The 479,593-nt window shown below is 35.3% G+C and overlaps 21 protein-coding genes, 1 non-coding gene and 1 pseudogene across 49 annotated transcripts; 9 read left to right on the top strand and 14 right to left on the bottom strand.

Moving 5' to 3' along the window:
• Window positions 1-33,440: 33,440 nt before the first annotated feature.
• Window positions 33,441-41,152, bottom strand: LOC111508097 (15-hydroxyprostaglandin dehydrogenase [NAD(+)]). The gene is made up of 6 exons (XM_023163517.2): window positions 40,815-41,152; window positions 39,621-39,744; window positions 36,578-36,684; window positions 35,949-36,111; window positions 35,464-35,614; window positions 33,441-34,965 (listed from the first exon to the last, which is right to left on the bottom strand). Exons 1-6 carry the CDS (start codon window positions 40,908-40,910, stop codon window positions 34,836-34,838), a joined length of 771 nt encoding a protein of 256 aa, XP_023019285.2. The 5' UTR covers window positions 40,911-41,152; the 3' UTR covers window positions 33,441-34,835.
• A 7,161-nt stretch (window positions 41,153-48,313) lies between these two features.
• On the top strand, window positions 48,314-110,863 carry bif (protein phosphatase 1-binding protein bifocal). The gene is made up of 4 exons (XM_074183102.1): window positions 48,314-50,799; window positions 68,804-68,980; window positions 107,222-107,342; window positions 109,947-110,863. The coding sequence occupies exons 1-4, from the start codon at window positions 48,661-48,663 to the stop codon at window positions 110,123-110,125; spliced, it is 2,616 nt and encodes an 871-aa protein (XP_074039203.1). The 5' UTR covers window positions 48,314-48,660; the 3' UTR covers window positions 110,126-110,863.
• LOC111508096 (corepressor interacting with RBPJ 1 pseudogene) lies at window positions 73,373-74,441 on the bottom strand (annotated as a pseudogene).
• LOC141485694 (uncharacterized) lies at window positions 99,125-100,193 on the bottom strand. Its single transcript, XM_074182970.1, has 2 exons — window positions 99,684-100,193; window positions 99,125-99,631 (listed from the first exon to the last, which is right to left on the bottom strand). The coding sequence occupies exons 1-2, from the start codon at window positions 100,060-100,062 to the stop codon at window positions 99,276-99,278; spliced, it is 735 nt and encodes a 244-aa protein (XP_074039071.1). The 5' UTR covers window positions 100,063-100,193; the 3' UTR covers window positions 99,125-99,275.
• Window positions 110,864-115,567: 4,704 nt separating the features above from the next.
• LOC111508095 (uncharacterized) lies at window positions 115,568-116,619 on the top strand. The gene is made up of 3 exons (XM_023163515.2): window positions 115,568-115,844; window positions 115,990-116,251; window positions 116,464-116,619. The coding sequence occupies exons 1-3, from the start codon at window positions 115,653-115,655 to the stop codon at window positions 116,571-116,573; spliced, it is 564 nt and encodes a 187-aa protein (XP_023019283.2). The 5' UTR covers window positions 115,568-115,652; the 3' UTR covers window positions 116,574-116,619.
• Window positions 116,620-119,610: 2,991 nt separating this feature from the next.
• Window positions 119,611-122,409, bottom strand: LOC111510435 (uncharacterized). The gene is made up of 3 exons (XM_023166353.2): window positions 121,592-122,409; window positions 119,960-120,828; window positions 119,611-119,884 (listed from the first exon to the last, which is right to left on the bottom strand). Exons 1-3 carry the CDS (start codon window positions 122,259-122,261, stop codon window positions 119,783-119,785), a joined length of 1,641 nt encoding a protein of 546 aa, XP_023022121.2. The 5' UTR covers window positions 122,262-122,409; the 3' UTR covers window positions 119,611-119,782.
• A 713-nt stretch (window positions 122,410-123,122) lies between these two features.
• LOC111510439 (uncharacterized) lies at window positions 123,123-159,516 on the bottom strand. 4 transcript variants are annotated; one of them, XM_074183105.1, is made up of 14 exons: window positions 159,409-159,516; window positions 159,232-159,349; window positions 152,624-152,821; window positions 151,990-152,183; window positions 151,645-151,930; window positions 151,409-151,575; window positions 143,112-143,332; window positions 142,066-142,151; window positions 137,422-140,983; window positions 132,986-134,157; window positions 129,459-129,561; window positions 129,250-129,367; window positions 124,040-124,291; window positions 123,123-123,478 (listed from the first exon to the last, which is right to left on the bottom strand). In XM_074183105.1, the coding sequence occupies exons 2-14, from the start codon at window positions 159,277-159,279 to the stop codon at window positions 123,358-123,360; spliced, it is 6,528 nt and encodes a 2,175-aa protein (XP_074039206.1). In that variant the 5' UTR covers window positions 159,280-159,349; window positions 159,409-159,516; the 3' UTR covers window positions 123,123-123,357. The 4 variants fall into 4 exon arrangements, with proteins under 4 accessions (XP_074039206.1, XP_074039207.1, XP_074039208.1 ...); XM_074183106.1 differs by having other exon boundaries at window positions 159,232-159,369; window positions 159,409-159,451; XM_074183107.1 differs by lacking the exons at window positions 159,232-159,349; window positions 159,409-159,516 and adding an exon at window positions 158,881-159,061.
• On the top strand, window positions 144,781-145,487 carry LOC111510438 (uncharacterized). The gene is made up of 2 exons (XM_023166357.2): window positions 144,781-144,977; window positions 145,045-145,487. The coding sequence occupies exons 1-2, from the start codon at window positions 144,900-144,902 to the stop codon at window positions 145,402-145,404; spliced, it is 438 nt and encodes a 145-aa protein (XP_023022125.2). The 5' UTR covers window positions 144,781-144,899; the 3' UTR covers window positions 145,405-145,487.
• A 446-nt stretch (window positions 159,517-159,962) lies between the features above and the next one.
• Window positions 159,963-162,682, bottom strand: Prx4 (Peroxiredoxin 4). 2 transcript variants are annotated; one of them, XM_023166354.2, is made up of 5 exons: window positions 162,415-162,682; window positions 161,831-161,948; window positions 161,514-161,753; window positions 160,650-160,815; window positions 159,963-160,137 (listed from the first exon to the last, which is right to left on the bottom strand). In XM_023166354.2, the coding sequence occupies exons 1-5, from the start codon at window positions 162,569-162,571 to the stop codon at window positions 160,090-160,092; spliced, it is 729 nt and encodes a 242-aa protein (XP_023022122.1). In that variant the 5' UTR covers window positions 162,572-162,682; the 3' UTR covers window positions 159,963-160,089. The 2 variants fall into 2 exon arrangements, with proteins under 2 accessions (XP_023022122.1, XP_023022123.1); XM_023166355.2 differs by lacking the exon at window positions 162,415-162,682 and adding an exon at window positions 162,003-162,212.
• A 2,022-nt stretch (window positions 162,683-164,704) lies between these two features.
• Window positions 164,705-170,253, bottom strand: LOC111510443 (polynucleotide 5'-hydroxyl-kinase NOL9). Its single transcript, XM_023166368.2, has 3 exons — window positions 168,631-170,253; window positions 167,833-168,279; window positions 164,705-165,094 (listed from the first exon to the last, which is right to left on the bottom strand). Exons 1-3 carry the CDS (start codon window positions 170,052-170,054, stop codon window positions 164,731-164,733), a joined length of 2,235 nt encoding a protein of 744 aa, XP_023022136.2. The 5' UTR covers window positions 170,055-170,253; the 3' UTR covers window positions 164,705-164,730.
• A 1,503-nt stretch (window positions 170,254-171,756) lies between these two features.
• Window positions 171,757-181,180, top strand: LOC111510444 (tRNA N(3)-cytidine methyltransferase METTL6). 3 transcript variants are annotated; one of them, XR_012467400.1, is made up of 10 exons: window positions 171,757-171,902; window positions 172,009-172,833; window positions 174,183-174,224; window positions 175,173-175,222; window positions 177,609-177,660; window positions 177,852-177,899; window positions 178,111-178,153; window positions 179,533-179,604; window positions 179,937-180,397; window positions 181,082-181,180. XR_012467400.1 is itself a non-coding variant. In XM_074183138.1 (2 exons), exon 2 carries the CDS (start codon window positions 172,020-172,022, stop codon window positions 172,824-172,826), a length of 807 nt encoding a protein of 268 aa, XP_074039239.1. In that variant the 5' UTR covers window positions 171,757-171,902; window positions 172,009-172,019; the 3' UTR covers window positions 172,827-172,834. The 3 variants fall into 3 exon arrangements, 1 of the variants encoding a protein (XP_074039239.1); XR_012467401.1 differs by lacking the exon at window positions 174,183-174,224; XM_074183138.1 differs by lacking the exons at window positions 174,183-174,224; window positions 175,173-175,222; window positions 177,609-177,660; ... (3 more) ...; window positions 179,937-180,397; window positions 181,082-181,180 and having other exon boundaries at window positions 172,009-172,834.
• LOC111510447 (small nucleolar RNA snR60/Z15/Z230/Z193/J17) lies at window positions 179,386-179,472 on the top strand. The gene has a single exon (XR_002722784.1). It is a non-coding gene; the product is annotated as a small nucleolar RNA snR60/Z15/Z230/Z193/J17 (small nucleolar RNA).
• Window positions 181,181-182,720: 1,540 nt separating the features above from the next.
• Hen1 (Hen1 methyltransferase) lies at window positions 182,721-208,557 on the bottom strand. 5 transcript variants are annotated; one of them, XM_074183110.1, is made up of 10 exons: window positions 208,013-208,554; window positions 207,757-207,942; window positions 207,106-207,669; window positions 206,031-206,155; window positions 205,914-205,979; window positions 196,898-197,491; window positions 190,573-191,268; window positions 186,395-186,754; window positions 184,984-185,112; window positions 182,721-183,351 (listed from the first exon to the last, which is right to left on the bottom strand). In XM_074183110.1, the coding sequence occupies exons 1-10, from the start codon at window positions 208,492-208,494 to the stop codon at window positions 183,074-183,076; spliced, it is 3,480 nt and encodes a 1,159-aa protein (XP_074039211.1). In that variant the 5' UTR covers window positions 208,495-208,554; the 3' UTR covers window positions 182,721-183,073. The 5 variants fall into 5 exon arrangements, with proteins under 5 accessions (XP_074039211.1, XP_074039209.1, XP_074039210.1 ...); XM_074183108.1 differs by having other exon boundaries at window positions 205,914-206,155; window positions 208,013-208,553; XM_074183109.1 differs by having other exon boundaries at window positions 184,984-185,100; window positions 205,914-206,155; window positions 208,013-208,552.
• Window positions 208,558-209,697: 1,140 nt separating this feature from the next.
• LOC111505363 (EEIG family member 2) lies at window positions 209,698-284,782 on the top strand. 4 transcript variants are annotated; one of them, XM_074183123.1, is made up of 8 exons: window positions 209,698-209,856; window positions 214,212-214,527; window positions 256,712-257,023; window positions 262,499-262,659; window positions 266,654-266,924; window positions 277,583-277,738; window positions 281,055-281,263; window positions 283,910-284,782. In XM_074183123.1, exons 2-8 carry the CDS (start codon window positions 214,355-214,357, stop codon window positions 284,029-284,031), a joined length of 1,404 nt encoding a protein of 467 aa, XP_074039224.1. In that variant the 5' UTR covers window positions 209,698-209,856; window positions 214,212-214,354; the 3' UTR covers window positions 284,032-284,782. The 4 variants fall into 4 exon arrangements, with proteins under 4 accessions (XP_074039224.1, XP_074039222.1, XP_074039225.1 ...); XM_074183121.1 differs by lacking the exon at window positions 277,583-277,738 and adding an exon at window positions 272,882-273,661; XM_074183122.1 differs by lacking the exons at window positions 209,698-209,856; window positions 277,583-277,738 and adding exons at window positions 209,939-209,961; window positions 272,882-273,661.
• An 86-nt stretch (window positions 284,783-284,868) lies between these two features.
• On the bottom strand, window positions 284,869-405,819 carry LOC111505359 (aminopeptidase N). Of its 4 annotated transcripts, none has more exons than XM_074183116.1 (15): window positions 405,671-405,819; window positions 333,796-334,087; window positions 306,687-307,022; window positions 306,451-306,606; window positions 301,687-301,986; window positions 301,284-301,467; window positions 299,929-300,085; window positions 299,612-299,877; window positions 299,370-299,550; window positions 293,577-293,848; window positions 292,685-292,866; window positions 292,031-292,198; window positions 289,200-289,340; window positions 289,067-289,148; window positions 284,869-287,148 (listed from the first exon to the last, which is right to left on the bottom strand). In XM_074183116.1, exons 2-15 carry the CDS (start codon window positions 333,978-333,980, stop codon window positions 286,984-286,986), a joined length of 2,775 nt encoding a protein of 924 aa, XP_074039217.1. In that variant the 5' UTR covers window positions 333,981-334,087; window positions 405,671-405,819; the 3' UTR covers window positions 284,869-286,983. The 4 variants fall into 4 exon arrangements, with proteins under 4 accessions (XP_074039217.1, XP_074039216.1, XP_074039214.1 ...); XM_074183115.1 differs by lacking the exon at window positions 405,671-405,819 and adding an exon at window positions 370,996-371,430 and having other exon boundaries at window positions 289,200-289,310; XM_074183113.1 differs by lacking the exon at window positions 405,671-405,819 and adding an exon at window positions 370,996-371,428.
• LOC111505360 (uncharacterized) lies at window positions 353,246-402,075 on the top strand. Of its 7 annotated transcripts, none has more exons than XM_074183133.1 (5): window positions 353,246-353,356; window positions 353,418-353,582; window positions 359,884-360,027; window positions 398,181-398,434; window positions 401,236-402,075. In XM_074183133.1, exons 4-5 carry the CDS (start codon window positions 398,214-398,216, stop codon window positions 401,780-401,782), a joined length of 768 nt encoding a protein of 255 aa, XP_074039234.1. In that variant the 5' UTR covers window positions 353,246-353,356; window positions 353,418-353,582; window positions 359,884-360,027; window positions 398,181-398,213; the 3' UTR covers window positions 401,783-402,075. The 7 variants fall into 7 exon arrangements, 4 of the variants coding, with proteins under 4 accessions (XP_074039234.1, XP_074039236.1, XP_023015924.2 ...); XR_012467397.1 differs by lacking the exons at window positions 353,246-353,356; window positions 353,418-353,582; window positions 398,181-398,434 and adding exons at window positions 356,290-356,586; window positions 356,955-357,536; window positions 359,029-359,190 and having other exon boundaries at window positions 401,236-401,370; XR_012467396.1 differs by lacking the exons at window positions 353,246-353,356; window positions 353,418-353,582; window positions 398,181-398,434; window positions 401,236-402,075 and adding exons at window positions 356,290-356,586; window positions 356,955-357,536; window positions 359,029-359,190; window positions 394,626-394,921.
• On the top strand, window positions 404,932-417,627 carry LOC141485742 (uncharacterized). Of its 4 annotated transcripts, XM_074183143.1 has the most exons (5): window positions 404,932-405,375; window positions 408,281-408,554; window positions 408,619-409,019; window positions 415,899-416,059; window positions 417,443-417,627. In XM_074183143.1, exons 3-5 carry the CDS (start codon window positions 408,635-408,637, stop codon window positions 417,536-417,538), a joined length of 642 nt encoding a protein of 213 aa, XP_074039244.1. In that variant the 5' UTR covers window positions 404,932-405,375; window positions 408,281-408,554; window positions 408,619-408,634; the 3' UTR covers window positions 417,539-417,627. The 4 variants fall into 4 exon arrangements, with proteins under 4 accessions (XP_074039244.1, XP_074039240.1, XP_074039242.1 ...); XM_074183139.1 differs by having other exon boundaries at window positions 404,933-405,375; window positions 408,281-409,019; XM_074183141.1 differs by lacking the exon at window positions 404,932-405,375 and adding an exon at window positions 407,086-407,173 and having other exon boundaries at window positions 408,281-409,019.
• A 5,057-nt stretch (window positions 417,628-422,684) lies between these two features.
• On the bottom strand, window positions 422,685-423,831 carry LOC111505358 (MKI67 FHA domain-interacting nucleolar phosphoprotein-like). Its single transcript, XM_023160151.2, has 3 exons — window positions 423,667-423,831; window positions 423,317-423,599; window positions 422,685-423,253 (listed from the first exon to the last, which is right to left on the bottom strand). The coding sequence occupies exons 1-3, from the start codon at window positions 423,760-423,762 to the stop codon at window positions 423,003-423,005; spliced, it is 630 nt and encodes a 209-aa protein (XP_023015919.2). The 5' UTR covers window positions 423,763-423,831; the 3' UTR covers window positions 422,685-423,002.
• Window positions 423,832-424,935: 1,104 nt separating this feature from the next.
• Tsp97E (Tetraspanin 97E) lies at window positions 424,936-436,712 on the top strand. 2 transcript variants are annotated; one of them, XM_023160150.2, is made up of 6 exons: window positions 424,936-425,097; window positions 425,156-425,323; window positions 425,792-426,007; window positions 428,064-428,192; window positions 432,167-432,263; window positions 436,241-436,712. In XM_023160150.2, exons 1-5 carry the CDS (start codon window positions 425,038-425,040, stop codon window positions 432,239-432,241), a joined length of 648 nt encoding a protein of 215 aa, XP_023015918.2. In that variant the 5' UTR covers window positions 424,936-425,037; the 3' UTR covers window positions 432,242-432,263; window positions 436,241-436,712. The 2 variants fall into 2 exon arrangements, with proteins under 2 accessions (XP_023015918.2, XP_023015917.2); XM_023160149.2 differs by lacking the exon at window positions 432,167-432,263.
• An 8,002-nt stretch (window positions 436,713-444,714) lies between these two features.
• LOC111505352 (uncharacterized) lies at window positions 444,715-449,357 on the bottom strand. 2 transcript variants are annotated; one of them, XR_012467399.1, is made up of 3 exons: window positions 449,025-449,357; window positions 446,242-446,831; window positions 445,441-445,577 (listed from the first exon to the last, which is right to left on the bottom strand). XR_012467399.1 is itself a non-coding variant. In XM_074183136.1 (2 exons), the coding sequence occupies exons 1-2, from the start codon at window positions 446,429-446,431 to the stop codon at window positions 445,144-445,146; spliced, it is 624 nt and encodes a 207-aa protein (XP_074039237.1). In that variant the 5' UTR covers window positions 446,432-446,567; the 3' UTR covers window positions 444,715-445,143. The 2 variants fall into 2 exon arrangements, 1 of the variants encoding a protein (XP_074039237.1); XM_074183136.1 differs by lacking the exon at window positions 449,025-449,357 and having other exon boundaries at window positions 444,715-445,577; window positions 446,242-446,567.
• Window positions 449,358-453,536: 4,179 nt separating this feature from the next.
• On the bottom strand, window positions 453,537-456,328 carry LOC111505350 (uncharacterized). The gene is made up of 4 exons (XM_074182840.1): window positions 456,166-456,328; window positions 454,933-455,286; window positions 454,499-454,660; window positions 453,537-453,907 (listed from the first exon to the last, which is right to left on the bottom strand). The coding sequence occupies exons 1-4, from the start codon at window positions 456,326-456,328 to the stop codon at window positions 453,645-453,647; spliced, it is 942 nt and encodes a 313-aa protein (XP_074038941.1). The 3' UTR covers window positions 453,537-453,644.
• Window positions 456,329-460,010: 3,682 nt separating this feature from the next.
• Window positions 460,011-464,833, bottom strand: LOC111505356 (uncharacterized). Its single transcript, XM_023160147.2, has 2 exons — window positions 464,298-464,833; window positions 460,011-460,674 (listed from the first exon to the last, which is right to left on the bottom strand). Exons 1-2 carry the CDS (start codon window positions 464,794-464,796, stop codon window positions 460,250-460,252), a joined length of 924 nt encoding a protein of 307 aa, XP_023015915.2. The 5' UTR covers window positions 464,797-464,833; the 3' UTR covers window positions 460,011-460,249.
• Window positions 464,834-474,168: 9,335 nt separating this feature from the next.
• On the bottom strand, window positions 474,169-478,489 carry LOC111505364 (uncharacterized). The gene is made up of 3 exons (XM_023160162.2): window positions 477,926-478,489; window positions 476,552-476,895; window positions 474,169-474,722 (listed from the first exon to the last, which is right to left on the bottom strand). The coding sequence occupies exons 1-3, from the start codon at window positions 478,444-478,446 to the stop codon at window positions 474,298-474,300; spliced, it is 1,290 nt and encodes a 429-aa protein (XP_023015930.2). The 5' UTR covers window positions 478,447-478,489; the 3' UTR covers window positions 474,169-474,297.
• Window positions 478,490-479,593: the final 1,104 nt, after the last annotated feature.

The raw sequence follows: 479,593 nt of genomic DNA, 5'->3' as shown, positions 1-479,593 counted from the left end.
AAAACTTCTCATAAATTGCAACAGCTTCTTGGTAATCCAAAAGATAGACTAGAAAACACAGAAAGGTCGGGGATTTACGAAATCAGTTGTCAAGATTGCAACAGCAAATACATCGGCCAGAGCCGACGAGCGATTAAAACCCGCTTCAAGGACCATTGTGCACACATGGAATACGGAGGGATAGAAAAATTCAGTGTCGCCCAACATGCTCTAGACAAGGACTACAGAATTGGTGAAAACAATCTGAAACTGATTAAGCATGTGCATGACACCAGGCTACTCGATGCATGTGAGAGTCTAGAAATAGCAAACAGCATGAATGGCGACAAGGGACCCAGAAATTCCATATTGGACTTCAGGTATACAACCTCAGGTAACAAATTTTAGTATATGAGGACTAACCAGACTAGACTAGGTATCAATTTCCTTCCCCTGAGGATGCTTACTTTGTTGGCGAAACGCGCGCCGAGTGCAAAAATATCAGTTTGGTGTTAGGGCAATTGATCTAGGACATGGAAAATGAAGTTACGGCTGAAACTACTCAAGAGTATAACAGTTTTTTGACAATAATAGTTGCTTAACTTTTGTCTTGTAAACATGTACATTGTAAACATTGTACATTTCCTGAAACTTCAATGTAATTGGAAAGTTTGGACTCACGACAGTCTAGTCTGAACATAGCACGAATTATTCTTTTTTGTGCCAGAAAAACTCTGATACTGGAAGTTGCTAGCCCATAGACTAAGATGTTGTAACTAATAGTCGAGTAGACGAGGGCATAGTAGACTTCGATTAGCCCTTCTTCGTTCAGGCTGCTTCTCAGGTTATTTATGGCAAAGTATTGTTTACTTAGTTCAGAGCAAATGCTGTTAATGTATTCGTCCCAGCGGAGAGTTTCATCTAGAACTGTGTCTGAAAAATTGCATTTGGAATTGAATAGGAAACTATATTGTCTAAATGTGATATTTTGGGCGATAATAGGATCTACACAGGGTCTGTGGAATCTTAATAGTGTTGTCTTTGAGTGGTTCATCATTAGGCGAATTTTGTGACGCCATTCATCGAATTCGTGGAGGACCTTTTTTGTTTCAAATATCACTTCATCTTCGTTTATGCTAGATGAGATTATAGATGTGTCGTCTGCATACATAAATACTTCGCCGTAACTCATGTAGTCAGGTAGATCATTGATGAATGATAGAAAAATCAGGGGAGCGAGCACAGTTCCTTGAGGTATTACCGAATTAACCAGGTATTCGTCTGAAATTTCATTAGTCACCTTCACAATTAGTCTTCGCCCTTGTAGGAATGACTGAATCCAATCAAGTATATTACCTCGTAGTCCTATTGCTGATAATTTTGACAATATAAAATCAAAATTGAGGCTATCGAAGGCACGCAAGAGTTCAAAAAACAGTCCGAGAATAAACTCATTTTTATCCATCTTGTTATTAATCAGTTGTACAAAAGAAGTTGTTATCGTTCCGGTTGACTAGTTTTCCCTGAATCCGTGTTGGTTTTGATTCAGTATATTGTATTTTATAAGAAAACAAATACAATAAATATATCATTCTAAAGATTACATTTCATTTCAAATCCACTGTTAAGGAATTCATCGTCGCTGTAGAAGGTTTTGTTGAATAATCAGTTTATTTGCTTCAAGATCCCTGATCTGGCAAGGTTTGTTGTAGAATTCTGGAGCATATCAAAGTGAAGAATTCCTAGATTTATGTAGTCTAATAGTCATTCTCATATTGTCTCTTTTCCTTGTATGGTGATTATGTACATTGCTTTGAGTTTTGTATTGGCTGATATTTTCACGCATATAGAAAATGCATTCGTATATGTATCTTGATGGAATAGTCATGACTTTGAGATCAATAAATTTTTGTCTGACATCGTCACGATACCCCACGCTGGAAAGTACATGCATTGCTCTTATCTGAATGCCAGTACGTACAAACTTTCTGACCCAATACTGATCTGAATTTTTTTTAAAAGATAAATGCTTTCAATAACTGACTACATAACTAATTGCTTTCTTCCTTTCTTCGGAAGATTCCCACTTTTTTTGTATGAAGATGTAGAAAGCGAAACTCTTTCTTTCCGTCATATTTTTGTGCAAGTAGAATGGATCATTTCATTTGTTATTTATGTTACCCCCCATGAATTAATATAATTACTCTATCTGAGTATTTTTCCTCTGAACATTTGTACGCCTCGAACAGTTGGGGATGTTAATCCGATATTGTGAAAATTCATTCTCTAATAATATACGAGTATGGAATCATTAAAACTTTCCAGCCCTTGACCATGAGAAAGATCCAATAAAGATCCAACCATTCCTCTGCCAATTCAAACTATCCCAACAATTTAATCAAAACAACGAACAAGGCAAAGTTCCCTTCATGCGGATGGAAACCCGATTTTCAGGCGAGGCAGCTTGTTTTCCCAACTTTCCTCTTCAGAAATGATCACATTTCACTGAAGTCAATTTGAATTTTCTACACATTTCACATCTTCCGACGAAAATGCCGGTACATCGCATAAATTCAACAACGTTCCAGGGTGCAGATACTAGTTGTTTACCCTTTCACACTGTGAAACGATGTCGAATGATAAACAGTTTGGAAAAGTTACAGGGGCCTTGTTTCAACGCAGTTTGAGATATTCGTTGAGTGCCACAAACTACAATATGAAACAATGGATCCATTGAAGTACATAAATAACAATCCGGAATGTCTTCAATATGGTTGGATTTCTATAATAATAATAATAATAATAATAAGCATAACAGGGATGGCCACTAACACCCTTGGCGAGTTGCGACACCACTTACCCGAGCAACTGGTGCAAAACCGGACCGGCAGCCCAGGCGCACCCGGAAAGGAGAACACTATTCTTCCTCCGGTGCCAGCCGTGGGTCCACTGGGCTAACCACCCGGTGGACCCAACACTTGGTTTCCAATAATCAAGGAAGGGGCCCCCACAATCGACCCGCTCGGAGGGGTCAGAGGCAAGGTGGTGGGGCCCATAACGATGATTTGCCAACTGATGACAACCCTGGCAATGAAAACGGACGTTTTGAGTGGACGCATGAGCTAAGAGATAGCCTTATGCATTGCTTCGAGAGTAGTGAGCCTGCGCGAAGAGGGTACATGGCGAGATTGCATGCTCTGTGGAGTGAAACACATCCGGAGCATGCCGCCTTTTCCGCCCAAAACCTTAGGGATTATGTATCTCATCTTCGGCGGCAGGGCTATTTAGCTTCTTCCCAGCCTGCTAACGAAGTGGTAGAAGTGACAGCTCTACCACCCGTCGGCACAGCTGGAGAGGAGACTCGCATCATACCACCAATGGAGACGACAATCAGAACACGCAGGGCGCTCCACAGGATTAAGCCCCTGAAGCCACAAGAACTGGCTCGTTTGGATGCGGAGGTTCATAGTGTTCTACAGAAGAGGCTGACATCTGGCAAATCAACACCGCCGTGTATAACGTCGTCCAATCGCTTACCGAATCGGAAGGACGAAATCCCGGCCTTGCGGTTCGGAAGATTGAACGGCGTGTACACAAGATGGAGGCTAAGATCACGTCGGCGAGACAACACGCGTCTCGTATCCAATGTGTGATGGATTACAGGGCGGCCAACAGGCCTTTCACGCCCGCAGTGCGGCGAATAGCCGCCAATCTACGACGTATCCATCAGACTTTAAGCCAAGGCGTGCTGCTGACCACCAAACAGCACTGCCTTGATAGGATACGAATGCTGGTGGCTGCTAAGAAGTCACTAGTGAGGCGAGCGAGAAGTATCGCGGAAAACCTTAGGTTCCGCGAGAAACCTTCTCGCTTATTCCAAGAGCCTCCACGTGTTGTGGATAATCCGCCGACCGCTGATCAGGTGGAATCCTTCTGGAAGGATATCTATGAACACCCGCAGCCACTCAACTTAGACACTCCAGCCCTAGCGCAGTTCGAAGCTTTCAACAGAGAGCTTCGACAGCCTGAGCCCAATGAACTGCGCAACCCGATAACCCCGGATGACGTTCGAAGGGCCCTCGTTGGTTCCAAGAACTTTGCTGCTCCAGGCCCAGATGGGCTGAACACTTATTGGTGGAAAAAACTACCAAGTACCCACCGCCATCTGGCCAGAGTTTTCAACTCATGGCTGGATGGAGAGCAGCCGATTTCGGATTGGTTTGTCGAGGGGCGGACCGTTCTTATCCCCAAAAGCGGAAATTTGTCGATTCCTAAGAATTACAGACCGATAACATGCTTGAATTCGTGTAGTTGTTTACAAGCATCTAATACACACGAATACTCACCGCAGTTTACCGAGTGTTCGAACGGATATATGAGCAGAGAGGGTCGAAGAGAGGAGTCGCTGGATGTAAAGAGAACCTGCTCATCGATAGATGTGTAACGCAGGCAGCTGCTCGAGCAGCTGATGAACTCGGTATAGTTTTCGACTCTGTCACCGAGTTGGAACCCGTTCAGCAAAAAGCTCAGATAAAAGCCGCAGAGATCACCTTACTCCTGCGGAGACACAAGGATAAGCCAATGCATGGGGTCTTCTTCAATAACATTGAAGACCTTGGCTTATCAAAGCGCCTGACCTTCGCTTTTCTCAGGTCGAGTGGGCTGAAGTCGGAAACTGAGGGGTTCATCATAGCTTGCCAGGATGGTGTCTTCAACACCTTAGTCTACCTTAGTCTACCGCGTGATGGGTACAGACGTTCCTGACACAAGGTGCAGGGCCTGCCACGAGGCGCCCGACACCTTAATGCACTTGCTATCAGCATGTCCAGCACATGCGGTCTCGGACTATATCCATCGACATAACGCGGCCCTAAGAGTGCTATATTACCATCTACGGCACTCTTACGGTATTGACGAGACACCGGTGTTGCCCTACGCTCCGGGGGATATTGAATCCGTCGTGGGGAACGAGAAGTGCCGAATTTATTGGAACTATTCGTTCCCCACCCTCAGGCTCATACAAGCTAATGAGCCTGATGTAGTCCTTCTCGACCACCAGACCAAAACGATGTTTGTCGTGGAGTTTTCAGCTCCTGGCGAGACGAATATCGTCAGGAAAGAGGAAGAAAAACGGATAAAATATCGAGAGTTTCTCTTCGAACTCCGCAGACTCTATCCAGATCACTCTGTCAAGATTGTCGCTCTGTTTGTTGGAGTCCTTGGTGGAATGATGTCATCTCTACTCTCGAATCTTAAAATCATACCGGCTTGCCGCACTAAGGCAGAAATCTTAGCCGCACAGATGCAGAAGGCTGTCATTCTTGGCTCACTGCGCTTGCTCAGGGCACATGATTCTCGGACCCAATGATCACTTAACTCACGGTGTGGGAAGTGGTCATTAGTTGATAATGCTGGCGCGCCCTTCCGAATGTATCGGTGCTCCGGGGGATAGGGCCTGACCGGCGCATACTACAGTGAAAAAAATGATAATAATAATAATAATATTTATAATAATTGTTAATAAATTCATAATGAACAAAAAAAACTTGTATCATAACTGCAATAGTTTGAAAGTTATTATAATTATAAAAGCGAAGGAGCGAATGAAAAAGACAAGAATCAAGGTATCACAATATTGAAAGTTTTATAAAAAATAGAATGAATCAAAAAAAAACAAATAGTTACTTTCATTATAGAACAAAGTATTGAAAATAAAATAATATAAAATAATTTGTTCATAAAAAATTTTTTTAATAAATAATTAAAAAAAGAATAAAATAAAAAAGAACAATAAAATTTATGATTTGAAAAAAACGGTTCCTTGATTTTGATAAATAGTTGCAAAAAACGATTGTTAATTAACAAACGCATTTTTCAGCAACAAAGAAATTTTTTTAAGAAACCATTTTTTTTCCAGAAATCATGATTTTCCCCATTAACATAATGCAGAAAAAAAATTTTTGAATTGCATATAAACAATGTATTTGTTTATAATGAATTTATTAACAATAGCTGTAAAAAATTTAAAAAAATATTAATAATCAGTTTTTAGCCATGAGACATTGGAACAATAAAAAAGTGGAAAAATAAATTGTAATGTGTTTTTCATAAAATTATAATTTTCAATTGTCAATAGAAAAATTGAAAATAACAATTTTTTTATTTTGGCAACGGTATTTTTTGCCTATTAAGGATAACTTCACCAAAGGAAAAAATGCCAGGGTTTTAGTTTAATAATTATAGGGATTTTTATATTAACTTTCAATTCAGAAAAAGTTATTAATTAACAAATTTATAATTAACGTTAAAATCAGGATAAACATTTTTTTACTACGGATTATTGTTTATTAAAGTATCCCAACATTACATGATTTTTTTCATTCCTTAATATTTACATTTAATATGTTTAAATATTTTTTTTGTTTTTATGTCAGAGTGACGAAAGGCGCGCGGAAGCCAGACTACCCGCTTTTGGCTATATTTTCAGCGCTCTGTAAAAATTATAAATGATCGAGATACAGTTTCGTGAGTCAAGACTTTTTTTAAGCAAATTCATTGAACTTTTCAAATCTTTTTTCAAATTTCCAAAATTTTGAAAATTTTCCGAGATATTAAGAAAAAACTAAAGCCCAATTTTTTTTTCACTCAATTGTTTATAACTTTTGTAATTTTTATCGGCGCGTTTTCGGACCTTTTCTTAAACTTTCTAGGCAAAAATACGTAATTGCGTCGTAATTTTTGGACAGGGCTGAAAAATGTCACCAAAAAGAGCTAAATCGAGTACATGTGAAACAGAATGTAGAATCCAAACGAAATTATGAGACAAGTGTGCTGTCGTCAGCAGAGCAATTTGTTAGATTTTTGTTTTTTTCCAATGAGTCGTTGATCTGTCTGTTCAAAATCTGTTTTTCCGTTAATCAGCTGTCGCCCCCAAACGAACGACAACTCTCAGAAGTTGAGAAACTTGTGCGAGCTAAGGACTAATGAGGTCTTACCTTTTAACGTGTGATTCCTAACACGGATATACTAGATGGCGATGATATGGATCCCTGAGGAACACCAGCCTTGATGGTAGAAGTATTGAAAGATATCCATCGACGGACGTTAGCGGGGAAGGTTCTTAGAGGAAGCTAAAGAGCCATGCACAGAAATAATTCGACAAGCCATAGCATCCAAGTTTGGCCAGCAAACCCTCATGCCACACACGGTCAAAGGTCTTAGAAATATCAAGCGCAACAGCTCTTGATTCTCCATGGTGACCAAATATAGGCGACCAAAGGTCGCCTTTTGATCTTTATTGATGATTGCTCAAGATGTTGAACTCTTTCAAATATTTGAGGATATGGTGGTTTACGATATCACTGATAGTACAGCTTCGAAGATTGGGCAAAACACTAGCAGACTCCTCTTCCGTATCAAACTATAGAAACACAGAACTGCACACCTTTTTGCAGCACCTCAACAGCGTCCACAATGCCATTTCCGGCAACTGGAAAAACTATCTGTACCAAGAACCATCATATACTTGACAGTTTCTGAATTACGAATCTATCAACCACTAATCAACCACGAGAAGAATCGTGAACACCCATATGGATTCTGCTTTCAGTGTCTGTATCACAAAGGAAATCCTTGACAAAGGACTAAACCACATTAGGGAGGAATTTCAGCATAATGCTCTCACTTGAAAAAGCTGATGTAACTAACTTTGGCTCAAGCAAAGGAGAGTAGCCGTCACAACCACTGTTATTCTTTTCATACTTCAGAGGATTTGAAACAAATACTTTTATCTAAACGTTGAATTATACGAAAAACACTTTTCTCTATTCCGTTTGTATTCCAAACATTCGTAATAGGATCGAATCAGATATCGTTCACAGGATTCCTACACAATATAATTAATGAAAGAAAGAAGAAAGAAATTTCACTCATATGGAACAGTGTCATTCTCACTGCTAGACAAGATTCCCATATGTTTTGTATCAATATGAGGGAGTAGAAGGCCAAAAACTTTCTTTCCCAAAAACTGATCTCTCCTGAAAATATGCCCTTTCAATAATTTGGAGAAATCGATTGTTTGAAGTAATTTCTGTAGAAGGAAGTGCTTAAGAGGTGTGAAATGATGATATTTTTCATGCGTTCAAGTCATCCACTTTTTCTTGCACTTCACTGGCATGCATTCAATTCACCCATACATTTTTTGGGGACCCATCAACATTCTGCCCTAAATATTCATCACACCATACAGACAGCATTGGAATTTAAAAAAATAGGGAGGTTTTAACAGGATTCGTCATGAGAAGTTTTACAAACATGTTCGAATATCAAAGTGCACTAACACCCTTGAAATCGAGCTTATCATTCTGCAGATGTCATGCATTGAAGTATGATCGTACTCACTATTTCTTCTCTTTCCCGAATATTCTCAAATGAGTAACTGTACCATCAATTTCAGTTACAAATTAATTATGTGTGATTGGACTGAAAAAAAACGAAAAATCTCCCCAAAGTGAACTATTATATCCGTGAATTCAGACACAAAAGGGTCAATGGAACTGACAAACTCTATTTTAAGTCCTCGCCACGGCAATTGGGGTTAAGGATCGGGGGCAAGTCGTGGAAGTTCTTCAGACGCCTATTTATATCAATTTGAGACAATGGGACTCCAGAATGAATCATTTTGATATTTCCGAGGACTGCCTTCATTGGAATTTTCATTGTTAATTAGAGGTTGTCTATTTTTGTCAGTTCATCGTGACTTGCTTGTGAATATACATTGACGAATTAGAATAGTTACCACGCAAAAAAGGTTTTGAAGTCGTTACGGTTATCGCAGATTGAATCCAGCCTAATCATCAAGTTGGAAAAAGTGAAAAATGTAGGTGAACCTCCTAAAAATAAGGGCTCTAGAGACATGTATTCCGAGAATTCTACAGTGGATGAAAAATTACGTGAGTAAATATTGTTATTCAACCAATGTTAGGCAGCATAATCATTTTAATGTATCAAATTCACAGCAGACAAAGAAAAGAGAAGACTGTATGGTATACAGCATACGAATCGCATGCAAGCATTTTGTATACGTTGCAACTTCTGCTTGTTATATCGCGGCAAAAAATTGTAATACACCGAACAACAATAATCGATATGGGGTTAAATAACAGTTTTAAGTAACCTGAGTTTCATTTCTTCTGATAACTGATACTTAAATTTATATAGCGATTTGAGTTTGAAGAATGATACTTTGAAAATGTTTGTCACATGTTCATGGAAAGACAAAGAGTTACGCCGAGATTTTTAGCACCATCTACCCAGTCAATGTCTGCGTTATCGAAAGTGAGCCTAAAGTTACACTGAGTTTCTACTATTTGTCTTTGAGACCCTATGCATAAGGCCAAAGTTTTATTTGGATTGATTTTCAGTCCATGATTCTCCGAGCATAGGAATGTTTTGTGCAAATCTGTGTTTATATTGGCCACGCAACTTTCTTTATCGGTGTTATGAGAAGACAAATATTACTAACTGTATATCATCTGCGTATAGATGTAATTGACAATCTAATGAAAGTGGGGTAATCAAAAATAAACACTGAAAACATCAAGGGTTCTAAAATAAAGTCCAGATTGACTGAGTTGTGTTTCAATAAGATCACCTTGTAATCGACGATCGAATAGAGAAGTTAATTCATGTAATGCAAGGCGACGAATAAATAGTAGGTCACGGATTTGTGGCGACAACTTGGTGATACGCCTTTTGGGTTTGCTAAAGCACATATATCTCTTTGGCAAAGTGAGGATTCCAAGCTTGCACAGCATACTCGACAATTGGTCTAATATATATTTCGTAAATTTTGGATAACAATTCAGGGGACATATTTCAAAAGAAAACATTTATCACGTAAGATATGAAGTTGATCATTTTTAAAACTATAAAAATGATCAACTTCATCATCTTCCAATGTGAGTTCATTTCACTTGATGGCTTATCAAAATACTTTTTGGTGAGTGATTCGTTGAAGTAATAGAAAATCAAGGTTATCTGTAGTTCATTGCCACCCTTCATAGCAACAAATCGTAATGTATATTCGAAATGAGACCTATAATAGTCGCACATAGATCACTTCTCGTAAAAATGTTTCTAAAGATACATCGTTTGAAAATTTAATTTTTTCCACATTCGTGGAAACTTGAAATGGATCAGACAATTCAAAAGGACACGCATCCTTCTTCTCTCGCGAATCTTTGAAGAGCGCCTTTCTCAACAGTTCGAAACATTTTTCAATAGTCTCGGAGCCCTCAAAGATGGGAGAAGTGCGTTCAATATCCACTTAAGTCTGCCATTCTCCGTCGGCGAATTTAAGAAGGCAAGAATACACGCGACGTGTAGCTTCAGAAAGGCAATAAATTATTTTCGCTCGATTTCGCAAATCAGAATGACTGGGTAACCGCCTTCCCTTACAGAAAAGAGGGTATCAAAGATACTAGTAAATCTGTATAGACTGGGAAAACTTCAGCATTTTAATTAATCCGAATTAATAGTGTGCCGATTCGAAAACACCCCAAAAACATGTTAAAACTCATTTTCAAGGGAAACATTCTGTTAGCTAGTTTCCTATTTCCAAAAAGGGGTGTGAGTGATACAAAATATGTTAAGTTCCTCAGGTACCTTCTGAAAAATACCGAGCAAAATAGAATAGCATGGGACGGGATGGGATGGGATGGGATGGGATGGGATGAGATGGGATGGGATGGGATGGGATGGGATGGGACGGGACGGGACGGGACGGGACGGGACGGGACGGGACGGGACGGGACGGGACGGGACGGGACGGGACGGGACGGGACGGGACGGGACGGGACGGGACGGGACGGGATGGGACGGGACGGGACGGGATGGGATGGGGTGAGATAAGATGGGATGACACGTGAAGGGATTTTTGGAGTGAATGACGTCCCTAGAAATAAAACCAAGTGGGCTGTGATGAAAATAATCGAAGTGGCTATTTTCCCGGCAACAAAAAATGGTCAGTTCTGAAATTCAAATGAGATTCAAGTGAAAAATCATTTTTTCTTCGAAATAACAGAGAAACTGAAATTAAGTATTGATAAATGCACCTGATAGATTCAACTTGCGTTTTAATGATATTTCTTGAATACTTTCTAAGAAAAAGCAATTTTTCGCGAAATTACAAAATTGCCATTTCCACTTTACTCGTTTTTGCAACCAAGCGCCTGGAAGTGGTCGAACTTCTTGACCATATCATAAGTGCATCAAGTGAATTATAAAGTGGTTCTGATTATTTTCAATGGAAGTGGTAATTAGGAAGTGATTTTTGCATTTTCTTTGTCGCTGAAAAGATCAACATTATTATTGTTATAACACGCTTAGTTTTGTTGCTAGTGGCTTTTATAAAAAATTGAAAATGTTTTCAAGTATTTCAATAAGGATTCAATGCATGTGTAATTGAAATTATACAGTTCTTTTCGTTATATAAAAGTCCACTGAAAGCAAATAATCCACTTTCTCCAAAATCAATATTGTCCAATTGCAAACTCCCGAAAAATTTGGTGCTTGAAAACAAAATTACTGTGTGAAAGTAGCCATTTACGTTGGATTTGAATCGCTGGAGATTGATTTCATTTGAAAACATGTTTTCAGGAAGTCTATTACACATGAACGCACTTTTCCAAATAGAAGAATTCTCAAAGAGTGAAAATCGAGGTGTACTGAGTTGAACCTCAAAACGATGAGCAGCCACTGTCCGTCGCGTATTTCTGATATGTACCGCTCTTGGTGGAATCAAATGGCCAAGTCATTTGAACACTTCCCATGAAAGTATATATGATGGAAAGACAAATCTCCAACCTTTCTTCGATGTTCCAGGCTATCAAAGTTGCACGTGATGTTCGCGTCTCCAATCAGGCGAATGGCTCTTTTCTGGATGGAATCCAGCAGCTTCAGGATATGTTCAATGGTGGCGCTCCATACTCCAAAAGTTTTTCATATATTATGTTATGTATTTTTCCTGTGCATGATAACTGTTTCAATTTCATTACGTTTGGATAACAAACTCAATGACAAAAAGTGATTTCCGTGTGACTCAAAGTTCATCCAGTTTATACCTGAGGAAAATGTTTATTTATCTACTACCCATTCTATCGACTACTCTAACAAACTAAAAACTTCCTTTACGAAAATATGTGATATCAACGAAGGAAGTACATAGTTTCCCTACTAAAGTGTCCTTATATTTTATTTCATATTCCAAGAAGTGACGGTAATGAAATATCTCTCAAACTCCAAGTTTAAACTCCAGTTGACTGAAACAAATGAACAATCCCGATAAGATCGGTCGTCGGGTTGGAAGTTCGCTTTGTGATCGCGACAGATTAGTTACTGAGAGGACAGTAAATACCGTGGATCGTGATTGAATACGAGCCATCGAGCACGACGGTACTCAGGGCTGAATCACTGCTCGATGCATCTATCAGCCTTTCTGTTTCTTCGTGGGACAATAGTGAATTGGGAGGTGGTGTAGACAATAAAAAATTAGGGGAATTGTTGATTTTTCGAAAATAACTGATATAACGAGTAGACGAAAACTTGTCTGATAAAGGGTTGTTCTATGAATATTGGGCATCAGTTTGTCTCTAGAACGAGTTGGATAATTATGTTGCTGGGAAGGTGTATTATGCTTGTTTCTATAAACGTATATATACAATTCATAAATATAGAGACCAACAACAGTTAGTGTGCCTTGAGATTTTTGAAAGCATCTCTTCATGATTCTCTTCAACCAATACCGGCAATGATAATCACATAGTATAATCTCAGAAAAATCTCTTCACTACAAAAATTACCCATGAATCTCAGAGCATAGCAGTTTTTTCTCAACTTAACACAGAGGGTCTCAATATGACGAGTCCATGTGAGTTTGTAGTCCAAGGTGACGCCTAACAATTTTGTAGAAGTACAAGATTCAATTGGCAGATCCCCATTTTCATGGATAACAAAATGTTCGGGCCAGTTACTAATTGTGAACTTCATCATCACAGTTTTAGATGTATTGAGTGATTTTTTTCTGCCTACATGTTTACTTGTTCATGTACATCCTGGGTTCTTTCCTGTAGGGTCGTTACATCCATTTCCTTCACTATGAAATGTGTGTCATCTGCATATGCTACTGTGTGAATAGTTAACAATCCTTGAACATATTTCATCAGGTCATTTGCATATATCAAAAATAGTATAGGTCCAAGGATTGATCCCTGTGGGATACCCTGCCTAATGATTGCCAACTGACTGAGAGTGTTTCCAACACTGACACGTTGCCCTCTATTTTCCATTCCATTTAATTAAATCTAGGGCAACTCCTCTTACACCATATTTTTCCAATTTCCCTAATAGCAGGTCATGATTAACGCAATCGAAAGCTCTGGAGAAGTCTATGAACAATCCGCAAATATGGAATTTATCATCAAGTACATTAACCACATGATCATTGAACTCATAAAGTGCTGTTTCTGTACTTTTGTTCTTTGTGAAACCGTGTTGGTTTTCTGAAAAAAGGTTATTTGTTGTGAAGAAAGACATTAATTGATTTTTTAAATTCAGTTCAAAAATCTTGGAAATACTTGAGAGTAAGCTAATTTCCCTGTAGTTTTCATAGAGGCTTCTATGCCCTTTTTATAAATTGATGTTACTTTTGATAGTTTTAGACTATCCGGAAAAATACCATTATCAGTAGACAAGTTGGCTTGCAAAGTTCATAAGAACATTTTTTCAATAAATCGTTTGATATCTCATCGTGACCACTTGCGTTTGAATCCTTTAAGCTCTTTATCAATTCTATAATTTCGGGTTCCGTTAGAGGATGCAAAAACATTGATTTTTCGCATATTGAGATATTGCTATTCATGTAATCGAAGTCTATATTTCGCGGCTGTATGAAATTTGAGAACTCATTATTGAAGTTGTTGGCCATGTCTATGTTTGATACTTCAATACCATCTTGTTGAATTTACATTTCATTTACCACGTATTCTTTGTTTTTGAATAGTATGTACCATATGCCACATTGATTTGACTTTGTTGCTGCACTTTGTCTTGTTTATATGTATTTTATTCCTGAAATAAACATTACTATTATTATTTCAATGATTGACTTTCTGTTCAGAACTATTCTAGCTCACTTTGAATCAAATTTACAAATGTATCACAAAAATAAAGAATAAATCAACCGTGAGGTACGTGAAGGTTTTCACTACTTGTGTCACTTTGCAAAATTATCTCCTTGAGTCATGTCATTTGGACATGAACACAATTGCCGATTATCTCCGTTCAGCGAAATAAATCGACCACATATTGTCCCCATAAAAAAGTGAACGAACTCCGTATAGTTACATTGCAGTTCAAACAAAAGAATTGGAACGATAACCCACACTCCAACAGTCGTCTCTCACTTAAACCGGCGTTTCATTGATGTCGAAGCTCTTCAGGGAAAGCTGGGAATGTGTTTCAATAAAAGAAAACAACGCCATATTCCGCCGGGTTCAATAAAGAGCACTTCACCAGGTGGACGTTCAAAGTTCATTATGTCAAGCATTGTACGACAAACAGAATAGGTTGTACTTTTCTTGGAACACAAATATCACTTTTGTTCGTTGATAGATTGAACCACAAATGAAATGTATTTTTCTCAAAAGCATTTGGTGATTCACCAAGTGTTCAATAATAGTTGAATAAATCAAAGATTAGTCAGCTCAGTTGAAAGTAATTTGATATTGCATTTCTTTAGTTTGGAATTCAATTTTCTAATATGATATAAATTGTTTGAAATCCCTGAAATAATGTATAAAAATTAAAAAGATTAGCTTTGTCCAGTTCCAAGTGAACACTGAGTGTTCACTTGGAAAGTGTCCAGTTCCAAGTGAACATTCAGTATTCACTTGGAACTTGACAAAGCAAGAACAAAGTCAGTGACTTGTGGGTCAGGTAGATTACGATCCCGTCGTCGAGTCATGAACTTCAGTTCCAAGTGGTTCTTGAAAATGGCTTCACAGCAGAAGCCGAAACGTCGAACAGATGAAAACTGCAGACGCAGTTTTTCACTAGCTCTCAAAAAAAAAAGAAAGAAGCTGGTAGAAAAACTGGTACCTGATTATTTACTGCAGTTTGTAATTATTTTTGGTCCATCCTGGAAATTCTTTTCGTGTAAAGGGATTGCGAAAGCTCTCTGCCCCATTAACCTAATCACGAATAATGTATGTGAGAGTGGACTTAAAGAGTTGAAGGGAGTTGTACAGTCTGTGAATGTGTTTTTTCGGTAGATATTAAATTAAAAACCATTATTGACTCTTGAAATATTCAAATCTAAGAAGTTAAGCTCCTTGTTTTATTCAATTTCCACTGTGAACTTACTTTTGTCATACACACTGATGAATAAGTTTGAAAATTGATTAATTTGTCCGTTTGAACCATCAAAACTAACCAGTACGTCATCAACGTATCTGTACCAAAACACAATAGGTTTCTGAGAAAGGGGGTTATCGAGGATGCGGGTATTTTCTAGCGTGTCCATGAGAATATCTGTCAAAATGGGACTTAATGGTGAGCCCATACGGAGACCCGAGTTTTACAGATAAAAATTATTATTATATTTGAAAAAATTTTGTTTCAGGCATATATTCAGGAGCAGATTTTTCAATGACGTGGATCAAGTATCACCGTTTCTCTGGCTTAACAATTTTGACGGTGTATACAGTGTGTAACAACGAAAACTTAACAGAGCCGTTTTTGAATATGAAAAGTAAGATTTTTAAAAAAAGCTCGGACACGTCGATTTCTAATTAGAGGGGGACACCTTTCAGACTAATCAGATTTTTTGTAGTAGGCATCCCCTCGGAGGGGTGCGTCCGACGACCTATATTTAGATAGGGAAAGTAGGGCGAGTGGCACCTTGTTTTAAAGGTCTTTCGAATACCTTTACAATTCTGTTAAAAGAACATTTTTGTAACGATTAGTTTTCGAGATAATTTGAAGTTAAAATTGCCATGTTAATAATACATTAGACAGACCACTCGGTAACTTGTATGCCTAAATAGAAAAATTTTCAAGCAGTTTTTCTTATCAGTCTTTTGTTAAATAAAATCCCTTTTTTAAAATCAATACCCACTCCTCTTCTTCCAGTTTTCATTAGTACATCGTTCGATTGTTTTGTTTGAACGGGCCGTGTATTGTTATTTGTTTAAAAATGCCTTACACTACTGCTGAAAGGGTTTCAGTTATTGCTTTATTTTTTGGCAACGACCAGAATGCTAATAGAACATCAATTTTATTCAACGAGCAAAACTCTGGTAAACACCTAAGCAGAAATTACGGTCTGGATTTGGTCACAAAATTCAGGGAGACAGGTTCGGTTTTGAATAAGAAAAGAAATGTTCAGAGAAGGGTAGTGAATGACGATAATGCGATTGGAATGATTGGTCAAGTCATCGCCAATCCCAGGTTAAGTACCAAAGGTTTATCAGCAATGGCCGGAATAAGCCATATGAGCGCATGGAGAATCCTTAAAAACCACAAATTCCATCCTTACAAAATCAAACTTGTTCATGAACTCAATGAGCATGATTTTGACCGAAGACAGTAGTTTTGTGAGGGATGAGTGAGAGATTAATGCAAAATCCCGAGCTGCTTTATAACATCTGGTTTTCGGACGAAAGCTCATTTTATTTAAATGGTTGCGTGAACCGTCACAATTGCCGTTATTGGTCGGATGAAAACCCAAGACAATACGCAGAAATACATACCCAACATCCCCAAAAGTTGAATGTCTGGACCGGAATATTAGGCAATCATATTATAGGTCCATTTTTCATTGATGGAAATTTAACCGGTGATTCTTATTTACAACTTCTTGAAGAGGCAATACAACCTCGTATAGTTGAAATATAATTGAACAGGATCCAAGAAGTCAAGATGAATTTATCCATTTTCAACAAGACTGTGCACCACCCCATTATGCCCAGCAGGTTCGAAATTTTTTGAATAATCATTTTAAAGAACAATGGATTGGCAGAAGAGGTCCAATTGAATGGCCAGCACTATCACCAGATTTAACACCACTGGACTACTTTTTGTGTGGATATTTAAAGTCTAAAATTTATGCTACACAGCCAGCCAATTTGGATGAATTACGTCGTAGAAATATTGATGAAGGCCGTGCTATAACTCCTGAGATGTTGAATAATGTAAGAGCAAAATTCGAACAAAATCTTTATTGTTGCATAGAGCAAAATGGCGCACATTTTGAACATTTCCTATGTGAGTTACCCTTATTAGGTGTTACATTTTTTGTGTGTGCTTCAAAAAGAATTATTGGGATTTATTAACCCTAAAACAGTTTTTTAAACGTTTCTGTGTCATCAGCATTCAAGGAAATCAGCAGGTTGTATTCGTTGCGTAGGTAAGTTTTTAGTATGATTCACATTTTTATCAGAAGCATAAAATATCCACGTCAAAAGGCAACCTTCATAAGGAGGTACCACTCAATATACCTAAAATGGACACGTATTAGCAGGTTGTCATAAAAAGCAAAAATTAATTTTTTACGAAAGTTCTGAACGTAAATTGTACCTTAAAACAATTTGATTTATTTTAAAAAGAGTTGAACTCAATAAAAATACCTTTAAATCTTCAAATTATCTCGAAAACTGATCGTTACAAAAATTTTCTTTCAACAAAGATGTAAAGGTATTCGAAAGACCTTTGAAATAAGGTGCCACTCACCTACTTTCCCCATCTAAATAAGAGTCGTCGGACGCACCCCTCCGAGGGGGTGCGTTCTACAAAAAATCTGATTAGTCTGAAAGGTGTCTCCCTTTAATTAAAAATCGACGTGTCCGAGCTTTTTTTAAAAATCTTACTTTTTATATTCAAAAACGGCTCTGTTGAGTTTTCGTTGTTATACACTGTATATAGCGAAGGCGTTCAACTTAAATGGATTTTCTGGCAGGCAACAAAAAATGAAAAGAATTCGCATTCCAGTTTGATAATGAACACACACGCATTCCCTAAAGTTATTGAGTGCAATATTGCAAAGCCAAGATAAAAAAAATCTCATTTAACGGGTCTGTGAGTTCTGATATAGAACTTGATTAGTAGTCATGGTGCATACAGTTTCTTTATACTAGGCAACTGAAGCATAACCAGTTTTGACTGAGGGATATATGAGTTGGAGTAACTTGAGACACATCAATTGATGGTGAAAAATCTATTGAAAATTATAGAAATATTGTTGAAATGTTTCTCAAAACAAATATTTTCAGACAAAAAAATAAAATATCTGGACAAAAAGGGCAGATTAGTGAGTCCAATATGAGTTAGAGTAACTTGAGACACATCAATTGATGCTGGAAAAGTTGTTGAAAATTATAGAAATATTGTTGAGGTGGCTGTTCGGTCGGTAGCCAGGCGGTTCGACGTGGGTGCTTTGTTCACTCTGTTGAATTGACTGCCGTGTTGGTCGTTGATTCAAGCCCTAGTCTGAACAATCGATTTTCACTTGCTATCATCCAACTTGTGTTAGGAATCACACGTTGAAAGGTAAGACCTCGTCAATGCCTATCTCCCTCAAGTTTTGACTTCTGAGGGTTGTCATTCGTAGGGGTGCGACAGCTGGTGAACGGGAAAACAGATTTTTTTCAAAACATATTTTTCTCAAATGAAATATTTTCCGTAAAAACAATAAAATTAGGCAAAAATGGCAGACTTGTGAGTCTAATTTTGAAAGTCAACCAGAAAAATACACAATTCTAAGCAAAAAGTCATTTGAAGGTCAAAAACTGCAATATTCCGAAATATCTACCTATCCGATATAACAAGACAATCTCGATAATAAATTTTTTCAGTATCGAAACTTACTAATGGAATTCCATTTTGATTCACTGTGAAAAAACCGTGTCACCTATAGCTTCCTCAAACAGGATTTGATTCTGCTTGAAAATGCTGTTGTATGACGAAACACGTATCGTAGTTTTGTAAACCGTTCACAGTGAAAATGGAAATTGAATTTCATTAGTTAGTTTTGATATTGATTTCCATGAAGTATCTCCCAGTTCCAATGAATTTTTCTAGTTTATTTCAAATCATGCCTCATACTTTTCTGCCTTTCCCATATGAAAGTCTTCTGAAACCTCTCCTCTCAAATCTGGTAAATACGGTGGCTTAGGCTTGATAACGGTGTTGTTTATTACCAAAAAATTATGAATGTACGTTTTCCGCGAAATTCAAACATACAGTTAATTTTTTGAACAGTCTACTTATTACCACCGTACTATAATGGAAAAAAATCGCTCTAAATTTTTATAGATAGATATCTATTCCTTCCGCCATAAATCCAACAAAGAATCAATCAAATTCGACCCCAATTTTCAATCCCGCTGATGAGAACAATGAACCGCGAAATGTTTCATTGGGATATACTATGACAGCGAAAGCTTTGTGGAAAAATAGCAGCTGGGATTCAAGGCGATGAAAAGAAAAAATGTTCTGAAAGGAAGTAAAGTTCATTCTTCCCAACTTTATTATCGAAAGTTAGAAAATTCTGTTTCAAGAAGGTCTGTTAATCAACCAACAAAGTATCGACTCGTATTCATCAGCCATTGAATAAGTATAAAACCATTTGAGATATACGTTCATCAAGATAGAGTCACTTACAGGGTGTTCATAAATTCGATTTCTATCCTGATATGGTTCCTCATCACATTGAATACGAATAAAAGTTTGACATATTGGAGCCTCTGGAGACACCCTACATTTTCTTTTATCAGAGAGAGGACATTGGCAGATCAAAATTTTCAGATGATGTGGTGCTGCAGGTTTTTCCTGGTTTTCCCGCAGTTGAAAAAGCAAATGCGCCACTGGAATCAATGAAGTCGCCCCGGAGCGCCAATCAATTTTTATTGTTGTTTTTATTTTTATCGTTGTTTTTTCTTACGAGACACTTGAAGCTCAAGTTTTTCATAGTGAATTGTTTTTTCCATGTCGATATTCCCAGCACCAACACAATTGCAACCTTTCTTCATCATGTAACGCATCGGTTTATCAGGTAGCTTGCATTTATTTCTCAGTCGAGTCCTAAGACATTAATTTCAATTGTGCGGTGTGAAGGCCAATTATAATAGGCATAAAATTCTTAAGGCAACTGAGGTATTCTTTTGGTTGGTTATCGGGTTTCGCCGTGGTCTTTTTTGGTTACAATCTGCAAACGTTTCAAGTGCAACTGCAGCAGTCATCTTCAGTTGCGTGATCGAAGTACTCTTCTTAACGTATCAAGATTCTGTTGAGTAGAATACCTTGAAGGTTTTTTGAAGGGTATTATCTATACTGACAAAGATATGTTCTTTTGATAAACCTTAAAATTCTAGCGTATCCCCGATATCAATCCAAAACACTCCATAAACTTCCTGTGTACTACTACAGAGAATTCCGAAAACTGCAATGTACAAATTTCAATCAAATCTGGTCTTTGATGAACTCAGATTGAGTGTACCTTGGGAAATAGAACGCGTTTGTGAAGAAAATTGGATAATTTATAACCTGATTATGTAGAAATACGATTTCTGAAGGCTGCAAAAAGACTGTCAGTGGCAGCGATTATGTAAATACGTACTTCTTTAATCTTATTAATACGTTGGTGTCCTAGGATTAACAGGATTGGAAAAGAGTAAACTTTCAAGTTTTTTTAGTTGACCGTCATGTGTTTTTCATAAATTTCAATAAGTCACTGAAAACGGGCAGTGACCCGTTGGTAACCTTATAAAATAAACAATGGCTCTTCATTTTCAGAAAGATTTGAATCTATAATTTGAATACAAAACAGCATGTTTACAATGAGCTCAAAAATGTATCTGAGCACAGGGCCAAACTGGACACTGTTGAAGCGAAACTTCTATTTTCAAACTAAAGTCTAGCCAAATCCAAGATGGAGAAAAACAAAACAAAACCGAAGCGAGATGTTCACGTGATCGCCCAGTGTCAGATGGAAAGGGCAGCGTTCATTGGTGAATTCGCGTTCTTGGTACGAGTTCGGTACCAGCACAGGGTTGTAATCAGTCGTTTGCGTGTTTGTGTGGCGTGCGTTATAGTATATTATTTAAAATTGTTTTCCAAGAGTCCAGTCAGGAAACGATCCAAAAAAAGACATTTGAGTGTTGAGATGAAAGAAGAGATTTTAAATGTGTTCAAGGAAGAGATGAAAGAAATTGAGACATCGACTGTCGTCGAAGTCGTATCGAAGGTTTCTGATAAAATTGGAGTGTGTTGCACTTCGATTTACAATGTTTTACGGGAATATAAACAAAATCATACATTTTCCAAATCGAATACAAATCAGAATCGTCAAACCATTATAAAATCAATAGATGATGATGATAAACATGCAATCAGGAGGAAAGTGCATGAGTACTTTTTCAGAAATGAAATACCCACGATAGAAAAATTAGTCACAGAAATAAATGAAGATGTTTTATTGCCAAGTTTTAAGCGGTCAACATTCCATAAAGTATTGGAATATTTGGATTTTGTATGGAAAAAACGAGGGCGCAATAGTTTATTATTGAATAGAGAGGAAATTGTGTTATGGAAGAGAGAGTATTTGACCAAAATCAAATATTATAGGGAACAACAGAGAACAATTAATTATATGGATGAAACCTGGGTTAATGCTGGTCATACTACCCCTAAAGTATGGGTCGTCGATGAAACTGTGACCTCATCTAGGGGGGGCCTTTCTAGATGGACTATCCACCGGATTAACAAATCCATCAGGTAAACTTATATTTATGTCAAGACCTGCCTCAATCTCGATATATGAAAAGTAACCCTCGTATTTGTTTTATTTACTTACATACCTCTTCATAATTTCAGGTAAAGGAAAACGGCTTATTATTTGTCACATCGGCAATGAGAATGGGTTTGTTGCTGAAGGGCTGTGGTGTTTCGAGTCGAAGAAAAGTGGAGATTAGCACGAAGAAATGAACGGTGAATCTTTCGAACAGTGGTTTTCCATAATCCTCCGCTACAGTGGATAATGGAGAACCATTATCCATTATCCTCCAGATGGGGAAGCCAATCTGGAGGATAATGCTGTGATTGTAATGGACAATACACCTTATCATTCGCGACGGTTCGAGAAGATTCCGACAACGTCTTCAAAGATGGTTGAAATCCAAAATTGGCTGCGATCAAAGAATATTAGCTTTGAAGACTCAATGATAAGAGTACAGCTACTAAAAATTATCAAGGAGCTCAAGCTTGAATACCAAAAATATATATAGTCGATGAGATGGCAGCGGGCCAAAACAAAATTGTCCTTCGCCTGCCTCCATACCACTCCGAGCTTAATCTCATCGAGGTAATGTGGGTGGATGTGAAGAATTTTGTAGCTCAGCATAACACCACGTTCAAATTTGCAGACCTCGAAGTACTTTTTGATGAGGCTTTGAAAAGAGTCACAGCGGAGAAATGGGAGAAGTGTGTTCGGCATGTGATATCGGAGGTCGTGACAAAGATGTGGAAGCTTGATAACATAATAGAGGCACAAATCGAGCCACTGATAATTCAGATTGGTGAGGATGACAATGATGATGAAGAGACAAATTCATCCAGTTGAATAATTTTGATAAATATTATATACACATATTAGCTGCATTTTTCCCGTCAAACTGCAAAACTTGTGCATTTCACTCGTTATTATAAAAAAGTTTTCCTAAGTATGATATAGCATTTGCGATCAACAAGATGTTGGTTCTGAATACGACCTTGGCCAATTCTTGGGATCACGTGCGTAGGGCATGTCAATGTTTACATCCACTCTATCTTGGATTTGAATTTACTTTAGATAGACGTAAACATATGGCGTTTTGAGGGTCAAATTTTATAACTAACTCAATGGTGAAAACCGTATATCATATATTATCGCTTATGAGTTACAACATGTTTTTCGAAAATGTGCATTTTCGAAAAGTTGTTATAACTTTTTTCCTGTCAAAAATATCTTTTGTCTATGGGAACTTTTCCAAATCACTTTTTCACGTTGAATTCAATGGTGTTAAGAACTTATTGTTCCAAATGAGGTATCAATAGATATTGATGGAAACCTATTTTTTTAAAGAGACACCCTGTATAGTCCTGCATATTTCAATAGAGCTAAAAATCACATTTCCAAAAATTTAGCACACAATATAGGACTTCAACCTATGAAAAGCTCCCTTTTTGGCCGGAGCAAGACTTTTCAGTTCTTTACCTACTTTACTCTAAAAAAATTTCGCCGATATCAAAAAATCCAAAATGAATCTCAAACAGTTTTTAATTGATCGGACCGTTATATTTTATTCCGCATACTGTTGTTATAAATAAACCTGTATTTGACGTTTCCTGCACCATAATTGAATGTTCTAAAAAAAATCATATTATTATTATTATTAATAATATTTTGCTTTAAACCAGTAGGCTCTGAACGACGCGGCGATATAACAAAAAAATTGTTCAGTAGTTGCTATCAAATGTTGAGAAAGCTTTTCAAATCGTTAATTAAAACGCATAATTTCAATAAAACTGATAATCCATACTATATTCAGTACTAATGAATGAAATAATAATAATGAAGAACAAACAATAAAATGTATTCCTTCAGAGAAGGTGTTCGAAATGTCTACCAGCTTCTCCTACACATAGGCGACATCTCTTCTGCCCATTTTTTGACAAATAAATTAGTTCAATAGGAGTGAGAGAATCAAAACTTTGCATCACTGCCATAGGCGTTAGGTCCGGCAACCTGGCTGGCGGTTGAGTCCTTGGTTTGCTATCAAAATCCAAATCTTCCTTGATTTCTCTACCCTACAAAGAATAAGGCTTTTCTCTTGCCCATGTTTAAGGATTATGGTGGTTGAAAACGAAAGCTCTGCTCATATAAGCTTCGTTTGTTCAATTACAATTCAACGAAAAATAAAGCACTTGGTTACAACTTTCCAGCAACCACTGGCAAAAAGTCATACGGCGTTTAAAATCTCCTGGTCTTGTCCTCTTCTGGTCCTGTATGCTGGCTTGAATTTGCGTTTTTTCAAAATCCTGGGATCATTTTCAACAGCTCCAACTCCTTATCCCTCATTGATTCATATTATTTCAGCCTTCTCTTCTCAAATTGACCATTATCAATTAGGTTGTGTCGCCATCTTGCGAAATTGTTTCTGAAAGGTTGTCTTCTCTCTGGTTACCTCTTGAGATGCAAATTGCTTACACATTTTCGAAAAACATGATAGATATCGATGTGTGGTTTTCATCAGTGAGTTTGTCATGAAATTTGACCTATCCAGTTTGAAAACAGGAGTTTTTTTTAAATGTCCAATTTGGCCCACTCTATACACCGTTAAATAAAAAGTCGAAATATTTCGTATGTTCAAAAAAGGCAAAGGGAAAATTATTAACGAAATTTACGTATTGTTTCGCAGTCCATGAACAGTGAATAACGGATCCAGGTTTCAAGAGAAGCAATGCAGAAGTTGCCTGCTTACATAGCAAAGCATAAACATTAAAGTAAAAATGTTTTGCTAATACAATAATTCGAGGTGTTTTAGCTTTGCGGTGGGGTATTCATTACTTTCAGCTTTGAAATTATACCTAACTCTCTCATCTCGTATATGGAATATTGAAAATTGTAGTTACCAATTTTAATAAAGGCTCCACAATATCAGCTCAGCTCCTTCAATATGGAAAACTCATTACCTACCTACTCATGGTTAATTCGAAAGTGGGTATCACGTTTTATTAGGCTTCTAAAATCCTTCACTGTCAGCTTATATCGGTGTATTTCTCATTGAATGAAAACGAATACCCATGAAGTTTATATGAAAACCGTTGAAATTTTTGAGATACTTCAGACTGAAGTGAATTAATATCGTAATACGAACGCCAATCTAGTCAAAGTTGGGGATGAAATTACCAATTTTTTGTGTCTTCCATTCCTTCGAGCTAGTAGCTAAATATATATCGCTGAAATTCTCCGCATTGCAGCAGAAATCGATGATCAAAGGTATTTGCAAAGAATTTGTTGAACTTGAAGAAAATTAAATCGGGAAGATGAAATTGAATTTCAAACTGTTGAGACAGTTACTAAAATAGTTTCACGATTTGGAACATGGAGAAAAAAATATATTATGCCGAGAAAATATTAGTGAAAATGAAGAGTGGAGATGGGAAAGTAGTTCATTTCCCAATCGTGCTTCACAAGTGGAAATATTCAATAAAATTCACTGGACTTTTACCTCTGTTATTATATTTTCATCGTCATTTACAAATGATTTTTTGATGGAAATTAGGGTCAGTCGCCAACTGTTCCAGAGCGAACACACGTCGTAGTCGATGCTTTAGATTCTCCTGCACGCTCTCACAGACAGCGGCGACATTTTCGGCAGATTTTGCATTTCGTCGACGTACAAGTGTTGGTTTCATTTACTGAACCAATGGACACAAATTCATCTACCACATTGCGAACAGTCCTCACGATTAAGGCGCGCGGTACGTTGCCCGAAGAAAACACCCATTTTGGGGAAACAATTTCATCATTTGTACGTGTTATTTTATGATATATATGTCCATGGTGATTTGGCAAAACAGACTGAATAAATGACAACTAATTTGACAGATGTAACTTCAACGAGATAGCCATTATCAACTATCAAAGTTGGGAAGTCCCTGTTGCAAGAGCCGTTAGAACTACCCAGATATTTCTCTGTCTTTGAAAAATATCATATTACGATTTGTCTTGCATTTGATATGGCCACCACTCCTGAGAATGAATTTTGTCGTCATCAGTAATGCTAGAGAGTGATTGCCGTTTTTCTTAAGCAGAATACTATACTTTTTCTATGACTCATAACAGTAAAATTTTTAGATGAAATTTATTTTACGATTACTCTGACCCGTAACTTGATGAAAATCAATAAAACAAAAACAACAATAACACTGATCAGTTGGCAAAGCCGCCACGAGTGTTTCGCTCTACAATAACTTCCTCAGGGGTGTTTACACTGTCTGTAATACATAGTGGTTACAAAAATCGATGGAAATAACTAGAGGTCCGTATTTAAAAAAATTAAGTTGATAATGAAATCTAATGAACGAAACGTCGCATTGCAAATTGGTTCATATCATATTATAACAAATATAAAACAGTATTGAGAGCTTTTCTGCCTTTTTTCATATCATCCGAAATGGAGGCGGTAGAGTCAAAATATGAAACTCGACAATTCCAGTTTTTGTCGAATATTTCAAGATAGCAATAATGAGATCAGCTTAAAAAACGTCCTGTATAAATTACCACTTTCATTTTAATACATACTTAGATGTCGAGTATGTCTCGTAAAAGTGAAGAGTATGTGTCAACTGCACTTCGAAACACCGTAATACAACATAATTCCTTGTATTCTTCAAGATTAGCAGTCGAGAATAAAGATAACAACTTTGTAAGAGAAGTTGGATGAGCTCCTTTCCCTATTAACAAACTTCTACAGTTGAGTTATCTACATCCAACACAAAGCAGATTTGTTACAAGCTCCGATCAGGTATTCTTGTTTGTGCTGATCATTGTTATATAATGCGATCCCCGGAGAATTTATCCTTGGTAATAAATCTGAAAATGGAAAGATTAACGAATTCTAGACAACTTTTGACCGATGAAATGTTTCATGAAAGTCCACATTTCCACATAGTTTTTCGCAAATAATTCAAAAATTAAATACTTAGTTCAAATGTGGCTTTTGACGAAACTAAATTGATGGTGGGTTTACAGTTTCTTAGTCGAAATGTAGATTTTAAAAAAACAAAATGGATAGTAAGTTCATAATGTATTAGTTTGAATGTGACTTTTTAATACACAAAATGGATGGTGGGTTTCTAGTGCCTTAGTTAAGATGTGGCTTTGAAAGAAACAAAATGGATTGTAGGTTTATAGTGTCTCAGTTGAAATGTGGCTTTTAAAGAGACAAAATGAATGGCAGGTTCATAGTGTCTCAGTTTAAATGTGGCTTTTGAAAAAACAATATGAATGGTGGTTTCATCGTGTCTCAGTTCAAATGTGGCTTTTCAAAAAACAAAGTGAATATTGGGATTTGATATATTTTCTCAGTTGAAAAGTAGCTTTTCAAGAAACAAAATGCATGTTGGTATTAGGTATATTTTCTCGGTTGAAATGTGGCTTTTGCAGAAACAAAATAAATGGTGGGTTTATAGTGTCTCAGTTAGAATGTGGCTTTTGAAGAAACATAATGAATTATGAGTTTATAGTGTCACGGTTAAAATGTGGCTTTTGAAGAAACAAAATGAATAGCGAGTTCATAGTGTCTCAGTTAAGATATGTCTTTGGAAGAAACAACTGAATAGCGGATTTATAGTGTCACAGTTGAAATGTGGCTCTCAGTTGGAATGTGGCTATTGAATAAACAAAAGGAATGGTTGATGTATAGGGCGTCAGTTGAAATGTGGCTTGTAAAGAAACAAAAATGAATGGTGGGTTTATAGTGTATGTTGGCGGAGAGAGTAACAGCTTGTGGAAGATATATGATAAAATTGGTCGATACTTGATGAAAATCCATAACTAACCATACAATGGTTTCTTCGAGAGTGGCTTTAGATTAAAGGAGTTTCACCGGTTTTAGTTGCTCAAATTGTGAAATTTGAAGTGAAAAGAGCATTTTGTCCTTTTTCTCAAAAATAACCCAAAAACGATTGACAAATACGTTTCATATACTTTTTTCTGCCTTATAAAAATCATATATATTTACCAACGTAGTTTGAAATAGGGGATGAGACTTAATGGCTCTGATGTCACAGTCATTTCTGAAACTTCGATTCTCTTTTGAAATGAAAAAATTTCGGCGTTACTTCTTGAGAACCATTGAATAATATTATAATAGAACCGATGAATGATATTGATTTTATCTTCTGTTTTTTGAAAAGTGTAAAGGCTATTGATTCTAAGAAATATTAGTGTAGTCCCCCCACAAGAATACTGAATGGAATTGGAATTATCGGAATAATCAAATGACTAGACAGAGACGATTCCTGCAAAAGATTGCATCTTCCATCAGATGTTGAGTCACGCTAAAACGACATCCTGAAAGGATACTAGATTGGGTGTAATGAAAGCCGAAACAAAAGCTTCGTAAACAAGACAAGGTCCTTCAGAAGTTTAATTTGATTTAGTCTTTTGGCATACATTCTGGAAACAATAGGCCGTTTACGAGAACTGGGGAATGACCTGAATAATTTATCAGGACGTCTCCCAGTCGATGTTTGATGCAAATCGTGCATATCTATCATCGATTTCATTACCATGTGATCTAATGAATATTACTGGAGTTTTACGCCAACACCAAACCATTATTCTCAACACCTAGACACGTGTTTCAATCATCGAGTGATCATTTTTAAGCGGAAGATCAAACTTATATATTTTCCTGTGGAGGTGTTGAAAATAACGATTTGGTGTTGGGAAAAACTCCATTAATATTCATTACTACACCAAAGGTTCCCAACAGGTTCCAACTCTAATTAATATATGCCTGGAAACATCAACTGTACCATCAATATGGAAAATGTCGAAAGTCTGCCCAATTTTCAAAAGAGGAGATAAAAAGGAGATAAAAAATTACAGACCAATCTCTATCATATGCAACTTTTGTAAAGTGTTTGAGATGATTCTTGAAAAGACAATCTATTGTCATGTCAGCAACATTATTAGCCCCAATCAACACGGTTTCATGAAAAGACGTTCAACCACCACCAATCTTGTAACAATCACCCAATGTATTGCAGAGAGATTGTCAGTCTCAGACTGATGTCATCTACACTGATTTTTCTAAAGCGTTCGACATACTTGACGATAGTATCCTGCTCAACAAGCTTTCAGCTTTTGGGTTATCCAATGAATTAATTACCCTCTTCAAATCGTATTTTTACAACCGTGAGCAGTACGTCCAACTCAATAACATCAAGTCTATCGAATATATAGCCACATCTGGTGTACCACACGGATCAAATCTAAGACCCCCCACTGTTCAATATGTTCATTAATGATATTGGAGCTGAGATCGATGTCAATTTTCGTTTATACGAAGATGACTTGAAACTCTCACAATATAACATGTTCTAATGATTGCGAACGTCTCGCCCCGAATTTAAATAGGGTTGCTACATGGTGTCGGAAGAATAATCTCTCAACATATCCAAATGTAATGTAGTGTCTTACTCACTGAAAACAAACTTGAATTTATACAACTACGTCATAAACAATCAAGTTCTGAAGCGTCCTGACACACTCACTAATCTGGGTGTTACTTTTGATTCATCCCTCTCTTCCAATAAACATATTGACACTACTCTAACAGCAGCTTATCGCATGTATAGATTCTTAGTAAGAAATACAAAAGACTTCGAAAAAGCTTCAACATTGAAATTACTTTATTTCACTTTTGTTCGATCTAGGCTGGAATGTGCATCTGTCGTGGAGTCCTTACTATCAGGTTCATGTAAATATGTCTTTCAAACTTGAAGGCACATATTCTACTATAGGAATACCCTGTTATGAATTGCTTGAAACTCACAATTTTTGTAGTATCGAGATAAGGCGTAAATATTATTCATTTCTTTTTTCATTCAAGGTCATAAACAATATCATCACCTGCTCTTAACTGTTTTATATGTTGAATTTTTGGGTTCCTAGACGCTCATCTAGGAATAATGTCACATTTTATCTCAACACTCCGCGTACAAATATAATGAAAAAATCTCCAATTTATACAATGTGCGATACCTCTAATTCTGTTAGTCATGTCCTAAATATATTGAACTGCCAGATTATACAAACCAAAAGACATTTCTTAGCAAACTGACAGTTCTGTTTTTATTTTTTTCTATATAGATTCACAAATTATATTATGTGAGTACATATTTGTAAATGACACTGTTACTCCCTATTCTATAATTGGGTTTATCCTGTAGAATAGTGTATGAAATAAATAAATAAACAGTGCATCACAAAGTATGTGATTTAATGCTCGTTAGAGATGAATGAAAGATGGACGATGAAAGAATTCGATCTGGCAGAAATAATTTATTCATTTGCCCATACAGTAATTATAAATACAATTATGCCTAACTTTTGAATAACAGCGTGTTATTATAACTAGAACTGTAGATGGTTACCCTTTTGAATTGAAGGAAAGTAAATGTAAAGAGTAATAAATGCTCATATGAACCCAAAACGTTAACAGAGTGCCCAAAAAAAGTTTAGTAATGCTAAAAAAAGTTACAAACAAATAATTCCATGACCTTATAGGTTGTTGCATTACCTGCAGTGACGTGCATCCGGGAATATATTCAAAAATACTAGTTATGATTAATAAATTTGTTTATTTATTCATATACGGTTAACATTGTTTTAACATTCAAATTTGGAACCCCTGTAATAATAGATACGTTTGACTTTTCAAGAAGATATTAAATATGAGGGAAAATTATGGTGTGTTAGTACCAGATAAATCCATTTAATCGTCGTCGAATGTTATGATTGAAGTTTCTACAATTTCCTCAACTGAGTGGTCTAATTTCCACATGCTGTTATCATGCTGTAAGCACTATGAATTACCCCTCTTTTATTCCTTTAATTTTTTATCTTTTACTCTCTCTGACTACATAGGCACTGTAATTTTTGTACATTAAATGTTTCATGAATACTTTGAGTTTTATATAGGAGTTGAATGAAGGAGCAGAATTCGGCGTGTTGCACACGCTTGTCTCCTGAATTCCGCTCCGGGATTTTACAAAAAACCATTATATTTTCCTTTGTGTACTTTCTTTTTTCACCTTGGTGAATAAAAGTTTGCGCTGGTCAGGCCTCATCTCCCGAAGCCCCGATACATTTGGGAGGGCGCACCAGCATTATCAACCAAAGACCATTATTGGGTCCGAGAATCATGTGCCTTTTGATTCTAGGCGAATCATGTGCGCAGTGAGCCTAGAATGACAGCCTTCTGCATCTGTCCGGCTAAGATTTCTGCCTTAGTGCGGCAAGCCGATATTATTTTGAGATTCGAAAGTAGGAAGGGCATCATTCCACCAAGAACTCCAATAATCAGAACAACCATCTTGACGAGTGTTCTGGATATTCTGTGGAGTTCGAAGAGAAATTCTCGATATTTTATCCGTTTTTCCTCCTCTTTTCGGACGATATTCGTCTCGCCAGGAGCTGAAAACTCTACGACAAATATCGTAGGCTTATTAGCTTGTATGAGCCTGAGGGTAGGTAACGAAGTGTTCCAATAAATTCGGCACTTCTCGTTTCACACAACGGATTCAATATCCCCCGGAGCGTAGGGCAACACCGGTGTCTCATCAATGCCGTAAGAGTGCAGTAAATGGTAATATAGCACTCTAAGGGCCGCGTTATATCTATAGATATAGGTCGATACCACATGTGCTGGACATGCTGATAGCAAATGCATTAGGGTCTCGGGCGCCTCACGGCAGGAACCCCTATACCTGTCACGCGACTGCGGTAGACTAAGGTGTTGAAGACACCATCCTGGCAAGCCATGATGAACCCCTCAGTTTCCGACTTTAGCCCACTCGACCTGAGGAAAGCAAAAGTCGGGGGCTTTGATAAGCCAAGGTCTCCAATGTTATTGAAGAAGACCCCATGCCTAGACTTATCCTTGTGTTTCCGCAGAAGTGAGGTGATCTCTGCGGCTTTCATCTGAGCTTTTTGCTGAACAGGTTCCAACTCGGTGACAGAGTTATGGTCACCTCGCTCAGTGTCGAAAACTAAACCCAGTTCATCACCTGCTCGGGCAGCTGCCCTCAAGAGAAATGCTCCAATTCCCGCTCTCTCATGGTCACGAACCATGCAGAGAAGGGGATCCGAACTCCTGACGACTTTACAGGCTGTATCCAGAACAATTCTGTCATGTAGACACTCTAAACTCAAAAGTCCACGGCCTCCCTGTTGTCGGGGGAAGTACAACCGTGGAACGGACGATTTGAGATGCAAACTCCTATAGAGATGCATCATTTTTCGGCTCTTTACGTCGAGTTGATACAGCTCCTCCCAAGTCCACTTCACTGCTCCAAACGAGTAGAGTAAGATTGGAACGGCAAGCATATTTGTTGCAGCAACTTTGTTCTCCCCCGACAGTTCCGATGACCAGATCTTTCGAAGTTTGTGCTGATACTTGCCGGGGAGAGAGTTCTTCACTGCTGTTAACTCTTGTTATTATTATCATTATTATTATCTCCTATAACACGATAATCTCAATTGCAACTGTCGTGATATACCGTTCCTTCATGATTCATAACACCAAAATCCATTTTTGGACACAATTTTCTCCATTCTGATCCGAGGTTGGTCTATCTGCCTATTAAAGTTGGGCTTCATAAAGCAATTCGATTACTATCAATCCGGATTTGAAAAGGGTAACTTTGAATGACAAAGTTAGGCAGTTTCCCCAGTTTGGTATTTGGATTGACCGCAAATGAGATTCCTCCGCTTTCTCACGCTGCACGATGTAGGATATAAATTCTTGTTGGGGTGAATAATATGCTAGAAATTGAATGAGATGAAGTTCCAAACGGGACTGGGGATGCCAATTATTCGAGAAAATTAATTGTCATGTGTCATAAATCCTCTTTAAAGTCCACGGAGAAAATAACCCAGAGTACAAAGTTGGTGAAGTACAAAATTTGGTTGATTGAAATGATTGAAATTAGGTTTGAATGCATCTGAAATGTGTCGAGGGGGAGGAAGAATAAATAGGTATGTCTTATGTATTCAGGACCAATGTCTGTCAAACAAATCATAAAGTGGTGTCCAGATTTTGCGTTACATAGGCAAAAGTTCAATATCAGATTAGATTTGAAGACGGTTCTTAGAAAGCAATACAACTTTCAAAGTCAAGTGACCAACGTGTTCAAAACTCTTGTAGTCGTTTTATTTATGAAATAAGAAAGTGTGAACATGTATCCCACAAGCATACGGAACTGAACTGGTTTACCATCAAAGATAGCTTCCAATTTCATTCAATCTGTTATTTCATTGAATTATATCATACAGAAATCTGCTTAATTTATATCGTAAACTGAAATTCAGGACAGACGTTCACAATATAAATCTGAAAAACAAAAATTAACTTAAAAGAACTTAAAAGTTTTCTGCAAGTTCTTTGTCGCTCTTGTCAACATCACCCAAGATTTATTCAAAGCAAATGATAATAATGAAGTAACTGTCATGGTTCTCTTGGACTACAGTAAAGCATTCGATATATTAGACCACAATATTCTGTGTAGGAAAATGTAATTTTTCGGATTTAGTGAAGGGACTGTAGATCTATTGAAAAGCTACCTCAGTGCTTTACTTGTTGACTATGGAGTACCTCAGAGCTCTATCCGGACTCCATTCTGTTCTCTCTATATATATATCTGACTTCCATAAAATAATTGATCATTGCATAGTTTATCATTATGCAGATGACACTCAGTTGTATTAACGATTTCCTCCAAGTAACTGGCAGGTGACAATGGAAAAAATTAACAGCGATCTACAAAAGTTACTGGATCTATCTATAGCCCACAACCTGAAATTAACTTTTTTTAAATCTCAGCTGATACTTCTTGGCCCGAAACACAAAAGGTGGAAATTGAAGGAAGAATTGAAATCAAACTTGGACAAGACTTACTACAAAAAATTACAGAAAGCAAGAACTTGGGGTTGTGGCTACATGCTGATCTGAAATCAAACTTGGACAAGACTTACTATAAATAATTACAGAAAGCAAGAATTTGGGGTTGTGGTTAGATGCTGATCTGAGATTTCACAAACATATAAATTCATTTTGTCGTAGGTCGTATGTTATCTTACGTCAACTCTATCAAAGTAGAGATGTTATGACTTCCAAATTGAAGTTGTCGTATATCCCTTTTTTTCCAACCTGTGTTTGACAAGTATATTCATTTCTCGTTATCTTTCATATTACTCTTCTCTATTTTGTTGTTTGATGAATATTCAAGTGACCCAACAAATGCCAAAAACTTTGTGATGTAGATTTATGTTTTGGGATCAGTTAAGTTAGTTTTTAAGTTATATTATGATATTGAAAATAGTAAAGTTTGAGTGGTAGACCACCCTCGGGTGAACTCCCCTTTGGGATTTCTGAGTAGCATACAGAAAATATCATGTATCTTTTATTTTTCATTGGAATTAAAGACATTATTATTATAATTACTAAAGTGTCATCTGTTACCTAGCAGAAAAAGATATTCTACATCAGCTATAGTATTTTAATATCATTCTGTAAGAGTTACCCAAAAATTCCTTTCAAACGTCCATCCTTGGTGATTGCATTTTTAGATAATCAACGTTATCATTCAAAATCAGTGAACTTGTCCACGTCAAATGCAGAAAATGAAAATATTTATGAAAATTACATTCCTTATATAGTGTAGTTATGATTTGGTACAGTATATGATACAAAATGGTATGAAATGATATGACATGATATTTATATGATATGATAAGTATATGATTTAATATATGATATAATATAATATGATGCGATACATGGTATGATATGTAATATTTGAATATCCGTCCCTAGGTTAATATAAACAATGCCTAAATAATGTGACTCAAATGGCAACCCTCAAAAGTTGAAACTATGAACTTCAACATCAATTATATGAATGAAGAATTATCAATCTATATGCACTAAGAATATTATTACATTTTGAATGAATCAATTTCAACTGATTTAAACTACTTTCATATCTTTCCTATCAGGAAAATTAACTGCGTATGCCTCCATTTCTTCTATCACCCACACCGATCCAGTTTTTCCTTCATTCATAAGGCAAACAACTTGCTCTCCAACAAAATCCGGCCTGAAATAATGAGTAAGTCTGAATCGAACAAAAAACAACAATAAGTACAGATTTCATATAGCAGAAACGTGAAATAAAGAAATTTCAAAAATAGACTGTCTTCAAAACCCCAAAAATATTAAGTATGGTTGAAGAACAACATGGCAGATCATCCACTAACATTATACTGAGTTTTTTAAAACTCTTCCCACTTTTAGTCAAAGAGATTTCGATTTTATAGCAAAGTTATTGATAGATATCTTCATTTGGAATAAAAAACTCCAAAAAATTGCATTGCATTACAATACACTTATAAAATTTTATCAGACTAGTCAAACCTGAGAACTAGGCTATTTACATTATAAAAATGGAAGAAAAGCATCTTATTGACTTATATCAGGAGATTAAAAATTCTTGCACAGAATCAAATGCATTATTTGCTAGGTGACTGTATAGTCTCGATTCAAATGTTTGCAACCAGGGCAAAATATTCATACAGGAGAAATGTAACATTCTTACGATATGAACGAGTCTGGATCTGGCTGGTGATTAGTATATCCTTCTCTATTTATAGCTGCTGATACCAAAGGTGTGTCTATGTATCCTGGACAAATAGTGATTATCCTGATGTGTGTTTTGTCATAATCCTCTTGGTGTCCCAACGATCTACCTGCATAACCATATGAGATAAACTACTCAAATCCTGACACTATTCGAAATATTGACACTCTCAAACGAAAATCTAATAGGGTAGTTAAAACAAATGTCCCGCTTCTTTAAAGTAGAAACGAGTATAGGAGCCATCTATGATCTAATAGCAAAAACACTATGTGAAAGACTTGATCCACGCTGCATAAGTTTAGTTTAATTTCTTAAGACATGCGTTAGCGATTTTAATAAAATAATTTTGGCATAACTAAGTTGAGTTTAATTGAATTCTACTATTGTTTATGAGAATAAGAACAGTCTAGATATCTCGCTCAAGAAACTAAGCCAAAACTCACCTAGGGCTATTACTCCACTTTTTGTAGCAGAATAAGTGGGAATAGTCCTCATACAATCTATTCCAAGTATTGAAGCAGTGTTCACAATCAGCCCTTCTTCAGAAGATCGATATTTTGGTAAATATTCGTCTAGGGCCATAAAAGTGCCGGAGAGGACGGCTTCCTGTAAACATTTTTCAATCAGATTTATTCATTTACATTTTCATACATGCATTTTAGACAATAACTCCTTATGGTGTTACTCCTAAGCTATTGTACAGCTGCATAAATTATTTTGACAATCACACATCTCTCAAAGATGGATTCCGGTACTTTCCTGACAGAAATTCACTATTAGACAGTACACCAGTGATAAAAATAATTTGCAATAAATCGATAGTTAACAATTGGGAGGTATAGACATATTTTTCAAATTGAAAAAAGAATTTTCCATAGTTCAACATGATTACAATAACTGTAGAATGTGTTGACAATTCTGAATCGGGAAAGTTTGGATCTACGTCGGATTTTCGAAACGGCGTAGCAAAAATATCGTAGTTTCATGAATTTATTCAAATGGTACACTTGTATTGATATTTATATACAAGTATTATAGATATAAGAGTCATATATATATTCTATTATCATACCAAATTCACAGTCAGTGTCAGCTTCCAGTCAGGTTCATTCATAATACCAGCATTATTCACAACTATATCCAGATTTTTGAATTTTGCTATGGTTTTTTCGAAAGCGGCTGAAAAAAAATGTTTAATCAGATATTTTTTTAAATATTCGACTGAGAATTGAACTATTTCAAACACGGGCATTATTATGAGTATTTGATTAAATTAAAAGGGGTATATTTTTGAGAGAGATTAATTTTTGAAGTGAAAAGGTTTTTGATTTCCTACTTTCTACCATTTCTATGCAAGGCAAAATGTGGGAACCTCACAAAGAAAAAGGAAACAATTAATTTCAAAATAAACTTCATACAAAGACGTGTAGTTCATGCAAAAATGGTGGGCATCCATGTTTCAGAATGAGACACTTATCTTATTGTCTCTTCAGCACTAAATCTGTACAACATTACAAGAGAAAGCACTCAATTAATTCATGAAACTACGACTCTATGTCATGAAAGAGTTGAATAAACTTTGTTCCTTTCTTTGGTAGAAGTAGAAAACCATGAACTTCCATTCCCAAAACAGTATTTGATATATAGTTTTCGGATGTGAGATTTTTTTCGTGCACTCTAGTTAAACGTTTAATTTCAAAATAAACTTCATACAAAGACGTGTAGTTCATGCAAAAATGGTGGGCATCCATGTTTCAGAATGAGACACTTATCTTATTGTCTCTTCAGCACTAAATCTGTACAACATTACAAGAGAAAGCACTCAATTAATTCATGAAACTACGACTCTATGTCATGAAAGAGTTGAATAAACTTTGTTCCTTTCTTTGGTAGAAGTAGAAAACCATGAACTTCCATTCCCAAAACAGTATTTGATATATAGTTTTCGGATGTGAGATTTTTTTCGTGCACTCTAGTTAAACGTTTAACAAATAAGACGTTTTTTGGAAAATAGGGTAGGCTGCAATAGGAAACATTGTTGAATTTTTTGGACGCCGCACAGATACCGCTCTCAGAGCGCCATATAAATTTTTCTGTAGTGCTTATGTATTGTCTTTGAAAAAATTAGTAGAATAGCCGGCGGAGTGAGGCGAGACCTCATTAACATCGAAGAACTCGTGTTGAGAACATCGTGTACGGTAAGTGGATAAATTATTATTTGTGGTGCATTGTGAGTCATTCGTTGTCTTTGAAAAAGCCTTTGAACAGTAAACTGAAAAATAAATATAGTATAAAAAACTTCTTTCAAAGAACAACGAACTAAAAAGTCAAAAATAATTTTTTTTATAAGCTTTAAACAATTACGAAGACGGGAACCTGAAAGAGAGAACGAATCTATCTATAGAAGTAATTATGGAATTACTAGGATGATGTGTATGAAACTGTTATTTCCAACTGAAGTACGAATTCTTCACACAAGATGAGGGACTGCCGATGGGATCGCCAATTTCACCAGTCATAGCCAACATACATATATATGGAGTGGTTTGAAACTCTGACCATTGAAGAAGCCCACAAGAAACCTCGAGTCTGGTTGAGATATGTTGACGACACCTTCATAATATGGAACCATAGGAAATCTGAACTAGACGCCTTCCTGAAACTCATCAACAGGACCGACACTAAGTGGGAAACATCTATATACCGAAAACCCACTCTCACGGAACAGTATCTGAACCACGAATCCAACCACCATCAATCAAGTGAAAGAGGAATCATCAAAACACTATTAAACCGTGCTTTCGGGCTCTGTAACACGAAGGAAGGTCTCGAGAAGGAACTAGACATCATCAAAAATGATCTTCAACGGAATGGCTACTCCAAAGCGATAGTAGAAAAGATTTCGGCTAAAAGACAGCAGGAGCCTAGTAAGGAAGAGAAGCCGTCATAACCATTGCTTGCACTTCCCTACATCAGAGGATTATCGGAGAGGATAAGCAGAATTGGTTCCCAAGTACAACATCAGAACCTGCTTCAGATCCGGTAACACTATCTGTAGCAGTCTCACGAAAACCAGGCCACCAAACGCGGACTGCGATTCCAAGAATTGCATTTACCGGATACCCTGTGAGTGCGGAAAATCCTATATTGGTGAAACATTGAATGTTTGCATTGCCGAGCCCAAGAAACATGCACAGCGAGGGGAAACCAGCAAATCAGGAATAGCAGAGCATGTTTGGACCCATCAACTCAACATCGAGTGGTCCCAAGCTGAGATCTTATACAGAGAGGAACATTGGTTTAGGAGAAAATTCAAGGAAGCCGCATACATGTTGTCCAACAACGTATTCAGCCAAACCAGCGTAGAAATACGCAACATATGGAAACCCATCATCAAGCGAAAATTGGCCAACTCCCGCCAAACGGTCATCTCTCACTGAAACAGTGAAGCGGAAAACATGAAAAGCGGAGATAAGTGAAAGCACTCGAAAGACCCATAAATAGTCATCTCTCGAAGGAATCAGTCCAGTTATCACCCAAAGACGATTGTGGATACTAATAATCGAAACGTCGTGAAATCTCTTAACTTTTTATTTTTATTACGTGGTGATTACGTACAGCGCCATCTGCCCGCGAATAGATCAAGCAATAATGTCAAATACAGATCCCTCGCATTCAAACGGGAAAGAAGACTTACAAACAAACAAACATACATCCATACAGGTGAAGCGTGTTAACAAGGTTCTCGATGGACAGAGAATATATGAATTAAATCTACGAGTATGTATGTAGTGGTATGTTATTATCAATTATCGGTTGTAAGTTGTTTATCCATTTTCCACCTGCACGAAAGAAATAACTGGGATTCCCGTTCTCTACTGGCATAGCTAGAGCTAGAGGCAAGCCAAGCTGTACTGTAATATATTATTTTCTACCTCAAAGGTAAAGCTCATCAACATTGTTAAAATATTATATAGAGAAGAAGACTGTCATTTGTCTTATGTCAATATAGGATGTTCTTGCTTCTTGTCAAATATACACGTTTTACAAAAAATGGACTAGGGCTTTTTATTGAACAAACATATCATGATGGACATATTTATTCATAAACATACCTTTCAGTTCATCCTTTTTAGTCACGTCAGTTTGGATAAATATCACTTTATCGCCGTATTCATCTCGAAATTTTTTTTCGGCTTTCGTACCGTTTTGTGCAGAAGTATCTACGATTCCAACTCCCTGTAAAATATAAATTTGTGTAATCTAGAAAACAAGGAAATAAATTTGCGAAAAAGAAATGCAAAATCTGGAAACTAAGACAGGAGTAATCAACTGTTTCATTTCTAGTGAACATCATCGTTTTTTCACAAATAAGGATTTTGTGTAAATTGTCTGAGAGACTTTTTTCTATTTTCCATTCAATAAACGAATAAGAACTGATGTAAGGTAGTTATATGTATACTATCAATCTGATATTTCAACTCAAATTGTTGTCGAATTCAAATCTTTTCCACAAACATTTTTGTAGGAAATATATTTCAAGACATTGTTAGCTTTTTCTCGACTTAAAAAAATCAATGATAATTATTATTACTATTTTTTCACTTTAAATGTTTTAAGTACTACAAATCTCTTTCGGAAAATGAATAATGCTGTTTAGGTAGCATTTCGCTAGATCTGATGACACCATGTTGAAAACATGATTGGGATTCATTATTATCAACAACAAATTTCAGGATTGGGCCATTTCATGATCAAAATTACAGAAAAATATGTACCAAACAAATTATTTATTACTCGTTAAATATACAATATGTTGACAATATTGGTCCAATTTGAAGACGTCAATACACGGTATATTTCATAGAGAAATTCCAACTCAGAAAAATTTTCAGATTGAGTGCTCGAATTACTGATATGACTGTGATTTCAAAAAATAACGTTGTCTCCTTTATCTGTGTTTCAATCATTACTGTTTCATACATTCGCTATTTTTTCGAGAATGAAGCTTTTCGGCATTTTACTCGTTTATCTAAGAACAAAAAATGTGGGAAACTTTAACCAACCAAGTTCAAAACTTCAAAAGTTCAACCACTATTCAACAAGATATCTACTTTACTAAAAATATTTGAGGCCCAAGCTGATGAACGAAAATTTAAAAATTTGTATAATATATCCGAAAATACTGTTCATTAATACTTTTGCATTGAACTACTATTCGACGCATACCTACGCATTTCCTATACAGAAAAAAGTTGTTTAATATTCAGTGCAATTATTCTGTGCCCAATATTTTTGGTCTTGCTCACCTTTGCTCCATTTTTCAGCAGATGGTCCGTTATCGCAAATCCAATACCACTCGCACCCCCAGTTACAAGGGCTACCTTATTTGCTACAAACGCCATAACTATGAATTAAGAAACTGCAAACACTGAGACGACGCACAACTAAAGTCCGAATGTTCACTACCTAAGTAAAATAAGGTCCTCAAGAAACCTGTTTCGTGTCGTGATTGGGCAAGGGCTTAGAAATGATGCCCTTTTTCCCAAATTCTTTAAACTGTTGAGGCAGTGGTAGTAAAACTGTTGCCGGCATAATCAGTAATTAGAAATGGCGTTTGTTATCGTTTCTTAGCCTTTTTGAGATTTTCAACAGTCTAGACTCTAGAAAATGAATAAATCAAGGTCAACAGAGAATCTGCTAAACTGTAATAAAAGCAAACTGAAAAGTTACTGCCTAATACTTGTATAAACTTCTATAATTTCCCTCCCCTTTAATTTCCTTATTCAATAATCGTTTCTGATTATATCAAAATAACTATAATAACTATATATATGGAGATATGTACAGTAAAATAAATTAACGGGGTCTCTCAGTCACAAAACCGAAAATCAAAACTCTGCTTGACTTTGTCAAGCTTTCGCTTCTAATGGGACACTTCTTCAGGACCTATAATTTATTGAGTTGTGGGTTTTTTTGCCAATGAATAATATCACAAATCATGCTTACAGTAAAAATGAGTAAAAAAGAATTGATTGAACATATAAATTGACGGAATAAAGTTGAACATTAATGGATTTTTTTGGTTTGACAAATGTCATACCTTCACATAAATGTCATTTTTCAATGGGCATGATCATTTGATAATCTTTTACAATAAAGGGAGAGTTGATTGATACAATTTTCATTATTAATAATAGTTCACCTATCATTTTTTTTATAAATCTATACCTAATCTTGGAAATTTATCTTCAAATATCATACAACTTTTTCATAATGGACATAATATCAAAATATGCCAGCAAAATATTAAAACTATCAAGAATTTGAAAACCAAATTGAAAGATAAAAAGGATACTACAAAAAAGTCAAATGTGATGCATAACATTCCTTGTAACAATTGTAATTTGGATTATATTGAAACAACATCTAGAATTCTTAAAAATAAAATAACTTCACATAAAAGTGATATAAAGCTTAATAAGAAATCATGTGCATTAGTGCACCATTCTATTGAAACAGGACATTAACCAAATTACTCCAATATCAAAGTTCAACATACAGAAAAAAATATTTCCAAACGCCTTTTCCTTGAAATGGTTGAAATCAATAAGTCTTCTGATTGTATGAATAAGAGAACTGACATTGATAATCTCAACAGTATTTACAGTAACTTATTGGAACTACACCAAAAAACATAATGATAATAATGAAAATTGTATCAATCAACTCTCCCTTTGGAGTCAAAGATTATCAAATCAGCATTCCCATTGAAAAATGACATTTATGTGAAGGTATGACATTTGTCAAACCAAAAAAATCCATTAATGTTTGACTTTATTTCGTCAATTTATATCTTCAGTTCATTGTTTTTTACTCATTTTTACTAAAAGTATGATTTGTAATGGTATTCATTGGCAAAAAACCCACAACTCAATAAATTATAGGCCCTGAAGAACTTCCCCATTAGAAGCGAAAGCTTGGCAAAGTAAAGCAGAGTTTTGATTTATGACTGAGAGACCCCGTCAATGTATTTTACTGTATAATATAATATAATATGCAAAACTCTCAAGGGCAAACACCTTTTCAAATGTTTTTGTCTGTAAAATTTCAAGTAGTTGGTTTTTGGTATAGTTATCTTCAAAATTCAAATTGTTGTGCAATAACAAATTTTGTATTTCATCTTTCCTCGGAATTTTTTTTCGGTACTTTGATGAGCTGTCGCGAATGATTGGAAGCATTGTCAAGAACTATTACACTATTCGCATCCAAATTTGGGATACGAATGTGTTTTCGAACCATTCCTCGAAAATATTAGCTTCCATGTTCTTATGATAGTCAACATTGCAGTCATCAAGATTTTTTCCGCATAATTTCTAAGAGTTCGGAAACCATCCTTCACTTCCTCCGCAATGCACAATGATTAGTCGCAATCTTTTGTTTGCAGGCATGTCAGGTGTACATATTCTCGAACCATCAGTCCACCCTTTCATAACAGTGTCGTGAGTGTCATACCAAGTTTTGTCCAAATAGAAAATTTGCCGTTGTTCTTGTCTATATTTAGTTACTTGTTCTGAGTATTTGTTACGCAATTCCACTATTCTTGTACTTTCCATAACTGATTGACGTTTGTTTATTATTTTTAATCTAAATCCTAGTTTTTTTATCCAAGTCTGAAGAGTTTTGTCATAGCAGCTCACGTTATGGCCGGAAGTATTCAATTTCTTCCATATGATTTCAGTTGTAGATGACATCGGTGAACCGTCAAGATGGATTGTTAGAATAATTCTTGGAAATTTCCAGCTCTTTTTCACCAATCAATTTAAATCATTCTTATTAGTCAGTAGGCTATGCTTGAAGACTGGCAGTAAACAAATCTAAATCTTACAGACCGGTTTCGAGCTCATTAGCCACTCATCAGTGCAGGATACTGGCCATCATCGACCTGAAACCAATGATATACCATAATTGGAAATCGGAGTTTTTTCAGAGTATTTCATTCCTCTTCCTAAGTTGAAGCGAACAACAAAATGTCACTCCATCTAGTGGACGAGGTACCAACCGACTGCATATCCGATCTGCTAGTGTGCCCGTTATAAAAGTGAAGGTCGACTCTTTCAGTTGTATTGCCAATTGCATATGCGCCTGCACTGACGCCTTTCGGGTATAATCCAACGCCCTTTGAGGTATTAGCCAGGGGAGTAGTTGTTTTCTGATAGGCGACAGTCCATTCAACCTACTATGTAGGTATATTCGAGACTGGCTTGAAGATTTCTTTAGATTTAATTCAAAGAATAGTACTGTGAACAAAATGATTGATCATAAGTTATCGCGTGCTGTTACAACACCCACTGAATGCGGAAAAAATGTTAATGCTCTATCCCGTCATCCTGAATGAAATATTTTCCGATAAACAGAAGAGATGCATGTTTCGCTGGCGATAAACTGAACGTGGTCATAAACTGCAACACAAGATTTATACGAAACTCCATTTAATTTGGTTCACAGACTAAAAGGCAGAACGGTTTCTTTCAGAAAGTCTTGATGGAAACTCGATTTCGTCGCAGAATCTGTTTACTTAAACTGGTTCGTATTTTCCATGGAATAAGATTTTTCAGGCGTATCATTCACTATACGAGCACATGGAGAACGTTTTCATTTAGAATTCTGATATTTTTGGCGTCCTGGAGTCATTGTCCTCGTATTCTGTGAAAGACTGGTTATTAAACTGGCACTCCACCTAAAGAATAGTTTGTTTATCTGATTTTCCGATTGCTGTGTTTCCCTTCGGTTACAAAAATGAAATGATATAAAAAACATGTTTCGAAAATATCCTTACTGACTAGGCATTTGGCTATACAGCAGCTTCCTTGATTCAACTTGTACTTTTAATTATTCTACAAAGTATTTTATACAATAGTAGTTACATACATATCACTGGTTAAACACACAGTTTGCTGCCGGACATTTTTTTACTGTCACTAGATAATTTGGGTCTGCTGAATCCAAAAATGCCACCAGCTTTGCTACATCAGATCGTTTTCAGAAAATTCGACAACAGATCACATTTCTAACATATAGGGTAATTTAACGCCTACATATATGTAGTGGTGCTACCCATAAAATAAACGAAACACGAATAAAAAGTAAATTTTTTTTGTACAACAGTATACTCACAAAAATCATCACACATATCTGCCAAAACAACTTAACTTTTCATGTAACTAAACCAGCATTGCAGCACAAATCTGTTATTTGGCGTTACCTAAAAACTTTTTATATACAGTGTGACCCATTTTTAATGGAAACACCCACCTAAAATTTGAAGTTGTAAATCGATTTTAATATTTTTTTTTTTGAAATGTCAAGTACTAAAAGGTCTACCTTGGGACAAAATTTGAAATGTTTATTTAAAGTTTCAGGGCATACTACGATATTTTTTCTTAGTCGAAAATAGGGATTTTTCATTAGCGATTTTTTTATTGGAAAAATCACTACGCCACTGGATTCAGAGTGCCTGCAAATAGGTGTGACCAGTATTTCATGAAAAAATATTCATTATTAACAAAGTTATGACAACTCAAAAATTCGAAAACTGACACAGCTAACAGTCACAATATATATTATTTTTTTATGATTTCAACAATAAAGTGTCGCCAGAGAAAAAAAAACAAATATCGTAAATATTTTTAATGAAAATAACGGAATCACATTCACACAATTCAACTAACAATGAAGCAAAAAATTTTAATAAACGTAACTAATAACTAATTATTGAAATGTTTCGATTCAGTGCAACAATTAATTCTAACTCATATTCTAGTATCCTCTACTAATCCACCACGTATTTCGATACATGTGTCGTAGCGCTTACGAATATTTCTGATTACGTTCCTTAGTTCTCGAGGGCTAATATCTGCACATACCTATCGAACTCTTGCACAAAGTTCATTTCTATCTCTTGAGCGGTTTTTGTAAACCTTTTGTGTTAGAAGTCCCCAGAGAAAAAAGTCCAAAACTGTGAGGTCTGGAGATCTGGGTGGCCACTCTATAAACGGACTTCCACGGCCTATCCATCGGTTTGGAAAATGTTCGTTAAGCCATTGCCTCACAGCTCTGGCATAATGAACTGAACACCCATCTAACTGGACAATTAAATTTGATGGTTCATTGATTGGCAGCTCGTGAATAGCATCCCAAAACTCTGTGTTTAAAAATTCTAGAAACCTCTGCGCATTAATGTTTTCCTCAAAAAAGAAAGGAACAATAATTTGTTCGTTCAATATCCCACACCAGACGTTGATTTTTTGGGAATACTGGCTTTTACAGTTTATTACCCAGTTAGGATTATCCGCTGCCCAATAGCGACAATTCTGTGACGACACTACTCCTTTTGTAGTGCAGTGGCTTCGTCGGTATATAAAATATTTTTTAGGAAATTTCTATTGTTTAAATATTCCCCTTGGGCCCATAAACAATATTCCAGGCGTCTTGTTTCGTCGCCTTCTTGAAGTGTGTATAAAAATTTTGGCTTGAAAGGTTTAATATTCTTCGCCTTGAGACATCTCCGAATAGTTTCTCGTGGAATATTCAAATCTAAAGTGGCATTCCTCATACTGGCATTAGGATTATTTCCGAAATGATCTGAAATGATTTGATCATTCCTGTCATTCCTGTTTCGTCTTTGTACAGGATTACTTTTTAACATCATTTTTGATACTGCACCAGTTTCATTGAATATTTTATTTATTTTATTTACCGTACCGCAGCTAATACGAGGACGATCTGGATGTCTCTCATTAAATACTCTACAAACCTCTCTAGCACTTTTAACGTCATCTCCCGAAAGGCGTACAATTTCAATTTTCTCTCTTACGCTCAATCTTGCAGCCATGACACAAGATAATTCGAAGAACTGTAAGGTGAATATTGTTGACAATAGTACACTTTAATCTTTCACAAGTGTCAAACTGTAATATCATTTCCATGGCAACTAAGATTTAAATTGAAATATTAGGTCTTAGTTTAAGTTAATTTGCGTGAAAACTTGAATGTAATTCCGTTATTTTCATTAAAAATATTTACGCTATTTGTTTTTTTTTTATCTGGCGGCACTTTATTGTTGAAATCATAAAAAAATATTCTCATGGCTATATCTGTTGATATAGGGTGTTTTTTGTGACTGTTAGCTGTGTGAGTTTTCGAATTTTTGAGTTGCCATAACTTTGTTAATAATGAATATTTTTTCATGAAATTTTGGTCACACCTGTTCAGAAGGACTCTTAATCCAGTAGCGTAGTGATTTTTTCAATAAAAAAAAATCGCTAATGAAAAATCCCGATTTTCGACTAAGAAAATAAATTTGAAATAAACATTTCAAATTTTGTCCCAAGGTAGATCTTTTAGTACTTGACATTTAAAAAAAAAAATATTAAAATCGGTTTACAACTTCAAATTTTAGGGGGGTGTTTCCATTAAAAATGGGTCACACTGTATGTAATAAAAAACGTTGCAACGAAACTCAAGTTTTGATTAAATTTTACAATGGAATGCAGTCGACTTTATAGGAATTTATTAAGGTCATTTCCAAGAAAATACTATTTACTTATCGGACAATAGGTAAGAAGCAATTAGCACTAATTTCATGTCATTAGTATGCATTTGTCTTAGAATTTGTTAAGTTTGTTTATAAACATATTGCAATTATAGTTGTGGAATATACAGAAATTGAAGAATATTCAAGTATTTGATGAGTATGTTATATTTCGCAAACTACAGCTGATACAAACAAAAGGTATGTATTTTTGGAATCAGTCCAGATGAATTAATCAAAATCAATCGATTTTTTGTCGGCAGCAAGACGAATTTTTTTTTTTTTGGTGGGCTGCGTAATTGATTGATAATGGTAGGTAATTCTAGACAGGAGAGTAAATTTAACAAGTAAAAAAGTGTGAAAATTATCATTGATACTGTCAATAAGTTTTGAATCAATTCAAACGTCAATTCATTACATTACGAAATGTCATTAAATGTTGATGACAGCGCAATGGAATGGAATGGTGATTTTAAATTATTGAAACCATTACCTAACACTGGACTCCTTTATGTTTTTGAAAGCCTATAAATAATGACGAATATCTCCTGAAAATAACAACTCAAAAATGAAAAATATGAAAAAGCATGTCACTAGGCCATGGTTTCGAAGTAATCTCTATTTTGAAAAATACTGTGGTATGAACTTATCTTTATGAAGAATTCATTCTGATGATTATTGCTTTCTTCTTTTCCTTATAACGCCAGTGTTTTAAGGTTTTTTGAACGACACCATAATTCATCTTAAAGAAAACTGAGTATATGACTAATTAAACATATACCAAACATTACAGACTACTGAACTGAGTTTTCATACCGCCAACCCAAACCTACCTAGTACTTGATACTTTCCCAACAGAATAAGAATGTTTCATTTGAAAAAAGTAATTGTTATATGCCACGCCTGTACTAAGTTCCTTAAATACCAACGCACTGATATCTACCTAAATTTTCAAAACATATATTTTTGATAACTTCATTCCTTCAACTCAAACTTCCAATTGAAACAATACGACAAACGCTTAATATCTGCCACCGACTGCTGAATCTCATAGTATAGGCAACCCGTACATCTTGAGATTGTATGATGTGTTGTCAGTTGACGGAAAAACTTTTCGTTGTGTCTTTCGTAGAAATCTAGACTAGATTTGTGTTAACAGTTCTACTAGACGTTAGAGGGAGCATCTGTTCAACTAATTCACAAACGTCATTACATCATTCCATGTTTGTGTTTAGGTTACATTTTTTAACAAATTAGTGGGGTATTTAAGTATCATGATAGAAAGTTCGGATTATGTTTTCGACAGGTGGAACTCTAGTCATTTCTTATCTCGCGAACAGCATCATTCTGTGATAAATTAGTGTAGTGTATCGTCAATTACTGGAAACATAATCGACCCAATAGTGCCACTGTCAATAAAGGTATTCAATGAAAATATTTCTGAAAACACAATCACAGACACCGGTCGTAATTTTTTATCAATATTAGTGTAGTGTGTGGTTTATGTACGGTGTCCGTGAGAAATTATCAGCTTGAATAGATTAGACAGATAAATTGACGGAATGGATGCCGCGGTCGAGTCGGATATTCCTCAATGGAAAAAGGATTTAATAGCTCGCCTGAAGAATCAAAATAAAACGGTGGCCACGGTTGGCAGCGTAGATCAACAGCTGTACACATCCCCTCAAAGCTCTTCAAGCCGACCGGGCCATCAACCTATCCTAACGTGCAAGAGTGAGTCAGTAACGTCTGGTAGTTCGTGTTTGACTGTGGTAAACGATCAGAGTGATGTGAATTATACGTGTTCGTCGAACAGCAAATCCAAAATGGTTCAAGAACGGGCCTGGGTGGACAATAACCACGAACATTTCGCGGAAGTGGTGAGTGATAATTATGAAAACAACGGCTACCACAAAGATGAGGACTCGGATTCATCAGAGGACTTACATTACGGCCCGGGCATCGTCAAGAAGTTGAAGAATAAATACCTCAGTCTCGCCCTTCGAGACAGTGTGTCCAGGCCCAGCATACTGCACATGAGAAAGGCCACCTCGCTGGAAAACTTGCTGGACGACGACATACAAGACACGAAAAGCGAAAACCGACATTTTCAGTCGAGACTGAAGAGTGAAAATGACAGGAATTCCTCAAACCGGTATCGGAATGCGGGCCGCCAGGGCCGCGAAATGAAAAGAGCCCGGTCCGTGGAGGCTATTTCGAGTAGTAACAACATTTCTGTGGTTTCGAACGAGGTGCGCCCCAATCGTCAGTCATTGCACGAGGAAATGCTTATCGCCGAAGGAAACGACTATCCCCACAGGAAAGTCGATAAGCCGGACACGAACGGAGAAAATAAGTTCAGTACTACGACCGGTTACAGAATAAACAGACCCAAAAGAATACAACCTGTGATGAACGAAAAAGAAAAACCGCCCGCCGACGTCGTCAAACAGGCAAAAATGATTTTCGAAAGGCGGCCCGAGCTCCGCACCAGGGCTCCTCCGCAAACCGGAGGAGTGGCCGCCAAAGTCGATAGTTTCAACAACATCATCGTGAAAGCCAAGGTCGAAGCTAGGAAGCCCCTGGTCAAGGGGACCAAACCAGTACTTAATGATAAAAAAATTAGTAATACTCGCCCAGTGGCCAAACCAGTAGTTTTAGTCGAAGAGAAACACGTCAAGCAGCCTTTGAAGAATCTAGACTTCAACAAAGTGCCGAAAAATGACTTCAGAGAAGTGCCTTTGCCTAGCCCCATTCCGGACGTATCCAGGATCGATTTTCACAACAATGCAGAAACGGAGCATGGCAATATTGTTAGCAGTCTTTCGGAAACCCCGGATCTCATCCTTACTTCTAGTCCACTGCCAATCCACTCGCCAACGTTCAGGAAGAACCTAACAGAGAATTTCATCAAAGAGGAGATACGCATTTCCAATAACGTTTTTGAAAATAACAAACAGCCCAGTCCTGTCTTGAGCCCGAAGAAACTGACAAGTCCCCTGTTGAGCCCGAATATGGTGAAACCTGCTAGTCCGCTTGCAAGTCCCAGCATCAATAAACCATCTAGCCCGAGCCCAACGCTCTTCAAACCAACTTACGTGGTTTATGAAGATGACGATTTGGATTCGAGCTTCAAAAGAGTTTCACCCACCAGCATCAACAACATTTCCAAAGAGTCCGGGACGGCGTTGTACAACTTCACAAACAAGAAAGTTAACCAAGAGCACCTTCCTGCTACCAACAACGTTTCGAGCGTGAAGACTCCTCCAACGCAGCAACTGAAAATCGAGGTTAATGGCCATTCTGAGCCTAAAATCTCGGCATCTCCTCCTAAGGGTTTGTTGCAGACGCAACGGCCTAAGTCTCCTCCTGTAATTTCTGCTCCGCCTAGATTTTCTCCTCCACCTCCTCCGGTTATTCCTTCCCCGAAACCAGAAAAACCTTTAACGGTGACAGAGATCGAAAAAAATTCAATAAACATTGCGAAAAGCGAGGGTAAAATCCCGCCACAGCCGGGCAAGAGTAGTGCTTTCGCGAATAACAGTGTGGAAGTGGTGAACAGAAATGTAGTGCCAAAAAAGAACAGGAGCAAGGAACCGGTTTCGAACACGGCGGTTTTCAATTTTACTAATAGGAAAGATGTGCCGGACTATATTTCCAACGACAGGTCACGGACACCTGCCCGACCAGAGATGCCCAAGGTAATTACCTGTTGATTCAAACAATAATGAGAGTTTAGTAAGGTTTAGCTCTTTGTTACACACGTTCACAAGAGCCAGTTTCTTAAGTTTTTCCAATTCATGGTCTTGTTGAAGAAATAGAACATATGATAATTCCCAATGGAATAATCAAATATAACTCAATATATTTTGAGTATACAGGGCGCTTTTTTTAGCTATCTCATAAACGGTAAGACCTACAAGGTCCTATTTTGGAGGCCTAGAATAATCTCTTTTCAGATGGAGATAATCAGTGGTTATTTGCCAATAATTAGAATCGTCGAAAAATTAATGAATGTAGCCGTTACTACGTGGTTGAAAATCATCATGAAAAATGACAATTGAAACATAGAAGTTTCAATTCTCATTTTTCAAAGATTTGTCGAGTTTTTGGCAAATAATTCAAGAACAACCACTAATATTCTCGACCTGAAAAAAGATTTCCTAGCATAGAAAATTCTTACCAAATCGGTGTATGGATATTTATGATATTTTATAGATCCCAGTTTTTTCAACTTCAACGCCCTGTATGTTAGAAACGAAGCAACTCCGGACATACAGTGTGACCCATTTTTAATGGAAACACCCCCTTAAAATTTGAAGTTGTAAACCGATGTTAATAATTTTTTTTTGAAATATCAAGTACTAAAAGGTCTACCTTGGGACAAAATTTAAAATGTTTATTAAAGTTTCAGGGCATACTGCGATATTTTTTCTTAGTCGAAAATCGGAATTTTTTATTGAAAAAATAACTACGCCACTGGATTCAGAGTGCCTCTAAACAAGTGTGACCACAATTTCATGAAAAAATATTAACAAAGTTATGACAACTCAAAAATTTGAACTCACACAGCTACCAGTCACAAAAAACACCCTATATCAACAGATATAGTCATAAGAATATTTTTTTATGATTTCAACAATAAAGTGCCGCCAGATGAAAAAAAAACAAATAGCGTAAATATTTTTAATGAAAATAACGGAATTACATTCAAGTTTTCACGCAAATTAACTTAAACTAAGACCTAATATTTCAATTTAAATCTTAGTTGCCATGGAAATGATATAACAGTTTGACACTTGTGAAAGATTAAAATGTACTATTGTCAACAATATTCACCTTACAGTTCTTCGAATTATTTTGTGTCATGGCTGCAAGATTGAGCGTAAGAGAGAAAATTGAAATTGTACGCCTTTTGGGAGATGACGTTAGAAGTGCTAGAGAGGTTTGTAGGGTATTTAATGCGAGATATCCAGATCGTCCTCGTATTAGCTGCGGTACGGTAAATAAAATAAATAAAATATTCAATGAAACTGGTGCAGTATCAAAAATGATGTTAAAAAGTAATCCTGTACAAAGACGAAACAGGAATGACAGGAATGATCAAATCATTTTAGATTGTTTCGGAAATAATCATAATGCCAGTATAAGGAATGCCACTTTAGATTTGAATATTCCACGAGAAACTATTCGGAGATGTCTCAAGGCGAAGAATATTAAACCTTTCAAGCCAAAATTTTTACACACACTTCAAGAAGGCGACGAAGCAAGACGCCTGGAATATTGTTTATGGGCTCAAGGGGAATATTTAAACAATAGAAATTTCCTAAAAAATATTTTATATACCGACGAAGCCACTTTCACTACAAATGGAGTAGTGTCATCACAGAATTGTCGCCATTGGGCAGCGGATAATCCTAACTGGGTAATAAACTGTGAAAGCTAGTATTCCCAAAAAATCAACGTCTGGTGTGGGATATTGAACGAACAAATTATTGGTCCTTTTTTTTGAGGAAAACATTAATGCGCAGAGGTTTCTAGAATTTTTAAACATAGAGTTTTGGGATGCTATTCACGAGCTGCCAATCAATGAAAGATTAAATTTAATTGTCCAGTTAGATGGGTGTTCAGTTCATTATGCCAGAGCTGTGAGGCAATGGCTTAACGAACATTTTCCAAACCGATGGATAGGCCGTGGTAGTCCTTTTATAGAGTGGCCACCCAGATCTCCAGACCTCACAGTTTTGGACTTTTTTCTCTGGAGACTTCCCACACAAAATGTTTACAAAAACCGCTCAAGAGATATTAATGAACTTTGTGCAAGAATTCGACAGGTATGTGCAGATATTAGCCCTCAAGAACTGAGGAACGTAATCAGAAACATTCGTAAGCGCTACGACACATGTATCGAAATACGTGGTGGATTAGTAGAGGCTACTAGAATATGAGTTAGAATTAATTGTTGCACTGAATCGAAACATTTCAATAGTTAGTTATTAGTTACGTTTATTAAATTTTTTTGCTTCATTGTTAGTTGAATTGTGTGAATGTAACTCCGTTATTTTCATTAAAAATATTTACGCTATTTGTTTTTTTTTTATCTGGCGTCACTTAATTGTTGAAATCATAAAAAAATTATATATTGTGACTGTTAGCTTTGTGAGTTTTCGAATTTTTGAGTTGTCATAACTTTGTTAATAATGAATATTTTTTTATGAAATTTCGGTCACACCTATTCAGAGGCACTCTGAATCCAGTGGCGTAGTGATTTTTTCAATAAAAAAATCGCTAATAAAAAATCCCGATTTTCGACTAAGAAAAAATATCGTAGTATGCCCTGAAACTTCAATAAACATTTCAAATTTTGTCCCAAGGTAGACCTTTTAGTACTTGACATTAAAAAAAATTATTAAAATCGATTTACAACTTCAAATTTTAGGGGGGTGTTTCCATTAAAAATGGGTCACACTGTATGTTCATAAGAAAAAACAAAAATATTTCTACAAGACATTTCTCTGGAAATTTTGCATTTTTCGTGCAATATCTTACATTGCATGAATAGTTTGCATAATGTGGCAACACCGCAATATTTATATTCGTTTTCTTCATAAGTTGAACAAATAAAACCAAAAGTAATTCATATTTTTATTACCGTTAGAAAAATCGACAGAAACATCGAAAGAATTTTTTCCAGTTAGCAATATCATGCTATATTTTGGTCTTTTTTTTTGCAATAAGCAACCACGCCTGAAGGCGTGTAGAAACACGATTGAAGAAGCTATTATATAGCGACACGTGTTGCGTTTTTCTAAATCTGTTTGGTGAAAAATTCACAATAAACTCTTGTATACGTTTTTTATTTGTTATCGTTATTGCTTCATTTTCTATTTAGTTTATGAGAAACTATTTTTTCAGTATACTAAATCGATATAAATTGACAATATTATTTATTGACTGTTATATCTAATCACCAATCACAAAATTTAATTTGGAAATACTTGATAGTGATACAAGTGATCCAAGATAGTGATATCACATTTTATCAACGCACATTCGTTAGTGCTGTAAAACCAACTAAGTACTCAGAATGGATTTGACAAAAAAATTTTCACAAACACGGACCTTTAGGTTTCAATGAGTAAACAGTTATTTTTTGAGTCTCCTACTCCAACAACCAACTACAATTCCCAATATAACCAATCCTTCCCCTGGATAACTCCACGAGCCGACATTGAATACGGGTTGCTACAATTTGATAAAAACAATAAAAATTCCAGGATGATTCGTGCAACATGTCACCAACTTCTGCAGCAATACGAAAACTCCTTTCCTTTATACACCGATGCATACGAAACTGAAGAGGGAGTGAGAACAGTTTTCACCAGCAATGAATTCAGCTGTTCATTGAGATTACCAAAAGAAAGCACAATATTCACAGGAAAATTATGTACATGGTGGTACAAAATCGTCCAAAATGCTCAATTGTTACAGAATCGATGAGTGGTCTCAAAGCAATGACACAACGATATACCAATCATACCATATTGCTTGTCATAAAACTGTCTTTCCACATTCAACATCAAAAACATATTTTCAACCAGTTTATGTGGCATAGTTGGAAATGAAAGAGCTGACCAATTAGCGAAAGAGGTTATTACTAACCCGCTAACAGTGGAGTAGGTCGTCATCAATAATACAAGAGCTAATGCAGTCCCCTAACAAAAACAGTCCAGGTTATTATATCTCGTCTTCATCTGGGCCATACTCATGATGAGTACCTACTATCTGGTGAAGTGTGTGAAATGTGTGATAGATAATCTTCAAAATGTGAAAGATATTCTAACCATATCGAGTACCCGGAACAGTGAAGTGATCTCTCTGGCTTTTATATGGGCTTTTTGCTGGACAGGTTCCAACTCGCTTACAGTTCAGTATCGAAAACTAAACAGAGTTCATCAGCCGCTCGAGAAGCTGCTCTCATGGTCCCGAACCATAGATAAATAGATCCGAACTCCTGATGACTTTATAGGCTCCAACCAGTACCATTCAGTCATATAGACACTACAAACTCTCCACGGACTCCATTCGGATATATATACCCCGATATTTCTCTTAGGTCAGTAGTGTTAGAATACTTGAGAATGGTGTAAACACCGAAACCTTGGTCGTATTAATATCAATACATTAAGTGGAAATTAGACAAAGTATTTTATTTCTATATCTATATCATTCAATTGGAGATGAATTTCCACAAAATAAATAAGTCATCAATATCACAAACATATGAGGGAAGGAAGTTTGGCCCTATAAAAATTTCTAGAACTCTTGAGAACATTCAGAAGTATTTGAGAGCCTTTCAGAAGATATCTGAACATTCTGGAATGTGAAGTAATATTTATGAATAGTTTAGCACGAACGGGAACAGCCCAGATTACCTCGGAACAATCCAGAGCAGTCTTGAATGCTGTGTAATGTTCTGGATATTTGTGGATCAATCGAAGCCTTTTTGTATGTAACCCACTGTCTTTTTTGTTTCCATACCAAACATGAAAATAATCGAGATAGTTTCGAATGGAAATGACTGACGTAAGTGAGCACAGAAATGAATGCATTCAAAAAATGTCGTATCCAGCTCCAGATGAGCGGATGCTTCTGCCACCCAAGTTGTTTCGTCAACACATTCGAGTGAGAAAGATTCTCGAAGCAAAAAGCAGATCGTCGACCTCTAGCCTACAATTATTCAATGTGAACGGTAGAATATCAATTATTTTCCCGCATGCCAAAACATCCTGCAAAATCACTAATTCAAAGCATCCTGCCACCGAGTGGAGGAACACATATAGCAGGGGAGCCAACGATGCAAAATGGGGATTTATTTTATATAATATATACCTTTTCATCGGTGGGGGAAGCGGCTATAGATTTTTAAATATGTAAAAAAATACTGTTGCATGGACATACTCGAGCGCATCAGATAATGATAGCATCAGTATCCTATATATTTTTAATAATGTTGGTATGTCAATCTGATCGTTTGGGTTAAAAGTGAAAGGAAAAAAAATTAATCGAGCGCGTCAGATTTTCTAAGGGAGTGTGCAACAAAAAAAGCTCTCATTCAATAATCTGACGATTTCGATCTGACGCAAACTCGCGGCCATTATTATAATGTACAAAAAATTCGCCATTTTGAAATACTCAAGCGCGTCAGATTAAGATATATATGTTTCATCTTTATGTTTCAGACGTGCTGTCTCATAATCTGACGATTATCTAGAGGGATTCGCTTAATCTGACAAAAACAATCTTTTTTTTTTAATTTTTTTCAATTCATTGGACTTGATCAATTGAAAAGTTCAGGAATTAGCATGCAAATAAATAAGTGTATGTTTTTTTTAAGTAGAATACTTGTATTTACAAAAAAAATAATTTTAAAAACATGCTCAAAAAAATATCATTTTTATAATCAATTGATTAATTAATGAAGAAAAGAGAAATAAAACTTTCTATGTTTTTTACCACTTTTTTTGTAATTAACATTACTGCAGTTTCGTCCTATAAGGACATTATCGAACTTATATATTGTATAAGTTTGCAGTAACTGCAGTAACGTCAGTTACAAATGAAAGTGGTAACGTTAGTTACAAATGAAAGTGCTAAAAAACAGAAAATTTAATTTCTCTTTTCTTCATTATGATTTCCTACCTCGTAGTAACGGCTACTTCCATCAATTAATTGAATAATTAATCATCATCTTCATCACGAACGAGTCTCTGTGATCATCTGTGATGGCGTCATGGCAACAGAATTCAAAGTGGGGACGAAGTGAGAGAGTAATAGATAGAGAAAAAGTGAATAGAGAATAGAGGAATAGAAACTAGGAGAGGGAAATATAGGTATCACACAGCTGCACGCATTAAACTTCGTCGACGAATTTTTGTTATTTCGGCTTGCGGAAATCGTCAGATTATATATTTTTTGTTATCCTTGAATGATTTCCTTCAAAATGATAAAAAATTAGCTACGCTCGAGAATGTCAAAATGACGTTATTTGTTTGCAACTTTGCTGCCCTCCCCTTTCTTTACGCCACTCTCAAATTGTCAGATTACTGGAATATACACTTTTAAGCAGGTAATTAACTCACCCTACCTTAATCTGACGCGCTCGAGAATTTCTGATGATCAATTTTTGTTTACTAATCTGATCCTTTATCCCTCACAGGCGGCCTTATATATGGGCCTCATATTTGGTGGAGGTACTTAACCGGGTACAAGGTATCCCGCTGTATATTAATCTGCCGCGCTTTAATAAATCACGCAATCCCCGCTTGGGATCCCCTAATAATACGAGGTCTTTTCAATAAATAAGGTGAATGTTCAAATTTCACGGGCTACCGATTAGCAATTTTTTTTTATGTTGGTGCACTTGTCTCGAACACAGTTCCAGCTGTTTAGCATGTTTAGCTTGTTGGTGAGAGTCATGAAAGTTAGAAGTGTTTGGCGTGTTTGCAATCGAAAAAATTATTCAAAGAAGTTGCATCGAATTTTGTGTGAGAAAATAGAATATAGTGCTCGAAAACACCTCAAATGGTGACAGTGGCATACGGTGATTGCACTCCGAGTCAGAAAACTATTTATAAGTGGAAATTTTGAGCATGAAGCCTGTGCCAGCGAAATTCGTTTCAAAATTGCTGAATTTTGACCAAACAATCGTCGCAAAAGCATCGCTCAGTCCAATCGTCCCAATAGAAGAGCCTAAGAAGACCAAAAAAGCACGACAAGTTCGATTACCGTGGTGTAATGCTTCAGGAGTTCTTACCACATGGCCAATAAGGGGTATAATTTGTCGCTTGCGAGAAGCAATACAAAATATACATCCGGATTTCATGGCATTTGTATCATGATAATGCACCTGCTCCCTCGTCATTGCTTGTTCCTGAATTTTCAATTTTCAACGTCGTAATCATGCTTCAGCCACCGTATTCACCAGATTTGATTACCCGCGACTTTTTTCTGCTTTTCTGCAGAACTGCTTCGGGGACATGAAGAAACGCTGGCACAATTGTTTTATATCTGAGGGGGACCACTATGGAGGGGACAAAATAGAAATTGATGTATGAATAAATATTCTTTGTGAACAATTAAAAATCACCTTATTTTTTCAACAGACCTCTTTTAGGTAGGAATGTACTGAACAATGGGAATTACGAAGAACACTTTTTTCTCAGGTCTTGTGAAGTTGCTAGTATTTTTATCGAATGTCATTGCGGTTTCCCGATTCATCGTCACATCCTACGATAACTCAAGTTGACCGGCACATCCTAGTTTACATTTAAATTCTGAGTAAAATATTTCACTCACGGTTGCATGAAACTCATTTCAAAACTAACTATATTTTATTGGATGTAATGTACGGAAACTATCCGTAAAGAGTAAATAAATGTCGCGTATCACGTACCCTTATCTTTTGAATGCGGCCTTATATCGTAACATCGTTCAGTTACGGTTACTAAAAATGCTTCCTGGAGCAAACCATGTCATCATGCAACGAGCCAAACATGTTTGTTGTGACGCAACAACGAACTTCATATTGCAATGTTATCACATGAAGGGGCGTATCTGTTTGTAACAAATTACCCGTAACCTGACAACATGTAACCAGTAACGTTACAACGTGTAACGCAACATCTTAGCGTAACCCGTAACATAACAAAGTGTTAACACACCAACATGTATCACATAAAGGCGCGTATATATTTGTATGAAATTCTCCGTAACATAGCAACATGTTAACGCAACAACATTTAACGTATTTCATAAGTTCGGACTTCCATTGTCCAATATAATATAAATTGATTTGATAGCCCTGAAAAAAATCAAAAAGGTTAACCGAAAATAACAATTTCATTAAACAAAAAACTGAAATTAAGTACAAAGAAATAACATATAACAACAACCAAACAAATACAAATTGAAATATCAATAAAAGCTGAAAGAATTGAAAAAATTAAAAATATTATTAACAAAAAATTAAAAAATTTAAATTAAAAGATTTCAAACCAAGTTGTGTCACAACGTTTCGATTGTTAGTATCCACAATCGTATTCGGGTGATAACTAGACTTGTTCCTCCGAGATCTGACTATTTATAGGTCATTCGAGTGCTTTCACCTATCCCCTCTTTCCGCTTCATTGGTTTTGGCGGGAGATGACCGTTTGGCGGAGTTGGTCGTTTTTCGCTTAATTCAGGGTTATCAAATCAATTAATATTATATTGGACAATGGAAGTCCGAACTAATGAAATACACCACGAAATATTGTCAACCCCTTTAAAACAAACGTTTAACGTAACATGTTAACGTAAACCGTAACGTAACACCATGTTATCACATAGAAGCGTGTAGGTATCTATTTGTGACAGATTGTTCGTAACGTAACTGTTCGGCTCGTTTGGAAATGTCGGTTCGTATCCCGAATAATTTTGAGTTTTGGCCGTATTCCGTAACGTAACATAACGAAGTTCGAAACTACACGAAATCAACAGGCAGTGACAGGCGGTACTTATCTACTCGTTGCCACCATACGTAGCGTAACAATTATTTTTTTACACGATGACTAGAAACTGACAAATGTAAAAAATAGGTTCGGATTGTTAACGGTTACGCGTATCAAATATGTTACGTATAAAATGCAACAGTACTTCGTTTCCGCGTAACGAAACTTGTTCTCTGTTAGGTTACGTGTCATTTTCTACAAATGGATTCGTGCCTTCACATACAGATGTGTAGTCACTTAGTTATCTACTTTCTTTTGAAATTTCAAGAGGCGTTGACTTTTCGAGAACGCATTCATTTTGTTCTTTCAATTTATTCGGTTTGAATCTAATCTATCAACGATAATCATATCTAACCTAATCACATTATGAATGTGTGGGAAAGTTTTTTTTTCGAATCAGTATTTAGAGTTTTGATACGAATTTTGCTTTTTCCTTGAACATTCTGATTTGAGACCATGTTGAAACATAGGTACTCATGCGGTGAAAAATTGAAAAAAGCATGTGCAGGAATTCGATACTCCAGTATGAAATTTTAATTATATTCACTAACAGAACTAACTCGCAACAGTTCAACTTTATTTATTCTCAACATGGCTCCGGTTGAGAGTTGAAATGAAATATTTCATCTGAATTTGATACACATCGTAGCGTTGTTCACAGTATCTTCTGTGAATCTCTTCGTCAAAAAACTAGTTTACTGATGCCCTTGAAAGATATCCTTGAGCAGCTTTTGTGAGTTTCATCCTCCGACGGACGCCATTCAAATTATTCGAGTGAAAACAAGTGAAAGATAAGTGACGTAAGAGTGTACAATGGGAACGCATACAATTCTCGGCAATGACATAAAAAAGTAAATGGAGAGTTAATATGATGCAGGAAGATGAGTTACACTTGAAGTCTGTTCTATATGAATAACTGTAAATGAGAATAATAATAGCAAGCTATACTTTTTCAAATCTGATATCAAAAAAATAAGTGAATAAGCTTTTGTTTCAAACAAAGATTGTGATAGTTCATGGTGTACCTGTAGAGTAGGGAGGGTGAGTAAAGACTCACACCACTTAGGCCACATGTGACCCATTATAGATCCTCCCAAGGAGTTGTCCTGCTAGGTCATCGTCCATCCTGTTCTTTTCAGGAAGCTGGATAGGTCTCTGGCAGGCATCTCTTTTATATCGGCAGGTGTAGACCAAGACTCGCCGAACACACGCTTTCTTATTGACGATAACTCCGGGCACTCGCATAGGGCATGCCTGATAGTCTCATCTTCCTGTTCCCAAATCCTGCGTAGAGGTGTGTCCACTAGCCATACTGTATAGGTGTTTCCTTAGTTGACAGTGGCCAGTCAGAAAGGTTGGGAATTGGTCTCTCTTCTATAGATATTTTCATGGGAGGTGTTCAAGTGACTTGGCACATTTGATTCCACCAAGAGCGGTATATATCATGAATACGCGACGGACTGTGGCTGCTCATCGTTTTGAGGTTCAACTCAGTACAACTCGAACTTCACTGTTAAGGAACTCTTTCATTTAAAGCAGGGGTCTCCAAACTACGGCCCGCGGGCCAAATCCGGCCCGCCAGTGTCATCAATCCGGCCCGCGACAGCCAACGATTTACTGTCATCAATCTGGCCCGCGACAGCCAATGATTACCTAATTTTTGTTACTATTGCTGTGATAAGTTGAAGAAGAAAACACATAATGATAATTACTCAGTTTTATTTACTTGCAAGGTAAAACTTAACGACAGAAATGATGACAAAAAAACTTAACTTAAGTATCTAAGTTTAAGCATATTGATAACTAACAAATAATTGAAATGAATCACAGTAAAACAAAAACACTAATGAGATTTATGTAATTGTGATTTTCCACCGACAATACTTTGTAGTTGTGGATCAGTTTTACTTGTACCAATTATCAAAAGAGATTCAAGATGCTCATCGGTTAATTGAGATCTGTAAACATTCTTTGTATACTTCATCTTGGAAAACGTTTTCTCACACAAGTAAGTAGTACCAAAAACAGAAAACAACCCACGAGCAAATTTATTCAAATTATCAAATTGTCCCAGTGGAAGACTCTTATAAAATTCCAACAAAGATAAATTTTGATATTTGTTCTCAAGCATATCACTGCACCGTGAATCAATAATTTCCATTTGGACTTCCGGAGCCAGGGTTTCAATGTCAGAATCAAAAGGATTTTGAAAAAGCTTAATTTCATTTGCAATGACATCAAACTCTGAAAAACGAGTATCAAAATTTATCTTCAAAGCACTCAAAGTTTCGATTGCAAAATTGACGGGAAATTCAGTCTCTGTAGTGTGGCTGAATATTTCACATGTTTCAAAATGTGTGAAACATTTTTTAAGTAATTGCGATTGAAATAGTATTATTTTCTGCCTGAAGGATTTGATATTGGTGTATAAATCAGGGAGAAGCTGATTTTCTCCTTGCAATCTCAAATTCAGTTCGTTCATATGATTTGTCAAATCGACATAGAAGGCTAACTTCCACATCCATTCACTATTTTCTGAATCGGCAAAAGGGCGCTGCTTCTCATTTTAAAAAATTTCGATCTCTGCTCGAAGTTCAAAAAAGCGCTTAAGGACTTTCCCGCAACTAAGCCAGCGTACGGCTTTATGATATGGTAAATCATTTTCTCCAATCTGTTGAATAAACTCGCGGAATTGTCGGTGATTCAGCCCAGTGGATCTGATGAAGTTAACAACTGATATGACTGGTTTTAGAACTTCAGACATATCCAAACATTTTCCACACAAGGACTGTTGATGAATGATACAATGTAAGACTAATGGTTTTGAACCACCATCAGTTTCTACAGCCTTTGACACAAGTGCAACCACTCCTTTATTTTTACCATACATATTTTTGCCTCCATCAGTTGTTATAGATATCAAATTTCTCCTTCGAAGGTTCTTTTTATTAATGGCATTTTCAACTCCCTTAAAAATATCTGCCCCAGTTGTCGTGCCGTGAATACTATCAATATCAAGAAGTTCTTCATACACTTCATAGCTTTTATCTACTCCGCGAATAAAAATCAACACCTAAGCAGTATCTGACACATCCGTTGACTCATCCAATGCTAGAGAAAACCACTCATGATGTCCATTGTTGTCAGACAGTTGAGATGATATATTTTCTGCGATGTCTTGCACCCTCCGAGCCACGATGTTTGCTAACAAACTGACACTTTTAAATAAATTTACCTTTTCGGGGCATATTTCTTCGGCTACTGCAATCAAGCATTCTTTTCATTTCTCCATCGGTGAATGGTTTGCCACTTTTTCCAAGAGCCACACAAAAGCTGGCGCGAGTTGCAGACTCTTGTTCAGTATTCGCTTTGGTAAACAAAGATTGCTGCGATTTGAGTCCGCGTTTCAAAGCTTCAAATTTTTCCTTCCACAAACTTCCTGTATAGTTGGAGTAACTTTGAAGATGTTTCGATTCATAGTGTCGTGTAATGTTATAGTCTTTGAGAACAGCTATGGTTTCATTACAAATTAAACATAGCGCCTTATTACTGGACTCAATCACAAAATACTGAAAGTTCCATTTTTCTTGGAACGTTCTGCATTCACTGTCGATTTTTCGCTTCTTTTCCATACTAACAAATCACACATGAAAAGAAAAGTCAAATCAAAATACTTTTATTGACGGGTGTTACTTTATTTCACAATAGACAGTTTCCTTCGCCTTTCCTACGCAGACTAACTCGCAGTTGCGCCGCTAGCCTTTTTATATGCAATTATTACTACCATCTCGAGGTGATCGGAATACACTAGCTAGAACCAGAACTTTCTCGAACCAACGCGGTAATTCCAAATATTCAATTACGCCTAATGCCACCTAGCGAGTAGCTGAAAAAGATAGTACATAGTACCACTACTCGCCACTAGATGTCGTTGAGTGTCACAATACACAATAATAATTGAAATGCAAAAAAAGCGTAAGTTTGCTTAGGTCACGCACTTTGCGACTATCCTAGTCTAGAAATATAGTTAAGGGCAGAAATTGGCCCTTGGAACAAACTGAATAAAATCATTATGGCCCAAAGGCTTCAAAGTTTGGAGACCCCTGATTTAGAGAATGAAGACCTGCGTTTATATGGGATAAACTTCCTGAGAACGTTTGTCCAAATGTATTTTATCTCCAGGATTTTCTGTAGTGCTTGTGTTTTCTTAAAAAAGCTATTATTTCGGACGTATATAAACTGAACCGCAGATGCAGTAGTGGAGATTTTACCAATCGAATAATAACTTCCCAATCAACAAACTAGCAAAACGTGTTTGACGCTTACTTTATCATAAGCAATAGTTCTATCAAGAAGATTACAGACAGAAGTGAAGGTCATTTCGGTCTTTGTTTTTTAATGATTCGTTTGTGGGTAGATTGGAGCGATACTTATTGTTTGCTGTGGCCTCATTTTACTTTTTAATAAATGTGTATCGATAACAACGACATGAACATCACATATGGAACTCATCACACTTAAAGTTCAATCGATATATGACATTTCCTGTTGATGGCATGGTTTGAATAATGAGTTGGTTGAAAAGAGGAAGTGGGTAACTAGTGTTTCATTTTCATCACTAACCCACTTTAGTACAGACACATCTCATCAACTTTTTGGCTTTCATTCCTATTCAAATTTTGCAATTGAGTCGGCTGCTAAAACTCCATAATAGTAGGCACTAAAGTCTCAGAAATAATATTGCATCAAAACGAAAACATTGTGGCATTTTAGTATAGTTGATAGTAACCCGTATGTTTATGACTGACTTCAAAACTCTTATTTCCAAAGGACTTATGCCAAAGTAATCTTCATTTGATTGGTACAAAATATGACTTGCATAAAGCGGGTATCATATATACCAGAAACTGTAGAAAATCGCTAGTACTTGGTAAATAATCAATTATATTATGACCCAAAACCGCGACTTCTATACCTCCATTTGGGTTTCTTTTATTCATTTCATTTTATCTATTTTCGATAAGGTATCTCTGCTTATTCAAAGTTGGCTTCAAACCAGTGTGCTGTAATATTAGCGCACCTATCATTTTCACAATGAAATTCCATTATCGATACATTTTTCAGTAAAACAAAATACTGAGAGATTTTGAATGTAGATAAATGGAATTATTAAATTACTCAAGAAATCCTTGATAAAAATGCAATGAGTCTCCAGGATTGGAGACTCATTGCATCTTATTTAAAAACAAAGGATTGGATCTCATTCTTTCGGGGGATAAAAAAGAAAAAATTGACAGGCTGTGTATTTTTTTAAACGCCAATTATGATGAATTGGCTCTGTACTGAATATTCTCTTGTTAATTATCATACTCCAAACAATCTATTCAGCATATTCAATTAGCGGGGCATTGAATTAAATTGTTTTCCTTTGCGTTGGCATGCCAATATCTCATTGTTTATATTGACAATGACCTTTCCCAACAACAATTGTATGAATATTTCAATCACTAGTGATTTATAGTTTTTTGGACAGTTCAGAGTTCAAAGTCGACCGTGATTCTTTCTTCTAATGGTTATTTGTCGCATTAAGTCAGTCACCTCAGCGACGACGACATGTCCATGTCGGTTTCCGCCAGTTCATTGCTTTGTGCAAGCATGAAATGATTATTTACATTTAAAGATGCGTGTAAGCAGGCTCTGAGATCGATTCTGACTAACAGCGAAGTTTTGTTGACTCAATAGTGTCACTGTGAAGGACATTGTTTGGAAAATAAGCGTTTCGAAATCTACATGAAATAGAATCATACGTGCGATCGAAATTTTCAAAGAACACGTCAATTTTTGTTTCCAATTTTTATATTAAATTCATACCTGAAAGCAGGGTTGTATAAGGTCTTTCATTAAGTTCTTCCTATCTTTGAATTTAACTATGATTCATTCGTTTAAAAGACATGTTGATACCATTAGCTGTATGGCACATGGAGTCGTTGAAACCACATGTCGCTGGTGTCCAGGTTATCCAATTCAGGTCGAAAGCAGTTAGTAATCATCGACCTATCGTGCTCGCCGCTGACAACAATACCCTAGTCCATGTTGTTCTATATATTGTGTTAATCATGACCTCTTATTAATTAAGCTTGAGCGATATTGTATGAGGGGTGTAGAATTGAATTTAATGAAATCATACTCAACTCATCGATCCCAGAGTGTAATCATCAACACAACTCAGAGCCAATCTCTCATTGTTGAACAGGGAGTTCCCCAAGGCTCAATTCTTGGACCTTTGTTATTTTTAATCTATGTTAATGATCTCATCAATTTCCTTCTTGACATGTCTAAAGTCCAAGTAACATCATATGCTGATGATACAAATCTACTCATAACTGGCGAAGATACTACTGAACTTGTGATAACATCAGAAATAGTATACAATAAAGTAATGGAGTCGTCCGAAATAAATCTTCTAACGGTAAATGTATCTTTGATAAAATTTACTTTGAGGGGAACTATGGAACAGTTTCAAATTTTAAGGACAATGACATGAATGTATATGCTAGTTAAACGACTAAGTTGCTATAAATTGTGCTAGGAACCACACGTCAGGTTAATTTCAATGTTGAACCTTTTTTAGTGCTTGTAAAAAAATTGTTATACAAATTTTATGTACCCCCTTCAAGGGGCTGTATCTTAACAAGGGCTGCTCCAATGAAATTTCTTTATATGAAAGATCCTACCTTTTTTTCGATGAGGAATCACCTCCTTGAATGTTTTACACTTATTTAGTTACACCATGTATAAGACAAATCCTCTACCAATTAGTTGAAGAAATAATATTATAAGAGCTGCAAAATACATACTCATTAATGACTACCAAGATAAACAATGTACTTGTCTCTAATTGGCACCATCGACACTAGAGGGAGTATCGCTAATTTTGAATTACATATAGCTACCCTTTAAGTTGCCTGGTCAAGTTCTAGAACTGTAGAAAGTGTTCAGTTACTAAGGAACCAATTTATTGCTAGCGAAATTTCTATTTTTTTGACTACTTTGCTGCCTGTCATCTGCCAAAAGCACTATGGTTCAAAGTTCATCTCTGTGTTGGGACACACGCTGAAAACATTTAGCTTTTATAATCTACATTTCAAGTTGATTGACGTTATCAACATAAACATAGTCTATTGTAATGATAAATATTCAAATTATTTTCTCAGTTTAACAGGTATGACGTTTAAGGACAAAGATTAGATAGATCACTAGAACTGCGTTTATGTATTTTAATGCGTCAGTAGGTGCACTGATAGTGTACAATATTTATAACAATCATAAAAACTATATTTTGTTCAATGGGAAAGTTATTTGGTTGGAATTTGATATACTTTTCTTGTACCCTTGAAGTAATCTGTTGAAAATTTATATTTTTGTTAAAAGCAGGAAAATTATGAAAAGAGCAATGAAAATTTCTAAGTTTTTTACCACTTTTATTTGTAACTAACGTTACTGCAGTTTCGTCCTATATGGACATTCTCAAACTTAAACAACAAACTAACAATGATTCATTACTTTCCCTAATATATACCATTCAGGTACTTGATTGGGTACCTGAATTTACAGTTCACAATGCGGTTGTGCCAATTTAAAATCTATGATAATGTATTTTGAAAAACAAGTATCGGTCAACTCTATCTTATATTTTAAAGTTTATAAATATAACAGTCAATTTGATAAATATAATAAAATATACTTAATAAATACAAAACAAAGTCACCTTCACAAGAAACAGAACACACTACGCCTATGCAGATAAGGACGCTTGATAATGAAGAAACCGAATGACTAGTTATGGCATTTTAAGGACGCAAATATAATAGACCTGCGAAGTGTTGATCAGTTTACCGATGATTCAAAGTATTTAACGAACTGGTTCACCTACTCGCTCGTACATCCTATCGATATGCAGAAGCTATCTTGTTACGGGGGGCAAATTGTATGGAATCATCTTACTTTTCAATTATTTACAATGGCGATGCATAGACAATAAAAATGACCCCGGTAAGAATTTAGTTCTAACATTTAGCGTTGTTATCTTTAGCTCTCAGTTCAATTTGTATATCAGTTACCTCCAATTGAAAATTGTTATACTATACATTTTGTTTTATGAGAGAGATGATATTGACAGATCAAGATCTTCAGAAGATGTAGTGCTGCAGGTTTTCCTGCAGCTGAAAAAGCAAATGCGCCACTGGAATCAATGAAGTCGCCCCGGAGCGCCAATTAATTTTTATTGTTGCTTTATAATCTCATCATTTGTATTTTAGAATTATTAAAAGTTTTGTTTTTATCTCGAATTCTTGTTCAGTATAGGTGAATGATCATTACGAAACTTTCTTCAAATCCTAACTCGATACTTTCTTCTGAATTGAAAATTAACTCTTCCGTGACAGTGTAAAATTTGTTTTGTTGATATAGCAAAGCTAACGCGATGTTTCCATTCTCACTGGAATCAAAACAGAGTCGTGACGATCGGGTCATGAACAGTTTCGTCTTCTGCTCTCGTTAATTGGTTCCGTATCAAAATACCGCTAAGACACATTTCTAATGACAGAAGTAACGTAGACTTATACACAACTATCGCTCTATAACACTACAAGTAGAACAGCCAATGCATACTGGGTGTATTTTTAAGCGCTCTTTTTGGTATTTTTTGCTTGATATTAGAATTGAATGGCCCATTTATTATTACTGTTTTCGAATGGACTGAAACTATTCGTAACTGGTTGCATAAATTGATACAGTTGGGGCTATGAAAAGTAACACTTGTATATCAATGAAATATGGGATAATACACATATGATATTACCATCCTTGTCTTCTACAAATGAAAAACGAAGACAAAACAGTTACATTGATAACACATATAATAATTCCGCACACATATAAACACCTACTTATAGTATGTATAAATTGATGAATGTAACCGTTACCACGTGGTATTGGAGATCATCATGAAAAATGAGAAATGAAACATAGGACGGTTTATTTCTCATTTTTCATATAGTATGTATGTTTTTCTCGCACTAATTTTATTCCCGACCTGTTTTTTGTAAGACAATTCCATATGTGTAGCTAATCTTGTGTTTTCCTTATTTTCCAGCCTGGTGAAGGTGGTATAATACTATTACCCAACGCCATTGATTCCTTCACGGATGAAGATGAAGAAATCGCACGATCTCTGGAACGCCCCCCAAGCCCTTGTGATGTCACTTTCATTAACGACAATATTCTTATCGATGGTAAATCTAGTCTGAGAGAGAAAAACAAGCAATCAAAGGTGAGTCATTCTTTATAGTTCATCAATTCATATTGTAATCCGTCGTTCAATCGATTTTTAAACCAAGTCGAATGATATTTTAACTAAATTACTCAACACGAATTTCCACAAAAAAAACAGCAACTGAGTCGATTTCGACAAAACAGAAACTTGAGTTGAAAACTTTGTGTCGCGGGCGAGTGTTTTTGTCAACAATGAAGTGTCCCGTCGACAGGCGGAAAGATCAAAAGGTTTCGGTGTTTTGTTTATGTTTTTGTAAACAGAATCCGCTGTGTGCAAATATTATTATATTGCCTTAGGGCAAGTGTCTTAAGGCGAAACATCGATGTATAACAGTGAGGATGACAGTGTTCCATGTAAGTGCAATTTGTTACCATTCATTTAAAGTAGAACTCATGTGAATGATATCTGATTTTTATTCCACAACGATTATTTGAAATACAAACTGAGTAGAGAAAGGTATCTTCTGTATAATTCAGTGTTCATACAGAAGTATTTGTTTCGAAAGAAGTTTTTCTTTCGTATAATTCAATGTAGCTGTTTCAGGAGGGCTTTCTTCCAGTTTGTGTCTGAAAGTTGATTCTTTTCATGATCTACACATCCATGTATAGAGTTACTTATTTTAAAATTGATTACTTCCTTTTTGTATCCAGATGGAGTCGTAGAAAGCCAAAAACTTTCTTTCCCAAAAATTATTATCTACTTGGTAATTTGTGGTGGGGCCGTATCACTACGGCCCGCGATCCTAATGTGTTACAAAGAAAAGTGTGTGCCTAGACAAGCGAGAGAGTGTTAGTTAGGTACCTATTTATTTCTAGTAAACAACCCAATCATAGACAGTATCACCATCTCTCAGCAATAAGCGAAATTACCCTATCATCCACGCGGTTCGAGTTTAGACTAGAATCTTCCTTATCAATATAAAAGGAGGGCGTCGACGCGACGTGAGTCTGTTGAGTCGAGTTATCGAAGCAATACGGTCGGAGAAGGATTTTAGTTGTACTGCGAAGTAGTGATTGTAAAGGTATTGTGCATTTGTTTGGGTCGTGCGCGTGCGATATCCATGATTGTTGTGAAAATAAATAAGAACAAACATTGCACAAGACTTACGAATCTTGAAATAATTACAACGAATGTGATACCTGACATTTAGTTTTGAATAGTTTCATCTAGGTTGTAACTACTCCCCCATTTTAAAATTTTGCTCAGGATTTGACCATATAGTAAACTACATTTGATTTTTTTAATCTTCGAAGAGTGTCTATAAATGAAACCGTTATTGCATTTCTTCAAAATTATTAGGGACATTAAAAACCGAAAAAAGCGGTTTATGTAACAAGTTCAGGAGAGCAATTGAATTTAGAATAAATGTCCATGTCTATTTTGTTGTTTTTTTAGACATCCGGAATAACTCTAATTGATAAACTCAAAAACTATATTAGATGTACCTACATCTGGGCCAAGTTTCGTTAAAATCTGAAGTGGTGAAGGTAAATTGTGTGTTTTTGATATGGCACCGCCCTTAGAAAGACTTGGAGATTTTCCTGTAGTGCGTGTGCTTTATCCTTGGAAAAAATGACCCAACAAAGAATGAACTTATATTGATTTATAATTCGAACATTTTCCAATAATAAATGCTCCCTCATAAATATTGTCGAGACACTGTTGCCGAAAAACAAACAGTATCTTGTGTGATAAAATATTTGTCGATAAACTTATATTAATAGCTCTCAAATATTTACTAATCTGTCTGATCGTTTGACCTTCTACGAGATAATACATTTTCTCTATTCAAAATCGACTTTCTAATTCATTTTATGTTCATTGAAATCAATATCATATCAAGCATTTCCAATTACTGGGTCTTTCGAATATCTCTTCAGGAAATGTGAAGTCTGGTTTATAGAGTGATCGAGGTAATATAATTCAAGGTTTATGACCCAGAACTGAAAGTTCAACTTTTTATAAAATCTTATTGTATATCAACGACTTATTGGAAAAAACCAAAAATTCAATATATTAATTTGCTGACGAAAGCACACTTGTGACGTCAATCAATTTGGATTCTAGAGCATCGGCTGCGGATGCACAGCTTCGCTCTCAGCAGGAGGCTGCATATCTCAATTATTATTATTATAATGATATTTTCGTCTTCTGTAAACCATAACACTGTTGACTTTTCTTCAAAGAGTTCCCACATTACAGATAATATTCGAACGCTGTAATTAATCGATGTGCAATTAAATCAGTCTAGTCGACTGGAAACGAGATAAGATATCTGACGTGTATTCCAACCATCATTTCGTTTCGTACTGAAGAGAGTACTATCGTCAGCAATGAACTTGGCTTGTGGTTGTTGTATTTTTTCGTGTGTGTATGTGTAACTTGAACTTTGTTGCAGTTTTCTGACACGTTTCCCTATTTTCACATAATTCTATCCGACTTCCAGCCTTAAGTTTTGATGTATTTAAAGCTTGGTGTTCTCATCTGTCTCCAGATCTTTCTCTCAATCTCCTTGTTTGAAAGGCTCAAAATGATATTTCACAAGATCCCTCCCAAATATGAAATTTTATCAGAATTGAGGAAGGCAACAGGATACTGGATGAAATGAAAGATGTAGATGGAAAGACATTATATTCAACGCTGCAGGATTTTGTTGATGCTTTCAGCTATTACTTTGCTTCTGTATAAAATCGTAAATGGTTGATCGTAAAGCAGTATAATCTTGGACGAGGGTTGAATTCAATAAAAAACATTTTTTTTACCTTTTAGTCTGTAAAGAATTCCTTCGTGTTTGAACTGTATGTAACTTATTGCATCATCGCCAATAAGTTGCCCTAGAGAACCTGAAATAAATAAATCAATATGAAAGTGTGTAGTTAGTACGTACTTTCAGAATAGCATAACCTCTAATATTGAACTATACTATAACAATTTTCAATTGAAGGTGATTAGCTACGTCACACTTGAAGTGACCAACAGATAATCCTCTTACCAACTCTGCAGAAGCGTACCAAAATAATATTTTTATTTATTTTAAACACATAGGTTATTACGTTAAAATTGTTTTAGTAGGTGGCGCTACCTGGTGTCGATGGAAAAACTGAATACATTTTCTCGTTATGCCTAATACAGTACTTCGAAATAACAGAAAAATTCACAAAATAATTATTATGTTCCTTTTATATAAAAAGAGAACTTCAAAGCAAAGAAATATTTACCTACGTTATGCTTATGAAGTTTCAGAATCCATTGACTCGTCCGAAGAAGAATCCCCAGTCACACTTTAATCTATTATTATTCGGTCGAATAGTATAAAAATAATAGTATAAAAATAATAAAATTCAATAACATTATTCACCTATTTTTCAGTTGTTTACTTACCTCAAAAACTATTTTAAGTTAATGTATTTTGAAAAACACTTTATTATGAGATTTTTACTAGAACAGATTAACAAATCCGCAACACGTGTTTCGCTGCACAGTATATTTTTCAAGCGTATTCACTAACAAACTGAATTCTACATACATTGTGATTTATATACTCTTTGAAATATTACTAACTACCTAGAAACTAATAATATTCTAGGAACTAATTAGTGACAGTTATACCTGAGTTTAACGAACATTTATACCTGAGTTTAATGACTAGGTCAACTAATTATCTCACAATAAAGTGTGAATGTGATGAAAATCTATGATAATGTATTTTGAAAAACAAGTCTCGGCCAACTCTATCTTATATTTTGAAGTTAATAAATATAACAGTCAATTTAATAAATATAATAAAATATATTTAATAAATACAAAACAAGGTCACCTTCACAAGAAACAGAATAATGAAGAAACCGAATGCCTAGTTATGGCATTTTAAGGACGCAAATAGAATAGACCTGCGAAGTATTGATTAGTTTACCGATTTTTCAAAGTACTTAACAAACGGGTTCACCTATTCGCTCGTACATCCTATCGATATGCAGAAGCTATCTTGTTACGGCATTTATTATGCCAATTTATGGCGATGCATAGACAATAAAAATGACCCCGGTAAAAATTTAGTTCTAACATTCAAAATTGTTATATCATACAAGTAACTTTCAAAGGTTTTGGACGTAATTTCAACATTTGTTTTCGAAAAACTATTATCGTAGATCTTCATTAACATTAGTTTTTTTTGAGATTATCCTGTCACGGTCGCCCAAAAATGTGGAATGGCCATTTGAAATGGATTTCAGGGGTGAAAGGGGAATTGAAAGATATACCTTTGACTTTTCAATTTATCATTTTATTCTTACAATTATTGCAATTACATGGAAATCTCAACATTTCTAAATTCTGCCGAACCAAAGTCGTTAATTGATGCCATAAAGACTTATTTATTATTCGAATGTTGCTAACAAATCAGAACGGTCCGTGCGAAATCAGTTTCCATTTTGATGAATAGCCCCATCCATAATGATTAGTCATTACCTATTTGAATATCCTTCAACTGCATATGTGATACATGCAAATACAACTACATTTATTAATGCCTCCTCTTGGAATATCTATCCTCACTGTCACATCTTCTTTTCCTCTTCCTCTCTCTACTCTTACTTCCCTTTTTTTCATTCTTAAACCGGTCTTCTCTTGTCTTGTGAGTTCTAGACCTAGGTTTCTTTCGTGTGTCTTCATCCGAGGATAATTCCCTGTCAGTATACTCATCATTATTTTTTGAATTAGAACTTAAATCATTCTCTAGCTTTTCCAGTTTTCTCAATAATGCTCTCTTTTGTTTGTTTGTTAAAGATCTTATAAAGGCCACTTCTGAATCTTCTTCTACATCTCCATTCACTAGCAGGTGTTTATTAGCTTCGGTGGTATTGATATGCTGTTTTTTTAAAGCTAAACCATCATCAAGCATTTGCTGAACTAAGGAATTCTGGTCGAGGACTGTAGCAGTTTCCAAAGATCTTGCAGCTCTCAAAGACAAGCTGTACATAGGGCACTCCTTATCAGTATTAATATGTCCCCATTTGTGACACTTGATACAGCGAACATTCCTGACTTGAATTCCAAAGGGCTGATCACGAATTTCTTGATCACCTTTGCAGTAACTTTCACGAGGTGCATTGTATTTTCTCTGCCATTCAAACTTATACTCTGGCTCGTTATCCTCTCTCTTCCTTTCTTTCCCGGCTCCAGGAGGAGGTTCATACATAAAAGTAAGGCTCAACTTGTCTTTACTCTCTTTACTAAGCATTGCTTTATTATCATGGAGATCTTGTTCCTTTTCATACTGTTGGCGGAGCTCTTCTTGCTTCTTTTTGTATGCCTCTGCTTTCTGTTCTGCAATCCATACCCTCTTCAAATTGTCTCTAGATGCTGGGTGGAAGAATTTCTTACACATATAATTATTGAATCCTTTACCCATCTTGGTTCCTTTATTCCCAGTATAAATTAAAACAAGTATTAAGGAAAATGAATACTATAGGTGAAATTTTATGAACTTATTGTTTATAACAATTATCACCTGGATTATCTTTTCCTACTCTTAACTTTATTATTTGACGACAATGACAAATCTTACTACTCTCGAAGAAATGACAAATCTAAATTATGACAATTGACCCTGACACAGATATTTAATCTGTAAACCCTGACAAAACGACGACCGACGACTGACGTACTACTCGTACCTGAGCTCGTACTAGCTGATCTATGCTGACGGCCAGTGTTGCCAATAGAAATTGTACAAATGATTCGTAAACTTGCTTAAAATTCACAATTCATTAGGTCCCGCTTTGTTGAACTATAAAACATAATACCAGCAACATTTTTTCAATTGCAGAAATAAATTAGGTACTTTCAAAATACTTTAAAAACTAGTAGCAGGGGAGCCCACCATGCAAAATGGGGATTTACTCGAGCTTCATTGAGACATATTAGGTTGCAAAGCTTAGATGATAAGAAGAAAAAAATGTTATATAATATATACCTACTCCCCTGGCTAATACCACGAAGGGCGTTGGATACTACTCCCCTGGCTAATACCACGAAGGGCGTTGGCACTGGCACTGACGCCTGTCGGATATAATCCAACGTCCTTCGTGGTATTAGCCAGGGGAGTAGTTGTTTTCTGATAGGTGTCAGTCCATTAAACCTACTGTGTAGGTATATAGAGACTGGCTGGAACTTTTGAAGTTCCATTTACTTTAGAAAGTTTCATCTGTCAATTTCACTTCAAAATAAGGTATTCACGCATTAGTTTCATTATCTCAAATTTGAATTCTTTGAGTTGACTCGTTCAAAAAATAAAAGAGGGAGGGGCATTGAAGAAATGCACTGTATAATAATGCATCTATATTTATCGACAAAGACTCAATATATTAAACATTAAATACTCTTGAAGAATTATTGGATACGTCAGTAACATCTGATGGCTTTAAGTAGCACAATTACTATTCATTTCCTATGTTCAGAATATTGACGTGAGCGAAATTAATATCAGTTGCAACTAGCAATTGAACTAATTGTTTAAGTCCACTTTCTGTTCTACAACTCGCTATAAATATGAATGAAATTATATGAACCATCAGATGGTATCAGAAACAAGCGGGTTAACTGTAATTGATGAGCAATATAGATAACGATGGAAAAATTCATTAATAGTTGTTTCAATGAGATGTGCGGTTTCTGTTATGAAACTGGATTCCAGAAAAGTTACCAGAAATAAAATTTCACAGGTTATACAGGGTGTAACATGAGTACGTTGAAATATTCAAGAAAACAAGTCTATATGAACTTGTGTCCGGAAATGCTTCGTTTCGGAGATACAGGGTGTTGAAATGGGATTTTTTGTTCGTTTTTAAAAAATAACTTCTGTACAAAATAAGTTATTTCACTTCATCGAATCCCGAGTACACAGTTTTAATGCTGAAGGAATTATTCAGCTTGTGTTACGTTGGCAAAAGTGTTTGGTTCGATTAAATTCAATAAAAATTCACCGAGATATTACAGTTTGAAGTAGATCCATAAAAACTGACAAAACTTTACTATATATGATGGAATCGGCCGATATTTGATGAAAATCCATAACTAACATATTCTAAAAACACTTTATTGTGTGATTTTCACTAGATAGTTTTACAAAAACGCAACACGTGTTTCGCCATACAATGGCTTCCTCGGGCATGTCTTAATAACTAATTCTACACATTAAATGCTATATTCTACAATTTGAGGTACCTGAATTTCAAGTACTTGATTTTTTACCTAAGTTTGTAATGAATTTAATTACCTGAGCTTATGTTCCATTTTCCACATTTGAAAAATCAATTAGAATTAAATGACTCTCCGTTACTGAATATTTTTTCAAATGTGGAAAATGGAACATAAGCTCAGGTAATTAAATTCATTACAAACTTAGGTTAAAAATCAGGTACTTGAATTACAGGTACTTGAAATTCAGGTACCTCAAATTGTAGAATATAGCATTTAATGTGTAGAATTAGTTATTAAGACACGCCCGAGGAAGCCATTGTATGGCGAAACACGTGTTGCGTTTTTGTAAAACTATCTAGTGAAAATCACACAATGAAGTGTTTTTAGAATACGTTAAAACTTTACTACTATGTCTGCTGAACTTTCATGAAAAAGTTCGCGAATGTTCGATTTTCATTTCAACGTATAACGTATCAAAATCGTAGAACGGATATTCTTTCATTCTTTGGAAAAAAGCTCCTACCTTGCATCTACCTTCTAGCTTGACTACCTCGCTCTTTCATCTCAAACTAATGGGAGCTGGGTGTGATACTCTGGTATTTCAACTTGAACCTGTTTATTTTTTCTTATTAGAATACGTAACTTCCAGGAATTCTTGCTGTCAAATTTATCTTGCAGCATATACGATTTTTCGTGAACCAAGCACGAATTCCGATCGTTCTCATGTACCACTATTTCATAATTGAATTTCAATTGATTCATATCGAATTTTCATCGCATAGCGACTATCCGCATAGCATCCGCGATGAATATCAAATAATATGTGCGTACTAGACCGAAAACAATGTGTTCAATTCGGTGATGGAAAAAGTCAATTTGGGCCGCAGATTATTGAAATTCAGGACCGACGTCAGCATTATGGATTCCCATTTAATACTTGGTACCTTATGACGAAATATTAGATAGATAGACATTTATTGATCATTTATAGTAGATTGATAAGTCAAAATAGAACAATGGTAAAATAATAAATCAATAAAAACACTTTAAAAACATTTTCAAACCAAGCAACACTAAAAGTAGGTAGTCAACAGTACACTGTTCACTGACAGTCCAAAATGAATTCTGACTACTATAAAATAACCTAGATAACAGATAACATTTCAATTTCGTTTTGAATCTGAACAGCTTTGGCTGATTCTTCAAGTCATCATTTGACATGGTAAAAAAGTTTGCCGCAGCATATTTTTCAGGCTCTACTCGTCGATGGAATATATTGATAGAACATTTAGGTTCAAAAAAAGTTGCTGAAAGTCTTTCACAAACCAGATGGTCAGCCCGAGCAGTTGCAGTAAGCGCCTTGCATGAAGGTAATGAACGAGTTATAGAAGCTTTGATATCTATCGCAAAAGATACAGAACAGGCACGAGAAACTAGAGACAGAGCCCATAGTCTTTCCTGAAAAATGGAAAAACTCGAATATATTATACTAACGGAAATTTGGAACTGTATATTGGAAAGAATAGACAAAATAAATAATTATCTTCAGAAAAAAACAATAACACTAGACGTTACAACTAATATGTTCACTTCACTTGATGATTTTATTATTAATCTCAGGGATAAATTTGATTACTTGAATCGTCTGCCAAAGAAAGAAACCCGGAATCTGACTACAAGGACCTATTCCGAAGAACAAAATGCAGAAGTTCTCGCCAGAGTTTTATTGGTGGCTCTGCGCCGTCAGTCCAACTGAATGGAAGAAATAAATATAAAATAGAAACCTTTCTTCCCATAATTGATACCCTCAGCGTTCATTTAAAACAACGATTGAGTTCGTATAAGGATATCAGTAAACGTTTTGATTTATTTTTTCGCTTGAAAACTCTGAATTCTGAAGAGTTGAGACAAAGTTGTAAAGAATTTGCTGAATTTTATTATGAAGATGTTAATGAGAAAGGGTTAGAAATAGAATGTTTGCATTTAATAGAATGCTTGAAAATTGTTGACAGTGAAAATGAGAATTGTTTATTAAAAATATATCAACTTTTGAAAGAAAACAAAATTGAAGACACATTTTCAAATGTAGAAATCACATTGAGAATCTTTTTTAAGCATGATGGTAACTAACTGCAGTGGGGAACGCTCCTTCTCCAAATTAAAAAGAATTAAAAATGAATTGAGAAATACAATGCTTCAAGAGAGATTAACCAGTTTGCCGCTGAAGTCGTTAGAATCTGATGTGCTAAAAAGTATAGATTCTGAAGAAGTAATTAACGATTTTGCCCATCTGAAATCTAGAAGGTTTCCTCTTCAAATAACATAGATATTCAAGCAGTAACCTGTAGATGCTAAAAAAGTTACTTGTGTGGACTATATTGCATTTATCTATTCGTTTCATATGATTGTTAATCTACTTTCTTTGTTAATTTCTGTCGTTTCATGGCAAGTCCGTTCAAATTTATGATTGAATACTGAGAAAAATATTTAAATAGCCAATATAACACAATGATTTTTGTATATCACGCATACTCCGATCAGATTTCTTTCATTTCAAATGAAAGTCTGAATTATATTAAAACATATTTATTAATTCGTGCATATTCAATATCGATTATATAAAATCTAATGGATTACGTTGTAATTATGACTTTCTCCGTTATTTATCAGGATTAAATAATATAAATATAAGTTTTGGCAAATTGCACTCATTATTTTTTCTAATAATCATAGTTTCACATATAGATGTGGGGCTGTGGGTTGTCTTGTAGGTAATTTGCATACATAATCCTCTGTTTACATATTCATTTTTTTCAGGGTAATACAGGCCAAAGTGATATATGTATTTCAAGGCGTATAAATTCATTCATTTATCTGCTCTTACTTGAACATATGAGTGTATTGCAGTTGTGGTCGATTTATTTTGCACAAAACCATGTTGATCCACAGTTATGATATTGAAATGCTTGAGATAGGATAACAATCTCTCCAAGAATGATAATGCAAATATTTTAGAAAAGATGAAGGGTATCGTAATTGGTCGATAGTTACTTATTAGGAAGGAATCACCTTTTTATATACAGGTGTAATTTTACCAGTTTTCAAAGCTTGCGGGAATGTTCCATTTGCAAATGATAAATTTATGAGATAGACTAGTGGTGTTTAAGAACACGTTCAACGATCACATAAGGTATTTTATCAGATCCAGAGGAAAATTGATTTTTCAGTTTTCTGTTGAGCATGACAAATAGTTCATGTTCATTAAACGGAAGGAGGAGAAAAGAACTAGACTGTATTTCAATATTATTCAAATATTGGTTTTGCAAAGGCTTTTGAGGAGAATGGGATGGGAAAGAAGGGATTTGTTCTCCGAAGTTTTCCAGCTACTTTACCAGCTTGTTGCCACACTGTGGAAACGACGTCAGTGTGAATATTTTTCTGTCAAAAGCAGCATGTCGGAATAAAATTATTATGACATCATGTTAGTCCACAAACAAATCGAAGACGGCGAATTATACTTGAGACGTGGTGGCATATAATTTTAAATTTGGCAAAACCTCGATTCCAATTTAGAAACCATTGTTAGAGTTCAAAAAAAGCTCATCAACTGCTGCATTGACTGACCATGATTATTGATTGACAAAAAATGTAATTATTCGCAATCATTAATACCTATTACCTCATCGATGGCATCATCCATTATGTAACACAATCTGAAATGGAAAATATCAATAATGGGGTCCTTGTAAATTTAATGTTCGCATTATTTATTTCCAAAGATTGCGCATTAGACTGGTTGCAAATTCCTAGGCAAATGCAAACAGCACGTTGTAGGGAACTGAGTCAAACGTACTCCACAGAATTTATTAGATTTAAACTAGATGTGACATGAACAGCATTGTGGGCGCAATTGGATATAACTCGCAGACATAACAATCGTGGGTCTCATGTATGCGTGGGAGAGTATGATTGCTTACAGTTTCATTAGAAACCAACATTGTACGTAAAGTACTTGCGATTATTATGCGTTTTGCAATTATATCTATCACGCAATTACGGCATTTGAAGGCATTGTCCGCTGACTGAAGTGTATGCCTTCGTCCAGCATCTTGATAATCATTGGGTAATTTTAGGAATCAAATAAACATGTCCACAAACACTTTACTTTGCTTACCATTCTGAAATACAAAAATTTGATCACCATATACCAGCCTCTAGCAGAATCTGTAATAAGATACTGTATTGCTGCCTGGGGTGGTACATTTAACAATTCTCTCAATACCCTCCAAATATCTCAAAATACAATCTTGAAAATATTATTCAAAAAACCTAAAATATACTCTACTGAATGTCTGTATAAGGAAACGCAGTTACTGAAAACAAGAGAACTCTATATCCACCAGTGTTTAACTTGGGTGTACACAAACAAACTGACACTTCAATCAACAAACAAAGAAAAACAAACAAGATTTGTTACTGGTTCTTCCATAAACATACCAAAATTTAATAAAACTCACACACGGAGATAGATGTATTTTCTATCACGGTCCAAAAGTATTCAATCTTCTGTCAGTTAACATAAGAAACAATTCGAATCTCAATACATTCAAAAAAATCAATCAAAACATTCATTATGTTCATACCGAACTTCTCGATTTATTCGGCTAAACATAAACGATGTTCAGCAAGCTCTTCATCATTCCCAATGTCCATCAATTCTGTAAATTAATTAATCGAAATGTGTGTATATTAAAAAAAAACTAATGAAAAACGTTGACGAAGTCAGCATTTTAAATGGCAAGTTCTGAGGTGAAAATATATTATTACTACGAATCCCTATTATACATACAGATGTGTCAATTTATTTCAAACGTGTGCAATTTTCAATCATTTTATTCAATCGATAGATGAAAACGAGCCCTGAAATTGAGCGCTTACTTTATGTGATTATTTTGACACATTTGTTTGAGTAAAATCGTCTGAATTGTAACATTTACTACTTAATTAAGTCTGAGAATCAGATATGCATTTATTTATTACAGAATAAAATGCCCATGTGGTCTCGCACAACAAGCGTTATTGAATCAGATATCGGAATACAGCAGTTGTGTTTCTAGCAACATGCCACGAGCTTACTTCATTTTCATTGGAATGTTGAAGTGTTTATTATTTTCGAATGTATTGCTATATTTCCTATTGCGAGAAAGTATGATCTATGTGGTTCACGATTTGACCCTAGACTATGAACAAGTAATTGTGAATGTTGTTTTTTACATAGTGGATACAATTACCTTCCCGAAGAAATCAATAAAGTACAGTAATTCATGAATACGAGTAGCTTGAAACACATACATTTTGTAGCCCTTGGTGAAATTTATGAGTGAAACTATTATACTGATAATTTGAAGATATTGAAGATAATTTCTTCGAGTGACTCCAGAAATGTTCCAAAATGTCAAAAAACTTTCGAAACTAACCGATGTACGGCAGTTCAAACATCTACTATTAATCAATTTACTACTTATTGAAATTATCAAGGTAAATTTTTTATGACTTACATTATATTTCAAACGGACTATCATAATTTGAAAAACAAAACAGTTTTTTTCTCGCAAGAGAGCGCCAAAATGAAAAATTACGTTTTGTAAACAGTCACATGATGAATTCCTTATAAAGCTACCTTTTCATTACCTACGATCGTCAGGTAGACTATGTAACTAACAAGCTATCTAGACACTGTTATGTTCTATTGAATCTTAGAAAAACTGTTCATCAGAACATCCTGCTCAATTACTACTATTCATATGTTCACTTTACTCTCAATTATTGCATCATTTGCTATGGGATTTCAACCAGAATTGATGAATTATTAGTTCTCCAGAAGAAAATCCTAAGGCTCCCAGAGATGTAGGGATTCATTCCCAAATCTTAAAATTCTAACAGTCATCTCATTATATATACACAACTGTGTATCTTATGTGAAGTCACGCAATGAAAACTTCACAAGCAGATATACAGGATATAAACTACGTAAAAATCAGATCATGTCGATTCCACTTCATCACTTATCTATTGTTTCAAGAAGTCCCCACATTATGTCAATAAAATTTTATAATAATCTGCCTATCGACATTAGAAACCTGACAAGTCTGAATTCATTTCATTCCACTAACGAATACTTTAATCTACACTAATCGATCTATATCCATAATATACTTTTATTGTATCCAATGTAATTTTTTTACACGCTTTATATTAGCTTCATCTGTATGTTGTATGTATGTATGTATGCTTGTATGAATGTTTGTTTACTTGTAACTCACAAGCTCGGGAGTTAAAAGTGAACAGAATCATTGACTATTCATGATCTATTCGCGGGCAGATGGCGCTGTACGTGACTTACTTGATAAGTTGATAAAAAAAAATCAAAATAAAAAATGGATTAAAAGAATTATAAGTGTTAGCGAAATGTTGTACTACAGATGAAATATTTAGATACTTAAATATTCTCTCGTGATTTCATACAGAAAAAAGTTTCGACCGAAACGAAAGATACATTTCAAAATCTAATTCGATTATTTGAAAGCAAACCAGAATATGGATTCCAACAATGAAAACGTTCCTAAAATGTACACTTAAAAAATTCAGGACTTGAATATTTTAAAAAATTGAAAAATTAGAATTAAGTTGCTTGACATATCAAATCAAAAGATTGTCCTTATATCATAAGGACATTTGTAATGACCTGTTGGATGACCATATACACACTACGGAAAAGTCTAGGGATATTTTTAAAAATGGCAATTTTTTTTTTTTAGATCGCTTTAGGGAAAAAAAGTTGACGGGTGATTATTAAACGAATGTAACTTACAACAAAATTTATTAAATGGTCAAAAATACTGAGTGTGCATATAAGCAAAACTAAAAAAAATATATCTCTTCTTTGGCACCCCGAAAAAAAATCATAATACAAAAAAAATTGGAATCAGTACAAAGTATGGCCTCCACGCTGGTTTATTACGGCCCTACATCTATCGTGCATCGACAAAATGAGATTGTCAATGTCTTGTTGAGGTAAATTTACCCATTCAGCGATTAAAAGCTCTCTCAATTGAAACGTTGTGTAAATGTTTCCCATATGCGGAGTAATTCTTCGTTGAAGCATGTCCCACACATGCTCGATGGGATTCAGGTCCGGTGATTGTGCTGGCCATGGCAATACATCAACTCCTTCGTTGGTGAGCCAGTCAGTCACTAGACGCGCGACATGTGGACGAGCATTATCGTGCATTAGGTGAAAGTTTTCACCGACAGCACCAGAAAACGGACGGACGATAGGTAGAAGAATGGTGTCGAGGTACTGTCGAGCTGTGAGGGAGCGATTTGGAAAAACGAGCTGGGTTCTGCCGCCGATCATGATTCCGCCCCATAGCATTACTGTACCACCTCTGTATGTGTGGAATTCCTGGACGTGTCTCAAACGTTCATTATTTCCAGGTCGTCTCCACAGTCTTACTCGACGAGAATCTGGATGAAATCCAAATCTGGATTCGTCTGTAAACAAAACTGTGGCCCAATCATTTGCATCCCAGTTTTGATGTTCTTGACACCACTCTAATCTTCTACCGCGATTGCCTCTCAACAAAGGTGGACATCTAAGTGGCCTTCTGTTGTGGAGATCTGCTTCATGCAGTAGATTTCTGACAGTATCACGACCAATGGTTACCTGGTGCGTCTGCTGCAACACGTTAACCAACTCAGGTGCTGTGATGGTCGGTTGTCTTCTTGCGGTTAAGACCAAAAATCGGTCTTGAACTGCATTTGTAGCGCGTCCTCGCCCTGGATGTTGTTCGGCTGGACTGCCAGTTTCACGGAAACGCCGCCACAATCGACTGATAACACTTTGGGAGACCCCCAAACGAAGAGCTACATCATTTTGTCGCATGCCACCTTGAAGAAGCCCTACAGCTCTATTCATCTCAGTCAATGGTAAGTGATGGCGTTCCATGTTAGAGCACAATATTTCCAGTTTAATTGCTGAGCAAGAACTGCATAGAATGTACAAACTCGACACTTTCAGATTATTCATTTTAGCCGAAAACCTACAGTTTGTAAAAAACTTGCAGGTTTTTGCAGGCTTTGTTCAACCCATAGAAATTTACAGGGTGGTCGAGTGTACCAATTTAATCGAAATTAAACGATCTCATGCATTTATTTTTATGATATTTAGTATGTTATAAAAATATCCCTAGACTTTTCCGATGTGTGTAGTTTATATTCGCCAATTTTCAAACATGTGTACGGTGTAATCCCTACAATTCTGAAAAATATCTTGAATAAACATTCCAAGTGCGAGCAAATATCAAGTTTCTCTGTGTTAATAGCATATTAAATCTCCCTTTGCTGTAACGCGTATAATCCAGCTTCAAGCTTATTCAAACTCGACAATGCAGAACAAGTATTGGTTACCTTTTTTACATAAATATTCGATAAGATCATGTTTCACGTCTCCCTAACGACCAAATTGTTATGGAAGTGTGTTCCAAGAATTATTTCTTTATCTGTCAGGATTTATTCACTGGCAATTTATAAATAAATTAATAACGTTTTGCAAAGAAATAATAAATCATCGTTAGTTGCATAAGAGTTTATTTTAAACCATTACTTACACTCTATGACATGTTCAATTTGAAAATATGAACAATACGTTGCTAATTTTTTGTACTGAATTCTGCTTCAAATACAACCTAAGGAAATTATTTTTAAAAGGCATCTACTTCACTGTTCTTTACAGTTCGTTTGTTTTTGAATGACTGAAAAAGCTGCAAGTGACATGCTTTCTTTTTGGGGCCTTGTTGACGTAAATACCAGAAAGAAATTACAGTGACTAATCTAAAACACATTTGGATTGAGACAAACGGCGACCCTTTTCTCACGCGATATAAGAGGAAAAACTATATTACGTTTCTCGTATATATTTCTTCGAATACCACCATTTGATATGGCGTGACTGCGTTTCCCATGAGTTTGAATTACACGGTATATGGCAATACTTGTTTTGTTTTTTTTTTACTTTTGGAGTCGTTGGAATATGTGTCGGTACTGGTTATAGGTGAATTATTAATTAGACGGACACAGCGTTTGCAATTAGTTCCCGGCCGAAATCCCTGAACAGAATGAATGAATGCCTCAGCTAAAAATTGTGTTGCAAGTAACTTTCGAATAATCATTACTGATAATACGGCCGGGGTCATAAATGTAGTCGAGAAGGGTCAACCACTTGTGCTCGAATTCTTTGTCTATATCCATGAAAGTGTTAACAATGAGTACCCACTCGAAACATCCCAAGTGGTTTCGTTCTAAATATTATCTGTTTTTCGGCAATAAACTGCGCGATAAAAGATTTATGAAAAGTTAATTTTGTAATAAAAATTTATGATACAAAAAATCAAAATCAATAAAGGAATACAATATTTCTAAACTAAATAGTTGTAGTTAAAACCCTACATATGTAATCACCTATTAGTCGAAGAACAGTAATGCTCTAATAAGTATTTTCAGGTGTATCGCCAAGCCTTGCTATTTTTTTTTTCGAAATTTCCAGTTATTTTTAACCAACGTACAAGATTACTAATGAATATTAGTGGAGTTTTATCCCAACACCAAACCGTTATTTTTGACACCTCTACACGTGTTTCAATCACCAAGTGATCATTTTCAAGAGGTGTTAAAAATAACGGTTTGGTGTTGGGATAAATCTTCAATAATATTCATTACTACACCAAAGGTTTCAAACAGTGCATCACGATCGAGAAAACATAAAAAATGTCATCAAAAATCTTCACTGCGACTCCTGCTTACTTATATTTACTTATATTTCGTGATTGGATTAATAATCCCATTATATTAGATTAATAGAGGAGCTGGCATACTGCCTGTTCCACTGCGATCTTTGCAGATCTATTGTGGTGCTCCTTGGTCATCAGAACTCTTTACCTGGCTCGAGCTTTCTATTGAGACTACAAAGCATTGATAATGGCTCCTTCATACAGCATAGAGCCTCTGGTTCCTTATTACCACATCTACCATGATGTAGCCTTGCTAACGCTTTGCATACACATAGCACGTGTAATGGGGTATCTTTTCCCTACTGACAGAACCTGCATGGAGTTTCTTCCGCCAGGCACATAATGCTCATGTGTTTTATGAGCCGACAATGCCCTATCTGTACACCTATACTACTACCCTTACAACCGTACGATTGTAGTTCAGCAGATCTTTCCTGAATTTGGGCGAGGGTTCCTTAATAAACATTTTCTCCCGCCTCATTCCTGGAAGCTTGTTCCACCAACTTATCGATTGGTCTGGCATTAACGAATTGTTATTCAAGCCCTATCGTAGGCTTAAATGTATCTTTGCGGGGTAAAGCATCGGCATCTTCATTGCCTCTTTGTCCTTTGTGTCCGGGAATCCAGGCTAGGGAACCTGAGCAATTCTCGACTTCACTCTGCCTACATAAATGCCGGCTCCTATTCCTTCTCAGGTTTTTGGGCCGTCCGTTTGCCACGTTCCTCTGCTTTAACGGTGTGGTGGGCCGTTTCCCGTACTTCCAAGTGTTTATCACTCTCTATGTTTGAATTAAATATCCAGTTCAATAACATCGAAGTGACATTTTCAATAGGATATAAATCGAAAGACTGTGCTAGCCTTGTTTATTTACTGACTTCCTGACATTTTTATCAGGGAGTCATGAACTGAAATTCATGAGTCAGAAACCACTCAGAGGGACAGGCATAAGAACTCTGAACTACCCTAAACCAATGTTATGGTACAAATAATGAGGTCATATCGCATGGTTTTGAAAAAAATAAAGTGATGAAATACTTCCAATTCTTGGCTATGTGTTTGAGAGATCCTCTTGAAGATTATCACTTGGTGATTGAAACATGTGTCGAGGTATTGAAACTAACAGTTTGATGTTGTGATAAAACTCCAGTAATATATAATGATCCTCTAGTTATACAGTAAACAAAAAGAACATTGTTGATAGTTTTATGAGCAATCACGATTTTGTCAGCGCTTCACAAACATTGATAGATGTTATTGAAGAACGAAACTGTGGCCAAGTATTGCCCTGTAGAGAAAACAAATGTTATCAAGAATGAATTAAAGTTAGTTCCGGCATGTCATCCAACTTCTTCCATAAGATGAATGAAAATACGTCAGGAACTCATATGCTATTTTGGTTCCCCTGTAATAATAGTTGTAGGTCATAACACTGATCGCATATCCACCACTTTATAACATGCCTAACAGCCTGAGCAAAAACATCTCTTGGAAAGAGAGAAGGAAGTCCATTTGTGAAATTTTGCATTGCATACTGACAGGTTGGGGCACTAACTTTGCCAGTCCTCGATGAGCGACATCTTTGAAGGGCAACAAAAGTCGAGCTTACATCGTGCCGGTGATCACATTACTGAGAATATCCAGTCTTCCTCACGCTGCCTCTCAACATTGCGAAAGTTAAGACTGTCAGGACTCTTTCACAATGGAAGCTACACATCTCTCGTTCCTATACGGGAGCGTTTATCACTTCTAACTACCGCCCATTCACACCGTCACAAGTCATTTTAGTTCTTGGCTCCTTGAGCTCAGTTGTAGAATGGATCGTACGCGAGTTGTTGCCTTATACCTTCGTTACCATCGGCACAAACTTCAACGACAGAATCGCCAACGATCAAGAATGTTTTAGATACATCCAATCAACAAAAAACGCGATGAAGCAGGAGTTTTTGCCATGCTTTACCCAGAACTTAGAAAGAAAGTTCTTCGATAATTTAGAATGTCGTCTGCTGCATTTGATGAGTTCCTAGACATGGTGAAGAATAGTATTCAGCTCATTCCGGTTCTCATACATGTCGAGACTTTCATTCCAAAGAGCGGGTCGATTTCAGGCAGCACTGATTAATAGCTTCACATAGCAAAAACATAACAATCTGCACCGACAGCAGACAAGCCCTATTAGCCTTGAACAGACAACGTGTTACCTCAGGGCTAGTACTAGAGTGCCACCAAGATTTAGCCAAAGCCTCGGTAGATAATAACATTATCCTGAGGTGGGTTAAAGGACACAACATGAGTAAAGATAATCGCATTGCCGACTCTTCAGCCAAAGAAGCGGCTGGACTAAGAATTTTAGGACTCAGTGGCACCTACGGCCTGATGACTTCGACAATTGCGGAACTAGCCAAACCTATGCTCAATCCCTAAAGAGATGGGATATAATCAAAGGATGCATTCTTGCCAGGGTCACCCTGGGCGATGCTGGGAAGCTGGCGCCGAAGAAATATCTGGCGCTGACCAGGAAAAGTCTACGCTTAACAGTAGGATTTCTGACTGGCCACTGTCTACTAAAGAAACACCTCCATAATATGGGGCTAGTGGACACACCACTATGCAGGATGTGTGGACAGGAAGATGAGACTGTCAAGCATGCCCTGTGCGAGTGCCCGGAGTTATCGTCAATAAGAGAGTGTGTGTTCGGCGAGTCTTGGCCTACACCTGCCTGGAAGGGACAGGATGGACGATGACCTGGGGGACAACTCCACGGGAGGATGTACAACGGGTCACACGATGTGGCCTAATTGCTGTGGGCTTACACTCACCCTCCCTACTCTACAGAAACAAAATAGCTCCACATCGTAATCTGACATGATGACTAGTGTGGAGCAAGAGAGGGAGAGCAATTTTCACTCTTCTTTTGGGAGCCCTCACTCATTCTCTTGCATTTTGAGGAGAAAACGTGAGAGCTCTTGCCTCCCCAGACGTGGCGGCTCCCGCTCTCAGTCTGGAAGCTCGGTGGGTGGATTTTGGCTCTAAGAGCCTTCCTCTCTCTCGGGAACAAGAGAAACTCCCCGTGTCAAAGAGGCTTTAGAGAAGCGCTTTAGGTATTCCTCTTCAGAAACAGATTAGGGGGAATGATTACGTCGAAAACTAAAGGCTAGGTTAGGTTAGGAGCAAATAATGCTCTGAGAACCTCCCGTTATCCACATATTGCATTTGAAGATTGTCAAGGCTTTACAATTTAACTTGAATTGAACTGGTTTCTTCTATAACACAGTCTAAAGAAGAGAAGCAGTACAAGCTAGTCCCGTCGTGTACCGCGACGACAAAGAGGCCAACATGGGACACTTCGTAATCGATGCCTCTCACTTTGACAACTGTTGTTCGAGGTAAGACGATTCCTCTGTCAGAAAAAATACCTGCTGAAGCTCCAGGGAACGCGAGTTTCTTATTTGTTGTTGTACGAGCACAGCGATACGGTCCTACTGACGTTCTTGGTCGATTTTTTTTGTTGGTTTCAATGGCTTTTTCATTTCTATATTCTGTTTGATAAAATATTTGAAATTATAGCCATACTTGCATAGTTGTTCTGAAAGCTTGAAGTGTGTGAATGAGAAATCTGGTTGGATGCAGTTTTTAGGTTAAATGTTTTGATACTATGACGTGCAAGTAAATATTTCAATTCCAGAAACGTAATATATACAATCCTGTATCACCACTCTAGGAATTGTCCATTATCTTGTTTGACTTCTATCTTCGTCAGTCACTTTTTCGCTTATCACTATACGTATAAACACCGACGTGTCAATAGAGGAGTTATCTTGCATATTCACGATAAAATGAGAAATATATGTACATATTTACCATACTGGTATTGGCTAATGTCCGTTTGACGGTGAAACAAAGTTTTTAAAACGAAGGAAAAGTGCCAAAATGTATATATGTAATTAGTAACTATGGTACAACCAAAGTAGAGTTGAAAATTCTATACCCTTGTATTACATCTATTGGAATTACTGAAACGGTGTATAAAACTATTTGATACAACCAAAAAACAATTACACGAAGGTGGTTGGTTCAAAGCTGACTCAAGAAAGGAGTATTGCCAATTTCCAGTCTTTGAGTATGTGTGTCGAAAGGTATTAGGCTCAGTGGTATTCTATGTGCCTATGGCTATGTCATGTTGTATGTCATTGAGGAGCCCAGATGAAGCAATGGAAGGTTCTACCAAATGCATACGTCAGAGATATGTGAGACAAGCAGAACAGGACCCTGGCTCAAGTTCGGCAGCTGAAAAAGAAGTAGTCAGACAGAAAATAAACACAGGCTTCAAACAAGCAGGTGCTGTGTAGATATAGCAATCCCAGCTACAGTGAAAGCCCCTGCTTGGTAACCAAAAAGTTGAAAGCCACTTGGTGACCCGCATCCCGTGAACTACTGGTCATCGCCTACCTAGAAAAATTTACTGCTTACAATGACAGTCATCCTCCCAGATAGTTACATTAGAATAAAGCAGGTAGGTGTTTCGATACGGAATAACATGAAAAGGGGAGTTGTTATCGCCTGCACCCCAATGAACCGACGCTGAGGGTGATGCCATCACATAGTCACCATACCAACCCGTATCGAGGTTCTCCAATGAACGAAAGCGTCCAAATATGACATATGAGAGTATTACGAGCCGCTACGAAAGTCAAACAGACGTAACAATGTATTTGTATTGTTTTTTCAACAGTACTTTTTCAGCATATTGTATTTTTGATAACTTACTTTAACTAAAGTATATACCCATATTTTTGATACTGTGAACTATCTGCCTTGTGAACTAGACTGACTTCTACTGCAAAATTCCTATCGATACCTTGGCACTGCTTCACATAGAATCTTCAATTTTTTCAGATCGTATCGATAGTTCGCTTGCTGGAAGCGTCCACAGACAATAAGCGCTCAGTTTATTTTTTCTTGGTACTGGAAAAAAAAGGTCCAATGGAATTCTTCATGACTACGATGGTGCGTCACTTAAATGGCATCATGAAGAACGGTACCGATAAGATTAAAAGCAAGTACATAACTGTTCACTCGGGTCCGTAGAAGCGTTACGGAGTTCAAATTCTTCAGACTGCGAGTGCGGCTTTAATGGTATTTATTGGATTGTCATCTGAAGAACATAGTGAGAAATGCACGATGCATAAGGTAGCCCTTAGAACGGAAGCTCAGAAAGAAGGGCCACGTATTTTTATCATTTGTTTTTCGGAAATCACGACTTGAATCGCGTAATTTCGAAATTACAACTTTAAACTCAAAATTACGATTTTAAACTAGACATTTTGACTTAAACCTCGAAATTTCGACTTTAATCTCGAAATTTTGTCTTTGAACTAGAAAATAAAGTTGAGATTAAAGTCGAATATTCGAGTTTCAAGAGGAAATTGCGAAATTGAAGTTGAAATTTCAAAAATAAAATTGTAATTTCGAGATTAAAGTCAAAATACGACTTTCAACTCGAAATTTCGACTTTAATCTCGAACTTTTGTCTTTGAACTAGAAAATAAAGTTGAGATTAAAGTCGAATATTCGAGTTTCAAGAGGAAATTTCGAAATTGAAGTTGAAATTTCGAAAATAAAGTCGTAATTTCGAGATTAAAGTCAAAATACGACTTTCAACTCGAAATTTCAACTTTAATCTCGAAATTTTGTCTTTGAACTAGAAAATAAAGTTGAGATTAAAGTCGAATATTCGAGTTTCAAGAGGAAATTTCGAAATTGAAGTTGAAATTTCAAAAATGAAGTCGTAATTTCGACATTGAAGTCAAAATACGACTTTCAACTCGAAATTTCGACTTTAATCTCGAAATTTTGTCTTTGAACTAGAAAATAAAGTTGAGATTAAAGACGAATATTCGAGTTTCAAGAGGAAATTTCGAAATTGAAGTTGAAATTTCGAAAATAAAGTCGTAATTTCGAGATTAAAGTCAAAATACGACTTTCTACTCGAAATTTCGACTTTAATCTCGAAATTTTGTCTTTGAACTAGAAAATAAAGTTGAGATTAAAGTCGAATATTCGAGTTTCAAGAGGAAATTTCGAAATTGAAGTTGAAATTTCAAAAATGAAGTCGTAATTTCGACAAAGTCAAAATACGACTTTCAACTCGAAATTTCGACTTTAATCTCGAAATTTTGTCTTTGAACTAGAAAATAAAGTTGAGATTGAAGTCGAATATTCGAGTTTCAAGAGGAAATTTCGAAATTGAAGTTGAAATTTCGAAAATAAAGTCGTAATTTCGAGATTAAAGTCAAAATACGACTTTCTACTCGAAATTTTGACTTTAATCTCGAAATTTTGTCTTTGAACTAGAAAATAAAGTTGAGATTAAAGTCGAATATTCGAGTTTCAAGAGGAAATTTCGAAATTGAAGTTGAAATTTCGAAATTTCGAGTTTACGTCGAACTTTCGAGATTAAAGTCGAAAATCCAAGGGATTTTCAAGAAACAAATAATAAAATCATGTGGCCCTTCTGCGCTTCCGTAAAATTTATACTTTAAACTCGAACTCATGACTTTAATCACGAAATTACGACTTTTTTCTCGTAATATCGACTTCAAATTCGAAATTACGACTTTAAATTGGAACTCACGACTTTCAATTCAATTTCACGATTTTAAACTTGAAATTTTGATTTGCTTTAAACTGGAAATTTTGACTTCAACCTCGAACTTACGACTATAAACTCGAAATTACGACTTAAAACTCTAAATTTCGACTTCAATCTTGTAATTTCGAAATTACGACTTGAAACTCCAAATTACTACTTTAATCTCTATGATGGATCATTTCTCAAGAGTCTTAAGGGGCTGTGAGAAAACTACGACACAGTAGAAATATAAAACTCAATATTTCGAAATCAGAACTTTAAACTCGAAATTACGACTTGAAACTAGAAATGTTGACTTGCTTCAAACTCGAAATTTCAACTTTAGTCTGGAACTTACTATTTTAATCTCGAAGTTATGACCTAATTCTCTAAATTACGATTTCAAATTCGAAATTACGACTTTAAACTCGAAATTTTGACTTGCTTTAAACTCGAAGTTTCGTCTTTGATCTGGAACTTACGGCTTCAATCTCGAGGGTATGACTTTAATTTTGAAATTACGACTTCAAACTCGAAATTTTGACTTGCTTTAATTTCAAAGTTTCGACTTTAATCTGGAACTTACGACTTTAATCTTGAACTTACGACTTTAATTTCGAAAGCACGCCTTCAAACTCAAAATTACGACTGTAAACTGAATATGTTGACTTACTCCAAACTCGAAATTTTGACTTTAAATTCGAAATTTTGACTTTTATCTGAAGCTCACGACTTCGATCTCGAAATTACGACTTTATTCTCGAAATTACGACTTCAAATTCGAAATCACGACTTCGAACTAGAAATTTTGACTTGCTTCAATCTCGAAATTTTGAATTCAATCTGGAACTTACGACTTTGATCTCGAACTTACTACTTCAATTTCGAAATTACGACTTTAACTTCGAAATTACGAGTTTAAACTCGAAATGTCGGGTTTAAATACGAAATTTAGACTTCAATATCGAGATTTTGAAATTACAAAATTCTTTGAAAAGATATGTAGTTCAAACTGGCACAAAAACCCTTCTGAAACAACTACTTTCACATGAACATTTTGCCATTCATTTGTTTGGAATTGAACTAGATATCATTCAAAGGAACGCTATACAATGTGGCATATGAAAGAGTATTGTTATAAAATGTCGCTTACATGGAACACTATCATCCTCAATGGTGTACTTCGAGGTTTCGCAAAAAGCCGTCTCATCTAAGCACCGTTTTAGATAAAATTACAATACGAAGCACTCATTTTTTTTTCAACACATTATGACGGAAGCCCGCATAATGTGTGCTTTCGTTTCGATAACAAAATGAAAATGTAATCTTTCTAGTTTTTTGAAACTAACAATGAAAACAGAGGAAAAACGGAAGTTCCATTTTTCAGATTTTATCCACAAATTTTTTTCTGAATCAAAACTAACTTGAGATTTCAATCCATTTCTGATTGTTTCTTCTTTTTGTTTAAATATCTGTTGGATATATTTCGATACATATTTCACGCCACATAAATTGATACCCATAAACTTACATATTACACGTTATCATAATCACAAAAAAAAATGATATATTAATTATCAATCCAATTTGAACCCAAAGCATTAACCTTGATTACATCCCGATAAAATATGCCAGTTTTATCCAACATCAAAGGACGAGGTCATTAATATAATTACCCCACTTATGTCGAAACGTTTTTTTGTTAATGGCATAATAATGATTATTTTTCACACACGACTTGGCTTCTCAAAAAATTTTATTGAGAATTAATTTGGCTTGACGTTTTTCTAACGCAGAATCAACCTAGTTCTCAAGTCATTTCTAATCGATTTCCATAAAACAAACGAAATAGACGAAAACCTCAAGCAAAATTACCGATATAACCTTGTTATTAAAATGTGATACGAGTAGCCTAGTTTCGTCGTCGCGGTGAAACCGCAAAGCTGCAAAATCGGTAAATATCTGCCAAATAATTCTAATTCCGATAATGAGATTTTCAACGTCACTGTTAGCAAAGTATTAGCGGTTATGGTAATAGTTTTTGTTTAATTATTGTTGAGCAATACTTCTTCGCAAAAGAGTTGGTATTCACTATTAAGATTTCTTATTTTACATTACTAGAAAGTGTATAAAAAATAGATAAATGAAATATCTGAGACTTCATTCAAATAGATACACACGAGTAATGTATTTCATCGTTCTTTTGTTTATCGATCGTGAGCCATGAAGATCAAGTGGTGACAGGTTTTTATGTTTCATTGTTGGCAATCCTGATTCTCGTCTTAACTGTCAATGTCATTGGTCAAAGTGATTCATATGCTTGGCATATTTGAACCATTTTATTGCGTAGAACTGCTGATCAGAATATAAAACCCGGCCACCACCTAATCCTTATCGAATATGGTGATTATTCATTGAAATGGAGAAGATTTGTGTTACAGGTGTTGAAATAATTATGTCTGTTATTTGAAAAAGAAACAAAGTCCTCAATATTCGACTTTTTGTTATCGAATATCGCAAAAACATCATCCACATACCTCAGCCGTATGCTAGGGAAATACTTTGACGTTTCTTTGGTTTGCGAAAACCAAAACTCACGTATGAGTTAGAAAATGAGGGACAACTTCCATTTCTTTGCGTTTTGTTAATGAGGAGCCAAAGGGGAAAGCTAGAATACGATGTATTCCTAACAGTTCACATCACTGTGGACAGCACAAACCTACTGAGTTGAATTTTCTAGTGCATCGTCTTTTGACGTTTTTACAAAAGAAAAAGTGACAATACATGAAATAGCAGTCAGTAACGGTTTCTCGAGGAAGGAAGAAAAAGTTTTGGTTAAGCATGAACGAAATCTCGACTTTTAGAAACGAGGAAAACTAAGATAAATATATCTCAGTTCTATACCACCAATATATGAAGAACTTTGGAAAGATTTTCAAGGAAGTAGGTATGAAGGTAGTATTTAAAACAATGCCTATACTACAGAGCCTTTTAGAAAATCCAAAGGACAAAGTCGATAATTCGGAAAAGTCTGGAATTTACTAAATTGATTTAGGTACTGTGATGTAAAACATTATGAACAGACTAAAAGATCTATTCAAATAAGATACAAGGAACACTTTTCTAAAATAATACGGATGACCAGAAAAATATTAATCTCTCCTAAAAATATACGCTTCCAATTCAAATAATTCGAAACATTTTTCTCGAGTTTTATAGGATGTTTTTCACAAAATCAAGGAACTAAATGATCACACTTCAGTCAATCAAGAGTTTATGAAACTGCCAAACGAACTACTTAAAACGAAAATGCCACTTTACGAGATTGCTAACGGGTAATGAACAACATGAAACATTAAATAAAAATGAAGGTAATTAATGCTAATCGCCAATCATTTCGAAAAGAAATAAAACATTCATGCTCCATAAAACTCATAATTCGATTGGTAGTGAACAAGATAAACAAGTTTTTTTACGTTCAATTTTTTTTTAATTCGGTAACGAACACAACTTGATTTCAACATGAACACTACTCGCGTTCCTAGTCAATATGTCTATGAAATATTCATAAGTTTGGGTCAATGGGAGATGTTTTTCAGACCTTTGACAGTTATTTATTTTGAGAATATTTCACTCCGCTGTGCGTAGTGAAATGATAGAACTTGGAAAGTTTTTTTTTCGAGAGACCGCGGGCAATCAATGGAAGATATAAAACATCACTCTCTCTTGAAGAAAAAAAAACAAATAATGTACTAAAAAATCGTAAACTGTCTGGTAAGCGGAGTTTTAACACACTTTACATCCATTATAAGACTTGAACTTTTGGGGCAGTGAAAATGAATGCTATGGATACCGTAAAAACGGCTTTCAAATCAATTCAACTTTTTTTTTTGTACAGGTCGTTTTGTAAGCTGATCTCTCTATTGATTTTATCTACCGAACCTGTGAGAGTGTGCAAGAGAATCCGAGGCGAATTCTGCGTCACGACTCGAGCCTATACCCGTACAAAATGGACGATTCCAGTACCACTATTCAGTATTGCCACTATAAAGTTTTCGGGACTAAATCGACTGACATTTTCTAGGCCTTTTTTGAAATAATTCAAAGTAGGAACAGATAGAATTTGTAATTTTATAGATTCCTGGATGTTCCCGGATATGTGAATCGAAGTTTTATGGACAAAAATAAAAATTCCTAGGGAATTTTACTTTTTAGGTTGTTCAATTGTTCGAAACCTGTCATCTATATATGTTTACCTGTTGTCACAAACAGCATTTCAGTGTTCAGTTTGTTTTTGCCGAGTAGTTACGTTTCAATAGTGTATTCTGTAGGTGTTGTATAATATATTTTTCCATATCATTATTATTACCAAAGGATGTTCCAGGTGCCCTATTGAAAGACAATTTATTGATTGAAGACCATTCAGTTGCAGAACTCCAAAGATGGTTAGACTTTTTCTATCAGAACGATCCTGTTCTACTGGATGGTTTATTATACAATAAACAATAAGTGAATACAACAATGAAATGTTATATGGTATATGACATGTGACGGTAAAATGACAGGATTACAATAAACTGATGGTTGTAGCCGTTACTACGTGGTAGGAAATCAAAATGAAAAGAGAAATGACAATTTCTACGTTTTTTACCAATTTTATTTGTAACTAACGTTACAGTTTATTGTATAATTTTGAAAATGTCCGTTTAGGACAAAACTGCAGTAACGTTAGTTACAAATAAAAGTGGTAAAAAACATAGAAACTTTCATTTCTCTTTCCATGACAGGATTACCACTATTAAACAACGTACAAACTTAAAATTCCCTAGGATTTTTTTATTTTTGTCCATGTCAACTTTAATACTTCGATTCATATATCAGGGAACACCCAGAAATCTATAAAATCGAAAATTCTTTCTGTTCCGCCTTTGAATTATTCCAAAAAAGGCCTAGAAAAATATCAGTCGATTTAGACCCGAAAATTTTATAGTACAACACTGAATAGGGTCCTGCATTCGGACTCTGATGAATAGAATTATCGAATTAGAATTGCTTCAATTCGTTTCTAAAATGTGATGGTAGAAATCTATTTTGGCACTCCCATAAATCGCTTTGCGATGTAGAATTGCTTGTCGGGAAAGTCCGGCAAATTCTAGGGGAATTTTTTATTTTTATGAAAATATACTTTATATAGGATTTGTAGAAGAAGAAAGTTAGGTTAGGTTAGGTTAATGGTGAAAGATTTTTGAGTTTTATATTTTATCAATATACAAGATAAGATGCTACCCCACTTATGTGTTGATGAAGAGCGAAGGATGGTGTTGAGAAATTTTCATTTAGAGAGAAGAACGATGAGGTTTGGCTCTGATCCATTCCAATTAGTTGATGAACAATTTGTAAAACTTTTTCGATTGAAAAAGGATATGGTACATTTTTTAATTCAAGAAATATCGCCCTATATGAACCACTCGACACGTTATAACGCAGTACATCCAAATATTAGAATATTTGCAGCCCTTGTTTTTTTTGGAACTGGCAGTTACCAAAGAGTAATTGGACAATCCTTCAATTTATCTATTGCTCAACAAACTGTTACTAAATGTATCAAGGAAGTAACTTCATTAATCATTGAGCAACTTTCAGAAAGATTTATTAAATTTCCTCAAAACAATGAGTTGAAAAATCAAATAAAAGAAACATTTATGGAACACACAGGATTTCCAGGAGTTGTAGGAGCAATAGATTGCACTCATATAGCTATTATAAGACCACGAGAAGAGGAACACAATTACTTGAATCGGAAAGGGTACCATTCAAAAAATGTACAAATTGTAAGTATTTTTCGAAAAATTGTAAATTTTCTCTACAATTCTAGCTGTTTCAGATTTGTGATTATAATTTGCGAATACTCAATATTAATGCGAGATATCCAGGTTCTTGCCATGATTCATTCATTTGGAGAAACTCCATAATTCAAGATGAACTTAGGCAATGTTATGCTGCAGGTGATCATCATAGTTGGTTGTTAGGAGATTCTGGTTATCCTCAGCAACCTTGGCTCATGACCCCAATTTTGAATCCACCCTTCAATAGTCCTGAAGAGAGATATAATGCAAGACATGCTTCAGCAAGGAATTGCATTGAACGATGCAATGGAGTTTTGAAAGGACGTTTCAGGTGTTTGATGTCCGAAAGAAAATTACGTTACTCTCCAGATTTTGTTGGCAACATTGCAGTAGCTTGTGCAATTTTACATAATTTGTGTATTGCTGGAAATATAGAAATTCCAGACCTTATTAATGGCATTCCAAATCAACCACTTCATCTAGATGATAATTTGAATCCTGACAATAGAAGAAATTTGATAATTGAACAATATTTCACATGATATTTCTTTCAAATAAACATTTTAAGTTGGCATTGATTTTATTTCAGTTGAAATTGACATAGGTTTTAAAAACACACACATCAGAAAATAATTTATTTGGTTTCAAAAAGAGAGTATAAAACAAAATATATAAAAAGAAAAACAAAACTAGTACTATCACTTTAAATATCACAAATAAAAACTTATTCTCAGTACTTGAAAATAAAAATGACTACATCATTTTGATTCTACCATTTCTTCAGTGAGTCAGCAATGTTGCCCAAAGATACAGATACGGCAACAATTGACTTTTCAATGTTCCGAAGTACATCTAATATTTCTTCGTGCATTTTTTCAACTTTTGTTTTTTTTATGTTTGAATAGCTATTTGCTATATTTGGTTGACTTGTGCCAATAACTTCTTCAGAGTGAGGCAACTCAGTTTCTAAGTAATAACTTTTAGCAGCTTCTGAATAGTTATGTTCATCTAACATAAACTCCTCAACAATTACTTCACTAGTTTCATCTGCTTCAGGCAGTAAAAAAGGATCCTCGACTTCCAGAGTAGGTTTATCCAATGGTTCAGAAAATTTCCTTTTGATTCCTAAAAAAAATTATTACCTATATTTCAGAGTTATATATTGGTGGTATCATACCTTTCTCTGCCACAGATCCATCCCCCAATGTTCCAGTTCTTCCCATGAGAGACAGTAATCTCTCTTCAAAAGAGGTCAGCGGTACCACACATGAAGGCCCTCCACCAGTTTGAATTAAATTTTTGGCATTTTTACTGCTTTTTAGTTTTGTTTTGGATTTCCAGTCTGCCAGCGTTTTTTTCCATTCTTCCACAGACCGTTTGCCCTGTCCTAAACTATTTAATTTTAGTGCCAGTCTTTCCCAAAGTAATTTATTTTTTTGTTTTCCTTGTAAATGGGAACTGAACTTGTTGGTGACTACTTCGGAGTGAGTTTCGGCGAAATCTAAAAAAACTCGCCAGTGATCTTGAGTCACTCGCATTTTATTTTTCTTTTCCATTTCTTTAAAATAATGATGAAAACTTATTAGGTACTAACTTTTTGAATAATTGAGTTATGACACACCATAACCTATACCACAGTCTATCTGCCTATATCCTTCATTTATTACTTATCTCTTTCTGTCACACATACGAGCATAGAAATCGCAAGCTCTAGAATTTCGTTTGGAAGCGATTCTATCGGCGTTGACGGGGAAGGGGGATTACTTTAGAAATTGACATCATAGTACCGAGATTTCGACTTTGACGTCACATTTCGATTCTAAAATACATTTCTACTTATCAGAGTCCTGCCACTGGGATCGTCCATTCAACTGACACAGGACGAAGGTAAACGGCAATAGACAATGAAGTGTGTTCGCTAGGTGACTCTGGAGCAGTTGGCAACCGACCCTTCTTTTTCTTCTTCTTCTTCTTCTGGTTATGGTTGTTCCTTCCTTAAAGGCGCATTTGACCAGTGCTTCTCCTATTACATGACATAATAGGAGTTTCGTCGCGAGGTACAGTTTGACTTGCTCGAAGCAAGTAACATCACTAGTTACATGCTCTTAACTTGTTTGAAATTTTCGTATGGGAGGTTCTCAGACACTTTTTGAACTCACTAATACGGTCTATTATATTTCTTATTTTGTGCAAAGAGGTTGGTTGTTGGAAAATGATACACAGAACACAAACAAATGGTTCAATGCAGCCCGAAAAAGTTACTGTTTGGTGTGGATTTTGGGCTGGCGGCTTTATCGATCCATATTTCTTTCGATCTGAATTCGTTGATCTGGACACCAACGACATGTGGTTTCAACGGAACGATGTTATGTGCCATACAGCTCATGTCACATTGGATATTCTGCACGAACGATTAAAGGGCATGGTCATCTGACGTGGTGGTGATATGAAGTGACCACTTTCTCTTGTGAGGTGTTCTTAAGGTCAAATTCACCCTGATTTATGCGGCAGAGTCATAAAAAATTGGACGTTTCAGATGCGCTCCATCCAGAGAAAACGTGGCCGACATTTGAACGATGTTATATTCTACACATAATGGCACATACACTTTGTTTTATTCAAATTTAAAGATAGGAATCGTTTAATGAAAGATCCTTTATTATCTTCGAACGTCGCGAAGGTTAGTGTAGTAGAACTGAAGACAAAATGGTGAATTATGTACTTCCTCCTCACCAAGATATTCTCAATATATTCTTACGTTTATCATCAGCGGTTTGATTTCTCAGTATGTATTTACTAATACTCGCGAATTAATTGAAAGATAGTACAAGTCGAAACTTTGCTTAATTAATAAGTATCAAATAACAGTGTTTACGGAACAATAGCTAGCTTTTATAAAATTACCATCTTAAACTCATAATGATTAATTAACTAGCTACTGAAATCTCATGCAATTAAAATTTAAAATTGTGTTTTGTTGGGACTGGGAAAAGTTGACGGAAATGACTTAAGCGATATCCGGTGAAAATGAATGTTTATTATATGGAACTGCTAAAACAGGTGACATTAAAATGGACGAAACTTTTGAAACAACCAAATATTCAGAACGATTAGTTAGAAACAACGATTTTTCTCCTCAAATTATGCTATTTAAAAAATTAATGTCATACCTTTTTAAATATTCAGAAATTTTACACTCATATAATGTTTTTTCCTGAATCTGTGTATATATTAGCAAAATAATTTGTAGGTTTCACAAAATATTGTTTTTGAATTTTAAATTATCTTCCTAAGGTGTAGTTTATGAAATTATTATGGACCTTCATCAAGTACCTAACGGACGAATCAATCAATAAAATCTTTTATCTTCAAGAAAATATTTTAAAGTAAAGTTTATTTAATCAAATGAATTCGTGTAAATCTTGCTGTAACCAATCATAATTCAATTGAGATCGATAAAAATAACGTAGATACAATCTTCATGAAGATATGTTTTGTTCATACTTGTAGGTCACAACTAAAATAACAAATCATCGTCATCTGGAGACATATTAAATGCTACCAATTGATTAAACAATTGAGTATGTTGAAAAAATTTAATCTCAATAAAAGTAACAATTGTCAATAGATGAATAATATGCATTCGGGTGCATCAGTAATTCAATCAACGAACGTAGATGAACAATGGCTAATCGATGCAAGAGGCAACTTGTTAGTGAACACAAAGTGGTACGAGTAAATAGAGAAAAATAAAAACTGGTATACTCCTTGCAAAAACGTTGAAACTGCAGAAATTCTTTTGTTTTGCCATGCGATGCCAATGTCAACCGGTCTGTTTGCTTCCAGTAATTTCGTTAGTCAATGAGCCAGGGTGGTCAATTGCTGATGCTTTTCTTTTTGGATTTGTGACATTCTCTCTTTTGTGTATTCTCATGTGAATGAGTAACTTTTTACTTATGAAAACCATGAATAGTCATCTCAGCGGCACATTGATGGACCACTTTTTCGTATTTCTGAAACTGTTGAATGAAGAGTATTGAGTAATTGGTCTTTTCGATACAGTTATTTGGAAGATTTTTCTTGCCCTTTTTGGAAATAGGCTGAATGCAAGCAATCTTCCAACAGAAAGATAAAACCCCTTTCTTGTAAGACAGGTTGAAAAGTCTGCAAAATACTGGTGCGAGTTCATTGGCGCACTTTTTAAGTACGATGAAGGGCACTTCATCAGGGCCAGGCGCCTTGTTGATATTGAACTGTTTCAAAATTCGCCTGACTGGATGCTGTCGAAAAGTGATTTCCGGCATTGTGATTTCTAGTGTGGTAATAGTGGATGGTGCCTTTCTCAGAAAATCTACTGTAGAGTGGGACGTAAATTGTTCAGCTAGTAAATTTGCTTTTTCTATGGCTGTTGTTGCAATTGAACCATCCGCTTGTATTAGTGGCAGGATTATGGATTTTGTAGAATTTTGATGAACAGCTTTAGCTACCGACCAAAAAGATCTAGACCCGTTGGGATTGGCAATCACTTTATCCCTAATTCTCTGATTGTGAAGTTCTTTGCTGTCATTTATTTCAAGTTTGCAGCTGTTGCAGCATTAACATACCTAGTTCAGTTTTCGGTACTGGGATTTTTGCGACATTGCCACATTTGATGATCTTCAATAGTGAATTGTAATTATTACACCGTTCACAAATTTTTTACAAATTTGGGCAAGCCCTTTCACGTGTTTCAGTATACCTTAGCTTCTTCAGAGTTTAGTAATATAAGCTGTTCACGTTAAGAAGAGAATGACATCACAATATGACAAGTTACGGCGTTGCCAACATGTGCACCATTTCGAACTTTCCAATTTTTTTGTAGTTGATTTGTTTTATTGCTATTAACCTTACTTACTATTGACTTACACTTACTCAATACGACTCTCTTCGCCTCCAAAGAATTCAAAACTCTTGTTTGAGATTTTCCTTTGGTATACGTAAATTTGATCACATCAGTAGTAGGTTTGATGACTCCGGAAGGTTAAGGCTTGAAAAACTACGCACTCTACATATCTTCACAAATACAAATAAATTACTATTAACAAATAAACTTGATTATTTATTGATAAACTTGTTAGTTTTTCCCAGACTAACAACCATTATACTCGAAATGGCTCTGTCTTGGTCATTCCCAAACACAACTCGGCACTTTTTACTAGTAGTTTTTCCTATATTTCCGCTAAACTGTATAATAAGTTGCCAAGTGACTTCAGACTTCACACGATAATGCCATTACGCTTGAAACTTCTTAAATCCTGGTAATTGGTGCTCTGTATGTCAATTTTTGCATAACCCTTATTATTATTCATTGTAATCAAGCTTTTATGATTGTGTTCATTATTGTATTGGTTAATTCATCTCCTATTTCATACTTGTTATTATAGTTTTTTATTCTATACTTTTGTAAGGTTGATTTGAAAAACAGCTTATGCTGATAATCCGCCTGTTCATCTAATTTATTTTTGAATAACAAAGTCGATTTATTATTATTATTATTATCAAATACAATTCTAGTGGCACTTCACCTTTTTTTTATAATGAGTAGGTAATGAAAAAATAAATATATTATTCAAATTCGTTAAATTATATATATTTTTTAAATACAACTCATCATCATAGTCATCATCGGAATCGAAATTTATTATGAGAGGCTGAACATCTTCTCTGTCAAACACAACTTCTCTGTCACAATATAATTTAATGTTTTGTTCGGTATGTCCAATAGTTTCAGCCCATTCATCTGATGTAGCTTTATCTATATAGCCCAGGATTTGTCAGCTTGAGTGCCATCTCTTCCCACATTATCCCTATGAAATTTTTTGTTAATCCCCAAATATGTTCGATGGGATTAAACATGCAGTGATACAGTGGAAGACGAAGCACTTGATGCCCATATTTTTCTGCAAGCGTATCAGCTTCATATATAGGTGGTGGTTTATTCCTACAAGGTAAATTTACTAATAATGCGGCACACAGCTTAAATAACATTCTCATTCACTTTGCAACAAAATTCACCAATTGTGGTTTGAGAAAAGTATTTTCGATTCGGCAACGTCTGAAATTTTACTTCCAGTTGACGAACTTACAAAATGAAATTTTACTAGTTTTATTGCTATTGAACGCATTTTAGTGAGAATTTCAACGTTGTTATGTTGGATAAACAAAATAACCAAAAATGAGGTCATTTTCTTCTTAACGTGAACAGCCTATATATTTTCATCGTTTTTCACTAGGTCCCTCAGTCTATTGAAAACCCCTATTTCTCTTCTACTCTTATAGATCCTTAATTTTGAATTTCTCATTCATGTTTCTACAACAATACTGCGTTTTACATTGAAAGAATCAACATAATTACAGAATCAAAACGTACACAGGCTCATAGACTATAACAGAGGAGACCCCAGACAAAAAACCCGATGTATCTCCATATGAGTGCTAAGTATATACTTAAAGTTCACTCAGTGATTTGAATTTCAAATGATTCTCGGGCGAGGAGAAAATTCCTGTGGAAATTTCTTTTAAATTAATCAGTTCAGGTATGTATTGAGGTGTCTTTGGGTTTCCAACATATTCTTTGCTATCGAAATAAAGTTATGCTGTGAATATTAACATGATAGGTAGCTACTTTAACTTTGATCCCATTGATATTTAAGAAAATGAGATGTAAATATGAGTTTCAGTCGTAAAGCAGTTTTGTGGTGTTTTGAAACGAGGGTCTAGCTGTGAATATTAGATGGGCTGAAAAATTCAAAGGCTACTACTAATAACCTTCAAAAAACGTGTAAAAATTTCCCAGCTGTCGGATTATTAGTTTGTGGGATAGAACATTTCGAGTGGAGCAACTTTTGTTAGTTTGAAGAAAATGGACAGAATGGAATTTCGTGTGTTGATAAAACATTGCTTTTTGGCTAAAAAAATACTATTGAAGTCTAGGCTTTGCTTGATGAATATTATTCGGTGCACCAGGAAAATCAATCGCTTAGAAGTAAGTGGTTTGCCAAGTTTAAACGTGGCGAAAGAGCGAAGATTATGCATGCAATGGTCGCCCCAAAGATGCTGTTACCAAAGAAAACATTTTAAAAAGTCCACAAAATAAATTTCAATGACCGTAAAGTTAAGTTGAAGTTGAGTCTCTGAAAGGGAAAAAACCGTGAACAGCGAATATAACATAACGTTATTGGAACGTTCTAAAAGAAAATGCCGGTAAGACGGCCCATTTTAAGAAAAAGAAAATGCTGTTTGACAATACTGTATTGACGCATTTTTGGGGCGCCACAATACTGTATTGATGCATCTTCGGGCGTCTCAATACTGAAAGGACGCATCTTCGGGGATCGCAATACTGTATTGACGCATCTTCGGGCATCGCAATACGGTATTGACGCATCTTGGGGAGATACTGTATTGACGCGTCTTCGGACGTTACAATACTGTATTGACGCATCTTCGGGCGTCACAATACTGAAAGGATGCATTCGGGATCACAATACTGTATCGATGCATTTTCGGGCGTCACAATACTGTATTGACGCATCTTCGAATGTCACAGTACTGAAAGGGCGCATTTTCGGGCATCGCAATAATGTATTAACGCATCTTCGGGAGCTACAATACTTAATTGACGCATTTTAGGGCGTCACAATACTGTATTGACACAAAATCGAGCGTCACCATACTGTATTGTGACGCCTGAAGATGTTATTGTATAGCGAAACACGTGTAGCGGTCTTATAAAATGTCAAGTGGAAATCATACATTGAAGGGTTATTTTTTAATGAGATATAATCCCCTAAACAATTTTCCAACTATTCTTTTCTTGCTATTTTCAATATACACTATTACAGAACTATAATATTGAGATTCAGTACCTCCATATACTATATCTGATCGGAATATTAAGAAAGCAAATGAATATTCAACTTGCCGCGACTTTCACTAGAAATAATTCGCAAATAAGCTGTTTCTTGTGATGAAATAACAATAATAACGTCATTATCAAGACAATGACATTGTTCGTTTTTAATGGCCAAATAAAATCGCGGAACAATAGCAAATGCTTTATTTATATTTTTTACGCCTAAAAAAAGTCCCGCTCCTCCGGTCGTTTGATGAATTCTGTGACTCGTTTGTTTGAATAACGGTATATTTGTATGTTATAGCAGAATATATAATTATCCCAAACATCCTTTGTTCAAATCGCATCACGATCAACATGGATTTGAAATGATGTATTTATACAGTATGTCCCAATTTAATCACTGCGATATACTGAACGGAGAAGTTTTAATTTTTTTCCTTATATATTAGTTATACAAATTTTGGTAAAGTAGAACAACAAACACTGTGAATGAATTACCAAAATATCTCTACAAATAAGAAAGTTATGAGCAGTCGAAGTTGCGCCTACCAAAATAATTTCGTCCGGCGTGTGACGTCATCTGACCCGGACGTTTCGGCTGTTACTGCACATCATCACTGCTATGTGCGTTGGTAAATGATTCTTGGCAAAATAAAAAATTAATGCTCCACACGAAATCATTATCTGGCAAAAGTATCCTTGAAAAGAAAGGACCTAATCTTGAGTGGTATGAACGCTATGAGAACATTCCAAAACACTTTTGTTCTATTCAATATGTTTTCCAATATGGTTATACAAATTCGATTTTTTTTTTCTAGTTGAGGATATCATTTGTTGATGGACCCGAAATCTACGAGTATCCCTCAGAAACTTCGTTAATGGTGGACGATTCTATGAAATCACCAGTTCAACTTGGCCATACAATTCCTAATCTTGGTGGTGAGTTGCTATAGTTTCACTTTATTTGTTTACAAAACTCATTATCATACAAATATTATACTTTCTTTTTTGATTGAGAGAATAAAGGGCACACACGAAAACACTGTTCATACTACGTATACTTTTTCTAATAATGCGAACTCAAGATGCCTACGGTCAAAATTCTCCTGTATTATTCAGAAACATACTAGAGAAGCTGAAAAGTTTGTAGGCCAGTACACAGTCCACTATCAGAACCCTATGATTTTTACTTAAGCCTAACCTCTAAAAGACAAATACAAAATTTCACAACTGTCAGACAATCAGTTTGTGGGATAAATCATTTTGAGTGAAGCAGCTTTCATTAGTTTGGAGAAAATTGATAAAAAGAAATTTCATATATGAATAAAGCATTGCTTTTTGGCGAAAAAAATTCCACAATGTAATTTTGAATGACAGTATTATGAAGTTGATCGAGATAACTGAGGATCTAAAGATACGTGCATAAATATTTGGGTATACTAAAGCTTTGTTCAAGGTGGATGCCGCGCGAGCTCACAGTCGACCAAAAACAACAACGAATTAATGATTCTTAGCAGTGTATTAAGCTGTTCCACCATAAAAGTCCTGGATCAACGGATACGATGGCAAAATTGCATAAATTGGGCTTCGAATTGCTTCAGCATCCACCGTATTCTCCAGATCTGGTCCCAGCCACTTTTTTCTGTTCTTCTCAGACCTCAAGAGAATGATCGCTAGAAATAAATTCAGCGTCGATAAAGAGGAAAACGTCGGAACTGAGGCATATTTCGAGGCTTGAGACAAATTGAACTACAAATATGGTATCGAAAAATTGTATGGCCTCTGTAATCGTTGTATCGCCCTCTGGATGATGAAATTTCAGCTTACGAACTTTTCAATCCAACTTATAATCTTACAAATAGTACAATTCAAGACTTGAAATAATTCATAGTTTTCACTGAAAGGAGTATGAAATATTTATCACGGGTCAGCATTTTACTGATTAGAGTGGTATTGTACATTTGATTACAATCATTTTGTAAAAGAACTTTGGTGGTAAGCGGATGCCATGTTCTGTCGCGGGGTTTCCTTTTGGGTTATGAAGTGAGGGCTCCCTTAATTCACGCCGGTATTCAGGCCGTAATGGCTCGGATACCCACGTGAAGAAGACCATGTATGTGGATTTCAAAATCTGAACGTCTCCCGAGGAGAAGACGACTAGTAAAAAATCAAGTGTTTTTAAAAAGAAAAGATGAATTAAAAACTTAGGGCGGCAACATTGCTTTAAGTAATACCGTTGCATCCCATGACGGAGCTCCTGTCAATTATTGACAGCAGGGGCCTGGCCAAATATGCCCGAACGGGAAGCCATCGTATAGAGAGAGAGAAGGGAGAGAGGAATTTAAACTGTCAATTTATATAGTGACAGGAGACAAATTTCCATATGAATGTGCATAAGCAACGTGAACAGTTCTCAACAGTTCAGCCTCGAGAGCAAGAACGATTCGAGACGGTTCAAGACAGTTTAGGATCATTTCGTAGTCTGAACCAGAACAGAGGATTCATCAATACGATATTATCCTCAATAAACCAGAACGCTCTGTATCAACTGCGCATGATTCTGACGTCCTAGAACCTGTATTTCGTAAAACCAGAACAAACCTATTGGCATCACTTGCTCGAAATTATGGAGAGTAGAAGTAGGGAGAACCGTCTTTGTGTGTGAAAAAGTGTCCGCTAAAATGTACTAAATAAGGGTGGCGCTACAGTAGCAACAGGGTGAATTTCAAAAAAGGCGCTGAAAGTTATCAGAATAGGATAGAGAAATAAAAAAGGACGAAAGAACATCCGTCTCGTTATGGCGCACTTTTCAAAATAAAAACCGAAGTTTCATAGATAGATAGATAATCAACTGTTTGATTATCATTTCTTAACGCTTGATCAGTATAAATTTCAGGAAGTAATACATAAATAAAATGCACAAATTGCAGTTGAAAAAGTAGAGAACAAAATTTCTTGAACAGCAAAATGATAAAAGTAAATGTCAGTTTTAAAATAGATGTAAAAATTCATGTTAATAATTAATGAAGAATATATTGCTTACAATGTATCACAATTTATTAAAAAATCACAAAAAAAATGTTATTTAAAGCTGATAAGAAAATTCAATCGATTTCTCCACGTTTTACCACAGCAATAATTTTAGGTTATATTGACGAAATTGGTTGGACTACGTAAACATGTGAGGTCTTGTCACTAACTACTCTAATCATTGAATATATTAAATTTGCTAACTCAGCATACTTGAATCAGTAAATAACTGCTTAATTCATATCATACCCTGTGCCTATGCTAAAACCATTCTGGAGGGTTTTTGAACTGTTATTTACTGCTGAAAGTTGGACACTTTTTCAAGCTTCCTTCCTTATGAGAAAGAAATCAAAGATATAGTTATGACATTTATAATTGTTGAATATAAAACTGAAGACTCAATTTTTTATGAACGAAACGTTTCCTAAAGTGTTCCTTTCTGACAATTTTGACCGGTGTAAAGTTACTGAGCGAAATACCTTGAATTATACCAAATTATTTATTTATTTACAGGATCTTCCCTAGCAAACTATACCCCAAAAAGTGCTGGAGAATTCCAACCCGGTATAACGAGAACCGTTCAACTCGCTGTTCCTGTCAAGCCCGATGTGACTGAAGTAGAAAATATTCTCGAAGTAGTGGAAGAAGCCAAGCCGTTCAGCTCTGGTACTAACGCAGATATACTTTTTTAACACAATTTTTTACTGAAAGTATTTGTATATTGAATTCCATCAGCCACATTCCAGTATTGAAAACTATCACATCTTTTGGAAACGTTTACAAGTTTGTATATTTATATCTACATTGTGTTAGTGTGTGTTATGTAAGGGTTTATGTATGATTTCTGTTCGTTATCCAAAAAAAAGCAAAGTCAACTTGTTGGCCCAGAAAACTTTAGCAACGAATAATATTTTAAAGGTACAACCTCATGATTTTTTACGTAATTTCCATCCACTTTTCTCTACTAGTCATCTTCTTTTTCTATTTTAAACTCCTCACCTGCGTCATAAATATGTTGAGAAAAAAATTATGCCGAAATTTTTGAAAATGTTTTGAACTATATTTACAGGATCAGAAAAATGCAGAAATAATGGATTTTCTATTGTGATCAACGGACAATGAGAAATGATACAGAAACTCTTTTTATTATAAAACTAATTGTGAAACTGCTTTAATATTTTATTTAAGTAATTTTAATTGATAATTCTAAGCGCCTATCTCATAAGAATTAATTGTACTGATAAATCCATTTTCATTGTATATTTTCATTTTACATTTTATTCTAGCTTTAGGATTCAATTTTGTCATTGATAATCTGTGATTCGAAGAATAATGTAAAGGACCAACACAGCCGAGTCGTCCCATTTTGCTTCTTTTAAATGTAGCCTGCTTATGTTTCCTTCAAACTGAATATATGATATACATAAAAATGTTCAGTGTTTTTACCTGTCTGTGAAAATGATCAAGCCTCTAGAAGTCTTGACAACTGTCTATAGCTATAGCTGAAGTTTATGGACAATAAAACCTTGAAAAATTTCAGAAAGCAAATCATTTGACAAAAGATATTAATTTCCCTAATCAACAAATGTTTTTGATAATATAATTACGTGATGAACTCCTATCTTGAAGTTAGGTAACGAAATTATACATGGAATGTTCAAAAATTAAAGTGAATGTTTGAATTTCGCGGGATACGATTTTTTTATGTTGGTACACTCGTCTCGAACATATGTTCACTGTCTCACTATTCAGTTTGTACCCAAAAAGAGGTAAAATTTCACTTAGATAGAACACTGTCATCCTCAATGGTGGACATCGATGTTTCGGAATAAAACACTTGTCTTATTACTTCCTCAGCCTCAATCTGGATAGCATAACAAGATAAAGCAATTAATTCATTCATAAAACTATGATTGTCACAAAAGAGTTAAATCTAGTGGACGACAGTACGTAATGACATTAATTCGCTTATTTAATCAAATCCCAGCCAAAAGAATCTTGCTTAAATTGAAAGGGGTATATTTTTACGAGAGATTAATCTATGGGAAAAAAAGTTATTTTTTGTATGTTTCCTCAGAGGTGATAAAGAGACTTTTCATGTAGTTTCTTCAAGGGGTTGAGTTCAATTTTATCTATCATTGAAGAGTTTTGATTTTATGTATATTTGATAGTTTTGAAGATATTTCTTTTATTGTATATCTGAATGTCGTTTTTTTCAAGTGATTGCCACTAAAAAACTCTTTTGTAGAGGATTTTATAATGAACACACAAGTACTAACTCATTTTATCATACTACCTGGAAAATTATACAAAACTGTACTGATTGACCCAGGGTTCTCTCAAGGATCAGTTATTGGACCATTCCTGATCTTAATTCGCATAATGGAGCTCATCTCATCTTATATACTGATGACACCTCTCTTTAGTATTTCACAAATGTCAAATTCCACATGAAAGTTCTTGCAATCAACTATTATCAAACATGAATTACTTATTCTTGAATTTTCATGATAGACAAAAACTTGTCCAACTCATGAGACTGGTATTAGAGAGAAATGATGCACAAAAACAACGTGATTGAGTTTCTTGGAGTATACATTGGGCAGGAAACTAAATTTCAAAATTCACTCTGATCAGATGGACACAGAACAAAGCCAAATGCTTTTATCGAGTCTAGGCTCCATATGAAATATATTTCTGGGGTGTTCCACTTCATTTGAATTCTTTGAGATCAGAAGAGTTGTTCATCCTGCAGAAATTATTTTAAAAAATTCGAAATAACAGCTCTTTCTTCTCTTTTTATGAAGGAATTGTGCCTTTACGTTTTCAAAATCAATTCTCAATTTTAGTTGAACAAAAATTATTATTCTGGATCATTAAGGCAAATGTACGTACTTTATGCACTTTGAAAACCATTTGGACAACAGATCTTCAACAAATTGGATGCTGCTAACATTCATGAATATTAGAAAAAAAAATAAAGACTTTCTTGGTACTCAACTAATACTATTCACTATCTAACTTTAAATAATCCCAAACGTCATTGACTTGTATATAAATTGTATAATATGTAACTTATGTATATCCTATACAATTTTTATGTAGTGTCTCTGAAGTAAATATTTTGGAAAATATTTCTAATTTTTCTCTTTCACGTGATTAGCTTGAATTAAATTTTGAAATACTGTTTTATATTTTCTTATTAGTCAGTGGGCTATGGTTGAAGACTGGCAGTAAACAAATCGAAATTTCCTGCATATGCAATTGGCAATACAACTAAAAGAGTCAACCTTCAATTTTGGTAGGGGCACGCTTGCAGACCGGTTTCAGGCTCATTAGCCACTCGTCAGTGCAAGATAGTGACCATCATCGACCTAAAGTCAATGATAGCTGACGAGTCATCCTGATTTCATCCAGGTTTGGAGACCAGCTCCCCTACCCTTTTGGCTGATTATTGGCCTTGAGAGGGACCAATGGGTACACAGCTGATAGATGACGGCATGAAGTCCTTAGACATCAGTGCCGCCCTTCACGGGATACCCCTACCTGGCTGGGGTGGGATGGATGAGAAAGTTGTTCATCCGTTAACGGGGGACATGAGGGCCTCATTCGACAGAGTGTCGGGGCCTTCTATATCGGGAGGGGTCGTCTACAGCATAATCCGTCGCTTCCCTAACTAACGGGTTTTCATGAGTTTCCGTTCTTTCAAAAACTCTCTCATTCCTCGACTGGATGGACTGCCGAATGGAGGCAGCTGCAAATCTCTGCGGATGGCTTCGTTCCGCACGAACCAAGGAGCATTCACAATTATCCTGATTAACTTGTTTTGCAACCTTTCCAGAATGGAAATGTTGGACGGAGCCGCTTGTCCCCAGACGCCTGAAGCATACATGATGACAGGCTTGAACATCGTGTTGTAGATCATGATTTTGTTCTTCGTGCTCATTTTTGATTTTCTGTTGATCAGAGGGTACAGACTGGCTATCCGACCCTCGATATTAGACTTAACGCACATGATGTGCGGGTTCCAAGTGAGCCTACGGTCCATTAGAAGGCCGAAGTACTTTACCCACGCTTGCCAGTCAATCTGCCTTCCAGAGATTCTCACTTTTCTGGCCGGAGAAGATAGTAATCTTCCCATGGTTATCGCCTGAGTCTTTTCCGGGTTTACTCGGATCTTCCAATCGAGGTACCAGCGCTCAAGGTCGTCCAATGCACGTTGCATGTAGACGACGCCGAGCTCTCGACCCATGGAAGATGAGAGAAGAGCCGTGTCATCGGCGTACAGGGATATCTTCACTCGCTCGGGCCTAGGCAGGTCGCTGGCAGCGTTGTGCTGATCATTACAATTGTAATGATTTCATTACAATTCACTTCTATCATTACATCATTACGTACATTTCAAAATATAGCTAAAGTCATTACATTTCCTGAATCTAATCAAGGTCACGTCACAGATGACTTCTGCGGTCAGGTCACATCCATTTTGAGAAGAAGTATGCTGAGATTGCTAAGAGACATCTGTTATCTGTTGAGAAATGATAATTGACAGTTGAGTAACACCCAAACTAGAGAGAGAAAGAGAAATAACAGACAGTGGACAGTGAAACCTGTCACAAACTGGCATCAGTGATCAGTGACATCTGACTCTTAACCTGAACTCTGACCACTGTCACTGTCACCACTGACAGTGACATGCTAGTTTTATCTTTGATACATGTTTTACGTGAAGTATTTCAGTTTGATTTTGCACGAAAAAATAAATAATTTTTTTATTATAATATAATGTGTTTTATTTTTGAATGTTCACCCATTTTCAATCTTTTATTTTTTAAAACGGCTAAATATGAAAATTGAGTCATTTAAATATAGGGTTTCTCTCCATTACACCAAGTTTATGTTGGCAACATCAACTGTCATTACAATTCATTACATTTTCACAGGTTTGATCAGTACAAAAGTTTTTCCTGTCAGCACAACCCTGGTCGCTGGTGTAGAGTATATACAGCGTCGGAGAGAGCACGGCCCCCTGTGGCACCACAGCGAAGATCTCTCTGCTATCAGACAGAGAGCCCTCTACTCTGACCTGAAAAGTTATGTCTTTCAGGAAAGACCCGATCCACCGTATCAGGCCCCGAGGTAGGTCGAACGCGTTTAGTTTGTGCAGAAGGCCTTCCGTGCCATACTCGATCGAAGGCCTTCGAGATGTCTAAAAGCACAATGTGCACTTTTTTGTTAGCGTTGAGCTCGCTGATGGTGTTTTCGACCAATTGAAAATCGAAATTCTTTCAGAGTATTTCAATCCTCGTCTTAAGTTGGAGCGAACAACAAAAATGTCACTCCATCTAGTGGACGAGGTACTAACCAACTGCATATCCGAAATTTGCCCGATTCCTCTGAATAAGGAAGAAAAGCTTTCTTATTAGTCAATGGGCTATGCTTGAAGACCGGCAGTAAACAAAACTAAAGAAATGAACTTTAAATGTTCAAGCCAGTCTCGGATATACTTAGACAGTAGGTTGAATGGCCTGACGCCTATCACAAAACAACAACTCCGCTGGCTATTACCACGAACCGGGTTGGATTATATGCGACAGGCGTCAGTGTGATAATCTTCACAGAAAATTTCCTACATATGCAATTGGCAATACAACTAAAAGAGACGCCCCTCAATTTTGGAAGGGGCACACTTGCAGACCGTTTTCGGGTTCATTAGCTACTCATCAGTACAGGAATGTGGCCATTATCGACCTAAAGTCGAAATTCTTTCAGAGAAGGACGAGGAATTAAATACTCTGAAACAATTTTGATTTTCAATTATGGGATATCATTGACTTTAGGTCGATGATGACCACTATCTTGCACTAACGAGTGGCTAATGAGCCCAAAACCGGTCTGCAAGTGTGCCCATTCCAAAATTGAAGGTCGACTCTTTCAGTTGTATTGCCAATTGCATATGCAGGAACATTTAACGTTCATTTCTTTTTAGAACTGTTTTATATTGTTGGGAAATATATTATAAGTACAACGTCTATCATATTAGTGTTTACGCCAAAAATGAAAATTTATCATTCAATAAATGCAATAAAATTTTTAAGTTTAAATTTCGCGCTAAAACACTCCAAAATGCCATGGCTTCGCTTGTTACGTCACGTTCGAGTAGACTACATGTAAACACTAGAAGCTCTTCCATAAATTTGATGATAACTATTATTAAATATGAATTCAAAAACATACCGGTGCTGTGCAGTCCCTCAGTGTACTAATACTTCAATAAAAACTCCGAACAAGTTATTTGTGTTCCTCCCGTACAAAAAAACAACACGAACCAAGTGGCTTAAACTTGCAAGACGAGAATCAACGGGAATATTACCCAGTACTCAGCTTTATTTTTGTGAAGATCACTTCGACGTAAGTATTTGCCTAAATTTGTAGATTATAAACCGGTAATATCTTAGTCGAGGATTAAATTCATTAATGAATAAACTTTTTTGAGGTTAGGTTTCATCTTTCATCCTTGTCGTGTATCATAGTAAGTATTTTATTTCGATTTTAGTTGCCAAATGATATGGAAAACTATATGCAATATCATTTGATGGGGTCAGTGTCGCAGATCCGTATGAAACAGGGGTGTATTCCCACAAAATTCAGCTGTCAACCCGACAGGAGAAAACGTACCTCTGATACAACAAAACGACAATATATTCTCAAAAAACAAAGAAAGATGACAATTGAACAATGTGAGAAAGAAGTAGAAGAAAGAAGCACTATTGCTAAAAAACAATTGAAACTTGAAGAGGCTTCATTTGGAAGTTCAGGTATCAACTTATTTTTCATTTCAGTCATAGAGATTGAAAAAGTATATAAATTATACTTATGATATAGAATATGAAAGATTCAAACTGGCGGAAAATTCATAGTATTTGATAAGTGACCTTTTGCTGTTAAAAAGTTTCAGGGTATTATTTTTTTTTGAGTAGGAACTTGGTGATCTTCTTAGGAGTACCTAATTTATTTTTATTCTTTTTAGTTTTGCAACCAAGTGTTTCCCAAGAAGATGTACGTAAGACTGCAAACAAATGTATTCAAGTACACATGACATATAAGTTCAGAAGTAAAGCCATTCAAACGGCTGATTAATTTACAAAACTCAATAATTGAATAAAACTAGATATATATTTCATAATAGAGATTTTTATTTATGTACCCAAACCTTATATAATAATTTGATGTATTATGAACTTTCACGGCCGTTGATATCTGCGTGAAAGCTATTTTCCGGGTTTTTTGGCCGTGGTTTGCAGGTTTTTAGCCTGACATTTCGTTTACTACTGCTGTATACATGCTCAAAGACGAAATATTACCTCAATAGGTTTTTTCATTAAACGATAAATAATACTGTCGTCCGGATTGAACCGCGTCTGTAATTTTCATCTTTCGGCTTTGAAGCCATTTTCAAGAACCACTTGAAACTACATGGCTCGCGAACGGGATCGTTATCTCCCTCACTGGCTGCAAAAGAACACTGACCACTTTGTTGTTTGGGACACCTTTCATGCTGTTGGTCAGGTACAAAGTAGAGGTTCCGTAACAGGTAACCGGTCTGCCGGAAATTGATTCTTGACTTCCTGACATGAGTTACTTTCAGATGTGTTGCAAGACAACAATGACCTCCATGATTACGGCAGTCCCTGCGAATCATCTGACTTTCAAGACAGTCCGCACGCTTTGCAATTTCAATGGCTTCACGAATTATCCTGACCTGAAGATTTTTCTCCATAGCATTGGTTTTGGTGTTTTTGAAGCTTCTTGTTTGACCTGTTTCAAGGTTCAACAGCTAGTTCATCTTCATAGGCTCTGTTGGAAATTCTTCTATTGATCTGGCCGATGTGAATTCTGGAGCAAGTAGAACATGTTATTTCGTAAATGCCCTGTGCTTCATATCGTGTCCTTGGATGCTCGTAAAAAAGTGGAGATTTGATTGTTAGCTTTACTTTGTTGATAACTCCATGGATGTGAGGGGAGAAAAGCTTTTGTCTGGTCAGTCTGTTCATCGAGTAATTCGGGTGTGGGGTTAGAGTTTTCTGTCGTTGAATGGTTCTTTGAATTTGGGAGAGGGGATAGTCGTTTTAGTGAAAGGCAGCTTTGAGTTTATAGTGTCTTGGATCTGTTGTGGTTGTCAGTGATTTTTATAGAACGGTGTATGAGAGAATTCAAAACGGAACTTAGCTGGGCAGAATGATGATGGGACTTAGCAATGAGATAGTGATTGTTATGGGTAGGTTTTTGTTGACAGTGTGTGGGAAGGAGTTGTTGGACTGTGTAATGAGAACGTCCAGGAATGGAAGTGAGTTATTATTTTCGACTTCCAGGTCGACTTTAGGTCGGAGTGTAAGGAGTTGATAGATAGATATTTATTTGATCATGATATGTATAAAATACATTTATGACAAGTCAGAAAAACAAATAGGTGCAAGGTACAAAGTTTTCTATAAAATAAAATGAACAGTAAAATTTGTAACAAGTTTACAAGGTACATTATAACATATTCAAATTAAGTGTGGAGGTTCGGCGAGCATCTTCTTTGCGTCAGAAGTGTGTCTACGCACATGTTCTAAATAATATTCTGAAGTGGAATAAAAACAGTTTTTTAAAGTATTTTTTTTACCTTTTTAAAACAAAACATTCATATTTTCAATATTGGCAGGAAGTGCATTATACAATTTAAAATCATAGCAGTTTTTTTGTGAATTCCTCAGCCTGAAACGTTGAGGTCTAATAAAATTGCTGTTACGTGTATCATGATTGCATAAACTGGATTGCTTGGGAAACAAGGGGGCCCTTTTGTGAATATCCAATAGGCTTGAGTAAACATACAAAGAAGGCACCGACATAATTTCATTAGTGATGAATGATTCACTGCAAGAATCCCTAAAACCGATTCCAGCAAGAATTCTCAGAGCTTTTTTCTGTAATATTAAAATGCATTGGGCATCACTAGAATTTCCCCAAAGTAAAATACCATAAGAAATGTGAGACTGAATAAGCGAGCAAAATACTATTTTCAACGTAGTGAAATTTGTTATTGGTTTCAGCTGTCTAAGTAAAAATAAGGCACTCGATAGTTTACTTTTCAAACTTGAAATGTGGCTTGACCAATTTAGCCTATTGTCCAGAATAAATCCCAGTAATTTGACACACTCGAATTCAGGTAATGGCAGAGCCATAGAAACAATCATGTTTTGTGATTTTTCCTTACTCATAATGAGTTTGTTGACACTGAAACAGTGCTCCGCTTTTTCTTGTATTTCCATAGACTTATCAACAAGAGCTGAATAATTCCTAGAAGAGTATATCAAGGATGTGTCGTCAGCAAATAGTACACTGTGACATGGCTTCATATAGTTGTAAAAATCATTGATGTAAATAACGAACAAAAGCGGGCCCGAAACCGATCCCTGCGGTACACCTAGGTCAATCGGCCTCAGCTCAGAAAATGTATTGTTATAAAAAACTCTCTGGAAACGATTATTCAGGTAAGTTTCAATCAAACCCAAAGGAGTAACTCTTACACCATAATATGAGTTTTTCGAGCAAAATGATGTGGGAAACCCCACAACTATGCCTCTGACAACGCTCATAGTAGCATCGGTGGTAGAGCAGTTTTCGCGAAAACCAAATTGATAACTGCAAAAATAATTGCTGATTTCGAAATATTTGGCGAGTCTTTTCTTGATTAATTTTTCAATGATTTTTGAAAAGATACTTATAATAGAAATAGGTCTGTAGTTATCGACAATTTCTTTGTTACCTTTCTTGTGGAGAGGTATCACTTTTCAATATTTGAAGATGTTAGGAAAATTACCTGATTTAAAGATTAGAGTTATCAAATTGGTTGATGTTCTTTCCCAAAAACTAATCTCTTGTAATACGAAGAAACAATAATGGATTCTAGCAAGGGATTGAGACAATGAGGTTTTGTTGGTGAAGCTTTGTTTGGTGTGCAATAAGTTAGCTTTCCAAAATTAAACTACAGAGTTGGTTTGAGTTCACATATACCTTCCAGTTACTAATCAGCAACCTAACTATCCCTGAAGTCAGGAAAAGAATTATTTGAGTCAAATCAATCAGTAATACAAGAAACTAAACAAGATTCTGTTACTAGAGACTATCTGGATCTGGCTACAAATAAATTTATTTCGCTCAATTTAATAAAAGGTACTTATATACACGAATTTTCAGAACTTTTTGTCAATTATTCTTACATATTTTATATAAAATTCCGTCACCAGTTACTGGAAAAGCAACAGGGTGCAATTGAATTTGTAATCAATTTCCTTCAGTTACTATCACAGGAACTTTAAAACAACTGGAAATTTTTCTCTCACATTCACCTGGACTTCTGCAAGTTCATCTAGTTCAACGAGTTTCTCCTTCAAACTTTTGAGAGCCTAAAATATAAATAGATAAAAAGTACACTTATGTACTTCATCAATATTTTTTGTGGTCAATGACCAAAATCTTACCCCTAAAAATTTTCCCTGTGCCACTGCATTATTTTCCGCTATCTCAGTCTTCAATTTCATGAGGTCAACAGCAGATACTCCAGTATAATTCGCTACTATATTATTATGCAACCTTACGCTAATATCACCAGTTTCATCTTCCACCTTAATCACTAAATGAAATTCATCATCAATTATAGTCATCTTCTCCACTATTGATTTGAATTTGCCTCTTATCTTGAATTTGTCATTAGTGATGTTTGGCATATTTTTAACGAGATCATCTATTGTCCATAATTTTGGTTCTGACACACCATTTTCCCTATCGATTTTATCTAAATGTGCATCAATATCTAGATCTTCGAACACATCATTCTCTAGTTCCAAACTGTCCGATAAATCTACCACTTCTTGATTATTCTCTGAAGTGGTAGGTTTACAAACAGTCTCCAGGTTTGCGGAAGTTTTATTCACAGCTTCGACTCCCGTGGCAATAACTGGTTCTGGGATAACTATATTTTCAAACTCGCTATCGCTAATTTCCATATCGTCGAACGACATATCTGGAGTTTTATTAGTTTTCCTCCTTTTAGCTTGCGTCTCTTCAAAATCTCTCTCAACTTCCATCAGAATAGCTAATTCTTCATTCATTCTTTGTTCTTCTAATTCATGATAATCAATCTCGTCTCTAGTCAACTGAACAGTATTTCTAAGATTGTTCCTTACTTCTGTCGAATTACGGATTGAGTTCATAGGTTTTGGTGCATTATTCCATGAATTACTTGTGTTCACATTCATGGCATTGGAAGTTGGTTGGTGGTTCAATGAAGGATGCTGAAAGCTTGTGTTACTATTATTTTGAGTAGTGCTGGAAATATTTGAAGCCATCCCTAAAAATGTCAAAATTTGTTACCTGCATTGATTCTGCATACAAAAGTTCATTACAAATAATATCAAATCTGTAGTAGGTAGTCTTAAGAATAGCCAACACAAAATTTTACTCACACCGCTTAGGTGGGCTGAGAAATTTGTATTTTAACACACAGCTGAAGCTACTAGTATTAAATCCATATGATGTTCAGTTAACCCGAACCCTCAAAAGACATGTGTACAAATGTCACAGCTGTAGGACTATTAGTTTGTGGGATAGCACATTTTAAATGAAGCAACTTTTGATAAGTTATTGGAGCATTTGAAGAACGAAATTGCCGAAAAAAGGGCCCCATTTCAAGAAAAAGATAGTGCTGTTTCATCATCGTGTAAGAAATCAATGAAAACGATGGCAAAATAACATGAATTGGGCTTCAAATTGCTTCCGCATCCACCACATTCAGCAGATCTAGCCCCCAGCGACTTTTTTTCTTTTCTCAGAACTGAAGAGGATGCTTGCTGGAAGAAAGTTTGTCGTCAATGAAGAGCTAATTGCTATAGTAGGTGTCATACACTATTAGATATATAAGTAGTACCTACCACTTTAAAATCAAAAGTGTCAAGGAACATGTTAAAATTAACTAATCAACTTTGGACAGAAATTTTGATTTCACACTGTATGTTGGAAAATGATATCCATTGGCCAGACTACATTTAGTTGCAGAGATGCAATATATAAAAAACGTTTTCTTGCATATTGATTTCAGATACATGAAAATCTACCTGTTTCACTGACCATGCCCATATTAGCACTCAATAAACTTTCTTGAATAGTCAAAGGGGTGGGATTCAATGGAAGTTTCAAATGTTTGGCCAGTATATTTTCAGCTGCATTTTCAACAACTAAACTATCGACTTCTCCTCCGAAAACCTTCACGTTTTTTTCTTCAAGAATCAATCTTCCTCTCCTAACATCAATAGGACCCATCAGTTTTATTTTGATTCCAGGTGGAAGATTAAGGTTTAAACATTGAATGGGTGTCAATTCCATAGCTTCCACTTGCTGTACTCCATCAGTTAGAGTCAGCAATAGTACCCTTTTAGAAGATTCTGCTTCTTGTTCAACATTCTTTGGAATGCCGTTTCTGATTCTCTGGATTTGCCAATATTTTGGTTTGGAAATATCGACGACATACATCAGTTGTAGGGAGTAGTTGCCAGTTAAAGTAAATTTTATTTTACTAGATAAATCTGAAGGTAGTGAAGGAACTTCCACTTCTCGCAAGTCCAGCAACAACCACTGTTCGAATACACTGTATTGGAGGTCTTTGAGAGAATAAGTTGCTGGAAGATTTTCCTCTTTGCACCATTCTATACAACTTTCCAACCAAGGCCGGGAGAGAAGTATTTGATGGGACTTGAAAAAACTTTCAATCATATTTATTTCATTCATTATGACGATATGTCAGATTTAATTATTTCGATTCCTGACTTATCATTTTTTGAGCTGGAATCTCACATATTTCTAAATAACTAAAAGTAAACTTAAAATTCGCGGCGTGAAAAACATTTAACCTTCCAAATTTGACAAATAAATAAGTTTCTTCTTCTCTGACTTTTACTTTAGTGGCTTGGTTATTTAGGATATTCAGGCAGGTAACCATCAGTAGGGTCATTAAAACCCTTACTGAAAGAATTATTTTGTTGCTAAGCATTTGGAAGAAGTCAGTAATGTTTTCTTTCAAAAAATTGATGTGGGCCTCAGATATGTCAAACAGTTAAAGAAATTTCTCATATTTCCAATACTTTCTTACTCAAAATGTTGTATTTACTTATCAAGTATTTGTATTATTGAACACATATTCTCTTATTACTTGTCTAGACTTGCTGGATATCACACTCTGTATGATCTTATAGACAGCCAATAAATACTGTATCTAAACCCTCTCACTACCAGGAAAAAAAAAAGAAATATCCCGTGTGGGGGACATTTGATATTATATATTATTTCTGTTAACATTCAGTGTTATCCTCTATTTTTAGTTGAATATTTTTCCTTAAAAGTATTAAGTATATATAAATTTCACATCCTTCCTTTGTCATCTTCAACCGACAAAAACTACAGTCCACTTCCCCAAGGAATTGAAGATCGCCCAGAAATGAAAAACCTATGAAGAGGTGTAATTTACCTTGTCATATCAATTCCAAGTGTTCAACAAACACTACCTTGTCGTTCATATGGGAACGAAAGCTGGTTAAAGAAAAAACCTCATCATCTCGTTTAAAGGTGAAAGATTCAAAAAAACTTCAGAAATATGATTCAATAATTTATATAGATAATCTTCAAATCTAACACCTACCGTCATCTAACAGATCAACATATTTACATTACATCATCAATATTTACAATAAAAATTCAATCCAAATTTTAATAACTTACATAGACAAACTAATTGAAAAAACTTCCTGGACAATTAAAATGAGTTTTTTCAAACCTAACAACTACTATAATACCAATATATAAACATTTAATCAATCACAATAAAGATTCACTTTGTTGATTGGACGGCCTGCAACAAATTATAGATGATGTCAACGTCAATTCTGAAAAGTAAGTCCACTTTGATCTCCTGGATGATTACACCCTGTGGATCTATGATAAATATACCCCTGAAAAATCAAACAAAATTATTATTTTGAACATATTGTTGAATATCATGCCCTAAAGAAAATAACGCCGGCCGCCACTGGTAGCCATAAACCAATTGTGACGTGGCCAAGGGCGCGTCAGGCCGGCCTACGTTTCGCGGCTGCCCGATGTTCGCACCGTTTCGATGAAATCCCGGCGAATATTCTACCGGTTTCCATGGATTTCTAAGGAATCCTCGGAATAGTTCGTTTGCCGCATGTAAACACTACCAACGAGAGAGTCAAGTTTCGCGGACAGTGCGATACGCCAAGAAGAGTACTTCGAGCACGCCACTGAGGATGACTGCCGCAGTTGCAGTTGAAACGACTGGAGAATATAACCAAAGACCACGGCAAAACCCGGAAATCAATAAAAATTATTTCCATGACTGTTTTGATTATTTATATATCCCATTTTATCTGACCAGCTTGACAAATCGGAACACTTTGCCGGTCACCCAGTTTTCCACTAAGTATCCCATTTTAACCGACTTTCCCCTACGTATATGTACAATATCATAACTTGGAATTGAATTTTCTCACCTGACCGTGTGACCCAGCTTATCCGAATATATTCTGAAGGATTTGGAGATGCGATGATTCGCATCAGATAGAAGCGGTATCTTCAGTTTATTCAGTGAACCTTGCCCTTTCAGACGTTCCACCCAAGCACGGTGTGTGAAGTAAGAATCAATGGAACAAGCAACAATTTCTACGTTGATATTTCGAAAGTCTTCGATTCTCTCATTGAAACCGATTATCTCAGTGGGATCGCAAACATACGGTAGAGTGCCACTGAAAAAAATTAGCGAGATTATTTCGAGGTCTAGGTCACGATAAATAAAATGATATTGTTCAATATGGCCACAATAATGTCTCAACAGTTTTTTCTTATCTAAAATTTATCTTAAATTTTTTGAGGGAGATATACGTTGAATGTCATAAGAAATACATATTGCCGACAAACATTTTTGTGCTTAAATGTAGTGTATCAGTGTGTCTGCAAAGTATGGAATACATTCGATATTTCCAAAACCAACGGTCGTTTTACTAAAACCTGAAACACGTCGATTTTTAATTTTAATATTCTACATTAAACAAAAAAATTTCATTATACAGGGTGATGACGTCACCGGTAATTTTTTAAATGCAACACCCTGTATTTGGTGTCAGTTTTAGATAATCCGTAACGAGCTGATTTCGAAAATGTATGATACTTGGGGTCTAACAGAATTTGAAAGATGTGCGCTTAGAAAATAAATTTTATTGATATCCAATAAAAGTAGAAATTAATTGATTATTTTTTATTTTTTTTTAATGAATAATTCAACAATGGGAACGTAATCCAGTAATAAATACATGACTTTACTGTAGTTGACGGTAACCGTGCTAGCAAGTATTTCTTATCAATTTCGAAAAACTGGGCAGTTAGTTTTTTTCGTTAATGTGAAATGTCATTATTTAAATTGACGTTCAATAACTGTTAAATAGGACAGTAGTATTAATTAGTGAATTTTCTGTAGTATTGCTTCGAATTAATTTTGAAGTAGTAATGAATTTAAGTGTAAAGCAAAGAATTGAAATACTTATGATTATTGGCTATAAAGACAGATCGCGAACACAGATGGAAGTGTGTAACTTATTTAATGAAAAATATCTAGAAAGACGCATAACGCAGTCAGCAGTAAGTAAGATTGAAAATAAATTTCGAGAAACTGGTACAGTTGAAAATGCACACAAATCAGGACGTCCTTCTGTCAAAACTAGAGTTCTACTTGCTTTTGAAGAAGATGTGCACACTTCTGTTCGTAAGGTTAGTCGTGATTTCGATGTCAGTGAAACAAATTTAGCTCTTTTTGGTGACATTTTTCAGCCCTGTCCAAAAATTACGACCAAAGTGTCATTCGATTCGTATTTTTGCCTAGAAAGTTTAAGGCAAGGTCCGAAAACGCGCCGATAAAAATTACAAAAGTTATAAACAATTAAGTAAAAAAAAATAGGGCTTTAGTTTTTTCTTAATATCTCGGAAAATTTTCAAAATTTTGGAAATTTGAAATAAGATTTGAAAAGACCAATGAATTTGCGTAAAAAAAGTCCCGACTCCCGAAACTGTATCTCGATTATTTATAATTTTTACAGAGCCCTGAAAATAGAGCCAAAAGCGGGTAGTCTGACTTCCGCGCGCTTTTCGTCACTCTGACATAAAAACAAAAAAAATTATTTAAACATATTAAATGTAAATATTAAGGAATGAAAAAATTCATGTAATGTTGGGACACATCAATAAACAATAATCCGCAGTCAAAAAATTTTTATCCCAATTTTAACGTTGATTATAAATTTGTTAATTAATAACTTTTTCTGAATTGAAAGTTAATATAAAAATCCCTATAATTATTAAACTAAAACCCTGGCATTTTTTTCCTTTGGTGAAGTTATCCTTAATAGGCAAAAAAATAGATTACCGTTGCCAAAATAAAAAAATTGTTATTTTCTATTTTTTTATTAACAATTGAAAATTATAATTTTATAAAAAATACATTACAATTTTTTTTATTGTTTCAATTTCTCATGGCTAAACACTAATTAATAATATTTTTTTTTATTTTTTACAGCTATTGTTAATAAATGTATTATAAACAAATACATTGTTTATAAGCAATTCGAAAAAATTGGAAAAATGGCATCCCTTTAAAATCAAACTTCCACCGGAATTAAACGAGGATGATCCAGATAGAAGAATAGAATTTTGTGAAGCCATGATAGATAACTGTCACCGAGACCGTCTCCACGTGAAAAATATAATTTTTCTGATGAAGCCACTTTTACATTAAATGGTGGGGTCAACCGTCAGAATTGTAGGTACTGGGCCAAAGAAACCCCCCTCTATGTGTGACATATACACAATACCCGCAAAAGGTAAATGTATGGGCTGGCATTGTAAGAAAGAGGATCATCGGACCCTACTTTTTCGACGGTACTTTAGACGGGCCAACATACCTTCAGTTTTTAAGGGGACATCTTGTACCTACTTTAATTATTTTATTTCCCAGTAGAATTTATCCTGGAAGTTTTGATGTAAGTTTAAAGTTTCAACGAGATGGTGCGCCTCCACATTATGCTGCAGATATTCGAAGGTCTCGCGACCAAATCTTTACGAACCGATGGATTGGTATAGACATGGACATGGCCAGCGAGGTCGCCAGACTTAAATCCGTTGGATTACTTTATGTGGAGCCATCTGAAGAATGTTGTTTATAAAACGAAACCAGCAAATACAGCAAGGACTACAGTTCGAACATTTAAAATAAAGTCATGTATTTATTATTGGATTACGTTCCCATTGTTGAATTATCCATTAGAAAAAAAAGAAAATTAATTAATTTCTACTTTTATTGGATATCAATAAAATTTATTTTCTACGCGCACATCTTTCAAATTCTGACCGTTAGACCCCAAGTATCATTCTTTTTCAAAATCAGCTCGTTACCGATTATCTAAAACTGACATCAAATACAAGGTGTTGCATTTAAAAAAAATACCGATGACGTCATCACATTAATATGGATCACCCTGTATAATGAAATTTTATTGTAAAATGTAGAATATTATGCTAATGAAAACCTGTAGATTTACACTAGCTAAACCATTATTCTCATTATTTTCAGCTTCACTTAATTTGGGAAAATTCCCCCTCGTTTGGAAATCAAGTTATACAACGCCAATTTTCAAGTCTAGTAACAAAGCTGACATAAATAATTTTAGACCGATCAGCATATTAAGTAAAATACCCAAACTGCTTGAACACATCGTTTGTGATAATATAAAGAGTCCGTTAAAACAAGTGATTATCGACAAACAGCACGGATTTAGTGAAAGTAAATTACCAACACTAATTTACTGTCGTACACCCAGTATATTTTGAATGCTCTGGAAAATAAACAACAAACAAGTGGACGTAATTTACACCGATTTTTCAAAAGTATTTAACATCGTGAACCATAAAGTTCTTTGTGAAAAATTAAAGGCAATTGGCTTTTTTGGGAGTTTGATAGACTGGTTCTCATATTATCTTTGTGATAGATCACAGTTTGTGAAAAATGAAGGATTTATCTCTCACGAGATATCTGTTACCTCAGGAGTACCTCAAGGGAGTCACTTGGGACCTTTTTTCTTCAATATCTTTGTAAATGATATCAAAGAAAAAATTACTATTCACTGTGAAATACTGATGTTTGCAGATGATCTAAAACTTTTTAGAGCAATTGATTCGTTGCAGGATTCTGCGAAAATTCAAATGGACCTTAAATCCTTTTCTGATTGGTGTAAGATGAATTATATGGATGTCAATGTGGCAAAATGTAAAAGTATTTCCTTTTCAAAGTCATTAAACCTTTAAACAGCTGGTTATAGTATTGCAGGGAAGAAGTTGGAACGTGTACAATCTATACGAGATCTGGGCGTTATGATGGATAACAAGGACTTTCATTTATAGTATGAACACATATCTAACAAAGCGATGAAAATGTTAGCATTCATATGCATATCAACAAAAGATTTTACCAACATTTTTTCTATGTAAATACTATACTTTGCATTGGTTAGATCAGTGATTGAGTATTGCACTTGTATCTGGTCTCCAACATACTTCAATCACAGTTATGCTATTGAGAAAGTTCAGAATAAATTTCTTAGATATGTTGCCTACAAAATGAACATGCCAGCTAGAAGTCATTCGCTCTTGGAAATTCGCTCTACTATTGCATTGCTCAAACTCAGTATAAGACGGGCACATGCAGACATAATATTCCTACATAAATTGTTGAACAACGAAATTAATTGCCCAACTCTCCTCTGTCAAGTCAATCTGCATGTTCCCCCGAGAAGGACACGTAACAACCAAACTCTCAGTCTCGACTTTCATAGGTGTAATTATGGAAAACATTCTCCTTTGTCCAGAATTCTATCCAATGCTAATGAAATCAATATTGTTTTTTTTCATATCTCTCAGAGCACTCTTAGATATACTCTGCTTGGTTTAGATTTATAAGTCTTTTTTTTATCACAATTTTATTTCTATTTTCTCTATGTAGGTTGGTTTATTAGATATGTAGATACTAGAATAGTTACCTTTCTAAGGTTAATATATTGTATAAAAATTGGGGGTTACCCGTTGAATAAATAAATAAATAAAAAAAATCGACGTGTTTCAGATTTTTGTAAAACGACCTTTGTTTTTAGAAATATCGAATTTATTCCATACTTTGCGGCCACACATAATATTATTAAATTAATAAACACATATATACATATACACAAGTACACACATGGGCACATACACAAGCAGTATATTTGGTAAAATGTAACCTTGTTGGTCGATCCGACCAACCGATAGACCGGTTTCGGGGTGATTGCCCCATCATCAGTACCGGGCATGGTTTCTTCAGAACGGTGTGAACCGTTTGAGTATCACGACCAAACAACTATAATTCCAGCTAGTCGTGAAATCTTTCCGCAGTTGATTCAGTGGGATTTCCACTGCGCCACCTGTAGACAGAGCCAGGAAACAACTTCACAAGCATACTCTGGGGTGGGAGTCGGAATAATGATTAATATTCCGGAGAGGTGCATTATGACATGCTCAAGGTTGCCCCTTTTCTCTCATGTTTCCTGGCAAAACGTCCGGTATTGCGGAAAAACAATTCTTGGCTTTTGCAACACGATCAATGGATAAAGAGGAATATTTTACTTACAAGTCTAATGGATAGAAGAAAAACACCAAGTATTTTTTCAAATACTCCGTCGATGTGAGAGTAACTATTTGGTCATCTAGTAAAGCTACTCCCTGCCAGGAAGGTGCACGTTTAGAAACTGAAAATGAGAGAAAGATTAATCCACTTTCTTAAAAATCATTTTGCATGAAATCAAAAACTGCCATCTCGAAGAGATTCACTGAACTTACCTAATATAGAGGGAGTAGAAACATGAGAACTCCGAGTGTTATTTGCATAGTCCATTTCATGTATTTCAGAAAGGTTATTCCGATTTGTTTCATTAAGCAAATTCTGAAAATTAAATTCAAAGTTGTGCTATAGCTCACAATAAATTTCAGCGAGAATGTACGACAAGGCGAAACTGATGAAAAAGAATTATTCAAAAAATTTTGAAAGCATATTGAGTTTGTAAGTTTTGACCTGAAAACCATTGTAAAACATTGAACCCTTGAAGCGAGGATGTCATCATCCCACCAAGAATGGATGAAGTTGAAAAAGAATTTCGATTCTGACTTTCTGGAAAAATTTAAATCAAATCAAATATGCTTCATTGTCCAAAGTATAAACTCGTTGACAAAGCTAATCATGTATAAATGAGTTTCACTATAATAACTATACATTATACATATACATTGGTTTAATGTATGTGTCATACTGAAATATGGTTACGATTTTTAGTGCACAGCTAAAACAATTATAGATAAATAAATGAATATGCATATATAAACGCACATAAATACCACACACATACATATTTTTCTACACCATAATCCGTTTCATAATGATATCCATTATGATACAGATTTTTCATAACGATACAGATTATCAACCAATAGAAACCCATAATTTTTCAATCAAGAATCCTGTTCCTTTGTTTGTCCTAGATTCTAACCTAAGTAACTAATTGCTTTATTTGTCAAAATCAGTTTTCATATTACCTACCTATATTATCAAAATGTCTGAAAACAGCGATACAGAAGGAATACCATCGACTCCAATATTTTTAAAAGATCAGATTAATTACAGTTGTTATATTCAATATAAATATAATTAGAATCTTTATAGTTTTCATATATCCATGATAATACCATTAAGTTTGTGTTTTTTTTAAATATGAGTTAATTACTGTAAATGTGTTCAATACAAATATAATATTTATAGTTTTTCATTATTTATCGGGTTTAGAAAAAATAGCGTATGCAACTCTCATGTAATGGTTATTAATACACTCGCATATACCATACAAAACTCGCCTTCGGCTCGTTTCGTATCCCGGTTAATGCTCGTGTCTTAATAACCATCATTACATGATTGTTGCATAATATACTATTATATACATCCTAAATGAACGAATAGTCAGACATTAACAGATAAATAAGGAAGTCAATAGATAAAATATATAAATAAATAAGATAAACAGACACTGTTTTCAAAATTGCAGGAGCTATTAAAATCAACATAAGCAGTGCTTGAACAGGGAATAATTTTATTTCAGAATTCCATCCATATCTTTATCAAAGTTCTCTTGAACACTATAAAACACCTGGTCAATGAGAACTTGCTTTACAGACTTCCCGAACTGATAAGGTGATTGGATATCTTTAAGACTGGTCGGTATTATAGATCAATGAGTTTTTAATCAAATTTGATGATGGAATAGGCAGTCCTAATTTGTCGCTTTGGCGAGTGAAACCAATAACAACATCGTAAGATGATTTGTTCTTATGTACTAGGCACACAGTTTCGAGTATGAATAAAGAAGAAATTGTTTGCAAATTGATAGCAAACTTTCGAAAAACTGGATAAGCGGATGTGTGTTGAACAATAACACGACAAATACCTATTTAAAAAAGAACAGTTTTTTCAGATGAGTGTACTTCTGAACGGTATAGTCAATTGCCAGAGCTGCTATCCAAGCCTATATGAGGGTTGCCTTTTATATTTCGGGATTAGAGAATAAAAACAAATCATTGTTTTTCAAAATATTCCCCATGAAGATCTATAAACTTATGCATGTGTTTGAACCAATTTTCGAAGCACTTTTGCCACTCTGATTGAGGTATCTCCAAAACATGCATTCTGAATGCAGCAACTGCTTCTTCTGGTTTCGAAAAACGTTGACCTCTCAGTTTTTTTTTACGTGCGGGAATAAAAAGAAGTCAACCGGTGCCAAGTCAGGACTATACGGCGGATGACTCATCAAATCGATGTTTTGGGTGCTCAAAAATGCAGTTGTTTGAGCCAATGTGTGAGAGCTCGCATTGTCATAGTGAAGAGTGATCCGTCTTCGGCGGTTGGTTTTCCTGATTTCTTGGGAAACAACTGACAAAAAAATGGTTGTATACCACTCAGAATTGACTGTTCTGCGTTGTTCTAGTGGTTCGGTTGCGACATGTCCAGTTTTTCGGAAAAAAACAGACGACCATTTGCTTGGAAGTGCTTCTTGCGCAAACAACTTTTGTTGGATTTGGCTCATCTTGACCCATACAGTCGACTGCTGTTTATTTTCGGGCTCGTACACGTAAATCCACGATTCATCACCTGTCACGATGTCATAGATGTGTTTCGAAGCACCGCGATCATATTTTTTGAGCGATTGACAAATTGTGTGGGATCCAACGCGAAAAAATTTTTTTTGACAGTCAAATGTTCATGCAATATTGAATGTATGCTGGTCCCACTAATGCCTAAGGTTGTCTCAATCTCACGATAGGTCACATGACGATCTTGCAATATCAGTTCGTGCACAGCATCAATGGTTTTCGGAACAATAACTGATTTTGGACGACCTTCACTACGACCAACTACGACCAACTACGACCACAATTGAATTCACCGTATCATCGATAAACACTGGTCCTTGATGGAGCTTCATCGCCAAAAATTCAATTAAGTTCATCCATGCACTGTTGCTGAGTTAATCCACGTCAAAAGTTGTAAGAAATAATCGCACGAAAATGTTCACGATTTATTTCCATTTTTGGGCGAGATGAATCTTTTAAGTTACTGTAAACAACACAAATAGCGCGCGTATTTCAAAACGTTCAGAGTACGTACAAGCTCAAAAATGCCCAAGTTTACGATAGAGCTCTCAGTTGCCAGATTGTAGCACTAGGGTTGTCAAATCCCGAAACAGAAAAGGCAACCCTCGTATAGGGAGGCGGTAAAAATACAGAAGCACAGAAATAATTTCATCCAAAGGGAAGAGGGAATCAACAAAAATAAAATCTGGCTACCTGCACTTATTTGTGTTCGTACCAGGTAATTTGATTTAACTAATGGGAATTGAGCCACGCCCACCACTTGGGCGTGTCTATAGACACGCCCGACACTTGGGCATGTCATTAGACACGACCTAAGAAGCTACTGTATAGCGAAACACATGTTGGGTTTTTGCAAAACTGTTTAGTGAAAATCTCACGAGCTGTTTCTTGAATATGTTATGGATTTTTATCAAGTACCAGCCGATTCCATTACAAAACAAATTTTCCACTGTTATTTAAATGAGAAATCAAATTTTTGGATGGGAGAAATCCAATCTACTCAAATTTTTTCCCAACGGAAATTTTATATTCTGTTTTTCTATATAGTATCAAATTTTCAGGTAGGAAAGAAGAACTAAAAATTAAACACCATGCTTTTCCATCAAGCTTGAGCCTTTTATACTAAATGAAGAATTACCATATTAATAATCAATAATAACAGTACAACTCACCATTCCTTCAAAAATTCTCATTTTCTTCGGCGGCGATGGCACTTCATCTCGACCTGGTTTGATTTGTATGTCTGATATAATATTTATTTTTCTTTTAATATTCGCTGTATCGTCTCTTTTGTCTTTCTGTGCAAACGTAATATCGTTGACAAACTTTGGTCTCTTGCGCAAATTTTTATCCTCAACAACATCCGGTCCTAGATTATTATTTGCTTCCCTCATATGCTCATCTCCAGGAACATATTTATGTTTCTCTTTTTCAATCCTCTGGGACAGTCTAGTGGATATTCTCAAAGACGGAGATGAAGATGAAAACGAAACATTACCTGTAGTTTTACGTCGGTGATTGGTTTCAACAGTTTTTTGTTTTATACGCGTTGAATGGAATGTCTCTCTCCCCTTTTTATGCTCGCCCAAGTTTGTCTTTCGTTTCTGGTTACCCTTACTTTCTCTGGTTTTTCTGTTACTGACACTAAGTCCAATTCTCTTGTTTTCAGATTTATTCTCTTTGATTCTGTTTTTGTTCAACTTTTCTATTATGGACTCGCCCCCCATTTCCTCTCGAAAGGAATCCAGCATATTCTCAAAAAATGATTTCAAATGACTCTTTTCACCGTTATTTATAAGGCTTGTATTCAAATTAATCGGTTTTATATACTTCTTTTTTTCTTGATGTTGCTGTTTTTTGATATCTTTGTGATTTGTTTCATTTTTCGAGATATTTTTTTTTGATCTCATCATTTTGAAATCTTTCCTTGCAGGACTCTTCACAAGTGTCGACATTTCAGTCCTTTCCTTTAATGGGACAATGCCAGGTACGATGGCAATACTATCTACTTCAACAGCAATGTTATCGAAAATTGATGACTGGTTATGTAACATTTTTTTGGCATCTTTCTTCTTGATACTGAGAGGAGACAGTTTACCCTTTGCTTCCGGTTGCTTCATATTGATTGAAACATCCGGTAAGTTCTTCATGGAAAATAGTTCCTGCTCTTTCCCACTTTCACACAATTTTTCCATAGTCCCATTATTGCTCCCGGGAAAAACATCGTCTAACATCGAGTTCAAATGCGATAAATCATCTGGATCATACAACTTCCTCCGCTTACGTCCACTGAGCGTAGTGGATGCAGTCTGATTTAGATCTTTTGTGTAATCAGGAGATGCTCCTGAAATGAAATCTGGAATCACTAACTATAACATCACCTAAACACATGTAACTGATATGAATTCAAGTAACTAACTTCAGGTGGAGTAGGTAAAGTAAACAACGCCTCCTTTGGCGATACCAAGTATCCCGCCAGAGTACTTGGCTTTGCATTCTTGTAGAGGGCGCCATGAATGTGCACAACCTCTTACACCATACTAGTGGTGACTGAATGAACTACGAATATGAATAGAAGGGGAAGTATTCCAGGAATTACTCCTACGACTCATAATGAGAATAATACAAGCATATGGACGTAAAAAAAATAAATGGACTCGTAAACAAATATCAACGACCCAGATTGTGTTGAAGTCGCTAGATTCAGGAGTGCGCACGTTGCGGGGAAAGAGAAGACATGCGATAGACTGTGACTTCCCCTCCACCGACAGTGGCGCACACAATTCAATAATTTAGGTGATGATAAAAACAAAAATATGTGAAATTTCATGTGTTTATGGAAACTCCCGAGACAGATGTGATACTCACTGTATCAGAAGACAATACAGAGACTGAAAACAACACGTGTCTGAGAGGAAACTGTTGATCTGAATTCTAACCTCAGCAAGAAAGACTATTTTATTATAATACACATACTTCGAATATGAACACTTGGCGTTATGAATGAGTGGGTGCTCTGTTCGGGCAACGTACCGCGCACTTCGTCCATTTTATGGTCGCCATAATCGTTCTGCTCAAAGAGCTATTCGCAATGACCCAGGACCTGAAGGTAAACAACCACAGACAACGACATGTGTTCGCTGAATTGGCTCTGGAGCAGTTGAAAACTGACCCTATTTTTTATCGAAAAATCATCTTCAGCGATGAAGCCCATTTCTGGATGAATGGGTTTTTTTTTGGTACCTTGGGAGCTGTCTGACTTGTCCATTTAGTCCAAGTCTCCAGAAAACACTACAGCCTCTTGGGTTTATTGCGTTTATTCTCCCTTCTTCTCATGACACCCATTCCATCAGTCTCGTTCACTGTACTGGTTTGTACAAGTTCCGTGTTGGATGTTCGTCATATTCTTCTGGACGTAATTTCGTACGTCCATATATTGCCTGCCTCTTGTGATTCAGTGCCTCACATTCGCATAAGATGTGTAAAGCTGTTTCTATCCCTTCGTTGCATAATCTGCAGCTGAGGTCTCCGTTGTACGGCCCCATTTTCTTCGGTTCCTTTCTTGGACGGTTCTCTAATGAAGGATCTACTGTGTTTGTTGCCAGGTACTTTTGTCCGGTAGTCTGTGTGCTTCTTATTGGTCCATGTCCTAATCTGGTTTCTTACCAATGATTTTGGTACCCCCAGAGCTGGTTCAGGACCTATATATGAAGTTGAAGATCCGTGTCCAGCTCATTCATCAGCTTTATCATTACCTGTGATTCCTGAATGCCCTGGCACCCAGTACAAAGTTAATTTCAGTTCTTCATGGCATTCCCAGACCAGTTTTGATGTCACCTTCGGGTTTGTCAGAGCCCCTAGTGCGCTCTTGCTGTCTGTAAAAATATTGATCCACTCACTTCTTTGAGGTCTCAATTTAATAAGCCTTGCACACTGCAAGATAGCATACACTTCCGCCTGAAAGACGGATGTGTATAGTCCTAGGGGATAGCTGTAGTATAAATTTCTAACCACTCGGTATATTCCAACTCCCGTTCCATGTTTGGTCTTCGATCCATCTGTATACCAGGTGTTTTTCCAAACATGTTTTCGGAATGACTAATGATCTTCCACTCTTCACGACTTATGATTTTGGCCATGAAGTTTGTGTTGAAGGTGTACTTTGGTGTCATGTGGTCTGTGCACATATTCAATATATGCTCCTACACTTGTTCCGAAATTTCTGTTCGGTCCGATCTTTTATAGTTCGGTGAGTTTTCCAGTCTGAATTGGCCCATCCTGGCCTCCCCCATTATCACAAAGTGTAAAGGAGGTAGATTCAGGAGTGTCTCCAATGCAGCTGTTGGGATAGTTCTCATTGCCCCCGTCATTCCCAAACATGCAAGTCTTTGCACGTTGCCCAGTTTGTTGATGACGGTCGCCTGCTTCATCTTTGGCCACCAGACCAGAGATGCGTATGTTATCATGGGTTCAACCACCATCGTGTATAGCCAATCTACCATGTCTGGTTTTAGCCCCCATGTTTTTCCATAGGTGCGTCTGGCGAGCATCAGTGCTACCTCCGCTTTCCTCTTTATCCTGTCCAAGTGTTGGTTCCAGGTCAGTTTGGAATCTAGGATTACTCCCAGATATTCAACCTCCCCCGACACTTGTATTTCTTCACCTCGAAGTTTTGGAGGTCCGAGACCCTCCGTTTTAGCCCTCTTGGTGAATGCTACTATGGTCGATTTGGATGGGCTTATGTTAAGCCCTTCTTCTTCGGTCCTCCATCTAGTTATAATATTCAGGGCCTGCAGCATGCATCCCTTTGGATGAATGGGTACTTGAACAAACAAAATTGTCAAATTTGGGACGATACATTAGATCCAAGAGCGTTCAATGCACCCCGAAGAAAATCACTGTTTGGGTGGATTTTGGGCTGGCGGCGTCATCTGACCATATTTCTTTGAGAACGACGTTGACCAGGTCATCACTGTCAACAGCGAGCACTATAGGTCGATGATTACCAACTTCTTTTGATCTGAATTGGATGATTTAGACACAAAGGACATGTGGTTTCAACAGGACGGCGCTGCGTGCCACACAGCGCGTTGGATATTCTGCACGAGCGATATGAGGGCATGGTCATCTCATGTAGAGGTGATGTGAACTGGCCCCCGAGATCGTGCGATTCAACCCAATCAGACTTTTTCTTGTGGGGTTTTCCAAAGTCGCAGGTGTATGCGAACAAGCCATAAACTACAGTGGTTCTCAAAACCAACATAACCCAAGCCATCGGTCAAATTCAGCCTTTGTTCTATTTAAATTTAAAGATAGGAAGCGGTTAATGAATGACCCTATATACAGAGTTGATGATACGTTTCTGGCAAGCTCATCAACTTTTTCGTTGTCACAAAAGAGCTATTGATGACTCAGATGTTTTTCAGGTGCACTTTTTATATCAAGTACTAAAAAAAACATACCCAAATTCAATTTTACAATGGAAATGATACACGTCTTACTCGAATAAGACATTGTATTTACTCAAGAGACAACTTGAAGAACACGGATATAAAAACTTATGTAATAAGGAAAAAAAAACTGAAATCAAACAATGAAAAAAACTAACCTTGGCCTTCCGATTTCCTTGTTCGTACAGGACCATCAAATTTTACGTTTTTCTTATTTTTTTCTATAGTTTTCGGCGTTTCCATATCAAAAACTGGTTTGACCACTACCAGATCAGAAGTTTTAGGCGTTTCCATCTCTGTGGTCACTTTGGAAACTGGTTCAACCACTACCAAGTCAGAATTATCTTTTGTAGGTGTGGTTTCAATATATTTGGAAGATTTCAGTGCACTTTTCAACTCCCTAGTTTCAGTTCCTGGTTTGGCAATGACTGTTTCCTCACTTTTCACAATGACAATGTCGTCACTAGCTTCAACAGGCTTCAGAACCTCAGATGTTTCCCTCTGAATCTCTGGATGTTCAACAATTTTCTGAATGTCTTCAGTAGAATGGATGACCTCTCCAGTACTTGGTTTAATGTTAGATTCCCCCAAAATGTCATTAGTTTTGGTCCAACTCTCTGGTTGTTCCACTAGCTCTTCTGAAAATCCTTTTTTATCAGCACTCACTTTCACGTTGCAATCTTGTGAGAACGGTTTTGTGAAAACCACTTCTTCACGAGTTTCACTGGTTACCCTTTTGACAGAATCTTTCTGCTTTTCCACAGCAGATTTTTTAGTGGTTTCAAGCAAGTTATCGAAGGCACTCTCAGGATCGATACGTAGTTTTGGTGCTCCCAAATCGGCTAAAAATCTATTTTCGTCAAAGTACTCGTCAGATTCACTGGACTCGTTTTCATCAAGCGTACATTCCCTTTCGCTTTTGGGAATTTGGTTGTTATGATCCTTTGCAGAAAGGCCTGTGGGTGTTTCATTTTGGTTATCTAAGGCATCAGCAGCAGATTTGTGATGTCTTTCATCAACATGGAGTTCTCTGTCATCTTTTACAGTTTGGTCTAAAACTGTAATCTTCTCATTTTCAGAGACTTTTGAAGCAGGCACATCTTTTTTCTTCGGCACAGACATGCTTGAAGAGTTGCTTGCAAGTTGGGCTCTCCCTCCTTCTTTCTGGGGTGACTTTTCTTGAGTCACAATTTTTCCTTTCAATAAACTTTTGCGAACTTCACTCAAGGGTATTGTATCGTCCTCAGAAAAATTTGTTGCATCAATTGGTATTGGGCATTTCTGGGAAGTGCCCCGTTTCTTCGAAGTAGCTGTCAACTTTAATCCTTTTCTCTTCAATTTTTTATCTAGGCCACGAGATTTCTTGTCTCGTTTCTTTTCTTTCACGGCAATCACTGATAAACTTAATTTTTCTTCCATAACACATTTGTCGATCTCATTCTGAACTTCTTTAACGTCGCTGGCGATAACCGATTTAGGTGAACATACTCTGCTTGTCTCTTTATTTTTTTCAACATTATTTCGATTAAAATCCGTGCCCGAATGTTTCAATCCACCCAACTTATCGTTTCCTTTATGTTTTCTCAAGTTATTATCTACGTTAATTGAGACTTTCAAATCATTTTCTCCCGAGATGGCACTAACATTAATTGGGATCTTGTCATCCAATGAAGAAACGTTTCTGTTAACAGTTTCACCAACATTTGTATCTGTTGCCCCCAAAACAAGGTCTTCACCACCTTGTTTTGACACTCCCTCCTTTTCATTAACCAAGTCTTGGTCAAAAAATTTTAGACTTTCTGAATTCTGGATCTGTTTTTCATTTCCCTTTGAAGAAATGTATCTTTTCTCTTCCGGGCCCGTCTTGGAATGTCTCTTGGTTAGTTTTTCACCGACAGTTGTATCGGTTTGTTCAGCTGCTTCAGCACCTTGCTTGGACAATTCTTTTTCTTCATCAACCAAGTCTTCACCAAAAACTTTATGATCTTCAGAATTCTGGATTTGTCTTTCATTTTCTTTCGAAGAAATGTCTTTTTTGAAAAAAATATCTCCCAAGCCTCTTCTGGATTTTCTCCTAGTTAGTTTGGGAACTTCTAATTGTCCTCTTTCGCTGATAGTCATATTTTTTCTCGATTCAATTTCCTTTACAAGATGCGATTCCTGATCGTTATTTGACAAACTTTTATCCACCTTGTGAATCAAAGGTTCTGATTCCTCAGCAGAAGTTTGTTTTTTCTTGGAGACAACATCAAAAAGAACAGTTTCCTCCGCCTTCTCGCAAGTAGAGGTAGCTTCTTCCACGCCTGTCACGACAGTCACATGTTTGTTGACGGGGTTTTCCACCTCGTTTTTCTTTCTCTCGGATATTTTTTTTACATTCTGACGTATGCCGCTATCTTCCCTAGATGTGGAAATATGTTTATCTTGTCGCGATGTTTCATTTGATTTCCTCAAACTTCTGCTCACTTTCGAAACTGAAAGATGTTTTGCAGCTACTGTCCTCTCTTTGGATCTTTGTTCATCAGCCTGTTTGCCGATGACCCTGTTTTCTTCTTTTCCCGAGGCCGATCTTGTACAATCTAAATTAACAGACTGTTTTCCAGTTGTGACTCTATCTACATGGATGTTAACCTCCAGCGAATTGAAGACTGACTGATCCTCATTATCAATTTTTGTTGAAACTTTTTCTTTTGATTTTTCAAGGCCTTTATTTCCAACACTGCTCATTTTCTTATGAGGAACCTCTTTGATAGCTTCACACGTAAGAACCAATTTATCTTCAAAGTCCAAAGACACATTACTCTGTTTCTCCGACGTCCAATCGAGTAACCTCTCTCTCATTGCTGATGAAAAATTCAAATTTTCTTTATTACTCGTACTGACTTTGAAACTTGCGGAATCTTTTGATCTATTATGATGTTTTGGATTTGACTCCAACGTGTTGCCCGTATCAAAATTAACTCTTAGAGAATCCAAATCTTCTGTTATTTCAGGAAAATCAAAAAAGTTCTCCTTCAACAGCCAATCAGACGGCAGGTTGTTATTCAAATTAAATTTATTCGAGAGGGTAAGAACGTTGCTGGGTGACGTCCTACTCGAACCGGAAATGCTTTTGACGTCGTTTTCAAATTCGTTTTGACGCAACTTGTTACCTTCTATTCTGACGGTTTTTTGACTATCCATCGCCTCCGACGGACTCTGTTCTAATGGTAAGTCGGCAATAGTATTTCTCGAAACTTTGGGCATACGTTGAGACTCCAAAGTATCCCGAGCGGTTTCGTAAATTTCGCTGGTTGATACTTTACTACTTTGTTGAACTGTGTCAATCATTTTCTTTTCAAAGTACGTCGATACCTTTATAGGGGTACTGTGGACTCTATCTCTTGACGTTGATGCCTGGGAATATCTCACGTTGGATCCCGAACACCTTCCAGAAAATATGTGTATCTGAGATGTTTCATGAGTGTTGCTAGATTTTGTGGAAAGAGTATCGTCGCTATCTGCGATTTCAAACACTTTTTCATCTCGCTCCAGAATGACAGGTAAATGTCTCGAGCTATAATTGGTGTGTTCAGTAGAACTATCGATTGTGATCACTTCGGCCCTGGAGCTACGTGATGAAGTGGAGTGCCTGTTGCGACTCGTCTCATTTTTTGAAGAAGCACTATCTTCACTTCTCGTAGTAGTCGATTTACCAGACATCGGGTCCATGAAAGATGTCTGAAAGAAAATCATGAATAAAAACAACTTCAGATATTGATTGTGTTTGTCAAACACTTCATGGGGAATGTTCCTCCTGAAGAAAATCAAGTAGTTTTTGTAAAAGAGCTCTAAAAGAACGCAATTTAAACTTATCATTTCAACCTTTTTGTTTAAAAAATTATTTAAATACTTAAAAAAGAGGAATGAAACAATGCATTCAACATTTAAAGGGATTCGTTTCTATTTCACCATTTGGCAACATCGGTTATAACTAATAAAGGACAATGAATCTGTTACCTGTATGAGTGAAACAAGGATGATATATTTCAGAGGCGTGCTGTTCTGTTTACTTATGTTCCGAGTTCCGAGACATTCTGTGACATATGACATTTTGTGCACCTAACCTATCTTCCTCTATGTAAGTAAATAACAAAACAACTGTTGTTTATGTGACTTGTGGAGGTGGTATTGAACTATAATTTATATTTTGCCTTAATTGTTGATTTATAAAGTAAATTTTCCTTTTTTAAAGGTACGTATAAATTATTTCAACTTGATATAGGCGCTGTTGCCAATATGTGAATTAGAAACAAATTCCTTTAAAAATTAAAACCCAGCATTTGAAACATCAATTTGAATACTTTTCGAAGTGAATTTGAAAAACTCCTTAATTAAACTTCCCCATTGCCGACTTTTACTCGAAAATAAATTCATGGGCCTTTAGCTTTCAACTTTCATTCAATTTCGAAACAAGTAACTCAATTTTCTCTCCATTTAGATCAAAAGGACTAACTAAATATAATTTTTACGTCAATTTGAAGTTAAAACATGAGTTATTTCAGTTTTTTACGAATTTTTTTTTTTTTGGAATTGAAGTTCTGAAAGGTACCAAAAGTAAATAGAAAAGTAAAAATAGTTTGAAAGCTAGAAAGCTATGAATTCTCATTCTGTTGAAAAAAATGTGTCCATTTTTTATTGCACTTCTGTCAACAAAATACAAGTCGATTAATTACGTCACCTTGAAAAAATGACGATGATTACGTAATCAAGTATATACATGCTAATTAGGTATCGTAGAATATATTATTTTCAATGCTTACCGTACATGAAATATCCGATTTGCAGCCAGATGCAACAGACTTTGGTCTTCTCTTGAACTTAATGTTCAAGGACTTATAGTCAGACTCTAAAACAAAATACTATATTACTCCACACCTAGAAAATTCAAAAGACCATTCGAGAAAACTATCGTTTTCCATTTGTTTTACACAGAAGGACCACACTCCAGGAAAATTGTCATAATTACTAGTTTGAGGTCAGAATTGCGAGTTAAAAAAATAATTTCGAGTTTGAAGTTGGCATTCCGAGGACCTGTCACAATTTGAAAGGAAAATGGATACCTGATGAATTGGTTGAAATTTTTATACAGTGAGGAATAGATGGCCCATGCACAAGGTCCAATTTTGGCACACTCTCTCTAACATATCGACCGGTATTTCACGTAAATATTGGTTTCTACAGCGTCAGTCGTTGCTGGTTTATTCCTGTAGACATGAGTAACGGAGGCTCAATTGCTGCGAACGGCGGCGAATCGACATTTCACGGTCATCACGAACACTGGCGGATACAGCCGCAATATTTTCTTCGATCCTCACACTACGTATGCGTGTTGGTGGATTAATGTCCAATAATGTAAACCGGGTTCGAAATTTAGTCACAAGCTGTCGAATAGCTCCCTCAGTTATTCGCCCATAAATTAGAAGTGCACGATGCACTTTTTTCACCGAGCATGAATTTTGGTAATAAAATTCAATAATTTGCAAGGTTTGTTCATTCGTAAGTCCATTCATGGTTAAATTATAGAAAAAACTGAACAAGTTTGACAACGACACAAGACACTATTCACGAGATCACGCGTGAATCAAAAACAGTGTTGCCAAAAAGATACCAGCAAAAAAATCACTTATTATTAGAATGTCATGACCTACAATATATCAAAATTTCAGGCAATTACACTGGGATCCATTTTCCATTAGAATTATAAGAGCTCGGTCCTTTAAAGTTTGAACACAATAAACTAATGCAAAATTCAAAGTTACAACTTTTTGATGCATCACGGGCGATATATTTTTCTACTGTTACTTACTTGTAGATACTTTTTTTCGAATATCCTTCTTGAAAGTCTGCTGGATTTTTTTCCCGAATAAACGAGGTAAAATATCTGATATCAGTATGTCAGCTTCTTTGGTTCTTTGTACAAGTATAGACAGATTATTAGCCTTATCCAAAATGTTCTGATATTCTGATGAACTCAAACACGGGCCTGATAATTTACAGTACAGGATGAAACTGGAATTATCGGCAGAGCTAGTAGAAAAAACATGAACAAATTAGCTTGAAGAGTTATACAATTAGTGAAGATAAAATCATGAAGAGGCAGGTTGATAACAAAACAGTCTAAATAGTAAGTTTCGTGTTAACCATCCTGTATAGCAAACACCAATCCCGAGGCTGGACAGAAGTGCTCAACTCAATCTAAGGCAGTGGCTGGGGATGAACAGAAATGTCCACCCCAATCTACCGCTTGGAATGAGGCTGGACATGGCAGATCACCTCGTGATGTAATACAAAGACCAAGCCGTAAGGCGCATTTGCGGCGCCGAGGCCAAAAAGAGAGAGAGAGCGAAAGACGCCGGAGTGGCAGAAACTATAAGCGCTCCCTCCTTCTCCCCCACTCCACCTCCAACAGCATAATAAGAAAATGTAATCAGTTTTACTATTGACACCAGGTAGCGCCACCTACTGTAACAATTTTTACGTAATTACATGTGTTTAAATAAATAAAAATATTATTTTGGTACGCCTCTGCAGAGTTGGTAAGAGGATTATCCGTTTGGTCACTTCAAGTGCGACGTTGCTAATGAATCACCTTCAATTGAAAATTATAGTATAACATTTTTACGTATCAATTAACCTCGTTTCAGCCCCATAACATCCCTGAAATGAAGTAATAGTCGAGTGACACTTTATTTGAAAAATCTTTCACTTCTGAATCCGACCCTGTTACATTTTCGACATTAAGATAAACAATGTTACAAAAAATTAAATGGCATTTTTAGTTTTAAATAAATTCCAAACTAGAAAGTCAACCTAAAAACACAATTTCAATATTCGAAATGTTCAAACTCAGCACTATTGAATAAAAGTTCTGTTGAACACTGTTTTCCAGCGATGTGAGCCAAGGATCAACAAGGTCTTACCTTTTAACGTGCGATTCCTAGCACAGGAACCTCTCGCGTAGAATAAATCCAAAACAAGCACTTTCCCCAATCACCAGAACCGCAACACTCTTCTAGACGCGCGTTTCACCGACCAAGTTGACGTCTTCATCAGGAGATGAAGAAATTGATCCCATTTATATCTAAGAGGCTAAACTTTCGGATACAAATCCATGATTTTCGGGTAGAAATTTGCGGGAAATTTTCTTTCGACAGTTCCCGCAAAATTTACCAGAGTGATTCATAAAATGGCGTGCCAGTGGACTGCTTGAAATGAGACCTTTATTATTGGAACTTTCTCAACGAACGATCGATTTTCACATGCTATCGTCCAACCCGTGTTAGGAATCACAGGTTAAAAGGAAAGACCTCGTTAGTCCCTAGCTCGCACAAGTTTTGACTTCTGAGGTTTGTCGTTCGCAGGGATGGGATAGCTGGTTAACGGAAAAAACATATAACATATAATTCGAATGCACTGTATATCAGACAATTCGCAGTGAATAATACACAGAGCATGTCACTTCTAGCTAGAACCTGTAACCATCTGTCAGGTGACTTTGTCATTTAATTTGAAGCATTCCAATGCTGGATCAAAATTTTTGAATGTTGAAGTAATACTTCAAACATGGGAAACAAAGAGAAAACCATTTACGGATATGGGCGCAAGTAGTTCAAAACAGCCTCAAAGGACGACGAGAAAGAGAACAATCAAAGTAAAACTGAGCAGCAGAGAGGTAAAAAAATACAAAACCGTTTTTTTTACAATTCGATACCGATCAAGACGGTAAAATTTCTTCAAAGGACTTGGGCAAGATTATGAAGAAACTAGGGGAGAAGCCCACTCAGGCCGATTTGGAGGCGATGATTAGAGAAGTGGACACGGATCACAATGGCACAGTCGAATTCGATGAATTCTTAGTGATGATGGTACGACAGAAACGGAGAGACAATGAAGAAGACATCGTAAATATGTTTCATGTATTTGATATAGACGGTAATGGAACCATTTCTCCTCAGGAGTTGCGCCAAATAATGCATGAGCTCGGTTGTAACTTGTCGGATGAAGAAGTAAGGGAAATGATACAAGAAGCAGATACTGATGGTGACGGACTGATATCCCTCGAAGAGTTTAAAACGTTAATGAAAAACTTGCAAAGCTAAGTAACAAACAGAAAGCAACAGAAATATTTTTTATTTGTAAGCAAGTCACTGAAACGAAAAATAAATAAATAATAGTCCCATTATATACTATGTTTTGTTGTGGTTGATCAACACCACTTTTGAGATGGCTTATTTACTTGGTGAAAAACAATAACAGGTAATTTATTGAATAACTCAATTTTAGGCATTTTATGAAAACAAACGACATCTATGTGATCAACAGAGAACTAAATCCTCGCAAGGCTCCCCAAGGCGGTCAGTTGCCTCTGGTTTTCAACTATTTGTCCTGCAGTCTTGGGGGGAGATTTTCGAGAATTAACTTCTCTGTCTATCCCATAGATGGCGTATTCATAAGGGGAGATGTCATCGACATTACTCAGGCTTGTCCTTTAAGAACAGTTGAGTACAGGAATGCATTTGTGGTTCAACCTAGCACCACTGATGAAACCTATGCAGGTCGAAACATCGCTAGCTCGTGTTGAATCATGATTGCGTTGTGATTGGGCTCTGGTTTTCAAGATCGACAATGGTGAGTGAGGGACTTCTCAATAATTGTTCGAAAAGAAATTCGAATGTTTACATTTATTGATTTTCAGAATTTCCAGCAGTTTCACTTTCTGACCTTTATTTTCTCTATGTAATATATTGTAGGTGAAATTGGTTTTCTTCAATTCAAAAATAGTTTCGAAATTTCATTAAGTACTTCCTATAGACCCTGTAGACCCCTGATTTGTTATATTTGTCCATATTTGATTTGTTACCAATCCACGATCGCCTTCAGGTGATTACATAACATCGAGTGGTCCCAAACTGAGATCATACACTTGGAGGAACATTAGTTTAGGAGGAAATTCAAAGAAGCCGCATACATGTTGTCCAACAATGTATTCAGCTAAGCTAGCGTAGAGATACGCAACATATGGAAACCTCTATTTAAGAGGAACACGACCAACTCCCGCCAAACTGTCAGCTAAACCCGATGAAGCGGAGAGAGGGAAGAGGGGATAGGTGAAAGCACTCGAATGGCGTATAAATAGTCAGATCTCAGAGGAATTAGTCCAGTCATCACCCGAAGACTTTTGTGGATGTAACTTGGCTTGGCATCTCTTAACTTTTTGATTTTTATTTTTTGTTCAATTGATCTATTTGTACTTTATTTATTTTATTTCACTATTATTTCATTTCAGGTTGTGTTTGCTTCATATAACTTTTATTTTAAGCTATTCATTTTTAATTCTTCTTTTTTTTTATTAGTTCTCTCAGGGATTTCAAATAATTTTATATAATATCAGACAATAGAAGCCCGAACTAATGAAATTCTTGAGTTTCTCCTTTAAGGTACAAACATTAACCTGAATGGTTCGAGTTCTGTATTTCTACAGGACTATTTAAATTCGTTTCTATACATGGAGATCTCGTAAACGATAAGAGATAGAGTGTCGGTTAAATTGTGGCAAAGTTGCGTATTTTAGAGACCTATTCAATGATGTAAAAAAATCGAATATAGCTCTTTTGGTTCTGGAGATACAGGAAAAACAAAAAAATTCCAAATTAGTTTTTTGCGTATATATTCTAAATTCGCAGACATATCGAAAATCTGTCCACATTTTGCTATTGGCATTTGATGTGAGCTATCAGAATATGTTCATAAATCTTTTATATAGGGTGTCATCTGACTGGGGCCACCCCCATCTTTGAATTTTTAAATACGGACCTGTATTTTTTGTTGCAGTTTTTGGATCGTAGACGTTCACTTCATATTGAAAAATTAAATTTAATTTAATATTTTGGAATGTTTCGGTAATATTTGATTATAATTGGGTGAATTATTCCCTTTTGAATTACGGCCCTGGAAATTGGTTGACTGAGTTGAATAAAAACTCAATAGCAACTTTCACGTCTCCCTATGTACCGTAGAGTTTTTTTTTTATTTTTAGGTACCTATTCATATTTTTTCCATTGCTCTGAGCGTTTTTTACAATGAACTTTGAATAAATTATTCTTATATGATTATCTGGAACATATCTACATCAAAAATATATTATATGTGTTTTTATGAGCAGAAAAAGAAATGATAGCAATAATAACATCCAAAACGAACACTATAATTGTAATGAAAATTGAAATGAAGTAATTTATATACAAAAAAAAATTAATGGCGCAATAAATGTTCGAATTGGACTCCTTCCATTTCAAAACAAATAATGGGCCAATAAGATGGCCTGCAAGATCACCAGATCTTACTATTTTGGACTATTTTCTATGGGGGACATTGAAAACTAGGATTTACGCTGGCAGAGAGAAAGAAAATGTGGAAGACTCGAGATTGAGGATTTTGAATGATTTCGCAACAGTGCAGCAAATAAGTGTATTAAGGGCAATGAATAATATGAAAAACCGAGTTCAAAATTGTTTCGAAATGGATGGACTCCAATTCGAACATTTATTGGGCCATTAATGTTTTGTGTATATAAATTACTTCATTTCAATTTTCATCATAATTATAGTGTTCGTTTCGGATGTTATTATTGCTATCATTTTTTTTTCTGTTTATTAAAACAAATATAATATATTTTTGATGCAGATGTTTCAGATAATCATAAAAGGTTTTTTTATTCAAAGTTCATTGTAGAAAACGCTCAGAGCAATGGAGAAAATATGAATAGGTATCTGAAAGTGGAAAAAAAACCCTCTCGAAAAATTCTCCGGTACATAGTGAGACGTGAAACCAATTTCCAGGGCCTTAATTCAAAAGGGAATAATTCACCACAATTATAATCAAATATTACCGAAACACCCGAAATATAAAATAAAATTTAATTTTTCAGTATGAAGTGAACGTCTACGATCCAAAAACTACAACAAAAAATACAGGTCCGTATTTAAAAATTCAAAGGGTGGCTCAAGTCAGATGACTTGAGCCACTAAACTAATTTGGGATTTTTTGGTTTTTCTTGTATATCTCCAACACCAGAAGAACTATATTCGATTTTTTACATCATTGAATAGGTCTCTAAAATACGCAACTTTGCACGAACATAATACACGGCATGGAACTTCTTTAAGAATTCCACAGCATAGAACCTCATTATATGAGAACTCCCCACGGTACAATGTAATCAGTTCTTACAATAAGTTACCAAATCAGCTGAAACAAATTGACGATGATAAGGTATTTCAAAACAAAATTAAAAATTTTTTTACTTAGAAAATGCTATTATAGTTATTAAGAGTTTATAAATGATAATTTGATAGACACAGATTTTACAAGACTGTTAAGTTTTTAAATGGTAAAGGATATTGATTGTTTGTTTTTTATATATACTGACGCTCCAATTCATATGTACGAATTGAAAGATTTTATTTATTTATATATATATGTCCGTTTATTTTTTTATTTTTTAGTGTAACAAATTATATAATAATATTGACTTACCATATGTACCTAATGTACTAACAAACGGTTAATAAACTCACAACACAACAAAAAAATATTTTTTGAATGTTTCCTACACTAAATTAGTCAATTTCTACTAATTTTGGGGTGATAAAAACGAAAATAACAATGAAAAATTTGTATTAGCTTTGGTTTTTGAGATACACAGTACTTAATCTTAAAGAGTAGTTATACTATACGTGAAAAGTGAAAGTACATAAAACAATATTGTTATGTTTCTTTTAGAATATTTTAAGTACAAAATTAATAAAAAAAAACATTATTCTTAGTGTTTTGACAAATAAAAGAAGTTTGTACCACCAAATTTCAATTAAGTCCATCCGATTCATTGTAAGATCGCTGTCGTTTAGCTTGTCTTTTATAAAACACTTCTGGAGCATCCCTACACACAGACCAGCAGTAGTCTGCAAGCATTGCTTCATTCCAACGGCCCTGATATCTCTGTTCCATTAAGGCAATGTCTTGATGGAATCTTTCTCCATATTCGTCACTCACAGCTCCACAGTTTTGTGGGAAGAAATTAAGATGAGAGTGAAGAAAATGAATTTTTAAGGACATGTTGCATCCAAGTTGGTGGTAAGCTTGAAGAAGCTCTTTAACCAATGCTGTGAAGTTATCATCTCTTTTGTTACCTAAAAACCCATGTACAACCCCCTTAAAGGCTTCCCAGGCTCTTTTTTCATTTCCTGTTAAAATCATGTCAAAAGCAGGATCATTTACGATATCACGGATTTGAGGCCCAATAAAGATGCCTTCCTTGACTTTAGTATCACTCAACCTGGGAAACTTTGCTCTCAAGTGCTTAAAAGCTTGTCCTTCCTGGTCCATGGCCTTCACAAAGTTTTTCATTAGTCCCAACTTAATATGTAATGGGGGAAGGAGAACATCCTTAGGATCTACAACTACATTTTTCTCATTAGGGTTTAGGTCTCGTGTAGGCCAGTTCATTTTTTTATAGTGAGATTTTCTATCCCGACTGTCCCACAGACACAAAAAACAACAGTACTTGGTGAACCCTAATTGCATAGCAATGACTTTCAGATCACCACAGATGTGCCACTTGTGTTGTTCATATTTGATTGATTGGAGAAGTGTTTTCATATTTATATACGTTTCCTTCATGTGAACTGCATGACCTATAGGAATAGAGGGTAGCTGATTTCCATTATGCAGAAGTACAGCTTTTAAGCTTAGTTTTGAAGAGTCTATAAACAGTCTCCATTCAGATGGAGTGTGATCCAAATTCAAGCAGTCCATCAAACCATTAACATCAGAACAAACTACGAGGTTTTCTTTTTTCTCAAAAAAAGGAAGCAAATCTTTTTGACGCTGTCTGTACTGAGATATTTTCACATCATGTTTTAGAAGATTCCACTGTTGTAGTCTTGACCCTAACAGCTCAGCCTTTTCCTTAGACAAGCGAAGATCTCTTATAAGGTCACTCAACTCTGCTTGACTAATTTTGTGCGGATCACTAGACCTATCGCTTACCTCAAAATCAGGGTCATAGGATGTAGAAGGATGGGTTGCTCCTTCTAAACAGTCTTCATCACCTTCCTCTAAAATTTCATAGTTTTGGGGTGAAGAAGGGACTGGTAAATTGTCTGAGTGTGGTACAGGCCGAAGAGCAGATGGGAGATTAGGGTATTTAACTGTTCCTCTTTTCTTCATAGATAAACCTTGCTTAATGGGAGGAGTTAAGCAGAAATAACAGTCGTCTGTATGATTGGTAGGCTCACGCCAAACCATAGGTACTGCAAAAGCCATTGCCCGGTTTTTATTTTTCAGCCACTCTCGCAATATGACGGAACAAGAATTACAACATATATGAGGAGCCCATGATTTATCTTGGTCCCCAACTTTCACACCAAAATAATGTTCATAGGCTGTCTTAACGATAGGTGTCATTTTACGTTTCTGAGCCTTAAATGTTATTTCACCACATATATAGCAAAAGCTATCGACAGAATTCACACACTTTCGGGGCATTTCAGATCAGCACTTAAATTAATTTAAAAATCAACTTCACACGATAATTTCAATAGCAACCACGTGCGTACAATTGACAAACTCACATAGGTTATGTTTACTACTTAAGAACAGCTGATGAGAGGGGTGTTATGTAAACAAACATGTGTACCAACTGTTGGTGATGAAATATTTCATTTGTTGAAAACTCAATATACATATATATAATATAATGATACTATATCTTGAAAACAAGAGCTAATATATAATTTTTATGGCCACTTTCGGTTTTAACACGTGGAAATACATTAAAATCATCTAATTTCAACCCCGAAACAAAAACTTTGTTGTATTGTGATTATTATTATTTAACCGACACTCTATTTCTTCTCGTTTACGAGATCCCCATGTACAGAAACGAATTTGAATAGCTCTGTATAACCTTCGCTGAAGTTTGTGAAAAACGTCGAAAATTGTGAGTGTTTTTGTGAAATCAAAAAACTCAATTAATAATTCAATTTGAATTCTTCAGTTCTATGTTAAGTCACCAGCTATTTGTCAATCCTTTATATTTCTTACCTGTGAATATTAACGCATTCAATGTCTGAAACGAATAAGGTTATTAAACTCCATATAACTTCGTCATCTTCATCCTTATCATCTCGAGAAAAAGTACTCGTAGCACAATACCAAGTAATGGTAGATTCCCATACGTTAAAGTCGACCCAAGTACCATCAATGTTGTCCTGAAATCCATTGAAATATTCACCAATGTTCTTGCATCACTTTCCAAAAATTCAAATTTTCCTACTCACCATCACTGGTCGACACACTACCTCCCCTATTTTGATGCTGCTACAAATTATCGAAAATACTTTGCCCGATATTCTGTTAACGTTAATCAAAAATACACGAACGTCCTCATCGAAAGTTTTGTCGTTGATTTCAGCGAAGGATTGACTCAATTCCTGCGATTCCGGAATCAAATCTTTCAACCTATTGTTTATCACTTCTTGTCCGTACATTCTAAACACCGTTTCAATGAGTTGTACTTGTAGGTCATAGTCTCCATAGGTACTTATGCTGTCTACCATTTTATAACTTAAAAAAAAAAAAGGTTTCTATGTTGAACCGCAACGAGGAAAAGAAGTTACACTCACATATACATGTCGGAGAGCTGCTGTACAGTCCTTTTTCTAACGAATTTGTCTGAGCTTGAGATGCAACAGTTAAATACTTTCAACAGTTCTCTTTTCATGCACCAACTTGCAGCAGTTTCTTCAATGACTATATCGAATATTCTTCTGGTGACATGTCTCACAAAAATATTTTTTAGTTCGGGAGTAACAATGTCCTTGAAATCGAGAAAGTTATCAGTTAAATCAAGGATTTTTTTTAAACTACATCCTTTTTTTTATTTGCAACAACCCACAATAGTATTCAAAATTATAAATAGATTTTTTTTCTGTAATGCAGCTAAGATGTATTAATGTGTCTTTCAATGTTAGGAGAGGTCCTAGCCCCCTTATTAGCCTCCACGGTTCACATGTACATCCACCAAAACGTAAATGAAAACACAAAAATGTAAAGCAGTACAAAAATCAGTATCCACAGTATAATTTTTCGTGTATAAAATGTTTGATAATTTCATAATACTGTTCAGTATTTATTAGTTTTCCTTCAAACAAATAACCATATACAATTTTAAAATCCAGGCACAGTCAAGTTCGGTTTCAATTTACACTAACAGTACAAAGTATAGGTAAACTCTGAAATAGAAAAAATTACTCATACCTTGAGTAATCCAAAACTATTTTCACAAATTGAATGCTGGTTTTGAGGACTCTGTGTAGAAGCATAATTAACAACAAAATCTATGAAATGCACTACACATTTCATTAAATTTTCAGGACTTGCAACCTCAGAGACTCTTTTCAATTGATTTTCCCATTTTTTCAGGTTTCTCAAATTCATTTTCGATGGAGAGTCATCCTGAAAAAAAAACAAATGCATATAAAATGTACAAAAATAAACAAAACCGCTTTGAATACTTTTGTTGCTCTATATTTCGCTTCATATTTACCACTTTTTAATAAAAAATAGACTGGTTTTGATAATTTTCATGTAGACACTTCAAACCAGCTTTTCGTAATGATAAGCTCACTTGCTGGAATGTAATATCAGTTGCAATCTCATTTGGGTTTATTGAATTTCCTAACCAGTAGATAATTAGACGTAGTCCCTACAAATGGCCCAGTGGATCACCTGATATGGTGCCTCTAGATATTTTCAAGGAAGTACGTGACATCAGAAATGTACAATATTCAACCACAGTTCGTGGATAGAAAAAGAGGTGTTTGTAATGAAATTACTCCAGGAACATTTCACAATGTGAGAAATTAATTTGTAAACATGCGGAACATAGAGCTACAAATGTATTTTATGCACTTCCAAATAAAACCAAATTGATATAATTGATATTACTACGAAAATAAGGTTCAATAATTTCTGAGAACTGTTTTTTCTCTCTCGATGAATACGCACCCCCAATTTTTCCATCGTTACCTTTTGATAATGGACTTGAGATCTATATTTTTTGCATTTGGATTGAATATTTATTAGTGAATATTGTTAAGTATCATTGAGTGTGTTAATGTGTGCCTTCTCTAAGGTTTTTTTGAATAATAATGACAAAGTCAATATTTGTGGTAAGGATTTATGACAAAACAAATATCATTATAATTATTTTAGCATTCCTATGAATGATATTGGTTTCAATCCCACAACGAATGTTTGGAGTACAAAGAGAATAAGAAAATGTGATATGTTCATGTGAAAGTAGTTGTTACAGGAGGGCTTTTCTTCCAGTTTACATCTAAAAGTAACTTCTATGCATAATTTTCATATCTTGTCATTATGAATGGACTGACCTGTTAGTTGATTAAAATTAATAACACTATCCATAATAATAATTAAAGAATACTCACAAATATTTTTTATTTCAAGACATGTTTCGCTAACACCGTAGCTTCCTCAGAACACATCGTGCTACAATTCTTTTATACAATAGTAATAGGTACCTAACTCAATTAGTTAACAGAAAATGAGTTATAATTTGTAAACCAATAACAAACTTAGTTCTGTTACAGCACGTGAATTTTTGAATATAACTTTATTAGTTTAATAAAAAAAAGGTTTAACAATGATGAGTGGTCAACCTCCTGTTGCTTCAGCAAGGAACCCGAATGTTTCCCCTTATCCATTTCCAGAGACTTCATCAGGTTCAACTTCTGTCCCTTACCTTCTACACGGAGTATGTCATACATAGTGTTGAAATTGTAATCGTCGTAAAGTCGAATTAGTGTTCTTTAATTCAAAAGTTCTTTTATGTTCGGAGATTCTCGTTTCAAAATTTCTTGAAGTTCTACCTACGTACACTTTGGGAATGATCCACATGTTAGTTTGTAGTCACCCGATCTGTTATCCTTCTCTATTTGTGACATGTTGTCTTATATACTATGTTAATATTTTGTTCATTTAGTAGTCTCCTAATTTTATCTGATGTTTTTACAGTACATGTGAGTGTCTTGAAGGTGCCAGTATTATATTTTATGTGAGGGTGTACTTGGTTAATAGCTTGTTTGAAACGTGTTTTCATCAAGGACGTGATGAATTACATTCAGGTTGAAGTTTATCACTGCAATTCCTTATTCTCTGTGGACATTGCTATATTAATGAGTCTGTGGACCATACTGTGGTAAGCTGCTAATTTATGTTACTGTGGGTGATTAGAATATTGCAACAGCTTCAATCTGTTTGATAAATGGATTGAAACTAGTTGTCTTTCAGTTAGGATATTGAAGAAAGACAGATTTATTTTCAATGCTCTCTTTGGAAGCATCAACATAAATGTTATATCCTATATAATGAATGTATTGAATTAATGAAATTAATGTATTGAAATCGTTCTGATGTATGCATCAGAACGATTTCTTCTTGAAATGTTATTAGTTGGTTCAGTTTGTACCTAAAAAAACACAATACATTTTCCTATGGAGTTTTCATGGCTTAGGAAATGTACTTACCATTCTCAATAGATGAAATAAGCAGTAGAGTCACACAAAGGTCGGTATCTATTTCAAAATAACTTCCACACTTGCAAAGAAACACGAAATAGGCTCCAAAAAAGAAGAAAAACATTTGGGGAAAAGTTATTTGTTTGATTCTCTCTTGAAGAAAATTGGTTTTGTAAATGGTTCTTCTCAATACTTAAAAGTTTACAGGCAGTTCATTCACACAATTTAAACATTATAGGGCAATTATTAACAAGTATCCCCAAATTATATCACAATTTTCTTACCTTCTGGATTTCCTTCAGAAAGTTTTTAATAATATTCGCAGGGTCCATCTTCAAGGGCTGCGAATATTAATGACATAAATTTTCAATACACCTGAATATTCGATATTAAATTTTCTGAAAAGATTGTTAAGAAACACTACCCTAAAAAGCAGAAATAATACTGAAGAGTTTCAATTTTTCACTTTTGATTCATAGCCCACTACGCGAGAACGCGAACGTTTCCAGATTTCAAATTGTTCAAGTTCGGTGTTCAGAACTAGGGTAGCCACTAGAAATTCAGCAATTTGTACTATCATCTACAAACAGCAACTGTTTCGCATGAATACTTTACCACTCGGCGCAACGGGGAATAACTTGGCTACATCAATTTTCATGATTTTTTTTCATCTGTTGAACTTGTCTCTGCCCGTAGTGGTATAATAACTATTGAAAACACTAAAAAATCAAGAACAAAATTGAAGAAATTGACGACGTTCAGTTTGTTATGTTGTCATGGTGTGGCAATTAAGGTTAGGATGTTTGTGACTGTGCGCACATGAATAAAAATACAAAACAGGCACTGTTCCCAAATAACAAAACAGCAACACTTTTCTCGGCGCGCGTTTCTCCAACCGAGTTGGCGTCTTCAGGGGTGGAAGTACACCTCGATTGTCATATAATAAAAGCAATATTCGTCACAGTGTTAATTCATAATGTAGCGAGTAAGAATATAGAATATTTCGCTGCCATAACGCAGTATGACTCCAAAGTGTTGCGAATCAATCCATTGCAGATGTTAAAATCTACTAATGACTGAGTTAACTATAAAACTATCGAATGACTTGAATAGTGGAAAATACTATAAATGTATCATTACATTGATGATCATACACATTAACATAAAAAGTAAACAGAAGGGACTTCAATACTGACTTTTGGGGGACTTCTGTAGTCACTTTCCATGCTTTAAACTTAAAAGAAATGTTTCCACCCCTGCAGAAAACTAAAGCAACGACTCCTGAATACAACAAAGGTCTCAGAAAACTTGAAGAATAATATTTACAGCAAGTTCAAGGGAGGAAAGGGAAAATACTTAATCATTGCGCAGTAGATAAAAGGAGGTTATTGAAAATACAAATGGATACTGTAGTAGTTTGCAGTCTTGGACCCTGAAGAAAGATTTAATTCAAGAACCGATATGTCGTAACCATAAGATTGAATTCTATGAGACCAGTCCTACAAACACTGAATATGGATAAAAAATTCAGAAAAAAGACCATAGTGATTGGCATTAGAGCAACAATCAAATAAACATCAAAAGGATTCTGGGGAGAATCCAAAAGAGGTACTACTATATCAATGATCCCTACAATTATGAGTTCCTCGAGAAAACCAGAGACACTATTCACAGATTACCAGAGATGGGATAAAGATTCCGTTAGAATGGAAAGCCTAATCACCAAATTTGAATGAGGAATTGGTCCCAAATTGCAAGGCAATGAAAAAGATGCACAAAATAAATTACTGTCTATTACCACTTCGAATCAACTCCAAGATGTGAACATTTTTACTTATATATTTTTATTTATATGTTTTGTTCTTTCACAACTAGACCAAAGATATATGTATATCTATTGTTGTTTATATCTGCAGAGTTTTAACCATTTTATATAAAACACTGTCAAATTAATAGGCATATACTATTGTATTGTACATGTAAACCATGCTTTGTCAACAAGAGTTTTTCTTCTTAGGCAGTAAAGTATATTTTTGATTGATGGAAGCTATGAAATATATGAACTCTGAGATACCCTCAGAAAAAAATTTATCATTGTTTACAAATCTCTTGTTGAGTCAGTTATACAATATTGTACAGGAACTTCAGAAAACAATTTTAAAAATGATGTTCACGAAATACAGACAATTTGATACAAAAAAATTGTACTCTAAAAGTAATTTGCTAATACTAATTATAATATGTCAAAGTCAAAGTACCCCAGAAATTTATATAATTTATCCACTGATATACCCCTTTACTCAAAGTTCAAACTATTATTTTGCTCCAAAGCTGTATAATATGCATCCCCTTGAAAAAAGGTAAGAGCCACATTTCCAAAATGCAAAAAATTCAAGAAAGAATTCATCATCGTAAATAATATCCTAATAAACAGTTCATTTAGACACACCCAATATCACCTAATAGAAAGAAGAAGAAAGAAAGAAAGAAATTTATTCATTCATGGACCAACTACATGGTATCGAACATGTCAACTTATACTTATAAATATGTAAACAAACAAACATGTAAATATACCTTCAATACATATAAACATAGGACCATAAAATACAGATATATATACATATATGTATAAATAAAAATGTAAAAACGTATAGATGTACAAGTGTAAAAATGTAAGATTAAAACATAGAATAAGATTATTTACACACAGATATCCACAAAAACTCAATCAGCGAAATACTCTTGTAATGTGTAATAAGATTTAGCCAATAAGAAATCTTTCAGTGATTTTTTTAATTCGATAGTATTACAGGCCTTCATTAGATTAGGAAGTTTATTATATATTTTTACCCCAGCATAAGTTGGCGATTTTTCAAATGCGGATGTTCTGTGAGTCATTGTTATTAAATTTGAAGCATTTCTAGTGCAATATTGATGGTGGTAATTGTTTTTTATTAGCTCATTTTCATGCTTTTTAATGTGTAAGCAACTTTTATAAATATAAATGCAGCAAACTGTCATAATCCTTTTACTCTTAAAAATTTCCCTGCAAGAATCACGTGGCTTCATGTTGAACATCATTCTAACAATTCGTTTTTGAGTAACAAATATCCTATTTATTTCTGTAGCATTTCCCCATAACGTGATGTGAAAAGATAGTGCAGAATATACTAATGCATAATAAACTTGGATGAGTATATTCTCATGAAGTTCATACCTCAATTGCAGAACTGCGAAGTATGATTTGGATAGTTTTTTAGATAAACCTTCAATATGCTCAGACCATGAGAGTGATTTATCAATCATTACACCCAGAAACTTGGTAAAATAAAATAAACTTTCGAATTTAACAATGTGTCTTTCTGTATGTATTTCCAGTAAAATGTGAACCGAGATGTATGGATAGTTATAGTTATGTATCATTATATCAATTATACCAGCTTCATCTATATAATGGCTCACTATAAACAAATATTATATTACACATAACGAGCCATCTGCTCCCAGGTTGCTTCCTTCAAACTCCATCAGGTCTTGAATATTATATTGATTGATTTGTACACTAACATATTTTAAATGGTTTGAATGTTTATATCGACAGCTTCAACTGGTTTCGAAAGATGATGGCCCAGTAATTTCTTCGTTATGGTTATCAATCGCTGAAGAGTTTTTCAAAACACACTCTTCACTGTGAATAATATCTATTCTCTATTGGTAAATAACTTTCGAAACCGAACAGAAACAAAGAATGAAAACATTGAATTGACTTTAGAAATGAAAAATAGTATCTTTTGGTGATAACTTCTTGTTTTTGTATATGATTTCCCTCTTGAAAATATTGATTTTGCAAATACCTAAATTACTAAATTTTTACAGGTAATTCATTTGAAGAATTTGGATGTTATGGTAATTATATTCAAGTAGAATACTATTTACATTTCTACACAAAAATTATAAGCCCCCTCTTCTTACCTTTTGGATTCCTTTCAAAAACTTTTTGAGGAGATCTGAAGAGTCCATCTTCAGAGTGGTAAAACTAATAACACAATAAAATTTTGATATATCTGTCTATGTGATCAATAGGTACTGAATTTTCTGAAAGATAAGGGGTCCAATAACTAAACGTACAGACAATACTCAAACATTTTCAATTTACATTTCAAAACTCGTAGCTTGCTATGCAAAATCTAGATTTAAAATCTTAGTTGTTTAGACAGTGTTGCCACGACACGGTACACACTGAAAGTTTTAGTGAAATTTCATAAAAGGTTATGTTAATAATAAACAACCTCCATGACAAAAAATATATACCAAGTTTCTCACCTTTTTTACTCCTCTCACGAAGTTTTTGACGAGATCCGCAGAGTCCATTTTAGATGGTATGAATACTGATAACACAGTCTTAATATATCTTTAAATGATATGTCAAATGCTGAGTTTTCTGAAAAGATAAGAGGAAAACTAACTAAAAGTAGCAATGGTAGTCTAGTAGAAACTTACATTTTAATTTATATCTTGCAATCCATTACCTGTTACAAAAAATGTCTCAAAGATTTCAAACAGGTTTGCTACATGATTCACACTAAAATTTTCAATTTCGTGAAAATTCAGTAATTTGCACTATTGTCTGTAGACAGCAACTGTCTCGCATGTATACTTTTAACTTCAGTTTTCGGTATTTTATTAAATTAAATGTTCTATTATATCCTCAAACATTTTTCTTGATCCAAAACCAACCCAAAAATATGATGAAACTGACCGATACTTGATGAAAATCCATTATAATTTATTCAAAAAACACCTTTTAACGTGAGATTTCCACCTGACAGTTCACAAAACCGCGACACGTGTTTCGCTATACAATAGCATCTTCAGGCGTCACAATACTGACTCGCCTGATGCTATTGTATAGCGAAACACGTGTGGCGGTTTTGTGAACTGTCTTTTGGAAATCTCACATTAAAGTGTTTTTTTTAATACGTCAAAAGAAATCCTTTAGTTGTTTGTTGAATCAATCTTCAGTGATTATATGCAGGGAATAATAAATCGAAAAATGTATTAAAAACTTTTATTTAACAAAACATGTGATGTAGTTGAAAAATATAAATCTGTTTTCTTAGTGAGAGCCAATGAAAAAATTGTTCATGTCGAAAAATTATTCTGTGTTGAGAATTGCCAATCTCAATGTTTTTCGAAGTACTTCTTCTTTTCCACAGGATTAGGAATTATCTGTAAGAATATAGAACGATGTTGATGTATGTCACAAAATGAATAAATTTCGAAATATTTCTTATTGACAGTGTGTAGTTAAACATTTTCTCTTCAATATAGATTTGATGAAAAAATTTGCATGTACGAGGTTTGTTAAAAAAATGAGGTGAATTTTCAAATTTCGCAGAATATTAGCTCATACACATACGTCAGCGGAAGGCAGGCTCTTCGTCTCTTGTCGGACATATGCTCATTGTTCAGTATAGAGATATACTGTTGACAGTATAAAAAAATTTTAACCAGAAAGCACGTAATATTATTTCATTATGTGAATCGTTGTTTAAAAATGAATACAAATTTTGTATATGTAAATTATTAGTATCATTATTTATTCCTACAAAAGTAACAATTGGCTTATGATAGACATTTTGTAGACCTTATGTGAAAAATCTCAAAATAAAGTGATTCTCAATAACTTCATCATGGTTTTCCAACAAGTAATCCAAAAATCTATTTTTTTATTTACATACCGTATCTTGTCCAGGTTTCCAACCAGCTGGACACACTTCTCCGTGCTTGTCTGTGTATTGAAACGCTTGAACCAATCGAAGGGTTTCGTCGACGCTTCTACCAACAGGCAAGTCATTCATTGTGATTTGACGTACTATTCCTTTGGGATCGATTATGAATAGTCCTCTGCAGATATAAAAAAAATTAAAAATTGGTGCGACTTCGAACTTAATATCATTGCTGCTTTATTGACAGCATACTATTAACAACAAAGGACGCAGAGAAGATGATTGAAAACAGACCTAGTTCTGAATTTTTGGAGGTGACAATTGACAATAAACTTAAATTCGCTGGTGACATTGTAACACTCACTAAAGGAAGGAATCAAATGGAAGGAACAACAGAACTTTCAGAAAAAAAAGAAATTTTGTGTGGTGCTCCACGATGATCAGTTTCAGGACCCATCTTATTCTTATTATATGTCAATGTCTAATATCTCTCTTCAGTATCTGTATGTACAGCTGCCGGACTGAGTCATGGCTGGTGAGAAGCCCCTCCCTCAATACAATGAGTATGTATGTAAGATTTCTCCCACAGGTCATGACTCAGCTGTATTATTTGGGTTTTAATAAAATTGTTTACTGTATATCTATATTAGTGCAGATATATGTTTACTCTGTACTTAAGCAATTTTTTAATGTTATTTGTTTTATTTATGTATATGTGTGTATATATGTATATATAGTTGTATGGTGATTGAAGAAATTTTGCAGCTTTTTCAATAAGACCTGATGTTCTTTTTATTTATTAGACCTGCAAGTTATATCCTAAATACACATGTGGATTACAAGTTATTGTAGCTTTTGATTGAAATATTTATTTACCTGAGAGTGTGCCCCAGATCATCCAAGAAAACCCCATAGTCCTTCGATATGCTGTGATTCAAATCGGATAATAGGGGGAAATTGACACTTCCTAAGCCGCCTTCTTTCCTTGGAGTATTGATCCACGCTAAGTGAGTGAAATGTGAATCGACGGAACATGCAACAACTTCAGTGTTTATTTTTTTAAACTCTTCAATTCTATCACTGAAGGCCAATATTTCCGTTGGACAGACGAAGGTGCTGAAATGGAAAAAATGCTTCTTGATACTGATACAGTTTTGTACGAGAACAAATAATGGTGTAGAACATTGACTCACAAGTCTAGTGGGTAAAAAAAGAAAACCAGATATTTTCCTAAGTAGTCAGTTGATTTGAGCTGTATAAATTTTCCCTGGAAAACTGCTGTGCTTTCCCAGAATGGCGCCGATTTTGATACTGAAAGAAAGAATAAAAGAGTGTTAGTTACTTCAAACGAAGGCTATACAATACTAAATTGGTGACACACGTGAATTTGTGCCAGTGTACAGATGACTACAGTATGCTGTGTAATGTCTCCTGTAAAAGATTCCTCTGTGGTTCGACAGTGCATATGATAGTAATAAAATAGTTTTTATGTTCAACTATTTCAACAGCAGATCTATAACTTGATCCAGTCTCATTTATATAATATAATTAACAGAATTCAGATATTCGACTGCCACTCTAAATTAGGACCCAAAATAAGCAAGAAGATAAGGTAATTTAAGTGTTTCGCTGGCAGAGATAACAGTGAAGTCCAATTTTTTTGAGATAAGCAAGACTAACTGAACATATAGCTATAATTTTATGAATTGTTAAGGGACCTGGAGTTGATAAAAATAATCCTAAAATGTATTAATGAAAGAAAACAGATGGTACTTACTAACAGCTTTCGTAAATTGCAATTTGTGATCCGATTGTCCCGGATTAGCTGTGTGGGGGTACACACTACCACCGGCAAAAGTTTGGCAAGACTCTCCGTCAAAGCCACCTGTTACTAACAGGGAGTTTATAAAAAATATCAACAATTTCATCAACATGATACACTGGATATCAGAATCAACAACAGCACACCAGTTCGTTATTTGAATAAACTGAAAACGTAAATGTTTTGAAGGAGCTAATAACCCATAGACATAATACTATGGACTATCCCACAAACGACATATGTAAAACATCGTGACGTTGTGTCTGACGATAAATGCCAAGACATGAATCTCTTCATCTTTTTTAGTTGTTGGAGTCAATGTTCTCTCTTCAACGGCCAGTCCATATTATAACGTCAGTGCATAGACGCCGCAAGTCACAACACAAGTGGAATGGATCATGGAGTGTTTTGGGCGTTCATGTAAATATTACAAATGACAAGTTTGAAAAAATAAAGTAGAAGTTTCAAGGAGGTTAGGTAAGCCTCAACAATAAGTTTCAATAATTGCAAGCTAACTTTATTTATATTAAAAAAATAATATTTAAATTTTTATATATAATTTCAGTGAAGTTACTGAACAAATTAAGTTTGAATGTATTCAAAATGTCTTTTACGGCAATTGGATATTTCTTGATGCGTCCCAATAGTGCTCCAGAAACTAATTCATCCAGTTCAGATGAAGAGTTGAATGCAACTTTACCAAATCAACATCGTGAAAATCAAAAACTTAGGCCAAGTATCACATATTACACTGTACATTTTGTGGTTTACTTGTCGCCATCTTCGAGTTCATTTTTCAAGTATATCTATTCAAAACAATTTTGTAAGAAAATGTGACATCATATTTTGACTGCTCTGAAAATCGACAATACCGCCATTTCCAATTTATCCTGATCCTGAAAAGATTCTATATTTTTTTTATACCCAATTGGATGTAATATTTTTGCGGTTCCGAAAATTTGGCCCAATTGTCAAAATACCCTGTTCATGTTGAAGCGGGCAATATCTAGGGATTTTATTGTTGAATTTTAAATTGTATTACATGAAACTGAATAATGACATACAACCACATAGTAATGTCGAAGCATACGACTGCTACGAATTACGACTTTCAAGACCAGACCCCATCATATCAGAAAATATGACTAACAATTTTCTTAAGATTTGTTTATCAGGAGCGTGTCTTCATTTCAAACCACTTATCTTAACGTTAGTGCTAACTTAAGTGCAGGAGCCAGAGGTTTTTTGCAAAATGAGTTTTCTTTAATGAAGGGCCAACCAAATATTCAATAATTTATTGAATATTGTGCGAGTCTGCCTGAAATAGTTGAAATATTTTTTTGAATCACTAATTCTCATTTCAGCTACAACGTTGTGATATTCTCATTTTTCTTCTGTTTTTGAAAATATTTCTCACACCATAACGACGAGGTTTTCTCAATGAAGCTTTATACTATTACGGTAAAGTTGATATAATTTGAACAACTTGACACATTCGTCCATTTCGATGTATGGACTTGAAAAACGACAGTCAAATAAAATAGCAATAGGCATAACCTTATTGTATGTTGACGTATAAAATTTTGTGGAAATCGCAAAAAAGTTCACTTCTTTCAACTTTTTTACGATTACCACGACGCCATTTTAAATAGCACTTGTTATGCGATGTTTGTTTCAACATGAACTAGCCCTTACATATGTCAAAAAGATCCATAATAGATTGCGGATGATATATCGCGTTCCATTGTTACCCACAACAAAGCATCGTGATAGTGATTCAATGAGAACGAGATCTAGCGCCAACTACCAGACAATCATGACACTCAGTACTCAGTGCAGTGAAACGTACTACTGAAGCGGGCGATACTGTCTATTGTAAAATACCGTCGTATTTCAATTCATAAAATAAATAATAAAATTTAAACTTGATAATCCATTCACTATTCATTTCTTCATATATAATTCAATATTTTTTACTTTTCTAACCGATTCATCCATTTATTTCAGCTCTAATTAATTTAAATACCTTCATTTATTTTCTTTCACATTTCAAATATGTTTGAACATTTTAAGCCAATGAGAATATAAATTTCCATCATTAAGAAATTTTATTCCGCTGTCGAGAAAATTATTGCATTTCTTGCGATTGGGAAAAGTGCTTGTTTTTTAATGTATTTTAGTTTTAGGTTTTATTCAATAATTCAGTCTATTTACAGCCACAATAACGTGAAATAAATCCAACAAGTAACAAACATTATTCAAAGATTCTATTCACTTTTTATTTACAGGAATATATGATCTTTTCGTGATTTGTGCCAGATACTCCAGTTCAGCCTCTTGTACGAAAGGGATATTTCCTGTAATTTCATCCGGAGACATATAAACGGATGGAGGCAAGTAAACGCTATTTGTAACCAAATAATACACCTCCTCCAGAACTTCTTTTGCTTCTGGTGTCATCAAAACCAGATTATTACTGGTTAAGTCTATCCCGCGAACTATCCCATATCCCATACAACGAAATATCTTGGAAGTTGTATCCATCGAACACAGAGCAACCAAATTTGTATTTACTGCTGCAGGACACATCTCTGATCCCTCTTCATCTACTATTTTTATGGAATCTAAACCAATCCTAGAAGAGAAAACAGTATTGTATCTCATATTGGAAATTGCATTTGAGAATATTTTCTTATATTTTTAGTATAACTAAAATATATGTCGCTGAAAATACCAAAAAGGTTGTATATAAATATTTGCATTGTATTAAAAAATTCAACCAAATTTAGCATTATTTTGGGTGCTTTCTTCCTTTGGAAGTTTTCTACATTTTTAGTACATAACCCTTTCAATTTAGTTTCATTATGTATTACAATCATATGAAAGTCACTAACAAGGCCCCAAGACACTGCCTTGTGGTACCCCTTGATTGATATCTAAAGCCTCCGACTTGATACATTGACCAGTTTCTGGGTCTCTCATTTCGAGTGCCCGTGTTTGAGCAGTTAAATAAGATTCAAACCATTTTAGTTTGTTATCATGAATTCCATAATGTACAAGTTTTGTTGGTAGAATTAATGCTGTCTAAAGCTCTGGATGGATAAAAAAAAAACCACATGCTATATTTCCACCATCCAGATAGTTGTAGATGTTGTTAAATCAAACAACGATGTTCAAAACTTCAGCCTTTCAAAGAGGTTGTGATGTTTCTCAAAAGTATGACTTGCTCATAAACGGCTAATTCAAATAATTTTTGAGGATGAGCTGAGTATATACGTCTATAATTATCGAATGATTCATGATCACCTTTTCTAAAACAATAATGATAATATATTCAAAATATTTTTCCAAAGTAATAAATTTAAAGTAAGAAATAGGTGAATAAATATTTAAACCTTATGAATTTATTGCACTTGGATTCAAATATTATTAACAATACATGAATTGAATGGAACTGGCCATTACTTGATGAAAATCCATATTTAAAAAACTAATAAATAGAGTTTATGCTATGATTTTCATTATAAGGGTTTAAAAAAACCGCGACACATGCTTCGCTATACAATAGCTTCTTCAAGTTTCTTCTTGATTTTTTTATGCTTGAAGAAGCTATTGTATAGCGAAACACGTGTCGCGGTTTTTGTAAAACCCTTATAATGAAAATCATAGAATAAACTCTATTTTTTTTTTTTTTTTTTACAATTCATGAAGTTAGAAGTTAGTAGATACAGATATTTTACTTTTATGAGGTTCTGAACAATTAGTCTAGGAATTTCAAGAATCCATTTTCTCACCATCTTTTTATAAGAATATTTTGATTTGATTGCTTTTACCAAATTTAGTAATTGGTCATAAATGAATGATGATATATAAAAAAAGGTTTTTCGTGATTTTACTTCGAATATTTCATTTCCAGTGGTAATTTCATTTTTGTTTCATGTATTATAAATATGTTCATATTTGATGTAATCTTTTGTATTATTTCTATTTTTTTTTTAATAAGCTTGATGAACTTCTCCCCATGATAATATACTATAGTTCAATCTAAACAGAAATTAATCATCTCCATATGTTTTAGGCTTAAATATTTTGTAAAAATTTAAATTTTGATAATAAAGAACTATTTTTTTTTGATTTGATGAACCCATTTCAAATGTGTCTATAATAATGCCTAAATATTTGATATGGTCTATTTCTTCAATTTCTAAATTAGATTAAATGATAGATGATTTCGATGAAAGTAAATGGAAGATAATGTGATTTCTCAAAATTGAGAGTTGACAAACTGCTACTGAACCAAATTTTCAAAATCGACTTGAATGACATTTCTGGGATTCCCATGTTTTTGATTTATAAAGCGTCTGCAAAGCTAATTATAAAACCACACGTTTAATTACAAAAAAATCATTAAGAAATATGTTGAACAATACAGGCCCTGAAACTGTTCCTTGTGAAACCCCATAATTAAAATTTTTTCTAAGCAATATGGTAACATATTTTAACGTATTGATTTTGATTTTGTAGACAATTCCATAAATGTTCGGAATCACACGTTAAAAGGTAGGACCTCGTTAATCCATAGCTCGCACAAGTTTCGACATCTGAGGGTTGTCGTTTGCAGGGGTGCGACAGCTGGTTAACGGAAAAACAGATTTTAAAACAGATTATATCATTCATAACTCAAACAACAAAAAACAATTTATTCTCATTCTAAAAACAACCGCTTTTGACTGACCGAAATGACAGCTTTAGCTGAATCTAAAAATAAACAAATAAATGGGAACTTTTCTTTCAATGCTACATTAGAAATATATTTGATTGAATTCCACACTTTATAATAGATTAGAATTTGTTCTCTCCTGAAAATGTATCCTTTTCAATTCAAATAAATTTTATATCCTGCAAGTAAAACGATTTTAATTGGTTCTTTGTTTGTTTTCTTCACAGATCATTTTATCTTTTCAGAAAAAATTATTAGTCCACATGTTATTCAATCTTGTCTTTTGAATTCATAATGTTCAATTAATACAATATTTGAACTTCCATCAACATTATTTTCTATTCCTCTCATTATACCATTTGCTAAATTTTCAGAATCATAAATCTTACAAAAATTATCAAAATTTTCAGTCAAAGTTTTATTAAACAATTTTTCACAACCTAAAAATGTTTTATAGTTGACTTTATTATTATTTTCACTTTCTTTCAGGTCGATTTATAAAATTATTGGCAAATTCTTTGCAAGTTATTGGCAAGTTCATAATTTGAAATGATCAATATTTTCTTTATTTCTGAAAAAAATATGATCCAAACAAGATTTTTGTCTGGACAAAAAATCCAAAACAAACTAGAACAATTGTTCATCGTACTTACTCGTTCATTGAATTTTCACATCTTGTCAAAGAGTTGACACCCCTGGTCATCATTCGTCCCACATAACTCAAAACACACATTTCCCGTGCTTGCCTGGATCCCACAGTCCACCCAGTATTATTATCATTCATCGAAGGCAACTCATGCAACTTGAAGTTTATATTTGATGGATCTCCTTCGAAAAAACAACAGTACTTCCTCGCGGTATTCGGTGACAGCTTTTCTTTAAAGTTTTTCTTGGAGGACTGACTCGAAATTTGAACCACGTCTGTGGGAACAATGTAAGCTATAGCGGATGAGACAATTTTTAAGCCGACACCCTGAGTGAATCCCATGTAGTTTATCAGAGTAGGAATATTTTGCTTGGTGTCTAATTCCTCCAAGAGTAATTTTATGGTCTTGAAGTAATTTGGAAGATCATCTACAGTGATACTGGAAAGGTATGACCTGAAAAATAAAGAAATCAAAGTGTCAGAGTATATTCTCATATCTGAACCATAATATATTATTTTACTATGTTCATGCTGAGTTCCTCCAATTGATTTTATTTCAAACAGAATTCAATTTTTTGATAATTCAATTCATATTACTGCTTTGAAACTGTCAAGTCATTACCTAAATTATTTCTTACTATCCTTTATGTTATTTATCCCGTGTCGAATATTTTAGTAAACATAGTACTCATATTCAACACATTTTAAATGCACTTACTTACTGCCCGACATATAGTATAACCACAAATTTACAACCTAAATTCGCTCTTGGCGCCTAAAATGTTACGAAAACTGAAGAACATACCTATCAGGTCTCCTGAGATGGGTGTAATTCGGTCCACAAATTGGTTCTGTTACAGTGAGAACAGAAATGGAACCGGGGACGGTAAATTCAGACTGACCAGGATCCAGATCGATAACTCTTATCCTATCATATCGGTTCAATAATCGATTTATAGAATATTTGATAAATGTACTTTTTCCAACGCCTTTCCCTCCAGTTACTAATAATTTTGTTGAAGTATCAACATTACTCAAAACCACATCCCACGAAGGGCTTTCAGACACTACGTTCCAGTCATCTTCCGGCTCAAATTCAACTCGGGGCCTGTTATCGTCGAATCTGGGAAATATTTGTTGTGCAATATGATTCTCGGTGCATCTCAACCAGTCTTCATCTAATTCACTGTATTTGAAAATTGCAACACATTCACTGTCGACGAAGTCTTTTAATCCATTGAGTACGTTCAAATTTGAGAACATTGGCGGGATGCATTCCTCATCCTTTTCTGTGACATTTTTTATTACGAGCAAAGCTGAACCTCTTGGAGAATAAAGGTTGATTTCCTTAGAATGTTTATTTCGAACACAGCCAAGTACTTCAATACTTCCATGAATAACTTTCAATGTGAACAAACCAAAGAAGGGTAAAGAACAATTTTTTTTCAACAGTACTATTTGTTCATCTTTCATTTTATAATATTGGGCTACTTTCTTTCGACTACCCTTTTTTCTAGTACCCTCTGATGTATTGTTAACATTAGAATTAGAAAGAATGGCTTCCTCTACCAACGTATTTTTTATTTGTTCATATTCGTTTGGTGGATTATCTAAAATAGGTTCTTCAATACACCTGTTATTTAATTCGTTTAACCTGTTATTCAATTCGTTTACATCCACTTGAACAGAAACATTGATGTTTGAAACGATTTTTTTATCTTCCGCTGCATTTCGTACCTGTTTCACATTACTGATATTTTCTGAGGAAACAGATACTTGTTTTCTACAAATGTTAGCTTTTCTCATTCCCTCACTAATGAGTTCATAGTCTATTCCAGAGTGAGCTTCAGTGATTGAGTCGTTCAAGCTATGGTCCCGTGAAAAAAAGAAATCATCGAAATCAAATGAATTACTACTTTCTTCACCATCACTAATGATTTCAGGTAATTCTGATTTTGAAGGAGAAATGAAATGTGCTGAATCTTCCTGAAAAGATTCATTACTATAAGATACCACCAATTTTCTTTTTTTAGAACTTCTTGATTTATATGGTGTTAGTGTTCTTGATTCCTTGGTAATGTTGGAACTGGGTTCATAATCCTCATCAATACGTACAGATTTCTTTTTCTTTTTTGATTTGTCTTTTTTGGTGGACGATAATTTTGTAAAAACAGTTTCAGATTTGTAGTCATCCAGTGCGAATCTTATTTTCTTAGGTGTCTTCGGCATGACTCCTTGGAGTGATGTTTACCTTTATATTCGAGAAATATAAGCAGTCGTGCTTTATTGCGCTAGAGAGAATCTCATTGGAATTACATGAAGAATAAAGACATACAGATTCAACACAGGTGGCTAAGTAAATTCTCTCATTTGCCTAATACAATTTAAAAAACATAACCACACCACAGAGGAAACAAATGTTATCGCCTCTCTTCTTCTTAGTTTTTGGGTTCGAAACCTAGACCATTATCCATTTTCGACCTCGATAGATCGATAGCTCGAAATAATTTCGGCATCTTTTGTATTCATTAATATAATTAACTTCGTTTTTAACAATGAAATGTAATTTTTTTTCTGTTTGTACATTGGTATTCCTTCTGTTGAAGTGAATACTTCTTCGGCCTGATTACCGGCATTACCAATGTAAATCATAGATTGTAGGCTATTACAATAATTATTGTATTGTATTATCAATAATAATGTCCACGAAATGTACTCTTCACTTCCTAGTCGAAGTAAGTGGTCGTGATATATCTACTCCAATGCCACAGGATGATTTCGAACTCTCTGAACAGACTATTATTGAATCACTCGTCGTGCGCAAGAGTTATGATGAACAATTCCTGAGAAATTGGTATTCTTAAAATATTCGCATATATGCGATGAAATTGTCAGTCAAAAAACATCAAGTAGGCTGAAATACTTGTATCTATGCGATTGATACGTATAATGCCTACCGATGATCGTAGCATGAAATAAAAAATTGAGAATGGGGAATGTTAAAAATGAAAACCCAACATTGGAAACATCAATTTGGATACTTTCCGAAGTGAATTTGAAAAACTCGTGAATTAAACTCAACTTCATTTTGTTCAAAGTTGCATTTGCTGTAATAACCCAAATTGAGGAACATTTCCCATTGTTCGCGAGTGATTCAAGATTAGGGAATAGTCTTAGATCATGATACTTATGTGTTTCTTGATTTTACCAAATTCACATCACAGAAAAATGAACATTCTGTGGTCACACTTATTATTGTTTAACGCTGCCGTATCGGTTTTAGAGTTGGGTTTTATCTGAGTCCGAATGAAAGTGGGATATTTCAACTTTTTTGTGGTATTCGTGGTAGCCATGTAGAAACATGTGTATGCTTCAAGATGAGGCTACGATGGTAGCGAATCGCGTTTAAAATAAAAAAATAAATAAATATGTAATGTTAATAATTACCACAAAGTTACGGGTCAGTCCATTCATAATTAAGAAGCATATTATCATTATTATTGACAAGAATCACAGCTTGTATTTATTTTCTATTATAGATCTATAATCTATGATTGGCATCAATTCGTTTTTTTTTATCCTCCTGTGAACGATGGGTTATCAAATCAATCGAGTTCATATCTTCGACGACTTGAAAAATTAGAAATTCTATATGATGGTGTGTGATAGAAATTATAATACTGGAAACTAATCTAAAAATTAACGAAAACTACAGAAAATTTAAAAGATGTTACCTGGAATAAGTTTCAAGTGGGTTATATTTAGGCCGATACATGACGGAATAGCGGAATGTAATGGCTCTATATATCATGATAGTAAAAAATGTCTCATGTGATATGTGCATGTGAAGCAGCTGCTGTTTACAAAAAGCACCCTTCGACTTTGTGGACGATTTTATGAGCAGCGGCAACACTGTGAATATTCCCACCCGTTCCCCCATCTCGACATAAAAGCAATCCCACCCTCTCACTCTCGTTTTCTAATCGTGTGTCGTTGGCATTCTACATTTTCTTTTAGAAAAAGTCACCAGTGGAAGAGGTTGGTGCTATGGATGAAAATATCAAAATCAAACATTAGGTGAGTTAACTTTAATTATCTTAGCCATCATTTGTTATATTCATAATTTGTCTTTGAGATTTTTGTTTTACATTAAAGCTTGTTACATATTGCTTGGTATTTTTAGAATGCCTGAAAATGGACATCGAGAAAACCAGTGAATTCGAAAAACCTTTATCAGATGAAGAAATTAAATGTCTTCAGCTGCAAGATAACCGCACAGTGAGCAATTTCCAAGCTAGAATGTTGGAAGTCAATGCTCAGAAACACTGGGACTTGTTTTATAAAAGAAATGAAGCAAAATTCTTTAAAGACCGTCACTGGACAACCAGAGAATTTGAGGAACTTTTAAATGAAACTGACTCCACGCCACGAACTCTTTTGGAGGTAGGGTGTGGTGTTGGCAACTTTATTTTTCCTTTAATTGAGGAAAATTCAAATTTCATTGTGATTGCTTGCGATTTATCACCACGTGCAGTTGAAATGGTCAAAAGCAATTCTCTGTATAATGCTGAAAGGATGAGAGCTTTTCAGTGCGATATCACAACTGAAGGCATTTTCAGCGAAGTCCAGAAAGCTTCCATTGATATAGCTACGTTAATATTCGTGCTGTCTGCCATACACCCTGATAAGTTTTTGAAAACTTTGAAAAATGTTTATGAACTACTAAAACCTGGCGGCATTTTATTGCTTCGTGACTATGGGTTATATGATATGGCGCAGTTGAGGTTTAAGCCCGGCCATAAAATTGCTGAAAATTTTTACATGCGACAAGATGGAACCAGAAGTTATTATTTCTCTTTAGACCACATTTCGAAATTGTTGGAAGAGACTGGTTTTCATATTTCACGAAATACATATGTTCATAGGAGGACAGTGAACAAAAAGGAAAATATTGATGTTCCAAGAATATTCGTGCAGTGCAAAGCCACAAAACCGGCTTGATATAATGGTGAGTTTTTATTCATTTCACTTGTCGATATTCAAGTCTGGCACTTTCTGCACATCTTGAAGTGAATTTATGCACACTCAACTAGTAATTGAATTAGTTCATCCATTATAGAAACAAATAAGTTGGAAAAGGGAACTAACAACTCAGCAAGCTTTGAAATTTGTAAAATATTAGGTTAGGTAAACCTAACCTAATTTCATCTGCCTGTGCTTGGAAATTAAGTCTGTGCTAGTAAAAAATTTGGTACACAGTAATAAGTTTGAAACTTGCCAACTTCCACTCTCTTGTTACTGCATAATTATATTGTTAATTTTTCTGCATAAACATGTCCATTGGAAAGTGAGGCGTTCAACTTATAATTGAAGATTGTTGTCTTAATTGTTACTTCCTAATTGTTGCTGTTTGCCAATTGAGTGTGTGTAAATTCACCATAAGTAATCCTTTATCAAGTGAAGTGTCGATTCTAATTAGTCTGACAAAATTTTCGAGAGAACTAATGGATATATAGAATAGAGGAAATGCAATTTATTTCTCATAAAATAACAATTCATTAGTAGTATGGAATTAGGTAGTCTATAAATGACTAGGCGAATAGTAAATTGTGTGGTGTCTATACAGTCTGGATGTAAAAGTCCCCTTAAATTTTGAATGGGACAATATATCAAGGTCAGACAGTTTATATAACAAAAAAGATAAAATTTTGTTCATTCTTTGAAAAAATTATTGAAAACTGTACTTGGAAATGGTTGATTCGATTTCCAAAAGTAAGTTAATATTGGATGGGGAACTGAAAGATTAGTCTAAGACGTGCTTTCCATTTGAAAAAAGTTGATGTGACTTGCTTAGTGATGCTGAACTTTTGTTTTTTATTGAGAAGTACTAAAAAATGTTACCTATTTATGGAAACTTTGACATTTTTGTCTATATGCGCTGGTAGGAACAGTTTTGACAACCTTGTTTTGCGATTTAATCAGCTGTGGCCCATTACTAAAAATATCTATTGACCTGAGTAAATTTACCGGAAGCAAATAGATAAATCAAAGCAATTATTACCATTTTATTTCCACCTGTGTGATTGTAACTCCATATGATTAGTTTGTCTCAAATATTAAAGTTTTTAGAAAGTAAAAGATTCAAGAAAATACCTCAAGTAGTGAAACTGTGTATGATATTGTTGTTTTCATACCCTCTGATCAATTTTATAAGAATTTTTGGGTAGGCTCTTAATGATGACTTAATTGTAATGATTTTCATGATTTTGAACTATTAGCTCTAGCTGACTCATAAAACAAGTGCAATATTTTGTAAAATATCATGTTGCATCCTTGTAAGCACTAACTTTGTTTTAGGTATAGTTTTCCAAGTGAGGGACAATGGATACGTCATAAATTGTAAGTTAGTAACAAATCTTTGAACAGAAACTTATTTGGACATTTTTTGTAAAACTATAATGACGTGGAAGGGCCACAAGTTTTTCTTGAAATAAAATTCAATAAATATCAAGTCTGAAGTTGCAGTTTAACAAAATTCTGAACAATTCAATAAAAGTGGTATTTAACCAAAATTTCTATCTTTCAACTCTTCATTTAGTTAAATTCTATCTTTGAACTTGGAATTTTATTAAATTTCACTTTGAATTTTTTTAATTTTGACCTCAACTTGGTTTGTTGATTCATACACCAAACTTTTAATCTGTCTTTTGCTTTCACTATAATAATGAGGTTTAAAAATTGTTGGATTGGGTCATTCGTGCACTATTGTTGATGAAAAGGTGTCACATGTGCTAAAAATGTAAATTACTGGGTTTTGATATATAACAATTTTTTTTCTCTCGAGATATTGATTTGGGAATAGATATTAAAAATAATTGAATGGCCAACGTTTGGAGTCTACAGAGGAAAATTGAGAAATTATTATTACACTTCACATTACAGTTAGCAGAATGCCAATGTCGCCAAAAAACATGGTTATGTTGCAAAGAAAGTTAGCCAGATTGTTGATTCTTGCACATTTTCATACTTTGAGGAATCCATAAATAAAACATACTATGGAACATTGTTTAGAGTAAAATAAAAAGCAGGGTACATATATTATACAATTTTCTTGAGGTAAAAGTCAGCTGTGGATTTTTTTTTAGAAAACTTAGTTCTCTTTCAAGTCTTCTATAATTACTGAAGGAAATATCAGTATTTTTTTTTTGTTATGATGATCAAACTATCACCGAGATATGAGTTCTAATGATTCATAAACACATGCACTACCAACTGAGTTCATACAATTGAAAGCTTAGTTCTTGTACTTTGAGCTTTCCCATATATAATACATGCTTTTGTTTCCAGGAAAGGACCTATTGAAAGTATTATTAGAACTACCACTGTAGAAACCGTAGGTGAGTTGAAATAAGGTGTTTTAAAAGCAATATATTTCTAAAAATGCTGTAGATTTTATAAACGTACAGAAAAAGAAACGTCACGCAAATGGTGCCTAATTATTTACTACATTTTTATTAAAGATTTGATTTGCTCAGAGGTTTAAAAGTTTATCTTTGTTCAATGGTCTTATTGAAGGTTGATGGTTTCGTAGGTTCAGTTAATAAACTTACTCGGAGTATGATAAGCTCACTTTGGATTGTTCGTTAACATTCTTCAGTAATATATAGTTCGTACTGTATAAGATTCGAAAATATGATCGATGTAGACATTGAGTACTTTTTGATAAAGGAGGCTAGATTGTTGCATCACTCGTAGATAAGAGGGCGCTATCAAACGTAAAATAGAAAAGGTGAGAGCCTGATGGTGCTAAGTCAGGACTGTATGGTGGATGATCCAGTTGCTTGAGCCTGAGTGTTATAAAGGAGAACAACGCACACTTTACAATCAGCAGGAGTACATGACAGGGAAACAACCAGACCAAGTATAATCTCACAACTAACTCTCAGGCTTGAAATTTATGGCATAGTGAGAATGGCCTAACGTGAAGAAATGTCACGTGAAATATGCGCAGACACGATGCACAATCAGTTTTTTTTTAAATGGCCCGTGTATTTAATATAGTCGCTAAACTTGTTTTCAGCCGATGAACAAATGACACTTTATGTTTATTGTTTATGTGCCAACTATTTTTGGAACAGCTACACTATAAATAGTATTACTTGGTAATATGTTGTGAATCTAGTGCTCTTATCAGTGAGAATGAGTTTATGAATGTAGCTTATGAATGTAGCTTATGATAGAAGTTTTCGACATGAGCCGTCATATTATCATGATATTCCCAAGACCATTAGCATATTTTTTAAATATTGTAGATTACTTGATTTATAAATAATTGATGTCGGTCGTTGTGAATTGTGGCTTTAATGATGCTGTAACAAAATGAGCTTGAAATTTGCGAGATATTATTTCTAGCAAAATATATTGTTTGGAATTTTCTGAATATTCGATTGTAGTATTAGGGGTACTTCAAAGATCAAGCTTTAAATTTCAAGGAAGAACTAACGAATATGACGCAACTACATAATGGAGAATGTTCCTCCTGACGAAAATCAAGTAGTTTTCATAAAAGAGCTCTAAAACAACGCACTCTAAACTTATCATTTCAACCTTTTTTTTTTAACATTTAAAGGGATTCGTTTCTATTTCACCATTTGGCAACATTGGTTATAGCTAATAAAGGACAATGAATCTGTTACCTGTATGAGACAAACAAAGATGACGTATTTCAGAGGCGTGCTGTTCTGTTAACTTATGTTCCGAGACATTCTATGACATGCCATTTTGTGCACCTAACCTATCTTTCTCTATATAAATAAATAACAAAACAACTGTTTATGTGGCTTGTGGATGTGGTATTGAACTATAATTTATATTTTGCCTTAATTGTTGATTTATAAAGATAATTTTCCTTTTTTAAAGTAGAATATCTAGGTATGTCTAAATTATTCTAGGCGCTGTTGCCAATATGTGAATTAGAAACAAGCCTTTTTAAAAATTAAAACCCAACATTTGAAACATCAATTTTAATACTTTTCGAAGTGAATTTGAAAAACTCGTGAATTGAATGAACTCAACTTTTTGTTCAAATTTGGGCTGCACTTTAGTATTTGGGATAACGCCCACTAGGGGGAGTGGCATATCAATCGAAAGGGGACGATGAGAAGAACACAATGGTATGGGTTTTATCGCGAGGAAATAAGAGGAAAAAAATTTGAAAAATGTCAAAATTTTCTGACATGAACTAACCCAACCCAACCTAACCTAACCTAATCTAATCTAATCTAATCTAATCTAACCTAACCTAACATAACCTAACTGAAAATTCAAATACAAGTTTTAATTTTTGTCATGTATAAAAAGTCAGTTCAAACCAAAATATATGTAATAGAATAATATGAATAAAAAATATTTTTTGTCATTTCCTCGCGATGAAACCCATACCATTGTGTTCCTCTCATCGTCCCCTTTCGATTGATATGCCACTCCCTCTGGTGGGCGTTATCCCAAATACTAAAGTCCTGCCCAAATTTGCATTTGCTGTAATAACCCAAATTGAGGAACATTCCCCTTTCACAAAAAATCTGCTGAAATAAATAATATATATGGAGTTGACTGAAAAATTTTGTGAGTAAAGTTTTACAAAATGATGACAATCTTATCACCGAGATATGAGAAATGTGATTATATCATAACATGCACTACCAACTGAAGTTTTATGTATTCATAATTGATTTCTTATGTGTGAGTGATTCATTAGAGGTCAATTAATTTTATTTTTTTCAGACTGGAAGCATTGAACTACTCTTGCCAGGTTTTGAATTTTTACCAGTTCATTGTAAGTATTTCTCTCTTCATTTATGCAAACCTCATCTTTCATGTTAATTTTAATGATGATCAATTAATCACCAAGATATGAACAAAGTGATTATATATTTACATGCACTACCAACTGAAATTTTATTTGTTCATACAATTTTGATTTGTTTAATGTAAATAAAACTAACTGGTACCTTGTTTTTTTTTCAGATGTTTTTACAATCGCAGCGTATCTTCCCAGTTCATCATCAGGTCATTGTAAGTAATTCTATATCTTGCGTGTTATGAATAAATTTTGAATTACTTATTCAATTTTTTGATATTAAAAAAATTCAATTTATAATGATGAATTCATAGTTCAAATGAAAGTATGATTACAAAATTTTCGCCCCTATCTGAATACCTCTGAAAAAAATCGATGTAACATCGACAATCGTATCGTTTCTTCAATATTTTCAATTTGTTTCAGGGAGAAGCCAACGTTCCTGAAAGTGCTGCAAATGACTGAGAAGGTAAGCGTTTTGTTGTTCAATCGTCGTGGTTTGCAGCCCCCAAAAAAAAGTTGAATAAACTTTAAAACTGAAAATGTATTTTCATGTTTATATTGATATGTTTTGTAATTGATCACTAACTAGACTTTCAAACATGGTGTTATTTCTTAATGATACCGCTAGAATTTTTGTTTAGGAAGTTTCATAATGAAAGAATGTCTTTTGGTGCTTACTATTAGGTTGTTTCAGAAGTTTTGTCCGTTTTTAAGAGTGTACTTAAAATTATAATATCTCTGTGAATACGTTTTCAATTTGTGCATTTTTCTCAATGTAACACAATTTTGTTAACCTCGTCCGCATAAAAGTTGTGTGATCGGGATTCGATGAAGGCCGTTGTTGTCTGGTCCTGATTGGGCGAAGTTTCTACCGATGAGGAAGTTATTGAAGTAATCGATTGGCGAGAGGTCTGGGGAGTATGTCGGTTGAGGCTCGATTCGTTTAATTTTTGGACAGCGGGCGGGGATTGTCTTAGAGCAGGATCGGACCTCCTCTATGGACCAGTGCCAGTCCCTGCTGACGCAATTTTTGCTACATTTCATTAATTTCCTCACAATATGATGGTTTGGCCCGGTTGCAGAAAGTTATAGTGAATCACACGAGCTGCTGACCACCGTACAGTAACCATGGTCTTTTGTTGTTGGGTTTTCGCACTTTGGGTAGTGCTTGGGTGGTCCATTGCCAAATGCCTGGTTGATTTTTTGGGCTGTTTCGGCAGCGCTTTAGTTCAATTTAAATTCGTAAGAGAAAAATTGTCTGATAATCGCTCAACTTCATATAGAGGCCAAAATCAGAATTTGGAAGGAATGAGTAGCACATAATGAATGAACGGAGTACTCATTTCTCTATGGATCAGTATATACCATACAATAGAATAAATTTTTATCGAGATATGGAGCTACAAAAACACATGACATTAAAACGGACAACGTTTGAAACAAACCAATACTTTCTCATGATATTCCTATGAAAACAATATAGTTACTATCTTAATCAAACTTTGGTTTAATTTATTTCAAAGTGATCAACAATTTCTATGACCATCAATGATTTTATATGAAAAGGAAGAACTTTTTCACTGCATTAGAAACCCAATAATCTTTTTATTGAAACATTAAATTACTACAGTGACAAAAAAATTGAAATTGAATCAAACTAATAGCCTCTAGCAAAATAATTATTCAGGGTTTTATCTATTATTGTTAATGATGATTTCATAGTTCAAATGAAACTATTTGATTACAGCAAATATATCTTTCGCTCCTATCTGACCTTAATCATTTATGAATTTTCAAATCAAATCCTATCAGAATCATTTTAAATCATGGGCTTTGTTTTTTCAGATGTCTGATGGAAAAGAAAATTGATGTGGAGGATATGGATGATTTCATTCATTAGAAAATTATTGAAGCGAGGTAAGTCGATAAATAAAACATCTTTTTAAGTAATTATAAGTATTGATGTTCTTTAATCCAGTGAATTGATGAAGTAGATTGAACATTTTCTCACAAATTTTCTGTTGAATTCTTTACACAACTAACCAAATTCATTTATTCACCAATTCAATTGGTAAATAAATTTCATTTTCACACAAAATTTGACGCAAATTCTTATATTTTTTTGTGATGAGTTGCATGCACCACTCTTAATAATTGTGCAGAAGGACAATGCCATAATTCTGACATATTTGTTTGCAATGTATCATTTGAATTGTAAATGTTCCTTTGTTACACAGTTTTTTTTTCAGTTACCAAAGATACCACCTTTGTACACTGGTTTGAAGCAGAAACATATCTGGAGGTTAATTGACTGACACCTATCAGAAAACTACTCCCCTTGCTAATACCACGAAGGGCGTGGAATTTTATCCGACAGATGTTGGTGCAGGATTCTTCACTGAAGTTATTCTTGCATATGCTGTTGGTGATACAACTATCAGAATCGATTTTCGATTATTGGAACACACTTGCAAACGTGTTTCGGGCTGTTTGGCCACTCGTCACTGCAAGGTAGTGTCTATCATCAACATGAAGTCGACGATTTCCCATAATTGAAAATCGAATTCTTTTAGTGTATCATTCCTCGAACTGAACGGCAAATAACATGTTTGCCATCGCCCGATCTGCCCGTGAACGAGGTAATCAACTCCATATCCGAATTTGCCAAATTCGTTGTATAAGGAACAAAATTGGAGGAACTCCTGACTAGGTGAGTTATTGAAAACAAAATGAAAAAATCTTTAGATAACTAAACCAGAAAAAGAATTTTCAATCATTGAAAATACAAAATGTGTCTGTATTTGTTATAAAAGCCAAAAATATCTGAATATTATTTGAATTCAATTATAAACGAGATTTGAGGTAAGTCAGAGTAATTGTACGGTCTGTTATAATGCATGAATTATAAACGTGGCAATGTCTGCCTGTTTCTACTGGAAACTAATGGTACAAATGACACGGTGATTTCTTGGAGTCAGGCAGCTGTGTATAATTGACAATTGTGCGACATATACATTTTTTGTATCAAGTCAAGTTTGACTTTATATTGGAAAATTGAGTTCTCTATTGATTATATAGGGCTTGTTCCTAAAGAGATTTTTGTTCATTTATTATGATTGATTTTCATTTCGTTGAAATATCTTTGTTGTTCGCTGATATAGAAGCCCTTTTACAGTCATGCTTGTACAGTTATCCTGACTTTCCCTACAGCAATCAAGAATTACTATTTTTGTTTTGGAGTATTCGTTTTTATTTATTATCAGAATGATGAGTTGCATGCACCACTCTTATAGTTTATGCAGATGAACAATGCCTTGAGACTGAATGAATTTTATACATTCAATTATTTTAATTGTAAATATCTTCACATCATTTTCATAGTTATATCTTTCAGGTTATGAACTTTGAGGTGACGTCAGCCCTGTGGTACTGAAGTTGAAATACAAAGGAAGCAATTTTTTAAATTGAAATATAATAAATGATTACCTTATAATTTAGTTTTTATTCTATTCCTTCATAGTTTGAGTAAATTACCGACAGATTGTTTCGAAATAAAATTTCAAAACTGGTAAGTGCCTGGGACTCGATTAAATTCAACGCGGCTTTTGCAGCATATAAGAAACCTACGTCTAAGAAAAATATTGTTAACTAGTAACAGCTTCATCTCGTGAATAAAGCCCCAAGCGGGTAAAAACCATCCGAGTGGTGAAAGTTGTCACTTGTCACGCTTGTTATTTAAACACTGATTAATCGATTGGAGCTAGTTTGAACCCTACAGTCCGCTTTCTTGAAATTGTAAATTCACAATTCATATTACTATCGCATACGTTCAAAAGGATGGGCTTTTTTAATTTAGTTTAGAGATTATACCAAGTTGTGTATTAGGTTTCAAAAGTTTTCAGCGCTTTTATGAGGAACCAGGGGACTAGTTGTTTTTTTGATGGGCGTCAGTCCATTCAACCTGCTGTAGGTAGGTATATCCGAGACTGGATTGAACGTTTGCAGTTCATTTCTTTATGATTTGTTTACTGCCTGTATTTAAGCATAGCCCACTGACTAATAAGGAAATTTTTCTTCCTTATTCAGAGGAATCTGTAAAATTTCGGATAAGCAGTTGGTTAGTACGTCGTCCACTAGATGAAATGACATTTTATTGTTCCCTCCATCTTAGGAAGAGTAATGAAACACTCTGGAAGAATTCCGATTTCCAATTATGGAATATCATTGACTTTAGGTCGATGATGGCCATTGTCTTGCACTGATGAGTAGCTAATGAGACCGAAACCGGTCTGCAAGTGTGCCCGTTCCAAAATTGAAGGTAGACTCTTTCAGTTGTATGGCCAATTGCATATGCAGGACATTTTCTGTGAAGAATCCTGCACTGACGCCTGTCTGATATAATCCAACGCCCTTCACAGCCAGGGGAGTAGTTGTTTTCTGGTAGGCGTCAGTCCATTCAACCTACTGTGTAGGTATATGACACTGGCTTGAAGAAAGTTTTTCTTCCTTATTCAGAGGAATCGGGCAAATTGCAGATATGCAGTTGGTTAGTACCTCATCCACTAGATGGGGTGACATGGAACAACTTAGGAAGAGGAATGAAATACCCTGGAAGAATTCCGATTTTCAATAATGGAATATCATTGACTTTAGGGTCGATGATGGCCATTATCTTGCACTGACTAATGGCTAAAAAGCCCGAAACCGGTCTGCAAGTGTGCCCGTTTCATTTGTATTACCAATTACATATGCAGGACATTTTTCTGTGAAGATTCCTGCACTGACGCCTGTCTGATATAATCCAACGCCCTTCATGGTATTAGCCAGGGGAGTAGATGAGACTGGCCTGAACGAATTGTTCTTTTAGATGATTTGGTCTTGGGATTACATACAAACCTAGTTTTTCTTTCGAAAACTGAACTAGGAGATAAAAGAAAATGGGAACACTAAAATTATTGTACAATCAAGTTATAAAATGTATTTATAAATAATTCCAGCTGGATATCACTATAAATTTATAATATGAAACAATAGATATTCAATTTCTTTATAAAATGAAAAAACGTATATACATTTTGGGTACAGTGGCCATAAACATTTGAATAGTAACAAAATAGAGATGTTCAAATCTATATTCGAAAACGTATAATAGGAACAATATTTTTTTTACACGTGACGTAATATTCCTTACCTCAACTGAACTCACAGTTTTGTTTCTTTGGATATTCTGTTGATATTCTAGGCAAAGCATTAACGTGAAAATATTCCCCAAGAATTCTGTTTCGGATCAAAACAAAAACAACAAGAAATAAAATAAAATTTCCACCAATAACTATACTGTAATGTAAATGAATACCTTAATCAGATTCAACAACGTAAGTACCAATCAAGTACTCTTACTACTATCTATTCCGGTATCTGACGAACTAGAAACTGTATCGAAGTATTCCGTTTGTTCAGTAGTTTCCATTCGTAATCCATCGTCTGTTTCTTCTGGAAATTCTTGACTTTCTGTATTACCTTGGGAATCTTCTGGAAGGGAACTCATATCTTGCTGGGAAGAAACTCCTTGGTCTACTTCTGCAAAGTCTGTGTTGTTGGAAGATGTTGTTTCTTCATCTTCTTCGTCCTCCACTTCGACTGCAGTGATAGATGGATGAACACCTGAAAAAATATTTGGTTCAAATCTTGATGCGAGACAAATTCTTTGATCTGAAGAATTTTGACGTCATTTGACAAAAAAAATGTATACTTCAGACAAGAATTAAGGAGACTCAAGTAAAAAAATCTTAAAGACTCTTTCGCATTGAAGTAGTATGCAGATCGAGACCCCGACGTCAAGTCACAAAACCCTTATAGCGTGTCATTACCTAAGGAGTAGGCAGATTGAGACCTCAGTGTAGTACATCATTCGAAATGGTTTCGAAGTCAAAGCTGAAACATCGAATAACTAAAAACACCAATCGCGTTTCAACTCTGACTTTAAATAATCACAGTCAACGTTTGGGAGTAGGCAGACAAAGACCAGTTACGAGACCTGTGGGGTACGCAAATTGAGACCCCGGCGTCAATTCACAAAACCCTTAAAGCGTCTCACTACCTAAAGAGTAGGCAGATTGAGACCTCATTATAATCATAGCTTCAAAGACGAAACCGAAACGTTGAACAACTGCAAACACCAGACGCGGTTCCAGTCGGACTACTGACCACGGAAACCTTCCCGAAAAGACACACTCATATAAAATGTGGCAGACAACTTCAGTGGAGTTGTGTGATTATAGAGGCTCCCGACACCAGGCACAGGGCCTGCCGTTAGGCGCCTGTAATTCTTATGCAGTTGCTGTCGGCGTGTCCGGCCTCAGCCTGTATTCATAGACATAATGCAGCCCTATGAGTGCTTTGTGGTATTGACGAGACATCGATGTTTCCTTATGCCCCGAGAGATACTAGGTTTACGAATTCCGCAGACTGTACCTAACATCGGGTACAGTCTGCGAAAAGTAGCATCGAAACTTCGGGGAAAGGGCCCGACGAGGACAACTTTTTCTGTAAAAAAATGTAGTTTAATTTTAAAAAAACGCAATAACTTCATTGAATCACTTGTTACATTATCTCCGAATTATTATTGTTCAAATTTAGGATTATACTAGTTAGGTCTTTCCTGATTTAATACAAGGTGTTTTGTAAACCTTTTATAAATTCACCAATCATTTAGCTCTAAATATTACATTCAAGGAATAATTTTCTATATAGAGGAGAGTTCAGATAGACCATTACACTGATATTGGAAAAACCGGTTAGGTGAAAACTAAATGTACCTCGTTTCATGTTTTGCATTTTTTCTAGTTAAAATGATGGTCGCGACGTCATTAACATTTGATATGAACTTAGCAACACCGTAAAACTTTCTTCTTCCTGTATTTTTGTTGTTCTGACTATACATACGATTTTGTGGTTAGTTCCGAAATTAAGACTCATTTCATAATACGAAACACATATTTCATATTTGGAATTTTGTTAAAGAGATATTTGATTCAGCAGTACTGATTAACTAATTCTATTGTATGAGTACCTACTTTTTTTAACGTTTTTTGTAAGTGGGGTAAATTTCGATGGTAGTGTCATTTTTGAAACTTCGATTTTACTTCGAAAAGGATAAATTTGGATGTCACTTCCTGATGAACAAAACATGTTCTTATAGAACTAACGAATAATACTGATTTTATAGTGTTTTTCCCGGAAAATGTAAAGGTCTATTGTTTTACAAATGCTTTCAATTTTCCTGAAAATTATTACCCAATCCATCTCCTTGACAATAGTAATGCGGCTCATCCGATGATGTAGAAGTTATCGATCCATCTGGAACGGCCTGTGTCCCCATAATTTGCAATAGCCAGTGTGGAAAACCATTTTCTACGGAAAGAACTACAAAATATTCGAACTGATGAAGCCTTAGTTTTTCTTACTACTCTTTAGCTCTAACGTGTGTGCTTTGTATGGTCTGTTGATGAGCCGGTGTCTAGGATTTGTAGAAACCACGTAATTTTGTTTGTTATTTAACCAAATAGCTGGTTCACCAGGTCAGGTAGGGAGTCAGAAATTTGAAACTCACTATAAATTTTAAATCAGTAATCTTATCCCTAATCAGTCAGAACATGTCACAAAGGATTTTTCCGTTGATTGGAACTCAACCAGACTATATATAGAGGCAAGCTCTGCCATGTTCACGCTGCTATTACAACCGATATTATTCAGTTTGTTTTTGTATCTGGACTGACTTTTTACAAGTTTTTATTCAAATTGCTTGGTCTGTTGCAACTTACAGACGCTGCGTTCTTTAGTATTTGTTTGGCAGCCATCAAGAGCGAACGTTTTCGGTGAATTTGTGAAAATGGAGATAATTGGTCGTTATGTGGTACAATACTTTAACTTGAAAGTCCCCAGCCCAACCAATATAAAAGCGGAACTGGATCCTACACTGGGTGAGTCTGCTCCTTCGTTTACAACAGTAAAACATTGGGTAGCAGAGTTTAAACGAGGCCATACGAGCTGCCTCGCAGTGGTCGACCAAATGAGGTGATGACTCTAGAAACGGTGAAAAAAATCCACAAAGAGGTACTGAATGATCGTTAACTGAAAGTGCGCAAGCTAGCAGACTTAGTAGGTACTCCAAAAAGTGCGGTACACTGTATATTATCTGAAAGTTTGGACGCGAGAAAGCTGTGTGCAAGATGGGTGCCGCGTTTGCTCATATTCGAGCAAAAACATCATTTTCTGTTCCCAAACTTGAAAAAATGGCTCAGTGATCAAAGATTTTCCAACGATGAAGAATTGATGTCGGCAGTTAATGTCTATTTTGAGGAGCAAAACAGTTTTCATTATAAAAACTGTATAGAACTTATTAAACGCGCGCTAGGAAAAGTGTATAGAGCTGCAAGAAGATTTTGTTGAAACAAATACATTTCTTCCAAAATTTTTGCGTTTGTGTTTTCTTTGTTGGGGTGGTACCTCTGGGACAACTTTTGTATACATATATCCTTTTCCGGAGACCTGGTGAACCGTGCCCATTTGCACATTGTCACTATCTTTAAGACTTATGAAGATCGATACTGGCAAAGAAAAGACGATGCAAATTTCTCCTTAGAATTATTTGTTCTACAAGTTTATTCTGTGTGAGTAAACTCAGGCACGACTGTAAAAGCCGTACCTTGTGGATTAATGTTACTTGCTATCGAACGAATTCCCAACAAAACGACATTATTTCCCACATCCAAAATATCGACAGCTTCTTGTAACGGAGCAGGTATCTCAAAATCCTCTAGAAGGTCTTGTACGGAGTTCGGGTCAAAAAGTGCTTCCCTACTGGCACGAGCGACTTGATTCTCCAACTGTTGTGACGTTGAAGGTATTCCCTCATTCGCGAATTCTGTAAACAGTGAGGTAGGATGTCCCGAGTTGTGTCTATCTTCAACATTCGGAGCTTCATTTTCGACAGATCCTCCATTCAATTCAATATTTCCATTTTCTGTATCACTCCTATTGGATTCCGTTCCATTATTAGGGTTACCTTCAATACATAGAGAATGGGAATAATTACAAAATGTTATGCCAAGATATCATAGGCCCATAGAGGTTTGCGTGACATACAAATCAAAGTAGTTTGCTTAAATCGAAATCAATTTTACCCAAAAGTTTGGATTGTAGAACACTTAGTTTATGTTTGTTTGAAGGTGATTTGAAGAATTGAAAATAAATAGCTTCCGGTGGTCAACAGAGTATTACACGTCAAGGCGTCAAATTCTACAACTCAATTCCCGATTATCTAAAGACTATTGGAGTGTTCTCTTTTAAAAAGAAATTGAAGGACTCAATATTTAGTGGTTATTTCCAGACATAACATTAGTATTAATAGTATTAACTATCCTATGAGATTGATGCTGTTATATAGATTTATGTATGTGTATATATGTGTGGCCCATCAGACCTACTGCGCCAAAGTGAGCTGTGACTTTCCAGAGGAGGGATACATTTAATTTCATATCTACAAGAGTTATTGCTTTAATCTTACATTTCACTAAAATTAGACTTTTGGCAAGATAATCTCTCGGTATTTCGAATTTTTTTATTCAAGTGATATATTGGAAGCATTACTAGATAGAAACATTTGGTATGTCACATGAATAATTTCTCAGTCTTTACAAGTTATTCAAAATGCTTATGGTTTCAACACACTAACACGCTTCATAAAGAGGTTTAGATCATGTACAGGAGTTTGTTTCAGTTTACACTCCAAACATTCAATATAGAATTTGAACATATATCATTCATTCATAGAATGTTACACTACGTAATATAATTCATACAGGGTGGGGCCCCGAAAACGAAACAGATCGAATATCTTCAAAACACGTGTGCTGAAAAAAAAATGCATAAACACGTCGATTTTTAATCCAAGGGGGACATCTTCCTATCATAATCTCAACTGTCATACGTCTTCCCCCTCTTGAAAAAATTACATGACTTGAAAATTGGAAAATTGTGCATAAATTCAACTAAGATCACTCCAAACTATATTGATTCATAGTAGATGCTCGAAGTGTTCTCCATTCACTGCCATACATTGCGAATGAAGTATCATAATTTGGAACACGGACAGTTTTTTTCCCACAAGAGAGCGCCAAAATCGAAAGGTAAGTATCTAAAATTGCCATGGCTGAATTCCTTATGAAATTACCTTTTCAACGATGTGTCACACTTAACACTTTCCCTATTCAAATTGTTTGGGTGATAGTCACCGAGGGGTGGAGGAAAAGGTATGACAGTTGAGGTTATGATAGGAAGATGTCCCCCTTGGATTACAAATCGACGTGTTTTTGCATGTTTTTCAGAACACATATGTTTTGAAGATATTCGATATGTTTCGTTTTCGGTGCCCCACCCCGTATAATTTCACTTACACAGTACAGTATCACCGTCAAAGGTGAACTTCGAAGTTTCGGGACAAGACACTTGTTTCATTACCCCGTTTGCATCGTTTTGGATAAAATTACCAGACAAACGACTCGTTTCATAACATAATAATGAGGGGTGAATTAGCGCAGTGGTAGTGCGACCTCGGCCAGATGTTTTTATCGAGGAAATTTATCTAGTTGAATTTGGGAAGATGATGCATTGTCAAATGGCGAGAGGACTGAGAATAGCCATGATGCTCGCTAGGTGGTTCGGGAACCAAACAGTCGATGTCGTTGACAACCAAACACGTTTTCATTACTCCCATTAGATATTTCATTACAGTTCACGAAACTTTCTATGGACGAGAAATAAAAGGCGAAGCTCAGTTTATTTTATTTAGGAACAGAAAAAATAAACGGTTCTGCCACACGAAAAACCTCAACGAATGTCTCTTTAGAGTAAAAAAGAGATATACGCAGTTATTAAAAAAATAAGGTGAATTTTCTTTTTTCTCAAAAAAATATTTATTTATTCATCAATTTCTATTTTGTTCCCTTCGAAGTAGTCCTCCTCAGATATAATGCACTTGTGCTAGCGTCACAGTAGAATAATACAACCAGTAGGCTCTCTTACCACGTACTCCGCCCAAATTGCCGGGGACCTTCAACCGCTCTTAGGATGAGATTCTCATCCAACGCGTTCGGTGCTGTAGTATCGAAGGATTCGACGGTACCACGGGCATCGGATTAGTTATAATGAACGGTCGGAAATTGATATTGTGATTAGTTTATTCGCTGTTGTTATTTTTGTTTTTAGGTTTTGTAGTTGGTTATAAGTAACTTACCACAAAATATTCTATAATAACCTTAAATTTCGATTTCATATGAGCCTAAGGTAAAATAACGAAACTGGCTTCACACTTCGTTTTGAAGTCACCAAGAACTTTGTGAATGAAAGTAGTGGGAGTGTACTTACTGGTCGATTTCTACTGTTAGCGTTTCGAATCCTCAAAGCAGTTCTGATATACACTTTTCGGTATTTCCTTGATGTACTGAGGCATTCAGAGCGAGCATTGTCATTCACATCATCTAGACCTTCTGTGAAAAGCTTTTACCACTTGTTAAAATTTTTCTTGACTCAAAGTTCAATCACAGTATGCCACTGTCAACATTTTGAGTGTTTTTGAGTATTCGATTCCTTTTTTGACAAAAAATTTAATGCAAAACGCCGAACATGCATAACACTTTCAACTTTTATGCCTCTCACCAAAAATTGAACATGCTAAACAGCTGTAACCATGAACAAGTGCACCACCATAAAAAAAATCGCTAATCGAATGTAGGTTGCCCGCGAAATTTGAACATTCACCTTATTTTTCTAACAGACTACGTAAATTGTTAAGTTTCCTAAAAACAAAATGATCGAACATGAAATAACTAGTATCCGACCGAAACTGGTTTTTACGACCGAAACCGAAAACAAATTTCGGCAACGGTCTCAGTTTCGGCCGAAACCGAAACTTCCTTATAAGGATTATGTTTTGGAGGAAAAAATAAAGAAAACGTTATTATAATCAGTCAGTCTTTATTGTTTTATCTTTAAATCACAAAGTTATGGAGTCTTCGACATTATAATCAACATAACAAACCCTTAGTTAAGAAAAATATCAATTGCACCTTAAAAATACTTAAAATAGGTGAGGTGTTCATTTGAGTAGGTGTAGATCCTTCTTTTGAATATTACTGATGGTTTTTCAAAAATATTGAACATAAAATTACTTATTTAAGTTGTTACCTACTATCATAATAGGTATTTATTTATGTTATAAAAGTAAGTCGCGAGTCACGACATGATTAGGCACGTGGACGCGGCAAAATGTCTTCGTTGCTTCTATGAAATTCAACGCGCCGAACATGACCGATCACAGCGCGGGAACTCCCGAATGCAGTTTCGGTTCGGTCGTAATTTTATTGGCGTCTGTAATATAATGCGAAAGATTAAATTTGAGGTGTGCAGACATAAATGAAAGAAAAACTGAATTGAAACAATGTGACCCGACCAGGATTCGAACCAGGCTGACCTGTTCCCTAGATAGGCGCATTAACCAACTACGCTATCGAAGCCACCAAGCAGATTGATATCTTCAATTCAGGTTGTTGTAGTGTTAGTGCAATAAGAAATAGTTGATGCGGCTGTCTAGAGAACAACAGAGCCGTGTTCCATGGAATATCATATTATTTTCTTAGTTTTTATGGTTTTGTCCCCGTAGAAAAATTCTCACTTGGCCCTTGAATATAGATGTTCCTTTATTTTTGTTGATTCTACCTGTATCAATGATGTCTTTAATGTAGATGACTGATTTACAATTTAAGTTCTTGTCTTGTGAAAACTGTGAATTAAAAAGTACAAAAATATGAATGAATTCCTCTTTACCTTCGATATCTCTACCGCTGTTACCAGGAAAATTTTCCATCACTGGCTCTTGAATATTAGCAAACGGTACTAGAGCCCATTCTGGTGGTATATTAAACTCTATTACATCATCTTTGATTTTTTCTATTTCTACGATATTCAACTTGTTCAAACTATTTTCTACGATGCAATTAGTGATCGATTTGATATCATCCATGGGGCTATAATCTTCCACGTCTGTAAACGAACCCCCTTTTTTTGTTTTCTTTCTTTTTTTACCCAATAAGTTTGAGGGCCCCGGCGAGCTGTCTCTGTCTCTATCTCTCATTACTGACTTTCGACTTATGTGACCCTGAGGACTCAAGAAGTGGTTGAAAAACGTTCGACCAGGTAATATATTGCTGAACTTATCCAACTCGTTTATTCTGTTGGGATCAGTTTTGATTTTTTGATGAGAAGACGTTGCCAACGGCACAAAAATAGATTTCTCCAAATTCACCAACTTCTTCAAATAAATTTTGTTGTCTTCACTGGATAATTTAGGAGTAGTCGACGTTTCTTCAAAAAAATCAGTTTCCTCAGAATTTTCCGGTAATGTGTTGGGAGGTGATGAGTTTTGATGATTCGAATCCATCAATACATCGGAAGATTTTTCTTTAACGCCAGTTGGGGACTTTGTTCGGGTTTCTCGAGGAATCACATCAGACGTTGCTGGCTCTACAAACGGAATTATGAATTGAAGCGAAATTTAGTGCATATTCATGCCCTCTTAAGGATATATTTTGAATAAGATCTAATGAAGAGTTTTTGGAATTGAACTAACAACTTGAATTAAGAAAAGGTACCACTAAATACTATTCCTCTAATCCAGAAATTACTATACAGGGTGGGCCATCGAAACCTTGACTTGGAGGTTTTGTGTACTAATCTTGCAAATCCTAAAAAACGCTCAGACAGGTTGATTTTTATTGGGAGTGGGACAGTTTTTTCCTCATTTACAGCGTCGTCACTTCAACCCCGGAGCAGAGGGGTGAACAACCCTTGGAATTTTAATAGGGACCTGGGGGCTCACACATCGTTTGAAAAACCTTGGAATTCTCTAAACAACGGTGTACCTTTTTTTTTATTTGGACGAACCACATTAAATTTAGAGTTGAAGTTACTTACTTTATTCTCATGCTAGCATATGCTCAAAATGGGCACCTCCAGCTTCCATGCAATAATAGAGATTCTGCTGGAAACGTTCTCGAACATTGTGGAGCATTTCTGGAGTGATTTGGCGACATTCATTTGTGATTCGTTGCCGTAAATCTTCGAGTGATGCAGGAGGAGTACAGTAAATTCTGCTTTTCAAATGACCCCACAGAAAGAAATCTAACGGCGAAAGGTCTGGTAATCGTGGTGGCCATTCGATAGGGCTTCGCCTCCCAATCCAGTGATCCGGAAAAGTCTAATCTAAATCAGTGCTGCCGCAACATCAATTCAAAAAGTACCGAAATTTACAAGAAAATAGTACCCAAAATGTATTGCGCAAGACTAGGCATGGCACATGCGCATAAGTCATTTCAGACCAAATGCCAGTAATGCCAAACGTGTAATAATGTTATCCATTTAAATTCGGAAAATATATGGAGTAAAAAATTTGCTGGAAACTAAGAAATATTCCTTAAGAGAAAGATCATAATCAGAACATTTGATAAAAAGGTGTCTTTTTCCTTCTTCAAATTGCTCTTTCACGATTGCAAATGTGTTTTGTTTTAATTAGGTTTCTGTCACAATAGAATGAACAATACTAAAGACGTTTTCAAGTAGCTAGATTCGAGAATTTATTTTTACCCGTCCATATTCCTTTTTATTTTGACAAAACAATAAAACCAATTTCTCAAGGTGAAGTGTGAGGTTAGAAGTTGAAACTGCTGTTCTGCTGACTGACTGACAGATGACAGAACCACAGTTCACAGGCACAATACAGAACACAGGATTAAACAATGCAGAGTTATGATGATAGCTCGCAATTTTGACACAAGTACGGTATTTGCTGATCTGGAACTTGAAACACGGAATTGCATTGTTGCCACACATATTGTTGTTATTTTTTACTGTACTCGATGGGAGTCAATGTGAAAATGTAAAAAATTGGGATTATAGTAAATAGTACCGAATAGTCTACATATTGATCCGGGTAGTATCTTCGTATCAAAATCATGGAATAGTACCGAATGCGGTACAATAGTACCTTAACGGCAGCACTGATCTAAATACTGCTGAACAGGCAGAGCATAGTGCGGAGGAGCCCCATCTTGTTGAAGTATTAACAGATCCTCCCGATAATTATAGTCATTTTCAATAATATCAGTGAGAAGGGGATTAATAGTATCTTCCAGAAGCTCCAGATACATTTGTTCGGTTAAATTCTAGCACATACATTTAATTCTTGTAGACGTTGAGTATGCATTTCATGAAAATGGTGAGGATTTGAATCAGCCCAATAGCGACAATTATGGCGATTAACTGTGCAAGCAAATGTTGAAAACAAAATGTGGATTTTCCACCGCTCGTTCACTAACTAGCTCGCAAAATTGCAAGCGTCGATCGAAATGAAATAATCTTCATTCAGTTCTTGCGTTAATTTAATCTTATAAGGATGCATTTTGTGGGTTTTTAAAATACGCCGAATGCTAGTTCGTGACACCCCGGAAACAAATGCTAACTTTCTTGTGCTCAAAGGATGGTCAAGCTCAACAAGGCCCAGAATTGCCACTTGTGTCGCCTCATTTGTTACTGGTGCTTCGATTTGCCGTTTTTTATTTGCTACAGATTCAGTTGCGCGAATTTTGCAATTAAATCGAAAACATACTGCCGCGACACATTCTTTCCATGTTGTTGATTGAGCAGTTCAGCGTCTCTCGCAGCACAACGTCTATTTCCATAGTACAGTTAAATCAACTCAACCCTCTCTGCAGTTGTGTAAACCATTGTTTCTTTAGCAACACTTTACGGCACTCACTACTAGTAATAATGTAGATATCACTTTTAACATAAAAATGAGAAATAGAAACAGCATTTTTAACCATTTCTCAATTGTAATAGTCCTCTCATCAAAGAAGAACTGAAAAATTAACAAAAAATTAGCCTAAGAAACAAATGAAAGAGTTCCAAATACATTCCAACCGAGCAGTGGCGTACAACAATTTGTTGCTATTAACAATATTAAAAAGTTAATTAACGGAAAGAACTCTTTTGAATACGTCCAAATTTAAAAAAATGTACACCATTGTTTAGAGAATTCCAAGATCTTTCAAACAATGTGCGACTTTCCCCCTGTTCCCTATTAAAATTCCAAGGGTTGTTCACCCCTCTGCTCCGGGGTTGAAGTGACGACGCTGTAAATGGGGAAAAAACTGTCCCCCTTCCAATAAAACCTCCATGTCAAGTTTTCGATGGCCCACCCTGTATACGGGCAACTATGTCTCGACCAATTGTTTTCTCATATTCAATAATAAATTCCGAACAAGTAGTCTGTAATCAAAATCTTGTGTTTGTGTGTGTATATGTAAGCGTTAAGTGTGTGCACCGGTAGCATTAAAAAATGAGCTGAATGTTCAAATTTCCCGGGCTGAGTAATTCGATGAGCAATTTTTTAGGTTAGTACACTCGTCTCGAATATATGTTCACAGTTTCAGCTGTTTAGCATATTTAGTTTGTTGGTGAGATGCATAAAAAATGGTATTGAAAACACTTCCTATATTGACAGTGTCATACGGTAATTGTACTCTGTGCACTCACAATTGGCTCAAACTTTTCACAGAAGGTCGAAAAGATGTGAATCCGTAATCATGCCTCTGCCACCGTATTCACCAGATTCGGCCCCCTGCGACTTTTTCCTGTTCCCAAGATCAAAAGAACCCGTGAAAGGACGGCGTTTTGCGACAATTGACGGTAAAAAGATATATCAAAAAGTACATATCAGAACCGTTGAAAATTCATCTTATTTTTTGAACTGACCTCGTAGAGTTAGCGTGTAAATTAAAATGGCTACTCCAGTTTTTCCTCCAGAGAAACGAATGATAATCTGCGTTTGCCTCTTCTTCATTGCGAACTTAATCCTGTTGAACTCGTTTCGGCTCAAGTGAAGGGTTTCGTTGCAAGAAGAAACACGACATTCGAAATAAAAGATGTCAAAATACTCTTTGAAAAAACGTCCATTCCGATAAATGGTGGAAATGTATTGAACATGTTGTGGAAGATGAAGAAAACTGTGGAAATTAGACCATTCAGTTGAGGAAACTGTAGAACCTTTAATCATAATATTCGATGAAAATCCATGGAATTTATCTGATGGTAACGTACCAGAATTTTTGCTTGTACTTAATACCAAATGAGCATACATGTCAATATTTCCGATTAAAATGTTATAACAATAATAATTGTATATAAATAAATTTACACACATCGGAAAAGTCTAGGGATATTTTTAAAAATTACAATAATTTTTTTTTTTAGATCACTTTAGGGAAAAAAAAGTTGACGGGTGATTATTAAACGAATGTAACTTACAACAAAATTTATTAAATGGTCAAAAATACTGAATGCGCATATAAGCAAAACTAAAAAAAAATATGGCTCTTCTTTGGCACCTCGAAAAAAAATTGGAATCAGTACAAAGTATGGCCTCCACGCTGGTTTATTACGGCCCTACATCTATCGTGCATCGACAAAATGAGATTATCAATGTCTTGTTGAGGTACATTTGCCCATTCAGCGATTAAAAGCTCTCTCAATTGAAACGTTGTGTGAATGTTCCCCATATGCGGAGTAATTCTTCGTTGAAGCATGTCCCATACATGCTCGATGGGATTCAGGTCCGGTGATTGTGCTGGCCATGGCAATACATCAACTCCTTCGTTGGTGAGCCAGTCACTAGACGCGCGACATGTGGACGAGCATTATCGTGCATTAGGTGGAAGTTTTCACCAACAGCACCAGCAAACGGACGGACGATAGGTAGAAGAATGGTGTCGAGGTACTGTCGAGCTGTGAGGGAGCGATTTGGAAAAACGAGATCGGTTCTGCCACCGATCATGATTCCGCCCCATAGCATTACTGTACCACCTCTGTATGTGTGGACTTCCTGGACGTGTCTCAAACGTTCATTATTTCCAGGTCGTCTCCACATTCTTACTCGACGAGAATCTGGATAAAATCCAAATCTGGATTCGTCTGTAAACAAAACTGTGGCCCAATCATTTGCATCCCAGTTTTGATGTTCTTGACACCACTCTAATCTTCTACCGCGATTGCCTCTCGACAAAGGTGGACATCTAAGTGGCCTTCTGTTGTGGAGATCTGCTTCATGCAGTCGATTTCTGACAGTATCACGACCAATGGTTACCTGGTGCGTCTGCTGCAACACGTTAACCAACTCAGGTGCTGTGATTGTCGATTGTCTTCTTGCGGTTAAGACCAAAAATCGGTCTTGAACTGCAGTTGTAGCGCGTTCTCGCCCTGGATGTTGTTCGGCTGGACTGCCAGTTTCACGGAAACGCCGCCACAATCGACTGATAACACTTTGGGAGACCCCCAAACGAAGAGCTACATCATTTTGTCGCATGCCACCTTGAAGAAGCCCTACAGCTCTATTCATCTCAGTCAATGGTAAGTGATGGCGTTCCATGTTAAATCACAATACTTCCAGTTTAATTGCTGAGCAAGAACTGCATAGAATGTACAAACTCGACACTTTCAGATTATTCATTTTAGCCGAAAAGCTACAGTTTGTAAAAAACTTGATAAAAGATTAGTTACCGTTTTTGCAGGCTTTGTTCAACCCATAGAAATCTACAGGGTGGTCGAGTGTACCAATTTAATCGAAATAAACGACCTCATGCATTTATTTTTATGATATTTAGTATGTTATAAAAATATCCCTAGACTTTTCCGATGTGTGTAGTTATTAGTTTTAACACGTATTTTTTGATTTAATACCCCAAAGGACGCCACTGCAGCTAGAAATGAGACCCAAACGCTCATAACATGTTTTGTTGGAGACCCGTTTGCCATACAAAAATAGGGTGAACCTGGTAAAGTATTATAAACCGCCGCGCCGTGGCAAATCATGACAAAATCACAAAATTTGTTTGCGCACCTTGTTAGAGCTTTGCATTTATGATAAGCACTCATTACTTTTCACTATTAGGAAACACAGTATACATGTGTTTGTGTATAGTTTGAAAATGAATTTCAATGACTGTACCAGACTGACCGTGAAAGTGTTTTTTTCATGTAACGGCACCAACTTGAGTCACACTCTAAATCTAATGTTGATCCTTGCAAAAGAAATCTTTACCTTCTATTTTTCTTTCATTTTCGACTGCTAGCGAAAAGCTATTTTCTTCTGGAACCTGATTCGTTACTACCTTCGAGCTCTCACTTTTTTTTTCCAATGTACTGAATACATTCTCTACTATACTATCGCTAATTGATTTGGCGGTTACAAGGTTTTCGCTTGAGGAGTTTTTCAATATTTTCTTCTTGATTTGCGGCACATGAATAGCACTCGAAGGTCCCGGTTCTGAAAACCAGTCTATTTCACCCGATTTGTCCACTCTCTCAGCCCTAGGATTCAAAAAGTTATTCATGAAAGTCCGACCCGGTCTAATTTCGACAATCTTTTGAAACTGGTTACTTTCGTTGATTTCTGGAAAAGTAAATGATTTTTTGTCGACTGTGTTGCTGAAGCGAATCTTTCTATTTTTCGATGTCAAGTCCTCGCAACTGAGAGCCTGTCCAAATGCGTAATTTTGTTCTCTCGAACAAGTTTTTGGGAGGTCGTTGCACGAAGAATTTTGATATCCAGCATCCATTACTGTTTCAGACTGATTATTCTGTTCTTCTACATCGCTTTGATTTTCAGAAGGTGATACTTCAGAGGAAATGAGTTCTATAAATGAAATCATACTTTGTTAGAGTCTGTTGTATGATGACATTGAATCGAGACCGGATATCACTCTACCCTATGAATAACATTCTTACCCTATCATTAAAGGTGAAGTTAGATGCGGAGTCAAGCTCCGATATTGACCAGTAACGACTTTGTGCTGTACTCAACACTCTGAGGCCATTTAAATTTGTTGCCCTGTGCATAGGGCCACACTGATGTATCAGTTCTAATGTTGAATTTCTACAGCTGTGAGAAATGATATAATTAGCCAAGTGTTGTGGCTGACACCGCCACTGAATTCCAAAAGAAAACTAAATTGGTTACAGAGGAATTTGCGCACTGGTGTGAGGTGAATCATCTAATTAACAATACAGACAAAATGGTGTTCATAGAGTTTACAAGTCCCCTCAGGCGAACACACAATCTTACAATAAATATTGATGATATTGAAATAAACACATCAGAGTCAGCACGATACTTAGGTATGGAACTAGACTACAAGTTCTCATTTAACAACCAAATAGATCCTATTTGCAAAAAACTAAATAAACTATATTATGCTTTCTATACACTCAAGTCAAATTTTCATAGACCTTACTTGATTAATTTATATTATGAACTGGTATACAGGGCTTTTCATGATGAGCGTTAATTAGCCGTTTCTGGCAAACTATTCAACGGATCAACCTGAAACTTCCACAGTATGCATAAGTCAATATGACCTACACGCCTAAAATATTTCAGACGAAGCGGCGTTGTCGCTTCTACTATAAAGTAGCGGCTTCTTTGATTTTTCAAATGGAACACCCCGTATATAATATCATATTATGATTCATTATCACTTTGTCAACAAATTCATATACTATTTCCCTATACCTATCTATTACCGTTTAGAAGATATAAATTAATTTCGATATTTTTTTTATCAAACATGAACTTCTATAAATGCTAATAATTTTGAACTCTCTTGCACAAAAACGATCAAATTTGAAATGGAGTGGAGTGATACTATGAGGATCTTCACTCCGAGTCATATTTTCATTTGCCTCATACAGGGTCTTCAAAAAATGCAGATACTTTGATCTCATGAAAAAGTGAGTGGAACTCAATTTTTTCAAATGGAACACCCTGTATATTTCAACATTTTTGAGCTCTAGAGCTAAATTTTAGATTAACTTCATTCAGATAATACTATTTCTATTTTGAACCGTTTTTGAGATAAACTGTTTCAAACGGAAATTGACATGGTTTCCTTGTTCATCACTCATTTTTGTAAAACAAATTTCATTTGATGTTTATCAATTAGTCACAGATAATACAATGAGAAGATAATTATTAAAATACTCCTCAACCATCGAATGAAACTTCTCTTCAAACAATAGTTTTATTAACGCTGAAACACGAACTGAAAATAATAAACCCATAAATTAATGAGTTAATTTAATCGTCAGTGTATTTCAGAATATGTTCAAACACATCTCCCCCTCTACTTAAACAAACATGTAATCTCTTCAAAAGATTGTCATGTGTAGCGCTTCTGATCAAGTCTGGAGTCAAACTATTGAAAGCAGTTGTAACTCTCGATTTCATATCTTCCATTGTTGTTATTGGAGTAGAGTAAACCATATTTTCAATGAAACCCCACACGAAATATTCTAATGGATTGCCATCTGGTGTTCTAGGTGGCCAACGAAAAGGTCCATTATTACCAATCCATCTGTCTTCGAAGATTTCGGTTAAAGCTTCGCTGACTGAATGAGAATTATGGGGTGGAGCACCATCCATTTGGTACCATACACGTTCTCTTCCTGGTCTATTATTTAAAATCATTTGAATTCCATTCCTCAGTAAATCTTCATATTTTGATGCATTCAAATTATCATCATAAAACTAGATATAAAAAATTGACTCATTCTTTATGGCACAAAATACATTGAATTGTCATCTTTCTTGAAAACCCCTTTGGCGGACAACATGGGGATTTTCTGGCGCCCAATAATGACTGTTGTGTCTATTGAAAACTCAATTTTTTATGAACTGTGTATACCTTTTTAATTAAAGGAAAACATACACTGAAAAAGTTCTTAATCCAAGGAGCATATTATACTTTAGAGGATTTTATTCAAAAGTGTGGCTGCATGTATCCATCCAATATGTTTTAACTTTTGTGTGAAATTGACTATTGTTAATGTGTTTGCACTTGTTGTTTGTTTTTCATTTTTTTTTGACATATCTCATGTTGTAAGAACAACCTAAAGAGACAAATATATTATCTATCTATCTATCTATAATTACCTATTTGAAAATGACTTGAACTATGTTATTGATTCAAAACTTAATTCATTGAAGTATCTCTTAATCAACTTTCAACAGAGTCAGTTGCTCAATATATATTTTGCTCAAGTAGAGGAGGATATTCCACAGTAGGAAACGTTTTTATAGCATGAAAGGAAATTCTGAGGTGCATAGCAAATCATTCAAACAGAGAATCATGCAAGGCACTTTTTAAGGAATATGTTATCCTAACTTTAACATCAGTTTATATTCTTGAACTGTGTATGTATTTGTTCAAAAATAAATCAACTTTTACAACAAATCTAAAACTTCATCAACTAGAACCAAGAACCATTTTCATTCGCCCTTAGCTAGGTTCAAAATAATGTCATGTGGACTGGAATACATTGGTTCAAAGATATATAACCACCTTCCACATCATTTAGTGGCTGTGTTAAAGAAATCATTAAAGAATTAATTACTTATGATGCACTGTTTGGAACCTTTGGTATAGTAATGAATATTACCCTTGAAGATGATCACTTGGTGAATGAAACAAGTATCGAGGAAATAACTATTTGGTTTTGGGATTAAACTCCAGAATAATTCAAAGAATGGTTCATTTGAAAAATGTTTTCATGCTTTGCAAGAATTCTTTGTATAACTCATATTCATCTCAGTTTTAGAGTATGAGCCTGTCTTCCCCTTTTCTTTTCTTTTTTTAATCTGTATTTTGTATTAACACTTCTTAAACAATTTTATTGTTTGACTGGAAATAAAGAATTATTATTATTATTGTTATTCTCTACAGTGAATTTCTTGTGTTTGCTGATGATCTGAAGATGTTCAAAGTTATTCATGACTCAGCTAATACTGAATGATTACAGTACAAATTAACTAACTTTGTAAGCTGGTGTGATATAAACTTATCGCAATTGAATATAGACAAATGTCATGCATTTACTTGTTTCTGAAGCATGAATCCTACAAATAGTCCATAAAAAATAAAGCACTCGGAATTGGAAACAACAAATACAATCAAAGATTTAGGAAACACTCTTGACCCAAAGATCTCTATTTTTTTTAAATCATATACCGGGTGTCCCACATTTTATGTGACAGGCAATATCTGGTTTGTTGAAGGAGATACACAAAAATGTTTCATACAAAAGTTTTAGGAGTTCATGAGAGCTATATTTTGATATCATTTTTAAATATCCAAGGTGTTTGGTGTAGGTGCTACAGACCAAAATTCCATTTTTTAAAATAGAACGCTCTGTATATCATTACATATTCAGATGCTACGTTAAATTCTGATATCATTTCATGTTTGGTTTTTGAAATTCGGTTACGGCGTTGTTGAGTTATTGCTTAAAATGTAAAGTCATGAGAACGACTATTATTTTTAAAAATATCTCATACAATTATTCTCTCTGCATCAGATCACATGAAAATTAGTCAAAATTTTGGGTGTTCGAAGTAATGGTTTCAATTTTGAGTTGTGGAATTCAGTCAGGAATCATTTTGAATATGAAACAATTGCGAAATTGAAAGAGGTGTATTCGAAAACAAATCTTTAATTAATAACAATGTAAATAATATAACTTGATAAATCATTTCATAAGAATGGTAGGTACCTAGAAATAAGTTATAAAAATTGTTCAAAGTGATGCCCATTAGATATTATACAGGCTTCGAAACGTCGAATCACTTCCCTCATACAAGTCGCTCTTATAATATCAGGCGTAATATCACTGCACGCTAGTCGAATTTTCATTTTCAGATCATCCACATTCGAAGGGGAAGTAGTGAAAACAATATCTTTTAAATAACCCCATAGGAAAAAATCAAGCGGTGATAAATCTGGGGAACGAGCCGGCCACCGAATTGGACCCTTATTACCAATCCATCTATTTGGGTACGTTCTATCCAGATATTCAGTAACAACCTTTGAATTGTGAGGAGGAGCACCATCTTGTTGCCACCAAATTCCTTGTCGTTCTGCTATGGAAATATCTTCCATCAACTGGATCAAATCATTTTCTAGAAAATGTAAATATCGCAATCCATTGAGATTTTCATTGAAAAAGTGAGGTCCTATGATGCGGCCATTGAACAATCCACACTATACATTAATACCCCAAGTAGTTTGAAAATTACTTTCGCGGACCCAGTGGGGATTTTCTTGAGACCAATAGTGAGTGTTATGTCGATTCACAACTCCATTATTGTGGAATCGCGATTCATCGCTCCACAAAATTTGACTGAATATGTTAGGACTTTCATGTAATATTACCTGAATACAAGCAATGAATTCAAGTCGTCGTTCAAAGTCCGTGGGTTTCAAACCTTGTACCAACTGAATTTTGAATGGGTGGTATTTATTTTCTTTCAGAATTCTCTGTACATTAGATTTACTCACACCGACTTCTTCTGCAAGAGTACGGATAGAAAAATGTGGATGATTAATAATATAAGCCAACACATTGATCTCTAAATCTTCAGTTCTAACAGATCTCGTATGATGACGATGCTTTATAGTAGAAGGAAATGACCCAGTTCGCAATTTTTCTACAACTCTCGAAAAAGTCATTCGTGACGAAATGGGTCTGTCTGGAAAACGTTCTTGGTATAGACGTTGTGCTTGACGGAAGTTTTTCTGACATTCCCCAAAAATTAATAACATATCAATGCAATCACTTGGACTAAACGCGAAAGGCATACTGGAGTTTTCGCACAAAGAACACAGTTACTGTTTTGCAAAGAATCACTGAATCGAACTGACAAGTAGATACAATTCAACAACATTTGTTACCATGGCATCAACAAGCATAAGCTACTTGATGAAATTGTGCAATATAAGGCAATTCACCCTCAAGTTAGTCACATTCTCAAGAATTTCAATATTATATTCAACTGATATCGATATCGTATCGTAGAGGTGAGAATAATGGTTTGTATTCAGTAGTAGTCTAGTTCAATTTAATAAAAGATATAGACTGGATTCGTGTACGAGTAAATAAGTTTTTTTGAAACTTTATATTTAAGGAAAAGTGCAATAACTCAACAACGCCGTAACGGAATTTCAAAAACCAAACATGAAATGATATCAGAATTTAACGTAGCATCTGAATATGTAATGATATATAGGGCGTTCTATTTTTAAAAATGGAATTTTGATCTGTAGCACCTACACCAAACACCCTGTGTATTTAAAAATTATATCAAAATATAGCTCTCATGAACTCCTAAAACTTTTGTATGAAACATTTTTGTGTATCTCCTTCAACAAACCAGATATTGCCTGTCACATAAAATGTGGGACACCCGGTATATGGTTCAATTATTAGACCAATAATCGATTACATCTCCCCAATTACAGAGAATACAGATCTCACAAAACAATCCATGGCAGCATTAATTTTCCGGAACTTGTTGAACTTTCAATTCTAAATCAGAATCCAAAGAGAACAAGAAATGCAGAAATCTTCAGTATAGAAATACAAGCCTGTCACAGTTGCTCAAAGGCCTCTCTCTATGTGACTATCCCCATTTCCAATGCTGAGACAACTATCACAGCAAATTTTTGCATGATGAAAACACAGGACCAAGAGTTACATGTACCCCAGTTGAGAATACCATATCGTAGATGGCATTTGATGTTTGCGTAACAAAGGATTGGCAGGATGTTTCCAATACAATGTCGTCACCTCACAAACCACAAAAGGAGACTAAATCATCTGTCGGTAACAAATAAGACAGATGGGTATCCGCGGCTAAGCTAAACAGTAGGGACGGGAGTGGGTTAAGCAAATTTCAAATAGATCTTAATGGGCGCCATGTAAATTTAATCCTCCAGATACCATAAGTAACTTACAATATCAATAGCTTACCAATTAATATTGGAAATAAAAGATAAGATCCCCGATATGATTTATTCAGTAATCCTAACTTACATGGATTAACCGACAATGCTTCTAAAACAACAATGCGATATTCACCCTACTATGGGGTGTTCAAATGTCAATACAAGAGCGTGGTGTATATAACCACAAATTCAATCAGCCATAAATTAAGGTAGTAACGACGCTTAAAAGAAAATTACAATACGTCAAGTAAACTACCACGAAAATTGAGTAAGTGTGGGGGAAATCGTAAATACTAGTATTGGAATGTAAGACAATCTCGTTTGCGTCGCGTGAGCTCAGGCGTAGGCGCATCGGTGTCAACAAACAATTGTAAAATGAAGAAAACACCTCAATTTGCGTTTTACAAATGAAACCAAATACGTTGTCAACTAGCAGTGAACTCAGCCAGAAAGAGAATCACTATATCAAACAGGTAACAATAATCAAAAGGGCAAACAATTATTTAAACAGGTAACAAACAAAAGAGCAAATAATCATTTGAACAATTCAGTATTACACAAATATTCAAATAAATCAATTATAACTTGCGTGCTCCTTTTGGGCCGCCCGGTATATGGTGTTAGGCTATCCCGTAGTTCGACGGAGGTGGATCACCTTGTAGTACGGCGGAGATGGACCACGCTGTAGCACCGCAAGGATAGATCACCCTGTAGCACCACCAAGATAGATCACCCTGTAGGGCACAACAAGGTGTACCAGTATTGGATCACCAAATAGGACCCCAAAGAAAAAAATAAAAACCCTACGAAAGGAAATTCTCAATCAGAATCAGATAAAACCAAAGTGAGATTCAACCCCATTCAATAGGGACTAGTTGACTAATTGAATGAGTGTTGAAACCTCTCTTCAAAACTAATATTCAGTTGAATTACGATGGAGTCAAAATTTACTAAAATAATTAAAAACACATTCTTACTCTGGCCAAGGGGTTTTCTATACCTTTCTTCGTGTGCGGTGCTCTGCACGGAAGTCCTACTGGGACTTGATGAGCGACTAAGAGCCTTCTGTTTCTTATGAATCTGATTTCGGAAATCCTTCCACCTGGCACAATGAGTTCGGTAACCACCACAAATACTCAAAAGAGTTTAAGTTTCAGACTGCAAATATCCACACCAAAATGACCAATCAATCTTCCACTATACAATCCTGACTTGTAGAAATAATCCCCGTGAAGGATGGCAAAAATACAACCATATATATCCTACAAATCAGTCAGATGGTACCCTTGAACTCTCAACCAAGCTCAACGAAGGTCAACACCGAAATCCGAGAGACTGCCACATCTGACAGCTAACCAGTTGTTGCCACAGTGTGTCCAATTTACGCTACAAGCACCAAGGGGGCGCTGTGCACAACATCATAATCTATCAATTTCTCCACAGCCACTCGAGACATCATCAACAAGTCCATGACCCATCAAAACCCCTTCTCAAAGCAATGCATCCCTAAAACAACCCTTGACAATTTGAGTAACCGATCAATCCCTCACCCGTGAACAACTGTAGAACTAGCACTAGATCAGTTTTGATCTAACACTAGATCAGTTTTGATCTAGTGCTAAATTGAAACGTAACAATGTTTTGATGAAAATTTTAGTACATAACAATTTTTCTCAATTTTTTTACAAAGTAAGACTTATTTGTTCCACTGGCATAGACTGTCAAGTTAAATGAAAAAGGTTTCAGATACATTTACTGTCTGAAGTTTTTTTTTCGGACCACATCAACATTAAGAAGTTGATAGTTGACCAACTTGTAATGTAACGTTAAATTAGTTCATGCTGCTTGAAATGAAATGCACGAAAGTGATATTTTAACTTTTCAATGATAATATTGATGGCAATTTAGGCTACGTTTCCACCCTCACTTGAGTTTTCACAATATATGATATATTCAATATACTGTTTTAAATATTGTACGTTTAAAAAACAGTTACAGCTTGGCAAATTTAGCTGTGACCCTGAGATGCACGAACAATAAAGGCATTTTCAAAGACAATAAATAACTCACAGTTCGCCACACAGAATAATTTCCCCACTTACTGTACTGACACGATGTTCACTACACGAGTTTCTCGATGTTAATGAGCTTTCACTCTACTCTGCCAGATGATCTACAGAGGTACAACTAGGTTTGCCAAGCTGTACAAACATCAATAAGATTTTGTTTGTGTCTGGATATCAAATACTGTTAATGTATAATAAATTTCAATTCACTTGCCAGTACTACTCTCAAAGTTTTCATTGGATTCCTCTTTAATGTACGGTTCATCCCAATCATCCCAATCTGAAAGAGATTCGTCGTTAGGCTGGTACATTGGAATATCACTTTCATAACCTGAAGCTTCCGAACTGCTTGAGTATTTTTCCATCACAGGTTCATATATTACGCAATTTTCCAATTGACCTGTCTCTTGGATAATACATTCTTCGATTTTGTAATCGTATTTGGTAAGAAGTTTGCTGAAAGAGATGATATGTTACATTTCACTGGAATTTATGGTACTGATAATGACAGAAGTGACAATGTTAGTGACAATATCGCTGACATTTAAAACAAATCAGGTAAAATAATTACCCTATTATAGAATGTGTTATCTGCATTATCTCTAAGAAAAGAGAAATAACAAAATCATTTCTTAAGAACAACATTGAGACAGATTTCAAGCTCCAAATGATTTGTTGAATGAATATTTTCAATTCTACTCTACCAGCGTTCACGTGGTATAGGTCGAAAGTGGAAATTCAGGATTTGTAGCGTCAAAGTTTCAAGCTTTCATTTGATCATACTCGTGATACGAAAAATAAGTGCCCAAGATGAACTATGGAAATACGATTCAGAATAATGTTCAGAAAGCCATCAAAAAACCTTGAGATTGTTGGGGAATGACCTGAGGTACTTTTTTCGATAAAACATTTCACGGAGTTCATAAACTGATTATTGAATAAATGGAAAATTGACTTCAGTTTCGGGATATATTTACTGCTGAGAGAAAAAACTGAATGTGCTTTTTTGCATTTGCATTTCAGAGGGTTTTGAAAGAATTCGTAAATTGTCATATGCATCATGTATGATGTTTTACATAGGTCAAACTGGTAGGACATTTAAAGCAAGCACAAAAGAACACAGAAACAGCTTCCAGAATGGAAAATTTCAAAACCCATTTCCACATGGAAAGTTTGAAACACAATCTTCTAGAATAACTGCCAGTATCTTGGATTAATTTTAATATCAATTATCTATAAGTGACAATATCCAAATTCAGACTTCTGTTTAATCAGTATCGTCAAAGACAATCTTTTGCATACACAGGCATCAAAGGTTGAAACTAGAACTTCAAAATCAACTGAAACCTTTGCATTTGGCCGAATCACGATAACTTTCTTTGTGACACTTGGCAGTAAACACTAACCTCAATTCAGATTGTGAGATGAAGCAGCTATCAGGTCCATAAATCAAGTCAACCAATGGTATTTCAGACCGATTCCTCTCCTCCACAAAAAATCTTCCTCGAAAATGTCCAAAGGTATTGATTCTATACCGAAACTCGTCTATCATTTTCTGTTCCTCAGTACGATCATCACAATAAAAAGGATAATCCACTTTCTCGATAAACTTATAGTAAATTCCATACGAGGGATTAGCCTCGTCATTTTCCTGTATTTCAAAGTCTGAAATATGTTTCGAGAAACTCATGTATGTGCAAACTCCATGAGAAAAGTTCGGACAGCAAAGCATACAAGTGCAAGTGCACAACATTTTTGCAAGTTCTGTCAAACCTTTGCATGGAGAATTGCTATCACAGATACAAGGGGAGGAGTAGGATACTGAGATATAACTATCGTCTAACATGTCCTTTCTTACAAACACTGCCATTTGCGAACATTCTCCTAAAATTTCCGTGCCAGCAGGACCTTCTCCTATCCCAGAGAAAGTCACCGTATAATCAGGAAAACGGTTTACTATGTTGTTTGCCCTGAAATAAATAGTATTTACATGATGAAAACAGTTTCATTACACTTGAAATTACCATTAGTGAGATTATTTCTAATGATTAACTCACCAATCCTGAAATTGCTCTCTATTCCATTCGAATTTATGATCATAATGTCGCATCCTTTTTGGATCAGATGAGAATAAAATATTGAAATCAGAATTAGGGGTGGTGATTATTACTAACTTTGGTTCAACAAAAGCAAATATATTGTAGGGAAAAGCATCCAGTGCATCAGGATATAGATGTTCAATTCTGAAAAAAAAATAGTGAACATCTCAGAATTTCAACAAAGAAACTTCATTGAAGTTAATTTATATCTTACAGCTCAATAGCTACGACCGCATCAGTACACTCTAATCGATAATCAGGATCGGCCACACTTCCTGCAAAAACACTTATTTGAAGAGGTGACTCTCTCCTTCTCAGATATTCCACAGTAAGGGGATGTATTCTGCCAATATTTTCTCTAAGAGTACATTCCTCTATATCAATGCAGAATATATTGTTCAAACTACTTAATCGTTTTAAGAAAATGAAAAGCCCAAATTCAGCACAACCAAAATCACATAATTTCTTGATTTGCTTTCTCCATCTTTCATCAAGAAGGATTTCAAACACTTTTCCATATCGTTGACGAAAAACCGGTGGTTCGAATTTTAGGTTATTTTCTAGATCCTTTACCACTTCTGTATTATCTAGAAGTGACAATTTTCGTTTTTCTATTGATTCCAAGAATTTTATCCGTTTTCTGTTTCTCAAAAATTGATACAAACAAAAACCCAAATAATGAAAAAGTATTAACATTTTTACTAGGAGTGTAAATCATTTTATAATAACATAAACAATAAACACATGTAGTTCAGTGACGTCATTGTCTATGATGTTCAAATGTAATTTCTCATTTTACCGTTTTATCTACAGGTTGTTTGTTTGTCAGGCACATGCCCCTTTCTCACGTAGCTTACTATAGAGAATATTCACTTTTTTGTCGTGTATAGCAAAATTACCATAGCATTGAGGTTTCCAAATTGTAAATAGTTTGTTGCATGCTATCGCTATCAGGTATCGTTTTCTCTCAAGTTTATTAACGAAAAATCATTCACAATTTTAATAACCTTGACGAGCATTTCGTAAAATATCCTCGTATTCCTTGTTCTCTCAGTACTCCATTCCGTCAATTAATATGGACTGGAATATGAATTGAACAACATAAAAACAACAAGAATGGTCATTTTGAAATTAGAATAGTACCAATAAAACGCACTCATCTTCACTCAAAAGTTGTTTTGTGTTTTGTTTAAAACGAGACTAGATTTCTACCGCTCCGTCATCCAATGATCCGATAGTTTCAGCGGAAAAGATCCATCCAACTTTTTCGTTGACAAAAGACGACAATGCCCAAAATTGTCAATTTTCTGATTGGTGATTTCCCTGCTATTTTAGAATATTCTGAAAATTTCTGGGAACCGGAGCATTTCGCGGGAAATATTTGTTACATTCGTACATTCAAATAGTTTTTGGAATCTACTAGTTTTATTCAAGAACTAACTTTTACATTTATGAAATGAACGAGTTGAAGTTTTTTCACTACGGTTTCTCATACCATTTATCATTATTTCTCACTTAGTTTTACGTTTGATTCATGAAATACAGATGTTGCTTTGCAGTGGTCCTCTCGAATAATACTTCCATAGTAAAATTTTTCATTGAACCGAACCCAACTCATACCACAAACAATATAAGGACATCTTTGAATTTAAACAAAATGGCTAACTCTATTAGCCAGTACAGCTGAAAAAGCAAATGCGCCACTGAAATCAATGAAGTCGCTCCGGAGCGCCAACTAATTTTTGTTGTTGTTTCATTATTTCATGATTTGTATTACTTTCTTCTTTACTATTATAGTACAGAACACGGAACTATTGATATTTAAGGAGTTCTATGAATTTCTCATCTGCAAAAAAGTTGCTGCTGTCTCTAGACACTTTCGATTATTGCTGACATTTGACGTGTATCAAAATTTATTGTCATATTTTATATTCCACTTGTCAGTTGTTCAGTTTACTAATGGCGTTTATTGGGAGTTATATGTGGTGAAGTGTTCGTTTGACAAACATCGCTTGATAGACTCCGAGAATAACTGACGACTTGCTTCCACTCCATAAGGTTTGTTATATTTTTTTCCATTTTCAAGTTACCTTCCGTAATACTTCAAATTAGTTTTTCAACTCTTCTACTTTATATAGAGAACGAACTAAATGCTTTGAATTGGTGAGTAATTGTAACAATAAATTAGGTACACATTATTAGCCTGCAGTTGGGTATTGTTACAATATTATATACGTTTGTTGCCACTGTTAAGCACCAGTTCATTCCTAGTAGCAAAATTTTTTGCAAGAAAATAGTCTTGTTAAAAAGCATTTGCCTGAGATACCTACCTGCTTTGAAAAGTTTTTAGCAGTTGAATTTTTTTCTGGATTACCTTTAATTCTATGAAGTTTCTCTTCTCCAAAAATAAACTAACTGGGAATCTTTCTAAATACTATTCGAATATATTCATGCCTAGGTATACATGTATTGTGAAAACAGAATGCTTAATTCTTGGCCAAATCATCAATAAAACTTCAAATTGAATACACTTGTTACCGTGATTTCATGTCAGGAATACAAATGATCCTTCCCTGATGGAATAAATAAATAAAAATTTGAGTTGAATTTTTCATCTATCATTCTTTCATGTCAATGTTATAAATTGATAAAAGTAAGTACTCTTTTTTGTTTTCCCAAGTGCTATTGATATGCACAAGAAAATTACATTGAACATTTTTTACCATGTTTTGTCGGGCCTAAAATCTAAATTGCGATTTGTACAACAAATGTTTAAAACCAGTAAACGAAGAACATTCAATATTGTGTGATCTTATATACCAAATCTCAAAAGACGATTTATAGATGTGTGTATACTTTATAAGATGGCACAGAAACGAAATATTATTATCCCGAACTCATTTGGGTAAAGGTTTTTTTGCTTTGAGGTGTCCCTAAATAATGTCGATTTCGAACATGTTATAAAAGGAGAGCTTTCATTCAACTTCTCTTTGTAGCTGAGAAATGTTCCATTTTGAATAATAGTCATTATCCTCAATTATGACTCTGAGAAGGGAATTATATAATACTTAATTTTATCACCTCTGGCTGATGTTACGATAACTTAGTAGGTAATAATTATGTCATCAAATACATGTGTTATAAACATTTAAAATGTCAAGGTCATTAGAAATTAATTTTGAAAATATTCGGGATTTTATCTTGGACGGAAGGTTTCAATTCTGTGAAAATGTCCATATCTGTTGATGCCAAGTCTAATTATTGCGTTACTATCAAATTATTGATTGTTCAGTTTGATCGCCAATATACTAAATTAGATAAGTGATTTGTAATATAACGCTATTTTTTTTTGGTTTTGTTTCTCGACACCATTGTTCATATGGTTTGTTTTTGACTGCGAGCTATATTTACAAGTGAGAAATCTGGTTCTAACTTCTTTGAGATGTTTTAAGTTACGTGTTTTATCTGATTTATTGGTTCCAATAAAATAATTCCAAATCATTATAAACCCGATTAGCTGCTCTTTTTCGAAATATATCTGATTATCCAAATTTGAACAGATTTTTCTAGTCAAACTTTAAGTAATTGGTGATATTTAATTTTTTTATATAATATAATCGATATTAATCAAACATGATCTCTCCTAAAAATATACCCTTTCAATATGATTAATATCATCAATATTATTCCGCCGGTGGAATTAATCCGGTATCAGTAATTCGATTCATTAGAAAAGCTGGAATTTAGAAAACTAGGTCCCATTAAAAGCAAAATCATATGCATGTGTTTCGGACTATTTGGCCCTCATCAGTACGTTGTCGCCAAGTGATAGGGTTAGCCAGTAGTAGATATGTGGTTTTGAACAGAAGATAATGTTTTTACACCACAATTACCTAACACGGAGGGAGCTGTGCATTTATGCTTGTTTTTGCAACTAAGTATTGCCCGTCCTTCGCACTTGGCTACACCATACTGCTGAGGGCCAACTATCCCGTGTCTACGGTTTGCTTTTTTTATGGTCGATAAGTCAGATAAAACTTTCTGTTACATTTATATGAAGAATCCAGATAACCTTTATGATTCTATGCATTTGTGCTTATTTTTGAAACCAAGTGTTGCCCATTCTTTGCACTTGGCTACAGTATGCTGCTGAGGGCTAACTACCCAGTACCTACGGATTTCTTTTTTATGAGTGATATGTCCAATACAACTTCTTTTCCATTTATATGAACACTCCCAATAACAATTATGAATCTGTGCATTTGTGCTTGTTTTTGCAAGCAAGTATTGCCCATCTTTTGCACTTGACTGGGGGTTAACTACCTAGTATACCTACGAATTTCTTTTTTTATGAGTGACTAGTACTATGTTGCTGTATCGCTGCTGTTCCAATATTTTGACAGAATCAGAATCAACGAACTTAGGCGTGCGCGTGCTTTCAAAAAATTGTTCTACAGCGCCATCTAGTGGCGAGTTACAGAAAAATTGATAGCCTAAAAACCGTCTCTATGAAAAATTACTTATACATGTCAAGTTTCATCACAATCGGTTGAGCGATGTAGAAGTTTATCACTTACCAACCAATCAACCAACCAACCAATCAACCAACCAACCAACCAACCAATCAACCAACCAACCAACCAAAAAACATCAATTTTTATGTATTAGATATGTCCGATAAAACTTTCTCTTGCATTTACATTAAGACTATCGCATTTGTAATTATTTCTGCAACCAAGTGCAGATGATGAGGGCCAAGTAGGGCGAAACACCTATTACTGGTTCGATTTTTTTGAATGCTAGATGCTGCAGGTAGAAAACGACCCTATATATCATAAAATATTTTGTTCGTGAACCATTTGGAATAAAAAAATTGTGTGGACCCGGTAAAGTGAGTAAGTAAGAATCACAAAATTTTGTTCGAGCACTTTGTTAGCGTTTTGTATGTATAATGAGCATTTCTTTTTACTATAAGGAAACAGAATATTACTGGAGTTTTTTCCCAACACCGAATCGTTAGTTTTACACCTCGACACGTGTTTCGATCACCAAGTGATCATCTTCAAGAGGAAGAGGAAACAGTATAGAAAAAAAAGAATTGGTGTAGTGAAGAGATTGCCAGTGCAAAATACCAATTGAAATATTAGCGAAACGTCGAAAATCATAAGTTCACAATCCGGGTATATATTACTATTTATTCTAGAGTGTTGCTTTGAAATCACATAATGGTTTTCGTGTTTACTTCGATTGTAGGACTGTTATGTAGATCTTAGTAAACGGGACCAGAGGCGATATGCCACACGAATTGAATTAATTTCATAATAAAATGAAATGTTTCAAAATCCAAATACCTATGTTACGCATTCTTATGATAATTTAAATCTGAAATACGGGTACTTCATTCTTCACGTGCCTTCGAATTCTCTATTCCTGTACTGGCTGAAAGAAAACCGTAAGTACTGCGCTCCAAAGTTGAATAATACGCGATTGTACAAAACATAGTCGTATTTCAAGTTTTTTTCAGTTATGCAATCAGATGTAATCGACAGATTGGTTCGAAGTTTATGCAATAATCTGACCAGTATAAATACAGATACGCAGGATTTGCAGAGAAGAGAGAAAGTAAACTGTTCGGCCTTCTCGGCGCAACATCCAAATTATATTGAGAATGGAAAATGTATAATTATTAACTTTGCGAAAACATATTTCACCATGTTAATTGCCGGCTGTATTTCTAACTTCTCGAATCACATAATATAATTTTGTTCGACTTGATTGAAAATGCATATTTATTTTGTATGAAAATAAGTCAGATTTCGAAACTATAGGCTATTTACTTGAGCAGCGGAGTAATAAACCATTTTCAAGTTGCTGCTATAGTCGTTCATAACCGGGAGTCTGAAACTCTTCTTGTAGCCCAGATATTAAGTGTAGCCTCAAGAGAACTCCTTTGTTGATACTTGAGAGGTGCTCCGTATTTGCACCAATAGTAAAAGACATCGTTGGATGATCTGTTAGATCCGGTAGAAGTAGAGCAGGTCATTGATCATATCAGGAGGATGGCTCATAAATTTTATAAATGTTTTCTCACGACGTATAGCACTACATGTAGGTATAATTTCTGAGGTCCTTATAGCTATTCCAATCGGCGATAGATAAATATTTCTTGTATTTCCTCAGAGCTCGGTTTTTGAGTGCAATCATCATTTTTATATTGTAAGTTAACCAAGGTGCTGGAGGTTTAGTTACGTGTGATTCTTAGCACGGAAAGAGAATTAGGTAATGAAATATCTTGATTTTGATTAACACGCTATAGACTAATGACCAAAGTACTTGATAGTGTTGACACCAAATTTTTCGAAATTTTTGTTTTATTCTGTAATATTTTTGTTGAAGTCCGTATTTTGTTTCAGATGACTGCGGAAGGAATTTAGACAACCAGATTCGTGAATCGATAAACAATCGTTAAATCGTAATTATCGACGGTTTCATTTCGGGAACTGACGGGAATTTTACATTCAGTTTCACGCGAAAAATGCCTTAAAGGCTGATCTGTATGACCAACGGACGAGGCGCCGGCATGGCGTCGTTTATGACCAAGAAGAAGAAATACAAATTTCAAGTGGAAATATGTCTGGAAGAACTGCTGGAAGTGTCCTTCGTATCTGCTGTACTCTTCGCCAAGCTGAGACTGCTGGACGGTGGCAATTTTCAAGATCACACCAGCAGGTGAGTGATGTATAATTTTATCTATGACATTAAAGAGCACGACTTTTAAAAAAATAAGGTAAATTTCCAAGTTTCGCGGGCTACGTATGTTTATGTTGACACCTAAACAGTGACTTTTCGGGATGAATTGGACGCTCTTGGATATCATGTGGATTGTTATCGTCTCAAATTCGACAATTAGGGTGAGTTGCTAACTGCTGAAGAGCCTATTCAGCGAACTCACGTATGGTCGTTTACCTTCAGTTTCTAGGTTAGTTGATTTTTGATGATCTAGGCTGGTCTAGAAATACCGTGAAGAACTGAAAAAACTGGTCAAGGCATATACAGTGTGACCCATGTTTAATGGAAACACCCCCCTAAAATTTGAAGTTGTAAATCGATTTTAATAATTTTTTTTTTAATGTCAAGTACTAAAAAGTCTACCTTGGGACAAAATTTGAAATATTGAAAAAATCACTACGCCACTGGATTCAGAGTACCTCTGAACAGATGTGACTGAAATTTCATGAAAAAATATTCATTATTAACAAAGTTATGAGAACTCAAAAATTCGAAAACTCACACAGCTTACAGTCATATATCATTTTTTTTATGATTTCAACAATAAAGTGTCGCCAGATGAAAAAAAAAAACAAATAGCGTAAATATTTTTAATGAAAATAACGGAATTACATTCACACAATTCAACTAACAATGAAGCAAAAAATTTTAATAAACGTAACTAATAACTAATTATTGAAATGTTTCGATTCAGTGCAACAATTAATTCTAACTCATATTCTAGTATCCTCTACTAATCCACCACGTATTTCGATACATGTGTCGTAGCGCTTACGAATGTTTCTGATTACGTTCCTTAGTTCTTGAGGGCTAATATCTGCACATACCTGTCGAATTCTTGCACAAAGTTCATTTCTATCTCTTGAGCGGTTTTTGTAAACTATTTGTGTGGGAAGTCCCCAGAGAAAAAAGTCCAAAAATGTGAGATCTGGAGATCTGGGTGGCCACTCTATAAACGGACTACCACAGCATATCCATCGGTTTGGAAAATGTTCGTTAAGCCATTGCCTCACAGCTCTGGCATAATGAACTGAACACACATCTAACTGGACAATTAAATTTGATCGTTCATTGATTGGCAGCTCGTGAATAGCATCCCAAAACTCTGTGTTTAAAAATTCTAAAAACCTCTGCGCATTAATGTTTTCCTCAAAAAAGAAAGGACCAATAATTCGTTCGTTCAATATCCCACACCAGACGTTGATTTCTTGGGAATACTGGCTTTTACAGTTTATTACCCAGTTAGGATTATCCGCTGCCCAATAGCGACAATTCTGTCACTACTCCATTTGTAGTGAAAGTAGCTTCGTCGGTATATAAAATATTTTTTAGGAAATTTCTACTGTTTAAATATTCCCCTTGGGCCCATAAACAATATACCAGGCGTCTTGCTTCGTCGCCTTCTTGAAGTGTGTGTAAAAAATTTGGCTTGAAAGGTTTAATATTCTTCGCCTAATAGTTTCTCGTGGAATATTCAAATCTAAAGTGGCATTCCTCATACTAACATTAGGATTATTTCCGAAATAATCTAAAATGATTTGATCATTCCTGTCATTCCTGTTTCGTCTTTGTACAGGATTACTTATTAACATCATTTTTGATACTACACCAGTTTCATTGAATATTTTATTTATTTTATTTACCGTACCGCAGCTAATACGAGGATGATCTGGATGTCTCTCATTAAATACTCTACAGACCTCTCTAGCACTTATAACGTCATCTCCCAAAAGGCGTACAATTTCAATTTTCTCTCTTACGCTCAATCTTGCAGCCATGACACAAAATAATTCGAAGAACTGTAAGGTGAATATTGTTGACAACTTAAATCTTTAACAAGTGTTAAACTGTAATATCATTTCCATGGCAACTAATATTTAAATTGAAATATTAGGTCTTAGTTTTAGTTAATTTGCGTGAAAACTTGAATGTAATTTCGTTATTTTCATTAAAAATATTTACGCTTTTTGTTTTTTTTTCCATCTGGCGAAGCTTCATTGTTGAAATTATAAAAAAAATATTCTCATGGCTTTATCTGTTGATATAGGGTGTTTTTTGTGACTGGTAGCTGTGTGAGTTCCAATTTTTGAGTTGTCATAACTTTGTTAATAATGAATATTTTTTCATGAAATTTTGGTCACACCTGTTTAGAGGCACTCTGAATCCAGTGGCGTAGTGATTTTTTCAATAAAAAAATCGCTAATAAAAAATACCAATTTTCGACTAAGAAAAAATATCCTAGTATGCCCTGAAACTTTAATGAACATTTCAAATTTTGTCCCAAGGTAGACCTTTTAGTACTTGACATTAAAAAAAAAAATTATTAAAATCGGTTTACAACTTCAAATTTTAGGGGGGTGTTTCCATTAAAAATGGGCCACACTGTACATTTGCTCTATTCTGTATGCCACTGGAAAATTGGTGGGGTTTGAGTTCTACAGGGTGTAACTAAATAATTAGTTGTTCGTAAAATAATTTTTTGCTGCGAACTGATTTATTTTGGGCAAAAAACCCAAGATACATTTTTTTTAGAATGAAACAGGCTATCGGAAATAAAATTTTAAATGGAAAACAAATAATAAGACAAAAAATTACATTGGAAATAAATTTTAGGGGTTGCGTTCTCCACCCGTTACAACCATGGGGTAAACCAAATAAATTCCTGGCTAAGTGTCTCTTTGGTAGTACAAAACGTCAGGTTAATTTCAATATTGTAACTTTCTCAGTGCTTGTGAAAAAAATTGTTATACAAATTTTATGTACCCCCTTTAAGGGGCTGTATCTTAACAAGGGATGCTCCAATGAAGTTTCTTTATATGAAAGATCCTTTTTTTTTTTTCGATGAGGAATCACCTACTTGAATCTTTTACAGTTATTCAGTTACACCCTGTATATGTGGATCTTGAACCCACTGTGGGGGTAATTGACATGTATCCAGGTAGAAAAAAGAAAAAAAAACTAGGAGCTGCTTCAACAGAAGCTGCAAACAATGATGCAACAAAAAAAGAGAGGCAGCTCCTCATGTTTTATACGAATGTGAGGCATCAGGCACTAGACCATTGGCGACAAACCTTTATGGACAACCTAAACTAAGTTTACAAGAATCTGATAGTCACCCAACAAAAGAGAAATTGACCTTTATCTACTCTTGAAAGAGAAGAATGCGGATGCCTTTGATGAAAACAAGTGTAGCTTCTATGCTGGTCTAGGAATATCGTGAAGAAATGAAGAAAGTGGTGGATCCGGATAGATTGACTATATTCTGGCTGCCAGGTCAGGAGACTGAAAAATTGGTGGGTACTTGGTTCCCGCTATGGGGATAATTGACATGGATCCAGGTAGAAAAAAGGAAATCAAAACTAGGAGCTGCTTCAACAGAAGCTGCAAACAATGATGCAAGAAAGAAACAGAGGCAGCTCCTCAGGTTTTATGCGAATGTAAGGCTCTAGATACTAGCTCATTGGCGACAAATTATGAACTACCAAAACTAAAGTACAGAAGAATGTGATAGTCACCTAACAAAGGAACTGTGCGAATTGGTACCGGTAATAAGAATGTTGGAAAAGATGCTTTGAAATAATTGGACGAAAAACGCAATAACCCCATGTGGCTCCAGTAGCTCCCCGGAACTCCCAAGAAGGGAAAAAATTACGAATGATGTAGATCCACTCCTACATTCAATATCACTTTGATTTTTGTATTGTACTCCAATCTTTTTTAATGTAGTATATTTTTATATCTGGCCTATCCATAGGCCAAACTGAAACCAAATCATCTTTGGTTGTTCGGCCGCTCTCAAATTACCAATCATTATAGGAATTGACTCCTGACATTCTAATTTAACTATAACAAGTCGAGAAATTATCAAATCTGCGCGACGGCCGGTCAAAGTTATTATTGAACATTGCCTCGGACGACTGTAAATCAAATTCATCGCGTCATGGATATGGTAAAAACTGAAGTGACAGTTGCATGTAACGAACTGTCCAGTGGGAGTTTCGTCAACGAATCTACCCACTCGTCCTTATTGAACTATTTATAGGACCGCCGAAATGTGTCTTAGATATGATGATACCCGGTCTATGAATTTAGGAATGTTACAGAGGGTTAGTTATGCATTTTTGTACGTCTTCAAAAACTTTGAAGTATATTCGAACAAAAGTGCCATCTTCAGTCTACGACGTTCAAGGTTTTGGGGCTATCGCCATATACTTCTCTTCCTGTTGCAGAGACTAAATACACGAACGACTTCATTCTTGGTGTATTGTCAGTGGTTGGATTCGTAATTCAGATACTGCCCATGGACGTAAGAAAATAAATGAACTCACTCAAAGCAGTGTTGCCACAAGCTATTTTTTCATCGAGGTAGATTTCTGGAAGGGAGCGGGGTAGAACAGGGGTGGATCCACATTCATATGATGTCACCATTCACAGTGACTTTGTGCTATGATAAATTTGACGATCGTAATCAGAAACATGAGTAACATGTCATCGCAACCAAATTAGGGATCAATGTGTTTTCAAACCATTCTTCGAAAATATTAGCTACCATTTCTTATGATAGTCAACATTGCAGACCTCAAGTTTTTCTCTAACTAATTTCAAAGAATTCCTTTACTTCCTCCGCAATGCACAATGATTAGTCGCGATCCTTTGTTTGCAGGCATGTTAGGCGTACACATTCTCGAACCATCAGTCCAACCTTTCGTAACTGTGTCGTGAGTGCCATACAAAGTTTAGTCCATAGAAAATTTGCCGTTGTTCTTGTCTATATTTAGTTATTTGTTCTAAGTATTTGTTATGCAATTCCACTATTCATCTGCTTTCCATAACTGCTTGACGTTTGTTTACTCTTTTGAATCTAAATCCTAGTTTCTTTATCCAATTCTGAAGGGTTTTGTCACAGCAGCTCACGTTATGGCCGAAAGTATTTAATTTCTTCCTTATAATTTCGGTTGTAGGAAACTCATTGATTTTGTAACAGTCGTATATTGGTTTTTCAATGATTATATTTGAGTCTCAAAGGGGAGACCTACGATAGACTGTGACTTCCCCTCCACCGACAGTGGCGCACAGAATTTAATTAATTGGGTGACGGTAAAAACGAAAATATGTGAATTTTCATATATTTATGGAAAATTCTGAGGTAGATACGAAATTTTCATTAAATATTTCATTAATAATAAGTTTAGGTGAAATTCAATCCAAATAGTGAATGAAGCTTAACGTTAAAGAAAGCAGTACCCACTTTTTTGAAAAACCAACATATTGAAGTCGGTAAGGAGGGGTGATAAGGGACTAAAATAAGTCAAAAATTCTTGATATATTTCTTTCTTGCCCATAGTTGATGAATATTTTCGAATATTGAATATTTAATTCAAATGAGGAAGAGAAAAAAATGTTCAATATAGTAATGAAGGAGCCTAAAATGAGCCTAAAATTACTTCGAATTCCAATTTTATAAAAGTGAAAGATTTCGATTGGGTTCTGCAGCTTAACTGTAAAGCTAGAAGAACCAACAGATGAAAAAACAACGCATAGGAAATCGGCGATAGGGGGCAATAGGAGCTTAAAATGGAGAGCAAAAAATTCTGGAATACAGTACAAAATTAGCCTAAAATTTGGGCATAAAAATATACATAAAAATTCGAAGTGGTTCTGCTAGCTTGACAGGGATTGACAGGAGAACAAGATTGAAATTCAAATTGAAAGGGGTATACTTTTAGGGGAGATACATTTTTAGGAAAGAAATGTTTTGAAAGAATCCCCATTTTTTGTATCAATATGGAGAAGTAGAAAGCCAAAACATTTATTTCCCAAGATAAACATTATTTTTAGTGATTTTATCGAATACATTTAACAACTACCTCTTTCCCGATCATAATAAATTCAAGTTAATTTCTTTTGAGAAACCAAATGGATAGGTGAAAGTTGCAAAAGCTGTATACAGTGGACCCGCGGTAATCCGGACCCTGTCTAATCTTGCGACCCCTGTAATCCGACACGCCTATCACTGTTGTTAACTTGTATGTCCAGCCACGTAATTTGTTGGATTACGAGGTACCCTTATCCAAAAAATTTCTGACTATAGAGGGTCTTAGGCGGTAATCCGACAAATTTGGTAATCCCGCATCGCCCTGCACAATGTTTTTCAGATTACCGCGGCGCGGGTCCATTGTAATGAAGAATATAGCGATTAGTTTTGTCATAATTGATTAAAAAAAATTAAAAAAACATACTTTCTCATTTAGATAAAAAAATTTATTCTGATTTTAAAAAATCATTATTTTTCAATACTACAAAATATACGAATTGAAGGGGTTATATTTTTAGGAGTGATTAATTTTTGGGAAAGAAAGTCTTTGGCTTTCTACTAATCTATCTTGATATAAAAAAATGTAGGAATCTTCCAAAGAAAGGAAGGAAGCTGTTTCAGGAGGGCTTTTTTCCAGTTTTTGTCTGAAAGTTGCTTCTTTGCATGATCTACACATCCATGTATAGAGTTACTTATTTTAAAATTGATTACTTCCTTCCTTTCTTTGGAAGATTCCTACATCTTTTTGTATCAAGATGGAGTAGTGGAAAGCCAAAAACTTTCTTTTACAAAATATAATTCTGGTGGGAGAGCAATCTCGGCTGCCATCTATCATTGCAGAGAGTGAACCCTGTCTCTTGTTTGTTTTCTTTTGTGGACCAATAATAAAAGCCTTATTATTATCAAAATCCTTGTACTCACACTTCAATAACTATTATTCAACCCATGTAATTATTCGCTGGATTATTTTTTGTAGTCACTCATTACCTGTATTGAAAGTAACTAAAAGTTATCAGTTATTGAATGTAAAAATATTGATAATTTCCTAAAGGTTGTACTTACGGAAATTGTGATGAATAAGAGTTTCTCAAAAAATTATTCATTAAGTTTTTCATAAAAACCTTCGTTAGTGGATCGTTTTGTTCTTTGACAACGAAGGCAATAATGTACCTATTAATATTATTATTAAGACGCGTTAAATCCATCGCGTCCATCCATTTCTATTTTTACATACTATCTACGAAATTTTAAAATATGTTCTTATTGTGTACATTCGCAAAACAATTTCATTTCATTAATAGAAAAGGGTCTAAGACACTAAGAACTTAACGATGTGACTTTATGATGGTGAATCAGTAAAGGAGATGGTAATAAAATATAATCTTTCATAAATAGTATGAGACAGAACTGTAAAATGTGACTTTATGATGCTTCACCGGTAAAAGGAATAATTTATTTGTAGGAATTTTGCGAACTTGTCTCCTTGACTGTGCCAATGCCAATGAAATTGATACTTGCCGCGAGTTGTTTATTGCAAACTTGCAAACGAACTTACTCGTATCGCTGATACAGGATGTGGGACAGTAATTACTTTGCATGACATGAATATGAACAGACGACTACCGAAATTTCTTATTGATTTTTCTTATACGATGGGGGATTACTTATATTTCTTTAACTGGACATTTGTTTGCCGCAAGTCTTCGGATAAATTCGTAAAACTAACAGCTGAAGACGAATGGATGAGGATGAGTCATCATCGAATTGATGACTCATTCTCCGTACAGTCCTGATTTGGCACCCAGTTACTTTTTTGTTTCCGAATATCAAAGGTGAACTGTTGGTCAACGATTTACGAGCGCCAAAGAAGCAGTTGAAGCGTTGAAAAACCATGTTTTGGATGTGTCTCAGGAGGAATGGAAAAACTGCTTTGACAAATGGTGTGAACGAATACAAAAGTGTGTTGATTATCAAGGGGAATATTTCAAGAAACAACAAAGCCATTTTCATTAAAAAATGTTCTGTTTTTATTTGCTATTCCAGAAATATAATAGTTCCTCTCTTATTGGATTATCTTCTTCACTTATTTCTCATTTCAATAATCGTCAAATTTCAAAGGTGAAACGACGATGTTGGTTGAAAATTATAAAAAAATCTAAATTCATCAAAAATGACCAATACATTTCGGAAAAAATCATCATTGGAAATTCCTCATCGTTTATGATTATGGAAATTCACAGTGTTCTTACGAGAATATATATAAAAAAGTTTGTAGTCCAGAAATTATGAACTTTCTTAAAAATCCACCACAAACATTTCGACAGACACTTCCTTTCAAGTTTTCTTGAAACCGAAACATGAAACTTATGTTTGCTAAATGATTCATATTTTGCAGGCACGCTAAAAATAATCATCCATTGTTTATGTTCACTTTTATTTTCATTCTGCTAGAAAGATACCGTTGATAATTATGTTTATACATTTACATTCATTGTTTATTTTATTAATACTGATAATTTACGGCAAGCGCGAATATTGTTTTCCTACCAAGACGTTGCGAGTTGATGACACGAGCGAACCAGCTTTGTTTATTTTTACGATCCACACACGAGTAGAGAAGGCGCTATAAACTTTTTTTTTTTCAAACAGTAGTTCCAACTATGTGGTCTTTTAAAATAATAAGGTGAATATTCAAATTTCGCGGGCTACCTACATTCGATTAGCGATTGTTTTCCTGTTGGTACACTGGTCTCGAACATATGTTAACAGTTGCAGCTGTTGAGCCAAGTGTCTTGAACACTTTCCATGAAATGTTTTCTCTGTCGGAACACCCCTATAATTTTCACTCTATTTCAGGCTTGTGGTTATCAATTAGTCCTAAGAAACCAGAGACATAATTTCAACTATTGAATCAACAGGTTTCAGTTCGATTTTCGGTCCTTCCTAGTTCCTACACCCCTGTTCTCTAATTTCACCCTCGAAACGCCAAAATCCCGCTCACTCAACTAATCGATCTAACGTGCCGCGCCGGTTTGGAAGTTGTAGCTGTTGAATACCTCTCACGCTTTCTGTTTTCTTGGTCGGATTTTCCGACTTCATGGAAGCATTCCGTGTCGGAAATCCTGGAAATCTTCCCGACAACTAGGAATTTCATCTGGAGTTTCGGGAATGTCGTTTGGAAACAGTTCCCCTGCGGGATAAATGGTGGTAGTTTAGAAAGTTTCACGCTTGTCGTCGGGACTTTCATCCAGAATGGAAGTTTTCTTATCAGGAGAATATGACGTGGAAGATTAGTCGAGTACCGACATTGTGTTTTGGATTCGTGATGAAATTCAATGCATGGAATGGCATCTCTTATTCTTGGGGGACTGGAAATAATAATACTTAATACCATTTATTATGAAAAAATGAATGAGTTTTAACTAATTACCTTAGGAAAAAAATATGCACATTTTTATCGATAAATGAATTGATAATATTAAAAAAAACGCGACTTATTTCCAACAGGAGTACCCAGTTACAGGAAATGCTATTATTGCAGAGTATATATGAAATAAATATAAAAAATTATGGAATATAGAAATGTATAAAAGTAAATGCTAAAACAAAGTGTATATAAGATATTTGTATACCTAGAATTTCAAAAGAGGAATGAAAAATTGAGTATGTAACACAAAAAGTTACAAATCATGCACAAATGTTATTTATAGTTTTTTTTTAACACTATTCAATTCATAAAAGTAGTACAATAGTAGTAGTAGAACTTAACTATTATCACAGTGTGAGAATTTATTTAAAGAAATAAATTTGATGAGAAAAATCAACAATATTACCAGTCTGTATCATATTCCACCTACTTCTTCGAAGTGTATCCATAAAACCAGTCAAAAAGTGATTGTGGATACAAGATACCCAGGCGTTCAGAGAGTCGAAATCAATATCGCAAATTTCACAGATATTATTGAAGCTACTGCACATAAAATTCAATGGTGATCGTAGCATAACATTTGTGCGTGATGCTTCGCAATAGAATTTCAGATTGTGTCGATCTTCACTTCTTGGTACTAAGAAATTGATCTCGGGTAAAAGAACCGTACTGTTAATATTGTTGTTTAGTAATTTATGCAGCAATTTTATATCAAGAATAACTCTCTTATTTTCCAAAGATATATCATATGGTGTCAACAGAATGTTATGATCGACGCCTCTTGTGGGGTATTGACCAGTAACTTTCAGACATAAGTATTTCAAGAACTTCCTTTGCACGCTCTCAATTGATGTTTTTTGGTAGTCGTAAACTGAATTTCATAACACAGAGACATACTCCATGAATCTAAGCATCCTATTTGCATCAGCAGTCATATTCCATATATGTGTTGTAAATGTTAATTTACTGTCGTATGTTATACCAAAATCTCGGTTGATTGTAGTTTTGTTGATCGAATAATCGTACATTGAAGTTCGCTTTTTTGTTGTAAATGATATTATTTTACATTTGGATACGTTCACTTGTAGACGACTATTATTACACCAAAGTTTGATTACATATAATTCATGTTGTACACTTGGTAGTCAGTAATTATTCGCGACATTACTGACTGCCAATTTTATAATATAGTTTCAGATCGTCTGCAAATAGTAGGCTAGGAACATTCAAAAAAGTTGCCAAGTCATTAATAAATAATAAGAGGTCCAAGTCCAATAAAAAATAAGAGGTCCAAGATTAGAACCTTGTGGTACCCCAGATGTAACAACGTACTGAGCCGATTTGAAAGATTCATATTCTACGAATTGTTTTCTGTTAACTAGATATGATTCAATTAGAGTAAGCAGTTGGTTAGAGAGTCCCAATTTTGTCAATTAGCTGGGAATAATTAATGATAATAATGAATAATTCACGCAATGAAATGACTTCAAACAATCATAGAACATGGTCGATAATTTTTGAAATAAAAAAAAATAACAGGAAGATGAAAAGGAGGGGAATATGATAAAAATGAAAGGAAAAATAAATTACGGGCGATCTGAGTTTGGGAAGTGGTAGGAGGTGAGTTTTTAAGGGTAAACATTTTTTTATCTCGATTTCCTATGAAAAATATTTAAATGGCAACGTTGTAGGTAATAATAAATATAGTTTACAAAACTACAACTTTTGTATTTACAATTTTTTCACATAACCTCAAAATTTATGTAAAAAATTCAAATAGCCAAGTTTTTGGTTTTTTATTTTTTAAAAAAAAATCTACAAAATTTTGTGAAAACTAACCTTTTTATGTCCCAAATACACCGTAATTTATTTGATTTAAAATATTTATTTCTTCACCTTATTTTGACTTACTACCAAAAAACAATCTAATTTTCAATCGAAACCTCTCGCGTCAAAATATACAGTCGGTGTGCTTTTTGTTCGTTGAAATCCCTACTTTCTGATGGTGTGAAAAATATACATTACTGTAGTAAATGTTCTCAGAAAATACAAAAAATCAAAAACTCGAATTCGAAAATTTTTTGTGCTCGGCATTCGATAAAGTCGATAAAGGCCGTGCTTTTCGACATTCTACTTCTTCATCTTCATACATGAAAATGTTGGAAAGCAATTACCTTCAAAATACACTCTTAATAAAGACCTGTATAGGTCATGCACAAAAGTTTCTTCTTTCTTTTTTCAGATCATGCTATTACCACCTGATCGGATTTATATTTTAGTATTTTGCTCACACCAGGTGATTAGCTAGTATGTATGAGACAAGTGATAATATGTTGACGTATTTCTAAATCATGAACTTGGCGATTTTCCAAGTATGCTCTAAACTGAATTAGATTTTTTTATTAGTATCGATGTACGTCCAAAAATATAATGCGGACGGTAGGTTAGTTCTAAAATAGATTCCTTTTTTTTATCACAGTACTTGTTCATTTACCACTTATATGAATCATTCGGGTTTCAGTTGATGGAAAAGTTGAACTATGAGTCTAATGACACATCAATAAAAGTGATTGAATTAGCCGATACTTGATAAAAATCAATGATAACGTACCGTATTTGAGTTTCACAATAAAGTATTATATTTTGGCTATGTTTTTATCGTGAGAAATTCATTTTACACAGTAAGCATGTTGAAATGTTACCGAGATAAAAAAAACATTTCCGTTTTCACAAGTTACACTCGATACTATAAATTTGTTGCAGCAAAATTAAGTTACTTACTTAAGTATATTAAGACGGATTTCCACCAAACGGACAAAACCGAAACAAAACAACAATTCCAATTCGACCATACAAAAACTGGAGTTGTCAAAGCCTAAAGCCAATGCCAATGGCAGGTTCTAGTCCAATAGAGCTGCTTCCAGCACCCTCTTTTGCAAGGAAGTCAGCAGTCTCATCCCAAGCCAGTATGACCAGGAATCCAGACCATAGACAATCTGTTAAGTCTCCCTTTTGAGGAGAGTGATTTTTGGCAATTTGCTACCAATTCAAACGTTGATCAGTCCAAGAGCCTCCAACGCCGCTTGACTGTCCGAGAATATTTTTATTGACTTGTGTATGAGGTTGGATTTATCCAATCTCTCTGCACACAATTCAATAGCATAGATTTCCGATTGAAATACAGTCGCATAGGTCCGTAGGCGGGTTAATATTTCTGAGACTGAAAACACCTGCACCAGAACCCGAAGGTGTTTTTGGTAGAGTTTCGAGTGTGTTTTAGAAACTGAAACAAGTTTTCTGTTTTCGTTTTTGAAAACGAAACTAGTCGCAAGCGAGCCCGTTTGGTGGCCCGTTTGGTCGAAAAGTCTAGGTAATTGACTGTTTAGTTTGTATTATCTGGCCATCTCTCAGAACAAATTTTATCGGTGATGTTCATTGAAATTTCCTGCTGAATTGCAAATCGCTTTTGCTTTGTTATGGAGACAAATGTTATGGAGATGCTCGAATTGGTTGCCTTGAACTTCTTGATATATGAACAGCCTATCCGATATTTCACGCCGAACATTTTCGAAAACTGTATTATTATTATTCTATGCCGTACATCCAATATTGAAGCAGGTGCAGTTTCGTACACCTTCTGCTTCAAATATCCCCATAAAAAAAGGCCAAAGGTGTCAAATTTGGCAAGCGGGGTGGCCATTCTGTAGGGCCTCTACGGCCAATCCAACGACCGGGAAAAGTAGTATCCAAATAGTTTCTTACTTGTCTGGAGTGATTTCAGTGATGAGAGGGTCAACAGTAGTTTCCAGCATATTCAAATACAATGATTTTATTGAACCCACAGGACATATTTCGGTGTATCCTTTCCGAAGCTCTGGTCTATCAGAAATATTACTCACAGTCATCAATCATTTCTCAGAGCCGTAGGGGACTGTGTGGCATGGTTAAGTTGTTAGAAACGCAAGTTTATAAATGCACAAAATGTATATTCAAATACAGTTCCCATGTTGAATTTTGATCAATAAATAGAGGTCCTACAACATGGTTTCCCAATACTCCTGCCCAAACGTTAATTTTTTCTGGATATTGGGAAAACCGAAAACTAAATGAGAATATTCTAACTGAACAACGATGTTCATTGTCGTACTGACATTTTTTGTCGTTTTTATAAACAAAAAATAACTTGACAAACCTTATCGGGTTGTTGGAATTGCCATATGGCTGCACTGTATAATGTTCTATCGAACTTTTATTTTGAAACAATTAATTGTTCTATTCTTTGAAATTGATACAGTCTAATGAAATATATTTATATAAAAGGTAAACATTGTCCTTTGTATGTATATTTACTTCGGTATCTTACTTTTTATGTAGCTAGGTTATTGTTCTGTTGGAACTAGAAAAATATTTGCAATATTTTCAGGGTCATAAGTTGCGTCATTTGAAAATTACCTTATTGAAATTCTCGAAGCAGTTCTGATATGCACTTTTTGTTTAGTATGCCCTTGAGCTGCCTCAGCGATTTTATCTCCTTAATCGTCGCAAAACGCCGCCCTTTGATGGTTCTCTTCAACCTTGGGAACAGAAAAAAGTCACAGAGGGCCAAATCTGGTAAATACGGTGGCTGAGGCATGACTACGGTGTTGTTTTTGGCCAAAAAAATGACGGACAAGCAATATAAACTTCAGATTTCTCCAACTTGTCCACCTTATCTTTGGCTTTAAAAAGGAAATCAGATACCACTTCCACATTGTTTTTCTGAAGAAACTCGCAATTATCTGTTTTTTTCCGAAATATGTTAGTTACCAATTCTGGTTGTTTGACCTGAGGGTATATTAATCTGCAAGTGAATTTACGGCTTTGTTATCTAACTAACTTGTGGATAATATCTGCGTTGAAACCATTATTATGACCTAACTGTGTAATTATATCAATATCCCTAGCAAAATTTTTATCAGACAAAGGCAGCAAGAATGATCTGTGCAACATTGAATTTTAGGCTGCACAAGCATAAACATTGTGGTTGCAACTTGTTAAAAATGATCAAATCGATTTAGTTTACTCACCGGTTTTCAAATTAGCATATCCGCATTGAAACTAATTTTGTTTGTAAGTAAAGTTACTGCAGTTTTCAAACTTATACATTAAACTAACAATGGTTGATTACATTAGCCCTTATACAGAGTGTAACATAAGTACGTTGAAATATTCAAGTGACGTATTCCTGAGACAATTTAAAAAAAAGTCTATACAGTGTCACCGATAAAGTCCGCATCAAATGGGAAACTTTTTTATTTATCGTTTTATGTGAAATTTGATTTTGGCAGTAGATTTTGCTTAAGAAATGATGTCAAATGGCGTCTACAAAATAGGTCACGTGATTTCCTTAACCTGTCCAAATTGACATTTAAAAAAAGAAACATCGAAAAATGACATTATTCTTCAAAATATCCAAAAATATCAAAGGATAAAAACATTTTCTTTTGTAATTTTATACCCACACACCAAGTTTCAAACCCATAATAAGTATTTTATATTTTCACTATTTTTCCGCATTCCTGCTTTTTCTACTTATCAAAATTTAAGCACATCTGTACTAAATCATTTATTTTAACTAAACTCGTCACCGAATTTCTTTTTTTGTAATATAATAATATTTTAAGAGCCTCTTTGATGTTAAAAACAAATTTTGAAAAATAAAAGTTGTCAAACTTGATGCAAAGTTCATCTAGTTTCAACGGGGCTTTCCAAACTATACAGTACTTGAGTTTTTTAATGAGCAAATGGCCTCACAATATGAATTAGAACAAAACGGAACATTAGGAAACAATATCTTGGAGTGTTTATTGTTTTTTAACAAAAAATACAGTGGAATTCAATCTTAATTAAAAGGAACTGAAAATAAACATGTACCTATACCTAATAGCAAAAAAACACGAAAAAAAGACTCACGACATTAAATACACTACATTTCTGTATGTTTTCCATCGCGTTCTATGCAGATAATTGTCCTTCTTGATACATCTTTTATTGAGTTGCTGATACTCACAGGGTTTATGTTTAAAATAGAGTTTCTAATAACAGTTTCTAGGTGATTCACGTCACGAAAAGGTCTTTGTTTATAAACGATTTGTTTTAAGTAACCCCACAAGAAAAAATCTAGTGGGGTTAAATCTGGCGACCTAGGCGGGCATATTTGCTCCATATTTCGCCCAATAACTTTGCCCCTAAACATTTCTAATAGTTTCTCTTTGACTTGTCTTGAACTATGAATAGGAGCCCCGTCACATTGATACCACAGACTGTGTCTTATTTCAACCGGCATATTGTCCACTATATCACTGATCTCAGTATTTAGAAATTACAAATAATCCTGAGAAGTTAAATTGTGTCTAAAAAAGAATGGTCCCATTACCTGATTATTTAAAACATCGCACCAGACATTTGTTTTAAATGAATATTGGTCCCGACATTCTATCACAAAATGAGGATTTTCCTGAGCCCACCACCTACAATTCTGGGAACTGACTACGCCGTTCGATGTGAAGGTAGCTTCGTCGGTCCATAGGATTTTGTAAGGAAATTTTTTGTTTAATTCTACTTCTCCTTGGTACTAGAAAGAGAAATCTAGTCGAACATCGAAATCTCTTTCCTTTAAGGTATTTATAAATTTGGGTTTGTAGGGTTTGAATTTATTTTTATGTAAAATTGCTCTTACGCTTTCTCTTTTAACGCCAGTTCTATCTACAATATTGGTAATACTTGATTTTCCCTGTTCGATAACATCCAGGCAGACAGCCAACTGAACCTCATCATTATTGCGTGATGGATTATGACATTTTTTAAAAGTATTTTCAACTGAACCAGTCAGTTTAATTTTTTTTAAAATCCTACTTACAGTGGATTGCTGTACATGTCTACCAGGATGTCTTGCGTTAAAAATATCAGCCACTTGTCGATGCAATGTGTTTTCACCACAAATTAGCACAATTTCAATTTTTTCTTGTAAAGATAACATATTATTTTAATTTTCATACATTACATTGAACTAACGGGCATTAATTTATTCAGTGACAGTGACGTTTTCTAAAACACATTATGTAGATTCATATTTTTTCACAGCCTACCCAGTTTTTTTAAATTAGTGTTGTTAGCGGAGTAGGTAAATGTAAATATTATGAGTTTTTTTCTTTTATTGAATGGGCTTCAAGAATCACGAAACGATGTTTCCTAATGTTCCGTTTTGTTCTAATTCATATTGTGAGGCCATTTGCTCATTAAAAAACTCAAGTACTGTATAGTTTTTAAAGCCCCGTTGAAACTAGATGAACTTTGCATCAAGTTTGACAACTTTTATTTTTTAAAATTTGTTTTTAACATCAAAGAGGCTCTTAAAATATTATTATATTACAAAAAAAGAAATTCGGTGACGAGTTTAGTTAAAATAAATGATTTAGTACAGGTGTGCTTAAATTTTGATAAGTAGAAAAAGCAGGAGTTCGGAAAAATAGTGAAAATATAAAATACTTATTATGGGTTTGAAACTTGGTGTGTGGGTATAAAATTACAAAAGAAAATGTTTTTATCCTTTGATATTTTTGGATATTTTGAAGAATAATGTCATTTTTCGATGTTTCTTTTTTTAAATGTCAATTTTGACAGGTTAAGGAAATCACGTGACTTATTTTGTAGACGCCATTTGACATCATTTCTTAAGCAAAATCTACTGCCAAAATCAAATTTCACATAAAACGATAAATAAAAAAGTTTCCCATTCGATGCGGACTTTATCTGTGACACTGTATGAACTTGTGTCCGAAAATGCTTCGTTTCGGAGATACGGGGTGTTGACATTGAATTTTTTTGTTCGCTTTTTGAAAATAACTCTTGCAAAAAATAAGTTATTTGCACGAAATTTGGTACCCGGGGTTTTTTTGACGTGGGAAATCATAATTTCGTATTAATTCGCAAACCTAATTCCCACACCTTTTCCAAGTGAAAAAGGTACACCTCAACAACGCTGGAGGTGATCGTTTTCGAGATATTTACAATTTTATATATGGATGCATATTACTTAGCTCCAAGGGCGCTAAGTGAAGTTGCTGAGAACATTACAAAAACTAAGTATGTGGTGGATCTCATCAAAATAAACAACTTTTTCCTATAATATGTTTGATGAAAATAACTAAAATTGCAAACAACTTATGACAAAAACCTACCATGTTTTGAGAAATTTCAACAATCTGTATTTCGAAAACGAATCATTCTTCGTTGAACATTTTATAGGAAAAAGTTGTTTATTTTGACGGGATCCATCATGTACTTAGTTTTTGTAATGTTCTCAGCTCAACTTAGCGCCCTAGGAGCTAAGTAATATGCATCGATATAGAAAATTGTAAATATCTTGAAAACGATCACCTCCAGCGTTGTTGAGGAAGTGTACCTTTTTTTACTTGGAAAAGGTGTGGGAATTAGGTTTTTTCATGAAAAGTACCAAAAGTTTACTGTCAAAAAAGTTAGGGCAATTTGAAATAAATAATGAATGCGTACGCAAGCCCTCTAGATGTTACATAAAAATTAATACGAAATTATGATTTCCCACGTCAAAAAAAAACCCGAGTACCGAATTTCGTGCATATATCTCATTTTTTGCAACAGTTATTTTGAAAAAGCGAACAAAAAAATTCAATTTCAACACCCCGTATCTCCGAAACGAAGAATTTTCGGACACAAGTTCATATTGACATTTGACTTGTTACACCCTGTATAAGGGCTAATGTAATCAACCATTGTTAGTTTAATGTGTAAGTTTGAAAATGTCCTCATTGGACGAAACTGTAGTAACTTTAGTTACAAACAAAAGTGGTAAAGTTTCAATTCTCTTCTCTAAATCCATCAGTTTATCTTTGAAACTAGTTCTTACATGGCGTATTCATTGAAATTTCATTTATAATGCCTCTTTTAAGGTCTGTTAGGTTGAGATTTAATGCAAACTGGAACGTTTATTTTGTCCTCAAGTGTCCCATTATCACGAACTAACAATGTTCTTTCAATATTGTGTTATGAATACAAACGTGATAAATATCTCCGTGAATAGTAACTTGATAATATATCTCCATTTTGTAAACATTCCGAGTAATATGCCGACACACCTTTCGAAAGAACACCAAGATCGCTCGCAGACATAATATAAATACATATTCAGGTGACGGTGTCAACCTTGCAAGGTCACACATTTCTGGTATATACGAGGACTGACTAAAATGCATTGGATATATTTGCTAGGACGCCTACGTGATGAGGTCAATGGTAAAAACGTAGATGATGTAACGATAAGAATATTATCGTGAAAAACCAACTTGCATTTGAATTCATTGCCAAAGTTGCTCGCTGTTGAGGACGATTGATTATTTTGGCAACTGTAAGTGACGGGTTGTTTGAATCGTTTCAGCAGGGAAGTAAACAGCGTGTGTTCTAATTTGGGTTATTGAATCAGCGTTTGTTTATTTAAGGAAGATCAAAGGTCTGCGGAACCTGACCGGAGCTGATCTGGAAATGACCTTGCTCAGTAAACGATTCTACTCGAGATTTGGTCACCTCTCTGATCTCGACAATAACGATTTTGGTGATTTTAAAATTATCAACGTAGCCGAAATAAAAATATAGCGTACCTACTACACTGGATCATTTGTATGTTTCGAATAGGTTGAAACTGATTGACTTTGTCTATTTGACGTGCATTTTCTGTAATTAATATTCAAAGTCTTGTTAGTGAAGTCCTCTGTCATATGCCAAGTCACTTGAGTAGATCACCAAAGCCGATTCTGTGACACCAGCCAATGAGAGCGCGGTATAGCTTAGTGTTGCGCAGTTACGCTTTGCGCAGTACGGCTTGGTTCGGCGTACTATGTATCAGTTTCGCTCGAATCGTTATCTTTCAAACCGCGATAATGCTGCTCGATTCTCAACCGTACGCGTGACCTTGAAAGATAACGATTCGAGCGAAACTGAAACATAGTACGCCGAACCAAGCCATACTGCGCAAAGCGTAACTGCGCAACACCAAACTATACCGCGCTCTCATTGGTTGGTGTCACAAAATCGGCTTTGGTGATCTACTCACTTGGACACTTCCCGTGGAAGTATCTATAGAAGAGAGACAAATCACCAGCCCTTCTTCGATGTTCCAGGTCGGTCGGTAGCCGGGCGGTTCGACGTGGGTGCTTTGTTCAGGCAATCGACCGATGTGTGAGTCGATGGTTCAAGCCCCAAGCTGAACGCTCGATTTTCACTTGCTATCGTCCAACCCGTGTTAGGAATCACACGTTGAAAGGTAAAACCTCGTTAGGCCTTAGCTTGCACAAGTTTAGACTTCTGAGGGTTGTCATTCGTAGGGGTGCGATAGCTGGTTAACGGAGAAAACCTATCAACATCAGGCTATCAAGGTTACAACCGTGATGTTCACGTCTCCAATCAGCCGAATGACTTCATACATGAAAGCAATACTCCAAAGCCCTGATCTGAGCTTTATAAAGCATCAAAAGTTGCTGAGGTGTGTACAGTTTTTTGGTTCGAAACAGTATTCCAAGCTTTTGAGAAGCAGCCTTTGCAATTCCAGCGGTATGATTGTGCCAAGACATATTGATGTCCCTTTCAACCCCCAACAAGCAGAAAGCGGAATTGTCTGATCTGGCATTACTATATCTGGTTCGGAGATATTTATCTTCTTGAAGAAAACCGCTGCCTGGATTTTTGTGGCATTGAATTGAACCTGGTTACTTCCTATGCGAAATTACTTCTAGATCCCCATTAAGATATGCAATCTCCTGCTGCCGGTGAAGATGTGCCTCCGTAGCCGATGTCCTGGAATCCAAATGGAATGACGAGAAAAGTGTGCTGTCGTCAGCAAAAACATATATTGGATTCTTGTTTTTTTCGAATAAGTCGTTGATATACAATGAAAAGAGAGTTGCAGACAATGTGGATCCCTGGGGAACACCAGCGTTGATAGTGAAAGTATTCAGGAAGCTGAAGACTCATACACAAAAATGATGTACTAATTAATCTTCATTTTTTTCAATTAATTTACAATTACGACGCAGATCGTAATGTGATTGACAATATATTGATTGCTCCACGTACTCGTCAGTATTCCTTTGATTTCTGACCGCGACCGATTACGAGGACTTCATTGAATATGCTAGCCGTTTATCCAGTTTCCAGCGAGTTAAGTGGGTCATGTTTGATGTCTACCATATCGCTCTGTTTGCGGTACGATTCTCTTGGGAAAAGTTTCGCTGCTTTTGTCGGATTATATTTTTTTCGTCGTCAGATGACGCTATGAATAACTAATAAATCATACAGGAAACTGTGTAACTTTGCGAGAAGTGAGTTATATCTTCGTCTGGGGACCGATCAAAGGTAATGAGAGAATCTGGTTATCCTCTCTTGGTCTTAGATCTCTAGAGAAATTCTCAGTTGATTGTTACGTCAAAGGGGTACATGTTGAGTTTGTATGTGGTTGGTGGTTGATATCATACAAAGGTATTTCCCTCTGTATTTTTTTGTCTTCTACTTAGGACTAAATGGAATACTTTCAGTGTCAATTAAGTAGTCCATTTGCAAATCTCGCCAAGTTGAAAATTTGAATATATTGAAGGAATTGGCCATCTCCATTGATTATTCACCAATGAAAATGACCATGTTCCGCATGAAATATGTTCAAAATTTGAGTACCATTGACTGAAAAGTGATATGGATCTTAGCAATGCAATTTTATGCGACTAGAAGATTATTGCTAAAAAGATAAACTTCCAGATTCGCAATTGAAGGCGAATCCAATTATTTAGCGGAAGCAATCGATTACGGAAATTTGAGCCGTAAGCTACAACACGAGAATCATTATTTTTTCTGTTACACCTTGTAGTCTAGTTCACATGTATCATTTTCCTCTAACATTTTTATATAGTCTCCGAAAATTACGATCAAAGTGTCATTTGATTTGTATTGTCACGGAAAAGTTCGGAAAGGCGTTGAAAAAAATTACAAAAGATAAACAAATTTTCGAATTTAAAAAAAGATCCAAAAAAATCATAAAATTTGCTAAAAAAATGTTCCGACTCCCGGAGCTGTACCTCTATTATTTATAATTTTTACAGAGCCCTGAAACTAGAGCCAAGAAAGGGTAGTCTGGCTTTCGCGCACGGTGCAACAATCTTGACACAGCAAAAACAAAATTATTCAAACATATTAAATATGAAAATTGAGGAATGAAAAAATTCAAGTAGTTTTGGAATACATCAATGAACAATAATCCGCGGTTAAAAACTTTGTTTCCCAATTTTTCCATTAATTATGCATTTGTTGATTATTAATTTTTCATAAACTGAAAGTTAACAAAAACCCTGATAATTTAACAAACTAAAACCCGAGATTTTTTTTCACTTCGTGAAGTTATCCTCAATAGGCTAATAAATAGATCGCCGATGCAAAAATTACAAAATTTTGATTTTACACTTTTTTATTAACAATTAAAAATTAAACTTAAAAAAAAAGTAAATACATTTTTTTCCTAAATCTAGATTGTTTCGATATCTAACGGTTGAAAGCTACTCAAAATTATTTTTTTTATTTTTTACTGTTATTGCTTGAAAAATTGTTATAAACACATGCATTGTTTATGAGTAAATCTAATTTTTTTTTTCGTAATTTACTTATTGATGGAAATCATGATTTTTTAGGGAAAAATCGGTTCTTAAAAAATTGTATTTGTTGCTAAAAAATTCGTTTATTCATTAACAATCGCTTATTGCGACCAAATATTAAAATTAAGTAACCATTTTTTTTCTTAAAATCATATTGTTCTTTGAGATAAAAAAAATCGTTTTTTATTTGTTCTTTTAAAAAACAATTTGTTATAAATACATTGATTTTTTCATTTTTTTCAATACTCAATTATGTAATAAAAGTAGTCATGTATGTTGCTTTTTTTATAACTATTCAAGTAAATACAACAAATTAGGTATCATTGGAAAGAGAATTTTGTACCCTTTCAAGTGATATATCACTCGACCCCACTTTCCATTTAAAATTTTAGGGTTGTTACTCAGCCTCGCTAGGGGTTTGAAGACACAGGTAGAAAAATACATCTAAAATGTGTCCCCCTCAAAAACAAAATTGACCTGTCCGAGCATTTTTGCGTTAAGTTACCAAAAAAGGAGAAAAGCAAGGTGCATACTTTTCGTTGGACCACTCGATATAATAGTTAATTGAAAATAAAATGAAATTATTATATACTCCAGTCTTATATACTCCAGTTTGAAGACACAGGTAGAAAAATACATCTAAAATGTGTCCCCCTCAAAAACAAAATTGACCTGTCCGAGCATTTTTGCGTTAAGTTACCAAAAAAGGAGAAAAGCAAGGTGCATACTTTTCGTTGGACCACTCGATATAATAGTTAATTGAAAATAAAATGAAATTATTATATACTCCAGTCTTTTATTCGACAACATTTCGGAAATCATGGATTTACATTTCAACCGATTCAATTTGTTGCTGCACTTGTAATATTTCTTAACCCTTTAATAATTTTTTTTTGGTAATTTGATTGGGACAGGGATGATTGACTTTGATTTGTAATTGTATTCATCAATTTCAATATCCGATCCGAGTATCAAATTGTAGAATTGAATTGGCGGTGTACACAACCACCAGAATAGATGATGAACGAATCAGAGAAGATAAGCTACAACCATTAAAAACGATTTGATTCTCAAAAAGGATAAAATTACACTCCTCTGAAAATGTTGACATCGAAACACCAACACTGCAATGCAGGCTAATAAAGCTGAACAGAAAAAGCGTTCGGTGTTATCAAATGTATATGGGACAGAATAAATTTCCAGCCCCTTCCTCACTGCGAGCCCAATTACTTTTTGCATATGCGATAACTAAAATCTGCGGTAGAAAATCGTGTGTCCCGACGCAATTTCAAATAAATCACGGCTTTTTGTATCGAGGCAAACGGAACACGTAGTAGAAAATTCGGTCTGACCGTTGATCGAAATAATCACAACGGGGACGAGAATATATGACACGAATGGAGACAAATCCTTGACAGAGTTATTACGTCCAGGGACTTATCGGGCGATGAAAACACAACTTGTTACGGCAGATTTGATGTTGAAGCAGCAGTACATTCGCTGATATGAGTGTATTATATCTTACAGGGATTACCTTGATGTGGACAAAATAAAAATTGATGAACAAATGAATATTATTTGAAAAAATGAAAATTCACCTTATTTTTTGAACAAAGTAGTAGAATAATGGATATACGGAGTGTACTAGTGAAGAATAAACATTCTGATTTTTTTTTGGCGTTTGATAATGATAAATCACCCGGACCCTTAGATTTTTTTAGGGATAATATTTTAAGCACCTTGTCACTTCTACGCCTTCGGTGGAGTTCCGTCCAACCCTTGTTACTGTTCTAATTGTATTAATATCTTCTCCTAGATCAGGGGTCTCCAAACTTTGAAGCCTTCGGGCCATAATGATTTTTTCAGTTTGTTCCAAGGGTCAATTTCTGCCCTTAACTATATTTCTAGACTGGGATAGTCGCAAAGTGCGTGACCTAAACAAACTTACGCTTTGTTTGCATTTCATTTATTATTGTGACACTTAACGACATCTAGTAGCGAGTAGTGGTACTATGTTTTTCAGCTACCCGCTAGGTGGAATTAGGCGTAATTAAATATTTGGAATTACCGCGTTGGTTCGAGAAAGTTCTGGTTCTAGCTAGTGTATTCCGATCACCTCGAGATAATAATTGCATATAAAAAAGCTAGCGGCGCAACTGCGAGTTAGTCTGCGTAGGAAAGGCGGAGAAAGCGAAACTGTCTATTGTGAAATAAAGTAACACCCGTTATCTTTATTTTTCATGTTTTTGAACTTGTTGATTAGACTAATACCCGTCCATGGTGATTTGGCAACACAGACCGAATAACTGTCAACTAATTTGAGAGATGTAGCTTGAACATAATGGCCGTTATCAATTGTTAAAGTTTGGAAGTCCCTGTTGAAAAACCCCTTACAATACAGCGAATAATTAGCCTGTAGAAAACTCCTACAAAGTTTTTCCGCTAGCTCTCGGACTAGAAGTGTCGATTTAACGATAAGTAGTCCGGAATTCAACGCTAGCAGCAGTTGATCCATTTACATGGAAATGACAACGGCAAACAAGCCTTTGTTAACACTGCCATTTAATTTCGCGGCTAGCCAGGTTCGTATTCTGTTTATATAGGTGTATATAGGTTTGCGTTTGACACCAAAAGATGCTTCGGCATTGTTTCCCTGTTTCCTGAATTCGAATCCATTTCACCAGTTATACGCTTTATTGAACGTATTTAAAAATTGTTTCTGTTTAATAATAATAATAATACGGTTGTACTTCCCCCGACAACAGGGGGGGGGGCGTGGACTTTTGAGATTGGAGTGTCAACATGACAGAATGGTACTGGATACAGCCTGTAAAGTTGTCAGGAGTTCGGATCCCCTTCTCTGCATGGTCCGTGACCATGAATAATATACAGGGTGTTCCATTTGAAAAAAAAATAGTTATGGTCGTTTATCGAAGATACAAATTGAGACGTATTTTTCAGACACTCTGTATAAAATAAGATTTGGGTTCCATTTTGAAATAACAACCACCATATCTTATCTCAGTGTTGCCAGAAGTTGAGTTCCATGTATCAGTTAATTCATGCGATATTAAATATTAAAAATACCATGTTTTCGACAAAAAAATTACAAAATGATTGAAAACGATGAGAGATAAGTATAAAACATGTTCAACAAAAGTAATTTGGATTTTGATGCAGAATTCGAAAATGATATAATATATAGAGTGTTCCATTTGAAATTCCTAAGTTGATGTCTGTTATATATAGATGTGGCAATATTGCGGTGATGAAAATATGTTCAAACGATAGATCACAACCATTTACATCGGTAACCAAAATTTAAAACTATCATCTTTTTTTTGTTTTCTAGATACGTCTAACAGACCATCGAATATGGAATACCCTGTATATGAGGGGGACTACTTTGAAGCTGACAATATAGAAATTGATGATTGATTGAATATTTTTTGAGAAAAATGAAAATATACTTTTTTCTCAACAGACCTCGTAAATAATTTATGGATTTTTCACTTCTTCGTTTGAGAATCTTCCAAAGAAGGAAAGCACAAAAGTAGCTGTTCCGAAATAATTTTTCGTATTCAGGACTTTTTTTTTACTTTTTTTGTTCCTACCAAAGTTCTAATTCGAGTCTGTCTCTTTCCTTGAACTCTGCTTTCAAGAAATCCCGTTCCATCTGGTTGCATCCTCTGTTTTCACAATCGCGATACATTGTCCAGAACAGACATCTGACAAAGAGAATAAAATAAAACGACGGAACGTATGTTGCCTGCTAAAAAAATATTCACTAATGTATAGCGAATTGAACTCAAGGCTATCGTCACGAATGGCAGAATGGTTATATAAAAAATTTCGATCCTGCAAGTTGTATCCAGTCTTGACAGTTTAACAGTAGAACGAGTTCGGATGAAACTAGATGCTTGAATGGATCGTCCAGTCGTCCGATAAAATTGTATTTTATTTTGTTATGTAAGACCTGGGAAGTGAATCACCAAACACTTGTGGTTGGTTTTAGTGACTGATAAGATAATTTGATTGCTCTATATTTGATGAAAAAGGATGTTGCTTTTATCAAAACAATTTTTGATGTTTCTATTAATCTGCTGGGGCATACTATACAAAGAAAGTCAAGACATTCATTAATAAATAATCGATAATTATGCTTTTCAAATGTGTAATTAATCTTCACATTCAAGAAACTACTCATTCTTTGTATCCGTTTTGACCAATATAAAGTTTTTGGTAATATTCACAAGTCAACTTATTTATTCCTGGTAAAATGATATAAGCAATAAAATTTTTTCACTGGAAAAATATTCTGAAACACTTTCCGTAAAGTTCGAAAATTTGTTTAGTGGATTATCTCAAATATATGAGAGCTTGCCTGTACCTGTTCAAGGCCATGTCATTTTCAGACAGTTAGTGTTCTGAGTCAGTTGGATGAAGCTGAGTTTTTGTAAAATCTACTGAGCTTCACCCGTTGAACCTCGTTAAATATCGAAAACAAGATTAGTTCATCGACCGCTCGGTTATTAATTTTCACTTCATTGATATGAACCCCACAGGATATATTTCCGTATTATGATTTCTGACCTGTCGGTTCAAATCATGTTTCACACAGTCGTATACAGAGGGCTACAGACGAAACCGGCAATAGTCCATAGTCGTTGATATATTGCCGTTAATTTTGACAGTCATCTTCACGGGTTTTTAGTAAAATTATATTCAATGTCAGGAATTTGTTATCATAATGAGGAAACTATTAGTAATCATGATAGCAATTATAGTTATATAATCCGGATGACTAGTTCTTGTGCCTGGAGACGAGGTTCATTATTACTATCATTATTTTCCATGTCGCTTCGGGTTTGTTTGCAGTTTCAGCAATTCGAGACCGCTTTTCGTGTGTCCAGGGATATATTTATTTATTTATTCATTTCATACACTATTCTACAGGATGAACCCAATTACATAATAGGGAGTAACAGTGGCATTTACAAATATGTACTGACATAATATAATTTGTGAATCTATATAAAAAAAATCAAAAACAAAACTATCCGTTAGCTAAGAAATGTCTTTTGATTTTATAATCTGGCAGTCGAATATATCTAGGACATGACTAACAGAATTAAAGGTATCGCACATTATATAGATTGGAGATTTTTTCATCATATTTGTTATAACTCTCTCCATGGGCATATAACATATTTGTACGCGGAGTGTTGAGATAAAATGTGAACCCAAAAATGCAACATATGTAATACTTGAGAGCAGGTGATGATATTGTTTATAACTTTGAATAAAAAAAGAAATGAATAATATTTACGCCTTACCTCGAGACTACAAAAATTGTGAGTTTCAAGTAATTCATAATAGGGTAAATTCTACAAAAGGATACAAGTTTAAAACACACATATTTTAGGAAGTGCCTCTGTAGGGTTTCTAGTTGATTTATATGAAACTGATAGTAGGGACTCCACACGACAGATGCATATTCCAGCCTAGACCGAACAAAAGTGAAATAAAGTAATTTCAATGTTGAAGCTTTTTCGAAGTCTTTTGTATTTCTAACTAAGAATCCATACATGCGATAAGCAGCTGTTAGACTAGTGTCAATATATTTGTTGAAAGAGAGGGGTGAATCAAAAGTAACACCTAGAACAGTGAGTGTGTCAGGACGCTCCAGAACTTGATTGTTCATGACGTAGTTGTGTAAATTCAAGTTCGTTTTCAGTGAGTAAGGCATTACATTACATTTGGATATGTTGAGAGATAGATTATTCTTCCGACACCATGCAGCAACGCGATTTAAATTCAGTAGGAGACGTTCGCAATCATTAGAACATGTTATATTGTGATAGAGTTTCAAGTCATCTGCGTATAAAGAGAAATTGACATTATTCTCAGCTCCGAAATCATTAATGAACATATTGAACAGTAGGGGCCCTAGATTTGATCCTTGTGGTACACCAGATGTGGCTGTAAATTCGATAGACTTGATGCCATTAAGTTGGCCGTACTGCCTACGATTGTTAAAATACGATTTGAAGAGGATAATTAATTAATTAGATAACCCAAAAGTCAAAAGCTTGTTGAGCAGAATACTGTGATGAAGTCTGTCGAACGCTTTACAAAAATCAGTGTAGATGACATCAGTCTGAGACTGAGAATCAATACCTTCTGCAATACATTGGGTGATTGTTACAAGATTGTTGATGGTTGAACATCCTTTCTTGAAACCGTGTTGATTAGGGCTAATAATGTTGCTGAGATGCTCAAGATGTTTGAGATGCTCAAGATGTTTGAGATGTTCAAGAAGCATCTCAGACACTTTATAAAAGTTGCATATGATAGAAAATGGTCTGAAATTTTTATCTCACTTTTATCTTCTTTTTTGAAAATTGGGCAGACTTTCGATATTTTCCATCTGTATATATTAATTAGAGTTGTTAGTGGTTTAACCAGAGCTGAGGCACAATCTTTAATGATGAATTCTGGAATATAATCTGGTCCTACAGTAAATTTAGGCTTTCATTTTTTTTACGATATGAATAATATCTTCAATACTAAAGTTTTTCATTACTAAGCTGGGAATATCACCACTGTTGTTCGCATGGTCACTTGATGTTGACACTATATAAGAACCACTGAAGAAATCTGCAAAACCATCAAGAATATCTGAGGGATTATCGAGTAGCTTGCCTTCGTATAACATTTTATCTCCGATTCCATTTGTGTATTTTGACTTGTTAATGAATGACCGAAACTTATTGGAGTTATGGATAATCTCGCTCTCAGTTTTCTGAATGAATTTTTTATAAGCTATTCTAATGACTCTTCTGATTTCTGGCCGAAGACGTTTGAATTCATGAAAAGCGCGAATGTCGCCGTTTCTTTTGTATTTACACCAAAATTTTGCTTTAGTTCGAATTTTCTTTATGAATACAGTATGGACCATCGAAAACGTACCGCATCTAGCAAAAATTCAAAAATACATCAATTTTCTTTGTTGTAAGGGACAAGTTTTGACCAAAATAATATCTAAGGGACTTGAGTCGGGTGACTGAGAAGGCCGTTCAATCGCACGTGTCCCGTCCATCATCGCCTGAACTTGTCATTTGAATAAGCTTGTTATTCCTTTGCGGTTTGTTCCAATTTCTACAAATTATTGAATTTCAAAGTAATATTGAATTCGAGTTATTTTGTTTGATAACATTTGTTCTAATAATTGGCTTGGTAACCATGTTCACATCATGAATAAAATATGCTCCCTCTCCCTCTCCCTCTCCCTCTCCCTCTCCCTCTCCCTCTCCCTCTCCCTCTCCCTCTCCCTCTCTCCCTCTCCCCTCCCTCTCCCTCTCCCTCTCCCTCTCCCTCTCCCTCTCCCTCTCCCTCTCCCTCTCCCTCTCCCTCTCCCTCTCCCTCTCCCTCTCCCTCTCCCTCTCCCTCTCCCTCTCCCTCTCCCTCTCCCTCTCCCTCTCCCTATCCCTCTCCCTCTCAGTAAGTATTGATTGTTTGTGTACGGAGTTTGCCCTTACAACGAAATGAAAATTTTCTCAAACGAAAAATGTATAAACAGATTTCTGCCAAAGTAAACCTGCCTCGCAGACTTGATGTTGAGACAGTAAAATATTTATTTCCAGCAGAAATAAAACTTCACGTAGTTTGATGAACTTTGCTGGTTTTATTATCAAACAAAAATTATTTATAGAAGTCATATTGAAGTTTTGTTTTAATTTCATGATTTATAACTCCGATCACATATGCAGGAAACTAAAGTACCGGAAATTCCGTACAAAAATCGTTTCGACCCGTATATTTCGTATGCCACGCATGTTGGATGTATGTTTATTGGCCCATTAATAATATTTTGATACGAGTCGAATCCGTAAAGCTGAGCCGAACAATAACAAAGCGGTCTGACTGAACTAGGTCGGATCTTCGATTTAGAAATGATTGGGTTTCTGCCCACGCAAAACGGAAATGTTTTCGACCAAATGGAATATGTGTGAGGTAATTTTTTTTATTGAGCATGTATTCATTTTATGACGTTATCCCGGAATTAACGGTGATGACGATATTGAGATGATCGATTGACTCATATCAGAAACTGCCTGCATTTAGAATAATTTTGATACCCCTTTAACAGGGGTATCAAAACTGTGTATCGCGACCTACCAAGGTGGTGGCAAGATATGGTGGGGAAATTAAAAAAACAGTTATTGATGTCGTTTTTTATTGAAAAAAGAATAACTACACATGTTCTAGCGCGTACTATCTAAAATTGAAGAAAAGCAGGTTATCACTTTTCATTTTGCGCGAGAAGTGCTTATGAAATCCTATTGTGTGATACGATGCTGTATTCACAATGAAAAATAGAGTCGTATATAAGAACAAGACATACATATTAAAATGGAAATTGTTCTTATACTTCAGAGTCCTGAAGATGAAACAAAGTTTCGAAACGTCGACAATTTAGAAATTTTTTTTTTCAACATTTTCACCGAATTTCCGCCAATTTGACAATCAAAATCATATTCAACGGTCGCCATCCTATTCAAATGAAATTGATGCATGAATACTTTATTTTGAAGTGACATTAACAGAAGAAACTTTCAAGATGGCGACTGGGCGCCATCTGGGGGAAAAAATTAAATGTAAAGGGGGGTTTTGTGATACATTTTTTTCAAGCTCCTGACGAATGCTTCACAAGGTAATAAGCTTGAGGTCAGTTCAGAAGATGCTCGAAATGGTTGCCTTGAACTTCTTGACATAAGAACAGCCTATCCGATATTTCACGCCGAATATTTTTGAACACAGTAACGTCAATATCTCTACAAGTATTTGTTATTCTCTGCCGTTTATCCAATATTGAAGCATGTTCAGTTTCGTACACCTTTTGCTTCAAATATCCCTATAAAAAACTCCAAAGGTGTCAAATCTGGCGAGCGGGCTGGCCACTGTGTAGGATCTCGACGGCCAATCCAACGACCGGGAAAAGTAGTATCCAAATAGTTTTTTACTTGTCTGGTGTAATGTGGTGGTGCTCCATCTTGTTGTCGCAATGGACGAGAATTGATCATTTTAAAGATTGTTGACGTGGTACCTTTCTACTTGTAAAACCGAAAACGAGAACAATGAAAACTGAACAATGATTCATTGTCGTACTGACATTTTTTGTCGTTTTTATAAACAAAAAAAAACTTGACACACCTTATCGGGTTGATGGAATTGCCATATGACAAATAAAAAGGAATATTTCCAGAAATATCGATCTTCAGGAAATCAATTAATGTTACGCAATTTTGTAGTAGTTGAAGATATTGACTTCATATTCTAGGGTTGTGAAGTATTTGTCAGGAGCTTCAAAATGATGTGTCACAAGTCCCCCCTTTACATTTAATTTTTCATCCCAGATAGCGCCCAGTCGCCATTTTGAAAGTTTCATCTGTCAATTTCACTTCAAAATAAAGTATTCATGCATACATTTTTCGAGTTGACCCGTTCAAAAAATAAAAGGGGGAGGACATTAAAGAAATGCACTGTATATTCCCGTCTATTTCATCAGGCTAGGTTGTTGAAGTATTATTCAACAACAGCAGATTTTCAGAATATTGCTTACCGTTGATAGGCAATAAATAACATTTAGTTATTTCAGTTATTCCAAGATATCGTTAACTTCTGTTGATATCTCTCGTCATACCTATTTCAACTCGTAGTAAGTAATCTGAATTTATGTATTCCGAATAGGTGTACGTGCTGTTTCGGCTGAAAGCCAGTTAAATGTCAGCACCATAATCATGTTTCTAACAAACTTCTGAGCATTTCAATTACTGGATGTAATCAGATGTCTCGTAAATTCGTCGCATTTAATGGAAAATTTCATTTGCTCTCTCGCGTCAAGACAACTCGAGTTGAAATTGAATTTATTTTGACCGCCTCCAGGTTTTTTGTCGTGATCTCGATCGCGAGAGAGTCTGCCTCGCCCGTTTTCATTTTTTTCAGGTGGTCTAATCGCAAAAACATCAACAGTAACAAAATATTCTCTGGAAGTTTTTTGCTCTAGAAATCTCTAAAACAGCCTAGAACTTTCTAGAGTATTCAAAAGCATTCAACTAGTTTCTCGAACATACTGGAACATTCTGAAATGTTCGGAAATAGTGTGGAGCGTTCGGGAACATTCCAGATCATTGAAGAATATTCCAGCACAGTCTCTGATGCTGTGGAATATTCTGGAATTTTGTGGACCATTAGATTTTTTGTTTGGCTAGAGATAGCTACTCATTGCTAGGGGTATAAAAATCCCGATTTTCGACTAAGAAAAAATATCGTAGTATGCCCTGAAACTTTAATAAACATTTCAAATTTTGTCCCAGAGTAGACCTTTTAGTACTTGACATTTAAAAAAATTTTATTAAAATCGATTTACAACTTCAAATTTTAGGGGGGGCCTTTCCATTAAAAATGGGTCACACTGTAGAAGAAACCCAATGCAGGTTCTGTCAAGAATAGGAGGAAAACGCACTGCATGTGCTTTGTGAATGCTAAGCGAGGCTGCCAAGTATATGAAGGGGTCAGTGCCAAGGCTATGACAATGAGCTCTACCAAGTAGCATCACAATAGATCTGAAAAAGTCGCAGTGAATCAGACCATGGGCAAGCTTCCCGACAATATAACCTAATGGCCCACCTTCCATAGTAAAGTTGTTACTTTCAGCTCAGATCCAAAATATAATTTCCAGCTGTCTGTTACTGCCTCTGACATTTAATTATTATTTAATTCAGCATTCAACCGACATTATTGCATCGCTTCTGTGCGGCAAAATCGTCCTACAGGAAAGAGTAAACGTTAAACGTCGTGGTTCCGACTTCCTGCGACCGAACAATCGTTTTTGCAGAGAGTTATGGTGTTTTCATTCATGAACTCGCATCAAACGAATGAGTTTGTGCCGTGAATATATTACGGGACATTAACCAAATCGTATCCGGCTTTTTCTTAACCAAAACTTCCGCACTCGTATTGTAACGACCACGTCCACAATAAATCCACTAAGGGAGATTATGGTTGTGTTCCTTTGAATATTTGATGCGCAGTAGATCAGCCGGCGGAGTGGGGCGAGAGCTCGTTAACATCGAGGAACTCTTGTAGCGAGTGTTAATGTTAGTAAACACTGAATGTAGGCGGTAATTGCTGAAACTAATTAATAAGATCCATCCTGGGAAACGTAACAATATTGTTGATAAATATTTAGGATGGCGTATAACTATTGTTTTGATATAAGGCCTTTCATTGGGCCCATTTTGATGAAACAATTTTACTATTTGCATCTGTTGTTGAATGCTATATCCGTCCGTGGTGATTTGGCAAAATAGACTGAATAAATGACAACTAATTTGACAAATGTAGTTTCAACAAGATGGCTGTTAACAATTGTCAAAGTCTCTGTTGAAAGACCCTATTGACAGGGGCCATGATCTTTGATGACGATAATTGATTCCCATATTTCATTATTCGATAACCTTTGAAACATGTTTATATTATTATTCCGACAATTCCACTTATCTTGACAAGGTATCATTTGTTCGAAACTTTACGCAGTAAGACTAATTATGGTACTACGAATGATGAGCACTTTTTGTAGTACTTGTAATCAGTAGTAATTATTTTAAAATTAGTATCTTTATGAAAAAACTTTGATTCTTGTTACTACTGTTGATGAGATCAAAGTACCAAGTTTGTTTGCGATTCTATTTTTCCAACAAGGTGTGTAATGTTCGCTATTTGCCTTATTCAGTTTAAAATAAAAAATAAATTGATTGATGTGGTCGTTACTACGTGGTAGGAAATCATAATAAAAAATGAGAAATGAAACTTTCTTTATTTTAACCATTTTTATTTATGATTATCGTTACTGCAGTTTCGTCCTGTATGGACATTTTCAAACTAATACAATGAACTTCAATTTTTCTAAAATATCGACCTACACTCCATTGTGGTTATTTTTCTAAATGAGTTTCAGTTTTCCGGTGAACACGTTTTAAATCAAACAGCATTATGGGGACTTTTCCTTACCTCTGTCAATCAATTAAAAATGTACTTTATTGTCAAAGAAAAAAATTCTTATTAACAAAGCTTTAATAAATAAATATTACTGGAGTTTTTTCCAACACCAAATCGTTATTTTTAACACCTCGACACGTGTTTCGATCACCAAGTGATCATCTTGTAGATGACATAATAAAGAAGAAGAAGTTTAGGTTAAGAATGAACGAAATCTCGACTTTCAGAAAGGACAAAAACCAAGATAAATACATCTCAGTTCCATATCACCAATATACGAGGAACTTCGGAAATATTTTCAAGGAACTAGGTATGAAGGTGGGTTTTAAAACAAGTCATATACTACAGAGCCTTTTGGGAAGTCCAAAAGACAAAGTCGAGAATTCGGAAAAGTCTGGAATTTACGAAATCGAATGTAAGGACTGCGTTGCAAAATATTATGGACAGACAAAAAGATCTATTGAAGTAAGATATAAGGAACACATAGCACACTTATGCTGTGGAAGACCTGAAAGACCTGAAAAAACAAACAAAACAAAACCATTCCATAGACTTCAGTTGATTGAGATTAGTTAGACAAGTTAACAACAACAGGCAACTAGATGCCATTGAGAGTGTAGAAATAAGTAAACACAATAATATTATGAATAACGATGACGGACATATACCAAAGAGCATACTATATAGCTTGTTGAAATAAAATAATGTTGTTGGGTTTACTGATTACTAAATAAGGACACATTGCAAAAATAAATTTGAATAGGCATTATTGTGAAATTAATTTTTATATAGCTGAAAATTGTTTTATATAAACATATATTGTAAAATAATAGATACGGCAAAATTGTAAAATTAATTTAGGTTGGAATACCTGTATAGTTGGTACGCCTGGATGGTTTACCTGTATGGGTTACCTTTATAGCATAAATAGGGTTAGCTCGTATTAGTTTCTAGTTTTAATCTTCCTCTTTGTAAATGATCACACGTGTCGAGGTGTTATAAATAATAAATAGATGCTAACGCTACATGTAAACTGGACATAAGATTCTACAAATCAGTTAAGAATTGATTTACATGTATAGATAAAATAAATAAATCAGTCGGTTCGACCTCAAGGGTTGAGGTACTAAAAATCTGTCTTCAAGATATTATTCCAAGCTATAATATGCTTTCGTGAGTAAAAGTTCTTTCACACGTTTTCGGAATGTTTTTGGCTCTATTATACTTTTCATTTCAAATGGTAGATGATTGAAATCTTCCGAATCTCAAATACTATGAAATTTTTGAATTTTTTGTTAACGTTGAAGTCGGCTTAAGCAGAGGTATATTGGCATTTTGCCGGGTTTTATATATTCTTTCGGAAGGGAAAGTATTTTTTCATTTGAATTAGACATATTGTTTCTAGAATGAAGATGCAGTAGATTGTTAGTATTCTACTCTTTATGAAGAGTGGTCTTCAGTGGTCCAAACGCTTGGCTCTACATGTATATCGTATCGCCCTTTTTTGTAGAACAAACATTGATTGCATCAACTGCTTGCATCTACTGCTTGCTACATAAACCCCAGAAAACGATACCATACCTCAGACGAGACTCGACTAATGAAAAGTAAGAGGTTTTTTCTGCTATTTCCAGCTACACATATCGGAAAAGTCTACGGATATTTTTATAACATACTAAATATCATAAAAATAAATGCATGAGGTCGTTTAATTTCGATCAAATTGGTACACTCGACCACCCTGTAGATTTCTATGGGTGGAACAAAGCCTGCAAAAACGGTAACTAATCTTTTATCAAGTTTTTTACAAACTGTAGGTTTTCGGCTAAAATGAATAATCTGAAAGTGTCGAGTTTGTACATTCTATGCAGTTCTTGCTCAGCAATTAAACTGGAAATATTGTGCTTTAACATGGAACGCCAACACTTACCATTGGCTGAGATGAATAGAGCTGTAGGGCTTCTTCAAGGTGGCATGCGACAAAATGATGTAGCTCTTCGTTTGGGGGTCTCCCAAAGTGTTATCAGTCGATTGTGGCGGCGTTTCCGTGAAACTGGCAGTCCAGACAAACAACATCCAGGGCGAGGACGCGCTACAACTGCAGTTCAAGACCAATTTTTGGTCTTAACCGCAAGAAGACAACCGACAATCACAGCACCTGACGTGGTTAACGTGTTGCAGCAAACGCACCAGGTAACCATTGGTCGTGATACTGTCAGAAATCGACTGCATGAAGCAGATCTCCACAACAGAAGGCCACTTAGATGTCCACCTTTGTCGAGAGGCAATCGCGGTAGAAGATTAGAGTGGTGTCAAGCACATCAAAACTGGAATGCAAATGATTGGGCCACAGTTTTGTTTACAAACGAATCCAGATTTGGATTTCATCCAGATTCTCGTCGAATAAGACTGTGGAGACGACCTGGAAATAATGAACGTTTGAGACACGTCCAGGAAGTCCACACACACAGAGGTGGTACAGTAATGCTATGAGGCGGAATCATGATCGCCGGCAGAACCGATCTCGTTTTTCCAAATCGCTCCCTCACAGCTCGACAGTACGTCGACACCATTCTTCTACCTATCGTCCGTCCGTTTGCTGGTGCTGTTGGTGAAAACTTCCACCTAATGCACGATAATGCTCGTCCACATGTCGCGCGTCTAGTGACTGACTGGCTCACCAACGAAGGAGTTGATGTATTGCTATGGCCAGCACAATCACCGGACCTAAATCCCATCGAGCATGTGTGGGACATGCTTCAACGAAGAATCACTCCGCATATGGGGAACATTCATACAACGTTTCAATTGAGAGAGCTTTTAATCGCTGAATGGGCAAATGTACCTCAACAAGACATTGAAAATCTCATTTTGTCGATGCACGATAGATGTAGGGCCGTAATAAACCAGCGTGGAGGCCATACTTTGTACTGATTCCAATTTTTTTTGTACTATGATTTTTTTTCGGGGTGCCAAAGAAGAGCCATATTTTTTTTAGTTTTGCTTATATGCGCACTCAGTATTTTTGACCGTTTAATAAATTTTGTTGTAAGTTACATTCGTTTAGTAATCACCCGTCAATTTTTTCCCCTAAAGCGATCTAAAAAAAATTATTGCCATTTTTAAAAATATCCCTAGACTTTTCCGATGTGTGTATTTGATGATGACCCTGATAACGTAGAAGCCAGATGCAAGTTTTTTGTTGAGATGTTTTACGGGTTCATCAAACTTCAGGGTATTATCAATCCATAATCCCAAGAATTTGGCGCACGTCTTATTTTCGATGACATGCTTCTGGAGGCTTAGGTTTCCCTAAACAAATTTAAACGAAATTATGTTAGTTTTAGTCACATTGAAACATTAAGAATTAGAATCACACCAAAATTTTAACTTTCTCTAAATCAGTTTCAATTATTTTTCTCAGAGAGTCTGTATTATTTCCATGCCATAGTAAAGTTGTATCGTTTGCAAACATTGTAAACTTTCCTTGTATGTCGATATTATATAGGTCATTCACATAGATAAGGAACAAAATGGGACCGAGCACTGATCCTTGGGGGACTCCACAGGTGATTTTCGACAGACTAGAATTTTTGTTCTGCAACTTTACCATTTGAATTCTACCTGAAAAATAAGATCGGAACCAGTTGAAGGTTGTTCCTTGGATCCCATGAAGGAACAATTTTTCCAACAGCACTCTGTGATCAACGCAACCAAAGGCCTTAGAAAAGTCGCAGAATACTGCCGCAGCCACGTCGCCTTTATTGAGCCCTATATATAACTCTTCTAGGAAGACAAAGATAGCATCATTTGTACTTTTGGATCTGCTAGCTACTCAGTATATAAGTACTCAGAAACTTCAATATTTTTAGATGTTTTTACTGGGAATTCGCAATCACCTGTTCAAAACCACCCCAAAGAGGAATTTACCGCGTCGATCGCTTATCCTATCACGATGATAATCCGATTATTATAAACGAATTATTTTCAACCCGTACTTGATCTCTTTCCCGTTCCACATTTCCCACCGTAATTTAATTTCACTTTGGTAATGATACGGCATACTCGAAAGACCGACAAAAAAGCTGACAGCATACAGTAATTAAGTATGAAATAAATATTACTTACGGAACGTTATCTTTTTGTTTTAACGATGAGGCAGATGGCTTGAAAGAAATCCGACTGAGTGTGAAATTGAGTTTTTTCAACTGATGCGAAACAGTTGCGGGATTGGTGTTAGGAAATATTCAAAAGTTTTGTCCTTATTCATGAGTCTACGTAAGACTGTAATATATTAGATTCAATCGAAATAAACTCCATTTGAATCAGTCCACAAAAGTGGTCTCAGTCTCATATTAGTGGACTCCAGATTTCGATTTAGGTTGAAAATAAATTGAATCTAACCCATTGAATTATTACATTACACAATTTATATGATATAAACATGAGTTGTTAAACTTTTCTTTAATGATTTTTAAATTTGTAATTAGTTTTTACTTAAATTATGGTAAAATTATTGGAAATTAAGTTGGTAGAAGATTATATGATTCAAAGTAATCCAACAATATCTCAATAAAATGAGATTAGTTTTTCACATTCAAGCTGAAAATTGGTCCGAAATTTATGAACACAATGATCCTGAACATGCTGTGAATTGTTTCATAAACTTAATGCAAAAATATATACAAGAATGTACTTCAACACTCAAATACAAGAGATCTGATATTAAAAGGAAAGAGTGGATAACAAAAGGTATAGTAGCCTCCATTAATCAAAAATACCGATTGTTCATTCTTATGAAACAAAACCCCACCCAAGAGAACGTGAATAACTTCAAAAAACATCGTAACAAACTGAATGAACTCATAAAAGAAACCAAAAGAAAATATTACCAAAATAAAATAACTTTCCATCATCTCTTCAAATCTTTGGCTAACTTCTCATCTAACAAACCTCAAACATGTCGATTAAATTCATTTTACTTGGAAGAAATTACTGAAGAGGAGACATTGAAAACAATCAGAAGTTTGAAAAAAATAAAGCACCTGGGAAAGATGGGATAACGGCCGAAACTTTACAACTTATAGCTAATCATATATACAAACTATTGATGCACATCATGAACCTCTCACTGAAGACTGGTATTTTTCCAAAAGCACTCAAAACGGCAATTGTAAAGCCTCCTTTCAAAACAGGATCAAAACGAAAAGTCTCAAATTATAGACCAATATCACTAATCTCAAATCTAGCAAAAATTTATGAGAGACTTTTGAAACACAGAATCACAACATTTCTTAAAAAATATGAATTGATGTCGGATAAGCAGTTCGGGTTTCGGGAGAATAGATCGACAGAAGACGTTATTAACCTATTAACAACTGAAATAAGTCAATCTGTAGACAATAAACAACCTGCTCTATGCATCCAGGTGGATCTTAAAAAGGCATTCGATACTGTCTGCCATGAATTGCTTCTAAATACTTTGGAAAGTATAGGTTTTAGAGGTACTGCGTTTCAGTTATTCAAGAGTTACCTGAGTAACCGAGAACAATGTACCGAAATCAACGACTGCATAAGTTTTACCCGAGTCATTGAATTTGGTGTTCCACAAGGCACCGTCCTTGGTCCTATACTCTTCAATATATATTTGAACGACCTATTCAAATTGAATTTAGAAGGAAATGTGATGAGCTTCGCTGATGACACCGCAGTATTCTACAAAGGCAAAACTTGAGATGATTTGAAAATTTTAGTAGAACGAGACTTCGGAATTATCTTTGAATGGTTTGACGGGCAAATGAAAATATTATACTACGCGCTGATCGAGAGCCACCTCAATTATGGAGTCATTGCTTGGGGTGCAGCCAATAAAACGTTTCTTGTACATCTGGAAAAAAGCAGAAAATGATTCTCAAAGTCATTTTTAGAAAACCGTATACTTACCCTACCGAACTACTTTTTGATGAATCCAAAATCTTGGATATTCGACAATTATATTTTGTGAGCACTGTAGCCCGCCAATATAAATACAAAGCAAGCCTACATGCCATCAGTCATCCATACCTAACACGGCAAAAATCGAACATGTCGCAAGTAGCAAGACCATCAAAAAACATACTACAAAGAAGTTTTTTTATACTTAGGTCCAAAACTTTATAATGAATTATCAAAAACCCTGAAAAATATACATAACTTAAGAGTTTTCAAACGAAAAACCAAGTTATGGTTTCTCCGAATCCCCCGCCTTCAAATACATCAATATGTTGATGTAAAAAATATGTATTACCTATAATATTTATTAATTTTTTTTCTCAAGACGTTTCACTCTGATACATGTGTAACTTGTATGTGAATAAATTATTATTATTATTAATTGTTATTATATAGGTCATTATTTTTAGCTGATCCCATCATTGCTATCTCGGAAACTGTGTCGAATTTCGAATGATATAAAGAAAGGCAGAGGAACTTTCAATACTGTTTTATATTCGTTATAATCTGATATGAAACAATTTGCAATGCGACGATTCGTTCATTAGATTTCATCATCAATTCTATTATTTTGAATATGTACTTTCAGTGTTTTTCATCGTTTTTTGTAGCCACTTTAATAACAAATTCTGTTATGTTTCACAATAAATATCTGTATTAAAAAAAATGATGATAAAGAAAAAATAAACGAAACGTCGCAATGGAAATTGATTCAAATGAGATTATAACAAATATGAAACAGTATTGGGAAAGTTTCTTTGCCTTTTTTATATCATTCGACATGGAGGCGGTAGAGCCAAAAAACGAAATTCGACAAATCTATATTTTGGCGAATATTTTAAAAACAACCAGTGATATTCTAGATCTGAAAAGACATTATTCTAGTTCCCCAAAGTAGGAAACTTTTATCCAAGTCAACAGGCTTACTGTTTCCGAGATAAAAATAGTGGGATCGGCTAAAAAACGGACTGTATAAAGCATTAATGAGGTAGAAGTCAGTAAGTAGAACACGCCTGGGGAAGCTGTCGTATATCGAAACACGCGTTGAGGTTTTGAATAGACTACAAACTTTTTGATGTGTTCCCTGACATGACTTAAATTTTATTTTGACAAAACTTAACACTCATTGTAATATTTATGAAAACACCATGTTTGATTAACTCAGGTTTCCTGAACCACTCCCTCGTATTTCGATTGAGGTGAATTTCTCGTGAATCTAGCTTTCTAAACACGGGGGCCATAAATTTCAAACTTTTTTTTTTAGTTCCAACATTAGTCCACCACTGCGTAAATGCGAAAGAGGTCTCTTAGGGCTAGTTCAAATCGCCATTCCTCTTTATTAATTTTGTTTGAAATGCGGAGCTGGTTTATCTCTTTTTTAAAACCCTTCCTTGCAGCACATCGTATCCTCTTAATAGGGGAAACGTTATCAGAAATAGCAGCCCGGGGCGACTAGTCTAATGAGGTTATATGGAAGGTTTTGAGTTCAAGGGAAATTCGATATTCTCCAATTCACGCTCCGAATATGTTCAGAGGCTTCGTTTTGTTATTAAACTTAATCTCCTCGTACTTGTTTACCTGGAAATTAATTTCAAAACCAGACGAGAATGCAATTGCATCAAACGATTTACGGTATGCGCGTTTCTTATTCGAATATATTTTTCGTTTATGTTGCATTCGTAATCAATGAAACTCTGGTGGTCCATAAAAAGTGCACGGGAAGAAGTACTTTGTTCCTACCGATGCCGATACGAAGCATCAGTAGCTATTGAAATATTTGTATACTGTTGCGAAAGAGGCAAGTACGGTCCTGTCGTATACTAGATAATACCAGAGAAAACGGCGAACAGTTCCATCGGGGTACATACAAAGGTGAAGAAATATCTAATATAAATCATGCCACCACTTCAAAGCGTGCCGCTTGATTTAAAGTGATCAATTTATCAAAGAAAATATCTAGACAACTAGATATTTATACATCCTCGTATACCACAGTCGCATTCGCATTCTTGAATCATCGCGTTGGTCCTTAGTAGCAGCCAGTGGCAGCTCGTTCGCCTGCTCTCTTTTCTACGCCATGGACGTAACAATGAAATCAAAACTTACTCATTATTTTTGTTTCAGGCAAGAAGTCGTAGACCACAAAGTCAGTTGGGGGGCTAAGTTCACGTTCCCGTGCAAGATGATGGCTAACGCCTCCACGGGGGTTATGGAAAGGTGCCTTCTGAGGGTGTCTATCAGGAAAGAGTCGAAGGGCGGCAGATCGTTCAACAAGCTCGGTTTCGTGGATCTCAATTTGGCCGAATACGCTGGAGCCGGTCTCATCCACAAGAAGGCCCTGCTCGAGGGCTACGACGCCAGACACCGGCAAGACAACAGCATGCTCAAGTTCAAGATGGAATTGAACATGATATCGGGTGATATACTTTTCAAGGCGTGAGTTATATTTATTATTAATTTTGTTTTGTTTCACTTGTCATGTTCCTTTTATGTTTCATTAAAAGAAACAGTACCATCTGACGAAGTTTTATGCGTTTTGAATTACATTACTGGAATAATTAAGGACAGTTGAACACCTTATCGAAATATTGATAAAGTCACAATCTATATTTTATTATTACGGCAATAAAACGTTATCAAAGGCGGTGTAAGCGACATTTGCTTTCAATTTCATACGTTGTTATTGTTTCTAATACGATTGTATGAACCAAATGGAATGAATTCAATAAAATATAAATGGCGGCGTGTTAAAAAAGAAGTTTCTGTTGTATTAATGAAGCAGTTTTTACCTTCCTCTATAAGGTTTATAGCGATATAAATTCTGGTGGGTATACAGCAGCCCTATTCTGTGATTTTGCCAAGGTATTTGACCTTATTGATCATGGAATCTTGTTGCAGAAGCTTTAAGCTTTAGGCACATAAGTATTAGATGATTTGAATCATACTTATTGCATAATAAGCAGTCTGTGAGACTCCAGTGCGGGAAAATTCAAAGCAGGTGTCCCTCAAGGTTCCATCCTGAGACCCATCTTGTTTTTATTGTATACCAATGATACAACAGAACTGGACTTAACTGCTAGCATCACGGTATTTGCAGATGGTACCACGTTGCTGTGGCAGGGAAAATATCGTACAAAACTAGCCAAAGATGCCACTGAAGATATGGAAAAAATAAATAGCTCGTGCTCAGTTGAACTTGAACAAAACCCATCTCCTCGCCATTAAATGTGAACTCCCACAGCTTAGTTGGAATAACAACAATCTCGAGGTGAAATTGTCCTCTAAATTCTCAGGACTTCACATAGGTAATAAACTCAAATTCGTGGATCATATTATTACGCTGGCTGTTTCGTTATTAAGTCAGTTTCAAGAGTACTAGGTAGAACCTTTGCAAGATCTGCTTACTTTGCCTTCTGGAAAGTATGCAGCAAAAGCATGCTGCTGACTGTTTTTGCTTTACAGAAGGGAACTGCCCGGTATATATGTAGGGCAAAGTTCCAGGAACGCGGCAAACCATTATTCATTGAACAACGTATCCCAACAATAATCTCGCTATTTATCCTTGAAACTTATGTTAACGTACGGAGCCATTGTACGGGAACCAAAACTTCTACAATCAACGGCCATCCAAAAATTATATCAAATACAGCGATTGGCTTGTTTAAACATCACAGGAGCCATATGAACAACATCAACCGCGGAAATGGAATTAGTTAGTGGACTGACTCCTCTGGACCTGTAAGTAAAGGAGGTTGCGTTGATGGCCATGTTACGATTGCGCACGGCTGGTGTAAACCTCTAAGTAGGAATGGGTCAGTTGAGGTTAAGTCTATGATGGCGAGAAGCGCGTACTGCGCAACCTGTGCTACAGGCAACTGGTGATGCAATTGATCCTAGGTTTATGTTTAATAAACAGACGGTTCAAAAACCAAAGAAGGCTCAGGATGTGGAGTGTACTCCAGATCACCAAGCCTGAGGATTAAGTAGGTAATGGGAAAAAATACCAGCGTGTTCAAAAAGATCTGGCTGGGATATCAATAGCCACAAAAGAAATAACCAGGAAAGAAATTTCTGCCAAAAACACAACAATCTGCACTGGCAGCAGACTTTCCCTATTAGACAACGTGTTACCTCAGGGCTAGTACTAGAGTGCCACCAAGATATAGCCAAAGCCTTCGTAAATAACAACATTATCCTGAAGTGGATTAAAGGAAACGACAGGAGGAAAGGTAATAGCATTGCCGACTCTTTAGCTAAGGAAGCGGCTGGACTGAGAATTTTAGGACCCAATGGCACCTACGGCCTGATGACTTCGACAATTGCGGAACTAGCCGAACGTCACACCCATGCTCAATCCCTTAAGAGATGGGATGAAATCAAAGGATGCAATCTTGCCAGGATCATCCTGGGGGACCCTGGAAAGCTGGCGCCGAAGAAATATCTGGCGATTACCAGGAAAAATCTACGCTTATCAGTAGGATTTCTAACTGGCCGCTGTCAACTAAGGAAACACCTCCACAATATGGGGCTAGTGGATACACCTCTATGCGGTATGTGTGAACAGGAAGATGAAACTGTCAGGCATGTCATATGCGAATGTCCTCAGTTATCGTCAGGTCACCGAACATACGGTGACCTGCCGATATAAAGGAGATGTCTGCCAGAGAACTGTCCACCTCCCTGGAAAGGACAGGATGGGCGATGACCTAGGAGGACAACTCCTCGGGAGGATGTACAATGGTTCACATGTGGCCTAAGTGCTGTGTGCTTACACTCATCTTCCCTACTTTACAGATCCTTGAAACAATAAGTCTGATTCATAAAAATATAACTGCTCTTGATAATACAAATGAGCCGCACTATAATACACGACAAGCTAACTTGATCAGACTACCCCTGCCCACAATAACGATGGTAAAGGATGAATTAATATACAATGGCTGCCTCTGGTAGCCATATACCAATTGTGACGTGGCTCAGTTCGATCGAAATTTCGCGGCTGTTCGCACCGTTTCGATGGAATTCCCAGCGAATATTCCAACGACTTCGATAAAAATCCGAAGAATTTTCTACCTTCGATTGCCAAATATAAGCGCCATCCTCTCGCCTATCGGGACAGTCAAGTAGAAGTTACAGTGCGGTACGCGGAGCGATCTAATTAGGCGATAGACATCTGAATAATAGTTGGAGTTTCAGTTGAAGTTTATATTTGAAGTGAAATACAGTTGAGTTTGATTATTGTTCAGTTCAGTCAATTATTGGTAAACCCGCGGTGAAAAACGTAACAATATGAACATTGAATTATACAAAAAACACTTTTTAAATTAATCATTCACATGAATCAATCGCATTCAGGTGAATACATTTTCCTGAAAAAAAAATGCAAGGTAGTCCTATCGAGCTCATCAATGAACATAGTGAGTGGTTTTTTGCTGTATGCAGTTGGATAATATTCAAACAACAACGGCAGTAAATGCAATAGGAAGTTCAAACCGAACATTGCGGGAATAATAATTGCGTTGGATATGCAAATAATGAGTTAATTGTGCTCTAAAAATATATACGAGTGGGGTGATAGGTATCTTTTTCTGAACGATGTAGTGTGTGACGGCGACAAAAACTAGCAGATGGTTTTCGACTCGGTTTCAGGACAGTTGGAAGTTAATGTGGTATTGAATATGATAGTTATGGGAACGATATCAGTGTGAATGAATAAACGAAAAATAATTTTAACTTTGTGAGCGTACTTATAAAATTGAAAACTGAAACTAAAGAGTTACCTAAGACGGAAATGCTTCATGTCGAAGACTTGAGAAATTTTAAACCAAAATTGAAAGATTTCTGAAGACGAAAATGCTTCGTGTCAATAAAGAGATAAGAAACTCACGGTGAAAAGTTAGAAAGAGAAGTGGAGAAAGCTATAGCCACGAGAAGGAAATAACTGATAAAAAGGCTTTGGACAACTCTTGAACGATTGCGGATGTTTAGGAAGATTGGACAGCCTGCAGTGGTTAATATCATTGCGAATTAGAGCAACATCTTGTAAGCACAGTTTTGTAGTGCCTGTTCTCCACATTTCAGCATGAAGGCTATCTTCAAACAACTTCTGTGTGAATGCAAGCCCAACGTTGAATATTGTTAGCCAATGCTTTGTGCCAACCGAATTGAAACCCATCAACAACTATTGAGGTTTTGCCTTTCGCACTGAGGGTATTGGATATTCTCCATGATCGAATAAAAAATTGATAGAAAAAAAAATATATGATGGAATCAGCCGATACTTGATGAAAATCCATAACTAACGTATTCTAAAAACACTTTATTGTGTGATTTTCACACACGTGTCTTGAGACACGCCCGAGGAAGCCATTGTATGACGAAACACGTGTTGCGTTTTTGTAAAACTGTCCAATGAAAATCACACAATAAAGTGTTTAAGAATACGTTAGAGAAAAAATGTAAATAATGGAATTGAAGATTTCAGAGATTTCTTTTGAACATTATGTGTTAGTTATCATGAGATAGTTGTACCTCTTCAGGTGCTTTAATTATATATTTATTTGTTAAATAGGATACATTCCTAATATACAATAACAAAATTATAACTAACAAATAATTGATCAATATTTCAAAAATCATGACTCATCATCTTGTTAGTAATACCTTCAGTTACATTTGTTATAAATTTGATACAGTAGATCAGTTTTAAACCTTTTCAAAGTTGAAGCTGATTGTATTTAATGAAGCAATTTGTTGTACGTGTTGAAACCATTGACATATACTGAGTTCATACTGATTTTGGTATTAGTTCTATGTATATGTATGTCAAGATTATGTCTAGTGTAATATTTATGAATATCATAATTAAAACAAATAGATTTTTTAAGATATGTTCCAGTTAAATCATAAACATTTTTTGCACAAATGTCATTGTCTGGTATAAAAGTCTCTGGGATACCGAAAGCCAATTTAGGGTTGTTAACATTGTGATTATGGGAGTATATCGGTTTTCTCTCAATATAATTATCATTCCTCTATTTTGTTGTTTTTGTAGTTATGTCTGTTTGTTCAAATTGAAAGAGTATAAAATCGAAGCACAATAATCAAAGTGCGGTTGTATAATTGTTTTATAGACTAATATCTTTCTGTTTAAAGACAGATGCTTTGAAATTCTAGAGTAAAAATATAGTTTTTTCGAAATTTTCTTATGTATGTATTGAAAATGTTCTTCAAATGTGAGATTGCAGTCCAGTTGAAACCTTAAGTATTTTACAGTATTATTCACTTTTGTATAGAAATATTTATCTGGTTTATATTGATTTTTTTCATATTTGTATTTTGAAGTGAGGATCATGGCAGTAGTTTCACTCACATTCAATTTCAATTTATCAATTTTTATATATTTGTCAACTTTTTGCAATATCACATTCATTTTCTGTACAGCAGCATCCAGGCTTATATCACTGCAAGATGATAGAGTATTGTAATATCGTTTAAATATATAAAGAATAGTAAGGGGCCCAAAATACTTCCTTGGGGTACTCCTTTATCGTTTAATATTTCATTTGAAATTGTACCAATGATTCTTACTCTTTGTTTTCTGCCTTCAAGATAGTTACAAAACCATTCATACACTTTCCCCTCAATTCCGTATATTTTCATTTTGCTGAGGATTATATTTCTGTCGATTGTTTCGAAAGCTCCCTTCAAATCTAAAAATACCGCTACTACAAACTTGTTATCTAATTTTTTTATCTTTCATTAGACTATTGTCTGATTAATAATGATACCTAGTAATCGTCGTACATGTTATTTTTTGGATATTACCTAATATTTGCTATTTTTTCTCTATTCTCGAATGTTTACAAGTTTTCAGTGAATGAATACAAAACGTGCATCTTTTTTTTTCAGTCCATCTCCGTCGCTCAAGCAGAAGCAAATGAACATAGAGGATGTCAATAATGAACAAAGGTCTGACGATTTCTCTAGTGGTTCGTTAGGTGGATCCATCGCTAGCGGTAGTTCTGGTTTTGGTAGCCTTCCAAAGAAGAGAGCTCCCCTTTTATCGTCAGGTGAGTTTGCACTATTTGTTATCGAATAGTCCAGCTTGATCACTTACATTATCGTTACAGAAAGATCAAAATCAGAAACACTCGTGGTTTCAAGTCATTTGCGAACTTGACTCTTGTTTGTGTTGTATTCTTCGTCAGTTCCTACCTAGTTTACTCTTGGATAGATATTTTATAAGATAGATATTTTACTTTCCTCGGAATGTTATGGAAAACGCCAATTTTAAATGAATATATAAAAATGTTTCGACATATGATACAAGTTGAAACCATTCGACAGTAGAACACATACGTCTATTATCAGTTGACTTTGTTTTAGTGTAGTTTCCCTCTGCGTTATATCCGATGCCTGTTTAATCGCATCATAACAAACTATCGGGTGCTAATTTGAATTTATAGCCTGGCGATAGATCATGTTTCAGATAGTATAGTGGTATTTGGAAAATTGCTTTTAAATAGAATCGCGATATAGTCCAGACAAAATACACGAAAAACAGGGCCGACTTTGCAACAATTCCCCACAAATTGAGTTTTTGTAGAGACTTCAAATACATCAGTATATATCAGTATTTCTCAAAGTGGGCGATAATGCTCCCTTGTGGGCGTTGGAGGCCAATAGGGGGGCAGTAATGGGCACAGAGAATATTTGGGGGCGTTGAAGCGGTTTAGGGGGAGCGATGGCTAATTTAAAAATGTTTTTTTGCTTTTAACACAAACTTTAACTCTCCTTCACGCTTAACCCGCGTTTCCTCGTGTAACGCCATCTAGACACTAACTATTTCCTGTCCTGTAGTTGCTAAACTGTACAATAGATGGCGGTAACCTTCAATGCGAAGCGTGAAGTTTCCAGTCTCCATTCTCGAAAGTACAAGGCCCGTTCGCTGCCTCAGATAAAAGCGCGCGCGTCATTCAGCCAGTAATGTCATTCGAATATCACGAAAACAAGTGAATTTAGTTAGCGACTAGCTAGGTAAAGTGCTGTACTTCGGCATTTTTGAAGACAAAATTATGTCTGAAGCAAAACAGAAGAAACGGCAGTATAGCGCGGAATATATAAAATATGGATTTATTCAAAATGCCACAAATCTATTTTCGCCCATGTGCCTTCTTTGTTAAAAAACATTATCGAATGAAGCGATGAAACCCTCAAGGCTACAAGATCATTTGAATAAAATACATTCAGATAAAAAAGACAAAAGTGTGACTCATTCTCAAGAACTGAAAAAGAAACCCTCAGCTCAGCCAACTGTGTCAAAACTTATTTCAACGGCTTCTAAGCAAGACGACGACGGACTCCGAGCTTCCTACAATATCTCCTTGCTAATTGCTCAAACAGGTAAACCTCATACTATTGGAAAGGATGTACCTGCAATAAAATAAGTAATAACTACTGTGCTCCATAAACCAGCGACAGATATCCGAAAAATTCCTTTGAGCAATAGTTCCGTGCAAAGACGAATTGATGAGATGGCTGAAATCATTGAAGAGTCATTGTGCAATCATCTGATGACTTCTAAATTCTCAATTCAGTTAGATGAGTCCACTTTACCAACCAATGAAGCGTTGTTGTTGTCATACGTGAGGTTTATTAAAAATGAGAAAATATATCAAGAACTACTATTTGACAGAAATTTAGAGACGGATACAAAAGGAGAAACCAAATATGGAAAAATTTTGTGATGAGAAAGAAATTCCACTGAAGAATATTATATCAGCTGCTACGGATGGCGCTCCGTCTATGACAGGACGTCACAAAGGCTTCATAGTGTACTTGAAAAATAAAATTCCCGATGTGCTCGCTGTACATTGCGTCATTCATAGGCAACATTTGATTGCAAAAAATTTGAGTGAGCGCCTCTCTCAATTACTGACACATTATTTAATCAGATTTGTGTTGCTAATGATGAAGATTTCAACCGATTGCTATTTCACACAGAAGTGCGTTGGTTATCAAGAGGTAACTGTCTGACTCGATTTTACAAACTATTTGACTCTGTAATAGAGTTCTTGGAAAACAAAGACGAATAATTGCACGACAACCTCATCACTTCAAAGAATGATATTGCGTACTTGACAGACCTGTATAAATCATTTAATGATGTCAATCTCCAACTTCAAGGTGACGACTTGAATTTGATCAAAACAAAAAATGTCATTGCTGCTTTTGTAGCCAAATTGCTCTTATACAAGAATAATATCAAATTAAACGTGTGTTTTAATAACATGAATTAAAGTTTTCCTAATATTACAAAATGGTGTTTTACATTACCCTTATCAGAAAGTCTTATTTTCACATGACACGCATAATTCAGTTATTAAAATAATGACTGCGATTGTGATTCTTAAGATGTAGTAAAGTAAAAAAAATTGGGAGGCGCCAGAAAATAATTAATTCTCGAAGTGGGCGTTAGACAGGATAAGTTTGAGAACCTCTGGTATAAATGAATTGTCAAAAGTCCTGATCGATTCCACCTCTGCATTATTTTCTATTCCAGGTCAAAGGTCACAAATTTTTGTTTTTTTTTTCCGTATATCTCTTGAATGGGGAAAGTTACCGCAAAAACGTTTGACAGAAAGTTTTTGAATCGTGAAATTCTCTACCAAAATGGTGTCATTACTTTTTTTACAGAAAGCACCGTTCTTGACTTATCGCGATTTCCAATCATATGACCACATTTCCACACTAGCTCTGGTATGGCTTCAGCGCCTCTTCAAAGTGGTTTCCTCCTTTACGCAGGGTAAATTACGATCGAGGTAATTTACCCTGCGTAAAGGGTTCAGAATATCCATGGAGATTCAACTCTATTTCCAACCTTGCGCCTTCGCCAATTTACTTAACGAAATTAAAATCTTCATTTAGTCCAGTTCCCTACGTAGTTTTCTTTTCAATATTCTGGTATATTTCACGAAATTGAATTGTGCGGAGCTTTATCACTGAATACAAATTAAATTAATGGTCTCCATTCCATGTTCGGTTGAGAATAAAGCGGATTATAGCTTATTACATTTTGCTGTATACTCGCCATCGAGATAGGAGGGAACTCTTGACTTTTCCACAATATCTCTCGTCTCCAAGGTTTGCTCTACGTAATATAGAAAAGGGTACAAAGAAATGAAAGCCTTTGGAAATTTGTGAATGAAATTCCTGTCAGACTCGAACATTGAATGAATGAAATTATCAGTGAAGTTGAAACTTCTGTATTATATGGATTATATATTAACTTTCAGGATTATACACGCCGTTTTTAATAATTTACATTCAAGGTAAAAAAAGTTGAAGGTTTTAACGGCAGGTTTTAGCATGTTGCTGAAGTTTTAAGAAAAAAAATATTTTTTATGATATCCTTCATTTTTGTAAAACGTATTAAAATAGCTTCTACGCATTAACAGACATTTTCTGTGTATGCCATGATTTTTTTTCAGTGGCGTCCGAAGGGGTTTTGCAGTAAATAATTCTAAAGAGAAAGCTGCTACTGCTTTTACTTGAAATTTTCATTCACTCATTCAACTTTGAATTTACTCAAATTAATTATTTTTGAACATCAAAAAGATAAAATTATAGTACCGAATCTGAATGTTAGCCTACTTTGAACTGTAATATCTCAGTGATAACTTATTCAGCGTCATTTGAATTAGTGATCTTTTGCCAACGTAATACAAGTCTAATAGTACCCCTTCAGCATTAATATTTTGTCCTCGGAATGGATGAAGATGACGAAGGCTGTTTTTGCCTGAACCTGTTTGGCGAAGGTTCTACCAGTGACAGAGTTATCAGAGCGCTTCAAAATATGATAGTCGTTTGGTACTTCTGACATAGTATTTTGACACAATTTCAGGAAATGCGAAGGTTTGTCGCCAAATGAGTAGCTGGAGAACCATGTCAATATTTCTTTGCAATTGGCGCAGTCGGTAGGATCACAAACAATAAGTTGAAATATTATTCTTTACAACTTGTAATATAGAGTCTAGGCAAATAAATAATTACGTTTTTCCGCAGATCTAGTAATAGGACAAACACTATCAGAAAACAACGTCCCCGTTTCTATAGCAACGGACTGGAACGAAGCACTAACAACTCAAACGGCGTCTTCCGTACCCTCGTTGCTTCCGGCTCCGGCCGATCACGACATACACGATGTTCGCGGCGAGCACGGACATTCCAGAAACTCTTCCAACACCAGCCAATTGTCCAAAGCTTCCGGATACAGCAGCATACACTCCTTGTCGCACAGCAGGCAATCGAGTTCTGGAGATTCGGGTCATATCAGGTGAGAGCCGTTTCACTATTTATATATGTAGGTCTGGAAGTGGATACGGGAATGCGGGTTGGGTCTTTGGAAAGGAATCGTTTGAAACATTCGGGGGAATTTCATTTGCATGGGTATATTTCGGTTGATTGGAAAACTGATAGAAACAAACAAGTGTGTTGCTACCACCATTTCGATGTAATGACAAATGAGGTTTTTGATTTGGTTGTGTCATGTGGGAATTTTGAACTCGTGATGCACTGTTTGGAACCTTTGGTGTAGTTATGAATATTACTGGGGTTTTATTCCAACGCCAACACGTGTTTCGATCACCAAGTGATCATCTTCGAGAGGAGGATTCAATTATCCTCTTGGATGTGATCACTGTATACCTCCATAGCAGCCATGTTTTTTTTCTCTAACGTTGACAGCCATGTTTTTCTATAACGCTGGCAGCCATGTTTTTTTCTTTGACGCTGCACACCTTGTATAGCTCCATGGCAACTTTTCTTCAACGCTGCAAACGCACCCGGTCTTCCTCCATAGGAGCCATGTTTTTTTTCTTTGACGCAGGCAACCATGTTTTTTTAACGCCCCACACACCCTATATAGCATTTGAGTGATGTGTTTTGAAACAACACCTTGTATATTTCATCAGTTCGGACTTCCATTGTCTAATATAATATAACTTGATTTGACAACCCTGAAAAAAAATAAAAAGATTAACCGAAAATAACAATTTTATTGAACAAAATACTGAAATTACAAAGAAATAACATACAAGCAACAACCAAACAAATAAAAATTGAAATATTAATAAAAGCAGAAAACTAAAAAATTAAAAATATTGAAAAAAAGAAAAAATTAAAATTAAAAGATTTCAAACCAAGTTATCTCCGACGTTTCGATTGTTAGTATCCACAATCGTCTTCAGGTGATAACTGGACTTCTTCCTCCGAGATCTGACTATTTATAGGTCATTCGAGTGCTTTCACCTATCCCCTCTTCCCACTTCATTGGTTTTAGCGGGAGATGACCATTTGGCGGGAGTTGGTCGTTTTTCGCTTGATCAGAGGTTTTCATATGTTACGTATCTCTACGCTAGCTTGACTAAATGCGTTGTTGGACAACATATACGCGGCTTCTTTGAATTTTCTCCTAAACTAATGTTCCTCTTTGTGTATGATTTCAGCTTGAGCCCACTTGATGTTATGTTGATGAGTCCAAACATGCTCTGCTATTCCGGATTTGCTGGTTTCTCCTCGCTGTGTATGTTTCTTCTGCTCAGCAATGCGAACTTTATATTATATTAGACAATGGAAGTCCGAACTGATGAAATACACCACGAAACATTGTCGTCCACCTTCAAACAACACCTTGTATACCCGATATTATTGTTTTCATAATCATACTCGAATCGTTCTCTCAAACAGCGATAATGCCACATGAACAAACATTGATAAGCCACTTCCTGTCACAGAATCCCTATAGCTCATCTACTCCCAGTTCTTCCGCCATCTTTGGCACCGATTGTGATGGGTCAGTCTCCATCAGAGTCCTCAAATCCTGGTCCTGGATTACTGTGGGTCGACCACTTCGGGACTCATATTCGAGGCTAAAATCTCCTTAACGAAATTTCGCAAACGAACGTCAAACAGTGCATTCATCAACACTATCATTGCCAAATGTTTGGTTCATTGTTAGGACTGTTTCGGCAGTTTTTTGGTTCAATTTGAATTCGTAGAGAAACATTGGTTGAAAGTCTTTTGACGACATCATATAGTACTAGGCTGAAAAGAGGAAAAAAAAATTTGCAAGAACATAAGGCATTGAAACAACCTAATAGAATACTTCTGCGCGTTTCGACAACCAAGTTGGCATCTTCAGTAGATGAAGTAGACTAGTAGGAGTGCCATTCCTAGAATAAAATATTCAAATCCTTGAGATGCAGCAAGACTTGTTTGAAAGTTAACCATGTTTAAGTTTTAGAAAATGGATTCTTCCCGTCTACATTTCATTTCGTTCCTGGGGGACTGATCTGACGAATTTTTCACATACAAATCAACGTGTCCCAGATTCCCACATTTTAAGGAAAAAATATCAATTTCAAACATTAGTTGTCTGTAATAATGCAATAGTGGCATTAGAAGTAGAGGTGTAGTTGAAAAAAAAAATATTTTGATTCTCTTCCATCAAAGATTGTACGATGATTGAAACTGAGAAGTCTGAAAATCTTGTTGTATATACTTGATACCATAGCTTTGAAAGTATAAAAAACTTGTAGTAAAATAATGTGACGTTTTAGCAGTGCAGCTTTCATCAACATGTCTTGAGAAGAACCCAAAAAAATTATGATTGAAAAATTATTACGAAGATTTTCAGACTTTTTTTCAAAATTGTTAACTTTCACGAAATTTAGAAAGGAACAGTTTTAATTCGCATACAATCATGTTTTTTTTAAAATCAGTAACGGGTTTAATGAAACCTTACTATACTTATATTTTCATGAAAATTGAAGTGATTGAAGTTGACTTGAAATAGTAGGTTCTTTATCAAGAAGTACCGATCTACTCATTGAAATTTTGGTTTTGTATTAATAGAGTATATTCGGGATGTCAAACTCAATAACAGAATTAGCATGCCATCCCGCGCAATAAAATTGAAATTGTCTCGTTTTGTGAGGCTATTGAACTCGTTGGAACTTTATTACCAGGAATTTGAGTCTCTGTCACTTCAGATAGAATGTAAAAGTGAAAAGTGAAATGATTATGCTCTCGGTGAATGACCAGTTGAATTTGGAAATTTAGTCGAGTTTTATCACCCAACTAGTGATAATACTATTATCGTTAACAAAAGTTATTCTGGTGGTCTCTTATTTGTCAAATAATAGTGGATTTTGCAAACATAAGGTGGTATATAACGTTATTTTTAAACTCTATATACAGTGTGTCTGCTTTAATTCGCACCTTATGGCAAACTTTTTTATTATTAATTTTACGAAAGAAGTGATTCTTCATTAAAAGTTCTGCATGGTCTCAAACCTAAAATGCAACCAATTTATTATTTTTTTCAAGCCGTATACACAGTTTCTCAAAAAATATGAATTTGGCTTTTGACAATATCGAAATTTGTTATTAAGAAAAGTTGATCAGAACTAAAAACTACGGTTAAATGTGGTAATTACATCTCATACATAAAAAACATCGTTTTTGCTCATTTTTATCTACAATAACAATACAAACAAGACTCAACTTCTAACGGAAGCAAGAAACTCTTTGGAAGGTTCGAAATAGATGAACATTTCAACCTAGCAGACCACTATTATAATATTCATGCAGTCATTGTTCACTGTGGTTCTGGCGTTGAATCTGGTCATTATTACGCCTTGGTCAAAGAAGAAACGGACTGGTTTAAGTTTGACGATAGTCGTGTCACGAAGTGTTCTGGCGATGCATTGAATTTATTGGAGCCTCTGGAGACACCCTACATTTTGTTTTATGAGAGAGAGGACATTGTTAGATCAAGATCTTCAGATGATGTGGTGCTGCAGGTTTTTCCGGGTTTTCCTGCAGCTGAAAAAGCAAATGCGCCACTGGAATCAATGAAGTCGCCCCGGAGCGCCAATTAATTTTTATTGTTGTATTTATTTTATTTTTATCGTTAGTGAAACATAATATACATATCTCATATTTAATGTAACTATAGTTACTTGAAATCTAAGATGCGCTGATAAACAAATGATTTCTTGACAGCAGGAAATGTTTGACAGTGTATGTCAAATAAAATTTGACATACAAAATAAAATGTCAAATAAAATTTGACATTCACTGTCAAACGTAGAAATTGTATTATTCGTTGGTGATAATTATAAAAGTTATCGTGAAGTAGCTGAAATATTCAACAACACAGATCCAGAGAGAAATATACATCATACATAAGTAATGAGAATTATGTAAAAATTCAAATCATGTGGAGTATTTGATAATAAATTCACACAGAAACTATAATTTTGTTTTCTTATCCAAGGAAAGTTAGAAAACGATCCCTTTCTTGCTAGGAAAATAATTTTCATCGTGATCTTCCAAAACATAGTACCAGCAGGACGGCGCAGTACATCATATTACAATGGAAGTAAGGCGATACTTTGAAAATATCTTCGATGGAAGGTTATTTCATAGATATTTGTCCAGCTAGGTCGCCAGATTTAACTCAATTGGATTTTTCCTACTGGGGGATATATCATGGTATATTGACGCAGACCATTCACAAACTAAGAACATTTGTAAATCATTATAAACAACGGAACATGATTAGGAAATGTATTAAGAGAAATTTCTTCTGAAACGGAAATCTGTATTACGAGAACGTTGAAGTTGAAGCAATAATAAAACGTTGAAGCAAAAATGGAATGATATTAAACTATTACATGCTTGTTATGCAATCAACATTATTACCACTATACTCATGTAGTTAATAATTATTGTTAAATGAATTTCAAAAACTACACCACCATTTGATCTCCACAAATTTTATTTGAAAAAATATATCACATGTTTCGCTAACACAATAGCTTCTTCAACAGTGATTTAAATACTATAAGTTGCTTCTAGTTTTTGAAATTACTGTGGATCTACATCAAGTAATGGCCGAATCAATCAGAAAAAAAAGTTAAATCAATTATTTTGTTATTGGAACGCCCCTGACCGATGTGTCGGCAAGCGAACAAACACATAACATCACCGCAAAAGGAATGCAGTCGGCAACCGCCGATTAAACTCTAGTTGATTACCGAAACGACTATAGAATTCTAGAACGATCGTTACCGATATATAAGGCCGGCTACTCGTCTAGAGAGGGCAGTTGAATCCAAAAAAGTGAATCGAGCGGTTAAACAAGGAATTGAAATAGTGAAAGTAAATTAAGCGTTAGTTGCTAAGTGTTGTAAATAAATTAGTTTTTGATAGTGGAATATTGTTGGAAATAAATTTGTTTAAGACAGTAAAGTCTTTAATTTGTTACATTATGTATCATTTATTTTAATGCATCATCAAAATAATGCAACATGGAGGTTGAGAGACGCGAAGGTTATCAACTTTTCAACGAATAAAGAGATAGCGGGTGAAAGTTTTGGAAGTTTTCAAAAATAAATTTACTTTTCTGATAAACCTCGTTAAAAAGAGTATTTGTTTTATTTTGGAGGTCTGGTAAATATCGTTGCAACAAACATGAAGTTGACGATCACCTAAAAAAATACAAATCCAAGTAAATTTTACAAATACACTTTGATTTGATAAAAAATACTCCAAACTGATTCAATTGTGGCTTCTTCAAATACATATTAAATCAAAATAGTAAAAATATTTATCATACGGGGGTAATTCAAATATTTCCAAAAGAAAAAAATCGAATAGCAGGCCATGACTTCGTATCTGAACATAACTTTTAATTTTAAGCATATTTGTATATTTTTTGAAATAAGGGTACTTTACTCTTGAACGAACTTTATATTTTTTGGCCTATCCTGTATGGTGTTTGTCATAAAGCCATCTCAGGTTCACTTGATATAGTTTTGGAAGATGCACCAACGTTTGTCAAGAATAAAATTTTCTGAGAAATCGATAATAAAAAAGTTTCCCATTTGTTGCACACTTAGTGGACCACACTGTATAGTACAATTCAACTGTATCACTTCTATTTCAACGAAAATTGACGCCAACAAGGTTTTGAAAACCCCTCATCCAATTTTTCCTTATGGAAACGTATGTACATAATCTTTCAGCTGAAAAGCATTCATTTATTTTTCCATCACCGGCTTATATTTATTTTTCTATTGGGTGTTGTAGTTGATCGGTTCTAAGTTCGGACCGACCGGTCAAAAATCAACATCCAATAGCACTGTATAAAACCAATGTATGCTAGCTTTTTTTTATAGGGCTACTCGGATGCATGCAATACATATTTTTATTTATTTATGTTAGGGACCTACCTAGCCGGACCGTGTTGGCACGCAACATTTCAAACACCACCCCCGCATATTTCCGACCCAACCACCTGAAAAAACTCAATATCCCCAACACTATCCCCTCTTCCGATTTCGAACATTTCTCCACGCCCAAAGCCTCGATGACCTCGACCCCGATCAAATCCGCCCTCGAACTCGAGTTCTCCTGCTACTCCACCCCGAGGGGTTTCCTATCCCAAAACAGTTACGTCAGCAACTCCAGCAATGACGAATACGCGACTCCGGAAGTGAGTTTTGTTAATAATGTCTTCCCTCGTTATTTCAACGAGCTGCAGAAGTCTTCATCTACTTCGGTTGTCGAAAGGGTTAGGGCTGATGACGATACTCTAGGTGTGGGCTTGGTGGAGAATCGCAAGTCCGACACCACCCACGATAAGCAGCCCTGCCACGGCAACAGACTGAGTTTGGAGGAGATCGAGAAGAATAAGAAAAATTCCGAGGGCGTGCTGAGATCCAAAAGCGAGTTCCAGATCCCTCGAATGCCTATCCTTCCGCCGGAGAAGCCTTTCAGTAGTAGATTCTTTAGTTCGGACAGTTTGTTTTCTTTTTTGACGCCGCGTCCCAAAAGGAAAAGCGTCACCGATCGTAACGGTTCGGGTACTCGGCCCTCTCTCCTCACCACCGTTACCCCCACTCCCGTTTTGAAAAGCTTGCCAGACACGCGTACGACTTCCCTGAGCTCACTGAGGTCCGGACAGTCTGGAAATGATTGGCTTTCGGTTCATCCTGCGCTAAGGTAGAGTACACATTTTTATTTTTTGGTTTCTTTTCTTTTGCTTCTTTGTCTTTCTCATCGCTACTTGCGACTTGTTTTTCTTTTTGACGTTTTGGGTTTTTCAATTCTAACAAATCAATTCGTAGTCTCAAGTTGATATCTCAAGGTTAATGTGATATAATGAAATTACTGTGACTAAAGTATTGGTATAAGAATATGTGGGTTTTCTTTGTTCTCTAACTAGGTGCAATTTGGAACCATTTCTATTTTTTATACACTGTGAAGCACCAAAAACAAAACAGATTGAATATTTTCAAGACACATTCGTTGAGTAAAAAATGCAGAAACAGGTCTATTCTTAATTCAAGAGTTCTATCATTACATCAACCGTCGTACCGTCTTCCCCGCCCCTTAGTGGCAATAACCTTTAGAATTTGAATGGGGAAAGTATCAAATGTGACACACTTCAAACTGTAATTTTATAAGGAATTAAATAATGTGACCACTATGTAATTTTTCATTTTGGCTTCCTTCAGCTAGAGTAAAAAATTATATTATATTATATAGCAGCCTTTTGATGCATACATAGGGTCATTAGGGTCTTTATTGTTCTTCATTCCTACCTGAAAACCTGAGGCTATGTAGAAAACAATTCTGAGTGGACTAGATTTCGCGCTCATGCAAAAATTAAAAAAGAAACTGGGTGAAAACTCGATTTTTGTATTTTTTTTTTGTAAATGTGATTATTGTTCTGAATTATCCCCAGAAAAAATAACGCCGGCCGCCGCTGGTCTGTGTCAATCCACTAAGACTCAACTCTACATGTGTTTCTCGGTAGTTCTAGGTGTCGCGTCGCATTGAAAACAATTCTATCGGATTCTTTCGACTTCCATTGGCATATAAAAGCACTACCAACAGACAGATCGAGTCAGTCTAGTTGAAAGTGCGGTTCGAAGTGAGCTAACAAGGCCATAGACATTTGAGTAATAGTCTGAAGCTCAGCTAGAGTTTTTGTGTTGTATTGACAGTATAGTAGTGGAGTTGAGTTGGAAAGTGTAGCCAATTATTATCGAACCCACGGAGAAAACGTAACCGTATAAAGCAGTTATAATGCATTAAATTTGCCAAAGTTTCCATGGAAAGTATTTGACCCATAGTTTTAAAAAAAATGAATATTAATAAAAATGAATATTTAATTCATAGTAATTTTGAATTTAGTGGATGGAAAATCGAATAATTAAATGAGTGAGAAATTTAATTCACTTAGAATTTTTTTCCAATGGAAATATTTTGTTTCCATATAGAATCAGATTTGCAGATAGGAAAGAAGAAAGAAAACTTGAAAATTAGCATGTTATTAAGAAACACCCTGTATGAGATTGATAAGAATGCTTCATTCACTACTATGCGGTTTAGCATAGTAGTGAATGAAGAAATTAATGATCTACGTCATAGGTTTTCAGAAAAAAAAACTCAATAATTTTTATGATTTATTCAAAAAATATATATTTTTTTTGGAAAAGGTTATTTTTCGGCTTTCTGCTTTGATAATATATAGTGTATGGAGCACTCCTTAAAAAGGGAAACAAAATTTTAAAAATCAGTTGGAAAGCGATTCTGTATATCTGCCATTCGAATATTTTTATGTCACAAACCGGTAGGAAAAATCCAATTTCCTCATGAACATTAAATTACATAGAAATTACTTTTTTTTTTCAATTCTTTCAGAATTCATTTGTATTGAAATTGAAACAATTCATTTCTGTTTGAAAACGTTTATTGTGCTTTAGATTACGACTCAAAGTGGACTGTAATACTTGAAAGTGAACAAAATTGACATACTCTACCTGTTTAATATCTGTCATTTGATCAAGAGAACTCTTGATGATATCAGAGAAAATGCTTCTTCTTACTTCATTAAACCTTCATTTCAATCAGTAATATTCATTATTCCTTGAGATATTAACCTGAGTTATAATTTAACATGAGTTCAAACAGGGTTGAAATTGAAGAACGTCGAATTCATTATTTCTTACGTTTCTTAATTTTTCAAAATGCTTTAAAGGCGCCTCATTTATCATGTGGTTTGAGCCTTCTGTTCATTCTGTAGACTTGAAAAAATCATGTGTCCGTTATATTTTGTATTAAAATTGTAGTTTTTCTGTATGCACTTATTAGTAGTAGCAAGTTTGAAAAATAATAACCATTTAAATTGATGATGGAATTACGAAATGAAAAAGTCGATTTTTCTATACTTTTCGCTTGTGGGTGTAGTAGTTATCGATAATGTTGAACAACAGACGCGAAACTATGAAAATAATCAAGTTTGAAGACACCCTGTTTGAATTTGTGGTTGAACCGGCTCACCATCAATAGTTGGTCATCAGTATCAATAAAGTTGATGAATTTATTTAGCATTTTCATTCTTTCACATTCTCCTCTTCTGCTCCTTAATTTCACAAACCACTCAAGAATTTCCAGACCTGGCATTGGGCTTCGCTTGATCGTACGTATATCACAAATTACCTTTGACTTATTATTATTATTATTAATGCATAATAAACATTCTTGACGGTCTTTGATGAAGCACTTATATTTTCAATGTTTTCTGAACACGTAGCACATATTTTTGTTTCTAACCTACTAATATTTTTTATGCTCTAATACTGCAGATTACTATTTTTAGGGTAGATTATGCCATTTACAATTATTAGCTTCAATTGATAATAACTAAACAGTGCGGTAGTAAAAAGCTCTTCCCCCCTCTTAACTTTTGAACGGGACAAGATGTCACATTTTTCTTATTCTAGACACGTTTAGCGAAGGTAGTACCGTCTAGAATTAAAAAACTTTTGTGGAAATTGTAACGGGTCAGATCATAACATTATCTATTACATTGTGGGAATATGTAACTTTTGACGAATTGAGGTATATAAGGTGTGTATATGTGATATGTCTGTCGCCTGTTTCATGTTTGACCACCAAACCAAAAACCAGATTAATTTTTATCTTTTACTACTTTCGGGAAGGTAATTCATATATTTGTTTCGTATATGTTTCATGTTTACAATCGCGTATCAAGCTTTTTCAATTCAATTATTATTTTCTTGAGTAATGATTTTTTTCTATTACTACCTTCATGTTTGTCTTTTATACTGGTATATTTACAGACTAATCAGCAGTATAAAGAAAATAATTTTTGTCCAATTTCTACCCAAGTAGTACTTGAAAATGTTCGCCCATTCCTTATGGGAAACACATGTGTAAATTTGGGCAGGTTTATTCTGGACCTTTTTGGACCTCAGGCCCACTTCACACGGAAGGGGCAAAGGTCAGACATCTATTATGTGTAAACTGAGCCTTAGCCTTCAAAGCCTACTTCAGACCACTTCCACTCACTAAAGTTTCTCCCTGAAACACTTACCAGTGACGCACGACCTTGAAGTGGGCTAGAATCGGTGTTGTTCATCTACTGGATTTGAATTTCCCGCTGTACGCGTGATAGCTTCTGATTGGTCGACTGTATGACGGAAGAAGTGGATGTGGTTTGAAGTGGGCTTCGAAGGCTAAGGCTCAGTTTACATATAATGGATATCTGGCAGAGACGAGGCGTTGACCTTTGCCCCTTCCGTGTGAAGTGGGTCTGAGGTCCAAAAAGGTCCAGAATGAACCTGCTCAAATTTACACGTGTTTTTCCCGTAAGGATGGGCGAGAACTCCTATAGCTATATTACTGAAAATCTTGGTAGAAATTAGATGAAAGTTATTTTAAATTATTAGGTCATCAATCATACAAGTTGAAGAAAACGAACGTTTCTCTAATCAAGTTAGCATCATCAGTAGTTGAAAATGATGTAATCACAATATTCAAAATTGTGTAGTGATGCTAATCACGTTATTTCATCAATAACCTCATTGGGGTCTGTTGGATGTCGATTTGCAGGGTGCCTCACCGGAAGCTATTAGACGGGGCTCCCGGAGGTAAGCTAGCCCCAGTGGCGATCAGTCCCGACGACGATCAGCCCACAATCACCATCACAACCAATGCTTCATCCGATTCACTAAACCCGACATCACTGAGACGTCCCAGCGTCACGACGTTAGTGTCTTTGCCTGGTAGTGCTCGATGTCTTTTTGTTTGCTTGTGCGTTTGTTTGTCCATCGCTTTGTTGTAACCAAGGTTAGTTTATAGGAGGGGCTGGGGAATGTCAACAATTTTGGTCGCCATGTTTATGACGTCATTGGATGAAAAATAGCGCTAAATTTGAAGTGATGTATATCCAAGATAATTACTAATGTAGGCACCGCTAATATACATACATTTCACTTGGTAGTAAGTATAATAATAAAATATTCTTATTATGTATATGATTTGATGAAGGACAAGATGATTATGAAAATATATACCATGAAATTTTGATTCAGAGCGATCCATTAGGTCATATTTAAAAGTTAGTGATTACAGTTCAGCGTTCAGAAAAGCCAAGACGATATAACTGATGTGGGTACTCCTGATTTGTGAATTTTTTTTTTGAAAATGGCTCAACATAGTAATAATTTAATTCAAAGAGTGGTACGACTAAAGTTTACGAACTATTTTTCAAAAGCGTTCTTACAATTTGTCTCAATATTACTTTTTTTAAACAGAACACAGGTATTTGGGTTCCAATCACCAGTATGACCACAGTAAAACATCTTTAGAAAATCTAAAGAAAACCATTTATCTATTGCAAGTGTTAGTTACGTGCTTTTACAAGTTTTCAAACAACAAATTAGATGTCTAGACATTTTTATTATGAACAAACAAATTCATCAGTGAAGAAAATGATACAATAAATGAATTATTTATCAAAACTACTAACAAGTTATTTTCTTCCAATGGCGTCACGAAATTCTCTTACCACATGTTCCTATTTATCTATAGTTGGCTCTATTTCGTAACCTATTCTGTAAACTAACTAACTGGAATGTATTTCACGGCAAATTTTCATTAGAAATTCAGATATATGTTGATATAAACCGAAATTTCATGTTAATTAAAAATTATTGAAATGAACAAGGGTACTGTAACGAATTGAAGAATTTACTGTCTTAAACAAATTTATTTTTAACAATATTTCACTATCACAACTGATTTATATTCAACACTTAGCAACTAACGCTTAATTTATCTTCACTGTTCGAATTCTTTGTTTACCGCTCGATTCGCTTTCTGAATACAGACTTCCTCTCTGAGCGAGGACCCGACCTTTTATATCGGTAATGATTGTTCTAGATTCCTCTAGCGGTTTCGGTTCTAATCTACACTTTTCGCGGCGGTTCGCGGTGAGTCATGTGTTTGCTGGCTGAGATATTGGTCAGGACCGGCTTTAGATTCGTTACATTGTCCCCTTCTTAGAGACGTTTCGCCCCGAAATGTCATCCTTGGCGTGTGTCGATACCTGCAGGACTCCCCATATCTACACTGTGAAGTTCGATGGAAGTAACACTCCACAGTCTTCATGCTCGGTCGTGGAAGATTGTTACCGCACACCAAAATCTTGATGCCGCTGGATGTGAATATCGTTTCCAACATGCTTCTCACAATTCTCCAGTCGAGCCCAGAGGCTAATTTCGGGATTGCCAAGTCTACGAAATTCTGGTTGAGCATCGTGTCCTTCAGTCTAGTAAGACTCCTCCAGACATCTTCATAGGACGGTTTGTCTCGAGAATGCTTTTTGGTCACCAAGTAGAAAATGTTTCTCTGACCCTTCTTCAACTGTAGCACTCGTCCGACTTCAGGATTATGTTCTCGTAATGTTTGGGGCTGACCGAATTTCTTATTGAATACCACAGTGATACCCTTGGATATTTGGAGTTCCTCTGCCACGCAGTGAGCTAGTGCGTAATCAACTGGAACCTTCAAAATGTCTCGTAGCTCTTTTCGAGTTACCCCATGTATGACCTGTCCGTTCGAGCATAAGGACATGAATTGCTGGAACGTCATTTCATCCTCTGGTGGTCTGAGGGCGCAAACTTGGTCGTGATTTCCAGCATAAGGAGCCAATCTATTAAAATGGACGGCCCTAGGCTTTCCTCCAGTTGGTTTATGGATTCGGTAGACGAGGTCATTAATCTTTTTCATGATTTTGTAGGGACCCTCTCACGAGTTCTGCAACTTCGGTGATAAACCACGGCGTCGCTTAGGATTGTACAGCCAAACTAGGTCACCGGTTTCGAATCCTCCAGCATTCGCCTTTATGTCATAGGCCTTCTTCATCCCATTTCTGACACCAATTTTAACGAATTAAAGAATTTACTGCCTTAAACACGTTTATTTTTAACAATATTTCACTATCACAACTAATTTATATTCAACACTTAGCAACTAACGCTTAATTTATCTCCACTGTTCGAATTCTTTGTTTACCGCTTGATTCGCTTTCTGAATACAGACTTCCTCTCTGAGCGAGGACCCGACCTTTTATATCGGTAATGATTGTTCTAGATTCCTCTAGTGGTTTCGGTACTCATCTACACTTTTCGCGGCGGTTCGCGGTGAGTCATGTGTTTGCTGGCTGAGATATCGGTCAGGACCGGCTTCAGATTCGTTACAGTACATTTACTAAATCTGGTTTTTAGTTTTTAAAATCTCAATGTCCAACATCAACACTCTGTATGAATAGAGATTAATGCTCATGTCGACAACTCTAAACCTGATTAACATTTTGCAACTTGTGCTACTTTTTATTGACGACTTGCCGTGAAAAATTTCCATTTCTACATTATTTGAAACCATTTGGTAGAAGTTTCTCGAAAACTGAACCGGTCTATTTTATGGTAAAGTACAAACTCTGGAGAAAAATCCTCTTATTTTCTTTATTCTATACTTGATACTTTCATACTTACATTGTTAACTTTGTATTAGATTTGCAAAAGACAAAAAAAATGACGCAGCGATGGATGTTTTCATTTCGAGATAACTTCTTGGGAAGGTTTCAAAAATTAATGCATGTATATGTATCATCAGCATCGGGTCCTAGGAATAATACTTATTGTTCATAGGATTCCAATTGATTGTACACTAATATCCATCTGTAAGTAGAGCACGTTTGTTTACTTTGTTTGTATACTCTAGGTAGGTAGTCGTCAAAGTGTAAGAGATCAAAAATAAATAGATATGATTTTACTGTTACTTTCCATCAGAATTGTTACTCCAAAAAGAGCTTCGAGAATGGATCCTCAAGGTAGGCTTACATTCCAAAGATTTCAATGAAAAATTACAGTGGAACTGTTCCATAAGGGCTCAAACCAGGACGTTTGAACGCTTTTGATGCTTTGCTGCTCTTGTCAACCAAGTCTTGTGTTTATGTGCTTGCATCGCACCATTCTTTCCAAAACCTCAATCGCTATTTGAAAATCCGTATTCGTTTTAGAAATCCCAGTGCTAGTAGTTTGGTGCTTTCCGAAACTGGATCCCTGGACAGGGCCAAAGCCGCATACGAAAGGCGGAAAAAGATCCAATCTCAAGATCCCGACAGTGCTGTTTCCGGAAGAGTGGAAACCACCAGAGTGAACCCTGACGACTTGATAGAGGAACTGTTGAAAAGTACAAATCTTGAGCCACCCGATGACTCGGCTGAGAGTAAGTACCTAGTATTTGAGAGAAATGAGACATGAATCGAATGTTTCTCAAATGTATTAGTTCTTACCATATACAAGTTCATAAAACGTATCACCATCACAAAACAGCAAATGATAATATTATTTCAAAAACATGTTATAATCCCGTCGAAAGATAAATCTCAAAAATATCAATACATACAAAACTGAAATATAAATTTTATCAAATTGTGACGTCTTCAGACTCGATGTACATGCATTTTCTTAGGTTCGGTGTGAGGTAGTCTATTCCTCACACAGGTGCAAGGGTTTATTGTAGCTCACCCGGAACTCGGTCAAACAACAGGATAGGTACAGAGTCAGTTGACCTATTAATTGGACGTTACTGAACAGCCAAGCGCTTCCAAAGCTATTTGGTTGCCCGAGAATATTGATTTATATAATGAGTGATTTTTTTGCTTGTATATTTTTGGCAAAACTGTTTTTGACAGATCACGCGTGAATCGTGTCTTGTGTCATTGTCAAACTTGTTCAGTTTGGTCTATAATTCAACCATGAATCGACTTACGAATGAACAACGCTTGCAAATTATTGAATTTTATTATCAAAATTCATGCTCGGTGAAGAAAGTGCATCGTGCACTTCTTTCAATTTATGGGCGGTTTCGTCGACCTACTGAAGGAGCTATTCCAAAGCTTGTGACTTAATTTCGAACCCAGTTCACATAATTGGACATTAAATCACCAACACTCATAAGTAGAGTGAGGACCGAAGAAAATATTGCGGCTGTATCCGCCAGTGTTCGTGATGACCGTGAAATGTCGATTCGCCGCCGTTCGCAGCAATTAGGCCTCTGTTACTCCACTACGTGAAAAATTTTGCAAAAGGATTTGGGTGTAAAACCTTATGAGATACAGTTGGTGCAAGAATTGAAGCCACACGACCTCCCACAAGGTTTAACATTTGGTGAATAGGTGCTGGCAAAGTTGGAGGAAGATCTACATTTTTATCGAAAAATTGTGTTCGGCGACGAGGCTCTTTTTTGGTTGAATGGATACGTTAACAAGCAAAATTGCCTAGGCAGGTAGATAACTCTGTCCTGGGTCTGCGACTGAAAACACCTGCACCAGAACCGGAAGGTGTTTTTGATCCATCTGTGAACCAACAACTATCTGCTCTTGATATTTCCTTCTCCCGCAGGATCCAGTCCTCTCTACTCGGGAATAGTACCTACTTTATAAGGCAGTTCGTAGTTGACAGTTGGAGGCATAAAGTCAGAGGTCAGTTCCAGAATGCTGTGACTTCCAATGTCAACCAACAGTCTGTTGCACTCTACATTGAATCGACTTGTGTAATTGGCAATGTGCACAAGTCTGTATGCAGTCCATCTAGCCTGTCTTTCCAATAAATGTGGAGAGGAGGTAGATCTAGAAGGATCTCCATAGCCGCTGACGGTGTGGTACTGATGGCACCACTGATGCCAGACAAGCCTGTCTCTGTAAGCCGGAGAGCTTCGCTTGGGCCGTTTTCTGTAAAGCCACCAAGCAATTGCACCATAAGTGATCATTGGTCTGACAATCATCACATAAATCCAATGGATTTGTTTGGGACCTAAACCCCAAGTTTTAAAACAAATCCTTCGACATGTCCATAGAGACAGTCTGGCTTTGTGTAAACCTTTTTCCAAGTGAGCGTGCCAGGTGAGTCTTTTATCAAGGGCAATGCCAATGCAACAATGCCACATGGACAATTTCACCTCCGATCCAAATGGAATGACCACACCATTGAGGGAAAGTGGCGTTAGATCGTCCAATTTCCTTCTCTTGGTGAAGGGGATTAACACAGTTTTGCTGGGGTTAACAGACATCTGCTCCCTCAGGCACCAACTGTGAACAACGTCCAACGCGCTTTGGAGGATATTACAAGCTACCCTTCCCTGCATAAGCTTGCAGATTAACTTTTCTTCTGTCGAGGGCATCAAGCAGACTATCCACCAGGAGCGATCACAGAAGGGGAGACATCCTCGCCTTGAAGAGTCGTAGTTGCAGTTCTGTTTACTAGCATGGCATAGATCCAGTCAGTTATGGTCGATTCTACACCCTTTCTAGCCAGAGACAATCCTATAGATTTAGGTAGTGCAGTGTCAAATGCTCCTTCAATATCAAGAAATTGAAGGAGCATTTGACAATGCTTTAGGTAGTCGTTCTCTGAGTCTCAGTTTGGTGGTATAGAAATTTGTCCACACCATTTAAAAATCTCATTCGAGTTATAGGACACGTCAAGAGTCACGTACATAAAAACATATCTTTTAATTTGAGACTAAAATCTGCAGTTTTGTCACACTAACGAAACTGAAAATACATGAATTGTTATCTGGCATGGATTGAGAAATGAAGAATTACGACAGTACCATCCAGATAGATATATCGAATTGAGTTTTTTGAAAATACGTTCGTCTTTTTCTGTGAACAGAAGTGTTTTATGAACGGGAAAAGGTATCTGATGAAATGTTTGGTAGCTAATTGATACAAAGGGTAAATAAAACTGGCCCCGTGACGGCGCTTTGAGGTACACCAATTTTATTGTGCTGGATGTTGTTATGAATTGTTCATTCCATGTGGTATGCTCCGCTGAGTGCAAAATCAATAATACCTTCGTTAATTTTCAGCATCAGGTCTTCAACTCTTCATAGCCAAAGATGGCACTGCAGCTCTGGGCAACCACGAAGTCAAATCCCAAATGTCTACAGGCGTACAAAGTTTCAAACAGGTTGTCATGGACAATAGGTAGCCAAAGTACTAGTTTCTTTACTGTTGATCATAAAATGCTGTATAATCCATGTTAATATTTTTGTTGATATTAGAATATTCTGTAGCATTTTCACATACTTATTCATGCGAAGCATGAGTTTCAAATTTTTTGCTCATGTTGCTCATTGGTTTATTGAACCAAGAAATACAAAAATCAAAACATCCGAAAGTTAGCAGTTTTTCCCAATATTTTCTATACTGAAGAGCATGTTGCTTATATTATCAAACTGTGGAAGTGTTTACTTGGAATAGTTTATTTTACAAATGTTCAATTCTTGATGTACACTATGTACAGTATTGAAGAATAAATAGTTTTATACTATTGAGTTATCTGCTACAGTATTTTTCAAATATCGATATAATAGTATTAAAGCTGCAAATCATAACGTTGCCAATTTTTGTGATACATTGTTACTCTAAGTGCAAAAAGCTACATCACCAATCCATTTTGTATATTTTTGTGATGCCGTTGTCAGTTGACAATATTATTTATGTATTTATTGTAAATTATTTCCTCCGAAGCCATATCCACTGATAATTTCGAGCAGGGTGCGGGTTCTAGATGAGAATAAACTTTTGAAAATGACAAAGGACCCGCTCTCGGTTTGAAAATATCCCAGAACTACTTACGGCAGACGCAATTTGGATTTTGCCAGTGTCCCAACACTTCCGATAGGCAATATTTTTCATTTGTATTTCGAACAATAAAGATTAGCATTTTGTCAATGTAATTTTTGTTTCACTATATTTCAGTGTTTAGTTTCTTGTGATAACCTTTCTCTAGATACAGTCCCAATATGAAATGAAAGACACTATATTTACATAATTCGTTTATTTGTTGTATAAGAAGTTTGGTATAAGAGATTTGGGATGTAGCGTATGAGATGAATTCAAAAATAATTACCTATTGCATTAAGCCCATGGACATCATATTGTTAGTGGAGTTGAGTCAAAGTTTTCTCCGAGATCAGGTAATGGTCGGTCAAGTGACCTCAGATACTGAGAGTATGAGGCTGGGATAAGTAGTCCAAGTAGACAAGAGAGGGCGCCACCAGTAACACCATCATGTTGTTGTGTTTAGGTATCATTGAAAGAGAAAAACTCTTACATTATTATTCGAGTATAGTGTAGTCATGAGATTGTTTTTGAAAAGAAAACGATGGAATAAACGCCGAATTATAAAATACTGGACAGCTGAATGCAAAGGCAGTTGTATCAATATTTTGATGGGGAGCTTCTAGGCCATCTGAAGGGCAGGTGGGTGCACTATGAATGCTATCCGTCGACAACAAACGTTATGTCAGACAATTTCAAAGGTGTTACTACTTTTCACTTATTGATGCACTAGAGTACATAAATCAGTCGCAATACTAAACAAATTCTGGTCAATTTAACAAAGGAAGCAAAGTATGTTTGCTTGTCCATCAAGAAGGTCATGGCTGCAGCTTTCTTGGACGCTGAAGGCTTAATCTACATCGACTGCTTCGAATTTGACAAACTCTCGACGGAAAGGATTATGCATAGCTACTGGACCGTTTCTATGCTGATCTGAAGCCTAAGTAACCACACTTCAAGAAAAAAGCGCTCTTCCGACACGATCATCCAGCGCGGCACACAGGAATTAGTTTGTCGTCCACCATATTGTACTATTTATCAACCCAACCTTGTATGCTGAAAAATTCTTCCTGTGTGATATGGAGAGAAGTATTCACGTAATGTTCCAGGTAAGCGAATTCGTTGATGGCATTTGACAGTGATGTTTCAACTTCAAGAATGTGGTTTTGAAGGGTGATTCAATAAGTTAGGTTAGAATCTGTGTTCTGCTCCTGCTCAGATTGAGGGTGTCATCTTCAACGTAGAAATCGTTTGGAATATTTCAAATCGGGGCACAGAATAATCATTTTCTCAAAAACAATAATTTGTGAAAGTAGTTTTTCAGAACTACATGTACAGGATGGAAACGTTTATCAAGAATAGGAATAATTTGTTTGCTATCGCACCGGAGGATCTTTCCTTTGAAAATACTCTCGTCTTTGCGATGCAAACATCAGTTGACAATTTCTTCAGATACCATTGAAATGACCACGAAGAAACTTTGAGTTAACACCAGTGTTTCACTTTACATTAGGTAGCAGGGTTAATCATTTCCACTGCTTGATCAAATTAAAAAATACATAATTATATACAATAAATTAATTAGCTACTAAAATTATTCTCACTTAACAGATAATAACACATATTGCAGTTAAAATTATTCAGGCAAAATTTACATGGCTAAAATACTGTGATTATTAAGAATAATTAGCAGTGCCTACTTGAGATTCGCACGAATAGGTCTGTACAAAAATTGGAATTCAGTCTTCTCAAGTCAGAATAAACGCTACAGAATTCGAAATATGTTCATGAAACTAATTCAAATCGAGAATTTGAATTGTTCGCAGATACGAGTGTCTAATATGAAAGTTTTCAACTGAATTCACTATGATTTTAAAGTTAATATAAAGATGAATAGCAAAGTTAGCTGATTTCATATCAATCTATGAACTGATAAGTGTGATAGTCACCACATCATTATTTTTCTGAAATATATTAGCGGTGCTCTGTAACGGACATTTCATCTTGGAAAAAATAAAAAGGGCGCACATAGAACCTAGCACTTGATGAATTTAAAAATTTTCAATCGGGTATAATTTCCTAAAATGTAAATTAAGTAGGATTCTGTGACACCGGAAATTCAAATAACAGAAGCAATGAAGTACAGTGCGTTTTCTACCGTTTTTCGTGCATTGCTTCTGTTAGTTGAATTTCCGGTGTCACAGAATCGGCATAGTTCATCTACTAAATTGGACTAATTGCCTCGCACCTATTTTCATTTTTTGACCTTGAGTGTTCGATATAGCACTGCTTGAATTGAAATTTCAGAGGAAGCCGCCTAAACGTAATCATAGTGATCCTTATATTTCTGTAACCACTGCTCCACTTGATGGTAGTTCTTCTCCATCCATTTTACATTAGCTTTCACAGTCTCAATGGCACTATCGAACGCACTGGCTGTTGTGCTGATGTTATGCTTTATGCTGTCTCTAAATCGTTCCAGCTGAAAATATATGATCATTTGAATATTTGTTGAAATGTTGTGATATATTGGATAAAAGTTACTTCAAAACAACCAATTTTCCCAAACATCAGAACTGTAATACTATTCTCGACACGTGTTTTACCAATACAGTTGGCGTCTTTTACCTTTCAAAGATTATATATTCTGCATGGCAAAAAAATATCGACGGAAGGATAACAGTAAAGGATAAATTTATCATTTTTAAATACTTTCCCAAGATAGAAAACTCGATTTAGAATAAAAAATGGAATGGTTAGTTACCAGCCTCATATAGATGATAAAAAGGTAGTCACTGCTGGATAAATCAATATCATAATAATAATGAAAGAAATCAAAGCCGAAATAAGATGAGTGTCAAAGAGAGATATGTTACAAATTTGTATGTTCGAGGAAATAAATATTTAAAACAAGATTCGAAATGTTTCTACACTGTTATTTCAGAATTTCCGTGACATACTCGGTTAAACATAGAGAATGGGGAATGTTCCTCCTGACGAAAATCAAGTAGTTTTCATAAAAGAGCTCTAAAACAACGCATTTTAAACTTATCATTTCAACCTTTTCCTTTAAAAAATTATTTAAATACCTTAAAAAGAGGAACGCAGGGATTTGTTTCTATTTCACCATTTGGCAACATCGGTTATAGCTAATAAAGGACAATGAATCTGTTACCTGTATGAGACAAACAAAGATGACATATTTCAGAGGCGTGCTGTAATGTTTACTTATTTTCCGAGTTCCGAGACATTCTGTGACATATGACATTTTGTACATCTAACCTAACTTCGTCTATATAAATAAATAACAAAACAACTGTTGTTTATGTGGCTTGTGGAGGTGGTATTGAACTATAATTTATATTTTGCCTTAATTGTTGATTTGTAAAGATAATTTTCCTTTTTTAAACTAGAATATCTAGGTAGGTATAAATTATTTCAACTTGATATATTATATGCAAGGCAAAATATTTTTAGGAATGGCAGGTAAAGTTCTAGGCGCTGTTGCCAATATGTGAATTAGAAACAAATCCATTTGAAAGTTAAAACCAACATTTGAAACATCAATTTGAATACTTTTCGAAGTGAATTTGAAAAACTCATGAATTAAACTCTACTTTATTTTGTTCAAACTTGCATTTGCTGTAATAACCCAACTAAGGAACATTCCCCATTATGTGAACACTGCCTATCCTTTAACTGTTCAAACGTTTTTATGCATTTAGAGAAATAATTTTTATAATTGCTTTTTCACCTCTCATTAATTACATTTTTCCCAGTAATTGGTTTATTTCATACCCCTCTATCAATAACATCTCTCGTTTTTTAAGAAAGACTTAAACGTAGCTAACAGAACAAATAACGATTAGAGCAAAGTTTTTAAAAGCAATAAAGACAAAACTTCAGTGTACGATAAATCAAGTAAATTGACTTGTGATTCTTGTACAAAACGTTATGTTGGCCAAACATGGAGAACCTTTTTACTAAGAATAAAAGAAAATCAAAGTAGTTTTTGAAGACCCAATCCGACCCAGACATGTAATTTGCAAACTCGAATCTTTTCGTGTGCTTGTAAATTATACATTAAACAATTCTGCAGATTTAGTGAATGACCGAATAGAATTGAATTTTTCCTCTCTGTTGGATCTGTTTTCTGGTAATTGGTTTATTACATGCCCATCAAATTAATTTGTGAAATTTCTCTTATAATGCCAACACTTTCAATTAGTTCTAATGAAATTATTAGTCATGAAGTAGGTATTAGGCCAACAAAAGTAAATAGAAAACTAAAAGTAGCTTGAAAGCTATAAATTCTTATTGTCAAATGCAACAGAAGTAAAAATCGATTGAAACACCTAAATAGTTATAGGTTTATGTGTGTAAATTTGTAGTTCTCTTACCTCCAACAACTGAAATTCCGTATTCATTTGAAACGCCAAAGATTTTATCATTCTAGCCAGTATGTTGAATCCATCCCCAAAGCTATAAAAAAATATGTTCACATCATATAATTTAATTCATCGTATGTCTTACTGGCTCAAAAGATCGTTCCAGTTTTTCCTCAAGAAATCGAATGCAATGGAGGTTCCAATTTTGTTCTTTGCCACTGATTCGAATATTCTATCTGCGTCTTGTATCCTAATGCTAGGATCATCCAATAATTTATCCAAATATCTGTAAATAACGTACATATTTACCTTTTAGTGTCGCAGAGGTTAGTAGAAAGCAAGGTGCATGTCGTGGTTTCAAAGAAAACAAAGAAAGTATCATTCTTACGTGAAAGTGCTATGTTGTTATTCATGAATAGTTATATACAGACTTTGGGTAACTACATAGTGCATTTGAAAAGATTTGTGAACTGTGTCCCCAGAAAAAAAGGGTGGTATAATTATACTTGATTTACACATGACATTATTCAATTAAAATAGTCGCTAAAAATCTTGAAACGAACTTCTAGGCGATAACTATGAAGACACCATGCAACGGATGATATCAGACTCAAAAGAGTCACATTCATGATCCAAAACCAGTTTCTGCTGTAGACATCATCAGTGAAAGGTGATAGATTGGTTCGTAGATGCAACATTTGAACTCAATCTGTCCTGAGCAGAAAGGTGGTTACATCATTTGTTCAGTATTCAGTAACACCAATCATATATCCGATTCTTGTCTACGTGTTTAAATTGTTCTAACTCCTAACCATATATTTTGAAAATAAGGAAAAATACCAGAGGGCATTATTAAATGGAATTCCACTAGACATGCAAAGTCAGGAAGAGTAATTCAAATAATGTTACGCACATGGCAATCGTATGAGCCGCCACTGACAGAAATACGACATGCTAAAAGACTGTTTTTCTTGCGAAAGAACAGGAATGTTCAAATGTATTGTATTTGAATCAGTTCGCGGAGAGTAATTCAAAACCGAAGAAAGCAACGAGTGAAATATATGCGATAATTACAAAATATGACTCAAGTATATTCAGTTGTATTGTGTTATTAAATGAAGTTATTGGGTTTGAATAAGCCTAAAACGTATTATTAACAAGAACCCACACATACCCATATATATTTGTGAAAGAAATAGCAAGCAGAACATTTCACAAAAGAGAAAAGGACAATGAGATTAGAGATATTCAATAGATAAAAAAGCGAATTTCTTGAGTACACTTGGCGTTAAGAATGATATCCCTATAACTTTTCAGTTGAAGCTGATGTCAATGCTTTAACTCAATTCCAACAACTAGGACACAATGGCTCTGTATAATAGGCAAATTAAAACTCGAAATGCGCCACTGGAATCAATGTAGTCGCCCCGGAGCGCCAATTGACTATTGTTGTTTCAAATTTCATCATTTGTATTACTTTCTTCTTTAATTAAACTCAAAATACAATTGAAAACATACGAATATGTGCAAAGATAAATCGTTAAATGTGAAAATACTAATCAACAAATTAAGAATTGTGATATGTGCAATAAAATAGTTAGTGTCAGTCAGATTGTCCAGCCAGCCAGTTAGTGAGTCAGTCTTTCTGACAAGTCAGTCGGTGAATGAGTCGGTGAGTCAATCAGTCGATGAGTCACTCAGCTAGTCAGTCGGTCGGTGAGTAAGTCAGTCGGTCAGTAAGTGAGTGAGTCCCTGAGTCAGTCAGTGGATGAGTTAGTCAGTCAGTGAGTCGGTTAGTAAGTGCATCGATCAGTCAGTCAGTGATTAATCATTCGATCAGTCGTTCCATCCGTCAGTTAGTCAGTCCTTGGTGAGTCAGTCAGTCGGTGAGTCAGTTGGTTAGTCAGTGAGTAAGTCATTCGGTCAGTCAGTCGATGAGTGAGTCAGTCAGTTAGTAAGCACGTCGGTGAGTCAGTCAGAGGTGAGTCACTCATTCAGCGAGTCAGCTCGTCAATTATTCGATGAGTCATTCAGTCAGCAGTGAGTCAGTCAGTCGGTCGGTAAGTATTATAGTCAGTTAGTCATTGAGTGAGTTAGTCAGTTGGTGAGTCAGTTAGACGGTAAGTCACTAATCCAATCAGTCATTGAGTCAATCATTCGATCATTCAGTCGGTGAGCTATTCAGTCATAAAGTCAGCTCGTCAGTCAGTCGGTTAGTTAGTCAAACAGTTATACAACAGACAGTCAGTTAGTAGGTAGTGAGTCAGTCAGTAAGTGATTCAGTCGGTCAGTGAGTGAGTGAGTCAGTCAGTTGGTGAGTCAATCACTGAGTGAGTCGGTCTGTCAGTGAGTTGATTAATGAATCAGTGATTCGGTCGGTGAGTTAGTGAGTCAGTTTGGTTAGGTTAGTGAGTCAGTTGGGGGGGGGCAGTCGATTAGACAGTGAGTCAGTAGGTCAGTGTGCGAGCCAGTCTGTCGGTGAATCAGTCAATAAGTGAATTAGTCAGTTCGTCAATGTGTCAATCTATCAGTGAGTTAGTTGGTGAGTCGGTCAGTGAGACAGTCGATCAGCCGGTGAGTTAGTCAGACGGGAGTCGGTCGGTCAGTGAGTGAGTCTGTCATTACTGAGTCGATCAGACTGTCGATGGCTCAGTCGGTCGGTAGTGAGTTAGTCTATTGGTTAGTCCGCTAGTAAGTCAGTCGGTCAGTGAGCAAGTCAATCAGTCAATTGGTTAGTAAGTCAGTGAGTCAGTCGGTAGTGAGTCAATCAGTTAGCCTGTAATATTTCAGAAATTTGTCTATGCGAGAATATTATAGCAAATTATAATTTCGAATATCAGTGTGAAATTACAGCTCCATTTAAAATGTACTAATTCAATGATTTTATTAACTCAACGTTTCAATCGTCTTAGTTAAAAGGATTATATTCTTAGCTCATGTACAAGAAAAAAACGTCATCGAAATTTCAGCAGGTACCTGGATAATAGCCAACGAAGTCTGGTGCAACCCAAAGCATCAAGTAGCACATTCTTTTCAGATGGAGAGTTTGATTCCAAATATTTCCTGTAAGCAAAGTCCCATTCAATTTCAGCCCCTTCTCTAAGGGCCGTACAGTAAACGATTTCTCGCAGATTTGGTAAAACCCTGAAAAAAAGTACAAACATTGAGACCTCAATATCAACAACAAATCGGAAGACGACAATTCATTGTTTCGAGGAAAAGAGTATTTTTATAAACACCATGCACTTATAAAGAAGCTATGGAATATTTATTATCAGCACTAAGAAATGTGTCGAGTGTACTGTATCATTTTGAAAACTGTTGATGAGGATTTGAAAATTAGTGTTTTCCCCCGAAACTTCGAAGTACACCTGGGGATTGATATTGTTCCATGTGAATAAATTTTATGTCAATACTCTTTCATATATTATTTTGCATAGGTAGTGTTCCTGTGAATATCTGTAGTTGTTTCGGTTGAATTTTTTCTTCAGTTTGTATCTAAACGAATCTGTGCATAATCTGCACATCACACATTTTTAGTATAATGAAGAAGCAGAAAGTCAAAACATCACATTGTTAATATTAACGAATTGTCAACTTGCGATTCCATATTTCAATAATTATTATTACGGTTCATTGTTGATCATCCATGCTCTGAATTTTGTCCTCGATTCATGGGCACATCCGGAATCTGGACTTCTACATGACCATTCCAATACAGTGGAGCGAATTCTCCTAGTAATGTAGTCATCAAACGGATCTTCAAATGTTACCATTCTGTAGGTACTCCGGAAAATTGCTTGGTGGTATTCCTGCAAGAGAAAGACAATTTAAATACAATTCATATTACAACCTGATTAGAGTATTTCAAGAGGTTTGAAAACTTTCTATTACGAGCCAGGAATATTTTTTACTTGTTTACTTTGTGGTAAATGTTCAAGAAGTAGCGAAAACTTATGTGAATTTCTGGAACTTCATTTAGCTTTTCCTAATATGACTAATAACCAGTCCGTGCAAAGCTTGTTAAATCATCTGAAAATGGAATTTTTAACAGGTGATGATCGACTGTATTGTCAAACATGCGCCAAACTAACTGACTGTTATAAGGAAACAAGTATAGCTGAGGCACCAGTCAATCTAATAATAACACTGATGATTTTCGAACAAAACTCAACCTCTAACGGAAGCAAGAAACTCTTTGGAAGGTTTGAAATAGATGAACATTTCAACCTAGCAGACCACTATTATAATATTCATGCAGTCATTGTTCACTGTGGGTCTGGTGTTGAATTTGGTCATTATTACGCCTTGGTCAAAGATGAAACGGACTGGTTTAAGTTTGACGACATCCATGCATTTGTATTTCTTTTGGCAACCAAGCGGTGCCCATACTTGCACTCGGGTGCGTGATGATGGTTTTAAAGCTTGAAACAAGTTTCCTGGACCCTTGGAAGTTTTTTAAAATCAGGAAGCGTATCAACTGTATGAGGCATTTCACACAATATTATTGAGGAAAACTCACCTCGAAGAGACCAAAAGCTGGCGTTGCAGAGAGGATATCACTCAAAAACTCTAGTTTCTTGAAAGCAATCAGCGTCGGTACGAACATGATGTTTTCGTCAAGAACCGCCATTTTCGAAATCATTCGAAGGGGAATATCGTAACTTATTAAATTTGCTCGGGCCAGGTCCATGGAATCACTTATTAGCTGTGCTCTTATTGAAGGTGGTAAATCCATGATATGGTCGATTAGGCTTCTCCAATTCTTCTCGTCGTAGTTGACGATGAAATAACCTAAGGAAATGATATACATTCGTATTAGTTCGTAGATTGGTTTCAAGGTCAGACTGTGACCAGTGTTGGAAAAAGTATAACGTAAGTGTCTAAAAACTACACACATCGGAAAAATCTAGGGATATTTTTATAACATACTAAATATCATAAAAATAAATGCAAAAATGGTAACTAATCTTTTATCAAGTTTTTTTACAAACTGTAGGTTTTCGGCTAAAATGAATAATCTGAAAGTGTCGAGTTTGTACATTCTATGCAGTTCTTGCTCAGCAATTAAACTGGAAATATTGTGCTTTAACATGGAACGCCATCACTTACCATTGGCTGAGATGAATAGAGCTGTAGGGCTTCTTCAAAGTGGCATGCGACAAAATGATGTAGCTCTTCGTTTGGGGGTCTCCCAAAGTGTTATCAGTCGATTGTGGCGGCGTTTCCGTGAAACTGGCAGTCCAGCCGAACAACATCCAGGGCGAGGACGCGCTACAACTGCAGTTCAAGACCGATTTTTGGTCTTAACCGCAAGAAGACAACCGACAATCACAGCACCTGAGTTGGTTAACGTGTTGCAGCAGACGCACCAGGTAACCATTGGTCGTGATACTGTCAGAAATCGACTGCATGAAGCAGATCTCCACAACAGAAGGCCATTTAGATGTTCACCTTTGTCGAGAGGCAATCGCGGTAGAAGATTAGAGTGGTGTCAAGAACATCAAAACTAGGATGCAAATGATTGGGCCACAGTTTTGTTTACAGACGAATCCAGATTTGGATTTCATCCAGATTCTCGTCGAATAAGACTGTGGAGACGACCTGGAAATAATGAACGTTTGAGTCACGTCCAGGAAGTCCACACATACAGAGGTGGTACAGTAATGCTATGCGGCGGAATCATGATCGGCGGCAGAACCGATCTCGTTTTTCCAAATCGCTCCCTCACAGCTCGACAGTACCTCGACACCATTCTTCTACCTATCGTCCGTCCGTTTGCTGGTGCTGTTGGTGAAAACTTCCACCTAATGCACGATAATGCTCGTCCACATGTCGCGCGTCTAGTGACTGACTGGCTCACCAACGAAGGAGTTGATGTATTGCCATGACCAGCACAATCACCGGACTTGAATCCCATCGAGCATGTGTGGGACATGCTTCAACAAAGAATTACTCCGCATATGGGGAACATTCACACAACGTTTCAATTGAGAGAGCTTTTAATCGCTGAATGGGCAAATGTATCTCAACAAGACATTGACAATCTCATTTTGTCGATGCACGATAGATGTAGGGCCGTAATAAACCAGCGTGGAGGCCATACTTTGTACTGATTCCAATTTTGTTTGTATTATGATTTTTTTTCGGGGTGCCAAAGAAGAGCCATATTTTTTTTAGTTTTGCTTATATGCGCACTCAGTATTTTTGACCATTTAATAAATTTTGTTGTAAGTTACATTGTTTTAATAATCACCCGTCAACTTTTTTTTCCCTAAAGCGATCTAAAAAAAATTATTGCCATTTTTAAAAATATCCCTAGACTTTTCCGATGTGTGTATATGAAATTCACTCCCAACCTGATGTGGGTACCTAATTCTGATCATTCACATTAGCAATGTTTGTATGTATAGACGAATTCTCGACGATAATATTGTGGAAGGATTGAAAACAGGGCCGTCGCCAAGGGGGAGAAGCCTGCCTCCCTCCCCCCTGCTTTATCGACTTGGGAAAAAGTTGGGAAGTGAAGGTAGAAAAAAATAATAGTAAAAAAAATTAAACAAAATTAAAAAAATTAAAATGAGAGAAAAGAAAGGGAGAGATAATAAGGAAAGGGAAAGGACCAGGACAAGGTTGGGATTTCCCAACATGCATAACTTGGAGATCCCATACTTTGAAATTCTGAGTTGTTTGAAAACTTCAAAAAAGTTTAATTTCTCCCAAGTAAGAGAACAATCCTGAACAGTCCACAAATTTTGAAATGACAATTTTACAAAATTTCCAACTTTTCTGTTTATTCGACTTGGAAAAGGTGGGAAATTTCGGGCCGTGAAGATAGAAAAAATAATAGTAGAAAACAATAAGCACAATATTATTTAAGTGTTGTTTCCTTTCATTTGTATTGAATATTCCTATACATGGTGGATATGGTGGAAGAACAAGGACCTTGGTCCAAAGTAGAATAATTCTCATTATAATTTTTATAATTACCAAAATGTATTTTTGTTTGTGTCTACCCTAACGGGCATAAGCATTCAGTCATTCTTTGGATAGCTAAGTAAGAAAATTTACATATTATAGTAGTAACTAATCCCTCGGCTTTCATTTTTTCGAAAGTTGGCAAATTTTGCTGGTGAGGTTTGCATAATTTGGAGTCCATCCCCCCTGGTTTTTCTTTTCGCTACGGCCCTGATCGGAAAGAACAATTTCTGATGACATGGAAGAAAGGTGCATGCAGATTAAAACAACTATGATAGAACCTAGGCATTGGGGAAACAGAAATTAGGAAGAGGGAATATTGGTTTTATGATAATAGCAGACGAGCACTAACATAGAGGAACAATGCAAAAAATAGAAAAATTGATACAGAGGATTGAAACAGATAACGAAGCTGAAGGAAAAGAAACGCAGCGATTATGTAGTCAGAAAAAAAATAAATGTACTAGAGAAACAACTTGAGACAACTGCACGAGGAAAGAAGTTGAGAACTTTCATCGAGAGGTAAATAAAAATCGACACGATTTTTTGTATAAATAAAGGATTACTTCTAGCGGATACAACGGAACATGGTTAATCCATAATTGTGGCAAAAAGTTCAATAACTACTATACAGGCAAGGTCTGCCTGTATTTCAAAAGCGTTGTCCGTTTTGATGTTAAGTCCGTTTATATTATGGACGGAAATATTATGGACAGACAAAAAGATATATTAAAGTGAGATATAAGGAACACATAGCACACTCAAAATATGGAAGACCTGAAAAATCAGCAGTCGCCCATCATATTTTGCAACAAAACTATTCCATAGACTTCAGTTCTTTAAGATTAGTTAGACAAGTTAACAACAACAGGCAGCTAGATGCCTATGAGAGTGTAGAAATAAGTAAACCTAATAATATTATGAATAACGATAACGGACAAATACCAAATAGCATACTATATAGCTTGTTGAAATAATATTGTTGGGTTTACTGATTACTACAAAAGACACATTGTAAATATATTTAGATAGGCAATATTGTGAAACTAATTTTATATACCTGAAAATTGTTCTATATATATCTGTAACATTTAAACATACATAAGGACATATTGTAAATAATAGAAAGGCCAATTGTAAAATCAATTTAGGGTGGTACACTTGTATGGGTGGTATTACTGATTACCTACCTGTATGATGTACCTGATTAGTATAAGTGTTTTAGTTTTAAGTAATTTTTAGTTTTATCTTCCTCTTGAAGATGATCACTTGGTGATCGAAACACGTGTCGAGGTGTAAAAATAACGATTTGGTGTTGGGAAAAAACTCCAGTAATATTCATGTAAATTGGTAGCAAATTGCAAAAAACGACTCTCCTCAATAGGAAGACTGACCCAAGTAGTCTCTGGTCTGGATTCCTGGCCATACTTAGGGCTTAGCCTCCCTATAAAATTTGAGGCTATTCATCGCAATAAATTAAAAGATATTGACAAATAACTATGATTATTTTTTTCTAAAAATGCTTGGTTATCATTATTTCACCATTAATTTTCAATATAAATACATAATATGCCCGAAAAAATACTATCACTCACTACGTAGTACGTACCACACCGTATCCTGCATCAACAAAACTCAAACGCACCGCCCATGAACGAATAAACCATCAATCCGAAATAATAAATGCCATACGTTGCAAGGGAGCCAAGCCTCCGACCGCTTTAAAATCACAGGCCCCATAAGACCGATGCAACCAGCGACATACGCCCCGATTTGTAATTTCAGTTGCGGAAATTATAGCGTTAGAGGAGGCTAGCCTCCAGTTGGTCTCCGTTAGTGTATGACTGCGTTTGTTTTTTATTTAATTATTCGGACGGGATGCCGTGACGGACCGGGACTGAAAAATATTTCGGTAAATCGTTTTAGTGTTTCTTGATAACATTTGTTATTTGTGTACAAAACTGGCAGTATTGTATTATAGCAGTGCTTTTTTGTAATATTTTTAAAGTGTTTTCTTTCAATTTCAAGGTGTTTTCAGGTTTTCACTTTTCGGTAAGTTTTTTTTTCATTTATTATGGATAAGTTGGACGAAATTAAAAATCTAACGATATAGTATATTGGTTGCTGACAAATGATTTTAAGTCTTTATCTTATGAAAATAAATTTTACTTTATTAAAATTCTGGGAAGGCCTCAACCAAATTTGATTTCAATTAAAACGTCAGATAATCGACAAAATCGAGGATTTAATATTAGTTGGTACGATTAATGCGATTGGTTAACCGGCTCCATTAAACGAGAATAACTTTTTTGTTGGCCCTGTGTTTTATTTTCCGTACAAACCGAATACCAAACGTGGTCTAAAATAGGATACTCCGATTTAAAAAATGTACCTCGTTCTACAGAAGAGCATATATTTTCGTTTGTAAATTAAAATTGTTTAGCAAGTCCATTATTTTTTTTTAATAATCAGGTTAGGGAAAATGGGTCGAATTTAAAAAGACTTATCGATATTACGATTCATTTGGGTTCCCAAGAATTAGCTTTTCGTGGACACGATGAAACCAAAGATTCCATTAAACGGTAGCTTTTTTTTGGGCACCTCAAAAACCATTCAAAATGAGATTATAGACAGTGTGGCATATATTATTGAGGAAAATATAAGCAAGGAGATTGAAAGTGTTTCTTTTTTGAATGGGAAATTGATGAAACTACCTATATTACCTGTCGTACATCACGACTTTCAATCGTTTTTAGATATGTCAAAGATGGTAATGTGGTAGAACGTTTTATGGGTTTTCATGATGTTTCATCTGGGCGCACAGCTGACGATTTGTTTAATTTTTTAATTCGCACGTGCGACACCAATAATTTTAGGCAAAAGTTAATTGCGCAAACCTATGATGGGGCTGCGGTCATAGCCGGCCATTTAAATGGTTTATAAACTTAAATAAAGTCCATAGCTCCTCATGCACTGGGCATTGTCATGCCCATGCCCTAACTTTAGTATTAAGCAAAGCGTGGAACAACATGAAAAATTTCGCGCCTCCGGCGGGCTTTTTTGTGTGTATATAGTCTTTATGACTTTAGCCTCCCTTGTTCTCCAATGCACGAGCCGTCACTGCTTCTAACAGGTCACTGACGTCTGAATCATCATATGCAGTGAAGGGTCTATTCGAATCTCCACCACAAACCTTGCGGGTTGCGGTGGAGGATAGAATAGACCCACTCTCTTTTGACCTAACCTAACCCATCCATTTTGTAACAATTTTTTCATATTTAGATTAAAAAAAGTGTTTCGGTAAAAAATAATTCAATATCATACACAGCATTCCTACCTGTTTGATCAATGTTCAGAAGGTACCATTTGGTGAAATTGACCTTCTCTTCGATTTCGTACTCTCCTCTCAGCCAGAATTTCGGTTTTGTATCTGTAAAGTTGGGTGCCTGGTAGGTCGTAAAGGATAACGGTACCCACCAAGAAGATTTTTCGTCTTTGTCGAATAAATAAAATCGTTTCTGAGAAAAGTATTCAAGGATTATTAATTACTTCCTCGCAAATCATAATAATTGAACTCACCTGGAGAATATGCAGATTATTATTTTGATAGTCAGCGATTGCATGAACGACAGGAAAACCTGGTCTCTCTGTCCACGTGTTCATGATTTGTGCAACAGTTTCGTTTGGTTCGAGTGCTTTGGCCTTGTGCGCTTCTTCCGTGAGAGCTGTAAACAAATCCAGTCTATCGGCGTTACCGTTAATATGTTTTTTGAGGAAGTTTATCAGCCCCCTCTTGAAGACGTTCTCACCCAGAAAATGGTTCATCATTCTTATGATGGCAGCTCCTGAAAATATATTTTGAGAAATTGAAGATTTTCCGTTTGTAGTCTACTTACCTTTGGCATATGAAATTTCGTCAAACGTTTGTCGAATTTGTCGGCTGTTTTTCACTTCGAAAGATATTGGCCTTGATGATTCCAAAGAGTCGATGGCCATGGCTCTGGCTGTTTCAGACGGAAGGAATTCGTCTTTTATTTTCCAAGAAGGTTCTGCCTACGAAAATAGAATGAGATTGAAAGAGGGTTCTTTGGACAAATAATTTTTATAGGATTTGATTTCACTTTTCACTTTTGGTCTACTGTAGGTTGTATCAGCGTATTTGGTATTATCAGCTGCTGTGAAAGACAGAGACTCAATCCATGAATTTCAAGTTCTCTACCAATCCAATAGATGGCATCTTCGTAAGGGTAGATGTCATCGTCTTCTGTGTTTCATAATAATGCATGCTATTACTTAAAATTGAAAGGTTTTTGGGGGAGATTATTGATATTAGTTTTTGTAAAAGATACATTTCTGTTCAGTTTTCCAAAAAATCTAATGGTAAATTAATACGTTTTTTCAAAATTCTGTTATGCATTATCATCAATGGTCTACGATGTAGATAGACAGAAGTGAACTCATTTCTTTTCAAAACACAACTAAGTTTATCCAACGTGGCTTATTGAAAAAGTAAACATTTCTTCACAAAAAAGATTTGAAGCTTTGATAACTTCTAATTATTCTATGCGAGCGCTTTCGATAGCAAGCTGTGCTATCATCTTCATGGCCCTACTCAAACTGATCGTCTTATCTTCTTGTTTGTTCTTTTATACGGTTGGAACGCCTTAGAGCAGGTATTTGTCCTCTCCTTTCATCGGGATGTCTTTTTAAATTTGCCTGTACTTGGGTTACATCTGGTAATATCCAAATTCAGAAGTAATAGAGGGACAAAACACCTTTCTAATGATGTAACACTCAACCCCCATGCTATTGAAAAAAACAGGGGATTTGGTATGAACTTTTTTTTGATAATTGTGTTTTCGAATCTTGTTTTGTCTATTTCCAAATTAATAACCAATACCCACGTACAGGCTTTGCCTTTGTGGGCTTTCTTTATTTATTTACCACACTGGTTATCACGATTGGACTATTATAAATTATATATTACCTACTCTGTATTTTACATGAATAATACTATGTATTTCAACAATATATTTATGTTCTTTTTTCTTGATAAATAAATATTATTACTATTATCATTAAAATCTGTTTGAAAAATCTGTTTTTTCCGTTATTCACAATTATTAATTTTCATATATCATATATAATATCACATATAAATATGTGATGTGCTTTTCTCATGATCAACTCGACTTGTTAAGGTGTCATCTTACTGAAGATATAGAAGAAGAAATTAAACATTGATTCTTACATGATCAACCCCAAAATACTCCATGTAAGTAGCGAATCCTTCTTTTAGCCACAGGTCGTTCCACCATTTGGGAGTGACTAAGTTTCCAAACCACTGATGTGCAATTTCATGAGCCAAAACAGTCGCAATTGTTCGTTTGTCTTCATTTGTGGAGACAGCTGGATCAAAAAGTAAACTGCTCTCTCTGAAAATTACAGAATATTAGCATATAAAAACGGAAAATCCTATTTTTGGGTTTTGATTTCACTGATTTTTGAGATAATATCTTAGACTAGCTCTCTCAAATAATTATTTATGTACATAGCTGATCGAATGTAAATAGCTCGCGAAATTTGAACATTTCACTTATTTTTTTGAACAGTCTATGTATTCATCGTATCCAATATTCCAGAAAATTCCTCACCTGAAAGTAATCAATCCCCAATTCTCCATGGCACTGAATCCAAACTCAGGAACTGCAACAATGTCGATTTTCGGAAGGGGGAATTTGATGTCGAAGTAGTTTTCGAAGTAGTGAAGAATTTTTGGTGAGATTTCGTTTGCGTAAGTTGTTTGCCGTACCAAACTGTCTCTGGACCACACTTTTATAAGGGGGTCGTTAGTTGAGCCGCGCCTCAAATCGGATAACATAAACGCTACCAAATAAGTCGCGATTTCCGGTGTTTCCAGGTAGTGATCCCAATACCAGTTTTCTCGATTTTCGCTGAAACAAATAAAGCTTTGACAGTCAACAGGGATTTGCTATGAAGGAATCAATAGTGTAGGAAAGATATAGATTGGGCCATCAAAATGTACCTAAACTATATCCATCCGACAAACAAAGTAACCCACGAACATTTGCATCTATTGGATAAAATAAACCAGCCTCCTTACGCTGGCCAATCAGATTGAACTGCAATCGGCTGGCGGAATTCCTTGTTACAGTGTCGGAGTGGTCAGTTACATTTTAAAGCCTGTGGTGTGTACTTGTACGGTAATTTTTCAAGCTTTTTAAATGTCTAGTACTGATATGCCTCAAGAAACTGCTAATTTGTGTCCCTACACTCCATCTAAAAGAAATTCTTGTACCCAGCTGCATATTATCAAAAATAAATAAACTTTCGGTCGTTCCTCAGTGCGACTCTGTACAAGCAGCCTTGTCTGGGAGGTCACGTGCTTTAGGCATGATAATGTTTTGGAGCAATCTGTTGTTCAGATGGACACAGTATAGTTTGTAACGAGTAAAACTTTTACCCGGAAAAAAGATGAAAAAACTTTCAACACTTTCATCATTTTCCAGTTTTAAGAAAAGGGCTTTCCATTCCCTATCAAGTATTGCTTCGCTTTTGAAAAACGATCCACTTATTTGGAAAATATAGAACTTTGAATTTGAAATGCGGTGGTCAATCAATTTGATCTTTGATTTTCATCCAATCATTCAAGAATTATATTGATATTAGTTTGGCTGAAAAGTTCGTAACTAACACACAGACTATTAGTTTGTGGTATATAACATTTTGAGTGAAACAACGATAAAAATAAAATAAAAACAATAAAAATTAATTGGCGCTCCGGGGCGACTTCATTGATAACAGTGGCGCATTTGCTTTTTCAGCTGCAGGAAAACCCGGAAAAACCTGCAGCACCACATCATCTGAAGATCTTGATCCAACAATGTCCTCTCTCTTATAAAACAAAATGTAGGGTGTCTTCAGAGGCTCCAATAAATTTAATGCATTACCAGAACACTTCGTGACACGACTATCGTCCAACTTAAACCAGTCCGTTTTTTCTTTGACCAAGGCGTAATAATGACCAAATTCAACGCCAGAACCACAGTGAACAATGACTGCATGAATATTATAATAGTGGTCTGCTAGGTTGAAATGTTCATCTATTTCGAACCTTCCAAAGAGTTTCTTGCTTCCGTTGACATTATAAGGATATATAAGGATAATGTCACAACGCTACTGTCAAATAGTAATCATGGCCTGCTTACCAAATACCGGATGGAAATACCATTCTGAAGGGACATTTTCACAAATAAATGTTCATAAGTCCGAAACTTGACTAGTTAGGTATAGGTATGATATACATAGAAAGAAAGCAAATTTCAGCAGCTTTCCGAATTTTCAATAATATACAGGGTGTTCCATTTAAAATAATCAAATTTCAGCAACTTTTTCAAGCAAACGAAAAAACTGTATTTTTTTACCACCCTGTATTGAAGTAACGGAGATTAGGCTGACGTGTGGGAAGTGTCCAAGTATCACCTAACTCCAAACCAAATTTCGATATCATAGTACTTCTTAACTAAAATATATCGGCATTTTTAGAAGTCATGATTTTCGAAGAAAAAAATTGAAATTAATTTTTATTTCGAAAACGGTAACAGATAGGTATAGAGAAATATCAAGAAAAGTTGTCGGGCAATTGTTGGAGATTCCAAAAATGATATTATATACAGAGTGTTCCATTTGAAAAATCAAAGTTGCTACTGCTTTCTAATAGAAGCGGCAACACCGCATTGTCGAAAATATTTTAGTTGGCTAGAGAATGTCCGAATATGCCCTCCATTAAATTTTCAAAGTGATCCGTTGTCTGGTTCACCAGAAACGTCTAATGTGCTATCCACCGTGAATCAGCCTGTATATGGAATTCCAGAAAAATCATCAGTCGCCCATAATATTTTGCAAAAAAACCATTCCATAGACTTTATTTCAGTAAAATTAGTTAAACAAGTTAACAACAACCTACGAGGGTATAGATGCCTACTTTAGAGTAGAGAGGGTGAGTGTAGGCACATAACATTTAGGCCACACGTAACCCTTTGTACATCTTCCCAAGGAGTTTTCCTCCTAGGTCATGGTCCATCCTGTCCTTTCCAGGAAAGTGGACAGTTCTCTGGGAGACATCACCTTCATATCGGCAGGTGTAGGCTAAGACTAACCGAACACATACTTTCTTATTGACGATAGTTTCATCTTCCTGTTCACACATAGAGGTGTGTCCACAAGCCCCATATTATGGAGGTGTTTCCTTAGTTGACATTGGCCAGTTAGAAATCCTACTGTTAAGCGTAGATTTTTCCTGGTCATCGCCAGATATTTCTTCGGCGCCAGCTTCCCAGGGTCGCTCAATATGATCCTGACAAGATTACATCCCACATCTTTAGGGATTGAGCATGGGGCTAACATTTGGCCAGTTCCGTAATTGTCGAAGTCATCAGGCCGTATGTGCCACTGGGTCCTAAAATTCTTAGTTCAGCCGCTTCCTTGGCTAAAGAGTGGGCAATGCGATTACGTTTACTCCTGTCGTGCCCTTTAACCCACCTCAGGGTAATGTTATTATCTACCGAGGCTTTGGCTAAATCTTGGCGGCACTCTAGTACTAGCCCTGAGTATACATAATAATATTATGAATAACAATGGTGGACAATACCTAATAGTAGGTATACTATACAGCTTTTTGAAATAATATTTCAATTATCAGATTTACCTGGCTATTACCTGAAATTAATTTAAGACAATTGAGATGCATGTACTCAGTGGAGGTATCTATGGAGGTATCTATGCTACAATGACAGCAATGATAGAGATTATTCAAAAAATCATAGATGCCATTGATAATCAAGAGGACTCCCAGATATTAAGCTGTGACTTGAGTAAAGCTTTCGATACTGTTGACCATGAAATACTGTTAGAGAAATTATCATATTATGGAGTAAGAGGAATTTCGTATAAACTGCTCAAGTCATACCTGTCAAATCGTTTTCAATCGACATGGTGGAAAAATTCACTATCTCAGACAATTCCGGTAACTCAAGGAGTGCCTCAAGGTTCTATTTTAGGGCCAATTCTGTTTATCATCTACACAAACGATTTCCTCGAAAATATCAAGGTTTATGCATCAAGTGCATATGCAGATGATACAACTTTTCTAGTTAAAGGCAAAGATGAAGGTGACATAAGACAACAGACAGAGCAAGTTCTAGCCGAAGCAGATATTTGGTTTACGGCAAATATACTCCTGCTAAACAAAGAAAAAACTCAAAGGCTAATGATTTCAAGCAAAAACAATACAGAGGAAAAATCACTAAAATTCCTTGGAATACATATGGACTCAAAACTAAATTGGAAGGTACAAATAAGCAAAATGAGTAAGAAGCTTAATTCAGCAATATATTGTATAAGGAGAATGAAAACAATTTCAACACATCAAGCGGCTAAAATAACCTATTTTTCAAACTTTCACAGCATTGCAACTTACGGAATCCTTTTGTGGGGCACAAGTTCTGATTCAAACAAAATATTTGTTCAGCAAAAAAAAGCCATCAGAATTCTATGCGGACTTGCATATAGAGATAGCTGCAAAGAGGCTTTTCGTCAACAAAGAATCCTCACCCAGTGCATATATATATAGTTGTCTGAAATATGTTCACGCAAATCCAGAGATGTTCTCAAAAAATGTACTCAATCATTCTTATGATACCAGAAATAAAGATTTACTGCAAGTTCCTCTTCATCGATTGAAGAAAACACAGCAAGGATGCGATTATTGGGGCGCAAAATTATATAATAAAATTCCAGACTTTGCAAAAAATAAACACTCGAATGAATTCTCCATCTGGCTGAAAAATGTCCTAATAGAAAAATGTTTCTATTCAATAGAAGATTTTATAAATGAATAATACATGTACTACATCTCTTGTAGGTTTACATGTGCATGATAATTTTGTATATATTTATTTATTTTATTTTGATCTGTGCATCTCTGTGTATATGTATTTTAATTTTAATACTAAGGAAATAACGACGTTGTAATGTTTCATTTACAATGAATAAATTGATTGATTGATTGATTGATATAAATAAGAATAATATTGTAGGTATGTATATTTAGTATAATCTTCCTCTTGAAGATGATGACTTGGTGATCGAAACACGCGTTGAAGTGTTAAAAAAACGGTTTGGTGTTGTGATAAAACTCCAGTAAGCCTACGAACTTTCGAGCTGAACGTTGATAAAATCGTCAGATTAGTAAAGTCAGATAGTTCATCTACCATAATACAAACGGTAAGTTCAATTTGCTAAATAAATTTAATTAAAACGTGCTTCAGAAGAAGTTGGAAAAGAGAAAATTAATAAATATTGTTATTTTGACTGACATTTAAAAAATCAACACTTACAATTTTATCGAAGTTGAAAGTGGCATATTTGCCAAGGTAGTCATATGTCCTGGTCTTGCTAAGCTAATGGTAAATTTAGCCTTGAAGGATGGTTCATCGAAGCATGGGAAAGCATTCCTGGCATCTGTCGGAGAGAACTGAGTACTTGCCATCCGCCTAAAATATTAGAAGTGTACGAATAATCTTACAAAGCAATTACATTACTATACATTATTTCAAAAATATTGAATGCTTACCTTTCTCGACCCGAAGCATCGTTATACTGGCTGAGATAGAATCCCTGGAGGTGTCCATTTAGCTGCCCGTTAAACGTCATACTCAAATCATAAGTTTCGTTTCTTTTGAGATCTTCCATCAAAATTATTTTGTACTTATCACCTTCGACATAGCCTTGTTCTCGTATCTCTATAAGACTAGAATTTGACACTGTAGAATTAATGCTAAGGGAATGCTCTTCAATTGTAATGTTGCTGACATGAAAAATTATTTCATTGGTAGGTTCCACTACGTTCAAGGTCATTGCAACGGAACCCGACGTGGTGGCATTTTGGAGATCTGGTACTATTCGTATTCTGAAAAAAAAAGAAAAAGAAATCATTTTTTTTGCCACCGCACCAAGTTGGTATGTAATTTTGCTCATCAAAGCCTTGATGTGTGACACGTTAAAAAGTAAGACCTCGTTAGTCCTTGCTCGCACAAGTTTCTCAACTTCTGAGAGTTGTCGTTCGTATGGGAAAACGGAAAAACATTTTCTTTTTAAACTTGTCGCACAGACAACTTATAGTTTCAATGATAAGAGAGAACTTGTGGTAATTAGTTTGCTAGGACTTTCAATTCTGTATCCAAAAATTTATTACATACATTGGACCAAAACTCTACAATTCTTTACCGCCGTCAGAAGTTATACTGAATTGAAAATAGAATAGAAAACATTTATCAATCACAACTACCACAATTCTGAATAGTTGACTAATTCACCATACACAATAAATACAATGTCACAAGCTGTTGTTTCTGTATCTTCTTTCGTATTTGATGCTCTTATTATGCTAAAAGACTGCTCATCATTTTGCTCGTCCTTCTAGGACTTCCCAGAACTAATTAGTAGGTTTTTCTTAGTTTGTAAATGTATTGGATTCGTGACTGTAACATAAGCTTGGCTTAGATAGCAAAGATCCTTCATAGATGTAATTTATAGTTTTGTAAAATAAGCTGTAATGGTATATATTTTATATTAATCTAAATTGAATACATTTTGATTTGATTTGATAAATGGTTCATTCGCATTTTTGAGTAATAAGTAGTTTTATATTCATTTTCATCTCCTGCAAACAAAGCATACACTTTCTATAAAGAGGTTGAATTCTGCAAATTTGTTCAGTAAGAAAGTTAAAAACTTATTACTGGACAAATGTTACTACAGTCTCATAATGAATATTTAGAGGATTCTTTTACAGAAGAATAATAAGATATTTAATCGTTCTAATTTTTCACTTGCAGTTTTGCTTTAGTTTCAGTGTTCTGACTGGCGATTGTATAGTTTTTTTATATATGTGTATATATGTGTATATATGTATGTAAATATATATGTAAATATTTTAATATTAATTGTAAGTTACAAAAAGGATTTGAAGCTTTATAACTTCTATTTAATTATCTGCGAGCGCTTTCGACAGCTGGTCATATATCATAAGCTATGTATCACAAATGGTGAATAAATATTATTATTATTATTATTTCAATGAAAATATTCACATTATAGACTGTTTCGAGGTTTGGTTGCAAGCATGTCTGATTCTATTTATAAGTTCCATTTATATTATAGATTTCATGCATCTCCACAAATATTATCAAAGGGAGTCGTATCAGGTGATCCAGCAGACCATTCTGGAGTTAGAAAAGTATTAGAAAACAATAGAAGGAAGTTCGTTCAAAAATAAGAAGCTGAAACGAAAACTATTACAATCCATATCGAGACATTCGCGAAAAAGACAGATGAAACCACAAACTAAAAGGTGAAATTCTGCGTTTAAGGTAGAAATTTTGGCTTTGAAGTTGAAATTAGTAAAATTCACGAGTTTAATATCGAATTTATTCGAGAAACAAGTGACTCTTCTGCTCTTTCGTAAAACCAGCGCTTGAACCAGATCGAATGAAACATGTTGAACCATTTCAACTTCCCAATCAAAATATGCAGAGTGAGACAATGCAACCTCATTTCTCACAACAAATGCAACTTTAGTCACCTTTTAATCAAAACACAAATTTTATTATTATCTTTCTGAAAATAAAGATGCAGTAATGCAACGTGATGTGTTTCTCATCTCTTATTGGTTCGACGCATTCTCTTGGAAACGGTTCAACTGCCACGATAATAAATTGCCGTGAAATGCCATGAAATCTGTAAAGTTACTTTTACCAATAATTTCATAACGTTTATAAATAAACGTTTTGTGCTACCCACACGCTGATGCAAAATGATTCATTTCTTTCCATATTTTTCGAATGTGCGAATCAAGATTTTGTGAATGAGGCCATGAAAATAAAATAACTTTCAAATATACTGCAATGATATATTGCTCAAAATTTCTGCTAGAACGAAATTATACCTAACATCCGTTATGAAATGCTTTACGATGCATGGTGTCTGTGCTGGTTATAAACAAAATAAGTTGAGGAATATAAGTTGCATCATACATCGTCTTTGCGACTTGTGACTTGAGAAAATCACACAAGAAAAAGACTAACGGGGTCAAATCATACGATTTCGGTGGCTACCTCTCCGTGAAATGACCACCCCCTAAAATCGCTTGTGCAGAATATCCAATGTAGCATGTAGTGCCGTCCTGTGGAAACCACATGTTTTTGGTGTCCAGATCATTCAATTCGAGCCGAAAGAATTTGGTAATCGTCGACCTATAGTGCTCGCCGTTAATAGTGATGGCTTGACCAGAGTCGTTCTCAAAGAAATATGGACAAATGACGCCAGCAACCCAAAATCCACACCAAACAGTGACCCTGGACGCTCTTGGATCTCATGTCGACAATTTTGTTTGCTCAGGTACCCATTCAACCAGAGATGGGCCTCATCGCTGAAGATGATTTTTCGATGAAAATTCGTGCCAGTTGCCAACTGCTCCAGAGACCATTCGGCGAACACACGTCGTTGTCTATGGTCATTTTCTTTCAGTTCCTGGGTCAGATGAATTTTGTACGGAGGCAGGCCTAAGTGACGATACATAGTCTGCAGTTTCTTTCAAGCTCTCTCAGCCTTGTTCCCATGAATCTTTAGGTGGTATATCCCTGCTGCTGATAGTGCGTCTCTTTTGTCTTTGGCCGACCTGTGACTTTGTTGTATCTTCTTAGTGGGTTCGAAAATCGTTTTGAATTTGTGTTTCCCCAAGAGTTTTCCAATTCTTTCTATGACCCTGTATGGTAGATACGCACATGCAACCTTCTGAGCCTCCTCCCCGTTTTGAACCGTGGAACTCTTCAGTTTATGTATAGCAAAAAGAGCATATATGTGGCCTATGAGCAATGTCGGAGGACAGTGGAACGCGCATTAGGTCTTTCACCCCCTGTGGTCACCTGGATCTACACTGCAATAATAAGACCTATGTTAACGTACGGAGCCATTAAACATCACATAAGCCATGAGAACAACATCAACCGCGGCAATGGAATTGATTACTGGTCTGACCCCTCTGGACCTGTACGTTAAGGAGGTCGCGTTAATGTCCATGGTACGATTGCGCACAGCTGGTATAAACCTCGAAGTAGGAATGGATCAATTGAGGCTGAGCCTATGGCAAGAAGTGCTTATTGCGCAACCTCTGCTGCAGGCAACCATTGATGCAATTGAACCCAGGTTTGTGTTTAATAAACCCTACAAAATACAAATGAAACAGAACACTAAGTCAGATGCTACAAATGCAATACGCATATATACAGACAGCTCTAAAACCAAAGAAGGCTCAGGATGTAGAGTGTACTTCAAATCCCCAAGCCTATGGATTGAGTGGGGAATGGGAAAAAATACCAGCGTGGTCCAAACAGAACTGGCTGGTATCTCAATTGCCATAAAAGAAATAACCAGGAAAGGAATTTCTCGGTCAGTTTGTTCAGTCTTCATGATGAACTTTATGTGTTGAGAGTTCAAGTGGCCTAGGAAAAGGTTTAGAGCGTCCTTTTCATGTTTCCAGATGACGAAGGTCTCATCCACGTGACGTAGCCACAAGGTTGGTTTCAATTCAAAGGTGTGGACTTGCTTTCTTTTTAAAAGGTTCCATGAAGCCTCAACCATTTTTGCCTTCTTTGCGTGTACGTGTACAGTGAATCGATCTGGAGAAAGTTGGATTCAGTGTCAAGGGAGCTACAAACAATGATCTCACGCAGCCTGTACTGATGGAAGGGAATACTGTACATGCCATTACTGCCATGAGTCTGATTAAACATGGTAAAACAATATTTTGTTTGTATTAAAATTTTGTTAACTAGTTTTGTTTGATTATTCATGAGAAATTATTTTTGTGTGAATACTCTGACTATGAAAGTCTGATTATAATTGTAAAACCTTCAGTAGTGTAACAAAGAGACTTCTGGCGCAATGGGAGTGGGGGTAACCTATCAGCGTCATCGAAATCGACGCAGGATGGAACGAGTATAGTAGCGATTTTAGCGTGGAACTCCGCCCCTCGGCCCCCTTGGTACTCCACCTAACCTATCGGCCCCCTTGGTACTCCACCTAACCTATCAGCTCCCTCGGCCCCTTCAGTCACGTGATTTTAAATAAAAAAAGTTTATAGTTATGAGATTCGAACCTGGGTCGTCCGCGCCGTAGACATTGTCCTTAGCCTCTACACCATCGTAAGATATTGAAGTTAACTGCGAATGTTGGGTATTTATAGCGTTAGTTTTGTCAGGACCGAAATTGACTCATTCATTATACTTGACAGCATTATTTTTGATTTCCGTAGAATGTAATCGTCATTATCATATTGAAGATAGGAAAATATACTTAGATTTGGGAAAATAATTAATATTTCATGTAAAGATGTGTATGTGTGTGTAAGAGCGAGAGGCGCGTGTGACGTAATCGATGCAAAGAGAGATGGAGATTGAGGTTTTACCGGTTGCTAGTGCAAGCAGGTGTTGCCAGTTGTACAATAAATCAATGTTTATGGAGTAATGTAGCGTTGCCGGTTTGAAAATTAAGTTATAGAATACACAGAGTCATCTATGAGTCACTAGCTGAACTATCTATTGGTTGAAGAAGGACACTGTAAACACTAGACTCATAAGACTGCATCTGTCAAATGTTAATACATGCCAGCATGTCAGGTTCACATGACGTCGAAGTGTACAGGGTGCGTCAAAATATACCATTTAAGAAAAAACATGTCAGTTCAACAGAAGTCTAGCATTCCAACATGCCAAAAGGGCACTACGTCTCGTATCTTTGTTAACCAAGTTAGCATCATCAGGAGAAAGAGGAGATCCAAAAGTGTCGAATACTTCGCTCTCCCATTGCCCTCACGTTGTGGACTCAACGTGAGGGCATTGGGGGAAAGAGGTATTCGACAATGACATTTCAAAATACGTTATTTTGCATAAGTTTCGAAGAAAAACGATCTTCCGTACGTCATTGGTAAACAAAAATTAGTAATAAAATGGCATTCAGAGAGTACAGACGTAAAGTAGAGGAATTTGAGAGACGTGTCCAACAAATAAGTAAAGATATTCAATTATATGAGGAAAAGAAAATGGTTCTCAAGCAGTTGAATAATTTATACATTCAAGACAAAGTGTTCCAGCCTCAGAGTGTAGAATATGTCGTCAACGATGCTGAAAAACAAATTTTGTACTTCCGACTACAATAATTTCTGTTCAATATGTAAACGAATGTGGGTGAAATTCCAAGGAAATATGCGTGAAGGCTAGTGTAAATAATGGAAATCGGTTCGTTCGATCAGTCAATGAGGATATTTGCGCAGGCGCAATTCCAAAGAATACACCATTCAAATGTGAATTGAAAAATATATTTCAAGATCTTCATCATTAAAAAAAACTGTTGAATTTGTTGCAGAACACACAACGAGGCAAGAGGAAAAGAAGTCACAAATGTAATTTGACGTTTATAGAGATATCATAGAATCTACGATGTCAGTATGTATTCTAATTAGACTTGTACAACAACTATGAATTTTAATAAAAAAATGAATATTTTGATTGAAACAGTAAATTTTTTTGTTTCATTTCAAGTTGGTAAAAATATATAATATAGGTATGCAGCATTATCGCTATCACTTATCGATAAAGCCAGACACGTGGTTCAAAGTGACGAAACAAAGGCTCTTTGTTTGATTGCACAATATGTCATCACCTATTTTCCTATTCTTAGCCAAGGTGACATTGATCACTGTCAATGCCGAATCAGCACCCAGAGATATGCAGTTCTCAAAGCGACGGAACAAAGGCTCTTTGTTTGGTTTTGAAATATGTCATCACTTATTTTCCTATAAATACCTCCTGCGAGGCAAAATGATGAGTTAGTTGTATCAGTGATACTAGTGACAAGTGTAACGATTTTATCTGAAAGTAAGTGTTTTTCATGTTCACTTTATGAATTTTCATTGCAAGATTTTTTATACGTTTTTGACTTTTTCACAAAAGAATTTATTCAAATTTAATTTAATTCAAAGGTCGTGAGAGTTGTTGTTGAATTATCATTAATTTTCCAAAATATACTTGAGTGTTTTTCTATATATAGTTTTTGAGGATTAACGTTTTTTTTCAATTATTTTGTAATATAAAACGGTTCAGAGGTATTTACGTATTCCTCAAGCCAACCCTGGGCAACTATTCTTATCCTACATACATCAGAAGATAAGAAATAACAATTACTGATATTTCTCAATCTTTAATAATGAATAAAAGATAAGAACCGGTAATTGCTGACATTCATTTTTCTCGAATACTATCTCTTACAGTAATTATTGTACCGCACAATTTGTTTTGATGTTAGATGGCGGCCTCAGAACCGGAAAACGTGATTATGAATTTTACTCGAAAATCATCCAAGCTGAATAAGAGTTTTTCTCGTATTTTATCTAGTCGCCTTTGACAATGCCATATCTTGTCTATATACACATTTATAATGTGGTAAACAGAAGCTCATTTTGTGAGCAGCTTTCTAGTTGAATAAAACGCATAGTGAGTTACGAATAACTTTCATTCATGTTGTCGTTTATTGAGAGAGTGTTCGTATAATTTGAAACATTGTTTTTTTATTTTTGGTTTCTCGCAGGTGGATTTCCTGAAATTCAATTTCAGTCGTGGAGAGGAAACCAAATAACAAAATAGCAGATTCACCTGTAGAGACGCCGCAGAAGAAATTGACAGCCAACATCGTGAGAAGCATTTAGAAAATACGCTGTCGTGTTGTTTCATTTGAAATTGTACGAAATTAAGGTAAGTACTGTTTTTTTTCTCTGTTCAATATATGTATAGAGTTTGTGGTTGTATACTATATTTTTTATTCGACTCAAATTTTTTTTCATTCATAGATATGATCCGCATAAAGAAGTGTTTTCAATATTTTTTATGTGTTTAGTACTTGCAGAATATGTGTTTTAAATTCGTTGTTTTGAATGACAGTTGATTTTTCCAATTATAACTGTAGCTCGCTCATTTTTCACAATCACTCCATGAAAAACATTACCCCCACTCTTGAATTTTATTTATCTCTGGTGTATGTTTCTATTGAAGATTGCATTTATTTCAGAACACTACATCAACGTGTGCAGTATAACTTCAGAGTCATCTCAACAACTACATCCAAAATCGTCTTAGCAACCTTTTCCACATCGAGTTTCAAATCACAGCAGCTTCCAGAACCATCTCAACAGTGTCCACAGAACGAAATTCAATTCTCTACAGCTTCCAAAACCGACTCATAACACCTAGAATTTCATTTGTGAACAAAATATCGGTGAGTCATGTCAATAAATAAAATCCAAATGGTCGATTTTCCAAAAACTAAGTCGGTAATTGATAATCACCTTTTAGTTATTAGAGATAATTATTCAGAGTATATTGCCAAACAAGCTATACAATTTATTAATAATCATATAAGGAAATGCGTTTTAGCTATGAAAAAAATTAAATTTTCGGTTGGAGAAAAAAAGAAAATAATTACAAAAATTGGGGAATTGAAACGCTTCAAAGTGATTGTCAAAATGATGAATAATAAACATACAGGCTCGGGTTTGAAGCGACGAAGCTCCAGGGTAAAGTGGCAAACTGTTAACAATGTTTTCAATCGTAGAGTTACAACGGGGGTAATCATCAATTTAACTCATAAAGATCCTAAAAAGTTTCTAGACGATGCTTTTTCAATATTCAAACGTGAGATTTTCAAAATTTTGAAACAAATGTCATGTCTCAAAGTTAATTTTACATTTTCAGGGGATTTTATTAAGAAATCGAATGATGGGGAAATTATTGATCGTAAATATTTCAGTACACCAAATAAAGTTATCGATTCAGGTACGGACTTGGCTGCTTGGTACAATGAAAATGTGGTGAATGTTGTATTGAATAAATTAGGCGAATTTGAAGAACAATTGTCGGGGTGGGCTTTGAGTAAAATTCTTTTGTTGGAAGTAGCAATTAATAAATATGTCATTGGTAACGGTTCTTCTTTCATTCCATTGCCACAAGAAATCGCAAGGAAGAAGGCATGCATTAATGTACAAAACAATGACGAAATGTGCTTCTTTTGGAGTATTATTAGCGCCTTGTATCCTGTAGCAAAAGATCCACAAAGGGTGTCAAAATATCCACACTATTCTACAGTTTTGAATACTACAGGGCTAAATACTCCAATGGATTTACATCAAATTTCCAAATTTGAAAAACTTAATAATATTTCTGTTAATGTTTACACTTTGGAATTGAATCAAGCAAAGGAAAAATCATTCTTTGTAGTAGTACCTGCCAGACTCACGACAACAAAACGAGACAGACATGTTAATTTGTTATTGATTCAAGACAAATATTTTCCAAAATTGAACGATTATGAGGCTCCACCCATTAATGACGATGACGAGACTGAAATTAAATTCCATTATTGTTGGATCAAAGACATGTCTAGACTATTTTCAAAACAAATGAGTAATCATAGAGGTCAAAAGTTTTTTTGTGATAGATGCCTGAATTATTTTTCAAGTCAGCAAAAATTAAATGATCATACTGTTTTGTGCGAAAAAGTGAATGATTGTAAAATTTCCTTTCCTACATACGATTATGTGGAATTTCGAAATTATGTTTATAAACAAAAATGCCCATTTATAATTTTTGCTGATTTCGAGTCACTGTTGGAAAAATGTAACGAAAGCATATCTAACAAAACTACAAAATACCAAAAACATATACCTTTCAGTGCAGGCTACTACTTCAAGTGTTCCTATGACGACAGTCTCTCTCATTTCAAAAGCTATCGAGGTGAAGACTGTATGAAATGGTTTGCCGATGAGTTGTCTGATATTGCAAAATTTGTTGAATCTAAAATTAAGAATATTGAGCCGATGACAGTGCCTTTAAATAATATCGGTGCTGCAACGACTTGTCATATTTGCGAAAAACCGTTCGCCCCCAAAGATGTTATTGTGTACGATCACAATCATTATACGGGGGCGTTCCGCGGTTTTGCCCACCAAGCCCCCTGTAATGTCAACTTTCGAAAATTATTCGTGGTACCCATTACTTTTCATAATCTTTCAGGATACGACAGTCACTTCATTATCAGAGATATCGCAAAAAAAGGCTGTGTGAGCATACTTCCCTCAAATAAAGAAAAATACATTTCCTTTACACAGAAGGATGCTGAAACTAAAATTAAATTTCGATTTATAGATTCTTTTCGATTCATGGGAACATCGTTGGATGAATTAGTATCCACATTGGATCAAAATGATTTGGAAATTTTAAAAAAAGAATTTAGTCATTTAGATGAGGAGAAATTCGCTCTTCTCACCAGGAAGGGAGTATTTCCGTATGATTATATAGATAGCATGGAAAAATTGAACATCACCGAGTTACCATCACGAGAAGAATTCTATAATAAATTAAATGATGAACACATAACAGAAGAGAAATATGTTCACGCACAAAATGTTTGGGAATCATTCGAAATTACAAATTTGGGATCGTATGCGGACCTATATTTGAAAACAGATATTTTATTACTGGCAGACGTTTTTGAAAATTTTCGTCAAAAAAGCATGGCAACTTATGGGTTGGACCCCGCATGGTATTATACTATGCCTGGGTACACGTGGGATGCCATGTTGAAGTATACAAAGTGTAAATTACAAATTTTAAAAGACATTGACATGATTATGTTTGTAGAAAAGGGGATAAGGGGCGGAATATCGGTTTGTTCAAATAGATATTCTGAAGCAAATAATAAATATATGGAAGCATACAATCCCGAAAAACCTTCAAAATATCTTTTATATTTAGACGTCAATAATTTATATGGGTGGGCAATGTCAGAATTTTTACCTTACGACGGTTTTCAGTGGGTGGAAAATTTTGACAAAGATATAACTGAAATTCCTGACAATGCTTCAGAAGGCTACATATTGGAAGTTGATTTGGAATACCCTGAGAGATTACATGATTCACATAAAGATTTTCCGTTTTGTCCAGAGCATCAAGCACCACCAAATTCCAAACAAAAAAAATTAATGGGTACCCTGTATCATAAAGACAAATATATTTTGCATTATCGCAACTTGAAACAAGCATTGAAAAACGGTTTGATTCTAACCAAAATTCATCGGGTTGTGAAATTCAAACAATCTGCATGGCTGCGTCCCTACATCGAGTTGAATACTCGTCTAAGGGCTGCAGCCACCAGTTCTTTTGGCAAAAATCTATATAAACTAATGGTAAATGCTATTTTTGGGAAAACGATGGAAAACATTCGATTACACAGGGTGGTCAAACTTGTGAATTCCTGGAACGGTCGTTATGGCGCCAAAAATTTAATTGCGAGCCCTCGATTTCAGAGTCGAACCGTTTTCGATACAGACTTGGTGGCTATTGAATTGAAAAAGACTGAACTTGTTTTCAATAAACCTCTGTACATCGGAATGGCAATTTTAGATATTTCAAAAACATGCATGTTTGATTTCCATTACGATTTCATGGTGCCCACTCTAGGTATAGAAAATTGCAAGTTAATGTATACAGATACAGATAGCTTCATCTACGAAATAACGTGTGAAGATGTCTATTCAGAACTCATCAAAAATAACCTATCAAAATTTGATACTTCCGATTATTCGCCCGATAATAAATTTCAAATTCCACTTGTGAATAAAAAAATTCCTGGGTTAATGAAAGATGAAGCAAATGGTAAAATCATCACGCACTTTGCAGGGTTACGTTCCAAAATGTACACCTACAAAGTGCAGGGTGGAAAAGTTATCAAAAAATCAAAGGGAATTCGATATAATGTAGTCAGAAATAAAATTGATTTCAAAGATTATATGGATTGTCTCAGAAATTTTAAAGAAAAAATATGTGAGCAGTTCACTATTCGATCATACGCTCACAGCGTTTTCAGTATCAAGCAGGTGAAAATAGGCTTGAGTCCACACGACGATAAACGAAAATTAATCCCCAAATCATCTGACACTTTACCTTGGGGGCACTATAGCTTGAAATGAGGTTATCATTTGGATTTTATTTCTATTGATGTGATTGATTGATATATTTTGTCCTTGTTTGAATATGACGAATAGGTGTGTGTTACTCTGAGAATTTTCAACAGCGGTAGGAGACCACCAACTTTTCAAGAATTGACTGCAAACAGAAATATGTTTGAGTATTTCAGTTTTTGCATACTATTTATTATTGTACATGTACACGTTGATATAATTTGAATGAAATATATTGAAATTTTGCATACTATTTATTATTGTACATGTACACGTTGATATAATTTGAATGAAATATATTGAAATTTTGTATACTTATTTATTGTTGTACACACACGTTGATAAAATTTGAATAAAATATATATTGAAATTTTGGTGTTTTTTTTTCCATCAAATAACTTTTTAAAGCTGTTGTTTTCACCTTATACATTAAATGAAACAAATGTTACAACGTTTTCTCATTTATTACATAAATCATACACTATTTTTTGTTTATAATAAAATAAATATTCACGTAAAGCATTAGCATACAGACTATCTAGAGCTGAGGCTTGACAAAAACCTTCTATGATTTCTTCCAAAGTTAAATTAGTTTTATTCTCACGTAACCATGATTTTATTATATTGAAAACACCTCGATAATAATCACAAAAGTTCAAAGCATCCAGCATAGCGATACGGTCAGAGAGCACACCAAGGTGAGTATTCAGGATATCGTTTACATCTCGTTGAAACAGCTCCATGTTCGTGGTGTCCTTGGAAATGGAAACTTGTTTGGTATTACTTTCGATGTACTGTGTGACGTAAATGTAATCCCCGCAACGTGTTGTAATTGGATCATATTCGTCTAGATATCCATCGATTTGTGATTCGAAGAAATTTTCCTTTATTTGTTGCAGGATGTCAATGAGGGTCGCCCATTCATAACTTGTTAAATTGATGGAACGAATGGAGAACTGCTGCTTCAAAATTATGCATGGGCTGAAGTCTCTGCATGGACTTAGGCCACATCGAATTTCATAAGATGACATGGGGAATGCCATCAACAGCAATTGATGTTCGTTTCGAGCAGCCATTTCGTATTGCTCCAACGCTCTGTCTATTGCATTTAGAGTTCCATTATAATCTTCACCATCACTGTCGAATATTACTTCAACTTCACTACCGTAACCACTATCGAGAGACATTTTCAAACTGAATGTCCATCTGTGTTTGCTTGCGCTCTTATAGCTTCAGATCACGTGGTCCGTTTCAGATATTGTGCGTTTGTTAAACACACAAATATTTCTTCACAAAAGGCCCTCCCAATACATTGTCAGTGTGCTTGTTTTCCATAAGATTCTATACAAAATCGACATTTTCGATCCAACTGTTGTGTTTGTTATCCAAACCCAGCCATTTTACGTACATTTTTTTATCTTTCTTCCTCAAGACTTTTTCAACGAGATATATATCAGGATTTGCAGTTTTTTGTAATTCTTCTCCATAAAAAGCACCCCTAATAGGTGCACCCTGCATATCTTCTAGCATGAAGGTGGCGGGGTTGGTAATATTGACTTTGACAATTTTGAATAATTCCGTAGTCCAATTGGGCGTATAGCCTTTTTCAAAAACGTGTTTCGCCTTACTGATTCGTACAACATCACCGACTTTGAATTTTCTCGGTCCAGCTATTTTCACATGGGTGTATGTTGATTTGAGAATTTGTTTTTCGTTAGTTTTGGTAATTTTCGAAGGTTGTATGCCCGTCTTCGAGTGTCGCGTATCATTGTAGGATTTTGTGATTTCAGGCAAGACATTCAACCATTTGTAGGTGCCATTCAGACTAAAATATTTGAAAAGTCTTTCTTTTAACGTTCTAATGATACGTTCAGCCATAGAAGCCTTCGTGATACTGTACGTATTGTAGTGATTTATTCCATGTTTTTTCATCAAAGTTTGAAACTTATTGTTGTAAAATTCTTTACCTTGATCGGTTTGTAAATTTTTTGGACAACGTTTCGTATGTGTCAAGATATCTGCAAACGTTTTCGTAATTTCCTCTCCCGTTTTTGATTTCAGTGGTCGAGTCCACACAAATTTCGAAAAACAATCTATGACGACTAGAATCAGTTTGAAATTTCGATTTTGGTGAGCGAACGATCTCATCTCAGCCAAGTCCATCTGCCATAAGTCATCTATTCCTTTGATAACTGTACGGCGTCGAGGATAATTTTTTCTAATTGGTTTATGTAGTTCGTTGACAAGTTGAATCTTGTCTTTGGAAGTCATGACGACTGATGGAGAAGATGTGTGAACCCCGCTCTTTTATTATGGTTTTGCTTGAACTTTATTTTGTATCTTTTTGATTTCCTTGATAGTAGAATTTATTTCGGTAATTTGTTTGGAGATGTCACCTTGAAATTTGGTTAGTTTTTCATTTACTTGGATCATTTGTTTTTCGTGTTTCTTAGCTAGTTGATATATAAATGAAGCAAGTTCATTATCGGTTCCATCCACATACTTTTTATTAGCAACATCGTAATCAGTGGTGGGGCTCTTCACATGACACAATTTCACATCACCACAATGAATATTACCATCTGAGGTATAATGCAACAAACATCCTCCAGAGGGCGTTGGCAATTTTCGCTTTCTGTTGCTGTCGCTACGTCCAAACTTATCGATAACCATTTTGAAAATGATAATGTATTGGGGAACGTAGTGTATCTTATAGAATTATTTTTGCCTCTTTGAGTTCATTCAAAATGGCAATGATTTCATTGTTGTGCGAAGTATTTCCTGCATCTCGAGAGGCTAGCAATAATTTGAGACGTTCGCATAGCTCGTTGGGATCGTCCCAATAAATGTATTCAATGGGTTTCGTATTGAATGTCATTGCAAGAGGTGACGTTTTGGGTAGACATGATGTCATCGCAGTAGTAGTAGTGAGAGGTGTTTTAGGTTGAAAAAACCCAGTACCAGTTTTACGACGATTTCCTGCTGTAGGAAACAACGGTTTGATTATGTTGGTGTACTTGTATCTCTGTGTGCCTTTTAGATGCCCAGCCGAATTCTTGTGAGCGCTCGATAAATTCAAAATCTTTTTGTATACATTCAAATCCTCAGTGTTATAATTTTCAGGCATGTCGAGAAATAACAGTTCATATATACCGGGTGTTCCTTTCCAGTGATACCCAGCCAATTTTATGTTTCCGCTACGCTTGTCAAAATCGATTTCCTTTTGGCCTAGGAACCATTTTGAAGATACCCCATCATATATGGGACCGTATACTTTGTCGATTTCCTTGTCATTTCCCCAATGTTTTTTAATGTACGGTTGAGACATTATCGGATATTGATCGATATATTCTTCTAAAACTTGTTCATTTATGCCTGACGCAACGTTGTCGTCTTGTTCGTCTTCTGCATACCCACTAAAGACGTTTTCATCATCATCATCGTCATCCTCATCTGTACCTGCAACATGTACGAGGGATTGGAATGGAGTCGTTTCAGGCTCTTCCACTGTCTCTTGTTTGACTTCGGTTTTTGCCTCAGTTTTCAATGGGGTACTAGCTGACTGTGTTGCTGTTTTATTAGCTATTTTCCTCAATGGAATAGACAGAGGTTTGAAAAATCTTTGCAATGACTCATCTTCTTCGGATTTGCCCAATTTCAGAGCCAAATATTTTTTTCGAATGATGCGTGCAATTTCGTTGATCTTATTCTTTCGAATAACATCAACTTCTTTGCTCAACGGTTTCATGATGGTGAATGATACTACATCACGCACTGTGTATACTTATATATTTGTCGAATCCTTGACGATAACGTCCACCATTCTTATCGAAATCTTTCATTATTACAACGGTTCCATATCGATGTTGCCAACATTCGGCACACATTCTCTTGAATTCATCGAAAGACATGTCGGGACAGACGTGTTCATCGAATACATGTTTCAAATTCATTTCATCCTGTTTGAAAAGTACAATCATATTGCTATTGTCTCGTATCAATTGTTTGGGGATTTTTGAATATGTCTGACAAAGATAGGCGGCGTCAATGTTCTTATGCCTACATACAGAATAATATTCGCGAATTTTCTGTTGGCCATCACATGCGACATCGTCGAAAATGAATATGGAATTTGATTTGGCTTCGTGAGGGCTTATGATATCCTCATTTTCCCTGAACGGATAATATCCCAACCCCTTGACTTTACTGAAAATTTCTTGAATCACTTGATATTTAGGTTGATACAATGATTTTGAATATACGTAGATATTTTCAAATTTGGCGCCATTCTGGTGGAATAGCAATGTTAAGATAGCGTTTGTCTTTCCACAACCACTCGGCCCACAAATTATTGCACGAAACGAATTGGGTAATAATATACCATGCTTCCCAACTACACTACTATTGTTGGCTTCATTCAAAAAGTCTAAATTTTCAATAGGTAATGTCTTGTCTTGTTGAACGACTTTCATGATGTGATGCTGGATAATGAGTGCGCTACGCTTATAAATAAAAACATCACAGTCATCACCCAATCATTCTCAATGTTGACTTACTCCGGTGCAGGTGTCGTCAATTCGATTATCAATAAGCTCCCGTTCGAATTACATCTACCTGGTTATCAGTTTTGCGGACCAGGCACCAAATTGAAAAAGAGATTGGAACGCGGTGACACCTGTGTAAATCCTTTGGACGAATATTGTAAAGATCACGATATCGCGTACTCTCAAAGCGACTCATTAGAAGACCGTCATAAAGCAGATCAAGTGTTGGAAAATAGAGCTTGGGAACGCGTTAAATCGAAAGACGCTAGATTTGGTGAAAAAGCTGCAGCTTGGCTCGTTACTACAACAATGAAAGCGAAACGTAAGTTCGGCATGGGGTTGTCCTTTCGACGTAATATGCTTCAAAAAATTACTAAAAATTGGAAGCCACATCCTACCAATATTAAGAAATCTAGTGCTTCGGCTTTGCGAGCTGCTAAAATGGCATTGAGTCAAGCTGGAGGACGTAAAAACATACGGATACCTAGGATAATACCATTTGAAGCAAAATCTGGAGGAATTCTTCCCCTCATCCCTATATTCGCTGCCCTTTCAGCTTTGGGTTCGTTGGCAGGTGGAGCAGGCGCTATCGCAAAAACCGTAATAGATGCTAAAAATGCCAAAAAGAAACTTGAAGAAGATCAACGTCACAATAAAGCTATGGAACATTTAGGTTCCGGTTTGTACCTACGCAAAACACCTCGAGGATTTGGTCTGTTCCTAAAGAAACAACAGCAACGCAAAGGGCGAGGTCTTTACTTGAAAAAGCAAAAAAACTCCTACTGAAGCTACCCCATAGAGCATTATACGATTCGGAAATTCAAAAATGTGCCCGTCAAATGAGAATTCCACATTTTCGTGGAGTCTTTATGCGCGACACGTTGCCAACTCGTGGTCCTCGACTGCGAGAATGTGCTGTATTGAACTTGGATTCTCGATTGAATAAAGGCACTCATTGGGTAGCTTACATTAAAAACGGCAATGCTGTACAATACTTTGATAGTTTCGGTAATCTCAAACCTCCAATGGAATTGGTCAGATATTTTGGAGGGGGTATAACGATTACATATAACAATGATCAGTATCAAAATTTTGACCAGAGTAATTGCGGACATCTGTGCCTACAGTTTCTGCTCCATAATGTCTGCAAAAATGGTTGGAGATAAATCTTTGCGAGATTTAACCGATGCTGAATTGAAAACTTTATCGATCGACTATTTGATTGAGAATGCTCAACCTTGGGAATTATTGGATGTTTGGCATAGATTACCAAAGGACTACCAACATCGATTCGCTTTGCAGATTCGTTTACCATGTTTCATCCATTACCGACATGAGGTACCACCACCTACATCAGCTGCGTCATCGCTACAAAAAGCAATGTATTATGGTCCTGTGAGTTCGCAAATAGAATGTTATTATTGTAGAAATAAATGATTTTTATGCAAAATGTTGTTGTTATTGTTTCAATCATTATTTAAGGAGATGTCATACTGACATTATATCAGTCATGTCTATGATATTAACGCTAACGAGTCGTTCTTCGACGCTCTCCATCGATTTCAATCCACCCATTCGATTAGATTCTGATTCTGAATATACTTTGGCTTTGCTCAGTTTCCATTCGTACAACAGTATACCCAACATTGAAGAAGGTACGAAATTCTACTACTATGAAAACGCTGACAAAACTAAACAGAAAAGCATCGATATACCTCTTGGATCTTACGAAATTGGTGACATTGAAGAATTAATAAACAAATACATCACGCCTAAAACGTTCAAGGAAAACCCTGAGGATTTTTTCTATCTGAAACCGAATAATAATACCCTGAAAAGTGAAATATTCTGTCTGAAGCACTCGATTGATTTCCGACCTGCAAATAGCTTGGCTCACATACTGGGGTTTTCATCTACTGTTCTCAAACCAAACTTACATCACGAATCCGATCTACCTGTGGATATCATTAAAGTACGCACCATACACATAGATAGCAACATTACGTTTGGAGCCTTCTACAACGACACACCGACTCATACGATATACGAATTTGCTGTTGGTGTTGATCCGGGGTATGCAATTGACGAAATACCTAATCACCCCATTTACCTACCTATTGCACATAGAGACGAAATAAACAATATCACGCTGCGAGTGCTCGACCAACATTCTAGGCTCATTGATTTCCGAAACGAAGAAATAATAATTCGTTTGGAATTGAAGCGGAAGTATGGTGCTGACTATCTATAAAAATAATACACCTCCATACCCCAAATCAGTCTTCACCAAGACCTTCACTAGTCGACAACTATTGACAACGGAAAATAAATTGTTTCTGGAATCTCTTGGTTATCATGTTGTCCAATCAAGTGTTCAACATTTTCCGAAAACCGCAAATCGATGAGTCCATACAAAAGATAGAATGGCGGACCTACTATCCATATGTCAAATCTTTTCGCAACAACGATGTTATTGAAATTAACATCAATCAATCTGATGCCTACGATGCTTTGTACGATAGTCTGCTGTTCATTAGTGGAAAAGTTGAGAAAACTAAAGGGGACGGTAAGGTGTCATTCGTAAACAATGCTGGTGCTTTCATGTTTCAATCTGCTAGTTATGAGCAGAGTGGTAAGGAATTGGAAGCAGTTCGTGAACTTGGAATTGTTAGTACTGTTAGAGGCTTTCTCATCTACACCGACGAAGATATCAAACACTTGGCCACCTCCGGTTGGACTTTTCCCAACAATACAGGCGCCATCAACACAACTCATCTAACATTCAACATGCTCATACCCATCAAGCATTTTTTGAATATCTTCAACGATTATCAGTGTGTTTCCTACGGTAAACATACCATTCGATTAGTACGAGCTGGAGATGATAGCAACTGTTTCAAAATAGAAGAGACTCCTGCTGCACTAACACCGAAAACGGAAGTTAAATTGGAAATTGAAAATATCGAACTGAAAGTTAAACGACTCTTTCCGCATGATCAAATTAAATTGCAACTTTTGAAAGCTATCCAAGCAGACACTCCTATTCTCATACCGTTCAGAAAATGGGAACTTCATATGCTGCCAGCTCTCACACAAGGTGCAAAAAATGAAATATGGGCCGTCAAGACTTCTTCGTTCCTCGAAAGCCCTCGCTATGTAATTGTATGTTTCCAAAAAAATCGTGACTACACTAAAGTCAACAATGATCCAACAATATTCAATCATTTGAATATTACCAATATAACGCTCACTCTTAACGGTGAGAATTACCCCAAGGAAAATATGCATTTGAATTTTGCAAAGGGGAATTTTTCGCAAGCTTATTTCAACTACTCACAATTTGGTCTCAGCTACAAAATAACCAATCAACATAATCCTCTTCTTACTTCCACCGTCTTCACGGACAAAGCTCTCTTTGTCATCGATTGTTCCAGAAGGGATGAGAGCATCAAAAGTTCCAGTGTTGATGTAAAACTTGAAATCGAAGCATCCGAGGGATTTCCTCAAAATACTAGAGCCTATTGCATAATTGTGCACGACACTGTCATAGAACACCTCCCACTCAGCGAAATTATTAAAAAATGGAACTGAACATGTTATTTTGCTTCAGTATCAATCGAAGAGTCAACATGAGAATAGCTGTTGTAGATATTCAAGGCTTCACCGTCGAGCAAAAATTCCATCCTAAAGAAATAGCCATTAGGATTGGAATTCAGTGTAGTAACTTTTTACTGCTGCCAAACACACCATTTTCCAGTTTGAGTAAAGAAGATCGTCGTACCGCCTGTTACTTGGAGCGAAACATTCACGGATTGAGGTATTCCTCTGGCTTTGTGGAATATAATCAATTGGATGCCATCCTCATGGAGAATCTACAAGGTGTCGATGTCATTTATGTGCGAGGACATCAAAAATATGACTTTCTAACTGAAAAATTTCACGAGTTGAATATACCGACACGCGTTGTGAATTTGGAGGGCTATGACAATACAACATGGTTGGTTCCCACATTCGACAACAACGAAGGTACCTCACCCTGTATGCATCACATTCGCAAGCGAACCAACTACAATTGCAGTCTCCGAAACGTAGATATTTTATACAAATGGCTTTGTGATATATTACCAAAATAAAAATGTATAATAAATTTCCAAATCATTTCTTCTTTTTTATCTAACCTCACCGCCTTATGATACCCTCAACAAAAAATAGAAAACGTATGCAAAACGTTCGAAAGCGCACGAAAAACGATCGAAAGCGCACGAAAAACGACCGTAAACGCACGTAAAACGGTCGAAAACGCACGAAAAACGATCGTCAACGCACGAAAAACGATCGAAAACGCACGGAAAACCACGTATTTTGAAATGTCATTGTCGAATACTTCGCTCTCCCATTGCCCTCACGTTAAGTCCACAACGCTTAACCTCTCGACACTTTTGAATCTCCTCTTTCTCCTGATGATGCTAACTTGGTTAACAAAGATACGAAACATAGTGCCCTTTTGGCATGTTGGAATGCTAGACTTCTGTTGAACTGACATGTTTTTTCTTAAATGGTATATTTTGACGCACCCTGTACACTTCGACGTCATGTTTGTTTTCAATGATGTATTTTGAAATACCTTGTAACATTGAGGGATCACACTTTGAAACGATACAGCCTCATTAATCTGTAATGTTTTTTCTTGAATCTGATTCATTATTATTAATATATAACTTTCGCGCTTCCAATTTTCGTCGAGTAGTTCACGATTAATTCCAAAACCGGCAACGCTACATTGCCCCATAAACAATGATTTATTGTACAACTGGCAACGCCGAACCTGACATGCTGGCATGTATTAACATTTGACAGATGCAGTCTTATGAGTCTAGTGTTTACAGTGTCCTTCTTCAACCAATAGATAGTTCAGCTAGTGACTCATAGATGACTCTGTGTATTCTATAACTTAATTTTCAAACCGGCAACGCTACATTACTCCATAAACATTGATTTATTGTACAACTGGCAACACCTGCTTGCACTAGCAACCGGTAAAACCTCAATCTCCATCTCTCTTTGCATCGATTACGTCACACGCGCCTCTCGCTCTTACACACACATACACATCTTTACATGAAATATTAATTATTTTCCCAAATCTAAGTATATTTTCCTATCTTCAATATGATAATGACGATTACATTCTACGGAAATCAAAAATAATGCTGTCAAGTATAATGAATGAGTCAATTTCGGTCCTGACAAAACTAACGCTATAAATACCCAACATTCGCAGTTAACTTCAATATCTTACGATGGTGTAGAGGCTAAGGACAATGTCTACGGCGCGGACGACCCAGGTTCGAATCTCATAACTATAAACTTTTTTTATTTAAAATCACGTGACTGAAGGGGCCGAGGGAGCTGATAGGTTAGGTGGAGTACCAAGGGGGCCGATAGGTTAGGTGGAGTACCAAGGGGGCCGAGGGGCGGAGTTCCACGCTAAAATCGCTACTATACTCGTTCCATCCTGCGTCGATTTCGATGACGCTGATAGGTTACCCCCACTCCCATTGCGCCAGAAGTCTCTTTGTTACACTACTACCTTCTATAGAAGAAACATTATTTCTGTTTGTTTTATTTGAGTTCTAATGAATATTTGAAGAGACCATTTAATTTACAACCCCTAATATGGGATCGGTTGTTACGACCGCACACTCTCATTAAAAGGGCATATTCCTGTCAAACTGTTTTGCCTGACCGACTGATTCTGATAATGATTCAAATATAAATGACCATGCTTTCTTCTCAAAGTGTTTGATCGTTGTAATTACTGTGCTATTGGCAATTAGAGAAAAATTGTTACAATCGTACCCAGTTTCCCCTACTGAATTTTGTTTTCCGGACTAAAAAAACTTTAATATTATCAATTATCAAAGTCAAATTAGGATAAAGAATGACCCAACAAGGATATACAGGTCAAATGTTGACCCATTTGCCTTTGAGAGTGTGAAAACTAATTCAATGTTGATTACATAAACGAAACGGATATTTCACATTGCTTTTAAATGTGCATTTTTGCATGACTGAGTTCCAATTTTGTTTCTCCACGACAATTATCCTATTTCCAGCACACTATCTTCGGGATTCAAATTTAAACCGCGAATCAGGTCGACTTAGGTGTGGTTCCTTTAATAAAGGAAAGGTCAAGATCGTTGTAAATGGTCTCGAAGGTGCGATAAACTTTAAGCTGGATACTTTGCTGTCGTTTCGGTCTGCCAAAACAAGTTTTTTCGCTTTTAATTTGGGGATATGTCAAGCTGGAATATTGAAACTCATCCTTGATCTTTACCACTTAACTCCCTTCTAGTCTGAGGAGATTTAAAAAAATTTGAATTGGAAAATTTGTCAAATGCTGCAAACCAAAGCAAGGAAACACAATAGAGAAACAAGAAACACATTTTTTTGATAAGTATATGTTTAAAGAAAATTCCGATTTTGAGAATAAAAGCCAAATTTTGAGTTTAATGCCAATGTTTCGAATTCAAAGTTGGAATTTAGAGTGAAAAAGCCAAATTTCGACTTTGAACTGGTAGTTTTATTGAGTTTACAAACCAATGAATAAAATAAATTAATATAAAAAATATAGTTTAAAAAACTAAAAAACACGCTTTTGAAGAACATCGGCCATTATTATAATGTGCAAAAAAAATCGCTATTTTGAAATACTCGAGCGCATCAGATTAAAATATATATGGTTCATCTTTATGTTTTACACTTGCTGTCTCATAATCTGACGATTATCCAGAGGGACTCGCCTAATCTGACAAAAACAATATATTTTTTAAATTTTTTCCAATTAATTGAACTTAATTAATTGAAAAGCTCAGGAAATAGCATGCAAATAGATAAGAGTAGGTTTTTTAAGTAGAATACTTGTATTTATAAGAAAATAATTACAAATAAAAGTGGTTAAAACATGGAAAGTTCAATTTCTCTTTTCTTCATTATGATTTCCTAGTAACGGCTACATCCATCAATTAATTGATTAATTAATCATCATCTTCATCACGAACGAGTCTCTTTGATCAGCTGAGATGGCGTCATGGCAACAACAACAACATTACAGATTCAGAGATCAATCAAAAGTCGCCATTTTAGTACTACTTGATCAAAGTAAAGCTTTCGACTCAGTTAATTACGATTTACTCCTTGTTTATAGGGTTCGATGACATTTCTCTTAAATCGATGACCAGCTATCTCACAGGCCGATCACAGAGGGTCAAACTGGATGATTACTCATGGTCATCCCTAAAAGAAACAGTCTCAGGTGTACCGCAGGGAAGTATTTTAGGACCTGATGTTTTCAGTGTTTATTTTTGATTACCCCACTTTCTTATCACATTGTCAAGTACATCTATACGCAGATGATATACAGCTATATTTGTCTTCTCATAATACAGGTTAGTTAAAACTCTTATTTACCCCCATATCGAGTATTGTTGTTCGGTGTATTACAATTTTTTGCCGCAATATAACAAACAGCAGGCATTCTAAGCAGGCATTCTGAAATACATTCAACATACCTAGACACCGTACTTCCAAATTTCAAGGATGTTTTTCTTATATAGTCTCTTCCTATATGAATGAAATGTTACCCCTTTCAAATCATAATATTCATCAATTTAAGAAAGAAATAAAATCACAGATGCTTACTGCTCAGTGCTAATTCAAAAGATTTAAAATTCAATGTACGGTAGCGCAATGAAATTGTTAAATTGACCAAAATAATGTTAAGAAAATTAAGAGTTATTAGCAACTAGATGATGTATTATTTTTTCCCTTCTCTATCATTGTTATGATACTAAATAAGTATTTTTATAATTATTTTCTTATACTTACTGTATAATTTTTGGGAAGGGTGGAAGATAGCCTTTGGCTAACCCTTTTCCTTTTATGTATAAATGTATTTTCATGCATAATAATCGATATTATTATCATTATTATTATTTCAGATGAATGTATAGCAAACAACACAAATTCATTTCAAATATTTTTTTCATAAGACCGGAAAGCACTCGAACGGTTCATATATGAAATGAGCGATAAAATGAGTAGATCAGTAATGATTAAGACAGAAGAATACCGTCTTTGAGCATTGACCCAGCAATATCAATAAAAGTAATTGTTTAATATTCAGGACAATTCATTTCAGTTAAATGTCGCATCTCGTGCTAATCTCGTGTCAGTGAACTTGGATTATTGTATTTTAAATCAGTCCGAATTAATGGGAGCTAATTTCCGTACAGATATTCCCAAGCACTGGTGACACAATCTTCAAAATATATTACAGTGAAAACAGTAGCTCCACTCGACTGATATGTCAACTTATTTAATACTCAGTAAAAGCTAGATTTGGTCATTACCAACTTTTATTAAACTTGCACTGCTTGTATGTATGAATTTATTGATGAGGCCAGTTCAGGTCAAATCAAACAACTGAATTTCAAAGCATTAATGGACTCACCCGTTACTTGATCAAAATTATTAACACAATACATGATAATAATGAATCAGTTTTCAGATTTTAAAAAAAATTCTAAACGCCAAACACCGTAGCTGCATCACCGTAGCTACAATTCCTATATCCAACAGTATTAGTTACCTCCTTAATTGGTTAGTTACCTCCTTAATTGGTTAATGATGATTGAGATAACAGGTAGAATTTGAAAAACAATTACAATCTCAGTTCTTGGACAAATATGGAGAAATATCTGATGAATGTATCCAGCGAAATACTACAGGGGTCTGCACCTGGACCCCTTTTGTTCATCATCTACATGAATGATCTTTGAATACATCTGTAATAGGAGGCATCGTTCCTTGAAGATGACATCAAATTCATTGCAGAAGTCATAATTATCACTTAATTTGACCAGAGAGCAATATTGCCTCCAACCCTCTTTTTATTGTATATCAACGACTTATTGGAAAAACCCAAGAATCCAATATATAGCTTTGCTGACGACAACACACTAGTCTCGCCATTCCATTTGGATTCCAGGACATCAGCTGCGGTTGCACATCTTCACCGGCAGCAGGAGGTTGCCAGTAAAGGTCTGGAACAGGAGTTCTCAACCTTTTTGCACCTGCATATCACTTGACTTTTTGAGAAATATTGGCGTACTACCAATCCTAAATATTTTAATAAACGTATAATATTTACTTAGTGTTCAAAGGCTTTTTTAATTGAATTCCTCAGAAAACTTCATATTGAACGGTTAGATATTTGTTTATTTATAACATGCTTATAATAAAGGAGGAATAAGAAGATTAAAATGGTAATTTGAATTGAAGGGGTTATATTTTTATGAGTGATTAATTTTTGGGAAAGATAGTTTTTGGCTTTCTATTAATCCATCTTGATACAAAAAAAAGGATGAAGGAATCTTCCAAAGAAAGGAAGGAAGTAATCAATTTGAAAATAAGTATTATTATAAAATAAGTACTTATTTTCGAATTGATTATTATTATAAAATAGGTACTTATTTTCAAATTGATTACTTCCTTCCTTTCTTTGGAAGATTCCCTCATCCCTTTTTTTTGTATCAAGATGGAGTAGTAGAAAGCCAAAAACTTTCTTCCTCAAAATCAAAATGGTATTCATTTACAGTTTTATTTATCACCCATATGTCTAAAAACATACAAATAAGAATTATTAAAGAGGATTGTTAGAGGATTTTCAAAACTGTTTTTCTTTTATATAGTTAAAAATTCTCCTCTAGCATAGCATAGTGTTGGTTATGGATGCTATTTATTGCTATCATTTCTTTTTCTGCTCATCAAAACAGATATAATTATTATTTAGAATTTAGAATATTAGAATTATTAAAGAGGATTGTTAGCGGATTTTAAAAACCGTTTTTCTTTTATATAGTTAAAAATTCTCCTCTAGCATAGCATAGTGTTGGTTTTGGATGCTATTTATTGCTATCATTTCTTTTTCTGCTCAACAAAACAGATATAATATATATTTGTTGTAGATATTTTTCAGATAGTCATAAAAGGTTTTCTTATTAGAAGTTCATTGTAGAAAACGCGAGCAATGGAGACAAGAAAAATATGAATAGGTACCTAAAAATGGAAAAACAACTCTCGAAAACCTCTACGGGACATAGGGAGACGTGAAAGTTGGTATTGTGTTTTTATTCAACTCAGTCAACCAATTTCCAGGTCCGCAATTCACACAATTATAATCAAATATCACCGAAACATCCGCAAATATAAAATAAAATTCAATTTCTCAATATGAAGTGAACGTCTACGATCCAAAAACTACAACAAAACATACAGGTCCGTATTTAAAAATTCAAAGATGGGGGTGGCCCTTTCATCAGATGACACCCTATATAAAAGATTCATGGACATATTCTGATAGGTCACGTCAAGTGCCAACAGCAAAATGTGGACAGATTTCCAATATGTCTGCGAATGAAGAAGATATAGGCAAAAAATAATTTGGGATTTTTTGTTTTTCCTGTATATTTCCAGAACCAAAAGAGCTATATTCGGGTTTTTTACATCATTGAATAGGTCTCTGAAATACGCAACTTTGCTACAATTTAACAGACACTCTATCTGTTAGCGTTTACGAGATCCCCATGTATAGAAACGAATTTGAATAGCCCTGTATAAAATACTGTTAAAATCTTTCTTTCCTTCAACCAGCTGTCGCCCCCTTACGAATGACAACAAATGTGAAATTGCGAAACTTGTACGAGCTAAGGACTCACAAGGTCTTGTCTTTTAACCTAACCTAACACGGGTTTGCCGATAGGAAGTGAAATTCGATCGTCCGACCTTGCGGTTTGAACCACCGATTCGCACAAGGGTCGATTGACTGAGTGGAGCTGACCACTCACGTCAACCCACCAAGCTACCATCCCACCCAAGCCGATATATAACTATGATACATTCAAACTTTTATCTTTTTATCAACTATTCAGAAGGTTACATACTAAAGTCATGAATTTCAAATGATTCACAATGCGATTTCGTAAGTATCACAACAAATAATTGGTACTAACCTGTAATGAGTAGGTTCTATGCTTCTAGGTAGTCTTTCATCGACTTCATCAGCCTTATCGTAAGTTTCTGGTATTTGCGTTTCGGTTAAAGCTTCGGGTGGTTTTTCTCCATTACAATATCTAGGAACTAAGAAGAAAACTACAAGGCCTACTAATACGGCCAGAAGCAAAGCGCCAATCGCCATTAAGACACAGAGAGGTTTAGATATCACAACTTTCTTTCCTTTATTTTCGTTCACAGTGTACTTCTTTTGGTTCTTGTTGTTTTCTAGGTCCACGCTTGTGGGCACACCTGGAAAGATAATAAGAGAATGGTTATTTTATGAATAATTTTTATTCTGAATAACAAGAATTATATATTGCTACAAGACAGGATTGCTAAGAAAACAACTTTCCGTAAAAATACAAAATGTAAACGGAGGTCATCTCCCAAATTATTTCAGAAGGAATGCAAGTGGGTTACTAAGTTACTAGATAATCGTAGAGCTCTAAAGGATTAATAATCTAAAGGATTAATATCAATACATGTTAAATCATCTGAAAATGGAATTTTTAACAGGTGATGATCGACTGTATTGTCAAACATGCGCCAAACTAACTGACTGTCATAAGGAAACAAGTATAGCTGAGGCTCCAGTCAATCTAATAATAACACTGATGATTTTCAAACAAGACTCAACCTTTGGAAAGTTCGAAATAGATGAACATTTCAACCTAGCAGAACACTATTATAATATTCATGCAGTCATTGTTCGCTGTGGTTCTGGCGTTGAATTTGGTCATTATTACGCCTTGGTCAAAGAAGAAACGGACTGGTTTAAGTTTGACGATAGTCGTGTCACGAAGTGTTCTGGTGATGCATTGAATTTATTGGAGCCTCTGGAGACACCCTACATTTTGTTTAATAAGAGAGAGGACATTGTTAGATCAAGATCTTCAGATGATGTGGTGCTGCAGGTTTTCCTGCAGCTGAAAAAGCAAATGCGCCACTGGAATCAATGAAGTCGGCCCGGAGCGCCAATTAATTTTTATTGTTGTTTTTATTTTATTTTTATCGTTGTTTTAATAAAACTCATTATACATTAAGTAAGTGGAAATTAGACGAAGTATTTTATTCCTATATCTAATTGCATCCACTATATCTGACAGCGCTGTCTTGATCTGCCTCAGATCACACCAGTGGTACTAGGCCAGACCATGGTTGCAACGTTTGCCTCTCCTGAACAGAAAAGGCCTGAGTATGAGGTGACTATGACTCACGTTACGGAGACATAATATATTCGAATGATGTTGAACCCAAACCATGAATATCATAGATACACTTCTTTTGAAAGGATTCACTTTCAAGACCTACAGTCATAAAATTTTCAGAATACTAAGGCGTGATATCATAAACGACTGAAAATGGTGAAAACTACTTTTATTTCAAGTATAATGACCGTTCATTTATGTTTTGACTTTGGACCTATTTCAGATAACCGAAACTTGCCAATTATAATTATTGATGACATTTTTTCTAGAAACCTCATGAATATATTCTTCAAAATACATTTTTGTGACATAGTCAATATTTCTACTACTTTTATGGTTTTCATAATAATCTTTCGTAATGTCAAAATGAAAATGAACAAAGTTGAATCAATATTGAATGTGATGAAGTATAATAAAGGGGAAATTGAAAAGTCCACCTAGAAAAGTTAACATAATATAATAATAACCAATGAAAAAACTTTAGATTTTGTCTTCCTTGTCAAAGGAAAGCGAACTATTTAAAGGAAGCTGAGTATAATTTTTTTTTCATTGATTATTTTATTTGTTAGCAAAATGAATACGACACTGATGAGTAGTTCATATTACGAAGTAAATTTTCTGGGTAAGCTCATAAGTTTCCCCTTTATTATACTTCATCAGATTCTCTAGTGATTCAGCTTTGCTAATTTTCAAGATCTTGGAGTATTTGAAAACCAGAAAAGCAGCAAGGATCTCAAAAATATAGTTTTTAGAACACTTCCCGATTACGGTTCTGGAAACGAAGGTAATTATAAATTTTATGTTTTAACTGAACTAGTAAATAATCTTGTATAATCTGCAAACTACAAGTAGGCAGATATAATGTTGATATCTTTGTGTGGGAATAGGAGTTTAACGATGGAAATTGAATAACAATGAAGTTTATTTTATTATTCAATTCATTACACATAGAACTATTTTTGAATTGTGAATCAGAAGATGACGGAAACATTTAACAATAGCAGGATATTCTTACATCTGATTGATATAGAAATAAATTATTGCCAATGACACAAGTAGAAAATCTGAAATTATGTTTTTTTTGTATTTTTGAAAAAAATCCAGATTTTTTCTTGAAACATCCATAGTTTTGTGAAAAATAGACCAAATTGGACATTTATATATCTGAAATTTCTGCTTTTAAACGCTTCTGTTATGAAATGTATCGGAAACTGTTTTAAAATCTTCAAAAAATTCACGAATTGGAGTATAAATTGTTGATTTGCACTGAGCTCAAGAAATTTTCACTTATTCTACAACTTTCAAGCCTCAATTCGCGATGGAATCACTGTGAGATTTGAAAAAGTTCTAAAGGTACGGTTTCAAAGTTCTTTTGATAACCATCATCTCAGATGTCAAAAACCATATAAAGGTAAAAGATCAATGATATCAAATTCACCTATGAAGTTCATAAAATTCAATTTTCTTGAAAACAGGACAAAGATTAAATATTGCTCACATGTACAAACGTGACATGCGCGAAACTCTGAATTTCATGATTGATGCTTACCGCCAAACTGACCGACCAGAGCTGAAAAACTTGAATAGAATAGAATAGAATATCCTTTATTCGTCATAAAAAAATACAATAGTATTATAAGGTTTTGATAGATAATTACAGAATGAAATATAGACAAGCCCTCTCACATGCAAAAATACAAGCCAATGATAACTACATAAGGAATAGTGTTAATGAACCTAGAGCTATGTGGCAACTCATTAACAGACATAGAGAAAGTAAATCTAATGTAAATTCAAATAGTTTCACAGGAGGAGATTTCAATGAATATTTCAGTAATGTAGCAAAAAATTCTGTTAACAATCTGTCACAACAGAAATTCAATAAATCTGCTACTGACTGTCTTGAAAATGTCAATGTCAACCATATTCAAATGTTGAGCTTTGTGGAATTCACATACATATTGGTAAGGGATGCCATATTCACTTTAAAAAACAAACAGACAAAGGACATATATGGTTTCAATACCAAAATTATCAAATGCATTGCTAATGACATGTGTACCCCCTTACTAACCTATACAATGAGTGTGTGAAAGAAGGAACTTTTCCTACTTGTCTCAAATTGAGTTGTGTAATTCCTATACATAAAGGTGGCGCAACAAATCTGATATCTAATAATCGACCTTTCTCTATCATACCTTATTTTGCCAAAATATTCGAATTACTGCTGAAAATACCTTTAACTAATCACTTTGAACAACATAATTTATTTACTGTACAGTTCGGTTTTCGATCCCAACACTCAACAACAATGGCTATAAATTCACTTGTTGAGACTATAACTGATAGTTTTGAATCCGGCGGATTCACAATGTCATTTTTTTTGTGACTTAAGTAAGGCGTTCGATTGTGTTTGCCCTAAAGTTTTGCTCTCAAAACTTCAATATTATAAATTATCTACAGGCAGTCTTAAACTGCTGAAGTCCTATCTGGACGACAGACAGCAAGCTGTTTACTTGAATGGCAAATTTACTAGCTTACTTCCTATTGAGTATGGAGTTCCCCAGGGGTCGATATTGGGACCGATTCTTTTCTTGATTTACTTCAATGATATAAGATTTAGTGACACAAGTGCTAACTTCGTGTTGTTTGCTGATGATACAACTGTATCAATTTCTGGAAATAATATTGATACTTTGCGTACCACATTCGAGGATACTCTGACAAATGCCAGTGAGTGGTTTGCCGTAAATAATCTTAAACTTAATGAAGATAAGAGCCAAACAGTCATTGAGGAACTTACAAAAAGCGGTATCAAAACCAGTTCTGAAAACAGCTTTCCATGGGATTATTCAATCTCACATATCGTATTCAGTACTTGTCTGGGGCCATGTGCCCAATGCATCAGATTTATTTGGCATCCAGAGAAGAGCAATTAGGATTCTTGATAACCTTTCTTACAGGCAAGACTGTAGAAGTAGCTTCATAAATAATAAAATACTTACACTTCCATCATTATATATTGCAATGCCTGCTACATGTTAAAAAACATATAAGAGGTTATGATGCAATCCACAGTTATAACACTCGAAATAATTCAAATCTGTATCTCCAGAGCCATAGAGTCAACAGAACCAGAACTGGCGTAAATTATTATGCTCCAAAAATGTGTAATTCGCTTCCCAAAAATATCAAAAATCTACCTTTGAAGGAGTTCAAATACAGAATCAAAAATTTTTTAATTAAAAAAGCTTTTTATTCCTTAGATGAATATTTTAGTGATGGTTTTCGAGACATGTAATACCACTTAATCATATATATTTTAACTTGTTTAATATTTCTATTTCATAGTTATTTTGTTTTATTTGCACAAATGTATGTATATCTATAGTAATTGTCCATTTAACCATTCAAGTTATCTGAATATTTTATATTTTGTATTTATAGATAAGCAATATCTGTTATGACCTGTGTAAACTTTGTATTAGCACCAAATATATACTACTACTATATACATATATATGCATATATGCATACACTCGAAAAGCATTAACTCATCGCCAGTTCAGTGGAGTAAAAAATATGTAATTCATTTCCGGACAGGAATCGCACCCCCTAGCACCCCGCTGTTGGCGCCCATGCCTATCACTGTGAATTTCGTATTTCTCCTTACAACAAAACTCTTGAACCCAAATGTCTTCAATGGAATTAAGTTCGCGAAGATAAGGGGGCAGATGCATCAGAAGAAATAATATTTCGTTTTTGTGCCATTAAGAGAGTCATAGTTACGACCGCACCGGGGGGCCTGGGGGGCCGGTTAGGCCCCCCAGACGCACCCTGGCGTTGGATGCGATCGGGTGTGGAGGGGTGGATTTTCGGGAAATCCTTGCGGGTATCGCCCCTCACCCCACACCAACAGGATTTCGCAGGGCTTCCTCCCGCTCACCGAACCCGGAGTTGCCTCCTTACATCTACTTAGTGTGGCTAACCAAGAGACAGGACCATCGGCAGCGTTCGACCGAACGTTCGTACAAGTTAACTAAGCTCTTCTTTCGCCAGAGAGTGCTCGCGTCGCACACCTGCCCCCGCCAACCATGCCAAATCAATTGGGAATATGGTCCCGGAAGTGGCCGGTCGGGGTCCTAAGCTCGGATACTAGTAGCTCCGTCCAACCGGGGTCCGACACCTCAAGCGTCTGCCTTGGTGCCCTCCAAGACTAGACTCGGATACTAGAGCCCGGAAGGACCGCGAGCCCCGACACCTCGAACGCTCGGATCCGTACAGAAGCAGGCGAGGATCACGGAACAGCATAAGCCGTCCAGTGCCTCGGTATGGGGCTGCAATGCACCCATGAATGGATTACCGCATCCCCGTATCCCTTTACCCGCTAGTGAAGCCGCTGCCCCTAAGAGGCCAACGCCAGTTGGAGATGAGGCTCGCTAGCCACCAGCCGCGAGCGGGCACTCACCTCCCCCCTAGAACTCATGTTAGGAAAGTTCCCTTTCCAACGTTTGATGAGTAACCGTCGAGGACTCTTTCGAGCATCCTCTACCACACATCATATGTCGAAGATGTCGCGCCCATTACCCGTGCAGGTGCGGGATAGGGCGGTTCATCAACAACTTTTGGGTGTACGCCGTGTGGTCTGCACCGCATACCCTTACGTTACCCCGAGGGGCACTCATGTTAGGAAAGTTACCTTTCCAGCGTTGGATGAGTAACCGCCGAAGGCTCTTACGAGACACCTCTCCCACACATCTAGCTTGAAACCGGCCAACGCATGTTACCCGCAGACGCGGGATTGGGTGGTTGACCGATAACTTTACTGGGTGAGTGCCGTGTGGTCTGCACCGGGGGACTGTCAAACACCCATAAGAGAGAGACAGTGATCCCCCGCCACTCACCCCGTATATTTCCGCAAGTGTAGGACAAGACTCGTCGAACACACACTCTCTTATTGACGATAACTCCGAACACTCGCATAGGCCATGCCTGACAGTTTCATCTTCCTGTTCACACATCCTGCATAGAGGTGTGAGCATTAGCCCCATAATATGGAGCTGTTTCCTTAGTTGGCCAGTCAGAAATCCTACTGTCAAGCGTATGTTTCTCCTGGTCATCGCCAGATATTTCTTCGGCGCCAGTTTCCAGGATCGCCAAAGGTGATTCTGGCAAGACTCATCCTTTGATTCCATCTCATCTCTTTGGGGATTCAGCATGGGTGTGACGTGTTATTATCTACCGAGGCTTTGGCTAAATCTTGGTGGCACTCTAGTAACTAGCCCTGAGGTAACACGTTGTCTGTTCAAAGCTAATAGGGCTTGTCTACTGTCAGTGCAGATGTTATGTTTTTGCTAGAAATTCATTTCCTGGTTATTTCTTTTGTGACGACTGGAATACCAGCCAGTTCTGATTTCAACATACTATGAGCATACACATGAAACATACTTTGATCTAACGGTATGGTTTGTTTGTCAAAAACACTATGCTTTTCTCAATGCAGAGTAATATGGAATGAAGTCTAACATTTGCTGAAAATATTCTTCAAACACATCGCTGTTTATTTTCTAATTTTTAGAAAAGAACAGAGAATATCACACTATAGATATATCAATGCCGACCGTGGTAGGTCTGAAATATGTTTCACGAACATACTAAACGTTTCAACGTTTCACTTAGTGACGTGGTGAGTTTCAATATATTAGCATTTTCAGACAGTTTAATATCCTCCCTATCATCATAAATATATTCACCTATAACATGTATACGTCCATGGGTGTTACTAAAATAAAAATTCAAATGTGAAGTCACATCAATGAAAAATGCATTGCCAAGAAGCCATGAGATTTTCCCTCAACACAACAGTAGTTATTAATCGTTTTATGGATAGTAGGATGGTTGGCACAATTTTGTTATTAAAAACACGCCTCTCGTAATATCATAAACTTTTAAAATAAACTGTTAGCATGTGACACGGATTGTAATAATTCTTTAGGTCAGGGTTGTATGTTGTCGACCATAATAAAATGTTGGGAAGCACAATAATGAAAAAGTGTTAACACTATTGAAATGAACCGTTATTGTTTTCTGTCAAGAAATGCAGGAGTTAGATATTCTTCTATGAATCGCAGATATATTTGAATGTACGTCCACTGAAGGCCAATCGTCGCGAAATCTCGTCTTTTCAAGGGTCTCTTCAATATTGGGAACAGGAAAAAGTCTCAGGGGGCCAAATCTGGTGAATACGGTGGCTGAGGCATGATTACGATGTTGTTTTAATTTGCAAATCAAATCAGCCGTTTTTGATAAATCAACAGTTTTATATTCGTTTCATGAATTCATATACACGATATTTATTGTAATACAAAACATTTTTTTTTTAAATTCATCCATTCATAAGTTGCCAATACCACCGTCTTGTGAATTCAAAACAGTATTCCACATTTGTCAAATTCCAATTTGAATCCAATTTCTTCAGAGAACGCTGCAGGTTTTTCCGGGTTTTCCTGCAGCTGAAAAAGCAAATGCGCCACTGGAATCAATGAAGTCGCCCCGGAGCGCCAATTAATTTTTATTGTTGTATTTATTTTATTTTTAACGATAATATATTTTTGAATTGTCTGAAAACTATACTCAGTTGACCCATCATCTAAGTACTAACAGTTGAAATCAGTTTGAACTGAATTCGTTGAATGATCAATGGACAAGCAGAAAAGGGCAGGCCCTAGAGGATTTCCTTGTAGAACTCCTCTTTCCAGCATGATAATATTGTCTTCAACATTGATCGATGAAATGGAAAAGATAAAGTGTCAAATCCATGATTCTTTCGCGTGAGGAACTGCTTCGCATTCTCCGGGAGTTCCAAGTTCGAATTGTACGGGACGAAATAAGTCCCCGAATTTATTTTTCATGGTAAAACAAGAAATTTTGGCTTTCAAACTTCGAAAAAATGTACCAACAGCAAGAGGTCTCATACCGCTACATTTTCTTTTTCAGAGCTATTAATGAAACATCAGGAATTAACTTTGTCAGCTAGTAAAAGGTTATACAGTGACCTCAAAGAAGATATTACTTTTTTCCCTTTAGATCCGGAGCTCTTTGATAAGAGATCGATAAGAGGTAGAAAAAAGACAAAAAAGGTAAAGAATAGGTATCAGTCAGGTGGTAAATAACAATAGAACAACATCAAAATGTTAGGAATTACTTCAATGGCCTCATTATGCAAGGTAATGATTCATTCAGATACATATAGAACCAATAACATAGCTGAAAGCAATAGTTTTAGTCATCTCTTGATGATACTTATTTAGGTTAGGTTAAGTCCAAAGTGAGTGTGCCTATTCGATCCTCCACCGCAACCCGGAAGGGTTTATTGTGGCTCACACCTATTCACGAAATAAACCCAGCTTCTAAACGAAGCCGATTAGTTTTTATGGTGAGTGGTAAGAGTAGGGCTCTGCCGAACTCTAATAACCTGATTCGTTTCCCAGCAGGGCGGTTACAAAGTATGTGCTCTGCTGTTTCGTCATTTTCTAAACTGAGGCGACACACAGTGTCTTCCGACAGTCCGAGTCTCTACATATGATGATTCAAATGAAAGTGACCTGTAAGAAGGGCTGTTAGACATCGTAGTTTATCCCTACTATAGTCCAACAACTGTTTGTCATCCAGGTGTTCATTCTTTGTTTGGCAAAGCCTAAAGCGATGCCAATTACAGGTTCTGGCACGATGAAGCTGTTAGATTTTTCCAATCTCTCCGCACACAATTCAATAGCGTCAATTTCCGCTTGAAATATAGTTGCGTAGGTTCCTGGACAGGTTGATATCTCTGTCCTGGGTCTGCGACTGAAAACACCTGCACCAGAACCGAAAGGTGTTTTTGGTCCATCTGGGAACCATTAACTATCTGCTTTTAATATTTACTTCTCCCGGAGGATCCAGTCGTCTCTACTCGGGAACAGTACTTTATAAGGCAGTTCGCAGTTGACAGTAGGAGGCATGAAGTCAGAGGTCATTTCCAGAATGCTGTGACTTCCAATGTCAACCAACAGTCTGTTGAACTCTGCATTGAATCGACTTGTGTAATTGGCAATGTGCACAAGTCTGTATGCAGTCCATCTAGCCTCTCTCTCCAGAAAAATGTGGAGAGGAAGTAGATCTAGAAGGATCTCCATGGACGCTGAAGGTATGCTACTGATGACACCACTGATAGCCATACAAGCTTGTTTCTGTAAGGCAGAGTGTTTCTCTTGGGCCATTTTCTGTAAAGCCATAAATGATCATCGGTCTGACAATCATCACATAAATCCAATGGATTTGTTTGGGGCCTAAACACCATGTTTTGCCACAAATCCTTCGACATGTCCATAGGGACAGTCTGGCTTTGTGTAAAACTTTTCCAAATGAGCGTTCCAGACGAGTTTTTTATCAAGGACAATGCCAAGATATTTCACCCCCGTTCCAAATGGAATGACCTTACCATTGAGGGAAAGTGGCGTTAGATCTTTCAATTTTCTCCTCCTGGTGAAGGAGATTATCACAGTTTTGCTGGGGTTGAAAGACATCTGCTCCCTCAGGCACCAACTGTGGACAACGTCCAACGCGCTTTGGAGGATATTACCAAGCTAAGCTTCCCGACGTGGACCTCACCAAGACGATAAGGTCATCTGCATAATCTTGCAGATCTACTTCTCTTCTAACCATCAGGAGCGACCACAGAAGGGGAGATACTACCCTACCTTGAGGGCAGCCTCTGATAACCCAGAACACGATGGTCTCGCCTTGAAGAGTCGTAGTTACAGTTCTGTTTACCAGCATGGCATACATCCAGCCAGTTATGGTCGATTCTATACTTTTCCTAGCCAGAGATGATCCTATATATAAATTAAAACAATCCGTAGTAACTCCTGATTTTTCACCACAGCAAATAACCAATCAACTGTTAATCAAGAAACAAAAAGAGTAACACTGCTTGGATTAGTGCTGGACCACAGACCAAACTGGCAGACACATATTGATCAATTAGTTAGAAAAGTATCTAGTTTCTTATTTATTTTACGACAATTGAAAATAATAACTTATTTTACAACTCTTAAAACCACATATTTTTCATTATTTCACTCTCACATCAGCTATGGCATTACTCTCTGGGGTAATTCCTCCCATGTGATAACAATTTTTAAAATGCAGAAGAAGACAATAAGGGTACTTGCCGAAATTATCTTTAGAGATCACTGTCAAGAGTTTTTTAAAAAAAATTGCCTGTATCATGTTTGTTTTTATTTCACACTTTAATTGAAATTCATAGAAGTCAGTCGGTGTTGCCGAGAAATTCGGATGTACACAGCTACAATACTCGCAATACTCAAATTTTATGTAAAACAGTTTTTATTGGACTTTCTTTTTTGACGTGCTACAAAACATATTGTAAAGTAGTTAAATAAAATCTATCTATCTTCAGCCCGAAATTTTCGTATAGATCTTAGATACCTTCTTCTCCAACATATTATCTCTTTCCGGTCAATCAAAAGTGATTTTCGGTCTGATTTCTCCCACCGGAAATTTAATTCTTTTAAAACTTGCCACAATTTGGTTCGTCCGACATGAGGCAAATCCGGGTCGTCTCTAACTTCTTGTAAAATTTTGTTCAAGTTGGGTATTTCTTTTTTGTAAAAAAATTCGTGAATTTTCCTTCGAATACCATTTTTGGCAAATTCATCAATTTTAATAGGTTTTCTCCCCCTCTTTAAGTATTCGTTTGTATTTGGGTTAGCTATACCTTTTTTTTTTTCTTTCTGATAGGAACCTATATATTGTTGACTCCCCTACGCCCGTCATGTTGGCACAACTCTTGATTATGTTCTGAACAGTGTTTGTGGGATTCTGAGAAACCAGAGCATCGTGAACGTTCAAAACAATAGTCTTCTCTCTTGGTGAATAGACAGACTTACTGACTGTACGCAACAGTACCGGTGTAAAACTTGATGATGTTGATGATGATGACGAAGCCATCGCAAGCAATCAAACAAAACAAGCAGGAACGAAAGGTACGTATATGTTTGTAGGAATATGAAAAAAAGTTACTCACGCACTGCACAAAATTTGCTAAATAAATATTAGAGACGTTAATTACTGCCGTAGACGCCGAAACACCAACGAGCCGTAAATTAAATGCGATTAAAAAATGTACTAAACCAAAAATTATTTTCGTTCGTAACAACTTCACCCTTTCAAGGCAAGTTTCGAATATAAACTGAAGCTTTATATTTAATGAATAAACACCTCAGGAACCTCCGCCTATGATTTTACGAGTTTTACGACCGTTTTATGACTTGGGCCCTCATTTTGTGCTATCGTCAAATTATGAACGGACTATATCTATAGATTTGGGTAGTGCATTGTCAAATGCTCCATTAATATCGATGATACTAACTACGTTATCGAAAAGTGTATGGGGAGGTAGTATTTTCGTTCTGGCGAGGAAGAAGAGTTTTCAATAAGCTGGAATTATAAAAAAACAATTTCACACTGGCCTCAAAATTTTCAGTCTCACAATAAGCTATTGCACACGTAGTTTCAAATGTTTCCAACGAATCTCATACTAAACTTCTCAATGTTTCAAATGTGAACCTTTTCCCCAACACAAGTGCTAAAGTAAATAAACAACATGCCTTCAGGAATAATTAAATGTGGAGTAAGGTCGGAGAATGCCTCACGTAGGATGTAGGTGTAAAAATATTTACAAGATCCATGACATGGCTGCGTACTATCACCGATAGGCAGTCAATTCAGTTAATAGCTCTGCATCGTTATTAGATAATATATCCGTTCATTAAAAACCAGGTTCAATAACATACGAACGAATGCGGGACGGTGCGGTCAACATATTGAAAAGCATGCGTGAAGAAGCATCAGAAATGCAAATGTTGACAATGGATGTGGGTCACTGATATACTGAACGATTGAACACGTGTTGATATAAAATTTTCGGTCACTGAGGAATAAGAAAAACTTCATTCAAAACAGTCATAGTAATGAATTTCACTAGTTCGGACTTCCATTGTCTACTATATAAAATGATTTGAAATCCCTGAAACAAGTAAAAAAGAATAGTTGAAAATAACAATTATATTAAGCAACAATAAATCTGAAATGAAATGATAGTGATACTTTTACAAGTAAAAATATAATAATTGAATAAATAAAAATTAAAGGAATGAAAAAAGAAAATAATAAAAAAAAATAAAAAAAATAAAAAAATAAAAAAGTGTAGAGATTCCAAGTCACGTTAGTTCACGACGTTTCGATTGTTGGTATCTACAATCGTTTTCGGGTGATGACTGGACTGATTCCTCCGAGAGATGACTATTTTATAGGTAATTGAAATACTTTCACTTTCTCTACTTTCCATTTTCCGCTTCACTGATTCCGTGAGAGATGACCGTTTTGGCGGGAGTTGGTCATTTTTCGTTTGATGATGGGTTTCCATATGTTTCGTATATCTACGCTGGCCTGGCTGAATACGTTGTTGGACAACATGTATGCGGCTTCCTTAAATTTTCTCCTGAACCAATGTTCCTCTCTGTGCAAGATCTCAGCTTGGGACCACTCGATGTTGTGTTGATGGGTCCAAACATGGTCTGCTATTCCTGATTTGCTGGTTTCTCCTCGCTGTGTGTGCTTCTTGTGCTCGGCAATGCGAACATTCAATGGCCTCTTAGTTTCACCAATATAGGATTTTCCGCACTCACAGGGTATCCGGTAAATGCAATTCTTGGAATCGCAGTCCGCGTTTGGGGGCCTGGTTTTCGTGAGGCTGCTACGGATAGTGTTACCGGATCTGAAACAGGTTCTAATGTTGTACTTGGAACCAATTCTTCTTATCCTCTCCGATAATCCTATGATGTAGGGAAGTGCAAGCACTGGTTGTGACGGCTTCTCTTCCTTGCGAGACTCCTGCTGTCTTTTAGCCAAAGTCTTTTCTACCATCACTTTGGAGTATCCATTCCGCTGAAGATCATTTTTGATGATGTCTAGTTCCTTCTCGAGACCTTCCTTTGTATTACAGAGCCCAAAAGCACGGTCTAATAGAGTCTTGATGATTCCTCTTTTTGTCGATTGATGGTGGTTGGATTCGTGGTTCAGATACTGTCCCGTATGAGTGGGTTTTCGGTATACAGATGTTTCCCACTTAGTGTCGGTCCTCTTCACCAAAACGTCTAAGAATGGCAATTCATTGTGGATTTCCTTCTCCATTGTGAAAGTGATGGAAGGTCTCACGCTGTTGATGTGTTTCAGAAAGGCGTCTAGTTCTTTTTTAATTCCTTTAATTTTTATTTATTCAATTATTATATTTTTACTTGTAGGTTATTTCACTATCATTTCATTTCAGATTTATTGTTGCTTAATATAATTGTTATTTTCAACTATTCTTTTTAGATTATCCTTTTTTACTTGTTTCAGGGATTTCAAATCATTTTATATAGTAGACAATGGAAGTCCTAACTAGTGAAATTCATCACGAAACATTGTCAATCACCTTCAAACAGTCATAGTAATGATATTTGGTCCAAGACTTCACCGTTCCATAATGAATAACAGCGAATTTCTGCAATCGAAATGAGCCACTACATATTTTTAGTGTAGCAAAAAATGTTAGTGTTTTGATGGATGTAGATCTGAGATTTGAAAAATTCAATTAACCCCTACAACGTGCCTATTCTGCACTGAAAATCATCAGTGGTAAACGACATATTCTGCCTTATCATGTAAAAAATCCTTATGTGAATCTTTGGTGCTTTCAGTTTTCAATTCTCTAATTTAATGCCAGTAAAATTTGGAGATTTCTCGTACAACGAGCTGGATTGTTTTGGGATCCTGAGTAGGTTACCGTTTCTAGAAGGGGAATGGTGCATGTCTGAATTCAAATATTTTGGAAGTGTAAGCATTCTACTCTTCCTAAAGTGATTTTAACATGTTTCATTATGTGGAAGATTGTATATGAGTCGTATAATTTTTTTTTGCAATATAAATACTCTAGAAGCATCGACTGCATTCCCCCAAAGCAATACATTGTACGAGATATGACAATAAGCTATGTAGTAATTGTTCTGCAGAAAGAATATTCTTTAGCTGTAGAATCGCATAGTAACTACTACGTAACTTTTCAATAACATAATTAATGTGGGTCTTCCAGCTCATGTCTTCATCGAGATACACTCCGAAAAACTTTGTATGTTCTGAAAACTCAATATTGGGAGAGGTGTTCAGTGGCTCATAGGCCGTCACTCTATTGGAAAATTGAATACATACCGTTTTTTCGCAGTTGATAGTTAAAGAATTCCTACGACACGAGTACGTGAATTCTTCAGTCAAAATTTGGAGTTTATCCTCCAGTTCTTCGAGAGAGTTGGCCTCCGTAGCTATTGTCGTGTCATCCGCATATAGAATGATATTGTTGGAACTTTCGTGACGTGGCATGTCATTTATATAGCACAGGAAAAAGAACGGCCCCAATATGGAACCCTGAGGAACACCTAGTTCCATTTGTTTTAGCGAAGATTCACATCCTGCGATATTCACTAATATGTTTCTATGTTTTAAATATGAGGACAGCCATGACAAGAAATTACGACAGAATCCAATACTCTCTAATTTTGATAAAGTAACATTTGTATTTATTGAATCAAAAGCCTTTGATAGATCGAAGGGAAGTGCGCCCACGTAATTTTTTTGATCCAGCGAGGAATATATGTAATTGGAAAGTGAAACAGCCGCACTCTCCGTCGATCTACCAGGCAGGAAACCATTCTGGTGATCGTAATGATTTTATATTTATCCAGAAAGGAAAGCATTTTACTGTGGATACATTTCTCAACAATTTTGCTGATGAATAACAGTACCGTAGTGGGTCTGTAACTGTCAACTAGATGGGGGTCACCCTTTTTAAAAATAGGGGTAACAACACGGACGGGCTCGCCGAACTCCTGGTTAGTGGCAGAAATAAGTAGGGTGAGGGGAACTAAAATTCCTCAAAAGCCTTTGTAAACATGCCACCGTGGACCAGCCTACCCAAGCTAAGCTGTGAGGAGTCGTGCCGACAGCTGAATGGCCGCAGGTGCACCTCCACGGAGGGAACCCCAAGAAGGTTGAAGAAGCTGCGCAACGACAGTAATGTCACTGCACCTTTCAAAACCTTCGCGGAGGCTACCGTGAGACACCTCAAAGTTGCCAAAGAAAGTGTGTGTTCGAAGAATTTTGGCCTACACCTGCCGATATAAAGGATATGTCTCCTAGTGACCTGTCTACCTTCCTGGAAAGGACAGGATGGACGGTGACCTAGGTGGACAACTCCTCGGGAGGATCTGGCGTAGGTGCTGTGGATCTATACTCACCCTCCCTACTCTACAGATACAGAGATACAGGTATGCTTTCACTATGAAGGGTTTTACAAAACACATGACACGTGTTTCGCTATATAGTAGCTTCCTCAAGTGCTATTGTATAGCAAAACACGTGTAGCGGTTTTTGTAAAACCCAGTATAGTGAAAATTATACAATAAAGTATATTACTTAGTTTTATTATGGATTTTCATCAAGTATCGACCAGTTCTATCCAATTACGAAAGTACTCCTTTGAATATTTATACAGGTGGGCACTATTCAAATCATTTATTGAAATTATTCATTCGTGTTTAAAAATAACATCCATATCGAAATCATCTACGATAAATTCCCTCTCAGATGTAATTTGAATATGTTGTTGTTGGAAATATTTACTATTTTTTTATATTAAATTTCCACTGATTCTACAGTCCATCCTCTGACGAAACCTCTCAGGAAAAAAACGACTTGTTACTCACACCGAACTCCACGAATATAAACAAACTAAAAATAAGTTGCAGAATCAGATCGCACGCCAGATAAAAATAATCTACCTTGATTGTAGTAGCCGACCATAGTTTTTTTTTCCTGAACCGATTACGAAAATTCACTGCGATTAACACATTCCATCGGCACCTGTCACTCAATGGATGCACCTAGCACGCGTCTCACCAGGCGTCCCGACGCTCTTTATCCGGAAGCGCGGCCAACTAAGACTATCGCGATTATCTACTGTGAGCCTTCTGAAACAGCTGAAAACTCGCGCAGGATTTCTCTGTGCAACTTCAAGGTGTGATAGCAAAACGGGAAAATAGCGAATTTGTGATGAAATTTGCATGTTGGGTTATCAATAGGCCGGATTGGAATGTTTTTTCATAGTTCACAAGGTTCACTTGATTTTATTGATACCTATGATAACCTACAGCTAGTTGTTCGGTAATATCAGAGGCGCACAACTCAGACTGATTATTTCTCTCTATGCGTAAAAACGATAACAAAGTTGAGATAAACTTTTGGGAAAGTTGATACAAAAAAAAAGGATGAGGTAATCTTCCAAAGAAAGAAAGAAAGTAATCAATTTGAAAATAAGTAACTCTATACATGGATGTGTAGATCATGCAAAGAAGTAACTTTCAGACACAAACTGAAAGAAAGTCCTCCTGAAACAGCTACTTTCATATAAACATTGAATTACACGAAAAAAAAAAAATAATTTTGAAACAAATACTTCTATATGAACACTGAATTATACAGAAGATACTTTTCTCTACTCAGTTTGTATTTCAAACATTCGTTGTGGAATAAAAATCAGATATAATCCACATGAGTTCTACTTTAAATGAATGGTAACAAATTGCACTTACATGGAACACTGTCATCCTCACTGACCAGTGAGGATGACTTTCTTCCTTTCTTTGGAAGATTCCCTCATCACTCTTAAAAATATAACCCCTCCAATTCAAACAAACTATTTATTTATTAAAACACTTAATAACTAACACTTAATTTGTTTCCACTATTTGAATTTCTTGTTTAGCCGCTCGAATCACTTTCTGAACTGCCCTCTTGGGTCGGGAAGACGTGCTTATATCGGTAATGGTCCTTTCTAGAAATCTATAGTCGGTTCGGTACTAGAATTTTACCGGCGATTCCCGACTGCATTCTTTCGCGGTGATGTCATGTGTTTGTTCCATGAATCGGCCGGCGTACTGGTCAGGGGCGGCTTCGGATTCAAATTCAATGTGATAGAATATTCAGGACAGACATTCAGTAGAGTCCCAAAAAATTTATTAATAAATCAAATATTGACCGATAAAGTGCAAGAAAAATAGATGGTTTTGGCACAGGAAAAATATTATAGTACTAGTTGTTGCCCGCGTAGAATTTGGTTAGTCACATTAAATTTCGTGACAGACTACTTCAACAAATAGTTACAATATTTTTTATCAACCAAAAACTTGAGGTTTCCAACTTCAAAACTGACGGATCCTGAACCCTTTTTCCCCCTTGGGGTGGAAATTCCTGATTCCCTTTCTTGGTGCTTATTTACGCTATACAAAGAACCAACCTGCATATTTCAAGATTCTAGGTTCAGTAGCTTCGGCTGTACGGTGATACAAGAGCGAGTAGCAGCTAGTAATTTATATTTTCACTTCCAAAATACAGTAAATAAAAAAATATGTCAACTCTACTGAGTAATGAATAGCTTCGAGAATCGAGTTATGTTAGCTATGAAGAAATTCAAAACTAACACAACCGTCAACTACATCTGCCTTCACATGTCTGCCCACGTTCGGGTCGCGTTTTCGGCGACGGCGCTTCATTGCTCAGGCTGTCCCTCTACCCCCGCGCATCTTCCTCCGTTGTCTTACAGTAGACGCGACGAGTAATGGCTTACTGCGTTGCGCAAAGTTGATCTTACCGTGATAACTTTCAAAAGATTCGTCCAAATTATTTAATGTAAAAGACAAAGTTTATCTACTTTAAACACTCAAAACAACAATTGTATAAATTTTTATGAGAATTCATGGCTCAGTATTTTGCATATAGTATCTACTTCATATGAGGTAGATACCTATATGCTATTGTGGACTTTTATTTAGAACTATTTAAGATAAGCAATCTTACGGTACAACGGTACAACTATCGACCGAGAAAATAAATTTAGGCGCCCTCACAAACCGATGCGGCATGTGTGATGAAGAAAGATTGTAATCGCGTTGGTTTTGTTTCACATAGGAAATCACTTCGAAGATGAGGGTTTTCGAAATTGAAGATTCTCCATCAAATAAGTATTTAGTTGTAGGGGATTGGAATAATATTGTTTATTTGAAGGCTGTATGAATAGATATTTCTTTGAATATACCATCAACAGACACACTGCACTCATCAATGGAATTTTTTTCAAAAAGCCAATTTATCAAATGCAGTAATTTGTATTTATTTTTGAGTTAGATAATCTGATTTTTTAATAGATCTGTAGAAAGCCACAAACCTAAATAAAAAAACTATTTCAAATATAAATTCTCCTTCTCAAAATGAAATATTTAAACAAAATTAGTTTTCACGATTTTTCAGTTATCTTCGCAACATACAGAATATATCATATTAAGACCCCCAGTCCGACGCATATTAATACCAACTTTAACACAATATGATAAAAACCGTCGGCCGCAACTCACTATTTTAATGGCTTGTTAGCGGCATCCTCACGGTGCATATCGGGTAGAAATATCTCAGTGAATTTGTGAATGAATCGCAGTACCACTTGCTTGAGACGACTATGTTGCATTCCGGCATGTTTGCATTCCTGAAATTTTTTCACTCTCAGATAATGCCGAATTTACCATACCTACGTTCATTTGTGAGGCATTATTATTATTTTACATAACTATTTCATTGTTGCTATGTATTTCATTTTGCAAATTTCTGAATTCAGTTTTAACAATTGAATAACGAACAGAGCTATTTGTTTCACACAAGGCAAATGTACAAGTTGAAACTTTCCTGGATACAACATATTTTCATCTTATAAACAGAATTGTTTATGTTAGCAAGATGTATCGTTCCCTATTATATTTTATCTTTGAATATCCTGTATTGTTTATATCCACACAGACACATCCCGTTGAATAAAATTCCTATAAAATTCTGGTATATATATATATATATATATATATATATATATATATATATATATATATATATATATATATATATATATATATATATATATAAAGGAATTTCTAACAAGTATACGTAACTACAGTAGCTGAGCAAATATAAACTTTTACATAAACGAAGATGATTGTTGATTTGCAAGCGATACTGAACTGTTTTGAAATTTGATCGAATTTACGTCTTCATTAGTACATCGTCATAGCCAGGAATTTTCAAGTAAGGCATTCGTTCAGTTCAGTTCTATGAAGTTAGTAACAAATACTCGTATTTTTTCCTTTTATATTGATTCAAAAATGTTTATCATTTAGATTTTAGGTGATCTTGAAATATTCCAAACGAATGTTTCGTTTCTTATGTTAATTAAACAATTTGTGGCAGAGTTATTGAAGTCACCTCACTCAGTGTTATGGATAAGTACCTCCACCAAATATGAGCCCCATATATAAGGCCGCCCGTGAAGGATAAAGGATCAGGTTAGTAAAAAAAAAATCGATCATCAGAAATTATCGAGCTCGTCAGATTAAGGTAGGGTGAGTTGATTACCTGCTAAAAAGTGTATATTCCAGTAATCTGACAATTTAAGAGTGACGTAAAGAAAGGGAAGGGGAGCAAAGTTGTAAAAAATTTTTAAAAATAACGTCATTTCGACATTCTCGAGTGTAGCTATTTTTTTTTATTTTGAAGGAAATAATTCAAGGATAACGAAAAAATATATAATCTGACGATTTCCGCAAGCCGAAATGACAAAAATTCCTCGATAAAGTTTATTGCGAGCAGCTGTGTGATGCCTATATTCCCTCTCCGAGTTTTTATTCCTCTATTCTATATTCACTTTTTCTCTATTTATTACTCTCTCACTCAGTCCCCACTCTGAATTCTGTTGCCATAACGCCATCACAGCTGATCACAGAGACTCGTTCGTGATGAAGATAATGCTTAATTGATAGATGTAACCGTTACCGTGGTCGGAAATCATAATGAAGAAAAGAGAAATTAAACTTTCTTTGTTTTTTACCACTTTTATTTGTAACTAACGTTACTATTATTAATCAATTGATTATGAGAAATTATTTTTTTGAGCATTTTTTAAAAAATTATCTTCTTATAAATACAAATATTATACTTAAAAAACATACACTTATTTATTTGCATGCTATTTCCTGAGCTTATCAATTAATTGAGTTCAATGAATAAAAAAAATAAAAAAAATATGTTTTTGTCAGATTAAGGGAATCCCTCTAGATAATCGTCAGATTATGAGACAGTACTTCTAAAACATGAAGATGAACCATATATATCTCAATCTGACGCGCTTGAGTATATCAAAATGGCGAATTTTCTTTGCGCATTATAATAATGGCCGCGAGTTTGCATCAGATTGAAATCGTCAGATTATTGAATGAGAGTTTTTTTTGCACTTAGAAAATCTGTCGAACATGAAGTCGCCCCGTTGTTTCACAGTAATTTGCATTACTATCTTCTGTGAAATATTACAAATGAGCTATTATATTCTTATATCCTTCACGATAGATGACTCAGCAGCACATTTGATAATCCAGACCGCCACTGTTCTTATTTATTTTCATCTTCAGGGTATTTTAAGTGATTTGTTTACAATTGCAATAGAAACTAGACATAAGACCGATTGGTGTACACATGTTGTGTATACACATATGCATTTCAATTGCAAGATAGATTCCACATCATGAAAATTAATATGAACGTAAAGAGGCCGCGTATTCTCAAGTATCTCTAAAGCAAACACAACGTAATATTGTTACGATATATTTATACCTAAACCAATCGTCAGTGATCATTTGGAAAATCAACTGAGGTCAGTTTGTAGTTTTTGAAGCACACCGTCAACTACAGAGTCATGTTAAAATTCAGCTTTGGACTAGTTTTGACATATTGACAAAATTCCCTTCTATAACGGAGAGATTGAATGCTAGAATAAAATGCATTTGTCCAGGCACCTCCTATCGAATTGACAGAAGCTTCGTCGGGGGGTGCAGCGGTCTTGCTCGAAGCAATGCTGCCACCCCTTTTTTATTGATTTTTTTATAATAAAAAACAGTAATATTTTTTAACATAAAAACAATTTGATATGTTTCGAAGTCGCCTCCTGCTTGGGAGACCTTTTGGTTTTTTTCCACATATACAGCCCCCTTTACGTGATTATCCGAACCACCCCGGCCTGGATACCGGCGTGAATAAAGGGGGTCATTTATTCATCACTTTTTTGACATCCCACATTTCAATATTCAACACAATACAAAACGGAGCCACACGATAGCACATGACATCCGCATACCTTCTTTGTAGACGGACGTTCCAACACTCAATCGCGATCAATTCCTGAACTGAATAGGGCGGCGATAACCATCCCCGCATTTCCCAATTTCTATTCGTCACCATAACATGACTTCAAATTTAATGCTATCACTCTTCAGCCAATCATAAGATTCGGTTAGTATAAATTATCCAATATGGACCGCCAATTATACAGTCCACGTGGACTGGTTCGCAGCCGGTTCTTTTCTATGTATTGGTTTTTTTGGCCTTTGAGAGTGCCGACAACTTTAGATTGCACAATATTCTGTCCAACTAAGCAACGGAGTGGAATGTAGATACACAAATTAGCAGTTTCTTCAGCCCTGTCAGTACTTGACATTTAAAAAATTTCAAACTTTGAAATACCGTATATGTACACATCACAGGCGTTAAAACGTAACTGGCCACTGCAACACTGTAATATGAATTTCGCCAGCCGATTGCAGTTGAATCTGATTGACCAGCTTAAGGAGGCTTGTTTATTTTACCCAATAGATGCAAATGTGCGTGGTGATAATGCTTTGATCAAGCATATGTCTGCTTGGTTATTTTGTTGGATGTATATAGTTTATACTCTTCCTCCTTCAGCGGGGGAGTGACTAAACATTTTCAAGTGGCTGTTCCATGGGCGTACATAACTGAATCGGTTAAAAAGTAAAAAATATAGTATTTATTCAACGTTTATATGAAAGTAGGTTCTTCTTCCAGTTTGTGTCTGAATGTTACTTCTTTGCACATCTTTTTCTAGAGTTAAATTTCTGAAATTCATTGCTTCCTTTCTTTCTATGGACGACTCCTACATTTTTTTTATAAACTTGAAGAAATAGAAAGCCAAAACTTTCTGAATTATAAATCCAGAGCGTGATGAAATCTGTCAATGTCGAAATGAAATATTGAGCTGAAGATATCTCGGGTTATTTTCTAAATTACTAGACTATTTGTACCCGTTTGGGATATTTCTGTAAAAATATTGGTGATGGTTTGTCCAGACAAGCAAAATGTTCGAAAATCAGGTTGTGATTCTCAACAAGGGAGATTACACGACTTGCGCAGTAAATTTAAAAGGAGCAACGATTACCTCATGGAGAATTGAGAACGAGGAACAAATATTTCTTGGCAGACGAACAGAACTATCCTATGTAGGTGAGTATATCATCAGGTAGCTATAGTTCATTTTGCGGACTCGAACATTTTTTGCACTCGGCACAACGATTTTTCCACACAAAAAGCTTATTTGCCTCAGAATAGCACATTTTACGTATATAATTGGAATAAAAGTGCGGCTTAGAGTAAATTTTTACGAACTATTCCAAATTCTGTATTTTCTAAAGTAAGAGTTGGGAAAAATGGTTGCAAACCTCCATAGCTAGACCCCAAAAATCAGTCGTTAATGCTGAATTAATATTCATTTTTGCTCTGGATATCTCCGAAATCTTTGTTTTCAAATGTATAGCTGTCTTTTCTCAACCTCAAAAATTATTAATATCATGATATTTGTGAAATAATCCTAGGTATCACTCGCGGTGGCATAAGTTTGGCTTTCCCTCGTCACGAAAAGTGGAGTATAGGAAGAAAGCATGGATTCGCTAGAGACATGTTGTGGAAGCTGGAGACAAGGCCTACTTGTAACAAGAATGGCGATGTTTTTGCTGAATTCAGTTTGAGCAGTGATGCCTTCACAGAATCACTCTGGAGCTCTCAGTTCTCTATACTCTGTAGAATCACTCTTCGGGAACGACAACTAGAAATCAAGCTCACGATAGAAAACCTAAGCAAGGAGTTTCCTATGGATTTCAATTGCATGCATCATGCTTACTTCAAAGTACCGGATGTTGCCAAATGTAAGATTAGGGGATTGAAAAATTGTCGGTATTTCCACAATCAGGATCCAGAGAAAAACATGTTTACAGAGCTAAGAAACGAGGTTACTATTTCCCAACACACTGATATACTGTATCAAAGGATATCAAAAGAAATGTATTTAGATAAAACTGGAGACTGGGAAAAAGTTCTCAAAATAACTAAAACAAATTTACCAGATATGGTTCTTTGGAACCCTTGGCAGGAGATGGCGAAGACATTGATAGGTTTAGGTAAGTACTTTAATATACATACTGAGAAGTTCATTTTTTGTGAAACAAACTCCAAACATGCTCTGGTATTCCGGATTTGCTGGTTTCTTCTCGCTGTGTGTGTTTCTTGTGCTAGGCAATGCTAGCTTTCAATGGTCTCTTAGTTTCACCGATGTATGATTCTCCCCACTCGCAGGGCATCCGGTAAATGCAATTCTTGGAATCGCAGTCCGCGTTTGGTGGCTTGGTTTTCGTGAGACTGCTGCGGATAGTGTTCCCAGATCTGAAGAAGATTCTGATGTTATACTTGGACCCAACCCTTCTTATCCTTTCCGGCAATCCTCTGATGTAGGGAAGTACAAGTACTGGTTGGTGGTGTTCCACCACCACTTTGGAGGAATCATTCCGTTGAAGGTCATTTTTGATGAGGCCTAGCCCCTTTTCGAGACCAGAGCCCGAAAGCACGATCTAGAAGAGTCTTGATGATTCCTCTCTTAGTCGATTGATGGTGGTTGGATTCCTGGTTCAGATACAGTCCCTAGTAGTTCAATAAAGTGCCTTGAATTTTTCACAAAAGATGATGTTTTTCCTTGCAGTGGTTCAATTATTGGAAGTAAAAGTCTGGACAAACTCTGAGTGGCTGAAGCTCTGGATCTAACGATCGGTCTGAGCGGAACATCCTTCTTGTGGATTTTGGGTAGTCCATACAAGTGAGGAGGCTTACTGTTGTACGGTGTTAGCAATATCTCTTTTTCCGAAAAATAGACTTGTTGTTATTTAAAGGTCTGGTACAACTTCCTTTCAATTGGTGCAGCAGGGTCTCTCACGATATTCGTGTATTTTCCTTTCTCAAGCACCTCTTTGATCTTCTGTTCGTAGAGTTCAGTATCCATCACAACAATAGCATTTCTTTTATCTACAGGTAAGATCTTGATGGTGTTGTCTTTACGTAGTCCGTTCAGGGCTCTTTGTTCTTTATTGCTGATGTTAGATGTTGGAAGTGGTTCTCGATCTAGCTATTGTCTGATTTTCCATCAGAATTCTTCTACCTTAATCTGATCAATAAGGGAACTGGTGGATTCCACTGCGGTTATTATTTCCAAAGTGGGCACAGATGTTGGCGCAATGGCGAAGCTTAGACCTTTCCTCAACAAGGATTCCTCTATGTCCGTGCGCAGGCGGGAACTCATGTTGATGACGTTGGCGGCTTCATAGTTGTCCTGTTTTCGTTCTGCATTTGGGCATTGTTTCTTCACCAACTTTCTCCACTTCCTGTTGTTAGCACTAGCACTTCCAGAAGTTAGCACTAGGTGCTTTCCTACAATATATTGGTTTCACATAGAATACAGTCGTATTACAAAACAGAATGCAGAAGAAAATTGCTATAACTCTCCACATTCGGAGAGTGGAAGTTTTACAGGGCTCTATTTCGGTACCCGTGCTATTCATCATCTATACATACGAGTTCCCACAAAAATATAAAGTTCAGTTGCAAAATTTCTCTTTGTTTCAGATGAAGACGAATATAAATATTTTGTGGCCTTAGATCTCGGAATAATAGCGAACAGAATGTACTTGAAACCACAAACATACTTCAGGTCCACCCAGACCTACGAACTTATTGAACCACAAAATTATCATCGTCAAGATGACGATTCCTATGATTATTTCGAAGGTATATGTTGATAATTGAAGGATAACAAAGAAATTACAAATTGATAATCTGTAAATGGTATGGTTATGTGTAAAACTTCCAAAACCAAGCAATGGTTAAATATTATGATAAAAAAGATATATGAAAAATAAATGATATATTTTTTCCAGAAGATTCAGTGTATTTTTTTACTACTTCATTCCTGTAATTGACATATTCTTCAGATTGATTAATTGAAGGTGATAGAAAAATGGACATTTGACAATCATTTTGTTTTGATATTTATAGTTCTATGTAATTATAAAAATAAAAATTATATCAAATGTAATTATGAAAGAACTGACCCCTTACAAATTAATAACACTATCCATGTTAACAATTGAACAATTTCACATGTAGGTACTTGAGTTTCACAAAGCTGTTGCTTTATGACACTGTCCCTATCCTCCCAGGAAACTGATCAACTCCGTCAGAAATTAAACTAAGGTAGGTTTGTGACCACTAAACCTTCCAGATCCGAATACTAAAGAACTTGAAGTATTATGATCGTATACAATCTAACAGTTAAACTGAATGGTTCGTAGGCTACCATAAATTTTTTTGTATAAAATTTGATTTCATATAATTCAATATAGTTACCTTCGAGCGCTATACAATGATTATAGCGATCGCACGCTACTTCTATACCATTTATATAATACGATTTGTTTTCAGCCTCAAAATAGGCCTCAGTTTCGACGATTACAACAAAATCGACGCTTAATTTCTTTCCAGCGAGGTCTGAGAACAGAAAAAAGTAGCTGGGGATAGATCTGGAGAATACGGAGGATGCGGATCAATTGGAAGCCCAAATAATCAGTGAGTAACAATTTTAAAAGAAATCAATAAAATATATATATATATATATATATATATATATATATATATATATATATATATATATATATATATATATATATATATATATATATATATATATATATATATATATATATATATACCTCTCGAAGCGAAGCAGTAACTCGTCTTGATAATGCCATCTGAGATGATGGCGAAACGTCGACTATCGAATAATACACAACGGATGAACACCCGGAAAAACAACACATCATATTCTACCATCCGTGAAAACCTACATTGTAATATATATATATATATATATATATATATATATATATATATATATATATATATTTATATATATATATATATTCACATACATATACACCATATATACACAAACATACAGAGAAAATTGTGAATTACTAATTTACATCTGGTCTCAAATATATTAGCATAAAATCTTGCGAATACATAAAAAATATAAAAAATAAAATTAATGTCGTCATATAGAAAAAATAAAAAATATATAAAAAGTTTCTAAACTAGAAGTTTACGTCTCACAACAAATATAGATACTGTGTGTTTAAAAAATAAACGTCAAGTCTGATTACGTTTTTCCATCGTATATTTTTTTAATAATTTTTTGAAAAGGTCTATAGAATCTATATCCTTTAATTCTGGGGTTAAATCATTGAAAGCTTTGAGTTCTTTAACAAAGACAGAATTTTGAGAAGTCTTTGTCCTTACTAAAGCAAATTCAAATCCAAGATAGAGTGGATTTAAACATTGACATGCCCCACGCACGTGATATTGAAAATCCCAAGAATTGGCCAAGGTCGTATTCAGAAGCAACATCTTGTTGATCGCAAATGCTATATCATACTTAGGAAAACGTTTTCCCTTGTGAAATGCACAAGTTTTGCAGTTTAACAGGAAAATGCAGATAATATGTGTAATATAAAAGATTTTCATTGGATTTTTCACAGCGCACTCAAGCATTATATGAAAAGAGACGTAGTTATTTCTTTATTGATGATTTTTATTTTATGTAAAATCAAAAGAAATATTTATCAAAATTATTCATCTGGATGAATTTGTCTCTTCATCAGTAGTGTCGTCCTCACCAATCTGAATTATCAGTGGCTCGATTTGTACCTCTATTATGTTATCAAGCTTCCACATCTTTGTCTCGACTTCCGATATCACATGCCTAACACACTTCTCCCATTTCTCCGCTGTGACTCTTTTCAAAGCCTCATCAAAAAGTACTTTGAGATCTGCAAATTTGAACGTGGTGTTATGCTGAGCTACAAAATTCTTCACATCCGCCCATATTAATTCGATGGGATTGAGCTCGCAGTGGTATGGAGGCAGGCGAAGGAAAAATTTGTTTTGGCCTGCTGCCATCTCATCGACTATATATTTTTGGTATTCAAGCTTGCGCTTCTTGACAATTTTTAGTAGCTGTACTCTTAGCATTGAGTCTTCAAAGCTAATATTCTTTGATCGCAGCCAATTTTGGATTTCAACCTTCTTTGAAGACATTGTCGGAATCTTCTCTAACCGTTGCAAATCACAGCATTATCCTCCAGATGGGGTAAAACTTTGGAAAACCACTGTTCGAAAGATTCACCGTTCATTTCTTCGTGATAATCTCCAGTTTTCTTCGACTCGAAACACCACAGCCCTTCAGCAACAAACCCATTTTCATTGCCGATGTGACAAATAATAAGCCGTTTTCCTTTACCTGAAATTATGAAGAGGTATGTAGGTAAATAAAACAAATACTCGGGTTACTTTTTATATATTGAGATTGAGGTAGGTCTTAATATAAATATAAGTTTACCTGAAGGATCTGTTAATCCGGTGGATGGTTCATCTAGAAAGGCCCTCCTAGATGAGGTCACAGTTTCATCGACCCATACTTTAGGGGTAGTATGACCAGCATTAACCCAGGTTTCATCCATATAATAAATTGTTCTCTGTTGTTCCCTATAATATTTAATTTTGGTCAAATACTCTCTCCTCCATAACACAATTTCCTCTCTATCCAATAATAAACTATTGCGCCCTCGTTTTTTCCATACAAAATTCAAATGTTTCAATACTTTATGGAATGTTGATCGCTTAAAACTTGGCAATAAAACATCTTCATTTATTTCTGTGAGTACTTTGTCTATCGTGGGTATTTCATTTCTGAAAAAGTACTCATGCACTTTCCTCCTGATTGCATGTTTATCAGCATCATCTATTGATTTTATAATGGTTTGACGATTCTGATTTGTATTCGGTTTGGAAAATGTATGATTTTGTTTATATTCCCGTAAAACATTGTAAATCGAAGCGCAACACACTCCAGTTTTATCGGAAACTTTCGATACGACTTCGTCGACAGTCGATGTATCAATTTCTTCCATCTCTTTTTTGAACACATTTAAAATCACTTCTTTCATCTCAACACTCAAATGTCTTTTTTTGGATCTATTCCTGGCTGGACTCAGAGGATAGCTCACAGAGTCATCAGCAGTGTCTGTATTGGACATCTTGGAAAACAATTTTAAACAATATATATAACGCACGCCACACAAGCACGCAAACGACTCATTACAACCCTGTGCTGGTACCGAACTCGTACCAAGAAGGCGGATTCACCAATGAACGCTGCCCTTTCCATCTGACAATGGGCGATCAAGTGAACATCACGCTACGGTTTTGTATTGTTTTACTCTATCTTAGATTTGGATAGAGTTTAGAGGTAAGTGATCTGATTGGTTATTGGTGCAGTTCAAAAATGTAACTTCTTTTATCAATTAAGTATTTAGGTGCCCGTCCTGTTTTGATTTTGAAACTGAAAATAAGTGTCTGGTATAACAGATAATCTTTAATTGCTAACCATCCTAAACTGTCCAACATGGTTTTTAAGGGAGTGCGTCTGCTACATGACAAACGGATATGCATCGATCGGTTTTGTAGTTTATGGAACCTGTTAATTTGGTTTTGGTTCAGTAGGTATAAAATAGTGGAGCAATAGTTCAAATGGGGAAGTATAATACTATTGTATATCACCGTTTTTGTCCATGCATTAAGGTGTCTTGAACATTTTAATAAAAAGTTTACTTTAAAAGAAATAGTTTCTAATATATAGTTTGCATGTTCTTTAAACGTTAGTCCATGGTCAATTATAATACCCAAGTATTTGATTTTTTTCACTTGTTCGATTGGGTTCCGCATAGTTTGATTTCCAAATTCTGGCTTGGCAGTGTTTTAACTCGGAATTTTCAATATGACAAATTCTGAAGTATTGCGCCACAAGCGTAGGCAAATAAACAGATCGAATGACATAATCATATGAATAAAGGCCAATTGAATCGAGTTACCTCACTCGATTTGCATTTTGTTGTCGTTAAAATAAAAAAAACGATAACAGTTATAAGCTGATTAGTCATTCATCTTTCATTCATGACGCGTTTTATAGTGGGAAATCTAATTTAAATACTTTATGATATCTATTGTGTATGCACTGTGTCGCTTTTTATGGTTGACAGACTGGAATAAATTTCATCACCTTTAAGGAACTCTTCAAATGTTAGTTTTGAGCGGTCTCGTCATGATTTAATTTACAATACTCGTGCATTATCTATTCAAATGGTGCAGTTCCTGTGAACGAGCACATTTTTTTTAATGGAACAAGGTGAAAATAAGTATGCGAATGTTTTGAACAGCTGAAGATCAAATACACACATCAAAAAAGGCTGGGGAACAATAATTAAAATGCAAGTAGGTCTTCCGGAACACCTGGTATATTCCTTAAAATTTATACTGATACTGTATACAAGTATTTCGGTCACGAGAAAAACAAGACATTTTTCATAGTCTCAAATGAAATGTACATTTTTTAATTTCGTTTCAAAAATAGTCTTTGTTCAAAAAATACGGCGAATTTTCATTTTTCTCAAAAAATATTCATTAATTTATCAATTTCTATGTTGTCCATTCAAACATAGCATTTTTTCCAATCCTGATACTCACTTTTTGGTATTTCCTCAGCGATTCAGTTTTCACATCCTCAATCGTCTAAACCGCTGTCCTTTCATGGGTCTCTTCAATTTCAGAAAGGAGAAAAAGTCACAGGAGGCCAAATCTGGTGAATACGGTGGCTGGGATATGAATCCGGTCTTGTTTTTGACCAAAAAATTACGAAAAGACAATAACTAGTGGCGCAAAACCCAACGTATTGTTTTTCCACAACACCGGACATTTTCTTCGTATTGATTTTCGCAAACGGCGCATAACTTTTACGGCCCTTTCTTTCACGATGATCATTTGAATAGTGAAATGTATCTTCATTTTATATTCATTGAATTCGATGGCTACTTAGATAAATTGCCACATGAAATACAATATTTTCAACAGGACGGCGCTCCTCCCCATAATGCAGCAATAGTAGGGAAACATTTAGATGCAATATTCTCAAGAAAATGGATTGGGAACAATGGACCAATTAACTAGCCTTCTTTCCCATACTAACAAGTCACACATGAAAACAATAAGTTAAATCAAAATACTTTTATTAACGGATGTTACTTTATTTCACAATAGACAGTTTCGCTTCATTCGCCTTTCCTACGCAGACTAACTCGCGCCGCTAGCCTTTTTATATGCAATTATTACTGCCATCTCGAGGTGATCGGAATACACAAGCTAGAACCAGAACTTTCTCGAACCAACGCGGAAATTCCAAATATTTAATTACGCCTAATGCCACCTAACGGGTAGCTGCCCCAATGTTTTTGCTTGTGAATTTCCAAGGACTGCATTGTGGAAAATTTCCCTGTCGTGTAGATTCAGGAACTTATGGTTGCATGCCAAGTTTTGAGAACGTCGAATCACCTTTTATGTTCAGCATACCGTTTTTGCAAATTTCGACCACATTGTCCCTCATAAACACTATTACACTCCGGACACTTAACTCCAGATTTCTCCAACTTGTCCACCTTATCTTTGGAATTGAAAAGGAAATCAGTTAACCTGGCATGTGGTCTGAATGTCACTTCCACATTGTTTTTTCTAAAGAAACTCGTAATAATCTTTAAGTGAATTTACGGCTTTGTTTCCTAACTAACTTCTGGATAGTGTGTTGAAGCCATTATTATTACCTATCTGTGTAATTATATCAATTTCCCTAGCTTGATTGTCTGCAGACAAAGGCAGTGAGAATGCTATGTGCGCAACATTGAATTTTAGGCTGCTTATTTATGACTGTTTGGATGGAATGAATCGCTTGGGATGGTGATGTCTGTATAGCTAGGTTTTCTGAAAACATTGAACTCGAATTTATTCTGATTGTGTGTAATGGCCAGGTCCAAGAAATTTATCTGATTCTCAGGCAAAAAATCAAAAAGGAGGTTGGAACCAATTCACTTAAATATTGATAACAATATTGTACAGGCACCCCAGAATGTAGCAAATCACTTTGTTGAATATTTTAATACCATACCCACACTACTGGCCAGCAATGTTGAAGAATCATCAGAAGAACCCACACTTAGATACTTCAATCCTTATACTTTTTCATTTAAACCAACAACAGAACCAGAAATAAATGATATCATCAAAAACCTAAAATCCTCTCAATCTACTGGTAATGATGAAATAAGTCCTAATCTTTTAAAAAAGTGTTCGTCATTTATTGCAGGCCCACTAACTTTTGCCATCAACTGCTCGTTGGAAGAAGGTATTCACCCAGATAGCTTAAAAATTGGAAAAATTAAACCTATACATAAAAATGGAAATAAAACTCAAGTTGAAATTTACAGGCCCATTACTGTCCCCAGTGCTTTTGCAAAGGTTTATGAAAAATGGGTGTCAAATTCAGTCGTTTCATTCTTTGATCTTCATAAGCTATTCAATGAAAATCAATTTGGTTTTAGAAAGGGACGTTCAACAACACAAGCTATAATAAAACTACTAAAAGAGCTATGTAATAGTCTAGATATGGGTAATCGAACTCTGGGTATTTTCTTAGATCTAAGTAAGGCATTTGATCTTGTAGACCACAGAATTCTACTAGACAAATTGAAAAAGTATGGTTTTAGGGGAAACTCACGTAGATGGTTTGAAAGTTATCTCCAAAATAGAACACAATACGTTGAAATAGATCAGTATCAATCTAAACGTTTAAAGTATACTATTGGAGTACCACAAGGCTCTATTTTGGGACCTCTACTTTATATAATTTATGTCAATGACTTTGAAGGAAATTTTGTAATGTATGCGGATGACACAACACTACTGGTTAGTGGTAAGAATGTAACATCCGCAGTAGACTTGGCTCACAGGGAAATTTTAAAAGCCCAGGACTGGTTTTCTAGTAATAAATTAATCTGCAATGATAAAAAATCATCCTTCCTAAGATTTAGTTATGCCCCAAATGGTCATGATCACAGTTTACTGTTAAAATCACAGCACGGTTTAATGAAACAGGTGAATTCAATAAAATTTCTAGGACTTACTCTCACTGAAGATTGTAAATGGAATCAACATATTAATGAAATATGTAAAAAAATAACGCCTATGTGTTACTGTATCTATCAACTCAGTAAAATTATAGATAAGTCGGTGGTACTCATGTACTATCATGCCCAATTACACTCAACAATCTTATATAGTATAGTAGCTTGGGGCCTATCACGTGAGGCACAAAGGGTATTTATTTTACAGAAGAGAGCTGTACCGAAAATGAATAGGTATGTTTTTTACCCAGGTCGGAATTTACTATAGTGGTCTTCAAGCTGAAATGCAGTAACGTTTGTTACAGATAAAAGTGATAAAAAACAGAAAGTTTCAATTCTCTTTTTTTCATTCTATAAAGCACTTATTAGGTAGAAATTAGTCAGTAAGACCACGTGTTGCGTTTTGTAAACGGTCCATCACGTATAACAAATTATGAATAACTGGACGATCTGACACAACAATTTTCTATCTATATTACTCGGTTATAGGAAAGGCAACGACCTAACCAATAAATAATTACTCTACTCCGTTTATGTACTTAATCCATCGTTTGTTTAAACGAAGCTTAAATTTAGAACACTTTATATTTCTGATTGCACTCGTTTAATACTAAAACGCACAAAGATTTTCTCTGATATTGAAATAAAGCTCGTGTGAATAAATACGAGATGATGAAAATAAACAATGAAGAGTGTTCTCAAAATACGACACCGGGACGTAAGTACTTAATGTGTCTTCGCAGAGTTCAAGCGAAGCAACCTTGAAATGCGGTTACACTTTTTTGTAATCTTTGTCATGAATTCCGAGACAATACTAGTTTGTAATGGCTGTTTCGTGCGTAGAATGAAAATGAAGAGTTATCATCAATTTTGTAGAGTATAAAGTACATGCAATGTCGATGAACTTCTGAATTATTTGACCGCTGTGGTGAATTTTCATTTTTCTTAAAAACTATTTATTTATTCATTCGTCAATTTTTATTTCATCCTCTTCAAAGTGGACAGAATCAGAAAATGTTATTCATCACAAAAGAATACACATTGTGTGGTGAAAACTGCAGAATATGTAACTTGTCGGTCTAGTCAAAAATATATTTGTATATAAAATAGATTAATTAAAATTGATAAAATATAGACAATACAAAATTTAGTGAAACTCTTCTAGTATACTATTAGGTATTAGTCCACCATCGTTATTCATAATGTTTATTTATTTATTTATTCGCCCTAACAGACCACATAGGTCTAATTACAAGGATGACCTTATTACAAACAATATAATAGATACAATATAATATACTAAAAATAAAAAGAAGTAAAAATTATGAATCAGTTACTGACGGGGTCGATTCATAAGTGTGATGATCCCACAAAGACATTGCCACTAGCTGTATAATAATTTTTTTCCTTGAATTTGTTAGAGAATCTGTCCAATCTATATCAATTATTACATTAAGTTCATTTGCGAAACGCAACACACCTGTAAGTGGGGCACCTATGGAGTAGAAATTTTGTATATAAAACATTGTATTTGATCTCGTCCTTCTGGCTGGAACGTGAAAATTAATTGACGATAATATATGAGGTGAGTTAAGTTTATTATTAAAAAGCCGGTGAAGAAATGATAATACACATATTTTGCGCCTATTTTGCAAAGAAAGTATCCTAAATTCATCTCTCAAATGAGATGTTCTCACTAAACGGTAGTCAAATCAAATCAGAAGGAAACACATTAGTAGATAGAATCAAATTGAAAATATGCATCAGTGCATATGATTATGTTTACTTATTTCTACACTCTCATAGGCATCTAGATGCCAGTTGTTGTACTATATGGCTGGTTTAAATAATATTTTACTCATTAGATTTACCTGACTATTACATACAGATACATTGTAAAATTAATTTAAGGCAATAATGTGAAATTGATTAAGACGCAGGTACCTAGAAAAGGTATCTATGGTATAAATAGGGATAACTTTGTAAGAATTATTAATTTGATCTTCCTTTAGAAGATGATCACTTGGTGATGGAAACACGTGTCGAGATGTTAAAATAATGGTTTGGTGTTGGGAAAATATTTGATGAAAAGGTATAAAAATCCCTGTATCCGAAAAAAACCCTCTGAAAATATGAAATGAAGTGTCGAAGACATATCTTGAGTAATAGTTTGACGTGATTGAAAGTCGACATCATGAAACAATGGAAATATAAAAAAATACATTCGAAATTAATACCCAGTTTCGATGAGATCATGTGAATAGGAAAATAATTTTGAAAAACCACCATCGGAAATAATGAATTTGTATTTTGAGCAAGTTTTTCTGGCCATTCACAATTATTTAGAAAACATACATGTTGAGGAATATTTATATCATTTTAAGTTTGTTGACTTGAAAAGAACTTTAGACGGAGGTTAATTGTTTACAACTTTCCGTATTTAATTGTATTATGATTTGAGAATTTTTATAGTCGAAGTAACCGGTATTGTGCATAGTTAAAGCTGTCGGCGATCTCAACGGCCAACTGAACCAATACAGAGAAATGAAGCCGCTGCCAACAAAAACAATATACGATTGTTATAAAAGCAATAAGATACCTTCAATTGAAATTGAATTGAATACTTCTGGCCATAACGTGAGCTGCTGTGACGAAAGTCTTCAAAATTGGTTAAACAAACCAGGATTTAGATTTAAAATGAACAAACGTCAAGCAGTTATGGAAAGCAGTAGTATAGACAAGAACAACGGCAAATTTTCTATTTGGATGAAACTTGGTATGACACTTACGACACAGTAACGAAAGGGTGGACTGATGGTTCGAGAATGTGTACGCCTAACATGCCTGCAAACAAAGGATCGCGACTAATCGTTGTGCATTGCGGAGGAAGTAAATGATGGATTCCGAATTCTTTGAAATAATGTGGAAAAAAAACTTGAGGACTGCACTGTTGACTATCATAAGAAAATAGAAGCTAATATTTTTGAGAAATGGTTTGAAATCACATTGATCCCAAATTTGGATCCAAATAGTGTAATAGTTCTTGATAACGTTTTGTATCATTCGCGACAGCTCTTCAAAGCACCGAATAAAAATTCGAGGAAAGATGAAATATAAAGTTTGTTAATGGATAACAAGTATGGACACACCATACTGAGACTTCCCGCCAATTTTTGTGTTTTCAATCCCATCGTGTTGATTTGAGGGAAATTGAAACAAGGCATATATATATGTATATATATATATATATATATATATATATATATATATATATATATATATATATATATATACAGCAAAATGGATTAACGGGGTCTCTCAGTCAAAAAATCAAAAATCAAATCTCTGTTCTACTTTGCCAAGCTTTCGCTTCTAATGGGAAGCTTCTCCAGGGCCTATAATTTAATGAGTTGTTGGTTTTTTTGCCATCGAAAAACATTACAATCCATACTTACAGTAAAAATTCTGACATTTAATTATTTCAAAAATAAAAATAAATAAGTAAAAATGAGTTTAAAACAATCAATTGAATATATAAACTGACGAAGAAGGTTGAACATGTATAAGATTTTTTTTGGTTTTAACAAATGTCATACCTTCACATAAATGTCATTTTTCAATGGGTATGATGATTTCATAATCTTTGACTTTAAGAAAGAGTTATTGATTGATACAATTTTCATTATTATCATGGTTTTGATGTAGTTTCAGTAAGTTACTGTATATATTGCTGAGATTATCAATGTCAGTTTTCTTATTCATACAAACAGAAGACTTATTAAATTTCAACCATTCAACCACCAACACTGACATACAAAATTGTCAAGTTGACACACCAATAGATGGTTCCATTTATGTTTCGCTTGCGTTAACGCAGCTATTTTTATCAAGTACTTTACTGGTTTCTCACATTTTGTCTTCAATCGAGGACCGCCTACCCCGTACTGACGATGCCCAATAGGCTGAAACAGCTGTTTACCGGTGGCTCTTAAATGGAAATCAATATGGGAATGATCAGATAATACTTATCTATTCATTTTAGTTAGCTCCCTAACTATATTATTAAAGGGGAGCTGTTGCTATATCTATATGCTATATCTTTTACTTGAACTATGCCAAGATCGTTTTTTCATATAGTTGAATAATAAAAATAAATTGAGGTGGAAATGATTAAAAAATGAAGTGTATCCAGTTCAAAGTTGTTCGTGATGAAACACACAGAAAATTAATTTCGATCAGAAATTCGAATTTGTGTACATTGTTTCAAATAAATCAATTTAATATTTGCTGCCAAATCTTTCTATTTTTCGTAACGAATGAAATATATGTGTAGTACATGTGTACTTTCTTTCTTTATAGAGAAGCCAACATAATTTAAAGAAAAATATAATCTTTGAATTTCTGACATATCATAACTAACGACAGACACACATCGTGACACTAATCTAAGTTTCCATTTTGAAAGACTTACTCGAGTAATCGACTTTTCCAACCATTTTCAAAAACTGTCCCTACAAATTCACTGTCACTTTGTTCACTAAACCGCGAAAAGCTACCGAACAAAATACGCCGCAGATGGAAGTTTTTTCAGTACTGGCTTCCCGCTCGATCCCATCGGATAAAACGTACAAAACTCTCCAGTGAAAATAAATAAAGCATAAATTAAGTATTGGGTAAGTTCTTGTGATTCAATGTAAACAAATCAAAGGCCGGAGACCCAAACGCCAGATGAGCCGGTTCACCCACGTTTCACAACTTTTCTCAGCAACTTGGCTAAAGACTTGCGTCCCGCGGAAAATACTGTGTCATGTGTCGATTGTTTGAATTTTTACGCGACACACTAGACCTGCTAGCCAGCTAGCCGGTTATCTTTTGTTAACACATACGGAGCGAAAACCGCTAATAACTTTAGGTATTAATTTCACGGCATAGTTTGGAGTGGGTACACCATATTATGCAGCGGTGTATTAAAACTAACGTGATGTCATCGAGATGATTTTAATTTAATTTTCGTCTATTGTTCAAGCCCGCATTATAATTTTGATGCGTGAGTTAGGAAATTCACTGCTCAAGGCCAAGTTCAATGGATTGTCACCAAGATGCTCTAAAAGCCATAGATCACCATCAACTTGCCCGTTTAAGTTCAATGATTCGTTAAACTCCTTCCTCCACCATAAAAACCAACAACAAAAAGATTTCGAAGTAATTGTAGACGATATCAATGTAGACATTTTGGAAGACACGGACTAGGTTACGGAGTAACTACGTTACGGAGACTACGTGGCAAAAATATGCGATTGCTGCACTATATTCGGAAGTTCAGTGGTAATATCTTATTTGAAAGATATTTCAGTAGATACCGCAGCATCTATAGGCAGGTTGATAGACAAGCAAAAAAAAGTTACTATAAAAATATATTCGAACAAGCTGATAACAAATCGAAAGAAACTTGGCAAGAATTTAATGACCTAAGAGGTGAATCTAATGAAGTACATGAGGTTTCACTTCCACCAGACGTTCTTAATGAATATTAATGCTCTATTGCAGAAAAACTGACTGAAAGATTGACTACTCAGAACGACCCAATGGAACAATTCAAAAACCCCTTCATTTCTGAAACGTGCATTCTCTGTGACAGTGATATTCATGAGCTGAAACAGGTGATTGTTTCCATTGGAAAATAATCGTCATCTGGTTACGACGACATTACAGCAAACATTTTGAAAAATCTCCCAGATAACACATCACAACTCTTGACCAATATCATTAATGCATCATTTCAATCAGGAAAATTTTCTGACTTTCTGAAGGTATCATTGGTAATACCACTATATAAAGGAGGAAATCAGGACGACCCCTCGCATTATCGGCCTATTTCCCTAACTCCCACATTAGGAAAACTTATAGAAAAACTAGTCAAGCTGAGGATAACTGTTTTTCTGTCAAAACATAAAATCATCAATGAAGAACAGTTTGGCTTTCAAAGCGGTAAAGGCACTAATGATGCAATTTTCTCACTCATGGAAAAAGTTTATACTGGAATCAATAGTGGCGAGGTTGCTGCTGCAATATTTTGCAATTTCTCGAAGGCTTTCGACTGTGTGCATCACTGCTGAGGAAGCTTCCTTATTACGGTTTCAGAGGAGTGATACTGAGCTGGTTCAGCTCATATTTGTCAGGTCGTAGCCAGATGGTGGAAACAAACCACCGCTCAGAAATTGGAAAAATACATAAGGGTGTACCTCAGGGTTCAATACTAGGGCCAACATTGTTCCTCATCTACGTCAACGATTTGACAAGTATAAATATTTCAGGGAAATTCACACTATTTGCAGATGATACTACCATTTTTTGGCAATCGGACAAAGCAAACGATTTAACTAAAATCATATCCAACGATATGATGACAGTGAAAAATTGGTGTGATTCAAATCGTCATTCTCTAAATATTTCGAAAACTAATATAGTTACTTTCAGATGCGAACTTGACAATATACCCATTGGGAGTAACATCATTGAGAACAAAAGTAGCCTAAAATTTTTAGGAGTAGATATCGATAATAAACTAAAATTTGAAGAACATATTTATGCCTTGTGTAGCAAAATGTCCTCTGGATGTTATGCAGTCAGAGTAGTCGCAAATGAACTTGGTTTAACAGCAGCTAAGACTGTTTATTTTTCTTTGGTGGAATCTCACTTGAGATATGGAATTCCATTTTGGGGAGTATGTAGTGGTTATCTACTTCAAAATATTTTAGTTTTGCAAACACGAGCCATGAGATATATGTGCAAATCAAAACGTACAGACTCTTGTAGATTACTCTTCAACACTCATGGAATTCTAACAGTGATTTCTATCTTTATAGAATAGAATATTTATTTACCAATATTTGATACAATAGTGTATATTTGGCACGTCACTTAAATATCACACACAAATAAATATCACAAATGTCACAAATAAAGGTAGAGTCATGTAACAAAATGAATAAAAACTGAATCATCACATTTACACACATGAACATATTTACAAATATGATTGTATAATATAACTTATACTTGTCAATTTCACAAAAAAACAGGTGTATATAAGACAAAACAAAATATTTGTCAGGTGTATATGGGATAAAACAAAATACTTACACTACACAAAAAGTTTACACAATGAGGAAATAATTTAGATTCCTCCTTCCTCCTATTTTCCCTATGACAGGTCATTTATTTCTATTTATAAACTCATCTATACTATAAAAAGCATTCAGCATTAAATATTTTTTTATTTCATTTTTAAATGAAGATAACGTCATTTCTTTCATAGGCTGAAATAATGGAAACAGTTTGTTTAATTAAAAAATATTCGAACACATTTCAATCTTCACCAACCCATTGTGTGACAAGGCAATCCAACAACATCAAGTTGCCAATACCTAGTATATCACTCGTAAGAGATTCCATTATCTATAATGGTCGCAAAATGTTTAACCATTTGCTAAAGAATATAACAGAAATAAAATCTTTACAATGTTTCAGGAAAGCTGTGAAAATTTTTTTAAGTGACAGACCATACTATAATGTACAAGAATTTTATAATGATAATTAAAAAAAAAATATTTTCAATGGCGCCAATTTCGATTAGATTGAATAAGTATCCACTGAGACATTACGGTTCAAAATAGTCTCCTTAAAATGGACAAAACTTCTGAAACGCCTATGTATTAAGTTGTCACTTTATTATTTATTTGAATAGCCACAGATTTTGCAGCATTCACGAAATCTTTGTGTAGGTGTAACGAAACCACCAACGCTAGCTAGTTGCGAATGCATTTTTCCACTCATAAAATGTCGTGTCAAGGGTGAATATGAGATAAAATAAGTTTTATGTTCATTGTTAGAATAGAGTGAAGGGTAATAAAACCAAACAATATATCAGTTACATCACTTCGTATAATGTAATGACATCATCGACAATATTTGCTATGAAATTAGAACATCCATAATGATTCAAAGGGTCAACAAATGTGGTTTTCTTAGCAATAGTGTGGACACTATAATTAGTTATTTGGTCACATATTGTGAGAAGTCAGAACGTGAATTTTCTGCATGCATCATCATTCTTTATCACGGAAAAGTGACTCACAAACAGGAAGAGGTGAAAAACTTGGTGAAATTCCTAATGACGAAATTTACAAGAGTGAATGACAATGGTATAGGTAGTTTGATATTTCGTATTGGAACCTCTGGCGTAAAATGAATCACTTTCACAACACCAGAACCAAAATACGGTGTATCGACGCGCGTTTCGGTAACCAAGTTAACGTCCTCAGGAGATCATTATGATAATGATCTCCTGAGGACGCTAACTTGGTTAGCGAAACACGCGTCGAGATACCATACTTTTTGTTCTAGTTTTGGGAAAGTGTTTTCGATAGATTATTTAAAGGTAGTGAAATTTCTAGATTAGATGACATTTTTACAGCCACAGTAGAATGCTAAAGCTATACTGTGACCCAGACAACAGCTTACTTATAATTGAAATCAAAACGTGTCTGAAGACTGTATCGAGGAGAGATAAATACGTAAAATAAAACGATTTCCCGGGTTATACCACGCTGGATATTGAATTATCTGACAAGACATTTATGCAACATACCTCACAGAGGTTAGTCAGGTTAGTCAGAGGTTGATAATTAATTGGGTTGTTTGTTGCCGGAAGTGTATTATTTCGGAAGGAGTCACTTTGAAGGTAATACAATGGATTTGGATGAATAATACGTATTCTGCGTTTCACTGACCAATTCCAAATACCAATTCCCAAGGGATCCATATTGTCTCTAACCCTCTTTCTATTGTATATCAACGACTCATTGAAAAACAAAGAATCCAATATATAGCTTTGCTGACGACAGCACACTTGTCTCGTCATTCCATTTGGATTCCAGAACATTGGTTGTGTTTGCACAACTTCATCGGCAGCAGGAGGTTGCGTATCTTATTGATAATCTAGAAGTGATTTCGAATTGGGGTGAGAGTAACCAGGTTCAATTCAAGGCCATAAAATCCCAGACATCGGTTTTCTCCAAGAAAATAGATGTCTCCGAACCGAATATAATAATGTCAGATCAGATATTTCCTCTTTCTGCTTCGATAAGTATGTTTATGGGTTAAAATGGACACCAATATGTCTTGACACAATCATGTCGTTGGAATTGCAAAAACAAAAACAAATATTAATCATCGAAGATCACTTTATTGTTTTTCAAAATATTCCGCATGGAGATCTATATACTTTTGCATGCGTTTGAACCAATTGTTGAAGCACTTTTGCCACTCTGATTGAGGTATCTCCAAAACATGCATTTTGAATGCAGCAACCGCTGCTTCAGGTGTCGATAAACGTTGACCTCTCAGATTATTTTTTACGTGCGGGAATAAAAAGAAGTTATTCGGTGCCAAGTCAGGACTATACGGCGGATGACTCATCAAATCGATGTTTTGGGTGCTCAAAAATGCAGTTGTTTGAGCAGATGTGTGAGAGCTCGCATTGTCGTGGTGAAGAGTGATCCGTCTTCGGCGATTGGTTTTTCTGATTTCTTGGAAGATAACTGGCAAACAAATGCTTGTGTACCACTCAGAATTGACTGTTCTGCGTTGTTCTAGTGGTACGGTTGCGACATGTCCAGTTTTTCTTAAAAAAACAGTGCTTCGTCCACGAACAACTTTTGTTGGATTTGGCTCATCGTGAAACACCCATACAGTCGACTGCTGTTTACTTTCGGGCTCATACGCGTAAATCCACGATTCATCACCTGTCACGATGTCATAGACGTGTTTCGAAGCACCGCGATCGTATTTTTTGACCATTTCATTCGACAAATCGACACGAGCCTTTTTTTGAGCGATTGACAAATTGTGTGGGATCCAACGCGAATAAATTTTTTTGACAGTCAAATGTTTATGCATTATTGAATTTATGCTGGTCTCACTAATGCCTAAGGTTGTCTCAATCTCACGATAGGTCACATGACGATCTTGCATTATCAGTTCGCGCACAGCATCAATGGTTTTCGGAACAACAACTAATTTTGGATGACCTTCACGAAATTCGTCTTGGAGTGAACCTCTACCACGATTAAATTCACCCTACCATCGATGACCACTTGCCCTTGATGGAGCTTCATCGCTAAAAATTGAATTAAGTTCATCCATGCACTGTTGCTGACTTATTCCATGTCGAAAGTTGTGAAAAATAGTCGCACGAAAATGTTTAATTCCGTTTTTGGGCCGAGATGAATCTTTTAAGTTACTGTAAACAACACAAATAGCGCGCGTATGTCAAAAAGATCTGAGTACGTATAAGCTCAAAAATGTCCAACTTTACGATAGAGCTGTAAGTTGCCAGATAGTAACACAAGGATTGCCAAATCCCGAAGCATGAAAGGCAGCCTATCATACATATCAGAAATACGCGACGGACTGTGACTGCTCATCGTTTCGAAGTTCAACTCAGTACACCTCGAACTTCACTGTTTAAGAACTCTTTCATTTGGAGAACGGCTTCGATGTGAAATGAACTTCCAAATGGATTTATTCTTCAGCTATTCAAATCCAATGTGAATCACTACTTTCGCATAGGCACCGCTCTAAGAGCGCCTCAAGGATTTTTCTGTAGTGCTTGTGTTTGTCCTTGAAAAATGGGTTCCAGAACATCGGCTGCAAATGCACATCTTCAATGGCAGCGGGAGGTTGCATATCTTAATGAGGATTTAGTGGTTTAATTCAATGCCACGAAAACCCAGGCATAGGTTTTCTCCAAAAAAAATTAATGTTTCTGAACCGAATATAATAATGTCTCGACAGAAAATTCCGCTTTCTGCTTCGATAAGTTTGTTGGGAGTGAAAATGGACACCAATATGTCTTGGCACAATCCTCAATCTTATTCCCAAAAAAAGTCCCTTTTTGACATCGTAGTACTCTTAATAGGTTATGCACAAATCTACAAAACGTTATTTTCATAAAACTTCTGTCAACCTCGTATCAGATTCAGGTAATTGTTAAAATGCAACATTGCAGACAGTGCTGATTCATTACTTTTTGAAACAGTTATGACTCTATGAATGAATCAATTCAATAATGTAATCAACAATGCTCTCATTATAATTCGAAACACAAACACTGCAAGTGATGAACTATTACGGCTTCATTATGAAATTGAAGGTGAGCGATACGTTGCATGCACATGTTAACCTAATTTTTCAATGAAATTAAATTGTTCGTTGATAAAATGAGGTTTATGACCATTTCCGGTGCAGTTGGAAGGGATAAAAATGAGCTCCGTCACGCTGGAACCCGGTTTGAAAAAAATCTACCTTTTTTAAGCCTACTTTACCTACAAACGATTATAAGAAATGTAGTAAAGTTCATTTTTTGTAACCTTATCGGTTACACATGAGAAAGCACTATTGATATTATTCAAACTACGAAATACAAGTAATAATGCGCTAAAAAGTATTGAAATAGGTTCTAAATTGATTGTAGTTTATTGTAGTGATCATAATAATAATAATATAATAATAATGATAATAATAATGGATGATCTTAAACTTTATGCCTGTGGAGAGAAGGATCTCCATCAGTCCTTGAGGGTGGTGGAAGAGTACACGCATGCTATCGGTATGAAATTCGGGATAGACAAATGTGCAATGGTTCATCTCAATAGAGGACGGTGTGGGGACTACGGAGAGGATGTGCAGCTCGTAGATGGAAGTATCCTACACCATCTGGATGTCGGAGAGACGTATACTCACCTTGGGGTGGAACAACGCCACTCACCAAAGGCAACAGCAGTGAAAAACTCTCTCCGCGGCAAGTATCAGCAAAAACTTCGACAGATCTGGTCATCGGAACTGTCGGGGAAGAACAAAGTTGCTGCAACAAATATGCTTGCCGTCCCAATCTTACTCTACTCGTTTGGAGTAGTGAAGTGGACTCGGGAGGAGCTGTATCAACTCGACGTAAAGACCCGAAAAATGATGCATCTCTATAGGAGTTTGCATACCAAATCGTCCGTTCCACGGTTGTACTTCCCTCGACAACAGGGAGGCCGTGGAATTTTGAGTTTGGAGTGTCTACATGACAGAATGGTACTGGATACAGCCTGTAAAGTCGTCAGGAGTTCGGATCCCCTTTTCTGCATGGTCTGTGACCATGAGAGAGCAGCAATTGGAGCATTTCTTCTTAGGGCAGCTGCCGAGCAGCTGATGAACTCGGTATAGTTTTCGACTCTGAACGAGGTGACTACAACTCTGTCACCGAGTTGGAACCCGTTCAGCAAAAAGCTCAGATAAAAGCCGCAGAGATCACTTTACTTCTGCGGAGACACAAGGATCAGCCAATGCATGGGGTCTTCTTCAATAACATTGGAGACCTTGGCTTATCAAGGCGCCTGACGTTCGCTTTTCTCAGGTCGAGTGGGCTGAAGTCGGAAACTGAGGGGTTCATCATGGCTTGCCAGGATGGTGTCTTCAACACCTCAGTCTACCGCAGTCGCGTGATGGGTATAGAGGTTCCTGACACAAGGTGCAGGGCTTGCCGCAAGGCGCCTGAGACCCTAATGCACTTGCTATCAGCATGTCCAGCATAACGCGGCCTTAAGAGTGCTATATTACCATCTACGGCACTGTTACGGTATTGACGAGACACCGGTGTTGTCCTACGCTCCGGGGGATATTGAATCCGTTGTGGGGAACGAGAAGTGCCGAATTTATTGGAACTATTCGTTCCCCTCCCTCAGGCTCATACAAGCTAATAAGCCTGATGTAGTACCTCTCGACTACCAGACCAAAACAATATTTGTCGTGGTTGAAAATAATTCTTAATGCTGAACATCTAACATGAGTTCGTTTTTGAATTCGGAAGTGAGGGTAGATGCTTTTTTCCAAATAAAGCATTCTAAAATACGTTAGTTTTTACTTCAGATTTCAGGTTACATAAATATGTTGGTTAGGATAGGTTATGTTAGCTTAGTTCAGTTGAAAACTAGTCAATTTTATTTCATTCATTTTTGATGTGTTTAATGGTAACTACAAACATCTAATTTCAACTACAATCAACTTCATCGTTTATAGTTTGAGGACCATTGTTATTTTATGATTTGAAGTCTTGTTATAGTTGCTTTTTTTGCTATACTTCAAAAGAATATGAAATATAGTAATATTTTGTTGTTACTACAATAAACTACAATCCATTTAGAATCTATTTCAGAACTTTTTGTCACATTATTACTCGTCCTTCGTAGTTAGAATAATATCAATAGTGCTTTCTCAGTAACCGATAAGTCTACAAAAAAATTAACATTACTACATTTATTAGTATCGTTTGTAGGTGAAGTAGGCTAAAAAAAAGGTAGATTTTTCCCAAAGCGGGCTCCAGCGTGACGGAGCTATAAAGATGTCTTCTTTGTATTCGTCGGGTTCGTTTGACCCAAAATCCCTGGATAAAGTTTTTTTAATATTCTTGGAAGTATTCTACGCGCCATTGGGCACAACTCACAATTAAAATGAAAGTATATTTTGAAAACTTATTAATGTTCTAAGGTGTATGTGTGTGAACTGGAAATAAAATGTGTCTGTTTTGTTCCAAAATTACATACACAGGAGAAGGACGCCTATTAAGAAGATTGAAAAAAATATCCAAATTTTGACGGGTCAGCAACTCTTATGTTTTTCCTCCCAATTTTTTTTGCATTTTCACTAAGAATACTTGCACAAACAAATGTCATAATATTAAAAAAAGAATAGTTGAAAATAACAATTATATTAAGCAACAATAAACCTGAAATGAAATGATAGTGAAATAACCTACAAGTAAAAATACAATAATTGAATAAATAAAAATTAAAGGAATGAAAAAAGAAAATAATAAAAATAAAAAAGTGTAGAGATTCCAAGTCACGTTAGTTCACGACGTTTCGATTGTTGGTATCTACAATCGTCTTCGGGTGATGACTGGACTGATTCCTCCGAGAGATGACTATTTTATAGGTCGTTGAAATACTTTCACTTTCTCTACTTTCCATTTTCCGCTTCACTGATTCCGTGAGAGATGACCTTTTTGGCGGGAGTTGGTCATTTTTCGTTTGATGATGGGTTTCCATATGTTTCGTATATCTACGCTGGCCTGGCTGAATACGTTGTTGGACAGCATGTATGCGGCTTCCTTTACTTTTAATTATTCTCTTTTATTGTTTCAGGGATTTCAAATGTCATAATATTGTTATCGATATATCAGGAAGTTCTGATTGCAAGTTTCCATTCACTCTCAAATTTTGATTTGATCGAGCATTTCAATGGCAATACTTTTTTCACGCGCGCTTTTCAATTCATCGATTCCCGGTAGCTTCTAGACAGAATGTATACTTATTATTACCAATCGATTATGCAACTTTTACATGCACTACATACCTACTGTACTAGTTACGTTCTTTATGTTTCCGTTAGTTTAATTCAAACAAAAATTTCGTGATTAATTGCCGAAATTCATTATACACACCGTGATTTCGTTCAGTAATTATAGGTTTATAAAATTCAGGATATTTACATTCTGCTCCTGACAGATGCCTCGCATTTTCATTCACTGTGGAAAATTGGATTATTGTTTGGTTCATCATTTTATTATTCCCCATTACACTTTTATGTGGTAGACTTTTCACTGAATTACAATGATTAGAGAATTGCAAATGAACTCACATATAGTACAGGACTATTATCATTTTTTTTTTATCGAAGTCAGATTTTGATATTCCTGAGAAAGCTTTATCTTTGCGTCGAACAATCGTTAAAACCTTTAGATTCGAACTATAAAATGTATTACACAATGAATATGGAATATGCAGCAAAACCGTTATCCAGATTAAAAGTAGAAACACTGTTGTAATGGTGGATTTCCACGAAACGGAGAAAACCACAACAAGAAACACTCTGAAGACTTTGTGTCGCGAGCGACTGTTTTTGTTAACAACGAAATGTCCCGTCAGCAGGCGGAAATATCAAAAAGTTTCGGTGTTTTGTCTGTGTTTTTCAAACAGAGTTGCTATGTGGAAACGACCGGCAACAATATTACTTTATTATTTGAAGTGTTTATTTGTGGTGGGATTGAATTTCGATTACCGGCACTGGGCAGGCTATTGTTATGGATTTATTATATTGTTGTTTATCTTAAACAAGAAAGAGGTTAAATTTTCTTTCGTAGAACATGAGCGAAAAAAAAACAGTTGACACTTGAATGCAGCAACAGTTCACAAAAACACGGAACTCAGACTAGTTTTTGTCTGTTTGGTGGAATTCGAGTTTGTTTCCGAAACTAAAACAAGTTTTTTGTTTCTGTTTCGGAAAACGGAACTAGTCGCAAGTGAATCCGTTTGGTGGAAATCCATATTTAGAAATATAGGTTCGAATAGAGTTGAAAACTTCATTGACAAATAAAAAATACTACATGACTAACGATGTTAGGGAAATATGAATGTTTTCAGTATCTTCTTAATTTTGTCCATTATATTTTTCACTACATATATTTTTCGATATTGTTTTTTAACTCCATTTGTCGTATAGTTTGTGAAAGTTTTTATGAAGGATCAATGAAGTTATCTTATGATACGCAATGAACATACATAAGTAAAACTATCAACTCATGCTATCAGCTACCCTTTGAAATAACTATACTGATGACCAAATGCTCAACTTTAGAATTTTGATATTCTGTGAATAGTAATAACATTATTATTTCAAAAGATTTGGCCAAGGTCTTATCGATCAGCCACCGTATTCACCTGACATAGCTCCAGTTGTTTTTTTTTCCAAAACTCGAATAAACATTTTGAGGCACCCGTTTTCAGTTGATAAAAGGCATGGATGAATAATACATATTTTGCATTTCATTGTACCAATTCCTGGTACTTTTGTGACATGAAATTACAATGAAATAAAATACAAGCCACAATAAAAAAATAAAAAAAATTAACTGTTAACACTAGATGACAATTAAAAATTTTTAACAAGAAATGAAAATTTAAAAGATTCCAAACCAAGTTACTTCACGAAGTTTCGATTGTTGGGATCTAGAATCATCTTCTGGTGATAACTGGACTTAATCCTCCGAGATCTGATTATAGGTCATTCGAGTGCTTTCACTCGAAAGCCGTGACACCGTGTTACAAGTCAATGAAAACAATGACACAACTACATGAATTGAACTTCTAATTGCTCCCTCATCCACCGCATTCGCCAGATTTGGCTCCAGGCGACTACTAGCTGTTCGCAGACCTTAAAAAATTGCTAACAGGTAAGAAATTTCGCTCGAGAGAAGAGGTTATTGTGAAATTGGGGCCTATTTTGAGGCAAAAGATAAATCGTTTTACAAAAGTGATACTGAAATGTTGAAGCGGCGCTGCAATGATTGTGTGGCTCTTGATAGAGATTACATTCATAAAAAGAGCCAATTTTCAACAAAAAAAAACGTTTTCTTTCTCAGGCCCGGAAATTTTCACTCTGTGTTAGATCTTATTTCAAAAAGAAGTGAAATGGTTCAACAAATTGTGACTAGGCAATCTTTTGTATTATTTTTCCATCTCCAATTGTACAAAAATCAAATTTCGTAGTACAGAGGTCTCAAACAGCAGCAATAACTCACTCTGAAGAATAAATTTAAATAAATCTAGAGCACTCTACGCCCAAACAGAAATATATCAACATATTAATCCAGTGAAAAAGTTGATGACTTTTACAGACGTGCTTATTAGTGAAATATTTGTTGTGAGAAATCCAATGAGATGGGTAGGCCACGATAAATCAAAAAAAGGTTTATGATTCACTGACGATAATAAAAAAATATAAATGAAAAATTAAACTACTCATTCGAAATTATAAAACTTCCATACGGCTTTGAAGCAAACAAATTTAGATGAATTTTATTTTCTTTGTTCTCTTCTCATAAGAAATAATTGAAAGAGTTATAATAATAACTTTATTTGTCTTTTCGATCATTTACATATATCATTTACATGATATAAGACATGTCATAAATAAAAAATGTGAAAATTATATAAAACAATAATAACGGTCCACAGTATATCATAGATCGGACACTTAAGATAGGTACTTAATTATATACATATATAAAAAAACTCACATACACATACAACACATACAACTTATACAATGAACATAAGTTTATGTACCTATGTAGAATTCTTCTACGTAGAATATCCCTTATTAGTTAATAGCTCCTTTATTTGTTTTTTAAAGGGTATAACATGCGAATCTTTAATATCTTGAGGCAACGTATTGATTAATATTATGCCATTATATGCAAGTGATTACTTGAATGTCGATGTTTTATGTTTTGGGATAGTTAATAAATGTCTATTTCGTATTGCATAGTTATGAACTATTGATTCATCTCTCAGATTGGGTACATTATTTTTCACATGGAACAGAGCTTTATATATATATATATATATATATATATATATATATATATATATATATATATAGATGCACGGTAATGTTAGCACCTTGTTCTTACAGAAAGCAGATAGTTCTAATTAACCTTTCCTGGACAATAAAAACACGTTTTGCCCCCAAAGAAGAACCCCACATTAATATATTTTGGGCCATATGTGAGTGAGCCAATGAATAGTAAACAATCCTGACACCATCTAAACTAAGCACGTCTTTGATTTGTCGTATTGCAAATATTGCTTGATTCAATTTTTTGTAGACATGATCGATATGGGGCTCCCAAGACAAGAAATAGCCAAGGAGTTTGGCTATTTCCCAGAGTTGATGTTGTTAAGTTTCACTGTTTTCCTTAACGCCAAGTCTGAATGGACTGTTTTACTTTCATTCAGTTTTAGTTGATTTCTATCACACCAAGAAATCACGTCATCCATGACTGAATTAATGTTGTTTTCTGGCTCCTCCGCAGTATTTCCGGAATACTTTGGAAAATCATTTATGTAGATACAGAAAATCAGTGGGCCTAAAATGGACTCATGTGGTACCCCAAGGATAATATCTTGAATATCAGATACTGCATTATTCACAGTCACTACCATTCTCCAACTAGGTATATGACTGAATCAAGTCAATGATTAGAACAGGTTGAACTACTTTGCAGAGACAAAGGAGCGGGTAATTCTTTATGGTTAAATTTAAAGTTTTTTGGTGAATTTGGCATTGGATTTTCTCATTGTTATACATACTTTAACAGCAGATGTCTCTCGTTACACTTGCATCAGACCTGTTCTAATTGTTCCATAGTTTCAGCATGGACAAACATATTTCAAACTGAATTCCATGACAGATGCCATTGTCATGTTTTTTGTCTCTCTCTCTCTCTCGTCTTGGTACCGAACCCCTAGTCTTATACCGGTAAATTATATTTAAAACACATTTGGATGTTTTTACCAAGAAATTTCATATAATCATTATGCCTTAGTGATGAATCAAGTTATTATAACTCAGTGGCTTGTCTAATTATACTGACATGTATTTTTTTTTAAATTTCACATCTTTTTTGACATAGCCAACTTAAACAACAGTAAGTTTTAACTTTGTTTTGTAAATTTCAAAATTTTGATTCATGAAAACACTTCATTCCATCGTCTTATAGAAGTAACATTTCTAAATGTTATACAAGGTGTTCGGAATAGATGATTAATTCTGAAGATATAGAATCGGGCCAAAACTGTTTTTTCAAACGAAACATCCTATATTTTAGGGTACTTTTGAGATTCTGAGATGATTTCAACTCATTTTCATGAGACATTCCCTATATCAAAATCAACTGTTCACAAGACACATGCGCATGTCCACCATAAAACTTCAGGTCACGAAATCTTCATTTCGAACAGTTATAGAAAGTTATAGATAGTTATTGCATAAGAAAATTTTGATTTTTTTGAGTGAAAGGCATTGAAGTGAGCTTAAATTTTGAAAATCTCGCTTGTAGTTTAGTGTTAGGAATCACACGTTAAAAAAAATCTGTTTAAAATCTGTTTTTCCGTTAATCAGCTGCCGTTCCCATACGAACGAAAACTCTCAGAAGTTAAGAAACTTGTGCGAGCTAAGGACTAACGAGGTCTTACCTTTTAACGTGTGATTCCTAACACGATCAAAGGTAAGACCTTTGACTGATTGACGGAAAAACAGATTTTGAAACAGATTTTTTTTTAAACGGATTTTCCCCTTCTGCTACTGCCCGACTTAAACTATGAAATTTAAAATTTATAATTGAAAATTGTTAAGTAACACCTCTTTGGAAAACATTCTTGACCGCCACTGGACTTAAGTGAATTCTGGAAGTGTCGAAAAATGAATTGGTTACACGAAAACGAAATACGAGATTCCTCAGATTGGTAAGCAGAAAGTTGGCACAATTACGAGTGCACACCTAATTATCGTTTTCAATAATATGAATGTGTATAAACGTTACTAATTTCAAGGCAAAAGTAGTCATTCTACACCCACAGCCAACGTAACAGTGAAACAGACATGATTCCAAGATATACGATACACATGATAAAGAATAACTAAGTTATAAACATTTCGAAATCAGAAACTTTCCATTGAGGGCAGAACTGATATTAAATATGTAGGGTTTCACTAAAAGTTCTTATCGAATAATATTTTTAACTGGAAAATAATTTAAATCATTTTTTAAAGAGAAATGTTGAAATGATAAGTTTAAAATGCGTTGTTTTGGAGCTCTTTTATGAAAACTACTTGATTTTCGTAAGGAGGATCATTCCCCATTATAGGCCGATCAGTAAATTATGTGTATTTGGCAAACTTTTTGAAAAAATAATATATAACATCCTTGATACGGTCAAGGACATCATAATCAGTGAACAGCATGGTTTCTTCCCCCATAGGTCGATAGAAACAAATTTAATAAAATTCACATATTTTTTTGTTAAACTCGATGTATAAACAGGTTCAGGTGGATGTTGTATACACCGACTTCAGTAAGGCCTTTGATAAGATTAGTCACACAACTTTATTAAAGAGACTTGCTGAAGTCACAAATGGTGGCCATAAATGGATTTACGTCACTTCCCTTCACGGTATCCTTCGGAGTTCCTCAAGGCAGCTATTTGGGTCCTTTATTCTTCATTATATACATCAACGAAAGCTCTAGTTGCTTTAATGTGTAAATTTTTACTATATGCCGATGACTTGAAAATCTATCACACAGTAAAGGATTCATATGACAGCGGAGAAATTCAGGAGGACTGAAGCGGCTCAAAAAATTCTGTGATAATAATGATTTGTTTCTGAATCCACAAAAATGCGTGTCAATCTCATTCTCCAGGAACACAAATATAATCAAAGATATTTATTACTTTGAAAATCACAAACTGAAATCAGTTTCAGAAGTTAAAGACTTGGGAATAATTATGGACTTGAAGTTGTCATTTAATTCACATATAGAAAAAACCGTCAATAAATGTAATTATTGGATTCCTCAAAAGAAACTGTCACAATTTGAGAACGTCATAACCTCTCCTCAATTTATATTATGCGTATGTACATAGTAGGCTCTGCTTTGCATCGGTTGTTTGGAATCCTTAGTACCACATAAACAGAGAGTTCAGAACAAATTTCTTCGCTACATTAGTCATAAATTAAATTTTCCAATTGCGAATAGCGATTACAGTCCCATTATATGCCAATACAATATTATGCCTATGAAGAACTGTTACGGATCTTATCATGATTTTCAAGTTGATGAAAGGATTAGTCTACTGCCCAGAGCTTTATCCAAAATCGAGTTCAATGTTCAAGGTAGAACGTTGAGGCGTACAGAATTCTTTAAGTTAACTTGAACAAGGACAAATGCTGCTCAAAACTCACCAATTTTTAGAGTGCTTAAAACCTTTAACGAAATTTGCAATGATATTCAATATTTTGAAATCTCTTTAGACTGTTTCAAACGCAGGATGAAAAAAATTTTCATTGTTATCATTTCTGTAGTCTCTGTCACTCTTATAAGAATTATGTTATTCTTCGATTGTCTAATATAATTTACAAAAAAATTAAAATTTACATTTTTTTTCCTCAAAGCTCACTTGAACTAAATTTATAAAGTGGGTTCTCTATTGGATTTGTTAATCTGTTTGTAACCCCTATATTGGTAAATAAATAAATAAATCTCTTCCTAGATTCGACAAGCTGTATTTGCAAAACTTCAATAAACATTGTCACAGCGACTGGAAATTCTGTATTAAGAATTATTACCTATTGTCAATTTCATTGTCGCTAGATTCAACGAGATCGAAAATATTTCCGAGTTTTTGAACATTAAGAAGAATTTTCTGTTTGTATTGCAATCACCTAATTTCAGAGATAAAGTCTAGATTTTTTTTAATACCAAGTCGATAGATGGTGGATTTAATCTTCTAAAATAATACCGAAATCGTACACCGCCCTCCCGAATTACTAAAAGGAAAAGGGCGTGCCGAAGATACCCCCAGTAGGTCACTAGGTAGATATTTCCGATATTGAATCATTTCCTCTAGTCTTTACTTAATTTCGTCCATCAGACTGCCTGCCACCCTCACGAAATGGTTGTATTATCTTTGAAATGTGATAGTCGGGGCCGTATATCAGTTTCAGAATAGTATAGTTTAAAGGTGTTGAGAAATGCTTTGCTTCCTCCGCTTCCGCTTGTCACGAAAAACAAAGTTGGAGGTGGAAGTGTTCTTTTGTTCAGTAAAGTTCATAAGTCAGTGTTTTTTGTATTAATGACACGACGTTTTACTTCTAATCAATATTCCTTACTTATGAGTCGAACTATTTTTAAAAGCTTTCATTCAACTTGACTTGTATGTATATTAACAAATCTTGCGAGTTTAATTTGACCCACTTCCCGGCATCCGATTGACCTGAAATTTTGCATACTGGTCCAGAACCGAAGACAATGCCATGTGAATCATAAACGTGACCTGATGCTGCTGCCAGGATCGGCTCCGTACGAGAGATCTCCTAAGCGGTAAATAGCAGGGACACGAAATTTCGTATACGCATTCGTTTATGATAGGCAGTTAGTAGGCCCACCATAAAATAGATGCCACATCCAGGGTTGGCTTCAATAAAAAAAATATATTTCTACGGGGGTTGCCTGAAGAGTTGGAAATATTCGTGGGGGCCAAGGTGATGTTGCGATACAATGTTGATGTGTCTAAGGGTCTAGTGAATGGTGTCATCGGTCATATCATAGAGATTATATGGCCCTGTTTCCGGAGAGCACAAATATATGACACGGACATTCCATCAGTCGGTATCGACTTCGGCAAAGATGGGATACACGTTATTCAACCGAAAACTGTGCAATTTCCAGCTGAATTCAGCCATGGCACAGCTGAACGTAGAATGTTGCCAATTGTTTTATGCTGGGCTTGTACAGTTAACAAAATGCAGGGTAGTAAGGTTGACCATGCTGTTGTATACTTAGATTCAAAGTTATTCGCTGCCGGCCAAGCGTACCTGGCTTTAAGTATTAGGGTCACATCAACAGAAGGCCTCCTGATAGAAGAATTAGACTGTTCGAAATTAACTAGGACTCGGCCATGTAATAATGACCAAAAAAAGAAATGAATAGACTAAGAAATATAACAAGCTAATTCTTCTATAAGGTATGCCGGAGGAGTAGGTACCTACCTACTTCTATAGAATATTGTTTATCCTAATATAGTAATAGTTTTCCCCATTCCTTAAGTTTTTCTATTGAAGGACTCTCCGTTTTATAGATGGACTTTCGTATTGATCGATACCTATTGATTGAAACTAAAAAATATAAAATAAAATAATAATAAAAAACTTTTAAAACAAGCTTTTATTTGAGTGCCCTAAAAATATCAAAATAAAATTTTAAATCACATTAACCACAATCATTTATGACTTTACAGAATTGAAATTATAATAAAAGCTTGTCGCGATGCCTAGAAGAAATATCTACATATTCAGTCAGATGAAATTTAAATAAAATTTTAAATTTCAAACCCGATAAATCCTATCTGTGCAAAAAAGTTATTCAAGGTTAAAGTTCCACATTTTAAGCAATCAAGGCACTTTTATTTAATTAGAAACATTATGAATTGCTTACAAGTTTAGTAGGTGCCTACCTAATTACAAAATTTCAATTACAAATTGAAATTATCGCGACAAGCTTTTATTATACTTAATTCCAATTCTGTAAAGTCATAAATAAATGTGGTTAATGTGATTTAAAATTTTGTTTTGATATTTTTAGGGCACTTAAATAAAAGTTTGTTTTAAAAGTTTTTCATCATTATTTTATTTGATTGTTGAATTTCAGCGGTACATGAATTAAATTGTTTTTTGGTGATTTTTATTCGGCGCTGCCACCGGGCGGATTTTTGCGGAACTAAATAACTGCATATTTGTGTGTCGTTGGTCTTAGTAAGTTAATAATCCGTTCGACTGCAGCGCTGAATGGAAATTGTCAACAATCATTTTAATTTATGTATTGTCTAAATTAACAGCCAAAACAATTCATTTTTACAAAATATCAATAAATTTATATTTATATCTTTTATAATTATTCTGATTGGCGAATCTCAGTGATACATAATTTTGATTCGGCGCTACGGTGGAACGGGGTTTTGTCGTACTATAAATAATCAAGCATGTTGCCATATCTAACACTTTGAGTTCTTGATGAATCCGTTCGACGCCAGCGCCGAATTGAAACTATCACTTTGAACGTACCTTTCAAGTACAAAAAGCTTCATAGTCCAGCAAAAAAATCAAAACTTTCTCAGAAATTAGCCTTTTAGAAAGATTGATGAACTAAAATGATACTTCTATGAGAATGTTTTGCTCAAAAGTTGTAACCGAATTTCAAATTAAATGCATAAAAGTTGAAAAATATAATTGAAATTGAATATAATTGAAAGTGTTGAAAAATATTCAACACTTTCAATTATATTCAAATGCAAAATCTTTATAATTCATAGAATAATATTAAGCTTTGACAGTTCATTTACTATATTTTAAGGCAGACAAAAATCTGTATTCAATACCGTGAATGTTCCATGAGAAAACTTTGACAGTTATTTGAATATATTTATTGAAATTATATTATATTTCATTTACTGCTGAATAAAAATTTGATTCATTACTGAGTTGAACTGCACTTTACGGGGTGTGTTTAAAAATTGAGGTGAATTTTCATTTTCCTCAAAAAACATTCATTTATTCATCAATTTCTATTTTGTCTCCTTCGAAGTAATCCTCCTGAGATATAATACACTGGTGTCAGAGATTTTTCCAATCTTTCAAGCAGTTCTGATATGCACTTTTTGATATGTCCTTTAGCTCTCGGCAATTCGGCTTTTGTCTCCTCGATCGTCGCCAAACGCCGTGCTTCCATGGGTCTCTTCAATCTTGGGAACAGGGAAAAGTCTCAGGGGACCAAATCTGGTGAATATGTGGCTGAGGCATGATTACGGTGTTGTTTTTGGCGAACTTGACGTGCTTTTTTAGTGTTGGTTCTCCTGGGCTCTTTCATTGGGACTACTGGACTTTTGTTTCGATATCATAAACCCAATTATGATCCTTTGGATCACCGTTGACGTCATTCAACAATTCTTGAGCGATGCTCCTGGTGACGTCACTTCATCACCATGACAACGTATACCGAATGAAAGCGGACTGTAAACATTTTTTGTCTATTGGCATAATTAAAGAACATTTATATTGTCTTTGTTTTTAATTCGTAAGAAATCAACAGCAATTTCCAATAACAAACTAGTTCACAGTGAAACTGTCAACAACCACTTAATGCAATCCGAAATAGCTTTGTTTAATTTTGGTTAATTCGATCGCGTGCAAAGAAATAAATATACACAGCTCAATTAGCGTCCATATGAGGCTTGCGACATATCTTGGAACAGAGATGATTGATGACATGTTGACGTGTGCCATTGAGATTCAACTAATTGGGATTCGTTTCAAATTTTCTCCTGGAATAACTAAAAAAAATACATGTTATTTCAGGGTATCCGGGTGGTTTTACTCGTGAAATGTCTTTTCTGTTCTCTTTGCGTATCAACCACTAGAATCATTACATTGTGACACACTCGAGATGAAGATATTCCTGTATTTTATTAATTTTTGGGAGCAGAGATTTGATTTTTGGTACAGGCGTAGATCTTCATGTACCGCACTTTTCGCAATACTTAGCCTGAGTGACGGCCTTAAACCCGGCCTACTGCGATCTCGCGAAAAGGCAAATTCTCGATATTTTGCTTGGCGTTGGAAATACCAAAGTGCTTAGAAATCGATGTTGACCCTACATACCGAATTTCAACGAAAAATTTGAATTCCATTTTCAATTAATGGTTCCAAATAAGGAGCTACGAAAATAATAAATTCCCTATAATAATCTATACCTACTTGTACTTATGAAAATTACATTTTAATCACAGTTTCTCCGTATCGCTATATTTTTGGAGGCTGGAATTTTGTATGAAGGTTGGTTTCATGTTGTAGATGTACAATAAGAAAGGAATTTTGAATATTTAAACTGAGAAGCCAGCCGCGAGGAAAAAAGGCGCGTTCCTAATAATCCGGTCAATCTAGATATTAGAAGGTACATAAATTTACAACAAGCTACAAAAGCGTGAATTTGTTCAAAACATAGTTAAAAATAATATTTTAAAATTCCGCATGATTGCGATGCCTGGAAAAAAATTTATTCGAGGTCAAAGGTCAAAAATCTCGGAAAAAAATTGGTTTTTCTCGATTTTCAGGAACACGGTAAGTTTTATCATAGAATAACCACAAATAAAAATTGTAGATCATAAAATTCTCTACGAAAAAGGTATCGGAACTTTTCTTTCTTAGAGCCACCGTTTCTGAGATACGACCAGTCAAAAAGTTGTAATCGTCATTATATGCACACGTTTCCATGCCACCTATGACGTAGTGTACTTAGCGCGTTTTTTTAACGTGGTTTTCCCAGTGGGCCTATTCCACATGTCTTGTGATTCTGTCAAATTGAAAACTTGCATAATAAAATATATTAGGAAGGATTGAAATTGAATATAAAAATTTATTCATCTGAGTCATAACCTTCAAATACTTCTTCTTGTTGTTCTTCTTGATCTTCTTCTTCTTCTTCTTGATGTTCATCCTGGGTGTAGGTAAACTGCGTTAAGAGTGATGTTTCCTCGTTGATATCAAATGAATCCTCAACTATTGGTGATTCAGCATTAGAACATGACTGGCCTTGACAATGTGTACATGCCAGAGAACACAAGAGTCCAACTTTTTTACAACTACATTTAGCGCTGCATCCCTATTTACAGTTGGAAAAAATTGTGTTCGGCAGTTTTTCCGGCGCAGGTGGGAGTAAAGTCTGAATAGGGTCTAATGCATTGTCGACCAACTTCCAACCCCAGTCTTTTGGGTCTAGCTGATGACCAAGCCACACTTCTCTCATGCCATTCATTCAATTCCTTGCCGCAAAATAAGCATAGATTTGTAAAACAAAAAGCTGAATCGCTTGCACGTGATCTTGTACGTGGAGGATCTACTGTTGATGTACTGGCTTCTTGTTCGTTGTGTTGTCTTTTAGCTGCAGCAATAGAACACTTCCGAGTATAATTTCTACGACTATATTTATGTATTGTCACAGATTTCTGACTTTCCAGAAAAGTCATCTGCTCTTTCGATACTTGCACTGATTAATGTCTTCATACCAAGTTCAACAGTAACAATTTTAACTTCAGTTAAAAGTTTTTCGCAAATAAAACAATATTTGGACATTTTTATTATAAAACTCAAAACAGCACGAAATAGGTTAGGTTAAACACGTATTTTCACTACAGCGTGGCGCTCAAGACTAAGGGTATTTTATTTATTGGACAGTCTGACACAAAGCAGGTATACGACCATAGCCACGCACTCAATTGAACACGGAGACACATGTTGGCTCAAGGTTACACTAGCGTTCAAATTAAGGGACTGGATTTCATTCTACCTGATATTCTAATATTTATACCAATAGAAAAATATTTTTACTCAAATTACAACTCCAGAGATGTATATACTTGGCATAGTTATGCATATAATGAAGATTACAACTTTTTGACTCGTCGTATCTCAGAAACGGTGGCTCTAAGAAAAAAAAATATTGATGAATTTTTTGTAGATAATTTTATGGACTACAATTTTTATCTGAAGATATTTTATGATAAAACTTACCGTTTTCCTGAAAATCGCGAAAAACCAATTTTTTTCAAGATTTTTGACCTTTCACCTCAAATAAATGTTTTTACAGGCATCGTAATCATTCGGAATTTTAAAATCTCATTTTTAACTATGTTTTGAACAATTACACGCATTTGCAGCTTGTTGTATTAATTTATGTACCTTCACTCTTATTTTTTAGTCTGATTTGACCAGACTATAAAATAAAGTTACCTTTTCATCGCTGTTTCTTTGTGCCACTATATTTTCGGAGGCTAAAATTTGTATGTAGGTTCTTTCTATGTTGTAGATGTGCAATAAGAAAGGAATTTCAAATATTCTAACTGGGGCTTCCCTCATGGAGCGGAGGGAGGGGGGGTCGCTAGTGTAGGAATAAGAGACAAACCTATTATTCATTAATTCAATTGATTTTAGGTATTTTCTACTTAATGTTGCTTCTTATTCGGAACCATCAATTGAAAATCGGATATTATGAAGAATGCAAAAGAAATCAAGTTTCGAATTTTAGGTTGAAACTTGGTATGTAGGGTCAAAATCGATGTCCAAGCAACTTTCTCAAATGACTTTTTTGGTAACCCTAATGCCAAAAAAATATCAAGAACCTGCTCTTTTTGCAAAAACGCAGTAGACTGGGTTTATGGCTGTCACTCGGACTGAGTACGAATATTGCGGAAAGTGCGTCCTATGAAGGTCCACATCTGTACCAAAAATCAAATCCCTGCTTTCAAAAATGACTTAAATATAAGGATGTCTTCATTTTAAATGTATGACACTGTAGAAAGTTTTATATTTTCAATATTTCAATAGCAAAGTTGAAATGGCGACGCTCAAAATGATAAACAGCTTAGTAAAATCAAGAGAGCATGCAAATTCGTCAGAAATAAACAGATATGTGGAAAGAAACATGGATTTTGCACCAGGATAACGTACCATTTCACAAGGCTTTACTTCTGGCTCAGAACTCAACAAAACGTAACAAACAGCCACCGTATTCACCTGATATGGCTCCGGCTGATTCGTACTTTTCCCAAAACTCAAAACACCACTTTAAGGCACACGTTTTCAGGCGATGAATGACATAAAAGAGAATCCGCTGCAAGTACCGGGAGTACTGAAGTCTATTCCAAAAAACGCTATTAAAAATGTTTTGGTGATTGAGTTTTTCATTGGTGTCAGTGAATTGTTTCGGAAGGGGCCTACTTTGAAGGCGATACAATAAGTTTGAAAGCATAATACATATTTTGCGTTGAATGTGAAAAATGAGAAATAAAACTTTCCATGTTTTTTCACCACTTTTATTTGTAACTAATGTTTTTATTGTAGTTTCGTACTATGAGGACATTTTTAAACAATTACAGGACCAAACTGCAATGAAACAACAAATAAAAGTGGTAAAAAAACATAGAAAGTTCTATTTTTCATTTTCGCTTCCTCCAAGTTACATGTTTTGCGTTTTATTGACTAATTCCTGGTTCTTTTTTGACTCTGTAGACATAGCATTGAGAATAAGATTACCTATTTGCAATGCAATGTGAAACGGCGAAGTAACCACAGCCTTCTCTATTGAAATGACATAAAACTATTTCAAATCGTTCACAATAACAACGCGGTTGTTAGGAAAGAATTTATTCGCGATCATTATATTACCGGCAGGTGCAATTTTTCAAATATCGGGAAATAATAGCGATAAATCTGTATGTCCAGCAAATGAGCTTCATGAAAGACATGTCCTTGATATTTTATATCGTTTGTGTTATATGCCGCATCGCATTCAATAATAAAATCTATTTTTGTAACTTGAGAGGTGACCCGTTTCATATTACCTCGTCACTTGGGAAGTGACATTTTCTTTACTTCCCCGTTGTGGTGGGACAGATAAATATAAAGGAATTACTTGCATTTTTGACTATAAAAAATAACATTTTCTATGAAAAAACTGCTATTGTTGTTTTCTCAAAAAATGTATTCATAGAACATTTTCTTCAATCCAAAAGACATATTTCATATTGTTCATGGTATACGAGGGACGTTGGATAATATAAATTTTACCAAACAGTTCAGTATTCTCATTTTTCAAAATACTGAAAATTTTCATTAAGGACTGAGGAATATTGCCCGTTTTTTGAAGAAAGAAGGCGTAAACGTAGCTTATAGAACGAATAATAACCTAAGTAAATTTATTAAAAACAATAAGGACAAAACTTCGGTGTCGGATAGATCAGGAGTATATAAGCTGACTTGTGGCTCTTGTCCAAAACTGTATATTGGCCAAACAGGAAGAACATTTTTCCAACGAATTAAAGAATATAGGAGTAGTTTTGTAAATAGAAAGACCAATTCCACATTTGCAAACCATCTTTTAGCAGAAGGACACGAGTTCTTCGTTACTGAATATATTTTTTCAAATGTGAAAATGGTACATAAGTGCAGGTAATTTAAATCGTTAGAAACTCAGGTAAAATATCAGCTACTTAAAATCCAGGTACTTCGTTTACAGGTACTTTGATTTCAGGTACTCTATAAACTATATATATATTTAGTATGGAATGTGTAGAATTAGTTGAAAGACACGCCAGATGAAGCCATTGTATGGCGAAACACGTGTTGCGTTTTTGTAAAACAATTTAGTGTAAATCTCCCAATAAAGTGTTTTTGGAATACGTTAGGTAGTTGTTGAATAAAATTTCAGGTAGTTATTGAACATATGTACAAAGAACAAAAAAAAAACAAAAACAATTAGTATTTACATAGCACAATACATCATTTGCACGAATATAGCCAATAAGAGTTTATTTGGAAAATTTTCAATATTGATTACATAAAACGAGTCAGCCACAAAAAATCCTTCAAAACTTCCCTAAAGTTTTCGTTACTGTATGCAAATTCCAGATTTGATGGAAGGTGATCGAAAATTTTTAACCCATTATAAATGAAAGAGTCTTCAATGAGGGAATATTTTGGAATGGGCAAATTAAAGTTGTTTTTTGTCGAGTGGCGTTTGTGTTAATTGAATTAATTGTGTTAATTGATTTTGATGTTTTGCTATGAGACATATAGTTTCGATAATAAAAATAGATATTACAGTGAGGATTTTCTTTTCCTTAAACAGTGGTCTGCAAGAATCTCGTGGTTTTGCTTTACACAGAAAACGTACAGCTCTTTTCTGTATAACTAAAATTGATTGCAGTGTTGTCAAAGTACATGCACTCCAGAAAAGAATTCCATATCGTACATGAAATTCTATAAGAGAGTGATATGTTACTTTGGCAGCAGCAAATCCCAACTCATAAGATGTCAGCCTCACAGAATAAGACCATGAGGGTAACTTTGATTTGAGACTCTTGATATGGTCTTCAAATTTCAAATCAGTGTCAATAGATAGTCCCAGAAATTTGGTTGATGGTTTATTCTCAACAAAGATGTTGTCAATTTGCAAATTGTTGATGGAACATTTGAAGCAAATTGCGTTCGTTTTAGAGATATTAAAACTGAGAAGATTTGCGTCACACCATCTTTTTATATTGCTAATATCATGATTTTTACTGTTTGAAGTTCAGCGGGATTTTGATCATGCCATAAAATTGTAGTGTCGTCAGCGAATAGTGTGAACTCTCCTTCAATATCAATAGGTGTCAGATCATTTATATACAAAAGAAATAATAGTGGACCTAGGACTGAACCTTGTGGAACTCCACAGTTTTTATTTTTCCTTCCTCAGAATAATTAGTCGTTTTAACAATTTGACTACGCTCAGATAAATAAGATTCAAACCAATTGAAGGTGTCGTCAACGTATATCAACCAGACTTGGGACTTCTTGTGGGCTTCTTCAATGGCCAGAGTTTCAAACCACCCCATATATATGTTGACTATAACTGGTGACAGTGGCGATCCCATTGACAGTCCCTGATCTTGCGTAAACAATGTAACAATCTTACTTGTGCAGAAATTCATTGACAATATCGAGTAAATACAAAGTAAGAAATATTTCAGAAATATTTGGTAAGTATACAGTATAACTCAGCAAATACCGTCAGGAAACATTTACTTCTCTGGCTTAAACCACGCCGGATAGTGTATTACATCCGACAGACATCTGCGCCATTTTGCAGACCCTTTCGGGCATCAGAAAACAAAACACAAACCGGGGTGAAAACTTCTCGTTAAATTAGAGGTTTATGAAACATTTGTCAGTCATGCCTTGGTACTTCGATGAACGTTAAGACGTTTCTCATCGGTGAGCTTGATAACAGCGGGTGGCATAAATCTCACGAAACAGCAACCACTTATTTCGAGTAGAATGCAGTAATTTTTGGTCCAGTTAGACGACACGACGATGTAACAAACATTTTATTCCTGTTAGGTCACTCATTACAGACACACATGAACAGAAAAAATGTCGGCGTTAGCTCCTATGGTGATAAACTCCCTTTTGGGAAATCATATAAGCGGGGCGGTCAAGCCTGATTTACCGTCAACAGTGACCGAGAAAACGGCTGCCAGTAGTAAAATCGTTAGGAAACACTACAATGATGGCGGGTATTATCCCCATGAAGGGTACCACAACCAAGAAGGGTATCATCCGCATGAAGAAGGGTATGAAAATGGCGGACACACGTGAGTAACATTTTTATTTTGTGAAAATACAGTATGAATCTTGATGAGCGAAAACTATTTATTGAAAATAATATACAGCTCGATTAATTTATTGGATAATCTTCTTTGCTTTCAACATTTATGTGGTGTATCCCAAATTTGAGAAACAACGTCTTTGATGCAGTTTTCAAAATAATTGCCCCCCCTTCTTTGAAATGTTTTCTTGAACCGAATATCAAATTACACATATCTAATTTGAATTTATTATTGCCCCAAACCCACGATAATTGAAACAAAGACGATTATTTAGGAAAACCATAGTTTTCAAAGGACATGCTTATAAACATTCATTATCGAATATTACTGGAGTTTTTTTCCAACACCAAATCGTTATTTTTAACACCTCGACACGTGTTTCGATCACCAAGTGATCATCTTCAAAGAGAAGTAGTGCGAGCTAATCCTATTTATGCTATAAAGGTAACCCATACTGGTAAACCATCCAGGCGTACCAACCATACAGGTATACCAACCTAAATTAATTTCACAATATTGCCTATCCAAATTTATTTTTGCAACGTGTCCTTATGTAGTAATCAGTAAACCCAAAAAAATTATTTTATTTTATTTTAACAAGCTATATAGTATGCTCTTTGGTATAGGTCCGTCATCGTTATTCATATTATTTCTACAATCTCATAGGCATCTAGTTTCCTGTTGTTGTTAACTTGTCTAACTATTCTTAATGAACTGAAGTCTATGGAATGGTTTTGTTGCAAAATATGATGGGCGACTGCTGATTTTTCAGGTCTTCCATATTTTGAGTGTGCTATGTGTTCCTTATATCTTACTTTAATAGATCTTTTTGTCTGTCCATAACATTTTGCATCGCAGCCCTTACATTTAATTTCGTAAATTCTAGACTTTTCCAAATTCTCGACTTTGTCTTTTGGACTTCCCAAAAGGCTCTGTAGTGTATGACTTGTTTTAAAAACCACCTTCATACCTAGTTCCTTGAAAATCTTTCCAAAGTTCCTTGTATATTGGTGGTATGGAACTGAGATGTATTTATTTTGGTTTTTGTCCTTTCTGAAATTCGAGATTTCGCTCATTCTTAACCTACAACCAACAATCTGTTGTACTCTGCATTTAATGCAGAGTACAACAGATTGTTGGTTGACACTAGAAGCCTCTAGCATTCTGATAATGACCTCTGAATTTATGCCTCCAACTATCAACTAAGAACTTCCTTAAAAAGTACTGTTACCGTATAGAGAGAAGTCGATCCTCCGGGAGAAGGAAATATTAAGAGCAGATAGTTGTTGGTTTACAGATGAATCAATCAAAAACACCTTCAGCTTCTGGTGCAGGTGTTTTCAGTCGCAGACCCAGGACAGATATATCAACCTGCCTAGGAACCTATGCGACTGTATTCCAAGCGAAATTTACGCTATGAATTATGTGCAGAGAGATTTGAAGAATTCAATCTCATACACAAGTCAATAAAAATATTCTAGGACAGTCAAGCGGTGTTGAAAGCTCTTGGCACCTACCGAGCAACGTCTAAATTGCTAGCAAAATGCCATAAACGACTCTCCTCGATAGGAAGACTTAACAGATTGTCTCTTGTCTGGATTCCAGGACAAACTGGCCTGGAAGGCAACGATGTTGCTGACTGCCTTGCAAAGGAGGGACTCTGCAGGCAGCTTCATAGGACCAGAACCTGTCATTGACATCGCTTTAGGCTTTGCCAAACAAACATTGAACACCTGGATGACAAGAAGATTCATGAACTTCTGACAGAATCTTCCAGGATTAGATCTCTCCAAGGTGTTCATTGACGGGTGGTGGGTAAACCGCCAAAGAAAAAGGGTGTGGCATAAAAGAGGACTGGTGAGGCGCTGGCTTTATTTGGTCGAGTGTCAAAAGGTGTGAGCCAGAATAAACTCTTGCGGGTTGCAGTTGAGGATCGAATAGACCCACTCGCTTTAAACCTAACTTAACCTATCCCATCTGCCTTAGGTAATGTCTTCTCCAGCAAATAATTTCATTATTTTCAATTAGGAGCGATTTTCTGTTTCTTTTTCTCAGCTGATTTGATTCCTTTGAAGTATTCCACAATTTCGTTCTACCTTTCAATGGAGACACTCTTTGGTTTTCTTTCAAGACTCCCAAAATTGTCGGGGTTTGGTATTTCTTCCTTAAAATAAAATGAATGTACTTCTAATTGCAACTTTGTTTTTTCATCAACAAGCACAGTTTTTCTTCCCAAAGATGAAATAAAGGTTTACCATTGGGATGTGCTTATGCTCGCAGATACTCTCTCAGATAATGAAATGTCTTTGGTTTCAAGAAGGCATACAATTCGTTTTTCAGTTTGTGTATATTTCCTTGATCTGAACTTGTTCACAGATATTCAATCTGCAGGAATCCATATGCTTTCTGTCCCAAATCCAATCTTGAAAATGGTTAATATACCCTATTCCTATTACAGTTATGAAAGTCCTCATTTTTGAGAATTTTTTTACTTTTCTTCTAATCTGAGACAAGATTGTATATGTATCAGCATGGTAAAATTAGGATGCCAACACTAATGAATTATTTTCTGCATGATGTCAAAGGATGCAGTCCGACCATACATAATGAAAGTTGACCAAGGGCTGTTCCCTAGTGAGGAAGACAGCTGATAAACCATTTTGAATCCTTTATTTCAAAGCCCAAACCCATTTGAGGTACTCAATTGTCCTTCTGAAGACATACACATACAACAAAATATCAGCAATAATTTGTCAAACATTCTAACAAATCCTCTCAAATTTCAGATACATACATCACTACAGTGGCGGAGGAAACTACGGAAAAAAGAAGAGTCGTAGTGTAGCCCTCACTGCCCTGACTTTACTAGCTTTTCTTTTTTTCTTGCATATTTTGCAGTCCTGTCTCGATCAGACGATGCCCACCACCACAACAACTACGACAGCTGCACCACAAATAGTTATTATGCAGGCAAAACTCAAAGCGGCCAGAGAATCCACAGAAAAACTGGCCAAAGAAGCGTCGGAGGCAGTAGAAGAGGTAGGAGAAGCACAAAAAGGGGTGCCAGAGGTGCAAAATAAGCGAGCGGGTGAACTACCAAAGAAAAAGGGTGTGGCACAAAAGAGGACTGGTGAGACGCAACATAAGCTGAATGAGGCTGAAAGAAGAGTGGATATATTACCAGAGGTATTTACTGAATCAACAAGATGGACAACGAGATCAACAACTAAGCGACATATTGCTCCTAGCGTTTTCACTGAAGGAACAGACTTATATCGCTACGAGAAAGTGCCGATGAAGATGAAGTTGATCGAAAACTATCGAAGACCTTGACAAATCATTTCTAGCTATGCATTCAGAATAATTTCCTTCTACCCCTATAGAAAGTACACACTTTCCTTCAGGGAGGAAACTCCTGTTTTCCCCTAAAGAAGAGAAGTACTTTCCTCTCTAGGGGAAAAGTAATTTCCTCCCTAAAAATCAGAAGTACTTTCCTTCTTAGGGGGAAAAGTACTTTCCTCCCTAGGAAGAGAAGTACTTTTCCTTCAGTGGGGAAGTTCTCCTCCCTCATATCTCAAGTTTATTGAAAATTATTAAATTTGATTACATTCAAACTCTTTCCGTGATTTTTAGATTGTTTTGTATATCCTGTATTCTGGTAATAGTCAACTCATACTTCCCCTGGAAAAAAAGTACTTTACTCCCTAGGAAGAAAAGTATTTTCCTCCCTAGGGAAGAGAAGTGCTTTCCTCCTTAGAGGGAAAACTATTTTCCTCCTCAGGGGAAAAGGAACGTTTCCCCCAAGGAAAGAAAATAAGAGGAAAAGTAGTTTTCCTCTATGGAGGAAAGTATTTCTAGGCATATAGTATACTGTGGCATATATTATCAAAGACGAGCACGGTTGATCACGCCTTTGATACTGTCTGCCGCAGTGGCAGACGATACGTCAGGTATAACAACCTGCAGACCACGGCTAATAAGCCCGAGATATAGGACAATTTGTATAACTGTATTGTTGCAGTAAAAACTAGGAAACTGGAAAAATTGACCACTACAGCATCAAAGAAATCTTATTTTCAAGACTGGCTCCCTTCTAAAAGTATCCAATCTGAAGAAACATTACTTTAAGTGAAACTCTTAGCAATAGTTAATAAGCACAAAAAATATGATAAATATATTATTGATGAAATGGCTAAAGCTCAAAATAAAATTGTTTTAAGGCTACCACCATATCACTGCAAACTTAATCCGATTGACTTAATTTGGGCTGATACAAAAAAATTGTTGCGGGGCATAATACTATATTTGATTTTGCTGACATGAGAAACATCTTCCATGATGTGATAGCTACCATCACGTCAGAAATGTGAATAGCAACAGTAAATAAAATAATCTTCTCTCAGTAAAATAAGGTATTTCTTTCACTTGGAAGATTGAAAATTCTATTTTCGTATTCATTTTCAAAAAGTAACTTGCCACTTTTCAACCCAAGGAATTAAATAAAACCATAACGACTAACAAACACATTTACATGTCACAGAAACTTCAAAACTGAGACAATGTAACGCACTTAGTGATATTCACAACTCTTATTAACTAAAGAAAGTCATCACAAACAACTTAATGATTTTTTTCATTTCATACCATCAGATTAATCATGTATGTACTTTTGCGTCACCTTGTATAATATTTTCAATATCTTTCTTCCAGTTAAAGTGCAAATTTATAGTTCTGAAATTATACATTGAAATGCATTGAAAGTCCATTGCAATATTTTATAATTTTTTGAGCTCTGGTGAAAAATTACATTCATATGTTCTCGTGTAAATTTACTCAATCTCGGATGGAATATAGTTTAGACAGTTTTCTGAGGTGGAATATTCACATAGTAGGGAAGTTTCAAAAATCAGAAATATAATTTTTGAATTTATCAATTGTGGAAATTAATATTGTATTTCAGCATATTTGAAAACTGAGACTCTGATATTTGATTGTAAATGTGTGGGTTGAACAAGTCTGCGAAGTAAATGAAATCATAAAATTTATAGACATAATACTGAAATCTATAAACTAGAAGAAATAGTCGAAGCGATTTATTTTGAAGCTTCTGTGTGTATCTCCCCAAAACGAAATACTTGATCCGCCCATGCAAAATAAGTTACGTCTCTGCGACCGTCAGTATCATTTTCCCGTATATGAAAATTACGCCTAATTTATGGTGGATATAAAAATATAACTATTCTAAAAAAGTGGCGCCTAAAGGGTCGATTCACACCCATTTGCAATACATCTTACATAACAGTTCAAAACACATATTGTAACTATCAAAAGAGCCGGCGGTGCTTATTTTTCAACCCTATTTTAAATTTCGACAACATTCTCGGCCCTTTTGAGGTAATATGTTCCGAAACTATGCTCTGTAAAACTAATTAGCTTCTTAGTCAAAACATATAATAAATAACAGTGATATAATAATTATTTAATCTCGTAAGACATATTCAAATATGGCAAGTATTTCGGTACTCGACATTTAAAAAAAAAATATATTGATATTACGTTTTTAGATGACGTAGAGTATGAATTACTAGAATGCTCTGTTGAATATTTCCATTTATCAGAGGTATTTTTTCACAAAAGACATAACTTTTTCAATAATACCTACTTACCTACATGATGTTTATTGATTGATGATGTGGTAAATATTCGTTTTGAGGGCACCCGGCGATTTTGAAAAAATTTTTGACTATACTTACGTATTTTGATGCGAAGATTACGAATCCGGAAGGAAAACGCGGCGCTCTCCCTTATTTACAAAGTTAGTCCTTCAAAGTTCAGAAAAGGGCAACTTTTCAGCCTTCTTCTTCACAAGATAAACTATTTAAAAACACAAGCATTTATTCACTGGGTCACCTTTACCCTTTTTTTACTCCTTCCTTGACACTTTTCACTTCAACAATCAACATTTTTCCAATAAGAATGTAAAAAAATGTACGGAGCTGCTTTTTTGTTATGTATGTTTGTATTTCACGTTTTTAAGGTTAATGTCATGGTTAGTACGACTGATGCTGTCAATAATCCAAAAGTAATTCAAATGTTATTTGCCTTCATTCTTTAGATCTTAAATTGGTTTTTGGTGGTGTATCTACGAATTTGAAATAGTAGGCGGCGGCAAATACCAACCGCGTTTTTCTGAAATGTCACTAGTAACTAACCTAGAAATAGAAGAATGTCACCAGAAGAAGCATTCGTTTTTAAATTAAGTGTGTGTACAAGAAAAATGTTGATTGTTGAATTGAAAAGTGTCAATTAAGGGGGAATAAGGTGTAAAGGTGACCTTGTGAATAAATGCTTGTGTTTTTAAATAGTTTATCTTGTGAAAAAGAAGGCTGAAAAGTTGCCCTTTTCTGAACTTTGAAGGGCCGTAACTTTGTAAATAAGGGAGAGTGCCGCTTTTTTCTTTCTGATTTGTATTCAACGCAACAAAATATTTACAACTTTCCATTAGTATACAAAAAAAAACCGTTAAAAAGAAAGAAATACAAATCAATTTGCATCAATTATTGTGTTCTCAAACGTCAAATAAGGTCGATAAAAAACTAATTTTCCTCCGCAAAAAATGATGTTCGATCAATATAAATGCCAATTAATTGAATAACACGAGTGGTGGAAAGCACAACATAAGTACTTCAGTTACTTATACTATATCCATCAAACAAACAAAGATAAATGCCTGATTAAAGCATGATCAACACGCACATTCGCAACTATTGGGTGAAATAGACAAGTTTTCAGTACTATTCATAACCACAATAAAGGTTCCAAACAGAGCATCACAAGCTAAATGATCATAAAAATCAAGAATCATTCGGGGTTTTACAGATTTGATTTGCAGAGTTGTATAAAACCATACCGTGGATTACATTCATGTAAGATTAATACTTCAGATATTCTCGTGTTGGTCACTTCCTACTTATATTATTAATTCAGTTACTTCAACAAGTGAATTACTATAAAAAAAGTGACTTGGTAAAGAAACAAATATTGATTGCAGGCAGTTAGTACTTCTGGAAGTAGAAGCAACACCTATTATCATAGTTCCAGTACGTAGAATACTCAAGAACCATTTCTTGGACGACACCGCCAAATCCACATTTTAACGAATATCATATCATCAAAGATATTGTTGATGTGAGATAAACAAAGTAGTAAATGCGTCTTTACCTTATTTGGTCGAAACAAAACACAAATGTTGTCACAAAACACTTTAAATCTGTCAACTAAAATACGAACTCCCTGCTTTGTTTGTTCAGGGGTCATTACTTAGTCACTACTGACTTTTTCTGTGGTTGTTTTTTGTTATCGATACAAGCGTTGGGTTTCTGAACCCGACTCTCTGCAACTAGTTATGACAGCCAGATTATTTGAATAAAACTAGTCTTTCTTGGTCATTAATACTTTCATTGCTTAGCGATGGGATGATAAGAAATAGTTTCGGAGGAAAAGCAAATTTGAGGATATCTATTAGTTTTGTGAGGGTTATCAGCCTTTCTCACTTGATATAAGCTGGAAAAGTATACGCGGGCAGTTGAAAAAATTGCCTAAATTTGAAAAATTAAAAAAAAAAAGATAATCGAATATATGTAGCCCGCGAAATTTGAACATTCACCTAATTTTTTAAACAGACCTCTATTTTATCCGCAATTTGGTGAATAGTTGAACATCAATGTATGTGTTGTAAGTTGTAACTATAGGTTTTTGAAATGAAAAAATTCAAACGATATAGAAAATTTTACATCCCCTGGTGGTTTATCCTGAGCTCCTCAAGAACTTGAAATTAAATTGTTTCTTTATTGGCTACAAATATTTTTTAACTTATTACATGGACTGGGTTTCTGAACGTTCTAAAGATGAAATGTTAGTATTAGTTAGTTAGTATTTAGAAAAAAAAGTCAAATAAGTTTTGCGATATTCCTGCAAAATATTGAAAACAGCTAGTGGATGGTGATTCGAAACATTTCTGTTTATTGGTCTTAGACATTGATTCCAAATTGTTCCTTCTAAACATTCAGACAAAGTAGAATATCTTGACTTTCAACTGGGACAAGATATCAAAGTCGGATAAAATGCATCACTCGTAGTCGAGATGGCACTTTCAACTTTTTTTTCAAAAATGGAACGTGAGGTCTTGTGCTAGCTCATTTGATAGATGTTTTGATTATCAATTCAACACTGATTTATTTTCATCATAAATTTTAGGAAAAAATATTAAAAACTCATTGCAAACACTTCTTTTTATATCCATGAGCTCCGAAATGGTCTGCAGTTGTGTACTTCAAACATTTCACGAGTTCCCACAAATAAATCCAAGGGCATCATATTAGGTGATCTAGCCGGCCATTCTAAGGGAGTACATCTATCCACCGCACCGTTTTGGAAGCGTTTTGGTGAAAACTCACATAGGTAGATAGGCAGATTGTCTGATATGACGCCTCTAGATCCAAGAGAAGAAACGTGACATATGAAATGTACGATGCACACGATAAAGTGTACTGTCGAGTTAACATCGCTCAAAGTTGCAGTTCTGGTGCAGATTTTTATTCATTTTTTGAAGAATCCATCAAGCTCATCGTAAGGAAAAATCGGAAGGGAGTAAACTGTACCCCTTGGCTGCAACAGGAATATAATAAAATGTTATTAAGAATTTCTCAGAGAAGAACTTGTGAGGTATTGAAATTATTCCCAGTTTTCGTCTACTCAATCTGGGATATACATAAACTGAATTAAAAACAACTACCACCATTTCTTGTGTTCTTACAGTACTTCATACTCTTTTGAAATTATTATCTAATTCGAAACTTCCCATTTCACAAAATGTTCGTGCAACAATATCTATAGTAATTTCAAAGTTATCATAAAAAAGGAGTGTTTTTTAAAACCTGGAGTTTATTGTATTACAAAGTTTTTTTACCAAAATACCACATGAAGTACCTGATCGGATCATATCTAGTCCTAAAACATCTTTCTGACTAAAGTTTTTGATGCGATATATCTAGTCCGGAAACATCTTTCTGGGTAAAGTTTTTGATGTGATATATATAGTCATGAAACATCTTTTTAGCTAAAGTTTTTGATGGGATATATCTAGTCCTGAAACATCTTTTTGGCTAAAGTTTTTGATGGGATATATCTAGTCCTGAAACATCTTTCTGGGTAAAGTTTTTATGCGATATATCTAGTCATGAAACATCTTTTTAGCTAAAGTTTTTGATGGGATATATCTAGTCCTGAAACATCTTTTTGGCTAAAGTTTTTGATGGGATATATCTAGTCCTGAAACATCTTTCTGGGTAAAGTTTTTATGCGATATATCTAGTCATGAAACATCTTTTTAGCTAAAGTTTTTGATGGGATATATCTAGTCCTGAAACATCTTTTTGGCTAAAGTTTTTGATGGGATATATCTAGTCCTGAAACATCTTTCTGGGTGAAGTGTTTGATGGGATGTATCTAGTCCGGAAACATCTTTCTGAGTAAAGTTTTTGATGCGATATATATATAGTCATGAAACATCTTTTTAGCTGAAGTTTTTGATGGGATATATCTAGTCCTGAAACATATTTTTGGTTAAAGTTTTTAATGCGATAAATCTAGGCCTGAAACATCTTTTTGGCTAAAGTTTTATATATCTAGTCCTGAAACATCTTTTTGGTTAAAGTTTTTGATGCGATATATCTTTTCTTGAGTTGATCTAAAAAATTTCATTTTTATGAAAGAATTTTTGGAAGCCCTGTATACAATAATTAATTGAATCAATTCTGATAATTCTTTCAGCACAGCAATTAACAGAGAAAAATGACCGCCTACTCAAACAATAAATATATTTCACAAAAAAATAAAGAAACAAAAGGAACAACCGAGGAGAAGAAATAAATCACAGTTGAATCTAGTGAACCCCCAACCAATTACATCCACAACTAATTTTAACACCACCCACAACCACCGAACGAAGGCCCTGATTGGTGTCCCGGATATATGCCAAATGTTAATGAGGTGTCTTTAAAATCAACGCGACAGCATCTCAAGTTAATTGCTTTACCAAGCCAGTGTGAGTAAAATCCTAATTTCGTTAGTATGTGACAAAATTTTAATAATTTCATGATGTATATCAGCACCGCCAGTGTAAAAATGGAACCGTACTTGGAAAGTGAAATCGCGACTTCAATTACAGCCCCTCAGGTGTATAACCACGTCAGTTCGAACTTTGTTTGCCCCCCGAAACCGTCCCCTTACAGTGATTATTCGTCGGAAAGTTACCCCGCTGAAATTCAGAACTTCATTTTCCCCGACAACATGACAACAGTGAACTTCCAAAGTCCGCAAGAGTATTTTTTCCATCTTCAGCGGAGTTTTGAATGGTTTGAAGGAAATAAAGATGAATATAATTGGAGTCAAAATTATAATTCCGGAAGTGAGTTCCTGCAGTGTGGACAACGAATTGAAACTATGGTCCAGGAGCGAAATATTTCAGAAGACATGTTGGATGTTTCTTCTTGTTCAGAAGACTCTCCAGGTGAGTTGTTGGTTATTATTTTCACAAACTACATCGGAAAGAATTTTATCTTCACAACAATCATGTGTAGACTTTAAAACCTAGACACTTTGATCAAGTAGGCTTTTGTCGATGCGGCGATAAAACAAAATGCAAATCTTTACTGGTAACTGTCAAATTTTGATTTGAGTAGTGGTTTCTGTTTAATTTAAAACACCTTAAAAACACCGATAAAAAACAAACAGGGAGAAAACGGAGAAGCAGCAAGCAATTTGTATAACTGGAGATATCCAGAGAGAAGACCAACCTTTTAGAGACATTTTCGCAAGATTGAGACAACACCTAATTAATGGTGGTCAATTTGAACGGCCAAAATTCGGTAAATATTCGTTTTGAGGGCACTGGCGATTTTGAAAAAAATTTTGAGTGTGCTTAAGTATTTTGCGGCGCTCTCCCCTATTTAAAAAGTTACGGCCCTTCAAAGTTCAGAAAAAAGCAACTTTTCAGCCTTCTTTTTCACAAGATGAACTATTTAAAAACACAAGCATTTATTCACCTTAATTGTCACTTTTCAATTGAAAAATCAACATTTTTTTTTATAAAAAACTCAATTTAAAAACGAATACTTCTTCTGGTGACATTCTTCTATTTGTAGGTTAGTTACTAGTGACATTTCAGAAAAAACGGTTGGTATTTGCCGCCTACTATTTCAAATTCATAGATTGTCAGCCCTATCAGGCTAGCATGGCGAATCCAGCAAAATTACAAAAAATATACATCGATTTGTAGCTAAATACTTGCCAAAACAACGATTTTGTTGCTCGTGCTGATCCCTAGAAATCGCAAATAATGCTATCATGATATAAATGTAGCAAGGTAACTCAATAAATTATATACTTTTCCTTTGATCTTTACAGAAGATTTAGTTACTATTTAGTTGCTAAAACCTGTGTTTATGTTGGTAAACTCGTCTCGCATGTTTAGTGTAGAGCAGGGGCTCCTAAACTTCTTATAAACCATAGACCAAATAGTCCAGTCATTATAGTAAGTTTACCTCGGAATTCTAGATACCCAGCTGTAAGTCTGTAAATACTTGTATATTGACACCCTAAAAGTTGTCTCAAAACCTACATATGGTAGGGTGTAAGCAACTATTAAATTTCAAGGTCAAAGGTCACAAAAATCGGTTTTTTGCGCTTTTTTTGGAAATATCTCATTTCCTATGGGTTTTTTTGTTATTTGTATTTATTATCAATATTGTAGAATACAAAACTCTCTACAAATTTTGTTTAAAAAAAATTTTTATACGGTGAACCGTTTTCGAAATAGAGGGCGGAGAGCACGCGGTCACAGCATCACTTCAGGTCAACCGGTGCCTCCGGTCGAAAACGCGCCATATATAGTTGATGAACTATCGATAAATCAATGATTATAAATATTTGTCAATTTTTATTAACTATTATATTATATTTTATCATTTTTTTCCTAACTTATCCACTTTTTATTCAGTATTAATTTATTTAACAACACTTACCTGCCCATGTAATTGCAGAATTGTTAATGGAAATATAGGAATTATATTTGAATTTTAACCTAATTAATATTTATAACTTCTTACATGATGAAAAAAAAACAAATAAATTATGAATTAATCTTTTTATTAAAAAATATCATTGAATACATTTATTTTTATTGAAAGTAAAGAAATGGAATAAAGGGTACAAAAACTACAATTTATAATTTTAATCATCTTCTTCCTCTTCATCGTCGTCTTCTGGCTGCTGGTAAATTTCAAACTGGTCTTCATTATCGTCTTCAACGACATTTGTCTCAAGTTCCTCCATGATTTCGGGGTCAAAGGTTCCATCTTCGTTAATGTCGCTCTGATATGGAAGAGCATTGAGACAAGCTTGCCCATTACATTGGCCACAAGCTAAAGAGCATTGCAAGCCCGATTTCCTGCATCCGCATCGCGAACCACAACCACTCTTGCAGTTGCAGAAAATTGTATTTAGCAAATCTTCTGGAGCAGGTGGTAAAATTGTCATGATAGGCTCCAGAAAATCGTTTCGCATTGCCCAACCCCATACATGGGGTTGCAAATCATGTCCTAACCAAGTTTGAACTTGATAATATACACGGTTGAAATGTTGATGAGCAGCTGCACTTGTTGGTGGAATATTTGAAAGCTGCACAGGTTTATTAAGTTTTGTAGACTTGACGTAATGCATATAACGAAGATGATCGAGACTTTTCACAGATTTCGAAGCATTATAGACTGCCAATAAGGTTTGAGTTCCACTCTCTAATAATCTCTGGGCCGAAAAATTTTCTTCCTCAAATGCTGCATCAACTATATATGGCGCGTTTTCGACCGGAGGCACCGGTTGACCTGAAGTGATGCTGTGACCGCGTGCTCTCCGCCCTCTATCTCGAAAACGGTTCACCGTATAAAACATTTTTCTAAACAAAATTTGTAGAGAATTTTGTATTCTACAATATTGATAATAAATACAAATAGCAAAAAACCCATAGGAAATGAGATATTTCCAAAAAAAGCGCAAAAAACCGATTTTTGTGACTTTTGACCTTGAAATTTAATAGTTGCTTACACCCTACCATATGTAGGTTTTGAGACAACTTTTAGGGTGTCAATATACAAGTATTTACAGACTTACAGCAGGGTATCTCGAATTCCGAGCTGAACTAACTATAATGACTGGACTATTTGGTATATGGTTATAAGAAGTTTAGGAGCCCCTGCTCTACACTAAACATGCGAAACAAGTTTACCAACATAAAAATACATAAAAGAACACTGATAGAACGTACGTAGCCCGCAAAGTTTGAAAATTCACCTCATTTTTTTGAAAAATCCACGTATAACGTAGTTTAAACATCATGTCATAGACAAATGAATGAAAACTCCCGATTTTTTAAGTGCGTATACAGTCCTAAACCGAAATTTGAAGGTATCGCAACCGCGGCCTCTTAGTATGTGATCACCCAATAAATTATGTTCTTGTGAAAACAACCGGTTGGCATTCCTCCTGACACGAAGTGTCAATGCGTTAGCATCTGTTCTCAAAATGCAGAACGCATGATCTATTCGTTAACGATCCGTGACTCTTTGAATGACAAAGTAAAGCCCCCTTGATCTCCCTCTAAATCTCAAATCGGGTATTGTGATCTTAGCCTTCGTGGGTGGCATTTCAAAGATTTATTTCACACACAGGGTGGACATCGGAAACTAGCTTTGCATTTTTGAAATGGGAATTGAGTGATACCTCATTATTAAAAAAAATTGAGACTGACCATCTCTCCCAGGATGTCCGGGAGTGATAGTCATTTCAGTCGGGGAGAGATGACCAATACTTTTTTGCCTTGCAAACAGTTGTATCTTATAATAATTATCACCACAATCTCTGCACTTTCACTTTCATTGAAAACGATGGGAATTTCTTCGCAGCTGCTATCAGACAACCTACGAATTACCTTTCGTTTCTTAACATTTTTTTTTCCTCAGGTTTATCAGTCTTAGTGTTTTTTTTTTATTATTTTTTTTTTTTACTTTTGTTCCTTATTTTTTTTTTCATTTTCTTTCATTATCCGTTTTTCAATATGCTCTTCAGATGTCGAAAGATGTCCTCAGGTTTATCAGTCTTAGTGTTTGTTTTTATTATTTTTGTTTTTTTTTTACTTTTGTTCCTTATTTTTTTTTTCATTTTCTTTCATTATCCGTTTTTCAATATGCTCTTCAGATGTCGAAAGAATGTTGTTTTTATGGCACTATTCAATTCTATGCTGCCTGTGTACAAGTTGAAATAGTCAGCATATTCTTGAAATAAATATTATTATTATAATTATTTGACGATAATTATTCAAATTCTGTTATTGCAGTGTGAGTTTCCTCATATAGCAATGTGATTCTTCTGTCAATTTACGTTATTTCACAGTGCGTATTGTTAGCATTTCAAAAGCTCTATACAAGGTCTTAACAAAAAAAAATAATTTTAATTTTTCTCAAAAAATATTAATTTTTTCATCAATTTCTATCTATTGTTAAGATACAGTCCCTTAAAGGGGGTACATGAAATTTCTATAACAATTTTTTTCACAAGCACTGAAACAGATTTGGTTTACCCCTTGGTTGTGAGGGGTGGAGAACGCAACCCCTAAAATTCATTTCCAATGTAACTTTTTGCCTTATTATTTGTTTACCATTTAAAAATTTATTTCCGATAGCCTGTTTCATTCTAAACAAAAAATGTCTGTTGGGTTTTTTGCCCAAAATAAACCAGTTCGCAGGAAAAAATTATTTTACGAACAACTACAGAGATAGATCGTCATAAATGCGAACTGGATCTATTGTTATTTTGTAGTTAGTACCTGCATCAAACGAATAAAAGTGTAATAAACAAAAATAATTTATTAACAGCAAAACACACAACATGTAGAAATCATAGTAAATGTTCAATATGTCTACCTTCAGTCATTACGCATGCGTCTAGATGTCGGCGCATTGAGCCACGTATTCGCTCAAATATTCCTTGAGTCTCACTGATTACCCTGCACGCATCGATGATGCGGTTTCTCAAGTCCTCTACATCGCGAACAGAAGTACGATAAACCAAATGCTGTAAATGGTCCCAAATAGAGATATCGAGAGGATTGAGATCCGGGGACCGAGCGGGCCAGTTCTGTGGTCCTCCTCGACCTATCCACTGATTTGCATATGTTTCAGTTAAATGCTGACGTGCTACTTGACTAAAATGGGCGGCAGATGGTGAAGGTATAAGAGTTGTTCCTTTAAAATTCGAAATACCGTCATATGATCGACATTTAACTGGAAAGCAATCTTTCTAGTACTGGTAGTAGGTTGTTCTTCAATCAAATTAAGTACTGCTTCCTCAAGCTGTGGTGTTCGTACTTCTCGATGGCGACCACAATCCTGCGTTCTTTTGTCGAATGAACCATATTCTCGTAATCGTTGATGAAGTTGAGCAAAGATTCTATGTGAAGGATGCTGCCGTTGAGGATATATTTCAGCATATCTTCTAGAAGCTTCTAACCCATTTCCCTGGGACAGACCGTTAACGTGGTGCATATCAGCCATTTCCTCATTTGTGTATGCCATTTTAATAACAAGTGAATCATTAAAGTAACAAATTAAGAACAGAACAACAACACACAATTAGTATTAATTCAATTTTGAAAATTCACAAACTGACAGCGTCATACCAATTCAATTGTCACTATCGCCAATAGCGACCTATTAGATAGATTAGTTTCGTATTTTTGGATTTATGACGATGTATCTCTGTAGTTATTCGTAAAATAATGTTTTTCTGCGAACTGGTTTATTTTGGGCAAAAAACCCAAGAGACATTTTTTGTTTAGAATGAAACAAGCTATCGGAAATGAATTTTTAAATGGTAAACAGATAATAAGACAGAAAGTTACATTGGAAATAAATTTTAGGGGTTGCGTTTTCCACCCCTTACAACCATGGGGTAAACCAAATAAATTTCTGGCTGAGTGTCTTTTTGGTAGTACAAAACGTCAGGTTGATTTCAATATTGTAACTTCTTTAGTGCTTGTGAAAAAAATTGTTATACAAATTTTAAGTACCCTCTATAAGGGACTGTATCTTAACTAGGGATGCTCCAATGAAATTTCCCTAAAATTACCTGAACCTCTACCTAAAGTATATGTTCAATTATGATCACCTGAAGCATATTACCTCCCATCTACATCAATAATAATTCTTTCTCGGTGTTTAAGAAAACAAGTTCAATAATGGTGATATATTCTAATACAGTTGGGCATTCCTTAGAATGTTTCAATTTTTAAGTTTATTAATTTCCATTTGTTTTCTTATTTACATAGCTCATATGATGTTCCTGGATTCGATTCCTAAATGCTCTGCCAGTTTGACCAATATATACCATACGACAGGTTCCACACTTTAATTTATACAGTGTCATCCCCAAAGTATGCACCATATGGGAAACTTATTTATTAAGGGTTTTTCGACAAAAAGTTATTCTTGATAAAAGTTTGTGCATCTTCTAAAACTGAACATACACCAACAAAATATAGTACAACACACGTAATGTACGACGAGGAGCCTTCAAATATTTGATTTTGGGATAATAGTCCCAAAAATCTCGGGAAATGTTATTTAGAAAAGTTGTTCAGCCATGAAAAATACATTTAGATTTGAAGTAATGGCCATCTAAGTGAAGTTTTATTTTTCAACCCACTTTTTTAAATGGGGACACCGGAAATTACTCAAAATTATACAGTATTGTAACAGGAACTTAATATTCAATAATAACAAATCACAAAACATCAAAGTAAAATAGGCATTTTGGAACAAACTCATTGATTTTCTAACTTGAAATACTTATTTTGGACAAGAAAATCTCCAGGAAATCTTTATACAATGGTGTAGTTTATGAAACAAGACATTAAAACGGACGAAATTTCTTAAAGAACCTCAAACATTTTCACACATTCGATCATACTGAGGATGCATTATGCAAGAAATGCTATAAAGAAACACACGCGGTAGACCCCTCATCTAACAACTGAATCAGAAAGCCTGATAAGAAACCCACTCAATTCATTTGAAAAAATGCGCGATAATAATCCAGCAGCGGTTTCTTTGATGATCAACTAAATCGTGTCATTTAAAAAGTAGAAGTTCTGCCGCTTAAATATCGCCTAGTTGCCATGAATCAGAAACCGGCAGATTTTCCCCAAGATTTGCGACAATTTCGTCATAACTTCGCGATGGCCTTGGTTCAAATTCAGAGCACACTTCCTCAATGGGAGCAAACAACAGTTTCGTTCTTTTCTGACATGTGGATAATCAGATTTCAAATGTTATTTCAGATATAAGGCATTCAGAATTTGAAAGTAAACCGAGGAAAGAGAGGACGGCCTTCACGAAAAACCAAATAAGAGAATTGGAAAAGGAATTTATACACTCGAACTATCTGACACGTCTGAGGAGATATGAAATTTCGGTATCGCTGGATCTCACAGAACGGCAGGTAAGTCATCTGATGAAAGTTTGATTTGCGAATTTTCGAATGGGGTCGTTTTCAAATTTCTTTTGATGTTTCCTTGATCGGATGTTTACCCTCCTTCTGTCAGTCATATCGACTTGCCCTTATCTTACCTCAGCAGTATCGTTTTGGATAACATTTCATAATGAGGCACTCATTTCTTTCATGACGTCTTCATATTGAGAATAGCAATTTTTTATGACAAGTTCTCTTTAATATGCGTTCTGTGAGTCGATATAAGCTTCTTGGAAAATAAGTGTTCTGTGTTAGTTGGTTGATGTATGTAAAAAGGGTCAATGTAAGAAATATATATGAAGTATTGGGATAATAAACGAATTACAAGGAAATAAACTTGAAGTATCTTTCTCACTTTTAACAAACAGTGATACCCAAAAGCAGTCCTTTCATCACTTCATGTCACCGGAGGAAACCACTGAGCTCCTGTCACGAATGACAGTAGGTTTGTTCTAGTTTTCACTTTGTACTGTTTAGAATCGTCCAAAATCACTGAGTCAGTTTTCAACTGAAAATAACGCTGCAAAATGTTCAGTATACAGTTGGGTGACTGTTGTGAACAGTTCTAGCAGAGAATCAGAACAAGCCTAGTGATTATATGTAAAATTGTTTTTCCAATTTTTTGTTTAATTTTAAAGAAGTAGAAAGCCAAACTGCTTCTCTCCGAATAATAATGACCTTTGATAAAATTCACTCAAAAAGAAATATGTTCACAACTATTGATTTTTATTTTGATCTAGGTTAAAACCTATCTACCTAAAGACAACATGAAACAAAAATGCGATTATGATCATCAAAATGTCTGTCTGTTCAAAATCTGTTTTTCAGTTAATCAGGTGTCCCTCCATACGAACGACAACTCTCAGAAGTTGAGAAACTTATGCGAGCTGAGAACTAACGAGGTCTTACCTTTTAACGTGTTTTCAACACGCGTGTGGCATAATCAATTTTGTTATAACTCATAGATTTCAATTTGAATTGTATGGTGAAAATTATAATGTGCATGAAATTCCCAAGGCAATTAAGGTGACAAGTTGCCCTTTTTTGAACTTTGAAGGGCCATATCTTTGTGAATAAGAGAGTGCTCCCTTTTTTTCTTTCAGGTTCGTAATCTACGCATCAAAATACGTATGTACACTCAAAATTTTTTTCAAAATCGCCGAGTGGCCTCAAAACGAATATTTATCTTTTCAGAATTTTACTTTCCCAATATATAGTTTGAAATTTTGTTTCAATTTATAATCACTTCAACTTTCCACCTCAAAAAAATCTTTGCAATTATTAGCTAAGTAGGATACGAACATGGATGACAATAAATAATATCAATTATTTTTTCTTTTATTATATTTTCAGGTCAAGGTTTGGTTTCAAAACAGGAGAATGAAATGGAAGAGAACCAAAACAGGCGATAGAACTCCGAGAACAAAAGTGACAAAAACAAAAAACTAGTTACAGGTTACCGAATGTACAGCTTTTAGGAGATAGTGAAATGATTCTATTTATGCATAACTTTCTATTTTATTAAAATTATACTAATATTTATGTGTTTTTGTCCTACCTTCGTGATTCGATAGTGGCATTTCTAATGAAAAGTTGTGTTAATTTCTTTGGGAAAATATCAAAACTGAGCATTAACAAGCAGCTTCTCACAGACTTTGACGTCAAAGGACCCTCTGTATTCAAACAAGAGCTGTAAAAATTAAAGGAGACTACAGTTGTCAGGACCAATGATATTCCTGAATTTTGAAGTTCATCTCTTCCCCTCCGTCCTTGAGAATAGTAATAACTATTGCTTTTGAAATGATCATTTTCATGCTATTATATTTTTTACTCAATACAGTTTGCAATTTGTTTTTCAGGACTTGTCTCTTTCATTTATTATTCATAGAGAAAAGCTATTTGTGAAATACTCATAAATGTACAAAAGTATCATCAAAGTAAACTCATATCTAATTAAAATCTCAAGGAAAGAGTCTAGTCGTTATACACTCTCAAAGGGTTTGAGATGGAATTTTTACTACTATCATCAGTGTCAGGAAAATTATTCAATCAAGTGAATATCACACGTTTGTATTTGTTTCACACCCAAAAATCCAGAAATTTCAGTAAACTTGTATTGAGTGAAAATTGAGTTTCATTTCTATTCTTACCCAGTATTGAATATACAGGCCGTTTTTTTGGGTGATCCCATTATTGCTAAGTCGGAAACAGAAAGACCTACACGGTCGTTTTAATAGGACAAAAGTTTCCTATTTTGGGGAACTACAATAAACTCTATTCAGATCAAGAATATCTGTGTTCTTTTTGAAATATTTACCAGAAACTGTTCTTTTTCTGACTATTGTCTTGAATGTGTCGTCCCAATTCAAAGTTGAAGGGACTGTATATCACCTTTCGCTAAAAACTGTTTTTATAAATTTGCTCTCTGAGATAAGGTCACTGATCATGAAGGATTGGATGTCCCTCTTTTGGTTGGAAGTTTTTTTACACTTGTGTTTGTGGAGTTGGTGCAACAGCTTATGTATGTTTTCTTCATTGATTGTGTCTGGAATTCTAGTTAGAAATAGCCAAATTTTCTTTTCATTGTCATCCTTTCCATAGAAATGATCGTCTCCATTTCCTGCCATGCCTCTACTCAAACGTCTTGTTACTTTCATGTCTTTTTCTATGTTAAATTAATTTTTTGTATAGTTGTGGCTTTGAGAAGATTATCAGAAATTTGTCTATCAATGTTTCGTGGTGCATTTCATTAGTTTGGACTTTCATTGTCTAATCACAATAATAATCTTTATTTCATCCACAAAATTCATACACAAATGTAAACAATAGAAATTACTTACATCCTGCAAGAAATATATCGGACTAGTCAGCTACATAAAAAAGTAATACAAAAGACAAATGTAAAGTTTTGTCATAACACATTAAAATGTATAGAATGTATAAAGTAAATAAAATGTATACCAGTCACTATATTAATATGTAATCATCTTAGAATTTAAGGAATTCATCCACCGTGTAGAACATATTGCTGTAGAGAAACGAATGCAAATCAGATTTTAACCTCATTTTACTGCTATTGGTATCAATAAAAGTTTTTATTTTATTGAACAATTTTATGCCAATATAATTTGGTGAGCTTTTGCCCGTCGATAATCTTGAAAATAATTCATGAATGTTATCATTTTGACGTGTATTATGTCCATGATTGTCACTATTCGTGACAAACATAAATTCATTTTCTTTCACATACATTATCAAGGCATGGAAGTGTCAGAACTTGAATCTTATGGAATAGAGGTTTACAGGTTTCTCGTGGATGAGCTCTGAAAATTTCTCTCAATACTTTTTTCTGTGAAATGAATGCCTCACCAACTGTGCTGAAGAACCCTAGAACAAGCCATACTGCAATACTGATTGCGCCAATCCAAAATAAATTAACCTTAAGACTTCAATAGAGACAGATTTTTTATTATATATGAGATGGTGCTTAGCTTTGAACATACTTACATGCGGTTCCCACGTCATTTTTATGTCTAGAGTTAGACCAAGAAATTTCATGCTTTCCTTGCTGTGGACTGAACTCCCATTCAGACGTAAGTATAAATCAGTCGTGACATTCTTCGGTAAGAATTGCATATAATGTGTTTTGGCTGCATTTAATGCAAGGCCATCGTCACTGCAATAATTATTTAGTTGTGCCGATACTATGTTACTATCAGTAGGTAGTTACAGGTTACCGAATGTACAGCTTTTAGGAGATAGTGAAATGATTCTATTTATGCATAACTTTCTATTTTATTAAAATTATACTAATATTTATGTGTTTTTGTCCTACCTTCGTGATTCGATAGTGGCATTTCTAATGAAAAGTTGTGTTAATTTCTTTGGGAAAATATCAAAACTGAGCATTAACAAGAAGCTTCTCACAAACTTTGACGTCAAAGGACTGTCTGTATTCAAACAAGAGCTGTAAAAATTAAAGGAGACTACAGTTGTCGGGACCAATGATATTCATCTCTTCTCCTCCGTCCTTGAGAATAGTAATAACTATTGCTTTTGAAATGATCATTTTCATGCTATTATATTTTTTACTTAATACAGTTTGCAATTTGTTTTTCAGGACTTGTCTCTTTCATTTATTATTCATAGAGAAAAGCTATTCGTTAAATACTCATAAATGTACAAAATTATTATCAAAGTAAACTCATATCTAATTAAAATCTCAAGGAAAGAGTCTTGTCGTTATACACTCTCAAAGGGTTTGAGATGGAATTTTTACTACCATCATCAGTGTCAGGAAAATTATTCAATCAAGTGAATATCACACGTTTGTATTTATTTCACACCCAAAAAACCAGAAATTTCAGTAAACTTGTTTTGAGTGAAAATTGAGTTTCATTTCTATTCTTACCCAGTATTGAATATACAGGCCGTTTTTTGGGTGATCCCATTATTGCTAAGTTTCCTATTTTGGGGAACTACAATAAACTCTATTCAGATCAAGAATATCTGTGTTCTTTTTGAAATATTTACCAGAAACTGTTCTTTTTCTGGCTATTGTCTTGAATGTGTCGACCCAATTCAAAGTTGAAGGGACTGTATATCACCTTTCGCTAAAAACTGTTTTTATAAATTTGCTCTCTGAGATAAGGTCACTGATCATGAAGGATTGGATGTCCCTCTTTTGGTTGGTAGTTTTTTTACACTTGTGTTTGTGGAGTTGGTGCAACAGCTTATGTATGTTTTCATGTTTTCTTCATTAATTGTGTCTGGAATTCTAGTTAGGAATAGCCAAATTTTCTTTTCATTGTCATTCTTTCCATAGAAATGATCGTCTCCATTTCCTGCCATGCCTCTACTCAAACGTCTTGTTACTTTCATGTCTTTTTCTATGTTAAATTAATTTTTTGTATAGTTGTGGCTTTGAGAAGATTATCAGAAATTTGTCTATCAATAGTTTCTGAGTCCCGCTGTATTTTGAACACTTGTGATATTTGATATTTGGCGTTTGTTTAAAGGTGGTTTACAATGTTTCGTGGTGCATTTCATTAGTTTGGACTTTCATTGTCTAATCACAATAATAATCTTTATTTCATCCACAACATTCATACACAAATGTAAATAATAGAAATTACTTACATCCTGCAAGAAATATATCGGACTAGTCAGCTACATAAAAAAGTAATACAAAAGACAAATGTAAAGTTTTGTCATAACACATTAAAATGTATAGAATGTATAAAGTAAATAAAATGTATACCAGTCACTATATTAATATGTAATCATCTTAGAATTTAAGGAATTCATCCACCGTGTAGAACATATTGCTGTAGAGAAACGAATGCAAATCAGATTTTAACCTCATTTTACTGCTATTGGTATCAATAAAAGTTTTTATTTTATTGAACAATTTTATGCCAATATAATTTGGTGAGCTTTTGCCCGTCGATAATCTTGAAAATAATTCATGAATGTTATCATTTTGACGTGTATTATGTCCATGATTGTCACTATTCGTGACAAACATAAATTCATTTTCTTTCACATACATTATCAAGGCATGGAAGTGTCAGAACTTGAATCTTATGGAATAGAGGTTTACAGGTTTCTCGTGGATGAGCTCTGAAAATTTCTCTCAATACTTTTTTCTGTGAAATGAATGCCTCACCAACTGTGCTGAAGAACCCTAGAACAAGCCATACTGCAATACTGATTGCGCCAATCCAAAATAAATTAACCTTAAGACTTCAATAGAGACAGATTTTTTATTATATATGAGATGGTGCTTAGCTTTGAACATACTTACATGCGGTTCCCACGTCATTTTTATGTCTAGAGTTAGACCAAGAAATTTCATGCTTTCCTTGCTGTGGACTGAACTCCCATTCAGACGTAAGTATAAATCAGTCGTGACATTCTTCGGTAAGAATTGCATATAATGTGTTTTGGCTGCATTTAATGCAAGGCCATCGTCACTGCAATAATTATTTAGTTGTGCCGATACTATGTTACTATCAGTAGGTAGGTCTAAAGTGCGTGGGTCTATTCGACCCTCCACCGCAACCCATAAGGGTTTATTGTGGCTCACACCTATTCACACTTGGCCAAATAAACCCAGCTTCTTAACGAAGCCGATTAGTTTGTATGGTGAGTTACTATCAGTAACTAGGTTCTCTAAATTTTTGTTAGACATGAGAAAATTTGTGTCATCGGCATATAATATTATACGATTAGAGGCAGTACACGTGCAAGATATATCATTGACGAAGATAATATGATATAAATTGATTTGAAATCCCTGAAAGAATCTGTAGAATAAATTAAAAGATTTGCGGTGTTCTCTTCTTCAACTATGTTGTTTTCTAACAGAAAACTACATGTGATGCACAACTTTTGTGGTACACTTTGTCACATTTTATAATTTCAATTTTCAGTACATTTTTCTTACACTAATCACAGAGATCTTTACTTACGTCTGTTTTTCCGGTCACTTGTCAATTTTTTGTAAGAATTTGCAATTCTTTCAAAGACTATTTGATGTCAGAGGTAAGCACCTGATCAGTGAACGTTCCTTCCCCATGAAAAAATAATATACTTAAAAACAAAAAGGATATATTACAAATGTATATGATAGGACTAACTGAACTTGATGAAAATTCATTGAAATGTATTCAAATAACACACTTCAATGTGAGAGTTTTAGTTGAAAGTTTACAATACAGCAACACGTGTTTTGCTCTACAATAGCACCTTCATGAGTCACAATACAGAGTATTCTGACGCCCAAAGATGCTACTGTATAGCGAAACACATGTTGCGGTTTTGTAAACTTTCACGTGTAAATCTCACATTGAATACGTCACAAATTTATAATCCTAGGACACCTTTCTGTGGTTGGGGGCGCCATCAGATGTTATGTCTTCTTTTTCTTGGTTAGGTCTGTAGGTTTAAAAGTCGTTTTAATACCTAAATCCTGCAACCTCTTCAACTTTTTATTCAGTTTGGACAATCTTGAACTACTTCTCCGCAACTGAACTTTTTCGTCAACTTTGAGGTTGGCCTCATATTGTTTGGAACGTCTCACCTTTGAAGAATATCTTGTTGGAGTACAACTTTTACCAACAAATAAGCATTTTGGTCGCTTCTCGAAAGGTATATACTCAGCTGCAAAATTCAAATTGAATTAACTCAATACAAAAAAAAAACTAATGAAAAGCATTAACTTACTAGTTATCCTTTTTTTGAACATTAAATAGTTGTTCATGGTTTCTGCTGCAATTTTAGCAACATCTGGATTAGAAAACTCGACGTAACCAAAACCTTTGCTATTTCCTGTTCTTTTGGATCGGCAAACCTTAACGTTTGTAACGTTCCCGAATTGTTGAAAATACTTCTTCATTTCATTTTCATAAAATCCATGAGGTAGGTGAGAAATAAACAACAAACCTCTCTTCTGCTCTGCAGTCACTTTTTGTATTTTTCGCTCTTCTCTAATAGATACTGACCCATCCTAAAATACAGGAATAATAAAGATTATTCAAGAATTTTTATTTTGGATTTTGAAAATGTCAAAATACCTCAATTAGTTTCTTCAGCTTTTTGGTCTGTTTAGATACTTTTTTCTGCTTACTCGTATCTAAAGAAAGAGTTTCTGCGCTTTTTATTTTAGCCATTTTTTCAAATTATAATTCAATTATCTATCAATCACACGTGGTTACAAATACTAAATGACAGATGAATTTGTTCTGCAGACGCATGCGTTCGCCAATCGCTAAACGCAAAATAAGGTTGTTCGTTTGATACAAAGCCGAGCGCACGGATTGCTCTAAAAGCTCGTCAGTTAACTCTGTTCTATGTTCGGTATTCACGAGAACTGACAGATTTCTTAGCTGTCATATTTTAAACAAGTTGGTTGAGTTTCAGATGTTTTTTGGAAAATTATTAAGTTTTGGTGAGATTTTTGACTCTTCTTTGTCTGCACATCACTGTTTTATGAAACTAGTTTATGACACATTCTCATTGACATAATAATGACTTCTTCAACGATGGTCATTCTTGAATAGTTCTAAAAAAAGTTTCATTCCGGAAAGGAAATTATAAGTTGGAGTATTGCTGTAGAAAAAACTTCATCAATTCAATTATATATTGAAGATTTTGTGATGACAAATAATACCTCAAATGTCATTCAAAAAGAATCGAGCGTTCTGCATCTGCTTCTTCGGAACCAGATTTTCAAAACCAAACATACCTATGGTGCCGCCACCATTATCACAGAACATAAAGTCTGTTCGATTATTCCGAAAGTCTGTTCGATTATTCCGATCCACTGTACGGGTACTCACGATCCTCGAAATTTAAAATAGATAATTACAGGGATTTCTTCATCAATTAACTAAATATCACTTCACTTCAAGTGAAAACAGTGTGCTGTCATGATTTTGAACATTTGGATTGATGGAAAACTTATAGTGGAGTTTGGTATTTTCATTTGATTTCCTTCCTCCTGCCTACGTCTTCTTTGAAAGAATGACATTTTCTAGAAGTGACTGAAACACGAGGGGGCACTGCTATAATAATCAAGTATAGAAATGATGATCAAAGTTGATATGAACCTCTGAACATCAAAGAAACCGCCGTACATGGCAATTCTCTATGATAAAATGTTCTTAGCAGCAACCCATAAACAAACCTTCGTCAGCATCATTGAGGGATTAAGGCGAGTTCTTGAATTATTCGAACGTTAATGCATTTTTATTGTTTGAAGAAATCCACCACAATTTTTCTGTAGAATTGAAGAACGCGCCTTTACAATTGAATTTCAAGAACTCGCCTTTTGAGCTATTAGTGTCAGTGTCAGTGTCAGTATCAGGATCAGTTGTCAGTGCCGGTTAATTTGTTTTCACTTATCTTTGCTGAATTTTTCAGATTCCTTATTTTATGAATTTACAATGTGTGGAGGATTTACCTGCTCGAAAAATGCCCTCATTGCTCTCAATGTTTTATATATCGTAAGAGAAAATATTTTTCTTCAATTCATTATTATATCTTTGATATAATTCCTTTTAGTTGGTCGCTTTTGTTTTGATTGGGGTTGCAGTTTATGGAAGTGCCGCATCAATAGTCTCGAATCTACCCATCGTAGGAGGGATTTTAGCATGCGGAATTATATTAATACTGATATCAGTATTGGGGTTACTTGGAGCAGTGAAACATCACCAAGTTATGCTATTTTTCGTATCCTTTCCATTACAGGAAGTAGTCAAAGGGTTATCATTCAATCAACCCACATTCATTAACCTAGTTGTTTTATTACATGTTCTGAATAACAATAGCTTAGTTGTTTTCTTGCCCGTTTGAAATGATGTCTTAAGAAGATTCGGATGTCACTTGTTTTTTGTCAAATTTAGAAAGGTGGAAAATATGGAAAATTTAATTGATTCTATGATAAAAAGAATAAATGAACATTCCCATATTAGTATACACTATTCTAGTCTACTTGAGAAATTGTGTTGTTTGAGGGGAAAATATACTCAATATTTTATTCGATTACTGACTAGAGACCTAATCTTGAGATGGTCCGATTCATAGTTTGTAAGTTATGAAATATGTATGGGAAAAAATTAACTACCAGTGAGTTACATCTAACAGACCCCATACTCGTCTAACAGACCAACATACTCATTTTCCTTAACTCTGTCATAGTATATGGTAATTCTCTTTCTGTTATTCCTCATCCAATTCTCCGTCGCTTGTGCTTGTCTTGGTGTTAACAGTGAACAACAAAATCAACTAGCAGAACAAGGATGGAAGCGAAGTAACAATGCCACAAGAGCAACGGTTCAAGAAGTTTTCGGCTGCTGCCAGTTTGATGGGAATGTGGATAAGCTATTTCATGGCCCTTCTTGTGATTCTGTGGAGGTAGTACTCATTTTAATGCATTCAGAAGTATAATGTACAGTGTCATCCCCAAAGTATGCACCATATGGAAATTTATTTATTAAGGGTTTTTCGACAAAAAGTTTTTCTTGATAAAAGTTTGTGCATCCCCTAAAACTAAACATGAACTAACAAGATACAGTAAAACTTACTTAATATACGAGATGCCTTCAAATATTTGATTTTGAGACAAGAGTAAAGTACTCTCATTTTGAAAAATCTCGGGAAATGTTATTTGGAAAAGTTGTTCATCAAAAAATACATCCAGATTTGAAGTCATAGCCATCTGAGTCAAATTTAATTTTTTAACCCATTTTTTTTTAAGATGGGGACTCCGGAAAAAAAAAATTGACAAAATGAAAAATAGCCAGCATCCTGTATACGACGGTTTATTTTAAATGCATGTAATATTACGAATTACACAACTATGGTGTCAACCACGGTAAATTTTTTTGAAGAGTAAAATAATTTTCAAAGTTTCTGGTACAAATTTGTTTTTATTTTTTGTTAACACTGAAAATTAGTCGAAATTGTAACAAGAACTTAATATTCAATAATAGTTATGACATATCCTGTATCATGTGAATGATCTTTCAAGGATGAATAAATTTATTATTATCATTATTGTTATTATCAAATCACAAAACATCAAAATGGTATTTTGGAACAACCTCATTGATTTTCTGGAGAATTATTTTGGACAAGGAAATCTCCAGAAAATCAATGAGTTTGTTCCGAAATACCTATTATATTTTGATGTTTTGTGATTCGATAGTATTGAATATTAAGTTCTCGGTATAATACTGTATAATTTTGAGTACTCTTCGGTGTTAATAAAAAATAAAAATAATTTTGCATCAAAAACTTCGAAAATTATTTCACTCTTCAAAAAAATTGACTGTTGTTAACACCATAGTTGTGTAATTGGTAATATGACATGCTTCTGAAATAAACTGTCGTATACAGGATGCTGTCTATTTATCGTTTTAGCAAATTTTTTTTGTAGTCCCCATTTAAACAAAATGGGTAAAAATAAAACTTCACTTGGATGGCCATGACTTCAAATCTAGGCGTATTTTTCTATGCTGAACAACTTTTCTAAATAACATTTTCCAAAATAAGGGTACTTTACCCTTGTCTCAAAATCAAATATTTGAAGGCTCGTATATTACATGTTTAGTTTTAGGGAATGCACAAACTTTTGTCAAGAATAATTTTCTGTCGAAAAACCCCTAATAAAAGAGTTTTCCATATGGTGCACACTTTGGGGATGACACTGTATACATAAAACATGTCGAAAGTAAATTAGTGTTTCTGATAGTCTTATAGTCTTTCAAATGAAGTAGGGGTTAATATTGTAGGTGTACTTATTTTGGAGTCTTTGAATCAATTTGAAAAAAATATGTGATCTCCCATAATATCAAACTGTATTTGTTTTCATTTTTAGTAGGAAATGTTGACAATTGAATCAATGATATTTAGAAAGCTTTTTTTCTATATCTCGCTCAATATTTTAATATGGTAAAAACTACATCTGTTGAAATGGATTTTGGAGCCCCAGCAAGTACTAAGTTGTTTTAAAAGTTTTGTCCGTTTTTATAAGTCTACTTTAAACTGTAATTTCTCAGTTATTACTCATTAAACTTAATTAAAATGAGCCCTATTTGAATCAGTGCACTTATGTCATCATAACACAAGTCGATTGGATCCGCCAGCATAAAAATTGGTTGCCCGGGATTCGATGAAGTCGACGAAGGCCACTTCAAACTGTAATATCTCAGTGCTTGAAAAAATGGTAGTCCGTTGGCGAGAGGTTTGGGGAGTATGGTGGACGAGACAGAACTCAAGCAGAAGTTCTAATGTGTAACTTTTCAGGAGTGTTTCATATTCACAATTTTAGTTATTTTTACAGTTTTCACCGAATTATTCTATGTCAATGAATATTTATTTATTTTATTACATGTGTATTCTATTTTGATACAAAAATCACAAATTTAAATTGTGTATTTTCCAGTTTTTATGTTTTTTTATTTTTTAGCAATCGTGCTGCAAGGACCCTAATATACCAAACTGTCAATGCCCGACTTGTATGACCAAATTACAGAATACTATAAATTATGCTTTTAAATTATGCGGTTGGATAGGTTTGTTCTTCAGTTTTTCAGAGGTGAGTAAAAAGTATTTTTTCAAATTTCAATTTCTTGAAAGAGTATCATCATAATTGTATTCTGTGTAGATAATGTAATTTCACGTATTAGGATTAGATTATGAACTAATGGCAGTGCCGGTATAATTGCATGTGATTAATTTCGTAAGGTAATAGTAGGTGCCATTCTCAATCTGCTGATCCATATTTACATTTTTCTATTCTTATCACAGATTAAATTAGTATTCTTTATCTGTTATATTAATCACAGTTCAATCAATCCTATCTGAATATGTTTACACAGTACAATGTTTATTTCTGATCAATATTTGATTTGTATGAGAAAAGTATATAATTTTATTAACTCATGTATCAAGTACTTGTGATGCTCTGTTTGGAACTTTTGGTATGGTAATAAATATTACTGGAGTCTTATCCCAAGACCAAACCGTTATGTTTTTCACCTCAACTCGCGTGATCATCTTCAAGAGGAAGAATAAACTAAATCTACGTACAATGTTGTTCATATTTATACCGTAGATACCTCTGCTAGGTACCTGCATCTCAATTGTCTTAAAATTAATTTCACAGTGTTGCCTGACCTACTAGTGAGGTAAATCTAATAACTAAAACTATTATTTCAACAAGCTATGTAGTAAACTAATGAATGATTTTTTTGCTGGAATCTTTTTGGCAACACTGTTTTTGACAGATCACGTGTGAATCGTGTCTTGTATCATTGTCAAACTTGTTCAGTTTGGTCTATAATTTTACCATAAATCAACTTATGAATGAACAACGCTTGCAAGCAAATTATTGAATTTTATTGTCAAAATTCACGTTCGGTGAAGAAAGTGCATCATGCACTTCTTCCAATTTATGGGCAGTTTCGTCGGCATACCGAGGGAGCTATTCGGAAGCTTGTGAGTAAATTTCAAACCCAGTTTACATTATTGGACATTAAACCACCAACGTAGAGTGAGGACCGAAAAAAATATTGCGGCTGTATCCGCCAGTGTTCGTGATGACCGTGAAATGTCGATTCGCCGCAGTTCACAGCAATTGGGCCTCTGTTAATCAACTACGTGGAAAATTTTGCGAAAGGATTTGGGTGTAAAACCTTATAAGATAGAGCTGGTACAAGAATTGAAGCCACACGACCTCCCACAACGTCTAACATTTGGTGAATAGGCGCTGGCAAAGTTGGAGGAAGATCCACATTTTTATCGAAAAATTGTGTTCATTGACGAGGCTCATTTCTGGTTGAATGGATACGTTAACAAGCAAAATTGCCGCATCTGGAGTGGATACCAACCATAAGCATTGCAAGAGCTACCAATGCATCCCGAAAAAGTCACTGTTTGGTGTGGATTATGGATCGGTGGCATCATCGGGCCGTACTTCTTCAAAGACGACAATGGCCGGAACGTTACTGTGATTATTGACGACTTTTTGTTACCCAAAATGAAGAATTGGACATGCCTGACATGTGGTTTCAACAAGACGGTGCCACATGTCACACATCACGCGAAACAATGGCCCAATTGAACAGTTTATCTCACGTTTGGGGCCAATTGGCCGCCTAGATCGTGTGATTTGACGCCTTTGGATTATTTCTTGTGGGGTCATGTTAAGGCTCATATCTACAGGGATAAACCAGCCACAACTGACGCTCTGGAAGCTAATATTGAAGCATTTATACGTGAAATACCGGTCGATATGTTAGAGAGAGTGTGTCAAAATTGGACCTTGCGCATGGGCCATCTAAAGCGAAGTCGCGGACAACATTTGCATGAAATCATCTTCAAACATTAAATTATATTGATCATTCTATCGATTCTAACAAAGATTTCATCATTTTTTCTAATTTTTTGTGTTGTTTTGAAAAACAAATCCTATACCTCTTGAAAAATCACCCTATATTAGGTATTGATCCACCATCGTTATTCATAATATTATCATGTTTACTTATTTCTACGATCTCGTAGGAATCTTGATGCCTGTTGTTATTAACTTGTCTAACTAATCTTGACAAACTAAAGTCTATGGAATGGTTTTGTTGCAAAACATGATGGGCGACTGCTGTTTTTTTCTGGTCTTCCATATTTCAGGTGTGCTAAGTGTTCATTATATCTTATTTTAATATTAAAATATAATTTTTTTTCATTCCATACACTTTTGTTCATTAAGATTAGTTACACAAGTCTCCTTAGGAGACTATGATTTATTATATTCAATCATTATATGATGTAAAGTTTTTATTTTCATGTTGTTTTATACCAAGAGTGTTTGTCGTTTGGGAAATGTTATGTATACAAGTCGCGGCAAGTGCAAGGGATTACTAACCTCACTTTCAGTTCCTCATGAAGGGCCAATAAAGACTCGAAAGCTAGAACAGAAAAAAAAGTTTACTTGATTTACCATCCCCTTATTAACTACATACTCGAAAATTATAAAAGATTCTTCTTTAAGTGAGACAGTCGTCGAACCACAGATCACAGAGCAATAATTATTTTTTTTAAACTTCCTGAAATGTTTCTGAAATTTGTTTATAGAATATAATAATTGTATCATGATTGAAATTTGATTTGTAATTATTCAGAATGAAGGCTGCTATTAGGTTGCTTCAAAAGTTTTGCCCGTTTTTATAGGTCTACTTTAAACTGTAATTTCTCAGTTATTACTCATTAAACTTAATTAAAATGAGCCCTATTTGAATCAGTGCACTTATGTCATCATAACACAAGTCGATTGAATCCGCCAGCATAAAAATTGGTTGCCCGGGATTCGATGAAGTCGACGAAGGCCGTTTTGCCTGGTCCTGATTGGCGAAGGTTCTGCCAGTGAGAAAAATCGTAGTCGGTTGGCAGGAAGTCTGGGAAGTATGGTTGGCGAGGCAGAACTTCTACGCTCAATTCGTTTAATTTTCGGACGATGGTGTGGGAAACGTCCGGACGGGCGTTGTCGTGGAGCAGAATCGGAACTCTTCTGCTGACCAGCGCCGGCTACTGCTGACGGAAACCAAAATACGGTCACTCTAGCTTGGGTACCCAGACATGAGGGTCACAAGGGCAATAAGGAGGCCGATGTTAATGCCCGTGAAAGCGCATCCAAGGCTATGATTGGCCCAGAACTCTTCTGCGGAGTAGCGAAAACATGTATGAAGACATCCATAAACTCATGGATACAAGCCGAATCGATAGATTGGTGGAATAAGCTCCCAGGAATGAGGCAGGCGAAAGAGTTCATGAAGAAACCATTGTCAGATTCACGGAAGACCTGCTAAACCACAACAGTAAGGTTGCAAAGGGTAGTGGTGGGTCTACTAACGGGACATAGCTGCAACATATGAGCAACATGGGTCTGACAGAAGAAACCCAATTCAGGTTCTGTCAAGAAGAGGAAGGAAGGAAGCGATAGCAAGGCTGAAACACGCAAGATGCGGAGAAATCAGAAGCTGCCAGCTATATGAAGGGATCAGTGTCAAAAAGGTTGCAGTGAATCAGACCATGGGCTAGATCCCCGACAATCTAATCTAATGCTGACGGAACTTCCGGTACATTTCGTCGATTTCCTCACAATGGGACTCTGCTGTGATAATTGGTTAATTTTTCGAGTTGTCACGGGAGCGCTTTGGTTCAATTTGAGAATAAAGAAAAATTGGTCGAAAATATCAAATTAAAATCAAATCAAATCAAACTTGTATTCATCCATTCCATAATTGTCATTTTTTACAGATTGTTACAGATAATATAGTAATATAATATAATATAATCCTGTACAGAGGTTACCTAAGCATAAATGCTTGTGGTGCATATCTCTGTACAAGGAAAACAAAAAAAAAAAAAAAACTCAATATCATCAAATTTGACACATGACATTAAAACATACAAAACTTTTAAAACAACCTAATATATTGTATGGAAAGTGGTAAATTTGAGATATTGTATATCTTTTCTGTACATATTCATGAAGGTTGTGGTTGCATGTTTCAGTTCATGGGAGTGCTATTAACAGTGCGTTACCGTAACCAGAAAGATCCTCGAGCTAACCCGAGTGCTTTTCTATAGTGCAGCAATTCTTTACAAATGGGTGGGTTTTTATAATCACTTATTATAGTTGCTCATGGTGGATCTTTCCATTGGTAATTGAAATTCCTATATTTCTGTAGAGCGATAATGGAAAAATCTATCATTCTTGTGAATACGAGGGTTGCCTTCTATATTTCGGGATTAGAGAACAAAAACAAATGTGAATCATCGAAAATCACTCTAGTGTTTTTCAAAATATTCCCCATGAAGATGTATACACTTTTGCATGCGTTTGAACCAATCGTCGAAGCACTTTTGCCACTCTGATTGAGGTATATCCAAAACATGCATTCTGAAAGCAGCAACCGCTTCTTCAGGTGTCGAAAAACGGTGAACTCTCAGTTTGTTTTTTACGTGCGGGAATAAAAAGAAGTCATTCGGTGTCAAGTCAAGACTATACGGCGTGTGACTCATCAAATCGATGTTTTGGGTGCTCAAAAATGCAGTTGTTTGAGCCGATGTGTGAGAGCTAGCATTGTCGTGGTGAAGAGTGCTCCGTCTTCGGCGGTTGGTTTTTTTGATTTCTTGCAAGACAACTGGCAAACAAATGCTTGTGTACCACTCAGAATTGACTGTTCTGCATTGTTCTAGTGGTACGGTTGCGACATGTCCAGTTTTTCTGAGAAAACACTCGACCATTTGCTTGGAAGTGCTTCGTGCGTGAACAACTTTTGTTGGATTTGGCTCATCTTGAAACACCCATACAGTCGACTGCTGTTTACTTTCGGGCTCATACGCGTAAATCCACGATTCATCACCTGTCACGATGTCATAGACGTGTTTCGAAGCACCGCGATTGGATTTTTAGAGCATTTCCTTCGACCAATCGACACGAGCATTTTTTTGAGCGATTGAAAAATTGTGTGGGATCCAACGCGAACAAATGTTTTTGACAGTCAAATGTTTATGCAATATTGAGTGTATGTTGGTCCCACTAATGCCTAAGGTTGTCTCAATCTCACGATCTTGCAATATTAGTTTGCGCACAGCATCTATGGTTTTTGGAACAACAACTGATTTTGAATGACCTTCACGAAATTCGTCTTGTAGTCTGGTTCACATGTACTCGATTTAGCTGTTTTTGGTGACATTTTTCAGCCCTGTCCAAAAATTACGACCAAGGTGTCATTCGATTCGTATTTTTGCCTGGAAAGTTTAAGGATAGGTCCGAAAACGCGCCGATAAAAATTACAAAAATTATAAACAATTAAGTAAAAAAAAATGGGGCTTTAGTTTTTTCTTGATATCTAGGAAAATTTTCGAAATTTTGGAAATTTGAAAAGATCAATGAATTTGCGAAAAAAAGTCCCGACTTCCGAAACTGTATCTCGATTATTTATAATTTTTACAGAGCCCTGAAAATAGAGCCAAAAGCGGGTAGTCTGGCTTCCGCGCGCCTTTCGTCACTCTGACATAAAAAAATTATTTAAACATATTAAATGTAAATATTAAGGAATGAAAAAATTCATGTAATGTTGGGATACATCAATAAACAATAATCCGCAGTCAAAAAATTTGTATCCCAATTTTAACGTTAATTATAAATTTGTTAATTAATAACTTTTTCTGAATTGAAAGTTAATATAAAAATCCCTATAATTATTAAACTAAAACACTGGCATTTTTTCCTTTGGTGAAGTTATCCTTAATAGACAAAAATTGCCAAAATAAAAAAATTGTTATTTTCTATTTCTTTATTAACAATTGAAAATTATAATTTTATCAAAAATACATTACATATTTTTTTTATTGTTTCAATGTCTCATGGCTTAAAACTAATTAATAATATTTTTTTCAATTTTTCACAGCTATTGTTAATAAATTTATTGTAAACAAATACATTGTTTATAAGCAATTCGAAAACTTTTTTTTTGCATTATGTTAATGGAAAAAAATCATGATTTTTAGAAAGAAAATTGTTTTTTAAAAAAATTTCTTTCTTGCTAAATAATGCGTTTGTTAATTAACAATCGTTTTTTGCAACTAAATATTAAAATTAAGGAACCGTTTTTTTTCAAATCATAAATTCTATTGTTCTTTAAGGTTTTGAAAAAACTGTTTTCTTATTGTTTATTTAAAAAAAATTGTTATAAATAAAATATTATTTTTTCAATACTTTGTTCTATAATAAAATCAACTATGTGTTTTTTTTTAATTTATTCTATTTTTTATAAAACTCAATATTGTGATATTGAAAAAAAAACACAGTTACTTTTATTATAGAACAAAGTATTGAAAAAAAAATAAATAAAAAATAATTTGTTTATAACAATTTTTTTTAAATAAACAATTGAAAAAAGAATTAAAAAAAAGGTTTTTCAAAACCTTAAAGAACAATAGAATTTATGATTTAAAAAAAACGGTTCCTATATTTTAATATGTAGTTGCAAAAAACGATTGTTAATTAACAAACGCATTTTTTAGCAACAAAGAATTTTTTTTTTAGAAACCTGTTTTTTAAATCATGAATTTTCTCAATTAACATAATGCAAAAAAAAATTCGAATTGCTTATAAACAATGTATTTGTTTATAATAAATTTATTAACAATAGCTGTAAAAAAAAATATGAATTAGTTTTTAGCCATGAGACATTGAAACAATAAAAAATTAAAAAAAAATTGTAATGTATTTTTTATAAAATTATAATTTTCAACTGTTAATGAAAAAATAGAAAATAATAATTTTTTTATTTTGGCAACGGTAATCTATTTTTTTGCCTATTGATAACTTCACCAAAGGAAAAAATGCCAGGGTTTAAGTTCAATAATTATAGAGATTTTTATATCAACTTTCAATTCAGAAAGTTATTAATTAACAAATTTATAATTAACGTTAAAATTTGGATAACAATTTTTTGACTGCGGATTATTGTTTATTGATGTATCCCAACATTACATAACTTTTTTCATTCCTTAATATTTACATTTAATATGTTTTAATAATTTTTTTTGTTTTTATGTCAGAGTGACGAAAGGCGCGCGGAAGCCAGACTACCCAGTTTTGGCTCTATTTTCAGGGCTCTGTAAAAATTATGAATAATCGAGATACAGTTTCGGGAGTCGGGACTTTTTTTACGCAAATTCATTGATCTTTTCAAATCTTTTTTCAAATATCCAAAATTTCGAAAATTTTCCGAGATATTAAGAAAAAACTAAAGCCCCATTTTTTTTTTCACTTAATTGTTTATAACTTTTGTAATTTTTATCGGCGCGTTTTCGGACCTTCCCTTAAACTTTCTAGGCAAAAATACGAATCGAATGACACCTTGGTCGTAATTTTTGGACAGGGCTGAAAAATGTTACAAAAAAAAGTACATGTGAACTAGACTATTGGGGTGAACTACGACCACGATTTAATTCACCATACCATCGATAAACACTGGTCCTTGGTAGAGCTTCATCGCCAAAAATTGAATTAAGATCATCCATGCACTGTTGCTGAGTTAATCCACGTCGAAAGTTGTGAAAAATAATCGCACGAAAATGTTCACGACTTGATTCCGTTTTTGGGCCGAGATGAATCTTTTAAGTCACTGTAAACAACACAAATAGCGCGCGTATGTCGTAACGTTCTGAGTACATAAAAGCTCAAAAATGTCCAACTTTACGAAAGAGCTGTCAGTTGTCAGATTGCAACAGTAGGGTTGCAATCCCGAAACATAAAAGGCAACCCTCGTATGGAGAAATATTAATGAATTGCATGTGATTTGGATTTATTTAACTACAATAGACACCAGCATGGTTTTTGGTATTTTGGTATTTGGTGTTTTGGCATTTTCTAATTATCTAGTACTTCATTTGGCAATTCAGGGCCTGAAGAATCCGTTGTGTGCCGAAACACAACGGAAAATCTCACAATAAAGTGTTTTTTGAATATGTTTCCATGTATTACACCAGAGCTAGAGGATGAACTCCATAGAATCAAAAACACATGCTACTTTAATTTTCCCACTTGTTGATGAACCATCATTTTTATAGATAGCTGGTGTCGTTCTGGTGAGGCGTTATCGTAACCTGTCGGATCCGGAAGAAAGAAGGGCCACAGCTGTGTTTCCTCGTCACAACTTTACCTATTGATCTAGTCAACTACGAAAACATTTAGTTTATATTTTGCCATACCAAAGATTACTTTCTCTTCCTGAATATTCCTGTGTAATATATTTGTAAGCGTGGGTTTACAAGATGTTTGCGTGATACGATGATAGATACGGCTATCATGAAGTTGTTTGTAGTTGTCTTTACGCTAAATGAACAGACATTCCAATCATGACTTATATTTTTACAGAATATAGTAGGAAAACGCTTCAGTAAATTGGTGTGCCCTGGTTTCAAGTTTCGAAGTTGTGTGTTTTTCGTTATTAATATAATCTACTCTGAAATCATCTATTCGTGATATCTAATTACTTTGAACAAACTCTACAGTATTAACATTAAAGTTCTAGGCATTGCAGTCATTTTAGTTCTTATGTTTATCTCAAAGTATCACTTGAGCTTTGTCACTTATAGGTCACTGTATAGTTTGAAATTTAATTGTCAAGTTACTCATATTAGTCAGTGGGCTATGCTTGAAGATAGGCAGTAAACAAATCTACTGAAGAAATGAACGAGACAAGCTTGTGTGGCTCATTGGCCACACATCAGTGCAAGACAGTGGCCATCATCGACCTGAAGTCAATGATATTCCATAGTTGGAAATCGGAATTCTTCCAGAGTATTTCATTACTCTTCCGAAGTTGGAGCGAACATCACAAAATGTCACTCCATCTAGTGGAGGAGGTACTAACCAACTGCTTATCCGAAATTTTACAGATTCTTCTGAATAAGGAAGAAAAACTCCCTTATTAGTCAGTGGGCTATGCTTGAAGATAGGCAGTAAACAAATCTACTGAAGAAATGAACGAGACAAGCTTGAACATTTATGATTCATTTCTTTAGATTTGTTTACTGCCTGTCTTCAAGCATAGCCCACTGACTAATAAGGGAATTCTTCTTCCTTATTCAGAAGAATCTGTAAAATTTCGGATAAGCAGTTGGTTAGTACCTCCTCCACTAGATGGAGTGACATTTTGTGATGTTCGCTCCAACTTCGGAAGAGTAATGAAATACTCTGGAAGAATTCCGATTTCCAACTATGGAATATCATTGACTTCAGGTCGATGATGGCCACTGTCTTGCACTGATGTGTGGCCAATGAGCCCGAAACCGGTCTGCAAGTGTGCCCATTTCAAAATTGAAGGTCGACTTTTTTAGTTGTATTGCCAATTGCGTATGTAGTAAACTTTCTGTGAAGATTCCTGCACTGATGCCTGTTGGATATAATCCAACGCCCTTCGTGGTATTAGCCAGGGGAGTAGTTGTTTTCTGATAGGCGTCAGTCCATTCAACCTACTGTGTAGGTATATCTGAGACTAGCTGGAACATTCAAAGTTCATTTCTTTAGATTTGTTTACTGCCAGTATTCAAGCATAGCTCACTGACTAATATGAAATTTAATTGTCGAGTTACTCATATAGGAAAGTCATGTTTCTCTCAGAATTGGAAATAACTTTTTGATCCATGTGTAAAACTTTTTGAGTAGTCACTATTTATTTCTCAAAAGATATGTCTTTTCTATAAACACATATGAACTATTGAACAGCGATAGGAACGATAACGAATAATACCCTGTCCATGATGATGAGTATACAATTTTTACAATGAATTTTATTCAAGATACGTTTTGCACATTAGTTTCATCAGTTGGACTTGTATATCAGACTATTCTACAATATTTTTTATATAACAGTGCATAATTACAGAACTCAATTAAATAAATGAATAATTGTGGTGAAATAAGTAGTTTTGAAAAAAAAAATAATTATAATATTACTTCAAGGAAAATATGTAATTTATAAATATGTTAATTATTAGCATTCCATACCAACTTAATTAGATTTTATTGAATAATTCTGGCAAAACAGGTATATTAAAAAAAATGTATTACAATTTTACTTATAGGAAAACAGGTAATTTATAAATATGTTAATTATTAGCATTTCATGTCAAAACTTAATTATATAAACAGCAAAATAGGTAGATTTTGAAAAAACAATTAAAATACAATATTACTTCTAGGAAATCAGGTAATCAATATGTTAATTATAGACAAAACTCAATTAACACATGGGCTGAAAAGTCACGGCCTGAGAAAAAAAAAACGCATTTTTTTTGTTCAAAATTGGCTGTATTCATCAACGGATTCTCGATCAAGAGCCACACTATGATTCCAATGCCGCTCTAACATTTCAATACCACTTTTGTAAAACGACTTATCTTTTACCTCAAAATAGGCTTCAGTTTCAGCAATAATATCTTAATTCAAGTGAAAATTCTTACCGGTGAACATTTTTTTGAGAACTATGAACAGCCAGTAGTCGCTTGGAGCCAAGTCTGGCGAATACAGTGGATGTGGGAGCAATTCGAAGTTGAATTCATGTAGTTTTGCCATTGTTTCAATTCACTTGTGACACAGTGTGTTGTCTTGATGAAACAACATTTTTTTCTTTGCCATATGCGGTCATTTCTTTGTAATTTCGGCCTTTGAACGCTCCAATAATGTTGCTCCCCACTCAGATGATGATCGTTTTGATTACGAAGTGAAGTGATGGATCCATGTTTCATCCATTGTCACATATCGACGCAAAAATTTCGGTTCGTTATGTTTAAATAAGGACAAATACTGCTCAGAATCATCAAGACGTTCTTGTTTTTGTAGTCAAATGCTCATGCAATATAAAGCCAACACTTCTTTTGATATACAGGGTGGGCCATCGAAAACTTGACATGCGGTTTTAGGTACTAATCTTGCAAATCCTAAAAAACGCTCAGACAGGTCGATTTTTATTGGGAGGGGGATAGTTTTTCCCCATTTACAGCGTCGTTACAGCAGAAGGGTGAACAACCCTTGGAATTTTAATAGGGAACTGGGGGCGAGTCGTACATTATTTAAAAGATCTTGGAATTTTCTAACCAACGGTGTACATTTTTTTTAATTTGGACGAACCATATTAAATTTAGAGTTGAAGTTACGTACTTTATTCTCATGTTAGCATATGCTCAAAATGGGCACCTCCAGCTTCCATGCAATAATAGAGATTCTGCTGGAAACGTTCTCGAACATTGTGGAGCATTTCTGGAGTGATTTGGCGACATTCATTTGTGATTCGTTGTCGTAAATCTTCGAGTGATACAGGAGGAGTACAGTAAATTCTGCTTTTCAAATGACCCCACAGAAAGAAATCTAACGGCGAAAGGTCTGGTGATCGTGGTGGCTATTCGATAGTGCCCGGTGTCCCAATCCAGTGATCCGGAAAAGTCTGATCTAAATACTGCAGAACAGGCAGAGCATAGTGCGGAGGAGCCCCAGCGTGTTGAAATATTAACAGATCCTCCCGATAATTGTGGTCATTTTCAATAATATCAGTGAGAAGGGGATTATTAGGATCTTCCAGAAGCTCCAGATACATTTGCCCGGTTAAATTACCTTCTAAAAACAATGGGCCAACAATACGGTCACCAAAAATTCCAGGCTATATATTTAAGTTTTGTGGACGTTGAGTATGCACTTCATGAAAAATGTGAGGATTTGAATCAGCCCAATAGCGACAATTATGGCGACTAACTGTGCCATTTAAAAAAAAGAACATTTATCACTGAAGCAAATGTTGAAAACAAAATGTGGATTTTCCACCGCTCGTTCATTAACCAACTCGCAAAATTGTAAGCGTCGATCGAAATCATCTTCATTCAGTTCTTGTGTTAATTTAAGCTTGTAAGGATGCATTTTGTGGGTTTTAAAAATACGCCGAATGCTAGTTCGTGACACCCCGGAAACAAATGCTAACTTTCTCAAGCTCAACATGGCCAGAATTGTCACTTGTGTCGTCTCATTTGTTCCCTATTAAAATTACAAGGGTTGTTCACCCCTCTGCTCCGGGATTGAAGTGACGACGCTGTAAATAGGGAAAAAACTGTCCCTCTCCCAATAAAAATCGACCTGTCTGAGCGTTTTTTTCGGATTTGCAAGATTAGTACCCAAAACCTCCATGTCAACTTTTCGATGGCCCAACCTGTATTTACAATGTCAGCTAACTCATGCGACTTTACTTTTCGATCATTCAAAACGATTTTGTGGATTTTTCAAAATGTTTTCTGGTATTACTGCCTCATTTGGAGGTCCTCTGCATTCTGCATCATCGGTGTCTCTACGACCACATTTGAAATCAACAAACCAACATTTAACTGTTGTTTCTAATGGAGCGGAGTCCTTATACCACTTTTTAAACCATTGCTTCGCTTGAACGGTATTTTTCCCATCAAGAAGCAGTAATGATGCACTGTTTGGAATCTTTAGTATAGTACTAAATATTACTGGAGTTTTTTCCCAACACCAAATCGTTATTTTTAACACCTCGACACGTGTTTCGATCACCAAGTGATCATCTTCAAAGAGAATGATCACTTGGTGATCGAAACACGTCACGTCTTCAAAGAGGATGATCACTTGGTGATCGAAACACGTGTCGAGGTGTTAAAAATAACGATTTGGTGTTGGGAAAAAACTTCAGTAATAATCAAGAAGCAGTGTAAAATTAAAACACGAAATCGTTTTTGATCCATTGTTTTCAAAATAACAAAAGTAGTGTCACTCTCAGCACAGTAGCTCACAAACTTCTGAGTAGAATATCATGGAATTTCAACATCCTTCTTTCGAAGATTAGTACTAACTGAAAAAGCGATGAATACAATGAGACTGGCGCCATCTATGTGTTATGCCCGAGACTTTTCAGCCTAGGTAGTGGATATATGATTCATTCTGGAAAAAACAATTAGATTTGAAAAAGAAAAATTACAATGCATTACTTTTAGAAAACCAGGTAATGAATATGTTGATTATTGGCATATTATGGGAGAACCCAATTAGATAAATGATTTACTCTGGCAAAATAGGTAGATTAAAAAAATAATTATAACATTACTTCTAGTAAAACAGGTGATTTTAAAATAACAATCACAGTACAATATAACTTTATAAAAACAGGTAATTTGTAAAAATCAAGTAATAATAATAAATTGAATTCAAAGAGGGAACATTATTTCTACAACTCTTAAAGTATAAAATACTTCCTAGTATGAAATTTTAAAATTTAAATTCGTTCAACTGCTTGTACACTACTCAGTTGATTGTTCAAATGGACCCTCCACGTCCATACAATGAAAAATATTTACTTCAAAACGTTCTCCAACGCTTCAAAAAATTTCCTGAGTTATTCGACGGAACTTGACAACGATGGGCGAGAACACTAATTCCTGGATGAAATGCCATCATCTCCAGAACAGTGAGTTGAGTGGAAGGATTACTTTTCCAGAGACTTGGAAGAAATGGGCAAGTTGGATAGTTTGTAATGCAAAATAGAAGAGTTTTTGTTGAAGACAAGGTTCATTGTTGACCCCACTGAAATGAAATGTATATTTCTAGTCAGAAATAGATGATTTAGAGTAGCCCAAAGTGATCAAATTGCTACCAAGGTTTAAATATTTTCTCGACTCGAGGTTTCATTTGTCACTATTGCTATTAAGTTTCACACATTTTGAACAAACAATAATCTCCCTAACTCAGCATATTTATACTGACAAACTTGATCCAATGAGCTAAGGCTGTTATAGATATATTTTATACTTCATCTATTCTATGTTGTTGCTGACAATAGATTTTACTATAAATGTGATTGTATAATAGGCTCAATTTTCTTCAATGTGTTGTAAATGATTGCTAGTAGCTTTAAAGTCATTGTTTCTGCAATTACATTAAATAATTAGCTTTGGTGAATGTATTTGATTGAAGCACCCAAATCTATTCGTAATGGGACGGTAGCCAGTTGGGTTGGCGTAAATGCTTCACTCTACTCTTTCGATCAACTGCTATGTGAAACGGTGGTTCAAGCCCTAGGGGCCGACGATTGATTATTGCCGCCTATCGTCCAATCCGTGCTAGGAACCGCACGTTAAAAGGTAAGACCTCGTTAGCCCTCAGCCAGCACAGGTTTTGATTTTTGAGGGTTGTCGTTCGTAGACATTTTAGGTTGTTTCAGAAATTTTTGGTCGGTGATTTGTGAAACACGCGGTTTTTATTCTCAAGAATTTGTCCATTCAAGTATAAATTGTTATTATTACAGCTGAAGGTAAGTTAATTTTTTTGATATTAAAGCACAAGTAGTTTGCTTCACACCATTTTTTCACGACTTCTAAATCCCTTGAGATAGGTAGTTTTTTTCATATTTGAAGTATTTCCATCCAAAGAAGCGTGCGTCATCCGCGAAGATCGTAAAAATTCCTTGAACTGAGAGAGTAATAAGGTCATTTACATACAGTGTGACCCATTTTTAATGGAAGCACCCCCCTAAAATTTGAAATTGTAAACCGATTTTAATAATTTTTTTTTTGAAATGTCAAGTACTAAAAGGTCTACCTTGGGACACAATTTGAAATGTTTATTGAAGTTTCAGGGCATACTACGATATTTTTTTTCGAAAATCGGGATTTTTTATTAGCGTCACTGGATTCAGAGTGCCTCTAAACAGGTGTGACCAAAATTTCATGAAAAAATATTCATTATTAACAAAGTTATGACAACTCAAAAATTCGAAAAACTCACACAGCTAACAGTCACAAAAAACACCCTATATCAACAGATATAGCCATGAGAATATTTTTTTTATGATTTCAACAATAAAGTGCCGCCAGATGAAAAAAATCAAATAGCGTAAATATTTTCAATGAGAATAACGGAATTACATTCAAGTTTTCACGCAAATTAACTAAAACTAAGAGACCTAATATTTCAATTTAAATCTTAGTTGCCATGGAAATGATATTACAGTTTGACACTTGTGAAAGATTTAAGTGTACTATTGTCAACAATATTCACCTTACAGATCTTCGAATTATTTTGTGACATGGCTGCAAGATTGAGCGTAAGAGAGAAAATTGAAATTGTACGCCTTTCGGGAGATGACGTTAGAAGTGCTAGAGAGGTTTGTAGAGTATTTAATGAGATGCATCCAGATCGTTCTCGTATTAGCTGCGGTACGGTAAATAAAATAAATAAAATATTCAATGAAACTGGTGCAGTATCAAAAATGATGCTAAAATGTAATCCTGTACAAAGACGAAACTGGAATGACGGGAATGATCAAATCATTTTAGATTATTTCGGAAATAATCCTAATGTCAGTATAAGGAATGCCACTTTAGATTTGAATATTCCACGAGAAACTATTCGGAGATGTCTCAAGGCGAAGAATATTAAACCTTTCAAGCCAACATTTTTACACACACTTCAAGAAGGCGACGAAGCAAGACGCCTGGAATATTATTTATGGGTCCAAGGGGAATATTTGAACAATAGAAATTTTCCAAAAAATATTTTATATACCGATGAAGCCACTTTCACTACAAATGGAGTAGTGTCATCACAGAATTGTCGCTATTGGGCAGCGGATAATCCTAACTGGGTAATAAACTGTAAAAGCCAGTATTCCCAAAAATCAACGTCTGCTGTGGGATATTGAACGAACGAATTATTGGTCCTTTCTTTTTTGAGGAAAACATTAATGCGCAGAGGTTTCTAGAATTTATTTTTAAACACTAGAGTTTTGGGATGCTATTTACGAGCTGCCAATCAATGAACCATCAAATTTAATTGTCTAGTTAGATGGGTGTTCAGTTCATTATGCCAGAGCTGTGAGACAATGGCTTAACCAACATTTTCCAAACCGATGGATAGGCCGTGGTAGTCCGTTTATAGAGTGGCCACCCAGATCTCCAGACCTCACAGTTTTGGACTTTTTTCTCTGGGGACTTCTCACACAAAAGGTTTACAAAAACCGCTTAAGAGATAGAAATGACCTTTGTGCAAGAATTCGACAGGTATGTGCAGATATTAGCCCTCAAGAACTAAGGAAAGTCGCAGAATACTGCAGCTACGAACTACCATTGTTGAGATGTGTGTAGACATGTTTAAAAAAGGAAAAGATTGCATCATTTGTGCCTTTTGCCTGTTGAAAGCCAAATTGGCATTGGTTAAAATATTGTATAAAAAAAAAGCTTATACTCTTTTTTTCACCGGTTTTTCTTTGATTTTTGAGAGTCACGAGAGTATGGAGATAGGTTACCAATGCTGTCATTAAAATTTCGTTTTTGACAATACAGTATATTTTGATTGAATACTACAATAAAAAAAATGTTTTTGAAAACTTTGTTTACTTTAATAGCTGATTTTTATAGATTTATGTGTGCTGAATCCAAATCTGGTCTTGTAAAAAAGTTTTTTCATGGTTGGCCTATGTAATTGATGATATAATGGTGATTACTGCGAAATAAAAGATCAAATTCACGTTGAACATTCATTTTTATTGGATTTTTTATATGCAAAGAATAATCCAGGTCATAGCGTTCATCATCATTATCAATCTCGGTACTTAAAATATGCGTTAATAATTGCCTATATGTTGAAATAAATTACTTATAATTCAATATTACCAGTAAAATCTATTACGAATTATCAGCTAAAGCTATCGATTAATTATGTCTTAAATAGCTACGTGTTTGCTTAAAATTCCACAGAATTTCGTTGTAGATTGAACATTATCAATACCTATTGAAAAAAATAATGAAACGGCGTCATAATAATGGTATCTTGAGTATGTCAATACGTCTCTACAATAATAAGTTTGATGTGTTTCAGTTAGATGACAGATCAGTTGAAACTGTTCATAATTGTAAAATGTAGGTACCTTAAACATTAAAATGATTAACTACGAAAATATTTTCCTGAGGTCATTTCAGTAATAGTGATGATAGAAGGGATGATGTTTGAAGAACTTGCTGGAATGATGATGTCCCGCCATGCTGTTAACGCCGCCTCCATTGTTGATTCCATAAGTTGCCCCATTTCCCCCGTACTTAGCTTCTCCATAACGGCCCTGATTTGCGTTAGCTTTGTCAGCAAGGAGTTCGTTGACGAAGTGCCCTTCCTTTTTGGCTTCGGCGGTATTGAATTTGCCGTCTTGTTGGCCCCCTTTGTACGAGGATCCAGCGTTTTCACCGAAACTTCCAGACTGTCCGTTGAAGATATAGTTGCCACCTTCGTCGTGGTCTTCGTCGTAGAACTCTTCAGTTTTTCCGGTTTCTTGTTTTTGATGAGAGTTCTTGAATCCCTTGATTTTGTGCCCTTTCTTGTGGCCTTTCATCATGTTCATCTGACCTTCGTTTTTGCCTTGAAATGAAATGATGTCAAATGTTAGTGAAATGCTTTAAACGATGTAAAAGAGATACCCGTTTTCACGAACGGGAATAATATTTGGAAATTATACTAACAATATTTTGGAAAACTACATACTCAAGTCAAAAAGTGACTAGCCATTAGACCAATAAAAGTAGAGAAAGGAAAAAAAATAGCTACTGATTTCTGAATATTTACCGAGAACGAATATATACCAGTAGAATGGCAAATTGGTAGGTATAACATCATGCTCGGTTTGAAGGAAATGAATAAAAACGCAAAGGAAGCTTCCATAATGGTAAACATCATTGGAACATATTATTTTATAAATTATAGGTCAAAACATTTTTGGGATCCAAACTGATATGAAATAATAGAAAATGCAAATCAACACAACAAAGAAATTTAACAACTGAAAATTTAACTGAAGGTATCAGCACGATATGCACTCTTTATGTTTTTTTTAAATCTACTTAGTTTTTGTTTCAATTTACTGGATGATTGTAGTATAATTCAGATTATTAATATGTCATCAGGAGAAAAACTTGTGACTATACTATTCTTGCGTTTACCTTTATTCTATCTTTCTATCTACAAATGATTTTCAAGTTTTGATTGCTGCTGTTTTGAATGTTACTTTCAATAATCTTATCCTTACCTTCTTTGTTGAACCCTTGTGCACCGTGGTACATTTTACCATCTTCGTACAAGTTCTTGCCTCCATTGGCGCCTGCGTAGTGGCCTGAATCACCCTTCACGTCCTTGGCGGCAATTTCACCTTTATTGAATCCAGATTCACCTTTATCGAATTGTCCACCTTGGTTACCGTGCGCCTGTTCATAACGCATGTCGTTAACTTTCTGGTTCCCCCGCTGTATGCTCCTTGATCTACTTCTCCACCTCCATATCCGTACATGCCCAAACCAGCGCCTCCACCGGCTCCTCCAATCAAACCAGCGCCTCCAATCATACCGGCACCTCCGCCCATTAAACCTGCTCCTCCACCGATCATACCGGCTCCTCCGCTCATCAAACCAGCTCCTCCGGTCATCATACCTGCTCCTCCTCCAGTCATCATACCTGCTCCTCCTCCAGTCATCATACCCGCTCCTCCACTCATCATACCTGCTCCTCCAGTCATCATACCCGCGCCTCCAGTCATCATACCTGCTCCTCCAGTCATCATACCTGCCCCTCCAGTCATCATACCCGCGCCTCCGCTAGCTATTCCAGCACCTGTTCCCATTCCTGGAAATTACTTTGTCTCAGTATTGAAATTGAAAAAAATGTGATGAATACAAAATGAAAACGTATCATAAGCTAAGTTCCACCTTACTGCTCACTTTCTGTATTGATGAATCTAAAAATTATCAAATTTATTGAAACACAAATATATAAGTAGCCATTTCTGAAGAAAAGTTTTCACTTGCAGCCCAAATGAATTGAAATAAAAATTTTTAGAAGGTGAACACTTTATCTCTAGGAATCAAATTTATTGAACGAACATCCATTAAAAGATACCTAAATTTTGTAGGAACTATCCACAAGGTTTTTCTTTTCTTGGTGGTTTTTTATTCATTGTATACTGAAGGAGCACACATATTCAAGATCCTTATCATCTCGATTAGTCTGAAAATTTGAAACGAATATTCCACAGATGTCATTAGGAAAACTTCGAAAAAAACCTATATATCGAGATCTATCGTTCTTTTTCTTTTCTCAGCTCATTTTTTTTGGAGGAAAAGTAATATTGGTGAGGCATTGAAACCTCTAAGTATATGACAAATCGAATACGCTAATTATCGATCCACTAAGGAGTAAACATCCTCAAAGAACCACACGAAAAAGCAGAAAAGCTACTGATTTAGCAAATATTCTGTTGTAAGATGACTTGTTTACTTTGAACAATTCTCTGTCGTATATGGTTTTTCACCAGAGAAAAAGAAAATTAAAAAGAGACATTTCAGCGTGAATATTCTTTCAAAAACTCTGACCAAAGTGAAACAAATAGAAAAATTTTTTCCATATGTTAACTCTTTTTCAGAGATGACAATGAACGTTATTTTCATCGAAAAATATAGCTGAAAATTATTAATAATGATGAAATAGACTTCTTCTAAAGGTTATGTCACTTCGTAACTTTGCTTAGTGAACTTTTTTCAGGTTGCCGTCTATAAAAGTTGTGCAGATTCTTCATAGATCCATTTCTACAGAAAATTGTCAAAGCATACTGAATCAGTTAACCATTTCCACCTGATTGCAGGTTACTACATACATTTCAGTAACATTTTTGAAATACCTCAAAATATTACATTACAGCAACCCGCTCGGTCAATACAGATCTGTCTTGCACTGCACAAGAAATATCAACAACGCTCAACAAAATGAATGAATCAATATTTCCACAGACAGTCAGGCTGTACTCAACGCAATGATGAACACAAGCGTGACATCGAGAGTGTTTTGGAAATGGTATGAAGAAATAAAAGAACTGATGGACTGAAATACATTGATTTCATACCGGTTGCCTGGACTCTTGGGAATAACGGGCATCGAAAACACTGATGAGTCACGGATCATCAGCTCCATATATTAAATCTGAACAAGCTCTGTGGGTACCACAATCTATGGTATGGAATCAGATCAGAAAATGCATCAGTAATAAACATAAATAAATACATTTGGAAATGCACACGGTTGAAAAAAAACTGAAAGAACTGCTTTAACTCGGCAGAACCAAATCGAGGACCAAGTCGAGATTCTATCTCGAGGCCCAAATCGAAGCTCTTTTTTTTGGGGGAGTGACCTCATCTTAATTCGAGGTCCAAGTCGAGGTCCTATTTCTAGGCCCAAATCGAGGTTCCAACATTTATTTTCGGATACCTCATTCTAATTCAAAGTCCTATCTCGATCCCCATTTTTTTTGGGAGGACCCTTTCGAGGTCCTATTTCGAGGACAACACCGAGGTCCTAATCGGGGCTCATATATTTTTGGAGGTACCAAATCTCGTTGAGAACAATTTGAATTTCCCGCTGAGCGCGCGATAGCGTCTGATTGGTCGACTAGGTGATGACGAAAAGTGGAAAAGGGGGGGTGGTCTGAAGTGAGACCATCCCTACCCTACTGTCCACGCACCTACGGTGGACATTGTTCATTCAGATTAAACGATGCGTTGAAATAGGATTGTATAACGGAGAGCTTAGCAGCAGGCAATACAATAAAGCAACAGAGTCAGTTCGTCATGTTTTATGCGAAGGTGAGACGAGACACTGCATCACAGGAAGCAATAGGCAAGACTTCTACACACCAGTAGGTATGTAACTACTGGTATGTAACTGGTATAGTTACATACCTACTGGTTACATACCAGTTGGTATGTAACTAGTATAGAACCTCAGGAATATCAATCAAAACACAATTTCATCAGAACCTTTACTCACCAATAAGTCCAGCCCCGCCCATTCCAGCTCCCTGCATTCCCATTCCTGCTCCTCCTGCCATGCTTACACCACCCATGCCCATTCCCCCAGCACCCATCATACCTGCAGCCCCCATTCCTCTAGCACCCATGCCCGCACCTGCCATCATCCCTCCACCGCCTACCATTCCACCCCCCATCATCCCAGCTCCCATCCCCCCGGCCATTTTTCCGACCCCAATCAAATTTCCACCGCCTGCCAACCCCATGCCGACAGGGTAGTAACCGCACTTGACATCTCGAAGAACCACTAAAACTATTGCGAGTGCTGGGAATTTGAACATTCTGCTGAATGAGCCGAGGAGACGAGAAGACTGAATGTTTTCGATTGTCGAGGAGAATTTATAGCTGAAGTGATCAGTTGGATTGATTCGGGAAGTGACGATGTCTTTGATTTCGTTGGTGAGGATGTCTGGTAATTCAACCTTTGAAGGATTTTTACCGTGAATATGCGTTGAACCGATTAGTCTATTGTTGATTATCAACGTGTATTGTATTTTTGTGGGTCAAAAGGTAACTGCCAAAGTCGTTTTTTGAGAGTCTATCCGATAAAAATTTGTCTATGTCTTGCATGGAAGACTTGGTATTGAAATTTTACTTTCTTACGATATCAATCGAGTAAAATTTCAAACAGAAATTCATTCTGAAATCGGTTATTTCTCAATGACTCTTCGAGAAAATAAAAAATATTCAAATTTAGATTAGAACAATTTTGAAGTTGAATTTTACTTCGGGATGTAGTGTGAAATAATTAGTTTAAAACTTTTCATCTTTGTATCATTGAATATTTTGGTTCTCTATTTCTATTTTGAATTTATTGTTTCTTCAAATTTTCACCTGTAAAAATGGTTTTTCTATGACTATTGGAAACACATCAATTATGTGACCGTTTGTTGTTGAACTGACGATTCTTGTTTTAAAAAATATCGTTTTTATGGATTCTAAAAGTGGAAACAAGTGTACTCCTTCCGAATTAGCTGAAAAATATACACCATCCTCGCTTTGGACATAATATTCAGAGTTGAGAAGTAGTTTTCATCAACCATGCCGTTAAAATAAACGCAACTGCAATGGTTTTATATCGAAAAAGACAGAAACTCTTCCTCCAGATGAAATCAAAGCATTTATAAACCAAGCACCTGACGAAATAGTGTGCCTTTCAAAAAATAGAGTGAATTTTTGAATTTCTTGGGCTATGTACATTAGATTAGCGTTTTTTATTTATTTTTTCATGTTGGTATACTCATCATGAATATATTTCCACATTTTCAGCTATTTAGCATGTTTAGTTTGATGGTGAGAGGCACAAAAATTACAAGGAATACTGTTTTTAATACAAATTACAAACGGTGTTCCTCAAGGTTCAATATTAGGCCCTCTATTGTCCGTTTTATATACGTCTCAATTTCATAAGTCACTGCAATTTGCAACCATTCATTGCTATGCCGACGGTACTCAGCTGTACATGGAATTCGACGAGAATTCAATTAACGAGACCCTATGGCAAATTAATACCGATCTCGATATGCTATTATCATTGTCAACTAAATATTGCCTATCTGTAAATGCATAGATGGAACAGAAATTCCCTTGAAAGGAGTTACAAAAAACTTGGGCCTATATCTTGACAACAGTCTTATTTTTAAAATACACATTTCGCAAATTCTGAAACGGGGTTATACAAATTTGAAAATGATATGTTCCAACAGAGCATTTCTAAACTCTGCGATTCTTTAGTTCTTTCACATGCCAACTACGCAGACGTGGTGTATGGTCCGGGAATTTTGAAGAATGACAGTTTTAGATTCCAAAAGCTCTGGAAGCATGCATTAGGCTCGTTACGTGTACGAGGAAACGGGAACACATTTTCCATCTGTTCGGGAATGTGGATTGGTTGAATATGGAATAAAAAAAACTCTCTTATCTTTTCGAAAAAATATCCTTTAGAACTGAAGTACACCATCTTAACTTGTGATTCAGGACACATTTAACAATGCCACATCATAAAACTTCTCTATTTCGCGGATCTTTCACTTATCATATTGCTTACTCATATAATCGGATACCCATTGAATATAAACCTCTGCCATTAGGAAGCTTCAAACGAAAGATACAAAATATCTTCTTACAATAAATAGATCCAACTAAACGTATTATGTCGAAATTAATTAACCTTTCTCCAAGCTGAATATTACTGGAGTCTTTTTCCCAACACCAAATCGTTATTTTTAACACCTCGACACGTGTTTCGATCACCAAGTGATCATCTTCAAAGAGGAAGATTAGGAAGTTTAATCAGTTTTAATCTTCCTCTTTGAAGATGATCACTTGATCAAGTGATCATCTTCAAAGAAGAAGATTAGGAAGTTTAATCAGTTTTAATCTTCCTCTTTGAAGATGATCACTTGGTGATCGAAACACGTGTCGAGGTGTTAAAAATAACGATTTGGTGTTGGGAAAAAACTCCAGTACTAAACCAAAGGTTCCAAACAGTGCATCATAAGTTTCTCCAAGTTCACAAAAAATTATTTTGTATTTCAATTTCGCTGTATATAGGTACTGTCGCACTGTTCTTAATAGCATATACTGTTTCTTTTTTTTGGTTCTTACAGTTGGATGTATTTTGCGTATTAGGCGAGTTTCTGGACCAAAAAAACAAGTGGTATAATATAAATTTCATTAGTTCGGACTTCCATTGTCTGATATTATATAAAATGATTTGAAATCCCTGAGAGATAAAAAGTTTAGGTTAAGAATGAACGAAATCTCGACTTTCAGAAAGGACAAAAACCAAGATAAATACATCTCAGTTCCATACCACCAATATACGAGGAACTTTGGAAAGATTTTCAAGGAACTAGGTATGAAGGTGGTTTTTAAAACAAGCCATACACTACAGAGCCTTTTGGGAAGCCCAAAAGACAAAGTTGAGAATTCGGAAAAGTCTGGAATTTACGAAATTGAATGTAAGGACTGCGATGCAAAATATTATGGACAGACAAAAAGATCTATTAAAGTAAGATATAAGGAACACATAGCACACTTAAAATATGGAAGACCTGAAAAATCAGCAGTCGTCCATCATATTTTGCAACAAACCCATTCCATAGACTTCAGTTCATTAAGATTAGTTAAACAAGTTAACAACAACAGCCAACTAGATGCCTATGAGAGTGTAGGAATAAGTAAACACAATAATATTATGAATAACAATGACGGACCTATACCAAAGAGCATAACATATAGCTTGTTAAAATAAAATAATGTTGGGTTTACTGATTACTACATAGGAACACATTACAGAAATAAATTTGGATAGGCAATATTGTGAAATTAATTTTTATATAGCTGAAAATTGTTTTATATAAACATATATCGTAAAATGATAGATAAGGCAAAATTGTAAAATTAATTTAGGTTGGTATACCTGTATGGGTGGTACGCCTGGAAGGTTTACCTATATGGGATACCTATATAGCATAAATAGGGTTAGCTCGCATTAGTTTCTAGTTTTAATCTTCCTCTTTGAAGATGATCACTTGGTGATCGAAACACATGTCGAGTTGTTAAAAATAACGATTTGGTGTTGGGAAAAAACTCCAGTAATATTCAATACACTAATGGTAAGGCTTACGAGTAACGGTTTGGTATCCATTCATTTGGAAACATGTCTGGAGAAATTACAAATTTATCAAAATCACCAAATACACAAGAATTTACTGGGCATTGTTTCCGCAGAAGTTTTGCTACATTGTTAGTGGGCTTTGCACAGTTATAACTACGTTGAAAAGTCATGAGGATTGGAGATCATCAACAATAGCCAAAGGTTATTTGTTAGTGAATCCAACTGACATCTCAAAAACTAAAATACCTGCGGTTATATGTATATAGCAGTACCTACTTCAAGAGTAAATGAGAATAATTACACTGTCATTACAAAGGGCTAACGGAGTCAGTGGAGTGATGTCGGAAAATTCTTCGCACATCACTATAAATAACCACAACAATCATTAATGTTTTAGAATTTCAAATTATCTAAAATAAAAATTCGTTCAGGCTAGTCTGTTGTGTTGTAATAGAATTTCATCTACTTACATTTTTGTTGTGTTCTAGTTTTTATTTTAAAATTATAATTTCCTTTGTCGCGATCGGTTTCCATTCTCAGGTACACTTGGTTTACTATAATTAATGTTAGACTTGGAATTATAACGAAATTCTGACTTTTGTCGTTCTTTTCATAAGAATCTATCGTTGGTTATATTTTCCATAAAAATTTCAGAAAAAAGAAGACACTTATTTTTTCACGCCAGGGCACTGAAAAAATTATTTTAATGTGTCGGCATTAAAAATATCATACCTTCATTATCACCTATACAGATTATAGTGATATCTAGAATAATAAATCTGAATTTGTTAAATTTGAAAAACTAGATGTGGTTCTAAAAAAAAGCTAAAAATGATTCAAAGTATCTAGTTTCTTTATTTTTTATTATAATATGCTATGTGCTGACATTTATTGAATATAATATCAAATAACTATTGATAATTACTTCAATGGAACATTAAATAAACTATTTATTAACTATAAGTACTTTGGATAATGTTTATAAAACTTATTATATTCCTGATGACCGGCATTATTATGTAGATTACCGCCGTTATTGACAGCATAAGTTGTACCATCTCCGGCAAATTTGGTTTGACCATATTTTCCTTGTTCGGCGTTTGCTTTGTCAGCCAAATATTCATTTCTGAAGTTGCCTTCTTTTGCCGCCTGTCCGCTATTGAACTTGACGTCTTCTTTCTCCCCTTTATAGGATCCTTGGCTGTTTTCTCCAAATTTGCCTAAAAAAAAGAAAGAATTCAAATAGAGTAGCTTCCAAAAAAATCTAATGAAACTGAAAAAAAATGGGGTTATTCCACCGTTCACTGGAATGGTGACTCTTGTTTTATACTTCTCTGCATGAAATGATGATAATAATTTATTTCACAAGAGACCAAATATTAAATTGGAATAGTCAAGAAAGAAAAACATAGGTACTATAAAGAATGAACAAGTTCACATTCAGGACTTTGGAATACAAATACTCGCCGTTAAGAATTCTAAACATATTCAAAATATTGATAAGAACATTCTCATGACACATATTTTGAAAATAATTCATCTGTTGAATAAAAACATCTTTCAACGGGAAAAATTTTGAGTTGCTCTTTGAAAGTCACTAACGAAAAACAATTTTTTAATTCATTTGGTAATTTATTGAATGCAGATTTCACTGAAGGTAACTAGTAGAATATCAGAGCCCAAACCCCAGAGAGCACTGTTTCGACTCGCCAGAGGTCTCATCAGTGATGGTGTTTGGTCTCTGGTTTTCAAACGAGAAACAATTGAAAAAGGAAGGCATAGAGTTGAGAAAGAAAGGGAAGAGCAATTACCTTCTTCACCCGCAAATGCCTTTTTGTCAGCTTCGTCGTGTGCTTCGTCGTAGACCTCTTCAGTGTTGCTGGATTCATCGCTTTGATGTGATGTTTTGAATCCTTTCACAGTATGACCCTTCTTATGTCCCTTCTTAACATTTTCTTGGCCCAAATTGGTACCTTAAAATTGATAGTGAATTGAAATTTGGAGCAGGAGCAGGTACATTTCAAGTAGGAAGCTCTACAACTAATTTCAGGTTGAGAAACTAGGAAAATCTCATGAAAAATTCCATTATTTGTGCTGCTTTTCCAAATTGAATACATAAAAGCTTTGTCCTACTTTTTGAAAGATTATAGCTGTCAAAAAAATGAAACGTACAAACTGTTTTCACGTGATATAGCAGTGGATCCACGAAGATTCATTGAATTTTGATGAACTACCTAATAAATACCTTCTTTTCCGAAGTGCTGTTGTCCCCTGTACATTTTTCCATCTTCAAAAATATTCTTTCCACCGTTGGCTCCACTGTAAAATCCAGAATTTCCCTTGATATCCTTCACAAGTCCTTCACCCTTGGCAAAACCCGACTGTCCTTGATTGAATTGGCCTCCTTGATTTCCAAAACCCTTGTGAAAGAAGATGTCGTTGAGATTCTTGTTTTCTCCCCCGAAAGAGCTTCCGGCTATTTCACTACTTCCGAAGGTTTTAGGTCCGCCAAATCCAAGTCCACCACCGTAACCCATTCCACCTCCATAACCCATTCCTCCACCTAAAGTCATCCCTTGCCCTAAACCCATTCCTGCTCCTGAAAACACAAGAAAAAGTGTTGATTACACATCTAAAATACTCCTGAGATATGATTTTGACTCTGATAGTTTTCCAGATTTACGAATTCAAGAACTATCAGTCACTTATTAATGATTCATGCGGTTGAGTACTAATATAGGAGTAAATCTGTATATAGGAATCAATTTGTGGCAAAATTGCATATTAAATGGTACTATTTTACTATATTAAAGTAACAAGCACCTAAAAAGTGTTGATATCGTAACCCTTCAGTGAAGTTTCTCCACGCCGTTCACCCTCAAGCTAATCAAATGCTTGATTCGTTTGTCCTTCCTTCATTTTGACCCTCGCGGTATTCAGTGAACACCATAGGCTATGAACTTTCGCAGAAGCGAATAACATCCACAAATTGGCAACACTACAGAGCCGTGAATTGGGGGTCTACATTGTCAAATGAAGAGCTAGCAAATGGCGGGTATTTTCCAGTTCTTTTGAACGTTTTAGACGAAATCATAAGAAGTCAGATTCGAATAGCAAAGAATAAGAAATTATGTACTGCCTGGAAAATTCTCGATAAAGAATTAGACTGAGGAATAAATAAACATTTCTTTGACAGGACAAACAGTTGACAAGTTTGGTTTTCAATACAGCTCTTTTATTAGCAATTACAGCAAACTGTGATAAAAAAAATTCGGCCTACTGACTTATTGGATTCTTCAGTAATTTTATATTACGTAGTAACTTTTCAGATTGTTCAAAAGACAATTGTAAAGTTATGAATTTGCCAATTACCCAAAAGGAAATGGTCACATAGTATAGCATCCAGAATTGTTTGAGTGATAGAAAAGACAGGCCAGATATTTCACCTCTGCATGAAAAATAATGTTAAGTAACTCACCTCCCATTCCAATTCCTCCATACCCAATCCTCTTTCCCATTCCAAGGCCAACTCCGCTCATTAGCTGACCTCCCCCCATTGAACCCATCCCCGGAAAACCAGCTTTTGCAAATTGATAGGCATGGAACAAAACCACCCCAGTGAGTAACCGAACACCAATCATCTCAAGAAATAGTAGCGCAATGTCACTTGACACAGAACGTCAACTATTTATAGGAAATTTGTTTTTGCTTCATTGCATACAAAGACAATGGCATACGTAAATCTTTCTCAAGTAAGGATGTCTGCAGTAATACGGCTTTTGAGGTTGTTAGGAAGACAATTAATTTTTGCACAATCGATGTGTAATAACAATTAGCTCCTGCTGGAGATTATCGATACTGGTTAATATAATTTAAAGTTAATGATGAGGAGTATTTCCAATATTTTATATGAATACGGATTTTTTTATATTGTAAATGTTTGAAAGAAATTAATTTCAAAATAAACTTCCTATTCAGTTTGTATTCCAGAAATTCGTTACGGAATTGAATCAGATATCATTCACAGGATTGCTACACAATATAATATATGAAATAGATACAATTTTACTTACATGGAACACTGTCATCCTCAATAGCGGAGATCGATGTTTCGGAATAGCAACACCTATCTTATTCTAATTATTGTTCTAATTATTGGAGTCCTTGGTAGAATGATGCCATTTCTACCGTCGAATCTTAAAATCATATTGGCCTGACGTACTAAGGCAGAAATCTTAGCCGGACAGATGCAGAAGGCTGTCATTCTTGGCTCAATGCGCTTGCTCAGGGCGCATGATTCTCGGATCCAATGATCACTTGTCGGTGTGGGGAGTGGTCGTTGGTTGATAATGCTGGCGCGCCCTCCCGAATGTATCGGGGCTTCGGGGGATAGGGCCTGACCAGCGCATACTTCGGTAAAAAAAAACCTATGAAAAAATAAAAGATGAACCAATATCAAGCACTGAAATAAACATGACGAGTCGCTGTAGCCTATGGAGCTTGTGCCTGACATTTATTGAATTACAAGTAAAGCAATAAAATGCAATTCAAAAGTGTAGCAATGAAATACAATTCAAAATTTTTGTGAATGACGTCAATTAAGATAAAATAAAATGAAACAGTTGGAGTAGGAGTAGTTTCGGAATAAATATCAGAATAAAACTGCCAGAGTACTCATATTGCCAAAATCGGTTAAGTAATGTCAATTTCCAGAAGTTTTTCTGGATATGTTAAAATTAGTTCATTCTTTCTAATAATAAGTTAATCTGATGTATGCAACTCATTAGTTAGCGTAGCAGTTTTGAGATCGTTGAAAACTTTTCTGTTCGTACACATAAACCATTTTTCACATAGAATTTGTAGGATGTATACGATTTAACCATTTTTATATCATCAGGAAGTAGATTATAAACTTTTGGTGCTGAAAATTCCACTGACCGTTGACTAATTGTTTTTCCACATGTCGTTTCATCGATATATTTTTTGTTCTAGTGTTGTGATAGTGTTCAATTGCTTGCAATTTTATTTTATTTCTGTGGATATTGATCAGAATCCGATAAGTGAAGATTTGTCTTTTTTTCAAGAATAATAAGCCGCTGGAATAACTTATATTTTTTTGTAAATTATCCTCAAAATCCACTTTTGCATAACGTTCAAATTATGTATATTATATGGAGATACGCCACTCCATCCTAGTATTCCAAATGATAACTGGGATTGTACTAACACAAGATATAATGTTTTCAGGTTTTCTGTATTATTCTTGAGTACTATCTTTTTCAAGAATGTGTGTTACATTGTTCACCACCAAAGGACCTAATTCGGGTAACTATATAGTTGAAATATGATGTAAATGGTAAATAGTGTGATTTTTCATCATTCATTGTTAACCTTTTGAATTTGAACCAGTCACATACACCAAGTGAGTCTTGTTCGGCTTTATTTTTAACATCTGTCCAAGTTTCGTTCTCATAAAGTATTGCCATATTATCATCCACCTGTAGATCGATTTATCATGAGACTGTTTATGTACAGAATGAATAATAGAGGTCCAAGAACTGTTCCCTGTGGAACTCATAAAATTACGACTTTATGTCGCAGTTTTGGAATCTGTCAAGGAAGTTAGGAAATGAAGATAATTCCGAATTGATGTATATACATTGAACTTGAGGTTTAAAGGATTTAACACCCCTATTGCATAAAACACAACAATGTGAAACATTTTACAGTTATTAGATTTCGAAAATTTACAATGAAATAGTTTGAAAGAGATGACGGTAGATAAGTTTAAAAAGAATCTGAAAATGATTCCATTGATGAAACAGAACACCCCTCGATAAGTATGTTAAGATTTTTTTTATTCATTTACTTTTATATGTCGCGTTATGAGGTTGAGAGAAAGAGCAGCTCAATTGTATAATCAAAAAATATTTCCATATCATTTTTAAACAAAGCTGAACTCCGTTTATTTTGCCAACAACTCATTCAGGTTTATTATTATGTAAAATGGAAAAAAAGTCAGTATTATTATTATTATCATAAATGACTGAATAAGAAACCCATTTCAGTTATTACGTCCTATTTTGAAATTGTCAAATTTTACATTTCTCTAAGAAATTTTCAAAAAATATAGTTTCTTATGAAAATTTCTGAAAATTCCCAAGAAGAAAGTCGTTCAGTTTCTAATTTTATATCCCACCAATAATTTCAACTTCAATTTTCAGAAAACATATGCAATATTGAACAAAAGTCATTTTTTATTAAAGAAATCAGGATTCTTTGTCGACCTTTTCTTAAATCAAAGTATCTTTCACAAAAAAAAAAGTTTTATTCATCAGTAACTTGTCGTATTGAATAATTTTGGCCATCAAAAAGAGAGCTGAGAAATTATTTGAAAGTTTCTGAAATTTCTTCAGAGTTGGAAAAAATCTAAGTATTATAATCAGTTTTTTCTTCAGTGATTATCTTCATTTCCTAACTTCCTTGACAGATTCCAAAACTGCGACATAAAGTCGTAATTTTATGAGTTCTACAGGGAACAGTTCTTGGACCTCTATTATTCATTCTATGGTGTTTTTTGTTTTAATTATACTATGATATAAACTAGCAGAGTAGAGAAACATCTGGTTATTTTATTATACTTTGTAGTTAGTTACAGTCCCTAATTATAAGCATGCATTGTTTCTTGGGACAATAAACCGAATTGAATAAAAGAATCTATATTCAACTAGTTCATAACTTTGAACGCATGGGTGATGCTTTTCTATCTACGAATACCGAAAATGAATCTGAAACAGAATTTTATATTTTTTGAATATTTTTTTATGAAAAACTGTGAGATTTGGACCATACAGACAATCTGCGAAATTAAAACTGGACAAAACCAAGCTCTCGCAAAGCATCTATTTGATTTTTCTTTATAAATATTCTCTACTACTGTAAATTAATTTGAAACATCCATATGCTCTGCGAATTTGTTCATTGACATGTTTTTCTAAACGAAGATTTTCATCCATAATGACTCTTAGGTTTTTAGCACCAGTTCGAGTTTATCTTATCCCATTCAAATTTCCACCAGACTTTTTACCAAATTTCTATTAATTTCTGGATCAAAGAATAGAATATTCGATTTACTAGCATTAATTTGTAGTATCGTCTGCATGAAGGTGCATTCAACAACATTTCATGTTTGATAATTTGACTTGTACAAAGCGAAAAGAGAACAGACCTAATTATTTTCAATTGGAAATCAATTTAATTCAATTTTATCTTGAAAGAAAGCACAATTATATTTAAAATTTTATACTATGAAATGAAAAGCCATAAAAAATATGCAGCAGATGATTTATTAAAGTAAATATAAGTTAATATTGCTAATAAATAGATATGGCTAAAAAACTTGGTGGCCTATATTCGAAAAAGGCCCATTTCCAAATCGTCCTTTCTCAACTACCTTCAGAAACTACTATTTTGCCAAACATTCCAATAATACTACAGTTCTAAATAGACATTCATATCATTTCAAGTGATATGTAGGACGGTGGTGAAACTCTAAAAATATTCTAATAAAAACTTGGCCGATGTTCGAACAGCTTGCTAGACTCATGGTGGGCTTCAACATCATCTTCGTCTAAAACTTTGTGCTCCCCCAACGCCGACCCATGGTTGTTAAACTTTTTGCCACCGAATTGTCTCTGGTTTCCATGAACTTTGCCGTTAACGGACTCCTTGTCGAAGTGGAACCCTTTCTTAGATTCTCCTGCCTTGAATTTACCATCCAAGTGTTCACCTTTGGAAGAAGAGGCTCCAGTTTCTCCGAATTTGCCAGACTGGCCATGGAAAGCGGCATTGCCACCTTCGTCGTGGGCTTCGTCGAAGAACTCTTCTGTTTTTTCCGATTCGTCCTTGTGGTGGGAAGTGGAGAAACCTTTCACTGTGTGTCCTTTTCTGTGACCTTGCTTGGCTGATTTCTCGGCACCGGTTTTTCCTAAGTGGAATATTCATTGAATACAGTTTTGTTTAGACGAGTGGGTTTTGACAAAAATTAAAATTCGACTGTATGAGGATTAATGACTGAAATGAAAATGATGAATAGTCTTTATTCATTGATGAAAGGCATGAACAAGAAAAAGCAGAGGAAGATATTAGCACTGAATTTGAATATGACACTATCAGTTCCAACATCGACACAAATAAAAAATACCATATTTTATAACGGTAACAAATTATTCTATCACCTATCAAATGAGATAAAAATTTTAAGATTATAATAAACAATTCAAACATACCGTAAAAATATTCTATTGACGATTGCTTTCTATTTATTGCATGAATTTTACTGTAAGAACTTTAAATTTGTGAAATCCGACTTTTTCTTCAAATCCTAGTTATCTATACATTATCATTAGAATGTATATGTTTATATTTATATTGAACTTGTATTTTATATTTACACATGTTTGTTGTTAATGTATCTTAGTAACTTTAACCACTGTTATGAATTGGTACAAAGCAATTGTTTATACTGATAATTTCAAAACCTATTTTGTACATGCAATTGCATTTTATAATTGCAAATGTTTGTTGTTAATGAGTTTCGGTGTTATGAATGAAAAAAATGTGTATTGTGATGATATTTACTTTTTTTCAAGTACTTGAATTATATATATCTGTTGACCAGTAAGATGAAAATGTTGCAGCATTTTTTTTAATTATTTGTGCGTCTACTGTATTCTAATTATAATTATTATTAGTTTTCCTACCTGACTATTTATTAAATCGATAAATATCTAAAGATGATCGTTGTCTTTTCTTTTTATTTGTAAACAACTTTGTCAATGAGAATTACGTTTTTCAGACCATGAAGTATATTTGATTTGATTTCAGTTGTTTCAAAAGTTTTGTCGGTTTCAATTTTCTATTGAAATAAATGAAAAGTTTTCATACTAGATGTAGTCGAATAAAGGGGTGAGCATGATAAAAAATGGAAATGATAATGGAAGGGGATGAAGAAAAATAATCATAGCTTGTAGACACTTTTATCTTTTGAGCAATATAGTCGTAGATTGTACATAACCTCAATATATTCAAAACCTGATGGCCAGAGTTTTTGTTATCTTAGTGATACATATTCAAATAAGTTATGTTTCTAGAAGAGAACTCCAAATTCGCAAAATACAATCAACTGTCCGATTTGCTCGTTTTACTGAGGTGATACATTATCTAGCTTAATATTTGTGGGTTCATACTTCTGACACACTCTGAAGTCACATGTCTATGTTGAGCAAGAATTCGAGGACATGAAAATAACAATCTACTGTACTAATAGACCAACGCAATCAGATGTTTACATCTATAGTACAATTTCATAATAGTAGACACCAAGGGCGTCGTCAACGGAGGGCAGGGGGGCTCGCATTGCCCCACCTAGAGATCAAATGTAGCTAGCCGCAAAGCGACCAAAGTGTGAGTAATTGACTTCCTTACCTATTAATAAGTTCCGCATCGCATGACAAAACGTAAATAAATTCACAAGGTTCAATGTATATTGTAGAAAGTATTGAAATATTCAGAATAATATCAAGATTTTGACATCCGTTTTTAAAATCGCCGCCATTATCATCACGACTATATCAGATTTGCCATCAAACAATGTAAAAGTACCTACGTATGATGTAGGTATGGTGTGTGTGTGTGTGTGTGTGTTATGTGCATTGAATTTCTTTCTACGACAGGCTGCGCATTGACGCGGGAGATTTGATTTTAAAGAGTCACATTGAGCAAAGGAAAAAAAATGCAAGCTACCGTTCAGTAGATATTCAAAATGAAATTATGGTATTTGTGGAAGCGTTATTGAGGCTGATATCATGAAAAAAGTGAGAGAAGCAGCAGCATATAGTGTGCTAGCAGACGAAACAACTGATATTTCTGGCACAGAACAACTATCGATTGGTATGTGATATTTTGATGAAGAAACACAGGAAGTCCAAGAAATGTTTGTCGGATTTATTGAGCTGAAAGATTTGGATGCGAAATCGATTGCATATAGCATAGATGAGTTTCTGACAAACGAAGATCTGAATATAAATAAATGCATTGGTTTTGGTTTTGATGGTTGTTCAACGATGTCAGGAAAAGACAGAGGGGTACAAGCGATCTTACACAAAATGTACACCAAAGCCCCCTGCTTTCATTGCTCCTCCCACAAACTGAATCTATCAATGATCGAAATTCACTTCCTGAAATTAGAAATGCCATGGGAACCGCCAAAGGTACTATAAACTTTTTTCGGGAATCAGTTTTGAGGAGGAAGTTGATACCTGATACTTCCAGACTTTGCGATACAAGATGGAGTGAGAAACACAACACCGTCAGAGTTTTTAAAAAAATCTTCCAATAACTCTGGAGGCCTTACAAACATTATCTCAGGAAGGAAATAGTGCAACTCGGAAAAGTGTTTCCAACTGCATGCGGACTGGAGGAGGATATTACATTTATGCCGCGTATTACGGGGAAACAACGTCATAGAAACAATCATCCAGCAGAAAGCCCTTCAGAATACTGAAAGAGGTCTTTAGTAATACCATACTTGGATTCAATTATCACCTCCCTTGAAATACGTTATCTAAGTTACACCCGACGCAGATGCAGAAGTTGACAACTGAAAATCTGAAACAAACTTGTGAATCTATTGTCCAGTTTTATGATTTACCGAACATAAAGAATGAAATCGAACTTTGGCAGCAATTGTGGCACTAGAGGCTTAAATCTAACAAATCTTACAGTTGTTGATGTCCTAAAAGAAACAAATTCCTTCTTTCCCGAAACGGAAAAAGCATTGAAAATTTTGATCGCTCTACCATGCACGACCTGTACAGTAGAGCGATCCTTTAGCAGCCTCAGAAGACTGAAAACATGGCTGAGAAGCATCATGGCAGAAGATCGTCTTAATGGTCTGGCAATGACGAGTGTACACAGAGCTATAGTAAATAAAAACATAAATAATTTCAATCATAAAGTGGTTGAAAGTTTTGCAAAAAATACCCCCAGGTTATGTTTTAATTAAATATTATTTTTGTTGTACTGTGTGCAAAAGTTTGATTTAGTTGTTGTGCTGTCGAGGGCTTGTGAATTTTTATACATTGATATCAAAACCGTTCTTATTACAATCATCATCGAGGCAAAGACTTCCAAAATGTAACGCTTCATGCTTTCGACTGAACCAGTCGAAATAATGTTGCCACATTGCCCCCCCTTAGTCATAAGCTGGCGACGCCCTTGGTAGACACTGAATTCTCAGAAATATTATAGCATTAAAACAAAAACGTTGTTGTCATTGGTTGTGATTCTAAATATATTATCATTATGTTTCCTCATCTGTTTAGAATAATTTCCCTACGCCACTGCAAGAGACAGACTAAGGCAGAACGTCAGTCATTTCTGAGAATTTAGTGCCTACTATTTTGGAATTATAGTATAAATAATTGTCACTTCACAGGGTAGTTTGATTCGACTACAGTATGAAGATAGTGATGATAATTTTCTTGATATTGATTCAAAAGTTACGGAAAAAAATCTTGGATTCTCCATTAGCACGAGAAAATCACTTACCTTCATTTCCAAAATGTTTTCCTTCGTAGTAATTCTTCCCATCATGATGTGCATTCTTTCCGCCATCTGCGTCATAAAAATGAGCAGACTCCCCTTTGACATCCTTGAACGCTCCTTCCCCTTTGAAATGCCCTAAATCATCGTGGTTCACTTCTCCGCTCGAAACTCCATGTAATTTATGAAAATTACCTCCATTCAAAGCTTTGCTTCCTCCCCGAAAACTGTTATGACCTATTTCTGAACCTCCGTGGAGTTCAGCTCCTCCGAACCCATGGGAAAAAGCAGGAGATATATGAGAGGGTCCAACTCCGCCGAAATGTTGACCAAAACCGACTCCTTCATGGATCAGTTTGTATCCCCCGAAGCCAGGTCTTCCACCGAAATGGGATCCGAGTCCTCCAAAGGGGGGCCCGTGCCCTCCAAAATATCCCTCCAGGTCTCCAGCCACAGGATAGCAGGTACATGCAATAAAAAATAAGAAACAAAGTGAAGACAACATTTTTATGCGTTGCTTGAGGTACCTAACTGAGCTTTTATTTATTCAAAATGTATTTATAGTGAAATGATTGTGGAGAAACGTTTTGGTTGAATAGGTAATATCTCATTATTGATGAATAATACTTCTGGTCTGCGTGAGAATGTCCAACCTTCAAAATTATAATTGTCGGAAGAAAAAAGTGGAGTGATTCGACATTGAACCACCCATTGTTGTAAGTAGACCATTCATCAGGACTGAAGAACAAAAGTTTGTTCAATTACCGAAGTATTATTTGTTAAACAGTAACAATGCGATTAAGAGTAATAATGGATTCCACATAAAGAAAACGGGTAATACGAGTGTAATCGTTTATTGGGATTCATATAATATAATATACAGGGCTATTTAAATTCGTCTCTGTACATGGGGATCTCGTAAACGGTAAGAGATAGAGTGTCGGTTGAATTGTGGTAAAGTTGCATATTTTAGGCACCTATTCAATGATGTAAAAAATCGAATATAGCTCTTTTGGTTCTGGAGATATACCGGGTGTCCCAGAGCTTTTAGGCCAGCAGATATCGCAGTTACCTGCAGAACAAAAATTAAAACAAAAATATGTATCATAGGAGAACACAAGCACTTTCATGCAGCATAGCAAAATCCACCCCCTGGTAAACAACCCCCAAGAAACCACCCCTAACTTTTGTTTTCCAAATGGCACGCCCATGTTTGTTTTGGTTCAACTTACAGTCTTTTTCATTTCTCGGTCAATGATGTATCATGGTAGGTAGAATGACATGCAGAATCATAGAAAATAAAAACACAAATGAAATATTAATGTTTAAGGTCATCTGTATTTTGATACATGATACTACAGAAAATGTTCAAAATGTTGGCCAGCACTTGCCACACATGCTTCAAGTCGCCGAATCAGCGCGCGAGTACAGGAAGCCCTAATCATTTCCGGAGTAACGGTATGACAAGCCTCTAAAATTTTTTGGGTTAAATCGTCAATATTCATTGGTTGTGTTTCGAAGGCAACTCGTTTCAGATATCCCCACAGGAAAAAGTCCAGTGGCGTGAGATCTGGAGAACGTGCAGACCATCGGACAGGTCCACTATTTCCAATCCAACGGTCTCGAAAAGTATCATTGAGGAATGTAGTATATACATTATGGTTATGTGCAGGAGCACCATCTTGTTGCCACCACATTTGTTGTCGTTCTTCAAGTGGAATATCTTCCAGGAGGGCAGGTAAACAATTTTCCAAGAAATGTAAATATCGGTGGCCCGTCAAAGTGTCTTGGAAAAAATGGGGCCCGATGAGTCGTCCATTATGTAAACCACACCACACGTTCACACCCCACATTGTTTGGAACTTGGTTTCTCTAATCCAGTGAGGGTTGTCCTGTGACCAATAGTGCATGTTATGTCGATTAATAGTACCATTATTATGGAAGCGGGATTCGTCACTCCACAAGATTTGATTGAGGATGTTTGGATTGTCATGGACTAAAACTTGAATGTGAGCAATGAATGCCGTTCGTCTTTCGAAATCGGTAGGTCTGAGTCCTTGGTGTAAATGAATTTTGAAGGGATGATACTTGTACTGTTTGAAAATTTTTTGCACAGATGACTTACTGATCCCAATCTCTACCGCCAATGCACGAACCGAAATATGAGGATGTGCTTCGGCGTAGGCCAACACATTTATGCAATTTTCCTCAGTTCGCACGGGAGTAGGATGTACTTGATCTGTTTTCCCTGGAAATGATCCCGTTCGCATGGTATTTTCTACATACAAAAACGTATTACGACCTGGTTGTCGACGATCAGGAAAGCGCTGCCCATACAGCCTCTCCGCAGCACGTTTATTCTTTCGGCATTCACCAAAAATTAAAAGCATATCAACGTATTCGTTGGGAGTGAAGGTAAAAGGCATTTTGATATACAACAACAATATCACGACTGATGGCAATGTGTCATCCAGATATCAGAGGAATGAAAGGAAGCACAAAAAGTTCTAACATTTTATCGCCTCTTTTTCTGCGTAGCGTCCACTTTTTCTGGTGTCTACAATGCAGAACAATTCGATCAGTCCAGTTAATAGTACCCACTAACGTATTCAATTTTCTCGAACAATTATGATATATCGTGGGTTGAGAAATAACAAGAGCTGTCAGTTGAACGACAAACAACATGGGGTTGCCATTTGAAAAACAAAAGTTAGGGGTGGTTTCGCAGGGGTTGCTCGCGAGGGGGTGGATTTTGCTCTGCTACATGAAAGTGCTGGTGGTCTTCTATGACATACATATTTTTTTTCAATTTTTTTCTGCAGGTGACTGAGATATCTGCTGGCCTAAAAGCTCTGGGACACCCGGTATATCGCTTGACTCACGGTCGATGGTAGGTTAGACGTTTCTGGAAAACGCAGAGCATGATTTTTCTGAAAATTTCACCTCTCACATTTCCTTACCTGTTCTATCGATCTGAAATATTTTCACCATTGCGGCGTTGCCACTTCCATCAAAAAGTCCTAGCAACTTTATTTTTTTAAATGGAACACCCCGTATATTAATACATTTTTGGAATCGCTCTGATATTTTAATACTTTTTTGTTAATAATGTCCTATACCTATCTCTATCTGTTTTCGAGATAAAAAATAAATTGTGCTAAATATGGTCCAAAACATAGCCTTAATTGAAATTAAGTACATCAGTACTCTCAATTCATGAAAAGTTGATATTTTGACGATAGTTTGGACAAACTCGAAATATTCAAATTACACCAAGAAATCTACTCCATATCATACAGGGCGTGCTAAAATTACTATTATTTCCATTGTGCATAAAAGTAGTCAAAATTTCAATTTTTCAAATGAATATTTATCGAGTATATTACTCGAAAATTGAAAGATGGTGAAAAATGCTTCAAGATGATATACATGTCCCTATACCTAAATCGTCAAGTTTCCTTAATAAAGCCGTTTTTGTGAAAAAATAGTTATTCACGTTTTACCTACAAGTGTTGAAAGTGGCATTTTATTTTGTGAGTGGGGATTATTGCAAAACGAGCGTCAGCAAGTGGAGCAAACTCATGAGCAAAATAAAATCACTTTTAGCAAATGTATCATACAATTTTTTTTGCATAACGTTACTGCTGATAATAAAAATAATTATAGGGTCCATGGGATTTGAACACACGATCTTTGGATTACAAGGTATGTGTTACAACTACATACGCCAACTCACGTTATTTTAAGGAGGATTATTGGTTAGTCATGAAGGACTTTCTACAGTTGGACTGAATACTACTTCGTCATCGTCAGTAATTTCACAGGGATTTAATTTTACCAATAGCATGAACTGCATGTGTGAACTTTTCTAAATGATTTTTTGGTAGGTGTTCCGATTGAAGTGTTTCTATCAAAGAGATTTTCAAAAACAGTTGTACAAAAAATAATTTTTAAAAAATTTGATTTCTAGGTAGCCGTGGAAATATCAAGCTTATGACTGTTTGGTGACTTTTATAAGTTATTGATAAATGGTTATTGACGGTGTTTCAAAAAATCGCCAAAAATGAATGCAAATATTGATTATTCAAACGAGGACAATACTGTTAACGTTTTGGCATATTTTTATGCAAATCCAGAAGCTTCCATTCGCAGTGCAGAAAAAGATTTAGGTGTATCACATGCTTCAGTACAACGAATTTTGAAAAATCACGGAATGCACCCGTATAAATTTACCAAAGTTCAAGCTCTAAAAGCAGAAGACTTCGAACGTGAATCCCTTTTGATTCATACACGGGAAGATCGGGAATTTTTGTCAAAAATAATTTGTAGCGACGAATCAAAATCTACGAGGGATGGTATTTTCAATAGAAGAAATAAACATTTTTGGGCTGATCATAATCCTCAAGTTACATTGACGATCGTTGGTTTAGGCGTTTAGGGCCGTGGGATTGGCCACCGAGATCACCCGATCTCACGCTACTTGACTTTTTTATGGGGTGTTTTAAAAGAAAGGGTATACAGTACTTCAGTGCCTACCAAAGAAGAATTGCGACGGCGAATAGTGCGGAGTATTGAAGATCTGGATCCCCAGGAAATTGAAAAAGCAACTACAACTCGCGTACAAAAAAACATTTTAAAGTGTTTAGAATGTAATGGACGACATTTTCAGCATTTATTGTGAAAATGTGATATTTTGTTTACCATTTTGTTATTTTGAATCATCCTATTCTGTTATTGTCTGTACTTTCACATGTTTTAGCCCACAAAATTTTACTTTTTACCTAGAAATGACTGATTTTGGTACAGTTGTTCCCTGGAAACTTTGAGCCATAGTTGAGGAAATTATTTTGTAACCTTACAAACTTCCTCTCATTCATTGGTGTTAATTCAGGATACATTTGGTTGAATTTTTTACACGTTCTGACAATGATTTGATCACTTTGTTCATGTGTATAATAAATAATTTCATAAGAACTTCGTTTGAATAATCGATATATTTGCATTCATTTTGGAAGATGATTCGAAACACCGTCGATAACTCTTTGTAAATCACTTATAAAAGTAACCGAACTGCTATAAGCTTGATAATTCCACTGCTACCTAAATCCAAATTATAAAAAAATAATGTTTCTAGAAGAAGCGACTTTATTGAAAAAACTTGACGATTAAGGTATAGGGACATGATATATCATCTTGGAGCATTTTTTACTATCTTTCAGTTTACCGAGTAATATGCTGGGGATTTCATTTGAAAAATTGAACTTTTGACTACTTTTATGCACAATGGAAATAATAGTAATTTTAGCACGCCCTGTATGATATGGAGTCGATTTCTTGGTGTTATTTGAATATTTCGAGTTTGTCCAAACTATCATCATAATATCAACTTTTCATGAATTGAGAGTACTGATGTACTTAATTTCAATTAAGGCTATGTTTTGGACCATATTTAGCACAATTTATTTTTTATCTCGAATTCAGATAGAGATAGGTATAGGACATTATCAACAAAAAAGTATTGAAATACCAGAGCAATTCCAAAAATGTATTGATATACGGGGTGTTCCATTTAAAAAAATGAAGTTGCTATGACTTTTTGATGGAAGTGGCAACGCCGCAATGCTGAACATATTTTAGATCGATAGAACAGGTAAGGAAATGTGAGAGGTGAAATTTTCAGAAAAATCATGCTTTGCGTTTTCCAGAAACGTCTAACCTACCATCGACCGTGAGTCACGCTGTATAGTGCTATTAGGTATTTGTCCACCATCGTTATTCATATTATTATTATGTTGACTTATTTCTAGTAGATTCATGTAAGTAGATTCAGTTCAATCTCCCTCTTGAAGATGATCATTAGGTGATTAAAACACGTGTCGATGTGTTAAAAATAACGGTTTGGTGTTGGGATACTTTATTTCTTCGAAATCACTTATATATCAGAATCAGAAATCAGAATCATTTTATTCATCACAAAAGAATACACATTGTGTATATGATGGAATCGGCCGATACTTGATGAAAATCCATAACTAACGTATTCCAAAAACACTTTATTGTGAGATTTTCACTAAATTGTTTTACAAAAACGCAACACGTGTTTCGCCATACAATGGCTTCATCTGGCGTGTCTTTCAACTAATTCTACACATTCAATACTAAATATATATATAGTTTATGGAGTACCTGAAATCAAAGTACCTGTAAACGAAGTACCTGAATTTTAAGTAGCTGATATTTTACCTGAGTTTCTAACGAATTAAATTACCTGCACTTATGTTCCATTTTCACATTTGAAAAAATATATTCAGTAACGGAGAGTTATTGAGTTCTAATTGATCATTCAGTAAATTACCCGAATTCCTGAATCTATTGATTTCTAAACATTCTAGATGATTAAGTTTCAAACTCTTCTCTTCTAAATGTAACACCTCGTACTCATGATTGAACTCGTGTCCTTCTGCTAAAAGATGGTTTGCAAATGTGGAATTGGTCTTTCTATTTACAAAACTACTCCTATGTTCTTTGATTCGTTGGAAAAATGTTCTTCCTGTTTACCCAATATACAGTTTTGGACAGGAGCCACAAGTCAGCTTATATACTCCTGATCTATCCGACACCAAAGTTTTGTCCTTATTGTTTTTAATAAATTTACTTAGGTTATTATTCGTTCTATAAGCTACGTTTACGCCTTCTTTCTTCAAAAAACGGGCAATATTCCTGTTTGGTTCCCCCACATATGTCAATGTCTTATAACTCACGTTATCGCATCTTGAATATGGGTAGACCAGATCCATGGCTTGCTTTTGTCGTTTTTTGGAAAGAATGGAGTTTACAATATCTACCTTATAACCGTTATTAATCGCGATTTGTTTGATCAAATTCAGCTCTTTCTGGAAATCCCTATCAGACAGTGGAATATTCAATAATCTGTGAATCATACTATTGAATGCAGCAACTTTATGCTGGTACGGGTGTGTGGAGGAATTATGTATGATAATGTCCGTGTACGATGGTTTGTGGAAAATTGCAAACTCATGTTTATTGTTATTTTTCGTAATGGTTAAGTCTAGGTAATTTATTGAATTATTTACCTCCCTCTCAGTGGTAAATTTTATTGACGGGTGGATGGAGTTGGCATATTCAATGAACTTGCCTAATTGCCTATCTGTACCAGTAAAACATACTAAGATATCATCTACGTATCTGTACCAGTACAAAAAATTGTTGGCTAACTGATTATTATGGATTTCATACTCTATGTTATCCATGAAAATTTCCGCCAGTAAGGGACTCAAAGGATTCCCCATTATTAGTCCTTCATTGCATGAAAAGAATTCTCCGTCAAACTGGAAATAATTTTGAGACACACAAATGGTGAGTAAATCAACAATCTCTTGTTTTATCAGTGGATTCACATGGTTTTTGTCTAAGAGACACTCCACTAGTCCAATTGTTTCAGTTGGCGGGATACTGGGAAATAAATTTTGGACATCGAACGATATTAATTTTGAGTTATCTGGGAGGATTACGTCTTTAATATCATCCACTAATTGATAAGAATTATTTATACTAAATTTAGGCTTGAAATTGGTATAGGTTTGAATCAATTTAATCAGGATTTCTGAGATTTTAACAGTAGGTGCCGTTACGAACGATACCACTGGTCTAATCGGGAAATTGGTTTTATGTAATTTAATAAGAGAATACAGTTTTGGTGGTTGTGGATTCATGATCAATGCTCTGCATTTATCCTTTCCATTCATAACCAATTCTATTGTTTTGAGAGTTTCCTTAACCTTTTTCTGGTACATAGTTGTCGGATCATTCCTCAGAATCTCGTAGCTTCCTGAATTAAGGAAATCTAGAGTTTTTCCTATGTAGTCCTTTTTATTTAATGCAATAACCGTTCGACCTTTATCTGCTCTTGTAAAAATCACTTCATTATCTTTAACTTTTTGCTTAATTGATTTTGCAATTTTACTTTCTCTATCAGACTGAATTTGATCAACTGGTTCAGATTTCAAAATGTTTGCCGCAACATATTTATTATAACTACAGGTACCTCTCAGAGCCAGCTCTGTTTCTATACCTAAACATTCTATGATCGTAGAGTTAATATATGGTTTTATGTTATGACTGAGACCTTTTTCTAATAATCTCGTTTCCTTCAATGCAAATTTTGTGTCGGATAGATTTACAAATCTGTCGAAAAACTTATGATTAGAATAGTTTTCCAAACTTTGGGCTTGTTTCTCAGTAAGTTGAAACTGAATCAATCGTTGGAGTTTATTCTTTTGTATCAGATATTTTTTATGAATTATATCATTAACTTTTTCACGAGCATCTGTGTCCAAAGTTTGGAATTCTATATAATGCAATCTGAATAATAATTCAGAATGTATTACTTTCAAATAAACATTAAATATATCTCTCTTACAATATAGGAATTTTCTTTCTACCTTCATCCATTTGTTTCTTCCATGATTGATTGCTTCTTGGGCTGCTATACTTCTATTGTTGGTCTTCAGGGCGGTAAATTTGGGATGTACTCTGTTTTTAATACATTGGTTGAAAAACCAAATGTTTTGTGTCGTTAACGCACATCTTAGAATTAGTTTAAATATATATATATATATATATATATATATATATATATATATATATATATATATATATATATATATATATATATATAAAATGGGGATGGACAAAGGGATTATAAAGTGGGAATATGGTACAACTGCAGCAACGGGACACTATTTAGTGATATAAATATATAAAAAAGAGTATAATAAGAATGTACAATTATAACAATTAAACAACGAATTCACTTGAGGTTTGTACAATTATAATTTTAAAATATAATCAGGAGCCCAGAAACTCTTCTACGCTATAGAAAGCTTTATCACTGAGATCCTAACTGCTGACTTGCTACCGCTCATATCTATTAGATTTTTCATCTTATTGAAACATTTTACACCAACATATTTTGGAAAATTTTGACCAATGAGAAGCCTGGAAAAGGGCAGATGAATATTTTCCTTATTCCTTGTATCATGTGCATGTATTTGATCATTTTTCAGAAACGTATTTTCATTGTCCTTTATAAACAATATCAGGTTCAAGATGTAAAGACAAGGTAACGTTAGTATTTTAGAATTTCGGAATAGTGGCTTACAAGATTCTGAACGGTGAGTTTTATTCATAGCTCTGATGATTTTTTTCTGGGAACGAAAAGCCCCTAGTATGTGAGTTGAGGATCCCCAAAATATTATTCCATATTGCATAGCTGACTGTGCCAGTCCGAAATAAAGAATTCTAAGTACATCAGCTGATACTGTATCCCTCAGATTCCTAATAATGTATGTGATTGTGCTGAGTTTTGAACATAAAGTGGTGATATGGTTTTCCCATGAAAGTTTCCTATCAAGCACAACACCTAAGAACTTCATACTCTCTTTGCTTTCTATCGATTTTCCATTGACTGTTAAGTAGAGATCATTGTCAGGATTCATATTTTTTGGTAAGAATCGAATATGATAGGTCTTAGCGGCGTTTAGTGCTAGTCCATTTTTACTACAATAGTCACTGATTTCCTTTGATGCCTTATTACCATTCTTTACTAGTTGTTCATTATTTGTTCTGGACATTAAAATATTCGTATCATCTGCGTAGAGAATGATTTGATCTGCAGCAACACAGGTGTTCTTTATGTCGCTCGTGAATATTATAAAGAAAAGAGGTCCCAGAATGGAGCCTTGAGGTACACCTTTATGATAACTTTCTCTTGTCTTTGATTTAATGGAATCTAGTACAACAGTTTGTTTTCGATATCATTTTCATACACCAATCTGCACTTGTCCAATTATGTCAGTAAATTAAAAAACTGTATACAGTTGTGCTGCTAAATCCTTTATTGATTACATAAATATTGACCACTTAAAAGTTAAAGACATAAATAAAACAATGGCATCATCCAATCTCGATGAGATCCTTGACTGTTCTAGTAAAAGTTGGGTATTTTCTTGTAAAAACCGCTGGACTCATGATGACCGGATAGCCCTTGCTCCCCAATTCCTTTATTCAGTCCATAGCTTTGTTCATTCTGGGCGTAATTGTTCCCTCCAAATTTCCCATGTCCAGCATGAGCTTTATCAACTACATACTCGTTTCCGAAATGTCCTTCCTTTCGGTTCTCTCCAGCTGTGTATTTGCCATCTTTGAATCCTCCCTGTGTGGAACTACCGCCACTCTGTCCGAATTTTCCAACATGACCATCAAAGGCGTAATTTCCTCCCTCATCGTGATCTTCGTCGTAGAACTCTTCGGTTTTACCCGACTCGTCTAGATGATGGGATTTTTTGAAACTTTTGATGTTGTGTCCTTTCTTGTGATTCTCGTTTAGGACTTGTTCGGCTCCGTGTTTACCTGAAAAATCATTATCAATCAAGCCTGTGGAACTCACAAAGTTATGAGCAGGTCAATTTGGAAAAAAATCCTACAAATAAAACACAGAAAATTGAAAGGGTATTATTATATGAATAAAATTGAACTGATTTTGACAATCTCTGAGTCAAATGGTATGAAACTGAAACTAAATTCTAGAAATTCTTGAATTAAGTAAGGGCACTGATCTATCATGTATGTATAAATTGGCAGACTTCTTAGAGTGTATGGAAGAAAGTTGTACAGGTACAAACCAAAAGTATTTGGTGCTTCTTTGGATAATTCCAGGTTTCTGAAAGGCACGTAAAAGTTATCTATTTTTCTTGTATTCTGACTATGTCACTGTTTCTTAAAAAGGTTTTTCGATTGCCATGCATGGTGTAGTAATGAATATTACTGGAGTTTTTCCAATACCAAACCGTTATTTCAACACCTCGACACGTGTTACTAAAAACAGTTTTTAGTTTGCAGAGTATTGTATTTACAAAGTGGCACATAATAATATTTTTCTGCCCCTTGTCTCTGAATTGAATATCTTTCACTTGTTTCAATTCATGTTTGTTGTGAACAACAAAATTAAAAGAGATGGCTGAGTTAAAACACATAGTTTTTTGACTGTGCTTCTGCATAAGCTACCTTTCTTTATTCCTGCGATTTTTTAAATCGACTTCTGAGCTATAAAAACACCAGAAACAATGTGGAATAACCACAAAAACATACCAAATCTGAGACAAGAATTTGCTAAGCTATAATAGAATATTAGCAAAGGATTTTTCTTTAAAATACGCTTTGTAGTCCTACGTTGTGTGCAAGAGAATTCATTTTATTCATTACGATCTGGCAATGAATCTTTCTATCAAGGTTTCTCTCTAGGTTTCTCTCTATACCTATTCTAAGGACTTTCGTAGTCTATATTTTTCATAATCGAACTATCTATTTGAAACTTGATTTGCGAGCAAGTTTTCTGTCGAAAATGAAAACGAATCAAATTAGTTTTATATGCATTGAAGAATACAACATTAAATCCACACCAGCTGGATACATTCTTCTAAATAATGTCACACCTTGATTTCGGGATGTCATAATTTTTTCTGATATCAATAAAGATGTATCAATGCATGAAAAATTTCGTTCAAAAAGGAAGCATCATCTTCTATAAACAAATTTACCAGTCCATGTAGACAATCACAACAACAGAAACCATTGAAAATGTGATCATTTGCATGATGTAGAAATCTAGAGTTTCAATAACGAGGTTCAATAACAAAGGTGAATTCCTGCAGACATAATAATACAAAAAATATAAATCGTTATTTAGAAAAAACTCTTGGAACCTAAGAGGTGGCCTAGGGTTAGAGGAAAATATCAAATTTGGTCACTGCTATGTTGAAAAGTTCAACGTGGAGTATTGCAAAAAATAATAAAAATAATTATCGAAATTGATCTGAATATTTTTCTTGGAGGGCTGAATCAAATCTTAGAAAATCAGAAAATCAGTCATATTACTGAGAAATTCATGTTAATGGGGTGAAAAAATTAAAAGAAGCCTTCTTTCTGAAATTTGTTTACATAATTTCATTTTGAACGTTGGAACAAGAAGATGAATTCACTGAGTTGCCTCTTAAATCATTTGATCTACCTACCTAATTAAACAAAACTGGAAAAAAATTCAGGTAATGTTTTTTCCAAAAAATAATTTAGTTCTTCAAGTAACTAGTTAGTATTTTTGAATTTGCTCTGATATTCCTTAATTTTGATTATATCCTTTTCATACTCTGGTTCTGGAAAATTTATTTTGATATGCAACCCACCTCCTTTATCAAAATGCTCTCCACCATGGTAGGCTTTACCAGCATGGTGTGCATTGTTCACTCCATCGGTATCTGAAAAATGAACTGTCTCCCCCTTGATGTCTTTCAAAGCAACCTGTCCTGTTGTAAATCCTGCATCTCCGTGATTCAGTACTTCCCCGTTTTTACCATGACTTGCTGAGTAATGGTCCCCGATAACATTCCTGTTTTCTGCGTTGTAGATATTTTTGTCGATTTGCGAACCACCGATGAAGTTACCTCCTCCTACACCTAATCCCCCATGTCCTAGTGTAGAAACCAGACCCCCGGCATGTGGAATGCCGTAACCCACTCCTGGTCCATATCTGAAATGGAAAACGCAACTTAATTGTAATATATTTACCAATTTCATCATTGTAAAACAATTTCAACGAAAGAGAATCATTTAATTCTATTTAGTCTGTTCAATATCATCATAGTCATGCTTGATCTCATGTCCCTTTGCCGAAAGATGTTGGATTGGTCTTTCCATTCTCCCCATCCCTACTTCTGTGGTCTTTCATTCTTTCGGACAAACTTCCTTCCGCTTGACCAATATAAACTGTAGAATAGGAACCAGAAGTTCCTATTCTACAGTGGAGTTTTATCTTTGCTGTTGGTAGTAGTGTAGTATAAGTGACTTCACTAATCTCAATGGCCAAATTTATTGAATAAACAGCTTGGTTTCGTAGTTAAAAAAAAGCGTCAATAATATATCTGTCTCGAAAATTGTTTTCGTAAAATGTAATATTCAGTAGCCTGAAAATCATAGTGAAAGATGCTGCTATTTATCATTTATAACAGTGTCCGTGAAAAATTGTTTATTTGAAATTGGAAAATCTTGTTCATTATTAATTTTAGTGACAGCCAATTTAAAAAAAACGTTGAGTTATTCACGTTTATCTATCTATCTCTAGGTTAACCATGAAAATTTCATTTGACAAAGGACTTAAAGAATTTTCCTTTATTAGCACTCTGCTGTCACTAAACTAGAAATAAATCAACTGATCTAGAACTTTCCATTTCACTACTGAATAGAAATTATTTTTGTACGATTCATTTTATGTTTCATTTTAGATCAATACTTCATTATCAAAATCTGAACGGAAGAAATCAAAGATGTACAAGTGGTCTACTTTCAAGATAACAACTTTCTCATTTATTTTAAATAATTATAATGATATTGAGTTTACTAGTCTTTTTTGGATTTGGAAAATCATTTTGAGCAAAACAAACAGTAAGAGAGGTAAGAGAAATTTATATTTTCTTTCTATAATCGGAAAATTGTATATCTAATAAAGACCAGTTGAATTTGTTTATTGAAATGTTCATGAATCTTAAAAATTTACACCTTACCCGTATCCAGGGCCTTTGGCAATTCCCACAGCAGGATAATGACCATAGCCAACTCCTTGAACTCCATCACCATATCCAATTCCTCCTCCAACACCTCCGTATCCGATTCCACCGGAATATATACCTACTGCGCCAATTTTAGGCCCATAACCAATGCCGCCCAAGGTATGCCCAGATCCTATGCCCAGCCCCTCTGTACCCTTATACCCTAATACGAAACTTTCATGGCCCACACCAGCAGGACCAAATCCTGCAGCCTTTGGGACGTTATAGGCGATATTCGGGCTATGCGCAGCATATCCACCTCCGTAGGCGATTTTTGGATTATATGCGTAAGCTGATTGCCCAAGACCATGTGGGTATCCTACCCCAGAACCGTACTCGACGTTAGTGTATTTTTCCCCAAAAGGGACGATTCCGAATTGTTCACTACCACCAATCCCTACTTCGGTGGGATAAAACTTTATAGCTCCGACAAATATGACATTTAGTATGAAAGTGCAGATAACCGAATGAAGCATCTTGACAGAAGAATAGACCGAAACTGAATATCGATGAATTGTAATAAATGTATTTATACTCGGGTGGTTTTGGTTGACTAGTTTCTGAATTAATAAAGTATGTTTCTTTCATTGGCGATATTGTGGCAGGTAAACCCGATCTATTTGTGTGACCTTAAAGGTTATTATGAATCTGAAAAAGTTTGGCTTATTATTGGTGGATGACAGTTCGCTTTGGTATTACTCAAGTTGGAGTAAAAAGAAGTAATTTAATGCTTGGTTAGCGTTGAACAATGTTTACACGACGAATTATTCGAGAGGTGCGGGAAAAAGTGAATGTTGAGCCTTTGTCACTAATTAGTCTTGATTAAAAATGAATTGGAAATGACAATTAGTCTATGAGGATGTAGGTAAACCGGGAAGTACGACTTCCTTGCTTCAGGGAAATTATGAACAAACCAGATGATATTTCTGTAATGGGGTAGTTTCTGAAAATGTTAGTACGAAACTGCAGTTAATAATCAAAAGTTATCAAAAACTGTAATACATTTTTTTCATTTCTCTAGTGGTGCATTAACAGTAGAGTTCTCAAAGTGTTGGTAGCTCTCTTGAACAAAATTAGTTCACTCTTCGATTGTTTCTTTCGTTCAAATGATCAATTATATTGGCTTTTGAGACATTTCTTGAACAAATTTTATTTTGTTATCACCATAGTTAACTCTCTTTCCTGATACTGATAAGTCTAAATAGTGCAGAATAGCCAAAAATCAATTGATAATAGATAGTGTCAAATGCACGGCTGTAGTCTACATTCTTGGACTTTAGCTGTGCATTTAATACTATCAATTATCAACTTATTTTTGCTATTCTGCACTATTCAGTCTTGTATTATTAATATAATACCATTATTTTTCACGCCGACGTACACCCTGTATGGCAGCCATGTTTTTTTCTATTACGTAGACAACCATGTTGTTTTCTTTAACGCCCGTGGCCATGTTTTTTTCTTCAATCCGATTTTTCGTTCATTATTATTATTATTATATCATTATTTTCCACGCTGACGTATTTGAGACACCCCGTACATGTTTTTTTCCTAAACGATGAGACACTCTGTATTACAGCCATGTTTTTTTCTATTACGTTGACAACCATGTTTTTTTCTTTA

The sequence above is a fragment of the Leptinotarsa decemlineata genome, unplaced genomic scaffold, assembly GCF_025532065.1.
Source record: "Leptinotarsa decemlineata unplaced genomic scaffold, Ldec_3_MD MMD2_tig00026330_RagTag_RagTag, whole genome shotgun sequence".
NCBI lineage: Eukaryota > Metazoa > Arthropoda > Insecta > Coleoptera > Chrysomelidae > Leptinotarsa > Leptinotarsa decemlineata.
The sequence above is the reverse complement of the archived record's forward strand: the minus strand, read 5'-3'. Positions and strand labels throughout refer to the sequence as shown.

Bases quoted from the DNA above. Each gene is read 5' to 3' on its own strand.
- LOC111508097 (XM_023163517.2), bottom strand. From the start codon at position 40,910: ATGGCGTTTGTAGCAAATAAGGTAGCCCTTGTAACTGGGGGTGCGAGT. The intron at 36,685-39,620 runs GTATGTTTATGA...ATTTTTTTTCAG, and splicing joins TAAAAAGGATGAACTGAAAG to CCGCTTTCGAAAAAACCATA. The intron at 35,615-35,948 runs GTGAGTTTTGGC...ATGGTTATGCAG, and splicing joins AAGTGGAGTAATAGCCCTAG to GTAGATCGTTGGGACACCAA.
- bif (XM_074183102.1), top strand. From the start codon at position 48,661: ATGGATGCCGCGGTCGAGTCGGATATTCCTCAATGGAAAAAGGATTTA. The intron at 68,981-107,221 runs GTGAGTCATTCT...TTTTTTTTCTAG, and splicing joins AGAAAAACAAGCAATCAAAG to TTGAGGATATCATTTGTTGA. The intron at 107,343-109,946 runs GTGAGTTGCTAT...ATTTATTTACAG, and splicing joins TACAATTCCTAATCTTGGTG to GATCTTCCCTAGCAAACTAT.
- LOC141485694 (XM_074182970.1), bottom strand. From the start codon at position 100,062: ATGGAAAAGAAAAATAAAATGCGAGTGACTCAAGATCACTGGCGAGTT. The intron at 99,632-99,683 runs GTATGATACCAC...AATTTTTTTTAG, and splicing joins TGGATCTGTGGCAGAGAAAG to GAATCAAAAGGAAATTTTCT.
- LOC111508095 (XM_023163515.2), top strand. From the start codon at position 115,653: ATGAATTCAAAAACATACCGGTGCTGTGCAGTCCCTCAGTGTACTAAT. The intron at 115,845-115,989 runs GTAAGTATTTGC...TTTCGATTTTAG, and splicing joins TTTGTGAAGATCACTTCGAC to TTGCCAAATGATATGGAAAA. The intron at 116,252-116,463 runs GTATCAACTTAT...TATTCTTTTTAG, and splicing joins GGCTTCATTTGGAAGTTCAG to TTTTGCAACCAAGTGTTTCC.
- LOC111510435 (XM_023166353.2), bottom strand. From the start codon at position 122,261: ATGAATGAAATAAATATGATTGAAAGTTTTTTCAAGTCCCATCAAATA. The intron at 120,829-121,591 runs GTAGATTTTCAT...TGACATTTTTAG, and splicing joins GGGCATGGTCAGTGAAACAG to GGATGGCTTCAAATATTTCC. The intron at 119,885-119,959 runs GTAAGATTTTGG...TTTATATTTTAG, and splicing joins CACAGGGAAAATTTTTAGGG to GCTCTCAAAAGTTTGAAGGA.
- LOC111510438 (XM_023166357.2), top strand. From the start codon at position 144,900: ATGGGCGCAAGTAGTTCAAAACAGCCTCAAAGGACGACGAGAAAGAGA. The intron at 144,978-145,044 runs GTAAAAAAATAC...ATTTCTTCAAAG, and splicing joins TAAAACTGAGCAGCAGAGAG to GACTTGGGCAAGATTATGAA.
- LOC111510439 (XM_074183105.1), bottom strand. From the start codon at position 159,279: ATGGACTCTGCGGATCTCGTCAAAAACTTCGTGAGAGGAGTAAAAAAG. The intron at 151,931-151,989 runs GTGAGTGTAACT...TTTTTTTTTAAG, and splicing joins CAGCTCTCCGACATGTATAT to TTATAAAATGGTAGACAGCA. The intron at 143,333-151,408 runs GTAAGAAATATA...TTTTTCTACTAG, and splicing joins GAATGCGTTAATATTCACAG to CTCTGCCGATAATTCCAGTT.
- Prx4 (XM_023166354.2), bottom strand. From the start codon at position 162,571: ATGTTGATGAAATTGTTGATATTTTTTATAAACTCCCTGTTAGTAACA. The intron at 161,754-161,830 runs GTGAGTCAATGT...TTTCCATTTCAG, and splicing joins TTTTTTTACCCACTAGACTT to CACCTTCGTCTGTCCAACGG. The intron at 160,816-161,513 runs GTAAATAAATAT...TTATATCTGCAG, and splicing joins GATCTGGGGCACACTCTCAG to AGGACTATTCATAATCGATC.
- LOC111510443 (XM_023166368.2), bottom strand. From the start codon at position 170,054: ATGCCGAAGACACCTAAGAAAATAAGATTCGCACTGGATGACTACAAA. The intron at 168,280-168,630 runs GTATGTTCTTCA...TTTATTTTTCAG, and splicing joins CATCTCAGGAGACCTGATAG to GTCATACCTTTCCAGTATCA. The intron at 165,095-167,832 runs GTAAGTACGATG...TTTCTCTTCTAG, and splicing joins TGTGAAAATTCAATGAACGA to GATTGGTTTAGATTCCATAA.
- LOC111510444 (XM_074183138.1), top strand. From the start codon at position 172,020: ATGGACATCGAGAAAACCAGTGAATTCGAAAAACCTTTATCAGATGAA.
- Hen1 (XM_074183108.1), bottom strand. From the start codon at position 208,494: ATGTTAATACTTTTTCATTATTTGGGTTTTTGTTTGTATCAATTTTTG. The intron at 207,943-208,012 runs GTAAGATATAAA...TTTTTTTTTCAG, and splicing joins GCGGTCGTAGCTATTGAGCT to AATTGAACATCTATATCCTG. The intron at 207,670-207,756 runs GTGAGTTAATCA...TATTTATTTCAG, and splicing joins AGAGAGCAATTTCAGGATTG to GGCAAACAACATAGTAAACC.
- LOC111505363 (XM_074183121.1), top strand. From the start codon at position 214,355: ATGACCAACGGACGAGGCGCCGGCATGGCGTCGTTTATGACCAAGAAG. The intron at 266,925-272,881 runs GTGAGAGCCGTT...TATTTATGTTAG, and splicing joins GGAGATTCGGGTCATATCAG to GGACCTACCTAGCCGGACCG. The intron at 281,264-283,909 runs GTAAGTACCTAG...GTTAATTTTCAG, and splicing joins ACCCGATGACTCGGCTGAGA to CATCAGGTCTTCAACTCTTC.
- LOC111505359 (XM_074183113.1), bottom strand. From the start codon at position 371,020: ATGGTTGGAAAAGTCGATTACTCGA. The intron at 301,987-306,450 runs GTAAGTGTTGAT...TATTTGTTTCAG, and splicing joins CTTTCAACTTCGATAAAATT to CGAAAATCGAGAAAACTGGT. The intron at 289,149-289,199 runs GTAAGACATACG...ATTTTTTTATAG, and splicing joins TGGAACGATCTTTTGAGCCA to CTTTGGGGATGGATTCAACA.
- LOC111505360 (XM_074183133.1), top strand. From the start codon at position 398,214: ATGTCGGCGTTAGCTCCTATGGTGATAAACTCCCTTTTGGGAAATCAT. The intron at 398,435-401,235 runs GTGAGTAACATT...CTCAAATTTCAG, and splicing joins TATGAAAATGGCGGACACAC to ATACATACATCACTACAGTG.
- LOC141485742 (XM_074183139.1), top strand. From the start codon at position 408,605: ATGATGTATATCAGCACCGCCAGTGTAAAAATGGAACCGTACTTGGAA. The intron at 409,020-415,898 runs GTGAGTTGTTGG...ATGTTATTTCAG, and splicing joins TTGTTCAGAAGACTCTCCAG to ATATAAGGCATTCAGAATTT. The intron at 416,060-417,442 runs GTAAGTCATCTG...TTATATTTTCAG, and splicing joins TGGATCTCACAGAACGGCAG to GTCAAGGTTTGGTTTCAAAA.
- LOC111505358 (XM_023160151.2), bottom strand. From the start codon at position 423,762: ATGGCTAAAATAAAAAGCGCAGAAACTCTTTCTTTAGATACGAGTAAG. The intron at 423,600-423,666 runs GTATTTTGACAT...CCTGTATTTTAG, and splicing joins AGCTGAAGAAACTAATTGAG to GATGGGTCAGTATCTATTAG. The intron at 423,254-423,316 runs GTAAGTTAATGC...TGAATTTTGCAG, and splicing joins GTTCAAAAAAAGGATAACTA to CTGAGTATATACCTTTCGAG.
- Tsp97E (XM_023160149.2), top strand. From the start codon at position 425,038: ATGTGTGGAGGATTTACCTGCTCGAAAAATGCCCTCATTGCTCTCAAT. The intron at 425,098-425,155 runs GTAAGAGAAAAT...AATTCCTTTTAG, and splicing joins CTCTCAATGTTTTATATATC to TTGGTCGCTTTTGTTTTGAT. The intron at 428,193-436,240 runs GTGAGTAAAAAG...TCATTTTTATAG, and splicing joins TGTTCTTCAGTTTTTCAGAG to ATAGCTGGTGTCGTTCTGGT.
- LOC111505352 (XM_074183136.1), bottom strand. From the start codon at position 446,431: ATGCGTTATGAACAGGCGCACGGTAACCAAGGTGGACAATTCGATAAA. The intron at 445,578-446,241 runs GTAAGGATAAGA...TTTCATTTCAAG, and splicing joins ACAAGGGTTCAACAAAGAAG to GCAAAAACGAAGGTCAGATG.
- LOC111505350 (XM_074182840.1), bottom strand. From the start codon at position 456,328: ATGATTGGTGTTCGGTTACTCACTGGGGTGGTTTTGTTCCATGCCTAT. The intron at 455,287-456,165 runs GTGAGTTACTTA...TTGTGTTTTCAG, and splicing joins TGGAGGAATTGGAATGGGAG to GAGCAGGAATGGGTTTAGGG. The intron at 453,908-454,498 runs GTAATTGCTCTT...TCTTTTTTTTAG, and splicing joins GGCATTTGCGGGTGAAGAAG to GCAAATTTGGAGAAAACAGC.
- LOC111505356 (XM_023160147.2), bottom strand. From the start codon at position 464,796: ATGTTGTCTTCACTTTGTTTCTTATTTTTTATTGCATGTACCTGCTAT. The intron at 460,675-464,297 runs GTAAGTGATTTT...TATTCCACTTAG, and splicing joins AAAACATTTTGGAAATGAAG to GAAAAACCGGTGCCGAGAAA.
- LOC111505364 (XM_023160162.2), bottom strand. From the start codon at position 478,446: ATGCTTCATTCGGTTATCTGCACTTTCATACTAAATGTCATATTTGTC. The intron at 476,896-477,925 runs GTAAGGTGTAAA...TTTCCATTTCAG, and splicing joins GCCAAAGGCCCTGGATACGG to ATATGGACCAGGAGTGGGTT. The intron at 474,723-476,551 runs GTGGGTTGCATA...ATGATTTTTCAG, and splicing joins AGAGCATTTTGATAAAGGAG to GTAAACACGGAGCCGAACAA.